Here is a 576,716-nt window from a genome sequence, read left to right on the forward strand (position 1 = left end):
GCATGAGAAATAAGGAAATATGTTCAGAAGAATTATACATATTTAATCTATATCAGATTGTTTGCTGTCTTGGGGAAAGGAGAAAATTTTGGAATGCAAGATTTTGTAAAGATTAATGTTGAAAACTATTTTTGCATATATTTGGAAAAATAAAATAACATTAAGAATTTTTTTAGGGGTAGGTAGGTGGCACAGTGGATAAAGCGCCAGCCCTGAAGTCAGAAGGAACTGAGTTCAAATGTGACCTCAGACACTTAACACTTCCTAGCTGAGTGATCCTGGGCAAGTCACTTAACCCCAATTACCTCAGCCAAAAAAAATTTTTTTAAGTTGGCTCAGGGGTTTTTTTTTGTTTGTTTGTTTTTTACAGCTTCTACTTTTCTCTCCTTCAGTAAAGGAATATTTAGGTTAGAAGATGCCAATAAAATAATTTTCCTACAAGAACAATTTTTCTTCATTTCTGTTAGGCCATAATAGGATTCTCTAAATAATTTTATTATTGTAGTTGAATTGTTTTAATCTTGCTTGGCTATTTGTGATCATATTTGGGCTTTTTTTTTGAGAAGAGATTAGAGTGGTTTGCTCTTTCCTTCTCCAGTTCATTTGACAAATAAAGAAACTGAGCCAAAAAGAAGTGACTTGGCCAGGGTTACACAGCTAAGTGTCAGAAGCCAGATCTGAACTCGGCAAGATGAGTCTTCCTGACTCCAAGACCAGAACTCTATCCACTGCAGTGCCACCTACTGCCTCTAAATGTCTTGGTAGGATATAATTGCCTAGATAAATTACAGCAAAATAACTTAAAAGGAATTAAGTCTATGCAACACAGCCAATTCTTAAGAAAATAAATTGGAAATATTTGACATTTCCTGAAGACAGGGAAATATCAGGTGACTGGAGTACTGAACCTGGAGTCAGGAAAGACCTCAGCTAAATATCTTCTCAGATCTCAGTTGTATAATCCTGAGCAAATCACTCCACTCTTCTAAGCATCAGTTTCCTCATCTGTCAAATGGGGATGTGACATGTCCCACCTAACTCCTAGACTTGTTATAAGGATCAAATGAAAGAATATATAAAATCTCTTTACTACTACAGGGCAACCTCAAAGTTTTGACCCTAAAAGCAAACTTTTGCAGTGAATCTAAGATACCCAAGAAAAGTATATCAATTTACAAAAATCATTGGAGTAAAAGGAAATTAGATCTGTAAACAATTTGAAATATGACTTGAAAACAAAGAGGTAGAAGACTAAAGCAATTAATAGTATTAAATAATGGAAAACTGAATCAGTAAAAATAGAAATGCAACTCTAGGATTTGCAGACATCAGTCTTGGTGAATCAGTTAAAAAAACATGAATTTAAAAGGAAATTAAATTTAGTTTACACTGACACAAGATTGATTTAAAGTTCGATTACAAGGCAATGAGAGTTTATAATGAAGTCAACCAAATTAAAAAAAAATTCTGGGAACACTCCTGCACCCCATCAGTGATATTAACTCATCTAGAACCAGATAATTGCCTTCCATTTTGGATTCTCCAACAAAAGGAGTAATTTGTCACTTAAATAAAACTTAATACAAGGCCCTAATTTTGGCCAGCTATCAGAATAGCTAGCAAGGATCAATTTTTAAAAATGGAAAAACAATCAGCCAGGGTTTTGCAAAGTAGCAATACAGATTTAAGAAAGTTTTAGATCTCTTTGAAATACAAAGATAACATGCCTGTAAAGCTGTGAAACTCCCCTTGGAGAAAGGCTCATTTCTTCCTTAAGAAGTTGGAGTTAGTTTTTGTTAATGATTCTCAAGCTTAATTTCAGATTCTGTTACTCTTGTGGATGTGGACAAATAAATGGAATTATGTAGTACACTCTAAAAGTGAACCATTTAAAAATTGGATTAATATTGAATCATAAATTAAATGGGTAGTCAGATGGAACAACGAATAGAGTGCCAGGCTTAGAGTGAAGAAGATTCTTCTTAAATTTGAATCTGTCATCCGATTCTTACTAGCTGTATGACCTTGAGCAAGTCACTTGACTCTGCATCTGTATTTTGCCATGATTCTTTTGCAGATTTGAGTATCAAATTCTATAAATATAAGGACCTGGAAGAAGGGGGAATCTCAGATCATGAGGAAGATCTGAGGTCTACTTCATTAGAAGGGACCATCGACCCTTTAATAGAGTGTCATTGATTTGGACAGAAAATGCCATCTGTATCCAGAAAAAGAACTAAGGAGACAGAATGGAAATCAACACATGCTATACTCACTTTTTTTTTCTGTTGTTTTTTTTAATCTGTCTCACAATTTTTCCCCTTTTGCTCTGATTTTTCTCTCCCAACATAATTCATAAAACAATGTGTATTAAAATAAATAAACTAAAAAAAATAAAGTATCATTGGTTCAGAGCTCTGCCTCTGTCTTTTTTATTGTAGATTGTATAATTTTAATCCTCACAAATAAACTGACAAAGGAAAATTTAAAAACATTATCTCACAAAGTCAGGACAAACTGGGAAAAGGAGATGAGAGGAATAGATAATGCATGAACCTCACTCTCATCTGGAAGGAAGAATATAGACAAAGTTAGATACAGAAATACATTTCATTCAAAGGAATGAAACATGAGGGAAAAGGGAGGGCAGGGAAGGGAAATTAGAGGAAGGTTGGATTAAGGGAAGGATTAATCCTAAGAAAAATAAACTATAACTAAGGCTATACAAAAATATTTATAGAACTTTTGGAGATGAAAAAGAACAGAAATCTGAAGGGCAGAGACAAATTGGAGAATAACTGTGCAATTATGGCATATAAAAATGATGAAATTCTATCATGCTGTAAGAAATAATGAAGGGGATAGTTTTCATGGAAACCTGGAAAGACCTGAATGAAGTGATAGAGTGAAATGAACAGGAACCAGAACAATTTATACAACAATATGGTAAAGACAAACAACTCTAAAAGAATTAGGAACTCTGATCAACACAATGAGCAATCACAATTCCAGAGGATTATTAATGAAACATAACACCTATCTCCTGACAAAGAGGTAAAAAGCTCAAAAAACAAAATGAGACAAATAATGTTTTAGATATGGCCAATGTGGAAACTTGTTTTGCTTGATTTTACAGTATTGTAACAAGGCCTTCTTTTATTTTTTAATTCTCAGTTGGGGAAGGGGGAAGTATTGTGGTGAAAAGGAAAAAAAGTTCTTTTTGCTGGTAGAAGAAATTTAACATAATTTGAACAGTAAATTAATTGGAGATAATTTTTATTCATTGTATAGTTAATCTGTGTTCTGAATGATAACTGCTGGTGTTACTTTTTTATAGCTGTGAAAGAAAAAGTGATAGCCAAGCCATGGTGATCTCTGAATTTAACTAGATGAGAATGCTAGAAATAGTGGATTGAATAGAATTAATTTTTTCTATAGATGATTCTGGTGATGTCTTCAACTAAATTAATGTTATTTGACTGGCAAAATGATTTATGTTTTATGAGATTTTTAAATTTAGTGATTTTGGAAATTACTATGTGTAAGGGTTGGGTTTTTTGTTTTAGAAGGTGACGTAGTGTGATTAGTGTCTCTTGAATGAGTAAGTAATTTTTTTTTATGAACTATTAGATAATTAAATAATTAATGAAGGAGATGAGATCATCCTTGATCAGAATGCTGATTGTTTTATGAATCAGGACAATAACATAGAAAGACTCTGTCTGAAAGGGCAGTATTCTTCCTCTCATTAATGAAGATTTTTAAATATTCAAATGTGAATACTGGGATTTGTCAAAATGTCCATTTGTATTTGATAAGCAGAGCAGCCCACACTAGGAAGCAGGATGTTCTTATAAATGGGGGATTTATGAATGTGTCTAAATATAAACCTAGACAACTGTCCATCAGACTTCTTGACAGAAGACAACATTCCAGTACTGGAAATGCTGCAAAGGTCTCTCCTTGAATGACTGTCACCTGTTTCTAGGAAACTGGGTTTAAACAGAACTAAAATAAATAAATGGAAAAATTCAGACCAAAAATAAACTTTGACATCTTTGTCCTTGTAGACTCAGGTTGAAATCAATCCCTCCCTAGCTAAAATTCTTACTTAAAAATGCCATTAAACTTCTTTCATGTGGCAAAGCACCTGGTGCTGATTCTATTCTAGCTGAGATTTATAAGTCTGGGGGGGGGGGCGGGGAAGGAGGTCCATTTTTCATATAAAAGCTGACTGAAATTTTCCAGCTTATATGGCAAGTGGAGGTTATGTATGTTCCAGGAGTTCAAGGACACCTCCATTTTCCATCTCTATAAAGGTAAAAGGAATAGACTGTCCTGTGACAAATGGAGAGTGTCTAGTCATTGCCGGCAAGATTCTTGATAGAATTCACTTTAATAGCCTTATCCTATACCTGGAAGCAGGTCATCTATCTGAGAGCCAGTGTGGCTTTAGAAGGGATCCAAGGATAATTATATGGTAAGAAGTGTAGGAGAAATGTCAGGAGCAGAACAGAAGTCTATATACAACATTTGCAGATCTGACCAAGAGCTTTGGTACTGTCAGTCATAATGGTCTATGGGAAATTACATCAAAATTTGGTTGCCCAGAAAAGTTTATTAGTATACAATACTGAGATATGATATTAATTCATTATTAATTAATTAATATACAACATTAATTTCATGATGGCATGCTTGCCTGGATTCTGGACAGACAATGCTCTCGCACTTTTCCAGTTATCAACAGAATGAAATAAATTGTGTGCTTGATCCTATGCTTTTTAGCATGATATTTTCAACCATGTTGTTAAATGTCTTCAATAAGGAAGAATATGGCATTAAGGTCAGCTACCACACTTATGGTAAAGTCTTTAACTTGAAAAGGCCACAGAGCAAATCTAAAGTGGAGGGGGCGATGGTGCTTGATTTTTTGTTTGCAGATGATTGTGAACTCAATGTAGCCTCTGAAACAGAGATGCAACAAAGGATGGATTGATTCTCTGCTCCTTGTACTAACTTTGGCTTAATAATTAACACCAAGAAAATGCAGATATTCCACCAGTCATCCATCCATATGTGGGACCGTTGGTTATAGTAAATGGAAAAATTTTGAATGCTGTGAATAAGTTCACTTGAGATTGATTCATCTATTGGCAGAGCTAGCTCATTGATTGGCAGGCTTGGAAGGAATGTGTTTGAAGGAAAAAGTATTAGACTGACTTCTAAATGGAAGGTCTATAGAGGTATTGTGCCGACTTCATTATTGTATGACTGAAACCTGAATAGTATACCAGTATCATGCCAGGAAATTGAATCACTTCCATTTAAATTATCTTGGGAAAATTCAGAAAATCACCTGGCAGAATAAGATCTGAGACAATGAAGTCCTTTCTCAAACTAAACTGCCAAGCATTTAAACTCTACTGAAGAGAGCACAATTTTGTCAGGCTGACCGCATTGTTTGAATACCAAATGTACACTGGACTAAAAGACTATTTTATGGAGAACTCACACTGGCTAAGCTCTCACAAGATGATCAGAAACAGTGATACTAGCACTCCCTCAAGTTCTCTCTTAAAAACTTTAGAATTGATTGCAAGACATGTGAGGCACTAGCACAGGACCGCCTTCATCAGAAAGGATGCTGTGCTCTATGAGCAAAATAGAATCAAAGTAGCTCAGAAGAAATGTAAGATGTGCAAAGTTAGAGAAATCACCCCCAAAATTCCAACCCATGGCAGAGATTCCGAGTTCATATTGGTCTGACCAACCACAGTTGGACACATTGTAACTTGACTCTAACATAATAGTGACATTTTGGTTATCTTTGAGAACAAAAGACAACGATCAGACTGTGCCTTTCCAGAGATTTTTCATAACAATCTTAGGTCATCCTGGATAGGAAGTTTCAGAAAAAAGATCTAGGCTAACTCTATAAACAAAATGGAGAGCATTTTTCACCCTTTAGGCAACATTATTTGGACTTTTATCTTTCTTCTCAGACTGAGACCCAAACTTTTGTACCTCAGATCATTCTTTAGTGTTTATATAAAGCTTTAGTGTTTAGCATAATTTGCTGTTTTTCAATCCTTTTAGTCTTGCTCTTCATGACCCTATTTGGGTTTATCATTCATTCCCTTCTCCAGCTCATTTGACAGATGAAGAAACTGAGGCAAATAGGGTGAAGTGACTTACTCAGTCACACATAACTATTTAGTGTCTAAGGCTGTATTTGAACTCAGGATTTCCAGCCTTCAGGCTTGGTATTCTATTCACTCTACCACATAATTACCCTCTAAAAGTTGGGGAAACACAATAAGTAAAGGCTTGAGCCAATGGCCGAATGACTGGATACTCCCAAACTCCTTAAGTGTCCTGGAGAAGCCTGTAGCAAGGACAGATTTAAGGACTAGGATAAGTGCTATTATACATATATAAAATCTAAATTTTATGCCCTATAGCTTTAGACCTATGGTATTTTGAAATCAACTCTAATGTTAGCAGGCAGGTTTCTGAGTAAGTTAGAGTCAATTTAATTTAATGGTAACTAGATGACATAGTACTTGGCTTGGAGTCAAGAAAACCTGAGTTCAAATCCTTTCACAGATACTTTCTAGCTGTATGATCATGGGCAAGTCATTTAATCTCTCTCAGCCTCAGTTTTTACATCAGCAATAGAATCCATCTTGCATTGCTATTAAGAGGATCAGGTACAGGATTAATAATAACCTATTAAAGTGATTCAACTTTTAAGCTATTGAAGATTAAGGCTAAACTAAGATTTTTGGGATACCCCATATATATAGAATGTTCTGCAAACTTTAAAGTGCTATATAAAAGAACGTTGGAAGTAGAGTTAAGACGGCAGAGTGAACCTAAGTTCCCCCTAAATCTCTTCCACAAAAATCTAGAAAACACATCAGAGCAAATTCTGATCAGGAAAGCCAAGAAAAAGTCACTGTCAGTTTTCTAGTCCAGGATTGCTTAGATAGAGAGATTTTGTACAAGGGGGACAGAGTCTAGCTAGAACTATGTTGTATAAAGTATTCCAGTCCCCAGAGACTTAAAGAGGACCAAGACAGGACACAAGGGCAGAAATCAATAGGTGACAAAGATTCTCATGGGGATTCCTGAACTAGTGCTAGATGTAGAAATGGGTGCTACCTGGAAGCTCTATTATCCGATATCCAGTTGTAGGTCACAGATCCATGGTGGAAAGGAGCAGTCACAAAGAAGTGAGTCCCAAGCATGCAAGGAATGATGATCAAATTTCAGATTCAGTTCTAACTTCCAATCCAGCATGGAAAACCAGGAGAGTGGTTCCAAGCCAGAAAAGATGCTCTGGACCTGTAGGACTTTCCCTCAGGTTGATAGTGGTTACAGTCATAAAAGATCTTCTGAGACTCCCAATCAGAAAGAAGCTGATAGAGACAAACCTGCATCAGGAGTTTGTTCTTATACCAGGAAGGCAGTGGACAGATTTCACTCAGGATCACAACACTTTGGGGGCACTTTAAAAACTTGCAGACCCCCAGATTGAGCTGTGAAAGCAGCAAGATATAAAAGAAGAGAAATCCAAGCCAGACATTCCTTCCCCTCCAGAAGTGCACACAGTTCAATACTAATGTAATGTCTAAAGTTGTGAAGTCAGATGGAAGAATGAGCAAGCAAAAACAAAACAAAACAAACAAACAAAAAAAAGAATCTGACCATAAAGAACCATTATAGTGAAAGAGAAATGCATGCTGTAGACACAGAAGAGAACGACAAAAAAAAACTTTCTATAAATAAAATGTCAAAGGAAAATGCAGTTTGGACACAAATCCAAAGATAATTTCTAGAAGAGTTTGAAGCAAGAATTTAAAAAAGAAAACTAAAGAAAGATTTTTTTAAAAACTAAGAATAGTAGAAGAGAAAACGGTGAAAAAAGCAAAAGCTAGGGAATAAAAGCTATGAAATGGGAATTAATAACCTAGAAAAAGAGGTATAAAACATTAGTGATAAAAAGATATCCCAAGAAATAGCAAAACAAAATTTAAAGACTAAAAAAAGAGAGAATATGAAATAAACACAATTGACCCAGAAAAGAAATTGGACAGATAGGCTGCTAAACCTAAAGTCAGAAAGATTCATGTTCCTGAGTTCAAATCTGGCTTCAGACACTTAATAACTGGGTAACTCTGGGCAAATCACTTAACCTTAGTTACTCATTTGTAAAATGAGCTAGAGAAGAAAATAACAAATCATTCCAATATCTTTGCCAAGAAAATCCCCAATGGGATCACAAAAAGTCAGACATAACAAATGACTAAACTGACCAAGAAAATGGATCTAGGAGAAAAAAAATGTAAGTCCTTGGAAGGAAGAAAGGAAGAAAGGGAGGGAGGGTAAAGGCACAGGAAGAAAGGAAGCACTGGGAGGAGAGAGGGGTGATCCAGAAGCAATATGGATAATGTTAAGGCAAATAACTAATTGACCTAGAGCTCTTTATATTTTTCTATCTAGGGACAAGACTGACCCCAGTTTTCTTCCATCCTCCTTCCTTTCCTTCCTTCCTTCCTTCCTTCCTTTCTATTTTCCTTCCCTTCTTTCTTTTTTCTTCTTTCTTTTATGCCTTCTTTCCTTTCTTTTATGCCTTCTTTCCCTCTTTCTTTCCTTCCTTCCTTTCTTTTTTCCCTTCTTTCTTTTTCTTCCTTTTTATTCTTCCTTTGCCTCCTTCCTTCCCTCCTATTTCCCTCCATCTTTTGTTTTATTCCTTCTTTCCTCTTTCCTTTCTTCCCTCCTTCTTCTTTCCTTCCTTCCCTCCTTCTTTCTTTCTCCCTTCTCCTTTTTCTTCTTTTTTCTTCCTTTCTTCCTTTTGTTCTTATTTTCCCTCTTTCCTTCCTTCACTCTGCCTTTCTTCTTTCCTTCCTTCCTTCCTTCCTTTACTAGATGGCAAAATGATTGCATCACTGGTCCTGATGTCAGGAAGATCAAAACTAAAATCCAGTTTCAGGTACTTACTCTCTGTGTAACCCTGGTCAAATCACTTAATTTCTGTTGGCCTCCATGTTTCCAACCATAAAATGGGTGTAATAATAACATCTGCTTTTTCCAGGATTGTTGTAAGAATCAAATAAGATCATATTTGCAAAGTTATAGCAGTGTCTGGCACAGAGCAGGTACTAAATAAATGTACTAAATAAATACTTGTTCACTTTCTTTCCCTTCCTACTATCTGTGTGACTTTACTCAATTCCTCTTTCTGAGGCCTTCATTTCCTTATCTGCAAAATGATTGGGTTTCATTAATTAGCCCCTAAAATCCCTTCCTTGAAATCAGTGAACTCAGGAGAAAAGTAGGTAAGAAATTGATATTCCATGAGTTAAGAGCCTGAGACTGAAAAGGTTAGAGGAATCAGTATAAGGGAGTCACTTAATCTAAAGAAGAAAGTGAAGGCAGATGGAAGAATCAGTGGAAGGGGATTATCAGGCCAGAATTGGAGAAAACAGAAAGTGGTAGAGATCAGAGAAATGAAGCACTTAGCTTTGGAACAAATCCTAAAGGTCATTCAGTCCATCCCTTTCATTTTACAGAGGAGGAAACGGAGACGCACAGAGAAAAATCTACCTGTTCCAGCTTCTGCAGCTAGTGATTCACAGATGCTACTAACAGATAATAGTAGTATTATCCCCATGTACAGATGAGAAAACTGAGGACCAGAGCAGATAATTAGCTGTCCAGGGTCACACAGATAGTAAGCATCTCAGGTCTTCCTGACTTGAAATCCAGCTACAGCACGCTGTGTCGGAAGTCAGATTGGGTCTGAGAGCAAAGGGCAGGGGAAACAGGATGTCCAGAGTCTGGAAGGACAAGATTCAGAAAGTCACGAAGTCCTGGGGCAGAGCCAGAGATATATAGAGAGGGATGGAAGATGGTCTAGAAATGAGAGCTGACTCACCAGGGGGAGAGTGCCAACAGGATACAAGTACCAAATCCTCAGGTTCAAACCAAGTCCCAGTTCTAGCATGTGAAGACATGCCGGAGTGAGGGTGCCAGTGGGGGACAACTGAAAGAGATTCAGCTGGGCAGAGGGCTGGAGTCAGAGGTTCAGCCCTGGGTACAGGGATCCCAGCAGCAGGAATTCCCCGGTCCTAGGGTAAATGCATTTGACCAGCTGTTGCCTGGCTGGGAGCCATATGACACCCATTTGTCATCCCCACCGCCACTTGTGGGGCTCCCTTTCCCTTGGGCTTCAGTTTTCACTTCTCCCTTGATAACTGAAAGAACCCTCCAACTCATGGTCCTACGACTATTGGAAGAATCGTGATCTCAGGTGCAGAGTTGGACACCCTGACATCCCTTTTGTTCCTATGCCTGGAAGCTTCTCAAAGATGTCCTTCCCCTCCCTCTGCCTGTAAATAGCCTACCCCTTCCTACAAACCTGGAAGAAGCCTCCTCTGATTCCTCCTGCCCTGATCCTCCAGGGAGTCATGGCATCTCCCCCAATTCAATGTCACCCCGGGGCTTTGTATGACAAAGCTCTTGTGCACAACTATGACAAAGCCAGCCATAGCTAAAGACCAACATTTCCCCAACTGGGTCTATAGTCAAAAGACCTGGGCTCTGGGGCCATATTTGCCACTGCCTGAGGAAAATTGGATCTCAGTTTCCCATTCTGTGAAGTGAAGGCATTGGATGAAATGACTTCTGAAGTCCCTGATAGCATTAAATCCTAGGAAATCCCACCTAAGCTGTTAGCTAGCTTAATATACCTTTTTAACCTTCCTAGCATAGGACTATGTAATATTAAGTGCTCTATGGAAGGGCTGTTACCTATCTTGTGAATACCAGTGGGTGTGTGGGAACCAGCTTGAATCATCCTGAGAGCTGATCATTAACTTTTCAGTTATGAAAGTATACACCTCAGAAATCAGCAACCATAAAAATCCAAGAATTGGTTTATTGGAGACATAAGAAAGTGAATTGATGTCAATAATGTAGATTATACTGAAAAGGGCATATGGTTATTTCTGAAGAGCTGCTGGTTAAATATTTTACCATCTTGATAGTAAGTCTCTTTTACTATAGCCTGAGATTTCATTTGTTTTGTAGCCTACCATATCACAGTAATGATTCATGGGGAATTCGTATGCCAGTTAAAGGAGAGGCTTTTAATCTTTTTCTGTGTCCTGAACCCCTTGGACAATCTGGTAAAGACTGTGGATCTCTTCTCAGAAGAATGAGTTGATTTTTTATTTTAATTTTTAAAAATTTTCAATAGTATGCATGTAAAAATAGTTTTCAACATTCATTTTTGTAAGATTTTGTGATCCAAATTTTTCTTCCTCTCTCTCCCTTACCTCCTCCCTCCCCAAGACAGCAAGTAATTTGATATAGGTTAAATATATGGAATTCTTTTAAACTTATTTCCATATTTGTCATTTTGTGCAAAAAAATCAAACCAAAAGGGAAAAAAAACACGAGAAAGAAAAAAAAAGTGAAAATGCTCTGCCAGAAAAATGTTTTTAAACACATAAAATACAATACATAGCATTGCAAAAGAAATAAATGACATGGAAGTACAATTATGAAAAAAAAATTTTAAGTTCATGGGCCTTCAGTTAAGAACACCTTCTTAATTCTTTCTCAGACTGTTATAATTATCTTTTCTTTGGGACATTGATTTTTTTATGAACTTCTAGCATAAGACTTTACATTTTTCTCTGTTCAATGTTATTAAATTCAGTTCAGTGCCTCAGCCTGCCTCTCAGTCATCATAGGCTAGAGTGAAAAGTAACTCTTTGCACTGTAATTCCAAAGTTATGGAAAATTCACCATCCTTGGGACTCCTCCAGACCAAGAGCCCCTTCCCTCGGGATCAGTCCAAATATATAGTATTGTTGTTCAGTCATTCCAGTTTTGTCTGACTCTTAGTACCTCATTTGGGGTTTTCTTGACAAAGATAGTAGAGTAGTTTGCCATTTCTTTCTCTAGTTCATTTTACAGGCAAGGAAACTGAGGAAGACGGGGTTAAGTGACTTACTCAAGGCCATACAGCTTATAAATGTCTGAGGCTGGCTTTGAACTAAAGTCCTTCTGATTTGAGGTCCAGCATTCTATCCGTAACGCCACTTCGTTAAACTAATATATATGTGGATCCCTACATTAGAATGTAAGGTTCTTGAGGGGAAAGTCTATCTTACTTTTGCATTTGTATCCCTAGCACAGTATATGCCATGAAGAAAAAGAGGGAAAGGAGGAAATTTCCTTGTTTATTTTGTTATAATTTTAAACTAAATATCATTAGCTTTAAAAAAAAATAGGAAGAACATAAATAGGTCATTCATTATTTATTGAAGGTTTTGAGGTAATAAGCTCCTTTTGGTTTTGAAGATGAGAACCATATTCTTATGGTTCAGTTTTCTTGGACTTTGAAGATATAGTTCTCTCCCTGCATCAGGAGGAAGGAGACTGATTTTAATCCCAGTTTTTACAACTTGTTCACTGAATCACAGTGTTCCCAACTGTAAAATGGAGTTATGTTACTGAGAGTGGAAAACTTCACAAAGCAAGGAGTGTTCTCCTTCCTCGTCTCTTCTGGCTTCAAGTCCCAACTCAAGTTCCACTTTTAAAGCTAGTACCTTCTTCTGAGACTATCTACAATTTATCCCCTTTGTAGTTGATTTGTACATGATTGTTTGCCTATTGTCTCCAGCGTTAAATTGTAAGCTTCTCAAGAGCAAGGACTATATTTTACCTTTCTTTGTACCCCCAGTACTTAGCACAGTGCCTGGAATACAGTGGATAATTAATAAATGCTTATTGACTGACATTTTGAACCTATTAATTGTGGCATAATGCTTGCACACAGTAAGTACTTAATAAATGTTTATTGACTGATTTTTTGAACCTATTAGTTTTAACATTGTCCAAATGCAGAAGGCACTTAACAAATGACTGACTTTTTGAACCTATTAGTTTTAACAGTGATTGACACACAGTAGGCACTTAATAAATGTTTATAATAAATAATGTTATTTTAACTTATTGGTTTTATTCGTTCTCATTAAGAAAAATGAGAATAACATCATCTTGTCTGCCTTACAGCTCTAAGACCTGTGAAAATGCGCTGTGTCATTTCCTAAACTGATACAAAAGCATGAGGTTTCTCTGGTTTAATTCACTTTGATCAACAAATATTGCTTAAGCAGCTACTGCAACCAGACAGCTAGGTGATACAGGGGTTAGAGCACTGAACATGAGGAAGTTTGGACATTGAATCCTGCCTCAGACTCTTATAAAGTTAACTTAACTCTTATATTCTTCAATTTCTTCATCTCTAAAATGGAGATAATCATAGGAGTATCTATTTCACAAGATTCTTGAAAGGATTCCATGAGTAACAAATGAAGAATACTTTGCAACCTTGAAAATGTTATATAACTGCTATTGTATTATTATTTTTATTGACTAGGCTCTAGGACTGTGTGTGTATATAACGTATGTACATATATATATACACATAATATATGTAGATTATACATACACATACATATATAGATGCATATGTGCATGTATAATAACATGTATATGTAATAAAATTAATGTATGCCTTATTATGTATACAATATGAACATTAATGTACATATACATGCATATATATAATTTATGCAGATATTATATATATAATATACACACATATGTAATAAATTTATCTCCGTCCACAAGTAGCTTATAATCTCTTATAGGAAAAGTATGGACACAAATATGTAAATAGAAAATAATTCAAATAATTGGGGGAAGCAGGAGCAGATCAAACCAAAAGCGCTTCTGTTGGTGGCATCTGACTGGGGTCTTAAAAGGGGTTAGGAATTCCAAAAGGCAAAGTTAAGGTGAGAGAGCTTTCCAGGAATGAAGTCCAGCCATTTGAAATAAGAAATGGAACATTCTGTAGAGGGGACTTCAGGTTTAGCTAAAACCAAATGATTGACAAAAAAAAAAAGGAAACCAATGTGAGAAGATAGGTTGAAGACAGATTGTGGAAGGCTCTAAATGCCAAAAGAAAGGGTATATATTTTATCTTTTAGGCGGTTTGGAACCACATTAGCTTCTTGAGGTGGAGAGTGATCAAACTGTGCGATATCTAGCTAGTGTCTTTGAACCCTATCAGGTTTATTCTTATTATTACCCAAGTATAGCTTTGTTGATCAAGCAGTGGTTACCCCAGGAACCTGTGGTTAATAATTCTGTGCTCCAGTGTTTTTCTATGGCTATATTTAGCCAGCAGCAAAGGAACCTTCCCTCTCCCCTTGGTGATATACTAGTAGCACCATTTTGCATGGGGCTAAGGGAAAGCCATTTCAAATCACAGGCTTTTTGAAGGATAACCAGCCAATGTTTCTAACCTATTGTCATTTCTCTAAAGCAAAAGGCATACCTATAGGATTTTTTCCCCTCACTCTCAGCAGAATGAAAGAAGGTAATGAAAGAGGAAAGGAGATGGAAACAAAGAAATTTAAGAAAGAAATTCCAATTAGGGCAAACACGTTGCAATAAGATGACCTCTGGAGCATAAATGAGGGGTTTGGAAGAAATTGCTTATCCTACTGCCGAGGTTTTTGAAATGGAGAATTTGCTGGGCTGGCACATTAATCCCGTTTATGCTGTGGAAAGCATTCCATGACATTAAAGGATTTGTTTGTTTGCTAATCTACTTCAGAAATCAGGGGCCTTATTACAAAATAAAGGCAGGAGGGGGTTGGGATGGGGATAGTAGGGGAAATAAACATATGGAAGGAAGGAAGAGGAAAACATGATTTTCATTCCTGTCTGCAATGAGCTCCATTGATCTATGTGGAATAGGCTTTTAGTGGGGAAAAGAAAAGGAAAAGAACTTGGGAGATCATCTGGTTGGATCATTACATTTTACAGATGTGACCCAGCAAAGGGAACCATCTAGGACAGTCTAAAACTGGCACTTTCCTACTTGATAAAACTGCATCAGCTCAGTTTGGCGATTAAACTTCTCAACCTGGTTCCTTCCCAGTTTTCAAGCCTTTTTTGCACTTTACTGCTCTCTCTATTGTTGTTCAGTTGTGTCCGACTCTTCATGACCCCATTTGAAGTTTTCTTGGCAGAGATAATGGAATGGTTTGTCATTTCTTTCTTCATTTACAGATGAAGAAATTGAGGTAAACAGGGTTAAGTGATTTGCTCAGCATCACCCAGCTAGTAAGTGTCTGAGCCTGGATCTGAACTCATGAAGATGAGTCTTCTTGATTTCAAGCCCAGTATTCTATGCACTAAGGTGCCACCTAACTGCCATCTCTCCATGTGCTCTATAGTTTAAGCAAGGCTATATTGCTGATTTTTCATCCCATCCTTTGCACTTTTGTTCCCCATCCCTGGAATCCTCTCCCTCCTCATTACTACTTCTTAAAATCTAGCATTCTTTTTTTTTTTTTTAATAGCCTTTTATTTACAGGTTATATGCATGGGTAACTTTACAGCATTAACAATTGCCAAACCTCTTGTTCCTCTTGTTCCAAATTTTCACCTCTTACCCCCCACCCCCTCCCCCAGATGGCAGGATGACCAGTAGATGTTAAATATATTAAAATATAAATTAGATACACAATAAGTATACATGACCAAACCGTTATTTTGCTGTACAAAAAGAATCAGACTCTGAAATGTTGTACAATTAGCTTGTGAAGGAAATCAAAAATAGCATTCTTTTTTTAAATTTATTTTAATTTTTTATTTTTTTAGTCTACATTCTTTAAGCTCAGTTTACATGCAGTCTTCTCCAGATCTTTGCTAGTTCTGCTCTGTATGCATCTTGCATGTTCTTATTTATTTACATATTTTCCCCTCATGGGCAGCTATTAATGAATATAAATGAAATACTGCTTTTCATAAATGCTACCTGCTTGCTTGATTAATTAGGAACTCAAGGTAAGTATCATAGGGCTTTTCATAGGGCAAGCAGCACAAAACATGTCCTTTTGCTGCCTAATCTACTTTGAAACACAGAGATTATGCCACCAGCTGTTTTTGTTGTTATTTATCCTTCCTTCACCAAAAGAACCACGACACCTGGGAGGTGACACCATGACATACAAGTGAATTGGATTTAAGTGAGGGAGAGCTGTGTGAGGTCACCTGTCTCACTTTCCTCTACACATCCATGAGGGTCCAGTGGCCAAATATACAACTGGAGATAGCCCTGGATGCAATGGGAGAGCTTGGTCTTTTTAAGCTAAGGTCTTCAACAGGTCTCAGTTTGACTGAGGCTGCACCCATTCAGTGATTTAGGCAGGTAGCAATTGAGATAAAAAAAAAATCTTCCCTTTCTCCTAGTCCCCAAAAATGCAAATAAATAAATAGTTTAGTGTGTATAAGAGGGGCAGAGAAGGAGAGAAGTCTGGAAAAATGGCACTGTGAAGACTGCTTCATGAGTGAGGAACCTTGGAGGAGCCTTCCCCCACTGGTCATTGGGGACTTTCCTGTTCTATTAAATTATCAATGGTAAAGAGGTTCTAAACTCCTTTGCTTCAATACTATCAAAAGACTGAGAATGTAGCCAATGGTCTCTGTATCTGGTGCTCTGGAACAATGCCTTGTTGTCCCAACTTAGTTATTACTCTTCTCAAGACTTCATAACTGAATCATAAGTAGAGTGGGGAGTAGTCTCCAGATGTCCTAACTCCTGGTCTTGAGATCCTTCCAACCCACTCAGCAAAAGCATTTAGAACACTCTCAAAGGTAATCTCTCAAGAAAGACAGTTTTGAAAGGTCCAGGCTGAATTAATTACATATTTAAGAAACAATCTATATATATTAGAAACCTGCAGTTTCCCCTAGTTATCCTTTCTATGTTGTGACTTTCCTCACACAGTTTCAATATATCGTTAGTGAGCATGAGAAATTAAATGGAAATTTTCTGAGAGTTTTGCAGAAGCTGGATATGATACTTGAAGGCCAACAGATGACAGAGAAAACGTTTAGAAACTCAGAAATGCATGAAATATATGTATAGCATTGTATAAATAAATAAAATGAACATATTTTATCTTTTAATACCATAACAATTCAGACTTCTTCTCTGGTACGAAGGGAGGGCCAAAAATTTTACTCGGATTTTCCAGATCACCAGATCACTGTCCCCCTAAATCCACATAATGTGAAAGAGATAACTGTACAGGCCTCTCATCCTACTCTATTACATTTATGAAAATGCCCGGTTTATTTAGGTTTGTTTAGTTTGTAATAAAAACAAACAAATCAACCAAACCACTCTGTGCATTCAGTATAAGCCACCTATCTTGAAGTATATACAAAGTAGAAAAAAAATTAATTTGAGCATCTTTTCTGAGTTCGGAATTCAGACCATATGTGCATCTGCCTTTTTAAAGCCAAAGTATTCTCTTGATACTTGCATCCTAAAGCACGCTGAACTGAGGAAAAGAAATGGAAAAATTCTTTTAGCTTTTGACACAAGTTCGGCCTCCGTGTCTTGGCCAGAAATGTCTTTTGTAGGCCTGATGAATTCAATGCAATCTCATTTCCTCTGGCCTTGCAGTCTATCCAGAGCTGACTGGGGGAAGGGGGGGCATCCCCCTCCCTCCTCTCCACTCCCAGCCCTTCCCCTCCCACCTCAAACCCTTCTTCTTTCCTCCTGCTTTCATCCACCTGGGCTTCCCTCCCACCATCCAACATCACCCCTCTTGCTCCCTAGAGCCTCAGCGATGCTTCCTCCCCCACTTCTTAAGCCAAAGCTCCCGCCTTCCTTGGGGATAAATCATTCCATTTGTTATGTTCCCCAGGACTTTGACAATGCCCAGGAAACATAATCCTTTCTTATAATAGAATCGCAGGTTTGCTGTTCTTGTTGCCTCCCCTCCTTGATCCCCCATTCCCTCCTACCCCCCACTCCAAGCATTTGTATTAAAAGACAGTTAAGCTTTTTTTTTTCCTTTTTTTTTTTTTTGGTAAGGCATTTCCTTCCTTACCTTCCTCTCCTCCCAGAAAGTTCTCCTTTATTTTTAGCAATATCCTGGCTCCTGGCATTGTATTTGTGCACATAATCCCTCCACAATACAGCTCCAGGCTCCTGTGGCACCTCCAAAGATCTCAGCAAGCTTTCATTAATGCTCTGCAGACACTGGGGAGGGGATGAACAAGCCCATTCCAATCCACGGTTGATGAGCCCCATCTCGTGATTGGGTGCCCGATCTTTCCAGGCCTCCCCATGAAACTCACCTTTAGTCCACTGGTCTTGCCAGTTAGGTCCCTGGGAAAGGAAGGAGTTTGTCCCAGAAGAGAAACTCCACCTCTGAGCTCGGGCTCTCGGATTCCTGGTGTGCCCTCCCACCTCAACCCAACCTCCTGAAATCCTTTCTCCCAAGCCCTTCAAGCTCCAAGTCCTTCCTTAAGTTGTTGAAAGTGTTCTATTAATTTTTTTTTTTTTTTTTGGTTTTGGGTTTGGGTTTGGGTTTTTTGGTGTTTTGGATTTTTTTTTTTAAATGTACTTGGTACAAATTTTGTATTTAATTCTTTGGGTTTATGTGGTTTCCTCCAGTAGAATGTGAGCTCTTCAGGGCAGGATCAGGTTTAATTGTTGGTCTATCTATCCTCAGCTCTTAGCACAATGCCTGGCACATTGTGGGCACTTAATAAATGCTTGTGAATGAATGAATAGTCATGGACAAAATGACTCACTAGCCAGGACAGAGGTATTTCTTACTTTAGGAAAATAAAGAATGCTGGATTTGGAGTCAGGAAGCCCTCAGGATCAAATTCTGTTTTAAATATTTACTACCTCATGAATTTGGGCAAATCACTCAAGCACCCTGGGCCTCAGTTTACTCATCAGTAAAATGAGGAGGTTGGACTCCATGTGCTCTCAGGTGCTTTCCAAGGATAAATCTATGATCATAGAAATAGTTAAGTAGTACAATGGATTGAGGACTGGGCCTGCAGTATGGAAAACCTGAGTTCAAATCCTGCCCCAGACACACATACTAGCTATGTGACTCTGGGAATGTCATTTAATCTGTTTGCCTCAGTTTCCTCATCTGTAAAATGAAGATAATAATAGGTCCTACCTTGGGGATGGTTGTGAGGATCAAAAGAAATAATATTTGTAAAGTGGTATATAAAAGGTACCAGTAGTGTTGTAGAGCTGTGTCTGACTCTTTATTATACGATTTGAAGTTTTTTTGCAAAGAAATTAGAGTGGTTTGCCATTTCCTTTTCAGTTTATTTTATAGATGAGGAAACTGAGGCAGACAGGGTTAAGTGACTTGTCCAGGGTCAGCCCGCTAGTAAGTGTCTGAGGTCAGATTTGAACTCAGGAAAATGAATCTTTTTTTTACTCTGGGGGCAAGCATTCTATTTACTGTACCACTTAGAAGCCATAATAGTAACAGTTGGATACTTAGTATGATGCCTGCTGTGTAGTAAGCACTTAACAAATGCTTATTTTCTTCCTCATTTCTCTGTCTTTCCTTCCTTTTTTCTTTCCTTCCTTCCTTCATTTCTCTCATGGGGTAGAACTTCATGGCAGAAAAGACCTAGATCTACTAATAACAATAATTAGCCTTTTTACATCATGTTCTCATTTACAAAGCTCTTTATATAAGTTATCTCATTTGATCTTTACAATAGCCCTTTGCTATTACACAGGGTGTAATTATTATCCCCATTTTACAGATGAAATTACTGAATCTGAGAGTGTCTTAAGCAGGATTTGAAGTCAGGCTTCCTTCCTGATTTACCAACTCTCTACACATTACCTCTACAGCTGCTTCCAACCAGGTTTGAATCTTGGATTTTCCACTTTTTAGCTATGAGATCCTGGGCAAGGTCATTTTTCTTTCTCAGGCCTTGGTTCTTTTATCTATAAGATGAAGGGGATTGATTGGGTAGCTTCCTAGATTCCTTTTATCTTCAAATCTCTGACCCTATGACCATTCCCACCTTCTATATTCTCTCTTCCCCAACTTTCACTAAGAATGAGAATGAGGACATTTTAAATATTAGTTTAAAACTTTCCCCCAATTTTTCAATTAACAATTATTTTAAAAATTAATCTGTGGGGTGTGGTGGTTTTCCTGGAGGCAGCCTTAGTCTCAGTTGAAATAAATAATTACTCCAAAATCTCAGCCAGCTGGTAAAAATGCAAACGTTTATTTCTCCTTCCAAATTAGCCCGGTTAGTTGAGGCCTATCTCTGCCTGGCTCCAAGAGATCTTGCAGCTTTGTCCTTGGCTTCTGCCTCTGCTTTCTTCAGCCTCCAGCCAGCACCAAGTTGGAAGATGCAATGAATCTCTCTGTACCTCCAGTCAGTTCTACCAGAAGAAGTAACTTCAAGCTTCAAAAGCTCCCTATATTTATGTGATCTCCCTAAGGTTAACTCCACCTTCTGGAGGGAGAGGGATTCTGGGTTATCTCCCAGAGTGCTCTCTGGTCCTAAGGAAGGTGTGAATTCAGATATCTCTTTCTAGACCCTGAATCTCCCAAACCGTGAACTCCATTGAATTCTTAGAGCTCTCTAAAGGTGTGAACACAAGCATTGTTTCCATCAGTTGTACCTAGTTCAAGTTCTGGCCCAAAATATCTTCTTCTAAGATCAAATCAACTCCAATGTCTTAACACTTTGTAAAGATTCCAACAGTGGGGCAGCTAGTTGGTACAGTGGATAGAGCCACAGCCCTAAAGTCAGAAGGACCTGAGTTCAAATCTGAATTCAGATACAACACTTCCTAGCTGTGTGATCCTGGGCAAGTCTCTTAACCCCAAATGCTTCAGCAACAACAATAAAAAAAAAAAATCAGTCTGTCCCTCTCAGTAACAGTCACTAGATTCAGCCAAAAAAAAAAAAGAGAAATAAACTTAAAAATAAATCATTTAACACACAGCTACAGGCTCTAAATCATTTCAACCTCAGTGAGGAAGGATATTCCCATAGTGTCACAAAATTCCTTAGAGTTCAGGGAAAAACCAGTTGCTTGTGTTCCAGTGGGACAGTTTCTTCAAAGAAAAATGGGTACTAAGATAGTTAGTCTTAAGTCATGACAAGCCTCCATCCAGCTTCCTGGAACCTTGAGCCACAGGCCACTAGATAGATGCCTATTTGGCTCTAACTCTGCTTCTAACTTACAACTCTGATTATAACATTTCACATCCATGTTTTTTCCTCTTTTGTATGGAAATACACACACACACACATACACACACACAAAAACAAAACAAAACAAAACAAAAACAAAACAGTGCTTTGTAACAGTGAACACTTATGGAGGACCAGAACTGTTTAAGAATTAGCTATAATAGTGTAGTCCTCCATCTCCAAGCAAGAAGAATGTATCATGCTGTCCCTTTGGATGCTAAGGCAGTTCTGCAAGTGGAGGCATCCATGTTCCACAGCCAGGCTGACACATTACACAAGACTGTAGAGTGCTTTCTAGAGCCCCACATTGGGCACCAGAATGTAGTGTGTTTTCTAAAGCCCCACATTGGGCGCCAAAATGTAGTGTGCTTTCTAGAGCTCCACATTGGGCGCCAAAATATACTGTGCTTTCTAGAGCCCCCATGCTAGAAAACCAAAATATACAGTCCAAACTAGTTCTCTGCAGGATCTCGAGACCAGTCCAAGTCCTTGGTCTTAAAGGAGGAGTGATGATGTAGGGACCCACAAGGATGGTCAAAGATGGAGTCTGTTTATTTCAAGTCCTCTCAGCCCCTAAATACCTTAGTACAATTACATCACTACAGCATACTGTGCAAGTACTAACTATAAGCACCTTGCTATTAATTTGTAAATGTCTCTCTTTACTGTAAGTATCCCTGTTTCAAGTAGAACACAGGTGGTTTATCCCCCACCCCCTTCTCAGAAAAGGTGAGATGCCCCAAGGGGAGAGGAGAGCCAAAACAGACATTGTCAGCAGGTTCCCTCTGGCCTGAAAGGTCTTATACTTCACTAAGAGTTCCCCCACTGTCTGTAGCCCTCTACACATGACAACTCCCTTCTAAGTAGAAAATTTATAGCTAAAATGGGTGGTTGGAGGTCATAAGAAGAAATGGTTAAAGAGCGAAGCAGGGTGGTTTCAACCAGAAATAAGTAAAATAATCCCTTGGATTGAACCTCTGAAGGCCTTGGGGGGGACAATAATGTAAACTCTTCTTTACATTATTGGCAAATTGGGTTCTTGATGGCTCTCACCAAGTTTTCCCAAGGACTGCTTTTTGAAAAAGCATGCAAAGGGATAAAAATCACAAAGTTTCATCAAGATTTTTTTTGAGAAAATAGGAAAATTAAAATCAAATAAGAGTGTGTGGCTCTGAACAAATTGCCTAGCCTTTCTAAGACAAGGGTTCTTAAACTGCGGTCCATGGATAGATTTCAGAGAGTCCATGAACTTGAATGAGAAAATAGTTATATTTTTATTTCAACATAGTTGGTTTCTTTTGTCATTTTATTTACTTTGTCTTATGGATTTAATATTCTAAGGAGAGGTTTATTGGCATCATCAGATTGCCAAATGGGTCCATGGGCATCATCAAGCTGCCAAAGCCGTCCATGGGACAAACAAAAGTTAAGAACCTTAAAACAATAGTCATGGACCCAATTCTTATCCTCAGCCCATATTGCAGGTGGCCAAGAGACTTTACATCAGTGACACTAAAAATTAGTGACTAAAATACAGTATATGTGATCTGTAGGTTTTTATTTTCTTTAATGAGATAAATCTTCTCTTTGGAAATGAATATTTTAAAAATATATATTTATTTCTTTAAAACTAAATACAAAATAAGAAAAAACAAAGTAAAAAAGAAAGAAAAGGAAAATAAAAACAAAACAAAATATTGTCATGTGCTCAGCAGAACATTAGGGAGGATTCAAAATATGTGACAATACATTTCCATTTCAAGAAAGCATATAAAATAATAGAAGACATTATATTCATGACTGTCCATATTTTCTTTACTTCCTTATAGGCTATTCTTTTGTTCTCTGCTGTGCATTTTTTAACTGTATCCTTTTTTTCCCCTTTTCATTCTCCTGACTTCCTCCAAACAATTTACAGTTAAGCAAGGGTATATATGATAGATATTATATATTCTATAACATATATAATATATAATAATTGTTACATAACATACTATATATTTCCACACATATATACACACATACTTATGCACACCTACATACACACATATATATATACAAATACATCTGCATATATGTAAACATGCATCTAAAACAATATTAATATGCCTGATAGTGACAATTTCTTTCTTGATTGAATCTTTAAGTTTGACTTTGTCTAAGATCAATGATTGCTAGCCCTACTTTTTTTTTCTAATAAATTCTACTCCTGATCCATAAATGAATCTTCTGGAAGCAAAGGTTCATATGAACAAATCTTGTGAATTGGGGATAAAATATAAGTCAATGAAGACTGCAAAAATAAATTTCCATTGGAGTTGATACTATTTTTGAAAAAAAATGAAAGCAAAAAGTATGAAATCATTAGAGAGAACTGGAATGGGAATCCAGAGACCTGAGTCTGAGCTCAACCCTCTGTCCTCAATAGTATGGCATTGGGGAAGCCATGATCTCTTAGCCTGATTTCTTCATTTATAAAATATAGAATAAGAGCTCCATGACCTTTAAGATCCCTTTAAAATACTTCATTTATTTTTATTTTTAAGAGATCTGGTGAGGAAATTCCCTCCATCCACACTGATAAAGAATTGCAATGGTACTAAGAGGCCCAGGGTCACACAGACTGTATGTATATGTCAGAGGCAGAACCTGAACCCAAGCCTTCCTCACTAAAAGTCCAGTTCTCTATAATCCACACTGCCTTTCAGATTTTCAAAAGTATGAGTCTAAAACAATTAGTCCTATACTCCACCTCCAAATGTTATAAAGCAGAGAGGAAACATCCATAGAGTTTGTGACTTCACCAAAATTGTACATGTAGTAACAGATAATAAAGAGACTGACTTGAATCTAAATCCCTAGAACTGAATTTCTCATCCCAAAGCTTCATTCTTTTATAATGGCTGCTTGTGTTGCCCATTCATACCCTGTGCTGATGAGTGACTGTGTTCCTGGTCTGCTCTGCTCCAGACTTAGAGAACATACCATCTTCCTGAATGATTCTCTGGATTCTCAAAGTCCTCATGGGAATTTCTTGGCTAGGAAGAATGATGTTGAGAAAGCATCTGTCAGTTCCAGGAGGCATATTATGGCCTAGATTCTATATTCTACACCTATAACCTAAATGGTTGTCAATACACTAGGTGTTGGAGGTATCCACTGGAAGTTGAAAATCTTGTTCAACTATAGTTAGCAATGGTGGGCAAGGACTCAAGGATATAATTGAGGATCACTCAGTGAACCTATAGATTCTATTCACTAAATCATAGGACTTAATACCTATGTGAAGGGGACAGGCTTTTTACCTCTCCTAATAATTTCTAGGAAAGACAAACAAAGGATAATTATTCATAGCTAAGTATGACCACATCCCCCTCAAAATTCTAATCCTAAATGTAAATTCAGCACAGCACGAGTATTTAATGCCAAATTTTCACAAAAGAATCTAAAAGGAGCTGTCTACTACAGATTATTACTACTGTTAGTATCATAAATCATTAGATGGGAAAGTTTGTTCTGAAGAATGAACTGAGCAGGGTAGGGGGTAAATTGTGTGATGTATCTGTGGTAGACATTGCCTATATTTCTAGATAGATGAATTATGCTTTTATCATTTTTCCATTATTCTCTCAGGTGGTAACAGAGATCCTTCAGGAAAAACCATTCTGATAACTGTCCAAAAAGAATCCAAAACTCAGTTCAAGCTTTTATTAATTGGTAATGAAGATACTGGAAAAAAAAACATATTTGTAAACACTCATTTATCTTTAATGTGACCTTTAGTCATACTAAGTTGGAACTTTTTGTGTAGATGGTGTGAGGTGTTATCTAAACTTAATTTCTGCTAGATTTCATTCTAAGTTTTGCTTTGGTTTTTGTCAAATAATGAAGCCTTAATTGAGTAGTAGTGTTTTTAAGTTTATCAACCCATATTCTAGTGTGGTCATTTCCTTTTGGATCTTGTGAGCCTAATCTATTCCACTGATCAATTTATCTGTTTTATAACTGATGCAAAATTGTGTGGATGATTATTGCTTTGTAGGAGAGTTTGAAATCTGGTACTTCAAGGATTCCTTTTTTACCACTTTTTTTCTCCTCATTATTCCCTTTGAGATTCTTGATCCTTTGTTCCTATAGATGAATTTTGTTAATATTGCTAAAAAAAATGAACTTGCTAATAGTTTGATTGGTTGGTACAGCACTAATTAATTTAGGTGATATTGTCACTTTTACCAACCATGAGAAATTAATATTTTCCCAATTGGTTAGGTCTGTTATTTCTGTATAAGTTTTATAAATGTATACATATAATTCCTGAGTGTGTCATTAATAAGTAGATTCTCTTTAGACACCCTTTTGTTATTCTGAATGGAATTTATTTTTTATATTTTCCTATCTGGTTTTATTAATAATAAGCAGAAAGACTGATGATTTGTTTTCTATACTGCAACTTTTCTGAAATTATTATTTCAATTAATTTTTTACTGGAATCTCTGGGATTCTCTAAGTAGATTATCATGTCACTTATAAAAGAGTACCACAAGGTGAAAGGGAGTGTCTAGACTTATGACATTAATTTATTTTTCTTTTTTTATTGCTATTGGTATGTTTCTAAGCATATGCAAAATAATTGTAATGACATTTTTACTCTATCCTTGATCCTAATGGAAAAACCTCTAGTGTTTTTCTAATACATTTAATGCTAGTTCACAATATCATATAATGCATACCATTCTGAGGAAAGACCCACTTATCTCTCTGCTTTTTCATATTTTTAGAGAAATATTTGTTTAATTCTTCAAATTTTATCTGCATTCTACCTCTACTTTTTGGAGTTTTCCTGGAGAATAAATTTTCTTCTGGAGAAGAAATTCTTCATTCTAACTTTATGTGAATCTTTGTGTTGTGGAAAAACCTCTAGTGTTTTTCTAATACATTTAATGCTAGTTCACAATATCATATAATGCATACCATTCTGAGGAAAGACCCACTTATCTCTCTGCTTTTTCATATTTTTAGAGAAATATTTGTTTAATTCTTCAAATTTTATCTGCATTCTACCTCTACTTTTTGGAGTTTTCCTGGAGAATAAATTTTCTTCTGGAGAAGAAATTCTTCATTCTAACTTTATGTGAATCTTTGTGTTGTAAGTGTGTTTCTTATAGAAGTTATTTTGTTGGATTCTGTTTTCTAATCCATTCTTCCATAGTCTTCCATTTTGTGAGTGAATTTATTCCGTTCATGTTCATTGCTATTATTATTAATATTATAATTATTGTTGCTAATTCTCTTCATAATATCTTTTTTTTTTTCTCTTTTGCTCTATCCTCATTCTCCTCTTTTCAAAGAAGAAAACAAAAGAGGAAAAATGTGATTAAGGTTGGTGATTTAGAATTGAAATGATTTTTTACTTACTAATGATTCTCTCTTCTCCTCATAAAGGCCCTGCTCATTGGTTTAACACTTTTCTTCTGTCTTTTATGACATCCTCTGAAGATGAAGTTAAAATTTATTTTGTCTGTATTCATTTTCTCCCTATTCCTATTTTTACTCTTAAAAACCTCTGACTCTCTCCTTGACACTGCGTCTTTTGTTTATTTCTACAGTATCCTTACTCTGTATATATGTTTATTCAATCCTCCTCTGTTCTATTCACATAAAAAGGAGGTGAATATAATATTCCCCCTCCCCTGTCCTCCATATTTGTTCTGTTTGCCCATCCTAATTATGTGAGATAGTCAATTCTATTTATTTAGCCTTTTTTCCTTCCCTTGTCTTTATTTTAAGACCATCAAAACAGACAAAAAAAGTAGGCTCCCCATTTTTCTTATTTAACTCTCTCCATGATCTTTGAAAACATTAATATTCTTAAGGAACATATCTCTTCCACTCCTATTAGAATATAAGTATTTAATTATTGTTTTTTTCCTTTTGCAATTGCTTGTTCTTGGTTTCTTTTTATTCCTGTGTTTGCATTTCAGAGTTTGGCCTTTTCATCATAATATTTGAAAGTTTTCCATTCTACTAAGCATCCATTTTTCTCCACATAGAATTAGACTCAGTCTTGCATGATGAGCAGTTCCTGGTTGTAAGTCTTTAGTTTTTGCCTTTTGTAACAGTATATTTTAAGATTTTATCTCCCTTATTACAGTTGTTATTGAGTCTTCTGTCATCCTGACTGAGGTTCTCTGGTATTTAAATTTTTCTGTCTTGATTGCTGGAAACATTTTTTTTCCTTTGACCTTGGAGTTCTGGGTTTTGGCTATTACATTCCTGGGTGTTTTCAGTTTCCAGTTCCTTGCAGAGTGTAATCAGTGGATTCTTATGCATCTTACCTTCTGGTTCTAATAGATCTGGTCCATTTTCTTTTATGCTAAGAAATGTGCTAACAAGGACTTTTTTGTCATTTTCAGGAAGTTCAATGATTCTTAAATGATTCTCCTTAACGTCATTCTTAAGTCAGCTATTTTTGAAAGTACAATTTCTTGAATCTTTTTATTCTTTTCAAATATTTCAGGTTGTTACATGTAGTCATTGACTTCTGTTTGCTTCGTTATAATACTGAGTGAGTGTTTTACTTGGGGGAGTTTCCTATTTTCTGCTCTATCTTTATACCATTCCAATCACCTCTCCAGTTATTTTTCCAGAGCTTTTATACCATTTATCATTTCATTTTTTTTTCTTGCTTCCTTTCTTCTAGGTACAGAAACTCCTCAGTGAGGCACATAAGCAGTGAAACTTATGCTGGGGACACCTCACCTTTAGAGAGCAGGCTTGGATGTCAGTGGTCCAGAAACGATAAAGCTTTATTTACTGTAATAAGGATAGGAATTACATAGTTTATCTGGCTTTAGTCAATTATCCCAGCTGACTGAGCCCAAAGTAGTTAGACCAGGTTGTTAACAGTTTTTTGGACTGCCAAAAATTAAAGAGATTTAGATGACCAGGAAAATTGATATAGCTATATAGAGTCAGGTCAGCAAGGTCTATAATGATTTGGAATCCAGAGTTCTCCCTATCTAGAATTCATAGACCACTATGCTATTCGCTCCAGGTTCTATTTCCTGCCTGACATTGCTGCTCCCACCCTAAAGCCAAGGGCTCCTGAGTGGTAAGCATTCAACACATCTAGGTTATCCTAGACCCACCACACTGCTCCCTGGATAGAATCATCATCACATACCACCAGGAGAGAATGCTCTCCTCCCTATGCCCTTTCCCCACTTCTTACTGAGGACAGCTAAATGGTACAAAGGATAGAGCATTGGACCTGGAATTAGGAAGACTCATCTTCTTAAGTTCAAATCTGTCCTCAGACACTTCCTAGCTAGCTGACCTTGGACAATTCACTAAACCCTATTGTCTCAGTTTCCTCATCTGTAAAATGAGCTGGAGAAGGAAGTAGTAAACCACTCCAAAATCTTTTCCAAGAAAACCCCAAACAGGGCCATGAAAAGCTGGACAAAACTGAACAACAACAACAATTAAATCAATAATTCCCCTCTTGGAAACAACATACCAATCAACTGCCCAATGATGCTACTCACTATCCCTATGATTTTTCTGATTAAAACCCTTTTACCTAGTCATTACTTCTCTATATGTTGTCTTTTCCTATGGGAATATAAGCTTTTTGAGATCAGGGACTCTTCCTTCTCCTCCCCATATCTATCCCTAATTCTAAGCCCCAGTGCTTGAAATACCATGAATGTTTAATAAATGATTTTTATTTTTTCACCTATTCATTTATATTGGGTTGTTGTTGTTATTTGTTTTTGTTGTTATTTTGTATTGGGTATATGGGAGGATCTGACTTTATGACGATGCATTTTCTCAAGCTTGAGTCTTTTATAGTGACTATTTGTGTTACTCATCTCTGTGCTAATGATACTGGGATGCTCCTGGGGTATTTTTCTACTCGGTTGTGTCAAGAAAGTTACAGGTTCAGGCACATGTAGTACACATACACACATAGCCACACCACATGTTCACACACAAAAATTAATGCAGTCTTGGGTTGCATTGAGAGGAATACCTTTTAGGAATAATGAGGCACACAAAGGGCTATAAAACTGTGCATACCCTTTGATCCAGCACTGCCACTACTGAGACTGTATCCCAAAGAAATCATAAAAGAGGGGAAAGGACCCACATGTGCAAAAATGTTTGTAGCAGCTCTTTTTGTGGTGGAAAAGAATTGGAAAATGAGTAGATGCCTATCAATTGGGGAATGCTGAATAAGTTATGGTATATGAATACTGTAGAATATTATTGTTCTATAAAAATGATAAACAGTGATTTTAGAAAGGTCTGATGAACTGATATTGAGTGAAACAAACAGAACTAGGAAAACATTGTACACAGCAACAGCAAGACTCTGTGATGATCAACTACAATAGACTTGGTTCTTCTAAGTGGTTATTGAACCAAGGCAATCCCAATAAACTTTGAATGGAAAAGTCCATCTGCATCCTGAGAGAGAACTATGGAAACTGAATGCAACAAAATGCATGGTATGTTCACTTTTTTTTTCTTCTGAGTTATTTTTTCTCTCACGGTTTTTTCTTTAGTTCTGATTTTTCTTTCTCAACATGATTCATATGGAAATATGTAAAAAATGAATGTATATATCACAAAATATGTTTTTACATGTAACTGGGGAAATTGTATATTTTTTTTAAAAAAAGGAATAATGAGACACATAGAATTACAGGACTTCAAACCCTGGTTTGAACATTTGGAGTAGTATGTTAAATTTTGGTTGTCACTATTTTTTTTTAAATAGTAAAACATGTTCTTTAAGATGACTTTAATACAACCAATTTAAACTAGCTTTTTCACAATAACAAAGTTTAACGGCTTCACAACCATAAGAGATTTCACTTAACATCTTTTGGGTTTTTTTTTTTTTCTTTCTTCTCCTTCTTCTCAAGAAGGCCAGTCATTAGAAATCATTTCTATGTAACAAGCTTATAGATTCTCAGTAAAATTATTCCTTGTTTGGGAACTATATAACCAAAACAAGCTCTTTTCCCAGGGCTAATGGACTACAAAACCTGTCAAACTTGCAAATTAAGGGGAATTTATAGAAAGGAAAAAGAAGGTGAGCTTACTGTTCCTGCCTGTCTTCACATACCTGGGGTAGACATCCCCCCTACCTCACTCATGGGATTGAGGCCTGTTGGTTACCCTCAACCTGATTTAACCTGTCAGCCTAGATGATTTTACCAGGATTTGGCTGCTGTACATGCTATATAGCTTTTTGGAGTCACAGGTTGAGTGTCAAGTTTCCCATGATTGGAAGTCTTTAATGAAAAACTGTATGAACATTTGTTGGATGTGTTGAAGAGCAATGCTGATGATCTCAAATAGAAATGGGGCCATTAAGCCATACATAAGAATCCCTGTAGGCCATACATTGACTTAGAAAATCACATATTAATTTCATATTTTATTTTCCCAGCAGCTCTTGGTTTTGACTGCATGAAGCGTCATGTTCCTTCCAGAATAAGTGGATCACCTGAAATCTCGTTGCCACATTAATTGATTCACTTTTTGATGGTCAGCACTTTCTCAGCTCCTTCAGTTGTCTCTCTCCTCTGACTCAAATGTGGAGCCATAAGCCTTTAAAGCTTTTCTCTATTATAAACATCTTAGAACTTTCTAAGTAACTCTCCATTTTCTACCAGCAGCTCTGCTTCTTTAAATCTGTGGAACATTGTGCCCTATGCCAAGTTCCCCTTGTTTTCATATGCACCCCAAACCTTTTTGGCTTCCTTTTGTGTACTGTCTTTCCTCTTTATTTTGTAAACTTCTTGAGGACAAGGACTATCTTTTTGTTTGTTTGTTTGCTTATGTATATCCCCAGTGCTCAACTTAGTACTTGGCACATAGTAGGCACTTAATAAATGTTTATTAAACTGAATTAAACTTTTATTTTTTTATATTTTATTGTTAAATATTTTATTTTTATTTTATTAACTATTTTCCAATTATATTTTAATCTGATTTCAGTCCATTTGGGAGTGTTGCTGGCCTGAACATCCATTTGATGCATTCTTATAGAGATTGTTCTTTTTCTGGACTGCAATGGACTAGATGGACGTTGAGGTCCCACCAAACTCGGGAATTCCATGACATGATGTCATATTTAGACTTATCCAAAAACAAAAAAGCACAATTACAAAATACTTTTTTGAAAATATTTGCTCAATAATTTTCCTGAGATATTCCAAGAGAATGGACATTGTGAAACATAAGCTTTCTAAACAGAACGAAACTAGTCTGGAGCAAAAAACAAAGGAGAGTTCCTTTAACTCTAGTAAGATGAAGAATTAGACAGATTTCTTGCTGACATGCCTGTCCATATGGCATATTTGCTATATGCTATGTGAAATCCAAGTTTGGCAAATAATTAAAAGTGTGACTTATGAAGTACAGAACATTAATGTTTGCAGGATCTGATCTCCCCAGGTACCTGTGGATGAACAATTCATCTGCCATCAACCTGATGACCAGCTTTTCTGAATTTAGCTGGGTTGATCCTCAGATAACAAACAGTCTCTGACATCACAGCTAGGATGCGTATTAAGGCATCTTCTATGAATTGAACATATCTATGGTGACCAATGCTTTATAATATAATTTTAGGTCTGTTGCAGCTAGGCGACCTTTGGGTTTTTTTTTTTTTTTTCACTAATTCTTTTGAAATTCTTGACCTTTTGTTCTTACAGATGAATTTTCTTCTTATTTTTTTCTCGCTGTAAAGAAATTTCTTGGAAATTTGATTGTCTTGGCACTGAATAAATAGATTAATTTAGGTAGAATTGTCCTTTTTATTGTATTAGCTAAGCCTATCCATGAGCAATTGATATTCTTCCGTGTTTAGATCTAACTTTATTTGTGTGAAAAGTATTTTGTAATTGTGCTTAACATATGTATGAGAAAAACTTTATCAGACAATAGATCTGTACAACAATATTTTGCTTTCCTGAATAAAAACATACAAAAAAATCTTTTTTTAACAAATAACTCCCCCAAAATATATTCTCATACTTTTTGGTCAATTGTTTGATTGTAAAGATATTTTCTGCTAGAAAGAGGCAAGTTAGTATACTAGATAGAACACTGAATCTGGAATCATGAATACCTGAGTTTGAATCTTGCCTGAGTAAGTCACTTTACTTTTTTCTATCTTGGTTTCCTTCTCTGTAAAATGGGGTTAATAATAATACATTATACAGAGTTGTTGTATTTAAAAAATGATTGTCAATTATATTTCTGGTGTTTCTTTTTATTTCTTTAGGGTCAGTTATATTTTCTCAGTGTCCAGAAATGAAAGTTCCAGTGTCACGGATGAAGAAAAGTTTCTCCAGATAATAGCATATGGACCCAAGCTTTGACTTTTATGCCACATCAGTCCTTGAGATGAATGCAAATCTCAGCTTTGGATATTAGGTTGGGGAGGGAATTAAATTCCTAACTCTATTATTGTTCAAACACTGGCATGGTAAAGAGTGGAATAGAGGAAGCAGGCAAGAAGGGGAAAAAATTGTTTTTCAGTCATGTCCGACTCTGTGACCCCATGTGGGGTTTTTTTGGCAAAGATTCTGGAGGGGTTTACCATTTCCTTCTCCAGCTCATTTTACATATGAGAAAACTGAGGCAAACAGGGTTAAATGACTTATCTAGGGTAACCCAGTTAGAAGTATCTGAGGGTAGATTTGGACTCCAGGCAGGATACTCTGTCCACTTCTCCACCTCGCTTCTTTATAATAATGATTGACATTTTTGAAATGATTTACATTTTTTCAAAGTACTTTAGATAGATCATCTCATTTTACCATAGGAATATAGATAACTAGAAGGGAAGATCCCAAGTTCTTGTATAAAGTCCCTCAATTTTGAGATAAGGAATTAAGACACAAGGAAGTTATGATTGCCCAGGGCCACAGAGGTAGTAAGTAGCAATGAAATCTGAGGCTACTTCCAGCTCCAAATTTATCATTACAGCAGGGTCTCTGACTTTCTTTTTTCTACTACTGCAATTACTTTGTTGATACCTTTTCCAAAGATAAGAGATAACATCTCATCCTGTGAAATTCTTGTCTGTGTCCTACCACAAATTCATTGTCAAGAGTACATTTAATATGTTGAAGGTCTTCCTAGCTTTCTTTTGAGATTGCAAGAGTATAATGAAGTGCATTGGTTACCCTAAAACTACATATCTACCCTAACCCATTTTTTAAATACTGGTCATACATTTATCTTGCTTCTATAAATCCCAAGTATATGTTTACTCAAGCACTGTTTTGATGTCAGAGAGCTCCAACCACATATCTTTCCTGTAATTTCCCAGTTTAATGCCTCTGGTCAACAAAGTCAAAGATACGCCCCTTTTAACATAGAAATCATCAAAGACCTGAAAAAGGCTTGCACTCTTTATGGGGCTACATCAGCTTATGTTAAGATGCTATTACAGAATTTGGCTTTTGAAATCTTGACTCCTAATGACTGGAAATCTATAGCAAGAGTATGCCTAGAACCTGGACAAAATTACATGTGGCTTTCTGAATATAGTGAGTTCTGTAGGATACAAGCCCAACAAAATAGTCAAAATGCTGTTCATGCTGAGATCACCTATGACCTACTACAAGGTATAGGTCCATATGCAGACATCACAGCACAGATTAATTATCCAATAGCAGCATATGAGCAAATTGCTGCTAATGCTATCAAAGCGTGGGCTTCGATCCACAATAAAAATGACAAAGGTGAGGCCTTCACAAAAATAACACAAGGGCTAGATGAACCCTTTGCTGACTTTGTGGGACCTTTGCAGACTGCTATCACAAGAACTAATGGGGAAAATTCATCAACAGATGCTTTAATAAGGCAACTTGCTAAGGAAAATGCTAATGAGGTGTGCAGAAGGATTATACTAGGACTGCGCAAGGATGCTCCTTTAGAGGAGTTCATAAGACACTGTGCCACAGTGGGCGCAAATGCCTTTTATAGCCAGACTATGATGCAGACTTCCCAAGATCCCAACATGGGTAGACAGGGGCCCTTCTGGCAAGGGACTTCTAGAGAGACACATCAATGCTTTCAGTGTGGTAAAGTAGGGCATCTGAAAGCTCAATGTTGGTATAGAGGCAGAGTGAGAAAGCAGGGTGTGAGAACAAGACCCAGTACCCCATGTCCAAAATGCAACAGAGGCTTCCATTGGGCCTCAGAATGTAGACAGGCTCAGGGAAACGGGATGAGGGGCCCAGCCCCAGGGCCCCAGGCAAAAAACACTTGGGGCATGATGGCAGCCAATGGTGCACCCAGAGAGTGCCTAGAAGTCCAATACCCAGACATGACCAATTAGCCAGGAAGCAACCTGATGGGAGAAAGGGATTACACAATCAATCAGCCAGGAAGCAACCTGATGGAAGAAAGGGATTACAATTAGGGAGAATAGAGTTGTATGCAGCTGAGACAACTGAGATACCCCCTGGAGAGGTGAAATCTGTTCCTCTCCAGCCTATGGATCCCTTGCCTCCAGGCACAGTAGGCTTGACCATTTTACCTCCTGAGAGTACGTACAAAACAGTGTCCATCCACATACTGATGTGGGAAACTGGGGAATGTGTAGATAATATCCCAGTCACCAATACAGGGAGACAATGTGTGACTTATCAGCCAGGAGAAATAGTAGCATCAGGTTTACTCATACAGAATCCTAATAAGCGATCTGGTGATAGTCACCCAGATTCCGATTTCAGATCACAAAATCCAGCAATATATTGGACAGCAGCTGTAACAACTGACTGACCTATTCTCACAATCTATATAAATGGCCTTCCACTGGAAGGATTGGTAGACACTGGTGTAGATCAGACAGTCATTAGAGGTGCCAATTGGCCCAGTCACTGGCCAAAGATTAAAGCAGACACCTACATGTCTGGCGTAGGAGGATCAATAGCAGCTGAAGTTAGTGCTGCCCCTATGAGATGGACTTTTGAAGGCAAAACAGGAGTTTTTACTCCTTTTATAGTTGAAAAAATCCCCATCAATCTGTGGGGAAGAGACGTTTTACAGCAATTAGGGTTAAAAATGAGTACTTCGGTTTTTTAAGCAGGGGTGTGCCACAAGCAATAAAAACAGACAATGGTCCTGCTTATACTTCGAAACATTTTGCACACTTTTGTGCACAGTATAAGATTTTACACACCACGGGCATACCTTTTAATCCTCAAGGACAGGCAATAGTGAAGAGGAGAAACAGAGATATTAAGACGCTCCTCCAAAAACAAAAGAAAGGGAGCCACAGGTAACTCTAGAGAACTTCTAAATCTAGCCCCTTATACTATTAACTTCTTGATTTTTGACAAAGATGCACTGGCTCCGGCAGACAGGTTTATAACCCACCGGAAGAGCAGTGTCCAGTGCGAACAGCTCCACTATCTTTAGATAATCGCCAGGTGATGTGGAGAAACCCAGAAAGTGGTGAATGGAAAGGACCAGATAGGCTAACTGCTTTGGGGAGAGGGTTTGCTTGTATCTCTACAGGTGGAGAAGGAATCAGATGGGTGCCAAGGAGCCATATTCGCATTGTCCATAGCAGAGAGACGGAGCAGACCCTTGAAACAAAGGAGAAGACCCAAGAAATATCGGGTGGTTCTGTTGCTGATTGTGCTCACCATTGAAAGAGCGTGGCAGTTATGGCGTTTGACTCATGGGACATCAAAGATTGTTGGACTTCAAAACCCTCAGGAATCATTGGATTCTCTGAAACATGATAAGATTGTTGTAGGACTTGAAAACCCTCAGGAATCAATGGATTCTCTGAGACATGATAAGATTGCTGTAGGACTTGAAAGTCCTCAGGAATCATTGGATTCTCTGAGACATAGGACTTCAAAACCCTCAGGAATCATTGGATTCTCTGAGACATAGGACTCGAAAACCCTCAGGAATCATTGGATTCTCTGAGACATAGGACTTGAAAACTCTCAGGAATCATTGGATTCTCTGAGAAATGATAAGATTGTTACAGGACTTCAAAAACTCAGGGGGATCATTGGATTCCCTGACATGTGAAGCAATGGACAATAGATTGGTCTTGCTATCTCTTGGCTGCTGAAGAAGGTGTATGTGTGATTGTTGTTTACATACCCTCCTTCTAGGACTTCTGATGATCTTTTCCAACACCATGTTGATTTATATTGTTTGCTATTCCGCTACTTGCATGTAAAATTCATGTTTGTTACACCACATCGAGCCTGCACTGACTGTGGGGAGAGTCATCCCTAATAGCCTCTGCATTATTGCTATGTGTTTGTGTAATACCTCCCATGCTGATGGGTTTGTGCATAATAAGACCCTTCAGCCCAGAAACCCACTAGCAACCCCCACTTCCCTTGGTGCTTTTCATCTCCCTTCCTGAGATGTCAGGGAGGGCGTGATCATCTCCTTTTTAGTGTTTTCACCGCCTTTCCTGAGAAGTCAGGGAGGCTGTGATCACCTCCCCTTGGGGGCTCTGACATCCCTGAGGAGTCAGGGATGGCATGACCATCTGTGTTCTAAAATAAAAGAAAGCGGGAGATGTAATGGGCTGAGGTTTGAGTTGATGCACTGAGGTCCCAAGCACATGAGGCTAAATAGTAATTGGGCTATACTCTATTAATATACATGATTGGATAAAGAATGGCCCCCACCCACTCTCTGTGCAAGTCCTGATGTGTTGTATAGGAAATGACGATTTTGGTGAGTGGAGGCAGAGAGAGACAGGAAGAGAAGCTGGGAGAGATTGGGCCTGGGTTCGATACTCCTAGCTGCTGGTCGTGTGGCTGCGGGTCTAGCTCAGCTACACACATTGCTATCGCCGATTCTCTTCCACCTCCGATCCTTCTTCACTGAGAATAAAGACTGACGATTTTCCCCTAACCTGAACTCCGGACTCCTGCTGATTTTAAAATACGCGATCTTCACAGAGAAGAGATAGAGGCAAAAGAGATACAGAGACAGAGAGACATGAGAGAGAAACACAGAGACAGAGAAAGAGACAGCGATTGAGATAGAGAGACAGAGACAGAGAGAAGAAGAGAGAGACATAGAGAGCAGAGACAGAGGGAGAGGAAGAGAGGGAAAAAGGGAGGGAGGGAGAGACAGAGAGAGACAAAGAGAAACAGAGAGGGGAGGAAGGGAAGGAAGGAGGGAGAAACAGAGAGAAACAGAGAGTCTATCTCTCAGATCTCACTCAAGGAGAAATTTACTCAAATGTCTCTACTATAATAAGATGGGATAGAGGTGTCCCCTGTACCCTCAATTAGCTTCTTTCCAGTGTTTTCTCTCATTCTTCAGGACATAAGGAAAATCTGGAAATCTTTTTTTTTTCTCTCTAGTCAGAAGACTAATATTTCTTCTTTCCAGCTCTCCCCAACTCTATCTTTCACATGGGTTCAGAGCATTGAATAATCAATCTCCATCAGTGAGGAGAGCCCCCATACAAATTATCCTTTAAGGTTGGTTGCATAAATATAAGAAAAAAAAGTAAGACCTTGCCTTCAAGGAGCTCCTCTTCTAATGGCAAAGATACATAAAAAGAAACTGAAAAGGAAAAGGGAGAGGACAAATTTCCAATTTGGAAATTTGATAGAGAAGTCTGGACTGCTCTGTTTGAGGTAGAGCAAGGAGTCCAGTATTGTTAAAAGCTTTGCCAGAGGCAAGGTTAGTATTATTCTAGCAATTTCTTCACCCCTCTTACAGACAAGACTATATAAAGTTTTTCCACTCTAAAAAACAAAGGACAATTCTGACTTCCTACTGAATAAAAATTAAAGTCTAAAGAAATATTTTGAAGGTTTAGATGAGTTGGCTCATGTACATATGGTCATTTTCTAGGGAGGAAAAGAAAAAGGTCTCTAAAACATGATTAAGAAGATTTCAGTAAAACAACTTATAGTTCTAAGCCTCAGATGGGAAGGGGAATCTCTTGAAGAGAACACTATGAGAAATAACTCCATTAGGCCTGGGAGGAGTGAAGTTAAAAGTCTTTAATTACACAACTACATAAGTAGATGACCATAAAATAGTCACATTGCAATCAATAGATGTATCTTTTTATACCCTGTCACCCAAAAAGCAAGCCCCTCCTCTGATTCCCTATTGACTAGTACCATAGAGGTCACAGCCTATCTGGAGCATCTAATCCCCCCACATGAGTGTGACCCTCCATCCTGATTACATCATTACATATTCCCCTAGTGTTTACTTTATTTGGATGTAGTCCAGTCTTCCCCTGATTCCCTATTGGCTAAGTACTAGAAAGCTTACAGCCTTTCTGGAGAATCTTTAAATCATTACTTCTCTCAATCACATCAGTATAAGTCTCCATTTCTCATTACATCATTACATGTTCCCCACACCTGAGTATAAATCTTTAATTACATCTTCCCTTCCACTTTTAAGTCCCTACCTCGGATTGTACTTTACAATTTTATTTCTAATTCTAAGTCCCCACCTCTGATTATATTTTACAATCATTTGCAAATCTGAGTCCCCATCCCTGAATTCATTTTCTCTTCATTAGTTTTTGATTTCTTGTTCCAAGTTATCCTCCATATTTTAGGTTTCAGTTACCTTAAGTTTCAATTTCATTTTTCTGATTTAAGTTTCATAACTCTGTGGAAACTAATCTCTCATCCTTTTACAAAGGAGGAAATTGAAGTTCAGAGAAGGGAAGTTCCTCACTTAAAGTCACACAGGTAGTGAGTAGTCAAGCTAGGAATCAAATCAAAATCTTTAAATTCTATTATTTGATGCCATTGCTAAAATAGCCCTCGGATCCTTTTTTGTACCAAAGATTAGAAATGAAACTTGGTCCTAGAAATGAATGCTTGATCCTAAGAGTACATTTCTACATGAATACAACCAAAAAAATGAATTAATTTTAAAGGTAGCATAGAAGTTAACTTACATGTTAGAAAAACACCTCAGAGAGAAATGACGCTACAATTACCCTGATATCCAGGTCAAGTAGACCAAAATAATATTCTAATAAACAGTGAAGTGGTTTTTCTTCATCCATCTGATGATTAAGAGCCAGGATTAGGCCAAAAGATTATAAAAAATTTAGAGCATGAAGGGGATGTAGTCTAATCTCCTAATTTTAAAAAGGAAGAAACTAAAACCTCAAAAATAAGGTGTCATGTCTAAGATCTTACAGGTAAGCACAAGAGGCAAGATTTGAACTCAGATTCTTTGACTCCAAAGTCAGTGATAGAAATTGAGCTTTTTTATCTCATTTAAGGGAAGGCTTTTACTTTCTTGAAATATTATTGTTTATTTATTTAAAACTGTTGATCTTGTTTTTTCATATTACTTTTTTCCCTAATATGCCTCTCTCCTCCTACTCAAATTTTCCATTATAGACATATTATAAAAAATAACTTTTTAGAACAGTTTAGAACAGTTCCTTCCTTCTTTTTTTAGAACAGAAACCCAACCTTCTTTTAGAAGAATTGTTTAGAACAGTTCCTCCTTTTTTAGAACAGAAATCCAACAAATAAAGTATGTTTGACAGTGTAAGAAATGTTCTTACAACATTTTTCTTTGGGGCCACAATTAGTGACTATAATTATACAGTAATTATACTGTATATATACATATATATATATTATACTGTATATATATATATGTATATACATATATAAATGGAAAGAATATATAGTTTTGTTGTGCTATTCTTTCCATTTCTATTGTTCTATTTATTGTGGATTTTATTTCTGTTTCTATTTACTTTATTGTTATCAGTTTTTATGAGATTTCTGAAGTCTCCGAGAATTTTTCATATTTATTATTTCACACAGTGTATTACATTCATGTATTACAATTTTCTCAGTCAATCCTTAAGGGATGGCACCAACTTTGCTCCCAGTTCATTAATACCACACAAAAAAAATGATGCTATAGATATTTTACATGTATAAGACTAGACTTTTTGTCTTTGACCTCCTTGGTTACATATTTTGTTGATGGGATCAAAGGGTATGCACAGTTTGATAACTTTTTGAGCATAGTTCCAAACTACTCTCCAAAATGGTTGGATTCGTTCACAACTCCACCAACAATGCATCAATGTCCCAGTTTTCCCGCATCCCCTCCAACAATCATCATTATTTTTTCCTGTCATCTTAGCCAATCTGACAGGTGTGTAGTGGTATCTTAGAGTTGTCTTAATTTGCATTTCTCTGATTAATAATGACTTGGAGCATCTTTTCATATGACTAGAAATAGTTTCAATTTCTTCATCTGAGAATTGTCTGTTCATATCCTTTGACCATTTTTCAATTGGAGAATGGCTTGATTTTTTATAAATTAGAGTTAATTCTCTATATATTTTGGAAATGAGGCCTTTATCAGAACCTTTGACTGTAAAAATATTTTCCCAGTTTATTGCTTCCCTTCTAATCTTGTCTGCATTAGTTTTGTTTGTACAAAAACTTTTCAGTTTGGTATAAATCGAAATTTTCTATTTTGTGATCAGTAATGATCTCTAGTTCTGCTTTGGTCATAAAGACCTTCCCCTTCCACAGGTCTGAGAGGTAAACTATCCTATGTTCCTCTAATTTATTAATAATTTCATTCTTTATGCCTAGGTCATGAATCCATTTTGACCTTATCTTGGTGTACGGCGTTAAGTATGGATCAATGCCTAGTTTCTGCCATATTAGTTTCCAATTTTCCCAGCAATTTTTATCAAACAGTAAGTTCTTATCCCAAAAGCTGGGATCTTTGGGTTTGTCAAAGACTAGGTTGCTATATTTGTTGACTGTTTTATCCCTTGAACCTAATCTATTCCACTGATCAACTAATCTATTCCTTAGCCAATACCAAATAGTTTTGGTAACTGCACTCAGCTATGAAATTAAGAGAAACTTGCTTCTTGGAACAAATGCTATGGCAAAGGGGACTGAGCCAAGAGGTGGTCATTCAATGGAACAGAGGATTTTCATGTATTCATGATGAAAAGACCAGAACTGAATGGAAATCTGATTTTCAAATACAGGATTTTGGAAAAGCAAGGAGGTAATCAGAAAAGTGATGTCATAAGGGACTTAATAAGATTTATCTGTTTACATTCCTACATGGGAGGATGATACTTGTGACTCATTAAAATGTTTTCATTATTATGACAGAAAGAGTATATATAGAGGGTACAGATATGAATTGAATATGAAGGGATAATTTCTTTTTTAAAAAATGATTAAATTAAGGGATGAGAGAGGAGTGTACTGGGAGAAAGGGAAAGAGAGAAGTAGAATGGTGCAAATTGTCTGCCATAAAAAAGAGACAAGAAAAAGCTTTTGCAGTGGAGGGGAGGAGAGGGAGAAGAGGACGAGTGAATATACCTTACTCTCATAAGAAATGGCTCAAATAGGAAATAACATATATACTCAATAGGGGTATAGAAATCTATCATACCCTGCAGGAAAATAGGAGTGGAATAGGATATGGGAAGGGAAGGAAGATGATAAAAAAAAAGAGGGCATGTTGGGAAAGGGAGTGTCCAGTAACAAAATACTTTTGAGGAGGGACAGGGTAAAAAGAAAGAATAAATAAGAGGAAATACAATTAGCTATAGTAATTATAAACACATTTTCAAAGCAAGTTTCTTTGATAAGGCCCCATTTCTTAAACATAGAGGGAACTGAGTCAAACTTATAAAAAAAAAAAAAAAGCCATACCCCAATTGATAAATGATCAAAAGATATGATCTTTGCCCAAGGGGCTCAAATTCATGCATAAACTTTAATCTAACAACATCACTATTGGGCATGAATAGCAAAGAAATTCAGAAAAAAATAGGAAAAAAAATGGAAAATGACCTATATATATACAAAAGATTTTCATAGCAGCTCTCTTCTCAGGACAAAAAAAATATTAGAAATTGAGATGACAATCAGTTGGGGAATAGCTCAATAAACTGGTATGTGTTTGTGATAGAGTATTATTGTTCTCTGGGAAATGATGAGCAGGATGCTTTCATGAAAAAGAAAACTACCTGGAAAGTCCTCCATGAAAAAAGTAAAATATACTGTTTGCAAACTAATAGCAATGTTCTGGTATGACAAATGACTTTGTTTTTCTCAGTAGTACAATTATTTACAACTACTCTGAAGGAGTTATGATGAAAATTCCTATCCATATCCAAAGAAGGAACTGATTGTGTCTGAAGACAGATTGAAGCTTGTTTTTTTCTCTTTCTACCTCTCTCTTTTTTTTTTAACTTAATTTTTCTTGAGGGTTTTTATTATCATTAGGATGAGAGATCTATGTTTTCTTTCATAACTTGACTTTTATGGAAATGTTTTGCATAACTTCACATGTAGCTTCTTAATTATGGGTGGGGATAAGGGAGAAAATTTAGAACTCAAAAATCTTAAAAATGATTGTAAAAAAAATTGTTTTGAATGTAACAGGAAAAATACTACATATATAATTGTTTTTCCCCTGAGGCAATTGGGATTAAGTGACTTGCTCAGGGTCACACAGCTAGGAAGTGTTAAGTGTCTGAGGCTACATTTGAACTCAGGTCCTCCTGACTTCAGGGCTAGTGCTATCCACTGTACCACCTAGCTGCCCCCTATAAATTAATTTTTTTAAATGCTATGATAAGCTGGATAACATACTAAAAAGTAGAGACATTTTATCACATGTTCTACTTAGGATCTCAGCAATGTGAGAAATTCTCCGAAGGGGAACTTCATTCACAAATGCAGGTCTTACAATTTATAAATCCATGGTTTAGTAGATCATAGAATTATAGAATCTAAGATGATAGGCACTTTAGAGATCACTTAATTCAAGTCTCTTGTTTTGCTGAGAAGGAAACTGAGGCCCAAAATCATTAAGTGACTTGTCCAAGATCATAAGGTAGTAAGTGGTGGAGCCTCTAATTAAATCCATTCTCTGATATATAATCTGGCACCCTTCCCTGTACTGAGTTGGTTGAGGTGAATGATTTCCCTAAGGTCACTAAAACTAAGTTTCAGAGGTGAGATTTAAGTTTAAAAAAAATCAGCAAAACTATCCTTTGCTCCCATTCATACCATCAAATGAAAAAGAAAGAAAAACAAAGCTTGTGTGCAGACATGTAGAATATAGCAAAACAATTTCCACATTGATCATATTAAAACAAAAAGTGTCTCCTCATTCTGCATTCTGATGTCCTAAATATTTTAGCATGCTTTATCATTAGTTCTCTGGAATTGTGTAGATCATTATGGTGATCAGAATTCCTAAAGTTTTCAGAGTTGTTTGTTTTTATAATGTAGCCATTGTATAAATTGTTCTCCTGGTTCTGTAAAATTTCATACAAGTCTTCACAGGTTAAAAATCATCCCCATAATTTCTTACTGCCCAAGTTTTACAACACATGTATGTAAATATTGTAATTTGGTAAGCCATTTCCCAATTATTTTTATTTTTAATACACATTGCTTTATGTTGGGAGAGAAAAATCAGAGCAAAAGGGAAAAAACACGGGAAAGAAAAAAAAAGAAAAAAGTGAACATAGTATATGTTGATTTACAGTCAGTCTTCTTTGATCTTTTTCTGGATGCAGAACCATTTCTCAATTGATGGGCATTCTCTCATCTCTCAGAGTTATGAATATTTTTGTACATGGTTATTTACAGATTATTTTGCTTAGGAACTTTCTCCCTCCTGTCTCTTCCTCTTATCTCCCTCAGAAAGTTCTCTTCAACTGCATTCCATTGAGCACCAGACACCTTCCATTTGAAAAGGAAAAAGACCATTCCATCATGGCTCCAGCCAGGTCACCTGCCTTGGGGGAATGGGAGTAACACTATTCTTTCAGCTTCCAACTAATCCCCTGGTCTGAACTGCCTAGTCTTCCTCCCAGAGGCCAAATCACAAAGGATAAAAAACCGACTTGAACCCTTTCCTCAAAGATTAACAAACTCCACCCCAGCCATACCCTCTCCATCCCAGTGATTCTGAACCCCTAATCATCATTCAAACTTGCTGTCTCCTACTTCCCTGTGCCTTATTCCCCTTAATCCTTCCCTTACCCCAGTGTCCCACACTAAAGCTACCCACCCCTTCCATTGTGTTCTCTGGAATGTTTGATCCAGGGGCAGCAAACTTACTTTCATCTTAAATCTTTTCCTTTCTCATTGCTTCCATCTTCTGATTCTTACAGACCTGACTCCCTCCTGAATACACAGCTTTTCTGGCCAGCACCAGCTTCATTTTCACTTATTTCCTCTGCTCACAGGAAAGTTGGACTACTCTTTTTTGCTTTCCACTGCCATTTCCACCATGACTAAGTAACTTCTTCTCTTTGGATGCTCACTCAATCCATATCTATTAAATCAAAGCCCTGGTGGCTGTTCTCTATCAACCACCAGGACACAAAACACTCCCTTTCTTCACTGACTCACAGACTTTATCTCATCTCTTGCCTTCATACTAGGGGACTTCAACATACATATTGATATTCCATCAAATGCTCTAATTTCATAATTCCTTAATTTATTCATTTCACTTGCTCTCATCCTCCTTCCCACTTCAGCTGCACATAAAGATGGTCATGTACTCAAACTTGCTGTCCCAGACCAGTGTTCTATGTTCATAAATTCTGGATTTTTTTTTTTTTTTTTTGGTTTTACCACAATCTATTTTTATTCTACCTCTCCTTCAACCTTGTAACCCAAAACTTGCTCTTTTTCCACACTAACCTCCAATACCTCAACCCCTTAGTTCTTTCCTAAGTTTTTACCAGTGTACTAGTCCCACTGTTCTCCTTTCCCCATCTTGCTCAAGTCAAGTCAGTTCAACTCTACACTATCCTATTAAGAACTTTGTCCCCCTTGTCTTATCGAGCCTCAGCCTTGGATCACTACCATCATCTGATGCTGATACCATCACTCAAGCTGGAAAAAATCATGAAATGAATCCTGATAGGGTCCATTATAAATTTGTTACACAATCTCACTGGGGCCCTTTCTGTATGTGCTGTTCTGCAGAAATGACTTACTATGATTTCTTTTCCCTTGGGATTTTCCAATTCCAATTAGGTCTGTCTGGCATATTTTTTAGTTCTCTTTGGAGTTTTTTTTGTTTGTTTGTTTTTGTGGAGGGGGAACTCAGTTTACTTTTTTCAGGACTATAACTCTTCTTTTGGCTGTACATTCTTTTTCAGTTTTTTATTTTTCTTTTTCGCTATTATGAACTTGACAAGCATCAACAGAAACAAACATTCCTTGTACAAAAACAACTAAAAAAAGAGACTGTATTATGAAACTTGATTATACACAGTTTATTTTATTTTTTTTAAGGAAAAGTACATATTAAATTTATCATGGTAGTTCCAACATGGCATTCCATGTCAGTGTCCATTTGTGAATTTCAGTCTAATCTTATTGATATAAGTTAAAAATTTTTTAACCGATGGTCTATTTTTTTCAGGATTTTTTAGGGGGTATCACAATCACTATTTTCTCATAATTCCTTCCATACCTCTACCTCCTGCCTCACAAAAAGCTATCCTTTACAACAAACAGTCAAACAAAACAAATCCATGCATTAGCCATGTCTGAAAATGTATGATTCACTCTGTACCTCCGGACATGAATCACTGTCAGCCTTTTGGAGTTGTGATTGAGCATTGTCCGGAATCACAGTTCTTTCACAATTATTTTGATTACAATGTGACAATTATATTTTTTATAATGTAGTCCTGGTTCTACTTAATTTTGTATCTGTTCATTCAAATCCTTCCAGGTTCCCTTGAACTTACCTTTTGTCACCAGCCACAGGGCAGCTAGGTTGCTCAACGGCTAGATCTCTGCAGCCAGGAGGACCTCAGTCACATCCATACTCATTTTTTCCTTCTACTTTTTCAATCTTTTGATTTTATTCCAATGCTTCTTGTTGTCTCTGCCTTAAGTCAGTCCCTTTGTCAGTTTAGGTTTGATATTGGAACAAAATAAAATATTTGTTGGTCATTTAACAGTTGAGAAAAAGAAGTTTACTTAGGAGAATTGGAACAAGGATGGGCACTGAAGATACCTCAAGCTGATTCAGCTGGGCTGACCTCCACTGCCTGAGTCACCCGTCATGAACCAGCAACCAAAGAACAGTGTGCCCTAGGTCTCTTTTGGCTCTGGTACTTGGACAATGAGAAAAGGACATCAAAGGGCCTGAGCCTTTAGTCCACTGAACCAACAGTCTCAAGGAAGATTTCAATCCTTTTAAGGAAAAAGTAATCTGTCAGGCACAAGAGTTATGTAGCCAGGACATTGCTCCTGCTACACCCATGGGACCATTGAGATATTGGTTTCATTCTATTTTTCAGGGAGTCCACTGTAAGATAAGTATTATCCAACATAATTTCTGAGCTAGGGCTCCTGCTTGCAAGAAACAAGCTTTCTTGCTACTTTCTCAGTTTTGCCTTGCTCCTGGGAGGAAAACAGGGGTCTGGATGGGCCACAAGAGTAAGAAGAGAATTAAGGGCCTAGGAGCAGCTAAGTAGTGTGATGTTTAGAGCATCAGCCCTGGAGTCAGGAGGACCTGAGTTCACATCTCACCTCAGACACTTAACACTTCCTAGCTGTGTGACCCTGGGCAAGTCACTTAACTCCAATTGTCTCAGGAAAAAAAAAGAGAGAGAGAGAGAGAGAATTAAGGGCATGCAGTGAATATGAGTGAACAAAAAAGTCTCTTTTCTATTTTTTTCCTCCAGAATTACAAGGCTATTTTTTTTTAATTCTTGTTTTGTGTTTGAATGTGTGTCAGTTTCTGGCTTTGTGTGCTATGGTTAAGCCACTTGTCACTGTGGAGTTATTTCTTCTTCACCTCCTCCTAAACCACTTCATGATCCCAGGAGGTGTTTGCTTCTGCTACTCTCATTTCCTGCCTCAGTTCCTAGCTTGGGGCTTTGTGAAAGAACCAGACCCCATCCACTTGGCCATTCTTGGATGAATGAGTTTGATCCTGCCTTTCTATGGAGTAGGAAACATACTGCCCCTTCTTCCTGAATCCCTGGTTCTGACTCTAATCTAAGGTCCTGGTGCTGGCTTTTGTTTTCCTTCACAAAAGCCTCAATTTCAAGTGGGTTCCATCTCCTGGTGTAGCCTGCTAAAGTTCCATTTTTTTGGAGCTATCGTTGGTCTCTGACACAGAGGGATCCGGTGTTGAGTTGATTATTTCTAGCTGTGGCTCCTAGTACTCAGAAATCCCCAGCCAGGCTATCTCCCTGCCTTATGCAGTTTGGTTCTGCCCCCTATTTCTGTCCTGACAGGGAAAAGCAAAAAAAAAAAAAGCCCCTTGATTTCAAGCCCAATTGCCCTGAGCTGGGCCTGTCACTGAATTCCACTGATGTGTCCATCTTAAACGTGCCCAAAGGCCATTTACTAGAATACATGCTGACTTTCCTGATATAGCCTTTGCCAAGAACCCACAGGCTTATGCAGTCCTGGAGCGTAGGGAAGAGCTTACTCATTGACTGTTGCTGACTCATGTTTACTATTTGGACATTTGCTGGGAGAACCGGGTCCTTCCATGATCTATCACACGGTCTTCTTATCTAGAAGTCCTATAGATAATAGAACTTCTATTGCCTAGAAGTTATGTAGGAGGACTATATAAGAAGTCCTTATAAAAAGGTCTTCCCTACCGGAGGAGTTTGGAACTGAGAATGGAATCACTGGAGTGAGCATCTGTCCCCTTGAGGAAGTCTTGCCAAAGACCCACAAGTCTTTGTTCATATCTATCATGCACATTGACTTGAAGGATTTCCCTAAGGCAACTTCCAACCAGGATAACTTCAATCCACGCACAGAGTCCGGCCTATTTTAGGAGACACTTAGGAAAGGAAATGCTATACTACCTGTGGTGATAACGATTAGATAGCCACAGATCAGTCTGAGTAACCTTTGTAGAGAGGCAGGCTACAGCTGGTGTGAGGAGAGAGGAACAGACTCACACTTTGTGTAAGGAAGGATCTCAGAATCATCTACTTTGTGTAAGGAAGGATCTCAGAATCATCTAGACCTGGGCTTCTTAAACTTTCTCTACTTGTGATCTCTTTTTGCCTGAGAAATTTTTATGTGACCCTGGGCATATAGGTATGGAAAATAGGAATGCAAACCAAACATTTACTGGCAATAAATCATAATTTTGTGACCCTCACATTCAGTTATGAGATACTAGATGGGGTCAAGAATCATCACAGTTTAAGAAGTTGGGATCTAGACAAATTGACTTATTTTATAAATGACAATAAAAATGCGGCCCAGGAAGGATAAGAGGCTTACTCAATTTATACAGCTAGTAAGGGGGCAAAGTTGGAATCCAAAACTAGATATTTCAGTCCTAAATCTATTTCTCTTTCATCAGTACCAGGCTGAGCCCAGTGGCCTTGGGTTCAAATCTTGGTTCTGCTATTCATTATTGGGGTGACTGGCTTCCACATGTATATAATAATGAGTTTGGACTACTTTTCCTCAACAGTCCCTTTCAGGTCTAAATCTGTTCTTTCTGCAGACTGGAAACAGGCCAAAATACTCCCGAAGTGTTGTTTTGTTGATCTCATTTAGAAATCAGTCTTTTGGACTAACCCCTTGAGAATTCAAAAATACTGGCTTAAAGATTACTAAATCCATTCACCTAAAAAGGTGTGTCTCCCCAGCCTCAAACTTCCCCGAATCAATTTCTCCTATATAAACTTCTTTTCTCTTCTCCCCACAATGTCCAACTCTAGCATTCCTCATGGCTTCTGATGCTTTGGGGATGAGCTTAGAGAAATCAAAGTACTCCTGGCTACATACATAGCTTGAGATACATAGATGACATGAATTTGGCAGTGTCCACTGAGATGGAGAACAAGGATTGTTGTGTCAGTCTGTGTAATGTCCCTAAAGTCAGTCTCCAAGTGCTACCCTTCCCATGATTCTCTTCATCAATTCTCCAAAAGGGAAGTTTAAAAAAAAAAAACAAAACCCTAATTTTAAAATGAGGAATATCTTGGAAGCTTCATGTATTCAAATGTGAATAAATCTTGAGCACTCCCCTGGTACACTAAGAATGGGCCCAGAAACATAATTTCAAAACTTTTTTGAGAGGCAGGCAAAGGTAGAAATATTTAAGAAATACACCCATATTATCTTTTTCCCCCCATATTATCTTAACTGCCAAAATAAAATTTAACAATTTCAGCCTGTAATTAGGTATTTCTGGGTCAATTTTTTTTTTCCCCTGGGAATTAATTTTTTTCCTCCTAACATACCCATCTTCTTCCCTTCCCAGAAATGATCATTCTGGGAATTTGTGAAGAGTTACTGAGATAGAGTCTGGGTTGCTGGCTTTGAATTTGGAAGGAAAAAAAGAGCTTTGTTTTCCATACCCATCTCCAATGTAATTAATGACCATGAACATGACAAGAAGACCTAGGTTAAGTGATGAGCAAAGGATTCATATTAATGAGCTCAGGCATGATAACATTTCAGAGCATAATCTTTAAACTAAAAAAAGTTTGCAAGCCCCATAAATACATAGCACTTATTGATAGTACTCAATTTATCCAATAAAACTGCCCAAGGAAGGGCCACAAGGGTAAATAAAATGCCCAATCACCCTACTTTTCAAACACTGAAACAGGCCCATATTTGCCAGTGAAACTGAACTTCATGTGTTTCTTTCTTTGTTTTAAGCACAGGTAAAGATGGTGAAGGTTGATTGGAAATGACAGCTGTAATATGGACAAATCCATCTTTGGCTGGAGGACCAACTGCAAACTTGGCAAGTCTATCTGGCATCTTCATTGGATTTTCACAGTTTCACAGATTTATGTAGCCACCTAGCTCCCATATGTATATATGTATTTATGCATATAAATGTATGCACATGTGTATAAAAAGGCATTTATAATTTCTATCTATTAATGCATTTATAATATCCATTGCACAGAACTAGGGATAGAAAAACAAAAAAAACAAGAGCTCTTGTCCTCAAGAGGCTGAGATGCTAAGAAATGAATATACAGTATACATGATGAAATATAAAGAAAGTTCAAGAATTAGAGAGGACTTAGAAATGGGGGACTTAAGAAAGTATAGACAGGGATGCTTGCACTTGAGCTCTACTTTCCAGAAAGTGAAGGACTCTCCAAGGAAGAGATGAGGGTCAGAACTGTAGAAGCAGAAGCATCCTCACAGGCCATTTGTCCAAACTTTTTACAGATGGTAACTGAGGCTCAGAAGATTAACTCCCTCAGGGTCATATAGCAAATAACTAACAGAAGTGAGATTTGATCATAGTTCTTCTCTTATATTAGAAGGGAATGAGAAAGATTTCTAGTGCAAAGGATGGGGAAAGAAGAAGTTGAGGTTTACAAACAGTCAAGTTGCCAATGCATCTGTGAAAATATTGGCAAATACTTCTGGATTAAAATCTGATTTAAACCAGAAGACTTGAACATAATACAGATCACAACAACTCATTGTAAAACCAGCCCCCAGTTCTTTCCATTGAACTCACATGACCCAAACCATCTCTCTCATTCTTTATTGGAACATCAGCAGTCTCTCAATTCCACCCAAGTTGATTTCAGACATTCCATTTACAAGAAGGAACATTTTGGCTACTTCAAGTCAAGCTGTACATAAGAAATTCACTTTTCTTTCAAAAAAGTGTCTGAATTGACTACATTAGGGCCCATGATGTTCTCAGCACGTGTGTAATCCATTCTTATGATAATCTGCATAAAAATGTCTCATGGATTCGGGAATTCTTGGGGTCACGATGTTCAAGGCCTCTGCGAAATGCCTTTTCATGATATATTTGGCTTGTATATTTTCTTCTAGAGCAAGGAGGCCTGCTTCTGAACAGACTGCTGTGATCTGTAAATGAACAGAGGAGAGAAAAGAAAATCACACATTTGCTACCTGGAGTCAGAAGACCTGAGTTCAGATCCATTTTTCAGATACCTGCTATCAGTGTTACTTTAATCTTCTCTTAACTGTAAAATGGGTTGAAATGAAAAATCCTTTCCATGGTTGCTGTGAGGCTAAAATGAGATCACATTTGTAAAATGCTTTGCAAACCATAAAGTACTGTACAAATGACAGTTTTAATGTCTGGGGGATAGACTGCATTTGGAGTCAAAGGGCCTATGTATCTATCCAAACTATGCCAGTCATTGTTTGTGAAATCCTTTCTTGACCTTTGTTTCTTCACCTATAAATAAAGTATACAAGTATACTTTATACAAGTGTAAAGACAAGTTTTGGGGATTATAATTCCTTACTTGGTAAAAATTATTGGGAAAACTGTAAAGCAGTGTGGCAGAAACTGGGCATAGATCAATATCTTTTACTATTTACAGAGTTAAGATCAAAATGGATAAATGACCTAAATATAGAGTAATAAGAAAATCTGAAGAACATAGAACCTATTACCTATCAATATGCATAGGCAAACAATTTATGAATGAACAAGAGTCACAGAGAAGTATGAGGTGTAAAGTGATCATTTCAATTAAGCTAAATTAAAATGTTTTTTGTATAAATAAAACAAATGAAGCCAAGATCAGAAGGAAAACAGAAAATTATGCATGTGGGAAATTTTATAGACAGATTCTCAGATAAAAATCTCACGTCCCAACTATATAAAGAATTTCGTTAAATATTTAAGAACATGAGTCATTCCCCAATTGATTAGTCAAAGGATGTGAAAAGGCAACTTTTCTGATGAAGAAATCAAAACAATTTATAGTCACATGAAAAAATGCTCTAAATCATAATTGATCTGAGAAATGCAAATTAAAACAACCTCAAGATATCATTTTACACCTAACAAGTTGGCTAAAATAACTGAAGGGGAAAGCAACAATTGGAGGAGCTGTGGAAAAACTGAGATCCTAATTCACTGCTGGTGGAATTGTGAATTGATCTAACCATTCTGGAAAATAAACTGGAATTATAATCAAAGTTATTAAACTGCTTATGCCCTCTGATCCCACAATACCACTGTCTGTTTTTCAAGACAATTAGGGAAAAAGGAAAGCACCCTATATGTTCTAAATTATTTATAGCAGCTCTCTGTGGTGGCAAAGAACTGAAAATTGTGGGGATGCCTATGGGTTGGGGAATGGCTATACTTAACCTTTAAGGTCATCCTGCACTTAAAAATATTTGATTCTTTGTCAGGAGAGTAAAAGGAAGTCCTGGCTTTGGGATAGACCTGAGTTGTGTGGGGTCTCAGAGATATTCAACGCCCTTGAATTCAAAGATCTATCCATTTTGTTATTTTGCTTCTCATTTCAAGTTCACTAGAGACATAAGTCAATCCCAAGGGACCTGAAATCCATCCCCCCACACCTTCTTGGGTTCCAAATTTCCCATCAGCTCCTGACCTCATCTATTACATCAAACTAAAAGGATTTCCCTTTTGAGCTAGTAGCATCAACCCAGTTTTGACTTTGAGAATCAGCTCACACAGACTAGTTTCTCCATCAAGCTCTTCAGAGGGAAGGCAAAGCTGGACAATCAATTCAGAGAGGAGAAAGTGGGTGGGGGCTGGGGGACAGAAGGAGCCCAGCGGCTGGAGACAACAGAAGGGGAACAAGGGGAAGGTTTTCCAATCCTGAAATGCATTTTTCAGCTCATCGGCCTTCAGAGGACGGAAGCCGGCTGGTGAAAGGGGCTAGTGGGATGAAAAGGGATTGTGATTTGGAGGGCAGCAGGCTAAGCAGGGCTGGGGAGCGATGGTGCCCAGTGTTTGTAAATGAAAGCCACTTGTCCAGCTATTCAGCAGATTTCCTCTGTTTGTTCACTTGCTGAAAGAACTGCCTGGCCCAGGCGGGGCCGGCGGCTGTCCAGGATGCGCCTCCGATTTCAGGGGCTTTAGCCATGCGTTCAGGGGGCTTTCACACAAAAACATGCAGGGATTTGGAAGGCTTTGTTAAGTCACCACAATACACCCGGGAGGCCCAGGTCCCTCTAACAAACAGAGAAGGTTATCGCCGCCCTGGAAACCCAGCCCTGCTCAGGAATGGTGATGAGCTGACTTTCCATGGAGTTCAAGGCCTCAAGCCAGCCAAAGCCCTGGGCCTCGTAATGACCATCCAAACAGCCCCCCACATCACAGTCAAGAAGGAGCAGGGGCCCTAGGGCTGACAGGGACTTCCATTCTGGTCCATAATCTCCTCCTTTATGAAATGGAACAAAGGGTTTCTTGGAACTCAATAGTCCGAAAGAACAGAGGAGCCTTCTAAACAAAAAAAGCCGCATCCACATACTCCTAGGATTGGGACAAGGCTTGGACTCAGAATCCTGGGTTCAAATCCAGTCCCTCCTGCTTACTAGGTGAGCAGTCGGGGGGACAGTCCTCAAACTCACTGGGCCAGTTTCCTTTTTGGAAAAATAAGGATAATATCATCCATGCCTTCTGCCTCAAAAGGCTGTTATGGGCCAAAGAGCGCCATGGAAATGGGAGCTAGTATGTAAATCATAAATCTAACAAGCATGATATAAGCCCATAAAACACTAGGCACTCTAAAATATACCTATTCTTAACTTACATCACAGATGGAGGAAAAATCTGGGAGAAATTATTGCCTTATCACCCATGGCTGAGTTCGGCCCATGTCTCTGTTGGGTGGATGGCCTTAGAGATTGCAGGGGATGGGAGGGGTGGGACGTGGATGTGGAGATGATGGCTTGAGCCCCAGTGAGGGGTCAGCTCTGCTCTACTTGATCCCCAAGAGCAGAGCTAGGAGGAGGAAGTTGGAGGGAGGAAGTTTAGGTTTGAGGCTGGAACGTTTTCCAAATAAGGACATATTCCTCTTCCTTGGAGGTCTCCAAGCAGGAGCTGCATGATCAATCAGCTACTGGGAATGTTATGGCAGGGAATCTTCTCCCTTTTCTCAAAGGTCTCTGTGATTCCAGGACAGCAAGTCCCAGAGAGGACTGCTGCTGTGACTGGGGCTGGCCATCCTTCACAGAGCGCAGCAGGATGTGAGCATTCTGTCCCACTATATGAAACAGTACATATAACTATGAGGGAAGGGAGAAAATGTGTGGGAAGGATGCAAAAATGGTAGTGAGAGCCAGGAGTACTATGGATAATGCTCTAGACTTAGAGTCAGGAACACCTGAGCTCAAATGCAGACTGAGAACTACCTACTATCTGTGTGACCATGCACAAGTCACTTTATCTCTGCCTGACTCATCTGCAAAATAGTGACAATAAAAGCCCCCAAATCCCAAGGCTCTTCTGAGAATCAAAGGAGACAGTATCTGTACCATGCTTAGTATAATACCCAGCACACAGTAGGTGCTTAATTAATGCTTGTTCCTTTCCTCTTCCATGGTAGGGCTATAGAACCATTGGTCTAGAGTTGACATAGAGTTGGCAAGGGAAAAGAACATGTACAAATATAAAAAAAATGTGTAGAAGATACAGAGAAATACAAGATAATTTGGGCTCCAGGAAGAATCAGGCAGGCTTATTAATAATAATAGCTAACATTTATGTAGCATTTTAAAGTTTGTCAAACACTTTGCAAATATCTTATCTGATCTTTACAGAAACTCCTGAGGGTCAGGTGCTATTATGACTCCCATTTTACAGATGAGGAAACTGAGGCACAGGGGGATTAAGTGACAAATGTTCAGGGCTATAAAACTAGTAAGTATATGAGGCCAAATTTAAATTTGATTCTCCTGACTTGAGGCCTGGTGCTCTATCTACTGAGCCATCTAGCTGCTTCATTGTATTTCTATATAGAATAGATAGGAGGTGACCCTTAAGATGAATTTTGAAATAATGTATTTTTTTGGGGGGGGCAATTGGGGTTAAGTGACTTGGCCAGGGTTAATCGGCTAGCATGAGTCTGAAGCTGGATTTGAATTCATGTAATTGAGAAAAAATAAAATGCTATTCTTCATCATCATTATCACTCACTCTAAGACAGCCCATGGTTATCTCAGAAAGATGGAAGATAGAATAGGATGATGCAATCCAAATCCATGTCTAAATGCGAGGGAAGGTTCTGGCTGCTCCTGAGATAGCTTCTAAGCTTTCCTTTTCTATGCAGAAAAAGCTCCTCCCCTGCTGTGTGTTAGGGCAGCTCCCTCTTTTTTGGTGGTCCCAGGACTTTTTGTGTTTTCTGCTTCTCTCTATGCTATCTACAGAGGTGCCTTGTGATCATGGTCCCATGGGGATCAGTTGAGGGAGACAAGAGTATAGGGGGTAAAATCCTTCCCAGTGGAGTTAAAACTGGTTAACAAGGAAAAAGTCAAAGGTTTTCCTTGAAGCCAGGTGTGCTGAGGCCTTGGGGACACACACGGATTCTTTTCTCTCTGAGGTTATTATTGAAATAATTAGAATATTGGAGATTCTTTCAGCTGTCAGTAGGGGTAAAGGCATAAATACTAACAGTATTTATAACAAAGAGCACAAATCTTCCCAGGGTCTTCTGCCATTTTAATTATCTGCAAAATGACAAAACTCTTGAGCCAGGGCTTAAAGGCCTCATACAGTTAGTTGCTTGTGTTGCTGTTCCCTCACAGACTTAGCATGTGAAATGTTTTCTAGATCTAAAAGGGAAGAGGAAAGAAACTTCTAATTTACAAAGACCCTAACAGGAAAAGAAAGGCTTTAGTTATTAATATAATTATGTGCAGTTTAAATAAAAGCAGCTACATGGCACAGTGGCTAACGAGTCCAGTCTGGAGTCAAGAAGGCCTGAGTTCAAATTCAGCCTGAAACACTTATTAGCTGTGTGATCCCAGTCAAGTCATTTACCCTGTCTGCCTCAATTTCCTCATCTGTCAAATGAACTGGAGAAGGAAATGGCAAACCACTCCAGCATCTCTGTCAAGAAAACTTCCAATGGGTCACTATTGAAAAGATTCTGACAGTGATATTTACCATGTACAAAAATGCTGAAAATAATTTTATCTATTATCAATTCTACTTGGTAACAAATTGTAAATATCCAATAAATTTGGTTTCTATTTAAATATATAAAAGCAAAATTCATTAATCTTAGGAAAATAAGTTTCTTTGGTTCATTAAATAATCGTTATTTATTAACAATTTATTAGCAAACAGAATTAACAATATCTATATAACTACTCATTATTTTGTTTATGATCAACATCACTGCTAGAATCACATCAAGCCCTCAAGAAAATAGTAGATACCTTATTACATGTCTGAAAACAGTCCAGAATATAGTTCAGATACTGATTAAAATCACTAAGGAATTTTTGTCATATTTCTTTTCAATATGATTACTTTTTTTCCCCCCTTTTCTTCAATAAGTGTCAGAAAGAGTCTTTCCAGAATGCACAGTCTTTACTAGTTCCTCAGAATCTCTTCATTTCTTTATCACTTTAGGATTGCTCTAATGGGGAAGAACTTTGTGCTCAGATTCCAGGTAAAACACAACTCCTTCTCTCTGTCTCATAGCTAGACTTATTTTTTTAACTGACCCCAAAATGACAGGACAAGCTCCTTTTATCAATATTGTCTTTGCTCTTAAAGAGCCAATAAGAGTTTCTGGAACCTCCATAGGGAAAGACTTTTTAAAACAAAGGTTAGATTTATATTCGACAGCAAGCAATATTGATTCACTGGCATTCCTCAGAGTGAGGAAGGATGGCACTTTCAGATATAAAATTCTAAACATATACGTGATAAGAAAAGGTCGGAGAGACTGCAAGCCAGAGACTCTGAAATGAATTGTGGCAGTCTGTCTAGCAACCTCTAAAATGGGTCTAAGACTGATTTTCATGTTTAAAAGTGCTTCCCTTGTAATAAATTTCAGAGCGACGGTAAGGGGAGGATTGGTTGTACTATTTTTTCCATTGGTAAAGAAACAGGCCTGGGGTTACACAACTAGCAAAGGTCAAGCCTGAATTTGAACCCAGCTCTTTGGCATCCCTTTCTGAGGCTAGAGAATCTTTTTAAGGAGCATCATATATGTATTACTTTTGAAGGCTGTTTCCTTGCTCATCAGAGATATGAGATCATATAAGAATCTAGTTTTGAAGCTTTATGGGACCTTAGATACAGCCAGATCTTCTCCCTGCCTTATCCCCCCATTGTAAAGATGAGAAAACTAAGGCAGAGGGAAGCTAAAAGAACGCATCTCTTTTGTCATGTGACAAAAGAGTAAATCTTTTTTTCAGGAAAATTTGCTAATGGCAACCCCACTGTCAGCAGTGAAAACTTCACAATGAACACTGAGGCCTCCCCTTTCGCCTTCACTAGTTAGCGAATACCCTACTCAGCCATATGGTTTTGTAGCATATGGCCCAGGGACCAGACAATCTCATCATCTCCCTGCTACCATATTTAAAAGCAGATGGTATAAGAAGGAACCATGTTGACAATAAGAGAATTCAGCTAAATAATCCTGTGGTCAAATGAAGCTTGCAAGGAAGAAGCGTGGTTGGATGAATGGATGAATTTGAATTACAGATTGGGTCTGGAATTTAAAACTAACTAATTTAGAAAGAAGCTGTTGGGCCAAGGGAGCTCATTAATGTCTCTGACAGAAAGATATTTTGGAAGCTTTTCGCTAATCCTTCAACCATTTTGTCCTGTTCCCTCACAACGGATAAGCTGATTTTTAATGGGTTATTAGCTGATTACTAACCTATATCAGGAACCTTCATCATCAGGTTTTGAAAGCATCTTCCAGCTGGTTCAACAAGACAAGGAGCTTATGCACTATGCTTGGACAACTTCAACTTTGTTCGTGGATGCACGGTATGACATCCATTCAATCAACGAGCATTTTACTAAGCCATGAGCTACCCAGAACTGGGCTAAGAACAATGGAGAGTCCATGCCTTCAAGGAGCAGAGACTCTGTTGCTCTAATGATCTAAGATGTCAGGCAGGGGCTTTGGGGGACATATTCCATAGGTCAAGAGCCTGTTGGGAAATATGAATGCTTGCAGAAATATACACATGCCCAGAGGTAACCTGGCTAGTGAAGTGTCAACCAGCTGGTTGGCCATAGGACGACTCCATCTCAAATAATCAAACACTAAGTATTCATAAAGGGCCTACTATGTGTCCTATTGTGCTAAGGGCTGGGGATATACACCTGATGAGAGAATGAGTAAAACTATCCTCATTCACAAGGCAGGGACAACCTACATTCTAATGGGGGAGATAGGTATAAAAATAAGCACACAGGGAATAAGTACCTACATACAAATATAAATACCAAGTAAGTAAGTGTGCAGGCAGCTTAACAGCACAGTGGCTAGAGTGCTGGCCCTGGAGTCCGGAAGACATTCTCCCGAGTTCAAATCTGACCTCAGATTCTTTCTAGCTGTGTGACTTTGGGTAGGTCATTTATGTTTATTTACTTCAGTTTCCTCATCTGTAAAATAAACTGGAGAAGGAAATGGCAAAAATACTCTGAGTATCTTTGCCAAGATAACCCCAAATGGGGTCATGAAAAGTCGGACATGACTGAACAATAACATCATTGGGTGAGGGATGTTGAGGAGTTGAGACTTGCACTAATCAATCAATATGCATTTATTAAGTGCCTACTATTTGCCAAGCAGTATTACTGATCTAGGAGACTGAAAGAATGGTAGTATCTTCAAAAGGAATAACAAATTCTAGAAAGGAAATGGACTTGGGGGTTGAAGACAATGAGTTTATTTTGAACATGTATTTGACATGTCTACAATATCTGGTTTGAAATATTCCAGTGGACAGTTGGGGATGTGGGACTGAAGCTCAGGACAAAGTCAGGGGTGAGATTTACAGATCTGGGTATCACTGACATAGGAATAACAATTAAACCCATGGAAATTGATGAAAAGAGATGGGGAGAGGGGAGGGAGGGAGAGAGACAGAGATGGGGAGAGACAGAGAGAGAGAAGGAGGGAGGAAAGGAGGGGGGAAAGAGAGAGAGACAGAGAGACAGAAAGAGACAGAGAGAGAGGAAGAGAGAGAGACAGAGGGAGACAGATGGAGAGAGGGGAAGAGAGACAGAGGAGGAAGAGATAATGACAGAGACAAGAAGAAGAAGAGAAAAGGAGAGAGGGAGAGGAAAACTAGAGAAAAAGGGAAGGAGGGAGAAAGAGAAGAGGGGGCCTGTCCATTTGGAGTCATTTGTAAAATAGGAATAACAACTCTTCTCTTAATTGAACAAACAAAAGACATCAAGGTCTTTAAATAAAATATAGATTTCTTGAGAACAGGGATATTGTTCTTGTCTTTACATTTCCAGTGTCTTAGTATGGTGCCTGGCACACCGCAGACATTAATAAAAGTTTTCTATTGCTCAATATCCAAAAAAAAAAAAAAAAACCAAAAACAACAACAACAACAAAAAACCAGTAGATCAATGACAATGACCAAGTGGGCACAGTTGATGTCTAGGACTTTATAAGAATAAACTTCCCTGTAAGTATCAGCTGTTAGCCTCTGGATCATAATTGTTGCTTCATTTATTTAAAGGCTATAATAAGCCTTAGCCAGGTATATGTAAAATAGAAGCAATAACTTCCCTTCTCTGGAGCATAAAGGTTAACAAGAAATAAATAGGATTAGTCTTAAAAATGGACACAGACAGAGCTGAGACAGCTAGGTGGTAAAGTGAATATAGCTTTGGACTTGGAGTTAGGAACAGCCCTGAGTTCAACTTCTGTCTCACATACTGGCAGTGGGACTTGAGGCAAGTAGCTTAACCTTGCATGCCTCAGTCTCCCTATCCGTAAAATGGAGGTATCAACTGCCTCTATCTCAAAGGCTTTGTATATCCTAAAATATTATGTGAACATTAGTTAATATTTTCTAACTAATTCTTATTCTCTGAAGAAGCAGAAATCAAAAGGTATTATTTTTTAAAAATAAAATGCATTATGTTCTTTTCTCCTAATGAGTATAAGAAATGGAACTGGGATGGGGGAGACTTTGTTAAGTAGGAGGAGTTCCTCCACTTGTGGCCCTTTGAAAAAAGCAACTCCTCTGTGGCAGTGAAAGAAAGTGCCTGGGGAGTATGAACATAATTCCCATCTTGTCATAGAGCTTGATGCTTGGGATCTTTGAAAAATTAAAGATGGGAACAATGTCTGACTTTCTCATGGGAAGAAAAATCAATATTAAATTTTGAATATATGCCCCAGATAAACATGGCCCTGCTCCACTGGCCTACAGAGAAGAATTTAAACTATTGGGACCATTTAGTCGATAGGATTAAGGACTAGACTGATGATTTCTTACTTATAGGGCACTCCCAGATGAGCCAGGTTAGCACCTTCTCTGCAAAAAATTGGGTAGTTGGGGCCTGACAAAAGAGAAGCTGTGTCAATGGTGGTATTGATAATGGAGCTCAGGAGAGACTGGGATCAGGAAGACAACAGAGCTGGGGAGGGTGATTCATTTTTCAAGTAAGCTAAGAAAGAGATGATCTAATATCCCCAAGAATAAACAGGTAATAAATGTCAGCAGTGGGATCTCAGCTCAGGTCTCTTGGTCAGTAGTTGAATCCATGGGACCTCATACACCCCTGGGAGAGGGAGAAGTGAAAAAAGGGATTCTGGGACAGAACCTTGGGAGATGTCCATAGACACCTGGGACTCCCACATATCACTGGCCAACCTTTTTGTGCATTCTGAAATGAAGACTTCAGGCAGTTTAGACATAGCTCCAGGGACCCCATTTCCTGCAGGGAAATGTGGGAGACGCACAAACACAGTTATCCAATACATCTGTATTCCCAGAAGGGCATGACTCTGACAACACCACCAGCCTAGAAGTCTGGGTTCTTTTTAGTTTTTATGTGTGTCAGAGTAGGAGAAAAGCTGATGTCCTCATGAGAGATGGACATGGGCGGCAGCTGCTCCACAGATCATGAGCTCTGCTTTCCTGAGATAGCCCTTTCAGCATCCTGCTCAGCACCTTGAACCATTTAGCAAGTGTTCCATAAACTTTCATTGAATTGAATTGTAGATCTGTGGTAAGCCTTTAACCCCGGGGATTCTATCCAGAAACTTTAAACTACTGCCTTATAGTTCCTGAACTTTCCTCAGAATTTGGATTTAGGGGGGAAAAAATGGTCTTTGGAACTGCACCAAATGTAGAAATTTCTAGCTGAAGGGAAGAGAGTTTTGACAAAGCTGTGAGCCAACTGTGGGAACAGGGGGGGATTACTACACAATAGGAATGATTTTGCAATCTCAACCAAGGCATCCACTATTATGAATGACACTGTGTGTACCTAAAATCACCTAACAATGTCGGAGAGGGGAGAATGAGTGAAGGGCGAAGAATTTCCTCTTAGGGTTGGAATTCTTGATCAGCAGACTTAACAATGGGGACTGCAGGTAGGTCCCTGCCTGGCAACTGAAGCTTCTGAGATCACAAACTGACATCCAACTGGGAATCGACCTAGACCACCTTCAGGACAGTATGTGAGAGAATAGCTTTTCTCTCTTTTTCTACGAATGGTTTAAGAGCACAGGGGAGAAATCTGGACTTTGGTGGTAAAGATTTTCTGTCTCCTTCCCTCCTCCCAATCCCACTGCATAATTTAATATATATTTTAAATATTTACTTTCCACATATGCATATATTTACATGCATAAATATATTTTTACAAATATGTATTATATACATACACATTATAAAACACACATAATGTGCATATTCACTGTTTATACATGTGTGTATATATGTTCTTATGTGTATATATTATAAAACATGGCTTTTATAATATATACATATGAATATACATACATATGTATATATAGGTTAAATGTGCATGTGTGTGTTTATATAAACATACAATTTATGAGAAGAGGTCAGTATCTGTGTCTCAAAACATACTCTTTTCAGCTTAGAATCAAAAAGTAGGTAGAATCACAGAGTTTAGTCAATTTTGGGAAATATACTAAGTCAGTGTGCCCTTCACTCTGGCAAGAACCTGGCGTAGCTACCACATTAACAAAAGGATTCTGCAACAAAACGAGAATTTACATGCTGGAACAAAATATTTTAATATCTCTCTCTGCCAAATGCTGGTCTCAGTGATATTTTGTGGAACTTAAAAAAAAAAGGTATTCATGCACACAAAAAATGTTTCTGTGTAATCTTCAGTGGTCTGTCTGGCTAACATGGCAGTGGTAAAATTTTATGTAAATCTTTTAATAAGAAATTTTGGTTTTATTTTTTAAAAATATGTTCCCAACCTTAAACCCAAGGAGGGTAGATTACTTTTGATAATAGCTAGCTCTTCTTGTTCTCTTTTTATTGAGAATTCATCTCTAAGCAAGATGGATTAAGGTTAGGGTTAAGGTTTGGAAGGAGAAGAAGTATGGGGAGGGAGGAAGAAAGGAAGAGGGAAGGCAGGAAAAGGTTAGGGCCAGGATAAAGAAGGGTGTAGAAGGAGAAAAGGGAGGGATGGTAAGGAAGAAAATGAGAAGAAAGGGAGCAAAAGTGAGGCGAGAGACAATTAGGCAAATAATAAGGTCTATGGGAAGCTGGACCCTTCCAGCTCAGCCTTATGACCCAACACTGTGAGATGGTTTGCGCTGAGCTGAGGCTACAGGGAGCAGTTGGGCTGCTGTTCTCCATTATCCTTTCTTAGGGAGCTCCTCTCCATGGTTAACTCCCAGATGAAGCTTTAGGACCACAGCTCATCTCTACTTTGGTGGCAAGTCCATGGGCCCCATAGTATATGAAGATGGGAAGCTTCAGTGTAGATGCTGAGATCCCACACAGAATCACTAAGGCAGCCTCATTCTAGGCCTGAGACTGTGTGCCTACAGGAGGAAACTTCTGGGTAAAAATGCCACATCTGGAAATTTCTGGGCACTGGTCTAAGACCTACTAGAGTTGGGCCAAAAGACTCAGGTAATCCACCACTGGCTGGGTAGGAGACAGCCTTTGGAGGAAGGCACTGTCTTTTGTCTCTTTTTGTATCCCTAGTGCTTAACTCAAAACCTGATATACAGGAGGGCTTAATAAATACAAGTGATTGAAAGGGAGCCAGTAAATAGAGTGAGGGGCCTGGAGTTAAGAAGACTCATCTTCCTGAATTCAAATCTAGCTTCAGATATTTGCCACTGGATGACTGAGCAAATCACTGAATCCTGTTTGCCTCACTTCCCTCATCTCTAAAATGATCTGAAGAAGGAAATGGCAAACCATTCCAGTATCTCTGCTAAGAAAACCCAAAATGGAGTCAGGAAGATTTGAACTCAAGCTACAAAATAAATAAATAAAAATCTCAAGAGAGAATGATGAAAAAACCAACATCAACAGCAATACAAAAACAAGGGGAAAAGATCCCTGGCAGCAGACTGTATGGCCCTAGGCCCATTTGGTCCAATCTTTCTCATTTCACAGATGAAAAAAATTGAAAAGAGAAAAGAAGTATCTGAGATCCCAAGGACAGTAAGAAATAAAATAAGGGTTCAAAGTCAGGTCACATACGTCCCAATCTGGGGCTTTTTAATAAAGACAGCAAGAAGAATGATGATTAAAAAATATAATCAAATGTAAGGAAAGATACCAAAAGAGCTCAAAAAGACAATTTGAAATGATCCAGGAAAAGGTCACTGATATTCAGAACAGATTGAATAGGATGGGTAGGGCTAGATGAAGAAAAATAAACTGGGCGTAATACTTCAGGATCAATAAGTGAAAGAGTCCCAGGACCCAGAGACTATTTCACAGCTTAATATCTCTGGATCATGAATCCTTTCCTCAAACAGAGGGAGAAGGTACAGACCCGAGGGCAGTGAGAACCTCTCCCCAAATGATATCTAAAGGGGAAGAGACATTTCTCAAAGCAGTTGTTGGCACACAGTGTGAGAACTGATTGGTTGAAGTCAAGGTTAAGACCAAAGTTAGATCAGCTATATTAAAATTAAAAGACATGTACAAACTATATACAGAGTAGATGGAAGACAATCTAAGAGAAGAAAATAGTAGTTGGGGGACTTGGGGAAGAAGTCAAAGAAATCCAGAATGAATACAGCCAGGTGGCAAATGAGGAGCTGCCACAATTAAGTCCCTACTTGGGGGGGGGGGCTTTTAAAGAAAAAAAAATGTCCAGTTTGCATGGCCTAGATATTGCTCCAAAGATGAATCCAGGTCACGAGGCTCCATTAACAGAATGAAGGAACTGATTATTGTAATGTATGCAGCTCCGTGAATATCACATGGAGACTCACATAATCAGGTCTTGGTACCACATTTTAGGATGGTCTCCCACAAATTGAATTATGTCCCGAACAAGAGAAAAAGGAGGAGACTGGAAACCACTGTCAGAGCCAGTCTGCTAGGTCCTGAAAAGAGAAGGCTTGGAGACACAATGGCCCTCTTCAAATAGAGGAAGAAGGTTTTGTTTTGCCCCAGAGGGAAGAAGAAAAGGCCTGAATAAATGAAGAGAGGGCGATTGCAGCTTCGTACAAAAAAAAGCTTCCTAACAATTAGAGTTGTCCTGAAATAGGGTAGGTTGCCCCAGGGTAAGACTCTAACTCAGTCTCAGGAGGTCTTAGAGGGGTAATGAGAAACGACTTGTCAAAGGCATTTTGAGGAATTTCTATTCAAGTATAAGCTGGTCAAGATAAATATTAATGTCCTATTAATGTTTGTGAGTATTTCCTTTGTATTGCTGGGAAATCTAATTGGGAGCAATAACTCATTAGTCAAACCTGTGTATTCTCTCACTCTAGAAAGTCAGTCAGCATCCCTAACTTTTGCTATTTACTGTGCATGATTCTTCACCAATTAAGAGTGGGAACCCCATAGGGGATTGGATTTGATGACTCTAAATCACTGGTCCAGGATTATACTTTTGTAAAGAAGTTGGTCTTCAAAAGGCTAATACTTGATTGCAAAAAAGGTGAATTTAAAGATCTCTTTCTGAGGTTGGAACAAGTTCCTTAAGTGAATCAGAAAGGGAACAAGACCAATGATAGATTATGCCTTCTAAGTGGTCTTCAAAAAGTCAGTTCAAGCAGAAGTGAGACAAGAAAAGAAACTCAGCTAGTCATATGAGACAGGCAGAAGGGGAAGCAACAAGAAGCTGAGTGGAAATGGGAGACAGCCACCACTGGCATTGGGACCGGGATTCCAAGGAGGTTATTTGCGTGACAGACACCGACCATGTTGCATCTTCCTCCAGGATGTCCTAAAATGAATATCTCCCTTTTTTTCTCTTTGGATCCTTCCTTCCTTTCCTTTGGGCATGGAGAAAGCTTTTTTATGTTTGTTTAAAATATTTACTTTGCCTTTTTAAATAACAATTATAAATTATACCAACCACTGGCATTTGCTAGTCTGGGTACATGTACTGGAAATATAGCTTAGAGAGGGTAACTGTGGGAGAGAGAGACAGAATCACATTATTGAGGTATTTTGCCAGAAGTATTAACACTAGCTCAGAGCTTAAAACGATAGTGAGACATACAGATATATTTATACAACTTTCCAGAGAAGCAAAAAAGAACTATACTGGGAAATCCACATAAATAATTAGTTAATAGTAGTATGAGTGAAAGACAAGGAGTAATTAAAAAACTCTACTGACTATCCTACCACTGCTAAACTTTAATACAACAGCATAACTTTCTCTTCTACTTCCAAAGAAAATATTCAGAACTAGGTCAAAACAAGGATAGTCAATCTAACCTAATGAGATAATAGACTCATAAACTTCTGAGTCCTTTGTAGCACTTCAGTTTTGTCTCAAATTTTTACTGGACTATGTACAGAGTATCAGTATTTTCCATCTTTAAAAAATATTCTTCTATAAAAACAAAACACATCTTAATAAACTACAATATAATTTACTGGGACTAAGAAAAACCAGGAAAAGTGTAATTTGGTTTCAAGTCTTCTTCATTGTTGTTCACATTTTTATGGTCTGAATAGTCAATGGTTTTTCTTCTCCCTTAAAATATTTGAACACTAATAATTATCAATGAATCAGATATGTAGTAGTATTTCAAAATAAGAAACTATTTAGGAATCCTAGAATTGAAGGCAAATATCATTGTGTCAAGTTTATAAATGGTTATCATGTGTAAGAATCAAAAAGATTCTTGGTGTCTACCTTCAAGGAATTTGTAAGGGAGAGAAGATATGAAATCAAATAGCTATCATAAATAACTTTCTATGTTCATTTGCAGATTAATAATGACAATTAGCCTTTGCATATTGTTTTAAGATTTGTAAAGTGCTTTACAAATATTATTTAATCCTCATAATAAACTTAGGGAGTAGGCTGGTATTATTATTAACACTGGAATATCAGAGTTTGGATTCACAAAAGATCTTGAAATGCTAGATCTAGGTGTCAGTAAACAAAACTTAATTTATAAATATAAAACCCATTCTTAACTCATGAAACATGCAAAAGCAGGAAAGGGATAGATTTGGTCAATTCCTGATATACAGCATTGATCTGACTAATCAGATAAAATTCAATAAATATAAATGGGTTTATGCTTTGGTTACAAAAAACAACTTTTTGAGTACAAATATAGGGGATTTAGGACTAGATAGCAATTTAGCTAAAAAAGATATAGGGAGTCTAATGAGGTCAGTATCAGTCAACAATGTGAGGTAGCAGTCAAAAAATAAAAAAGGATGCATTAAGAAAGGCATATGCTGTCCTGAAGAAGAAATAAGAAAATGTAACTTCTTGTCTTTGGGTGTAGAACATGTCACATTCAGTTCATGTATTGGCTAACTTTTCTGAACTCCTTTTTTTTTTCTTTTTAAAACAAAAAATGGCTCATCGGATGAGAGAAGGAAGATATTTGGAAATAAAAATGATCTAACAAATTAAAAAAAAAAGATTTAGATCAGAGTTGGCAGTTTAGGGGTTTTCTAGTTATAAAGAGATGAAAGGCACGGGGGGAGAGGGGGGTAGGGAGGAAAGAACTATTAGAATGAAGGTGACAGTCCCTCTATCCTCAGCTCTGGACAGATCACATGGGAGACCCTATGTTCATTTCTAAGAGCCTTGTCAAGAGTCAAAAACCTGCTAATAACTAGAGCTGTCCCAAGCAGAATGAGTTATTTCAGGAAGTAGTAGGTTCTCTTTATTGGAAGGTTTCCAGGAAAAGGTAGCTGTCCGCTTATGTGATATTATGGAGAGGGGACTGGTGGTCAGCTACAGCAGTTGAGGGCCCTCCCGGGGCCTCTGTGACTCTGACAGAATGCCTTCAGATCTTAGCCAAGGGAGTAGGAAAGTCCCATCTGGATGGGAGTGTTAAGGAAAACCTGCATGCATGTAGATGGTAGAGTCTGAAAGGGTATCAAGAAACTGGTGTGGAGGGAGTGCATTTCAGGTGCAGGGAACAATGCAGGAAGGCACATTCAGGCAACAGCAAATCGTCATTACCATCACCACTGGTGATGAAAACATTGGCAAAGTGCTTTATTGATACATATTATGTCCTCTGATCCCCACAACAACCCTAGGATATGCTATGATTAGTCTATTACAGATAAGAAAACTAAGGCTAAGAATTAAACGATTTGCCCAGGATTCCAAATGAAGAAGTCTCTGAGGCTTAATGGTTTCACACTCAGATTTTCTGACTCCCAATTCAGCACTCCATCCATTAGGACACCTAATTGCTTTTATTTACCTGGAAAACATACACTTGAATCATGTGAACATGGAGGACTAAACATTGTCAAAAACCTTGAAAGTCAGGCTAAGAAGTCTAGTCCTCTATGCAATGGGGAATCACTGAAGGTTTCTGAGTAGAGTGAATATAAATAACAGCTATAATATACAACTCTAAAGTTTGTAAAGTACTTTATAAATATTCTCTCATTTGATCCTCATAACTCTTAGTGGTAGGTGCTATAATAAATATTCTCTCATTTGATCCTCCCAATTCTTAGTGGTAAGTGCTATATATTATTCTCATTTACAGATGAGGAACCTGAGGTAGAAAGAATCCCAAAGGACTCCCTTGGAGTCACACACCTAGAAAGTCATATAGAAAGCAATTCTGAGGCAGGATTGAGAATTGCATGAATAGCACAGATCCAGCATGAATATGAAATATCCGATAGACTCTCCAATTTTGTCTTTATTTTCTGGATATAATAGAGTATAATAAATCAATCAACAAGTATTTATTTATTAATCCTTTGCTATGGGCCAGGCACTGTACTAAACCCTGGGGTTACAAAAAAAGGCAAAATAAAGTTCCTGCCCTAAAAGAAGACATTCTAGTGCGAGAATGGATTTTTTTTTGTTATTTTAAATATGTCTTTAGTGGTAGAGGAAGTAGCTGTCCTGTATCTGATAGCTACTTTGTACATTTAATACTTTTTCTCCCATCAGTATCGTAGCTGACATGTTTGTATCCTCATTGAAGATGTTTTGACAACATGACTGAAAGTATCATTCTAAAAAGCATAGAAACAAGCACACAGTCTTGTTTTACTACACTGGTGACTAGGAAAGCTCAAAGGTCTACACTACAGAGTTGTTATAATAATCTCATTATTTAATGCCTGTGAAACCTGCATAGTATACCAGCACCATGCCAGGAAACTGAATCTCTTCCATTTGAATTGTTTTAGGAAGATTCTGAAGATCATCTGGCAGGTAAAATAAAAGACCCTGAGGTCCTTTCTCAAACTAAACTGCCAAGCATTTAAACTCTACTGCAGAGAGCACAACTCGGTTGGACTGGCCACATTGTTTGAATGCTTACCTAAAAGATTATCTTATAAAGAATTCACACAGGGCTAGCATTCACAAGATGGCCATAAAAAGTGATACAAGGATATGCTCGAGAACCTTAGAATTGATTGTATGACGTGGGAGACGTTAGCCCAGGACTGCCCAGGACTTCCCAGAACGGCGTGCCCTCATCAGAGAGATGCTGTGCTCTGTGAGCCAAGCAGAACTGAATTAGCTCAGGAGAAATGTGAGATCCACAAAGTTAAAGAATATACCCAAATGTTCATAGGAATTATTTGTGTCCGACCTGTGGCAGAGAGAGCCAGGATTGTATTAATCTGATCAGCCACAGTTGGATACACTAACTTGACTCTAAGATAGTGATGTCATTTTGATTCTCTTCAAGAATGAAGAAATTTTTCTAAAAGGGATCCTGGTCATTCTTTTTTTAGGGGAGACATTAGACATAAGATATACTTAAGATATGTTTAAGAGATTTTCCCCAGAACTCTGGAGTCAGGCAATGAGCCAAAGAGCACAAGAAAAAGTTTGAGTCCCTCTTTGGGACTAGGCTTCCCTGGGACTGAATCTGCTTTATTACAGGTCTAGTAATCCAGAAGGGGAACCTTTTTGTGGAAGGGCCCTTCATTAGGCTATGGGTCTGTCTGTCTATCTGTCTGCCTCTATCTTTTACATACACATTTTTTTGGGGGAAAACAGACTGGTGGAAGTTTGTGAGAAGAAAAGATCAGAAGTCAGAAGATTGGTTAGGAAATGAGGAAAATGACATCTATCTTGACATGAGGTTATGAAGACCTGATGTAGGTGGAAGCTGGGAAGATGGAAAGGAGAAAGTAGATTAAGATGCTGGAGACAATAAATAGACAGAATCTGAGGAGAAGGGATGAAGGATGAGTCAAAGATGGCTCCAAAATGCTGGTGGAAAAATGGAAGGAAATCCTGTTTGGTACTTTTCAAGGGTTATCGGATGTGTATGTCCCAGGGCCGTAACAGATACTGACATTGCTGTGCTAAGATCTGCTCCAGAATGAAACAAATATCTCCCCCACAGTGCTCCATCCCCTCTGAGCCAACATGAGGACATTCAATCAGTTCCCAGGCCTCTGAGAATTCCGGGAACTGACACTCCAGTGATCACATTTCCTCTTGGGGAGGAGGCCACCTTTCACCTCAAAAGGACAAATTGTTCACAGGTTGCTGCCAAGCCTCACTTGATCTCCATTCCAGAGTTAGTTTGCAATTTCCTGACTTTACCTAACTGGGGAGCTTTTCAATAAGTGCCAGAATTTGGGCCCCATGGTGACTGACCTGGAGAGATAGATGAATGGCAGAAACCTTCAGCCCAATGCTACCATCACCAAAATTCTCTGAAAAGGCAATACTGAAATGAAGTTCAAGGAACCCTTGCAATCCCCAAACAATGCTACTGCAACCCACTTTTCTGCTCTGGAAGAAGGAAGACAGGTGTCCCCAAAATGGCTCACAAAGAAGTCTACTGATTTTATGTTTACAAAAAATCAAATAAATAATTCCTAACAAACTTATGTGACCTTGAAAAGGTCAACCTCCCTGGATCTCAGCTTCTTCATTAGACTAGAGGATCTCTATCGTCCTATGAAAACTAATAATTGTGGTGTCATCACTGTGAGAAGTGGTTCCATCAATGAACCTCTAGTCTCAAAGTTATTCAGAGAGATGAATCAACTTGTGCATCGTTGGTCACACAACAAGTAAGCATCAGAAATAGCATTTGAACCTGGGCCTTTTAGATTTTTCATCTATTAAACCAAATTGTGCAACTTGGAGTTACTCCCTTATACTGAAATGGCCACACCTTTTTTATCCATTTGTTTACTGTTGGCCACATCTTCTTGGTTTTACCTCAGGTCACCCAAATCACACCAACACTCCCTCTTGATGATTACATTAGTCCTAAAAGAGTTCTTGAACAAATGAAAAATATGGATTTCCATTTCTCAAAGTCCTGCTTCCAATTTACTGAAGGAAATTAAATAATGTATAAATCAAATGTTGGGCTGGGGCCCAGACAGCTGAACATCGCTTTGTCCTTTCGAGTCAGAGAGGAAATGTCTGCCATGGGGGTGACATGCCAAGAGAAACAAAATGGAACCTCAGCCCCACGTGAAAGTGATTCTCAATAATGAAGGGAAACTTCAAGCAGGTTAGGAATAGAGCCACATATTAACAGGAAACTTTCTATGGACTTTCTGAATGGTTGGTGAGCCTTTAGCTTGAAAATTAAGCACATGGGGAAGAAACATGGACTCTGAGATTCCCAAGAGGCAGAAAAAAAAGGGATGGTAGAGAAAAGAGAGATGTGTGTGTGTGTATAACCATTTCAATATAATCCATTTTTTAATACTTCTTTGTATTTTATTTTTCCAGACACTAACACAGGACCATTCAGAATAACATGCCCTCATCAAAGAAGGTGCTGTACTCTGTGAGCAAGGCAGAATTGAAGTGGATCAAAAGAAATGTAAGATACACAGATTTATAGAATCAACTCCAAAAGTTCACAGGAACTATTTGTTCCCAACCTGTAGTGGAGCATTCTGGGCTTGTACTAGTCTGATGACCCACTGTCAGACACACTGCAATTTGAGTCTAACATAATGACGTAATTTTGAACCTCTCCAAGAATGAAGGACACAACCATTTTATGCATTTAAAAAGATGATTCTATAAGCCATTCTTCAATTGATTAATAGTCAAAAGATATGGTCAGACAATTTTCAGATGAAGAAATTAAAACCATTTCTAATCATATGAAAAAATGCTCTAAGTCACTATTGATTAGAGAAATGCAAATTAAGACAACTGTGAGGTACCATTACACACCTCTCATACTGGCTGAGATGACAAGAAAAGAAAATGATAAATGTTGGAGGAGATGTGGGAAAACTGGGACATTAACATATTGTTGGTGGAATTGTGAATTGATCCAACCAATTTGGAGAGCAATTTGGAACTATGTCCAAAAGGCTATGAAACTGTGCATATCCTTTGATCCAGCAGTATTTCTACTTGGCTTATATCCCAAAGAGATCATAAAAAAGGGAAAGGGACCCACATGTGCAAAAATGTTTGTGGCAGCCCTCTTTGTAGTGGCTAGAAACTGGAAACTGAGTGGATGCCCATTATTTGGAGAATGGCTGAATAAGTTATGGTATATGAAAGTTATGGAATATTATTGTTCTATAAGAAACTATCAGCAGGATGAATAGAGAGGCTTAGAGAGACTCACATAAACTGATGCTAAGTGAAGTGAGTAGACCCAAGAGAACATTGTAAATGGCAACAAAAAGATTATATGATGATCAATTCTGATGGATGTGGCTCTTTTACACAATGAGGTGATTCCAGCCAGTACCATTAGACTTGTGATGGAGAAAGCCATTTGCACCCAGAGAGGTGAATGTTGTGAATATAAATCACAACATAGTTCTTTCACCTTTTTATTGTTTGCTTGTTTTTTTTTTCTCATTTTTTCCCTTTTTGATCTGATTTTTCTTATGCGGCATGATAATTGTGATAATATATATAGAAGAATTATACAAGTTTAACATATTGGATTATTTGCTGTCTAGCAGAGGGAATAAGTGAAGGGGGGAGAAAAAATTTTAAACAAGGTTTTGCCAGGATGAATGTTGAAAACTATATTAACATGCATTTTGAAAATTAAAATCTATTATCAAAAAATTTAAAATAAATAAAAACATGATTCTGAGATGGTATCCATAGGCCTCACCAGTCTGCCAAAAGGAGTCTATGGCATAGAAAAGATTATGAACATCTGAACTAGACAATGGAACCTCCAACCAGTCAACAAATTAACAAATATTTACTAAATACCCTCTATGTGCCACGCACCATGTTAGGCTCAGGGGATACAATAATCTCCATTGCTAAAAAGCTTACACTGATGTTTAAATTTTTTATTTATTTCTATTATTTTTTTCAAGAACCTTACATTTTAATGTAATTAGTCTGATTTTAATTCTAAATCAAAGATTTTATGATCTCCTAAAAACTAGACTTGCTATAAATCTGGGATAAAAATCCATCTTTGTTGTTGTTTCCCACTAGTTGAACTAATTAGTGACAGAGATCACAAAAGAGGCAGCAAGGTATAGTGGATAAAGAATCAGACTCATAGTGAGGAAGATCTGGGGTCAAAGTAGGCTGACTCTTAATACCTGCTGGCAAAGTGGTCTAGATATAGTCATTTAATTCCTCATGATCTATGCAATTCCCTAAGAATATAAGTGGTGGAGTTAAGACTTATTTTCATTGGCCTAGGGAATCTTCCCATTGGAAATTTCCTGAAATTGAAAGACTACTCCAAATTTAAAAATAAAGAAAAATGGTAAAGTTAATTAACTGTGGCTCCTGAAATCCAAAACCTTTAGAAGTGGTAGGGAACTTAGGAGTCATTCAGTCTATCCTGTTTTACATATGGAGAAAGAGAGGTACATAGGGGGACAAACAGTCCCTAAGTGAGATAATTATCAAATCTACCCCTTCTGATTCCAAATCCAGTATTATCTCAATTTGAACAGACTGCTCTATTCACATTATCCTAGGGAGAAAAAAAAAAAAAAAAAAAAAGATGATATTCCCTCCATTATCCTGGAGAAGTATCCTGCCTGAGCCAGGATTTTCAAAGGCAAAACATTCACAGAAAACAGTCTTCAGGAATCAAGGATGCTCCCTAATGGTTTGGTCTTCTTTCCACTGATCTTTAATACAGTCTAATAAACCTCTTTTGCAATTTGTGCTAATCTGGGATTATGAAGATCTTTTCTCTGGGAAATGCAGAGATAACGATTAGGGAGGACATCTTGATGGGAATATACATATCTGGTGACAAAGGTTTTATGGAGCATCACTCCTTCCCCCTGCCTCCCCCCCCCCTTCCCCAATGCTGTCTTTCCCTGAAACAAGAAAGACATAAATAAATGTAATTCTTCCACACATGGTATGCAGGAACAGGATATTACTATTTCAAGCAAATTCATTTTTTAAACAGTAGGGTTTCTTATGAATACCAAAAACACTCTCCTTTCCTGTATCACTGGAGAAGGGCTGGAGATCATAAAACATTGCAGAGACTGGAATGGACCATAAGAGGCTAACTGCTAACTCAAGTATAAATCTGCACAATAGACTTCCAAAAGAGATCTGTGCATCTAGCTTCCGACTGGCTCACTAGCTGAAGAGGTGATGTGATCTAGGGTAGAAGGGATTTTTTTTTTTAATAGCATCAACAAAAAGCTGATCTTGAGGGATCACTCTGGATTGCTGCGGCTTCCCTGTTACAGTGGGAGCTCCTCGAGAAGGCTCCTTGGGCCAGTCTCTGTATCCACAGTACTTAATGCAGTCTGACACTCTTCCCAGGTTCTCCTCCTCCCCATCAAACCACTTCTCCTTCTCTTTTGTTGCAGGCTCCTCCAGATCATGTCTCTAATCATAAGCACCCTGAAGGATTCCCTTATGGAGCCATCTTCTCTTCTCCTTCTATACTACTAGGCTCAGTGATCTCATCACTTCCCATGGGTTTAATGATCATCTCTATGTCTATGATTCTCAAATCTACCTTTCCTCTCTACTTCCTCCTTCCCCCAACCCCCTTCCCTAGGTGGCAAGCAATCCAATATATGTTATTCATGTTAAAATATATGATAAAACCAATATATGTAAACATGTTTGTACAATTATCTTGCTGCACAAAAAAAAGAAAATGATTAAGAAAACAAAATGCAAGTAAAAAACAACAAAAAAGTGAAAATGCTGTTATGATCCACTCAGTTCCCACAGTCCTCTCTCTGGGTGCAGATGGCTCTCTTCATCATGAGATCATTAAAACTGGCCTCAATCATTTCATTGTTGGAAAGAGCTACATCCAACAGAATTGATCATCATGTAATATTGTTGAAGTGTATAATGTTCTCCGGCTTCTGCTCATTTCACTCAGCATCAGTTCATGTAAGTCTCTCGAGGCCTCTCTGAAATCATCCTCCTGATCTTTTCTTATAGAACAATAATATTCCATAAGATTCATGTAGCATAATTTATTTAGCCATTCTCCAACTAATGGACATCCATTCAGTTTCCAGTTTCTAGCCACTACAAAAAGGGCCACCACAAACATTTTCGCACATGAGAGTCCCTTTCCCTCCTTTAAGATCTCTTTGGGATATAAGTCCAGCAAAAACGTTGCTGGATCAAAGGGTATGCATAATATGATAACTTTTTGAGCACAGTTCCAAATTGCTCTCCAGAATGGTTGGATTACTTCACAACTTTACCAGCAATATATCAGTGTCCCAATTTTCCCACATTCCCTCCAACATTCATCGTTATCTTTTCCTGTCATCTTAGCCAATCTGAGAGGTATGTAATGGTATCTTAGAGTTGTCTTAATTTGCATTTCCCTGATCAGTAGTGATTTAGAACACCTTTTTATATAACTAGAAATGGTTTTAATTTCTTCATCTGAAAATTGTTCATATCCTTTGATCATTTATCAATTGGAGAATGGTTTAAATTCTTATAAATTTGAATCAATTCTCTCTATATATTTTGAAATGAGGCCTTTATAAGAATTTTTAAATGTAAAAAATGTTTTCCTAATTTATGGCTTCCCTTCTAATCTTGTCTGCATTAGTTTTGTTTGTTCAAAAACTTTTTAGCTTAATATAATCAAAATTATCTATTTGGTGTTCAATTATGAATTTCAGTTCTTCTTTGGTCACAAATTCCTTCCTTCTCCACAGATTGGAGAGGTAAGCTATCCTATGTTCTTCTAATTTGCTTATAATATCATTCTTTATCTGATTTAATTCTTTCCCCACTTCAGTCCATCCTCCATTGGCCACCAAAGTGATTTTCCTACAGCACAGATCCCATCAGGTCAACCTCTATGCCATAGACTCCAATGGTTCCCTATTGCCTTCAAAATAAAATGTAAAATACTGTTTGGCACTCAAAATCCTTTATAACCTATCTCCTCAATCCTTTTTAGTCTTCTTTTAACTTATTCACCTTATATTATTTATTTTAATTTTTATAATATAAATTATAAAAATTTATATATATATATTTTATATAACATGATAAATATATAAATATATAATTTTTACAATATTAATTCATATATATTTTATATAAATATATATATATATATATATAAATATTATAAAGGATATATTTTTATTCATTTATTCATCTTATATTATTATTATAGTATATCTTATACCTTATACAACTTATATTTTATTATGTACCCTAGGACTCAGTGACCTCAGCCTCCTGGTTGTTTCACAAACAAGACACCCCACCATATCTCTTAGCTCTGGGCATTTTTTCTGGCTGTCACCCAGGTCTGTAATATTCTCTCTCCTCTCTGCCCAATGTCTTCCTTGACTTCTTTTAATTCTATAAAATCCCATCTTCTCAATTTCTCTTAATTCCAGTGCTTTCTCTCTCCTGAATACGTCCTTTCTATAGTTTGTCTGTACCTATTTGTTAGCTCTCTCTCTCTCTCTCATAAAGATTTTGAGCTCCTGGAGGGAAGGAGCTGTTCTTTGCCTTTCTTTGTCTCCCTAGAGCTTAGCACAAGACCTGGTACATAGCAGGCAGTAGTTCCTTTCTCTGATCTTTGTATGTCATAGGTTATAATCCTTTTATTAGGTTGAATGCTAGGCTGAGCAGCAACCAGGATGATCTCCATGGATGAACTCCACTGTATCTATGTCCTTCCTAAAAGATGGTGACTAGAATAAAAAGAACATCTCAAACGTGGAATGACAAATCTTAAGAATGGAGTGAGATTGTCATCTTCCTTGTTTTAGACATTATGCTCCCTACAATTAGTCATTTTTAAACAACAACAAAATATTTATTGAGCTCATAAGCCACTTAACCCAACAATATTCCCACATGAACCATTTTCTGGCCATATTATTTAGCCATCTTTTATTTGTCAAGTATTTTTTTTTTTTACACAAATGTTGCAATTTTCTTAAATTGCTATTATTCCTATTGAACTTATAAGATTCAGCTTATTTTTACAGGTTATTGAGAGTCTGATTCTCTTGGTCAAGACGTGGGAATAGGACTGGAGAGCTGGATGTCATTTTTTCATGACAAGTAGATGATTGGTTTGGACTAATGCCTGAGAATTGAAAGTTAGCAAAAAGAAAATGTCTGATATAGCATACAGGTTAAGAAGGAGGAATACTAAGAAAAGAACATCCCATTTGGCAAAAAAGAGATTGATGGTAACTTTGGAAAAAGAAATCTGAGTCAAATGAGAAGTCTGGAAGCCAGATTGAAAAGGATTGAGGAATAAGTGAAAGGAGAGGAAGTGGAAGCAATGAGCACATATATATTTTCCCCCCCAAGGAGTTCAACTGAGAAAGAGAGAAGTATAGTATGCTATCTTGAGAAGATGGTAGGCTTAAGGGTTTGTTTGTTTTTGTTTTTTTAAGGATAGGGAAGACCTAACATGTTTGAAAATAGGTGGGAAGGAATTAATAGATAGGGAGAGGCTGAAGCTGAAAGAAGGGCAAGGGATAGTTGAAGATAAGTCTACTGAATCAGAGCAGGACAAGGACCCAGATGTTCATGAAACAAGAAGAAGGGCATCGGTCAGCAGTGGGAGAGCTCGTTAAATGGACTCGATTTTCTGTTGCCTCAATTTGCTCTCTCCAAAGTTGCCACTGGTTTCTTAAATACCAAATCTATTGGCTGCTTCTCAAGTCTAATTTTTTTTTTTTAACCTCTTGGTCACTTGACATTACTGATCATCTCTTGGGATATTCTCTCCTCCTGGGTTTTTAATAGCATTGCTTTCTTCTTCTGATTCTCATTCCACCTGTCTGATTATTCTTTCTCAATTTCCTTTGTTGAGTCATAATCATAAGGGTCATTGCTTAATTGTGAGGTGTATCCCAAGGCTCAGTTCTGGATTCTCTTCTTTTTTCTATCTACACCCAGTGTTCTGAACAGCTTAATTGGGTTCAATTATCTTCTGCATATAACTGACTTCTATATTTTTATGTATATATACATAAATGTAAATGTGTGTATTATATATGTATGTGTAATAACTAGCTATTCCATAAACATTTCAAACCCACCATGTCCAAAATTGAACTCATCATTCCTCATAAACTCATCCCCTCTTCCTGATTTCACCATTTCAGTCAAGAGGACCTCCTTCTTACTACCCAGATTTGTAACCTTAGAGTCATCCTTCAATCCCCCTCACTGTATGTGTCTACCATTCACCAAATCTTGACATTTTTACTTTCACAATATCTGTTCCATCCAATTGCTCTCCAGTCACAGAGCTGCTACCCATATCGGGGGCCCTCATCATTGGCTTTTGATTGACAAAGTATATGTGGTTCTCATTTTTTCTGCAGGACTTTTGCAATCCCTTTTATTATGCAGTCTCCCTGTTTCGTGCCTCTCCTTTTGCTAATCCATCCTCTCCACAGCTGATAAGGTAATATCAAAGTACTGGTCACACCATGTATGTCATTCTCCTGCTTAATAAGAAATTCCAGGAGACTCCTATTAAAACTAAGATCAAATATAAATTCCAACAGCTTTGTCGGACTTACTATACCCTATTCATGCACATTGCAGCTCAGCCAAACTGCCCTTCTTGTTATTCTTGTTGGAGACCCCTCCATCCTCTGTTTCTGTCCATTGTCACAGGCACAGGTTAAAGTATCTATCTGCCTCTTAAAAGTTCCAATCTCCTTTTTCAAAGCTCACCTCAACTGCTACCTTTTTCATGAGGAATAGATAGGCCTTTTTTGATCATTCCCACAAGTCAGGAGAATCTTCCACCTCACTTATTTATTTTTATCCTTTTTTTTTTTTAACTGATAAAAAGTTAAATTACTTGAGAGATGGGGCAGTTTCGTTTTTTATCTTTCCTCAGCACTTAGCATGTTTCCTTCCAATATTGTTTTTTGATTGATAGATTGAAAATGAGCTGTTATAAATGTCAGCACCAACTATAATCCTTATTTCTTTCCAAATATTCTACTATTAAACTCCTCTTTAAAGTGTAAGTCAAAGCCAAAAGATAAGTTCAATGGGTATGAACATCTAAATATGGATGGCTAGAATTTACATTTCTTACAGTTGTTTCTCTAGGTTCATCAGGAAGGAAGCAGACAGCTAGTGTTCCAGAGAGTTCCTTTAATTCCCCTATTTCACAGATAAGTATGACAGTGAAGATCTCTGAGGGCAAGTGACTTGTCTAAGATCAATAAATCAACTAAAAACTATCATTTATTAAGTATCTATTATCTTCTAAGCACTGTGCTAAGCATTAGAGATACAAATATAGGCAAAAATACAAACTACAAATAAAACCAAATCATTGGAGTTCCTATTCTCAAAGTCTAACAGTAGAGGTAACATGCATATACAACTATACTGGAAAAGGCTTTCTGCAGAAAGTGAATCTTTAGGCAGAGATGAAGATGGAGAGCACTTCAGGTATGGGAAACAGTCAAATACAAGAGCTGGGTGTACAAGTGTACAAGTGTATAAAGTGTAAAACTGAAAAGTTCAACATGAAACTCTTCTTTGCCCTGACCCTTATGGAATACTTCTTTACAATTCCAGATTATTCAATGGCATTCAAGGGCAAATGTGACCAAGTTTAGGTTTTCTTTGCCCAGTTTCTTAGGGGCCCTGAAAACTTCTTTGATGGCACATAGCACCATTTACTTGTAAATATGTAGATATAAGTTAACTTTTTTCTGCCTTCCTTCCTTCCTTCCTTCCTTCCTTCCTTCCTTCTTTTTGCTGAGGGAATTGGGGTTAAGTGACTTGCCCAGGGTCACACAGCTAGAAAGTGTTAAGTGTCTGAGGCCAGATTTGAACTCAGGTCCTCCTGACTTCAGGGCTGGTGCTCTTTCCATTGTGCCATTTAGCTGCCCCCAATTTCATTTCTCAAAAAAAAGTCCACAGCATGAATCTCAACCTATTAATAAAAATTTATTTCTGTAATATATTTGCCATGGAAAACTCACCAAACACCAATATTTGGCATCATGAGTTTAACTCAATTATTTCCTAGTGTGTAATTTTTTAAAAAAAGATTTAAAGTAGTTTTTATTTTTAGTTTTTATTTTCTACTAGCATATAATTCCTCAAAAACTTTTAATATTAATGTTGTCAACCTCCCAAATGAAATCTATGTAAGCCAAATTCAAAGACGCCCATCTCAGTGGGCACCCTGAATCTATCAGGGGGATGGAAAGCACCATTGTTCATCAAAGGTCTTCTGGCATCATGGTGGATAACTGCATTGATTGGCTTAGTGTACAACTCTTTGGCCAAAATGAAAGCAAGAAAATGGTGAGACCCAGTAATTGGACAATTACCAGAGAAGCAGCAGCACTGTTCTTTCTCTTTTGGCCATTTCTCTGGCTCCAAAGAATCTCAATTAATGAAAGAAATATTTAAAGTTAAGCCAGTATTTAAGAGAACAAACCAAACATGGAAATAAGAGGCCACCAGGACTTTGTACAAACACTGCTTGTGAACTCATCTGCACAACCTCCAGGGATTCACCTCCTCAGGCCTCCAAATGTCATTAACCAGAAACAGGGCCTGGTGATACTTGAGTGGAGAAAGGGGATATTTCCCAGAGAAAGGCTGTCTGTGGTGTTTATATTCAAATATAATCCAGGTTGGGTGGGGGTAGTGGGAGGAGGAAACCAGGAGGCACAAAAATTCATTAAGCGTCCCTTGCTCAGAAAAAGAGAACCAAGGATAGAAATATATGGTCCAACAACAAACTTTCTAGGAGCAGTCCAATATGAAGGTTTAACTTGAAACTGACTCCAGTCTATACAGGGAGAAACAATATGGCTTTTCCCCAATCCACCCACCAAATACAATGAGCAAACTCTGTGAAGTTTTCAATCACATAAAAGTTACTTTCAGTCAATAAGTACTCATTTAGCACCTACTGTGTGCCAGGCACTTGGGAAGGTTTCAAAAGGAGCTCACGCTCTAGTGGAGGAATCAACAAAAAAATAAACATGTCAACTTGACTCTGACCAATCTCTGGGTTTTAGGCATTTGGGGAAGGCAGATAGAGGTCACTTCCTTTCTAGATAGTTTCTTTCCCTAGATACAAAGAAGACTCCCACTATGATATGGTCTTTTAAAACACATGGGCCATTTATCACAAGCAGAAAGACTAAAGGCCTTGGTGTTGGGGAGCACTGGATTCAAATCCCGCCTTCTATAATTACTATGTGACCTTGGGCAAGTAATTTGTCTAGTCCTCTCATATGTAAAATGGAGCACTTATTTCTCAGGGTTGTTATAAAGATCAAGTGAGATGAGCTATGTAAAGATGATGATGATAAAAATAACAAAAAAAAATTTTATGTAACTAAACAATGTACAAGACACTGTACTAAGCACTTTATAAATAACATATCATTTGGTCCCCATAACAACCCTGCAAAGTGGGTGTTCTCATGACAGGGAGCAGTCCAGATTGGACAAAGGTACACAGGTGGAAGGTTGGAGACTATGGATAAGAAGCACAGTGAGTAAGAAAAAAGTCTTTAACCTTAGGATGGAGCCAGACAGTGATGAATTTAAAATGCCAAACAAGAGGCAACATTTTGTTTTAGAGGAAGCATGTGGCTTCCTGACCTAAGTGGTCAAATCTGTACTTGATGAAAATTATTCTAGAAAGTGTGGAGAATGGTTTAAAGAGGGGAGACATCATAGAGGAATCAACTGACCTAGTGTGGGTCGGAAGTGATGAGGGTCTGAACTAGGGCTGATGGCTGTAAATGGAAGAGATTATGGGAAGGGAAGGGAAGAGGGAAAAGGAGAAAGAAGGCAAGAGAAGAAAGAGGGAAGGGAAGAGGGAAAAGAATGGAAAGAAAAGAATATTTGTCAGGTGCCTACTATGTGCACTTTACAATTATTATTTAATTTGATTCCCTCAACAATCCTATAATTTATTATTATTACCTTTTAAATAATATTAAATAAATATCTAAGAAATATAATAAATATTAAATAAATAATATTTATTATTATAAATTGCTAATTATTATTAATGTTATTATCTCATTCTATAGTTGAGGAAAATAAGGGAGAAGGTGGTTAAATGATTTGCCTAATCCCACACCCTTATTAAGTATCTAAGGCCAAATTTGAACTCAGAGTTTCCTGATTCTAAACCCAATTATCTATCATATTGGCCAGCTGCCTCATGCCAACTACTGGCATTGAAATTATTTATTACAGATGGTAAGGGAAAGGGGGAAATAACTTCCAAGTGGCAAAGTCCTTGCTGGGAGTTCTTTACATGGCTGCAACCACAAGTTTGGATACCCTTCCTCAAAAAGGAAAAAAAGAAAGTATTAACTAAGCAGGGTACCAAGGGCACCAAGATGAAATAAGACCTATGGCCTTTGTTCTCAAGGAGCCTAAAGCTGGGGAGGAGAGGACTACACATCCACACATTAGCAGGACCCAAATGAGTGCACTGACCCGTGCCAGAAGGCCAGAAAGGATTCTGGGAGATAAAGGAAAATGGAAGATCATTCTCAGAACAAACTCAGGCAAATCATGTTACAAAGTGAAAAATCCTTCTATAACATGTCTAATCACCTCCAAATGTATCCCCCTTGCAAGCTGAGACGCTTGTATTTTGTCCTCTGGAAGCAAGCACACACTGTCCCCTCTGCATACCACGGAGGCCGTGGAATGCAAACAAAGGCAAGGCCTTGTAGGGATCTGGATTCGGCCAGACCACAGCAGAGCTCGCGGCCTGCCCCCCAACCCCGAAAAGGTCCAGCACGCGACTTAATGTGTGCAGGCCTGTCCTGCAGTGCCAGGGTTGGACTATAGAGGAGGAGGGGGTGGTGGTCAGCCCCAAGGTGGCGGCCATAGACGCCATAGAGGAATCCAAGAACTGGCAACTCATGGGCCGTAGGGTTGGCGGGGAGGGGGTTGTAAAAGTATAGGAGGACACTGAGGTTGTGGGTAAGAGTTAGAGAAGGATTTTACACAGACACAGACACACACACACACAGACAGAGAAAGACATGCCTAATGGTAGCTGTCTCTAGGGTGAGGTGGAAGGGAAAGGAAGAAAAAAAAAAAAAGAAACATGCATGATAATTTTATTATATATTTAAAAGGAATAGCAAGTTGTAAATAAATTTGTAGTGTCATGTGCAATCATTTTTTTATTACACTGTAATAAAAATACTTGTTTTATTCCATAAATTAAAAACTAAATAAAATAAAAATTTAAAAAAAAAATGTTACAGGCAGCTTGGTGGTTCCTTGGATAAAGCACCAGACGCATCAGGAAGACCTGAGTTTAAATCCAGTCAGACACATCCTAGCTGCATGATCCTGGGCAAATCTCTGTCTGCCTGTTTACTCAACCATAAAACAGGACTAAAAAGAGAACCTCCAAGTTTGTTATGATGATCAAATGAGATAATATTTGTAAAATACCTAGCACAATACCTGGGATACAGGAGGTGCTTAATAAATGCTTGGTTCCTTTTATTCTTATAGAAATAGATAACTGAAAAAAGGATGGTGACTTGGATGCCTTCAGGACATTCAGGAGGCATTTGTGGATGAGGGAGGGAAGATAGTGGGAGGGAGGGGGGAAAAGGAGACAGGGAGAAGGAAGGAGGAAGGAAGAGAGGAGAGAGAGACAGCGAGAGAGAGAGAGAGAGAGAGAGAGAGAGAGAGAGAGAGAGAGAGAGAGAGAGGGAGGAAAGAAGGGGGAGAAGAAGGAAGAGGAAAAGAAGAAAGAGAAAGGATAAGGCAGTTGGGGGTCCTCTTGTGGTTCTGATGATGATCCAGAAAAGGAAACAGAAGTAGTAACCAATCAGGTCAGAATATGAACATTATAAGAGGAGAGAATACTGGGGAAGAATGAGATCAACACTATTAGTACAGAAAGACCAAGAAGGATAAGGACCCAAAAAAAAGTGGGTTTGGTAAGGAAGACATCATTGATCACTTTGGAGGAGGAGGTCAGAAAAAAAAATGAGAAAGGGCTGAAAAATAGAGGTAGCTCTTAACTTGCACACAATTCTAACTAGTTGAGTTAACTGGTTTAGCTAAATTAACCTAGCCCAATTAGCCTAGAAATAGGAAACTAGAAAGACCAAAGAGACTATTATAGTAGTGGCAATTAACAGGAGGTAGAGTGACAGTATAGACAGCCTGGCTATAAGAAAAGAGGAAGGAAAATAATAAAAATGCAGAAACAAGAATTCAAAATAAAGAGTAGATTAGAGCCATTTGGAATGGTCAAACATTTCCTTAATGCTTCAAATGATGGTGAATATCATCAACATTACATTACAGCACTACAGCAATAATAATTTCAAAACAATATTTTTAGTAAATGAAGTCATACTAAATATAATATTTAAGGTATATGGAACAAAACAGGTTTAAAATATAGGTTCCTATCAAGGCAAGTACACTGTCTGGTGCTGGGGTTATACCAAGGATTCTTTCTAGGGGTATATGGAAGATAAGCTAACATTCTCATACTTTTATTTCATCATAAAAAACAGTTGTCTGCAGAACAATGAATATAAATAATAAATAAATAATAAAGAAGTAATAAATAAATATAAAATGATAATAACAGGTTAGTGATATGTTCTGGGATCATTTCTAATGGAACTCTATCAAAAAAAGATGAGAACAAGATAATGGTAGTCATAACAATACAGCTGAATATTTTAAAACATCCTGAATTCAAAATTGAACAGGAAGAACTCTTTTAAAGCAATTAACAACTTCATAATACAGGTCTTAATGTACACTTTGAGAAGCTATAAAATGAACCACCATGGTTTTGGAAAATTTATTAATAAAACTTCATACAATATTAAGGGAACAGGAACCATGGCCTAAAGCAGTTTATGAAAGATAAAACTTCCTTGGCAAAAAGGGAGAAAAGTATTGTTAGACATTTTAAAATCCTGGTTAAAAACCGATAGAAAATTTTACAAAACAAGTCATCACCAATTCAATGAGAAATAGTAAAGGCTGATAACAGGTGTACAAAGAGAGTTCCTAGAGACATCTGCAAAGGGTTGGAGGGCTGATTGTTAAATTTTCATTGTGAACATTTACACCCTACTAACAAAAATGCTACAAATCAGGGCTTGACTTGGTGTTTTGTTGATTGTCTTTGTTGATTTATGGAGAAAAGTCAGACAATACATATTAACCTTAAAAATGTACACTGTTTTCTAAGAGCTGGTGATTCAACATTTATCAGCATGCTTTTTGAATGCACTTGGATTTGCTGAATGTATTTGAGCATAGGTTATTTCATAAGAATGGAGCCTGTGAAAAGGCTAAGATCCAAGAGTAGAATCAAAAGGCCCTCCAAGGGCAATAGCTGCATGAGTCCAATCTATAATAATATGCTGGCATGTAGATTTGTTTGTGGAAAGAGGGGCGGGGGTGAGATGGGCCTAATGGCAATTCACAACCAGCTCATCACTGACATAATTACAAAAGATTCTGGATTTAGTGGCTATTGCAATGAAGTAGTAGAAACCATGTGCAAAAAATCACTGCCTGCTATAAAAATATAGTGCCTAATGAATACCTGTCAAGACATGACTTGATGGCAAAATTATATATCAGAAAGCTACTGTCTTTCATGGACTGAAAGATAATAAAATCTCATGTTGCATTACATACTTAAAAATATCCCAGAGAACACAACCAAAAACAATAATAATGATAATAGCTAGCATTTATATAGTGTTTACTGTGAACCAGTCACTGAGCTTATTAACATTTTATAAATATTATCTTACTTGATTCTCTGAACAACCCTTGGAGGTAAGTACTAGTATGCATGTATGCATATGTACATGGGTGTGGGTATGTATAGATGTAATTACTATATGGAAACGGGGTCATTATCACAGATATAACTCTTGTCCACAGTTACCTGGACATAAGTGATCTATAAAAACTAAAAAACAACACTTTTAATATTTGCCATGCTAAATAATCACATTTTTTCAAGCTTTCAAAATATAGAGAATTAGAAGAGAGCAAAATCATATGGTGTTCCTCATCTGTCTCCTCTATTACTATAGTTGGATCAACCAAGGATGGATGTATATCAGCTAAGCTCACATCCTCATGCTTTTATTCAACTGAAAAGAAGCTGTTATTTTATCTACCTGTCCAACAGTTTGTAGAACATTTAATTTAAAATAAAAATAACTGTAGAGACTTGTCCCAGAACTGTTTCTATCTTAAGATGAAAATGACTTTAAAATAAAAACAAAACAAATTTTGAAGAATAAGCCATTGACCATGTCATGAGAGGAAGGGGAGGGTAAGGACAAAGTATCAAGATGTTAACTAAGGTATCGATTGTGGAGTGAGGAATTTGGGCACGTGAGATTGTTAGAAGTACCAGTAATGGTCTGAAGGAATTCTTGAAATGCTGATCTATTGGCCCATGGCAATATCAGTGATTGAGCCTGGCCAGTGGAGCATAACCGCTTCTTAGAACAAAGACTCAGATAGGATGGAGTTTCAGTGGATCCTTCTCAAAACAATGCTGAGAATCAGCTTAGCCCAGAAGGAGTGTCCGTGGTACCATCAGAAAGTAATAAACATGAGCACAAATCAGAAAAATAAATTTTCCATATACCAGGAATACCTCTGTGCAAGTGACACTAACTACCGAGGAGGATAAAACATGGGAGAGCAAAGAAAGAAACCGAAGATGTGGGTATTTTAATAATATACACAATTAGAAACAACCTCACTAGTTAAAGGCAAAAGATCTGTCTTATTTTTTGCCAATAATCTCCACAAATCCCAGTTATACAACAACAGGTTCCTCCCTAAGTACAGAATAGATAAAATAAGCAAAAAATAAAAACCTGAGGCAAAAGAAGAACCTAACCTAAGATCAACAAATATCTTAACTTAATGGACGTTTGGGTAAGTTTGTCGATATGCTTAATGATATAAAGAGACATTTGACTGCCTGTCATATGAAAAAGTAAGGTCTTTGGTCCATGTTAGCAAGCACCTAAAGAAACGAAGCTACTCTTGGGCCCTGAGAGACTTCAGAAATCTGTGTAACATAGTGAGACAAACAGAAGTTAAGTGACATGATCAGAGTCACTAGTAAGTACCTGAGGCTGCATTTGAACTCAGGTTTTCTTGATTCCAGGCCCAGCACTCTGCCCACTATACTAACTAGTTGCTTTCCCTAACCCTTCCCAGCTCTCAATCCTATGATCCTATTCTTTTTTATTGTCAACACCAAAATCTTCAGTTTCCCTATATTTCTGTGGCTTGTTATAATTCAGTGGCCAGTCTAGAAGCAATACGTATGAAAGCACTGCCTCTGGGAAGGGAGAGGGCAGCATACGGACATTCTACATCCTTGATTCCTCACGGGTACCACTGAAAGAGGAAAAAGAGGTAAGGGGTTTGGGATTATGGTTGGAGGAAATCCCAAGGTTATTGGCATTGTTCAACTGGAAATCACATTTCATGGTTTTCAAGAGAAAAAACAAACCATTTGCAGTGAAATTCCCATCTGTACACCAGCTTTTCAGCTGGGAGGGAGAGCTAACATGCAAGCTGTCAGTCAGGGTCTAAAATGATCTCAAAGTCTCACAGCTTGAGAGCTAGACAAGAGAATGTATTGGTCACTGAGTCCTGAGGCACAGAGAAATTAAGGGACTTCCTGGGTGTCCTATAGTTAAGAAGTACTGAGTCAAGATTCAAACTTAGGTCTTTTTGGCTCCAATCAGGCAGTAAATAGGCATTAATTTTTTTTTTTTTTTTTTGCTGGGCAGCTAGGTGTCACAGTGGATGGAATTCCTGGTCTATAGGCAATAGGATTCCTCTTCCTGAGTTCAAATCTTGCCTCAGATAGTTACTAGCTGGGCGATTCTGAGCAAGTCACTAATCTAGCTTCCCTCAGTTTCCTCCTTTGTGAAGTGAGCTGAAGAATAAAATGGCAAACCAGTGTCTTTGCCAAGAAAACCCCAAATGGGCTCATGAAGAGCTGGAAGATTCAAACAACTCCACAAAAACTTTTGCTATGTGCTATGTGCCAGACAGTAAGTTAAATGCTGGGGATACAATAAAAGGGGACATAAATATAGTTCCTCCCTTCAAGGTGTCCACATTCTTACAGAGAAGATAATCTATAAAGAACTATGTATGTACATGATATTTTCAGAGTAGATGAAGGCAATCTTGGAAGGAAGCACTAACAGTGGGGTAAGACTGGAGTCTGGAAAAGTCTGGTAGAAGATTAGATTTGAGCTACTCCAAAGGAATCCATGGAAATGAGGAGGCAAGTGACTGAGGAGAGACAACATTCTAGACATCAGGGGAAAGGGGGACAATCAGTGAAAGGACTGGGAGACAGAGCAAGCAATAATAAAGAGACTTGTATCAATGGATCCGAATATTTGACAGGAAGTTACAGTGTAAGAAGATGGGAAAAGTAGGAAGGGACTAGATTGTGAAGGGCTTTGAATAAAATATTTTATATTTGATCCCAGAGGTAAAAGAAAGCTACTGGGGTTTACTGATCTGCTTGGATATATCATTTAGGAAAATCCCTTTGGTGGTTGAGTGAAGATGGACTCAAATGGTAAAGATAAGGCAGAAAGACCCCCCCAATTGGCTATTACAATAATCCAGGTATGAGATAATAAGGGCCTGCACCAGAGCAGGGACAGTGAAAGGTGAGGGAAGGAGTCACCTATGAGATGCTTTGAAGGTGTAACAAGTTAGAGATGGAGTGGAATGCTGGCTTTGCCAGTTACTACCTGTGACTTTGGCCAAGCCTATTAATCTCTTTGACCTGTTTCCTCATTTGTAAAAAGAGGGATTAGGACAAATATTCTCTCCCTTCCAGCTCTAATCTGTGATCTACGATCCTCCAAAGCCTCATATCTGCATGGAAATGACCTCAGGATCAAGTATATAAGAATGGGAAGAAGTCTCATAGGCCAGCCAGAGCCCTGGATTCAGCCACCCCTGAAGAATGCCCATACTTGATAAATGGGCACACGCGGCTTTTCCTCAATGTCCCTGAGTTCTTGAAGGCTTTGTCAATAAAACACAAGCTCTGGAGACTTCTACCACCTATCAGGCTCTGGGGACTAACTTGGTTAGCTTGGGAGAGGTAGTCACCAGACTGGCTACCAGATAATGGATCTTTGGCCATAGGAACTCTGTAAGACCAATTACAAAGACAGGGAAGAGCTGAGGTCTGTATTTCATAGTCTATGCTGTTTCACCTGTCTCTACTTCTTTAAAGTATGTTAGAAGTGATTCTAAGTCAAAGAGGAATTGTGATCTGTGTTTCTCACAATATGAAAAATGTGATGTTAAGAAGCAGTAGGCAAACCAATCAATATGTTCTATCACAATATAGACTGAGCTTCCAGAAATTCTGTTAGCTCCTCTCATCTATGTACTGTTCTAGCCTTACTAGACACTGATCCCTGCTGTGAACTCTGCTGTCTAGGCAAAGAAGCCATTTCTGTTCACACATGACTCTTCACCTCCCATTTCTATAACTTTGTACAGATCTCCTTCCATTTCTGGAATGACCTCCTTTCCCACCTCTGACTCAAGGAAGCTCTCTCTTCCTTCAGACTTGTTTCATGAAGCCTTTGCTGACCCTGACAACTAGAAGTCACCTCTTTCACAAATTACTTTATACTTGACTCTACACCCTTAATAAATTCTTACTGATTGATATAAAATTACAGAAAAAAACTCTCACTGCTCCTGCAGAACTTGCAGCCACAGCCACTTTCTATAACCCAAGAAAGAAAGGTCTTGTCTCCTAAGTCCTCAATTCTGTCAAATTATTCAACATCAGAAACTGATAGGATTTTGTCATGAAAGGAGGAACCATAAGGACCACAGGGCCTTTCCACTTGACTTAACCACCTTCCCTACGTACCGTCTCTCTCAATGGAATCCTCGTTCCCAGAGCGCCGAGACTATCTGACTTGTAAGAGTTTAATAAATGCTTTATTCATTCCTTTGTTCAAAGACAGATAGGGAGACAAGAGTTAGAGGGAAAGGTCTGCCTCAAGTCAGAAGCTGGAGGGAAAATCTGACATTGTGAATCATGGCCTATTACAATAAATCATTATGAATCACACTTTTTGTAGCCAAAGAGCTACAAAATGGTGCATACACTTTGATGCAATAATACTACTGGTAGGTCTACATCCCAAAGACATACAAAAAAGGGGGAAAGGGCCTATTGTTTAAAAATAAACTGTATAAAAAGTTATAGCACTTTTTTGTGATGGTTAAGAATAGGAAGTCAAAGGGATGCCCATCAAGTGGGTCCCAGCAAGTTGCGGCATATGATTGTAATGGAATATTTTTGTGCTATAAATAATGACAAGCAGGATAATTTCAGAAAAACCTGGAAAAACTTACACGAACTGATGCATAATGAAGTAAACAAAATGATGATGTTGTATATAGTAAAAACAATATTGTTCAATGAAGAATCGTGAGTGATCTAGTTATTTTCAGCAATACACTGAACTAAGACAATTCCAAAGGTGATAAATATGATAAATGATATCTTGATAAAATATCTTATCTGCCTCCAGGGAAAGAACTGTTATTGACTGAATGCAGACTAAAGTATGCTATTTTTCATTTTCTTTCTTTCTTTTTTCTTTTACTTGAGTCTTCTTGTACAAAATGACTAATATGAAAATATTTTACATAATTGCAACCTATAACCTATATATGGCTTCTTCCTGTTTCAGTGAAGAGGCAGAAATAGAGAGGAGGGAGGAATAGATTTTGGAATTCAAAGCTTTAAATAAAAATGTCATGAAATTGGAAAAAAATAAAACATAACAACAGAAACTCAAAAAAAAAAAAAATCCAAACAAAAACTGAATCACAATCTCCTGTTTCAGCACCAATATGGCAATAGGGATTATGTGGTTTTGGAATTAGTTGGATGCCAGATCCAAATTAGTCTTTAATGCTTTTACACTTTCATGGAAGGAGCTCTCTAGGGGAGTGCTGCAGGGTTTGGGACTGGCTCTGTGAAATTTAACATTTTAATCAACAATTTGGGTAAAGGCATAATGGCATAGTCACCAGATGGATAAATGACATAAGGTTGGAAGAAATAGATAATGTGTTTTATCTGTGATAGAAATACTATTACAGTGTTATTAATATTAATATTTAATATCACCTGTTTATCTACACAGGAAACTTAGAGATGGTCCCTAACAGCTCTAAATCTATGATTCTTCTTCTGACATTCATCAACCAGGTATTCAATAGCACGTCACTGAACCTGTTTGTTTTAAGCGCTCAGATACTTTGTTAAATGACAAAAGCAAAAAAAAAAAAAAAAAAAAAAAAAAAAAAAAAAAAAAAAAAAAAAAAAAAAAAAAAAAAAAAAAAAAAAAACCTGTCCAAAAGATATTCCTAAATCAAGGTATCAGCATCAAGAAGCAGTAAAATACAATGATTCCAGAAAGTATCCCAGGTAAGCCCTTTGAAACTCTTAAGTTGGTTCTGTAATTAGGAAGATCTGAGTTCAAATCAAGACTCAGATACTTAATAAGTGTTTCTGGACAAATCATATTAATCTTTCTGCCTCAAGTTTCCTTAATTATAAAAATGCAGATAATAAAATCACCTACTTCCCAAAGTTGTTGTGATGGTCAAATGAGGTAATATTTGTAAAGTGAGGCTGATTCCTTCCTCATTCTCTAAATTGTGGACAGATATGCACTGGTGGAAGTAGCTTCCATACTAGGAGTTCCATGCATGAATGAAATCAAAGATGAATACACAAAAAGAAAAAAAATAAGCAAAGGCCAAGCCAAGAGTTCATTCATTAGAACTAATCATGTATAAAGGTGCAGGTGGGTTTCCAGCCCTTCCCTCTTCAGAGGGGTCCTAGCATGAAAGCACAACTGGTTTCATGCAGAGCCTGTGTCAGGAGAAAAGGCATCTGGTCCTGCTGACCTCTGTCCCTCCATCTCTAAGGAGGTTTTGTTCGCCTCAGGAAACCACACTGTGCTCCATGGAAATGACGAAGACTGGCCTTTCACCGTGATGTGTATGTGTCTCCGTGGCGTGTGTGTGTGCTGTGAGCGTGGGGACAGGGTATGTACATTTGTGAGAGACGTTTGTGTATGTGGGGTGTATGTGTGCTGTTTGAGATGCACAAAAAAGAGATCACCTGGCACACAACAGCTGAAGGGCATCTTAGAGAGTCCAACCTGTTTTTTTCAGAATAAGGATTTAAGGCCTATGTAATAATATACTTTGGGATCCAGCTGAAGTCTATCTATATATTCAATTATTAAGTATTTATCCAGCTTCCACACTGGACTGTGGGTTCCATGAGAGCACAGACTGGCCACTGTCTAAACTCTTACCTTCTCTGATGTAAAATCCAGGGCTTGCCATTTGTTGCCTATGGCTCTGAAGATAAAAAGACACAAACGAAATATTCTCTTCTTTTCAGGGAATTACCTTCTACTAAGAGTGACGATATATGCATAATAAAATATCATACATACACAAAATAAAATTGTAAAGTTTTGTTGAAGAGGGGAGAGCATTAGCAGCTGGGAGCTGAAGTCAAGGCAACATGCATTTATTAAGCCTACTGTGTGCTAGGCATTGTGCTAAGTGCTGAGAATATAGAAAAAAATCCCCTTTTTCAGTAAGCCTAGCAGGAAAGGTAATACACAAAGAAGTTATATTCTAGATAAATTGGAAATAAACAACAGAAATTGGGCATTAGAAATAAGGAGGAGCTTCCCTGACAACAAGGAACAACAAACTGTGGTTTGTGGCCAAATCCTGCCCGTTGCTTATTTTTGTACGACCTGCAAACTAAGAATGGTTTCTACATTTAAAAATAAAAATAAATAAAGCCCATGGATTGTGTTTTGTAATACCTGTTAGATGAGGCAGGATTTTAGCTCGCACTTGAAGGAAGCCAGGGAGGCCAGGAAATGGAGCTGAAGAAGGAAAGTATTCCAAGTATGATGAAAAGCCAGTTAAAAGGCTTAATGAAGAGGGTATCATTTTAAAGAGTTTTTTTTTTTTTTTTTTTTGAAGGAAATAAGGGATAAAAGAGATGGGGGAGGGGTAGTTAGTGCAAATACTTAGAAGGAGAAGATATATGAACCTTAAAGCAAAGGCTGCACCAGAACAGTAATAGTTGGCATTTATTATTATTGTTTTGGGCGATGAAGACAACAAAACTTTATTTAGGGACTAATGTGGAAAAGAAATTGTTATCAGGAGGTAACAGAACAAAACAGGTTGGAAAAATTCTTCAAGAGAAAATCACCATGTTGGAATGTTCTCAATCTTTCAGTGAGTTGGGTATCAAACAAGACATGTATCAAGAGATGGGGAAGGCCACCCCATGGAAAAAAGCACAGTAGGATTTGGATATTTTTACCGTAGTAGTTTAGTTTAACTGAGATATTTATCAGTTTTTTGGTGGGAAGATTTCCCTCTGTCTAGTCAGAGGGGATTTCAAGTTCTACAGTACAACACATGTATAAAACTAGGACCATTCAATTTCAGAGCCAGATGTTGGTCTTAAAAATAATCTATTTAAACCATGCCTTTTTACAGAGTGGGAAACTGAGGCCTAGGGAGGAGAAATAGTCTATTAAGATCATACAGTTATAGCTAAGAGTAGAATCCAGGGTTCACTGCCCCATGGCCAAATATAATAGCTAGCCTTTACAAAGTGTTCTGAAGTTTGCAAATCATTTTACATATATTAATTTTATTTGGTCCTTAAAACAACCTTGCAAGTGCTATAATTATCTCCATTTCACATGTGAAAAAAGTGATTTGTCTAGGATAACATGGCAAGTAATAATCTGAAAGCAGCTAAGTAGTGCCATTGTACATAGAACGCCGGGCCTGGAATCAAATGAAGACTCATCCTCATGAGTTCAAATCCAGCCTCAGACACTTATTAACTGTGTGACCTTGACCAAGTCACTTTATCCTGTTGGCTTCTGTTCCTCATCTGTATAAATGAGCCAGAGAAGGAAATGGCAAACTGCTCCAGTATCTTTGCCAAGAAACCCCAAATGGGGTCACAAAGAGCCAGATGTGACCAAAATGATGAAACAATAGCAAAGTATATAAGGCAGTATTCAAATTCAGGTCTTTTTGACTCTAGGCCCAGTACTAGTCCACCTAGTTATAACGGAAAGTTTCCCTTTATGAAACTTGAAAACAAAGCCCAATCCCTTGTTTAGTGAGTTTCAGAGGAGAATTATTTTTCCAATGTGGGTTGGACCAAATCTGGGCCTTTAAGATATCTTCTACATTCAAGATTTGTTTCTTTAAAGCCATTTACAATCATACAAAAAAAATGCTCTAAATCACTGTTTATCAGAGAAATGCAAATTAAAACAATTCTGAGGTATCACTACACACCTCATAGATTGGCTAAGATGAAAGGAAAAGATAATGACGAATGGGAGGGGATGTGGGAAAACTGGGACACTGATGCATTGTTGGTGGAACTGTGAATGGATCCAGCCATTCTGGAGAACAGTTTGGAACTATGCCCAAAGGATTATCAAAATGTGCATACCCTTTGGGCCAGTAGTACCATTACTGGATCTGTATCCCAAAGAGATCATAAAAGAAGGGAAAGGACTCATATGTACAAAAATGTTTGTGGCAGCCCTTTTTGTTATGACAAGGAACTAAAAACTGAGGGGATGCCCATCAGTTGGAAAATAGCTGAATAAATTATGATACATGAATGCTATGGAATATTATTGTTCTTTAAGACATGATGAGCACTAGGATATCATTATACACAGTAGCAGCAAGATTATGCGATATGATAGATTTAGTTTTTCTTGATTCTTGGTGATCTAAGACAATTCCAATAGACTTGGGACAGGAAATGCCATCTGTATCAAGAGAGAACTATGGAGTTTGAATGCAGTTTGAAGCATAAAATTTTCATCTTTCTTTCTTTGCTTTTTCTTTCTCGTTTTTCCCCTTTTTTTCTTGCACAACATGAGAAGTATGGAAATATGTTTCAAAGGATTACACATGTTTAACTTGTATCAGACTGTTTGCTGTCTTGGGGAGAGGGGAGATGAGGGAGGGAGAAAAAATTGGAAACAAAATCTTATAAAAATAAATGTTGAAAACTATTTTTACATGTATATGGAAAAATAAAATACTATTGAAGAAAAAAAAGTCTTTGTTTCTATGAATGCTAGCAAACAGCAGTCAGCTCTTAACAATTACCACCACTACCAGATGGTTATTATTGGGCTGCTCCTACCTCCTACTTCTTGTAGGTCCTGCCTTGTCCCTCCTCTGACTTTGGAGAGGAAGAAAAATCAGATTCCACGTATACTTTTCATATGTGACCTCCAGATATAAAAGTAAATTCTCCCAGAAAGTATATTAGTAAGGTTCAGAAAAAGGAAAAGTTATCTACTCTGATCAAACAGAAACCATCCATGCACCAGATCAGAGAAACCTTAGGATCTGATAACGCTGGTGATTTTAGCTGAATATAAAGAAAGCACTGTTTGAGTTTGGAGTTAACTGTGTTTCTTCCTCCCCAGCCCCCACAGTGAACTGTGGATTCCATGAGGGCACAATTTGGCCACTGTCCAAACTCTTACCTCCCCCGGTGTCCAATCCAGGGCTTGCCATTTGGTGCCTAATAAATGTATGTTGAATGAAGGCATGTTTAATCTGGAAAAGTAAAGGTTTAGGAGAAAAATGCTTGCTGTTTTCAAGTAATTGCAGGGCAGTCAACATGGCAGAAGGAATAGACTTATAATAGTTGTCCCCAAGGACCAGAACTAGGAGGAAAAGTTAGATGTCCCAGAGAGAAATTTCTTAACAATTAAAACTGTCCTGAAGTAAAATGGGCTCCCTTGAGACAGGACTAGTTCCCCTTCTCTTTAGGTCTTTAAGCAAAGTCCATATCAAAAATATGTGAGTGAGACCTTTTTTTACCAAGCAGAAGTTATATCAGGGCTTTGGAATCCCTTTCAAACTTTGAGATTTCAGCACTGTGTGAACAGATAAATGAAGGAAGGAAGGAAGGAAAGATATACAATGAGGATTCCTCAATGGGCACTCTAGGTTTTCATTGATTCCTGGCTCTAATAGGAAGAACTACTGTGAACTGGTAATTTTCTGTCTAAAACAACTTTTAAGAGGGTTTTTTCCAATATGAATTCTAGCAAGAAGAAAGCAGAGGCTTACCTAATTGAACATAATTCTTGCTTTTAAATCCAAACCACTCCTCAAGCATTCTTTTTAGGTGAATAAAGATATGTCAAGGGGCTACTTTTGCCCCCATTTGCATCTGCCAAAAGAATGTCTTGTATGGGTGCCAAAAAGCTGCTTGAACATTTAAGGTTTCTTTTTTTTTTTTAATTGTATTTTACAGAGAAATTTGCAGCCCAGAAGCAAGGGAAGGACAATCTGGAAATATTCTGGCTTCTGAATGGGTGCTATGGGCTGGGAATTGGAACCATTTAGCTATGGAGCTAGAAGCCAAGGAAGAACCCACTGATTCATGGGTCAGGATACATGATGACTTTTATGAAATTATAAAAGAGAATAAAGGTTTCTCCTTCAAAACATCTTTATTAGTAGCAGTATTAATATAATTTGGTGGACTGTCCTGGACTTCTGATTTCGTTAATATGGAAGGCAGAGTGGTACCATCATCACTATCATCATCATCTTATCACTGCCATCATTACTATCACCTATTTATACAGTATCTACTATGTACCAGGCATTGTGTTAAGAGTTTTACAGATATCACTGTTTTAGATCTGGAATGAGAGGACTTAGGTTCAATCCTAATTGTCCTTGTGTGATCTTGACTTGGAGAAAGGAGAAAGGAGAGAGAGGAAAAAAAAGAAAGAAGAAGGGAGAAAGAGAAGGAAGGAGAGCACGAGGGAGAGAGAGAGAGAGAGAGTCATACAATTAACTAAATACCCACTGAGCTTACCAAAAAGGAAGACACAGAACTTTGATGGAGCATAGTCCCCACTCTCTTGTAGAGTAAAAGGATATAACAAAAGTAGAAAAACAATAACAGAAAGTGAAGAATGATGGATGCTTCAGTTCTCTGATCTATTTAAGATCTCAAAACATTTTCTTTTTTAAAGCACAACCCAGACATACCTGCCCAGCCTAGGGAAAGGTAATCCTTTCTGTCATCCTATCAATGAGTCAGTATCTAGTATATATTTATCAAGTGCTTATGATAGTCCAAATACAATAGCAACATGAGCCCTGTCCTCAAGAAGCTTATATTCAAATAGGTTATGTGTGTGTGTGTGTGTGTGTGTGTGTGTGTGTAGAATCCATATGTGTACATATATGCATATACAAAAGAAGTAACAGTCATTCTAGGGAGACGCTACCAATTCAGGGCAGGGAAATCAGGAAAGGTCTCAAAGGGATGGTGGTGTTGGATTTAAGTTTTGAAGGAAATGATGACTTTTAATAGAGGTGAGGAGGTGTGTTTCAGGAATGGTGGACAGCTTGGGCAAAGGCTGCTGAGATGGGAAAAGCTAAGGCTTTATCAGGAAAGGCCAGAAGACCAGTTTGGCTGTATTCTGAACAGGGCTGGAAAGGAGATTGGAGACACACCGGGAGGGATGTTCATGCTCATTGTTTCTTATAGATTCCATCACACTGAGGTACCACAGTTTGGTTAGTCATTCCCTAATTGATGGGCAACTACTCTATTCTAGTGCTTAACTACTATAGAAAACATTGATATAATCATGTGTCAGTGCTGTTGTTCAGTCATGTCCAATTTTCTGTAACCCTATTTGGGGTTTTCTTGGCAAAAATCCTGGAGTTTCCATTTCCTTCTCCAGCTCCTTTTACAAATGAGGCAAACAGGATTAAGTGCTTGCTCAAAGTTACAGAACTAGTAAGTATCTGAGGGCAGATTTGAACTCAAGATGAGTCTTCCTGACTTCAGGGCCAGAGCTCTATCTAGTTTATCACCTGTAATTGGCCCTTTCTTCCCAGTTTGGACATCTTTGGGAATAGATGCCTAGTAAGGGGATTTCTCAATTAAAGTGACATTTAGTCACATTTTCACACATTCCCAAACTGCTTTCCCAGGTTTCTCAGACCAATTCATGGCTCCACTAAAAGTATATTATTACTCCAGTGTTGAGGACTTGAGATCATAGCATTTTATTTGGATACTAGGTTTTGGGATTATCCCCTCTCAGAATTATATGTCCCAAAGGTAGCACAATAATTTTCTGAAAGAGTGATGGATTTAGCATTGGAGGACCTGGGTTCAGATTCCGACTTTACTGCTTACTAACCATGATTCACTGAGTAAAGTCCATTAATTTTTCTGAGCTTCAAGGGCCTCAGATGGAAAGTGAGAGTTTGGAATAGATGAACCTTCCAGTTCTAAATCAAAATCCTTCAGAAGCTCCTTAGTTTCCCTAGGATGCAATAGAAAATCCTTTCTTTGGCATTTAAGGTGACTATATTTTGTCCTTCCCAAAGTCCCAAAGACAAGTACCTGCTGTTTTCTGAATGTTCCCAACTCAGCATCTTTGCACGGGCTCTTCCCTGTGCTTTACAGGCACTTATGGAATTCCAAATTTAGAGCTGGAAGGGACTTTTAAAGTCACTGAGACCTATAGCCCATTTTGCAGATGGCAAAAAGATGTTAAGTGACTTGGCCAGAGTCATACAGATAATAAGGGCCTAAAGCGGGACTTGAAACAACATCTTCCTGACTCCTAGTGCAGAACAGTATTCACTCAGCCACTTAGCTAGCTCCCTTTTCCCTTTTCCTCTTAGGATTCTGAGCATCCTTCAAGGCTCTGCCCATGTGCCACCTTCTCCAAGGAGCACTTCCTGAGCCCCTTAGGGGAATTAGTACCCTCTCCCTACTCTCCCTACTCAAATGGTCTAGCGTTTATTGATTTAGACACAAGATGACTCCCCCAGTGAGATGGCAAGGGAGGGAAGGAACAGCTTTTCATTTTGTCTTTGCACCCATGGTGCCCTGTACAAAGTCTGAGTTTAACAAATCCTTGCTGGATCGACCAGGCTCCAGGATAATCGTATCACTGTTGGTCTGGTCAGGTAAAAATGATTTGCCAAAAGGTTCACAGCAATTGTTAGCAATTAATTAACATTTATTAAGCATCTACTATGTACCAGGCACTGTGCTGAGTATTAAATGACTTAGCTAAGGGTAAAGTTTTTCTGTGGCACATACTGAGGACCCAAAAATCAAAGGATTCATGGAAGATATGGTGAAAGCAATGGAGGGGAAGTCAATTGTTTAAAAGGGATAAAAGAAACTGGCATGTTAGGGTGGAGAGATGTCATCCACAGGCCCACATGTACAACAGAAGGAAATAGTAGCCCTAGAAGAAGACATATTTTGTGTCATGGACTGCTCAAGCAGTCTGACCCCTTCCCAGAACAAAGTCTTCAAATGCATAAAATAAAACACACAAGGATTACCCGGGAAAACAATGATAGAGATATAAAGGTATCAAAAATATTAAGAATTCCAAGTTCGTGGACCTCCCAGAATCTTTCTACAAATGCCAGCCTGTATCAAATTTAGAGTAGAAAAGGATGCAAAGGACCAAACTCTAACTTTCCATCTATGGCTCAGAGCGGTTTATGGACTTGTCCATACACACAGATAGTAAGCAATAAAGTCAGAATTTGAACTCAGGTTCTCTAAATTCAAACCACTCTTTCTATTGTCTCCCATTAGTCAGTGTCAGAGGACCTAAGTTTGAATCTTGGGTTGGCCATTTACTCCCTGTGAGACCTCAGGTGCCAGGTACCAGGTCTGGTTGGAGGCCCTGACCGGGCTCTGATACCATGGCCAGGGACCACCTGTGTGGGGGCTGGCTAAATGCTATTTGGACTAGCAGGGAAGTGGAGGACCAGCTCAGAGGGGCCCAATAAGCCTGGTCTGCCTCTCCGGAGCTCTGGGAGGAAGCTCCAACACTGGTGGCTGGAGTTTTCCTGCCCATCAGCCAGCATCCAGCATCCTTCTCTGTTCTGGTTAACGTTCCCCAGGAGCCAGCAGCTGGCACTGAGTCAGCCCCAACAGGAAGTTATAACAGAACAAGATGTTCCTGAGGATGCTTCTACTTGGTATAAACATCTCATTGACAAGCGATTTCAAGTAATCAGAATTACAATCTCCATGTTGCCAGCTTCAGCCCGGCAGCATCTGCTCACTCAGTGTTATCTATTGCATAAAAAGGAACAGGGAGTGTAGTGTGTGTGTGTGTGTGTTGACAGTGCCATGTGTTACACAGATGGAATAGATACAGCTTTAGGTTACTAACTGATGTCCCTGAAAACAACAAAGCCAGACCACCTTGATCTTAGAGACTAAGCAGGGTCAGGCGCCATTGGTACTTAAAGGGGAGATTGCCTAGGGCAGGAAGCATTTCCCAGACTTTCTTGAAATATTTTTTTTCACATGTAAAATGGGGTTCATATTCCTTTCCTTCATAATAAATGGGAAGATGGTAGATGAAGGGAGAGAATTTAGAATAAATATTAAAAAATATTTTGGCAGCATAAAGAATTTTTTTATTTAATTTGACTTTACTTTCAGTTCTGAATTTTTTTCTTCCCTCACTCACTGATGAGGCAAATAAAACAAAACCCATTACAAATATGTGTAGTTACACATAACAAATTTTCATGACCATATCCAAAAAAGAAAGAGAGAGAAACTATGAGTGCAAAAGAGAGAAGGAAGGAAGGAAGGAAGAGAGGAAGGGAAGGAGAGAAGAAGAAAGCTAGCTTCATATTGTACTCTGAGTCTATCACTTTTCTATGTGAAAGTGAATAGCATTTTTCATCATGAATCCCTTTGGAGGTCATTGTGTTGGAGAGCTACTAAGTCTTTCAAAGTTGATTAATTTTTATAATATTGTTCTTATTGAATAAAATGTTCTCTTATTTATGCTCAATTTACTTTGTATCAGTTTATATAAATCTTCCTAGGTTTTTATGAAAGCATCTTGCTCATCATTCTTATATTTTCTTTTTAGCAGTATTTAGCAGTATTGCTTGGTCAAAGGATATGCACAGTTTTATAGTCCTTTGGACATAGTTTCAAATTTTCTCCATATTGGTTGGACCAGTTCACAAATCTACCAATTCCATTCAGCAACTGTCGTTTTCTTTTTCTGTCATGTTAGCCACAGAGATAGATGTGAGGTGAAATCTCAGAGTTGTTTTAATTTACATTTCTCTAGTGATTTGGAGCAGAGCTTTTTAAACTTTTTCTACTCGCAACCCCTTTTCGAGACATTTTTATACACCATGGGTATATAGGAATCTAAAATAGGTATACAAATTAAACATTTACTGATAATAAATTATAATTTTGTGACACCCACATTGTTACATGACCCCATGGGAGGTCATGACCCAAAATTTAAGAACTTTGATTTAGAGCATTTTTCCCCCCATACCTATACTATAGCTTGCATTTCTTCCTCTGAAAACTGCCTGTTCATAGTCTTTGACCATTTATCAACTGAAGAATGGCTATTTTTATAAATTCTAATCAGCTCCTTACATATCTTAGAAATAAGATCTTCACCAGAGAAATCTGCTGTAAAAGTTTCTCCCCTTCCCTGTTTTCTCTTCTAATTTTAAGTATATTGATTTAAGTACATAAGAAAAAATTAAATCAGGTAGCCAGGTGATAGATAAGAGTGCTGGGTCCAGAGTCAGGAAGACCTAAATTCAAATTCAGCATCACAAAGTAGCTGTGCAATCCTGGGCAAGGCCTTTCATCTCTGTCTGCCTCAGTTTCTTCAACTGTAAAATGGGGACACCAATATCAATTCTCTCCCAAAATTGTTGTGAAGATCAAATGAGGAAATATTTGTGAAGCACTCAGCATAATGACTTCCATGTAGCAGGCACTAACAAATGTTATTCCATTCCCTTCCCCAAATCAAAACTCTTTATTTTACTTCCCACGAAACTCTCCACCTCTTATTGAGGTCTTCCCTTATCCATAGATTTGACAGATAATTCTTCCATGCTCCCCAAATTTACTTACGAAATCAGCATTTATGTCTAAATCACGTACTCATTTTGAGCTTCTCTTGGCATGCAGAGTGACATGTTAGTGTAAGCCTAGTTTCTCATTCTCCCAAAAGTTTGTGTCAAACAGTGAGCTCTTGCCCAAACCACTAGTTTCTTTGGACTTATCCTACACTAGGCTACTGGATTAATTTGCTATTTAATCTGTTCCATTACTCAGTCTCTCTATTTCTTATCAAGGAACAAAATGGTTCTCATATTTTGAAGGCTCCCTTAGTGTCTAGGTGATTTTTGCAAGGTGCCCCTAGGCTAAAAGAGGTGCTTAACAATCCTACTTATTAATTAAATTAGGTCAAAGATGCAAATGTCCTGCATCACACCCTGAGGGTCTGCATATTACTAGGTATCACATAGCTAGGAACAACAGGTACTTTAGGTTTAGGAAGGCAGCCTGGCTCTAGAATCAGGAAACTTGGGTTCAAATCCTACCTAATACGTATGTGATTTTGGTCAAATTATTTCATTTTCCTGGACCTCTGTCTCCTCATGTTTAAAATAAGGTAGTAGGACTAGATGGCCTCTATCATTAAGATATATAATTGATATCTGGCCTATGCATCTGTGTTTATTCTTCTCATTTGTCTATGCTGTCACTAAAAACAATGAACATAGACACAGCAGCTTTTAGCTGATGGCAACATAATAGTTTCAACAGGGAAGTCCAACTAATGTATTATATTTTCCATTTTTCCTACTCTTCTCCACATACAGTCCAATGGAATTGGTCCCAGCTGTGACTTTTATGCACATATGTATTTCTCATTGTTGTTTTCCTGACAGCTCCTGAGACAGATCAGGGCAACTCCATGAAAGAGGAACGAATCAATGAAGGAATAAATAATAAGTCATAGAACAAAATGACATTTGCTATGAATAATTCTAAAGGCGAAAAAAAAAAAAAAAAACGAAATGAAAGCAAACAAGGTTGCTCATCCATAGAAAGTTCTTGCTTTCTTCTAGAATAAATGAAGTTCTAACTACACATTAATGGCCATATGTTTTTCCTTGGGCAAGGAACCACAATCCAGGGGAAGACATGCCTAAGGGAAGCAGGGGAAGGTAGCAGAGAGTGTGGGATGATGTATTATTGTGTGTGCCTTTCAAGCCCCCTGTGTAGGTGGACCTCAGTGACAGTCTCTCTTCCCACATAGTGACATACTTCCTTCTATGATGTTTTTTCCTTCCGTGGAGGGTAAGGGAGAATTTTCTGTGATATTTTTTGGGGAAGGGGAGGAGTAGAGAAGGACACAAAGGCTACTGCAATCTCTAGTATCTAAGTTTAGGATTGGACTATGACACAAAGATATGAGGCAGAAATCGTATGAGAGACTGAAGATATATTTGTAAGGTTCAAACCTTACCCTCCTCCAGATTTTACAGAAAGGTATCCTTTCTATAAATCCCCAAGGATAGAAAATATTTTTGTAGATTATAGGCTCCATATCTCTATTTCTTTTTCCCCCCACATCACCATTCCTAAAAACAGACAGGTTGTCAACAGCATAGGTCCCACTGATCTTGCCAAATGCACATCCAAGTAGAAGACAAAAAAATTTTTTATTTAAACTAATTTGCCTATTATTCTAATGGATAAAGACTATAAGGGAAGTTTGCTGAATGATCATTACATTCTGATGGCAGAAAATGAATCTAAGGATAGAGTGATCTTAGAAATATTGCTTGAACTGCTAGAAGACACTGATTAACAAGATCTTGGAAGAAACATCATGCTTAGGAAATTAAATACTATTTCACTACCAAAGTCGTTAGAAACTTCTGGAACAAAGTTTGCATGAAATGGTCACAGGATGCTGACTTATCAGCTCACTATGGCATTTCCTCATCAACCAATTTGGGACTAAAATGAATACCAGGAAGGATTTACCATTGCTTTTCTTTCTCGAGGCATTAGGGGGTCAAATAATTTACTCAGAGTCACGCAGCTAGTAATGGCTGAGGTCATACTTGAACTCAGGTCCTACTGATCTGAGGGCCAGTGCTCAATCTGCTGAGCCACCCAGCTGCCCCCAACACATCATTTTGCAAAGGGCTCTTTGAGGAAACTCTGATTCTTAATTGGAGAAAATCATGGGATCATAGATTTGACGCTATAAGGGACTTCAGAAACCATGGAGTATGACCGTCTCATTTTCCAGATAAGGAAACCTACATTGAGGGAGATCAAGGCTTGCTTAAGAACACACAGTTGGGAAGCATCTGATGTTGAATTTGAATTTAGGTCCTCCAGCCTCCAAGTCCAGAACACTATCTACCTCACCACCTACATTTTGGACTAAATAAATTATGTACCAAAAAACAAATAAACACAAACAAAAAACCTAACAAGTTAGTGGAAGGACTCTTAACACCAAAATATATTTTTGCCCCTCGATAAGTCAATAAGTATTTATTAAGTGCCTAAGTGCCAGGCACTGGGTTATACCTTCAAATCAAGACTTATATTTGGTTGGGTTTTATATATGCTGATGATATGTTATAGGAAAAGGTTCACAGAGATCAGGCTGAATGCAATGTTTTCTCTCCATAGATGTGGAACAAAAAGAAGAAATAGCCCCACAGCCACAACCCTAGGGACAAAGCAATTGGCAGGTATTTATTAAATGGCTGCTTCCACCCTTAGACACTGAAGATACAAAGATTAAAAACAAGCAGTCCTTGTCCCCAAGAGGCTTTTAGTTTATGGACAAAGATAAGTAAATTCACATTATATAAAGAATTACTACAAACTTTTTTCTTTTTAGTTTATGGACAACGATAAGTAAATTCACATTATATAAAGAATTACTACCAACTTTTTTCTTTCTGGAGGATAGAGCAACAATAACTAGGAGTAAGAGGAAAGGTATCAATAGGCATGATCATTAATTGAGTTGAATGAACCTTGAAGAACTAGGGATTATAAGGTATGGAGCCAAGGACAGAAACCATTCCAAGCAAAAGTAACATTCGGATTTTAAAGCTGGTGGGTTTCAGGTGGTGATATTATCATACCACCATCATCATCATCACCATCATCATCACTTAATAAGGTTTAGAGTATTCCCTCCCCCTGAAAATTATTCTGAATTTATTTTATATAAATTCCTTGACTCTATCAGTGTATATGTTTCCTCCCAAGAGAATATAAACATTGACATTTCTAGTATTAAATATAGTGCTTGGCACATAGGAAAATGCTTTTCGAATAAATAAAGAGGTCAAACATTATTAAGAAAAATGTCAAAGTCAACACAATAAACAGTAGTGCCACAATTAAAACTTGTTCTTCGACTCATTTCAGTAGACAATATTGCTTTTCTGTTTACTGTGTATTTAAGAGAGACAATCCTTGAGTGACAGTAGATGTTAGCATTACAGATTTAAGATTTGGAAGGGATCTTAGAAATCGTCAGGTCCAAGCCTTTTCTTTTACAGAGGAGGAAACTGAGGACCTTAGAAATTAGAGGACTTGTCAAAGATCTTATAATAATATCATAATGTAATAATTAGCAAAGGTGAAGATTTGAATCAAGAGCCTCTGATTCCAAATTCAGTATTATGTCTGCCTCATCATCTCTCTGCTTTGAAGCTTTGTTGAAATTCTGTCAAGTATAGGGGAAGAATGGTTTCCTCTGACTTACATAAACTGATGCTAAGTTAAGTGATTTGAACCAGAACACTTTACATGGCAACAGCAAGAATACATGATGATCAATTCTGATGGACTTGGCTCTTTTCAACAATGAAGTGATTCAGGCCAGTTCCAATGGTCTTGTGATGGAGAGAGCCATCTGTATCTGGAGAGAGGACTATGAGGACTGAGTGTGAACCACAACATAGTAGCTTCACTCTTTTTGTTGTTGTTTGCTTGCATTTTGTTTTCTTTCTCTTTTTTTTTTTTGTATCTGATTTTCCTTGTGCAGCATGATAATTGTGGAAATATGTATATAAAAATTGCACATGTTTAACATATATTGGATTACTTGCTGTCTAGGGGAAGAGAGGGAGAAAAAAAGTGGAATACAAGGTTTGGCAAGGGTGAATGATGAAAATTATCTATGCACATGTTGTAAAAATTAAAAGCTTAAAAAAAAAGAAACAGTTTCCTCTGGATTCAGAATTACTCCTTCCTCTTCCACCTTTCTTTACTGTAGAAAGGTACATAATTTCTCTGGTGTTGCTTCTCCAGATACACTCAGAAAGACTGAAATATTTCTATGCTTTGAAGGACTAATTTTGAAAGTGACAATTCAGTTGTATCTCAGTTCTGAGATACAACAGACTATGGAACTGGACATCCACACTGAATCTGGCATCAGTTTGGCTCTGGAGAACCCTCAAAAGCAGGAAGATATGGGAGTGGGTATGGTAACAACCTCTCTAAAGTGTCTAAGGAAATCAGCCCAAGTCAGAAATAGAGAAGATGAAAGTTCTCATGACAACCAGCAATAGAACCAAGCCCCTAAGTGACTCTTGAACTTCTAGACTGGCCTAGATAAGAAAATCTAGTCCCTTTTTCTTTAAATAATAAAAAAAAAATAATTTTTAAAAAGATCAAAGTAAAAAGAAAGTTACTGCATCCAAAGCATTCTCGTCATGTGGACAGTCTATTGATGAGTCTTCAAATGCAGCTAGGTTGACCCTCCAATAAGACAGTCTGCCATCTTTAGCCAGGCCTGGCAGGAATAATGAAAGCAGCCTTCAAGAACTAGGATAACCTCCATATAACAAGGATACATCAGAGGAGACTGCAGGGGCAGGGATAGCTTCTCAGAAGAATAATTAAAAAAGCATTTCATAGGAATCTTTTATTTCTACACAAGAGGTACTTATTTCATAGCCTACTTAGTCCCAGATGTTTCATCACCTCTTTTCGGGGACCTTCATGGCTTTTTTCTATTACTTAATATTTGACTTTCATTTAGGGATGTTTTCTCTGGTTCATACTTAGTATATAGTGTTCCATTTAGGGATGTTTTCTCCTCTTCTACATTATACTCAGTGTATACTGTTCTTGTGGTTCTGCTTCTTTTGTTCTGCATCAGTTCATACAAATTTTCCCACATTTCTCTGAATTCCTCACATTCTTAATTGAATAGTAGTATTCTGTTGTATTGATTTAATCATTCTCCACTAGAGGGGCAACCACTTTGCTCCCAGATTGTGGTTATTTGGTTACCACAGACTGTTATTATGTATATTTAGGATCTCTGTAGGACAGATGGAACAATATGGAACATTATAATGGAAAAAGGCAGAGGACCCAGGTTCAAGTTACATTTCTGATAATCACTATATGTGTGACAGTGGCCACCATACTTAATCTCCCCAGATGCTAGGTTATTCATGTGTAAAATGAGGGAGTTAGAGGAAGTAGCTTCTATCCTTTCCCACTTTAGATCTCTGATCCTATTGTCTTAAGACTTCTTTGGGGTATCTGCCCTGAAGTAAGATCATTCATTCTTCTTGTATAATTTTAAATTGATAGAGTTGGATCATTTCACAGCTCCACCCATAGCACATTAGCATACCTGTCTTCCCACAGGCCCTCCAGCAATGACTGTTCCCATTTTTTTTAATCATCTTTGCCAATTTGCCTGGTATGAGGTGAAACCTCAGGCTCAGTAGAATAATTTCAAATATCTTGGCAGTCAACCAGAAAGCCCCCAGTTATTTCCCCATGTTCATTTCCCAGGGAAGAGAAGGCTCAGCTTACCTCAGCCCCTGAGTAGGTATCTGTCTGACAAACGAGTTCTTCCAGGTCCACATCCGGACCGACAGGCTTGGAGGAAAACTGCAACCTGAATATTTCCCTCCTCGTGGCTGCATCAGGTAAGGGGACATAGATGATCCGATCAAATCTCCCAGGCCGCATCAAAGCCTAGAGGGAACAGAAGACAGGCTGAGCTGGTTAAATGGGAAGAGGACATTCCGGAATCATGGGACTCTATGGGGGAAGTGAGATAAAAGAGCAGATTTGCTGTGAGATGTGACTCCGGCCAGGCCACTCAGCTTCTTCATCTGTAAAGGAAGATGACAATAATATCTACTTCTCAGGGCTGTTGTGAGGAGAATTAAGGTAAAGTGCTATAGACACGTCACCTTATCACCATCATCATCATCATCATCATTTTTATTATTAAAGACAGGCCGTAATGATGCCTTTTTTAAATAGTTGCTTGATTTTGTGCTTGTAAACAGACTACAATTTAGATTTAAAACAGTAACCTGAGTTTGAAAGGTTAAGTTGGATAATCATCCAACAAAAATCCCAATGTAGAAACTTCTCTTGCTGACATAAATCAGTAATCTTTCAGTAGTTTGAAGACTTAAGAGTTTTATCTACAACACTGAGAGGCTAAGTGACCTGCTTGAAGTCACACAGTTAGTACATGTTGAGATAAAACTTATATCTGGGTCTTCCTACCTCCTCTATCCTTCACAGCAGGTTTCTTTTCAGACTGGTATGTCATCTTGGGAAAATAATAAATCAAAGGGAAATAACACCATGCATCCAAGTTACATTTTTAATCCTTTAAAAAAAAAGTCAAACTTCAAATTAGGAGTTCACTAGGCTTGAATAATTATTAGCAATGTAGGTGAATATCTGTTCTTTCTCAGATGCAAACATTTGCACGGTTGGCATTCAGTTACACAGTGAAGGACTACAGGCCGTGGCAATGAAACTCTAGACATGGGGTTTGTGCTGTTCTCATATAATCTGCCTTGTGTAGGAAAGTATTTCTACAACCTGACTCTTTAATGGAACACTTAGCAGTGCTGAGCAGGCAGAAGGCAGCCAGCTGTATGAAGAGTCACTGGGTTTTTGTTGGAGGAAATGGCCTTCAGATGGGCTTAGATCCAGTGGAAATTCAACATTTTAAAGGTACAATGGTTGCATGTCTGCAAATGTTACATCTTTCTAGCTCATTGTGCTAGGAATGGCAAAATAAGGAAGATGTTTTTGGACTTTCAGCAACATGGCAATGGCCTTCTAACTGGTTTCATCTCCCTAAGTTTCTGTCTTTTCCTAATCACCCTCCATTCAGTGGGCAACAATATTTCTCAAAAGATAGGTAAAGCTATGTCACTTCCCTGTTCACTAAGATCTTGTGGTTCTCAATTACTTCCATGACAAGATACAAAAAGAAAGCCCTTTACAGCCTGTCCCTTTCCTACCATCAGAGTCTTCTCATCCATAATTACCCTCCATATATTCTATATAATTAGCTACTCCATCTCCTGTCCCTGAGGTTCTCGCTGCCTATTCCCATCCCTCTTGTAATGGAGAGCTCTCCTTCCTCACTTTCACCTTCAGAATTCTTTCATAGTGCAATTCAAAGTTCTTTTCTAGGAATTTTCTCCTGGTCCCTCAGCTGCTAGCACCCTCCCTCTGAGATTATCTTCCATCTCCTCTATATATACTCTGGACCTGGTTATATCCATGTAGTCTCCCCCATTAAACTGTGAGGTTCTTGAAGGGAGTGTTCTTTTTGTCTTTCTGTGTATCACTCCAATTTTCTTAATCTGTATCTGGTCACTGGACCCAGATGGTTCTGGAGGGAAAAGTGAGACAGGTAATCCTGTACAGCTCTTCCTCATTTAAATCCAATTCACTTGCATTGTCATAGCATCATCTCCCTAATGTCATAGTCTCTTCGAAAACAAAGGACAAACAAAAACAACCCCTTTGTATTACTTGTACTTAGCACAGTGCCTAACACATAGAAGGTGCTTTTAAAAAGGCTCTTTGATGTTACTGATTAGCATATAAAAAAATATGTGACTATTTTCTAATTTCAAATAATATTGTTGGAAAGATCTTTGAAGCAACAGAGTAGACAGAAATTAAATCTAATCTAACAGGAAGGGCAAAGTCAAAATGGTGGAATAAATGGACAATCTGCTAAATGTCTCCCCAAAATCTGTCCTACAAAACAATCATAGATAATGCCAAACCAAATTCTAAGTAGCATAATTAAGAAGGGCATAGTAAATCATTTTTCTAGCCCAGGAGATCTTAGGAAGATAAGAGAGAGGTCTGCAGACACTGGGGTGGGAGCTGTTTGGGAGCATGGGAAATGGCAGTGGTAAAAGCTCTAGGAATACCCAGTGCCCAAGCATGGTAAGGAGAACTGAATATCTGGTCAGAGATGCCAAGGGATCCCTGAGCTACCACTGAACACAGGATTCAGTGCCATTTGGTGGCTCTATAACCTATTATATAGTTCTGGGTTGCAGTTCCAGGGTAGAAAAGAATCACTGTGGTCTTGAGGATGTGAATTAAGGACTAGAGAGCAGACCAGGAAGGCAAAAACCAGACCTTTCCCTGGGTCATACCACTTGGAAGTACCCAAAATCTGTAATGAGCTTCCTCTGCCTCTTAGAATTTCCTGCTCCCAGGAATACCCATTCATGCAGAATCTTCTACAAGAAGACTTTCCTGAACCTACCTCCTCTCCAGGTGCTGTGTTCTCGCCCTTGCAAAAACAGACTCAAAAAAGGACCTCACTTTTATCTTGTATGTGCTCATTTGTATGTAGATTGTCTTCTCATAATGGAAGCTCTTGGAGGGCAGCAACTGCTTCATTTTTGTTTTTCTATACTCAGTGCAAACCCCAATTCCTGGATAATTACAGGCCCCTAATAAATACTTAACTTCTTGAGTTTATCAGAGAATCATAAATAATGTTACAGATCTGTACCTTTTTATAGAAAAACTGATTAAATTATGTCCCCCTTCCACTCACTCACCTCAAAAGTCAAGGCATTGGATAAAATTTTAAAATAGTGGCCTTCATGCTATCATGCTATACTCCTTTAGAATAGTTATCTAGGAAATAGAAAGTTTGTTGCTGGTATTGTTGTTTTACTGAAATCCTTTTCCTATATCCTATCATGGCAGAAGGGTTAGGGTAGGTTGGGAGATAGACCCTGAGTTTTAAAGTATTGTCTTTTTTTTTTCCCCAGTGAGGTTTTAAACCTCCTCTACTAAAGTGCTATTTCTCTTCTTACAGCTTTCTTGCATTACTCTCATTTCTTTTCCCATTTTAACTCTATCACTCTTATTTGATTTTTATAAATATTTTTCCCTTTTAAAATTTTTTTCTTCAGCTTTTTCTAGGAATTCTTGTTGAGCTTGATTCTAATTTTCATTTTTCTTTGAGGCTTTATAGAGATTTTCAAGTCATTATTTTCTTCTGAGTTTGTATCTTAAGTCTCCTGGTCACCATTAAAGTGTTGTTGCTTTTTATGATTAGGAAAAAAAAAATAACATCTCTATTGCCTAAAACCTACTTGAAAGGATATCACAATCTATTAATTTTTCCCACAATCCATTTAACTGTCTAGATCAGGGGTTTTTAACCTGGGATCTGTAAATTCATTAAAAAAAAAATTTAATGACCATATTTCAATATAATTGATTTCTCTTGTAATCCTATGAGTTTTATTTTATGCATTTTCAAATATTACTCTGAGGAGGGAACTATCATAGGCTTTTCCAGAATGCCAAAAAGGTCTATGATACAAAACAGGATAAGAATCCATGACCTTAGACTAAAACTCCTTTCCTTGGCCACTAGAGCCCTCCATATATTATATATCCTTGGAGTATGGGATCCACAAGATGAGAGGTCACTTTATTTTTACACCTCTATCCCCATGCCCCTTAAAAGCCTTAAGCAGGTGTTAAATCACCTAGCCTTTGAAGACATCCAGAGACTTCCCACCTTGTAAGAAAGAAAAGGCAGGGAGTCCCCGGGCAGTCTCAATAAACTGCCTTTACCTCTAAACTGGAGGGTATCTATCCCACTACTTCTTAGTTAACAGCTAAGCACCTCAACATTTGGCTTCAATTTATTACTCTGGTAAAAAGAGATTCTATCTCTGTCTTTGAATTTACAATTCAATGCTTACCCTCAGCCATTTTACCTATGTTCATTACTCTATGACTTTTCTCTACAAACCATAAAGACATCGGAACTCTTTATTTACTATTCGGCGCCTGAGCAGGCATAATTGGCACAGCCCTAAACCTCCTAATCCGAGCCGAACTAGGCCAACCAAGCACTCTGATCGGTGACGACCAGATCTATAATGTTATCGTAACAGCCCATGCCTTTGTAATAATTTTCTTTATAGTCAATACCCATTATAATTGGAGGCTTCGGTAACTGACTAGTACCCCTAATAATTGGGGCCCCTAATATAGCATTCCCTCGAATAAACAATATGAGTTTCTGACTGCTACCACCATCATTCCTTCTCCTTTTAGCATCTTCAACAGTTGAAGCCGGTGTTGGAACCGGATGAACAGTTTACCCCCCTCTAGCAGGCAACCTAGCCCATGCAGGAGCATCTGTAGATGTAGCTATTTTCTCACTCCACCTAGCAGGGATTTCATCCATCTTAGGTGCTATTAATTTTATCACAACAATCATCAACATAAAACCCCCTGCAATGTCTCAATATCAAACACCACTATTTGTTTGATCCGTGATAATCACAGCAGTACTACTCCTTCTATCACTACCAGTACTAGCGGCCGGCATCACAATACTATTAACAGACTGTAATCTCAATACAACATTTTTCGACTCTGCTGGCGGAGGCGACCCAATTCTATATCAACATTTATTCTGATTCTTTGGTCACCCTGAAGTATATATTCTAATGCATTTAGTGGACTGATTAGTGGAAACTTTAAGTTTTTACTTCAAAGAGGGCACAGAAAAGAAGAAGGGGAAAAGAAGGAGGGGAAGGGAAAACTTAAAAAGGGATAGGAAGGGAAAAGAGCTAGACTGTGAACTAATTCTTGGAAATCCATATTAGTGAGCTCTGTGATAGCCGGATCTCTCTCTCTCTCTTTTGTCTCTCTATGTATCCTCAGCATTTAGCAAAGTGTCTTGCATATACTCTTACTTAACAAATGATTATTAACTGACTGACTGAAAGGAGGTCTAATAACTGGAGGATCAATAATTGGGAATAAAAAGAATTGGGTTCAACACTAACTGTGTGATCTAGGACATGCCAGATAGGATTAAAGTTCCCATGACACTACATGTCATACCTGTCTCAGGGTTTTTAGGAAAACCAAATGAGATAGTGAAAGAGAGCATAGTTGTAATCAATAGAGCTGATTTCAGAATGACCCTGGACAAGTCATTGACCTCTCCTTGCCCCTGGGCAATTCCCTAATACTTTAAGATATCATTTGCTTCCTTCTCCAGAAATTCTCCAAACCAAGAGAAAACAACCAGGTGTGGCAACTATTCTTATCCCTTTTTAACACATCTGGAAAAGTCCAGAAATTATAGGCTATTTTTAAGCATCCATTGTCCGTAGTGTGACTGTGTCTGAGGGTGGAACATGGACACCACCTCCATTGTTTTGCTTCAGGGAATACTGCTCAGCATGACATCCAGTTTATTTTTAAAGTCACAGCTGACCATGGGCGATGCAAGGTGAATTCTAGTCTGCTACAAATATTGCCTGGTGAGCTGGGCTGATGGCCAATGAGGCTTTTTCCTGCCTGATCTTGTCAGTGAAAGTTCGGCTGAAAAAATATTAGGAAAGGCAGTTTCCTTCCTGAGGAATCCCAATGGTGCTAACACCCTTCCTAAAAGTTCTTTAAAAAGACTCTCCTGGTCTATCCAAGCAGAGAAAAGCAACCTGATTGAGGAGACATCCCCCACTGGTGGAGAAACCATCACATGCAAACTCACAGGGAAGATACACCCCAGCCCTCTCCAGCTCTGGCTAGGAGGAATCAGGTATGGGGGCTTTAGAGCTCCAATGGAAAGAGAATCTAGGCCAAGGAAATTCTCACCATAGTCCTTCATGAAATCTCAGCACCTTTTACAAACTCTGATAAGCTGGAAGGGCCTTGTAGGCTCACTTCCAAATTCCAAATTTTACTTATTAGGAAACTGAGGCACAGGCAGATTAAAGGAATCTATTTGTCTTGGTTTCACAGATCCTTTTTTTTTTTTTAACTGAGCTGCCTCTAAGGAGCTTCCACTGAAGGAAAACAACACTGACTCCAGAGAGAAGAGAATGTCTTCTTTGGAAACATGGTACAGATAGGGAATGCCTTCAGATGAAGCCATTCAGGAGCAAAAGCCATCTGCTTCACTTTATGGTCCAAGTTATCAATCAAAGCAGACAGATTACAAATCAGGCTGGTCAAATAATCTCCTTCCCTTAATGGAACCAACATTATTTACAATCAAAATTTGAATCTGTCAAAAGAGCCTGTTATTCACAGCCATTAGAATGAAAGAAGGGAACTGGGGGCTCCCAAATGAGTAGGTTTATGGGGTTCAAGGCCAATGGGTACAGCAGCATTTCCTGTAGTGGTGACATTCAAATGCCATGACTTAAAACAACTACCTGACTGACCTCTTTCTCACAGCTCATTATTCAACCACATCAAATGGCTAACACACCCAGAATGGCTTGGACTTCACAGGACGTTTTTCAGATCTAAAGCAGGGGAAAATGATGACTTTCTGGGCTTTTGCCATCCTGGAGGCCAGGATGATTTCCTTCTTCAGCAATGGAATTGTCTCCTTCTTTCTAATAGCTTATATCAGTCAGGGATGAGAGAAAATAGTGGCGAGTGGGGCTTTGGAGGGGTTCATCACTATCAACAGATGATTGCTGTTTACAGGGCATGATCAATATAACAAAATCTCATGGAAAATAAAGTTATATAAAGAATATGGATCATGACCAATGGCTAGCAGCAAATCTTTGGCTTTCTATGAAATCAAATTTTATAAATATCAAGGATAACAATAATATTATTACAATGCTTATAAGCCATAATATTTCCATTAAATGCTTCTATATGGTATGAAGTTGTGATCTTGAAGACCATGCCTGTGGAGTTCAAGTCCTAAAAGTCCTGAACAAACTGGAGAACTCTGAATATCCAATAATGAGCTATTTCGGTCATTTGAGGACCAGTTCTAAGTTTGAAGAGGCTCACTGCAAGGTTGATGAATTTAGTGAGGTAGAATTACACAACTCCCCCAAACTGTAAACTGATGGATACAGAACTGGGGATCTGTTTTGTTCATACAGATGTAATCACTTATTTCCAAAGTCTTTTACGTATACCATGGTAAAGGTATGACAACATGTAGGGAAAAAAGTTGGGAGATGAGATCCAAGAAAGATGCCAGTCTAAACACTTATACCCTCAGGCATCTCTCTGTAAATGTATAGATACACAAGCAGCTAGTTGTGCAGTGGTTAGAACACTCACTAGGCTTGGAGTCAGAAAGAACTGAGCTTAAATCCAGCTTCAGACACTAGCTGTGTAACTGTGGGCAAGATGCTTAACCTGTTTGTCTCAGTTTCCCCAACTATAAAATTGGGTATATAATATAGCACCTACTTCCTAGGTTTGCTGTGAGAATAAGATTTATAAAGTATTTTACAAACCTTACAGCCCTATATTAATATAATATAATATATATTTCACAAAATAATATTAATTAAGAGCATGGCCTTTCACTATTAGTGTTATTACTACTACTACTGCTGCTGCTGCTGCTATTATTACTATTACTTCTACTACTACTAAGTATGAGTAAAAACCAAGATGAACATATCGAGGCAATATATATATGGCCTCATAGGGATCATGGGGACTGAACAGAATGGAAACTGGCTTCAGGTAGCTAAGAAAGTAAATAGCACATTGAAGAGAACAATCAGAGGTAAAAATTAGGGACGGAGAGTAGCATGGTACATGAAGAAAACAGATGTTTATAAGGAAATACAGGATTCAGAAGGGGTAAGGATGGCACATGAAGGCTGAAGGAGAAGTGAAACTGTCCTCGGACTATACTCCACATTATTTGGACAGAGAGAAGCAAAAGATAAGGGTGCTGGGAAACAGATCACAAGCTTGGTCTAGGAGTGTGATATAATAGTGATGGGAGATTTCAATTATCAGGGCATCTGCCAAAGCAGAGCAACTAATGGTTCCTTGTCTTTCCTTCATCAACAACTTCTTTCTTTCAAAGGCAGCGGTGCCAAGAGGGTGAAGTCTTTTCTGGCCCTGATTCTCAGGCTGAGTAAGGCAAAGGGAGATGGAAAGATAAATATTATACTCAGATAAGGGGTTTTGGAGCCCTAGACTATCCAACCGGAGGGCTCATGTCCAAAGGAGGGACCACGAGTAGGAGCAGCCAGTGAATAGCTGAAATAGACGAACTATCCCAGGAGTGGAGGAAACTGATGGCAAGTGAGAGTATCTGATGGCACGCGTACTGGGGTCTCCAGAAGGGGGACAGGAGGAGAGGGTTTCATAAAGTCAGGCCCGGGCACATGCAAGACCATAGGCAAGTCCGTGAAAGAGACGTCTTAACAACTGTAGAATTCATTTGCTGGCCTAGAGATGGGGGTAACTTTTTTCTTTTCTTTCTTTCCAGCTAACCAGGGCTATCCATCACGTAACAGGGGAACTTCCTGTTTTCAAGCAGCCGAGGAGGCCTGACGTCCAGCTCAAACACTGAGCTTGGCAAGAGATCACTGCGCTGAGAGATGCCTTTAGAAGCATTCCCCCGTCCCACCTGAAAGCTCAATGTAAAAGGAGAGGGGGGGTTGGTTCCCGCCCCATCCCACCTTCAACTCCATCAAGGAAGCAAAATACCATGACCTCAACAGCTGGATGACAAAGGTTCCTAGAGCTTTGACAGATGTTGCTGAATAACCCCAGAATGACATGGGTAAGGGGAGGGGGCCGCTAAAATGAAAATAAAAACTGAACTCCACTCAAACAGTACATGTCTTCACCAAAAATACAGAAAGCTGTAGCAAAAATAGGTACCCCAGCCCTTTTTGTAACTAATTTGGGTCACTAGCCATTTGCTAGGCAGTGAGGTAGAGGGGAATAAACACTGGTCTAAGTGTTACAAGACTGTGCAATTCTAGGTAAGTCACTTCTTTGCCCTATGCCTCAGTTTCCTGATCTGTAAACAAGACATCACTTGCCTCACAGGGTTCCTGTGAGGGAAGTACACTGCAAATTTTATTTGTAACCTTTGAAGATTTTGTGAACCTTAAGTAAAAGGTTAGAAAAACAGAACCCTGTTAATAATTAAGTTAGCAGGGTAGAATAGAGTAGTTTACAAAATGGTCAACTTATTTTCAGTGATTTAAAACATGGACTTGATTTCAGCTTACTCCGTGGCACACTCTGGCTACAGGTCATTGTCTTTTAATTTTTTTGCATGTTCTTTTGATTTAGGACAGTTGTGCTTGGTAAATGGGATGACAAGAGACCTTCTGGGTTATCAAGATTTTCAGCATGAGACAAAGGGTAGGGATAATCGATTTTTATGCATGGCAACTGATGCTTGACAGTTCACAGAATCACTGAAGCATAAGATTTTTAGTATTGTGGAAAGAGCTACAGAATTAAAGTCAGGGTGTAACCAGGACTGGAGACTCACTTCTCAGTTAAGCACTTCGTATAAGTCAGACACCATAAAAAAGGGACAGAAATTGTTGTGGGAAAAAATGGGGAGGAAAAAAAAAGTCGATATCCATAGATGGCTCAACAAGTTGTGGCTCATACATGTAAGGAATATTACAATGTAATAAGAACAATAAATGATTGTTAATGGGAAGATTTACATGAACTAAAGCAAAGTGAAGTGAGCAGAACCAGGAGAACAATGTAGCTAGTGAGTACTAACTACGAAAGCACACCTCCCTTCCTTCTTTACAGAAATGGGGGGGCCTAAGTGTTGTCATATTGGGTGGGATTGTTGGTTAATATTCATAAGCCAATTTTTTTTCTCTTCTGGATTTTGTAACAAGGGATATCATAAGAAATGAAAGTGATATAAAACTACAATATGGCATATAAAATTATCTAGGCAGACATATCACAAGTATTTGGAGCTTCACTTTCCTTACTTCTAAAAAAGGGACAATCAAAATAGTTGTGAGGTTCTAATGAGATTATATTAAATAAATAATATTAAAGCACTCTGTTAGATAATAATAATAATAATGGTAATGATGACAATAATATCAAATAGACTTCCTTCAAGAATGAGACTGCACCTTCTGTAAGGAATCCTCCTTAGTGCCGTAGCCTTCCTCTGAGATTATCTCCAGTTTATTCTGAAAATATTTTGTTTGTACATATAATTACTTACATGTGGTCTCCTCTCATTAGAATGTGAGCTCCTTGAGAACAGGAATTTATTTTTGCCTTTCTTTATATCCTCAGTGCTCAAAACACTATAAGGGCTTAATTGTTGCTTCATGACTTGGAAAATAATATCTTTGTTTTTAAATTTTGTAATAAGGAACAACTCAGGAAACGTATAAAAAGACTTTGAAAATCTTTCAGGGCTATGTGTTGTTCAATCATGTTTCAGTTGAATCTAACTCTTAGCCCATTTTGGGGTTTTCTTGGCAAAGAAACTATACTGGTTTGCCATTTCCTTCTCCAGCTCATTTTACAGATGAGGAAACTGAGGCAAACAGGATTAAGTGACTTGCCCAGGACTTGCACACAACTAGCAGGTACCTGAAGCCAGATTTGATCTTAGGAAGTGAAGTCTTCCTGACCCCAGGTCTAGCACTATATCTAAAGTCAAGGATTATTCTTATTAGAAAGGTTCTCAAGTTTGAATGATTTTGGCAGAGAAGTCAAACTCTGCAGAAAACTAGATTAAAATGTAATTGGGAAATATTTAACAAAATAAATAAAAATATAACATGACATAGATAATGTTAATATGTGATTTTTAAGTTGATATTTAGTTGGGATACATTTCTATTTGAATTTGATACCACTGGTACCTTGAAGAGAACTTTTGATAAAATAAGGATAGCTTTTCATTAGGCCAATACCTACATCTCTCAGCCATACAAGTTCATCTAAAACATCCTTTCCATATTATGTGGGGCTACAATGACCCACACATTTGTCATATCAAGGCCATATTCACAGAAAAGGAATTTTAGTTTGTCCCAGATAGAGCAGTGCCAAAGCGGGAAAAGATCAGCTCAATAGCTTCTGAAGGGAATTTTAAAATACAGTTAATTCTAAAACTAATAGGCAGGTGTCTTATTTCTTTCAGAACTTATTGTGCATGTATTATGTCTATGTATATTATGTATACATTTATACACATTTATGGAGAAATGAGGAACTCTAGGTGATATCAGATAATATCAATTTGTTGGTTAGTTTTCAAAATTTGATTTTTTTTCTCTTCTGGATTTTGTAACAATGAATGTACACATAGAAACATATATGTAGATATAGATATGAATGTAGATGTAGATAGAAACATAGATATGAACATGAATATAGATATAGATATAGCCAGTCAGAGGCATATAGATATGAATATAGGTGTAGATATAGACATGAACATGAAAATAGATGCAGATATAAATATAGCCATAGACAGAGATATATGGATATGAATGTAGATGTAGATAAAGACAGACATAGATATAGAGAATAGTCTCATAGACGCACTTATAGACATAGCTATACAGACAAAGATATAGTCACAGACCTAGACAGAGATCTAGACAGATATTTGCCATCTAAATCTCAGAGAATCATCTCAAGATTTGAGTAAAGTCCTGATAGGTGGGCAGATTTTTTTGCACAAAGGGACTTCTCAATTCTCTTCATTACAATTAGATTTTTATTTACAAAAACAAATTTATCAAATGGACACTCAACACTAGAGCTCCTTTCTTATGAGAGGAGTAATACTAGATCTTTCACCTTTTCCTACATGTTAATGACTCCTCTAAAAGGCAACTATCTCTAATAAGTTCATTACGTTTGAGGTGTGAGTGTGGGAAGAAACAGGAAATGTATCTATTTTTGACCATGATGCAATACAAAGACTTCTGAATTATGTGACCAAGAAGATGGAAGACTAGACATTTACTCATATCCTTATGACCTCTCAAACATGCCCCCAAATGGAATTTTGTACAACAGATGGAGCAATTTCAGCTGTCTTCATAATCTTGGACATCAAGTACACAACAAGATAAAAACCCAATTATCTAACAACAGAGAAGAATAATTATTTCTAAGTCCTAATGCATTCACTCAACATCTCCATTGACCACCACATTCTGGCAGCAGGCCTATGCAAGTCAAAAAGAGCAAATCCTAGTAGCAGAGATCTGCTTAATTCGGAGTAGTTGTGCTCAGGGATTAATCAGAGAACTGAGGAACAGAAGGATCTAAAGCAGGATATGTGTGTGTGTAACTCTGTGAGAGTCCATCTAAGTCTGAGGGAAAGAATCCAGCATCCAGAATTCATACAGACCCCTGGTCTTTCCACAAAAGTAATTTGGGGTAGAAGCTGATGAATCATGAATTGGCCAGTATGGCAGGAGGCAGAAATGGCTTTGAGATTTAGCCCCCAGAGAAACTGCCACCAGAGGAGGCTGAGGTCTCCTCAGCAAGAGAAGAAAAAAAGAAAAAAAATAGAGAATATGTGATGTACCTATCCCAATCAAATCAAAGGGAAAAATGAAGAGAAAACAATTTACAAGGCCTTTCAAGAAGAAAAAATACCTACAGGAGAACGGTCCAAAAGGCAAAGGGAGAGACTGAAGAAAGAAAGAACTGGTGAAATCTCATCTACTGCATTTTCCTATGTGAGAAAAGAGAGATATTACAAAGAGAAATGGGATCTTAGAATGGATATGACTTGCAGGGATTCAGTGCTTAGAGAGACCATTCATCTTAACTCAGGAGAAGGGAAATCAAATGCTGGGAGTAATCTATGCCAAGAGGAATGGGAGGAGATGGACCCAAGGGATAGATTTCTTTCTTTTTTTTCTTTTTTTAGTTTTTAAATTTATTTTAAACTTAAGTACAAAAGAAAAAAGAAAAAAAATCTTCTATGTGTGCAGCAGAACTTAAGAAAGGATTCAACATGAAACAATAAATTTCCATTTTAAGAAAACCTACGTAAAAAAATTCTCCACATTATGTTCAGAGACATCCAGGTTTTCTTTGCTTTCTTTTAGGTTTTCTTTTGTTCTCTGCTATGTCCTTTTTTTTTTTTTTAATTTTTTTGCTGAGGCAATTGGGGTTAAGTGACTCTCCCAGGGTCACACAGCCAGGTAGTGTTAAGTGTCTGAGGCCAAATTTGAACTCAGGTCCTCCTGACTTCAGGACTGGTGCCCTATCCACTGCACCAACTAGCTGCCCCTGCTGTGTACTTTTTACCTTATTTTTTCCTCTTTCTCCTCACCCACCAAAGAAGGCTACAATTAGGTGCAGATATGTATGTGTATAGACACATATATGCAAATACACACATATATGTATACAAGCACACAAAGTTACATATCTACAAAACACGAATATCTATAAACATATATATATATATATATATATGTAAGACTATATTATGCTTATTTCTACTTATCATCTATTTCTCTAGAGGTGAATAGCATATTCTTTCATATATCCAAGTCTTTCCATGTTTTTCTATATCAATACACTCATTTCCAAGACCACAGCAGTATTCCAACCCAATCATATTGTATATGAGAGATTGTCTATGAAAATTTCCCCCCATTTTTCTGCATTCTTTCTATTCTTGGCTGCAGAGATTTTATTTATACGAGAAAAAAATTAATTTAAAATAATAAAAATGATCGTTTTGCATTTCGACAATGTACTCACCTTATAATATGAGTTAGGATATGATACTACTGAATCTCTTCCTTTATATCTTCCCCTCAACCTCTAGTTTCTTTGTTCTAACTAACATTTGTTACTTTTTCTAACTCAGTAAGATTTTTAGTAATTTAATTGGGATGCCATTACATAAATAGATTGGTTAGGTTAAGTTGTCATTTTTTACTCAGGAACAATAAATAATATTATTTCAATTATTTGGATCTACTTTATTTGTGTAAAAAAGTATTTTGTGGTTATATTCATATAGTTCCTATGTTTGTTATATATATGTTTATATGTTGTTTCTTCTTTCCAGGGATAGATTTCAAGGCAAAAGGCAAGCTAATAATAATTATTTATTTAATTATTATTATAGAGAATGAATTGTACAATTGGGGACATTGGAAATTCCTACCATGGGTCAAAAGCCTTTCCATCATATGCAGGAACTAAGAGTGATGCACAAGAGAAAGAAGGAAGTCCAAGGCAATGGCAATAACACAAAGTGTTCAGAAGGAACCTAAAATAAATGCTTTATTTAGCTAACTTTAATTAGAGAAATGTAAAGATTAAAGGACTAAATAAGCATAAGGGTCATAAGTTAAAGAACAGAAATCCAGAATAGACAGAAAAGAAAAAGTAATAAAGAGAACAAGAGAAAGAAATTCTTTTAGAAAGGGAGGCAGATCATCAATTGGGAAATGTTTAAATAAGCTATGGTATATGAATATAATAGAAAATTACTGTTCTATAAGAAATGATGAACAAGATAATTTCAGAAAGGCCTAGAAAGATTTACATGAACTGATGCTCAGTGAAGTGAGCAGAACTAAGAGAACATTATACACAGCAACAAGATTCTGTGACGATCAACTGTGATAAAGGTGGTTTGTTTTTTTTTTTTTAACAATGAGGCGATTCAAGGCAGTTCTAACAGGCTTGTGATAGAAAGTGCCATCTACATTCAGAGAGACAATTATGGAGACTGATTATGGACCAAAGCATATTTTCACCTTTTTGTTGTTACTGTTGTTTGCTTGCTTCTTTTTTCTCTTCTCGTTTTTTTTTTTCCCCCTTTGATCGGATTTTCCTTGCACAGAATGACAAATATAGAAGTATGTTTAGAAGAATTGCACATGTTTAATCTGTATCAGATTACTTGCTGTCTTGGGGGGGAGAGGAAGAAAAATTTGGAACAGAAGGTTTTACAAAGGTCAATGTTGAAAACTATTTTTGTGTGTATTTGGAAAAATAAAAAAATACTATTAAAAAAGGAAAGGGGACAGAAAATGAAATTTTAAAAAATAACAAGAGAAAAGAGGAAGGGGGATATTACTTAACTACTTAATCCAATGCAATAAAAATTATAGTCAATAAAGTATAGTTGAAGAAAAGACTAAAAATTGATTGGAAGCTAACTACCACAATCTTCAGGAACTAGTCAATCAACGAATACATTTTAAATTTAACCTCTGCTTGGATTGAGATCTCAAAAAAATGTAAAGGAAACAATGGGAGAAGAAAAAAAAATGTGATAGAAACCAAGCCTGGATGGGCCCTCTTTGGCTCTTGAAGTCCAGGGTTATCTAATAAACTCAGACCTTTTCATTGTGTGGCCACTATGAGGGAAAAGGACTTCTGAGATCCCTTTAAGATCCAGAATCTTATGTCATAGACACACACAAAATCTAGAGCCATACATAGGAAGACAATCCTAGAACTATAGGGCAAAAGAGCTGTTTCTATCCCTTATATATACTAGGTGTTTTATAAATGTTTGTTGAATTTATGTGAATTCAGGCCATCAAATATAAATCTTTCATTTTACAGATGAGAAAACGGAAACCCAGTGTGAGGGGAAGTGAACAACTGCTTCTAATATTGCTTCTAATACCCTGTAGGAAGCCACAGGTGAAAAATCTGGTACAACCTTGCCTGAGCCAGCCCTGCTCCCTGTCAGTTAGTTCTCCGGGACTGTTAAGCATGCAAAGAATTAAGAAGCAGGGGGGTAGCTGGGATAAGGGGTGGGGGGAAGGGGGACTTTCTGCATTTATGGAAGCAACATTCAGAAACAGCCAGCTGGAGTCCTGGAGGAAGTCCCCTGACAGAGTGAAAAGGCCATAGCACCAAAGATTGAAGCCATGTGTGGGAAGTGCACAGAGAATAACAGCAAACTCTCCTGTGGAATCCCCAGAGACTATAGGCCTCCACAGCAAGCCTGGTGGGAAAAAAAGCAATACAAAAATTTTTAAACTCCACGAATGGGGCCCAGGCACTTACTAACTAAACCCAGGAAGCTTAGAAAGATTTGGAAAAAACAAAGAACAGACACACCTCTATGTATTGGGTTCTTCTTCTCCCATAGGTGTGGTTAAAACAGCTCGATGTAAAGGCTACATGTCAATTTTGGGGGGACTCCAGGAGTGATCAAATAAGACCCTGAACTCAACTGTCATCTTTCCATTCCAAGACAAGCATATTTCCCAGAAGGAACTGGAAGTTAAGAGAAAGAATAAGAGTCAAAGGAAATTGCTTTTATAATTTGGGCCTCTCTCTGAATCAATGGAACTTCCATTGTAAAAAGGAGAAACTTAGATCTGGGGGAAATTAGGTTCATTAGATTATTGTGGCATTGTGGAAATTCTAATAGACATGGCCAGAATGCAGCATGAGGACTGTCCAGTTGAGCAGCTCTTGTTTTTGCTAAGTGATCAGCCAACCCTTTTCTCTAAATATATATTTTGTATTATCGTCTAATTAATAATAGATCATAACAGCAAACATTTATAACTTCTGTACAAATATAATCTCATTTGATCCTCACAACAATCCTGGAAATATTATTATTCACTTTTTACAGATGACAAAACTGAGGATCTGAGATCAGATTTAAACTCAGGTCTTCCTGACTTTAAATCTAGTGTTCTATCCACCTAATCAGTCTCATATTCACAGTCTCTATATTCACACTGTTGTTGGTTTAGGTTTTTTGTTGTTGTTGTTGTTGTCATCATTGCCATCATCACCCCTTGCCTTCTTTTCTTCCTTCCTCCCAATACTGTTCAACATGGAAAGGCAGCCTGGAATAACGGATGGAAAATCAGTATTTGCAGTCAGAAAGGGTTCAAGTCTCACTATTTCCTTCTTAACCCTTCTTTGTCCTCAGACAATTTCCAGTTGAAAACCATCTACACTGGAAGAGATTTTGTGGGAGAAACCCACAATTTTCAATGGTATGATTTTAAGAAAATACTCAGTTTATAAAAAGTATGGCACTGAGGAATCTAGGAGAGGGATGAATATATCTAAAAATGAGAGTAATATAAAAAGTGAAAGATGTGAAAAAATTATCTTAAAGCTATTCTATTTAAAAAAAAAACAAAGAGAGAAAGAAAGAAAGAAAGAAAGAAAGAAAGAAAGAAAGAAAGAAAGAAAGAAAGAAAGAAAGAGAAAAAGAGAGAAAGAAAGAAAGATACCGAAACCCTCTCTTCCTTCTGCTGCCTATCTCATTTCTTTCTCTGGAAAGTCATGTTTCACCAACTCCCCCAAGGACTTGTACACGGCAGAACTCCTGTCACTTCAGAGTTCATATTTTATATCATCGGCGGAAGTCTGATGCTATCAATTCTGAGTGGATCTCAAGGCCACAGGAAGCAGGGAGGGCCCCTCAGGACGCAGCTGCGAATAGTTACAGAGCTCTATCTCGGGGAGGAATTTGGAAATTGGGATGATTGCCTGTATTCACTCAATAGGGGCAAGGAAAAGGGGGAGGTAGAAATACAGCAGAGCCTCAAACTGTTCTCCAAAAGGCCATGACTAACATGCTAAAAATGACCCATGAGTGTGAATGGGTGAGCGCTTATAAAAGCAGGTCCTACAAGGCAGTTCTAGGAGGGTTCACCCCATGGTCGAGACCCACAGGTGGACCCAAGATGTGTCCCACATCATCACTTATTGGGTTCTCCCCCCATCTCCAACCCCTTCCTGTTCAAGGAAGGCTTCCTCCCCATTTTTAATTAAGGCCTGTGTTCTGTTTTCTTTTTTTAAACATTTTGATAACTATTTCAATAATTAAATCCCTTTGTAAACCTATATATTTTATGCATTTAAAAGCATTACTCTGAGAAGGCATTCATAAGGTTCACTAGACTACTAAAGAAAGACAAGTCTGAACCAGATTGTGGAGTTGCCTTCAATACCAAATTGAGGTCTTTGTATTTTATTGCAGAGGCAACAGGTACATCTCCAGTCACTTGGATCTATATCTTACTACTGGACCCAGATGGTTCAGGAGGGGAACGTAAGGCTGCTGATTTTACACAGACTGTCCTCACTAAAATCCAATTTACTTGCATGCCACGGCATTACCTCCCTAATGTCATGGTCCTCTGCGAGAACAATGGACAAACAACAGAAGCAACAGGTAACCACTGAAAATTTTTTAGTATTGGGGTGACACAATTCTTGTTTTTTAAAAAAAGCAATTTGGCAGTTCTCAAAATAGTGGTTTCTGTTGGTCTTTTAATTTCCATTCCTGTAAAACAGGGAAACTTTTTCCATTACAACCCATTTTGCCAGAGAAATTTTATATGACCCTATGTGTATAGGTATATAAAATAGGTATACAAAAATTTATTTTTTTTTACTGATAATTACATTTACTAATAATAAATTATAATTTCATGGCCCCCACATTCAGTTACAAGACCTTATATGCGGTGACAAATTACAGTTTAATAAGCTGGGATCTAGATATCCTAAAAGGTCCTTGCTTGGTTTTAGAATCTCTAATGTGTAATTTAACTTTAAAATTTTTGCCAAGTCACCAGTAAATGTGTAAATTGGAGGAAGATGAGAGTTGGTTTCAGGTGCAATAGGTAGAGAACACTGACACAGGAGTCAGTAGGACCCAAGTTCCAATCTGGCATATTTTTTAGTTGTGTGACTCTATTTGTCAGTTTCCTCACCTGTGAAATGGGGATGATATAGCATCTACCTCCCAGGATTCTTGTAAGAGTCAAATGAGATAAGAGTGTAAAGCATGCTTGCTTAACACAGTCCCAGGCACATAGAAAGCACTATATAAACTCTCATCCTCCTTATTTTTACGCTGGTTCTGTTTCTTTTGCTCTGTATCAGTTTATACAAATCTTCTCAAGCTTCTCCAGTTTCCTCCTAGGTATCATTTCTTACAGCACAATTCCTTACATTTGGAATTTTTTCCCCAGGAAGGGGCACCCCATTCTCTAGCTCTCAGAGTACTATGATGAACACTTTAGTCCATACTTGAACATTGTCTGTTTTCTTTTGCTTCCTTGGGGATTCACAGCCACTAATCAGACTGTAAGAAAGCTGAGCCATTTTCCTTCTAAACTGAAATACAAAATAGCTGGATCATCCCCCATCTCTAACATGGAACTCAGAGGGCCTGTCACCCCCCAGCCTGTTGAAATGCCCAAACAAATGTTTTATTTTTCTTTTCTTTTTGGGGGCAGGAACTGATTTGTGTGGGATGACGTAAAACCTCAGGGTTGTTTTCATTTCCATTATTTGGAGCGTGTTTTCATGTGATCATTTACAGTTTGCACACCATTAAAGAAAACTGTTTGTTCACATCCTTTGACTAATTATGTACCAGGAAATGGCTCATGGTCTTCCAAATGTGTTAATTTCCTTGTACAACGTGTGCATCTTTCTTTCACTGAACATATGTGATGCAATTCTGCCTCCCCACATTCTAATGTTTCTTTTACAATTCTGTCATTGATTTTGTTTATGAAAAAGCCTTTTAATTTTATGTCCTTGAAATTGTCATTCTCCCTCCTTCTCCTGTTCTCATTCCCTCTCCTTCCTTCTCTCCCTCTCCTTTTTTCTCCCTTCTCTCTCCCTCCCTCTTTCCCCTCCTTCCTCATCTTTCCTCTCTCACTTTTTCCCTTGCTTCCTCTTTCTCTCTTTCTCTCTCTCTGCTTTTTCTCGCTCCCTCCCCCCAGCATAAAGCTTATAGATAATCTAAAAATGAAATTTGTTGCCACTCTGAGTTAAGTAAGATGATTCACAGATATTCCTTGTAGTGAATGAAAGGAACTGGCAGAGATGATTTTGCCAAATGTATAATGGAAACAAGAACCATTATTTCACAGGATACCTGATCATCTCCTACTACAGTAACAATGACAATTATCTGCAGAAAGATCACTGTAAAAACAGTTGCTTAGGCATTGATATTGGTTACTTGGGATAAAGTAAAGGAGAAATTCTAAGCAAAACTCTAGGAAGGGCCAACAAATTAAGGCAACATACCCTCCAATATTCAGTGACTTTGATGCAAAGAAGATGATAGAGAGAAATGTATGAGAAAGCAGGGGAAAGGAGAAAGGAAGGAGAGAGGGAAAATATGTATAAACTATACAGAAATCTCATGCTTTTATACTATAAACACTTTCTTGAAAAATGGAATTCAGAGGCATCACAAAGGGTAAGCACCAAACAACATAACAAAAAAGCAAAACATTATTTATTTACTGACAGGCGCTACCTCAGAATCCACTCTCTATATCGAGTCAGACTACCAATGAATCACAGCAAAGACCAGAAGGAATAAAAAACAAGGAGGAAAAACAGTAATAAGAAACCCAATTAATTATGCAATTGAAATTGTGGAGTTGTTTGACCCTGGGCAAGTCACTGAACCCTATTTTCCTTAGTGTCCTCATCTGTAAAATGAGATAAAGAAAGAAATGATTCCAGTATCTTTGCCAAAAACAAAACAAAACAAAACAAAAAAATCTTCAAATGGGGACATGAAAACACAATGACTCAATAACACTACCACCCTGAAATATGTAAATCAGTAACGGAGATCAGAAATGACATTGACACCAATTACCATAATTTTAAGCAGACACTTCTGTTATATGGAAAAGCTAAACACTGATATCACATTTGTAAAGCATTCTCCTGTATGGCCAGCTCAAACAAATGTTTTTAATGTGAATCATGGTAATCTCATTACCAAATGTACAGTGATATCTTTTAACAATGAAGTTGATCTGAATTGGCTTTTGTACTTCCTGAATTTTGTTGCTTTTTTTTTTTCTTTTTTAACAGTGCCAGAGTAAATGGATACGTGGTATGTATATTTGTTATTTTTCAGTTTTCTTCAACTGCTTAATCTGTGAATTTCAGTTACCAAATGTAATATTAATAATGTTTATTGAAAGACAAGAAACTTGATGAAAGGCCCCTCAAAAACACACAAAGCTTCAACCTACACCTGTGGAACCCGAGTAATAATAATTTAGGTAAGAGTAAGTTCCATGCTGATTAATTTTAGTTGCTAATTGTGGACTGTGGACAAAGGATCCCATTTACATCAATGACTGAATGATATTTAAAATTCCTGCATGTTTTATTCTACAAAAAGAATTTGGTAAAAACATATTATGGAAGAGTAAACAGCACCCACTTCTAGACAAATGGCAGAAGAGTTAGACTCTGCTACTCTTGGGGGGAGAGCCATGAGGATTTGGGGTTGTTAGGAGGTCTTAATATCCCCAATTATTAGTATGCATCTTTCCTTCCTTACTTTCTGCCAAAGTCACTTTGTACATAAATTTTATGTAACTGTGCAATGGAATATTAAATCTTTGAGGGAGGAGACTATTTGATATTTGTCTTGCTAAAAACGAGGACCAAAATGGCATCATGATGCTAGGGACAATGTACAGTAGGCACTTTCAAAAATTTACTTGTTGAATGAATGAACAAAAGTTTAATATCTGGCAAACTGTGGTATAGGGGGAAGAGTCCTGAATCAGAGGAACTGAGTTCAAAACATGGCTCTGCTACCTGAACTCAGGGCTACCACCAGGAGCAAGCATCTTACAGATTCTAGGGGAATCTGGGGATTCTAAAGGCATGGAAATGCCATCATGGTCACTGTTAATATTTGCCAAGATGCTCGGCTCAAATCTATCAACAAAAGGCCACACTGTCCAAGGGGCAATGCCATAGGGATACCAAGGACAAGGCACCTACCACCGTTTGACAAGCAGAACCTGCAGGAAACAAATGGAAAAGGGAAATCCATCTGAAAGGTGAGCTGTCAAACAGCGGCAAGGTCTTAGCCATGCTTGATAAGGACGGCATGCTCCCTTTCAGGAAACCAGCCTGGCCTCTCTCTCATGTCGTTGCTGTCAGAACATGTTCCCTTGAAGCCTGGATCATGCTGCACAAAGAGCCCAGTGATGGTTATCTCTGGAGAGCATGACACAGCTCCTAGGTGCAGGGCCCTGGAGGCCGGCCAAACCCTACTGCGAAACACATCCAAGGGAGCTCTCAGGTTACTTTCCCATCCTTCCTCCCTAAAATGCAAAAGCTAAATAACAGCATGTTCACGTGGAATTGGTTCTTCTCTGTGTGGCTATACAGCTCTGATTTCTTGGTTTGTTTTTTGTGGCTTAAACTAATGAACTTCAGATAAAAGATAAAAAAAATTCTGTTTCACCAGACCCTCTATGCCAAAACTGGGGCCAGTCCATGGGAGATGTCAGCAGCCCTATATCTGTAATAGCATGTAGATAGCGCTTTAAGATTTGTGATTCAGTTTAGTAAACATTTATTAAGAGCCTACTTTGTGCCAGGCACTAGGCTAATTATTGGTGATTTATTGGTGATACAAACAAGGGAGGGAGGGAGAGAAAGAGGGAGGGAGGGAAGGAGAGAGAGAGAGAGAGAGAGAGAGAGAGAGAGAGAGAGCGCTTCCCTCTCCTCAGGAAGTTTACAATCTAATCAGAGAAGACAACAGACTAAAGAGAGTTGAAAGGGGGAAGAGGGTAGGAGGGGGTTCTTGTACAGGGACATGGTGTTTTGAGAGCTGTTGAGTCATTCAGAAGGTTCTGATCTGAGCCCTCCATAAAGGAAGGCTTTAGGGGGAGTTTATTTTCTGTTCCCCAGCCCTCCAACAGAAGGGAACGATAATGAGGAAGGAAAGAAAGGGTTGAATATCAAAAGCTGAGAGTCTTCATAATGATGAGGTTTCAGGGAATCATGACCTTGTCCTGACAGGAACAGGGAGAAATAAGAATGCTTCATGGAGTAAAAACCAAGCAGAGACATTTTTGATGGAAAAATAAGAATCTGGAAAGTGCTTTAGATTTATTATCTCATTGGATCCACACAGCAATCCTGGAAGGTAAATGCTGTTATTATCTCCATTTTACAGTAGAGGAAACTGAGGCAGGCAGAGGTAAAGGACTTACCCAGGGTCACACAGCTAGATGTGAACTCAAACAGTAATGACTGTAAGTCTACTGTTCTATCCACTATATTCCCATGAATGCTCTAACAAGTTCCATGAACACATCAGATGCACATCATATATAAAGATTCCCCCCAAATTTAAGTTTTCTTTTTCCTTCTACCACGAGCACACCCACTCCCAAACCTGCTGTGCTATGCTCCAGTATCAAAAATCTGACTCACTGTAGTAAGGACTGCACAGACTATTTAAGCTTTTGACTAAAATCTACTTGCTTTTGCAGAGGAATGGAAACAGACATTAACTGGAGGGCCCAGGCTATTAGGAACATACACAAAAGAAGCCAACTTTGGCAGTAGCCAGGTTAATGCCCAACATTTATGTATAAGACTTTAAACATTTATGTATAGGGCCTTCAGTTTTCAGGGTGCTCAGCCCCAAAACAACCTTTCAAAGTACAAGTATCATGGTCTCCATGTGACAGATGGAGCAGCCAGGTAGCACACTGGTAAAGTACTGGATCTGGAGTTATGAAGACTCATCTTCCCGAGTTCAAATCTAGCCTCTGACACTTAGTAACTGTGTGACCCTGGGCAAGTTACTTCTCAGCTTCTGCATCAATAAAATAAGCTGGAGAAGAAAATGGCAAATCACTCCAGTATATTTGCCAAGAAAATCCCAAATTCACAAAGAGTCCAATGTTTCTGAATAACAACAAATTTGACAAGTTAGGGAACTGAATTGAATTTTAGAGGGATTAAATTCCAAGTCCCATAGGTAATAGGTAAAAGAGCCAGGAAGAAACTAGAGATTTTACCTGGTCCTTAGACCACATTTTCCACAATTTGTTTTTCATCCATAGATCAGGAAAGTATAATGACAGATTAACTGGTGGATCAGTCCTATGTAGCGGATAAGGATGGAGGGAGTTAAGAAAACCTGAGTTCAAAGCTACCTCAGTTAAGTACGTACTCCATGATTCTGAACAAGTCACTGACTGCCATCTGCTTCAGTTTCCTCATCCATAAAATGAGGAAGACAAGAGTTAAAGATAAAGTCAGTGTTGCAGTACAAAAGCCATGACTTTGTTGGAGATAATAAAGTCTAAGGAGTTAATAACTACCTCAAAGTCACCCAGTATTGAAGCAGAATCAGGCCTCAATCCTATACTTTCTCAATCCTAGACCATTATTCTTACTGGAATACAATGAAAGCCAAATTCTTACTGAAGAGAATGTTTTTTTTTCCGCTCCAGAAATGAAGATTTACCAACTTTCCCAAGGCATGAATCTTTTTTTCCCCCATTTATTAACGATTCTATTTTTTTCCTGGTTATACATGTATATTAACTTTTAAAATACATATTTTTTTATAATCATGTTGGAACTACACATGAATCTTTATTTTCTAATTATTCATCATCAGTTTTCTTCTTTCCATGTTAGGAGTGTCTATGTTCTAGTTTAGGCCACAAAGATTTCTGGCTGAAAAGGATCCAGGGGATCGAGTGAACCTCAAATTCCATCTATGTTGGGAAAGTGGCATGGTACAATAGGAAGTAAAGGTGTTTTAGGCTTTTTTAATAGAAGCACATGATTTAGAATGAGGGAGTTGGGGCTTACTTAGATACTGGTTGAATTGTTTTGTTAAGTTTCTGTATCTGGAGTCATTTCCTAGGGCAAAAGAAGAAACATCTCTCTTTTAGGATGAATAGTTGTACTTTGTTGATATCATGCTAAATTGTGAGCTTCGGACTGATATATTTTCTACCAGAATATACTGTGTTACCTCATCTCAGGCTCAATAACCAACAGAATAATGAAAGGACTCAGAATGATTGAAGAAGTGAGTGCTTTACCACGTCTCCCAAAGACAAGGGAGTTAAGCAGAAATAGGAGCCTTCTCTGGGACTGGCTGCACGCTGGCTTTGCCCTGCCAGCCAATCTGTGATTTCTTCCTTCCTCCCCCATCTTTGTAGTTCCCTACAGCACCAACCATCAATTAGAGGGCTCAAGGCTCCTTCTAACATCCTGAACAGGATCCTGGGGCCTGCTCGTTGGGGCAGGTTCATTTCAAGCCACTACTCGGAAACAGGGTTTCCTGCCAGGCAAACACTTCAGGAAATGGAATATAACTGGAAGGCATAATTTTAGCCACTGAGTTCATGGAATGGAGCAGGAGGCCATATATTACAGCTAGAAAGAACCTCTAAGGTCATTCAGTTTGACTGCCTCATTTTATAGACGAAGAAACGGAAGCCCATAGGGGTGAAGTGACTTAGGAGCCCAGATCTAAAAGAAACCTCAAAGGCTATATGGTTTAATGTTCCAATTTTACAGATATGGAAACTGAGGCCCGTGCAAAACTCACACAACTTGGAGGCTGGTATTTAAGCCCAGGACCTCTGACTTCCAACCTAACATTTTTTACACTACATCTGGGGGACCAGCTTCCAACCAAGCTTCTTACAAGGGAATCCCAAATTAAATTGAATCACACAAGTCCTCACTACATACCAAGGACAGATTCAATGGCACTCTCCCTATGGCCCCCAAAAATGTAGGGGGGGGGAGTAAAAGGAATAAGCATTTATTAAGTGGCAATTATGTTCCAGGCACTGTGCTATGGGCAGCATTGCAATGATTACTTCATTTATTACAGGGGCAAAACCACACAGAAGAATGTGATCACTTAACTGAAGTGGGTGAAAGGCTCTGTGTCCACTAAATATTTGAAGAAGCTGAGTCTCAGTTTCTTCATCTACAAAATTAGGGGTTCTAAAAATGGGGCATGAGAGGAAGAACTAATACAGAGGAAGCAGGTAGGGATGGAGGGCTTCCTCTCATCTGGAACCTTCCTCTCATCTGGGTTGAACAGGAAACAATGTATACATCTAGAAGAGTACAGAAGTCTCAACTTGTAGAAAGATGAGAAAACTGTGGGATGGGGCAGGGGACTTTTAGAAGGATTGAGACTGGGAGGGGAGGGAAAGGAAGAGGGAACTGTTAGAAGAGTGGGTGAAGTGGTGGTGAATGGGAGGAGAAGCTAAGGTATAGGATAGGGTAAAAAAAAAGGCTGGGAAAGAAAACAGTGAATAAAAATTAGATGAAGGGAAATTCACAAACAGTAATTATAACTTTGAATGTGAATGGGATGTTCAGAGCACCTCTCTTTGAGGTGCAAAGAATTGGAAATTGCAAGAATCCCTATCAATTAGGAAATGATTGGAGAAGTTGACAAATGATGAGCTTGGTGGTCTTAGAAAGGCATGAAAAGACCTGCATGAAATAATGAAAAGTGAGGTGAGCAGGAAACATTGTATATAGTAACAGCAACATTGTTTTAAGAACAATTTTGAGCAACTAAGTCTTTTTTGATTTAAATATACAAAATAAAAATAAAGGATATATGAATATAGACACTACTACAACCAGAGAAAGAACTTATAAATGTAAGTATGTATAGAATAATTTTACATATATGTGCCTATTGTGTCTAATGGTAGCCATGGGAGGAGAGAAAAGAAAGAAGAAAAGGGAAAAAAAGAAATTTACAGGAAAACTTTGTTGTATATTTGAAAGGAATAGCAAGTTGTGCGTGATAGAATTGTAATTTCATGTATACAATCATATTTTTTTATTGTATTGTGTTATGGAAATGCTTACTTTGTTCAAGAATATAAATATTCTGGTTAGAATATAAAATAAATTTGTGATCCAAAATAAAATATAATAAGAATATATTATATATTATAAAATATATTAAGAATATAAAATAAATTTATAATCTAAAATAAAATAAAATGGTAGATTTGGTTTTGATGGTCCTCTGGTCCCTTTGAGCCTGGGTCTACAATCCTATGAAAATGTGGAACCAAAGGGGAAGAAAGGGACAAGCAAGTCCATCAAGAAGAGCCCCATTATAATTGGCCACAGATTAGGAGCTCTTCAGGAGTGTCTTCCCACCCTCTTATTTTTATAGAAAAATAGCCAACAATTATTCCATTATCACAGTGCTCAAGAAGAAAATAAAAGAAGCTTTTCTCTTATTTGTAATCTTGCCTGTCTCTGAGAGGAAGCCTACTGGTGTTGATGCTGATGGGACCTGGCACATCCAACACTCTGGAGCTGACTTGGGAAAGCTCAGTTAATGCCCTTGGATAATGAGTTCTTCCATCAGCATTTGTAAAGGAAGGATCTACTTTGTGCTGATGGATGCGAATACATTTGTAGATACTCTGTCCCTCTTTTCCTCCTCTTTCTTTTCCTTCTCTTCCTATAGTCGGCTAAAAGGGGGATTACTCTGGGGAGGTTTTCTCTTTCATTTACTGAAGCAATGATTCACAGGGTCACTGTCATGGAGAAGGTATGTGTAGGTAATACTGGAAGTAAGGGAAAGGGGGAGCAGTGGCAGCAGGAGCTGCCATTTTCAACAACATCCCAACACTTTAGGGGTGATAAACGGCCATGCTATATAGAGCTAGGGCTCTAGAGTATATTACTCATTAGAATGTTTGTTTTGTTTTATTTTGTTTTCTAGCTTTTCTTTGTATCTCTGAGGAAAGAGACTGAAATAATAGTAAGTGCTTAATAAATGCTGCCAGTCAGCTTGTAGGCTTATAGACTAGTAGGAATTTAGTGATTATAAAGCCAAGAGTCAGATAAGGCTAAATTAACACTACTGGTTCAATAAATAACCATAAAACAGGGATTCTTAACCAGGGGATTGTGATTTTAAAAAATATTTTGATAATGGCATTTCATTATAATTGGTTTCCTTTGTAATTCTACTCTGAAGAGGAAAAGGCCAAAAAGAACCTGAAGTCAATGAAAAATCTACACTGGGCAGAAACTCTAGGAGGTCTACATAATAACTCAATAGATCATGAAAAGAATGCTGACATGGCAAGTGATTTTCAAAAGGAAATGGACCACTACTAGGTCTGTATCCCAAAGAGATCAAAGAAAAGAGAAAAGGACACATTTGTACAAAAATATTTATAGAAGCCCTGTTTGTGGTAGCAAAGAATTAATTAGAAACTGAAGGTATGCCTATCAATTGGGGATTACTGAACAAGTTGTACTGTATGATTGTGATGGAACACTATTGTGCAATAAGAAACAATGAAATCAGTGGTTTCAGGAAAACATGCAAAAACTTAGATGAACTAATGAAAGTGAATTGAGCAGGACCAGAGTAACAGCAATATTATAAGGATGATTAACTGTGAAATGCTTAGCTATTTTGATCAAGATAATGATCCAACACAATTCCAAGACAATACAAAGGACCCACAATAGAAAATATTATCTATCTAGAGAGAACTGATGAACTCTTGAGTGCAGATTGAAACATACTTTTCAAAACTTTATTTTTCTTGTGTGTGTGTGTGTGTGTGTTTTCTTTTGCAACATGGCTAATATAGAAATGTTTATATGACTTCACATGTATAATTTAAATCATATTGCTTGCCTAAGTCTTAAGACATAAGGGAGGTGTAGGAGAGAGAAAATTTGGAACCCAAAATTGTGAAAAGCAAATATTAAAACATTTTTTACATGTAACTGGAAATTTTTAAATGAAACAATAACATTTTTTTTTAAAAAAAGCAGATAGATATGATCAGAACGGAATTATAAAAAGTTACATTTAAAGTTTTATGACAAATTAAATTATCAGCCCAAGAGGACTAACACTGGTTACTTAAAAAAAGATGGCATCTGCCATCACTGCCATGAATTCATATTGTTTCCCATCATAGTGGACAACATGCAAAAAACATTCTAAGATCTGATTACATCAACAGCATATATTATGGCTAATGCCACAGTAAGAATCATAAGATGAAAGGCCAAAATAAATATTTCAGAATACCAAGCAGTAGTCTGAGAAAACTATTAAAGATCTGGATGTAATTTGTGCACATCTTTCAATCAACATCTGGCTGGTACAAGTTCTTGTTTTGTTTTGCTTTTTAAAAGCACAAACACCAAAGAGTCTGAGTAAAGGCAGTAAAAAAGAAACATAATGGAATCAACAAGAGGAAGGGTAGGAGAGAGATGAAGATGAGAGTAGAAAATTTTTGTGACCTTAATCAAAAATTGCAAATGAAAACCAAAAGACTGTGGTCACACAATGAATCAAAGCAATACGTAGAACAGCATGCACAATTCAATATCAAAAGTTATATTATAGAAATTTGAGAAGCAAGAAGGAAAGAAAGAACAAAAAATCACCAAAGAAGGAAAATATGGGGAATTTCTACAAGGCATGTAACCATAGGAAGTCCAACAAAATGGAATCCAAGTTAGATCAAATATAAACAAGAATGTTTGTTTACCATGAATCCAATGAAAGTTAGAATGGTTACATCAAGGGAGGTGATTGATATTGGCTTCTCTACAAAACTGGAAAGTTGGTAGAGCCATAGAAGCTCTAAAATTATCAGCTCAATCACCTCACAGTGGCCCAGGAATTACGACAACTACTTTGTCAGCTTTCTCCCTACAAATCCCATCTTTCTCCACAAAAGGCATCACCTCTTTATTACCAAAAATAGAACACCAGGGACCCCTCAAAATATAGGGAATTGTGCATTTATGTACTTTGGATGAAGTATTCATGGCTTTGTCACTCAAGAAAAATCTATATGTATTTAGAAGAAAAAAATATTGGTTAAGGAGAACAAAAAGGGTGTTCCCCTAAGTCCTAAGGATGTAAAGAATAAATTATTATCAATTTAACAATTGCTGAACAAAATATTTGAAGAGACTGAAATATTTACATCACCTTTATTATCTGACTCAATTTGACTCAGTTTTTCAGTCATGGCTTGATCATATAAGGTAAATTTATTTATTTTTTTGAAAAAAGCACAGTAGGGGCAGCTAGGTGTCACAATGCACCAGCCCTGAAGTCAGGAGGACCTGAGTTTAAATCTGACCTCAGATACTTACTAGTTCTATGACCCTGGACAAGACACTTAACCCTATTTGCTGCAGTTCTTTCATTTGTAAAATGAGTTGAAAAAAGAAATGGTAAGCTACCCCAGTATCTTTGCTAAGAAAACTCCAAATGGGGTCACAAATATTTGGGCATGACTGAAAAACAACAAAAAATGTATGTGCCAAGCATTGCGTTAAGTGCTATATAACTGTTATCATTCAATCCTCACAACATCTCTGGGAGGTAGATGCTATGATCATTGCTATTTTACAGAAAAGGAAACTGAGGCAAACATAGGTTAAACAACTTTTCCAGGATCATACAGTTAGTCAGTTTCTGAGGCCACACTGATTTCAGGTCCATTGTTCTATCTATTGTACTACCAGCTGATGCTATATAAAAGCTTTCCAAGGTCCATATTATCCCTACTGTCCTGTCTGCCATTAGAGTCATCAGAAAGGTACATTTACATAGTATTTTAAATTCTGAAAAGTGCCTTATTTACATAATAAAACTGCAACTTGGAGAAATTAAATGACTTGGCTCTGGTCCCATAGCTTAGAATTATCAGAGTTAGGATTTCAAAATTCATTTTCCTGTTTCCATTTCTAGCACTCCATCATGTATGTCACACAGATAGATAGGGAGGTTATGGAATTTACATGTCGAGGTCATAGTGTAAGTATGGGATGTAGGATTTGAACTCAGGTTCTTTGGACCTTAGCCCTCTCTATCTGTCCCATTGTGCTTCCTCTGTAAAGCAGCAAATACTTACTCTGTAAAGTAAGCTAAGCTGCTACGACACTGGTAGAATCACAGTCTATAGAAAAGGGCCTTTAGGAAGCATTCTAACTCAATCTTGGGATCACCTCATCCCATAAATAATAACTGGGATCAGAGCAAAAGCATACAGCAGGTCTTCTGGACTCCAGATGAAACATTTTCTCCCTCAATTGTGTTTGCTAGACATTTGCATGCCATATTACCCAGAGCTTCAGCCCCCTATTCCTCTGCCTGCCAGGAACCCAAACTCCCATGATTGTGACTTGGGTCCAGCATCCCTCTTGGGCTTGCCTTCCTAATCTATCTATATGTACTCCTAATCAATAAAATCATCCACAGGGCATGAAGTATGTTGTGTACTTGGGTTTATACCTCCAGCACTGAGCACACAGTAAGGGAAAGGGGACAGGGACTAACAGTGATTTCACTCTTACAGGGACCTCCTGAATGAGGAAACTATCTACCAATGCAGCTGGCAACCCAAATGTGTCAGAGACAGAACTCGAACCCAGGTCTTAATAGTGTCGCTGAAGATAACATGAGTCATCGAGTCATCGTGTCTTTGATAACCAGATGTATTTCCATAAAGAGAAGAAGGAGGTTATTACATGGCCTGTCACAACACATGCTTAATAAACATGCTTTCTTTCATTCATTCATTCACTCATAGCGCACATTATTTGTTCCTAGGGCCCAAATGTCCATCCTTTTTTTTTTTTTTAATGGTTTGATTCTCATTTTGAATGAAACTCATCAGCTCAGAGTTACCAGGTAGGCCCAAGACCAACTACCTAAGCAGGAGGCAGGCCCATGAGGTGAAAGGAGCACTCTGTGTTGGAAATAAAGCTGGCCAAGGAGGTGAAATTAATGACTGGCATTTCCGGCTGGCAAAGGGAAGGGTCCTTTGGCTTCAAGAGGGATCAGACTGGCTGTCGCCACAGACAGTGCTCTCCTCCTCAATATGACAGAAGGCCACGGAGACAGGATCTACCGGGGAACCTGGTCTGAAGACCTTGGAGTTCAGCACTGAAAGAAACCTGTTACCCAGGCTTTACAAGGCTTTTATGCCTTTCAAAGAGGATTTAGATTCTTATCTTAATAAGCAATTTTGTTAAACTCCAATTGGATATCAAGTATGTGATCTTGCCTCAAAAACCTATCTAGCTATCTGCCCTACATAAATCGATAATCCCTCCTTGTACACATGTGGGATTGTGAAACATCCCCCACTGAGGCATTCCTCACTTCCTCTCCTTCTTGCCTGGGACAAGGGAAAGTTGTCTTCCCCAGGAGTATTTGGAAAAGGAGGCAAATATGACCAGAAAGCATCCATTGTATCAGTCGTGCTCAGGGACTTTCTACTAAGATCTATTTGGCAGGAGACAAAATCCATGTCACAAGGCTTTAAAAAAAAAAAAAAATTAAGCTGAATTAACTCAAGCCCACAGTATAATATTCACCAGAAATGTTGATGGGAAGCCCAGTCTGAAGAGCATTTCATATCACTCTAACTAGTCTATGGATGTAGAATCCTCAATAATGGGCTGAATGGTAAAATATTCGGGCAACAATCCTGTTTTGTAAGGTCATATAGAAAAATAGAAGTAGTTTGATGATTTGTCTCCTTTCCCTGGAGGTATTTGGACTATAGAGTCTCTGATCTTTCTCCTAACTTGATTGCTATCACAAATGTCAATGATGCAGACTTAATGGGGGGAAGGTTGTGATGTGAGGGCCGTTATCTTCACAGTATCACTGGCTTCAGAGGTGGGAGACCATCCTAGAGATGCTACTCCAGGTTGCCTCTAGGATACAATTTAAAAAAAAAAAAACTAACTCTGTTTTGCATTTAAAGCTCTTAGCAAGACAGCTCCAGCCCACCCTTCCATACTTATTACACTACTTTTATAAGGAGATGCAGTGCTGGTCAAAAAGACCTGTGCTCAAATGCAGCCTTAGATATTTATTGGCTGTGTGACCCTGGGCTATTTGCCTCAGTTTCTTTACCTATAAAATAGCACCTTCCTTTCAGGGTAGTTGGGAGGATCAAATGAGAGTGCATCTGTAAAGTGCTGGACAGTGTCTGGCACATAGCAGGTGTAATAAAGGTTTGTTTCCTTCTCTCTTCCTTTCCCCCTCTTCTGCCCTCCAGCAAAACTGGGCTGACTGCTACTCCTTAAATACAACATTCCAGCTTCCACCAGCAGGCCTTGGCCCCGACTGCCTCCCCAAGCTTTTCTCACCACTACTCATTTTCACCACCTCCTTTTGGTTGAAGCTGGTTTCCAAAGGTCAGCTCAAGGACAACCAATTACCAAAGCCTTTGTTGATCCCTCCAGCTTATAGTGCCCTTCCTCAAATTACTGTGTGTACGGACACACATGCATGTGTGTGTGTGTTTATCCCATACTCTATAAACTCCTTGGAGGCAGTAAGAAAGACATTTTTTTTTTAAACAATTGAAGAGTGATCTTTTAGCCCAGTTCTTCCATTTCATAGGTAAGGAAACTAAACCAAAGAGAATGAGGTCACACCTCTAAGACTTAATTTTATATTTCTCTCTTCAGTGTTTTCTCTGTTAGGGAAAATAAGACCTTTTGATACCACACAATCACAATTAATCACGATATTATCAGGGGTCCTTACACTACGGCCGCAGGCCAGATGCTGCAGCTGAGGACGTTTATCCCCCTCACCGAGGGCTATGAAGTTTCTTTATTTAAAGGCCCACAAAACAAAGTTTTTGTTTTTACTATAGTCCGGCTCTCCAACAGTCTGAGGGACAGTGAACTGGCCCCCTATTTAAAAAGTATGAGGACCCCTGATTCTGGACCATACGAGTCATACTGGATAAGAGAATAAGATGGGTTAAGTTAACACTGTTCATGAAAGCACTGAAGTCCGAGTCCTGAGACCCACTCTGAAATATCAGATAAAAGATCATTTATGAAGTCAAGGTTAGAGATTAAGAAGTAGAACTAGCCATTCCAGAAAAACCAAGCTATCAGAGAAGACAAATGACTTTAGTAGTAGAGGGAAGTGTTGAATCCAGTTTCTCTGACTCCAAACTTAGCATTCTGTAGTTTGGTGGTAATTCTATCTTTGCTAAAAAAGGATCAGCCTCTTACAGGATAGAAGAGCACTAATAAACAAGTAAATGAATGAATGAGTAAAATCTAGGCTCTCTCACCTAGTTGGGGAAGTTTTCTATTTTAAGCAGTATATCAAATTTCTGATCATTAACTAAGAATCCAGAAGACAACTTCATTATTGTCAAATCTATTGTGTTGACCTCACTGTTGTATGACTGAAATCTGGACAGTGTACCAGCCTCACTCCAGGAAACTGAATCGTTTCCATTTGAATTGTTTAGGAAGATTCTGATGATTACCTGGCAGATTAAGATACCAGACACTGAGATCCTTTCTCAAACTAAAGTGCTAAGTGTTCCAACTCTACTACAGAGAGCACAATTCTGTTGGTCTGGACACACTGTTCAAACGCCAAATGTACACTTGCCAAAAAGATTATTTTATGGAGAGCTCAAATGAGGCAAGCATTTGAAAGGTCAGAAAACGTGATACAAGGACACTCTCAAGGTCTCTCTTAAGAACTTTGGAATTGACTGTATGACATGGAAGGCAATAGCCCAGCAGGGCCCAGCATGGGGAGCCCTCCTCAGAGAAGGTGCTGTGCTCTAGGAGCAAAGCAGAATTGAATTAGCTCAGAACAAATGTCTAAATGTGCAAAGTTAGAGAAGTCACCCCAAATGTTCATAGGGACCTTTTGTGTTCAACCTATGGCACAACATTTTGTGCTCATATTTTGTAGCTCTGATCAGCCACAGTTGGACACTCTAACTTGACTAAGATGTCATTCTGGTCCTCTTGGAGAATGATGGATAATCACTATCATCACCAACTAAATCATAAATTGAGAGTATTACATTCTACTCCCCCCATGTCCATCTCTGACTTCCACTTCCCCAAAACAGGCTGGAACCTGCTGATCAGTAACATTTTTCTCACCTGAACTGCTCTTTTAAGATGACTAGCAAAGTCCTATCTCCTTTTACACTCAGACACTGAATCCCCTTCCATCACCAGGTCCTATTTCCTATACTCTTAACCCTAACCCACATAAACTCTAGCCCTGTTTTGTCCCACTCTGGATCTTGCCATCTCAGCCATCTTGTGCACTATGGAATTCCCATTCCATAATTTATAAACTGCCTTTCATTTTTGACCTCTTTCTCTTGTGTTTATACCATTTTCTCTTGCTCACGGAACCAGGAAGCATCTCCCATTTGATAATGGATCCAGGGCCATGCTTTTCTAGTACCAAGTGTACTTTTGTTCATAGCCTCCAACTCACTAACTTTTAAGGAGCTGGAATACAGTTTGTTCCCCACTTCTATTCTCAGGTTCTCCTTCTGTCATTATCACTGAACAACCTCCTTCTGTTTATCTTTCTTCACTCTAACCAAAGTCATCAGTCAATTCACACTTACTAACCTAAATCATATCTTCTCTCCTCAAGTCCTCCATCCAATTTCTCAGTTGAGGATCCTGCCATACTTTACTAAGAAAATAGAAGCCATATACCTTAAATCCCTCTTTTCCCTCTTTTTTCATCTCACATCCTTCTGACATTATGCCCCATTCTCTCCCTTTATTCTGTCTCTGATTAAGAAGTGGTCCTTCTCTTTACCAATACCTCTAATGTACCTGGATTCCATCCCAAATCATCTTCAGCGGACTGCCTCCACAATTATTCTAAACAATTTTTAATCTAATGTATCTGTATTTATGGTTCTTTCCATCTTTGCCCAAGTCTTCTCATTCTTTAGAAAAAAAAAATCAAAAACCTTCTTACCAGATTCTATTATCCCCCCAAGCTATCATCGTATAGCTCTTCTCTTTTTCAGGATCAAACTCCTTGAAAGAAAAAAAAAATGTCTATACCTGTTGCTTCCATCTTTGATTTCTCTCTACTCAGTTCTTAGAAATCTCGCTAACCTTTATAACTCAAATGAAACTTTTACTTTCAAAGATACTAGTAATCTCTTGATTTCCTGATATAATGGTTGTTTTAAATTTCATAATCTTTCCTGACCTATCATAAGTGACACTGCTGACTACAACACTCTCCTGTTTTCTGTTTTTCTTGACATTACTCTCTCTTGGTTCTCCTACCTGTTTGCTCATTCTCAGTTTCCTTTGCTGAATCATTATTATCACACCTATTATTATCATACCCTCTGTGCTTGGGGTTACCTTCTAAGTTTTTTCCTGAGTTTCTAGTTAGCTAGATCTTATTAGCTGTCATGGATTCAATTAGCATCCTATATAATTTCCAGATCCATATTTTCAGCTTTCATTTCTCTCATAAGCTCCTACTTTTCCATCTGCCTAACTTAGATATTTGTAAAGTGCTTAGTGCACAGTAGGCACTCAATAAATGCCTCTTTTCTTCCCCTAATTTGACATTTGAATAAAATATTTCACAGGCATCTCAAACTCAACACACCCCAAACAGAAATAGTTTCTGTTCACCAAAATCCACCCTTCTGAAACTCTTTATTTTTAAATTTATGTATTTTTAATCTATTAAATAAAGTAAGCATTTCTAGAACAGCATAATAAAAAAAAAAGATGATCACACATGAAATTGCAAATCTATTATGTACAATTTACTATTCCTTTATATATATATATATATATATATATAAAAGTTATCATAAATTTCTTTCTTTTTCCTTTTCTTTTTCCGCTTTGAACCTTTCTTTGAGGGAACACTGGGAACTGGCATCTTAGGACATTCAATTCTGCTGCCAATAAATGCCCCTTTTTCCTTTTCAGTCCTGCTCAGTTTAGGAAGGCATGTGTGTGCTGTGTGTGGTCTGTTTTTATCAAATGTTTGAGAGAAGGATTTTCTGATATCTGAGGAGTGATAACATTTCTATCATACAGATTCTATCATGTAGATATCATATATCACATAGGAAAGATAATTTAAAGACCTAAACTTGACTATATCTTTGGAGAGAAAAACATCTAATTTTATATCTTTTTTTTTCCTTTTGGGCAATTGAGGTTGCTTAAGAGGCAAAATCTGAATTTGAGGCTTTCACTTTGAGCCCAGGAAGCTAGTGGTGGGTTACTTTACACTGAAGAAACAGCCTCCTTATGAATCTCTGTCCTATTATATGTTTTGGGGAGTGGTTGGGAAGTATTAAGGGTTGAGTGACTGCCCAGGGATGCACAACTAGTAAGTATCTAAGGCTAGATTTGAACTCAAGTCCTCCTTTCTCCATAGTCAGTGTTCTATTTACTGTACCACCTAGCTCCCCCTTGGTATATGCTCTTACAAATTAAATCAATTCTTCTCTGGTTTGGAGGTATATATCAACTTGCTTTTTAACATCCTATGCGGGCCTAACATGTGCTACTGCTATGGAGGGAATGTAAAAAAATGTATTTAAAACTGGGATTATTTTCATGAAACTAAACTTCTACCCCTCCCCAAACACACATACACAATGACTAAGCATTTATTATTTATTAAACATTCATTTTGTGAAAAGTATTGTATTAAACTCCACACAAAGAACGACCAAGAATGGAGATTGGACTGAGGACATTAAGGAGAGACCACTTAGCTTAGTGGAGAAAAGACTGGCCTTAAAGTCAGGAAATACTGGATTCAGGCACTGCCCTCAAGCAAATTCTGATTGGGTGCCCATAGACAAATCATTTAAGAGATCCTGAGATAAATTCTATTTTTAAATCCCCAGAGGAATTGCTTATCTGCACTGTTAATGGAAGATTCCACAATGTGAATTCCTTCTATAGATTAAAAATTATTGGTCCAGCTCATAATAAAATGGAAACAGATTGTATATAATGAGGCTAGTTTCCCTGTATGGGAAACTTCATCTTAATTGGAACAGATGACAGAAGGATTCATAAAATGAAAATAAGTAAGTTCACGGGTAGCATTGTTGGGAAAAGAAGAGTTGGATTCAGAGGAAATGGATTTAAATTCTGCCTTCTAGCTTGTTCAAACACTGGCAAGTTACAGTATTTGGGGGCTTTTATTTCCTCATTTGTGTAAGGAGGGGATTGAATGAGATGGCCTCTAAGGCTCTTTGCATTTCTAAATGTATCATCTTATGAATAGGAGGGTTAATATTTCTGCTCCCCACCTTCCCAAACCATTGTAAAGACCACAGATTGCACCAGAACCACAGGATTTCAGAATTGGAAAGGATCACACCAAGATTGGAATGAGAAATGAGCCAGGATGATGTAGATCTCAGTTTCCCCTCTGTCTAAACAGTTAGAGCTGATGGCCTTTAAGGGTCCTCCCAGCTTTGAATTGATGAACCCACAAAAAGAGCCATACTACAACCTTACCAGCAAATGGTCATCTTGCCCTGAAAGACCACTGGGAATTTCCTTCCTACTTCCCTCCTTCTACATTTTAAAGCATCCCATTTTATAGATAAAGAGTTCTACTCATGAGGAAATTTTCCCTTATCCTGATCTGAAATTGGCTTCAAGTAACTTCACCTATGGGCTGCAATAAGGAAGTAGGACTAGAGAACTAGGGATGCTCTTAAAAACTGTCATTGTCTGCTCCTGTAGAGAGAATAAGGATACACGGCATCATGGTAGAATACTGGCTTGGATCAGAGGGACTAGGATTCAAATCCTACTCTATCTCACCTTATAGAAATCTTTTAACCTTATCAAATCTGTTTCATCAGAAAAATGTCCATAATATCTCTGGAAATGTCAATCATCATTGTTATTCCATCAAAGCCTGCTTTCCCTGAAGTTTAAATGCAAATATAGACATGCCTAAGGCAAAGAGGATTAGGCCAAATGGATGCAAACTGGATTCCATATGTAAGAATATAAAAATAAAAAGCATTTTATATCACTCAGATAGTCAATTTGGAAAAAAAAAAAGTTAATGTTTGTTTACAAAGAGAAAGACAAACATATTGGGCTAATTAGACTGAAATGTCTAATGAAATACTTTTAAAAAATGATGCCTGTTTTTCAAATTTTACATCAATCTTTTTTTGTGATTTAGCAGATCTAAGCTACCAATCTGAAGAATGGCTGGCCCTTAAAAATGGCCCAGATTTTACACATAAGCATTTATATTCTAAGTGGTGGCTAGGTGGCACAATGTATATAGTGGCAAGCTGAGAGTTAGGAAGATCTGAGTTCAAATGCTGACTCAGACACTTATCAGCTGTATGACAATGGGCAAGTCACATCACACTGTTAGCTTCAGTTCATCTGTCAAAAAACAAAAAAAAGTAAGCTGGAAGAGAAAATGGCAAACCATTCCAGTGTCTTTGCCAAGAATACCCCAAATGGGGTCACAAAAAGTCAGACATGACTTAAACGACTGAACAACAAAAGAGAATTTATGAATATAGGAAACATGAAGCAATTCATCTAATTCTTTCTGGGAGTGAAAGACTGGTTTAAGCATGTACCCAGTAGTCAAATTTCAACACTTAAATCTGTTCAGACATCTTTTTCGGCTTTGTATGTAAAAAAGAATTATAACTGTCAATAGTTTTGCCCTAGATTAAAAAATATTTTTTATTGATGCCTTTAGTCTAGCTCATAGACATTTCAACACTACTCCTCCTTCTGCCCACTGAACTCTTCCCTGTGATGAAGAAAAACAACAGAGCAAAGACAGATGCCTGACCACCACATCTGACAAGGCACTCCTGTAAAGTCCCTGATATCTTGGATGTTACAGTAATCCAGGAAAAAAAAAAAACCACACACATACAACCCAAACCCACAAAAAAACACTAATATTTGTAAATTTTCTTTTCCCATATCCAAGAGTTACAACATCTTTCTGAAAGATTTTAACTCTTTTCAAAATTCGCTGTTACAATCAGTAATGGATAAGTTTGAGTACTTTGCAGTTGGAGCACTGCCAAATGGATACTGCCAACAAGTCATGGAGTTGCCCCTATGCACCTACTGGAACGTCTCCTACCACTTTTACAGTAACACTGGGCAATATTCTTGAAAGCATTGGCAACCTGGCCCTGAAGTCAATACCTACACATCTACATGTATGAATAAAATGGGGAGATGGGGGAGGATAGGAACAGGACCTGTGCCTTCACTGACATGGGGAATTTTCAGGTGAGAACTCTTCCTTGGTCAGTGAATATCAATACCATTTCAGCAATTAATCTACTTAGCTGTCATGGGCAATGAGAGGCTAAGAAAGAAAGAGAGCAGGATTCCTTTACCTCATTTATATTATGGATCTCTTTGGCACTCTGGACTTTGGCTCAGAATCATATTTTTAAATGTATCAAATAAAATACAGATTGCAGAGGAAAACTATTATATTGAAACAATATCATTTTTTTTAAAGGTTAGGAACGTCCAAGTTAAAAAATCCTGATTTAGAAGCAGAGAAACAAACACCCATAATAATAACAATAAATAATATTACTGATGGGGAATAGGGACAGACTTGAGATTTCAGTGACATAATGAATCCCAGCAAGGAATTTACTCTAAAAAGATAGGATGGCTCTTCTGTACTTTGGGAGTCTTAGAGAGTTGTTTGGAATGTGAAGCTAACTTTACAGATCAAGTTGGTTGATATAGCTAGTATATGCCAGAGATGACATTTGAGCTATGTCTTCCTGATTCCACCGTTATATTCTCTTTCTACTACAGCCAAATAATAATGATTACAGTAATAAAAAGAATAACTCATAATTCTATAATGCTGAAAAATTTTAAAAAGCACATTTCACAGAGCAAACCTGATGGGGAGATAACACAGGTCAAGCTATCCTCATTTTACAGATGGGAATCAAAGGATCATCAATATATATGAAAGGATTTCTTCAAGGTCATAGGGGAAGTAAGCATTAAAGCTGAGTTGTAAATTCCATGTCTCTGACAACAATTCCAAGGTCCTACAAATAATTATGATACCTTCAACTTTACTGATTTAGAGAAACCATGAATGTCCCAAAATGAGGCACTAGATTAGTGAAATCTACTCCAAGACAGAAGTAAAGCAATCTCTATCATAAGGTGGTCAGAACCACCCAGAAAGTACCTTAGTCAGAAAGCATTTAATTTCAGTGTCAATCAATCAAAGTCAAGACTTGGAATGGCCCAATGCAGTGGGCGATTCAGATCCTGCTGCTGTGTGAACTTGGGCAAGGCAGCTGTCCAGAAGTAGAACTGAGTAGTATCGAACCTCAGCTGTTAATTTAGAAAGGTAGTCTTCCCCAGCTTCTGCCTGAATTGGCAGGTTGGCTCCTCAGAGAGTTACTACTCCTCTCAGAGTGGGTTCTTTTTTTTTTTTTTTTTTTTTTTAATTTAATAGCCTTTTATTTACAGGTTATATGCATGGGTAACTTTACAACATTAACAACTGCCAAACCTCTTGTTCCAATTTTTCACCTCTTACCCCCTCACCCCCTCCCCCAGATGGCAGGATGACCTGTAGATGTTAAATATATTAAAATATAAATTAGATACACAATAAGTATACATGACCAAAACGTTATTTTGCTGTACAAAAAGAATCAGACTCTGAAATATTGTACAATTAGCTTGTGAAGGAAATCAAAAATGCAGGTGGGCATAAATATAGGGATTGGGAATTCAATGTAATGGTTTTTAGTCATCACCCAGAGTTCTTTCTCTGGGCGTAGCTGGTTCAGTTCATTACTGCTCCATTGGAAATGATTTGGTTGATCTCGTTGCTGAGGATGGCTAGGTTCATCAGAATTGGTCATCATATAGTATTGTTGTTGAAGTATATAATGATCTCCTGGTCCTGCTCATTTCACTCAGCATCAGTTTGTGTAAGTCTCAGAGTGGGTTCTATAGGTAATACTCAGAGAGTGAGTTTCTCCTACTGCAGGTAGGTCCTGATTGCCCAATGCAATAGTCCCCACTGATAGTCATCCAATAGTCTAACTTAGTTAACTTAGTTTTTACCAAAGGTATTTACCAAAGGTAAAGGGAGTTAATAAAAAATGTTCTCTTAAAAACCTATTTCATTCCTTCTCACAAGCACACACAGTATCAAAGTAGCAAAGCATAGTTTTCTTATTTTCTCCTGGCTTTATTCAGCAGTATGTGTGTAGGAACAAAACAGTGGATGGCAGAAATGATTCAGGGTTACAGCCTGCCTGACCTAGATCCCTGATAAAAGGCAGCTCACATTTATAATAATAATAAAGTTTAAGAAACGCTTTATAAACACTATCTAATTTGATCCTTATAACAATCCTTATGAACTAGGTGTGTCATTATTTACATTTTACAGATGAAAAAACTAAGGATAAGAGAATTTAAGTGATTTATCCAATGTCTCACTATTAATAACTGGCTGAGACTGGATACTACTCAGTTCTACTTCTGGACAACTACCTTGCCCAAGTTCACACAGCAGCAGGATTTGAATTCAAGTCTAACTCAAGACCCTAAGCTCCATTCACTGCACCAGTGAGCTGTCCATACCTCTTCAAGCCTAGGTGTATTCTATAAAAAAGGCAAAAGAGCATTCAAGAAGTTGAGGTTGTGAGATGAACCTGGAGAGGACCAAGTACATACTGTGCAAGAGGTGACTCAATGCTGGGATTTGATGTCAGGAGAACCTGGGTTCTTCTAGGTGTGTTACATACTGTCTGAGTGACCTAAGACAAATGTCTTAACTTCTCAGTGTCCTAGATAACTCTATACACAAGCTTTTTAACCTGGAGTCTATAACCTTTTTAAAAAAAATATTTTGAAAACTGTACTTCAATTAAAATAAGTTTCTTTTATAATCCTATATATTTTATACATTTAAAAACATAATTCTGAGAAAGGTTCATAGCCTTGACCACACTACCCAAAAGGCTCATAACAGGAACCCTTGCTGTTAAACTTTAAGTTGCCAAGAAGATATCCACCTGTGTTGGTGAAGAGAATTTCCTCACCTGGGAGTCGCCTCTACCAATGAAACCAGTGGGTTGTGCCCTATTCCCATCTTATGTCTAGACCATAACAGAACAGGACAATCAATCCAAGGGGTTATTTCAGGGGTTGAAAGACTATAGCCTGTGAGCCAAATCCAGCTTACTACCTATTTTTGTACAGCTTGTGAGGCCACAGGCCTTATGGGCCACAGATTGCTGATCTCTGATTAATACATTACTCCAAACAAGGGGCCCAGATAGGATGCAATTCACTCATGTGCAGCAAAGACTTATGTGCTAGTAGAAGTGGTACATGGGAGGTGGCAAATATGAATGAGATAGCAGTCTAAACCTTCTACTCAAAAAAATACATAAAAGCTGTAAATATCTCTAGGAGGCCTCTGACTCTTCACTTGAAAGAATGATCCATGGCCATTTTCTTGGTCCTTGCCAGATAACTGGTATGTGTCCTGTTAAGTGTTAATTGTTCCTTGCCCTATCCTTTCACCCCTAAAATCAGCTGAGAAGGCCTCCTTCTTTCTATCCAATAATAAAAATAACCTTGGAGATAAAGGGTCCATCTGGACTGAGGGCCCCACTGCAGCTGGCATCCTAGATAAGAGCCTCCAGGTTCCACTTGTTAACCAGACTCGAACAAATCAGGAACATTCCACTCCTATAACCTCATCCCCCTCAACCAGTCTCCAACCCAAGTGTCAGTCTGGGAGTGGAGGCAGCAGACAACACTCTCCTTCGCTCCCAAGTCCCTGGAACTTCCAAAAAATAGGAAGCATCTCAAACATATGTCAGAGGCAGTACTTTTCCCAAACAAGAAAGGAAAGCTTTCAGAAAGCCCTCTTGGAATGGCCAAAGCACCATACAACTTTGGATACAGATTTTGAGGCCAGTAGCATCCCAGTACAGTCTCCAGCTATTGTAAAGACTACCCTTTAATAAACCCTCAATGGACACGTAAGTCTTATATGTAGAGTTCCAGATGCCTCCCTAACACAGATTCAGAACAACCATAATATTCCTCGATCATTTGTCACAAAATGAAGTAGTGAAAATGGTGGGAGAAACTGATCAAATGTATCCTTCAGTTTTTAAATTCCCAGAATTCAAAAAGCCCTTATTCCAATTTTGCAAAGCCCAGTCCTAACTCAGTGGATCCAAAGGAGAATCAGTACATGAGTCATATAGAATGGGAGGGTACAGATAATTTCCAATCAGATCCAATGAGATTACAGAAGTCAATGGAATCATGGGATCAAAGGGAAGGATCAGTTTTGAAACTGTCCTGGGAATATTACCAGATGGCCTTTCAAAAGATTTCATTCTCCAAAGATAATTTCTTATTTTTATTTTAAGGTTTAAAAACCTCTCCTTTCCACAACTGTATGTAATTATGGTTCCACCAACAAACCATAATTACATACAGTTATATGTAATAAGAAGTACTTCCATCAACAATGTATCTCCATGTACACATATATTGTATTTAACTTTTACTTTAACATATTTAACATGTATTGGTCAACCTGCCATCTAGGGGAAGGGGTGAGAGGAAGGAGGGGAAAAGTTGGAACAGCAGGTTTTGCAACAATGTATCTCTTGCTAATAATGACTCTTTTTTTCCTTTAAATTGTTCTGGGGCTAATCACAAAAACAAAACAGCTCCAGAACTCAAGGAGTTTACAACCTATTTGGAGGAAGAAGAAAAATCTATACATAGAAAAAAAGGTATTACAAACTATAAATAAGTTGGAGTGGGGAGAAGTTGCAACTGAGGGGGATCAGTAACCTCTTATAGGAGGTGGTACTTGGACCATATCCTGAAGAAAGCTAGGGATTCTCAAAGATAGTGAGTGGGGAGCATGCTAAGCATGAGGGACAGCCTTTGCAAAGGCATGGAGATGGAAAATGGAATGTTATATATAGGGGAAACAGATGCTCCTCATTTTGTATATGTGATATACATGTTTTCTTCACTAAAATGTAGGCTTTTTGAGGGCAGATTGTTTTGCCGTTAATTTCTCTCCGAAGCCTTGGCCCACTGGTTGACATATTCAGGCTTGGCCCATTTGTTGGCATTCTCAGGTTTGTTGATTGATTGACTGAAGTATTCTTGGCAACTTAATGAGTGCAAAGCACTATTGAAGGTTGTTTTAACAAACATTTGTTTATATATTAGAGAACCTGGGTAATTTTTCAGGTGATACTGGCAATGTTTCCTCCTTTGAAAAACACCCATTCATATTGACTTTTATCACTTGCATATTCAGAAAGTTCAGATTTTTATATTTACCACAAACATTTTTCCTACCCAATCTGTTTCCTTCTTTTTTCATTTCGGATACACTGCTTTTCCTTGGGTAAAATCCCTTTTGCGGTCATTTACTTTTCTGAATGATGGGATTTGCTGCCTGACTCGGTCTACAAAGCAATGATTACAAAAGAGGCACCTGGAAAAACAAGGCAAGTGGTTTCCTCTTTCGGAGCCTTGGTCCCGAAGTCCAAACCCCTCCCTCCCTGCCCTCTCTTCTTTCCTCAAAAGCAGCTCCTCTCAGCCACAGGAATGCCAAGCCATTCTTTCAGGTGGTTCAGACTCACCTTCTCACCTTTCACATGCCAGGAAGTGCCTTCACCAGAGCTCTGCAAGCACATGTCCCTACTCTGTTGGCTGCACTAAGAGTGTCCACCAATGGTCAAAGCAGAGCCCTTTGGATGAGCTGGGGACTTCCTCAGAAACAACCCGACTGGCTCTCAATGGAACCAAAGCTTTTTCTATTTGTCTCCTTAATCAAAAGAGGTGTGGTCCTTCTTCCAGCCCAGGCCAATTGTCCTACTGATGCCCTAGATCCCATCCCCTCAGGTCTCCTTCCAAAGAACGAATACTCACTCATTCCTCCTCTCTCTCTCAAATCTCCAATTTCTCCCTAGTTATGAGTGTCTTCCCACACTTCCCCAGGTTTGTGCTTTAGGAAGCTGAGTAAAGAATGAACTTTAGGCAGAAAGACCAATTAGAGTATTGCAATGAGGACTCTGGTCCAGGAGCAAAGAGATGAAGACTGTCACAGGGCTGACCAATCGACCTTCAACCCTCATACATTACACTCCATCCTTGTCTCTTGACATCAGCCCTCCTCTATGGTCATCAGAGGCAGAATTTGAACTCGGTTCTTGTGCCTTCAGATCAGTACTCCTTCTGCTATACAAGGCTTGCCAGCCTGCCTTCTCTCTTTATTTCCAACTTAGCTCAAACACCAGCTTCCATGTGAAACTTTTGCTGACCTCTCCAACTGCCAGTATCCTCCCTCCCAAACGAGCTTGTATTTAATAGATTTATATGCATGGATGTATGGGCAGCTAGGTGGTGCAGTGAATAGAGATTAGGGTCTGGAGTCAGGAAGGCCTGACTTCAAATCCACCTGAGACACTTCCTCGCTGTGTGACCCTAGACCCAAGTCACTTAACTTTGCCTCAGTTTCCTCATCTATAAAATGAGCTGGAGAAGAAAACAGCTAAAGACTCCAGTGTCTTTGCCAAGAAAACTCCAAATGGAGTCACAGTAGGATACTACTGAAAAACAAATAAACAACAACAAAAAAACTTTCAATTAATCCATAGCATTCCAGAATACTTCTTTTTTAAAAAGCAGAGTTGGAAGGGGGGAGGGATGAATGTCTGCCACTCTTGCTATTTTATCAAGACAACAATCAAGTAACTCAAGAAAGGGTAGTGATCTGAAGGCACAAGAATTGAGTTCAAATCCTGTCTCTGATGACCACAGACAATCAATTCATAAGCATTTATTAAGTGCTTACTAATTCCAGCCTCAGATATCAAGTGTGTGACCTTGGACAAGTCACTTAACTCATCTCAGCCTTAGTTTCCTCGTGTGTAAGACAGAGGTAAAAATGGCACCTATTTCCCAGGTTTGTTGTAGATAAAATGAGATTATAATTGTAAAGTGTTTTGCAAGCCTTAAAACGCTACATAAATGTTTATTTTTACTACCACTAGGCTTTGGAGATAGAGAAAAGCAAAAACAATCCTTGTTCTCAAGGTATCTAACAGTGCAATGAATATAATATTGGGTCTAGAATTTAAAAGACCTGAGCTCAAATATAGCCTCAGACACTTATTAGAAGTATGACCTGACTTGTTTGCCTCAGTTTTCTCCACCTTAACATGAAGGCAATCATAGCACTTAGCTCACATAGTTGTTATAAAGAGGAAATGAGATATTTGTAAAGTGCTTATCACAATGCCTGGCAAATAGTAGGCACTTTATAAATGCTTATTCCCCTTTCCCTTTCTCTTCCTTTCCTTTGGTCTAAGTTTCTTCAGCTGTAAAATGAGCAGGTTGGGCCTTGTGGTCTACAATAATAATATCTAATATTTTTATGGCATTTAAAACAACCCTGGGAGGTAGGTGCTATTATTTTCTCCATTTTACAGATGAGGAAACTGAGGCAGAGAGCAGTACAGTGACTTTCCAGGTTCACACAGCTGGTGAGTGTCTGAGGGTCACATCTGACTCTAAACCCAGTGTTCTAATCTACTGAAGCACCTATCTGACTCACTTAGAGGCATCTCTCTCAGCTCTGCAGAGATATGAAATCTCTCTTCCACAATTCCTCTCGATGGTATGGAAGAGCTTCTGGGCTTCCCAAGGCCACACCAGGTATTAAAGTATTATAAATGTTTATAAAAATGCTAGAGTTTCAAGTGGACATGGAAAGGCTAGAGTTCAGGTCAGGACACAGAGCTGGCAATGAATCCCTCCCTCAGACCCTTACAAGCTGTGTGACCCTGGGCAAATGCACTTCTCAGAGAGGGGAAGTGACTTGTTTTTTAGCTCCCACAGCCAATAAATAGCAGAGCCAAGAACCACGACGGCCCCATTAGATGGCAAACTCCTTAAGGGCTGGCATGGGTCTTGTTCTCCTGGGTATATCCCCCTAACACTCAGGAGTTCTGGGCTCCAGTTGGCTCAGCCAATCATAAGTTCACACTAAGTTCAGCATTCACACAGGCGACCAGTGGAAGTAGGAGGGTCACCAGGCCAATCTGCCCAGGTGGGAAACAGAGACGGAAGCTCCAAGCTGAGCTATCTCCCAGTCACTCAAAGTACCCGGGTTGGTCAGAATGGATATCTCCTGCACTTCTAGCTAGGGTCAGAGAAACGTAGTCTCAAAAAGAAATAAAAATAAAACAAAACATATATGAATACAGAAGGGATTGTCTTTTTGGCTGTAGAACAAAACTAGTGCGATAATTAAAGCCTGGGACTTCACAGAGAGTTAATCCTTAATTTGAACAGATGTATTATTGATGCTAAACATTCTCTCTTGAATTTCTGGGGAGAGGGGAAAGAGGTCCTGCAACAATGATTTCATTAGGATAGAGAATGCTACTCAAGGAAAGTCCCTCTACCAAGATCATCTTGATGATGCTTTTATACCCTAATAGTTTTAGTGAGTTGAGGGCTGAGAGTACTGGGAGGAAAAATATCTTCCCTGAGGTCACCTTGCTAGTATTTGTTAAAAGCAGAACTGAACTCTGCGTTTTAAGAATATGATCTCAAGGCTTTAGTGACAGCTCACACTCCCGGGTCTCCTCCTCCCTGTCAGACTGCTCCTTCTCAGTCTCCTTTGCTGAATCTTCCTCAATGTCATGCCCATAATTGTGGGTATCCTTTCCCCACTGCCTTCTTCTCATTAAGCTGTTGGATTGTTGAAAGAGTTTATGATCGATGGAAGTTCTTGGCTCTCTTCCTTTAGGTGACATAGAGGACCACCAGGTCTTACCATCTGCCCTGCCCAAGCTGAAGTTTGGTCTTATTGCTCCTGTTCAATTGTTTCAGTCATGTCTGACTCTTGTTGAACCCATTCTGGATTTTCTTAGCAGAGAAGCTAGAGTGGTTTGCCATTTTCTTTTCCAGCTCATTTGATAGATGAAGGAACCTCATGAGGCAAAAAGAATGAGGTGCTTTGCCCAGAGTCACACTACTATTAAGCAACTGAGGTCCAGTTTGAACTCAGAAAGATAAGTCTACCATAGTGGTTAGAATCTAGGGCTAGGGCTCTGGGCTTGGATCTGACTTCAAATCCTATCTCTGACAATTTCTAGATATGTGATGAGCCTGGGCAAGTTGCCTCTGTCTGTTTCCTATATGTTTCCTCACATATAAAATGAGGATAATAATAGCATCTAGCAAAGGAGATATGTAAAGAAAGTGGTTTTTGAACCTTAAAGTATTATAAAAATGCCAAATTTTATTATTAATAATACAAAATATTGAAACATTAAATGTATAAAGAAAGGCCTTAATCAAATGCCTAGAGGAAAAGCTTTAAAAGCCTAGCACATTAAGTAGATAAAGCAACAAAGATCTTGTAAGCAAGGAGAAAAATGAGGCTTAGAGGGCTCAAAGAAATGTGCTACAAACATAATATGAAGAAAAATGAACCAAGTGTTAGAAGCCCACCATCTCTGCTCCCAGTTACCCCATGTTTGCAGCCTCATGGAGTCATCTTTCACGTAAGTTTCATGTGGAAATTATTTTTTAAAAAATACGATTTTTTAAAAAATAAGTTTTTAATTGTTGTCTTTTATCTCCTCTACTTCTTCAAGGGGAATAAAGTTTACTTCAACCCTACATAAAATTTCTTTCCTGCATTAAGAAGAAAGTGGGGATAATATGATACCAGATACAATAATTCATTGTAGGCAATTGTTTTTTTACAATCATAAATAAAATTTTTCTTAATTTGTAAAAAAATAGATTTTTTTTTTCTGAAGCTAAGATGAATTTGGGGTTGTGTTTGTGTGAGTTTGAAGTCAAGTTCCCACATGAAATATGTGTGTTCTTGTCTGACACTGGCAGGCAGGTTGAATTTCAACAAGCAAAAACATGTTGGCGGTACAGCCGCTCATTCCTGCCAGGGGAATGATATAATTTTAGGAAAGGTTGTTGATGAAGGCAATCCTTCCTTTAGTCTATTCAAGATAGTGTGAACAAGATGAACACCAGGTCTCGTGGGACTTCAACCTGCTCTACCTTCCTCACTCTTGGTACTGCCATTCAAATAAATCCCTTCACATAGAGACTGTTTGGACTCAATGAGTTTTCATTATGGTCTCTTTAAGCAAGGAGGAAATGGCCAGGTTTGCTAAGACCATGCCAACTGATACCCTCCCACTGGGCAAAGTGATGCTCCATTGAGAGGTAGACTGCTCCCTCTTAGGAGAATGTTCTTGATTATCTCCATCCCTTGGAACTCTTAAGTTCCTTCAAGGTTCAGATTAAGGGATATGGGAACTTTTTCCTGATTTCTTCTGTTGTTAATACTCTCCAAGCTCTAAACACTTGACTTATTTTATATTTATATCTCTTCATCTCATCACCCCTTGACATTTTTGCTTACTCACAGGCCTGATAAATAGGTGGTCCTCCTTACCAAGACCATGCTTTCCACATGTGCACTTGACTCGGTCTCTCATCCTCTCTCATTTTTCAACCTGTTCCAAATTACTGGTTCTTTCCCTAATACTTCATATATGCTCAATTCTCCAATATCCTTAAAAACAAGCAAACAAACAAACAAAAAAAACTTTTCTTTAGATTTTAGGATCCCCTCAAGCTATGACCTCAGATCTTTCTTTTCCTTCCCAAACAAGTTAAAAAAAAGTTATTTCTCCTAGCCACCTCTGCCTCCCTTCACTGACTTCTCAGTGCCTTTGCAATCTCATTTCGAACCTCATCACTCAGTTAAATCTGCTCTCTCCAAAATTAACAGTAACCTCTTAATAGTCAAATCTGATAATGCTGTCTGTTTTGATCACCTTTATCCTTGATCTATGTGCTGCATCTGACTCTGATGACTACCCTCTGTTTTTGGATAGTCAGTCTTTCCTATGTTCGTTTTCTATCTCTCTGGCTGGTCTTCCTTAGTCTCCAGACAAAATTTCCCATTTTTTACCTAGTGTTAAATACTTTTGATGATTATTGTTTCATTTACTTATACATAATCTATTTATTTATTTATTTATCTACTCACTTGTTCATCCATTCATTCCTTTATTTATCCATTTGTTTTAAATCTAAAATATGGGGACTACAAGACTACTTCCTTTTCTTTTTTCCCCCATTAATTCCTTGGAGAGACTTTGACATTGTGTTCCTCCAAATGAACTTTGGTACTATTTTGTCTGATTCTTTAAGCCTTTCCCAGTGTGATATGATACTGTATCTGTAAATAAATTTCTGTAGCAATGACACTTTTGTTATTACTGGCATGGTCCAAACATGTGCTATGACTATACCTTTAATCATTTAAGACTGTTTTTCAGTAAAAAGTAGTTTGTAATTATATTCATAAGGCTCTTAGATATATGTATTTGTAGCTGGGTTTACATATTTTATACATTTTGCAATTATTTTGAATGGGATTTTAAAATATATTCCTGCTAAGTATTGATACTAATAAATAGCAAAGCTAAAGATGGCCAGGATTGGAAAGAAGTATTTTATATTCCAACATACTGAGGTATATTGTTTCAATTAATTTTTAAAGATTCAAAATACTCAAAGTAAACCATGACCTGCTAAAAAAAGAAAGCAATGTTTGTTTTCTCTTTAACACTGCTTATCTCATCAACTTCCTTTGCTATAGTGAGATTTTCAAGAATTATAGCAAATAATGGTGGTGACAATGAAAATCTGTGCTTTACTTTCAAACACATTTTAAAAAAAGATTTAGCATTCCTCCATTTCAGAAAATACAATATCTTTGTTTTAGATAATTTGCTTTGTTTAGGTAATATTTACCATATTAAGGGAAGGTGCAATTATTCCTATGGTTTATCATTTAAAAAAAAATGAATGTTACATATTGTCAAAAGCTGTTTTAGGATATATTAATACAATTCTGTCACTTCTATTATTTCTGTTATTGAAGTGGCCATCGTATTTGTAGTTTTCCTTATACTAAACCAAGCTTGTATTCCTAGTATATATTTACATGGTCACAGTTAAAGTTTTGCTGTAGTCTCGTAACTATTTTTTTTTCAGCATCAATATGTTTTAGATATTGTCTAAATCTAACTCATTTTACAGAGGAGCTAACTGAGGCAAACATTTAATTAGACCAAGATCACAAGCTAGTAAGTGTCTGAGGTTGGATTTGAACCATGAAAGCTGAATCTTTCTGACTCCAATCCTATTGCTCTATCCACTGTGCCATCTAATTGCTACTATTTAGATATTGAACTATTATTATTCATCTATATAGCTTTCTTCCTTTCTTGGCTTTTTTTCTCCTTGGTTTAAGTATTAGCATATTTGTTTCAGAAGGATTTTTATAGTAGATTCCTTCTTTAGTTATTTTTGCAAATAATTTAGGTAATACTGAAAATAATTGTTCTTTGATTTATGGGATTTGGGGGGATTAATAAATCATTATATTTAGAAGATCAAACCTCTGTTTCCTCAGTCATTTCATCTTTTATCTGTCACAGAATGATGGATGGAATTCACTTGTAAATTCTTCTGGTACTGGAAATTTTTTTTTTCTTTTTTTTTCCTTCAAAGTAGGGGAGAACGACTTCTTTGCTAGCTTGTCTAATTTCTTTTTCTAAGGTTGAGATATTAAAATTCTACATTTCTTTGTTTTGTTCTCATTTATTATCACTTCTGCTGGAATTTAATCATACAAAATAGTTTCTAATAATTTCTTTTATTCACCTCTTGTGACTTTTTCATTCTGAGAATATGTAAAAATTTTCTCTTTATCTAGAGGTTTTTGCAATACCAAAGCACTCACTTGTGTACATCTTTTTATATGAAAGAGGCTTCCTTACCTATAGCATTAGGATGAAAAGTTATAAAAGATACACTGCTGGGCAGTTCATTTGGTCTTTCTGAACAAGATTAATCAAAGAGAGACAGCCCTGGAATCTTGGATAGAATGCTGGTGTTGAAGTCAGGAAGACAGGAATTTAAATTCTCGCTCCCCTGATATTAATATAGTGCAAGGACGAACTTGGGAAGGCTTCTGGCCTCAAGCAACTCCTGAGTATCTATCAAGAAGAGTTATGATTTGCACTGGAGAAAAGGATCACTACCATGGGAGAAATCCCATTCTTCACCTATCATGTAAAGCTAATGACAACCTTTGGAATCCTCTGTATTTTATTTTATGCATTTAAAAACAATTCTGAGAAGGCCAAAGACTTTTACAGACGGTCAGAAAAGTTCAGGAAAGAGTCAAGAATCCTTTTCTTAGAAGTAATTGGGAATCAATGGAGCTACTTAGCAGAGAAATGAAACAGTCAAATCTGTGCTAAAGAATTGTGTGCAGTAGAAAAGGTTATCACAGTGAGCTTCCCCTGTGGCCTGTAGAACTGAATGACTTCATAAAGGCATTATGGTACAGAGGGTATGGGTTCAAATCTCAGCTCTATGTGACCTTAGGTCAGTCTCACTTCATCTCAGTGGTCTTCAGTTTCCTCATCTGTAAATGAGGTTCAATTAGTGGCCTCCTTTCTGGCTAGCTCAAAATCTAAACTAATCCACTTATGTAATGTAAGCTAAGACTGCAATCATTTTGATGAACTGTTAAGAAAAAAGTGGATGGGCTTCTAGCTGTTTATTCTTGCAGCCAGGCCCCAAAATATTAACCAGCCTTACTTTGCTCAACAATGCTAATCAAGTAATAATACCACAGCCTAAATCATAGGTCCTGAGAAATATGAAAAACTCTTAGCACACTGCTTTATCCAGCTATGTCTAGTCAGACATCTATCATTATCTATCCATTTATCATCTCTATCATCTATGTACCTAGCCATCCAGTCAACTATTATTATCTATTCATCTAACATCTCCATCATCTACCTATCCATCTATCAATCATTTCTCTCTTCTAGTCATCTATTATTTACCTATCTTCTCTCTATCCATCCATTATCTATCATCTACTATTCAGCCAGCCATCTATTATTATCTGTTCATCTATTATTTTTCTATAATCTCTACAATCTATCTATCCATCTATCTATATAGCCATCTATTAAACTCTCTCTCTTTCCCCCCATCAGTCTTCTATCTTCCTCTCTCTCTCTCTCTCTCTCTCTCTCTCTCTCTCTCTCTCTCTCTCTGTCCTGTCTCTCTGCTTCTCTCCATCTCTCTCTTCACCTCACAGATGAGGAATGGAGGCCCAGAGAGGTTGTGATTTGCCAAGATAGCATAACTCCTAAGTGCTGGAACAAGGATTTAAACTCAAAAGTCTTTCTGACTCCTAATCAGGCACTTTTATCTCCTACAGCCTAGGTCTCTTTCCCTTCCCCCTCCCTCATTCATGTATACTGCTTTATCCTCTAGAATAAAAAGAATAATTACTACCTTTTTTTTTTTTTTTAAACAGGAAACAGGAACCAAGATAAGCTACCTGCTTAAGGGCAAAGAGAGTCACAGCAGGAGCTAGGCCTGGAACTCACTGCAGAGCTTGTCATAACATTCCTAAGCTGGGAAAAGGGAATAAACATGCCTTGGGGCACCTGGGAGTAAAGAAACAGAAATATTCACTACTCTTTTTTTTTTTTTTTTTTTTAACTGGGGGTCCAATCACTAAGATAAAGAGCCATGGGACGCCATCCTAAGCTTTTCTCCTCCTCCTTTAGTTCCTTTTGTTTGAACTTTTCACTTCAGAAAACAAATGAACATCATAAAAAATTATGCCCTAACCTAAATATTAGGGGGGAAATCAATGGTATTTTTCTGAGAATCTGTATATGTATATATATATATATATATATATGATCCCCCAATCAGAATGTTAGCTACTTGAGAATAGGGGTTATTTTCTTTTTTGTCTTTGTATTCCCAGTGCACAACATGGTGCCTGTAACATAAAAGACGCATGCTAATTGCTCGGAGATTTCTTTGATTTGGCACATAGGAGATGCTAGTAATTGTTCACGCACAGACTGGGTTTTCTATTTGTATCCTGATGACCCAGCACCTGGTAGATAGAAATAAATGCTTGTGGACTGATTGTCTGACTAATGTGAGAGAGATGTCCAAGAAAACAAACCTGCGGTTCAGTAATTTACTTTTTAGAAGTGTTAAAACTTTCAAGCTTAGTAAAATTTAAAATTTTACCAAGGCATGCTCTTTAACTATTTGGTATTTCTAACTGATCTCCTTTAACACAGGAAGCTCTGACAAAATTTTATAACAGTCAAATGGACAGAAATTCATTAATGGAAATGAAAGGAAGGAAACAAACAAACACAAAAAAACAATTACCACATTTTCAGATGAAGGATTATATAGAACATACACTCTTTTTTGGAATATTCACATCCTTATTACTTATTCCTATTTAGATAAGCAGCATATTAAATTTATTTTTATCTTCCCCATCTTTTTTTTTTTTTTTTAAAAGAAGCAAGCTCCCCAATATCACTATAATTGCACAAAGAAAGAGGCAGACAGTGGAGGGGAAAGACACCCACTACTCACTACCTGTGTGGCCCTGAGAAGTCATTCTCTCCCAGCCTCAGTTTTCTCATCCATAAAATAAAAGGGTAGGACTAAATGATCTCTGAAGTCCCTTTCAGCTCTAAATCCTGTGATCCCATAAAAGATTCTTAAGACATTCCTCTGTCTGGGAGACTCCACCCTCTTTCTTTCTCTTCCTTGCATGAAACATCTACTTTTTCCTCTGTTTGCTGAGCCTGCTCTTCCTTTTGGCTCTTTCTTTCTCATTAACCCTCCTTCTGCCTTCCTCCATCTTTCTACCCATTCCATTCCTCCATTCATTCAGACATCCATCCATCCATCCTTTTATTTCCTCTCTCCTCCTTTCTCTATCTTCCTTTAACACCTTGTAGCTAACTAGAATAATGAATTAAAGGGCATTTTAAAGAGGTTCATATACTGGATAAAGTAGCATGCTCCCAAACCTTAATGTAGAAAGCAGACAAGCCAAATCTTTTCTGTATGAAAAAATAAAAGAAAACCAAAACCAAAATCTAATTTAAGTTGCTTTCTGTAAGTGGTTCTGTGTTATATTTATGAATTTACCCCTTTCCCTTAGCTGAGAGAAAATTGCCAAATCCCATCCTTACAAGCTAAAATGGCCTCTTACTCTTACAATCAAAAAGGGGAATCTCCTACTCAAGATTTATTTTAAAAGATTTTCCCTGTAATCCAAATAATCACCTCCCTTTTAACTAACACAAACCTGACTTTCTCTTTTCTTCTGCATTAGCCACGGAGAACTAATAAAATTTCTCATGGGACAGGACAGGAATGCAGCACAATTTGGGTACTGAGTCAGTGAGGCACAACACCAGATATATTTTCTTTTGGCTCTCTTCTTTTTCAACACCAACCTACAGATGAATTCCTTGGGGAAACAAGGTTTGGGGATGCTTGGGCTGACTTTTTCCTATTTCTGTCACAATCTTCCCTAAAAGATACTTTAAAAAAATAATAGTTTTTTATTTTTCAAAATATACGCAAAGATAGCTTACAACATTCACCTCTGCAAAACTCTGTGTTTCAAAATTTTCTCCCTCTTAATCTCTATCCCTCCCCTGGACAGCAAGTAATTTGATATAGGTTAAACATGTGCAGTTCTAAACATATTTCTACATTTATCATGCTGTGCAAGAAAAATCAGATTAAAAGGGAAAAAAAGGAGAAAGAAAAAAAAAAAACAAGCAAACAAACAACAAAAAAGGTGAAAATACATGCTGTAATCCACATTCAGTCTTCATAGTCCTCTCTCTGGATGTGGATGGCTCTTTCCATCACAAATCTATTGGAATTGTCTTGAATCACCTTATTGTTGAAAAGAGCCAAGTCCATCACAGTTGATCAAAAGATGCTTCTCTTAATACATCAAAGCACAGATCTGACCATGTCATATCCTGATCAAGAAGCTCTGTGTCTCCCAAAAACCTCTTGTCAGTAAGCCAATAAGCATATAGTAGGCACCTACTATGTGCCAGGCATTGGGTTAAATGCTGGAGGTAGAAAGGCAGGGGAATCATGGACTCCTGTGCTACTCCACAGAGGCCAGGGAACTATTTATCAGAATGCCGTTTTCATATGAATAAAACATTACACATGTGAGGATAAAAGAAGGCATTATACTGATGTTATCAAAATAATTAAAACAAAAGTTCATAGATCCCAGGTTAAGAACCCTTTTATTAGGATAAAATTAAAACCCCTCTGTTGGGAATTAAAAACTTTTCACAATTCATTTCTAGATTCCCTTTCCAGAATTCCTACAAATTACTTTCCTTTAGAAACTCTTCTTCCCTCCCTCCTTCTTTCCCTCCCTTCCTTTCTTCCTTCCTTCTTTCCTTTCTTCCCTCCCTCACCTGAGGCCTTTCATGATGGTCTAAATGCTTTTCTCCTTCCTTCCTTCCTTCAAGGTTCACCTCAAGAACCATCTCCTACAGGAGGTCCTTCTGGATTGTCTCAATTGTTAAGGATCTTCCTTCACAGCAATATTAATCTGTATTTACTTTGTCTATCTTTCCACATATTATCTCCCTCCAATAGAATATATAAAGCTTCTGAAAGCAGAAATTGCCTGTGGTTGCATTCTCAGCACCTGAAATTGGTTAGAATTTTGTAGGCACTCAATAAATGCTTTCTGAATGAATGAAAATGACTACATGGGCATTAGAGTGATATGTTATAGTGGTGATTCCTTTCTTCTATAGGTTGATTTAAATGGTCCCTCCTATCTCTCAAATTCAGTTGGGCATTAACGAAACCATGACCAAAAGGAAAAAAAAAAATCCTAATTCTCAAGTCACCTGTATCTTAAAGAGAAAATGGCAACAAGGATTTGAACTTGCCAAGTTCAAAAGCATATTAACACTTAGATAGGAAAAAGGAGGGAATTAAGTAGGGCTTGCAGCTTTGTTTAGGGTTATACATGCCAAGAAATATAACCAAGAAGTACCTGTAATCAGTTTTTGCATGTTATAATTAAGTACAAAGGACAACTCTCAATGCAGCAGACATTTACCAACATGACAGCTTTAGCAGCTCTCACTTCTGGACAAAATCTAATTCCCAGGCCACAGGTTAAAAATAGATCATAATTCTTCTTTATCAAAATAATAGAACCAGAACAAATCCTTTCTACAGTTGTGCTCTGGCTGAATAAATATGGATAAAATTTGGTACTACAAAAACGGTAATAATATAATGGGGATACTGATAGTACTAGATATGTGACTTCCTTGATATATGAAATTCCCTTTACCAATGCGCAGGTTGGCACCTTCTCAGAGCCTGGAGCATTAAGAGATTTAATGACTCGGGGGATGGAAGATTAACAATGATAATAGGGTATGATGGAAGGAAAAATACAGCTAACAATCCGAAACATAAATGGGAATGGGATAACACAGAAGAAAACAGCATAACGTATTAGAAAGCAGAACCTACCAAAGTGTGACTTAATAGTCATCTTGACTTCTTTCTTATAACTGGATTTTGATGACTCTGGAGGAAAGAATGAAGCTGACAACTTTATGCAACTCTGCCTTACTTAAAACCAATTTAAACACAATTTGAGACATCATTCCATGATGTTACCACTCCTTCTCGAAAACACAGGAAATACAACTGTAATGATGAAACACAGTTTAAATGAGGGGCAAGATCAGATTCTGTTATGTCTCAGACAAATCTAAAAAATGAAAGATTGTCAATCAAGAACTCAGACAATGCAAGAGTAAAGATAGATATAATTAACTGGGATAAACAGGAAAACTACATTATGCTTAAAGGCATCAAAATGAAATTACCTCAATATTATATATATATACCAAATGGCATGACACCAAACTACTTAAAGGAAAATTAGTCAAACTCTAGGGAGAATTAAGAGAGTAAAAAAAATCAGCTAGGAGTCTCAATGTGCCCTTTCTAGACCTAGAAAATTTTAACAAAAAGACAAACAAGAAAGAAGTTAAGAATTTGAACAAAATTTTACATAAATCAAACATTAGAGACCTCTGGGCATTACTGAATGAAAACTATAAGGAGAATATGCATATTTCTTGGTTTTGGACCGTACCTCTCTAAAAACTAGCCATGTGCTGTACAAATTGGTACAGATAAGTATAATAATAATAATAGTAGACTACATTTACAAAGCTCTTATTACATGCCAGGCACTGTGCTAAGTACTTTACAAATACTATCTCATCTGATCCTCGCAACCACACTAGGAACTAGATGCTTTTATTATCCCTACTTTACAGATGAAACAGAGACTGACTTACTTGTCCAGGGTCATACATCTAGGAAGTGTCCCAGGCTGGATTTGAACTCAGGTCATTCTAACTCCAGATCTAGTATTCTACCTAGTTTCCCCTTAAAAGTAGAAACATTTTTCACTGACAACAATTACACGTAAAAACCCATTTTTAACATTGATCTTTAAAATTTCTGAATTCTAAATTCTCTCCATTTCTTTCTTTCCTCCGCCCTCATAGGTTATACATGTACAGTCTTCCAAGACATATTTCCAGATTAATCATTTTGGAAATAAAAATACAGACCAAAAAAACTCCAAGAAAAAAAAAAAAGAAAAATTTTAAAGTACACTTTGATTTGTACTCAGAATTCATTAGTTCACTCTGTGGAAGTAGATAGCATTTTTCATCAGGGGTTCTTTTTGGACTTTTGAAATTTGGAATTATCTTGGATCACTGTCTTGAGGAAAGTAACTAAATGTTTAACAGTTTGATTACGGTTACAGTATTGCTGTTACTATGTACAAATGGTATCCTAGTTTTGCTGACTTTGCTTTGCATCAGTCCACATATATCTAAGTTTTTTTGAAATCATCTGCTCATCATTTCTTATAGCCCAATAGCATTCCATCATAATCATATACCATGACTTGTTCAGCCATTCCCCAAAGAACAGACAAAAATGAGGGACATTTCAAACTGAAATGGAGAGTAAATAATAGTCTTAAAGAATAGGTTAAAGCAGTAATCAAAGAAAGGATAATTTTATCAGTGAAAAATTCCAAGATGACTTACTATAAGTTTTAGAAATATACTGAAATAGTTCTTAAGAGAAAATTTACATTTCTAAGAGCTTATATTAGTTAAGAGACAGAAGAGATGAATTGTTCATCAAAAAAATTGAAAAGCAATAAAATAAGAGACCTTAAATATACTCTCTTACCTAGCTCTATATCTCAAAGATATTAAAGAAGAAAAAGATCCACATGTACAAATATAATTATAGCAACTCTTATTTATATGGCAAAGAACTGGAAACAACACTTGTGTCCATCATTTAGGGTATGGCTGAAAACTTATATATGGTTTATGGTTGTAATGGAATAATATTGGCTTTCTAAGAAGGGACAAAAGGGATGGTTTTAGAAAAACTTGTATGTAGGAATAAGGAATGAAATGATCAGAACCCAAAGAACCATTTTTACAATAACAGCAGAATTGGGAAAATGAGGGTAGAAAACAACTAAAGACTTAAGAACTCTGATCAATTCAAAGATCAATCCCAATTCCTGAGGATCTTTGATAAAACATGCAAACAGACTTGATGAATTCAAGGTACATAAGGAGACATGCATTTTCACACAATTTTGTTTTGTGCATTATTTGATTATGCATATTTGATACTAGCCTTTTGTTTCTTTCAACAGGATGAAGGGGGAGAAGGGATTACTGATAAGATCAAAAGAAAAATAAAGAAGTAATTTTTTTTAAATGAGGAGAACAAATGGAGGTCAGTAGGAAACATAGACAAGCAAGATGGCTTTGAAAATAACATGTGAAAATAAATATAGACTTAGAAAGAAAAATAAGTCATATGTAATACAGATTCACAGTTTTGTGTGTGTGTGTATATATATGGAATATTTGTCATATTTGCTGTTTTATTCTTAAGTTCAAAATACTCAAAAATAAACAAACAAATCAAAAAACCTTGATAAAGTCAAAATGGAAATTCTGAAAATAAGAGAATAAATAAATTTTAAAAAGCAACACTGAGTTGTTAAATAAAACTAGAACCTGGAATTCTGGGGGAAAGAGTAAATTAAATGTAAAAAATGCAAACAATCAAAATCAAATAGAAAAGGAATTTATAATGTATGAGAAAAACAAAGGAAAATCATAGATCATATTTTAAAGGCAAGAATTAAACAAAATATCTAGATTCCTAGTGTGAGAAATAATTTAAATGACATAATTTCAAGAAAAAAATTAAATTAAATTCCAATCATAAAAATTCTAAGCCAAGATGGATTTATAAAAGAATTCTACCAAATATTTAAGGAAAAATATAACTCTAATATTATATAACTTGTTTGCAAAAATAAAGTAAGTATCCTACCAGACTCCAATAAGATAAATGTGATCCTTCGAATCATAAACAGCTGAGATAATAAAAAGGAAAAAGACTACAGACTAATAATTTAATGAATATTGAAGCAAAAATATTGAAAAGATCACACAATAACACATTAACAAGATTGATCTTTTTTTAGGGGAAAGTGACTATCTTATCTTGGCTGGCCATTAATGGGCCACATCCCCAGAGACTGACCCAGAAGTTTTGACTTGCTCTATTTCCAACTTGGATCTGATTGCTCCCAGTCGATCACTATATGGAAACTGGACTTAGTTTGAACACTAACTAGTTTAGCCCACTGCAGTCCCAAAACTTCCTAGCCCAGGAGATCCACCAGCCTCAGTCTCCCAAATAGTAGAGATTACTGGCTTGCATCAATATGAATGGCTACAAAGATATCTTCTTATGATCAGGCTGGATTAAATACTACAAATTGAGAATTGGTTTAATACTTTGAAAATTATAAATATAAAAGAATATAATTGTTTAAAATGATACTGATATGGTTATGTCAGTAGAAGCACAAAAGTTTTCATTAAATATAACACATTAAAAACATCAAAACTCAACAAAAAAAGAGACCTTGCTTCAATATGCTCTATTCATTGCCTACCTAGTTACCCTAAATATAGCATTAGCTGTTCTATATAAATCTAACATCTAGATTTACTTGTAATGGACAATACTAGAAGACTTTACAGTGAGAACTGGAATAAACTCAAGATATCTCTTATTACCACTATTATTTGATCTACTGGTAGAAATGCTAGCTTTTGAAATTAAGTAGGATAAAAAAGTTGAAGCAATAAGAAAAAGCAAAGAAATAAAATGATTACCACTTACAGATTTTATGGATTTTACTTAGTGAACCTGTAATTCAAGTAAAATTACCTAAACAACTAATAACTTTTATCACAGAGTAGGCTTTAAATATACCCACAAAAATTATCTGCTTTTATCTACACCATTAATAAAACCCAGTAGGAAGAACTAGAGAAAGAAATTTCATTTACATTCACTATAAAATGACAAAATATCTGGAAGTCTAGCTAATAATACACACAGAAATGATATGAATAGAGTTCCAAAAAAAGAAAAAAGTCATTACAAAATAAAGGAAGATGCAAATAATATGACATATGTTGTCATACTGAGTTAAGCTATTCAGAGATTGCCTTAAAGGACTAAGAATAGATAATGGACCAATGAAACTTACTCTACTAATGAAGGCCAGCCCTTTCATTAAGAGATATAGTTCTGGAGACTTGCCTATAGTTATAAAACTAAATAAAGGAAAAAATACAATTATTTCTATTTTTCTTCTAATTATTTAGAAGAAGAAAAGTAAAGAATCTCAAGGGAAAATTTTTAAAAATCAGACTAAAAAGTCCCTAGCAATAGCAATTTTCAATTTATTCTCTAAAATGGTGACCATTAAAACTATTTGGTAATAGGGCATTTATGGAGGGCAAGGGGAGAAGTGAGAGAGAAATGAGTCAACTTTAGGGACACTTGTTTTTTTTTTTTAAGGATCAAAGAACCAAAAAATATACAGAAAAGAGGAAAAAAATTCCAAGGAAGAAGAAGGCAGGTGGTATTAATACTATTGTGCTAAACTAAATATATATATATTTTTTAAAAATATATAATAGTTTCAATATAACTCCATCTCCTCTTCTGTATATGCTGAAATGTATGCATATATATATATGCTTATTCATAAGCTAATGGAAAACTATCAATAATAATATATATAGAAAAAAGCCCCAAATCCCTATTAATTAGAGAAGTGCAAGCAATTTAGAACAATTGTGAGATTCTGTTTCACAAGTCATTCACTGGAGCAATTCTACAATTGTGAAAGGGCAGGCACACAAATACATTGTAGGTAAAGCTATGAATGCTGTAATCATTCTGGAAAGCAATTTGGAACTAGAGTAAAAAATAATAATGATAGCTAGCCATTTCTACAGGGCAGCTAGATGGCACTGCAGGAGATAGAAGGATGGTTCTCAAGTCAGGAAGAATTATCTTCATGAGTTCAAATCTGGTCTCAGATACTCATTAGCTGTATGACCCTAAGCAAGTCACTTAGCCTGTTTTGCCCCAGTTTCCTCAACTGTAAAATGAGTTGAAGAAAATGGCAAATAACTTCAATATCTTTGCCAAGAAAATCCCAAATGGAGTCACAAAGAGTTGGACACAATTGTAAAAAAAGAATAAATAACCACATTTATAGAGGGGCTTTCAGGTTTACAAAGTACTTCAAATTTAATCTCATCTGATCCTCACAATAACACTGAAGTAGCTGCTATTGTTATCTCTATTTTGTAGATGAGAAAACTGGGGCAGATAGAGATTAAGTGACTTGCTCAGGGACACACAACTAGTACGTGTATGAGGCTGCATTTAAACTCAGATATTCTTGGTTTCCTAATCTAGCATGCTTTCTGTTATATACCACCTCTAAACATTTAAATATTCACTTAAAAATAGAAGTGCATAATTTCCTATATATTTCTCCTTTTTTTTGTCCTTTGCATATTAAAATGTTCATAGGTATTAATGATTTTGCCTGACTACATATTTGTTTTAAAGGAGGCCTTCTATTCAGAAGCCTTATAGTGGAAGCTTGATGGTAGTAGAAAATAAGCAAATAAAAAGATCCATAAAGTTCATTATTAAATGCTCAGAAGAAAATAGATAGTAGTGGAGAAGACATGAAGAAATAGTTATATTTGAGATGTATTTTTTTTCCTCAAAAAAACAAGCTACATGAAAAGATTTATAACTTCTTACACAACTCAACACTTTCTTGTTCTTCAATACACTTAAAATGTCTGTGTTGATGGATAATTGGGTTCACTCTAACAAAAGAGAAGATGAAAATAAATTATAGGAAAGGGGAAACAGGTAAAGGGACATACAAAGGGATGAGATCATTAGAATCACAGGTTTATGATTAGAGACCATAGAGATAAAGAGAGAGAATTGACCAAAATCAAACAGTAAGTAGTGGGGAGGAGATTTGAACCCAGCACCTTTGACCCTAAGTCTAGAACCTCGTCAAATGCTGCTAGATTAATTAGACCTGTCAAATTCATCAAAGCTACAAAACTCCTGGGTGCTGCCAATCAAAGATTAAAATGTACAGTTAATCCCTTCCACTTCATGACTTTCCCCCATTATGGTTCGGATATATCACAGGTATATGAGAAATAAAATGGGACTCAAAGGGCTATAAAACTGTGTATACCGTTTGACCCAGCAGTGCCACAATTGAGTCTGTATCCCAAGGAAATCATAAAAGAGGGAAAAGAACCTACATATGCAAAAAATGTTTGTAGCAGCCCTTTTTGCCTTGCAAAAAATTGGAAAAGGAGTGGATGCCCATCAATTGGCGAATGGCTAAATAAGTTATGGTATATGAAGGTAATGGAATATTATTGTTCTATAAAAAATGATGAACAGATGATTATAGAAAGGCCTGGAAAGATTTATATGAACCGATGTTGAGCAAAACAAAAAGAACCAGGAATATATTGTGTACACTAACAGCAAGAATGTGTGGTGATCAACTACATAAGGCTTGGTTCTTCTCAGTTTTTGGTTAAATTACTTAGACTCTTCATTTAGGTTTTAATATATAGTTTTCAAATGGCCTTCGAGGGGCATTAGGACAAGAATTAATAGGAAGTAGAGTATAGAGGCTAATTGGCCAATAATGATGTATGGTTGCTCTACAGGTTGGCCGCCGATTCAGGTAAGTGTGATTAGGTTAGCAATAAGCATTCAGAATAAGGTTTGGAATCTGGACAGAATATCATGCTTCGTTGGTTCAAAGCAATCCCAGTAGACTTTGGACAGAAAATTTCATCTGCATCCAGAAAAAGAACTAAGAAGAATGAGTAAATCAACATGTGCTATGTTCACTTCTTTTTTCTTCTTCTTTTTTTTTAATCTCTCCCATGGTTTTTCCCTTTTGCTTTGATTTTTCTCTCCCAACATAATTTATAAAACAATGTGTATTAATAAATAAACTAAAAGATAAAAAAGAAAAGAAAGAAAATGGGACTTTTGGGGGAGTTTTATAGAAGCTACAGATGACAGGTAAAACCTAACAGATGATACAGGAAAAAATTAGAAAGTAAAAAATGCATCAAATATATGTATAGCCTTGTATGATATCAACATAGTTTATCTTTTAATAACGTAATAATTCAGACCTTCTCTGGTACAAAGGAAGGGCCAAAAAAATTTTAATCACCAAAATGTGGTGTTTTCTTCATTTTTATAATATATGATGGGTTTCTGTGGGAGCAGGTTTCTTGGGGAGGTTTTCTGGAGGCAGTCTTAGTTTCAGTTCAGAGTAATAATCACTCCAAATGCAGCCAGCTGATAAAGTAGTACTTTATTGTTTCTTCCAAAATAGCCCAGTTAGTTTTCTTTGGTTCCCAGAGCTCTTGTTGCCAGCTTCAGCCTCTCTCTGAATCTTGGTTCTGCCCAACTGTAGATTAGCTTCTCAATGTCCTGAACTGAACTCTCACTCTGTCAATCTTCCGAAGTGACTCCTGGCTCTAGCTCAACTCCAACTCATGGCTTCTTCTGAACTGACTGACTGGCTGACTGACTGAAGCTCTTTTTATGCTTGGTGTAAAAGGTTGACTCCTCCTCCAAGAGTGGGATTATGGGAGGTGTGAATTAAGTTAATTTTGTGTATCTCCCATACTTGTTAACTCCAATGTGTGAGCTCTAATGTGTGACCTCTAATGTGGGTTTGTGTGCCTTGCCCTTAATGCCAATGATAAGGAGGGGATAACTGCAACTGGAAATATGTAAAGAAATAAATAAAAACACAATGTAGCATAGATAATGTTAATCTGTGGTTTTCTAAATCAATATGCTCCTCCAGCTAAGTTTGAGAATACTGTCCTTGCTGACTTACCTGGGAAATTATGGCTAATAAATGTCGGAGGTGATTTTTGTAAAGTAAATAAAAAAGCAAAATTATTTGCATTTTCCTGCAGAATCTAAATGTTGACCCCACCCCATCTGGGTGGATGAATGCTGGAAGGGCATGTAAACTGATCTCCTCTGAAATTGGGGACCCAACCTTCCTTTTCCTCCCTTCTATTTCCAGAAGCAGGAGGTATGCTTGTGTCCTCTCACCTTTGACTTTTTTTTTTTTTTTGTTTAGATTCATATGGTTTTTGTAATAGAACCTCATTTCTTGACAATCTAGAATATACCTCTTTGCCCTCAGTCACTTTTCCTCTCTTTGGGGATTTTTCTAACAACAAAGCTTGTCACTGAAATAGGTCTCTTTGGTGAATGGTGCAATCAGCATATGTAAATGAAAGCCATTCTTTAAGTCTGTTGGCACATATTCTATGTGACAGAGGGGGCTAATTCAAGAAAAAAGGCTACCTGGACTGATAGGAGCAGGGAGGACGCCGGCCTTCTTCTTGTGGGCACATTCAGTGCTTCTGAGTCCTGCTGAGAAATCCTCCTATTCCCCAAGTCAGACCAGTCCAGACCAGACCAGACCTCCAATTCTTTTTTGGCAGGGGGGAAAAGCGGGGGAAATACCTTTAAAATTAAACAATGTCATTTTTCCGGGGAGTGGTGAGGAGTGGGCGGTTACTAACTGCTTTCTGGAAATATTTCAGGGAGAAAGGTGAAAGCTGTAAGAGGAAGACAGAGCAGAGGATAATGGGGCTGGTCTTTAGCCAGCCTGCAGCAACTGCCTCATTATGTTTTAATACATGTCATTAGCTGCATCCTTCGATGCTTTCAACTTCCTGCCAAGAGGAATGGGTCGAGTTTCTATGGTAACAAGAGTTGAGTCAGCTGGCCTGCTGCTACCCCACACACAGATTTTTTTCTAATCCACTATATAGTCTTAAAATGGGGAAGGAGTCTGGAGAGGCTTCCCTTGGTTACCGAAGAAAACAATTACCTACTTCAACAAGAGAGGATGATGGAACATGAGAGGGGCGATCTAATGTTCAAAATAGAATAAAAAGAAATGACCCAAACTTAGTGGCTGTATGTTGGTTCCCATGGAAATGGCACTTAAATAAACAAACTTATGGGATACACCATTTGGAAAGAAAGGATCGAAGAAAGGAAGGGAGAAAGAGTGTGAAGAGGTTCAGTGAGAGATGAGACTGCTGAAATGGCACACAAAACTCTATAGAAAAAAAAATTTAAACTTATTTAAAAATTCTCCAGATACAGAGAGGTAATGTTTCATTTTCTCTGAAGGGTCCTGAATTTCACGTGTCATAAACAAGCGATTCTTAGCTTTGAGAAGAAAAGCAGGTAGGAAGGATGAGAGACATGTTTAAGTAACTGAATGGCTACCATATTGGAAAGGGATTAGCTTTGTTCTGCCTGGTCCCAGTGGATAGGATGAAAAGCAATGGGTAGAAGACACAAAGAGACAGAATTAAACCTGTATGTGTGTAAGTTTGTGTGTATGGAAATCACTTCTTAACCTTTCAGGCAGGAAGGGATGCCTCAGAAGATAATGGATTAACCCTTACTGGAGGTATTGAGAAAAGCTAAACAACCACTTAGTAGGTAAGTGGTTGAAAGGATCCCTGGGCCAGTAGAGTCACCATCCTCATATGGCTTCTGACATCTCTTCTAGTACTGGGATGCTTTCAAATAAGTACAGGAAAGAGGGAAGCATGAAAGTTGAAATGCTTATGAAAATAGAATGCTGAAGGGGAACCTGGAAATTATTTGTTACAACTACAAAGATTTTTAAAAAATCTTTAAAATGGGAAAAGAGATGTATAGTATAAGAGTATTATTACTTTTCCTGTAACTTTTTGTGATCTACTCAAAGGTACTAAAGGCTTACTGAACAATTGTTGCTTCCCTCTAAACTCCTTCAGGGAGAGTACTGTTAGCACATAATCTGGCACACAGTTGGTACTTAATAAAGGCTAATTTGCTGATTGTTGTTTCCCTCATTGGACTGTAAGTTTTTTGAGGACAGGTACTTTTTTGCCTCTTTTTATTACCTTAGCACAGTGTCTGGCACACAATAGGAATATAATAAATATTTACCGACTATTTTGAGGACACAGTCCAAAATTTCATTCTGAAACCAAATATACTCAGTCATCAGAACTTAGACTTGAGTCTAATTGCACTCAGAAGCTCCCTTCTACCCATTTACTGACACTATGAAAAGAACATTCCCCAAATCAGAGGCAGGTGTGCGTGTTTACTGTCTACCCGGCAGAATGAAATGTTTCCTAAACACACACTTCTGTAGGCAGAGTTCAACCCACGTTGGGGACTGCTCATTTTACTGCCCCAACTGGTAACCCATTTGTTTTCCCTTTTAGATTATTCCATTAACCATCCATTTAACTGTATTAAAGGGCTTACCTAAATGTTACCTATAGAGACAGACTAGCTTTCCAGGCTCATCCAGGATCGTTTGCCCAGGCATTCCACTCGCCAGGCAAACTAGCCTACTTCCTGCTCCACCCACCCATCAAACAGTCCATCTCCCATCTTCAGGCCTGGGTACAGGCTGACTGTACTTCATGCCTGGAATGCTTACCTGCCTTCTCTTTCCAAAGTTTAGTTAGAGTCCCACTTACTTCAAGAGCCCTTCTGTTATTTCCTTGCTCCAATCCCAGTGAAATCACTCTATATTTATGCTGAATATGTTATGCATTTATCTGCCTGTAGATCACATCTTCCAGTAGAATATTTTATATTTCAATCCCCACTGTCTATATCTAGCACACATTAGGCCCTTAATAAATGCTAATTGTTGAAAATAAATGAATGAAATTGGGGGAAAATGTATTCAGTGCTTATTATGCGCCAAGAAGTATCCCCAAATGAAGCCAGTCTCTGCTCTCAAAGAGATCATTCTATAATTGGAGAAGACATCATAGATAGGAGGCTTCAGCTGAAGGATGGGTGTAAAATCACAAGGAAGGAAACAAGCATTTATTAAGCTCCTACTTTGTGTCAGGCCCTGGCCTAGGTGCTCTGCAAATATAATTTTACCCTCACTATTTTTATTCCCATTTTACAGCTGAGAGAGAGATGAAGAGACTCTTCCAGAATATACAGCCTATTCAGGGTCTGAGATTGAATTTCCATTCAGGTCTTCCTTATTCTTGGCCCAAGATTTTATCCACTGAGCAACCTAGCTATGTAAGGATATAGTCAGCATTAAAGTGGAAGATTAGGCTTAGGGTGCTGTGAGGTCTCTGAACATGGGGGGCAACGGCCCACCAGCCCCAGAAAATGAGATTGGGTCTGAGAATCAGGACAAACTGCAGATTCTGGCTTCTATCCAAGGAGGGAATCAGCATCCAGCCAGGAAAGAGAAAAGGAAATTGACAACTGATAGGAATGGGAACTCTGGGCATCTGGGGGCAGTGGAGGGGAAGGGCAACTTGTTTGTAGCCAACTATATTGAGAACCCTTCAATACTCTGGGCCAGTTCTGAAAAAGAGAGTCAAGAATCAAGAACAGCTGGGAGGGAGCTGATGATTGATTCTCTAATTTTAGAAATGTGTACAGGAAATAGTGGAGTACTGTTTACAAAGAAGGTACGTAAAAGCCATCCCAAACATGGGAATTTCACAGAAGGGCCATCTCCTCTGACCCATTCCTGAACAAGAATCCTGTTTACATCACACTAGGCTTCCAATGGCCGGGAATCTCGGACGGACGTCCCTTCTGAATCAGCTCATTGCATTTTTGGACAGATGTCATGGGCAGGAAGTTTTGCCTGACGTCAAGGCTAATAAGTCTCATTCTTTACATCTTTCACCTTTTGCTCATTATTCTACTTCCTGAAACCAAAAAGAACAAGAAACAGCCACCATAGGACCTTCTTCTCCTAGTTTCCACTTCCTTTGACAGGTTCATACAGTTTAGGACACGTGAATAGATAATTGCCTTTTTTGGAAAACAAACTCAGGGGGCAAAAGCCTTTTTTGTAAAGTGAGGTATTCTGTCTTTTTGTCAGTAACTACATCCAAGCAAGAGTAGCACCTTGCCAATCTGTTAATTCCTTTCTATTAATCAACCAATCAACAAGTATTTGAGTACCTACTATGAGCCAGGTACTATATTAAGCATTAAAGACAGATGCAATACATCAATCAACATTTATTAAATGCCTACTACATGTCAGTGCTAATCAAGTAAAAGACAGTCCCTGATTTCAAAAAACTTAATTCCTTTTCCTTTACAGCTTTTTTTTTCAATATCTAATCATGTGATTTCACATACATTCTTATTTTTAATGATTATTTAGCTTATTTCCCTGTTCATAGGGATTTATAATTTTTAACTGATATTTATCAATATATCAATATTTATTTTAATGACATAACATTGAAAAGCTTTTGCAAAAACAAAATAAATGAGAAAGAAGAGCCCAATAAGGAAAAAAAATTGCATTAAATATCTCAAATATCTAATGCTCAAGATATATATATATATATATATAGATATATATATATTCAGAGAGAGAGAGAGAGCACTAACAGAAATATATACAAGACCAAAATCCATCCTCTCATGAACATTGTTGGTCACAGGACATGAACAACCACTCCTATCAACTACCATAAAAAACTTCTCCAGATCACTGAATGAAAATCTAAATAACTTCATTCACACCCAACAAATTAACAAAGATAAGAAAAGTTGGAAATTATGCTGAAGAGAGGATGGAATACAGAGTCACTATATACTATTATATACTATATACTACTACACTACTATACACTATACACTACTGGTACAATTGGACACTGGTCTAATCATAATGCTTTAGAACTGATCAATGAGGCCAATTATAAAAGAAAAAGCCAAATATATGCTAAAATATTCAAAGCAGCACCTTTTATAGTAGCAATAAAGTAGAAATAATACAGATGATAATACAGATGCTCACTGATTGGGGGAATGACTAAACATGCTTTGTAAATGAATATATTTTTATAACTGTGATAAATAGATAACAATAAATAGAAAAACGTCAAATAACTATGAGAAGAGTTATGTGAATGATGCCAAGGAAAATAATATAAATGATTACAACTATGTGCTATGAAATGATAATGCCCAAACTTTGCCCCCAAAAGAGATATAAGAATGCACTCTCCTTCCTTTTGAAAGGTAAAAAAGGTACCTTTTTAAGGAAAAATAATTTTGAGCTCAGATTTAGCTAATGTGATTATGAGTTGTGTTGAAAAGTTTTTTTTTCTCCTTTTTCTATTATTTGCCTTCAAATAAAGGATGGCTGTCTATGAGGAGAGGGAATTTCCCATTTCTACTGGGAAATGCAGATGATATAAAAAATAAATGAGTAATTTTTCATTGAAAAAAATTAAAAACCTAAAAGATTCCATAAATATTAGTTGTTATTATTCCTTCTGCCATCACATTAGAGAACATTAATGTCCAAGAGAGCTGGAAGAGAAAAGTTGCTAAAGGGGTTTCTAAAAGGAAAAAGAAAATGCTTCACACAGGATGTATCATGTCCTCATCTTTTAGATAGTTTATAATATTGTCAGGCTGATGATCAAAGCTATTTTTACTCTTTTAAATGGCTAACCTTAAAAAATATTTAATATTCTGACAATTAATCATTTCTTCTTTTATTATCAGGAGATGTGGATTTGAATGCTAACTTTGATATTCACAAGCTATGTGACTAGGAACAAGCCAATAAACCTCTCTTTTCTTCAATATCATCATCTGTAAAATGGAGATAATTATTGTTATACTACCTACAGGTGTGCCTTAAAGAAAGCACTTCGTAAATTAGAAATCATAAGATAGTCTGGGTTATTCTTAGAATTGTAATTGGTTATCAAGCTATTAGCTAAAGGATAAAATGAATCCAAACCTAAATTCTCCATACTTTCAGTCCCAATAACACATCTAATATTACAAGTGTTCTGGGGAAAATTCTAAGTTTTAGGCAGATACTAGAGAATGTAAAGGTGTCCCAAAAGTCTTACTTCAGCTTTAAGCTATTAAAACCCTACTTCTTCCCCTGCAATTAAAATATCTGGCTTACAACTGCAGAGCCAAAGTAAAAAAAAGTTCTACATCCTCTACTGAATAAATAATAAACAATATAATAAATAAATGAAACTATGATGGCTTGTGGAGATGAACAACTGCCGGTTCTAGTCTACTTTACCTTTATAAGATCTCTTCTAAACATCCGTTTTTTTTTTTTTTTCCCCTCTACTCTCATAGCCCCCATCATCTCTCCCCTGAATATTGCTCAAGAATCTTCAATGACTCCCCATTGCATCTAACAGAAAATGTTTCCTTTTGATTCACATTTAAAATCCTTTGGTCCATTCAAAGTGGAATGGGCTACCTTGGGATTGAATGGAGAATTTTACCCAAAGGCCAGGTGATCACTTGATAGATAAGATATAAGATAGATAAGGTATGTGCATATATGTATGTATGTATCAGATGTTCCACACATGTACATATATTACTGTTTATACACACAGATCTCCCTCTCGCCTACTTTGGGCTCCTATTGATTGGTACCCATATAGAATATATCTATATTCCTTGTCTCTGTCTCTGTCTGATTCTATACATTCCTTCTTAGGTCCAAGTCTGACTTCTTGGGCACCCAGGACCCTTCCAACTCAGACAGTTTGCAAAGGACTCCCCTGAAATCCCCTTAGCAAGGATTTATGGGGTGACCTAGACAAGAGTGTCATGATTTAATAACATGGAACTTCCTGATGATTTCAATAAAGCTCCCTCCATTTTATTCTTTTCCTACCTGTCAGTGATTCAGAATAACACTTAGATGGTTGACACGCGAGCAGAGAAGGGATGCCCTTTGGTAATTACACGGCTGCTTTATGATTCTTTGGAGGTCATACCCATCCTTATCCTCAGAATGTGTCTGTGCTCTCTGCTTAAGGTCCATCCTCCAGGATGCAATCACCTCGTCCCCTGGCAGCTCTCGCACCTGGCTCTCAGTGTAGTAAGTGTGTCTACACCAGCGTGCTCCACTGGTGTGATGCAAGACTGAAAGCAGGGGCCTTATTTGCTGCCTTAATCACTCAGTGCTTCCAGCTCAGCCTTACCTCTGGAATGCTTTCTTTGCCTCTGGCTTAAAACAATTTTCCTTTATTGGGCGAGGGTGAAAGGGATTTGGTGGGAGCAAAATTCAAAAGAAAACTACCCAATATACAGTCTCAGCACCCACAGGAAGAGGGGCTCTTACCAAACGTTCTCTCCTGTTTCTCAGGCGCTGTAATTAAAGCCAAACGGATGCCAAGGCTTCTCAGAGCAACTGGTTGCCTACTTCAAACACGGCGGGCCACAGTGACGCTCCACCCCTTTTGCACTGATTCACCCAGTGCCTTCTGGCAAATTGCTTAACACCTTCTGTCCCTCAGTTTTTCCATCTGTAAAACTGGGATAATTGGCACTTACCAACTTCATAGGATGTCTTGACGATTAATTAGGCGATGAGGCTGACCTTGCTGGTGAGAAAGGAGTCAAATTGTGCCCCTTCTGGGGCCACATCAACCGGGATACAGGGAGGGAAATGACTTCCTCCCCAAAAGGCTGCTGTCTCCCCTCCTCCCTGGCAGGCCGGTGACCAGGAAAGGTGGCAAAGCAACAGACACTAATAATGAAGATGCGAAGCATCCCCTGTGGAAACCCAGCTCAACCCAAACATTTATCAAAACAAGAACAAAAAACAGAAGTGTACCAGATCTCAGCTGGGAGGAACAACACACCTACTGGCAAATGCAAGTGCACACATTAACTGCAAGTGCTCATAACTGACAGCTTTGGAAAGTCTCAGGTTGGAGGTGGCACCTGGGCTATGCCCTGAAGGGAGGTGTGGTGGATGCTGTTGTTGTTGTTAAGTCATTTCAATGCTCTCTGACTCCCCATTTGGTGTTTTCTTGGCAAAGAGACTGGAGTGGCTCGCCAATCCCTTCTTCATACCATTTTATAGATGAGGAAACTGAGGCAGAGAAACTGAGGGACTTGCCCAGAGTCACACAATTAATATGTATCTGAGGCCAGATTTGAACTCAGGTTCTCCTGACTACAGGCCCGGTGCTCTACTCACTGTGGCAGGGACACTACAATTTGGAGGTGAAGAAGAAGAATCCTTTAAGCAATGAAGGATCATGATGCTAGGAGGGAAAAGGCTGAAAGTATGGTGACCGGCTAGAAGCAGCCAAACTTTCCTTCTCCCTTACCGTGAACCCTATGACAGAGGGAGATAAATAAATACCCAATACTCTTGCCATTTCTACTTCAGTAACCCCTTCTTTTTTATAATCACAGTAACAATGAGAATAGGCATTTATATAATGCTTTAATTGCAAAGTGGTATACCCACATTATCTCTCTTAATTCTCTTAACAATCCTGGGAAGGAAGGCCACGGGTATGATCACCCACATTTTAGAGATGAGGAAATTCTGGCTGAGGGTCACACAGGGTCACACAGCTAGTGAGGCAGAATCTGAAGTCGAGTTATTCTGAATCCTAATTTAGTCCACCCATTATACCAAACTGTCTAAATAATAGTAGACTGTTGAATTACATTTTTTTTTAAAGTTTTCCCAGGGATAGGGATTGAACTCAAGATATCACTGATACAGGTAGCTGGCAAGTGAAAAATCTCCCTCTACCTGCACCTTTCTTCTCTATAACTAACAAAAGTTAGTACTCCTGAAAGAGATTAAACAAAAAAAGTCCACCACTTCTCCCAGAGAGCAGGGACTGAATTTCTGGCAATGCCACAAAATTAATACTTAATAAATGGGTAGTAACTTGTTGATTAAATTTGTCCTCTTATTTCTCAATCTATTTTGCTAGATTTCCTTCCAGCTCACGTCCACTAACCATAGGTATCCAATAGAGCTCTGTCCCAGACCCTTTTCTCTTTTTTCCTTGAAGTTATTTCATTTCATGATCTCAAAAACACCCATGAATTCCACTACACTGATGGATCCCAGATAAATAGATCTCTTGACCTCATATCTATCTCCAACTGCCCATTTGATATCCAGAACTAAATGTGGCTCAAAACATAATATATTTTCATATATATTTCTCATAATCATTCTGTCAGGGAGGCGCCATTATCCCCCTTTTACAGATAAGGAGATTAAGCCCTAGAGAAAGTGACTTACCCAGGATCACATAGCTAGTAACAAAGGGAGACAGGATTTGAACTCAGATTTTCTTGATGCTGTATTCAGTGCTCTATTCTCACATCACTTGGCTAGTCTTGAAGAGGAGGAAGAAGAAAGCAGTATAAATGAGAGACGAAGAATAGTATGAAAAGGTGCTTCCTTAGTCAAGACAATAGTAGGAAAAAATGGGTGGCTGAAAATTAACAATGACTGTGTTCACTCAGACAAGTCAGGGAAAGTGTTGATTCTCCTTTTTTTCAAACAGGTAACATGGAAATTATGTCTCTCTGGGCAAGATTTGGGTGATCCAAGTCACATATCCTAGTACTTACACTGTAATATACCCCATCCTCTTATTGTAATATTCACTTTTTCACTAATAGCTAACCAGAGTTGATTGCCACCTTTGGGAACACCTGCTCTTTCCAGGACAGTCTTTGGCCTAAGAGAGATAGCCAAATGATGATCCTTTTATTAAAATCCTGGCATTATTAATAAAATGATTAAACCATCCAGGAAAAAAAATTGACAATGATATTTGCAGACATAAAAGACTTCAGGAGGAGACCTCAAATCCTATAGGATACTCAAATCTGGGTTTCTATTATATTATTGTTGTTCATCCTTTATTTTTGAAGAAGACTAATGACATCATAGAATAATGACTTAACTCATCTGTGAATAGTATTTAAGTATGGTAGAATTATACAAAGTCATCTGTCTCATTCTTCCAGAGTCACTGAATCCCAGTGGCAAGACAAAAGTCAGGAAGACTGGTAATGGTTCAGGATGCACTGAATGATTTTATGGTCTTTGATGTCTGACCAAGCTCTAAGTATTCCACAGCACCTGCTTCAGCCACCTTCATGGTTACTGGAACAAACTGTTCTCTGCTGATTTCACTGGGGAAAGTCTTCACATGTATGGGGTAGACACCCCCCTAATTCACTGATGGATTTGAAGCCTGTCAATTACCCTCAGTCTGGTTTAGTCTGTCTACCAAGACAATTTTACTGGTGTGTAAGACTGCACATGCTACAGCTTCTTAGGGCCTAAAGTTAAAGTTGGAGGACACCAAAAGTGGATGAGTAGCCCTGAAAGGGGCCCTCTCACCAGAGGGGCTGGTCCTTCCTGAGCACTCCAGAGAGGAGAGATGGAGAGATCACGCTTAGGTTCTCATAATAAAGAAGCGTTCAATGGTTATCCATCTTCTATCTTCCAGAAATCTACATTCCCCTAAAAAGGGGAAGCAATCATTGAAGAAAGAGATCCAGATCTGGATTCCAAAGATTTGGAATGAGATCAAATTCTAATACCTGTGACCTTTGTAAACTTGCACAACACTGGCTTCATGGGACTTCCAGCCAAGATGATGGCGAGGAGGCACCAGCTGTGTAAGCTCCGCATTTTCTCTCAGAATTCATTTCATGACAAGCCTCTGAATTAATGCCTGACTGAAAAAAAAAACCCACAAACAGTTGCCATCCTTGAGATTCACCAGGAAAGGTGTTTTTGCTCAAGGGCGGGACGATTTTAGATCGGGCGCAGGCTGAGGGCAGCGGCAGCGAGAGCTCAGCAGGCAGCTCACAGCCGAGCAGACCGGAGGGGAGTGGGGTGTGATCTCAGCCGTCTCTGCGGGGAGAGCTTCACTACAGGATTGGATACTTTGCCCTGGCAGCAAGTCAGTAGCCCAGCAGAGAAGCTAAAAACACGTGTGTGTGTGTGTGTGTGTGTGTGTGTGTGTGAAGAATACAACCCCCAACAGCTGGAGTTCCTTGACACCGGCCACCCCTCCCCCACAGCGTCTCAGCATGCTCTCAGAGTCTCAGAGCACAGGCACAACACAGTCCTGCTAGTGCCTCGCTGCTGCCCCCACAGTCTGTAGAGGAAGCGTACGCCACCAGCCCTCCCAAAAAGCAGATCCATTTGGGGTTTTCTTCCTTTCTCTTTGCTAGTTTGTCTCTGATTCTTCTCTGACAAAATGAGCAAAAAGTTAAAAAGGACTTTAACGACTGACAGCTTTTATACAGACAGAGAACAGATCTAAACCCTGAGGAGACTAAAAACAGATTATCTTCAGGTGAATCCCCACAGGAGGAGATCATCTGTTCCTCAGCACAGATGAATCTCATAGAAGAAATTAAAAAGGCTCTGACAAGAGAGCTAGAAGAAAATGGGAAAAGGAGAGGGAGGCTTGGCAAGAGAGTCTAGAGAAGTCATCCCACCTATTAAAGACAGAGTGGATAAAGAAATCAAACCTTGAAAAATAGGATTAGTGAACTGGAAACAGAAAAATAGCTCTCTAAACAATAAAATTACGTAAATGGAAAAACATTCCATAGAACAAATTGGACAATTAGAAAAAGATATTTTAAAAAGTGAGTGAAGAAAACACTTCACTGAAAATCAGAATAGAACAAATGGAATTGAATGACTGGAGGAGACAAGAAGAATCAGTCAAGCAAAACCAAAAAAACCAAACAATGGAGAAAATGCGAAATACCTTCTGGGGAAAACAACAGACCTGGAAAACAGGTCTAGGAGAGACAATCTGAGAATCATTGACCCCAGAAAAATACGATGAAAAAGAGCCTGGACACTATTTTCCAGGAAATTATCAAAGAGAACTGCCCAAAGTCATAGAAACAGAGGGTAAAATAGACATTGAAAGGATTCATCGATCACCCACTGAAAGGGATCCTAAAATCAAAACACCAAGAAATATAGTGGCCAAATGCCAGAACCCTCAAACAAAGGAAAAATACTCCAAGCGGCTAGAAAAACCCAATTCAAATATAAAGGAGTCACAATAAGGATCACCCAAGATCTAGTAGCATCCACATTAAAAGATCGAAGGGCCTTGAATAAGATATTCCGAAAGGCTAAGGAACTCGGTATGCAACCAAAAATAACTTACCCAGCCAGAATGAGCATCTTTTTCCAGGGAAGAAGATGGTCATTCAACAAAATAAGTGAATTTTACCTATTTTTGGTGAAAAAATCAGAACTTAACAAGAATTTTGATCCGCAAATATAGAACTCAAGAAAAACCTAAAAAGGTAAAAAGAAATCTTGGGAACTATATTTCTGCTGTAAAGATGTATAAAAATACATGTATACCTTGTTCTAGAAATTAGAGGTGGAAAGGACATTGTATCAGAAAAAGGGTAAAGTGGGGGTACTATATCTCACAAAGAGGCAAAGGAAACCTATTATATCTGAGAGAAAGAATGGAGGGGGATGAATATAGTGGGTATTTTACTGCCATAAGAACTGACTTTAAGAGAAAAAATTTTAGACATATTCAATGTATGGTGAAACTTCTCCCATCTCATTGAAAAGTGAGAAGGGAAAAGTGAAAAGGGAAGGAATAAGCTAAACAGAAGGGAATACAGAAACTGTGAGGGAAAGGAGTAAGATAGGGGGAGGAACTCTAAGGTGGGGAGGAGGGATACTAAAAAGGGAGGGCTGTGAGAAGCAAGTTTAATACTGGGAAGGGGGGGAAGGGGGAAAGAAGGGAGAAAAGCATAAATAGGGGTTAACAAGATGGCAAGTAATACAGAATTGGTAATTTTAAAGATAAATGTGAACGGGGTAAACTCCCCCATAAAGAGGAAGCAGTTAGCAGAATGAATTAAAAGCCAGAATCCTACAATATGTTGTTTACAGGAAACACACCTGAAGCAGGGAGATACATGCAGAATAAAGGTAAAAGGATGGAGCAAAATCTACTATGCTTCAGGTGAAGTCAAAAAACAGGGGTAGCCATCCTGATCTCAGATCAAGCCAAAACAAAAATTGATCTAATTAAAAGAGATAAGGAAGGACACTATATCTTGCTAAAGGGTAGCATAAATAATGAAGCAATATCAATATTAAACATATATGCACCAAGTGGTGTAGCATCTAAATTCTTAAAGAGAAATTAAGAGAGCTGCAAGAAGAAATAGATAGCAAAACTATAATAGTGGGAGATCTCAACCTTGCACTCTCAGAATTAAATAAATCAAATCACAAAATAAATAAGAAAGAAGTCAAAGAGGTAAATAGAATACTAGAAAAGTTAGATATGATAGACCTCTGGAGAAAACGAAATGGAAACAGAAAGGAGTACACTTTCTTTTCAGCAGTTCATGGAACCTATACGAAAATAGACCATATATTAGGACATAAAAATCTTAAACTCAAATGCAGTAAGGCAGAAATAGTGAATGCATCCTTTGCAGACCACAATGCAATAAAAATTACACTCAACAAAAAGCCAGGGGAAAGTAGACCAAAAAATAATTGGAAACTAAATAATCTCATACTAAAGAATGATTGGGTGAAACAGCAAATCATAGACATAATTAATAACTCACCCAAGAAAATGACAATAATGAGACATCATATCAAAATGTGTAGGATGCAGCCAAAGCGGTAATAAGGGGAAATTTCATATCTCTAGAGGCTTACTTGCATAAAGTAGAGAAAGAGAAGGTCAACGAATTGGGCTTGCAACTAAAAATGCTAGAAAAGGAACAAATTAAAAACCCCAGTCAAACACTAAACTTGAAATTTAAAATAAAAGGAGAGATCAATAAAATTGAAAGTAAAAACTATTGAATTAATTAAAAAACTAAGAGTTGGTTCTATGAAAAAACCAACAAAATAGACAAACCCTTAGTAAATCTGATTAAAAAAAGGAAAGAGGAAAATCAAATTGTTAGTCTTAAAAATGAAAAGGGAGAACTCACCACTAATGAAGAGGAAATTAGAGCAATAATTAGGAATTACTTTGCTCCAACTTATGGCAATAAATCTGGATAATTTAAATGAAATGGAAGAATACCTTCAAAATATAGCTTGCCCAGATTAACAGCGAAGAAGTAAATATCCCAAACAGTCCCATCTTAGAAAAGAAATAGAACAAGCTATTAACCAACCCTAAAAAATCCCAGGACCAGATGGATTTACATGTGAATTCTACCAAACATTTAAAGAACAATTAACCCCAATGCTATATAAACTATTTGAAAAAATGGGGATTGAAGGAGTCCTACCAAACTCCTTTTACGACTCAAACATGGTACTGATACATAAACCAGGTAGCTGAAAACAGAGAAAAAAAATTATAGACCAATCTCTTTAATGAATATCAATGCTAAAATCTTAAATAAAATATTAGCAAAAAGATTACAGAAAATCATTCCTAGGATAATACACTATGACCAAGTAGGATTTATACAGGAATGCAGGGCTGGTTCAATATTAGGAAAACTATTAGCATAATTGACTATATCAATAAGCAAACTAACCAAAACCATATGATCATCTCAATAGATGCAGAAAAAGCATTTGATAAAATCCAACATCCATTCCTAATAAAAACACTTGAGAGTATAGGAATAAATGGACTTTTTCTTAAAATAGTCAGGAGCATATATTTAAAACCATCAGTTAGCATCATATGCAATGGGGAAAAACTGGAATCTTTCCCAGTAAGATCGGGAGTGAAGCAAGGTTGCCCACTGTCACCATTATTATTCAATATTGTATTAGAAACACTAGCCTCAGCAATTAGAGTGGAGAAAGAGATCAAAGGAATCAGAATAGGCAGTGAGGAAACCAAACTATCACTCTTTACAGATGATATGATGGTATACTTAGAGAACCCTAGAGATTCTATGAAAAAGCTATTAGAAATAATCCATAACTTTAGCAAAGTTGCAGGTTATAAAATAAATCCCATAAATCCTCAGCATTTTATACATCACCAACAAAATCCTAACAGCAAGAGATACAAAGAGAAATTCCATCTCAGAATAACTGTCGACAGCATAAAATATTTGGGAATCTATCTACCAAAAGGAAAGTCAGGAATTATATGAGCTAAATTACAAAAACTTTCCACAGAAATAAAGTCAGACTTAAACAACTGAAAAATATCAAGTGTCCTAGATAGGTCGAGAATATAATAAAGATGACAATACTCCCTAAACTAATCTATTTATTTAGTGCTATACCAATCAGACTTCCAAGAAAATATTTTAATAATCTAGAAAAAATAACAACAAAATTCATATGGAATAATAAAAGGTCAAGAATCTCAAAAGAATTAATGAAAAAAAAATCAAATGAAGGTGGCCTAGCTCTACCTGATCTAAAACTATATTATAAAGCAGCAGTCACCAAAACCATTTGGTATTGGCTAAGAAATAGATTAGTTGATCAGTGGAACAGGTTAGGTTCACAAGACAGAATAGTCAACTATAGCAATATAGTGTCTGACAAACCCAAAGATCCTAACTTTTGGGATAAGAATTCATTATTTGACAAAACTGCTGGATAACTGAAATTAGTATGGCAGAAATTAGGCATAGACCCACACTTAACACAGTATACCAAGATAAGATCAAAATGGGTCCATGATTTAGACATAAAGAACAAGATTATAAACAAATTGGAGGAACATAGAATAGTTTATCAGACTTGTGGAAGAGGAAGAAATCTGTGACTAAAGATGAACTAGAGACCATTATTGATCACAAAGTAGAAAATTTTGATTACATCAAATTAAAAAGCTTCTGTACAAACAAAACTAATGTAAACAAGATTAGAAGGGAAGCAATAAACTGGGAAAACATCTTCACAGTTAAAGGTTCTGATAAAGGCCTCATTTCCAAAATATATAGAGAACTGACTCTAATTTATAAGAAACCAAGCCATTCTCCAATTGATAAATGGTCAAAGGATATGAACAGACAATTTTCAGATGATGAAATTGAAATCATTACCACTCATATGAAAGAGTGTTCCAAATCATTATTAATCAGAGAAATGCAAATTAAGACAACTCTGAGATACCACTACACACCTGTCAGATTGGCTAAGATGACAGGAAAAAATAATGATGATTGTTGGAGGGGATGAGGGAAAACTGGGACACTGATACATTGTTGGTGGAGCTGTGAACAAATCCAACCATTCTGAGAGCAATCTGAATTATGCCCAAAAGTTATCAAACTGTGCATACCTTTGATCCCGAGTGTTTCTACTGGGCTTATACCCCAAGGAGATACTAAAGAAGGAAAGGGACCAGTATGTGCAAAATGTTGTGGCAGCCCTGTTTGTAGTGGCTAGAAGCTGAAACTGAGTGATGCAAATCAATTGGAGAATGGTTGGGTAAATTGTGGTATATGAATGTTATGGAATATTATTGTTCTGTAAGAAATGACCAGCAAGATGAATACAGAGAAGCTTGGAAAGAATTACATGAACTGATGCTAAGTGAAATGAGCAGAACCAAGAGATCATTATATACGTCAACAACGATACTGTATGAAGATGTAATCTGATGGAAGTGGATTTCTTTGACAAAGAGACCTAATTCAGTTTCAGTTGATCAATGATGGACAGAAGCAGCTACACCCAAAGAAAAAACACTGGGAAATGAATGTAAACTGTTGGCATTTTTGTTTTTCTTCCCGGGTTATTTCTACCTTCTGAATCCAATTCTCCCTGTGCAACAAGAAAACTGTTTGGTTCTGCACACATACATTGTATCTAGGATATACTAGGACATATTCAACATATATAGGACTGCTTGCCATCTAGGGAGGGGTGGAGGGTGGGAGGGAAAAATCAGAACAGAAGTGGGTGCAAGGGATACTGTTGTAAAAAAATTACCCTGGCATGGATTCTGTCAATAAAAAGTTACTATAATTAAAAAAACAAAACAAAACAAAACAAAACAAAACAAAACAAAACAAAAACCCTGGCTTCAACACTCAGCTATAAAATGAGGAGGAAGAGCTACAGATTTGGGGGAGAGGGTCACAGAATTATAGCCAAGGGCCATAAATACACGTTTATATCTGGATTTCTATTTAGTGCCAATAAAACATGCAGCATGTCTCAGAATAATGAATAAGTAAGCATCCTCTTTGCAAATGGGACAAATGAGGTGTTTAATATTTGTGGCTGGCTGAGTCATTTTAGACCTATATGATTCTCCATGAACCCCTTTTGGGGGCTTTCTTGGCAAAGACACTGGAGTAGTATATCATTTCCTTCTCCAGTTCATTTGACAAATGAGGTAGACTGAGTTAAATAATTTGCCTAGGGTCCCACAAACTAATAATTGTCTGGATTTGAATTCAGGTTTTCCTGATTCCAGGCCCTGTGCTCTATCCACTGTGCCAACCCGCTGCCCAGGTACTCACTATACAAATAGTTTCCTGATGTTCAAATGTAGAGACGCACCAGAGCTGGTTCCAGGAAGATCTTGATTCAAGTCTGGTTGTGTGACTCTAGGTAAGAAACTTAACTCCTCTGTGTGTGTGTGTGTGTGTGTGTTCTGGGAGGTGGTGAGACATCTCTCTTAAGAACACTGAGAATATGCTCATCTGCAGAGTTTCCCCACAGATTCAGTCCCTGCTCCTATCCAATATATGCAGACACTGTTGTGATTTGAATGTAAAAATTTACTGAAATGTTACTTAAATTATGGTCAATTTTTATTGCTGTGAATTTTCTCAATCACTGGACACTAAGACTAAACTCTTACATATGAATAGAGAATTAGAAGGAAGACTTACCCCATTAATTTGCTTTTGACCACAGGCAAATCATTCTCCTCTTTAAATATTTTCATCTGTAAAATGGAGATTATAATAACCTGTATTTCTTATGAGTGTCAAGTGATATAATGTATATAAAATAATCTATATCCCTTAGTAAAACCCTGGGTAATGACTAAGGCGGTCATGAAATATTTAATGTTAAAAAGGGGTCCTCAAACTTCCAAATGGGGACAAACAGTGGCAACAGCTGTTTGGAATGCACTGAAGGAGATCATTTCTCAAGTCGTGCACTTCCTATTCTCCTCTGTAGGATGTCCTAGAAGAGCATAACTACGGAATATTAGAATGAGAAGGAAAGTTAGGATCTGGTTCCATGCTGCATCAGGAGTTCATACCCTAACGCTTGGTCTCCATCAGCTCTCCCATGTCAGGTGGCTTCCCTGTGTAGCTAGTCACACTGATAGACAGCTCTATTCATCAACTCATTCTTGTTTCCACAAAGCCTTTGTCGCTTCTGTCTCTTGGTTCCAGTTCAGTTCCAAGCCAGTCTGGCTCCTCCTTAAAAATCTGAAGACAAATATTTGTCTACTTTCTTCCAGGCCTCCTTCTTCAGCTCCTCCTCCTCTTAGCATATGGTTTCCTGCTCCTCACTTAAGCTGCAGGTCTCATGTTATTAGGATCCTCTATCAATAATTTCACTTAAGGAAAGAGCAGCATAAAGTTGTAGAAAGAGCTGTAGGCAGAAGATCTGGATACAAATCCTGGCCTGGTCCTTAATAATGTTATAACCCTTGAGCCTCTGTTTCCTTCTGTTATAGGAGTTTATTGTGCGCTCTGGGTCTAATTCAACCTTCTGCACTTATAAGGACTGTATTCCTGTCCATTCTTGATTTATGCTAATTCTGGAATCCTCTCCATTTCCCATGAATGTGGCTCCCATCACGAGAAACTATACCTGATGTGTGAGTTCCCTTGGGTCCCCTCTATATCAACACAGTTCACAGGCCACTGAAGATTTAGCAGATGCCCTAAGTAAACTACCTCAAGTAGGTAACTAGTGAGGGGATTATGAAATTAAAAAGGGGTTCTTATATTTATGGGTGCAAATAATAAGAACCACTGTTTGGGATCCACTGAGATGGTTTCTAAGATCACTCCTTCTCAAGAGCCCTCTGTTTGGTCTCCTACAAGAGCACAATGATGGAATATTAGCATGAGAAGGAAGTTTAGATCTAGCTCCAGCTAGACTCCCAGGAAGTCGTCTAAATCTAAGACTTGTCCAGGGTCACAGAGGCTATCCTTTCTCCACCCCTCATGCCCTGCTACCTCTACACTCCCAATATATGTTCAGGAGAGTTTTAAAAACCAAAATTAAATATTTCAACTTGATCCCTGGGAAATTCAATCTTGATAAATTGAGCTGCAGCACTAATTAAATCTGTTGACATTATAGACAGTCAATATCCCTGGTTTAAAAAAGAAATCAAAGCAGCATTATAGATTTAAAGTTAGAGGAGACCTTAAAAATCATCCTGCCTGAGCTTTTCATTTTAACATATCAGGGAACTGAGACTAAGAGATGGAAGTAAGTGACTTCATGAGGAACATGGCCTTTCCCATTTCTCCCAGCTGATTAATGTTTCCCCATTTCAGCCTACCTTTCCTTAGTCTACTCTCGACATATGCTGTGAGTACCTAGAGGTTCACATGTTGGCTCCCACACTGCAATGGGAATTCTTTGAGGGGAGAGGTCCTATTTTTGCTTTACTCTGTAATCTCAGAATTTGGCACTGTGCCTAGCACATTTGCTTGTTGACTGTTACAGGAAAGATTCAATCCTAGGCCTCCCTAAGTCCATGTCTAGGGCTACATCTCCACTGTGGCTTCTTATGGCACAATCCATAATCAAACTTTCAGGAACTCAAAGGGTTAACTGAGAACAGCTTTACAGGGAAAGCAGTGTTTGCCTCAGGTTTTCCCCCTTCCAGTTTGGAGATTTATAATGCCTTAGGCACAGTGAGAAAATAGGAGAGTTCACTTTTATTTTTTCCATCCTCCCTCTGAGGAAGTTGTTATGACACAGAGCAGGTGTGGAACGCTGACTCGGTAAATATGCCCGATTTATCTGCTATCAATCATTTCCAAAACCCAGAGCCCAGCTCTCCACCAGACAGTTGGCTTGGAAGTTAGAGAAGCCGGACCCAAGAGCTGTCTTTCTGTATTCAATCAATATTATATTCCGAGTCCTTCTATTCTGCAGAACAGGAAAGTGCAGCTGTTTACGAAGTGTTTAAGAGGTGGCTGCTAAAAGGAGGATTTCCTCATTTAGTCATTCTCTTGTAGCAACAGGTTAGCCACCAAATAGTCCTGCACTCACCTGCATGCCGCACCTCCTGTAATAGGCTAGGTTTGTTTTGTATGATACACACTGGACCAAGGAGGGACACATGTCACTGAATTTATGACTTCTTTCTTTTTTTCCTTCCCTCTCTCCTTTCTTCTTTTCTCTTGGCTTCTTCCTCTCTCTCCCTTCTATCTTTTTTCTTTTTCTCACTCCTCTCTCCCTCTTTCCAACTCCTGAATCTCTCCCTTCTTTCCATCTTCTCTCTTATTCTCACTCCTCTATTTTCTCCCTCTTTTGAATCTTTCCCTTCTTTCTAGCTCTCTTCTCTCATTTCTCTCCTCCTCTTTCCTTTTTTCCTCTCCCTTCTTTCTTCCTCTTTCTCCTCTCCTTCCCTCTCTCCTTTCCTTTTTCCTCTCTCCCTCTAATCTCTAACACCTCTCCCTCTTTTTTCCCTCTCTCTCTCCCTTCTTTCTATCTTCTCTCTCGCACCTCTCTCCCTTTTTCTCACTCTTTCTACTTCTTGAATCTTTCCCTTCTTTCTAGCTTTCTTCTCTCTCCCTCATTTCTCTCCTCCTCTTTCCTTTTCTTCTCTCCCTTCTCTCTTCCTCTTTAATCCTTCTCTATCTCCTTCTTCTCTCCTTTCCTTTTTCCTCTCTCCTTCTTTATCTCTCTCACACCTCTCCCTCTTTCCCTTATTTCTCCCTCTTTCTTTCTCCCCACTGTTTTTATATCATAATCATTTCCCAATATTATCCCACCCCACCATTACCACCAGTGTACCTCACTCCGTAACAAGGAAAACCAGTAAAAATCTAACCACCGAAGCAAGCACGTACGACATTATATGGTACATTCCTTTCCTGCAGCTGGCCTCACATCATCCTCTAAGCAATGAGGGGGCTGGGCTCCATGGCCTGCTAAGGTTTCTTCCAGCTCTAATTCCATGATCACAGATCCTTAAATTCTATGATGTTCCCATGGTCCCCTGGGGGAAGAGCAGATCAGTGCCTGCCCCACGGCCAGAGATCTGCCCACAACATCACTGTGGACGAAGTCACCAAGACCATCAGTCAAGAGCTGTCCAACACACAGGCCACCAGAGCTCCCTGGAGGGCTACCACACCTTCTACCTGTTATTTTCCTTATCACAACTGAGCCTGTTCCTTACTCAGACAGCCACCATCCTAACTCGGATCCCCATCACCTCTTGCCTGGACAACTGCAATGGTCCCCTAATTAATCTGCCTGCCTAGAATCCCTACCCATTGCAATCTATCTTCAACACAGCTGCTTAACTGATTTTCCTTAACCACGAGTCTGAGCACGTTATTCTCTAACTCAATAAACCCCAGTGGCTCCTAATTGCCTTTAAGATAAAAACATAATACTTCTTAAGTTAACTTCTAAAAGCCTTTACCTGCTTACCCCAAACTACCTTTCTCTAATTCTCCCCCCTCTCCACTCTTCACTTCATTCAAACTAGACTCTTATTTCTAAAAGATGGTATTCCATTTCCTTGTTAGCCGTCTCCCATATCTGAAAGACCCACCATCCTTATTTTTGTTTCATAAGATATCTAACTTCCATTGAGATGCAGCCCAAGTTCCCTATTCTCCCAAATGCTAGTGGTCTCCCTAACTACCTTGTATTTCATCTATATAGGTACTCCTATGTGTACCTGTTGTCTTCCATAATATAATGTATGCTTCTCAAGAGCAGGTAATCTTCTTGTCCCCAGCAGAATACATGGCACTTAACAGGTGCTTAATAAATGCCTATTAATTCACCAGTGTCTTCCCATTTCAAATGACCTTCCTCTTGTATGTACCAAGCTTTTTACATGCTGTTTCCACCCCTTAAGATGTATGCTGTTTGAGAGCAGGGGCTATGTTTGCATGTTTCTTAGTATGAACAGTATTTAGCAGAGTATCTGACTTAAAGAGCATTATATGAATATACTTATTGATCCTATGACTCAGGGGGAAGGGGAAGACAGAGAGAGACAGACAGATAGACAGACATAGACAGAGAAACAGAGGGAGAGAAGAAACAGAAAACCATTTTTAATAGTTTCCCAAAAGGCCATGAACATGTTTCAAAACGGTGCCCAAACAGAGTCTTATCTGGTAGTGAAATGACTTAGGAACCAAACTAAGAGAAAAAGAGGATCCTGGTAAAACCATACTAAAATGATTGCATTGATTTCTGGACACCACAAAAGTAGGGAGCAAACTGGCAAACTGAGGTATATTCATAGGCCACTGACCAAGATGGTGATGAAACTCAACGCTTTTGTTCATAAGGATTGGTGGAAGAAACTTCGAATGTTTAACCTGAAAATAAGAAAGCTGGAGGAGGAAAGGTATGGTGGCTGTTTTAAATTATGTGAAGGGTTTTCATGAGAGAGAGGGATTTGACTTATTTTCCTTGGTTCCCGAGGGCAAAACCAGGAGGAAATTACAAAGAGGCAAATTTCAGCTTGGCCGAAGTTAAAACTTTCTAATAATGAGAACTGCCTAAAGTGTGGGCTGCCCCGGAAAGCAGAGCCTTCTCTGTTTTTGGAGGGCCATTGAGAAACTACATATCAAAAATACTGTAGGCAGATTTCCCAACTCTTTGAGGAAGATGCTATGAAGCACAATCTTTCTGTTTCTTCCACTATAAGATGTGTGCAGGTTGATTAGGTGAAAGTCCCTTCTATGCTTTAAATTCTATGACATTATTTTTCTCTAGGAATCTTTTACCTCTTTAGAGGTTATTATGTCCACCCAGAGGGGCAACTAAGTAGCCAGGCCTGGAGCCAGGAAAACTCATCTCTCTGAGTTCAAATCTGGCCTCAGATACTTATTAGGTGGGTAATCCAAGACAAATCACTTGATCCTGTTTGCCTCAGTTTCTTCATCTATAAAATACATTGGAAAAGAAAATGCAAAACACTCAAATAAGGCCACAAAGAGTGGTGTGTGACTGAAAAATGACTCAACAACAGTAGGATGCCAAAAACAGAACTTAGTTTACTTAGATTGCCAAGGAAGCTGGCATCAAGCTATTAATGACTTCTCCTTGATTCCAACCAATCAATTGTTTCCCTAATCCACTAACATTTGAGAAAGTCTAATGATATCCTTGCGGAGAATTTTGAGAAATATGACCTGGATGGGAATATTGTTAGGTGGGTTAGGGAAACATCCCAAAGAATGAAATGAAGTGACCTGGGTATCCCTAAGTCCACTGGCCCTTCATGAACTTTCTTTTCCCTTCAAATATTCACCAGCAATGCCTGTGATAACCTGGTAACAAAAAGAACTAGAAAGCTAGTCCAAGGAAAAATCAGTCCCAACAGCTATCAGAAAGAATCCTAAGTAATTTCAGAAGAAACCTAATTTTATAGATCACTGCCTGGCAGGAAGATCTGAACATTTCCCCCCATATTTCCACCTCAGGGACTGAAAACTAACTTAGGACAAATGGGAAAAAAATTGTCATAAGGTCTTTAATGTTTACCAGGGCCTTTTTCCATAATAACAACGAGAGGATAACAGACTCCTGTACAGAGAGGAGGGTAAGGGAAGACCACGGTCCAAAAGCTGACAAATATGACTGGAGCCTGACACTAGCCAGCTCTCTTATTCTACATCTATCTGTCCAATATATAAATCAATCTAATCATTAAAAACAATGATATAATGAGAAATGACACCAATATAGCTCTTTAAAGTTTAACAAGTTCTTTAGAGATATTCTTTTTTTAATAATAACTTTTTATTTTCAAAATATATACAAAAACAGTTTTCAGCATTCACCCTTGCAAAAACCCTGTGTTCCAAATCTTTCTCCCTCCCTTTCTTCTATTTCCCTCCCCCAGAGAGCAAGTAATCCAATATATGTCAATCATGTGCATTTCTTCTACACACATTTCCACAATTATCATGCTGCACAAGAAAAATTGATCAAAAAGGAGAAAAAAAAAAATCCAAGCAAACAACAACACAAAGAGTGAAAATGGTATGTTATGATCCACTCTTAGTCCCCGTGGTCTTTCTCTGGCTGTAGATGGCTCTCTTCATCACAAAATCATTGGAACTGGCCTGAGTTATCTCATTGTTGGAAAGAGCCACATCCATCAGAATTGATCATCATATTGTTTTGTTGTTGCTGTGTATAATGATCTCCTGGTTCTGCTCATTTCACTCAGCATCAGTTCATGAAAATCTCTCCAGGTCTCTCTGAAATCATTCTGCTGAACATTTCTTATAGAACAATAATATTCCATTACATTCATATACCATAACTTATTCAGCCATTTTCCAACTGATGGGCATCCATTGAGTTTCTAGTTACAATTTGCTACTACAAAAAGGGCAACAAACATTTTTGCACATGTGAGTCCTTTTCCCTCTTTTAAGATCTCTTTGGGATACAGACCCAGTAGAGACACTGCTGGGGCAAAGGGTAACTGAAATTTATATTAAACAAAACTATTTATAAGTTTTCTTTTTGATGAAATAATATAACATCTAATTCATTATAGCACACTTAATGAAACTCATAATTTAGTCTCTATCTCTGTCTGTCTGTCTGTCTCTCTCTTTTCTCCTTCCCTCCTTTCTCCCTCCATTTTTCTTTCTTCCTCCTTCTCTCCTTCCATTTCTCTCTCTGTCTGTCTCTCTCTTTCTCTCTCTCTTCCTCCCTCCCTCCCTCTCCCCCTCCCTCTCTCTTTCTCTGTCTCACTGTCTCTCTGTCTCCCTCTCTGTTTCTCTGTCTCCCTCTCTCTCTTTCTCTATCTCTCTGTCTTTGTCTGTCTGTCTCGCTCTCTGTTTCTCTCTTGGGGAACACAGTGACTCATAGGAGGGGAAAAAACAAGCACAAGGCGGAGGGAGCCTGTATCTGGGACACAAACAGATTTCCTTCTCCAGCCGCATTCCAGTGTGGAGCTGGCTCTGTGGTGCTGACAGGGGGACATGAAGCTACTTGTCAAGGATGGCAGTGAGCTCTGTACACAGACAGATCTTCAGCACCCCCTTATTGTGGATAAAAAACAGGAAGTACAGTAATAGCAGCAGGGGAGGTTAAATACTGTTTAGTATAAACTCTGCTCTTGTGTTCACCTCCCAGAGAAGGAGAGCAGCTGTGGGAAGGAGGGGGAACGGAAGGGACAGGTGGGTGCAAACACTGGCCATCCCACTAGGGAGAAGAACAATCCAGGACTTGACACATGAAATGAGAAAAAAGCCACATTCTCAGGTCAGCTTGCAAGGAGGGGATCACAGTGGGCGTGCATCAGAAGCTTAGCAGTTCAGAGACACAAAAAAGCATCACGGGGAACGTGAGGATGAAAGACCGAGTAGAGAATCCCCAGGGTTCTGTCATCACACTGGGATCGAGATGGGCCATTGTTACTCCCATAGCAGATGATGGTGAGAGCATCAGAGTGGAGAGACTCAGAGGCTGCATCCAAAGCACCCTGGCTGTGTGACTCTGGGCAAGCCTCTTAGCCTTTAAGTGGTCTAGGCCAGTGCTTTTTAAACTTTTTCCACTCATGACCTCTTTTTGTCCAAGAAATTTTTACATGCCTCAGGGTATATAGGTATATAAAAGAGGTATAGAAATTAAACATTTACGAAAAATAAATCATCATTCTGCAACCCCCACATTCAGCCACATACAGATTCCTGTATGAGATCAAACTACTGACGTCTAGGGTTGTAGAGAAGAAGCCCATCTACCCTGAAGCCAGAGGGAGCTCCCTAACCTGAGGAAATCACAGATCTAGCCCACTATCCAGTGCCTCTTAAAAAAGATCTACAAGGGAAAACATTAATGTAGTCTGCAAAATTAATAATGTGTAAATAATTAAAATTCACATGAATAATCAAACTATATTTAAGTAGAACTCATAATCCCCAAGTAGGATCCTATAATGATTAAATAATAATGACAATCATAATAGCTAACACTGATAAAAGGTTTGCAAAGGACTTTACAAATTTCTCTTTTGATCCTCACAATTAAAGCACAGGTCAAGTTACTTGCCCAAGGTCACACAGCTAGGCAGTGTCTGAATTTGATCCTCAATAAGAATCTGAACTCAGATCTTTCCAACTACAAATCCAGAGTCCTATACCCTTACTCCAGAGTCCTATACACTAGCTGTCATAGGAATGATTCCATGGTTTAAGAGCACAAAGAAGCCTCAGAAATCATACAGTCTGACCCCTTCATTTTGCAGATGAGGAAACCGAAACTGGAGGAACAAGTCAGTTGCCTCCAATCAAAAAGGCAGCAAGTAGAAGAGATAGAAACTCAGGTCTCTGACTCCAAGACCAGAGCTTTTTCCAGAGCTTCCCAAATGAGCAAGTCTAGAGAAGGACAAACCCAGAGAACGATAAAGTGAAAGGTAGAGGAGGTATCAGTGGTCCAGTAGGCAGAGTGCCAGATGTGGAATCAAGAAGATAAGTTATCTCTGTGAGTTCAAATCTGGCCTCAGACACTTACTAGTCATGTGACCCTGAGCCAGTCACTTAATCCCGTTTGCTTCAGTTTCCTCAACTGTAAAATGAGCTGGAGAAGGAAATGGCAACCACTCCAGTATCTTTGCCAAGAAAACTCCAAAATTGGGTCACAGAGTTGGATGCAACAGAAATGACTGAACAACAACAAAGAGTAGGTGTAATAGATAAAGGACAAGTTCTTGGGTCAGGGAAAGTGGGCTTAACCTTTGCCTGAACCATGTGATCATAATCACTGGACATATAATGCTTTTGGTTAAGATCAAAACTATTAATGATGACTCACTGATCTGTGCTGGTAGGTATTTGCACATAGGAAGATCTTGCACTGATGATCTCAAGACCAAACCTCAATCTCTCCCATCAAAAATAAAAATTGGGGAAAAGAATGTCCAGCATACTTCATATTCCAGAAAATGAACCACAATTTTAAAAATTAATAAATTAAATCAAAAGTTAACAAAAGAAATAAAAACTTAAGGCAGAGGAAGAACTTCCCAAACTCTTTTCCCTGACTTGATAAGCTCATCAGTTGACTATGGAATAGCCAACTGCTCCCTCCTATGTAAAGTTGGGAGGCTTCCTAAAAAGAAACAAGATGAAAGTGTGGCTAACTGCCCCTGAAACTCCAAAATATGTATAATGGTCAAAGCCAATCCACACTGGTTCTCCCAAACACTGCTGGCCACAGCCCATCTCTCACAGCCCTGTGAGATTTCTAAAGTTTTCATTCTGAAATGGACAATCCAGGTGAGCCTCCTCAATGGAAGCCTTTCCAGGGAGATCAGAAACTCAAACACTTCATCTCTATGCCCTGGTAAGTGGGCATTTACTGAGCTCTTTGAGGTCATGGAAGGCTAAGTATCCTACAATACTTGAAACACTGAATATATGACTGATGGCCTCAAGAAGCTTACAATCTTTTAATTAAGCAGATAAAAATGAACAATCCAAGGACAAGGAAGGGCAATTGGCCACAGTACAGTTAAAGTCAGAAAAATCCATGTTTGAATCCTGCCTCAAATAATTATAGCTTTGTGATTCTGGAAAAGTCACTTAATCTATTTTATATTCAATTTCATTATCTGGAAAATGGGTATAATAATAGCAATTTATTTCCAAGGGTTGTGGTAAGAGTTAAAAGCACTTGCAAATCTTGCCATATGAAAGCTGGCTGTTATTATCCCACAATAAAATATTAGCTATTTGAGGACAGGTACAGTTTTGTTATTGAGTTTGTATCTGTAACATCTAACACAATGACAAGAACATAGAAGTTTAGTTGTTTGTTTTTCAGAAATGAAAAATTAGGAATGGGAGGATCATGGGAAAAAAAAGCAGGCCAGAATTTCAAGGAGGAACTGGTCCAATATTACAGGCTGCAGGGAGGCCAAGGAAAGTCACAGAGGAGAAAGCAATGGATTTTGGGAGATGATTCTTGCTGACCTTCAAGGTTTTGGACTCAGGAGAGTGATAGAAGTCCAAATGAAGGGAATTAGGGAAATAGAAGGAGAAAGTATAAGCCCTTAAAACCCAAATAGAAATGGATCCTTGCTCTGCATCTTAACTTATAAAACCCAAAATTAACATTATATTGTATTGTGGTTTTGTTTATTTTGTTAAATATTTCTCAATTGGGAGATGGCACCAAGTTTGACACCTTTAGTATGGACCACTTCTTTAATTAATTCTGTCAAGAAATGGAATTAGAAAAATTGGAAAAAGTGGAAGGCACTTTACTCTATCTAGTATTCCGATTAGGGGAACTCAACATGGTGGCAAGGTAGGAACCCACAGAGTGGAAACTAGGGGAAAGACAAGGTACCAGTGAAAAGGTGAGGGCTGAGGACCAGAAAAAAGCCTATCTTTAAGAGAGGAAGAGGAAAACCCTTTCTCTAGAAAAAGAATTATAGGATAGATTTAGAAAGAGTGCTACATCTTGGTGAAGATGGAGGTACATTAGGGATTTCTTGCCAGATGGTCTCAATTTCCTTCTTAAATTGGTTTTGCTAACTATTCCAAAAAAGAATGATAGTTAGATTAATGTTTGTAAATGTACTTGGAAAACACTTGATATAACCTTCCTCAGCCTAGAATGTATCCATCTGCCTGGCCCCAAGAGATGGCTCCATCTGTCTTCAGGCTTCATGTTTTTTCCAAATCAGTCCTAAACAAATCTAAGTATAATTATAATCAAGGACCATTTCCCTTCTGTAATCAAAGATGATGGTCCTGAAGGTGTTGCTATCAGCATGTGTAAACAAGAGCGATAATAACCCTTGTAGGTCATGGGTACATGAAGACATCTGGAACAAACTACACCATCCATAACAAAACTGTCTGATAGCAACAATTCTCAATGTTTTTGGTTTCAGGATCCTCTTTATGCTCTTAAAAATTATTGAGGACCCCCCCAAAAAAAGCTTTTGTTTAGTAGATTCTATCTACTGATATTTACCCTATTAGAAATGAAAACAACCTAGTATTATTATGCAAACAGTTTTGACCTTGTGGGTACCTTTTCAGGATTTTGGGGAGCTTCAGGGTTCTGTGGATTTCACTTGGAGATTCAGTGCACTACAGTACTTATATAGTAAAAAGAAAACTGGGCTGGAACCCAGGAGCTACAGTTCTGAATCTCAGCTTTGACCATCAATAGTTGTGTGAGTGTCAATGGCCTTTCTTCTTGAAGCCTCAGTTTCCATATCTGGTAAATGAGAATACAGTTATTCCTTCTACATTGTGAGGGTGGGGCATAGTCCCCAGCAATCTGGAAAATCCATGTAAAAATTTTTGGCCCCCCCTTCCTATCAGAGAAGAAGTCTGAATCATTATAGTATTAAACGCTAAAATATGTTGATAATTATATAATATGCTATATTTTATGCACTTTTGAGTTTCTAAACTTTTTCTGTGTCATCTGCTAGCTTTCACATGTCATTTGCAGCATCCACAAAACTTGCCAAAGATGCCCATTTAAATTTCTCATGCTGACTTGCAATACATCAAAACCACAATTATCACGTGGAAGGGATAATTGTAATATTATTTTCAATGCCTATAAAGCACCTTATAGACCTTTTCTAATTTGATTTTTAAAATCACATGATGAAATAAATACTTTGGGGATCCCTTTCCTCATTTTTACTGTGTTCACATAGCTAGGGAGACGGGATCTAAATCTAGGTTTGTCCTGATTGCAAAAGTTATTTTCTTCTTTACTATGCTGTGACTCTTGTGTTATTATTAATCTATGGTCACACACACAAACACATTGAATTAATGAATAAGCATTATTATATAGCATCATATATAATATAAAATAGAATGTATTATTGTATAATGTGTCATATTATCTATTATTATTTAATAAAATCTAATATATAGCTTGTTATGTGCCAGCCACTGTGCTAAGCACTTTACAATAGTCATGGCCTACCAAGAGCAGAAGGGTTTTACAAAAACACCTATATAGTAAGTGATTATAAGTGACTATTACTGTACCATAAGAAAAGAAAAGGCAATTCAGAGACATTGGGAAGATTGATATGAACCAATGCAGAATGAAATAACTTGAACCAAAAGAACAATGTAACTGACTATAATAATATCAATTTTTTTAAATCACCAAAAAGAAGCCCTCAAAATCAGTTGTGATCCTAGAGAAGTTGAGGTCTCCTAGAGCAGACTGTTATATCCTGTCATATGAAGTCATAGAGTTAACATTTTTCTATTATTATTATTATTATTATTATTATTATTATTATCCTTACAAAGAAAGCGCATTCTGGATAGAAGTTGTAAGAGGATATGAATAGGGACAGTCTTTTTCCAGAAATAACAAGGGCAAATGGCATCAACAAAAGACTTTTTTTTAAAGTAATATACTAAAGAACATTTTGCATTTTAGACACAGCCCCCAGAGCTTTGGATCTGGACCAAAGACAGAACAGTGAGATGATCAACTAATTGGAAGAAAATGGGGAAAATTAGTTACATGGAACAGAGTTGTGTCTTCTGCTAGGAAGAGAGATCCTCCAGCTTCCCTCAAGAACTCATGAAAACATCTTATCTCTATCCTAATCCGGAATCTGGGAATTCTTCCTTCTGGATAGCCATGTTGACATTTCAGTGGGATGTGGACAGCTTTGTTTGTGTGTTTGTTTACAAGACAAAGAACAGCTTTAGTCTCCAATTTCAGAGTTGATGGAGACAGTAAAGGAAGGAAATGGTTTCCAAAAAAAACCCTAGGAACAATATAGTGACTTCATATTACAGGGAAACACAAGTTGATTATAGAAAGGCCTGGAAAGATTCATATGAACTGATGCTGAGCAAAACAAAGAGAATCAGGAATACATTGTACACAGTAACAACAAAAATGTGTAATGAACAACTATGAAAGATTTGGTTTTTCTTAATGTAAATCCAAAGCAATCCTAATAGACTTTGGACAGAAAATGCCATCTACATCCAGAAAAAGAACTATGGAGATTGAATGTAAATCACCACATGCAATGTTCACCTCTTTTTTCTGTTTTTCTGTTTTTTTTCTCTCCCATGTTTTTTCTTTTTTCTCTCTCAACATAAATTACTAAAGCAATGTGTATTAAAAAAATAAGATAAACTTTCAAAAAAAAAAGAATATTTCTGACCTCTATTTTCCCCAAATACTTGCAGTATCTTGCAATAAAACTAATCAGGGCAGTCAGTAATATTGAATATGTTCAAAACACACCTTGAAGAAAGTATGGAACCTGGAACTATGGGCTTAGGTGTAATGGGAAGTGCACTGGGCCTGAAGTCAGAAAGTCAATCTTCCTGAGTTCAAATATGGCCTCAAACACTTATTATTAACTGAGAAACGTTAGGTAGGTCACTTCCCCCTATCTGCCTCAGTTTCCTCATTTGTAAAATAAACTGGAGAAAGAAATGATAAAAACACTCCCGTATCTTTGCCAAGAAAACCCCAAATGGGGTCACAGAGTTGGACACCACTGAGACAACCAAACAACTAAACCTAAAAGCATTATATGACTACTGGCTATTGTTATCGTGTGCTCAGCTGATGTCAAGAACAGACTTTATTTAATGTTCGTGCCTCAGTTTCCTCATCTGTAAATGCTTGTTACTGTTCTCTGAAATATGAAGTATCTAGGATCTGCATAATGCATAAAGTGCAGCTAGGTATTCAGAGGAAAATTTTGAAGCCCAGGATTTCTGTGCTAAAATCATTATCAGGGAGCAGCTTGATGGCACAAATGGATAAAGCACCAGCCCTGAAATCAGAAGGACCTGAGTTCAAATCTGATCTCAGACACTTAACATTTTCTAACTCTGTGACCCTGGGCAAGTCACTTAACCCCAACTGCCTCAGCAAAAAATAAAATAAAATCATTATTGGGGTGTTGGCCTTTTAAAACTTCTGCTTATATACTGCCCATGACTACTGCTTAGAGCCTGGAAGTTCTGAGTTTTGGATCCTGCCTCCAACATGCACTAGCTGTATGATTCTATATAACTCATGTAACATCTTCTCAAGGAATCAGATCCCTTTTCTGTTTAAAGAAAAAATGGCGGGTTAGATTACTAGGGTCCATTCTACTAAAAAGATCTCTGATGCTCTATGCCTCTCGAACCTGAGTTTCTTACTCTGTAGAACAGGGACAGAGCGCCTGCTTCTCTGGATGGTTATAAAGCTCAATGGGGATGCTCTTCATGAGGTACTGTTTTCACAAGTGAGAGCTGCTGCTGTCATTCCTCGTCTTACTAACGTCTGAGGTGGAGGGAAAGCGTGGGCAGCTCTGTCACAGAATGAATCTTGGAGCTCCTTGGGCTGCCACAGCACACTGACAGGACACAGGGCACCTTGCACCTATTAAACACTGATCCCATGGCCTGGTGGCTTGCTCCTGGTTGTGACAGTGCCAGAATTCAGTGAAAAAGAGAATTTCAACTGAGAGACGGGATTCCCTGCAGGGATTTAGGGTCCCATGGGAGCTTTCTCCCTCTACACAACCCTCTACACAATGGTTATTTGTTTATATTAATCTACCAAAAATGCACTGAATTATAGCAGCTTTCTCTCCATAGTGCCATTTCTTTGGGATTCTCTCTCAGTCAATGTTTCAAGTGCATGGGGTTCCATGTGGAATGCCCTCTCTGCATGGAAGGGAGGAGAGAGGAGGGAGAAAGAGAGAGAAAAGGAAGAAAGAAGATAGGAGAAGAAGAGAGGGAGGAAGGGAAGAGGAAAGGGAGAGAAGGAAAGAAGGGAGTGCAAAAAGGGAGGGAGGGAGGGAAGAAAAAAGAATGAAGGAAGGAAAGAAAAAGGGATGGAATGGGAAAAGGGGGGAAAAGGAAGAGAGGGGGGAAAGGGAGAAGGGGGAAGGGAAGGGGAAATGAAAGGCATTTCCCTGGTACAATCTACTTCTGTCATTCACCCCTCTGCATCTCCTCTTGACTCCCATCACAGACACTCATTCAAAGCCTGCAAGTGTAATCTTGCCCTGCTTTCCAAAGTGAGAGATAGTTCCATCAACCACCTCCCAATCTATGAACAGAGGAGGAAAAAAAACCCTAAGCCCCATAATTTCCAGTGAGAGTTTAGGCAACTTCTACCCCAAGAAGAATTCATCAGAACTCTGCAAACAGCTCTTACATGTACATTGATGTATTTGTTATTTAGTGCTTTTGGAACTCTAAGTGCCATCCTATTTCAGGGAACATTAATAAATGGATATTGCTTACTGCAGACTGTTCTGTCTATGCATGCAAAAGCTGAGGTCTTGTCTCCATATTAAGATGCTGAGGTTTTGGCTCTCCTAGAATCTCTAGGCTAGTATTCAGATAAAAAAATCCCAAGGGAAAACTCTAACTCCATAAACCAAAGACCCTATTGTATTGTCAAAGGAATATATCTCAAGGCCAATCCCCTTGGCAGTAGTCAAGGTTATATAGAGATAACACAGTAGAGAGCTCTGTTCAGAGTTCATACATTCTAATTGTTTATTGTCCTGATAGATCTAGGCAACTTCACTACTTTGCCTTATGCCTCTAAACTGGTGAAATGATCTCTCTCTAATTTACCATAATGCTTGAATCTCAAAATTAAGCTCAAATAAGCAGAGTTTGTATGTAGCACCCTGGTTTCCACATGTAGCAGATTTCTGCAACCTGGGTGGAAGTAAGAAAGAAAGATGGGCCTGTTATATACCCTGGCTAATCCAGGACCTATAATGCCTGGGAACTATAAAATCTAAAACATGATGTCCTATGTTAGAGATTACAAAAGCAAACTCACAAACCCTCCTTAGTGATGGCTCCCCAGTTAAAGTGCTGTCATGTCCTCTCTGAGGCTCTAAGTCATCTAAGAAGAGCACCATTTGTAACCACATGGGTTCGGTACTTCCCAGATAGCTAATGGGGACCAAGCTCGAGGAGCTTCCCAACTTCCCTGAGTTTCTACTGGCTAAAATAATTCCTGAACAAATCTAGTTAGGCTGACTTCTATGTTTGTGTTTCTTGCCTCCCTGAGGATAGCACATAGTTGATCACAAAAATCACTTATTTAGAGGAATAATCAATTAATTCCCCCTTTTCAATGATCCAAATAGGCCCCTAAAATTATCCCAATTCCCTTGGGATCAGGAGAGATCAGACTTCCAATCCTAAACATACTTTCCAGATACATATCTTTGAGCAAGATACTTATATTGATTACTTTCCTTAAACTTTCAAAATCCTGTATTTCTTTCAATTATTTAAAAAAATATTATTCAGAGATGGAATTCTCCAGTCTCTAACAAAAGGGTGTATGACACAAATGTCAGTCAAAATTCTTCTACCAGAGTCCCTTTGTTTGATGACCTTACCACCTGTCACGGGTTCATTTGTTACCTCCATGCAGATGATTCCTCAATCTACAAATCCAGTGTCTCTCCCTCTCCTCTCTCTGTTTCTCTCTTTTTCTCTCCATTCCTCTTCTTTCTTTTTTTTTCTTTCTATCCCCTTTCCCCACCCTATCTTTCCTCCTCCCCTTTCACCAACTGCCTGTTAGTTCTTCGAATACTTACTTAAAGGACACATTTTATAGAAATCCAGATGTACAGTTGCTTTATACACTGCTCTGACTTCTAATGAGACTTTCTGCAAACTGTGGCCAGGAAACAGTCTTCAAAAGGAGGCGCACAGTGAATTGTGCTGAACTTGGCAGCCAGAAAGCCTTGAGTTCAGATCTGCCTCAGATAATTTACAATCTGTGTGAGCCTGAGCAAGCTATTTAATGTTTCTCAGGCTCTTCCCTCATCTGCAAAATAGAGGTGATAATGGCACTTGATTCATGTTATTATAATATATATATATATATATATAATATATGTATACATATATACATATAATATAGACATAAAAATCTATGCATGCACACCTATATCATATATATTAATATAAACATATACCCACTATATATATATAATATTTATATGCCCACATATAAAATAAATGTGTGCATGTGTAAAATATACATATATCATATAAGTATTTATACACTAGCTATTATGATTATTCTTACCAGGAGTAAATGTGTCAGAGTGCTGTTTGGACCCTTGTTTTTCTCATATCTCTGTCTTGTACGTGAAGTTCGAGCCAGCTGCTTAGGAAACACCATTTGGCTTTTCTCACTGTCTGAGTAAAAGATTCTTTAGGCCAGAAATGTAGATGTAAAATATCAACCCATGGAAACTTGGCTGTCGTCATTGCTCTCTCTCTCTCTCTTTAACAAACTCTGCAAATTACATAGGCTGTATAGTCGCCTAACCTCGAAACATAGTCACCGATGCATGGAGGATGGAAATGGGGCAGGACAGGGTCACAGAATGTAGATCAGAAACATCAGTGCCTTTGCGTGATAACAACTGGCTAGAATGAGGGCCAAAGAGGAAATCCTGATAAAAAATGTATCAGAAAAAAGACCTTGTGTCGGGGCATTTTACTTGCATTATGTAGGTGTTTAATAAATGCTTGTTTAATGAATAAATGAAAACAAAACAATCTAGAAAGCTAGATTGGGGGAGACTGAGGTGATACAAAAAAGTTAAAGATAGCAATAAAAATTTATTTGAAAAAATGTTAGTTGATTTTTTAGCAGTCAATTTTCAAACTAAGTATGGTATCTAAGATCTTGCCCACTTTAAAATGCTAAGATTTTCTGAATGAAAGGAAATTAATATTATGCTTGGTATTAGCAGAAGATCCGAGTTCAAATTTTGCTTTAAAAACTTACTAGTATGTTACCGAGAACAATTCACTTGGGAAAAAAAAATCGTCTCTGTGCCTTAGTTTTTCTATCTGTAACATAAGAGAGTTGGAATCAATAGCCTCTAAAGACCCTTTCAACTCTAGTTCTATTATTCTATAATCAACTATTAAAATAACTTCTTTGAAAAAACCTTCCTCCCACCAAACCTGGCTAATCCCCTTTAACATAGTGCCAGCACATAATAGGGGTTTAATAAATATGTATTGATTGTTTGGTTGCCTTATTTATGTGGAAACACATTTTGCATGACTTCTAATGTATGAGTATCATATTTTTTGTTTTCTCCATAAGTCAGGGAATGATTGGAGGGAGAAAAAAAATCTGGAACTAACAAATTTTAAAAAAAAGAAAAGAAAAAAAGGCTTCTTAATAATTATACCTATTATTAAATTCTTATTTAATGAATGCATGGAAATTAAATCATCTAAAAAGCCCAGTGGTCAAGCTAAGCTTCTAATTAACTATGGAATTTAAGGACCCATCAAGTTTGATGACTGTAAAATTCTATATGAAAATTATAACTAGCATTATCAAAATAGCTAGCATTTATACATTAGTTTAAGTTCTACAAAGTGCTTTAGGAAAATCTCATTTTATCTTCACAACGAAGCAGGTTGGGGTCTCTCCATATAATAACCTTGTGAAATAAGTGCTATAACTGCCCCCATTTTACAGATGAGGAAACAGTCTGAGAAGAATAAAGCCACTTTGCCCAGAGTTACATGGAGTTGGTAAAAGTAACCGAACATATTTGAATTTAGATCTTCTTCATTCTATGTCTAGCTTGCTACTTCCTGAGACCTCTAGATGACTGGGGTCATTAATATGTTGCTCATGATTAGCAGAGGATCACAGAATTACACATAAAACCTCAGAGCTGCAAGGGACCTCAGAGGCAATCTAGATGAATCACTATCTATCTGACCCAGACTCCTCTCTAAAACAATCACCAAGACGCAGCTGGTAGGTGAGTGGATAGAATCCTGGCCTGGAAGCCAGGAGGTCATGAATTAAAATCTGACCTCAAACACTTACTAGCTGTGTGATCCTGGGCAAGTCACTTAGAATTAACTCTGATCACCCACAAGTAAATAAAGTAGGAAAACAGATAAATAAAACTTCTCCAAGAAGTTGGAAATCTCCAGGGAAACAAAAGTCAACATTCCTTCACCCATTCATTCAAGTGTGGATTCTTGCTCAGATAAGTGTCTCTGGGTTTTCCTGTCATTTGTGATTCTGTGAATCCTGGTGCAGTGGGAAAACAGCTGGAATTGGATTTTTCTGTTACTACCAATGTGTCTCTGTCAATTTTCTTTACTTTACTTCCTTGTTTGTAAAATGACCACAGATTTAGAGCTACAAGGGATTGCTAAGGTCATCGAACCCATTTTACAGATGAGAAAACCAAGGCCAAAAGAGTCTCATATAACTAGCCCAAAGCCACAGAGATAATAAGGGTCTGGGATGGGATACGAACTGGGTTCTTCCTGCTTCCTACACTCTTATCTGTGATCTGTCTAGACCAGGCCATCTCTGTGGTCACTCTGAGCTCTGTACCCAGGAAACCACGAGGCAGGAAGTCAGGAATGGATGGTATACAGGTGGCCTCCGTCCGGCTCTGCTGTCATACAACTGATCCATTCGCTGGAGAGAGACGTGGCGTTTCTCACTGATTTAACCAGGTCTCTTCAATTTCTACCCAGTCTTTGATAGTGGAGGAATATTAAATGTAACCCACATTGCAGGTGCATGGCTGCCACCTCATGGTGAGATGGAACAATGGTGGCAACCTCCTTCTTTTTAATGGGAAGGATGGGGAAGGGAGCAGGGGAGACAACTGGACACCCTAGTGCCAGTTTGACTTTTCTTGTCAGGAATGCCCTGGGCTGAGAAGAAGGAACTGGCTGTACTGAAGCTATCTCTCTGTATAACTACAAGAGCAGAAGGCCATTTTCTCTGGGTAGCCGCAAGTGCCCAGGAAGGTGCCCAGCACAAGAGAGACAGAAGGCTCAACAGACTTGACATTTTGATTCATTTTCTCCTTTTGCTTTCTGAAAACCCCTCAATCCAGTTCCCCCAAAAGCAGCGACAACATCACTTAGGTGAGTGGAAAGTTTGTCCTTCAGTTTAGATCCCCAAAACACTAACAATGCAGAAGTGCAGAAGGGTCTCTGTGTTAGTCTCTCCCATCTCCCCACTCCATCATTCTGTCTCTGTCCATCTCTCTCAATAAATACATCTGTCTCTCCTTCCCTTTCTGTTCATCCTCCGCTCCCTCTGTCTGTCTATCTGTCTTTGTCTCTCTGTGTCTCTCTGTCTGTGTGACTCGGCCTCTGTGTCTGTTTCTCTCTGTCTCTGTCTCTCTCTGTGTGTCTGTTTTTCTTTGTCTCTGTCTCTGTCTCTTTGTGTCTGTTTCTCTCTGTCTCTATCTCTTTCTCTCTCTGAATCAGCCTTTTCTGGTTCTTTGTCTCTATCTGTCTCTCTATCTTTCTCTCTCTGTGTGTGTACCTCTCTGTCTCTTTGTGTCTGTTTCTCTCTGTGTCTCTTTGTGTCTGTTTCTCTCTGTGTCTCTTTGTATCTCTCTGTCTCTGTCTCTGTGTGTGTCTGTTTCTCTTTGTCTCTGTCTGTTTCTCTGTGTGTGTGTGTTTCTCTCTGTCTCTCTCTCTCTCTGTGTACCTCTCTGTGTCTCTTTGTGTCTGTTTCTCTCTGTGTCTCTTTGTGTTTGTTTCTCTCTGTCTCTGTCTGTGTGTGTCTGTTTCTCTTTGTCTCTGTCTGTTTCTCTGTGTGTGTGTGTTTCTCTCTGTCTCTCTCTCTCTCTGTGTACCTCTCTGTGTCTCTTTGCGTCTGTTTCTCTCTGTGTCTCTTTGCGTCTGTTTCTCTCTGTGTCTCTTTGTATCTGTTTCTCTCTGTCTCTGTCTCTTTCTCTCTCTGAATCAGCCTTCTCTGTTTCTTTGTCTCTGTCTATCTGGCTCTCTATCTTTCTCTCTCTCTCTGTGCCTCTCTGTCTGTTTGTCTCTTCATCTCTCTCTGTCTTCATTCATATTTCTCTCACTATGTCTTTTTTTTTTTCTGCCTGAGTCAAAATGATTTGTCTGAAAATGAGCAACAACTCACAAGATCTTGGGTGTTGAAGTGAAAAGAACCTCAGTGGCCATGTGGTCTATCCCTTCATTTTAAAGATGAGGCCTCTAGGGGCAGAACAGTGAAGGCGACCTCCCCAAGTTCACAGAAGCAGAACTAGTATCAGTGTTAGGACTGGAACCAAAGACCATACTCCCTGGGATCATATGAAATTATTGTTACATTCAGAACTGCTAGATCACAGTAAAGGTACTGTTGGACCTTCCCTTCTGATTCTACAGCCATTTAAAGTGATTTTTTCCCCAAGAGAGGTCGGCTCTCCATGACACTCACAAGTATCAGACTACTCCAGCCCTACCTTCCCCCTGGGCAATAAGGAAAAAATATAATTTGATGAGTTTCCTCCCGATTTTTTCCCTTACATCCAAAAGAAAGAAATTGAACATGAAAATAAGCAAGGAGCTGCTCTCCAGCTCTGTCCAGGAACTGCCTCCCATCTTGGGGCCAACTTGCAGCTTTTCCCCTTTTCTGACAGTTTGATCACTAGATACCAAAGTCAGAGGTACACCTGCCAAGGATGGGTAACTCCCTTGGTTTATTTTAAAGGAAGTACTTTTCACTAACTGAAGAGCCTGAGACCAAGAAGTCTCAGAAGGGGATGATTTTTCTGATGCTTTTCTCATTTAATTCAGCATCAACCCTCATCAGGCATGACTCTGGGGTCCCTCCTGACTAGAGTTGGGACTAGGTGGGAGTTCAGAGGTGACCTAAGTCTAAGCAAAGTGTGGTGACCTTGTATGCCATCTATCTTTGCCAAAGAAGCAGAGTCCAGAGACTATTCTTCAAAAAATATGTTCTCCATGAATACACTCAATTTAGTACCACATACACCCTCACACTCAACGAAACCCACTATCAGTAAACTCTTTCTACCAAGATGCACTCTTGAAATTCAAAAGGATAAGATCTCATGACAGAGGTCCCTCTGCCCTTCACAGATACGTACACTGCCTTGCACACCATATACTCCAGTCAAACTAGTCTATGGGCTTTTTCCTCATACACAAAATTTCATAGCAACCAATCAATAAACATTTATTAGGCACCTACTATGTGCTACACACATATAAAAAAGAAATATATACATATATGTTTTTTAAAAGATAACCTCTTTTAAGGAGCTTACAATCTAATAGAGGAAAGAATATGCAAACAAACATACACAGAGCAAGCTATCAATGGAAGAAATAGAAAATGATGAACAAGGAGAAGGCACTGGAATTACAAGGGGTGGGGGAAGGCTTCCAATAAAAGAAGCGGTTTGAATTGGACTTTAGGAGGTCAGGAGGCAAAACCTTCCAGGCACTGGGGACAATCAGAGAGAGAATGCCTACTTTCTCCTGCCCATCTCTTTTTCCCACTTCTTTGCCTTTGCACAGGCCTTAAATGTTTTTTCTCTTCTTATCTTTGCCTCTAACTCTCTTCAAGAATCTCCTCCTCCAAGAGGTCTTTCTCAATGTTCTGTGTGGTCACAGTTATCCCACCTGCAGAATTATCTTCTGTGTATTTTGTACATACTCCAGACTTGGGTAGCTAGTATTTCTGCCCAGTAGAAGTAAATTTCTTGTGGACAAAAGCTGTTGTTTCTTCTTTGGATAACTCTGTATAACTCTTCTTTGGATAATTTGTGCCCAGTACTTAATGGATATTTTAAAAACTAAAATTGAATTAAAATATTACCAAATGTGAGGAAGAGACTTTCCCTCATCACCAAAAATGTCTGTGGCCTCTGGAGCCCCAAGAGTCCCTCTGGACATCTCAGAAGCAACATATCTCGGATGCTCAGCCTCCTCTCTCCTCTGACTGGAGGACTAAAGGGTGGGATGCTAAACTGCTCAATGCTTTCCTTTATAGAAACAGGACTTGGCACATTTCACTCTGCCTCTACTGCTCTGACTGGAATAATTGCTCCCTGCTCTCTCCCTTTTTCTACCTCCTTTGATGTTTCCTCCTGTCCCCTCCAGATTGTGAGTTTCTTGATGTCTTTGGTATTTGTACCCCAAGGGCTTAGCCCAGCACCTAGCAGGTAGTAGGCACTGACTGCTTCCTGGATTGGATGTACATGGCTGAGATGCCCTTTTTTTTCCACTTAAGTATCAGTGTTTCATGGAGAGAAAGGAGATGTGGAAGGGTGGAGAACAAAGGATTGGCCAAAGAAAAACAGGGAACCAGAAAAGGTTTATTTAGTTCCTGCTAAATAAGGCCTCTGGATGGATGACACACTGTGGTCATTCAGTCATGTCCAACTCTCTGTGACCCTAGAAGTTTGTGGGGTGTTCTTGGCAGATACTAGGAATGGTTTGCCATTCCCTTCTCCAGCTCATTTTACAGATGGGAAACTGAGGCAGATAGAATTAAGTGACTTGCCCAGGATCACACAGCTACTAAGTGTCTGAGGCCATATTTGAACTCAGGGTATGCTGAATCCAGCACTGATGCTCTATCCCCTGTGCCACTTACCTACCCAAATAATGCCCTAGGAGCACCCAAATTTCCTCGAGGCCCCGGGAATCTGGTGCTACTGTATATGGTCATCATTGATGGCGATCCCCACCTCCAAGGGTCAGAAACAGGATGACATAGGAAGCCTTTGCAAGGTGGGGAGCTTCCAAACAAACATAGGTACAGGCACAGGCCCAGCTGATATAGGGAAGGTTGGCAAGGCCCTAGGGAAACAAGAAAGAGCTTCCATTCTAAGACATTTCTGGTGGACTTGGCACAGCAGCCCCAAGGCAATAAGAGAGGTTTGCCTAGGGAGGACAGTTTTAAACTGCAAGTCCTGCAGAGTGTGTAATACAATCTCACCTCTATATAAGATAAGCAAATGTGCTTTAAAATATTGGAGAAATTGTAATGGGAAGGGGACTGGTCTTAGGATTAGGGTACTAGCACTGGGGAAGTTCTTTCCTGCTGTGGAATAAAATAGAACTATTTATTTACAACTGGAAGCTGTCTAGCACAACTTCCACTATTTTACAGGTGAGGAAACAAAGGCCCAAGACAGCAAAGGCCATAGGTAGTAAGCAGAAGAGGCAGAATTTGAATACAGGTTCTTAGACTCCAAAATCAGTGCATTTTCCATGCAGGCTGCCCATCTCTCCAAGTAGTTAGGAGGGGAAAAGCTTTGAAAGTGGTAAAGCAAATGAAATGAGCAGGACCAGAAGATCATTATTTACTTAAACAACAATACTATATGATGATCAATTCTGATGGACGTGGCCCACTTCAACAATGAGATGAACCAAATCAGTTCCAATAGAGCAGTAATGAACTGAACCAAAGAACTCTGGGAGATGACTATGAACCACTAAATAAAATTCCCAATCCCTCCATTTTTGTCTGCCTGCATTTTTGATTTCCTTCACAGGCTAATTATACACTACTTCAAAGTCCGACTCTTTTTATACAGCAAAATAACTGTTTGGACATATATACATATATTGTATTTAACTTTATTTAACATGTATTGATCAACCTGCCATCTGGAGCAAGGGGTGGGGGGAAGGAGGGAAAAAGTTGGAACAAAAGGATTTGCAGCTGTCAATGCTGAAAAATTACCTATGCATATATTTGTAAATAAAAAGCTATTAAAAAAAGAAAGTAGTAAAGCAAAAATTGAATACTATATAATCATAATCTTTTCTCTAAACACAGTCACCACCCTGATCCAGGCCCTTATCACCTCACAAGGAGAATATTGTAATAGTTGCTGTAATAGTTGCCTGTAAAATCTCTGTCAACAGTGGGGCCGTGTCTTCATTAAATTTGCTCTCTATGTTAGAGAAATGCTTTCAAAAGCACTAGGAGTTTCATAGCATTTATACAATTTTTTAAAGGGGTCTCCCCATAAGTTCAGGGCTACACCTGGGTCAGATCCTAATGCCGATCAGGCTGAAAGCTATAACCTGCTTGGATTTTCCAGTGTGGATCAATCCCCCACCTTCTTAGGTAGCCTGATAACCTCCCACTCACAGAGCTCACCATATTGATGCTGAACTTGGTGAGGAACTCTCCTATTCTCTTATCTTTACCCATGGCTTTGGTGAAGAAAGTTTTTGAATGTGACCATCAGAGAGAGCTCTTTCTTTATTCTCATGCATCCTTTATGCACTGCTTTAAATTGCAAACTTATACTATTTTCTGGGTACAAACAGGACTCCAGTATCCATGGCACCAGATGTTAACTGGCTCTGGCAAGCAATTCATATTATCTGATTTCTCCCCAAAGGCCTAATTTTTCTTACAAAAAAAATTTTTTTTAATTTGTTGCAGAATGGCAAGGAGGGCAAAGACAGAAAGAAAAGTCTCATGATTCCCCAAATATTCAGTGGCACTTTTTGTGGGTGTAAAGATGATGAACAAAGTTGGCACCTATTGAAGGAGCACTGGTTCAACACACTGTGGTATATCAATATAATGAAATAATAATAGACATAAAATAAATGACAAACATAGGGAGTTCACAGAGATTCATAAAAACTTATACTAAATAATGTTGACTTAAGTAAGCAAGACTGGGAAAAAATATATATATATATGTATATATATATATATATATATATATATACACACAAAATATACATACATACAAAAATATGTAATGAAGAACATAAACAAATACTAAAACAAAAATTGATAATCGTAATCTTTCCTCTAACAACCTGATTCAGGATCTCATCCCTTCACAACTGGAATACTGTAGACTAAGAGTGTTACTTGCCTACTAAGAGTGTTGCTTGCCTCAAGTCTCTTCTCAATCCAATCCATCCTCCATTCAGCCACCAAAGTGATTTTCCTAAAGTGCAGTTCCCATCATATCATCTCCTAGTCACTAAATTCCCATAGCTCCCTATTAATTCCAGGATCAAATGCCAAATTCTTTGGCTTTCAAAGTTCTTCATCACCTAGTACCCTTCTACCTTTCCAGTCTTATCTCTCACATTGACACACACTGTTCAATTTAGTGACACTGGCCTCTTGGCTGTTTCACCTCCACCATGGCTCTGGGCATTTTCTCTGGAATACCATCCCTCCTCTGACTGTACAGACTCCCCTGGCTTCTTCTAAGTCCCAACAAAAATCCCACCTTGTACAGGAAGCTTTTCCCTAATCCCTCTTCAATCCACTGCCTTCCCTCTGTTCATAACTTTCTGTTTATCCTGTCTGTAGTTTGTACACATTTATTTGCATGTTGTCTCCCTAACCAGATTGTAAAGTCCCAGACAAAAAAGACAGAAAATGTCTTTTGTCTCTTTTTGTATTCCCACTGCTAAGTAAAATGTCTGTCACACGGTACATACTTAATAAATATTGATTGATAATGACCAATTTTTACTTTGGAAAAAAAAAGACGAGGATATCTATTTCTGCTCTTTCCTTGAAGATGGAGGGCCTATGGATGCAAAATATTGCATATGTTGACAGACACTGCTCTCTATCAGTTCATTTGCTAAACTGTTCTTCTTTGTTACAAGAAAAAGCTCTCTAAATAGTAGAAAGTGAAGTGGGGTGGGAGTGAAGGGGAAGCTAGTATGTAACTTTGATACATAAAATAGTCATCCATAAAACATTCTTTTTTCTAAAAATAAACAAATCATGGGCAGCTAGATGGTGCAGTGGATAGAGTACCAGCCCTGGAATCAGGAACACCTGAGTTAAAATCCAGCCTCAAACACTTAATATTTACTAGCTGTGTGATCTGGGACAAGTCACTTAACACCAATTGCCATACAAAAAAAAATGATAATAGCAAAATAAATTAGTTAATTTGAATAAAACAAATCTCCATGGCCTCAAATCTATCCAAAACATATCATAAACTGGAAAGGCAAAATTTAATTCCCTTTCAGATATATGTGTGTATATGTATACATATATATATATATATATATGTATGTATAATGGTTTCCTAACAAAAGTTAACATTCAAACAGTGCTTTATAGTTTCAAAAGTGCCACACAAATACTATCTTATTTGATCCTCACAATAACTCTATGAAAGAAATTCCCATTTTACATCAGAGGTATCTGAGGCTAAGAGTATTATATGATATGCTCAGTTACTTAACTGGTTAAGGGTCCAAGACAGGTTAGAGTCCTGACTCCAAGATCAGGGCTTTAACCATTGCTCCATTCTACTTCCTCATAAATGCCTAGAAATGGTTTTCAATAGACTACACAAAGGCAAAGCCTGAGTTTTCGGACTAAGGATAGGATAGTGTTAGCGTTTTACAGTTGAATGACTTTAAAGCAGTCAATTTGACAGTGTCTACATCAAAATTAAAACCACATCTCAAAGAAGAAAACCATGTGTGGGGATGTGTGGGGATGGTGGAGGGGAAGGTTTTATTCATAGGAAAAACACCTGGGCAGGGAGAGAGAAGGTCCTAGGCTTCCTTTTCTTGCAGGGCTAAAACAAACCTACCCCCCATCCACCGAGGTGCTCCATGTGGCCACGTCTCCATATACATGGCTACAATAGGCATCCACCCTTAACAAAGACCCAATAAACTCCAAACCCTGCTTTATGCCATTCTGAAGAAATCCAGCCTGTCATCAATCTTCAGACAATGGGTCGCTCTGACATCACATAATCGCATTAATCTTCATTTGTCTGATCACATCCTGTCATTCTTATGCAAATAGGACATTTGAGGATGCAACTTTTCTTCAAGACAGGATGTGAGGGGCAAAGGGGAAGGGGCCTACGAAGCCCCCCAGGACCACCTCCCCCCAGCCTCCCAAGCCATCACTCCCCTCTCCTTGGCTTGTGTTTCCCATCAGAGTCAATGTGTTTGACATTCAAAAATGAGACCAGCATGAGGTAAAACAATCTGATTCTTTAGCTCTCTGTATCAATTTCAGGGCTCGGAATAGTCACCCAGGACCATCGGCCCCTCTGGCTAAGCAAAATGGAAATGCAGCTGGCAGACAAGGCAGGGAAGCCCTTTCATTCCCAGGATGTTTGCTGGGCACATGCTTTCAGGCTCATGATCTCCCAGGTGTCAGAGTGTTGGCAGGGTGAGGGGGAAAGGGGAGAGCTAGGAATGAATGGAGAAACAAATTGAAAGCCCTCTTAGTTCACCTTCCCGACCAGACTAGAGCCCAAACTGGACTCTGTAAAAATAGATTCCTTCCAGGACATCAAAGTCAAGAAATCATGAGATTATATAAACCTAGAGCTGGAAATCGAACTACAACCCCTTCGTTTGAACAAAGAGGGAAACTGAGGCTTAAAAAACTGAAGGGATTTGCCCAAACAGTGAGAGAGGCAGGGGTCAGAGACAGGATCCAAAAGCCAGCAAGTATCCCTTTCCACTGTATCCTGCTGGTCTCCATTTTCATGTTTAATTCTTTGCTTCCCCTGCCCCCTCTGCAATTTCCTCAGTCAAACCAGGTGGCAAAAACTGGGCTGACTGGTTTCGAAACAGGAAGTTTAATTAATGGATTGTCTCTGAAGGAGTTTTGTTTCCACAAGCAGGTAGCCATTGGTCTACTTGCACTGATGCTCTGGTGTGACTGCTGTTAAGTAACAAATAGTCTCCACATTGTTTTGACACAGGAAGGGGAAAAGAGCAAACAACAAAATACCTCGTGTAAAGGAAAAAATTTTCTAAGACTCTTATGTATGATTGCTAACCAGAGCTAAGGACAAAAAAGGCATCGATTCTTGGCAAATCCAATTCTAACTAAAAGTAGAGGCAGATACTCTTCATTCAGATCTCATCCACCAGTCTGAGTGGGAAAGCAGGAGCAGCTCTAAGCAGACCCAAAGTCAGAGTGACTTGGGAATTATGTAGATTCAAAGAAATTCAGAAAATATTTATCTGATAAGCCTCTAATAGTGTCAAAGACACCATGTTGGTGACTGGTGATATGGAGAGGAAAAGAAAACTAGGATCATGCCCACATATGAAGATAAATAAATATGTAAAATAAAAACCTTGGGTGAATAGCATAAGTTTAAGTTCTCAAGGCAATTCTCTAAGACTAGCAGTTTCAGAAAAGTTGTCACTACATTTGGTGGAAGAGTTCTCATTCCCAATAAAGTCATAGTTCCAGTTGTTATCACTTTCCCTTTATAAACATCACCTTATAGTAACTTTACAAAACAGGTACATATACTGATTTTAAGGATGAGGACACTAATTTGAACTCAGTTCTCCCTGACTCCAGCTCAAGAATTCAACCACAAATCCATAAGACTAGCTCTAGGGAAGCTGATTTCAGAAAAGCCTGGAAAAACTTACATGAACTGATGCTAAATGAAGTGGCTAGAACTGAGAGGACAATGTGCACAGTAACAAGAAGATCATGTGATGATCAACTGTCATTGACGTGGCTCTTTTCAATTTAATGACGTGATTAGGGCAATTCCAATAGACTAATGGAAAGTGCCAAATGCATCCAGAGAGAGCTGTGGAGACTGAATGTGGATCAAAGCCTCATATTTTCACTTTTTTGTTGTTATTGTTATTTGTTTGCCTTTTCATTCTCATGGTATTTTTCCCTTTGATCTGATTATTCTTATTCAATATGACAAATATGTTTAGAAGGATTGCACATATTTAAACTATATTGGATTGCTTGCTGTCTTGGAGACGGGGGAGGAAGGAAAGAGGGAGAAAGATTTGGAATGTAAGGTTTTGCAAAGATGAATGTTGAAAACTATCTTTGCATGTATTTGGAAAAATAAAGTACGAATAAAGATCAATCCTTCCATTAAAAAAAAAAAAAAGACTAGCTCTGGAGAATCCAAGCAAGGTAGAATTAGTACAAATCCTGAAATAACAGAGAGTAATCTGGAGCAAGAAAAATGACCAGAGACCTCTTGATAAAGGAAGATGCCAATCTCCACAGGCCCAGAACCATTTTCAGAACATCTCAGAGTTGGGAAAGTCATCAGGGGCCCAGTGTCTACAAACAAGAATTGTCTATAACAAACTCAAATAGGGCTGTCTGATTTCCCCTTGAAGAATTTTGATGAAAAGAAATTAAACATCATCCCTGACAATATATTCTACTTTAGAGAAGTTCTAATTATTAAGAGCATTTGTTCTTAAAGCAAAACTATTTCTCTCTGACTCCTCTCTTTCCAAGAGCATCCCTGTGGGGCCAAGAAGAACAAGGCAGGGGAATTATGAGCTAGAGTCAACTGACCTAGGATAACAAATCCAGACCAAGAAGAGATCTTTGAGACTACTCAGTCCACTCTCCTCATTCTACAGATGAAAATGCTGAGGCACAGAAAGGACCCGTCCCAAATCCCATAGCTAGTGAGTATCTATGGCAGCATTCTCAGCCAGGATTCCTGACTCCCAAGTCCAGAACTCCCTCCAGTATGCCACATGGTTACAACTTAATTAGGGGCACAGGGATGAAAGTGACTTGACTGATAGTGAAGTTTGGATTGACTTGCCTCAGAAATCTTAATTTAAGGCAGCTACCAGGACTTTTGAAGTCTTTGCTTGTCCAGGGGAAACATCCCCAATTTGTCCAACATAAGACAAGCTTTCCAATGTTCCCATTCTTCCATGATATCCTCCTTGTTTCAGACCAAGCAGGAACAGGTTTTACACCTACATTCACCGAAGAGTCTTTACTGATGTCTAAACAGTCAGCCAACTGGGAAAAGTCAGTCAACAAGCATTTAATAAGGGCTTACTAGTCCAAAGCACTGTGCTAACTTCTGGACACCTCTAAAATGAAATATCATTCCTTTAAAAAAAAAAAAAAAAAAGAAGACAAAAATCATCAAGACCCAAAGCTCCAAAAAGTGAAATCCAATACAAGCTAGCAAATGCCTTAAGGCAAGCTACACTGTGAAGGAAGTAATCCCATGTGTCTCAGTCTAGGAAGGAAAACACGTGAAGGAATGAAGGAAAAGCAATAATGGTGAAACCCAACAGCCAGTCTTTGGACAGCAATCCTGGATGTTGAGCAATCCCTTTTTCCAGCACCCTGACAGAAGGGGCAGTCCTGGGGCAGAAAGCACTAGGGGATTAAGTTATGTGCCACCCAACCTCAGAATCTCCTTTATCAGGAGCAGTTAAGGTGCTGCAATAAATAGAGCACTACACTTGGAGACAGGAAGACCAGTGTCTGAATCCGGCTGTAGGTACTTGCTAACTGCATGACCCTGGGCAAACCACTTAACCCTCTCACATAGTGAGCACTTAATAAATGGTTGCTGATTGATTGATTCTTCATTTGGTATTTTTTTGGCTTTCATGCATGACTCTGAAGAGAGTTGGGGAAATGAGATTTTAAATCCCATTTCCTGCTTTGGCAGAGATTTTATACATTTCCCTCTGTAAAAGGGGGATAATCATAGAACATACCTTAAAGGGTTAATTCAAAGATCAAATGGGATAACAAATAAAGTGCATTGCAAATTTCAAGTGCCAGCTGTCATCACCATCACCATGCTCTTCATCCTCCTGCTCATTATTACTACTAATATCTTTGGAAGGCCAAAAGCTAATATTCTGTAGATATAAAAGAAGAGATACTCAACAAAGACTGCTTGGGAAAATGAGAGTATCTACCTGGAGAAGTTTCTGCTAACACAGTTTAAAATTGATCTATGATTTAGTAATAAATACCACGGAGCTACTTTAGGTATATAAAAAGGAAGTTAACTGCCTAGGGTCACATAACTGGCTAAAAAGTATAGTGATAATAATGATATTAATAATAATATTAGTGAGCACTGACATAGCGCTTTATGATTTGCAAAGTGCAACTATTATCTCATTTGATCTCTATAATTAACTGGACTGTTATTATTCCCATTTTACAGATGGAGAAACTGAGGCAGATAAAGATTATGTGATTTGTTCAGAGTCAGCCAGATGGTAAGAGTTTGAGGCCTACAATTGAATTCTGGTTTTCCTGACTCCAGGCCCAGAGTTCTATCCATTGGACCACCTAACTTATTGTCAAATGTAGCATTGGAATCCAGATCTTAAGGGTTATTACACAATTTTCCCTTTCTTTTAAAATAAATAAATCAGATGAAGCACAAAGCCTAGGGAACATATGGGTCAGTGCATTACAATAAGTTGCAGTGAAACAAAAGGAAAAAAAAAAAAAGAAAATGGCCGCAACAAATGAGAGTTCATTTGAAATAAAAAAGATGTAGAAGAGAAACTCAAAGGCATGTTATCAAGCTTTTTCAAAAATATTAAATAACACACAATGTCTGACCCTTTCTCTTCTTCAATCCTTAAATGAAAAAGTGATCAGTAAATCATTTGGATAAAAAAGACCAACCCTGATTGTGGGAGTCCTGGGCAGATGCACAGCATCACAGTGTATCCTACCTTGTCAATCTTATCTGGGCGATTGGTAGCTGCCAAAATAATCACATCTTTGAGCTGTTCAATCCCATCCATTTCTGTTAAAAGCTGAGCCAAAACACGGTCTGCTACATTTCCGGCACCTGAAGAGCTAAATTTAAAAAATTAAAATTTAGTGCATATGTAAATAACACATCTGCATTCAAAAATGAGGAAAAGATTTTCATCATTTCTGAAACAAGTAAGTAAAACATTCTTAGTTGCGTAAAATAATCTTGCTGGACATTTTTCCCCCCAGTCATAATCCATTACTGGCCAGGAAGGAAGAAAATGGAAATGTATAAAATCTCTGCCAAAGCAGGAAATGGGATTTAAAATCTCATTTCCCCAACTCTCTTGGGAGTCATGCGCGAGAGCCAAAAAAATACCAAATGAAGAATCAATCAATCAGCAACCATTTATTAAGTGCTCACTATGTGAAAGGAAATATACTAAGCACCAGAGATAAAAACACAAAAGTCAAATCTTCTCTACCCTCAGGAAGCTTACAATTTAATGGGGGAGACAACACATATACATATATTTATAATATATGATATATACATAGCATATACAGGGGAAGACCCTAGCAACTGGTGGGGAAGAGGGTCACAGAGAGCCTCCTTAGGAAAGGGACCTGAGTTAGGTATTGAAAGAAACCTAGGATTCCAAGTGGAGAGATAGAGAGGGGAAGCATCTTCTCAAGTTTGTTGTAAGAATCAAATGAAATTTCATATAAATAAATGTATGTATATGTTTACATATTTTGTTCACATATATTTGTTTATTCATACACATACACATACAACATTAAAGCATCATATAAATGATAGCTAAACATCATTATTATTGAAGGGGATATAGGAAAAACTAACTGATACTAATACAATTGTGGAGATGTGAGTTGATCTAGCAAGTCTAAAAAGCAATTTGGAATTGGATTGGAGTAGGAAGAGACCTGAGTCAAAGAGTTCAATTAAGAGGTTAATTAAATAGTTCAGACATGAAATAATGATAGGAAGACAGGTAGAGAATGAATGGAAAGAAAGAGGAGTTTGTGGGAAGGCAGAAAGAAAATATGGCAAGTAACTGGGTATAGGGAGTGAGCACGAAGAAAAGAACATGAAACTAAGGTTGCGAAGTTAGACACTGGAAGGCTACTAGGAAATAGGAAAGTCAAAAAAAAGTGAAAGGTTCGGGGTGAAAGACAATGAGTTGTCTTTTGGGAATGTTGAGTTTGAAATGCTTGTAAGACATTTAATTCAAGATGTCTTAATAGGCAATTGGCTGCCTATTGCAGGACTGGTGCTTAGGAGAGACTATGGTTGGATATGTAGCTCTCCAATTCTCTTCACAAAAATGATAAATGGAATCATAGGAGCTGCTAAGATCAGCAAGTGAGAAAACATAAAAGGAAAAGAGAAGATCTAGGATGGAGCCCTTGGAGAATACCCAGTAAGTGAGCATGACAATGGATGAAGATCCAGAAAAAAGAAAGAGAAATGATCCAGCAGTATCAATCTCAGAAAAACCTAGAAGAAAGTGTCACAGGAGAGTGTCAACACAGTCAAATATTGTAGAAGGTCAATAAGGGTGGGAACTGAGAAAGTCATCCGATTTAGTAATTGTAAGATCTTTGGTAACTCTGAAGAATTGAATGATGTCAAGAAACCCAATCATAGAGGATTCAAAACCAAGTAAGAGGGGCACCAAATTTAGATGGTATTTTCAAGGCTTTTGATTAAGAAATGGAGAAGAAATATAATTTGCGAGCTAGTGAAAATGGTAGAATCTGGAAAGAGGTTGTTAGGGATGCAATCTTGAGCACATATGTGGGCCATAGGGATAGGGAAGATTGAAGATGAGTAAGAGACAAATGATGATGGTGGAGACAGTCTGTTAGAGAAGATGAGAGAGGATGGAATCAAAGGTGCATTTAAAGGGATTTACTTTTGGGAAAATAGAAGGCCACCTCTTCATCAGGCACTGAGTAAAGAAGGGGAAGGTGGAGAAAAATATTAAGAAAAGAGAAATGGCCTCAATTTTCCTAATAAAATAAAAGGTAATATTCTCAGAAACTGTCTCAGAGGCTAAGTCTTGATGAAGAGGTCAAGAGGTCAAGTCCAAGGTCACACAATTAGCAAATGAGAGATAGAGGGATGATTTGAATCCAAGTCTCTTCTCCATTGTAACATATTTGCTTCCCAATATTTAGTTACTCTAGTCTTTAACAATCCATTGTTGACCCTTCCTCCTTTTCCATTAAATAAGGACACTTGCAATACTCTTCCACATAGAGCTGCTGGGATTAAAGTACTTTGTAATACAATCTTGAATCAGTACAGGAATGTAAATAATATTATTAGTCTAGACTTCTTGTTTCCCTCACTCTTTCCCCTCCTCTTCCATTCTACTTCTCTCTTCCTCTTTTCAATAAACCTTGGGGGCTCCTTATTGCCTCCAGGATTAAAAACAAAATCCTCTGTTGGATGTTCAAACTCCTTTATAACCTGGTTTCCTTCTTTCATACCATATTATCCACGATGGCTTTCTGACCTTCCTTCAAGTCCCAGCCCAAATCCTGCCTTCTATTAGAAAACTCTACTCATTCCCTTTTTTCTCCCTTAGACCCTTCCCTCTATTAATTATCTCCAACAGATCTATGTCTCATTTGTACTAAGTGGGCTAGAGGCTGTCTTCTTCATTAGACCACAAGCCCCTTGGGAACAGGGATTACTTTTTGCCTTTCTTTCTTACCCAGGATTTACCATAGTGCTTGACACACAGTAGGTGTCTAATAAATGTCTGCTGATCGGTATTATTTTGGATTGACTGCTTAGCCATCATATCTTCTACAAAACAAGGAGAATGATCCGGTGGGATACAAGGTACTTTCAAGTAACTAAAATGCTATGATTTTTGCTGCATTTTAACCTTATTAGTTTGTTCCAAAGTTGAAACATCTTTTAGTCTTTGGATAAGTTGCTGGTAGTGAAAAACACAAGAGCATGGAATGATTAAAAGTGATGGATTATTTCTACCCAGCACACCTTTCTTTTCTCCAGATCCAAAAGTCTGGCAAAACCACAGTGGATGGGGTCACTTCCTGGAGTTGCTTTATGTGTGCTGGGACCCTTATTAGGCAGATGGGAATTCTCGTTCCAGGGATATGCAAGGAAATGAGCAGAGAAGCTCTGTTTTATCATTTCCCCTTTGGCACTATGCCACGTGATGATAAAAGTCCCATCATTTCACATCACAGTCTTTTAACCTTTAGCTCAACCTTAAACCAAGGTCTTTTTGCTGTGTATGAGGAACACCATAATATTTGCAATATCTAATTATTTACAGCTTTTATTTATGGAATTTTTTTAAAAAATTGTTACTATAATAGGATGTTAAGATTAAAAGGGGAAAGGAAGGAACAAGTATTTATTAAGCACCTACTATGTGCTAAGCAAATGAAGACTTTATAAATATTATCCCATTAGATCCTAACAACAATCCTGGGAGCCAGATGCTGTCATTTTTCCTATCTGACAATTGAGAAAATGGACATAGAGGTTAAGTGGTTTTCTCAGAGTCACACCACTAGGAAGTATTTGAGGCTGGATTTGAACTCAGGCTTTCTGACTCTAAGCTCCACCATTTATCCAGTGGGCACAAGCTGCCTCTAAAGACCAAACAAGAATAAATCCACAATTCATCAGAAACAAAGTGTGTACCCATTGATCACGGAACATGGAAAAATGACATAGGAATGCTATTATAGAATACAGAATATATTAACTGGCACAGAGTAAGCAGGAGAACAAGATGCACAATTAATAAATGAATGAAAATAAGACTACATGGCCCCTGCAATTATTAATCTCCTAAACAACAAATGGTGAAGCATATATGTCTACTTTTTGCAGAGAAGTGAAGGACTATGGGTTCATCAAGTATTACATACACTATCTTTTGGGGGAAGTTTTGCTTAACTGTTTTTCTCTGTTACAAGGGCAGTTTCAGTGGGAAAGGGAGGACAGGTTAGGTAATGACAGACAAAAAGAATCAATAAAACCTTCCTTTTAAGTAAAGACTAAATCCATAAATGGGCAGCTAGTTGGTGCTGTGAATCAGAATCAGGCCTGGAATCAAGTAGGCTCATTTTCAGGAGTTCAAATCCAGTCTCAGAAATGGACTAGTCGTGTGACTTGAGCAAATGATTTGCCTATTAGCCTCAGTTTCCTCATCTATAAAATGATCTGGAAAAGGAATGACAAATCATTCCAGTATCTTTGTCCCCCCCAAAACAATGAGGGTCATGAAGAGTCAGACACAACTGAAAAATAACTAAATAACAAATTATAAGATAAATCATTCCAAATCTCAGTATTAAATCCCTCAAAATCATGACTGTTTATCTAAAATTTGAGGAATAGCACTAGATCTTATAAGTAATCTCTTACACACCCTAAATTTATAGTTACATTTGAAACAGCCAGAGCACCCAGAATCATACTTCAACTGTCCTGGTACCTCACTATCTATACATAAAGAAGAGGAGCCCAAGAAACTAGGCAATGACCCACACTTAACACCATACACCAAGATAAGATCAAAATGGGTTCATGACCTAGGCATAAAGAATGAGATTATAAATAAATTAGAAGAACATAGGTTAGTTCACCTCTCAGACCTGTGGAAGAGGAAGGAATTTATGACCAAAGCAGAACTAGAGATCATTATTGATCACAAAATTGAAAATTTTGATTATATCAAATTGAAAAGTTTTTATACAAACAAAACTAACACAAACAAGATTAGAAGGGAAGCAATAAATTGGGAAAACATTTTTACAGTCAAAGATTCTGATAAAGGCCTCATCTCCAAAATATATAGAGAATTGACTCTAATTTATAAGAAATCAAGCTATTCTCCAATTGACAAATGGTCAAAGGATATGAACAGACAATTCTCATATGAAGAAATTGAAACTATTTCTAGCCACATGAAAAGATGCTCCAAGTCATTATTAATGAGAGAAATGCAAATTAAGACAACTCTGAGATACCACTACACACCTGTGAGATTGGCTAGAATGACAGGGAAAGATAATGCGGAATGTTGGAGGGGATGTGGGAAAACTGGGACACTGATACATTGTTGGTGGAATTGTGAATACATCCAGCCATTCTGGAGAGCAATTTGGAACTATGCTTAAAAAGTTATCAAACACCGCATATCCTTTGATCCAGCAGTGTTACTACTGGGCTTATATCCCAAAGAGGTACTAAAAAAGGGAAAGGGACCTGTATGTGCCAAAATATTTGTGGCAACTCTTTTTGTAGTGGCTAAAAACTGGAAACTGAATGGATGCCCATCAATTGGAGAATGGCTGAATAAGTTGTGGTATATGAATATTATGGAATATTATTGTTCGGTAAGAAATGACCAGCAGGATGATTTCAGAAAGGCCTGGAGAGACTTACATGAACTGATGCTGAATGAAATGAACAGGACCAGAAGATCATTATATACTTCAACAACAATACTATATGATGATCAATTCTGATGGATGTGGCCCTCTTTAACAAGATGAACTAAAGCAATTCCAATGGAGCAGTAATGAACTGAACCAGCTACACCTATGGAAAGAACTCTGGGAGATGACTATGAGCCACTACATAGAATTTCCAATCCCTCTATTTTTGCCTGCCTACATTTTTTATTTCCTTCACAGGCTAATTGTACACTATTTCAAAGTCCAGTTCTTTTTGTACAGCAAAATAATTGTATGGAAATGTATACATATTTTATATTTAACTTATACTTTAACATATTAACAGATATATATGTATGTATATATATATATATATACATAGAGAGAGAGAGAGAGAGAGAATATGAGAATTTAGGGGATCCCTATGTCTTTTCTGATACACTTTCTGTACATCTGGTTCCCTTCTGATAAAAACCAATTCTGATCTATTTAGTCCTTCATTTATTCCAACCAACCATACTCTTAGGTGTGTTTAAAAAAAAAAAAAAAAAAAAAAAAGATTAGGTTTTAGAGTAGAAAGAGCCTTAGAGTCTATTCTTCCTTCCACTTTAGACCATGCTGGGCTTTAGAATGAAGAATCGGTTTTAGGGGCAGGACTTTTTCCACAGCTCTACAGCAGGGCCAAATGAGACTACAAAACAATGAAACTCGTTTCTCCAATGGAGCAATATTTACAATCAGAGATGGTTCACTGAATCCGAGGCTCATCCGTTTGGATGGTTCCAAACAAGAAGTCACCTTGGACTGGAGCACCTTGAAGCACAAAGCTTAGGACACCAGATAGGTAGGCAGTGTGAGGAAAGATGCTTAGAGATGAGGAGCTAAGTCAGGCAAGGGAATGAAAGATCCACAAAGCAGCATCTCTAGGACCCCACTCTGAAGTCTAGTCTTTCTAACCACCCTCCTCCTGATGTATACCAAACCAGAGAGAACAAAAGAAGGAAATTCCAGGATACTATCAGAGAGATTTATAAATTCTCTTCATATCCTTACCTTGGGCCCCACCTGGAGGTAACAAGTTAGCATGACAACAGCTTTTTTAACTTGTTCATTTTTGCCTCAATTCACAATAGTTTGTGACCATAGGTAAATAAATAATTCCTATTGAGAGATCCCTAGTTGACTTTTGGTTCCATCCTTTCCATGTCCAAAGACCATGAAAAAACACAGAAGCAAATGGTGGTTCTATCACCCATTACCACCATGTCATATATCCCAACAGCAGACTTGTTCCTTGCCTTTCTCCTTACACTTAACTCTCCTCCATGACCTTTTTAATTTAGAGACACAGGCTTCCTTGACTGTTCCATCTCCTGAATCCATGCATTTTCCATGCCTGACCTCCATGTCTAGAACTCTCTCCCTCCTCATCTTTTTCTCTTGGCTCCTTTTAAGTATCATGTATTTAGGTGTGCAAAAAAAAAAAAAGCTGATTCTCAAGTAGAAAGAACCTCAGAGTCTATTCTTCCCTCTACTTCCTCCATGGCTAGAACTCTCTTCCTCCTCATCTTCTCTTGGCTCCCTTCAAGTATCAGCTAACATCCCACATCCCATATTCTACAAGAAGTCTTTCCCTGGCGGCCTTGATCTTAGTCCCTTTGCCCTGAGATTATCTTAATTTATCTGTCTACAACTTGTTTATAAGAGGTTGTTTATATGATGTCTCCCCCCATTAGCTCCTAGAGGGCAAGGATTGTTTTTGCCTTTCTTTCTATCTTCAGGGTTTATTGGCGTTCTTGGCACAAAGTAAGTGATTAGTAACAAATGCTTTTTTGACTTGATTTGTTGACTTAACAGTACAACTCAATGGATCACTTGTTATAAACTGAGGATTATATTCAGCACCTAGAATATAGTCTTCAGTACTTGTTAAATAAATGTGAAAATAATCACTCTCTCTTTATTAAGGAGAATTGTGTAGGAAAGCCATGACCTTGAAGATAGATTCTGTTTATTGTAGAAGAAAAATGTTCATGTCTATAAATGAAAGGATCCCACTCTTTTTAGATCCATATTCTCTTGGTTTTCAGCAAGCTTTCCCGTACCTCCTATTTAATATGAAAGAAAATCTGTTATAGACTTTATCATACACAGGCAGGCGAAAAAAATAAAATAGGTCAATGTAAATAGAATTATATAGCTACTTAGTGTCCCTTACTCTCTAGATAAGCTTCTCATTCCTCATGGGGACATCCACACCCCATATTAAGAACCACTGCTATAAAGAAATAAAAAAGCCAAAGAATAACATAGAAGAATTTTTGAGGGAAAAAACAAATAAAAAGTAAAACTAAAATCAGGAGAAAACAAAGCAATTACATAAATTTTATTTAAATAAACTTAATAAATTTATTTAATAAAAATGGGATCTGGATAAAATAATATTTTATTTTTAAAAATAAACATAAAATTTTTATTTTGTGCTGAGTACTAAAATCTGCCCTGGAGAGTCAAAAATAACAGGCATAGCATGCTGTAAAGGACACTGGTTCAGGGTCAGGAGACTCTGGTTCAAGTCTTCTCTTAGCATTTGTGTCTCCTCCCACCTTCATCTGGACTCCTAAGGACTTCCTAATTGGTCTTCCTGCCTCACTTCTCTCCCTTCCTCCAACCCATTCTGCACTTGGCTGCCAGAGATTCCCTAAGGGCAGGGGTAATCATGTTCTTGGCCTGTTTATTAAACAACATACTGATTCCAAGGCTTCCAAGGCCTTCCCACTTTCTAAATCACGGGTTCTCTACCTTTTTTGTATCATGGGCTACCTGAAAAAATCTAAGTGCTTTTCTCAGAATAATGTTTAGATGTATAAAATAAAACACATAGAATTTCAAAGAAAACAAATTCTATGTAAATAGTTATCAGAATAAAGACATAGGGAAGATGACTGAGTGAAAAGTTGTAGACAAGACCCACTCTCCCATATATCCATCAAAAACAAACAACATCCATACAAATAAAGATCAAAATTGTACAAATACTTATGCATATATTGGATTTAACTTATATTTCTGCCATGTTTAACATATATTGAATTACTTGCCATCTAGAAGAAGGCGTGGGCAGAGGAGAAAATTGGAACACAAGGTTTTGCAAGGGCTAATGTTAAAGAATTGTCCATGCATATGTTTTGAAAAATAAAAAGCTTTATATAAAAAAAAAAGATCAAGAAATTCAAAGAAATTATCCATGTATATGTTTTGAAAATAAAGTTTTAATAAAAAAATAAAAATAAAAAAATCAAAGAGAAACTTTATACCAGGACAACACAAAAAAAATATCCAAAATCTAACAGTTTGGGGAAAGGATCCCACAAGGAAAACCAAGGTGGATATAAGTAAACACTGCTTAGAAACTGTCCAAAGGTCCCCGAAGTCTATATGCTTGCAAAGCACAGACAAGAATAAAGATTAGAGCCCTGAAATCATAAGTAGGGAAGCTTTGGGGCCTGATAAACTCAGTGATTTGACAATAACATGGCAGAAGGTTGAAAGATCATAGAGTTCAGACCAGAAATGTTCAAGAAGCAAGAATACTGAAATTATCTAATCAGACATGGGAAAAGGAAGATTGATGGGGAGAGTTGTGATGGGAGACAGCAAGATGAGAAATAAAAGTATTCAGACATTAAAAGAAGGCTATGAGTTAATAATCCTCTAGCCAAGGGATATTAGCAATCTGACTTGAGAGGTTTCAGGAAACCCCTATCTGAACCAGACAAAACAGGGGGACTAAAACTTGCCAACACTGTGAATTTAAGCACACCAGGAGAGGGACAAAATGGCAGCAAAAGCACATTAAAAAAAAGGGTCAAGACCAAACACAGCCTGGCCATTGGGAGAGGGGATGAAATCTGACACAAGGAGTGAGGTTACAAATATGAATTCACAGAAGAAGATACTGAGCATTCAGAAGAAATATTTTATGTCAAGAAAAGCCCAAGAGGTAAATGGAGAAGAGAACAACTTCACAACAGTAAAAAGAGCTTTACAGGGAGAAAAAAACACTTGGCTAAAAGGAATATAAGATTTCCTGGAGAAAATGAAGAAAGAGATTTTAATAAAAGAAATAAAAATGAAATAAGGGCTCCAGATTAAAGAATTGAAAAAGAGAAAATACAACAAAATAGAAGGTAGAAATCTTTAGCCAAAAAAGGAAAAACACTAGAATGGAAATTCTCCATAAAATTGCACAGGGCCCAGCATATAGTATGCACTTAATAAATGTTTATTTTTTGTTTTGTTGATTGAAATGAGAATGGAGCAAATAGAATCCAATGATTCCATGAGACAAAAAAGAAATGCTAGAACAAATTCAAAAGGTTGGGAAAAAATGAAGAAAATATGTTTATTATAAAACAAAACAAAATGACCCAGTAAACAGGTTGAGGAAAGGGAATTCAAGAGCAAGATTTCTTGAAATTTATGACCAAACAAAAAGCATGGAATCATAAATGAAAATTGCCCAGATCTATTAAATACAAAGGACAAAATGAAAACAGAATATGACTTCCTCAAAAAAAGACCCTAAAATGAAAACTCCCAATCCAAAGGTGAAAATCAAAGAAATAAAATTACAAGGAACCAAAAAGAGTTCAAGTACTAAGGAACCAGCTGGCATCATTCAAGACGGATTGGCTACTACTTAAAAGAAAAAAAAAAATCTTGGACCATAATTCCAACAGGCAAATGATAAAAGGTTTACAACCAAGAAAAAGACCTGCAAAACTGAAGACAATCCAACAAAGAGTATGGGGAACATATCTTTATTACAAAAGAGAGTTTTAAAACATTCTTCACGAAAATAAAAGAATTTAATATACATTTTGAAATCCAAACACAAGTGATGAGAAACATAAGGAAAAAAACACAAAATGTACCTTTTAGCACACTTTAATGTTTAAACAATTGGAAGGTGCTTACTTTCTACTGAGAGAGAAGAAAAAAGTGTCTCTTTAGAATATTAATTTTTTTAAGAGTCAGAGAAAATTAAATAGAATAGAGTGTCTGGAAGTAGTTTTGTTTTGTTTTGTTTTTTGGTTTGTTTTTATGCTTGAAGAAAAGAGAGAGGGGCAGCTAGATGGTGCAGGGGATAGTGCCAGTCCTGAAATCAGGTGGACTTCAGTTCAAATTTGACTTTAGACACTTGCCACTTAACTAACTGTGTGACCTTGAGCAAGTCACTTAACCCCAATTGTCTCTCAAACAAACAAACAAAAAACTACAAGAATTTTCATTTCTTCCTAATTGGTCTCCTGTTTTCTCTCCTGTTGCCCCTCTCCTCAACCACATTTGTCAAAATGCCTCCTGGTTGGTTTGGTTCAATAAGGACTTGGTCAGGGGTTACAGGGACATAAGAAGTGACCAATGTGGAGAGTTAAAAGAAATTGTTTCAATTAATCCTATGAGTCAGTTCTGCCAGTAGGACAGCCCTCTCAGGGGCTGTTGTAGGAAGCTGCCTATAACCAAGGTGGTCATTTAACAAATCATGAAGTCTTGTTTGGATGTTTCCTCCCTAATCCAAGAAAAATGGATCTGGGAAGTTGAGATTATGTCCTAATGTTAATTTGTTGCTTTGCTTTCACAAAATACCCTTCCAGACTGGTTATTAGTGGCTTTTTAAATTAAACTGTCCCACTTGGTAGTCATCAGCAATCTCAAACCACATCACAAGAGTTCCTTGATTTCAAGTACATCCTACTGTATTTTATAATCCTGCTCTGTTCTGTGGCAGTGAGAGAAATGTCCCTGGATCATGTTGAAATATGTTTCAAGTGTCCCATTGCCTTTCACCTCTTGTCCAATCACCTGGATACTCATCAATTTTAGCATAACTGTACTAACTGCTCCCCCCTCCTTTTTTGTTGCTGTTGTTCACCATAATAAAAGAGTGATGAGCAATTAAAAAAAGAAGAAAAGAGAGAAAAAGGAATATACTTAATTCTCACATTTATTTCAACCCTGTGAAGCAGTTTATAATTGGTTTTACTTTTACAGATGAAGAAATGGGGCAAGAAGAGTTAAATATCTTACCTAGGAACACATAGCTAGTAAAAGTTTAAAATAAGATCTATGTTCAGATCTTCCTAACTCCAAGTCTTATCATATAACTCTATCAGCTACATATAAGTTTAACAGCTTATATATCACAATAAGCTCAAAATGGATCCATCACTTTAATATAAAGGATACTATGATTTTTCAAAATAAGAAAACATAAGAGAATAAGAGGAAAACTGATAGTGAAACTTTTCACAATTATGACTAAGAGGAAAATTCTTGAATAAAAAAGCAAAAATATTGGAACATTTTTTAGTCCTGGGGCTGAGAAATGGAGCAGACTCCAGGGTAGAAAGTTATATGACATTGTCAAATGAAGTGACTATGTCAAATAATTTTGATTTTCTTTTTCACAAAGGAAAGTTCAATCAGAGTAGAGTTTTCCCCTTTTCCTTCAGAAAAATCTATGACACAAATACAAAACATATGAATAAAACCTATGCTTTTAAATGATGAGGGTAGTACCAAAGGTTAGGTAAGTGTGAGTAAAGAGCAAAATTCAAAAGCAATTTCTTACTCCATTTCCTTTGCCGTTATTGTTGTTGCTGTTATTATTGTTATTGTTATGGTTACTTTAAAACAGAGAGTTTGTCAGAGATCCCTGGCCAGACATCATTCTGAAGAGAACCTGATTGGGCTCCACTAAACTTATTTCTACTTACATCCATCAATGTCAAGCAATTCCAAAGTGTTTTCAGAGAATAGCTATATCAAGAGACTGCTGCTAAAATTACTAATTATCCTAGAACTTATTGAAGCTGCTTAACTTGGTTTATGTCAATTTATGAATGACAGAAATGTATTTATACATATTCTTTCTCTCAGTATACTTAACATCATTTCCTATTGCAGAGGATCAAAGTATTTCTGCAACCTCCTACTTTATAGAAACTGAGACTCAAAGATGTGAATTTACTTTGCCAAGATCATCCAAATAGAAAGGACTCTTCCATCTCTAGATTTTTAAGTGTTGCTATTGTTAAATCATTTTTCAGTTGTGTCCAACTCTTTGTGACCCCATTTGGAGTTTTCTTGGCAAAAATACCAGAATGGTTAACCATTCCTTCTCCAGCTCAGTTTACAGATGAGGAAACTGAGGTACAACAGGGTCAAATGACTTGCTCAGGACCAGGTCAGATTTGAACCCAGAAAGAATCTTCCTAGCTCTAGGCCCAGAGTTCTATGCACTATGCACCACTGAGGTGACCTTTAAAGTATTTTCTAGCTCTCAATTTTTGATCCTAGGAATGCTAATTTTAAAAAAGACAATCACTTACTCTATTTCCCAAAGTCTAATTTTACTTGTATAAAGAAATTCATAAAAACTTCCAGAAATTAAAAAATCCATGACTAGATTACACTCATTTTACAGATTATAACAGTCAATATTTTATCTTAGTGGCAGATTGAAATAGTAGATACATTAATGAATTTAAAACTTGGGGTTCAAATTCAGTCAGTTATTATCTTTATGTCCTTACAAAAATTCACCAAAGTTTCCTGTATCTCAGTTTCCTCACTTATAAAATGGAATAACAGCTACCTTACAAGGTTTTTTTCTGAAGCAAAAATGAGGTATCTTTAAAGCACAAGGAAAACTCATAAGCAACACAGAAATGAGAACTATGCTTATTACTATTTTCAGGATGATTTTATTACTTTCAAAATCCTCTCACAAAAAGTATTCAACTGGATTCTAATATGCATCTTGCTATAAGAACATTGGGGATAGTAGCACCAGGAAAATAAACCATGTCCCTTCTCCAAGGTGAACAGACTTCTGAAGCTAAACAGAGGCAGACAAGTTGTGATGCATTTATACAAAGTCCTGGTCAAACATCCCTTAGAGCTCCACCAAACAGGCTCTTTCCTCAGGCCTCATCTGCAAGTAGGACAAATGAAGTTTTGTGCAAGAACCAAAAACCTACAGTGCTTTGCAGAAGTCACCTTTGCAAAAGTCCTTCCCTTTATAAAAGGGGAACAGCATTAGTCCGAAAAAAATATCCCTCAGTGTTGAGACAGTGTCATTTCAGGACTGGTCATACGGGTGTAATCTGGTTGTGATCTTTTTTTTTCCTGGAAGTCTTCAAGAGGACGTGGCATTCTTTAAAAAAATGAAACCCATGGCTCATCAGGCAGCCTAATATTAGTCAGAAATTTCCTTTGTTTTCAGTTTTTGTTGCTTTGTATGTTTTCCCAATCCATCTGGGTTTCCATGATATTTAAAATTCATTTAGTGCCTGGGGAATTTAGAATTCCCTTGGTGCTCATCACTGTCTTATGAAATCCAGAAAATGTTATGACCATGAAAAACTCAGCACGAATATTTTTAAAAAACGTAATATAGCTCCCCTTTCCATCAGCACTTCACAAACTCACCTTCTTTGAAATCCAAATAATTCACATTTTTAAAAAGCTTTATTCAGGCATTTTCTTTTCAAATTACAAAACACTTCCAAATCATCCCTCCACTCCCCAAGAGGTCTCCTGAAACTTAGTAAAATAATTAAGCAAAACTAACAATACAGTGACTTCATCTGAAAGACTATACAACTTTCCACATCTGCAATACCCCTCCCAACCTCTCTATTTTTAAAATGTTGTTTTTTTAATTAACAGAAATCTATTTTCTCTCTCTTCTAACCCCCACCTCACTGGAGAGGAAAAAAGATAAAAGGAAAAGAAATTGCTTGTAACAAACATGGATAGTCAAGCAAAACAAATTCCTTCATTGGTTGCAGAGGGGGAAAAAAGTGTGTGTGTGTTAGTGTGTGTGTGTGTGTGTGTGTGTGTGTGTGTGTGTGTGTGTATGTGTGCAAATCTTATTCTACACTCTAAATCCATCACCACTCTGTCAGGAGGTGGGAAGCATGTTTCATCATCACTCCTCTGGAATCATGACTGGTCCTTTTGTTGACTAAAGTTTCTCAGAGCTTTCCAAGTTATTTATCTTCACTCTTACTGTATAAATTGTTTTCCTGGTTCTGCTCATTTCATTCTACATCAGTTTATAAGTCTTCAAAGTTGTTCACTTTTATAATGTTAATGTTACAGTATAAATTGTTCTCCTGTTTCTGCTCATTTCATTCTTTATCAGATCATCTAAGACTTTCCATGTCTCTCTGAAGTCATCTCCTCCTCATTTTTTGCAGCACAAGAGTTATTCTATCATATTCACTTACCACAACTAACAAATCATTCCTCAATTGATTGCTATCCCTTTAGTTTCCAGGGTTTTCTGGCCACCACAAAAAGAGCTGCTATAAATGTTTGTCCATATAGGACCTTTTCCCATTTCTTTGATCTCTTTTGGGTTGCAGCCTAGCAATGATGATCTGGATCAAAGGGCAAACACTGGTTAGCAATGTTTTGTGTACAATTCCAAACTGCTTTCCACAATGGTGATACCCATTTGCAGATCATCTAACAGAGCATTAATGTGTCTGTTTACCCATAGTCCCTTCAACACTTAACATTTTCCTATTTTCTCATCTTTGCCAGTTTGATGGGTGAGGAAACAGATTCTTGCAATCACTTAAATTTGCATTCTTCCAATTGTAATAATTTGGGGCATTTTTTCATGGGACTTTTAGAGCATTTCTTCTCTTGAGAACTACCTATCAAACTATAAATTTGTAGCTCAATTCAGATCCTAGTGACTATCGTTTTTACTAATTCCTATGATTTTCTCCTTCCTTGCTCGATCACCTGGCTTCTAGTCCTATTCTCCTTTCTAACTCCTGCCTTCATACTAAGGGAGAGAATTCAACATACATGTTGATACTCACTTCCTCAATCTGTTCAATTCCCATGACCTACTTCTCCATTCCAGCTCAGAACATAGACAGTCACACCCTTGATCGTGCCATCATTAATTTTTTATCATTTCATCTTCCCCTCTGGCGTACAATTCTAAATCATCTTCATCTATATCATGACTTCCAATCTTTCCATCCCTCAGGTCTTTTCCCTTGACCTCCAGACTGGCAACACTCTCCTCTCCTTGACCCTTAGTAAACTAGTCCAACTCTTTCCTATATATTTGAATTTCTTGCCCTTTTGTCTTACTGCCAATCATGTTTTGCCAAGCCCCAGCCTTGAATTTACTCTTATGGCTTCATTCACTCCTATTCTTAAGAGCTACATCAACATGAACAAGATCATAAAACTGTATTTACTAGATCCACTGCAAATTTGTTACACAATCTCACCCAAGTCCTCACTGCAGCAAGGCAGTTCTTTTACCCTACTCAACATTTCATCCCTCTACATACCTCTCATAGAAATCCTCTTCCCCTTCCCTCTCAGTTAAGGATCTTTCCTCACTTTTAGCTTAAAAAAAAAAAAAGAGGCCATTTGATGAGGGAGGACTCCATCTTCCTCAATTCAAGCATCTCCCCATACTTTACTCCTTACATAAAGAAGTGGCCCTTATTCCAAGGCAAGCCCCTCTACATAAACCCTTAAAACTCATTTCCTCCTGTCTTCTCCAACTGATTGCTCATAATCACAATCCCTAATCTCTCTCTTAGTCTTCAGTGTCTTCCTACCTAATGACTCCTTGGCTGCCTAAATAGGTGACCTTGTCTTTTCCCCTATCTTTGAAAACTCTCATTTGATCCAACCAGTCCCACTAAATATTGGCTCATAACTCTCTTCCCTTTCTCGGGTAACCCTTCATTAGAAAGCCGTCTACTTAATTCTACCACTTGCCTCCTACCTCCTAGTGCTTACTTCTATTCTCCAAATCAAAACCCTCTGAAATTTGACTTCATCATTCAACTTCTTTCTTCAAAATTATCAATGATCTCTAATTGTAAGTAAAAGGGCCTTTTCCCAATCCTTATGAGTGTTGACTTCTCTATAACTACTGACACTGCAAGCCAAGCTAACCTCTCCCCTGGATTCTCTCTCCTCTCTAAGTTCTCATATAACTTTTCTCTTTTCATTATTCTGGTGGATCAGTCCTTTCATTCAAGCATATCCACAAACTGTAGGAGTCCCCCAAGACTGCCTGGGGTATCCTTTTCTTCTCCTCCTAGACTATCTCACCAGAGAATCTCCTCAACTCTCAAGGGTTCAGTCAACATTTCTGTACAAATTATTCCAAGATCCTGAAATCCAATCCCAAGCTCTGTGGAGGCCATATAAAATCTAGTAAATCACAAAGAAAATCTGGACATGAATCCTTGTTCCAACCTTATTAGCCAGATCTGATAATGGGCAAGTGATTATACCTGTTTTTATTGTGTTTAGTCTTGGGTGCCATATTTGAAGAAGGAAATCAATAACCTACAAAGAGTAGAATAACTAGAATGGTAAGATTAAAGAGCATGCTGTAGAAGGTCCTCTGAAGGAATTAGGGATGATTATCCTGGAAAAAGGAAGATTTAGAGGAAAACCTGACAGTATTCTATCAAAGCAATGGAATTATTCTGCTTGGCCACAGGGAAAGGGAATTGGAAATACTGGTGAAAGTTACAGGGAAGTTAATTTAGACCTGATATAAGGAAAAATTTAACAATAAGAGTGATCCTAGGATAAACTTAGCTGCCCAGGAAGCCTCTCTTTGTTGGAGGTCTACCAAATGATGGATAATTCCTTATAGACAACATTGTAGAGGGATTTCTTGATCAGGCAGAGATTGCTATAAGTCACCTCTCTATGGTCTTGTCCAGCTCAAGATAATCTTTGCACATCAGATTTATTATAAGAGAAGCACTTTGCAAATCACAAAACTCTGTATGAAAATGTGAGCTTTTACTGTATTCACTGCTATCAGCATCATCCCTGATCCTTTGATAGGAATTGAAAGAAACTATCTGGAGACAAATGACTATTCTTTTACATTTGGGGTTCCATGGATCATTGTACTGAAAACAAAAGGTGATTTTCTTTTAGTTGAACAAAAACATTAGGCTGTTAAGCATATCCTCTGTACAATCAAAGAAAGTATCTCCAGGATGGATCTGATAGGAGCTAAGACAAGGATGACATGTACCTCATCTCTTTCCCACATGATTTTCATCCTCTTAACTAGAGAGTTCTGTATTTTGAAAACTTTTTATTCCGTGAGTAACAAAGGATAATGACTTCTAATAAAAGAACTTTTAAGTTTTTAAGAAAATTTAAATTAAATCAAATTTTTAAAAATTATGTCTAAGTGCAACAGTTACATCTGGAATTTTGGTCTGATTGTAGTTTGTGCTGTTGTTGTTCAAGCACTTTCAGTCAAGTCCAATTTTTTGTGACCTCATTTGGAGGTTTTCTCAGCAAAGACACTGGAGTGGTTTGCCATTTCCTTCTCTAGCTCATTTTATAGATGAGAAAATTGAGGCATATAGGGCTAAGTGCCATGTTTAAGGTCACACAACTAATAAGAATAGGAGTTAAATATAACTTTAAGTCTTCTGGATCTAGCAGACTATGAACTGCATTACCTCACTCCTTAGACGCACACACATACACCCCTGAAATTTCTACAAGTCCCTACATAAGACTCATAGTACATGAGATGAGACCAAATCATCAGCTTATATTTCTCCCTTTGCAGAGCTATCAGTTAATGAAAGGAAAAGCAACTCTAGAAATGTTGTCATTAAAAGAAAGAGACAAAGAGAAAATAAAATCATGGAAAGTCATCTGGAAAATTTTGCACTCACCTTGAATAAGTCACAAAGGGAAAAGGACAAATCACATAAACAGGTGTCCACTTGAATGCTTTAGCATGATTAGAATGAACACAGGAAATTGGTCTCGAAGGACTGCAGATGGTAAGCCTCTTGGATGCATTTGTCTATTGTGCAAACCAGGTCCTATTTCTAACAAGAGCCTTGTTGATTTTCCCATAATGTTTAAAGTTAGATGCTTCATATGACAGTTCTGCTGTATGCATTTTTCTCACATCTGGTTCATATTTGCTCTTTTTCAGGTTCCAAAAACAACTGTCTCCAATGGATCAGGAAGACAGGGGTCCATATTCACTTCTTGAACAAGCAAAGTCTGTTGGGTGATTTCTTTTTCCTGATCTGTGAGGTTAAGTTGAGCCATTTCCTTCCTTGAAATACCCTTTAGTAATTCAAAAAAATTTGGAGAAATCTAGCTGTGGGCAGCTAAGGTGACACAGTGGATAGAGCCCTGAGCCTAGAGTCAGAAAAATCTTAGTTCAAATATGATCTCCAAAACATATTAGTTATGTGTCTTGGGTAAGTCATTTAATCCTGCTTGCCTCAGTTTCCTCATCTGTAAAATGAGCAGGAGAAGGAAATGACCAACCCCTACAGTATCTTTGCCAAGAAAATCTCAAATGAAGTCATAAAGAAACTGAACAACAATAAGAGAATTTAAAGAATGAACTTTCTGCCTCTTTTTCCTAGGGAAAAGTACTTCTTAATCAAGTACTTATATGCAGAAAATTCTATCCAAGAATGCCTCCAGGAGTTTACCTTGTACTTGGGGGAAAATAAGCAGATAAACAAAAATAAACAAAATAATTTCTGAGGGAAGGGATACTATAGATAGATTAGGTTTCATTTAAGAAGGAGCACCTAAGACTGAGCCTTCAAAAAATCCAAGGATATCTTGAAGATGGAATGCCATTTTCTTAGAAGTACTAAAGATCATATCTATTTTAAAAATATTTCTGGAAAAAATAGGAGAAGAAAATAAGCATTTATGTAGTGTCTACTATGTGCCAGACACTATGCTAAGTATATGTATATGTATATATAAGTATATGTGTAAAGTGCACTAAGCATTTTATATATACCACCTCATTTGATCTCATTTGAGTGATACCTGCTCTACCAATCCTCCCATTTAGAATGTTGTTCTTCAAGATTTTCCCTCTTTATGACAGATATGGCATAATCTTATCCTGACTAGGGCTTCTAGTTTCTTGAATTCTTGCATATTTGCTTACAGTAATTTTTTTCCCCCTTTAACTTGAAAACTATAATTTTGGAAACAATATTCTTGGGTATTTTCAAATTGGGGTTTCTTTCATGAAGTGATTATTTTCATTTTGCTCTCTGTTTCAAATAGTTCAAAAGAGTTTTCTTTAAAGATTTCTTCAAATATTGCATCCATGTTATAGCATGGTTATTGATGGAACTGGGATAGTAATTTCTAGTTTTGAGACATAAGGCACAAAGCACATGTGAAGAATTCACAATGGTATTCTCTTTGCCAAAAGGTACCTTGATTTACAAGAAGAGGTGCACAGACAAAATGAAGAGGTAAAATAGACACCAGGAGTAAAAAAGTTTCAGGAGAGCAATAGAAAGAACATTATAGTGAGCAAGGGAAAGGATTTTAGCAATTAACAATAGAAAAGACAAGTTTTCTAGTGGAATTCACAATTAACCAGGAGAAAAGGAATATGCCATTGACTGGCAGGCTAAATCCATAGAACTTAGCCAACTAATCCCAAAAAGAGTTCACAAGGGAAGGGGATTACACCATTGACTGGTGGGCTAACCCTAAAAGGGATGTAGCACCCTAAGGAGAAAGACACCATAAGACATGGGGGGAAGGGGTGAGGAGAAAAACACCATGAAACAGAACTCTATGATGGGCTAACAGTGAAAGGGATTTAGCAAAGATGGCATAGGCTATGGGCAGATTTATAGGCAGAAATTTAACCTCAGGAGACTGACATCATAACTTGACTTTCTGATTAGATACAATAAAATGGGATTTCCAAAGACCTCCACACAATAGGACAGTAACAAAAACTCCACTTCAACAAAAGGCCTACTTAAGAAAAAAAGGCTCACTTAAGGCTGAGCTGAATTCATCAGCGCCCTTCCTGCTTGTCCCAGTCTTTCTCAGCTAAAGCTCATCTAGTTATCAGGATCTTATCAGTGATGGTGATGTAATATAGCTTCTAGGGGAGATAGCAATAATTTTAAGGTCCCCTGACCTTAGGGGACTTCTGTTCTAATAATAAGTCAGTGATTCTAAATCTTCCGGCTTTAGAATCTATGATCTTGAGGCCCTCTGATCTAAGAATGCTATTGTTCTGTCAATGATTATTAAAAGTCCTCTGGCCTAGGAATATAATAATATTTCTTTCCTTAGACTTTAGGGAAGATATATTAGTGAACCTGAAACTATTGTTCTAACAATCTTGTCTGTCAATTTCAAGTCTTCTGGCCTTGGAATAGCTCTACAAACATTATTGTCTGTTGGTCAGTGATAACCAAATTCTTGAGACCATTCTTTGGTTCTATCTCTAGGCCATAAAATTATCATGTCTATAACATGAAGAACTAAATAGAAGTGTTTCTTTGCTAAATTCTCTTGGAATTTAGATGGCTTCAACTAGCATCACAATTACAACAAACTCTGCCCCTTTGACTTGGAAACAGGTTCAAGACTGCAAATTCTTTGGAGATACCACCGCAGACACCAGTATATGATCCTAACCTTTTGGAATCCCTTCCCTACTTCAACAATGTTTTTGAAGGAGTGTAATAATTCTAAATTTTCTTCAACCTGTTTACCAATCAGTTTTTTTAATCTTGTTTTATTCTAATATTTCTTATTATCTCAGGGAGCTACTGCTAAGATGTTTGGTCCAGGCTATTTTTCAGGGTTCTCCTTCCACTTTTTCCTTTTCATAGCTCTTATTTCACTTATAATTTTATCTTTCATGTCTAACTGCTATGTCCCCAGTTTGAGCATTCCATGAGGACTCCTCCTGCATGGTTTCATTTAATGCACCACTATCTTGAAACACAGGCTACATAAAGAGAACCATGAGAAGACCCAACAGTAACATTTCTTACCTGCCCCTTTCTACTGCTAAGGCATCAAGCTCATCAAAGAAAAGAATTGATGGTGCCACAGCTCGAGCTTTCTTGAAGATCTAGAACAGATATTCCAGTGAGTTCAAATATTAAGCTAGACTCTGACATAATCACATTCCTCCAATCACCACCCTGAAACTCAAACCTGCCCCCTCCCCCACATACACACAGTGCTTACCATGCAGCAGGAGATTAATAAATGCTTGCTGGACCTAGCCTTTAACATGGAAGCTAGAGTCATAAGTAGTCTTTTGTTGTAGTCAGGAAGTGAATCACTATTAGTATTTAGACTGCTGTGGACAGAATTTCATAGCTCATCTAGCCCTCATTTTATAAAGAAGGAAACTCAGGTCAAGGAAAGAAAACGTGATTTGCCCCAAATTACTAAAATAGTGCCAGAGTTGGAATTTGAACTTCTTTTCTGATATTTTGATTCCTCTTTCTATTCTACAACCATATACTCCACAGTATGATTTTAATATTTAAAGCCAAGGAAAATCCTTGAGCTCAGAGATTCATTCCCAATTCAAATCTATAAATATACTAAATCTCAACTACGTACAAGGACTGGGAATATAAAAATAGAAAGAAAAACAGACCAAGACCTTCAAGTTTACATTCTAATGAATGTAATGAAGCTAATGAACTTTTTGAAATTAATGTAAACAGCAACCTGACTATGACCGACAATATCTTCCCTGAATTCTCCACCATGCTTTACCCCATATGCTTCAGGATTTACTCTAGGATTAAATATATTGTGTGGGCATCAAAGTGATCCACTTGTATCATGCCATTCTGACTGTCTAAGAGTTATTTTAGGCCCAAAAAACCACAAAATTTTTCCATTCAGAATACTTACAAAAATAGAGAGAGACTGGGATCTACCAAATTGAGGTATCTATATTTCCATGTATTACATATAAATAGGCACTATGCATACCCAACTATATGGTCAGATTATCAAAAATGCATATGATTTCCAATCATATATTTCCAATATAGCAGCAATGAAAAACACAGTCATGGTCAATGGCAAGTCAAGTCAAGGACTGAAAAGATAACCATATAAAAAAGAAACAGATTCAAAGTGAAGGGACAAAGGTCCAAAGGCAAAACCAGATCTGCTTAGGGGAAGTACACGACACCATTTGTGGGCACAGAGAGCAATGTCATTCAATGTCAATTCAGAAAGGATTGACAGAAACATAATCAGTGGCCAAAGCAAATAAATAGAGCCAACTAGGTGGCCCATTGGATAGCATACTAAACTTGGAGTTGGGAAGGCCCAAATTCAAGTCCAGTCTTAGGGTACATATTAGTGTTGTGACCCTGGACAAGAAACATAAGTTCTGTCTACATCAGTTTCCTCAACTGTAAAATAGAATAATAATAGCTCGTACTTCCCAACCTTCCCAAGGTAACAACCATGATTAAATGAGTTAACAAAATGCTTAGCACATATTAAGGACTTCACAAATCCATCTTTCTTTTCTTCCTTCCTTCCTTTCTTTGTTCCTTTTGTCTTTCTTTCCCTTATCCCTTCCTACCTTCTCTCCTCTTTTCCTTCCTTCCTTCTTTTTCACAGGAATAAAATCACAAGTCCAGATCAATCAGAAAAAATATAGAAACAAACAAATATTAGCACCATTTACCTCTCTGACTGCTCGTTCTGACTGACCAACATATTTATCCATTAATTCAGGACCCTGTAAGAAAAGAAAGCATTAAATGATTAGAATCTACAAGTTCAAACATTTCCTTCCTATGATATGAAGGGAAATTGTTGGTGTTTTGTTTCCACTAGATCTTGGGGATGCCTTAGAGTAATGACACTGTATATGTCATGGACTACTACATTTTTCAATATATTACAGTAAAGCTGGTGCCCATTAAATACACACAGTATGGTCACGAGATTAAAGACTGGAAACATCTCTTTGGCATCTGAACCTGAATGCAAGAAACTCTGAAAACCACAACTCGAAAAATATTGGTTCTTATGGCATCATTCTGTATGAGGTAAAAGCACACTTGATAAGCATTCCCTGGTCTTTTCTTCCCAACTTCAACGAAAAAAGAAATACTTCATTCATCTAAAGTTTACTTAATTGGAAACATCAACTTTCTGAAATACGTCAGGATCCAAGAAGGAAACCACAGAGGTCTCTCAGAAGCCAAAATAGATGTTACAACATGGGTGTACTGAAGCCCGTACCCTTTAGTACCAGGAAAGACCCTCGGGCCCTCATTCAAAAGGAAAGTTACACTCTGGACACAGAGTTCTCTTAAACTATGGTACCCTTTAAGGGACTGTTCTTTTCATACAGAGCAGTTTCATGTATGAAGGGGCAAGAAAAGCACCTTTGTGTAAAAAAAGAGTGAAATTAAATAGGAAAGGATGTGAGATATTGGCTCTGTCCAGTGAACATTTTTTGATGCCTGTAAGTAGGAAAAGAACTTTGCTTTAATAAAAACTGCTAACATTTATAAAGAAACAGCTTTCAGGAGGATTTGAGCAATTTAGGACAGAAAAGGATTGTGGAATAAAGACTTACAGGAATGGGAAGGAAACCAGCATTTATTAAGCACCCTAAGTGCCAGGCACTGTTCTAAGAGCTTTACAAATATTACCTCATTTGTTTAAAATGAGATTGTGAACTATCTAGTCTCATTTGTATAAAAGCAGTTTGATAGCTTAGGAGGCAGAAAAAAAACTTTTATTTACTAAAAACTGGAGATATGTGAGTATACAGAAATAGTTTCAAGGCCACAAAATGAGATGTTTTATTTTCAAGCACTTTTAGAGCCCAAGATCTCAAGGTCATTTAGTTCATTTACATATAACTGTTTTAAGAAATAAGAAAGTAAAACAAAAAAATGAGAAACACAATTATTTGGAAATTGGGGTTAGTTTTTAAGAGACCATTGATATAATAAGAAAAATGTGGTTATTGAAGTGAAAAAATTAATTGAGCTCTAAGAGGCTTTGATGTAAGCCACTAAAAAAATACTGGGGCAGAAAAGGGAAGGATAAGAAAAAAGGAGATCAAAATCAGCTTTATTGGGATGGAAAGATGTTAAAACAGTGAGCTAACAGAAAGCTTCAGCTACATGGGGAGCAACAACCACACAGGACTGGGCCTGATATTTCCAAAACAGCTTTTCAGCTGTCCGTGGGAGTACTTAGAAGGGACTGATAATTTCTGCTGTTCACTCTGGCTGGCTTGAGAATACCACAAAAAGACAGAGAACAAGTTGTGCAGCTACTGTCTAGGAAGAAATGCTGAGCTTTAATGGCACAATTCCCAACCATGGTGATTGAAGAGCTTGGAAGTCAACCTGAGCTATTGTGCATGAAGCTCTATTTATTGTAACTGAACTGGACATTACAGTATCCTGGTCATACCAGGATGTGCTAGCTTATATTATTCAGAGAAAGCCAGCTTGATGAGTTTTGTAGCAATTTGGCTGTTCTAAAAATTAAGACATAATACTTTCTCCATATCCCCTTAAAAGTGATTGCAATTTTAGTGATTTTATAAGTGAACATCAGTTCAGGAATAAAGCTGGAGATTTGTGAGGATAAACAATCAACAGAAAATTAGTTTTGGGTGTCAAAGCCTGTAGTCCAGAGTTGTAAGCCACCTTGGGTCTATGAATTTTTCTCCCTTGTGGGCTTTTTTGTCAGTTCCCTAAAAGGAAGTTCACTCTCCCCCAGGGATATTGAGTGCCCTACTGGAAAATATATCACAAGTTTATGCATGGGTCATAATGTACTTATCACTTCATTTGTTTTAATATATTATTTTTTATATTATATTATATTACATTATATTATATATAATTATATATTATAATTATATTAAATAATTATAGTATTTAATATATTAATATATAATGCAATTATGAGTTCCTTTCCTTTGTTATAAGTAAATAATTATGATTAAGATATGTGTTACTATGTTTAATTTGCATCAATGTTAATGAATCTAATGGAATTCAAGAGCTAAAGTCACAAGTAAGTAAGTACATTCCTCCAGTAGGATCCTGAGAGAATTTGAGTTTAACACATGGTAGTGGTCCTACCCTGAGAACTAGATCTTCCAATGTGAGAGCAGGCGGAAAAAGGGAATTAACCTGAAGAACAGGTAGGTGTTAACAAGCCCATATAAAATATATAAGGTCCTATAACATAATTTCCACATCCTCTTCTCCAGTTATTATACTAGGTCACGTTTTCTTTAACTAGAGTTAGTGTAGAATAGGAAGATGATGCTAGAAACAAGTTATGAACAACAGCAAGAAGTAATAAAAGATAATGGAAAGAAAGAAAGAAAAGACAGAAAAACTAGACTTTAATATTTCAATGGCCTTCTGGCTACTTCCTCCAGAACTACAGATCACCATTGATCTCATGCATTCTAATACTGCACTACTTTGGCTCCCTCCCCAATTCTTCATCAAGCCATCCAAGATGCTGGAAGATCTTCCTTTAGGTCCTAAGAAGCAGATCCAAATCCCAGCCTACATGAACCTTTCCTTCCTAAGCTCCCAAGATGGTTCCATTAATTTTTCCTCATTGTCACAATGTGATAATTCTAACCATAGAGGCAGGCCAAGAGAATCTCTCTTAGATAGTCTCCATTTGTTTTAGAAATAAATTTCAAATTCTCTCATCATCAGAACAACTTGGACTGACCTATGGTGAAGAGTGTAAAAAACTGGTTTTTAAAACCTATATTCGAGAGAAGGGAAGTTAAAAGAAGAGATGGGAACTCTGACTAGAGTGGATGGACCAATGATATTTAAGAGAGAGAAAACAAAAATCTTTATTTCTTATCTTTCTGCTATGAATGAATGACATTTGTAATAGAATTGTCAAAAATAAAAATAGCTAAAGAGGGTACTGATTGATACAAAAGATAAGGAAGGAGACAATAATAAAGCCACTCCGTATTCTTGGTCAACCTGGTCTAGATGAATCCTATCCTCAGATACTGACAGTTGAGACATTAATGTAATAATTAATGTAATGTAACCCACTGGTAATATCTAAAAGGTCATAGAAAATGGGAGAAATGCCATATATACCATGATAGAAAATTTTGTCCCAATTTTGTAGAAAGTAAAGACAACAGAATCTGCAAACTTTTGGCCAGTAAACTTTACCTGAATTCCTAGGGAAATTCCAAAATAGATTATTAAAGGAATGCCTGGTAAACAACTAGAAAGGGGAATGATGGCTACAAAAAGCCAGCATGGCGTCACCAAGAATAAGTCATGGCTAACCATCTCACTTCTTAATTTGGCAAGATTAATAAATTGTTAGATGAGAGCACATGCTGTGGACAGAGCTGACCTTGATTTTAGGAAATCTTTTTATAAAATATCTCATTCTCTTCTTTCACAGATGATGGAAGAATATTGAATAGAGGAAAGCTTCCTAAACTGTGTGCCACATAACTGAATGAGGGAGTCGCAAAATTATGATTTATTAACAAGAAAGGTTTGATTTGTATACCTATTTTATATACCCATATACCTGGGGTTGTATAAAAATTTCTTGGGCAAAATGGCGTCATGAGTGGAAAAATTCTAAGAAGTCCTCAATCAGAGCAATGGTCATTAAAGAGGAGTGGGAAGATATAACCATATACAATATTTCCAAGAAGTTTGATTGAGAAAGGGAGAAAAAGTATTACAGTATTGGATAGTGGAGATGGTTGAGAGTTTTTTCCCGCAAATTTTGAAAAAAACAAGAGTAGTCATACTAATATTATTTGCAAGAATAAAACTCTCTTGTTTGATAATAACATACTTTCTGGTCATTGTTCTTATGGAAAAATCCTTCCTTTTTCACAATTACTCATGATTCAAAAATATGAAATCTAATTAAAAAAACCTAGTGCACCTAATATTCCCATGCAAGACACCAAGATCTATGAAATAGAGAGGGGTCATTTTAAGATAAGAGATTTTTTTAATTTGAAAGGACTTTCAGAAGCCATTGCTTCTGACCCCTTCAATTAATAGAGGAGGAAGCTAAGGAAGAAAAGTAACTTGTCCAAGATGATGTAGGTAATGAGCTGTGGAGAGGTAATATTGATCTTGTGCCAAAACTGAATCCTGATTCCACTATAGCCCTAGGTTGAACACAAGCCTAATCAAATATTTTTGCAAAAACTACCTAGTGAACTAGTTTGGAGCTGGTTTGCTCCAATATGTTTGCTAAGACTACTCATGTGAAAACAATCTTGGATATAAAAATATTACCTGGACTGTTAATTCATTCAGTCATAGACCCAAATGAACACCTTCAATAAACAGAAAATTTTAGCCTACTTGAATAAAGAAAGATGTCCATTGTGATAGAGCCATTTGTACCCAGAAAGTGTAGATCACAACATAGTATTTTCACTTTTTGTTGTTGTTTGCTTGTTTTTCATTTTCTTTCTCATTTTTTTTCCTTTTTGATCTTACTTTTCTTGTGGAGCATGATAAGTGTGGAAACATGTATAGGAGAATTGCACATGTTTAACATATAGTGGATTGCCTGACATCTAAGAGAAGGGGTGGAGGGAAGGGAGAGAGAAAAATTTGGAACACAAGATTTTGCAAGGGTGAATAGTGACAACTATCTTTGCATATATTTTGAAAATAAAAGGCTTTAAAGAAGTTTTTAAAAGATGTCCATATTAATTTATCTTCAGGAATAATAATAGCTTATATTTATAAATCACTTAAAGATATAATGTGTAAAGTACATTGCATATATGATTTCATTTTAGGATCATAAGAAGCCTGCAAGATTGGAAGCACAACTATTATGATCTCCATTTTACAGAAAAGGAAGCTGAATCTGCCTTAAGTCTTTCTGACCACAAGTCTATTTATAATGCTATATTGCTTCAAATACCTGAAATCAAGAGTCCATTTCAAGTGGAGAAAATGAAAATGTGAAGGAATGTTATATTTGGAGTCAAATGATTCGGATCTCAGACCTGCTCACTACCTCTGTGACTTTGGACATAATGACTTTCACGCTCTGGGTTTCAATTGCCTCCTGTGTAAAATGTGGAAGGGACAATATCAGGTATTTACTTCAAGGAGTTCAAAGATAAAAAATACTGGATTCTTGGGAATAATAGTTCAATTTATATCAAAATATTCATAGGAACATTCTTTGAGGTATCAAAGAATTTGAAACCAATGGATGCCCCATCAACTAGAGAATGTAGTATATGATTTTAGTGGGATATTATTGTACAGAAAGAAATGATAAATAAAAGGAGTTCTGAAAAAAAAAATCTTCCTGAAGAGCTCACTAAAAGGAAGTTAAACTTTGAATCATTAAAAAAAATCGACAAAAGTGGGAAAAAAGATTTAAAAAAAAAATTTTTAGCTTCTATCTCTCAGGCAGAAGAGAAAGAGGCTGCTAAGGTGCCCAATAACAATAAGCAGTAGTAGTAGCAGTATATTATGCTTTAAAATCTGCAAATCACTTTACATAACATGTTTCATTTAATCTTCAAAAACTCTATAAAATAAGAATTATTATTATAACCATTTTACAGAGGAGGAAACTGAAACTAAGTGACTTATCCATAATCACATACTTACTAAATGTCTAAGTTAGAATCTGAATCTCAAGTCTTTTTGGTTCCAAGTCTAGAATTCTAACCACTAGCTGCCTTGGCTAGATTGTCATAGACAACATATGTTGTCAGGATGAACAGCTAGGTATCACAGTAAATAGGATATCAGACCAGGAGTTTGAAAAACTTCAGTTCAAATCTGACTTCAGACACTTCCTAATTTTGGGAACCTAAACAAGCCATTTACCCTGTCTGCTTCAATTTTCTCACCTATAAAACAGGGATAATAATAGGGATAATAAAATTGACTGTAATTTTCTAATTTTTTTGAATCAATATTATTCAAAATTTACTTTTCCATTTTGGCCAATAAACATTGATTACTTTACAACAAAAAATGAATATGACATTTTTTGGAAAAAGCTCTATAAATCTTGTGATATATTATGCTAGTGTTGACTATTGTCACTTAAATGTTTTTCTTTGTCACAACAGAGGGCACATTCTGGAGGGAAATGTTATAGGCATTGACAATGATATAAGAACAAAGGTCATAAATAAAACAAAATAAAACAATAAATAACAAAATGAAGGGATCAGATTCAATGACTTTTCTGATTTATCATGAGAAAAAAAAAAAGCTTGAAAAAGACAGAGCATATGACTTGAAATTATTGGTGAATAAAAGGTTATCTTCAGAGAAGTGCTAACTTTTTAGAATTGGACCATATCAAAAAAGTAAGAAAGCTTTTTGCATTTCAAACATATGCAGCTCAGTTTCTCTACAAAGCCAACATACAAAAGTGAACCAATCCTTTCTCAAGAAGCCAAGAATGTACTGAGCTCGTTTCATCCCAGTGCTTCCTAATCTGGCTAACAGGAGACCTGGTGAAAACCCTGGCCAGAGGCCAGTCCGGCCTTCCTCCAGAACTCTGTGAGAGTTCTTGCCATCTGAAATGCGCTAATCCCCTTTAGTGGCTCTAGCCAAAAGCAAGAGAGGAAAGAGAGAGGAAACGACCAGTGAAAAATATTCTGACGTAAGTGACCCAGATGACAAACGAAATTTCAGCAACTGTCAAGTGTAACAACCTGCAGCAAAACAGATCCACATGGGGGAAGAGGAGCAGAGCAATGTGTCCAAACAATCATTTACTATGACCAAGTTAGATTTACATCAGGGATATAAGATGACTCAGTGTTAGGAAAACAATTAACAGAGTTAATGATATTAAAACAAAACACTCCAAACCACATGATTATATCAATAGATTAAGAAAAGACCTTTGACAAAGTACAACACCCATTTATACTCACACAATAGGCCTCCCATGCAAATCATGAATACTAGAGGGAATCTTGAGTAGAGATGGTTTCATATCCAGAGAGTTCAGTTAATTTTAATGGTGAGAGATACTGAGGGAAAGACCTAAGAGCCTTTTTTTTTTTCTGAGCTAACTTTCAAGTTACACTCAAAGAGAATCCCACCTCACATCTTCCCTCTTAGAGCTCCCCAACACTCTGGTTTTATTTATTTGGTTGCTTACATATGTGTGTGTGTGTGTGTGTGTGTGTGTGTGTGTATATATATATATATTTGTTTCAGGCCAGATTTGAACTCAAGTCCTCCTGATTTAAGGGTTAGTGCGCTCAACATTCTGTTTTTAAAAAATTCTTAAGGTCCATGGCCCTCAATATTCTATTTTTGGAGCAGCAGAGGCCATGGAACAATGGATTTGTGATAAGGAGGACTTGGATCCCAATTCTGCTGCAGGTACTTCACTGTGTGACCACAGATAAAACACCTGAGCTAAGTTTTTGCTTCTTCATGTGAAAACCACAACACCTCCACCTCAGATGGAGGCTGTATCAAATATGGTCACATAGGCTGGATTCTTTAGTAAATTTGCAAAGCTAGGCAAAAATCACCTATTATTATATTTTTATAAAGTGATATGTGAGAGTTCCTTATTCCCCAACTAACTACAAAGTACCTTAACACAAGATCTGCACTTCCTCTAAACTACAGAACTCCAATCCATAGCCCAATACTCTGGACAGAGAAAGCACTTACAAAAATGGTAAATCACGCCTGATCATAGTAGCCATGAGGTACGTACAGTTATCTTTAAGATGTTCTGAACTAAAGACCCAAAGTATATGAGACATCAAGGGTTGGTTCTGATGATGGCATTGGAGACCCCTGACTTGGGATAGCAGGAAAGGACCCCCAAACCATTCAGTCCTACTCCTCATTTTAAAAATGCAAGTTCAGCTAAAGCAGCCAATTAACAAGCTTTATTAAGCTTTTACCATGCACCAAGAACCATGCTAAATGCTGAGAATACAAAGAAAGGCAAAAGATGGTCTCTGCTCCCGAGGAGCTCACATTTTAGTGGTGAAGACAACAATCACACAACTATGTACAAACAAGGCAGAGATGGGATAATTTGTGCACAACAGAAGAAAGGCCTACCATTAAATCACCCAATGACTTGTCCAAGATCACATAGGAAGTAAGCATCAGAGGAAGAAACTGAACATAAGTACTTTCCAAGAGGCAACTGTGACAAAGGGATAGAGATTTGGACCTAGGACTGTGAACCATAGACCTTGGATGACTTGAGTTCAAATCTTGCATTTGACATAAAATGTCTATGAGATCCTGGATAAGCTATTTAAACTCTCCATGTTCTGGGTATCCCTCTAAGATTATATGGTACTGCTTTGGTGAAGGGAGATTTTTCCACTGGGTGTTCACTTTACAAATGAAGTCACAGGACTAGTTCCTAGCCCTCTTCAAAAGCAATGACCTTTAAATGTACTAAAACATCAGTCTTTAAAAGCATTAGTAATGAAAAGTACTGGCAAACTCTAGAAAACAAGGTGTGCATTTAAAAACCAAAGAATTGCATACCATGAGACAAGAAACTCTTCTTGTCCCACAAAAAAAGTCTCTGGAACCAATATCAAAACAATATCTAGGGATAATTTTCAAAATTGATCTGGTTCTTCAATTTCATTGAGCACAAATTAGCTTTGGGGGAAAAAAAAAAGGTTCACATTTCTATGAAGTTATGAGAGGTTTGGGGAGGCCGGCCTCGTGTTCCTTGTGGAATGATGGGAATATGCTCTGTGGTTCAGAGGGAAGGAATCCAGACTCAAACTGCCTGAAACTGGCATCCAACCAAGGCCTTCTCATGCATTCGGAAATGAAGGAGACACCTTTCTGGAGGCGCCTCTGTCTCAGACTTATGCTTCAGAAAGGCTGAACCCAGGAGACTGAACAAAGATTTTTTGCCACTCTGAAGCTAAACTGCTCTCTCTCTCTCACTCTCTCTCTCTCTCTCTCTCTCTCTCTCTCTCTCTTTCTCAATCTCTCTCTCTCTCTCTCTCTCTCTGTCTTTCTGTCTCTCTTTGTCTCTCTCTCTCTCCTTCTGTCTGTCATTCTGTTTGCCTTTCTCTATTTCTCTCTCTCTCTTCTCTTTCTCTCTCTCCTTTTCCCTACTCATCGTTCCTCTTCTTCCCCTTTCTCTTCTCTCTCTCCCTCCCATTTTCTGATTTTTCTCTCCCTTTTTTCCTGTTCCTCTCCATTCTTTCCCCTTTTTTCCTTTCTCTTCCTTTCTTCCCTCTCTCCCTCCCCTTCTCCTCTACTCCCTCTCTCCTTTTCTCTCTTCCCTACCTCCCCTCTATATTCTTTCCATTAGGATAGACTAGAAGGGAAAAGTTAGCCATAAAAAAAGAAACTTACCTTCACAGCTAAGAAGTTAAGTCCACTTTCATTGGCCAGGGCCTTGGCTATCATTGTTTTTGAGCATCCAGGAGGCCCATAGAGAAGGATTCCTGTGGGCGGCTGAATCCCCATCCGGGCAAAGGCCTCTGGATACTTCAAAGGCCATTCCACAGCTTGTTTCAATTTGAGTTTGATGTCTTCCAGTCCTCCGATGTCCGACAAGGATACCTACAATGCAAACCATTTGCTCCATGTCAGCAATGCCAGGACAAATAGAGGATTGGATAAAGAAAAATATACCCACCAACTGTTTTCAAAATAAAAGAAGGGAGAAGGGAGACATAAGGCTTTGAAGAAATTTTTATATATCAAAATGGTTTTCTGCTTCGATAAGTGTCTCCTCTCTCATCCCCCCATTCACCTGAGCCCTATCCATATCCTCTTCCAGATTGGGCTAGCCTTCCCACTGTGCCTCCTGGGACTCCCACAGTAAAACTACCAAAGTTTCATTGTAAATTGCCTTGAATGTCCCACCTCTAACTGAAGACCTGACTCCTTAGAATGACATTATATCCCCGGCCATCCTTTCCAATACTGGCTGCATGTTCTCAAACGTCCCAACTCACCATCTGGGAAGCAGAGTCTGAAAACTCCTTGTTCCCTTTTGCTTCCCTCTACCCTACACCATCACCCAGCAGCCTCTCCACCTTTAAGATTCCCTTATCAACATTTATCAGACAATCCAGATTCTGGTGGCCATTAACTATCAACTTCCAGGATGTTTACCTCCTTTTTCAATGAATTCATGTTCTCATTACCTCAGGTTCATTTCCTTTCCAATTCTTGCTCTCAATAAAAGTAATCAGAGTGAGAGAGAAAGAAATTCAGAATAAAGGGGACTGTGTTCCTTAGGAAACAGGAATCCCAAATGGCACAGTGAAAGAGGTAGGGGATGGTGTAGGATGTGGTTTAGAAGGATAGAAATAAGAGAATGAGAGGTGAAGGTTGGAGATGAAGTTTTTTTCCCAAAATGGCCAGTGATAAATTGATACAGAGAAAGGAAAAGAAATGAGAGATACTGTTGGAATAACAGTGGGTGACAAATAGGATGCCCACAGTCACCAGCAAAAAACAAAAATAATAACAATAATAAAAGACTACAGTATCAGGGCTTTGGCCCTCCAACACAATGGAAAAGCTGTAGATACAATGATAACAATGAAGCTCAAGTCGCTAATGGCTGTTGTAGATGGTGAGGAGCAGAATCTGGGTACTACAGTTGCTCCTGCTCTGGAACAACTGGTGGAAGAATAGCCATTAAGTCAGAGAAAGAAGTAGGGCTATATGGTATCTTTCCTAGCCACCAGCAAGCACAATGGTCAACCAAGAGAGGTTGATATTCTATGAAAGTCTCATCCTCCTCTGGAATCACTATTCCATAACAAGCAAACTCCCTGTCATCTTGGATCTTGCTTTCTTAAACAATTTCCTTCTATTAATTCTTAATTCTGGGAAGACTTCACCCAGGGAAGTGGTTCAGAGTCTTATTCTCAGAGGGTTTTCCATAAGACGATGACTTTAAATCAAAGGAATACATTCAATTATCTATTAAGAGTTGGAGAAATTGTGCCAGTTCTGCCATGCTCCTCATCCCTTCACTACTCTCCCACCTTTATCTTGATGTACTGAAAGAAAGTACAGGAAAAAATTCTGAAAGCATTTCTTGGGCTGGTTGATACATGAGAACAGTTAATTAAAGACTTGCAGACTTACAGATTTAATATGGAATTAAGAATATACAAAAGAGAGACCATCCTGTGTCAGATATGAGAGAAAACAAGACTAAACAAAAACATTACAAAATAATACTTTGCTTTAAAAAAAAAAAAAACTTAAAAGAAGCCTATTTTAAGTAATATGATGCTCTAGTATATCTAACAAGAGCTTTCCCCATTCTGGACCTCAGTTTCCTCATTTGTAAAAAGAAAGGATTGGGCCCCCTCCCTCTAGATCTGAGATCCTTTCCAGGGCCCTATGATTTAAGTTTCCCCAAGTTTTACAAGCCTCTCAAGCCCATCTCCTGCAGAAGGGGGGAGTGGCTGATTGCACTTCCCTGCTCAGGCGCTGGCTATGTTGGCACGTAAGTAAGCTTGGCAAACAAAGGGTCCCCCAGACAGGCTGCTTGTCTGTGCTGTCTGAAAGCTGACAAAACCTTCCTGAGACATGATGAAACAGAGATCCTGGGTAGCTATTTCCTGTGTTCCGTGGGAACCCTTGCCAAGAACATTTCATATCCTGATCTTGTCTTAACCTAAGACCAAAGATGTATTTCAAAAGGATGTGGAGATGATGAAGTAGAGGGGGAACAGGGGGAAGAGAACAAATGGGTTGCCCAAAGCCACTGGCAAAAACCAAAAATAACAACAATAATAAAAGGTTGCAGAATCAGGATTGTTGGCCTGCCTTCTTGCAAATCTCCTTCACAATGGAGAAACTATAGATTCCCCCTCATGTTATTTGATTGAAACGTAATTCAGACATTCACCAGTTTCAATCATCGCGCTCTCTTTTTTTAATCATATTCAATTCAACAACCATTTATTATGTGCCTTACTGTAGGTAGTAAGTTCTGCAAGGTATTGGGGAAATGCTAATAATATTTCATATTTGAGAGGCAAGATGGCATTGTGGATAAGGAGCTGGCCCTTAGAAATAAGACCTGGATTCAAGTCCAGCCATGAGTATGGACGGGCTGTGTAATCTGAACAAGTCATATAGTCTATTTGCACTTCAGTTTCCTCATCTGTACAATGACGAGATTAGAACTAGTTGGTCTCCAAGGTCACTTTCAGTATTAGATCTAAGTTCCTCTAACCTAGTAAAGGTCTCACCATGAGCAGAGAGATTCCACAGTATAATAGCACAAGTGATTTATAAATAAGTAAATTCAAATATTGGGGGTACATACTCAATTTTATTTTGGCTGTCTGTTTTTACTTCTGGAGTGTGCAATCACATATGTCAAATGAAGCTCTTTTCCAAAGTTTTGACAAACAGCAAGATAGAATTAAGTATGTTTCTGGAGACCACAATAACTTCTTCTTCACAAAATCAGCCTTTTTGCCCAAGGACAGACGCTCACAGCCTCTACCTCTTGAGTTTGCAGAAACCAGAGAATAAAAATAAGCTCTTCGGAAAAACAGAAAGTTTGGCATGAGGGATCCTTGCTACTCATCCTGAGGGTGTCTTAAGGAGGGAATTTAATTACGGTCAATTAAATGCCAATTTTAATCCCCTCCCCCATCATTGCCCAAGAAATCTACCACTAATGAGCTCATCCCCTGTAACCAGGCTGACTTACCACATCCCAAGGCTCTAGGCTCATCTGAAAAGATGCCAGAAGAAAAAAAGTAAATAAGGAGGTAAGTGTTGAATATGTAATTAATGCAACAGACAGGCTTTTGATTATTCAGATCACAGGGAACCTTGCTGCTGACTTCTTAAAATGAGGGAGAATGAAGAAGATTTATTTAGCTGATGGTACTAGGTATACATTAACAAATCTGCAAGATGCCAGTCCTTAAATCTGAGGAACTGACAAGATCAGAGATCACAGGACTGAGACCTTGAAGAGACCCTGGCAGTCACTTAGCAAAGCCAGTAACAAAGGGTACTCAATGAATATCTAGCACAACTCACACTTGATTAAAAACATTTCCCTCCCCTATGACCTTTCCAAGTAGGCTTCCAGCGCTTTGGTTTCAATACGGTGGAACCAACAACTTTCTGGACAACCTATATCCCTAATAGACACCTCTAATAATTAGAACAGATTTTCCTACATCAATAATTCTAATTCTGTCTCTCTGCTTCCACCTACTGCTCCTAGTTCTGCCATTTCAGGCCAAACAGAATAAATCTAATGGTTCCCACATATATCTAATACTTGTATATTTATGGAAGTGAAGAGAAGGAAGGGGAAAAAAAAGAGAGGAAGGAAGGAAGAAATGAAGGAAGGGAAGAGAAAGGAAGGAAAGGAAGGAAGAGAAAAAGAGAGAAAGGGAACTTTTAGAAGGATTTTTTAGAGGCTTTTTCCCCCTCATATTTTTTCCTAAAGAAAGTACTTTTTTCACCAATGATAATCATTCCACAGCCCACAAGTAACAACAAAGCCCCCTGTGGTCCCTTTCCAGCTAATAATGCATCAAAAAGAAAAACAGCATGAAGCCATAGATTAAAAACATGGTATCAAAAGAAAGGAAATGAAATGTCATGTGTATGGAACTGCAAACAAGCCATTATAGATGGATTATAGTTTGTGAAGGGGAATGAAATATAAGAAGTCTAGAAAGGCAGAAAGAGGGTAGATCATGAAAGGCTTTAAATATCAGAGGGTTTTATATTTGAACCTAGAGGAAATAAGGAGCCAGTGCCGCTCATTGAGTGACAAAGTCAGATGTTTAGTTTTAGAAAAATCACTCTTGCAGCTAAGTGTAGAATGGTTAGTGGGGAGGGTTTTTTTTTAAATTATAATAACTTTTTATTGACAGAACCCATGCCAGGGTAATTTTTTTACAACATTATCCCTTGCACTCACTTCTGTTCCGATTTTACCCTCCCACCCTCCATCCCCTTCCCTAGATGGCAAGCAGTCCTATATATGTTGAATATATCATAGTATATCCTAGATACAATGTATGTGTGCAGAACCAAACAGTTTTCTTGTTGCACAGGGAGAATTGGATTCAGAAGGTAAAAATAACCCGGGAAGAAAAACAAAAATGCCAACAGTTTACATTCATTTCCCATGTTTTTTCTTTGTGTGTAGCTGCTTCTGTCCATCATTGATCAACCGAAACTGAATTAGGTCTCTTTGTCAAAGAAATCTACTTCCATCAGAATACATCCTCATACAGTATCGTTGTTGAGGTATATAATGATCTCCTGGTTCTGCTCATTTCACTTAGCATCAGTTCATGTAAGTCTCTCCAAGCTTCTCTGTATTCATCTTGCTGGTCATTTCTTACAGAACAATAATATTCCATAACATTCATATACCACAATTTACCCAACCATTCTCCAATTGATGGGCATCATTTTCCAGTTTCTAGCCACTACAAACAGGGCTGCCACAAACATTTTGGCACATTCAGGTCCCTTTCCCTTTTTAGTATCTCCTTGGGGTATAAGCCCAGTAGTAGCACTGCTGGGTCAAAGGGTATGCACAGTTTGATAACTTTGGGGGCATAATTCCAGATTGCTCTCCAGAATGGTTGGATTTGTTCATAGCTCCACCAACAATGTATCAGTGTCCCAGTTTTCCCGCATCCCCTCCAACAATCATCATTATTTTTTCCTGTCATCTTAGCCAATCTGAGGGATGTGTAGTGGTATCTCAGAGTTGTCTTAATTTGCATTTCTCTGATTAATAATGATTTGGAACACTCTTTCATATGAGTGGTAATAGTTTCAATTTCATCATCTGAAAATTGTCTCTTCATATCCTTTCACCATTTGTCAATTGGAGAATGGTTTGATTTCTTATAAATTGGAGTCAGTTCTCTATATATTTTGGAAATGAGGCCTTTATCAGAACCTTTAACTGTGAAGATGTTTTCCCAGTTTGTTGCTTCCCTTCTAATCTTGTTTGCATTAGTTTTGTTTGTACAGAAGCTTTTTAATTTAATGTAATCAAAATTTTCTATTTTGTGATCAATAATGGTCTCTAGTTCATCTTTGGTCACAAATTTCTTCCTCCTAGTAGGGAGGGTTTTGAGGCAAGGGAGACCAGACTAGCCAAAGTTCCTCACTGTCCAGACTCATGGAATCTTTGAATTGAAAGGGTCCTCAGATGCATTAAAGACAATATTTTCCTTACTAGTAGATCATTGTCCTGGTTTTCCTAGTCCTGGACAGTGACCATTCTACCTCTGCATATAGGGCATTCTACCTAGAAGGACTTCTCAAGATGCAGAGCTGAAATGCTAGCTGACTTCTAGATATAAAATGATCAAATGATGGACAGAAGCAGCTACACCCAGAGAAAGAACACTGGGAAATGAATGTAAACTGTTTGCATTTTTGTTTTTCTTCCCGGGTTATTTATACTTTCTGAATCCAATTCTTCCTGTGCAACAAGAGAACTGTTCGGTTCTGCACACATATATTGTATCTAGGATATACTGTGCAATATTTAACATGTATAGGATTGTTTGCCATCTGGGGGAGGGGGCGGAGGGAGGGAGGGAAAAAGTCGGAACAAAAGTGAGTGCAAGGGATAATGTTGTAAAGAAATTTAAAAAAAATATATTTAAAAAATAGATATAAAATGATCAGCTATTTTGTTTGTTTGAGAGACAGAGACAGACAGACAGATACACACATACACATACACAAACACCCACAGAGAGAAACACAGAGAGAGAGAGCAAGAGAGTGAGAGCAAGAGCAAGAGAGAGAGAGAGAGAGAGAGAGAGAAAGAGAGAGAGAGAAAGAGAAAGAGAGGAGGGGGGAGAAGAGAGGGAGGGATGAAGAGAAAGAGGAAAACTAATTTACCAAGTGAAAAAGTTAAAAAAAAAAAGTCATGACATAAATGAAAGAGAAGAACCAATTATATGCTCAAGAAACATGACTGAGACAAGACAGACATACTGACAAAAATGCAAAACATTTAGATTGAGAAAAGGATAAACAGAGAAGATATAAATGAACTCAATAAAAACCATGTGTTTATATCAATACAAAGTTCTTGGCAAAGTACATTGCTTGTTTCTAGTTAAAAACAAAAACAAAAACAGAACACTAAAAGCAAAGTAAGAAATGCTCATCTCCTTAATATGATCATTAGAATCTCTTTAAAACCAAGAACTACAAAAATATTTGCAGCAACTCTTTCTGTGATCACAAAGAATCAGAAATCATGGGAATGCTTAAAAATTGGGGAATGACTAAGCAATATGGGGATTTGTTTTGTTTAACTATATAGGCCTGTTCAAAGGGTTTTGTCCTTTTCTTGATGAGAGAAGGTGTGTAAAATAAATGCTTGCTAATTTAAAAAATAAAAATTATTAAAAGACTATAGTTTAAAGGTCACTTTGACAGATTATGTGGAATCTGATGATTCTGATGAACTCATGCTAAGTGGAGATAAATCTAACATTATTGTCAAATGAAACAATAATAAAAATATTAATAATTGGGATTTAAATAGAGCCTTAAGGTTTATGAAATACCTCACAATTATTATCTTATTTGAATCTCACAATAATTGTCAGAGGTAGATGCTACTATTATCCCCATTTTGCAAATAAGGAAACTGAGGCAGAGGGAGGTTAACTGATTTGTACACAGTTAAGTATTTGAAGAATTCAAGTCTTCCTGACTCTAAGCCCAACACTGTGCCATCTAGCTTCCCCAAACTAGCCCATTAAAAAAAGACTTAAAGAATTAAAAAAGGAACAAATAGTAATTTTTCAGAAAGCTGCATCTGGTAGAGATTCATGATTTATATGCCATTTTCTTTTTCTGTTCTTTATTAAATAAAATGTTTATATTTATTAGGTTTATAAGGAAAACAATTCCAGAAGGAAAAAAGAAAAGGAAATAAGTGCAATATCCAGATCCAACCATCTATTTTTAAATACACAAGGAAAGTGAAGCCCACAAGGCTACATTCCTTGTCAAAAATCACACAGGAAGTTTTCATGCCAGGATTAGGAGGCAATTCTGAGGCTCTTTGCCCTACATCCCAGGAGGAGTCCAACAGAGATCTCCCAAACCAGAATTATCATGGGAAACTTTATGGCTAGGTACAGACTCACAGCCCCACTAGGGCTAGTCTAAAAGAATCCTAAGATACTAAAAGAATCACAGAATAAAAATTTTAAGAAAAATACGAAAGTAAGCTTATTTTTATATTGAAACATTTCTGGATATGATCAATATTACTGGATACATAAAATAATAGTTAATATTTTAGTAGTCAAAGTACTGTTGGCATCAACATTTTCTCCCAGAAGCCAGATCTCCAACAGGTAGAAATTCAAGGGTTTTACAGCAATTTGAGAAATATGATTCTAGATCCAAGGAGTTGATCACCCGTGAGGAAAGATTAAGAGGACTCTGTGAACTTAGATGGGAAAAAATCTACATCCTTCTTGCGCTCTCCCTGAAACAGCATCATTTTCTTCAGTTATGAATAGAAACAACAAATTATTATTTTAAGAAGGAACCTAAGGGTTTCTCCGGACTGACCAAAAGGTCCATGAAATAAAAAAGGTATTGAATGCCTATTCTAAACAAAATTGTTTTTGTATTTACTTTGTATATACTTATTATGTACATTATATAAAAATATATATATATATATATATATATATTCATGAAACATAAAAGGCATTGAATGCCTATTCTAAACAAAGTATTTTTTTGGATTTACTTTGTATATATTTATTATGTAAATTTAGTATGTTTTATTTATATATATATATATATATATATATATATATATACATGTGTGTATGTTGTTTCCCTCATAAGTTTATTCCAGAATGGGAATATTTTATTTCTGTCTTTTCATCCCCAGTACACAATCGGCACTCTATAAATGCTCACTGAATAAAACTGAATCAATATTTGTGCACATTTATTTAGACAAATGTTCACTCAGATAAAAGTGAATAAAGCTGACTCTCGGACATTCTTATATATATGTCCACCACATGGGAAGTACAAGCATGACTAAGTTTCATCTTAATAAAATCCTTGTCTACTCAAAAACAAACAATAAAATAGGTCATTTCAATACAAAAGGTTCAGTTCTAATTGACAACATTGCTCACCCAGGGACATTCCATTCCTTGTAGACTAAACTAATGTTGGCACATGTTGGATCCCCCCCCACCTGAAACCATTCCTCAAAAGGAAGAGAAATACACACTGTCATCTCCTACTTGGTTGAAGTGGGTCTTAACAATGGTTTCACCTCTGAACACTCTTAGGCATAAATCACTCAGATGGCTTGACACACTACTCCTTCTTGTAGACACATTTGCCAAGACATTAGAAGGGAAGGAAAAGAGGAGTCTCCCTACAGCAACGGTGCTATCACAGGACTTTTTTCTCTCATAATTTTCTATGGAAAATTATCTTCTAATTTGTGTTCATCTTGTCTAAGCTCACAGGTGACACTGCAGGCACCATGGACAGCTGCCACCTCATGAAATCCCAAAAGAAAAATGGCATAATATCATGGTATTATAAATATAGGATCAGAAGAAAATTAAGAAAGTCTTTCATGAGCTCAATTAACAAGAGAGCTGTAGAACTCCTTAGGACATGTAAGATCAGTTTAGTAACCCCAAAAGACTGAAGGATCATAGATTTAGGTTTGGGAAGGGCCCTGGCGGCCATCTAGTTCAACTACTTAATAGTATTATTGAGAAAACTGAGAACAGAGAAGATTTTTAAATCTGCCAAAGGTCACACAGCTAGGTCAAAGGTAGGATTTGGACCTAAATCTGGAGGCTTGACAGCCAATGTCCTTTCCATTCTACCAAGTGATCAGAGCTCCAACACATTCTCAAAGCCTCAGGGACAAAGTCTTTCAAAATCCTCAGTACCCTCACCATCCTGGTGCCCTATCTTCCACAGAAATTCATGTCTTCCAATTCCCTTTCTAAAAATGAACAAGATGGGAATTCCAGATGTGATCTAAGCAGAGCAGACCACAGAACAGTCAGAGAAGGAACTTCAGAGATTATCTAGCTCATTCTGTACCCCATTCAGAATTCCTCCTCTTGGCTGTCCCCATCCAACCTTTGCTCAGAGGCCTCTAAGAAGGGAAATCCACCACTTATCAAGATGATCCCTTCATCCCTGGGCCACCTGGGAAACTTAGTCTGGGTTCCATTGCTTCAAGTCCCAAACTCCCATCTTTTAAAGGAAGCCTTTCCCATCCCCTCTTAATCCTAGTTCCTCCCTCTGTTAATCACTTCCTATTTATTCTGTATAAAACTTTGTTTCTATGCATTTGCTTGTCCCCGTTAGATTGTGTGTTCCTTAAGACCAGGCATTATCTTTTGCCTCTTCTCCTAACCCTAGCACATAGTAGGTACCTGACACATAATAGGTGTTTAATAAATGCTAACTGATCGACTGGCTGGCTAAACACTGAATTAGTCTTTTACTGCTGAGGTCAGTTTTCTGACCTTTTCTTGTAATTATCCAATTACATTTTCACTGATAATGCTGATTTCCATCCCTAGCTCTTAGGTAGCCCTTTTTTTTTTTTTTCACTCCATAGCATTTAGTGATTTGAATACAATTATGCTGAACCAAGACCAGCAATACTGAGCCCCAGGCAGGCTTGTGTGCCAAGAATGGGGGAATAGGTGAAATATCTGTTCCAACCCCATCATCCATCCTGATTAATATCCCCTTCATCCCAGCTCCAATGCCCCAGTTATCATCCTGTGGGTTCATTGTTCAACAGATTTCTTTTACATGATTCTACTCTAATTGTTTGGAATGAAGTAGACTGCTAATTGTTACCAAAAACCAATGCCGGCTTATAATAAGCAAACCTCCCCTCATAGGAAACTTCCATTTGTATTTGCAGTCCCAGAGTTGAGTACAGACCTTGGACTTATATAGGCACTCAAATGGTTGCTTCCTGATTCATTGGTTAGCAGTAATGGTTCTAATGGGGAAAAGGAGAGAGAAGCTCTCAGCAAAAAAGCTGTCTCTACCACAGCCTAAATCAGACAAGTTTCCCCAGAATTATATGGACTCTACCAACAAAGAGAAATCCCGGGGTTTCCCCCTCTGACCCCTAAGGCTAAATGTTTACAAAATAATTATGTTCAGATGTGAATTGTTGGTCAATACATTATCAAAGAGTTCTCCCTGGCCATAATGCATCTTGGGTCGTAGAACTCACAGAGAGGACATGAATCCAAATAGAGTCTATGCTTCCCTAACACTAATTAAACAGCCATGAATATGGGAACCATGGTCTACCAGAAAGACCAATGGACTTGAGAATTAGGAAACTCATGTTCAAATCCTGACAAACTCCAAAATTTACTAATCAGCCAACTATGATCTCATTTTCCTCATCTGGAATTGGAAATAATACTCACCCTACCCTTCATCTCTCAAAAGTTGTTATGAGAAGTACTCTATAAATTTTAACATTAATGGAATTGTAAAATATATATTATTATTTAATAATATCTAATATTTATGTAGCATTTTAAGGTTTTGGAAGCACCTCACTTATAATTCCATTTGATCAAAACTCTATGAAAAAGGTGCTAAACTTACTTCCATTTTAGAGATCAGGACATTAAGACTATGACAAATTAAGGGTCTTTTCCCCAGGATCACATAACTAAGAAAAGTCAGACTCTTCCTCTGTCCACTATTTCTTCCCTGGAAGATTCATTCATCTTTGTCACCCCAATTCATTCAAAGAATATCATTAAACACCCACTGTGTGTCATACATTGAGTCAGCCACAAGAAAAGCTGATTCTCCCAACGTCCTCACAGCCAGTTTTCTTTTTCTGCCAGAATTTTCAGGGCTGGTAACTTTCCTGGTCCTTTTCTCAAAAAGCCACAAAGGAAATATGAGCCAAGATTAATAAACAATCCACCCTAACAGTTCCATTCTGGTGACCAAAGAGACCCGCCTGTCATTCATCTAAAAAACAACACTGTGACACATAGATTACTAGGGAAAGGTGTAGGTCAGTGACGTGATGGCTCCCCAGCCCAGGACAGTGTGTGAGCCAGGGAGGACTTGCTGTTCCTGTAAGAACCCAATCCATAATCCTTCAAGGTGGAAAGAGTGGCTGGCTTTCTCTGGCTGAATTAACACACACAAATACACACATATACGCATAACACACACATGGGTCTATTCTGCATTTCTCAATGAAATTTCAAAATACTTCAATGGACTCTCTTAACTTGTGTCCGTTCTAAATACTGACTGAATGCTCAGAGTTTCATGAAATAGTCTCACTGATGTGGATCCAGAATCCCTGAAAATCAGCCACACACCAGCTTTATCTTCTCAACCAATACATGTGTTGTTGCTGGTCTTGCTGGAGTCCTTCCATGGGAGTCCATGGGTCCCATTGTGGTGTGTGTACATGTCCCCAACTGTTCTCCCTGTCTCACTGCCTTCTTTACCAGTCATATAAGTCCTTAAGGGTCCATTAATGGAAAATGGCTAATTTAGCATCTTTTCATTTTTTTTCTCTGCTTGGACTCTTGCGTTTCCCTGATGAGGCACTTTTTAGCAAACAAGCCAACATTGTACAAAACCCTTCTTTATCTCCAACATACTTAGCAAACAGGCACTAAGCTAAACACTTTATATCTCATTTGATCCTCATAACATCTCTGGGAGATGGTGGTAATAATAATAATAATAACCATAATAATAAATAACATTTATATAATATTTTCCTTGTGCCAAAGCACATAATTAAGTCGTTAAAATTATCTTATTTGAGCCTCACAACATTCTGGGGAGGTGGATGGTATTATTATCCCTATTTTATAGATTAGGATACTGAGGCAAACAGAGATCAAGTGACTGGCTCAGGATCATGCAGCTAGTAAGTGTCTGGGGCAGAATTTGAACTTGGTTCTTCCTAACTCCAAGCCCAGCACCCTGAGCTGGTCCTCTGCCTTTCCAATCAGTTATTGGGTAGTTTCCGTTGCAGGTACTCTGCATCCCAGTTGCATAAGACCCATGCCATATCCTAATGCCAGGTCTTCTCTCTGGCCATCTCCCACACCTGGAATGCTCTTCCCTCCTCATCTCCACCTCCTGGTTTCCTTCACATCGCTGCTGAAATCCCACATTCTACAGGAAGCCTTTCCCAAGCCCTCTCAGCGCTAAGACCTCCCTCTGTTAATTATCACCGGTACATCCCCTTTGTCTGTGGTTCTCAGATGTTGTCTCCCCCATGAGAGCACCGGCACACAATAAGAACTTAATAAATGCTTGCTGACTGATACAGTCCTTGTGTGTGGCTGTGTGACTTTGGATAAAGCATTTAACCTCAGAAAATAGCAGGAAACACTCTAAGGCTCCATGCAATTGCATAACCATTATTAAGTGCTCACTTGGGGCAGCCAGATGGTGCAGTGAATAGCTCACTAGTTTTGGAATCAGGAAGACTCTTCTTCACGTATTCAAATTCAGCTTCAGACATTTGCTAGCTATGTGACCCTGGGCAAGTCATTTAACCCAATTTGTTTCATCTGTAAATTGGGCTGGAAAAAAGAAATGGCAAACCACTCCAGTACCTTTGGCAAAAAAAGCCCTCATGGAAAAGCCCAATGATTGAAACAACTCAACAACAAAAACTGCATAGTATGTGTCAGGTACTATGCAAAGCACCGCAGATACAAAAAGAGGTAAAAAGACAGCTCCTGCCCTCAAGGAGGGCAGAGGGAATATCCTCTGCTATCTAATAGCAGAGGGAATATCCTCACCTGGGAGCTCCCCATATCAATGAAGTCAATGTTTGCTTTAAAAAAAATCGCAATCTAAAAGAAGGGATTCCTAACAATGGCATAGGGAGTCAGAGGACAAGAAGGGCCCCTACAAAGGGGGCATATAAGCTGAGCCCTGGAGGGAGTGAGAGGTTCCAAGAAGTAAGGAGGAACAGAATTCCAAGCATGAGGGTCAGCCTGGGCAAAGGTTGGGAGGTGGGAAATGGAATATGAGGACAATGCAACTGGAACAAAGATGATACATTATGTGGTGTGACTTACATTGGGGACGTCAATGGCCACTTCCCTCATGGCACTTGGCTGGACTTCATTCATGGCCTGGAGGAAGTCACCGAGAGTCACCTTCACCGATTCCCCGACCTCACCATTAGGAAGGTCAGGCAGCTGCTTCTGGACCCGCCGCCAGGCGTGCAGCCCTGCAGAGAGAAGACAGAAAAATCTCCCATTAAAACACCAGCTGAATGCCAGTGAACAAACCCATGGTATCTTCCATCCACCATACCTAAAAGGAGGAAGCCCCAAGAAATAGCCTAGGGCTGGCGGGAAGCAAGAGATTTGTGACGTGTGAGATGAAGGAATGGAGAGGAGGGACATCTAGAGAGAAGAGAGAGGAGAAAACTGAAGAAGGCAGACAGAGAGAGACAGAGAAAAAGAGAAAGAGATGGGAAAGGGGAAAAAGGGGGGAAGAGACGAAAAGAGGTAGGAGGGAGGGAGGGAAGAGGAGATGAGTAAAGTAAGGAGATGAGAGAGAACAAAGGATGAGAAAGAGGAGGAGAGAGGGAGGGAAAGACCAAAAAGCATGGAGAGAGAAAAAAGAGAGAAAGGAGAGGTGAAGACGACAGACAAACAAAGAAACAGAGACAGAAAGACAAAGAGAAAGAGATGGGAAAGGGAGAAAAGGGGGGAGAGACGAAAAGAGGAAGGAGGAAGGGAGAGAAGGGAAGATGAGTAAAGTAAGGAGATGAGGGAGAGCAAAAGATGAGAAAGAAGAAGAGAGGGGGAGAGACAAAAAGGCATGGATAAAGAAAAAAAGAGAGAGGGGTGAGGTGAAGGAGACAAATAGATAGACAGATAGAAAGTGACAGAGATAAAAAGGTGAGGAAAGGAGACAGGCAGGAGAGAGAGAGGACAAGAGCAAAAGGGGAAAAGGGAAGAGAGAAAGAGAAAGGAGAAAGAAAGGAAGAAGGAAAATGGAGAGATGGAGAAGAGAGAGAAAAAGAGAGAGAGAGAGACAAAGAGAGAGAGAGAAGACAGGAAGATGGGGGAGAAAAAGAGGAAAGGGGAAGAGAAAGAGGGGAAAAAAGGAGAAGAGGAAAGGGAGAAAGTGGAAGGTGGAGGTAGAGAAAAGGGGAGAGAGGTAGAGACAGAGCCAGCGATGAAGCAAGCACAAACATGGAATAAACCTGAATCAATGAGAGATGGCATAGACAATGAGAACTTATTGAGTGCCTATTTGCGCCAGGAAGTGCTAGAGTGACAGCCAACATAAAGGAAGCCCCGGGTTATGGCGGCTGTATGACTGAACCAGTCCCTTACTCCCTCAATGCCCTAGTCCAGGGAGCAGCAAGCCACAGCTCTCCATCTGGCTGCCAGTTTTTATTTGGTCAGTGAACCACGGAAGGCCTAATCTGCTCTGGACAACTCTTTCAGACCATCATCAACCGAGAAGTTGCCAGTGGACATGGGTCAAGGGAATTTCTGCATCCGGGAGTTCCTGATACCCATGAAGGTCCAGGCCCAGCACCTGCTTATCCCTTCTACCTGATGAAATGGGAAACCAAAAACCAAGGACAAACTACACACCTCTGGAAGCAGGCCCCTATGCTCTCCCTGGCTCCTACAGACGGAGCCAGTACTTGCCAAATGCTTGTTGTTGAAAGAGACAGAAAGACAACAATAACAATCACTGTCACCAATTGTAGGATTCAGGTTCACTGGCAAGGGGAAGCTGAGAGAACGAGCTGCCTGGAGAGATAGGGCTGGGTGACCACTTCACACAGATGGCTTGGAAGAGACTAACTAAAACCCAAGAGCTACCACCAATGTTCCTTCCAAATCTGAGTTCATTATTTTGATTTTGTCTATTATTGTTTTTTTTCAACATTTACAACATCCAGAAAAATGGCTCCGATGCTTCAGAATGAAGTGAGTGGGGTGAGGTGCAATTACCACACATGGCCACACAGTGGCACACAGGACATGCCATTATTCCAGAGAGAGGGTCTACTTGGGAAATCCTCCCTCCCCCCACACCTACTCTTCTCTCCCCACTTTGGTAGACAGGTCCCCACCAAAAAAGTCTCAGCTCCTAGGGAGTTTCCGGCCTGCCCCTCACCTTAAGCAGAAAAGTCACAATTCCTAACATGAGAGAGGCTGATTATTCCATCTGCCTCGACTCTAATGGAGATGTGGATTTAATCAATGACCTCAAAATACCCTCTCAATTTTTAAAAAACATTGGTATCTTTCTAACTAATGATTATTTTAAACATGTTTAAGCATGGGCACAATAATGATGCATTCTCGTTTGATTTAACAATAATTAAATTGCTTTATTTTTAACATTGAACAATGCTAATTTCTAAAATATTTTTAACTCTAACATTTTTTGGAAGCATCTTCAGAATAAGGAGTAGATCTAGATTTCAAGGGTACAGAAAACTCCCATCTACCAATACAACTCAGTGCTTTTTTTTTTTTTTTAACAAGCATTTATTTAGTACCTACTATGGACCAGGAATACTTTACCTTTACTATCTCATTTGATCTTTATAAAAACTATATAAAAGGGGCAGTTAGATGGTGTAGTGGATAGAACACTAGCTCTGAAGTCAGGAGGACCTGAGTTCAAATCTAGCCTAAGATACTTAACAATTCCTACCCATGTGACCCCAGGCAAGTCACTTAACCCCAATTGTCTCACACACACGCAAAAAAAGCCAGCTATACCTTCTGGGGCAGCCAGATGGCACAGTGAATGGCCTTGAGCTTGGCAAGCACTGGGTCTTGAAGTCAAGAACACTAGTTTAAATGTGACCTCAGACATTAAATACTTAATAACTGTGTGATCCTGGACAAGTCATTTAACCCCAATTGCCTTGCAAAAAAGAAAAAGAAAAGGGGGGAGGAATCCTGGGAGATAGGTACTGTTATTATCCCTCTTTTACAGTTGGAGAAACTGAGGTAGCCAAATGTTAGAGAACTTGTTCAAAGTCAAATAACTGCTACGTGACTGAGGTGGGATTTGAACTAAGGTTGACCCAGCAATCTATCCACTGGGCCACCTAGGTGAAGAGTGAAGTGACTCTACCACAATCAAACTCCCAGTGTGTGTCAGTGTTAACATTTAAACACAGGTGTCCCTGGCCCCGAGACCAGCTTACCATGTACAACAGCAATCCCACTACATCAGACAGCATAACAAACACTTCACAGAATACTTAAGAGACTGCCTTAAGTAATCAGCACTTTAATGCCAAAGAAAAGCAAGTTAATCATAACTGATATTTGTAAAATACCTTGAGGACTGCAAAATGCTTACAGATAGCATCATTATGTTATGGGAGCTCCACCACAGCCAGGGGAATTAATTATGCCCATTTTCCATACAGGTATATTGAAGCTCATAAATGTTAAGTGATTACCCACAGCCATATATTAAGTGTCAGATGTGAGACCTGGCTCCAGCTATATTAAGCATTCACCATGCCTTACTTAGAACTCTGGATAAATGACAGGCATTAGACAAAGCAGAGCCAAATATGATTTTCCATCTCAAAAAATGTTTAACATTTACAAAGTACAGTGTGTTTCTGACAAGCTTATGAATTCCTCACATTTTTGCTAGGGGTGTGATGGTGGGAAAGTCTCCTTCCTTCCCCGGGCCTCGGTTTTTTCATCTACAAAATGGGGGTAAGAGCAGAACGCCCGAGGTTTCTGCCCACTTCAGCTGGAGCAGCCCCAATGCTTATTTTACAAGCACGTAACTGCAGAAGCCCCTTTCCCAACTGCTTCCACCAGAGGGCGGCCGAGGAGAAGAAATAGACAGCCCACCCCACCAGAAGGGGACTTAACTGCCGGCAGTAACGGCCACGTCCCGGGTCTGGGCCGGTGCCATACGCACCCCCTCTGCCCGGTGTCCCCGCATTTCAGATCCTTTGCCATTCGCACGGCCGAGAAGATTAAATCTACAGACAGGACCCGGGGAAATGCCTGACCACGGGAGGAAAGAACCCGCGGCAGAAGGGAAAATCTAACCCCTGGGAAGCTGACTTTTGGTGTCCTCGCCCCGGGGGCGGCCTGGGGAAGCGTCTGGACCCGCTCTCAGAGTCAGATTTTTAAAAGGGTAAACTGCATAGGCAGACAGGGGAAATCACTTGTGAAATACAGCGCGTGCTCTCTCTCTCTCTGTATGTGTGTGTACTTTTTTAAAAAAACCAATTCATGATGAAGGATGTCCTGTCTCAGAAGGAACATTTCTAAAGACATCCAATAAAAATAACTTCTTTTACCCAAACACAGCATACAAATGAACAGGGCCAAATGTTGGTCTGCCTCCCTTTCCACAAGCAGACTGGCTGCAGGGGTGAGAAGGAAACAGATCTGGACAGAGCGGGGTTCACTCCTACCTCCAACACACACAAGTTCTAAAGCCAGAAGACCTGGATTCAAATCTCACTTTGGATTTTATTATCTGGGTGGTTTTGGATGAGTCACCTGGCTTCCCTCTACCTCATTGTCCCTACTTGTAAATAAAGGGTCTCCTTGCTTTAAATCCAGCACATGGATTACCACAGTTGGGAACATTCCATGAAAAACCGCTTTGGATGGGAAAGTGCCTTAGACCTATAAGTTGCCCCAGAGATGGACCAAGTCCCTGCTCACCTCATTTCTTTCTGCCTTACACAGTTGTGATCAGCCTGGCCTGAACCACAAGGTAACCAATTAAGATAGAAGGCCTCAAGTAAGAACCTTTCTAGAGTCCTAGGAATTAGAAAGAGCTGCCCTTGAACAAAAGCAAAACAAGAGAGTTCCCATAGCTACCAATCTAAGCACATGCAAAAATAGTCTCAATAAATTAATCAGTGAGAGATCTTGCGATGAAGAGGTAGCAAAGTTTGAATGAGTATCCATATACTTTGTAATAAAAACATTTGTTATTCCTATGGCACAATAAGACCTGAAGGATACTCTGTCACATCTGGAACCTCCAAGCATTCTCTGATCATCATCTTCAAGCAATCTGTCACTGTCAGAAGAAAATGGCCTGGAATATCTATGGCTCTGGAATGTTGGCCAGGAAGACCTGAGTTCAAACCCTACCTCCAATACTTAGAACTACATGACCCTGGATAAGTTACTTTATCAATTTTCCTGTACAAAGAGAGTGAATTGCCAAATTCGTGGCTAAACTCAAATATATATGGGTTTGCAAACCTTAAATTGCTCTATAAAACATCAGCTCTGTTAATAAGGATGGGAATGATGGTCTGAAGATTTGACCCAGTACAATGATTCCAATGCAGATGCTCTATGGGTCTCTGCTTTACAACTCACCTATGAGCTACAAAGATACAGAGTGGGAAAGGATAGTTCCACTAGACTCATTCTTCCTTGGAACAAAAGCCCAAATGTTTATCCAAATCAGAGAAGTATTTCAGAGGCCCCTTACCCAGGTATTTCTCCCAAATAGTCCCCTCAATTTGATTGTTTCTCATTTGATCACATATTTTTCTCACATTAGAATAATCAGAATAACAAGGGGATGAAAAATAAAAAATGGTCTAAATGAAGACAGATAGCAGAATATTTATGTGCTCATCAAAGGAATCTGTAGAACCTATCCCCTGGAGAAGTGGTGCAGACTAGATCTCAAGCACAGATTTAGAAGTGGAATGATCCAATCCTCCCATTTTACATATTGGGAAACTGAGGCCCAAAGGAGGTTAAGTGACTTTCCTAGGGATCATACAGTTCATAAGCATCAAAAGTAAGATTTAAAATCATGACCTCTGACTCCAGAGCCAATATTCTTTCCATTATGCCATAATGTTTCCCTAACAACAATAATAAGAATAATAAAACAACAATATCCGTTACCTACACATCATAGAAATGTTGTAAGGATATTATTTATATTTTTGATTGTACAAAATAACATACAAACAAATAACATACAAACAAAAATTGCATTTGATTGTATAAAATAACATACATTGGATCACAAAGGATAGCAATTATGCTGAAATATAATTATCCAAAAAAAAAAAAATGTTTTTTAGTTTCCCAGATCTAAGTTGAGATCCCTTGGTCTAAAACAGGGGTAGGGAAACTCCAGCCAGCAAACTAAAATCATTTGCATAATCAACCATAGGTGATGATGAGCCTAAGGCTGGGTAGAACAACAGCCTCCCAATGTTTGAGTTATGAAAGATGATAATTTTGTATGGCCCCAAATGATGTTATAAATAAAAATCCAAAAAGCTCTTGGCAGAAAAAAGGTTCCCCATCCTGACCTACAGGAAGGCCTCTAGGATGAGGAGATCTCTTTTACAAAGGATTTATTTTTTTTTTAATGAACAAAAGAAACATAGGATTAAGAAGCGACAGGCAGGTTGGGATCTGCATGGATAAAAGTGCTGGCTTGGAGGACATTGCAAATTCTTTGAAATAAAAACCAATGTTATTTCCACCTCACATAGATGACTTCCTAAACTAATAACATGGTGGAGGAAAGGGGTCACAGGACTTCCCACTTCAGATACTCCCTAGTTATGTGAGACTATGGGTAAGTCACAATCCTCCCTGTGATTCAGTTTCCTCATTTATAAAATGAGCGGGTTGGTCTGAGAGGTCTAATCTGGGATCCCATGATGATGCCATTCATCATAAAAGAATTCAGAAAGAAAACACAGCAACGATTAGAGGAGGGGACCTGGTGTAGGGAAGGCCAGAGTTTAATCACAACTGACTCCACAGAAGTAACATAATCCTGTTTCCTCAACTATAAAAGGAAGATCATGATACTTGTAACAGTTACAGCACAAGCTTGTTGTGAAGCGCAAATGAAACAAGAATCATAAAATACCCAGCCAACCTGACAAACTGTGTCCATTCTGCCTATGACTATGGTCTACCTGAGAACACAGGTCCTCTGACAGTCCCCTGGGTTACTATGGTCACTTTCCCTCTCCAGAGAGAAAGGCAGACAAGTCTCACCTGCTTCATTACACAAAGCCTTCAGGTCAGCCCCCACATAGCCGTGAGCACTGTTGGCAAGCTGAACCAACTCTGCCTCTTGAAGGCCATGAGGGACCCCTCGGAGCAGCTTCTGGAGGATGTCCAACCGGTCCTGAGCATTAGGGACCCCGATTTCAATCTCCTTGTCAAAGCGGCCTGGCCTTCGGAGGGCAGAATCCAAAGTATGAGGGCGGTTTGTAGCCCCAATAACCAAAACCCGTCCCTCACTTCCTTCCTAGAAAAAAAATGAGAAAAACATCAACTTTGTCTTCTTTTAAGAAGTAAATTTGTTCAGTCCCTCACCCTCCTCACATGTACTCTTTCCTGTCTTATTTCAAAGTTCTAGTATTAAGAGCTATTTCAATACTGCCTTCTGCCCTCTCTCCCCTCACCCCTCCCCCCATAGCTAACAGTAACCAAATCCTGTCATCTATGCCTACAAAATATTTGTTTCTCACATGTCCACTATTCCAGTTCATCCTAGCCCTCATCATCTTTAACCTAGATTATTTCAATAGTCCTCTAACTGCCCCCCAATCCTCTCCATCTTCCAATGCTTCCTTCAGACAACTGGAAAAATGATTTCCCTAAAGTATAAGTCTGACCATGTCACTTCCCTGCTCAAGAAATCCCAGTGGTTCCCTCTTGTCCCCATAATAGAGCACACACTCATTTATTTGACCTCGACAGTCCATAATCTGGTTCCAATTTACATTTCCTTCCTTCACCAACGCTACAATTCAGTTAAAGTGGCCTTCTTGCTTTTGCTCACCTATATTTCAACTCCAGACCTTTACAAAGATTATCTCCTAGGCATTAATTCCTGTCCTTTACTTCTTAGAATCCCCAGATTCCTTGGAAGCTCAGCACCAATTTTCCCCCTTAGATTAGGCCTTCATTGGTCTAGTCAGTTGCCATGCTTTCCCCCAGAAAATGGCCATATAGAATAGAAGCATGGATGGGACAGAGCTAGTCACAGAGCCAAGAGAACTCAAATTCAAAAGCTACTTCTGACTCTCGCTGTGTGATCTAGACAAGTCAATTAACTACTTGTTACCATAGGCATCTTTCCAAGACTCTATAAGCATCACAAATTTTCTCATTTGGCAGTTTCTCTACTTTCAAAATCACAGGTCCTATCCCAACCCCTCTAGAAAAATTATGTCTTTTTTTTTTTCTTCTGAAAGTCTCAGCTTCCTAGAGGCAAGGATGCTTTAATGTATTTTTCCAGGAACACAACCAGTGATCAGCATCTGACAGACTTACTAACTAGAAGCTTTTTAACTGGAGTAACTGTTTACAGATGTCTTGGACCAGACGGTCTCTGAGTTCCCTGTCTCCAAATAAGACTCATATGGAGACAGTGTCATACAGTGAGAAGAGCTCTGGCTTGAGGATCAAAAGATGTTGGTTCAAATACTGGTCCTGCTACTTAATGCCCAGGTGATCCTGAGCAGGTCACACAGCCCTCTCGGTCTCAATTTCCCCATCTGTGAAATGAAGCCATTAAATGCCCCTGAATAGCCCTTCTGAGTTCTAAATCTAGGATCCTGAGTAAAGACTTTCTTGAGGTTGGATAGGAAGTACTGGATGGAGACCTGGCCTTCGGGCCAGGAAGAGAGACCTTGGGGCAAGTGCCATCTCTGACATATTTCCCCATCTATAAAATGAGAGGTTAAGACTAGATGATCTCAACATTGCTATAGTTCTACAACAATGATCCTAAGACCACTTTAAAACCAAAAAGTTCCCTCTATGCCCTCCCACACATACATGCACACATGAACACATACGTGCACAAATGAGAGACAGACTCTCACAGACACATACACACAAACAATGAATCTGTTCCAAATCTGTTCTACTTACAGATCCAATACCGTCCATCAAAGTTAAGAGAGAAGCCACAACTCTCTTTTCAACCTCATTTTCAGATCCTTCTCTCTTTGGGCAAAGGGCATCCAGCTCATCAATAAAAATAATCGATGGCTGCCTAAAATGAAATAGGAAGCTTTGTTAGTCATCAACTCATAACATCCTTTCTTGGGGGGACAAGGAGAGGATAGGACAAAGAAAGTAACTACACATTAGGAAGAGGGAGGGATTGGTCAATATATCAAAGAACATCTCTAGCACAAAGATCTACAAAGATGGAGAAGGGTACCTCAAAGTGGCTTCAGCAAAGATCTGCCGTAGTCTTGCTTCCGAAGCACCATAAAATCTACAACAAAGAAAATCCATTCAAAGTCAAACTTTCCTTATTTTACAAACTGTCTTTTCTTCAAAATTCCAACAGGCATTTTATTTTTCCATCTACATATAAAGACAGTTTTCCTTTTTCTAAATATTTATTTAAAACTAAATACAAAATAAGAAAAAGCAAAATAGAAAAATATAGAAAAAGGAAATTTCTTTTTTAAATTGTCATGTGCCCAGCAGAACAACAAGCTAAGTTTTTTGGATAGAAAATCCTTGGGGGGAAAACATCTTTCTCAAAAATTTTCAAAATATTTCAGGTAACTTTTAAAAAAAATTTTTTCTGTGCTTATTTTTCCACATAAGGAAAGAAATAGGGATGGGACCAAGACCCATGACTTCATTCCTGAGTAGAGATATTCCCTCCACCAAGTTAGACTGGCATCTCCTCTGCAACTTACAGTCTTTGAGAGTCCAGAGCAATGAGATATTAAATGACTTGCCCATGGTGACACAGCTTTTATGATTCCACAGGGATGTGACCTCATTCCCTCCTGGCTCCAAGACCAGCTCTGTCTACTAGATCAAAATTCAACAGAACAATTGTCTGGAGGAAAACATTAGCAGATAGAAAGATAAGAAAAGGCCCTGGAGTAGGAAGACAGCATTTATGCTGAGTTTTCTAGGAAACTAGGGAGTCTTAAGAGATAAAGGTACATGACAGATGATGAGTACTAAGGATGGAATCAGGAGAAAAGAAGGTGTGAATGGAAAATAACTAGAAGATCAGTTTCTTTAAAGCAAATTCTAAATTGAGCATCAGTCAGTCAATAAGCATTTATAAAGCACATCCTATGTGTCAGTTATGTGCTTAGTGCTAGGAATACAAAGAAAGATCAAAGACAGGCCCTGCTTTCAAGAAGCTTATACACTAATGGAGGAGACAACAGGCAAACAAATATGTACAAATCAAACAGGAAAAATAGGAAATAATTAAGAGAGAAAAGACACCGGAATTAAGAGGGGTTAGGGAAGGCTTCCAGTAAGACATAGGATTGTAGAAGAAGCCAGGGAGATCAATAGTTGGAACAGAAGAAAGAGGATGTTCTAGGTATGGGGGATAGTTAGAGAGAATGCTTGGATCTGAGAAATAGATGGTCTTGGTGGAACAGCAAGAGACCATGGGGAGTAAGATGTACGAAGCCTGTGAAGGTGGGAGAGTCTAGGTTATGAAGGGTTCTGAATGTCAGAGCACAACATATTTGATACTAGAAACAAGAGAGAATCACTGGAGCCTGAGTTATTCTTCAAGTAAAAGGAAAAACAGGAGGTGGAGAGGGTTTGGGAGAAAGATAAGGACTTCAGTTTTGGACATACTGAGTTTAGGACATCTACTGAAATCCAGTTGGAGATACCTGAAAGGCAGCTGGAGATGAGGAACTGGAGGTCAGCAGAGAAACTGAGGCAAAAAGGTAGATGTGAGAATTATCAACATAGAAATGGTAATTAAATGCAGGAGAGATGAAATCACCAAATGAAGCTGTTGTTTGTCCTTTCTCCAAGAGGACCATGACATCAGAGGGGTGTTGCCATAATATGAAAGTAAATTGGATTTAAGTGAGGGAGAGCTGGGCAAGATCACCTGCCTCCCTTTTCCCTCCAGAGCCATCTGGGTGCAGTGGCCAAATTTAGATCAGGACAACTGGAGATATGAAGTGAAGTAGGACAGAGGGAAAAGAGAAGAAGGACCATAATAGAACCCTGAGGCACCTATGGTTAGAGACACAAGCTGGAAGAAGTTTCAGTGAGGGAGGAGAACCAGGAAAAGAGGGGGCTCAGTGCTGAGATTGCCTCAGTGACCCCTCACTGTAACTAAACGTGGGAAAAATAATAATTATTTAAGTTTTAAAATGACAAGTCAGTAAAAACATCAGCATTCTCAGAGTAATATTGTCATATCAAACACTTTTCTCAATAAAATCTCCTCTAAGAATCCAACAAAGGGATTCTTTTCCCCACAAATCTGGAGTTGTAAAGATTACTTTTCTTGGTGTGCTCTTTGATAATGAACTTACTTGCTTATGACTTCAGGGCCGTTGATGACGGAAAGGTAAGCTCCCACTTCATTAGCGATAGCCCTGGCAATCATAGTCTTCCCCGTCCCTGGAGGGCCATATAGTAGCACTCCTCTGGGAGGAGCAATACCTTTGGAAAGAGAGAATGAATTGGCCCAGTCCTTATCATGGAAACTTCACCAAAGGTTCCAATCTTTCAGAAAGACACAATTCCAAATCCCAGAGGTCAGAAAGGCCCAAGGGAGAGGCAGGCTATGGGGAGATAAGGACTGGCTACCCAGCAGTGAACGGTCATCACCCCCAGAATTTTCTCTCTTCTGACCCCAGGTAGCTACAGTATCACTTTGGCTAAAATGTGAGATACAAGCACAAGTCAGGGCTGAGGAACAAGAGGATATGGGAAAACCACCACCTTGCTCAAGTCCCTCAGAGCTCTCCAGTAGAGCCCCCTCTCCTCAGTAGGAGGCCCTAGCCAATCCTCCCCCTCAACTGTTAAGGCTTTCCCTTCTACAGTGACATGCCATCTGCCCCATCTGGATTTCATACATTTTATGTATATGTTATCTTCTCCACTGGAGAATAAAATCCTTGCTGGTCTTGCCTTTTATTGTATCCCCTATGTCCCACATACAGTCAGTGCTTAATAAATGCTTGCTGATTGATCACTCATCAGCTGACTATTTCACATTCTCTATTTAAGGCTGGATAATGAAAAAAAAAAAAAAAGAAAGGAGAAGTCAGCAGATTCCAAGCAAGGCCCAGAGTCCCACTTAGTCAAAGTAGACCTTTTTATACCTTTTACCCAGGACAATTTTCCTCACAGGGTCATCATCCAACAGTTTTGGATGATTTCAAGAGTTCAATTGAACGGTCCACCATTAAGACCCCTGGTGTGGCAGCCAGAAGTCTTGCCATTTGCTACTAGTGAGGGCCTAACTCTCTAGGATTCAGTGTACTTCTTTATAAAATGAGGGAGTAGAAGTAGATGTGTTGAGATATGGAACACGTGTTTCAGTTGTTGCCTCTGAAAAAATTCAGGACTCAGACCATCTCCAAATCAAGTAAAGGCATTTATCATTAGTTTATCATTAATCACACACCCAGAGTGGATTATGCTCCTTTAAAGTAGGTAGTAGCCAAGCAAAGCAAGACAAGGATATTTAGGGAATCTGATTCCATTATAAGATAATGTAGATTTTGAGGTTACAAGAGGTAACTTCTTGCTAAAACGAGGAAGTCCTAAAATCTTGATGGAATTGCACATGTAGTTACCCAGAATGCATACAGAAAAGCCCATAGAAAAGAGGGATTTGTGGGATTAATGTATAGCAATGATATTATAATTAGTCTGAGTTAAGCATAAATTCACCTAAAAGACAGCAAAGAAGGATAATGTATAAGCCCCATACCAGGGGAAACTTACTGAGGTTTGTGGTTGAATTTGATGCTACTTTCCTATTGGTTGATTTCTGTGGTATATCTAATATATCTCATGTGGTCACAGAGCATGCTAGGCTGTTTCCAGAGAGTGATTAAGGATTTCTGTGGGGTTTGGGTAGGAGACAAGTTTGGACTGGGAGCAACTGTCAGGCTGGGGCTAATGATCAGAATCCCATCAGATGATTTCCGTCTCTTTTTGAGCAACTAAATGATCTAATGGACAGACTCCCAGTTCAAACCCTGCCTTAAACATTAGCTGGGATGCTGGGCAAGTCAGTTTACTCATCTGTAAAATGGAAGTAATAACAGTACTTCCCTCCCTGCAATAAAAACCTTAAAGTGTTAAATAAATACTAAGTAAAACCTACAAACAGTTATTGTGACCTCTGTGGGTCTCAAGTTTCCTTATCTATAAAAGGAAAGGGTTAAACAAGAGGACCTTTGAGGCCCCCCCTACCTGTGGACCCTATGAGATTTGGATGGATTTTTTTTTTTTATTTACAGCAGATTTAACAGGATAAAGGGCCCCTCAGGTATTTCTAGCAGGCAGAACCCCAGCCCATGCTGAGGACTGACTAGCAGGGAGGAGCAGTCACTGATCCACAGCCCAGGAGATGTTCTCAACATCCCCAACCCCTCAGCAAAGAGGAGACAAGTAAACCATCAAATGAAATTTTTGTGGGGGTTTTAGTCTCTAATTGGTCTCCCTGCCCTGAGTCTTTCTTCTTCCCAAGTCATCCTTCACACAGCTGCCAAAGTGAATACTACTAAAATTCTACAGTTTTGATCATATCACTCTCCCTACTCAAGAAGCTACAGGGGCTCCTTGTTGCCTGTAGGAGAAAATAAAAACTGCCCTGTCCGGCATTTCTAGCCTTTTTCCTATCTTGTTCCAACCTCCCTTAGGAAAATGATGACCTATACCTCCCCTTTATGGACAATACACTTCAATCAGGCCTGCCTGCTTAATGCTCTCTCTCCAGCTCATGCAAAGGATGTCTCCCCTACCTGGAACACACTCTTTCATAGTCACCTTGCTCCTTAAAAGTTCAGTTGGGGGCAGTTAGGTGGTTCAGTGGATAGAGCATCAGCCCTGAAGTCAGGAGAATCTGAGTTCAAATCTGACCTCAGACACTTAACACTTCCTAGCTGTGTGACCCTGGGCAAGTCACTTAACCCCAATTGCCTCAGCCCCCCCCAAAAAAAAAGTACATAAAAGTTCAGTTGGGGTACCCCATTCTATGGACCTTTCTAGCTGCTAGTTCTCCCACCCCCCCAGGTATGACGTTCTCTGGATCTGTATTTCTCATCAGTTTAAATTTCATCAAGGACAAAGATTGGTTCATTATCCCTTAGCATAGAACCAGTTAATCAAAGGTGTATAATATCTGTTAAGTAACTAAAACCCTTGGAATAAAATGAAGAAGGGACTCCTACCGTATTTCTTAAACAACTCTGGCTGTTTCAAGGGTAGCTCAATCATTTCTCTGATGGCTTTCAGTTGGCTGGTCAAACCCCCAATGAGGTCATAAGTGACTTTCCGTGGGCTGTCATCCTCTTCTGTGGCTGTCTGGGGCTTTACAAAGTTGAATTTTGTAATGGAAGAGAGATAGTAGAATGTGTCAGCACTGCTATAGGCTCCTGCTTGGGCTGGGGGCTGCAGTCTCTCTTCTTGGAGGACAGTCCCTTCACCCGCAGGATTGGAGCCATCAGCCAGAGCAAGGCCTTCTCCTAAGCCATCACCTTCCCCAAGGTGCTGGTCAGCCTCCAGGGAGGTATCTCCTGGCTTTGGGGCAAAGCTGTTGTCTGCAGGTTTACACGGCGTACTGGTGGAGGCTCCATTGTGGGGGTATCCCAGGCTAAGCTGGCTTAGTTCCAAAGACAAGTCCCCAGTACTGGCTTCAAGGTTGGATGTTTCAGAGGCTGGTTCTTGCTTCTCACCGGCCAAACTCCTTGCAGCTCTTTCCAAGGTGAGGCCATCAGCTCCCCTTACAGATGTCACATTCAACCGGCATGGTCTTCCATAGAAAGTGAAATGCAGAACATTGCCAGGCAGCACGATTTTACCATCTAGAAAAAAAGTGTTTAGTATGCATTTGCTTTTGCATCCAGAATAAGTGACTTTCACCCCAACTCTCCTCTTCTCACCCTAACACCACTGAAGTAGAGCTGGAAGGGCCCTCAAGGATCACCTGACCCAACCCCTTCATTTTACAGATGGAGAAACTGAGGCCCAGGGAAGGGGAGGTAATTTATCTAAAGCTCGGTAGTTAATAAAGTCAAGATTGGCTCCCACACCATTCTTCAAATACTGTTCCCTAATGAGATTACTTATTTCTAAGGTCCACCTCCACTGTTCCCCCCCACCCCAAAAATCACTGAAGTCATCTTCCTAAGACTTGACCATGTTACTTCCTTGCTTCAAACTCGCCAGTGGCTTTTTAATGCCTCCGAGATAAACCAAAGCATCAAACATTTAGAGACATCTACTTTCTAGTTTCTAAAGACTGTTCACATTAACCCCTTTCATGCATTCTATGTCAATAATAGCTATGCTAACTAAGCAGCTGGGGGCTGTACACAGTACACAGTACTGCACACAGAGAGCTATGTAAAATCTGAAGTCAGCAAAAAATAGAGTTCAAATCCAGTCTCAGACAGTCCTAGCCTAGCTGAGTGATCCTTAGCAAATCCCTTAATTGCTGCTGCCTCAGTTTCTTCAAATGTAAAATGGGGAAAATACTATCTCCCATAATGGTTGTAAGGATCAAGTGAGGTAATACTTGGAAATTTTTGCAAACCTTAAAACACTACATAAATATTAATATTACTCTTGCTATCATCATTATTATTGTTGCCATTATAATTGTGATTGTTATTATTATTATCTACAATTCCATGATGATTTTCCTAAGCCCAGATTTTTTGAGAAGCTATAAAATTCAATTCAATTCAACAAATTTTGTTGTTGTTCAGTTGTTTCCAATTATATCTGACTCTTTGTGTCCCCATTTGGAGTTTTCTAGTATTTTGAAAGACACTAGAATGGTTTGTCATTTCTTTCTCAGCTCATTTTACAGATGAGAAAATTGAGGCAAATGGAGATAAGTGACTTGCCCAGGGTCACACAACTGGTAAGTATCTGAGACTGAATTTGAAATTGGGAAGATGAATCTTCCTAATTCCAAGTCCTGTGCTCTATGCACTATGGCATCACCAAGCTACAAGTCTATTATGTGAACAAAGCAAAACCACCAACCCCTGACCTCTGGAAGTTTATATTCTAATGCTTAATAAAAACATCTTCACATATATCTCCTTTACCAAATCAAGAAAACAATTTAAATAAAACATTTGCTCACCTAATTTTCTCAGAAGACAAGTAGCCAGTTCTTCCTCATTAATTTCTGCATCCCTGTCACTATAACAGAAGGTTTAAAAAAAAGTCATTACCTTTTCCCAGAAGCCGAGACATGTCTAACTTGGGAAACAGGGATATCCCTGAATCATAAGCAGGTCATTAAGACTGAGAGGGACAGAGATAGGGATAGAACCTACTATTTCACTAGTTTAGGAAACTCCTAAATGACAAATTCCTTCCACTATTGCAAGCAGTATCTTCTCTGAAATGTACTTAGAGAGTTGCCCCAAATATTAAGAGTTCAAATGACTTACCCAGGATCACACAGCCACTAATAAAAAGAACTAGTATTTATAGAGTACTTTAAGATTTACGAAGCACTTTCTAAATATTATCCCATTTGATCTCAATAGTCCTGGGAATGAGGTGCTGCTATTATCCCCCTTTACAGATGAGGAAACTGAAGCAGAGAGTGGGTAATTTGTCAAGTTTAAGGTTGAAAACTTTGTGTGTGTGTGTGTGTGTGTGTGTGTGTGTGTGTGTGAGAGAGAGAGAGAGAGAGAGAGAGAGAGAGATCCCTGCAGGGAATGATCCTTCTCATGGGCAGTCTTGCCAATTGTCAAAATATTTTAATGACCCCAACAATCAAAAACTCTATATTTCTTTGACAAAAATCTTGATTCCTTCCATCTCTCCCTATACTTCCCACCCTTGCCACACTTACATTTCAGCCTCACTCTGATCTCCAATCCCTGCATCATCTTGATTCTTTTTGAGGCTGTTACTGATACTCAGACTTCACTGACCTTCCTTTCCAATTATACTTCAAAAGTTAAACAATTTCATTCCCCATTATCTCTGGGGTCCCCCACTCACTTGTTCTTTCTCAATTTATCTCTTGCCAAAACTTAGCTCTGTATTTCTCTCTTTAGCCAACTCCTCTCCAAATCAAAGACTGATGAATGAAGCTACCAGCAACCATATGATCATGATGACCAAGTAATACAAATGGATGTAGTACCTCAATAAGAAACCTTGGGGAATCAAGACAATCCTTTTATCCTTTCCTAGTCCATCCCCTAACACTATCTTGTTTCCCAGGAGCTGTTGGAAATCTCTTTCCTTCTCATTCCAAACACTTTTCTCCCTTAACATTGTCCTCACTCTTCCAGCTGAGGACCCCAATTCTTATTTTACTAGGCCATGCACTGCAAGCTCCCTCTTCCCTCATTTTTCTTCATCCCAAAGCCCAGTGACATCGTCTTCCACTCTCGCCTCTTTTCCAAGTCTCTGATGATAAGGTGGCCCTTCCCTTTGCCAAAATCAAGAATGTACCTTTCCCTTCCATCTTCTTAGAAGATGTTATACCCCCTCTCTATAATCTTCAACTTCTCCCTATTTATTTGCTCCTTTCCTGCTGCCTTCGAACCCCCCCAAGACTCCCCATCCTCAAAAGGATTTTCACTAGACCCTTTCATCCCCACAAGCTACCATCTTTATCTCCTCTTTCTTCACAAAACTTCTTGAAGAAGTTGTCTTCCTATCATTTTTATTTCTCTTATTCAATCCTCTTGTTCAGTTATTTCAGGAATGTCCAACTTTACTTGACCCCATTTGGAGTTTTCTTGGCAAAGATACTGGAGTGGTTTGCCATTTTATTCTCTAGCTCCTTTGACAAATGAGGAAACTGAGGCAAATAGCATTAAGTAACTTGCCCAAGGTTACACAGCTAGGAAGTTCATTCCTCAACCCTTTACAATCTAGTATTTTACAATACCAAACTGAAGCTTCTCTTTCTAAAATTAGCAACGACCACTCACTTCACAGTCAAGTCAGACCTTTGTCACTTTTCATCCTACCTGATTTCTCTGCTACATTTGTCATCAATAATCACCTTCTCCAGAATTACTCTTTCTAGTTTTCACTACATCCTCTCTCACCTCTTTCTCCTACCTATCTGAACACTCCTTCTCAGTCTTTTCCCAGCTTATTATCCATTTCACATTCCCTAAGTGTGTGTTATCCCCAAATCTCTGTTCTGGGATCCTTTCTCAGCTCCTCTCTATTCTTGTTCTCTCTCTCTCTCCCTCTCTCTCTCTCTCTCTCTTTCTCTCTCTCTCTCTCTTCCTCTCTCCCTCTTGTCTCTGTCTCTCCCTCTCCCTCTCTGTCTCTTTGTCTCTGTGTATGTGTCTCTCTCTCCACCTACATCATCTCTCATGGATTTAACTGGTTCCCATCTCTCTGCAGATGTTCCATATATCTATACATCCAATCCCAGTCTCTACCTAAAACTTTGATCTCCAAAAAATTACCAGGTTTCTATTGGATTATAAAATCAGGATCAATTTGCCTAAAGTCACACACCTAGTGTCTTGAGGGCAGATTTAAACTGTGGTCATCCTGACTGCTCCACCTAGATGCCCCCAGATATCACACAAATATCTTAAATTTAAAATGAACTCATTATTTTCTCCCCCACCAAAACCTTTCCTGTTTCCCAGTCTTCTAAATCCATAATTCTGGAGATATCTTGACCTTGTCATCCTCCCTCACCCCACACATCCAATGAGCTGCCTAACTTTGGTATTTCTACCCCAATATCTCATCTTTCCACTTCAAATGCCATCCCCATGCCCAGATCCTCAGTACCTATCACCTAAACCAGAAAAAGTCACCTCCTCTTTCTGCCTCAGTTTCCTCAACTGAAAAATGGGGATAGCAAAGATATCTATCTACTCCAGGATTGTAACAAAAGATCAAATGAGATTTTTGTAAAGCACTTATCCTATAATAGGTGCTAAATGAATGCTTGTTTCCCCTTCCCCTTCCACATGAGAGAACTCTTATTTCCTTCAAAGCTTAGCTCAAGCATCACCTTCTGCATGATTCCTTTCCTAATTATCCAACTGTCATCTCCCACTTACCCAAACCACTGTTTCTTTATCTACCGCATTATTTTGTTTTAAGAATAAATTTTGACATGTACATATCTAGAACTTAAATTTGATGAGAATAAGGAGTTTGGGATTTTGTCTTTGTACCAACAATGTTTAACATAGGTGTGCCTGATACTCAGAAGGGACTTAATTAATGCTGGGCGAGATAGTGATTGAGTCACAGATTAAATGGATCATATATTGGTATTGGAAGGATGGTATGTTGACTGCTTATTTAATTTCTTTTTCTAAAATGGGACTACTTAATTTATTTCTTCCTCTGTTAATCTGGGCAATCTATATTTTTGTAAGTATTCATCCATTTCACTTAGATTATCAGATTTATTAGCAAACACTTGGGCAAAATAGCTCCTAATTAATGATGTTGATTGATATAATGGAGAGAGGCAGAGGTTCTTCCCTTCACTGGAGCAGACCCAACTTCACTAGGCGTTGCCTGATGAGATGGGATTTGCCAGGTCGTCTAGTGATGATGCTTCTCTCTCACTACAGTTGTCTTGGAGGTCAAACTTAAGAGTTTACCTCCTATTTTACAGAAGTCTTTCTAGCTTGGAAAGAACCTGCCAGGGCTGGACCATGTGAGGGGCGAGGAGTGCACTCTGGGCCATGTCATGACAAAGGGAAGGGGGAAAGGAAGGGGAAACACCTAGGAGAAGTGAGTGTACTAATGCTATAGGTGAACACAAAGCAATAATCTGATCATGTCACTCCCCTGCTCAAGAAACTGAGATGACTCCCTATTACTTCCCAGAGCAAATACAAAATGCTCAGTTTGGATTTTAAAGATCTTTATCAAGTAGCTACAATTAGCTTTCCAGCTCTATTACTAACAATTCCTGGTTTTGTCTCTTATGGTCCTGTCAAAATTGCTTGCTAATCCTCCCAGATGATACTGCATTTCCAGTCTTCATGCTTTTGCCCATGCTGTGTCCCACTCCCTTTGCCTGGAGGGCAATCCCACCACACCTCTATTTCTCGGGATACTTTATGTCTTTATAAATACAGCTCAGATAAATCACCTATTACATAAAGTCTTTCCTGATCTTCTCAACTGCTAGGACCCTCTCCATAGTCTGGTAGATAGAGATTACCTTGGAACCAAGATATGAGTTCAAGGCTTGCCTGACACTCACTGGCCATGTAATCCCGGGTAAGTGACTTCAACTCTTAGCACCATAGACTAACTCTCCATGAGAAGATAATTGCAGAGAAAGGGCTAATCTTCATCTGGAGAGGGATTTTCTCTTCTTAAGAGTTCCCTAAACTAATAAAAGGCAGGTATAACCCATATCCTCCTTTTCCCATTATTAGCTCCAATGGACATATTGCCTCTTCCAAAATAATTTCAGGTCTCTGAGTGTAAACTTTAGAATTAAGGAGGACCTCCATTCAAATCTAATTTCTGACATTAGCTGTATAATCACGTCATTTAATCTCTTGGATGCTCCAAGTATCTAAGACTAAGTGAATAGAAAGGTTGTTAAAAGCATTCTACTGGATGGAGTTTCCACCTAGGGATTTTCCCATACAAATTTCATCTTTTCTCTGGGTGAATAGAATTGTTTTTCCCAGATAACAATCCCATTCAAATGTACCTTTCAAAAGTACTATAAGACAAACTACTAGTAGGAGGAGGAGTAGAAGGAAATCTAGCTAGTATTTAACATAGAACTTTGGGACTACAAAATACTTTATAAATATTGTCTCATTTGATCCTTACAACAGTCCTGGGAGGTAAGTAATATGATTATCCCCATTTTAATGAGTAATGAAATTGAGACAGATAAAGTTAAGTGCCCTAAGAATCTGAGGCTGGATTTGAATTTAGGCTTTTCTCTAAGGCCCACAGATCTATCTGTGGTACAATAGACACCTTCTCCTTCCCTCCCCACCCTTTTTGCCTCATTTATAAATGTTCAGGAGAATCCCACATTCGGAAAATACTAGATTCACACAAGATTGAAAGATGGAAAGGACATTAAAGATCACTTAGTCCAAGCTCTCATTTGACAAATGAAGATACCGAGACCTGAAAAGAAATGATTTCCTTAAGATTTTTGTCATTCGGTTACGTCCAATTCTTTATGACCCCATTTAGGGTTTTCTTGACAAAGACACTGGAGTAGTTTACCATTTCCTTCTCCAGACCATTTTATAGATGAAGAAATTGAGGCAAACCAGGTCACACCACTAGTAAGTGTCTGAGGCTGAGTTTGAACTAAAGACTTTCTGAGTCTGGCCCCATGATCTATTCACTGAATCACTTAGCTGCCCCTTGCCTAAGATATGACAAAGCTAGTAAGAATCAAGACTAGGATAGACCCAATCACTTCTGTATAGGGACCTCAGCTGGACTAAGAGAGGGGTTTATAACCCTGGGCCCATGGGATTTCATGAGGTATATGAACTTGGATGGAGGAAGAAGGGGAAGGAATCACATCTTTATTGCTATTAACTTCTAACTGAAATTTAGCAAGTCCTTCCACTATTTAAAAATATTATCTGAGATCAGTCCATAGACTTCATCGATCTGTCACAGGGGTCTTGACAAGCAAAAAAATGGTTAAGAACGCCTGACCCTGATGATTTCTAAAGTTTTTCTAGCTCTGACATCTCATAATGCTATTTTCTGCTCCCTAAAATTAACCCACAGGCTGTCTGCAAACAAGCCATTAAAACACATCAATCATGTTCATTTGTAATAAGTAAGGAATTTTTTTTTTATTTTGTTGAGAGTAAGATACTAAAATATAGTGATACCCCCCCCCCAAATAAAAGTCATTGAAGAATTTTTCTTAATGCACAGAACAGAAAGTTTAGAAAGAAAGACAATCAAAGACATTTGAAATAAATGTACTGAATTTATTGTAAACATTTTTAAAAAGCAAGAGAACTGGGATCCTATATTATGAGCTTCCTTTTCTGTTCATCTTTGTATAGAAAAATGCTCCTGTCTCTTCAGAATAATAATAATAGTAAAATTTATTAGCATTGACCACACTGTAAAAGTGAAATGGAGCCAGGTCATGCTAATGAACCCACACACGTCATTCATAGATTACCCAGTCCCTCCCCAGCATCCCTCAGAAAACCAATCCAAACCTCAATACTAGGTCCACTCTCTCAGCTGGTACAAGTGTCCCCGTAAGAGGCTCCACCAGGACTCCATCTCCAGATTTCACTCCCAAGTTTTTTTGAACCCCTTCACTCAGGCCAACCTTTCTTCCAGGAAATCCTGCCACAGGCCATGCTGTGCAGACCTGTACCCAGCGAAGAAAACATAAGCTATTAATATCCTCATATACCTTTCCTCCAGAAGGTCAGAAATAAACTGGCAAAATTCAAGAACTCTCACCTCTTGTTGTCCGGCCCCACTCGTAAGCAGTGCTGGCCGGCCAATACAGAGGTTGGCAGATTTCATCGTGTTAAGGCCAAGTTGTGAAAAGAAATTTTGGAATGTTTTGGGGACAGGGTCATCTGCTACAAAAAAAAGGAAAAAAAAAACACATTATTTTTTCTCTAGTACTTTCACAAAAGTGACTACTTACATGGTTGGGAGTAAATTACAAAAATCATCTATTTGTATAATACATAAGAGCTTCCCCACATTGTTCATATTAATGCACATTGAAATCAGGTGGGGAGAAAGGAAAAAAGCATTTATTAAATGCTAAGTAAAAAGCAAAGTGCTAAATGCTTTGCAATTATTAACTCATTAGAGATTCACAAAACCTCTGGGAGGTAAGGGCTATTCTTACCCCCTTTACAATTTAAGAAATTGTAAGTGACTTACTTAGGGTTCCACAACAAGTAAATAGCTAAAGGCTGGATCTGAATTCATGAAGATGAGTTTTTCAGTGCTTTAAACCACATTCATTCAGTGGTTAACCGCTGTTAGATACCAGGTACCTAATAAAAACTTACTTCCTGACCGACTGACCTTCAGCAATGAAACTGAAGGCAATAGAACTAGCTTTGAATCCTGACTCTACCACCTGCTAGGGGTGTGGATTTGGATAAAGCATGACCTCAGTTTCCCCAACTATAAAGCAAGAAGGTTGCATGAGAGAAGACCTCAAAGGTACCTTCCGATTCCAAATAAATGGGAAAGCGTTGTAATTCTTGGACACCACTCTAAGTCGTAACACCACCGCCTAGCTTAACAAACACTCCGGGATCCCAAGCCATGGATGGGTACTTCTGAGTATCAGCACTCCGGCCTCGCCAGAGAAGGAAAGGCTGGGTCTCCCACCTCAGAGTCTTCAGAACAAGGAAACCATCGTGTGCTATCTATTTTATGGAGTCATTGGGAGGAAAAACAAATACAAACCCATAATGACTCAATAATCAGACTGTTGATAGAATTAATAACTGAGACCTTTCTTATTCTTAATCCTACAGAACTGCCCTCAAAGCCCGGGAGACCGAGTTCAAGTCCCCTCTGGGACCTCCCAAAAATCTACGCAAGGCCCCTGGACCATAAGCAGGAAAGAAGGTGCTGATCCCTCATCGAGGATTCCCTCTATCAATGACATCACAGGGATAGTCTATCCCTCACGTGACACATAGTTAATTCTTTGCCCCCCTTCATTCATTCCCACCAGGAAGAGCCGCACCACACGGGTCAGACAGGGCCCTTCTAGCCCCATCCGCGTTTGACAGAGAAGGAAACTGAGGCTCAGAGAGAGAAGGGACTAGAAAACGGCAGAGCCGGGGCAGATGCCAGGGGCTGAATCCAGGGGGTCGCGCGCCCCCCACGACCGGTTCCCTTTTCCCAAGCCTGGGAAGGGTTTCCCGGAAGCACACACGTGGTCGCGGCCCCCGCCCCGCCCCGCCCCTTTCGGCCAGTCCCGCCCTTTCTCCCGTAGAGTTTTACCTTTTTCCACCAAATCCACTACAATCAGGCAGCCGGGGCCGGGGCCGGGGGTACCCGCGGGCGAGGGGCCGGGGGAGGCGGCGGGGGAGGCGCTGCCGGCGCCCTGGCTCCGCCGCGATTTGCTTTTCTTGGAGGACATGCCGGGAGAGAAGACTCGGCCCCCGATGCAGGAGGAGCCCCGGGCCGCCGCCACAACGTGAGCGCAGAGAAAAACTTCCCGGGCAGAGGTTGCCGAGACTCCGCCCCCGCCCCGCCCCGCCGAAAGCCTCTGAGGCGAGAGCCTCCGCAAGCCTGGCCAGCACGGCCGTGCTGGCTCCTTCCCCCATCTTATCCCATCTCCTACATCTTCCTATAGGAGCTGAATCAGTCCTTCTGGAACTGTACCGACGTCCCGGGAGCAGGGGATAAAGAGAAGGAAGACTATCTCGGGGGACAAAAATCTTGTTACACCGGAGGAAACTGAGGCCAGAGGCTCCCCTTCACGCTCCTTTCCACAGGAGATGCACAGGGACCCTCTGAGCTCTTGCGGGCGGGAGGAGCAGGTCCTGCGGCTCCAGCAGCCCGGGTAGGCCTGAGCCTGCAGCGGCGCTGATACTCGGAGGCCTACGGTCGCCCCGCCTCCTCAGCAGCGACCCGAGGCTTCCGCCGGCAGTCGACGGGATGCGGCCGGCACTGCTGTTGGGGTGGCCGCGGCGGCCGCTGCTACGGCTGCAGCTTCTGCCGGGGCTACTGCGGCGGCCGCTGCTACAGGTGCGGGGCGGCCCGGGTCCCGGCCCCGGCGGCCTTCGAGGAGAGCTGGACCGCTTCGGGGGCGTGACGGTGCGCTTGGGTCAGCTCGGGCCTGCGGACGGCGTGGACCCAGCCACCTTCCGAACGTGGCTCCAGGGCAAGTGCGCCGCCCCTCCCCACCTGCCGGGCGCGTGCAGACGCCGGCCCGGAGCCAGCCTGGGCTCGCACCGGCGGCCTCCCTCTCCCGATCTGGGCAACGGGCGCGCAAGGAGCTTCGTCTCTACTACACTAGAGTTGGGCGAGCCACTTGGGGCCTTTTGGGGGGCTCAAATGAGGTGTCCGGTGCGTCATGCGCTTTGCAGTCCTGAAAGTGCTGAGGAGATCATTAGCAAGCGTTGTTAGAAAGTTTGCCCTCACCCTAGTCTCCTGCGGAAGTTTCTAAACCGGTTTGACTCCTGCTCTTGAAGCCCCCGGGATGGTCCGAGTCACTGCTGTTCTGGGTGGTGTGCCTCAGGTGTAACTAAAAAGGGCCTGTTATTAAACCCTCCCAATTCAGCTTTAAGCACTCGTGAATCTGGGGTTGTTGAAGTGGTACCTAAGTTGTGTAGAACCCTGAACTTGGAGTCAGGAAGACCAAATTCTACCTTAACCATTAGCTAGGGTTCCAACAAGCAAGTCAAAAAACACCAAAAACAACCTCCCCAAAAACTCTGTGCCTCAGTTTCCTCATTTGTAATATGCTGTTAATAATCTGAAATACTTCATTCTGGTGGCGTTGGGAAGACTATGGAATAACATGAGTAAACTGTTTTTTATAAACACGGGGACCCTTGGCAACCCCGAGCCAGACAGGCAATTGGGGGGGATAAAAGCACTTCGCAGGACCCCTTTGTACCTTCTTTCCAGAGGATTCTGATATTGCTTCAAACTTTTATCTAAAACATTTTATTTCTACTGGATACTTTCCCAATAGCAATCGAGACTGGATTCCCTGATTTCCCAGTGAGTAATTTCTTTTATCTGTGCAGCTCAGAACCTTCTCTTCAGCTTAAAATCTTAGTTCATTAGATGACTGAGTTTAACAGTGACTGGCCCAAGACCACACAGTTACTTTGTGTTGGAGGTAGGCCTCAAACCCAGTTCCTCCTGTCTCCAAGGCTCCAATTCCTCCTTTCCTCTCCCCAGTCCTTCTCCCTTTCACTTCTTTCTCTCCCTTTCTCCCTCTTTCCCACCCCACGTTACTGAATCCCATTGCAAATTCTAAATTTCATACCCCCCAGGGGCCTCAGCATCAGAGGGAAACAACTCCTCTCATCCATTCCCCTTTTTGAACTGAGGAAGAGTGAGACTCAGAAGGAAGGGGTTTGTCCAAGATCTCAGGGATAGTAACAGAAGCAGAATTCAAATCCAGATCTTTTATCTCAAAATGTTTATACTAGACATCATACAACTTGCTGTAGTCACAAATATACACTACCTCTTCCACCTTTTTATATTTACATTTCTGGAATAGCACTCACTAAGTGAGTGCTCACTAAGATCTCACTAAGAGATCTTAGGTGGGGCAATTCTTTCCTTAACAAGTGTGCCAGACCAACTAAAACCATAGTCTAATAACATGGAATACTAATTAATAATACTTATAAAAAATCATTTTATTATGACATGTAATATTAACGTGATGTTTACAAAACCAATAATGTAGTATGCTATGGGTAGCAAAATGGATAGAGTGCCACATTTGGAATCAGTAAGATTCATCTTCCTGAATTCAAATCTGACTTCAGACACTTAACTAGCTATATCATCCTGGGCAAGTCACTTAACCCCATTTTCCTCAGGTTCTTCATTTTAAAGATGAAGAAGGAAAAGGCAAACCCTCTTCTGTCCTTACCAAGAAAACCCCAAATGGGATCACAAAGAGTCAGACACAACTCAACTACAATTTAGTCTTTTGTCAGTCTCATAGTTTTTACATACAATGAATAATGTTACTTTATAATTACATTATTACTATATAATCTGTCATTTATATCAATAATTTTATCGTTTAATTCTTGGCTTCTGCCTCTGCTTTCTTCAGCCTCCAGTCAGCTCTGACTCGTGGCTTCTCAATCTCCAGTCTGTCCCAAGCTCTAAAACTCCCTCTATTTATGTGATCTCCTAAAGGTTAACTCCACCTTCTGGAGGGAGAGGGATTCTGGGTTATCTCCCAGAGTGCTCTCTGGTCCTGAGAGAGGTGTGAATTCAGACTAAGCCAGCCCTGAATTCTCTTGTGAACTCCATTGAGTACTTAGATACTTATGAGCTCTCTAAAGGTGTGAACACAAGCATTGTTCAGTCAGTTCCACTTAGTACCTAGTTCAAGTTCTGGCCCAAAATATCTCTAAGATTAAATTAACTCCAATGTCTTAACACTTTCTAAAGATTCCAACATGTAATAATAGAATTAGGGATAATTATATAACTATAATAAATGGCAATATATAATAAAAACATAAGATAAATTTCATGAAATTAAGCCATTCTAATGTATTATATTAATAATATATTACACACATATATAAGTATATTATTTTATATATATATAGTATACATATATATAATTTTAATCTTGGAGACCGATACATCTAAACTGGAACAACCCACCATGTTTTCCAACATGACTCCAACAAAAGATTTCTAATAATATTAGGGGCCTGAAGAAAGAATGTCACTTGTAACAATGCATTTCTGGGCTGACATTCCAGAAATGGAGCAGCCTAGTCATAGCCCATTCTTCCCAGAATGGGAAAATGTCTGTTCTCCCACACTTATAACTCAAATCTGAATTAAATAGGAAGGTGTCTGCAGTAGAGTTAAGTAAAAAAGATTTTATTTTCCCCTAAGGATGGGCCAAGAGATTATCTTTTAATCTAATTTGACTTGATAAAACAGGCTATTCTTTGCCTAATTCTTACCTAGCCTTTATCACTGAAATGGGCATTGCCTAAATCAAAGTGAGACTTGCTAAAGACTTTATTTTATAAAGGCCAAGGTCTCCCAGTATATCCAGGGCCATCTCGAGTCATCCTGATCTGTATCTTGCCACTGAACCTAAATGGCTCAGGAGGAGAAAGTGAGAATGGTCATAGAATCATCTTTATGATGTCATGGTGTCCTCTTCAAGAATGAAGGATAAACAACAGCATGTAGATATGGGAAACAATGAATAGAAAATACAGCATATAATGTCAGTTTTTCTGTTACGCCAACTCTACTGAAATGTTTTTCACCCTTTTTTTCTTTGTTACAAGAGATGACTCTCTGGGGAGGCAGGAATAGAGAGATAGATGGGGAAATGTAGATGAGTGATTAAAATGAAAAATCTAAAAAAAGTTTTTTTTTTTTTTTTTTTAAGTAAATGGAAACATCACATTGGAGCTGAATAATGTGAGATTAAGTGGCCAAGCTTGGCCCCAAGGGAAAAAATATAAGCAAGTTCCTCCCTCTTTTCTTTCCAAAGGTGGAAGTCTATGGTATAAAACACTACCTATAATATCAGAAATTTTTGATATGTTGATTATATTCAGCTAGTTTATTTCTTTTTTATTCTTTGGTATAAGACATGCCCTCTGGGAGGAGAAGGAAGGAAGGAGGTATTGAGAAATACAGGTGCCGTGAAAACAAAAAATAATAAAAATGAATTTTTACAACTATTTTTGTTTCATCCTTCTGAATTTCAGCCTCAATCCAGCAATGGCGAGCAGAGGGCAGAATAGCCGTCTGGCTGCATATTCCTATCTTCCAAAGCCAGTTTATAAGTCCAGCGGCTTCCCTGGGCCTTCGCTTTCACCACGCAGAATCTGATGCATCCCTGATGACCCTCTGGCTTGGGGAAGGACCCAGCCGCTTGCCAGGCTAAACCACCCATCAAGTAGGAGTTGCAGGTCAGTGTCTAAGCCAGCAATTTCCTCAAACTCACCTTTGGCAGAATTTGGTGAACTGTAAATCCATCAGATTTCTAGCTTTTGGGAGCTAAGATTACCGAAGGAGCAACTTTCATTCAAGGAACAGCCCACAGATTCTCAGAGTGCCAAAGGCTTTACAGGATTTTTTCTACATTAGCAAAGTAGCCTGTGATGTGCAGAGACCAAAGTATTTGAGGTCAGAAAGCCTAAGTTCAAATCCTGGTAGGACAGTGAAAAGGAGGTTAGATTTAGAATCAAAGGACTAGTCTTCATATCCTGATTTTGCTATTTGAGTCAATCAAAAAACATTTATTTAGTATCTACTGTGCTAATACAAAAAGACAAATACAAAGAGACAAAAGATGGTCCCTTCTCTTAAGAAGAACACAATCTAATGGGGAACAAGAAGCAAACATATATAAATATTACATTAACTTATCACATATTACTATAACATTATAATAACATAGTGGGCAGCTAGGTGATGCCGTGGATAGTCAAGCTTTAAGTCAATAAGACTCATCTTCATGAATTCAAATCTAGCCTCACCCACTAACTTGATGTGTGACCAGGGCAAATTACTTAACTCCATTTGCTTTAGTTTCCTCATCTGTAAAATAAGCTGGAGAAGGAAAAGACAAACTATTCCAGTGTCTTTGCCAAAAAAACCCAGATGGTCACGAAGCATCGCATACAGTTGAACAACAACAATCATATATGTTATAATAGGATATTTAATAAAATATATATGTATATACCATTGTAATATATTATATATGGTTGTATATTATATATAATTAACATTATATATTATGTTGTAATTATATACTTAGCTTATTATCTTCCCTATTAGATTGTGAGCAGTGTGAAGACACTGAGAGGAAAAAAATCCAAATGCTATAACCAAATGTAAATTTGGCTTGATCACATGTGTTCCCATCATGTATGCTGCTTAGTGTACAGCTAGGTCATGATTAATGTGAATGATGAATCCTTTGAAGTAGTCTCATCATTCAAATCCACTCTGCAGATTTCCATTGGTCTGGAGCCTAGTTACCATATTTTACATAATTATAACTTTGAAAAGTATAAATTTAAATATATGATCACTTACAGGTTTTGTTATTTGATCAAGTCCTAGTTGTAATCTAAGATGTTGTCCACTCTTTTAATGATTTGTGTTTTGGTGAGCCAATATATTTCAGATTTGCGGGGGAGAAGAGCGGGAAAAGAAAATGTTTTGTAGCTACTGTTCTAATTATACAATTTTAGTAAATGCTTTAACTTTGAGCCAATTGTGTCTCTGGCTTCCTTTTAAAGAGAAGCTCACCAGTGTGGGCTCATGAGTTATAATTTTAGTAGTGTGAAACACTCTAGAGTGTCTAGTGCAGTATGTGAGAATAGACATTCTTCTGAGGACTCAACTTACAAACCTATTGCTGTGGACTTGAAGAAGTAGTCCAAAAAGGATGCTATGTGTATATTGTTTGTCAAGGTAGTAGAAGGGTTCTATTTATGTTTTCCTCCCTTCAGTATATTTTACAAGTGTTTTATTGTTGCTTTTTTAAAATGTCTTATCATAAACTCACTTCCCAGCTATCCCCAAATTCTGAGTTGAAGACTTCCCTTTTAACAAATTATACGTTTTAAAGGATACCTAGTAATTCATTGGACAGTGAGGTGGCAAAGAGCCATTGTGTCTGGAATCAAGAAGACCTGATTCAAATCCAGCCTCAGACACTTCGTAGTTATATGATTCTGAACAAGTCACTTCATCCCATTTGCCTCATTTATCTGGAAAATGAGTTGGAGGTGCAAATGGCAAACCATTTCAGTATCTTTGCCAAGAAAACCCTATTGGTGTTAAGAAGAATCATAGAGGACTGAAAAAACAAACAAGTAAACAACAATAAATGATTTTTGTGGGTGGAGATTCTAGAGGATAATCCCAGTCTAAACTTTTATCTACCCTGATTGGATCTATCCTTTTCAGTCCTTTAATTAATAAGTATTCATGTAGACTAAAGATACTCTAAAAAAGGATATATTATCAGAGAACTGGGTGTGAATTCTGATTCACACCCTTTATGAATTTGTTTTTGTTTTTTTTTTTTTTTTTTTTTTTTTTTTTTTTTTTATTTAATAGCCTTTAATTTACAGGATATATATACATGGGTAACTTTACAGCATTAACAATTGCCAAACCTCTTGTTCCAATTTTTCACCTCTTACCCCCCCACCCCCTCCCCTAGATGGCAGGATGACCAGTAGATGTTAAATATATTAAAATATAAATTAGATACACAATAAGTATACATGACCAAAACGTTATTTTGCTGTACAAAAAGAATCAGACTCTGAAATATTGTACAATTAGCTTGTGAAGGAAATCAAAAATGCAGGTGTGCATAAATATAGGGATTGGGAATTCAATGTAATGGTTTTTAGTCATCTCCCAGAGTTCTTTTTCTGGGCATAGCTAGTTCAGTTCATTACTGCTCCATTAGAAATGATTTGGTTGATCTCGTTGCTGAGGATGGCCTGGTCCATCAGAACTGGTCATCATATAGTATTGTTGTTGAAGTATATAATGATCTCCTGGTCCTGCTCATTTCACTCAGCATCAGTTCGTGTAAGTCTCTCCAGGCCTTTCTGAAATCATCCTGTTGGTCATTTCTTACAGAACAGTAATATTCCATAATTTTCATATACCACAATTTATTCAGCCATTCTCCAACTGATGGACATCCATTCAGTTTCCAGTTTCTAGCCACTACAAAAAGGGCTGCCACAAACATTCGTGCACATACAGGTCCCTTTCCCTTCTTTATAATCTCTTTGGGATATAATCCCAGTAGTAACACTGCTGGATCAAAGGGTATGCACAGTTTGATAACTTTTTGAGCATAGTTCCAAACTACTCTCCAAAATGGTTGGATTCGTTCACAACTCCACCAACAATGAATCAATGTCCCAGTTTTCCCACATCCCCTCCAACAATCATCATTATTTTTTCCTGTCATCTTAGCCAATCTGACAGGTGTGTAGTGGTATCTTAGAGTTGTCTTAATTTGCATTTCTCTGATTAATAATGACTTGGAGCATCTTTTCATATGACTAGAAATAGTTTCAATTTCTTCATCTGAGAATTGTCTGTTCATATCCTTTGACCATTTTTCAATTGGAGAATGGCTTGATTTTTTATAAATTAGAGTTAATTCTCTATATATTTTGGAAATGAGGCCTTTATCAGAACCTTTGACTGTAAAAATATTTTCCCAGTTTATTGCTTCCCTTCTAATCTTGTCTGCATTAGTTTTGTTTGTACAAAAACTTTTCAGTTTGGTATAATCGAAATTTTCTATTTTGTGATCAGTAATGATCTCTAGTTCTGCTTTGGTCATAAAGACCTTCCCCTTCCACAGGTCTGAGAGGTAAACTATCCTATGTTCCTCTAATTTATTAATAATTTCATTCTTTATGCCGAGGTCATGAACCCATTTTGACCTTATCTTGGTGTACGGCGTTAAGTATGGATCAATGCCTAGTTTCTGCCATATTAGTTTCCAATTTTCCCAGCAATTTTTATCAAACAGTAAGTTCTTATCCCAAAAGCTGGGATCTTTGGGTTTGTCAAAGACTAGGTTGCTATATTTGTTGACTGTTTTATCCCTTGAACCTAATCTATTCCACTGATCAACTAATCTATTCCTTAGCCAATACCAAATAGTTTTGGTAACTGCTGCTCTATAATATAATTTTAGATCTGGTACAGCTAAGCCACCATCATTTGATTTTTTTTTCATTAATTCCCTTGAAATTCTTGACCTTTTGTTTTTCCATATGAACTTTGTTGTTATTTTTTCTAGGTCATTAAAATAGTTTTTTGGGAGTCTGATTGGTATAGCGCTAAATAAATAGATTAGTTTAGGTAATATTGTCATCTTTATTATATTTGCTCGCCCTATCCAAGAGCATTTAATATTTTTCCAATTGGTTAGATCAGACTTAATTTGTGTGAAAAGTGGTCTGTAATTTTGCTCATAAAGTTTCTGATTTTCCCTTGGCAGATAGATTCCTAAATATTTTATATTATCAGTAGTTACTTTAAATGGAATTTCTCTTTGTAACTCTGACTGTTGGATTTTGTTAGTGATATATAAGAATGCTGATGACTTATGTGGGTTTATTTTATAACCAGCAACTTTGCTAAAGTTGTGGATTATTTCTAATAACTTTTTAGCAGAATCTCTGGGGTTCTCTAAGTATACCATCATGTCATCGGCAAAGAGTGATAATTTGGCTTCCTCATTGCCTATTCTTATTCCTTTAATCTCTTTCTCAGCTCTTATTGCTATAGCTAGCGTTTCTAATACAATATTAAATAGTAACGGTGATAGTGGGCAACCTTGTTTCACTCCAGATCTTATTGGGAATGGTTGCAGTTTGTCTCCATTACATATGATGCTTACTGATGGTTTTAAATAGATGCTGCTGATTATTTTAAGGAAAAGTCCATTTATTCCTATACTCTCAAGTGTTTTTAATAGGAATGGATGTTGGATTTTATCAAATGCTTTTTCTGCATCTATTGAGATGATCATATGGTTTTTGTTAATTTGGTTATTAACATGGCCAATTATATTGATAGTTTTCCTAATATTGAACCAGCCCTGCATTCCTGGTATAAATCCTACTTGATCATAGTGTATTATCTTGGAGATGATTTTCTGTAGTCTTTTTGCTAATATCTTATTTAAGATTTTAGCATCAATATTCATTAGGGAGATTGGTCTATAATTTTCTTTCTCTGTTTTCAGCCTACCTGGTTTAGGTATCAGTACCATGTCTGTGTCATAGAAGGAATTTGGTAGGACTCCTTCATTCCCTATTTTATCAAATAATTTATATAGCATTGGGGCCAATTGTTCTTTAAATGTTTGGTAAAATTCACATGTAAATCCATCTGGTCCTGGGGATTTTTTCTTAGGGAGTTGTTTAATTGCCTGTTCTATTTCTTTTTCTGAAATGGGACTATTCAAGCAATTTACTTCTTCCTCTGTTAGTCTGGGAAGTCTGTATTTTTGGAGGTAGTCATCCATTTCACTTAGGTTATCAAATTTATTGGCATAAAGTTGAGCAAAATAACTCCTTATTATTTCTCTAATTTCCTCTTCATTGGTGGAAAGTTCTCCCTTTTCATTTTTAAGACTACTAATTTCATTTTCCTCCCTCCTTTTTCTAATCAGATTTACCAAAGGCTTATCTATTTTATTGGCTTTTTCATAGAACCAACTCTTAGTTTTATTAATTAGTTCAATAGTTTTTTTACTTTCAATATTTTTAATTTCTCCTTTTAATTTTAGAATTTCCAATTTAGTATTTGATTGGGGGTTTTTAATTTGGTCTTTTTTTAGTTTTTTTAGTTGCAAGCCCAATTCATTAATCTTTTCTTTCTCTGTTTTATTCAAGTAAGCCTCTAAGGATATAAAATTCCCTCTTATTACCGCTTTGGCTGCATCCCACAAATTTTGGTATGATGTCTCATCATTGTCATTATCTTGAGTGAAATTATTAATTGTATCTATAATTTGCTGCTTCACCCAATCATTCTTTAAGATGAGATTGTTTAGTTTCCAATTACTTTTTGGTCTATTTCCCCCTAACTTTTTGTTGAATGTAGTTTTTATTGCATCATGATCTGAAAAGAAAGCATTTACTATTTCTGCTTTCTTGCATTTAATTTTGAGGTCTTTATGTCCTAATATATGGTCAATTTTTGAATAGGTTCCATGAACTGCTGAGAAGAAAGTATATTCCCTTCTATCTCCATTCAATTTTCTCCAAAGATCCAACATACCTAATTTTTCTAATATTCTATTTACTTCTTTAATTTCTTTCTTATTTGTTTTGTGGTTTGATTTGTCTAATTCTGAGAGTGCAAGGTTGAGATCTCCTACTATTACAGTTTTGTTGTCTATTTCTTCTTGCAACTCTCTTAACTTCTCCTTTAGGAAGTTGAGTGCCATACCACTTGGTGCATATATGTTTAATATTGATATTGCTTCGTTGTTTATGCTACCCTTTAGCAGGATGTAGTTTCCTTCCTTATCTCTTTTAATTAGATCAATTTTTACTTTTGCTTGATCTGAGATAAGGATGGCTACCCCTGCTTTTTTGACTTCACCTGAAGCATAATAGATTTTGCTCCAGCCTTTTACCTTTACTCTATATGTATCCCCCTGCTTTAAATGTGTTTCTTGTAAACAACATATTGTAGGGTTCTGACTTTTGATCCAGTCTGCTATCTGCCTCCTCTTTATGGGGGAGTTCATCCCATTCACATTTACGGTTAGAATTACTAAATCTGTATTTCCTGCCATCCTAATAACCCCAGATTGTGCTTTACTTATTCTTGCCTCCCCCAACCCTCTTTCCCCCTTTTAAACTTATGTACCCCTCTTGTATCACGATACTTATCCTCTTTATAATCCCTCCCTCCCCCCCTTTGAGTCTTTCCCCCTTCCTTCCCTTATTACTCTTTTTCTTTTCCCTTTTCCTCTCCCCCGTTTTTAATGAGGCGAGAGAGAATTTTCTCTAAAACAAATGTCAATTATTTTTTCTTTGAGCCAACTCTGATGAGAGTAAGATTCACACAATGTTCCTCCCCCTCTCTAAATTCCCTCAGATATGATAAGTTTCCTTAGCCTCTTTGTGGGATGTGGTTTCCCTCTTTTTATCCCTCCTTCCCACCTTATTCTGCCATCATCCCTTTTCCATATCTACTTCCCTTTTTTATGTTATATCAGTACAATCAAATTATACATGTATTCTTTTTGTATATCCACAACAGAAATACAATTCTCAAGAGTTATTTTTACCTTTTCTGCATCTCTTGAGTTCTATGCTTGGAGATCAAATTTTTTGTTTAGTTCTGGTTTTTTCTTCAGAAACAAATGGAATTCATTTGTTTCATTAAATGTCCATCTTCTTCCCTGGAAGAAAATGCTCAGCTTAGCTGGGTAGTTTATTCTTGGCTGCATCCCAAGTTCTTGTGCCTTTCGGAATATCATATTCCAGGCCCTTCTTTCCTTTAATGTAGAGGCAGCCAGATCTTGGGTGATCCTTATTGTGGCACCTCGGTATTTAAATGGTTTTTTTTTGGCTGCTTGTAAAATTTTTTCCTTAATCTGATAGTTCTGAAATTTTGCCACAATATTCCTTGGGGTTTTTATTTTAGGGTTTCTTTCAGAAGGTGTTCGATGAATTCTTTCAATGCCTATTTTACCTTCTGATTCTATTACATCTGGGCAGTTCTCTTTGATGATTTCTTGTAAAATAGTATCTAGGCTCTTTTTTTCATCATAGTTTTCAGAAAGTCCAATAATCCTCAGATTATCTCTCCTAGATCTATTTTCCAAGTCTGTCGTTTTTGCAAGTAGATAATTCATGGTTTTTTCCAGTTTGTCATTTTTTTGTTTTTGCTTGACTGATTCTTGCTGTCTCAATGAATCATTAGTTTCTATTTGTTCAGTTCTAATTTTTAAAGAATTATTTTCTTCATTAGCTTTTTTTACTTCTTTCTGTATATGTCCAATTGAGTTTTTGAATGTATTGTTTTGGTCTGTGGAATTTTTTTCCATTTCACTAATTTTTTTTTTTAGTGAATTATTTTCTTTTTCCAATTCACAGATCCTACTTTCTTGCAAGTTCTTTGTCTTTTCCAATTCACAAATCCTACTTTCTAGTGAATTCTTTATTTTTTCCAATTCACAATTCTTACTTTCCTGAGATTTTTTTATTTTTTCCAATTCACCAATTTTGTTTCCCTGCACTTCCTGGGAATTTTTTAACTTTTCCAATTCGTATTTCAGGAAGTTGTTGCTCTCTTGTAAGGCTTCTCTTTCCTTTCCCCATTTATCTTCTAACTCTCTTTTGAGACTTTTAATGGTCTCTTCTATGAGAGCATTATGTAAAGGAGGACAGTCTGATGCATTTTTGCTGTTTGAGGTCTCTTCAGGTTTGCTGACCTGCTCTTTTTCTGCATAGAAGCTGTCGATTGTTCTTTTCATCTTTTTATTCATGTTTTAAAGCCTTTAGGGTAGGTCTCCTAGGCAAGGGGGTTACCAGCTTCCTCTGCAGAGCAGGGAGAGATGTAAACCGATTTCCGGCTCCAAGGTATGGGAGTGCTCCGAGTGAGAGTTTTCCCTTCCCCCAACAGGAAGTGGATTCAGCACTGGCCGAGCTATCAAACTGCTTAGTAGGGCTGAGTGGATTATCGATTGCCCTAGGCTAGAGACTAAGTGGTGAAAGTGTCACTGCCCCAGGCCGGAGCCTCTTGTGGGACTGTGAGTATTAGCAGCTGAGCGCAGACTGCAGACCGCCCGGAACTCTGCCCCAGTGTCTCTGCCCAATGCAAATCGGCCCTGGAAAAGCTCTTATGGCCCCAAGCCGAGCTCCCCACTGTGCAGATTGGAGGCTAACCCGGGCTGCGTCCTCCTGCGGTGCAGGGTCACAACTGCCCCAAGGAAAAGCCCTTACTGCGGGTTGGGGCTGCGCGCTTGTGCTGAGATCTGTGCTTTCTCCCTCGGTTTGAGACTCTCCTCGGAACCTAATTTCTCTCCCTGTCTGCGCCGATCTCCCCCCTGGCCCCGGAACCAACCTTTTTTGGCGAGACTGCAGATTTTCTTCGGCCGGTGAGTTGTTCTATTTCTTATCTTTACGAATTGTAGCAGTCAAGACTATTTTTGAGGCTCGATATAATATTGATAAAGAGGGTAAGAGAAGAGCTTAGAAAGTCGCGTGTGTCTTCTCCGCCATCTTGGCTCCGCGCCCACCCTTTATGAATTTGAACAAGATAAGCCATTCTCTGTACCTCAGTTTCCTTATCTGTCAAAAGGGCTAGGATTAGATCATCTTTAAGATTCCTTCCATATCTGAATCTATGATCTTTAGACCCTGTAATTATGGATAGCCTGGATGGATTAAATGTAACTAATTCCTTAAATACTTCTCTATTATATATGTGAGGATTTGAGGTGAGTGAGCATACTCACTGCAGAATTAGGGTACCAGTTATCACATGGACATCAACCAGTTTCTCCCATCTCCACCTAGATGGGAATAGACACAACTTGAGTAATTACTGGATCAGTACAAATAAATGGATTGATGCTGTCTTTTATAATGTTAAGTACCACTGGAAAGGACCTTATTTCATGGAGTTGAGATCCATGCTCTCACAGAATTGTTCCTTTTTGTCAGGTTGACCATCATTTTTTCCTAGGTTTAAAGCATCAGAGTCATTTGTGATTTGTTCATTTCCCTCACTTCTTGAATATAATCTCTTAGTAACTTTTTCATCCTACTAATTTTTTCTTCATTTCTCAAATCCGTCCCTTCTTTTCCATTTGACATCATTTAAATTTAAGTCCCTGCTACTCTTTCACCTGGAAGATTGCAATAACTCCTTAACTCATTTCCTAGTTTGTGGTCCCTCTTTCCTTCACCCTCATTTATATATTACTATCAGATTTAGTATAATTTCTGTTGCTTTTCCTTTTACTATATCACTCTGCTGCTCAAAACAATTTAATGATTCCCTATCATCTACAAGAAAAAGTCACAGTTTCTTAGTATGGCAGTTGAGTGTCTTCATAATCCAACAACAAATTAACACAATGGATAGTGGTCCTAGTGTCAGGAAGTTGTGAGTTCAACACCTACCTCAGATATTTCTTTACTATGCAGGCTTGGGCAAATCACCTTTTGCCTCAGTTTCCTCATGTATAAAATGACCTGGAGAAGGAAATAGCAAACCATTCCAGTATCTTTGCTAAGGAAACTTCCAAATGGATTCTTGAAGAGGAAGGACACAACTGAATCTATTGAATAACAATGTCCAGGTTATTCCATGAAGACTTTTTGACTGACCAAAACTAATCAAAAGTTAAATCTCTCTCTTTAATCCTTTTAGCACTTAACAGCACAGGCAAGAAGACTTCCATAAGTCACAGAATAAAATATATCTCTTTACACCTCATATTGTTAATGTTGGACCCTTAAAGTAGACCAGCCAATTCTCAGATTAATGAAGACACTAATTGTTCAAGTGAGCCCCAGTTGAGTAGTTTACTCTATTTTTATGCACCAAATCATAGAGTTAACATAATTATTCTGCCTCTACTACCTTTGTTGACATCAACAATCACACTCAGAAATCTCAGCTCAATTACTTCATTTCTGAAAGTGTAATTTCATAATTATAATAATGACACTATAACAACTTCCACATGGCATGTACCCAAATATCTTCCCTCCTCACCACATTAATTGCAAGGCATTTAACAAGGTCTGGATCCCAACATATTTGCCTTCCCCACAGAAAGGTCAGCATGGCCTCATACAGATTAAACTTGTCAGTAGGGTTCATCATTGTATTTCATCCACATTCTTTGAAACCTCACTTTGTACTTTGGCTGTAGTGCTGCAGAAAGATAAATAGAGATCTGAGATTTCACTGATGGCAGCCCCCCCAGGAGAAACACCATTCCCTCTACCCATGTAGGTCAGCTTCTGATAGCCTGAGGTTATTGTCTGGTCAGGCAGCTCCAAGGACAGTGTTCTATTCATTTTATAACACTGCCCTTGTCCAAATCCCAGTCTTTCTACTAATTATATTAACTTGAGAAAGACCTTTCTTCTCTTCTAATCTCAGTTTCCTCATCTGCAAAATGAAAACGATTGATTAGATAAGAGATTCTTCATCTTTTTGGTGTCATGGCTCCCTCTAGCAGTAGGGTAAAGCCTGTGGACTCTTTATCAGGATCATATTTTCAAATATATAAAAATATACATAGGATTATAATGGGAAACAATTGTGGTAAAATCAAGATTTCCTTTTTTTCCCCCATTCAGATATATAGACTTTCTGAAGTGTTTCCATGGACACTTGATCAATATGCCTCTGCACCAGATGAACTCTATAGACTAAACTCTAATAGACCCTCTATTTAATCCTAACCCTACCTTTGTCAATTTATGAGCTCCTTCTCTAGGCCAAACCATGAGCTGGCTCCAGTTCAAACTGACTAGTGAAAGCTGATAGTCAATTTTCATTATGAACATTTGTACCCCAGAAATCAGCAAACACTGCAAGGCAGGGCTTGATGTCATTTTCTTGATTGTTTAATCTTAAGAAAATGATGGAAAAAATGTTGATAATGAAATTAAACTTTAAAATATGTAACATGTACTTTTCCTCCCAGAAAGCTGATTATTAAATATTTATCAACATACCCTTGGGGCTAAATCTTTTTGATTTTATTAGCTTGTACCACTCACTTGATTGTTGCATATTTTACATTATGCCATTAATTATCTCTCTCTGTGAATGTGTTTGTGTGTGATCTCATTAAGCCTTTGCCTTTCCCCCATAATGCCCAGCATATCCCTTATATATACAATGGATTCTCAGTAAAAACTTATTAGTAAATTGATGCTACCTCTATCTAGCAAGCTTATTGGATGGTTATGGACCCCAAAGAATCCAAGCTTCTAATTTTTCTGCTCCATATTTCTGTGGATATGAACCACAAAATCTGCTCCAAGACCATCCAGCTCATGAAAGAATCTGTTACCAGGGAGTGTATCAAATCAATGAACAGCAATCAGTGATTAGTGATTGCTGATCAGCAATCAGAAAATGGCATTGGCTTTTTCCATTTGATGTTTAAGCCTAGCCTGAATCAATGCTTTTGAATTGTGGCACTGGAGAAGATTTTTGAGAGTCCCTTGGACAGCAATATCAAATTAGTCAATACTTAAAAGATATTAAGCTATTCACTGGAAGGATTGGAACTGAAACTTAAATACTTTGGCCATATAAAGAGAAGATACGATTCATTGGAAGATCCCAATATTAGGAAAGATTGAAGGAAAAAGGAACAGAGGATGAGATGGATAAATAGTGTCATGGAAACAATGAATGTGAACCTAGACATATTTTGAGAGATAATGGAATATAGAAAGGTCTGGTGTGCTGTGGTCCATGGAATTACCAAGAGTGGGACACACCAGAAAAACAACAAAGAACAGCAGCAATCTATTACTGTGTGAGCAAGAACCTGACTTTTCTGGCTAAATACAGAGTATAGTAAGCGAGCCCTAATCCTTATTCCAAGCTCTTTAACTTTCCTATGGAACAATTAAGACTTCTACCTCAGAAAATATAATACTCAGTTTTTAATTTTTTTTTTCTTTATAAATTTTAAGAGATTAAGTGCTTAAAACTGCTCTGAAGACTTTTGGGACATTTGGGATTATATAATGGTAAATTAAAAGTTTAAAAGGGAATCAGAGATTATGTGGCCCAAGAATTCCTTATCTGTCTTTTCTTTTGGAATCTTTTGGCAATCTGACAAAACAAACATCCCTTTTCACAATAATGTTTTAAAATAACTGAAGTACTAAATTTCAATTATAAGTTAGTGAAAATAAAGCTGTAATTTTTTCCCCCATGGACCCAAAATTATTGACTTTGTCTAGAAGATGGTGATATGTCACCATCTGGTTCCTTGAAAACATCTTAACATCATGGTTGAGATTGGAATATCATTCTAATTATGACTACTATACAGTATTAGACCTTTAGCTTTCAAATTAGGACCACCAGGGGGAGCTCACATTTTGATTTCATGGTACCTGATTTTTCCCTAGGTCTTAAAACCTTCAAAAATGAACTAAAAATTTGACCATCTGATAAATATGCTAGATTACTGAATTTTAAAGGTGTGTCTTCATTTTAGTATTTTGCTTATACTGTTTCCTCCAGGGAAAAACATCATTGCAAAGTCAAATAGAATAGAAAGCATGTTTTCTGATAGAGAGCTTACAATCTCACTATTGATTCCTTGATGGTTTTTAAAAACTACTTTAATGATACAAACCAGGTTGTTTTTCTTTAAGAAAAAACTGTTTTACCTAGTACAGCACTGGGTTTGTAATCAGGAGACAAATCCTAATTCCAGCAACAAGCTTTATCATTGTAATTACTATTCAGTTGTTTGCTGTTCTTTCCATTTATAATAACCAGAGTCCTGTTTTCCTGGTTCTGCTGATTTCACTTTGTATCAATCCTTATGAACCTTCTTAGCCTTCTCTGAATTCTTCAGTCATTGTTTCTGAAAATTCAGTAATATTCCACTTCTGCCACAACTTGTTTCACCATTCCTCAAATTGATGGGCATGTATTTTCATTCTAGTTCTTTGCTATTACAAAAAAGTGCTCCTATTAATATTTTGGTGTAAATAAGTCCTTTCTTTTTGTCATTAATTTCCTCAGAATATATGCCCAGCAATGAGATGTCTGTCGAAGAGTTTGGTCATTTTAGTCATTTTCTTAATATAATTTCAAAGAGGGGGGGTCCATTTTTAAACATTCCCAACACTGTAAAAAGTATGAAAATGTGTTATTCTTATTGTTAAGCATGATTGACCTGTCTATGACTCTTTAAAATTTATAAATCATCTGTTTTATTTCATTTGAGTCTCACAACAGACTTTTGAAGTATATACTTCAGGAAGTCTTTCCCCCATTTTATAAATGAAGAAACAGAGGTTCAGAGAAATTAACTGACTTATCCACAGTTCTACAGATAGTAAGTGTCAGAATAAGGATTTGAAGTCTAGTCTTTCTGATTTCAAGACTTTCTTGATCCCCCATCCAAAAGTAACTTCCTGTCATAAACATTTCTAGAGCCTTATTCATGCCTCTTCTAGGTACTTGCCCCAATTCTGTTTCATATTATTTGTAGGATCATGTCCTTTAGAGGCTGGAAATTGTCCAGTACTTTACCCTCATTTCTCTGGGACTTTCAGGCCCAGAGAGCTTAGCAGAATTGCCCAACCCCACACAGTCACTAAGAGATACTTGAACCCAGTTTTTCGCCTCCATATCAAGTGTTCTTTCTACTAGAATTCACCACTAATTCAACCCAACAAGATTAAGGGTTTACTACCTTCACTGTGCCAATTGCCCCTTATGAACGTTACCTAGTAGGGTCAGAACTCACTAAATGGAGAAGGGGTTCTGGAGGCAGTTATGTTCTTCCTCCATCCTTCAAACAGAAGAAAAATCACGTGTCAGGTATACAACAATGATGATTCTTTTCAAGATCTGGTTGGACAAGATGGCGACAGATCCTTTTTGCTCCATCTCCCATCTTGGTGCCTTTGCACTGGCTGTCCACAGAGCTTGGAATGCTTTCTTGGCTCACCCCCTCCTCTTAGAATCCCTGGTTTCCACCAAGTTTCAGCTCAGATCTCACTGTGTACAGAAGGCCCTTCCCAGTCTCTCTTGTGCCAGTACCTTCCGTCTAATTTATGAGTTATCTTGCAAGTAGCTACATATTTACATGATATTTCCCTCTACCCATATAAACTCATATGTGGTAATCACCTTATGAAATATAAAAAATATACCTTTGAAAATCACTATGAATGATCCTATCTAGTTCTTGAACTGCTTCTGGAGGCAAAGGGCAAATTGATTATATGATATATTATATAATTATATTGTCAACCTCTGATTATCAGAGTTTAGAGTCCCAGCTCCCAGAATCTGAATGTGCAATTAGTGATACTTTAGGAAGGGGAAGGGTCTTAAGGTGATTTACATGGTGATAGGGACCCTGGAATGATTTGGGGGACCCTGGCATTAAGGAACAGGAGGAGAATCTCTTTTATAGAGGCAAGAAGAATTATAGCAATAGTGATGATAGTAATAACTAGCATTTACATAATGCCTCAAGGTCTAAAAATCTCATTTGTTCATCACAATACCCCATGAGGTAGATACTATTATTATCCCCATTTTACAGATGAAACACTGAGATTGTGAGTTAAGTGATTTGTTCAGGGTAATGTAGCTAGTAAAAGACAGGATTTGAAGTTGGATTATTCTGACTCCAAATTCAGCATTCTGTTGCCTGAGGTTGCCCTCAGGATTTGATTGGTTCAAAGGATTGGAAGCGCAAAAAAAAAAAAAAAAAAAAAGGCATTTCATGAGAAATATGTGTTCCTAAAGTATAGTGGAATTCTCATTGCCCTGCGAAATGTCCTTCTGGACCCAACATTTTCATCTTGGCAAATGCAAAAAAACAGCGTCTGTTTTAGTAAATTGCATTTTAATCTTATTGTATGTATGTTTGTTTTTATTGAATTTTATGGTCCATGAGTGTTGTGGGCCAGGCCTGACTAGAGCCAATTCCAGAATACAATGATTCAGCCAAACAGTTAACAAGTATTTGTTAAGTACCTACCATGTGCCAGAAACTCTTCTAAGGAGTGGGAATACAAAGAATGACAAATGACAATCTCTACCCTCAAGGAGCTTATAATCTAACAGGAGAGACAAGTTAAACAACTATGTCTTGTTATTGTTGCATCTTTGTTCAGTTTTCTTGGCAAAGATATTGGATTGGTTTATCATTTCCTACTCTAGCTCATTTTCAGATGAGGAAACTGAGTTAACCAGGTTTAAGTAATTTGTCCAGGGTCACACAGCTAGTATGTGTCTGAAGTCAGATTTGAATTTAGGAAGATGAGTTTTCCTGACCAGGTCTGGAACTCTAATCTACTGCACCGCCTTGCTTCCCAAATAACTGTGAACAAGCAAGATATATATAGAGGATGAATTAGACATAATTAACCAAAGGCAAGTACCCTCATTAAGGGTTCTTCTGGAAGGTAGGGGTTTAGGTGACACTTGAGGAAGGCAGGAGATAGAGATGAAGAAAGAGAGGTCTAGGGTATAACAATGAAAATATGATTCAGGAAGGATTCAGCATGGATTTAGGTGGGCATGAAGAGGTCCTTGGTCCTTGGTAGCTAGATAGATATTGACAAGAGAGAACTTGAATTACTGCTATCCATGTTACTCCTTGAGGCAAGCAGGAAGGAATATAACAACCCCTCCAGCACTCTAAAAGATATGCTAGGAGAAATATAATGATGGATGAGATGTTTTCTCTGCTCTTTGGAAACTTTTAATCTGCTTTGGGGAAAGCTAGCTTGGAGGTTACTGTGATATAAGGAATGCTAGGTACTGACAGAGAAATGTAAGCCTAATATTGGAGAAGCTTAGAGAATGGAGGTGGGGAAAAACAAAGAGACAAGTGGAAGAAAGGAAAAGAAGGAAAAAAAGAAGGGAAGAAAGAGAAGGGAGGAAGGAGAGAAAGAGAGAGAGGAAAAAGGAAAGAAAAGGGAAAGAAGGAAGAAAGATTAAAGTGGTCATATGAGGTTGCTTGGAGAAAGTAAGCTTTGAGCTAGATCATGAAGAGTAATTAGGAATTTAGTATGGCAGAGAACTGAAGGAGTTTTCTTAATCTATATTTTCCTCCTAACAGGTGCTGTATTTGATGAAGATACTAGAAAAGTACTAGTTGTACAAGATCGAAATAAAGTAAGTGATTTCTTATTAATTCTGAATGTTCAGATTATTCTAGAGGAACAAAGACAATGTCTTCTATATTTATATTGCCTAATTTATCATTGTCCACAAATTACAGGACACTAATAAAGAGACATTTTGAAAAATCAATCAATAACTAATTAAATGCTTATCATGTGCAAAGCCTTGTTCTAAGTTCTAAGGAAAGGTTAGGCGAGGGGTGAAGACAAGTTTTTCCTTCAAGGAATTTACTTTCTAATGAGGGAAACAACATGTAAATAAATAAGGTCTATATATATAGTCCACACATGGCACTGATCTCCAACTTCCCCAGGTTCTATCCCCAAACTGGGACTTCCTGTTTCATCCCACCTGCATCTACATTGGCATGTCATGGTGGTGTTCCCAAAGTGATAGCTGCTTGGCTACTATTCAACTCTATCAAGGTCTTGAGAGTAGCTAAAGTACCACTGTACAGTACTCCTTTAGATCCTGAGTCCTAACAGCTACACTTCCCATATAAATAAAATCAGTCATGTTTATACCATTGACTCTTAAATAGGAAACATTTATGAAATGATAAGACAAAAGCAGGCATAACATTTACTCATTAGAACAAAAGAAGAGGAATAATCACAGAATAATAATCCATTATCCAATAAGAAGCCTGGGTCATATTCTTCCAAGAATCCATAGTGATCTGGGAAAGAAATGGGCACATACTTACAGAAATCTAGCAGGAAATTACATGAATAGGAAAAATGGTTCCCAGGAAGGACAATTTATCACTCTGGGTGGCAAAACTTTATGTCCTAGGTCTCTCTAGAAAATAATCTCTCCCAAACTTCATTGATTAGGCCAAACTACTTTCTGCTCCCCTTAGAATCCTCACATGTCTCCTGCTGGGAATAGCTTTTTCTCTGCTACTCTCAGGCTGCCGAAGCAGTGATAAGTTCTTTTAACACATTGCCACTACTGACAGGGTGCTGAGAAAGTGTGTTGGGCTCTTTCAGGATTTAAAGTTCCCTTTAATTGGAGAACTGTCAAACCACTCAATTTTTTTCAAGGACTCTGAAGAGATTTTCCTTCTTAATTTATAGTGGCCACATAACCTTTCCTCAGCAAGCTAGCTCTTCAAATAGCAAAGGATTCTCTTTTGTCCAATCAGCTCTCTGCAATGTCATAACTTTTCTCATAGCAAAAGATGTAATATCTCTCTTTCCTCCTGTTTCTCTCACTCACCAGAAAAGGCAGTATAAGATAGTAAGAATTCTTGAAAGATTTCCCCTTTCAGGCTATTGCTAGAAATGTTAAGTCTATATAGCTCTCTAAATAGCAGCATGATTCATCTCTCTTCCAATGAGCCCGTAAGCTTTCAGTAAAGCAATGCCACTAAACTGCATGAAAAATAATTGTGTAGGCTTGAAAATGAATAATTTAAGTAATGGATTGTTTGTTGCTACAATTCAGCTGTCAATTGTTGTAATGACCTGATCATATATGTCACATTTACTGATACTGATTTTCAGGCAAGACATCCATTTTTTCCTTCCCAAGAATCTGGATAGGAAGCAAACAGCATACTTATGTTTGTTTTTCTAAATGTAGCAAGTTCTGGGATGGCATCCCCCATGTAGCCTACATGGGTCTGACTGGACCTGTGCATGATCTTTAACAGTTGACTTTAGGACTGAACAAGTCCTTACATAATGAAAAAGATATCCTTAAGAGAATTAGAAAGTGGCTTTGATTGTTATCATCAGAGTGGTGACAACTCCACCAACTCTTATCCCATTCTTCCTGCTACTAGCTCATTTTTTCATGCTTATCCTGAGTACTAATATAATTCAGGGAGTATGTTTTGATAACTCCTCATGGCACATAGAAATGCAGGATCTTTTCTATTAATTAGTTCTTATTCTCTTTCCAGTTTATAAATAAGCCAAAGAAACCTCTTTTCCCTTGTTTTCCCTCTTCTCTCTCAAACCATTTGTTATCTCAAGCTGATATCATCAGTATTATTTGAATATACAATTTATTAACAGTGGGATAAAAATATATTTAAATATTTCAACATTGAGTTATGAGAAAGATAACAGCCCAACTAATTTCTAACATAAATTATAAACGAATCCCAACTTCTAGACAAACATTTGAACCATGAACTTCTTGCTCAACTCTCTGAGGATAGTAGTCAAAGTTAATCAGGTATTCTCTTCAGGCTATTTTCTCTACAATATAAGAGAGTTAAACTTAGTCCTCTTCAGAAAGAGGGCTGTATGACCCCCATCACTGTCTATAGATTGAGAAGGAAAAATTCAGTGCTTTCAAGATGATCTGAGGAGCTTGGCAGTTCTCCAATTTAAAAAGGAATTTTAGGGTTAGATTATCACTGAAAGAGCATAACATTTTCTCAGTACACTGGCAAGAGTAGCTACGTGCTGAAAGAATTCAGCATTCTATGAATTGCAGAGAAATAGTTATTCTCAGCAGATGATATGTGAGAAGTACAAGTTATCTCGGAGATAACTTAGATATTTAAACTCTAAGCAAAATTCTCTGAGTCTTTTCTTTATCTCCCAATTATGACATAATTCACTCCATCTGATCTATAATCTGTTTCTTTCCAAGATTTCCTTATAAAAGATACAGTAACAATATCCATTGTCTCTATAGGAGAGACTCTTAAAACTGGTATGATATAAAAATACAATTAATGGCCAAATACAGGTTTTAAGAAAAGAACTTTTTGAAAGCTTTATAGACTTTTACTGAATAACTTAACATTTATCTCATTGGATTGCCTATTTACAGGGAAAGATTTTAGGGTTTATTTTGGTTTTATTTCTACTGAAGTTCTAGGGTGCTCCATGGCGTGCATGTGACTTTGGGTTCTTGGTACTGCCAATAGAACAGAAGTTGTAGCACTTCTCACAAAGTTGGGAAGGCTGCAGGGACAAGCCTAGTGACAGATGATGTGTCTTTATTGAGGATCAGCCAAGCTAGTACAAAAAAGCTCAGCACTAAAAGGTTGGCCACAAGAGGATGGATTTTTTGGGCGCGGCCACCATCTATTGAACTCTGCTTTGGTTGAAGGAGTGCTCAGATGGAAAAAAACACTTTTTTTTGAATCACCAAAATACTGTCAATGGGCTTGTAAATTTTTTCATTCATGGGACATTTCTCAACATCGTCACTTGTTGTTCTAAGCCTTCTTGACTTCCTCATAATAAATACATCGTTACCATCATCTATTATGGTGGAAAGGCAGGATTATTTTCAAGTCATAGATGAGAGATTTAAGAGATATTCCTATATAGTTAGTAAAACTCTGGGGTCATAAGTCTGCTTATCTGGGATCTTGACAGTTCCACTGACAAAAAAAAGGATGCTGAAAGGGAGAAGATGAGTTTGGTTTGGTGTGCTGTTTGGGAGGACAGTAAGACATCCATATAGAAAAATCTAAATATATGTCTTCATTTATACAGAAGGCATTGTATGGCCTTGGAGACATTTCATCTGTAGCAAGGTTTTCATATTTGTAATATTAAGAATAACTACTAGGCTATGATTGACATAGGGAACTCCCAGAAAAGAAAACTCTATCACTTATAATCTTGGAGATCTATCTAAGGCACTAAGCCCTCCCTAATCTTAGTGCTTTCCCTTTAGGACTATCCCTAGTTTATCCAATGTATATCTTGTTCTCTACAAGTCCCAATTAAAATCTCATCTTCTACAGTAGCCTTTCCCAGACCTTAATCTGAGTGCTTCCTTTCTCAATTATTTCCATTCTGGATTCTGGATATAGTTTATTTGTATATATTTGTTTGTTTATTGTCTCCCCCATTGCCTCAGACACTAGCTGTGTGACTTTAGGTAAGTCACTTAACTGTTTGCCTCAGTTTACGCATCTCGAAAATGAACTGGAGAAGGATATGATGGACTCTTTGCCAAGAAAACTCCATGGTATGCTATAATCCACAGGGTCACAAAGAGTCAGACACAATTAAATGGCTGAATAGGTCTAAACAAACTGAGAAAATTCAGGCCCAGAGATGGGAATAAGTTCACAGTAATACATACTAACCAATGTGTCTCTCAGATGAATCTAGAATTTCTTAGAACTAAAAAAGATGTTTGGAACTGAGGACTCTTCTGACATCATCTTAGGAAATAAAGGAAAATCAAATACCTGGAGAGTTTTATTGTCTGAAATAATTCGGGAGGAGTGTGTGTGTGTGTGTGTGTGTGTGTGTGTGTGTTATTGGGAAAATATTAACTCATTCAGTTGTGAACATTTGAAATCTTAATATTTATTGTAAGAAATTCCACTGTACCCATTGACTGGGGTTAACTTTTTAAAGACCTTTTAGAAGGACCAAACACATCAAGTAACATTAAAATATTTTTATGATTTTATGATAATTTACTTTAATTTCTCCTATCTGTATAAATGTACTTTAAATACAAGTAATTATAAACAAGTTATTTTACTTTGAAATAAAAAGATTTCATCCTATCTTCTCATTTTTTTTGCCATATGTTTTATTTGGGGTTTTTTTCCCCTTCACTATATCATTATTGTAGCTCAGTCCTTTGAGATAGCTTCAGTTCTGGTTGTAGGGTTAACAAGTATTCTTAAGCCTTTTTGTAACATGGAATCCTTCCGTATACTGGTGAACATAATAGAGCCTTTTTTCAGGATAATGCTTTTAAACATAAAAAGTAAAAACATGAATAGTTTGTATATATACAAAGAAAACCAATTGTATTTAAGTACTTAGACATATACATATGTCTATACATATACACTTAGACATAAACAAATATTTGTGTGAATGTATACATACTTACATAGATACATATGTATATGTGTGCATATATGCTGTATTCATATTCATAGCCATATATACTTTTAGATAATCAGTGCCAAAAAGTCACAGCACAAATTAAACTATTAAATTTTTAGATAAAACTATACATACATATTAAAGTTTACATTAATAAACCCTACAGACTTATGCATTAAAATATATACATATCTATATATAAGCATATGTATTTTGTGTACACAAGTCCATGTGTTATGTACATGTTATGCTCACATGCAAATCCACATATATGTATTTTAAATATTTTTCAGTCATGTCTTTGTGACCCCATTTGGGCATTTCTTGGCAAAGATACTAGAGTGATTTCCTGTTTATTTCTTCAACTGATTTTATAAGTGAGGAAACTGAGACAAACATGATTAAATGTCTTGTCCAGAGTCACCTGGATGGTCTGTGAGACCACATTTGAACTCAGATCTTCATGATTCCAGTACTGCCCTCCATTAGGTATTTTAAGTATCTATTTATTTATAAATAATTTGTAAATAGTAAATACATGCACATTTATGTATATTTACATGTTGTATAAACTTGAGGGTTGGAAGTTAAGAACTCCAGTTTAATAACTAAGGATGTGTATATTTTTCTTTCCAGTATATAACTTATTTCTTAATAGACCCATCCATTTATTTAATTTGCCAAAGTATTCCAAAATAGTAACTGCCTCATTGTATGGTTAAAAGTATCCAATTATAACTTTATTATAGATAACAATTTGTGTTTTGTGTCTGAATATGTGGTGGACAAAATACAAGTTGCTGCCAAATGCACTGGCCTTGCCAGGACTGACATGGATTGTCAAGGTCCTAAAGAGACATTCATTTTAGACATTAGATACCAGGATTTGATTCCCAGATCCCTCCAAATGCTAATCGAATCGGCCTTAACCAAGGACTTCAGAGATGCAGTGGAATGAACTCCAGACTTATTTCCCTGAATACAAGATATATTAGGGGCAATCTCAGCCTTTCTGGGACAACCTATTCCAAGCCTCTCCAGGGAAAGTCTACAGAGTAATCACTTTTGCTTTCACTATAGCACAAGCAAGCAGAGCCAAGGTTTTGATCTTAAGTTCCAGTTATTCATCTGAAACTATTTATGTGGAATGTGGGCAAGATGGATTGGTCAAAAGGGAAAGGGTTAAGACTTGAAATATTATGGGTATCTAGAAACCCATAATATTTTATATATATACATACACATATTTATATTTTCACACAATATCTCAAAATTCATAGCATAGATTAAACTATTCATAAGTTTATTCAAAGTTCATAAAATATCATTTATGTGCACATATTTAAGTTAGCAATTACATTGTGGTTTAAGATTTATAAAATATTTTACAAATATAGAAATTTTTGGTTTTATATTCAGTCTTTTTTCTGTTTTTCTTTGGTTCATATTTATTGAGATTTATCAGTTTCATAATAAAAAAAGAAATTTATAAGAGTAGTCTCATGGAGTACTTTTACAAAATGACAAATTGAGTTGTTTTATCACGTGCATTTGCATATCTGTCTCATGATATAAAATATCTATACCAAATTCCTTGTTAAGATGGGGTGTAGTCTGCTTAGCTATGGGTATTTTGTTCTGTTTTAAAGAAAAATATAGACCTTTGAGGTTTAAAAATAGCCACTCTGCCTGGGAAATGACTTTGTCAAATGTCATTTCATTGGGGAGTTTAGCAGAGACAGCCCGCCCAGAGACAGACCACCTCACTGCCACAACTGGTTCCATTCTACCCAGACTCCAAGGGCAGATCAGCCCGCCAAGAATTTATGTCATTACACCTTTAGCAAAACATGGACATTCACATAAAATAAATCTGTGTCTAAATCATGTCATGAAAAAGTGACTCAAATTCTAAGGAAATTCCCCAGTGGCCAGAACAGTCCTGGCTCACTCTAGACCAAGATGGCTCAGTGTTGAGCTGGGTTTTTAGGCTCATAAAAGGGTTGTGTATATATTCAAATTTAGAGGTGGAAAGAAGCCCAGACGTCATATAACCCAGTTCCCTCATGTTGCAGATGAGGAAATTGAGGACCAGAGAAGTGAGTGACTGCCAAAGTCTCACAGAGATTGTGGCAAAACTAGGATTTGGACCCAAGTGGCCTCTCTTTAAATCTAGCAGGGTCTTCTTATCTTAGAAGATATATTAAAGTAACTGAGGCCATTGAGCCTAAGACACAGATGTAGACATGACAAATCCCCAGGGCTAAGGTACACTTGAATCCTTGAAAGGAACTTGCAAAACTGATGAAACATTACTTTTTGAATGGTCAAAGTATCGAAAGGGTTCTGTTCAACACATTTTCTGAACTTGTTCCCAATTCATTAAACTCTCTAGTCTTCTGTTTGGAAGGCCTTGATTGAATTGGATAGAAAGCTATATTCAAAGTCTGGAAAATCTGAGCTCTGAGTCTGGAAAGTCTGAGTTCAAATCCAGCCTCTGAGACTATATAATTTCAATTATTTTCTCATTTTCAATTCCATAACCTCTTGGGTACAAGTCTTCAGCTGCCAGTGCCAAATCTGGCTTTAGCTTCTAGGGGAAAAAAATTATCTGGTGGAGTTAAGGGAGAGGAGATACAGTGCAGAGCATAAACTATCCCCTGACCCTTTCCAAGAATCCCTAACATAACTAAAGTTAATTTGCTTTAAGAACTTCAGGGAATATTCCCAAAGAGTTGCAGGACCTCGGTTCAAATCCTGAAGGTCTCTGACACTACCTGTGTGCCTTTGGTGATATCACAGATCAACACTGTCAATGCTCCATTATATTTTATTTATTTTATCAAATGCTACCCAATTATATTTTAAATTGATTCTGACAATACTGTTTGACATTTTGGCTTTAACCCATTCACCTTATTTGATGCTAGAGGGAATTGCTTTTAAGATTGTTCCACTTTTGCTTCTGAATTGTTTTCAGAAATTATATTTTTAAGGAGAGATTCATCTGTTTAACTGAGGCAAGTTATAAGTGACCAGTTCATTGACTAACTGACCCATGTTCAAACCTACAATCTTTTGACACCAAAATAATTCAGTCAGGCAAGTACACTTACAAAGAACCTATTGTGTGCCAAGTGCTAGTCAAATCTGGTTATAAGACCAAGGTTAAGTTGAGCATTAATTAATAATGATTAGTGAAATAAACATCTTGAAAGAGATGACAGTGAACATCATGACTGTTTTCCAAACCAAAGCATTTCTTCCTATTTGATTCTGCACTGGGAAGAAGGCCTATGCAATTACTCAAATTATTTTACTTGAATCAAATTCAATCTTTTTTTGATTCCACTATAACATTTTCTTCTTTTACCCAAAAAAAGTGTAAGTCTCCAAATGCAAAGTATCTTAAGATAGACTGACAGAAAATTGCAATCAGCCTGCAATCAAATTGCATGAAATTTAAAAAAAATTGTTTTAAGGAATTGATTTTCCTGTCTCATTATAAAATTTCTCTTTTGGAAAATGGTTTGTGGTGAGACTTTCAGAAAAGGGAATTCTGTGGAAACTAGGCTCCTGGAACTCCCTTTTTCAGTGAAACCAGAAACCCAGTACTTTCTTAGTTTTACAGAGTCCATGTACTTTTGATATTGATATTAAGAAAACCCAATTTTAGAATTTTCTCTGGTGGCAGCAAAAGTGGCAGGCTGTGAGTCTTGGGAATTATAATGTCAGAGAGACAGCACTGGGAGAGAAGACATCTTGAGTTCAAGGCTAGTTATGGACTTCCTTCTGTGGCACCAAAAGTATTTTAACTAGATTGTGACTGTGTGGGGAGAGGGTGTGGGTGTGTGGGTGTGAGAGAGACAGAGAGACAGAGACAGACAGAAAAAGAGAGAGAGAGAGAGAGAGAGAGAGAGAGAGAGAGAGAGAGAGAGAAAGAGAGAGAGAGAGAGAGAAAGAGAAATGCTCTTTATGGCAGCTGAGATTGGAGCATCAGGCAGCATTAGGGAACTGTGATAGCCACAGTACAATTGAGAACAGAAAGAGAAAAATCCCTGAAAGCATTTTACAATGTTCTATCATAAAGTCAAAGTTGAATATTGTAGACTGAGGAGCCTCAAGGAGTCAGATCTCAGTTCTCTACAACAAAAACCTCCAGGTTGTCCAGATGAAATACTATGCAACTTAAATGAGTTCATTCTTTGAGATCTACAAGAGCATAGTAAAAGTTTTACTCCCTTCCTTTCCCTGATAGCTCTTGAAAAAAGGCATTTTATATATGATTAACTATTTCCTTAAGCAGTTTCTATTTCCTGGTTTTTGTCGCCTATAAACAGTGACCCAAATAAACAAACCGTGATCATAAGTGACTATGACTCACATCTCTTAATTAATTGCAGGCAAAGGGGAGTGCAAGGGAACATGCCAATAACAAGCTTCGTATGCACAGAAATATATAGGTCAGAGATTTAAATTTCTTCCAGAATGTTAGGATGTTTTGTCTCTAGCTGCGTCTAGACCAGTTAAGGTGACATTCGATGGTTTTTGATTTTATTACTAATTCTTACAGACTTCTAAATGGCAAATATAGATAAATACATGACTTAATACTATCCATTTGTAGACTACTGTAGTTAATGATAAGTCAGATTGAAGCGGCAAGGTCTGGTAAGCATGTCAGAGAAGTTTCTTATCTGTAATAAGAATCAGAATAAAGGCATTGACCAAGGGAAGATTATTACACTTCTGGGATTGCACATTAGGAAGAAAAAGATATGATCTGGAAAGAATCAGCCTTACCCACATTTCTCTCTGTGTGTGGGAGAGCAGGGGAAGAGTAAGGGAGAGAAAAGTTGAAGAGTGGAGGAGAGCAAGTGAGCAAGGGATTCTTCTCTTCCTACAAAGCTTTCCATTTTTCATCCTAAAACTTCCAAACCTTACCACATAGTGACACCTGCTGGTGGCACAAATAATTATATGTCTACATTTGAAAATTAGTCCCTAGTCTCAGCCCAAAAAGATTAGAAAGGCTGGTTTCTGCTCAATAAATTATAGAGAAGGGAAACAAGTGAACAAGCATTTATTTTTTGTTGTTTATTTTCCTCAATAGTATTTTGTTTTCTCAAATTCATATAGTTTTCAACATTTCATTTTTGTAAGATTTTTGTGTTCCCAATTTTTTTCTCCCTCCCTTCTTCTCTCTCCCCTCCCCAACTCAGGAAACAAGAAACAATCTAATATAGGTAATATATGTAAAATCCTTTTGAACATATTTCCATATTTGTCATGTTGTACAAAAAAAATTAGACCAGAAGAGAAAAAAAAAAAAAAAAAACATGAGAAAGGAGAAAAAAAAACAAAGAAAGAAGCAAAAAGGTGAAAATACTTTGTTTTGATCTACATTCAATCTTCATTATTTTCTCTCTGGATGCAGATGTATTTTCCATCCAAAGTATATCAAAATTGTGTTAGATCACTGAATTGCTAGGAAGAGCTAACTCTATCATAATTTATCATCAGATATCCTTGCTTGCTGTTACTGTGTATAATATTCTGCTCACACTGTTACTGTGTACAATGTTCTCCTGGTTATTGTGAGTGTACTTCACTCAGCATAAGTTTATCAAGCTTTTCTGAAATCAGCCTGTTCATCATTTCATAGAGAACATAATATCTCATTATATTCACATGCCTTAACTTATTCAGCCATTTCCCAATTGATGGACATCAACTCAATTTCCAATTCCTTGCCACTACAAAAAGAGCTGCTCTCGCATTTTTTTATATGTGAGTTCTTTTCCTTTTTTAATGATTTCTTTGGGATACAGACTCAGTAATAATATTGCTAGGTCAAAAGGTATGCCCAGTTTTATAGCTCTTTGGGAATAGTTTCAAATTGTTCTTCAGAATGGTTGTATCATTTCAGAACTCCAACAACAATGTATTAGTGTACCAGTTTTCCCACATCCTCTCCAGTATTTATTGTTATCTTTTCTGTCATCTTAGCTAATCAGATAGATGTGAAATAGTCCCTCAGATCAACAAGAATTTATTAAGCACCTATTATGTATTAAGCACTGTGTTAACCACTGGGGATACAAAGAAAGAAAAAAAAAACAAGTCTATTATTCTCAGGGATCTCAGTCCATTTATAAAATATAAATAACTAGGTATAAATAAGTTATAAAAAAGTAAATTGTGGACAATCTCATAGGGAAGACACTAGTATTAAGAAGGCTCCAGAAAAGTTTCTTAACTAAGACTTAAAGAAATCCAGGGAAGCCAGGAGATAGACATAAAGAAGAAGTTCCAGGGCACAGGGGACAGCTAATGAAAATACAAGCAGTTAAGAGATAAATTGTCTTTTCTGAAGACTACTGATGAAGTGAATGCCATTGGATAACAGAATACATAAAAGGGAAAAGGACAGAAGAAGTCTCAAAAAGTAGGAAGGGGACAATTTATAAAGGACTTTAAAAGACAAACAGGGGGAATTTTCATATGTGATCCTAGAGTTAATAAAGAATCACTGAAAGTTATTGAAAGGGGAAAATGAAGGGAAATGAAGATGATCAGACTTGTGATTTAGAAAGATCAGTTCAATGACTGAAATCTAATTTGTTGCCAAGACCTGTTGATTTTATTTCATAGCATCTCTCCTGAACTTTTCTGTCTCCTCTCTGACACTGCCAACACACTGGCAAGTCCTCATGCCATTGCAATAACTGTTGGGTAGTTTCCCTGCCCTGTCATTTCTCACTCGAGTTCATCCTCCACTTTGTTGTCAAAGTGGTCTTCCTGAAGTTCGAACTGTCTTTACTTTTCTTTAAAAAAAAAACCATACTTTCACAGTGCCTGTAATATCAATCAATCAATAAATATTTATTGAGTGCCTACTATGTGTCAGGACCATGTTCAGCCTGGAGATATAAAAAGAGGCAAAAAGATAATCCCTGTCCTCAAGAAGCTTACCATGTAATGGGGATATAGCATATAAATACATAATTATGAAGCAGCCTATGTACAAGAAAAATAGAAAAGAATAATAGAAAATTCAGAGGTAAGGCTTGAAACTAAGGGAGGATTGGAAAAGATTTCTTGCATTAGGTAGGATTTTAGTTGGGATTTAAAGAAGCAAGGGAGGTCAGTAGTCAGAGCAAAGGAGGGAGAGCATTCTGGGTTTGTAGTACAGAGAGAATACCTGCAGCCAAGATGGAGTGTCTTGTTGATGAAACAGCCAAGAGGCTGTGATAATATAAGGTGCAAGACAGGGAGGGTAGGAAGAGGTGGGTTATGAAGGGACTAGGATGATAAATAGTATTTTATATTTGCTCTTGGAGGCCTCAGAAAGCCATTGGGGTTTATTAAATAGAAAGCTGATATGGTCAGATTAGACTGTAAGAAAATCACTTTAGTGGCTACATAGAGGATGGATTAGAGTGAGGAGAGACTTGAAACAAGCAGGCTCACCAGTAGGTTACTTCCCTTGTCCAAGAGTGAGGTTATGAGGACCTATTCTATGGCAGTGTTAAAGGAGGAGTGGTATGAAGGTAGAATAGCAGCTGATTAGATATTGGGTGAGAAAGGAAGCAGAGAATAAGGTAAGGTTGAAACCTAGATTGTGAGCCTGGGTGATTGGGAAGGTGGAGCTATCCTCCACAGTAATAGGGAATTAAGCAGGAAGGAGAGTTTAGGAAGAAATAGAATAAGTTTAATTTTACACATGCTTATTTTAATTGTTTAAAGTTTTATTGATGTTTTCTTTTTATATTATAAACATTTATAGATTACTTCCACTTCATGAGAGATCTCAAAACAAATTAAAGCAGTTAAGTAAAATTAATAATAGAATAATCTTATCTGAAAAAGCATTTTTATATCTGTAACTTTCCCCTGCCTCCCAAGTGCCTCCACCTATTTATTTTAATTAAGAGAAACTCCATCCAAAAAGAGAATGGATTGTAATACATATGCCTAGTCAAGCAAAATACATTCCCTCAATGGTTATATATAAAAATATACGTCTCATTCTGCCCTCTGAATCTATCACCCACCGTCACAAATGGCATATTTCATTATTGGTCCTCTGAAATCATTGTATTACTTATAGTTCTTATAGCTTTCAGAATTGTGTGTTTTAGAGTATTATTGTTATTATATAAATTGTGCTCCTGGTTCTGTTTAGAATTGATTCATCAGTTTATCAAATCCTCAGAATTGCTCTCTGTTATAATCCTGATGTTATAGCATGAATTGTTCTGAATCTGCTCACTTCATTGTATCACTTCATACAAGTCTTCCTATGCCTCTTTGAAATCATTTCTTTATTTCTTAAAGCACAGTGGTATATACCATCATATACCACATTATTAGGTCTTTCCTCAGTTGATGGGAATCCTTTAGTTTCCAGATTTGGGGGTTTTGTTATCATAAAAGAATGCTACAGATATTTTTGTGCACAAAAGATCCCTTCCTCTTTCTTTGATCTCTTTTCTTTGTGGGGCTGGTGTTGGCTTCGCTGGGTCCAAGGACATGCTCTTTGTGTATAATTCCAAATTACTTTTCCAATTCAGAATGTCTAGATAGAGGTGTGAGACTGAAGATCAGGAGAGCCTGTAGTGTTAGATAAAGAGGCTGAGAATTATCTCCATAGAAATGATAATTGTATCCACAAGAGCTGAAGAGACCAAACAAAATAGGAAAGAGGGAGAAGAGGGTCCGGGTGAGAGCCTTGGGAGACACCCACAATTACCAGGTGGGACCAAAAATGAAAAGATCGCAAAAGTGAGCAAAAAGGAGTGGTCAGAGAGATAGGAGGAGACCCAGATAGTGTAGTGCCCAAGGAACTAAAGAGAAAAGATTATTCAGGAGAGAAGGATGATCAACAGTGTCAGAATGCAGGAAGGCTGAGGATTGAGAGAAGATTTGTTAGAAATGGCAATTAAGATGTCATTTGTAACTTTGGAAAGTGCAGTTTAAGTGGAATGATGAAATTGGAAGCCAGGCTGCCAAGAGAAGAATGAGGTAGAAAGGAAGTGGATGCACCAATTGTGATGGCCAGCTTCTCAAGATGGTTAGCCACAAAAGGCAGGAGAGATATGCAGTGATAGCTATGGGGGAGATGGATCAAGGAAGGATTTTTGAGGAAGGACAAGACATAGGAAGAAACTGAAGACAAGTGGGAGAATGGGGATAATAGAGGGAGCAATCTGAGAAAATTAGTTGGAACTGGATCATTTGTGCATATAAAGGGGTTTGCCTTGATAAGGAGAAGATTTACTTCTTCAAGTGAGGAGAAAAGGTGGAGGAAATAGTAGTAAAAGACATATGAGTGACGTGAGATAAAGAAATGGAGATGAGGGATCTCCCAGTAAATTTTTTTGAGTGAAATATGAGGCAATCCGAGAAGGTAGAGGGAAGGGGATTGGGAGGTTTGAGAAGGAATGACAACATTTGAAAACCAACTTTAATGAGTTGGATAGGAAATCCAAAAGGATTCTTTGCTGCATTGAGGGCCTAACTGAGATTATGAAGCATAATTGTGTAATAGACCCATTCAACATGGTTTCATGATTTCCCCAGCTTCCTTCAAACCTCACATGTGTAGGAGTGATGTCATGACCTCACCAACCCAACATAGTTGGAAAAAATTGCACATTCTTTCAGAACTCTTCAAATGAATAAGTTAGCTATAGAACACATTAGTTAAAAGTCCATAAGTTTGGCTTATTAATGAGGATTATACAAGTGTACTGGTCCACAACAGTCATTAAGAGAATATACTCTGTTATCCTTTACTTTCCTCCAATAGTGATTCATGGAAGCATGAAAGGATGGAAGGAAAAAAAAAATTGGTTCCAGATCTCCTTCTCATCATCCCTTCCCCAAAGCCTCAAACAAAAATAGTAGGATCCTATGATATGCAATTCCCTCATTATATAGATTAGGCACAGTTATAAAGTGCCCTGTTTTAAGATATATAGTTAGTAAGTGGCAGATTTGGAATTCAGAGCCAGGTCTTCAGATAGAATGCCTCAGGTCAATGAGCCAAGCTTTCTGGTTCAGAACATATAAAAAAAGAAACCACAGAGATACAGATTAGTACAGAAAAAAAAAAGGTTTTACTTGACCTCAAAGGATACACAAGCACTAGTGAAACCAAGGACCAAGTTAGGGTTAGAAACCCAGATCATGTGAAACTTTTAGGTATCGCCTAATTTAGGAGCAATGACGGGCCAGTTTGTATGAACCCATTACCATTCCACACAGACTCTAGACTTGCTTCTCTGGTCACTCATTGCTTCTGCTGTAGAGCTAACCCCTCTTCCCAAGATAGTTCTTCAAAGGCTTGAAGCCAGCCATCTCCCTCTCCCTCAAGACTTTTCTTCTCCATTGCTAGTTCTGTTACTAGATCCGCTTATGTTAAAGATGCAAGACCCTTCATATTACCTGGCTGCCGTCTCTGGGTACTGTCCAGCTCATCCATGTCCTTTTTTTAACTGTTATTTTTTACTGTCATAGATTTTTGCCATGTTTTTTATCAATTAAATGTAAAAAAAAAAGTTAACATTCATTTTTTTTTTTTAATTTTGAGTTCCTCTATACCCTAGGGGTTATCCCCTTTGTGCATACTCTTTGATTCAGCAGTCTCACTACTGGGTCTGTATCCCAAAGAGATAATAAAAAAGTGAAAAGGACCCACATGTGTAAAAATGTTTGTAGAAGCTTTTTTTTTATAGTGGCAAGGAATGGGAAATTGAGTGGATGCCCATCAATTGGGGAATGACTGAATAAATTATGGTATATGACGTTAATATAATATTATTGTGTTATAAGAAATGATGAGCAGGCTAATTTCATAAAAACCTGGAAAGACTTACATGAATTGGTGTAGAAACAGGAGAACATTGTACCCAGTAACAAGACTGTGTGATTTTTCAACTGTGATGAACTTGGCTATTCTCAACAATTAGGTGATTCAAGGCAATTCCAGTAGATTTGGGATGGAAAATACCATCCATATCCAGAGAGAACCATGAAGACTGAATGTAAATCATAGCACAGCATTTTCATCTTGTAGTTGTTGTTTGTTTGTTTGCTTGTATTTTTCCCCCTTTTAAGCAAATTTTTCTTGCACAACATGACAAATATGGAAACATGTTTTAAAGGATTGCATATATTGAACCTATATCAGATTGCTTGTCATCTTGAGGAGGGGGAGGTAAGGAATGGAATTTGGAACACTAAAGTTTTTATAAAACATTAATTTTTATAAAATTAATGTTAGAAGCTATCTTTATATGTGGAAAAATAAAATACTACTAAAAATTTTGAGTTCATAATTCTCTCCTTCCCTCCATCTCTTCACCACCTCCCTGAAAAGGCAAGCAATTTGATGTAGATTATATATATGAAGTTGTGTAAAACATATTTCCATATTAGCAATGACCCCAAAAAAAGTTTTTAAAATTACACTTCAATTTGCATTCAAACTCCATCAGTTCTTTCTCTGTAAGGGGATAGTGGTTTGTTTGTTTTTTTTATCATAAGTCCTTCAGAACCATATCCCTCTTAAAATTCGGTACCCAGGACTAAACATAAAACCCCAAGTAGGGCCTGACAGGCCAGAATACAGAGTTCCTCATTTCTGTTTATTTCTTCTAGTAAGTGCCACATACCCTGGTCATTATTCTTTACTCTCTTCCGATATGATCTTCGTCACTCTGCCTCCCTTCACTTTGTCCCTTTCCCCACTCCCATTTACTCCCCCTCCCCCCCAAAAAAGCAAGGAAGAAATGACAGACAATATGACAAACATAAAATAATAAATGTTTTATTTGTGCCACCCACAAGAAGCAAATATGCTTGTACATAAAGTTACTTAAGGTATAGGACAGTAATCATCATATTATCATATTTTTAGTGAATATATGATAAGAGTATTTAAGGGGGCATTTAAAAGTCGCATACATTGATGATTATTACATCTAACATTATATAAACTACTTAGTTATAGCAGCCTCAAGATTTCCTTGTTTCTTTAACTAGTCAACTAGCAGCAATCTTAATATATATACATAATTATCACTGCAAACATTCAGTAGATGTTTCTTTCCATGATTTCAGTCATACCAGAATTTTTATCACATTAACAAAAATAGCCTAGGATCCCTGCTATTGGGGTGAATGAAGCTGGTGGATTGCTTAAACTTAGAAATTCTGAGCTACAGAAGGGGGAAAGCAGATTGGATCCTATACTAAGTCCAGGGTCTCTGGGCTGTCTGAGGAAGGGCAAACCAGACCAAGCAAAGGTGGTACAGTAGAATTGACTGCTGCAATTTAGGCTAATTAAGATACAAAGACCCCCATCTCAAAAATATCTATTTCTATTTAATGAAGAACCAAAAAAAAGTCAAAAAGTTGAAAATTTCAAAGGACCAAGCACCCCCAGGTATCTTAACCAATGGATCATGGATTTGAATTTTATGTATTTTTTGGTCCATTACTTTCATGAAGAGTATAGTATATTAATTTTTCTGTTTTGTTTTCTGGTTTAAAAATTCAGATGAAAAATGCATGGAAGTTTCCAGGAGGTTTGTCAGAACCTGGAGAAGATATTGGTATGTGTCTTGTTCTGTTTTTAATGGCCTAGAATGAGGTAAGGAAGTCCAAGCAGAAACCATCCGGTTTGCTTAGCTAGTAAAAATGATTTGGAAATTTCACTTTGTTGCAAACTGGGTAAGATGATGGAGAAGTTAGCTCTGGATTAGAGGTAAAAGGAAAAGCAAATTCTGTGGAATCCAGTAACCACTATTAAGATCCTACAATGTGCCAAGTTCTGTGCCCAATTCTCTGGGTATATAACAGCAAAAACCAAAAATAGTCCCTGTCCTTAGAGTTAAGGCCGTAGTTTTGTGAATTAGACCTTAGACTTGTAGTAAGAAGAAGCTGGATTCAAATTTCAGATACTAACTAGCTATTATGACTCAGGGCAAATCATTTAACTTTTCCAAGTACCTCAATTTCCTCATCTGCAAAATGAGAGACTTAGATTCAATGATCCCTAATATTCCTTATTGCTCTGTTTTTAAGATCCTAGAATATTACACTTAAATCATTTTGCCTAATCCACAGTCCATTTGGAATATATTTATTTATTAATATTTTTTCACTTATTATGGTTCAGATCTCCCCACCCAAAAGCAGACTCTAAAAGAATCCTAAAGAGCTTGAGAGGTAGTCAGGAAATAGAGATAAAGCCATTAGAAAGATTTGACATGTAGACTATCTGTGATAAAACACAACTCTCCCCTCAGAAATCAAAGATGGGCAAATTAGTCCAACTGATCCAGTAATTGCCCAGCTCCCATTGTGTGCCAGGCTTCATGCAAAGCATCCCTCATTCCAATAACATGCAGAGCAGTGGACATGGAATCCTTATGAAAGATAGCTGCATAGAAATGTCCAGTCTCCAAGACCAGGGCCACTTTCTAGGTCAGACCTGGAGCTAAGATCCTAATTAGAATACATTGGTTAAAAATTGTAGGGATCCATTGGTTATTATTTCTCTCAAGTCTAAAAATTCCAGCCTCAATTTTAAAAGTTCCTAAAATTGATTTCATTTGAAAACTGCTTCCTTCTTCATTACTGCTCCAAAAACAACATGTCACCCAGATTGACTCATCCAGCTCATAAGCAGGAGGGTTTACAAGGCAATTTTGGTTTTCAGGTTCTTAAAACTCTTTATTAATATAACAGGGATACCAGCCCTGCAACAGGCTTAGAGAGGATGATTTTTGCCACCAACATATTTAGTTGGCCTTAAGTCAGCCCTAAGAAACATATGAACAAGACCCATTAAAAGGTCACCTCTGCTTGAGACCCCTTTGGGTTATTCAGGGTGAATCTGGTGTATAATTTTAGGTAGAAGGCCTCCAATGCACCCTCTACTTTCTGCCTGTCTGTGGCAGGTCACCTGTGTGACTGCGGGAAAGTCCCTTTATCCCTCAGTTTCTTTATCTGCAAATGAGATCAAAAAGTTTCTTTCATTTTTGTGATTCTTTGAATCGAAATGAAGTATGAATAGCTTTCAAGCTTCCCCTATCGATATAGAACAGCCTTATTTATTATTTCATCTGGAATACTGTGAATGCCTAGAATATGATTCACTATTATCCAAAGAGAAGTACAAAAGCAAGAGTGATTTATGCAGTTTCATCACTTCTGAGTCCTCCTATTAGCCCAGATAATTAAGAACTGGCCATAGATAGATTATTATGCCAGAGAACAGCCCTCCAGAAATTAGGCATCTGAGTTTAAAGTTTTAGAATAGGAGCTTATAAGCTTATTTGTGCCATGGACCAGTTAGATGGTCTGGTGAAGCCTTTGGTTTCTTTCTCTGAATACTGCATACAATAAAATACATAGGATTCGAATTATCAGACTCTTGAAATATATTTACAGATCCTCCAGGGGGTCCATAAACCTTGGGTTAAGAACTCCTAGTCTAGAGTAAAGGGGAAAAAACCTGTCTCAGAAATAAAAAATTCTCATAAGGCCAACGCACTTGACTTTCTAAATGAGAGTCCATCCTTGGGTCGTAAAGTCAGGCAACACAGCCCTACTTAACTCCTAAGACCAGCACTGATGGGAAAGAAGATGACTCTGAGCCATTCAAAATAGGAAGACAAGGTAACAAACTTAGAATTCTTTTAGGAAAACAGACATCAGAAAAATATGTTTTAGAAACATTTCAGTTTTTTAAAAAAAAGTTTCTGCATTTAAAATAAGAAACTGGGGGACCTGGAAATTTTATTGCAAGAAGACACCTCATTCCATTAGGCTGCCAGATGAAAAGTCAGAACATTAAAAAAAGGAAACATGATTTTGCAGATTGAAATCACTGAAACTAATGTCGTAAAACCATGGACAAGTCACTTCCTTCCCAAGACTCCAGGCAACAATAGTTTAAGATAAAATTAGAAAAACCTTCATTGACTGGTAGAGGGAGTTCTCTGTGTCCATAAAATTACAAGTCAAACCCCTATATCTATATATTGTTCTGAAATATAGTAATAATCTGGAAATCAAATGGAATTCTAGTGAGCTAAGGATAAGAAGTGCCAAAAAAAAGTAACCTTAAGGCTTTTGTTGTCTCGGAGGCCTCTGGAATTATGAGGCAACATCCAGGACAGATGGGACAAGAATGTCAGTACACATAAAACAAAGGGACTCCTTCCCTGCCCTCACCCCAGACAAACAAATATTCTACCAATCCCTTTTCCCATCATTGTTAAATATAATCACAAAACACAAACAGCAGTCATCATCATTTTAGCATTGTCCTGTAGAGGGCATTACATAGTTAGATAATCTCACCTTACATACACAAAAGAACAATCATATAATAATAATGGTAGAAGACAGGTTTCCATTTGCTCTTCAGACTCACAACATGTTCTTTCTGATTAACTTACAGTACATTAAAGTGATACAAACAATAGCAGAACAGGAAAATCAAAGAATGTACTTTGAAGCAAAACTGAAATTTGTAGTGACATTAATTATGGGAGAAGTTTCTTCCCAATGGAGGTCATTCCGTTCTTTCGTTATCCCAGATGAGTTCCACACTTTAGTCACTACCTTGCACACATAGACACCCAAACACTTGATTTTCCTCATTTTCCCAGTGGATTTTATAGACTAAATACTATCATTTTGGTTAAAGAACTGACTTTTGATCATCTGGAATGTTGATTGTTTAGACAGTCAAGGGCCTGGAGTTCTCACCTTCCAGGTTATATAATACCAAGGCTATACACTCAATGCCAATCTCTCTGTGAAGGAGTAGTAAAGACCAATTAAGACACTGGATTCTATACCTTTAAAATACTTTTAAGAGAGTTTTGCTTAAAAAAATCTCGTGTAGTTTAAGTAATAAAAACTCCACAGCAAGCCAGATCAAACTGAATGTCACAGCCTTGAATGATGAGGAAAGAAAATTCAGCCATTTTGCTCATTAAAAAATGAACTAAGTTTTCCAAATTACATTCTGGGTTTTTTCCTTAGTTTTATGAATGTAATATCTAATTATGTCTGGCCTATGGTTAACTCTCAATTATAGCAGTTAATGAAGAGGAACCTACAGGTACATTTAATAAATGGGAACTAAATTCCACATCCTCTTAACTCCCTTAAATTTTCCCCCTGCCAGCATTGCTGAAACAAGAGACCAATAATAAGGAAGCCAGGGAGCTGGAAAGACAGTTTCCAGGAAGAGCCCACGGGGAGATGTTGGGAAGTGAGACATTTTCTTCCACTCCCTTCCATGCCTGCCTTCCAATAACCTTATTGCTTGACAGCCAGCAACAGTGGAAGCAGTTGAAAAAGTATTTTAAAGGAAACCAGATGCCTTTAGCCAGTGAGAATCAAGTAAAGGGGGTGGTGATGAGGGGTTCTGCCACAAAGTAGATGTTGCATTCATTTCCCTTCTCTGATCCCCTTTTTCCTCATAAGTAAAATGAGGCCCAAGAGAAGCAAAACTCCAAAGCCCTTCCTAACACTAGCTCTTAGGTTCCTATAACAGGATTGATTAATGTTGGGAAGCGGTTTCCAAGATCCTTGAGTAGTCACAGTCAAGAGAAGTGGGCAAACCTAGCCCAGCAATATTTGCATATAAAAGATAACTACTAGGTTGGATGTTCAGGGCAAAGAGAAATTTAAACTCAGGAGTGAAATAATCACCTTCTGGTTCTGACGGTGTATACCTGTGTGACTCTGGGCAAATTACTGGCTTCACGGAGCTTCAATTTTTCTTCATCTCTGATTATCCAGTATTGGACTAGACCAGCTGTGGGATTCTTTCTAGCTCTAAATCTATTATTCTAAAATGAAGTCCACCATATTTACTTTCAGTTACTCCTCCAGAAAGCATGTTAGGAAAAAAATGTTGTACTTGAAAAGTGCTCATTACTTACACTGTTATCTAAAAAGAAATTTGAACAACAAGTTAAATAGTAATGGGGACTTTTGAGTCTTAGTCAAGTCCATTTGGGTTCCTTGGGATCTTGCGCCTGGGGCAAGAGGTGGGCATGAGACACAAGGAAACAGGAGCTGCCATTAATCAAAGACAGAAAAAACATTGGCTTCCCTGTCCAACAAGTATGGAGACATCCACCATGTGTTAGAACAGACTGTCGGGGAGAATAGTTCTTCAATAGTCTAACAGCAGCATTTTGTGGTAGGGAGAAACAGCACTGAGCTAGAAGCCAGAAGACTTTACTTCTCGCCCTGGCTCACATACATAACCTTGGAAAAGTTCCTTCCTCCCTGTGGTTCTCAGTTTCCTTATCTGTCAAATAGTGAAGTGAGAACATGCTTCTTAATTCCTCTCCAGCTTTAAAATCCCATGAGGATATGAATGTGTTCAAAAAACCTGGAAAAATTGGTTCTTTGTTTTCTTCAGTATGTAAGATAGATCCAAGCTTGGGTGGGTGTTTGATACATTTAATCCTCATGTATTAAAATAAGTAGCCAGGACCCCACTCAGTTGTTCCAGACATGCAGAGGTTGACTCCTCCGGTGATTCACTGGATCAGCCACTTCGGAAAAGAATCCCAGTTATACAATCCATCTTTTCTTATGAAATCCTTTCCCGTGAAAGTCATTTGTAGATCCAAGACATCTGAAGGACTTGTCACGAAAAATTCTGTCCATCCCCAGAGAAAGAACTGATGGAATCTTAATATAGATTGAAGCATATTTTTTTTACTTTACTTTTCTTGGATTTTTATTTTGGTCTATGTTTTCTTTTACAACATGACTAATATGGAAATACATTTTGTATGATAATACATGTATAATCTATATCAAATTGCTCACCTTCTTAATGAGAAAATTTGGAACTCAATTTTAAAAATGAATGTTGAAAATTGTTTTTACATGGAATTGGGGAAAAATGAAATATTAAAGTTTTAAAAAGAAAAAAGTTATTTGTAGGTCTTGCCCCAAGGGCTTCCTTTTTTGCCAAGGATGTGTGAAGACTTCCCTTGTTGGCAATGAGAATATGGTCTTTGGGTGGCAGTTACAGATCATGGTCCCTCAGTCAGAAATGTTCCTTAAGGATGTGTCCCCACCATGTGAGCTGTTGTACATTTTCTTCCTCTCCCCAGGAGACACAGCTGTTCGGGAAGTTTGGGAAGAGACTGGCATCAAGTCAGAATTCAAAGCCCTCCTGAGTATCCGGCAGCAACATGGGGCCCCAAATGCATTTGGGAAGTCTGATATGTACATCATCTGCCGTCTGAAGCCACTTTCCTTCCACATTAACTTCTGTCCACACGAGTGTCTGAAGTGTGAGTGGATGAATCTCACAGACCTTGCAGAAGCAGACGACACAACTCCAATCACCCGCAGGGTGGCTAATTTGCTCCTCTATGGACACAGAGAAGGGTTTGAGAAGATCGACCTTTCTATGAGAGAGCTCCCTTCTGTCCACAGAGGGCTGTTCTATAAACTCTATCACAAGGAGTTGCCAGAGCTCTATGAAAATATAGCTAGAATGGATTAAAATTCACATTTACATTCTTTAATAATTTAAAAAAAGGTTATGGGGTCAGATGAATGAATAATAGATTTTGGGTGTGATTGCTAGACCTGTCTTTCTACATTAATTCTTTCAGGATAAATGTGTTTTAAAATGTGCACATCTTTAAAAGTTTCTTTTACAGAGGCAGCCAGAATAAAGAAAAGAGGGGTACTTCCTTCCCAGTAAGGCTCACCACGTGTCACAGTGGACACATCAGTCATTTAGGTGACACAATAATTTAATTGACCCCAGGATAAAGTAAAGATTACAATTTAGCCAGTCATCCCAAATGGGCCAGCATGCCCATATTTCTATCTTCTTTTTTTCCATCTTCTGCCTCCTTTTGGATGGAAGAAGAAACAGAAACTCCCATGGCAATCAGCTCTTAGCAGACATGGGAAGGAAAAGGATGGCTTTCTGCCCTGGTCCAGTCTTGGATCCAAGCTTATACTGGCCTGTGCGTTTCAATGCCACATACCAATTGGAGTATTTCCTTGAGCGATAAGTGTTGTAATTGTTGGACTCTAGACGTTCAAAGAAGAAACACTCTTCAGTCACACATTTCTGGGGGGAAAAAGATAATGATTATTATTGTTGTTAATAATAATTCACATTTCTGGATATTGTGGAAGTTTACATTCCACAATTTTACATTTTACATTTTACATTACATATTATGGGAGATATGGGAGGAAAGCATTCTTATCTCTATTTCCTAGATGAAAAAACTGATGTCTACAAAGATAAGATCTATATATAGTCACACAACTAATAAATACTGGAGTCATAGTCAAGCCCAGATGCCTGCTGAATGCAAAGCCAGCCTTTTTTATCCAGCTGCAGCCATCCCATCTCTTAATCTTCTTGTGTTGAGTTTTCACAGCATTGACAGAATTAGATCCCTAATTCTAAATGCCTACAGGGGGTCAACATTGTTTGTTTCTAACTAAGACCCTGACCAACAAGCCTGGTATTCTTTAAAGGAGACAGCAGATGTTTCTCCTGAGGAGAAAATCCATCTTGTGACTTCATAGTATATTGTGTGCTCCTAATAAAAGAATTTCCCATCATTCAGCCATAGACAATGGGGAACATGGGAGGCAGAAATGAACTGCTTTCTGGTTCACTCAGGAGATGAAGCCACTGAGCTATAGAAAAATAAGATTCTTTTCGGTCCTGCCAAATGTGGTCTTTGGAGGGACAAAGAAGATTCAGAACTGAGATTTCATAGGGATGGGAATTCCCAGTGTGAATGCTTCCCTCCTTCCACCCATGCAAAATAGCAACAATTAAGTAATTTCTAGGAAGCTAAATGGCTTAGTAGTTAAGATAATGGGTTAAATTGTGGAAGATCTGAGTTCAAATGTGACTGTGGACACTTCTTAGTTGTGTGACCCTGGGAAAGTATTTTCTTTTGTGTAAAATGGATTTTAATAAAATAGCACCTACCTCAAAGGGCTGTTGGGAAGATGAAATCAAATGAGATAACACATATGCCTTTTGCAAAACTTAAAATATTGTAAAAACTCTAGCTATTATTATTGTGATTTATTATTATTCACCATAAAGCAAATTTTATATTAAAATGATAAATCTAAATCTGTATGGATTGTACTGCTAATGGGAAACGTATTGGGTCCCTCCTTCCTCCTACAGCTAAGTATGTAGAATCAGAAGGGACTTTGAAGATTTCTAGTTCAACCACATCATTCCACATATGGGGAAACTGAGACAAAAAGAGTGACTTGCCTAGGGTCATCCAAGCTGGTCAGCAATGGAGTCAGCATGAGAACCCAGATTATCTGACTTCCTGTTCCACTGGCTCAGGCCCCAAAGGAACTTCCTTTCTACACAGACCCTGTTCTACAGTTCTAGACCAAAGGATCCCACCTCTCCAAGGCAGGCGATTGTACTCAGTAAGGAGCCCCTTGCAGACAGCAGGGGCCACACGCTTATATGATAAGCTCTGTAGTACGGCAGAATTCTTGAGGGTTTAAAGACCAGGCTGAGGATATTATGTTTTCTCCTAGAGGTAAAACCTAGAGCACATGAGGATTAGCAAGACAGTAATGTGTATAGAGTGGAAAGGACAGATGCAAGAGAAGTGGTGGTATCAGAAAAGTAACTTGATTTAAAATGAAAAGAAAATACTAACAACTTCCTCATATCAAGAATAGAAAAACCAATCTTTGGGTGAACATACTTGAGAAAGCCTAAATCATAGCATTTATGCCCATGGCCTGGAGCTAACTCCACAATGGAGGAAGAGAAGGCGTGCATCCAAGAATCCCCCAACTTGAGATGCCAGATAAAGATCTTAAAAGCTAAATATCATCATGGCTTTAACATTTCTGCAAATTTTCTGTGAAAAGGTTGAGGGAGTCCCTGAAGAAATGTTTTCAAGCCATGAAGAGTCAGTCCCTTTGTCTTAAAGTTTTCTACTCCTGGTTCACAATGATATAAAGATACCAGGGAAAGTCAAGGCTAGCTTTAAAATCTTCACATGTACATATATATATATATATATATATATATATATACACACACACACACACACACACACACACGCCATCTACTTGGTATATTAAAAAAAAAAACAAGCATTATTCTGATAAAAAAGGGATCATGAAATCATAGTTGTAGGTCTGGGAGGAACTTTAATGGCCACCAAGGGAGATCAGTGATGGAGGATCCAGGTCCTGTGACTCCTTAATCAGTACTCTCCACTGTACCACACTGCTTAATGTGCCTAATGCATCCTTCCTTCTGAAAAGCAAGCTTTATCAGGGAGCCCATCTATACAATACCAAATTTACTAATCACAAGCACCTGAAGGGAGATGCAGAGGGAGAAGGGACAAGTGAGAAGAATCAAATCTCTAGCAGGATGCCATCATCTCAAAGCTGGTTGGGTTTTCCAGGGTTTTTTTGTGAGAGTCCTAGTCTACCAACAAGAACTTTTGAGTTCTTCCTTAAAGCTGCTGCTGGTGCTGCTACTGCTGCTGTGGGCAACCCCAGGCCCATAACTACATGTATGCCTTACTCAAAAGTGTTTCTCACCCACAACCACCCCTACCACTTCCCTTGGTTTTCTGGGGAATGAGGGTTTTTTCATCTGAAGATTAAACAGCTCAACACAGATGAGTTTGAGAGAAGCCAGATTGCTGCCTGCTGTGGTGTGGAAGCCAGCCAGGGACTACAGTATTGTAAGAGTGTGGGATAAACTTGGCAAGGGAGTTAAGATGACCCCTGAAAGAGAGAAGCTGGAGGGGGCAGAATGGACTCTAGCAACATTTGGGAGCTTCCTTCTTCAAAGGAGGTAAGCCTATTAAAATTTCCAATTTACACACACACACACACACACACACACACACACACACACATACAGAGCAGGGATGTGACCATCATACAGATAAATTGTGCTTCCCCAAAATTGAGCTTGTAGTTATATAGCTGTCATTCAGTCAACCAGCATATATTAGGCACAATGTACAATGTACCAAGCACTGTGCTGAGTTCTGAGAATACAAAGAAAGGCAAAAACACGTTCCTACTCCCTGGAACTTATAAGCAAGGAGAAAATATGTAAACAATTGTGTACAAACATAGTATTTGTTGTTGTCCAGTCATGTTTGACTCTTCCATGAGCCCAGTGGAATCTAGAATGGTTTACCATCTTCTTCTCCAGATCATTTTACAGATGAGAAAACTGAGGGAAACAGGGTAAAGTGATTTGCCCAGGATCATACAGCTAATGCGTGTCTGAAGCCAGATTTGAACTCAGGAAGATGAGGCTTCCTGATTCCAAGCTAAGAATGAGAGAGAAAGAAAGGCGGGAGGGGGAGAAGGAGAGATGGAGAAAAGGAGGGGGGAGAAAGAGAGAGAGAGAGAGAGAGAGAGAGAGAGAGAGAGAGAGAGAGAAGGAAAGGAAGGAGAGAAAGAGAAACAGAAAGAAGGAGAGAGAGGAGGAGGAAGAGGAGCAGGGAGGGAGGGAACAAGGGAGACAGGGAAAGAGAGAAACAGAGACAGAGAGAGACACAAAGAGAGAAAGAAAGACAGAGAAAGGGAAAGAGAGCAGGAAAGAAGAAGAAGAAGGAGAAGAAGAAGGAGAAGAAGAAGAAGAAGAAGGAGAAGAAGAAGAAGAAGGAGAAGAAGAAGAAGAAGAAGAAGAAGAAGAAGAAGAAGAAGAAGAAGAAAGAGGAGGAGGAGGAGGAGGGAAGAAAAGAGGGAGGGAGAAAACAAGGGAGATAGGGAAAGAGAGAAATAGAGAGTGACAGAGAAAGAGACATGGAAAGAAAGAGCAAGAGAGAGAGAATATCAATATCAATAGAAGAAAGGGTGTAGAATTAAGTTTGGGAAAGGTTCCCTATAGAAAGTGGAATTTATTTGGGAGTTTAAGGAAGCCAGGGAAGGCATCAGGGAAGGAGAGAGCATTCCAGCATGGGGGAATTGCTCAGTGACTTTCCACATGTCTGCTGTTGCATCAGAAATAGGCAAACAAGAGGGGGAATGGGCAAAAAGACATTTAAAATTTATCAGTTCCCTATTTTGAAATCCAGTGATGACACCTGAGCAGGATGTTTGGCTGACTGGTGCATCAATGTTAAGGACTATGTGTTCAGTGTGGAAATTCCCTCTACCAACACAGATAGCAACCCATTTTTTCCCTGAGGCAATTGGGGTTAAAAGTGACTTGCCTGGGTCACACAACTAGGAAATGTTAAGTGTCTGAGGCCAGATTTGAACTCGGGTCCTCTTGACTTCAGGGCTAGTACAGCAACCTATTTGTAATGGCACAGAAATGTAGACTTAGGGCTGGAAAGAAACAGAGATTATCCCTATAACCCAGAGAAGTTGAGTCTTCCTCAGAATCACACAGTTAGGAAGTATCTGAGGCTGGATTTGAACTCAGGGAAATGAGTCCTCTTGACTCTGAAACCAGCACTCTATTTACTGGGCTACCTAGCTGCCTGTATTACCACCTATAATTCTTCCTAATTGCTTCTTGGTCTCAAAAGTATACTATCCGGGAGAGCAGCAGCCACCATATCCCTGTCTTTCACTACCACAAAGTTATAGAGATTTGGGTTCATTATTATGCTTTTCTATTTATATCTCCAGCACTTGGCACATAGTAATAGTTTAATGTCCATTCATTCATTCATTTCCTATCCTACACCCTAAAGGTGACCAGTCCCATCCATGACTAACCCCCACTCGAGACAGTGAGACTTCAGTCCCTGTTGTCATGATCAATGGAAACTCACCAGGTGACAGTTCAGTGACAGGACACAGAATGACTTGAGCCCAAAAGAATCAGAACCATTAAGTGAAATCCAGACTCAGAAAAGACAGTTGTTTTCAAAGCATAATGAATAATGCATGGCATGGCTAAGTCATTCTGGGGGAGAAGATTATGTGGTGGTGTCTCCTTCCGTCTCCCCACTACTATACAGCGGCCAAAAGAGGGCTGGGATGCACACCATCATGATTCACCCTCCATGTTTTGTCACATCCTGAGTTTCCAAGCCTTTCTCTCTTCCTGGTCATGCCGAAAGCATTAACAGTTTAAAGATGATTCACTTCCTTGGAAAGGGGGGGAAATCCATTCAAAAGGCCACACACCTTGGGCACTTTTATCATTATACACTTCACTGGTTGTTTTCCAATAACCTTTTAGAGAATCTTTGAGGTCACAGTGGGTAAAGATGCATAGTGGAGATCAGGGTCAAGAACAGACAGATGAAGGGGGAACTAAAGGGAATTTTTCCCTCTGAAGGGAAATGAAGAGTGAGCATGTTCTGGAGGCAAGTAAGGAACACTGACCAAAGAAAATGTAGCTAGGCTAAAAAGAAGAGAAGAGCCGTGAAAAGGAAAAATTATCTTGAAATGTCATCAGATGCCAAAAGAAATGGACGCCACTGAGCTATAGATTGCACATTTATAATTATAAGCTACCTGACATTGATATGACTAGTGCTTCTCATTTGAAAAGCACTTTAACTCATTTAGCAAGCTTTTATTAAGTATTTACTATGTGGCAGGCACTGATTATGCAAAGAGGAAAAAAAAACAGGACTTTACAAAATACGGGGGTAAATACAAAATAACTTGAAAAGAATAGTAAGTCCAACAGTAGTAATACTATTTAATACTACTTGCAGTATCCAGAAAGATTGAAAAGGACTTTTCTGAGATGCAAAATAGTGTTTGTAATGGTTTTCCAATACTTGAATCTTGTAACAAAAGTCTTGTAACAAACTGATTAGCATGGGTCAGTAATCCCAGAATTTAGACCTAGATGAAACCATCTAATTCAATTTCCATATTTTACAGATGAGGAAACCAAAGACTAAATTGTCCTAAATGTCACCAGTGGTAAAGGATGGAGCAATAGGAACAGTCAGGTCTTAAAGCTATGAATTCAGTGCTCTTTTCTAGTCTAGGCAACACACAGAAAATGTACTTAAGGCAGTACTTGGAACATAGTAGGTGCTTAATAAATGTTTATTCGATTGAAATGATTGTTGGGCTGGAAAATATTCAAGTCTATGTTCTTTCATTGTAATTAAATATGATGAAGTTTTTTTATGTTGTGGTTCTTCAGTCATTTTTCAGGCATATCCTACGCTTTGTGACCCCATTTAGGACTTTCTTGACTAATATCCTAGAATGGTTTGCACATTTCATTTTACAGAGGAAGAAATGAGGCAAATAAGGTTAAGTGCCTTGCCCAGAGTCACACAGCTAGCAAATTTCTGAAGCTGAATTTGGGAAGATGAGTCTGCCTGATTCCAGGACCAGCAACATTCTATCCATTGTGTTGCCACCTCACTGCCCTTCCTTTTTCTCTATTTCCCTTAAATTATCTTGTAGCTAATTATCTGCTTATACACTGTATCCTATTGTAGGATATACGTCGCTTGAGGACAGGAAACTTTCATTTTTATTTTTGATTCTTCTGGTATCATAGAAACCCAACATTTACATTAAGAAAAGAGTTTAGAGGCCTTTAAATTCAACCTATTTTCCAAATGATGAAACTAAAGCACAAAGATTAAATGATTTGTTCAGGGTTCCCTAGATTTTAAGTGTCTGAGGTTACAGGTCAAGTAACTCTAAGTCCAGTGCCCTGTCCACTATGCCAACCTGCTGTTCTGTTTTATAAAGAAAATTTCTATTCAAATACAAATTGATCTAAATAGCCTCTGAAGACATCCTGAACCCTTAGATTCTGTCACTGTTTCATTCTGATGCTTTCTCTGGTTTAGCCCTTAATCCATGGGTTTAATTTTTAAACAAAACAGAGTTGATTGCTAGTCCAGGATGCAAGGTAAAAAAAAATTTGAAATTCAACAAAATGGTGGAGTTTTCAAAAACAGACTGGAATGAAAATGGAGGTATACTATAGTAACTACAATTCTAGAATACTAGAATCATAAAACTTAAGCAGATCTTCAATGGCCTTCTGGTCTACCATGCATTGAAAGATATCTCTACTAAAATCTCCTTGTCATATCAAGTAACCATTTAGTCCTTGCTTGAAGGTAGCTCATTCCACTTTAGGGAAACTGAAAATTAGGATGATTTTCCTGATATGAAGCCCAAATGAGTCTTTTGACAATTTTAATGTGCTGCTCCCATCTCTGGAGCTAAATAGATTCCAGCCCCTCTTTCACCTGACAGTTCTTTAGATATTTGAAGCCAGTTTTCATGCCCCTGGGTCTTTTCTTCTGTAGAATGTACATCCTTAGTTCTTGCAACAGGTTCTCATATGTCATGAGCTCATGTACTCAAATGTCATTAAGTCTGGTTGTCCTCCTCTGTACACTTTAACATCCTTAAACCACTGACCCCAATACTCTAGGTAAGATTGGATTAGGACAGAGTTTATCCCCCATTCCTGGAATCTTTGCACTTCTTAATATAATCCAAGAGCTCATTAGCAGTTTTGGCAACCCCATTACACTGCTGACTCATGTTGAGCTCGGAATCCATTTAAACCCCCCCCAAAAAAATCTATTTTCAGAACTATTGTTCTAGTTGTCTAACCATGCATTTAACACTTGTGAAATTGATTTTTGGACGCATGTGCCCAGGTTTCTTTTTATCCCTAATGAAGTGCACATTATTAGATTCAGATCCTGATTATTATATGTTGTGAGCTATCCTTCCCAACTTTATGTCATTTTCAAGTTAGATGAATATTCCACTTATGTATTTAACCAATTAATTGGTTAAAATTGTAAGCACAGGATGAAGCATGGATCCTTGGAGTACTCTGTTGGAGGTCTGCCATGTTAACATTAACCATGAACATGGTTCTAGCCTACCCAGGCAGAATGCATATCATTGTCCCATGAGTCTGGGCATCTATTTCTCAATCTATCTGGTTGTATTCTTGTCTAATCTACACCTCTCCTTTCTCATGTCGAAAAAGGGAAATAAGGTTAATCTGGCATGAACTATTCTTGATAAAGTGAGAATATAAACCTGAATATAAATTAAAATTGAACTCTAAAAAATAAATGAAGGTGATATTAAAAAAATCAATAAAAATAAGATAAAAAAATTGGAGACAGACAAAAATAAAATGAGAGAACTGAATGAGATAATTTCTAAGGACATCCCAATTCTATAATCAGAGAGACGGAAGAAGAGAGGGAGAATGAAAGAGATAGATGGAAGAAGGAGAAAGAGAAAGAGAGAGAGAGAGAGAGAGAGAGAGAGAGAGAGAGAGAGAGAGAGAGAGAGAGAAGCAGAAAGGGGGAAGGAGAGAGAGAAGCAGAAAGGGGGAAGGAGGGAGAGAAGGAAAGAGGGGGGGGGGGAAAGGGATGGAGAAACTATAAGAGCTGTGATCCATGATACAAAGGCATCCAAAGCATCTCTCCAGGAGTGAAATAGAGAGCACCACTGATGGAAAGTCGAGGTTATAAAAGGTAGAGGTGAGGAAGAACATTCTAGAACAATTAAGGCAAGTTGAGTGGAAAGTTCCCTAGAAACCAGCAGTAATGGTGACAATGGCTACCCACTAGTTTTAAGGATAAAATTGGGAAACCAAAACTATTATGTGTAAAACACTATATAGATGTTAGCAATTATTATTGCTTAACATATCATTATTGTTGTTGTTATCACTACAAATTTACAAAAACAAGAGCCATAAATCATTTATGAAGCCCACCAATTTCCCATGTAAGCTATTTCCTCACATTGGGTGCAGTAAATTAAATACTAAAGAAAGCAGCTAATACAATGCCAAAGTCTTTTTCTGATACTGCCTCTGTGGCTCTGTCTGGTTTCAACTCCAAGGAACAAGATAACCTGTAGTTTCCCTCCTACCTCTCTATTTGCCTGCCTCCTATCCTCCTAAGGAATCTGTGGATAGATTTGACAAGTTCAGTGAACTTGGGGAAAAATAAAATCTTTTTTTCTTCATCGGTTTTTGTTATAATTCTCTGTATTTTATTTTATGCATTTAAAAACATGATATTGAGAAGGATCCCATCAGCTTCACCAAACTGCCAGAGGAGAACCCCTGGTATGCAGGGAAGCCATTTAAAAGTCCAATATGAAAAGTCTGAATGAAAACCACAGAAAAGATGGGACTAAAACAAGAGCTTTTCTGGTACTTTGTCTGGACACATCTCTATCATGATGCATAAGCATTCTGCACAGCCCTCCTAGCTTCTCAGGATCCAGGCTCTAATTGTGGTTTCATTTCTCTTACTCCTCCTATGGATTTGTGCCCACAAACATTTCATTGTGAAGGATGCAGTTTATTCTAATTTGTCTCACTGTGGTCTATTTAGCTTTGAACGATGGTTTCACTTCTGGTTTGGGGAATAAGCATCATTAATGGGAGGCTGCCACCTCCCCACCACTCTGAACACAAGAGAAAATGGGCTCCCCCTCCTTCAGACAGATATCAGCCAGGCAGAGCTTCCCGTGGATGGGAAAATATTTGTCATTGTGGTGACAGAAACAGGGACACAGAATTTTCCCTTCTTAACAGTGAGTAATCCCAGTTTCTACTTTGGTGTTAAGTAGGCACTCACATTTAGCTCCACCCTTTGCCTTCCTTTAACTCCCCCTACCCCATTTTTTATGAGGTGACAATATAGAATAGTGAATAGAGCACTAGACAAGAAGCTGCAAGACATGGATTCAAATCCCAATTCTGATATTAAGAGTTATCCCTGGAACAAATCACTTAACCACTCTGTGCCTCAGTTGCCTTCTTTGAAAAAATAAGCATCTGAAAGGGAGTGTGGACTTAATGGTTTCTAAATCCCTTCTAATTCTTAAGGTATGATCCTAAACTCTATAATCTCACTATAACCAAAAGACAGATCTTCCCTCCCCTTAAACACAACATAATGTTCCCAAAGCAATACTGATTCTGAGACTGTAAATTCAGATGGCAATATGTTTTCTGTACACTCCCAAGTACCGTTGGAAAGAGACAACTAGGTGGCACAGTGGATAGAGCATTGGTCCTGAAATCAGTAACACTTGTCTTCATGAGTTCAATTCTGGTCTCAAACACTTACTAACCATGTGATCCTGGGCAAACCACTCTAATATCTTTGCCAAGAAAACCCAAAATGGGTTCATGAAGATTCAAACACAACTGGAAAACTACTCAGCAACTTAACCTATGGAAATCACTAATCCAGCTCCTTTTGATATCCGGAGAAAATAAGGCCCCAGACATGGGAAATGAAGTAATAAATGACAGAGTCAGCATTCAAATCTGGGTCCCCAGAACCATGTGCTTTCCAAAGCACCTTGCTGGCTCCAATTTCCCAACTGTATGCTTTGTTCCTCTCATATATATTAAAAATATTTGTACTTAAAAACATAACAAAGAGTAATCTGTCTTTTTTGCTATTTGTATTTTTAACTCATAAAAATGAAAATCATTTATTCACTCTGAAGTATATAGTTTACTAAACTTCAAAGATAAAACCTTCATGCTAATTAGAAAGAATAGTTAGCTTTGTCCCCTTTGAAAGGCAGCATGGTATAATGGACAGAATTTTTAAATAAGAAAGATTTGGATACATATTCTGTCTTTGACATATACTACTTGAGTAACCTTAGTCAAGTCATTTAAACTCTTGTTGTCTCAGGCAATTCTGTAAGATCTCATACCAACCAATTGCAAATCTGCATTAGTGGAGGAAAATTCCACACTGGAAATTATGTATGGTTCATTGATTCATTGTGTGGTGGTTTCATTGGTACAGTTCAATATGCCAATGAAATCACAGTCTGGAACACCTTCTTCTATCTCTCCCCTCCCACCTAATCTGAGACCTCGCAGGTAATCACACCTGCTTGGTGATATAATCACACCTGCTTAACCTGTGCATAGCTAGCTATATTCCAAGCTATACTTTCCCAGGCATTCTTGCCTGCTTATACTGCACTCAATCTATAGTAATTCATGTCATTCTGACCTGGCATTAAACCCCCATTTCAGTTTGCTTATTGACCAGTGGAGGCTAGGAAGCTTTGGGAGTAGATATGCTTGAAGTGGATGACAATGGACCTGCAGGAGCAATAAAACCTGCCTATCCAGGAGAACAGACAGTTTATCTGAGGATGCTAAAATTGAACCCAACTTTCACAAAGTCCCTTCATACACAGACTGAATTATCTACTTTTTGTTTTCTTTTTGTGTTTCCTTAGCAACATTGTGGTAAGAAAGCATTTAAAGGAAGAGTTAATGATAATAAAGAGCTTCTTCACTTTACTATTCTTCACTTGGAAAATTTCAGTGTCTATTTGTCTTTATTTCACTTTTCATGATCTCTGTGAGAGTCAGAGCAGCTGGTCTGATTTCTGGCATTTCCACGGATTGTGCATTCAACACAATTCACAGAAATAAATTGTAATATAATTATTCAGTATAAGAAAACTTTCAAAATTTGGAAGCAAAATTTTTCTTGTGTCATGACAGCTGCTATTCTGAACATAGAAAGTAAAACATTTGTTAAAAAATATAAGAATTATTACCTACCAGAGCCAGTAATCTGCCATCCTCTTTCATGGCAAGATAGCGGTTGGCACAAACTCCTTTAATAGACACTACTCCTCTCTCTTCTGCCTGAAGCTGAAGTTTAACTGTGAAAAGAGAAAAACAACAGGGGGCAATGACTTCAGAGCCAGTGGTACCATAAACCCATATGCCATCCTAGGCTTCCGAGAGGGAAGGGACCCAACTCCCGTATTTTACAGAGGAGAAAACAGGAGCCCAGAGACAAGAAGGGACTTACCAAATATAACACAGATTTGAAAAGCAAAGCCAAAACTAAAACTCAGTTGTTCTAATGCCACTGCACCACCTAGCTGTACCAACATTTTCTCCCCTAATTTTGTGGAAATTTTTTTAATTAGAGGGTGATAAGATACAATATTTTCTGAGATTCAAGACTCAGTGTCCTTGTACTCAGTTAGCTATTTCTGTTTGGATGAAATACAACCACAGGGAAATTAGTAAGTGTTTTTAATAATTGGCTATGTCCCCTCAGGAAAAAAAAACTCAGCACATTCTTAATCTTAACCTGAATTATTAATTATATTTTCTCTATCAAGTTCTTAAGTCTAAACAATCAACAAAATAAATTAAATTATAACCATTGCAGATTTCTGAGATATAAATGCTCACCGGGAAAATCCAATGATTATCAGCATACTCCTGAGTTCAACTAATTAGTAACATGATTTATTTATAGGACGTAATACAGAAAAAGACCAAAATGACATCTAGTTTAACCCCGTCATTTTTACACAGGAGGAAACTAAAGCCCAGAGGAAATTATTTGACCAAAGTCACACAGGCAGCAGAACCCAGATGCAAATATAGGAGTTCAGATTTCAAATTCTCCTGTGTTCTCTCAAGTACCCTACACTGTTTCTCCTTAAAACAGAGATTCTTAATCTTTGGGCTCAGACTCTTTTGGCTGATGAAATCTGTGGATTCCTTCTTAGAATAATATTTTTAAATGTATAAAATAAAATGTAGATTATTACAAAGGAAAACAAATAATATTTTTAGAAAGACAAACTCAAGGATTTCCAGGCTAAGAATCCTATACTTAGATAGTGATTTGGCTTTCCATTCACCTCCTTTCTTCCTTTTTTTCTGATTTTAGCTTCAAAACTGTAAAAGATAATTTTATGGAATGAATGACATTTTGTGCCTAATTCCTTTCCTTATATATTGATTGTCCTATTTGGCCTAGCAGCCAAAGCACCTTCTGGAGGAGGCCACTGGAGAGCTGAGATTACAGGCATATAGTAAGTCTATCTAGGAATGTGTCAGTACCTGAAAAAACAGAGGTTCCCTGCTTTTATCTAGAGAGAGAAACCAAAATCTCACAAGAGGTGGGACATGAACAACAGACTTAGGAGAAGATAGAGTTTGGAAACAAGAGGAACTCCCAAGGATCATTAGGACCATTGCTGCTGCTGTAGCTATACCCATTATAAATAGATCGACAAATAGGTCAATTGATCAACAGATAAATATATGCATAGATAGAATAGAAAAAATATATAGATAGAGAGGAAGGAAACAAACTAACAAACAAAGAAAAAGATAAAAAAAACAAAGACAAAGAGACAAAGAAACAAAGATGAAGGAAGGAAGGAAGGAAGGAAGGAAGGAAGGAAGGAAGGAAGGAAGGGAAAGGTATTTTTAAAAAAGAAAGATAATAGACTGATGGATAGACAGACAGAAAGACAGATAGATGAAATACAAAGACAGATGGACAAATGGATGGATAGATAGATGATAGATAAATGGAACAGACATTCAGAGAGAAAGATATAGAGATAGATATGTCCAATGCAGCTGATGAAAACATGACTAGAACTTCCCTCTCTCCTCTCCTTCCTGGGGAGAGTATCTATACAAGGTTCATCTGGTAATTCATAGTTTCTATTTCTCTCTCTTTCTCTCTGTGTATCTTTCTCAATCTCTGTCTATCTGTCTCTGTTTGTCTCTGTCTTTGTCTGTCTGTCTCTTTCTCTCTGTGTCTTTTTTCTCTCCCCAGCCAATCATTGACTGACAGACCCATTTTTATGCAGTTTTTAAACAAGAATAATTGTTACATTTTAAAATAAAGTTTTAAGGGAACACAGAAACTATAGATATAATTGGTTCCCTTAGCAAGCTTATTTATGTTGTCTTATGCATTTAAAAGCATTATTTTAAGAAAGAAACCATAAACTTCACCAAACTTCCAAAAGCATCTATTACATATACATGATGATTAAGTCTAAAGCTAGTCCACTTTCTCACTTATAATATTAATTATACAAAAACATTACACCACTATGTACACATTCTTTTTTTTAATTAATACATTTTTCTTAACAACATAATGATTTCAACATGTCACTAATAAAATGCTGATTAAATAAAACAAAGATTAAAAACTTCAATTAAGTCCTTCAACTCCAAAGTATTCATATTTTGAAAGCCAACATTTGAATGTTAATACAAATATTAGCAATATCAACTTATCAACATTTGCTCTGAGTCCCTTCTGATCTGTCTGCTGTTTGTGCACTTGTGTGTTTATTTATAGACAATGTTCACAAAGCCAACTCTGACATCATTTCAAAACACAGAAGGGCCCTTCTCTCCTTAAGACCATAGTCTTAAGGCTACACTAGCAACATGTAAAAGGCAGAAAGTTCTATAGGGGAAGGTAGGGCTCTCAAAATGATCCCTGCCACAGATTGTCTACTTCTATGACCAGACTAATTCTATATGGGCTTATTGCTAATGAGATATTTGGCCATAGCAATGAGAGAAAAGGAGAAGGGAAGAAGAAAGAAGAGAAAGGAGTGAGGAATAGGGAAGAGGTATCAGAGGGGGAGAGAAACAAGGAAGGGAAGAGAGAAGAAAAGAATACAGAAGAGCCCTCAGTTCTGTGCTGCCCCTTCCATTTCTAAAGTGAAGGTTAGAAAGTATTACAAAAAAAAAAAGAGAGGGTTAAGAATCACATTATTTTTGGCTCCCCTATCAACATTAATTTAAGCTGAATCATACATTCTTATCATTCCTAATATATAATGAAACCCAAAGAGAGAGACAAAAGTTGTAGTTAAATTGAAAGATTTTTCTTAGAGAAGCAGAAATGGTCTTAACAAGCATCCAGACAGAGTGTAAGTCAATGACCATTTATTAAGCGCCTATTATGTACCATACACTATACTAAGCAATGGAAATACAGAAAAAGGCAAAAAAAAATTTGAACCTAGCTTTGAGGAATTCATAATTTATTGAGAGAATTATTGTGTAAATTACTGTGTACATGTACTATGTACATATGAATGGCAGATAATTTCAAAGGAAAGGCACTTACAGTGGAGCAGAGAGGGAGAAGGAAAGGCCTCCTGAGATGTGAGTTGAATCTTGAAAGATGATGCCAGGGAAACCAGAAGGAGGAAATGAGAAGAGAGAGAGGGTCAATCAGATAGGAGCAGAATCAGGAAAGAGCAATGTCACTAAAGCCTAGAAAAGAGAAATTTTCCAGGAGAAGAGGATGATCCAAAGTGTCAAAAGCTGCAAAGAAGTCAAGAAGGATAAGAATTAATATACAAAGACAAAAATAACTTCATTGGACATTTTATCATTTTATCTTGCAGTGCTTGAGCATTTTTTTTAAACAGCCAATATTTCCATGAAAGTAAATGTAGCCCATGTGTCAACTTTTGTTATAGAGACCAGAGAGGTCAAGAAATTTCTCTTTAATCTTTTTATTTCATTTTATTGATTATTTAGTATTTTATTTTCCCCAGTTACCTGTAAAAACAATTTTAACATTTGTTTTTAAACTTTAAGTTCTAAATTCTCTTCCCATTCCTGACACTTATTGAGAAGGCACATGTGAAGTCAATCATGTGATGAAAGAAAACAGAGGAAACAACCTTTCCCCCCCAAAAAAAAAAACCTCAAGAAAAATAAAGTTTAAAAAAGTATGCTTCAGTCTGTATTGAGACACAATCAGTTTTTTCTCTGGATGTAGGTATCATTTTTCATCACAAGTTCTTCAGAGTTGCCTTGGATCATTGTATTGCTGAGAATAGTCAAGTTATTCACAGCTGATCATCTTACAAAATAATATTATTTTGTATACAATACAGTTCACTTTGCATGAGTTCATGAAAGTCTTTCCAGATTTTTCTGAGAGTATTCTGCTCATTATTTCTTATAGCACAATAGAATTTCATCATAATACCACATATCACAATTTATTCAGCCATTCTCCAATTTATAGGTATTCCCTCAATTTCCAATTCTTTGGCTCGAGAAAAGAGCTGCTATAAATATTTTTGTATATATAAACATTTTTGTTTATCCTTTTCCTTTTTAAAATATCTTTTGGGATGAGGTAGAGAAATTTATGTAAAAATTTGGTCAAGGATATCAACATACATTCAATAATTGATGACTTCATTGCAAAGTGAAGAAGGGAATAGCAAAAAATATGATTGGGGATTATGAAAAGACTTATAGAATGGAGGGAAGACTCATCTCCCTATTTTTTGAATATTTTCCTACAGCAAGGATTTTCCTACAGCAAGTACCCCTGTACTGTATATGGCCCTATTTATTAGCAAAATGATTGGTTACCAATGTAAGAGTTATTTCTGTCACAGAACTCTGGTTCTGTATCTCATAAGCAATCATGACCCCAAGATTTGAGACAATCAATTCAAGAGCTGTTCCCACAAGTCTCTAGAATACCTGTATGTCCTTTACTTCTGGGTTTGTTGTGGAAATACTTGAGCCATGGAAATAATTGTATTGTAATCCTCTTCCCATTTGTGATTTATATATAATCTTTACCTTTACTTAAGCAGAGGGAACTCTCCTTTTCAGGAAAAATTCAAAGGTTTGCAAATTGAATTCTTCACTATGAAATTAATTAAGTTTTATCACTACTTGATTGCCAATACTCCTGAATCTTACCTCCTCTGTTTTGTTTCTGGTCATTCTCAGGTTAGAGATCACTCAAATAAAATTCTGTTAATACCTGCTATTTCACTACTCCCATATTTAAAATAAACTAAATTTGGTCCCAACCACAAAGAGATCAGGGGTAATTAGAAATAGACAGAAGTGTAAATAGAGGCAGAGAGTCCAGTATCTTCCTAAATATTAGACATTTTCCTAACTGGGGGCTCATATAACCATCTGCTCCAAGGAAGATCTGAAAGAGGGCAGTTCTGCTTTAGCTGACACTTAGCATGTATCTAAGAATGGACTGACTATTTCAAACATGATGTTGGACTATGGAAAGTTGCTAAGAAAGAGAATGGGATGGACAACTTTTTAGCTCCTCCTTAATCAGGTCATTATTGTACTGAAAATGAATTCTAGTGCTAAATACAAATGACTGGGAATAATGTCAAATTTTACTTTATCCATGGCTTTGCTTCCTTTTATAAGCATGAATAAAAAAAATCTACTCCTCTCCTTGCCTTTCTGCCTCTCTCTATTTCTAATTCTCTTTCTCCATACCTCCCTCCCTCCCTTTACTCTTTCTTTCTTTTCCTCTCCTTCCTTTTCTCCATTTTCCCTATCCTACTTTTTTCATGTTTCTCTCCTTTTCCCTCTTTTTCTCTCTGTCCCACCCTCCTTCTCTTCCTCCATGCCTCTCATCCTTGTTCTCTATCCTTCTTTTTGACTTTCTCTTTCCTCCCTCAGTCTTTCTTTTCCTCTCCCTCCTTCTCTTTCTATTTCTCTTCTCTTTCATTCTCCTCTTTCTCCCTCCCTCCCTCCTTCCATCTTTTCTTTTTCCTTTCTTCTCTCTCTTCTTCTCCCTTTCTCTTTCTATCTCTTTTAGTTTCTATCTCCCTCCCTCTTTCTTTGTCTCTCTATTTCATGTCTCTCTCATTTTTCTCTCTCTCCTCTCTTCTCTCTTCTTCTCACACACACATAAAAAGGAATTTAATAGCCACTCTTCCTTCATAAGATGAGGAGATAGGATCAGATGACCTTTCCAATCCCTTCCAGCTCTAAAATTATGATTTAACTTGGTCTTTCAATAGTTAAACTCCCTGTCACTTAACATGGAAGGAAGTGTATAAAAGAATGGAAGCTAGATGGTATATTGTGTAGAGGGCCATACCTGCAGTCAGGAAAAATCAAGTTCAAATTCTGCTTCAGACGCTTACAAGTTATGTGACTTAGGACAAATCACTTGATACCTTTTAGCCTATTTTTTCATCTATAAAATGGAGATGATAATAATATCACCTATCTTAGAGCATTGTTGAGAGATTCAACTGAGATGAGAAAAACATCTTGCAAATCTTAAAGGGCTATTAAATTTTAACTATTTTTATTAATACAATTTATATAGATGGGGGCATCATAAAAGACTAGAGGTCAAAAGGATCTTTTTAATGTCTAATCTAATCCTACCCCTAGAAACAGAGGAATGATGTAAAGCATTCTCTACATTTTTCAGGAAATGAAGCAATTTATTGAACTGGCCAGCTGATGAAGACAGCTGTGGGACAAACTAACCTTTTCCTTTGAAGCACAAAAGAGTTTAGCTCCTTTTGTGCCTAACCTGGTGAAGCCCAGTCTTGGCCTGCTGTCTGAAAATAATAAAACATCCCTCAGTATGCACTATCATAATTATGTGGGTTAATGGGAAATCCAGCATGATTTCCCCCATCCATGGAAAATTCTGTCTTAATTATGTAAACTACCTCTTCAGGCATTCACAGAAAGGAAAAATTTCTGCCATCAAGTCCCAAAAATGTAGTGCATCTAAGGATTGCCTCATTCTCACTAAGTGAGAATTATATTTATAGTATGCGAACAGCAATTAACACTCCAAAGAAAATTAATGAAAGATGCATAATCATCCAATAAATTCATGTCTTCAAATAAGCCTATTGTAGTAGGTGTTGGGAGAGGATTAGAGTTTAATATGCCTTTATGAGGGTCTGGAGTCAGGAAAATATTATTTCAAATCCAACCTCAGGCACTTATTTTTGGAAAGACCTTGGTCAAGTTATTCAATCTCTCAGCTTGTTTTCCCAATTGTAAAATGGAAATAATAATAATACCTACTTCTCAGGATTGTTGTGAGAATCAAGTGAGATAATAATTGTAAAGTGCTTAACCCAGTGCCTGACACATAGTAAATATTTAAATGTTTATTATCTGAGATGATTCAGGAAGACTTGCCATACATTGGGCATTCTAAAACCTGGACAAAAGTAGCACAAGACAAGCAGGCAAGACTGAGTTTCACTTTGCATTTCTCCAGGGAAAAATCACAGCCACAAGCATGAGATTGTACATTTCAGAGTGTTAGAGTGATTACATTAGAAAGATATGAAATAAAATGGGAAGGCAGAGGGCGAAGGTCACGGGGGAAAATCAAGGAGGAATCCAAAAAGGAGGAACTGAGTTCCTTCCAACTATAATCTTCAAGCAAGCAAACAGACAAGCAAACAACAATCATAACAAAAACAGGGCCATATCTTACACAAATATACACTGGGTCCAAGTATCCAATGGCTTTCATCCCTTCCAGATTGATTAATTAGGTTGTTCCCACTTGGTCTTTGATTAATCAGAAAACACAAGAGATTATTCAGCTCCTGGCTACTAGAAGTCCCTTTGTCCCTTTGGAATTCTCATTGAGTTCCCTAAGGCATAATACAGTGTTCTGTTGGGATTCTTGTAGAGTCTTCAAGTTCCCTTTCCTCAGAGAATCTAGTTTTTCCTTGACTTTCGAACCAGACAATGCTATTATGGGAGCATGTTAGGATACCAATGGGAAAGCTAGAATCTGATTTTTTTTTAAGTTGACAAGGTTATCCTCTGGTGGAGATGGAGAGGGGAGACAGAAGCTCTTCTACATCCTAAGTGATTCTCAATCAGAGCCTTAAAAGGGCTATTCTATCTAGACTGGAACTTATATTTGAATGCCTAGGTGTCTCTTGTTTTTGTTTTCTTGTTTCGGTCATGTCTGACTCTTTGTGATCTTCTTGGAAAAGATACTAGAGTGATTAGAGCTCTTTCTCCAACTCACTTTACAGGTGAAGGAACTGAAGCAAACAAAGTTACATAACTTGTCCAGAATCACACAGCTAGGAAATGTCTGAGGCCAGATTTGAACTCAGAAAAATAAGTGTTCAAGATGCCAAGCCCAGCACTCTGTCCACTATATCACCTAGCTACTCAGGTTCTACTGCTCACTATTTCTTTCAAGGCACACAGGCCATGAATGAATGTATTCAACCAGTCCCAATATACTTGTATTGGGTATTCAATGGCTTTCATTTCTTCAAAAATCATGCGTTAGATTGTTGGCACTCCGATTAATTACTGTCTCTATTGACTAATTCAATAGGTTCTCACCTAATATTTTAGAGTATATATGGCATCTTGTTAGTTAATTTAAGTTGGGAGAGAAAAGTGATTGAATGGACTTTTACTCTCCTACTAAGAGAACTCTCATTCAGTTTATGCATTATTAAGAAGATTAAAAAAAACAAAGGGCAAGTTTGTCTCTCTTGCCATATTTCCTTATGATTAAAAAAATCCATCACCCAATACTGATTTGATAAACAAACTCTCTTAACTTCCCCAGTCTGGCTCATAAACACATAAAAAAGGCATATAGATGACCACTGAATTTGTAATCAAAGTTTTTCCAGCATAATAGAACCTGCCAAGGATCTTTCACTGAAATTGCTTTCAAGAACACAGGATCATTTCTACTCTAAAATAGATACAACTGGGTGGCATAGTGAATAGGGTGAATTTGAGAAAGATCTGTGTTCAATTAAAGTATGAGGTATACCTCAGCTGAGAAGGAAGAGGAAAGAAGAACTAAGAAAATTTTGAAGAGAGAAGAAAAGGTTTGAATAGCTATCATGAAGAGTGTGGAGAGGCTCAAGTCTCTCTAAGGAGGAGTAAAATCATTGTCTTGATACAGAATATAAATCAGATAACATAAATTTGTAGTTGACGCAGTCATGATTTTTTGTGTGTATGATTTCTTCTAGTTTCATTCAGTATTACATGAAAAGGTGATGAAGATCTCTTTATATATGATGTGATTTTCAAATTGTATGTAGGGATGCTCCCCTTTTTATTACAAGACCATCATATTCCCAGTCACATCCTCCATCAATCAATGAAAATGATTTCCTTACTTTTATGTAGATGAAATTAATTTATCAAAATGTTATAAAAATCTTAGATACAATTAAAGAAACAGTACAACATATGCAGTAGCCAAATAGTGTACATTTCATCCTTGATTCCAATATTTAACTGACTCTAAAAGTTTTTAAGCAATTGTGTCATCATCATCATTATCCTTACTATCATCCCATCACTGGAATTTTCTGGGACATAAAATAAAAGTTGAACTGCACCTAATATAAATTTGTTACCTTGAATGCTTATACAGAATCTCAGGACACTTTTATAGCAATGTCTATGTTTATCAAAATATAGAGAGAAACATGGATACATTAATTAAAAGATATTTAAGAGTAAACTCTGGGTAGGAACAATAAGAAACTTTAAGAGATATTGATATTTTAGGAGTGCCCCTAAATCAAACTCTCTAAGGCTAAAGATTGGGGATTCCTAGAAAAGAAATTATATATATAGTTTCTGTTTATTTATATTATGTTGCTTTCTCTCACCACATTTCCTATACTATTTGGTATTTAACAAATGCACATAGAATGTTTGTTGAATGCCTGTTGAATTGACTTGAATATTGGAGAGGGGAGAGTCTGAAGGCAGAAAAGTTACAGTAGTCCAAGTAAGAAATGATAATTAGGATGGCAATGGAGTAGAAAGATAACATAAAGATAGACACAAGAAGATTAGGAGCCATTTGCATTGGTTTATTAACCAATCCAATCTTTAATTCTCTGCCTCAGTTTTCATATTTGTAAAATAGAAATGTCATTCTTACTCTCAGAATGGAGACTTTGTTTGCATTTTATAAGACTGGCTAAAATAAATACATAACATTGTTACCACAGTTCCTACGATGTGCCAAAGCTCCTTCTTTCCTCCAAGCCAAACCATCTCAAAGTGAACAATTTTAAATAATTCTTTTTAATGAATGACTGCTGTCTTCTGCCAACATAGGGCAGCCACAGGCAGTTTTAGTTCATAAAAATAACCAGTTACCACACTTCCTGTTCCTCTAAAGCCTGTCCCCCACTAGATTTATGACTTCACAAACTTAAAAGTATTTTCTCTGGCTGACCGACAGGTATGAGCATACCCCGTGGCACATTCAGCCATTTTAACAGCCCCATTTAACAGATAGGCTGTTGTAATGCTAAATCTATCCTACTCAAGAATGATGGGAAAGACAGACGGATAGCACATGGAAAAGTAGGGACTCTCTTTGCCCATCTGGCACTTTGTGACATTTCAGCTCAAGGGTGTAATACAGGAAGCTAAGTCTTCTCCATGTCTCTGCTGCTACGCAGCAGGCACAGTAGCTGCTAGGGACAGAAGAGCACTAGGGAGGAGAAAAAGGGCGAGAGCAGGATTCCAAGAATTCTCCCACTGACGGCTCCAGCAGGTTGGGTGGAGACAAGAAGACTTTCCCTCAGCAAAGGTTCTCCATCTCTCAGTGACTGCATGATGGTTCTGACTCACCTGGTCTCTAGGGAATTTCCCTGGCTTGCAACCCAGAGGTAGTCTAAGTGAAACCATGACAGCTTGCCAACCTTGGGTAATGGTGATCTGTGGTTATGCATGTCTGCTGTTTTAGCTGTTTGGGTCTCCCCAAAATCCCTTGGTGCCTATTTGGTACAGCAGCTCTAAACAAGGGCAAAGCTCATCCAAGATTTATCAGTTGTCATCAGATTTAGATAATTTCCAAATAGACTCCTCTTCACAAAATCAGCAAATATTGGAAAAGAAAAAGGGGTATTTCAACTAAAAAGAATAGGCCAGCTACTTATTACTTGTATGATACAGGGCAAACTCTTTGGTTTCTGTAGGTCTCCATTTCTGAATCCATAAAATGAGAAGGATGAACAATTGCTAAGTTTCTTCCCAGGCTACTCCTATGACTTCTCAGGGAATCAGTTTCTCTAGCTTTAAAATGAGGGATTTGACCTAGAATCTATTCCCTGGATGACCATGAAGCTCCCTTCCAGTTCTAGAATTCTATACACTTAGCTACTTGGATGGCACCATTAGTATTCAAGGAAAGTTCATCTGACTTCTTAATTAGAAATTTAGTATTAATTATCAGTTAGGCAAGAAGAGCATCTAGGTAGTTCACTGAAAAGAAACAGGCCTGAAGTCAGGAAAACTCATGTTCCCAAATTTTGCCTCAGACACTGATTAATTGTGTGACCCTACACTAGTCACTTAACCTTGTTTCCCTTAGTTTCCACATCTATAAAATGAACTGGAGAAGGAAATGGCAAACCACTCTAGCACCTTTGCCCCCCCCCAAAAAAAAAACCCTAATGGGGTTACAAAGAATTGGGCACAACTGAAAAATGACTGAATAACAATAACAGTCAGGGAACCAACATTTAGTTATTAAACTCCTACTATGCACAAGGAATTGTGTCAAGTCCTGAGAATACAAATAAAAGTAGACAGGTAGTCCCCATCCTCAAGGGACCTTCATTCTAATGGGGGAAGATAATACACCAAGGGGAACAGGTTTGGGGAACCCACAAAGATACTCAGTGAAGGGTTATGGTAGAGAAAATCCTATGTATAGACTGGAGAAGAATGAGACATGGCTGATTTGGGCACCCTTCTTTAAAGGAGATTTTGGAAGGAGTCTTCAAATAATGAAACTACATCCAAGGGGATAGAGGATACTTCCAATGATTTGTATGTTCTCTTATTCATTCTTAAGATTCTCTCTGCCTACTTAAGAAATTTCTTCATAGGGAGTAGTGAATGAAATGTGAATAGAGTTCTGGCTTCAGGGGTTCAAGATTTTTCTCTGATTCACAGTAGTTCTCAGCAAATCATGTTATGTCTCAGAAATCCAATCAACTTTCTAATGTTACAGACAGAGAAAATATGGCTATCTACACTAGTAAAGAGACTTTACTCATAAGGAGTTTCTCATAACACAGGTGTGATCTAACAGATTCAATTCATTCTCATCGATTAAATCACCTTTCATTTACCTAGCACTTTAAGATTCAGAAAGCACTTTCTCCCAACAGCCATGGAAAGGTAACCATATAACTATTGTTACCCCCATTTTGCAGATGGTTCATAGAGGAGAACTTAGGGTCCCACAACCAAGAAGAATCTGATCATGACCTAGAACATTCCTGACTTCAAATAAAGAATACCCTATTAGCTCCTGTTGCTTTGCTCCTAGAATGGGTACAGTTTTAATTATTCCATTTTGAGTGTAATGAAAGCCATTGCATGGAGCTTGCTCAGAGTTGATTTTCCAGATTCCACTCCACCATATGTGTTGGCTCAGTACTTGGATAAATTGAAGATGAGCCAGTCATGTGTGTGAATCCATGCTGAAAGACATGAGCACTTTGGAATGACAAATTGGTCTCTTCATTAGCTACTAAGATGGAAGATCCTATGACTCAGCAGACTGTTAAAAAGGAAAAATAGCTTCTTGCTTTTTCTCCTACTACAACTCTTCCAAATAACAAATCGTTATAAACTTCCCAATGAGGGATCAAGGGATGTTGGGTGGTGAACCTTCACCATACCATGTGGCTGCTGCCATGGCAAGAATGGATTTAGGTATTTGAGCTTACCTCTGAGTCTTTCACTGCCTTTTCAGCTTTGTGTTTCCTTCCCCATGTTGGTGACTAAACTTTTTTCTTAAGGTGGCTATTCTAAGACTAAAAGTGACCTTGTGAATGTAAGACAACTAGGATTCCTAGATCCAATAAGTAGATCTGAATAGTGACAAGGACAGCATCTTCCTCAGAGATGACCACCATCGAGAGGAAGAAGCCAAATCTGTAGCTTGACTTTCCAAAAGACATTTGAGAGAGACAGTGCAGAAACAAAGTGAAAAGGAAAATGGCTAATCTAATCATCAGCCCTGGAAATTGCATCAGTATAGATGAAAATCCCAACAGATTATAATAGTAGTCATAAATTAGATTAATAAATCCTTTTTTAACTCATTTTACTAATGCAGGTATATCTTTTATCTTTTAACATTTCTTTTGTTTGTAGGAAATAAATGACTGTGTCCCTACTGAGCCTAAATCCTAAAGAAATCATAAAAAAGGGAAAAGGACTTATGTGTGCAAAAATGTTTTTAGCAGCTCTTTTTGTAGTGGCAAGAAATTGTAAAATCAAGTGTATGTTCATCAATAGGAGAATGGTTGAATAAGTCATGATATATGAATGTTATGGAATCAGTAGAACCAGGAGATCATTGTACACACCAAGAGCAAAATTATATGACAATCAGTTCTGAAGGATGTGACTCTTTTCAATAGTGAGGTGATTCAGAGATGTTCCAATGGTCTTGTGATGAAAAGAGCCATCTGCTCCCAGAGAGAGGACTATGGGGACTGAATGTGGATCACAACATAGTATTTTCAGTTTTTATTTTTGTTGTTTGCTCGCATTTTGCTTTCTTTCTCATTTTTTTTCCTTTTTGATCTGAATTTTATTGTGCAGTATGATAATTTCCACAATTATGTATATATTCCACAAATATGTATAGAAGAATTGCACATGTTTAATATATTAGATTACTTGCCATCTAGGGGAGGGGTTGGGGGTAAAGGAGGGAAAAATTTGGGGAACAAGGTTTTGCAAGAGTGAGTGTTGAAAATTATCCATGCATATGTTTTAAAAATAAAAAGCTTTAATTTTAAAAAAAGGAAATAAATGCCTGCCTCATACCTGATTCATATGGTCCATTGATTACTTTTCTCCTCTTTCCCCTAGCCTTTTGAGGATAACCAAACATGAGCCAAAACCTGTTTTTAAATACTTGGTCTCCAGAGTACCAGGATGGGAGAGCCAAATAATGCAAGGAAAAGGAGACTCATTCCCTTCTTATCAGAGGCTAGAGCTTAGTCAGGGATCCTCAAACTTTTTAAATAAATTCACTGTCTCTCAGACTGTTGAGGGCCGGACTATAGTAAAAACAAAAACTTTGTTTTGTGGGCCTTTAAATAAAGAAATTTCATAGCCCTGGGTGAGGGGGATAATCATCCTCAGATGCCGCATCTGGCCCATGGGCCATAGTTTGAGGACCCCTAGCTAGACTTCCCCCCCACCTGAATATATATAGTCTAGATAGCATGGGTCTAGAGCAGAGGAATGTATAAGGAGAGGATGTGAATTCAGTACTCCAGGAGCCTGTACCTAACAATTTTATAATATCACCCAATATCTCAGTATAATGACTGAGAGTTGATGGATAACTCTGAAACTATTCCGCAAAGAACCACTATGCTACAAGTCTTTCCTAATCTTCTCTGGCCGACATTCTCAATTATTCAGAGGTGAATTAGTCAGCCTGCAGATTATCTAGAATTCTGGCTTTTAGATGTCTTTTGGAAAGTCAGGCTACAGATTTAGCTTCTTCCTCTTGATAGTGGTCATCTCTGATGAAGATGCTTCCCTTGTCACTAATCAGATCTACTCACTGGATCTAAGAATCCTAGTTGTCTTGCATTCACAAGGTCACTTTTAGTCTTAGAATAGCCACCTTAAGAAAAAAAAATTTTGGTTAAGAATTCAAAAAGATCAGCTGACACAAACATTTCCTAAAGTAAAGAAGATTGTAAGTGAACTTATGGACTTCAATTATGCAGTTTGGAATTTTTTTAAATTGTGTATTAAGTTTTACTCAATAGTAATAAAATTGCCCTTTTTATGTTAACTTCTGAATTTCCTTCTGCTTAGTTTTGGTTCATGTAATTTTTAAAAGTAATTCATTGACACTACTTTTTCCTATTCTTCCATGTTTTTTATATTACTATTACAAAAAAAAATTACTATCACTATACCCATTTCTTCCTTGATTTACTCCCATTAAATAAATAAGGATAATGACACAAAACTAATTTATACATTAACTGAGTCTGAAAATGCATGTCTTATTCTATATCCACAGTCCACCACCTCTCTTCCAAGAGAGATGTTCTTTCTTATATAAATCTCCCAACCCCAACTTGATATTTCTTCCCAGCTTTGAGATATATACTATACTTCTCCAATAGCTAATGGTATTAGGGGAGAAAGTAAAATTAAAAAAAAACAATTTTTCTTTTTTATGGTCAAAGTAAATGCTTGCTAGCAGAAAAAGTATTTTTAAAAGTTATAATTGTGCCTTACATTTTTATTTCATAATTAGTTCTGGATCTATTCCCCTGCCTTTCATTCCACCACCCCTAAGCATGAGCCTTTCCTTGTCGCAAAGAAAAAGTAAGATGAAAACAAACATTAGTGCCTGTCTAACAATGTATTTTATATTACAACACCCCACACATATTTTTTTCTAATTACATAATCTTCAGCATCATTTCAGGTACTCTTTACTTACATTATTATATTCCTTGTATGAATTGCTTTTTTGGTCTAATGGTAAAGAAGGTTGAAAGTAATAGCTAAAATAAAGTTTAGGCCATTTCCTTTCTTTGGAAAATTACAGTGAAAAGAACACAATCTAGAGGTCAGGATTTGAATCACAACTTGTTTTTTTTCCTCTCTATTTGACTCTGGACAAGTAACTTGAACACTCAGTTTCTTCCCTTGTGAGATATTACTCAAGGCTATGCTCACATTGGTCAAAAGATCTGATTGTTAAATTTTTAGTGTGAACTTTTACATCTTAGAAATCAGCATCCACTACAAATCAGGGCTTTTTGTTGGTTGTCTAGACCTAAGAAAGTGATGGAGAAAATGTTAATAAGTCAAATTAAACTTTTGGCATATCATGAGCACATTTCCCCCAGAGATTTGGTTGTTAAGCATTTGTGTGCACATCCCCCTGGAAATGAGGCTTGTACTAGGTGATCTCTGATGTCCCTTTGCAATCTAAATATAATGATCCTAAAAAGTTGTCCTTATTTTTTACTTTTAAGGGTGAGTAGTTTTTGCTAGATCTATATTTTAACTTTAAAATGACAAAAGGTAATATGGAGTAGTGAACAAAGAACTGGACTCAAAATTAGGAGGACCCAGATTTAAATCCTGCCTCTGCAAATGTTTCCCTAACAGCTCTAAAACTATAGTCTCCCTGTTGATAGGAGTCTCCTTACCAGGAGTTCTCTTCTACTTACAAAATCACATGACTAGACATTCCCTACCTTCAAAAATGATCAATTAACTTGATCAACTTCTCTAATCAGAACTGGAAAGGACCTCAGGGACCATCTAGTCTAACTCTCATTTTACATGGAAAGCAACTGAGGTCCGGGATGGTAACTTGACCAAGATTACATGGTATCAGAAGCATGTTTAAAGAACATTAGATTAATTTGTATAAATGATTTCAAAATATCTTCAAAGAGTTGCTAAATAGCATCTTCATTAAAACCAGAGAATCTAGGAGGGCAGGACGACTTTATAGTTCAAGAGCCAAAAGCAAAAACTGTGGCCAAGAAGTGTTTTAAGAAAATCTGTGCAGCATCCCCAGAAAATTGGGCACCTCTAGGCTACAGCCTACTCTTGGCTCTTTGTTTCCACTTTTGGAAACATTTCTTGGAAGAGCTATGGGAATCTGAAGCTTCCCCCAACGCTAAAGTGCCCCATGAAAAAAAGGAAGCTAGTTGGGCTAACCCTATGAGACCCCACCTCTCCAAGGGGGCAGCAGGCCAAGAGGCGGGAGGGGGTAGGGCCTCCCATTCCCAGAACTTCTATTCTGCTTTGAAGAATTCACATTCATCTACAAAAATCACACAGTCTGGGCTGCTCCAGCACAGAAAACAGAGCAGCTTGTTTATGAGAGCCTGGCAGAGGAGGGGCTTCAGGGAAGGCCAGCGGAGGCAGCCCTAGCGTTCCAGCACACCGCCTTCTTCCTTCTCTCACTTTATTTGAATGGGGATAATCATTAGAAAAACACTTTTCAGAGGAGACCCAGGACAAAAGCGAGTTTTATGTGTCTCTTCTGAAAAAGGTCCAAGCAGCACGTCCCTCCATCAATGACGAGAGTTACTGCTGTCTCTACTTTGGAAAACCAAGGCAGCAGCCAAGAGCACGAGGCCCCTCTCCAAGACTTCTGCAGAGGCCTCATGGAGGAAAGCTCGCCTGCATCCCCCTGCATGACCTATGCTGGATGGACTGAGCAAGAAGGGGAGACAGATGGGGATAACAGCAGAAGAGGGGACCCTGTGCAGCAGCTGTGGAAAGAAGGATAAACAAGCAACTTGGGAGCATGCTGCTACTGCCACTGCCTAAAGTCACAAGCTAATAAAAATTAAAGCAAGGTCAGAGATAATTTAAAAAAGAACCCAGCCACATGAAGATTATTACTTATAATCAGAATATAATGGAACTCTGCAGATTTTGTTTCCTGACGCTAAATTTTTTTGCTTGAGGTTTTTTTTTTTTTGGTATTAACCTGTCATTTCAGTGTTACAGGCAATGACTGGGGTGGAAATTCTCACCACCCAGTGGGCATTTCCATTCCTCTATAATTTAGTCTTAGAAACTTGTCTGGAAGACTGAGAGACTAAATAATCAGATGTCTGATATATAATCCTAGCTTTAATATTAGAAGGGGCCATTAGAAGTCCATTGAGTCTAACTAACATCAACCCCATTTTATGGAAGAAGTTAAATGGACTAGCTTGTAAGTATTTGACACAGGATGACATAGCTAGTAAGCATTTAAGACAGGATTTGAACTCAGGTCCTATTGACTCTGAGGCTGCTTTTCTAAACATTACACCCTGTGCCCTCCCTATCGAATGGAAATATATAGCTATCATGTCAAGTCAGTGAATACTTGAAAATGTACTTAAAACAAGCCAAGTATTTACAAGTATTAAGTAATTAACTGCTTAACAGAAAACTTACTGTTGCAGCCAAAAGCATCACATATAAATGAGAAGAGCTATATATGCATAATGGCCAGCCAGTACAATGTCCTTGGCTGATACAGATCTTGCATGGAAGAAATAAGAACTTTACTTTAGGAAGGACATAGTGACATGTAATGGAGGACCCTCCTCTGTGATTTGGAGCACAGATATCCCATAACTACTTATGGTGTGCTAGAACTAGGGGCCATTCAAAAATCACTGATCATCCAAAGCAAGGCTGGTCCCCATTGCTATCTGGCTTTGTTCAAGTAAAGAGGGAAAGACTAAGTTAGCCCTTAGTGGGGAGAGAATACATCAGAAAGGGAACCTTGAGTTTATAACATTAGAGATAGATACCCGAACTCATCAGGAAATCCTAGAATCCAGAGGGGAGATTTAGCGGTTTTCCTTTGGGAAAATGAACCAGAACATCACTATACTTCTTGTTGTTGTTCCAGTCATTCAATTATGTTAGATTCTTGATGAGCTCATTTAGGGTTTTCTTGGCAGATATTTGCGAGAAGTTGACTTGGAAAAAAATGGGAAGTTAGAAATAGGGCTGTTGTTTAAAAAACCAAATAAATAAAAAGAAACAAAAAATTCTTAAAGCACTTTTCTTGAATGTACAGAAAAGAATTCAAAAAGATCAGAAGGAAGTACAGATGATCAGGACAGTTTTGAAAACTACATGTTGAATTTATTATATATTTTTAAAAAGAAAGGAGCCTATATACATATACATCTATATATAAAAAAGGTTTATAGTTTCATAAGTACTTTTCTGTTTTCCTGGATCTTGCCATTGGACATTAATGATTCTGGGGGAGAGAGCGAGACTGATGACTTATCACAGCTTTGCCTCACTTAAAACCAATTCATCTATAAGTCAAGACATCACCCCATGATGTTGTTGATCATTTTTAAGAAATGAAGGACAAACAACAAACTGTGTATGTGGAAGGTTGGTTCTGTAAATGCTGTGATTCGTACAATGCCTGTTTACATTAGCATTTGCCTATTTCAGAGTAAAAAAAAATTTAAAGCAATTTGCAAACCTTAAGACATTACATAAATGGGAGCTATTATTATTTCTAAATTTATTTCCTTAAGTGCTGTTAATACCTTACAGAGCTTCTTGGACTACCAAATTAGAATCCCAATGTAGTCTTTCCAGTTTCACATATGATGGAAATAGGTCATGATAAAAACACTGGCAGATGTTTTCAGTTTTCATTTATTTGTTGTTTTCCTCCCAGGTTCATTTCCAAATGCTCTAGGGAAGATATGATTTAATTGGTTTTCATGTAAAACTTTCTCCAGATTCATGTTCATCTTTCTTTGCTGTCTTACAAGACAATAACACTTGAATCTTTTGTGTTGTGATTTTTAAAAAATAAGTTTATATTTTAAAGTGGCCTTGTCCTTAGTCAAAGTCTTTTTGTTTAACAAAATAGTCATATGTTTGCTAGATAGGGTGGTTTAAATGAATTAAAGTATAAATAAATAAATCAAAAGTTTTCATAAAGTGCTTACAGTATGCCAAACACTGTGTTAAATATCAGAAATGTAAATATAGAAAACAGTCTTTGCCTACAAGGAACTTACATTCTAAAAAGAGAAGATACACATGGGGGTTCTGTGGTCAGAGAGGAATGATGTGGGAGGTCACAGGACTAATGAATAGAATCATAGGGTAATTGGCTGATCCATTCTCTTCAGGAATAAAAGCTTTGATTTGATTACTTTCTGAGAGCTAAAGGAGACAGGCAAAGTAGGGAATGTTGTTTGTAGAAACACGCATAAATAAAGAAGGCCAGAGAACTTTTTCCTTGGTTAGTCACCAATGAGGAGAACTGGGTCCCATTGCAGGACTTGGTTCAGATTGAAGAAAGAGGCATAAGATGATGTGTAATGGCCCAGAACTCTGAAACAAGGATTCTTACAAGGTGTTAAGTCAGTGGAATTGATAAGACAAGGGTTATCTAGTTTAGCATGGTGATTAATCGTTCTCTGGTTCCATATGATTGAATTAATCTTATGGCAAATAATGGTTCCCTAGTGATATAACGATTGGCTTATACTCAGTATGATGAATAGATTTAATTGTAATAGAGTATTTAAGAAGGTCAGAGTCAGACCTAGAGGGGGATCGAAAGGGCTTAGAGACAGACTCGGAGAAGACAGAGGACTGAAGGCTGGAGCACAAGCTCTCAGACTGAGACAGACTTCAAGACAGAGACCATGGTGGTGATCCTCCTGCTTCTTCCATAGAAATCAAGACACATTCTGGAGGACCTCCAGAAAACTAGCTGAGCCCCACGCAAGGAGACAAGACTGTGAAGGAGATAATAAAGAATTTGGATTTCATCTCTGGCTATTTTCATGGTGATTACTCTGCTGAAATGAAAGCTGGTTCAGAGACCTCCAGAAAACCAACTAGAACACTACAATGATGGATTGATGGATGGATGGATGGATGGATAGACAGATGGACAAATGGATGAAAGGAATGTAAAAGCATTGATTAAGTACTGTTATGTGTAAAATGTTAGGCTAATTTGGCTAATACAAAAAGAAAAGAAAATATATTTTCTGCTTTCAATGATCTTTTATTCTAATAGGGAGAGATAGCACATATAGGAGAATAGTGTCAAGAGCACATATATTCGGTGGCAAGGTGATTAATGGGAAGATGACAGGAGTAAAACAAAGCATGGCTAGAAGAGAATTATAGGAAAGGACTACACATGGAGCATTCACCAATCGAACTGAAGGTTCCTAGAGTGGGAGTTCTGGAGCTGAAAGGAATCAAAACTTCTAGGATGTGGTCACTGGCCCCCAAAGTTCAGAAAGCAACACACTGGTATTCTCTAAGGTCATCTAGTTTATCGTTCTCATTGTCTTTCCTAGCTAAACAAACTCAAGATGTCAATGGTTAAGTAACTGGTACCCAAGGTTCCAAAATCAGTGAGTAACAAATCCAAGATTTGACTCCAGGTTGCCCTGATGTTAAAACTCTCTGGAACAAACTGTTAAGGGTAAGATACAAGATTTCTTCCAGAGAGTTTTTCATGTTAAAAGAGGAGTATGGAAAGAGTAATATTTAGTACCAAGTTAATAAATGACTAACTGGAATTTCACCATCAATTAAGAGATTCTTTTTGAGTGGAGTGTTTCCAAAATTAATTCAAATTGGCCAACATATCAGATATTGTGACTTTTTCCTGTATCACAAAGTCAAGTACCCTTACTTTTAGGCTGCTGGTAGATTGTCTCTAGTAAATAAAACTGGATGTTCCTATTATGTCATATTCACTAAAGATGATTTACTTTGAGAATTAGTGAGTCACATGAATTTACAAGAGATTTCTCAAGGTAATAATCAAATTTGAGCACAGAAAACTCCCTGTGTAGTCACAGGATTGAAGATACCATCCAATACTGAAAAAATCTTCTAATTTTTCTCAAAAAGTAGCAACAAATGTTTTCATATAAATTATTCCCCCACACTCATTTCTCTCATTCCATCCATCCTCAGGACCAGTGTCCTCTTTAGCTATCCTTTTTACTTCCTCTCTAAACTACAGCATCACTGTAAAAACAGAAGCCCATCAGAACAATGGAAAATCATTCATTCCTAAATGTTCACTTACTTGAAAAGCATTCTTTGGCCTGGATCTACCAAGAAACTGGGTAGCAGGCATCCAAAATAACCATGCTCAGTTAAAACAAAATGCTTAAAAAATAAAGAAATTCACTTAGCAGGGTATATTTTCTAAGTTAAGAAATAGATGGGGACAAATATTGATGTGCTCATCACATAGAACGTGGGGACTCAAATCTAAGTCATTTCCATCTCTATATTCTATGCCAAAATAAGAAAATATCATCATAGTTCTAACCCTCCTTACAGGGCAGACCTGCAAACTCTAAATAATTTCATTTGGAAATATAACATAGGAAGGATCTGATGATTCATGGGTCCCATCAAGGATTTTAAAAGCAGATTTTAAAGGATTTTTCATTTGATTCTCGAAATATTGTGCTGGTGCTGGTGAGGCAGTGGACCTGGAGTTATAGAAACCCGAGTTCAAATCCAATCTTAGACATTTCCTAGCTGTGTGACCTTGAGCAAGTCACTTAATCTGTTTACCTCAATTTCCTCAACTATAAAGTGCAGAAAATAGTCCCTCCTGTAATTTTAAGTTTTGCTTTGTTTCTTTAGTGTAGGGGAAGATAGCTGAGGCAGTAAAGATGCTGCCCACAAGTTTAGTCCATTCTTCTTCTCTGAACTGAGTCTTCCTCAGTTTTAGAGAAGATTATTGTGTTGGTTTTTTTTTTTTTAACAATAGAATACCTTTCTCAGTAACTCTCTTGGCTGAATGAGAAATAGCTCAACTACTTACATTCCATATAATGGGCTGAATCAAGTGGGTGGCCAGAAGTCAGGAAGAACAGAATTTAAATCCTACCTCAGATAGTTACTAAACCTCTATCTACCTCAGTTTCTTTATATGTAACACCAAGATTATAATAGCACCTTGCTGAGCTCTTATGAGGATACAATGTGATAATATCTGTAACTGCACTTGGCATAGTGCCTAGCACATAATAATAGCTTATTCCCTACTTAGCACTGTGCTTAGATGATGCAAAGGAAATATGTCCTATATTCTCAAAAACCTTATGACATTATCAAAAAAGACATTATTCCACATCAATATAACGAAAGAACAGAAGTCAAAGCATCCTTAAGTAACAAAATGTGTGATTCAGACAAAGCCATCCTATAAAGGGCTGAGATGAAAATCCACTGGGGCCAAAGTAACCAGAAAAACTTTATAAAAAAAACTATAATTGTCCTAAAAGGAATATACAGTCCTATTCTGTTACCATAAAATCCATACAATATAATGAAAATATCTAAGATACACGTATGCTAAAGCAATGCACCATTTGACAACCTGATTTAGAGAAATGCTAGTAATAATATTAATAATAATAGTGAAATAGAATAATAATAGTAACAATAATGATGATGAATAAAGCAATCCAATGCTAATTATAATAACATATAACATTCATAAAAAACATTACATATGATATATTATCTAATATGAATTAGATATAATTTAAAAAGTAACCCCTTCTTTTACATCACTATAATCTAAATTATTATAATTATCATAATTCAAAATATTTGTAAGTTCCAATTCTTTTTTTCTTTTTTTTGAATTATTCATTTTTCTATGTCTCTGTTAAAATTTGCTGATGATATAGACTCACCTCCTGTTTGTTTCTTTAGCCTAGGGGAAACTATAGCTGAGGTTGTCCCTATGTTCAACCCTCTCCTCTTATCTAAACTGAGGTTAATTTCTTCTAAATGTCTTCTTTATTCAAAGCAATACTTTTCTCAGCAAAAGTATTGCTTTTTGGCTGGAATGGCAAGCAACATAAGCAAGCTCATCTTAAAACTGCTCACATTCGACAAATGAGTTTCCATTTGAGTAATCTTCTAAAAGTTCTTTTGCCTCCAGTGGATAGTGACACAATCGACAGAACACTGAGCTTAGAATCAGGAATACCCAAGTTCAAATCTGATCTCAGATCTTACAGTTGTGTAACTATGGACAAGTCACTTTCGATGTCAACTATGTAACAGGCATGATAACAGCACCTACCTCAGAGGGCTGTTGTAAGGATCAAATGAGATAAAATTGTAAAGCATTTAGCACAATGTCTCTGGAACATAGTTATGAATGTTACTATTATTTGTTATTGTTCAATCATTTCAGTCTTTTCCAACTCTTTCTGATTCATCACTTGAGGGTCACAAAGATGATTTGCCATTTCCTTCTCCAGCTCATTTTACAGATAAAGAAACTGAGGCAAACAGGGTTAAATGACTTGCCCAGGGTCATTCAGCTGGAAAGTATCTGAAGCCAGATTTGAATTCAGGAAATTGAGACTTCCTAACTTTAGACCCAGCACTCTATCCAGTGTACAACCTAGCTGTTCTATTATTATTGTTGTTGTTATTTAAATTATATAAAATTATAATTACATATAAATTATATATTTATAACATTACTATATGATTTATATTTACTATATAATATATAATTATATATTCAGGAATAATAATTATAATTTTATATTAATACAATTGGATTTCATTATGCTACAATTATATCAATGCCATATTATTTATATATCACATATAAGTATATAATTATCATGTCCATTTTACAAATAATGATGTGCATGTATTTTATATATATACATATATATTATATATATGTAATAGTACCTGTCAGGGTTATATATGTAATAGTACCTGTGAGGATCAAAAGAGATATTTTAAAAATACTTTGCACATGTCAAAGTGCTATATAAAATCTTTAAAAGAGCAAAGAAAATAAGTGAAAACAAAATTGGGTTTCATGGCATCACTTATTTCTTGACACTTGTTGTTAGGGCACTTGCTTCCTCTTAATGAAGTGATAATTCTCCCCTAGAGTGCACTTAACATATTTATGACCATGATGCTCTCATGTGTAAGAGAACACATTCCTGCTTTGCTGATTGTATCTTGAAAGTGGTTTCTTACATAATTGTTGTGGTTTCACTGATGCCGAGCTTAGGTTTACTGCATCGGAGGTCCAGGATGATCTCTATTCCAGTTCTCACTTTGTTTCTCCTCTCAAATGCCTACATTACTTGTAGGATCCATCCAGGCTCCAGTTTCTTTTAGATAGATTTTTTTTTCACTTGTACTATATCCATGGTCACTTTTGCAACAAACTGTTGTGACCTTAATTCTCTTGGCCTTTCATCTACATAAGTAAAAATTTGTCCATTATTTCATATTTTCAGGGTTTCCTTATAAACATCTGCCTTTAAGCCTGTATTATCAGACTTAAGTCTCTTGTTTTAGTTTAAACCCAGAAAGATTCTATAGATTTAGTATCTACTTATTGGAATTTTTCATTTCAAAGATACCCCAAAACTTAGTTTATCGCCTTAGTGATACTTTCCCATTCTACTCCAGATTTCTAACTCCAATCTCACAAAGAGAAAAGTATTTCTTTTTTCTATTAGCTTTAGAGCTAATAGGCAAACTATCCCTTTTCACCCCCAATGTTTTTTCAGTCTCTTGGCTGCCAGGCCTTCTTTTTTTTATTAAGTTCACCATATGATTCATTAATTTTACTTCCTGATTATACAAATCAATTCCCATGAACTGCATCTTACTTTTAAGATATCTGGTAATTTTATATGATCTCATAGATTGGGAAATTCACAGGGTACCCCCTAAGTGGATTCCATAGAATTAAAGTTACTATGCATGACATTGCAATTTCTGTTATTGTTTTTAATTTGTTAAGTTTTATTATTATATTTATTAATTTAATATTTTAAAATAATATTCTCATTTTTTCTTTCTGGGACTACCTATAACTTGGATTTTTAAATTTCTATATACTTCTAAAATATAATTTTATACATAAAAATTTCTATATATTTCTAATATATGAATGTATTAAAATTTCTATATATTTAAAACATATAATTATGTATGCAAATATATAAAAATTTCTATATGTTTCCAATATGTAACTTCCACAATTATAAATTTCTAATCCAAAAAAAAATCACAATATATGTTTAACCTTTCGCTATCTACTTTAAGGTGATGATGATTTGCAATTTAAATTTAGCAAACCAATAATGTCAAATTAATTAATACAAGTTAATTACCATCAGGACTATCAAATGTTTTGAATTTAGATTATATGAGAAAATATCTGTGGACAATAGATGGAAAAATGGAAAATTCTGGACATTGACATATATTATTAAATTTAAAAAGTTATTTTTAAAAATCATCTAGATTTTTTTAAAAGATATATTAGTAACATAATAATAAGGATAAGACCCACTTTATCAGTACAGTGAAGGAAGAACTTTGATCAATGCAAGTCTGCACTTTTTCTGAAATCCATGGTCTTAGAGAATTGTCTGAATCATTTAGAAGTTCAATGATTTGCTAAGGTCAAATAGCCAGTGCATTCATGATAGAGACAGGATTCAAACCCAAGTTTTCCTGACTTTGAAGCCAGTTGGAATTAACATTTTTAATTTGTGATGCTGGAGAAAACCTTTGAGAATTTCTTGGACAGCAAGTTAATACTTAAAAAAAAAAAAAAAAAAACAATTAGCTCTGACTATTCATTGCAAGATTAAATTCTGAGGATGAAGCTTAAATACTTTGGCCACATAATGGGAAGATGGGGATAATTGGAAAAGACCCTGACACTGGGAAAGACTAAAGTCAAAAGGAGAAAGGAATGGCAGAGGATGAGACAGATAAACAGTATCATGGAAGCAACTTATATGACCTTGGACTTCAGCAAATGGTAGATGGTCGAGGGGACTAGAACGTTAAGATCCGGGGTCACAAAGAGTCAACCATATTTGGCTCTTTTCAACAATGAGGCCCTTCCTCCCAATAACAATAAACTTGTGATGGAGAGAGCCATCTGCATCTAGAAAGAGGACTATGGGGACTGAATGGGAAGCACAATATAGTATTTGCACCTTTTCTGTTGTTGTTGCATGTCTGTTTATATTTTCTCGTTTTTTCCCCTTTTGATCTGATTTTTCTTGTGCAACGTGATAAATGTGGAAATATGTGTAGAAGAATTGCACGTTTAACCTATTTTGGATTACTTGCTGTCTAGGAGAGGGAAGAGGGGAATGGGGGGAAGGGAGGGAGAAAAATTTGAAACACGAGGTTTTGCAAGAGTGAATGTTAAAAAATTGTCTTTGCGTGTATTTTGGAAATAAAAATCTATTATTTTTTAAAGAGGCAGTTATAACTGAAAAAACAGCAATCTATCTATCACATCAGCAGTTTTCAAAGTATGGTATAGAGACCTCAGGGGATTCTTTAGGCCTTTTCAGAGGGTCTACAAGTATCATCATCATAACATTTCAATTTCTAACATAGCAAATTTCAGTAAACATAACCCACATAACAAGAACTCTTTAGATTCCTCAATAATTTATAAAAAAAAAAAAAACTATGAGTATCCTGGGACCAAAAAGTGGTAGACCTGCTGCATTAGCCCCTGCTGCCTGTCTGCTTACTGATAAACAGCTTAATGTAAAATCCTTGAGAGCAGGGATGCTTTCCTTTTGTCTTTATATACACAGCTTCTAGTACAATGGCACACAGCAGGTGTTCAATAAATGTTTATTGAACTGTTGCTGAGATGAGGCAATGAAAAAAAACTTAAAATACATCGAGGGCATTTTAAGACTGATTTTTTTCCTTTAAACTTTCTTCTTTCAAGGCTCATCTGCTTCAGGATTTCTGATTCCTATTAAAGAATCTCCTCCCTCAAATTTCACTGTATTAATTTATCTGCATGCATGTAATATTCTCCCCCTAGTAAGACATAAGTTTTTTGAAGATGGGTTTTTTTCTTGTTTTTCTATTCTAATTGCCTAGAATACTCCCCCTTTCTATCTCTTTTGCCAGGGAGATATATACTGAGAATGAAGCTTGTGAGTTGAGTCAGAAATCTTCCATTTGTTAAAATCTAATGACTAAAAGAGGAACTGAGTCTTAAAGCTACAGTATATCTTCTTACCCTGGAAGAGAATTCTTGCAAGAGGCAAAATTTATGAAGATGGGTGTGAGAATGATCAGAGAGCACTGGTATAAGAATTGGGAGAAAATTCTTAAGAGATATCAGTGAGACAGGCCAGAGATTGGGTAAAACACAGAGGGGAAGCTGGCATGACTGGTGTCGGAGAAACCTCTACAGATCTGCCACATCTCTCTATACCTGTCATGGCCTGGGAATAGGGAGGAGAGAGAAAGTTGGAGTACACAAAGAGAGAGAAGACACAGAAAAGAGAATCTCTGTGGAAAGTTTCAGTACTATTCTGACTGGGGGCTCTAGAGCTCAAAAAAAGAGAGCCATTGATTTTATACTCCATAACTTTCCAAATGGGGTAAAAGCAATGGGGTGCTAGAATCAGTTTCTATCAGATCTAAGAACAATAAATTTTCAGTGTGAGTATTCTTACCTCAGAAATAGATAAATTCTCTAAGTATTAGATTTACTGTTTTGTTGATTTTCTAGACTTAACGTGATAGAGAAAATGTTAATAATAAAGATTAAACTTAAAGAGTGCCTTTTTTTCCCCTAGAGAACTGATTGTTTCAAAAAACAATACCTGCACAACCCTGTATAAAAGCCACACTATTCTGGACCTCATGGATTCCTTTTCATACAACTAAGCTAACTAGTGGCATTGGGAGAAAGAAAGTAGGAAGAAGTTTCCCTCAAAGAAGGTATCCTCAGCCTCCTATCATTCCCTTCCAAAGGGATCAAAAGACACTCTCAGTTCTAGAGTGCCCTGCAAAAGAGAAGCTAATGAAGGAATGTCTGGAGCAGGCAGGTGACACAGTAGACAGAGCACTGGGCTTGGAAGAAGACCCGAAGTCATATCCAACTTCAGACATTTACTAACATGACTGGGCAAGTCACTTAACTCTGATTGCCTCTATTTCTTCATCTATAAAATCAGTTGAAGAAGAAAATGGCAAATCACTTCAATATTTTTGCCAAGAAAAGGGGATATGAAGAATCAGATCTGACTGAAATGATTGAACAACAAAAATTGGAACATTGATATGACTTCTGAATGTTGACCATATCTCCAAGAAAAGTCCAACGAACATTGTTACAAGGGTGTAGGAAATCTATACATGCAAGCAAGATTGTGAGGAATATTTCTGAAAACAAGAAGGCAGAATGTCTTAAACAGCCTAACCGTGCCACATGGCAAGAGCTGAAGTAAAATTTTAGCAAAATCTAGTTCTATAATTTTTTTGTAACTTTTTATTGACAGAATCCATGCCAGGGTAATTTTTTTTACAACATTATCCCTTGCACTCACTTCTGTTCCAATTTTTCCCTCCCACCCTCTACCCCCCTCCCCTAGATCCCAAGCAGTCCTATATATGTTGAATATGTCCTAGTATATCCTAGATACAATGTATGTGTGCAGATCCAAACAGTTTTCTTGTTGCAGAGGGGGTTGGATTCAGAAGGTAAAAATAACCGGGAAGAAAAACAAAAATGCAAACAGTTTACATTCATTTCAGTGTTTTTCTTTGGTTAACTCTTCTTCCATCAATGATCAATTGAAACTGAATTAGGTCTCTTTGTCAAATAAATCCACTTCCATCAGATTACATCTTCATACAGTATCGTTGTTGACGTATATATGATCTCTTGGTTCTGCTCATTTCACTTATCATCAGTTCATGTAATTCTCTCCAAGCCTCTTTGTATTCATCCTGCTGGCCATTTCTTACAGAACAATAATATTCCATAACATTCATATACCACAATTTACCCAACCATTTCCAATTAATGGGCATCCACTCAGTTTCCAGCTTCTAGCCACTACAAACAGGGCTGCCACAAACATTTTAGCACATATTGGTCCCTTTCCCTTCTTTAGTATCTTCTTGGGGTATAAGCCCAGTAGAAACACTGCTGGATCAAAGGGTATGCACAGTTTGATAACTCTTTGGGCATAATTCCAGATTGCTCTCCAGAATGGTTGGATGCGTTCACAACTCCACCAACAATGTATCAGTGTCCCAGTTTTCCCACCCCTCCAACAATCATCATTATTTTTTCCTGTTATCTTAGCCAATCGACAGGGTGTGTGGTATCTCAGAGTTGTCTTAATTGCATTTCTCTGATTAATAATGATTTGGAACACTCTTCATATGAGTGGTAATAATTTCAATTTCATCATCTGAAAATTGTCTGTTCCTATCCACGACCATTTATCAATTTGGAGAATGGCTTGGTTTCTTATAAATTAGAGTCAGTTCTGTATATATTTTGGAAATGGGTTATCAGAACCTTTAACTGTGAAGATGTTTTCCAGTTTGTTGCTTCCCTTCTAATCTTGTTTACATTAGTTCTGTTTGTACAGAAGCTTTTTAATTTGATGTAATCAAAATTTTCTATTTTGTGATCAATAATGGTCTCTAGTTCGTTTTTAGTCACAAATTTCTCCTCCTCCACAAGTCTGAGAGATAAACTATCCTATGTTCCTCCAATTTGTTTATAATCTCATTCTTTATCTCTAAATCATGGACCCATTTTGATCTCATCTTGGTATACGGTGTTAAGTGTGGGTCCATGCCTAATTTCTGCCATACTAATTTCCAGTTATCCCAGCAGTTTTTGTCAAATAATGAATTCTTATCACAAAAGTTAGAATTTTGGGGTTTGTCAAACACTAAATTGCTATAGTTGACTATTCTGTCTTGTGAACCTAACCTGTTCCACTGATCAACTAATCTATTTCTTAGCCAATACCAAATGATTTTGGTGACTACTGCTTTATAATATAGTTTTAGATCAGGTACAGCTAAGCCACCTTCATTTGATTTTTTTTCATTAATTCTTTTGAGATTCTTATTTTTTCTAGATCATTAAAATATTTTCTTGGAAGTCTGATTGGTATAGCACTAAATAAATAGATTAGTTTAGGGAGTATTGTCATCTTTATTATATTTGCTCGACCTATCCAGGAGCATTTAATATTTTTCCAATTGTTTAAGTCTGACTTTGTGTTTTTTGTAATTTTGCTCATATAATTCCTGACTTTCCTTTGGTAGATAGATTCCAAATATTTTATGCTATCGACAGTTATTCTGAATGGAATTTCTCTTTGTACCTCTTGCTGTTGGATTTTGTTGGTGATGTATAAAAATGCTGAGGATTTATGGGGATTTATTTATACTTCAACTTTGCTAAGATGGATTATTTCTAATAGCTTTTTAAGAGAATCTCTAGGGTTCTCTAAGTATACCATCATATCATCTGCAAAGTGATAGTTTGGTTTCCTCACTGCCTATTCTGATTCCTTTAATCTCTTTCTCGACTCTAATTGCCGAGGCTAGTGTTTCTAATACAATATTGAATAATAATGGTGACAGTGGGCAACCTTGCTTCACTCCAGATCTTACTGGGAAAGATTCCAATTTTTCCCATATGCATATGGGATTGCATATGATGCTTACTGATGGTTTTAAATATATGCTCCTGACTATTTTAAGAAAAAGTCCATTTATTCCTATACTCTCAAGTGTTTTTATTAGGAATGGATGTTGGATTTTATCAAATGCTTTTCTGCATCTATTGAGGATGATCATATGGTTTGGTTAGTTTGCTTATTGATATAGTCAATTATTTATGTTTTCCTAATATTAACCAGCCCTGCATTCTGGTATAAATCCTACTTGGTCATAGTGTATTATCCTAGAATGATTTTCTGTAATCTTTTTGCTAATATTTTATTTAAGATTTTAGTATCGATATTCATTAAAGAGATTGGTCTATAATTTTTTTTCTCTGTCTTCAGCCTACCTGGTTTAGGTATCAGTACCATGTTTGAGTCGTGAAAGGAGTTTGGTAGGACTCCTTCAATCCCTATTTTTTCAAATAGTTTATATAGCATTGGGGTTAATTGTTCTTTAAATGTTTGGTAGAATTCACATGTAAATCCATCTGGTCCTGAGGATTTTTCTTAGGGAGTTGGTTAATAAGCTTGTTCTATTTCTTTTTCTAAGATGGACTGTTTAGGATATTTACTTCTTCCTCCTGTTAATCTGGGCAAGCTATATTTTTGAGTATTCTTCCTTTCATTTAAATTGTTAGAATTTTGCCATAAAGTTGGCAAAGTAATTCCTAATTATTGCTCTAATTTCCTCTTCATTAGTGGTGGTTCTCCTTTTTCATTTTAAGACTAACAATTTTGATTTTCCCTCTTTCTTTTTTAATCAGATTTACTAAGGGTTTGTCTATTTTGTTGGTTTTCATAGAACCAACTCTTAGTTTTATTAATTAATTCAATAGTTTTTTTTACTTTAAATTTTATTGATCTCTCCTTTTATTTTTAGAATTTCAAGTTTAGTGTTTGACTGGGGATTTTTAATTTGTTCCTTCTCTAGCATTTTTAGTTGCAAGCTGAATTCATTGACCTTCTCTTTCTCTATTTTATGCAAGTAAGCCTCTAGAGATATGAAATTTCCCCTTATTACCACTTTGGCTGCATCCCACATTTTGGTATGATGTCTCATTATTGTCATTTTCTTGGGTGAAGTTATTAATTATGTCTATGATTTGCTGTTTCACCAATCATTCTTTAGTATGAGATTATTTAGTTTCCAATTATTTTTAGTCTACTTTCCCTAGCTTTTTGTTGAGTGTAATTTTTATTGCATCGTGGTCTAAAAGGATGCATTCACTATTTCTGCCTTCTGCATTTGAGGTTTGAGGTTTTTATGTCCTAATATATGGTCTATTTTTATGGATTCCATAACTGCTGAAAAGAAAGTGTACTCCTTTCTGTCTCCATTTCATTTCTCCAGGATCTATCATATCTAACTTTTCTAGTACTCTTTTACCTCCTGACTTCTTTCTTATTTTTTGTGGTTTGATTTATCTAATTCTGAGGTCAGGTTGGGATCTCCCACTATTATAGTTTTGGAATCTATTTCTTCTTGCAGCTCTCTTAATTTCTCTTTAAAATTTAGATGCTCACCACTTGGTGATATATGTTTAATATTGATTTGCTTCATTATTTATGCCCTTTAGCAAGGATATGTGCCCTTCCTTATCTCTTTTAATTAGGTCAATTTTGTTTTCGATCTGGATCAGGATGGCACCCTGTTTTTTGACTTCACCTGAAGCATAGTAGATTTTGCTCCATCCTTTTACCTTTATTCTGCATGTATCTCCCTGCTTCAGTGTATTTCCTGTAAACAACATTTGTAGGTTCTGTTTAATCCATTCTGCTAAGCTCCTCTTTGTGGGGTTTCCCATACATTTATGGTTAAAATTACCAATTCTGTATTACTTGCCATCTTGTTAACCCTTATTTTTCTTTTCTTCTTCTCCCTTCCCCCCCAGTATTAAACTTGAGCCACTTGCTTCTCCGGCCCTCCTTTTAGTTCCTCCTCCCCACTTTAGGTTCCTCCCCTATCTTACTCCTTTCCCTCACAGTTTCTGTATTCCTTCTGTTTAGCTTATTCCTTCCCTTTTCCTTTTCCCTTCTCCCTTTTCAATGGATGGGGAAGTTTCCCTCCGTGAATATGTCTAAATTTTTTCTCTTAAAGTCAATTCTTATGTCAGTAAAATCCACTATATTCATCCCCTCATTCTTTCTCTCAGATATAATGGTTTCCCTTCCTCTTTGTGAGATATAGTACCCCAACTTTCCCTTTTCTGATACAATTGTCCTTTCCCCTCTAATTTCTAGAACAAGGTATACATGTATTTTTATACATCTTTGGAAATATAGTTCCCAAGATTTCTTTTTACCTTTTTAGGTTTTCTTGAGTTCTATTTTGCAGATCAAACTTCTTGTTAAGTTCTGGTTTTCACCAAAAATAGTTGAAATTCACTTATTTCGTTGAATGACCATTTCTTCCCTGGAAAAAAGATGCTCATTCTGGCTGGAAATAAGTTTTGGTTGCATAAGTTCCTTAGCCTTCAGATATCATATTCCAAGCCCTTTTGATCTTTTAATGTGGATGCTGCTAGATCTTGGGTGATCTTATTGTGACTCCTCTATATTTGAATTGGGTTTTCTAGCCGCTTGGAGTATTTTTCCTTTGTTTGGGGTTCTGGCATTTTGGCACTTATTTCTTGGTGTTTTGATTTGGGATCCTTTCAGGTGGGTGATGGTGAATCCTTTCAATGTCTTTTACCCTCTGTTTCTATGACTTCTGGGCGCAGTTCTCTTTGATAATTTCCTGGAAAATAGTGTCCAGGCTCTTTTTTCATCGTATTTTTCTGGGAGTCCAATAATTCTCAGATTGTCTCTCCTAGACCTATTTTCCAGATCTGTTGTTTTCTCCATTGTTTGGTTTGGTTTTTTTGGTTTTGCTTGACTGATTCTTCTCTACTCGAGTCATTCAATTCCATTTGTTCTATTCTGATTTTCAGTGAAGTGTTTTCTTCACTCACTTTTTTATATCTTTTATTAATTGTCCAATTTGTTCTATGGAATGTTTTTCCATTTCGCCAATTTTATTCTTTAGAGAGCTATTTTCTGTTTCCAGTTCACTAATCCTATTTTCAAAGGTTTGATTTCTTTATCCACTCTGTCTTTAAATGGTGGGATACTTCTCAGACTCTCTTGCCAAGCCTCCTCTCCTTTTCCAATCTCTTCTAGCTCTCTTGTGAGAGCCTTTTAATTCTTCTATGAGATTCATCTGTGCTGAGGAACAGATGATCTCCTCTTGAAAGTTCACCTGGGGACAGTCTGTTTTAGTCTCCTCGGGTTTGAATCTGTTCTCTTATAAAGCTGTCAATCATTAAAGGTCCTTTCAACTTTTGCTCATTTTGTCAGAGAAGAATCAGAGACAAACTAGCAAAGAAAAAAAGGAAAAAAAAACAAATGGAATCTGCTTTTGGGAGGCTGGGTGGCGTTCCGACTTCCTCCTACAGACTGAGGGGCAGCAGCGAGGGCACTGTGGACTGTGCTACGCCTGGGCTCTGAGACTCTGAGAGCGTGCTGAGATGCTGTGGGGGAGGGGTGGCCCGGTGTCAAGGAACTCCAGCTGTTCGGGGTTGTATTCTTCACACACACACACACACACACACACACACCCCCCCTCCGCCCCGTGTTTTTAGCTTCTCTGCTGGGCTACTGACTTGCTGCCAGGGCAAAGTATCCAAGCCTGTAGCAAAGCTCTCCCCGCAGAGACGGCTGAGATCACACCCCACCCCCCTCCGGTCTGCTCGGCTGTGAGCTGCCTGCCAAGCTCTCGCTGCCGCTGCCTGCCCTCAGCCTGTACCTGATCTAAATCTGTCCCACCCTCCAGCAAAAACAGACCTTTCCTGGCGAATCTCAAGGATGTCTTCTCTTGGTAACTATTTGTGGGTTTTTTTCAGTCAGGCATTAATTCAGAGGCTTGTAATGAGATGGATTCTGAGAGAAAATGAGGAGTTTACGCAGCTGTGTGCCTCCTCACTGCCATCTTGGCCGGAAGTCAATATTTTTATAAAATATATAAAAGTTACTGAAAAGTAATCCATTTTTACTATTTAATCTTTTCTCATTGAAAGAAAGTAGTTGTTCAATTATCACGGAATTGCTCAACAAGATAGCATATGAATGTAACTGAATAATATTTGCTAAAGGAATCATGAATATAAAGAATTCCATGAATCATGGGAAGGTTTGTAGGAAGTAAACTAGAGTGAAGTGAAGGAAAAGAAGAAAATTCAGAAATAATATATATCAGAAATAAATGTATATATAAGTGAAACATGAGAAGGCTTGTAGGAAGTAAACTAGAGTGAAGTGAAGGAAAAGAAGAAAATTCAGAAATAATATATCAAAGAAAAACAACAAAATTCTGGTCAAATACAATGGTCCATAGTAGTACTACACTGACAAAGGAAAAGAATAAATCACACTCTATTCTTTTAATGAAATATAGTTTGTAAATACATTTACAAAAGGTAAATGTTTGGCTTTGGTGGGAAGTTATGTCAAAATAAAAAGTCATCAATACTACTACACACCTGTCAGATTGGCTAAGATGACAGGAAAAGATAACGACAAATGTTGGAAAGGATGGGAAAACTGGGACACTGATGCATCGTTGGTGGAGTTGTGAACGGATCCAATCATTTTGGAGAGCAATTTGGAACTATACTCAAAAAGTTGCACAGACTGTGCATACCCTTTGATCCTGCAGTGTTACTACTGGGCTTATATCCCAAAGAGATACTAAAGGAGGGAAAGGGACCCAGATGTGCAAAAATGTTTGTGGCAGCCCTCTTTGTAGTGACTAGAAACTGGAAATTGAATGGATGCCCATCAATTGGAGAATGGCTGAATAAATTGTGGTATATGAATGTTATGGAATATTATTGTTCTATAAGAAATGACCAGCAGAAAGAATACAGAGAGACTTGGAGAGACTTACATGAACTGATGCTAAGTGAAATGAGCTGAACCAGGAAATCATTATACACAGCAACAATACCATATGATGATCAGTTCTGATGGATGGGGCTCTCTTCAGCAATGAGAGGATCCAAATCAGTTCCAATTGATCTGTAATGAACAGAACCAGCTACACCCAGAGAAAGAACACTGGGAAATGAGTATGGACCACAACATAGCATTTATACTCTTTCTTCTATTGTTTGCTTGCATTTTTGTTTTTTCTTCTCAGGTTATTTTTACCTTCTTTCTAAATCCTATCTTTCTTGTACAGCAAGATAACTGTATAAATATTTGTACATATATTATATTTAACATATACTTTAACATATTTAACATGTATGGGACTCCCTGCCATTTAGGGGAGAAGGTGGAGGGAAGGAGGGGAAAAATTGGAACAGAAGTTTTTGCAAGAGTCAATGTTGAAAAATTACCCATGCATTTGTTTTGTAAATAAAAAGTTATAATTTAAAAAAATGTAAAAAAAAGAAATAAAAAGTCATCAAGGATGAGGTCTTCAGGGTTGGGTATGATTAGCAGAGAAACTAATAAAAAATTAATCCCTGAGGCAGGCAGGGAGAAGGCACTGGTGGAGATCAGTTTAGTTACATAGTTTCAACCTCTAGGAACGTTGTCCAGTCAGAAATTCAAGTTATGTCCAACCCCTGAGGTCTACCCTCTGTAGGGCTCTCAAGAAGTCTCACCCTGCCATGTCCTGTCAAAAATCCTGACAGCCCTGAGGTTAAATTTTCCCTATAAAATCTATTTATGGGCCATTTCTTGGCTGCTGCTTTCCTTTAGATCAGTCCAACAGGCACTCTGCCTTGTAGTGTCTTTCTCCTTACCCCTACCCATGCCATGTGGTATCTCTCCTAACTGCACTATGCTTCTCAACCCTACTTCTCCTACTTACAATTAACTCTTTTGGGGTGCTAAGTCCCTTTCAGGATTTAGCCTGCCAGCTATAGGCATTTCCCAACCTCATGGGATACTCCCTTTTTACTTGGGTTAAGTATGAATTCCACAGAGGAACTTGCCTTTCTATGGTCTCCCAACTCTATTTGACATTTACTATTCTTGGTGTCTATTGTATACCTTAATTTTGTCTGTAACCTCTTCCTCAAATAAATCTATCTTTTCCCAAAGAGAATGACTATTGTGAATTCTTCACATGACCAAACCCCAACTAATAGTGCCCACCATCATCTAGTGTCTACATCATCCACATCAATCAATATTTTTGAAAATCATCCATGGTTTCCTATTTTCTTTCCATTTCCTCCCACTAAAACAGTGTTTTCATTTAGTTCATCTTACAGATGCTACACACCTGGAAAAGTGGCTGTAAACCATTAACTTCTCTTTAATACTTTAATCAAATATAGATGTAAACATATAAGCAGTGTAGTGTGCAGAGTTGATGCCTAAGTTAGAAAGACCTGGAGCTTACTGGCTATGTGACTCTAGGCAAATTATTTAATATTTATTTTGCATACATAAATACAGATTAAATGAATTCTTTAACCAGCTATTCTCTTCCTTGACCAGGAAATATATATCTTATTACCATAATGTGCCCAAACTGCTTTATTAGCATCTTTAAATAATCTCTTGAGATTTTGAGTATCATATCTTTAAATAGGACTGGGACTGTTCATCCAAGTGGATTACACCTGGATCCTCCTTGATCCCTTCCTCTGAGCTAGCAAACTCTTCTTTGGTCCCACTCCTTACTGCAAAAATCCTGCCTCTGCTCCTCTAAGACTTTAAAAGTTATATACTGCAAAATGTAAACTGCTGATTTATTTATGATTCTGCCTTGTAACTGCTTGATCCTATGAATTTATTTACATAGATAAATAGCACCCCCTTCCTTGCTAACTCCTTTTCAAGACTAAGCCTGCTTTGAGGTGGATACCTCAAAACTCATCCTTCTAATGCCTTCTTCCTCCATTCCATTAGGAAACTCATCTTTCCCTCTTGCTAATTCACAACCCTTTGTAATTTGTGATGGAAGTCTTGTCATGGTTGCTCCATGTTGTGAACTGAATCTCTGTTGTACTAATTTTATATAATATTTATTTTACAATTTATTGCTCCCCCAAATCTATTTCTATTTACTATTCTTGATGCCTTTTTTTCCTCATCATTTATGTATAAGGATAGATGTGTGTATGTATAAGCTATGAACAAACTGTTGGTAGAACTGTGCATTTATTCAACTTTTAGGAAAGTTCAATTTTGAACTATAAAAAGAGTCAGCAAACTGTGCAAACTCTTCCACCCAGCAATGCCATTGACTAAGCTTATATAATCCAAAGATTAAAGAAGGAGGGAAAGCACCTACATATACAAAAATATTTGTAGCAGCATTTTTTGTTACAGCAAAGAGACAATGAAGTAGGTGCTATTGAAAAGAGAATTTAGATAGCTAAGAGTAGTCTGAGAGTTGTTGTGATGAACTCCATTTTGTTAGGTTGTTACAACCAGGATCAATTTGCATCAAGCTGTGCTCTCCAGAAATTCCCTTTGGCCTCTAATTGTTTTATGAACACAAAAGAAAACAGACGACTCTGGAGGATACAGTGGAGCTGGTGATTTTGCACAGTTTTCCCTCACTTAAATCCAATTTACTTGCATGTCATCTCATCACTTCCCTGATGTGATAGTTCTCTTTGAGGAAGGACAAACCACAACAAAAACTAAACACCAAATCTATACTTAGTTTATAGTATAAATATCATCAACCAAATTTCAAGACAAGTTAATCAACTTGTTAATCACTTTAAATAAACTGCTATTTTACATCTCTTTACATGATATTTTTGTTATATCTGTCTACTGGGAACTAGATGAACAAACTATGATATATAAATGTGATGGAATGCTATCATCCTGTAAAAAAAAAACGATGAAAGGGATGATTGCCAAGAAATCTAGGAAGATCTGTATAAATGGATGCAGACTGAAGTGAGCAGAACAGGACAACAAACAAAAAACAATATCATCAAGAAAAACACACCTTTGAAAAACCTGAGAACTTTCCCCCATTTCCATTATTGATTTTCTATCTTCAAAGTTACGTGATTTTGTCAACGCAGTTCTCTTCTGCCCCAAATCTCACTGTCATATAAAATAAGATTTCTTCTTCCCTTTATTGCATTCAGAGATAAATGGTTTCAAATTTAGAGCAATAAGTACTTCTAATGATCTCATTGACAAGAGAATTCTGGTTAATGCAATGATCAATCACAATTCCAGAAGACTGATTGGATACAAAGTAAGCACCCAATAAATGTTTGCTGATTGAATGATTGATTTGGAAATAGAAAAACAATAGTTGTGGGAGTGAATGAGAGCTCCAGAAACAATGATATAAAGGCATAAAAGTAAACATATCAGGATTGAATGATTGGGGGAACACATTGGTTATGTGGAGTAGGAGGTGAATTTGAGGAGGGACAGAACAAGGAAGAGAGTTAGCAAAGAAAAAAGAAGAGCAATCAGAGAAGTATGTAGTAAACTATGATTAGCATATTGTAGGTTTTCTCCATGATTTCTGCCATTTCTATCCATATCTATTACCACAAAGTACTGGACTTCATGGGGAGATATATTTCATCATTCATAAAATGAGAGGATTTTAGAGTTGTGTTTTAGCTATAAGCTGATTTTTTAAAGCTTTAAATTGGTGTCGTTGTGTGTATGTGGTAGTGACAGGATAAGTATATATGTGTGGATACACATCTACAAATCTACAAACACACATATATGCATTCATGGATATACTCAAATGTATATACATGTATCTGCTCATGTATAGAATATATATGCAAATACATGACATACATATACATGTGTGTACTATTTATTTGGGGTACATATTTCCTTCGGAACTGCTAGTTTTTATTTGCGGTTTCAATATTTTGGGAATTGTAATTTCAAAAATCTGTCATTAATTCTAAATAGAGCAATGCAGTCACTGTCAGGAAGACAAGAGTATGTTTGCAGCCTCAGGACATTTACTAGATATGATAAGTAAGTTAAACTCTCTGTTTCCTCATGTTTAAATAGCTTTTATCTCACAGGGCTACTCTGAGGATCAAAAGAGTTAATATTTTAAGTGCTTTTAAGGTACTATAGAAATGCATCTGATTATTGTAATTATCGTGACTGTCACCTTCATTATTGTTAATTTAAGTACATTAGGATTTTAGGGAAATTATTATAACTTGAAAAATCTAGTTCTATAATATTTTTATAAAATATATAAATTTATAAATTATATAATATACTTCTTCCACGTTGAAAGGGCAAGCTGACCTGAGATTGTAAGTTGCAATCAACCCTACATGTAAATTTTTGCAAACAACTGTTTAAAAGTCTATGTATGTCTCTTTGTGTCATCCACAAAGATTAATCAAGCAGTGTCATGCAGAATATGACCGAGGGGGCAATGTTAAAAGGAGGGTGCTAAAGTAGAAAGGTTCCATTATTATGAGGAAAGAAAAACTTAAAGACATATGTAAGTGTATATGTATTTATATATTTAGATACATATATGTATGTATTTCCTAATTTACTAGGAAAAAAGCTTAAAGATAAATATGTATATACATGCATGTTAGATATACATATATACATGTATATTTCCTATTATTATTAGGAAAGAAAATCTTAAAGATACATGTGTGTACATATATATATAAACATAGAAACATATGTGTATATATATACATACACATATTTATGCATGTATACACACACATATATATGTCTATGTATTTCCTAATATTACTCGAGAAAAAAGCATAGTGGTGAGAATACAAATGGCCCTGGAGTGTGATTGAAGGGAAGAGAAGGAACATAAAGGGAGACTGGTATGACTGTATATTAATGTTGAGGAAGAATGAGAAACAAGGTTGATAAGTTGAGCCATGAGGGCTAGGCAAAGGACCTTGGGCTTGATGGGAGAAAGGTGTTTGGGGTATGATACAAATGGCAGTTTTCTTATTTTGAGAGCACTCAAGAATCGAGGTAACTCACCTGTCATCTTCTTTTACTGAATCAACCAGCTTAGAGGTAAAGGTTAGTTAAGGGTACCATGGGTCCTCCATGCCCATGCAGAAATAAAATGATGAACTTTCATCCATGCTAAAAATAAATCTAGAAAATACCAAAAGACCCTCCCTGAAGCAGCTGGGCTAAAAGACAGGTTAAACTGGGAAGCCTGCGCTTCCAGGCCTGCTTGGCTCCAGATCTATTCTAACTAAAACTGTCCTCAGAGAAGCTGAAGGAAGCTGGCTCTTGATGCCCCAGGCCAGACCTCCATGGGTGAGGTTTGCTGAGAGCCAGCTGGATTTCTGTGACCCTTCTCCTGGGTTAGGGGGGCTCAGTTGGCAGCAGTGGTGACTGGATGAGGAAAATAAGGCAGAGGTGACACAGAGCTTAAGCACTGCCAAGAGGGGGCATTGAGAAACGGGAAGGGGAGGAGAGTGGCTGACCTCTGCCCAGCCAACAAAGGGCCACCACCCTGACGTCAGCTTCTCAGAATATAAATAAAGCTCTTGTAGGGGAAACTTTATTTTTTCCCCGTAAGTTTATATAAACATCTCCGAGTGGTTACTTGGTGAAGGAAACTATGCTAAGAGCCTGGAGGCTCCCTGTAGGGTCCCATTCCTGTCCCAGGAAATGAATGGCTTTAATTATGATGGCCAACTCAAAGGCTCCTCTCCTGGGAACCGCAGGCAAGACCCCATTTGTGAGATCAGACTGTGGAGGTGGGAAATGCCAGCCCTGGCCCGTGGGGGCAGACTACATGGTACAGAGAAAAGACCACTGACTTGGGAACCAGAGGACCTGGGTTCAAACCCCAGCTCGTATGTTATGACTTGTATGACCTTGAGTAAGCCTCTGGGTCTCAGTAAAAATTAGTGGGAAGGCCTATGGGATTCTTTTCAGCTCTTGATCCTTGATCTAGGTTTGTTTCTCAGAGAGGTATGTATTTCTCCAAATAAAAGTCCCAGGAGAACATGGATGGAAGAATGTAGAAAGGAGTTTGAAAAACATTGAGCAATAAATTGGTAGGTTAGGTAGATGATGAAATAGAACAAGTTGCTAGGCCTTGCATCAGAAAGATTCATCTTCCCGAGTTCAAATCCAACCTCTGACACACTGGCTGTGAGCCCGAGCACATCACTTAACTTAATTCTCCATAGTTTCCTCCTCTATAAAATGAGCTATAGAAGAAATCACAAACCATTCTAATATCTTTGCCAAGAAAACCTTAAATGGGATCACAGAGAGTAGGACATGATTCAAACAACTGAACAACAAACAAAGAAGAAGCAGTATCTTAGTCTATTTGTGGGACTAGACAAAATGTATTTGGTGCTCTCCTGGTCTGCCTCTAACCTCCTCTTCAGCCCTATTCTACATCTCCTCCCTTCTCATGTATTTCTAACTGATTCTCTTCATCTTCCATCTGGCTGGGCTACTTTGGATGTCCCTATCATGCCCCTCTACTGAGTAATTTTTGTCTCTTTATCTCCAACACTTCACTTCAATCACTTCATCTCTCTCAGACACACTTCTCTCATCTGTAAAATGAAGGGAGTTGATTAGATGCCCTCTTAAGTCTCCCCCAGCTCTGACTACATATGATTGATAAATATTTGTCAAATTGCTTCCCATTTTGTATATAAAAGATAACACAGAGAAGAAGAGTTAATTCTCTTCAATTATCTAGTGAACCATTACTGGGAAGTCGAGTAAGAAGTCAAAGACAGCATAACAATGAATAGACTAGCCTTTATTAGGAAGACTTGAGTTCAGATTCTGCCACTATCCCATACTATCTGTGAAACTATGGCACTTAACCTCTCAAGGTCCCAGGACTTTCCATTTCCTTAAGTAAGAAATTTATAGCTGAATTGGATAACGGTCATCAAATGAGCAGCTGGATGGCGCAGTGGATAGAACACTGGGCTTGGAACCAGAAAGATGCATCTTTCTGAGTTCGAATGGGACCTCAGACACTTCTTAGCTATGTAATCTTGGGCAAATCACTTGATCCTGTTTGCCTCAGTTTCCTCATCTGTAAAGGGAGCTGGAGAAGGAATGGCAAACGACTGCAGTATCTTTGTCAAGAAAACTCCATATGGAATCATTAAGGGTCAGTCATGACTCAACAACAAGAAATCTGCATCAATGGAGAGAATCCTTTCACTGGGAATTAGCTCCCCACACTATTGAAATCAAAAGTCTGGATTAAAAAAAATGATGATTGTGACCAAGAATTAAAATGGAGACAAATTAAATGAGAATGATTCAGGTCTTATGATAGTAATAAGCTATAGCATATGGATCTGAACCCTAATTTCAAAATAAGAAACATTCATTTTAAAATGGCAGTAGACAATACAGTAAAGCCATTCTATTTCACCATTGTTTGAGTATAATTATACAGGGAGGTTTTATAAGCAAAACAAAAGCACTTCAGGGTGTGTCTGGCGTAAATGTGCCAAGTGACTTCAGCTAAGAAATGGCATCAAACTTCCCTTCTAACACACATAAGGTGTGGCAATATCTGACGCATTTGTGGTGGTTTGGTTGCCATGCTGATCCCAAAGAAGTGAGATCCTAGGTTTTCCCCAATTTTCTAATGTGTTCACCTCTTGCATACATATAATAAGCATATATACATATACATACATATATATATATATATGCATGTTTATGTCTATTTAAGGCAGCTAAGTGGCACAGTGTATAGACTGCCAAGCCCAGAGACAAGATGGATCTAAATCCTGGCGTCAAACACTTCCTAGCTATATTATCCTGGGCAAGTCACTTAACACTGCTGATTAGTTCCTCATCTGTACAATGAACTGGAAAAGTGAATGGCAAACCACTTCATCATCTCTGCCAAGAAAACTCCAAATGGCATTATGGAAGAGGACATGGCTGAAATAATTCAACAATAGCAACAATAAAATTATGTGTATTTAGACATAAATTCATATGTATACATATATGTGTATGTATATGAGATTAAACACATGCGTATATATATAAACACATATATGCATGCTTATATTTGTATGTAAATACATTTGTGTGTAGACATCTTTTCTATGGGATGGAGATATAGAACTGGGATTTAAGTTCTGTAAATCTGCGTTTAGAAATCCAAAGACATACATATGGGAATATATATATATATATATATAGAAATATACATATATATTTTTAAAATTCTTAAGATTTACAGTTATTACATTAGACTAGAGGTGAAGAATTGTCTTTTTGACAGATGCAAAGGTCTAGTATGTCATCAACAGAAATATCAGACAGAAGAAAAGATATGTATGTCTCAAGAATGGCATGAATTAACCAATCCTGTACATTTTTCAGTATTTGACATCCCTGCAGACTACTGTCAGTAGTCTTTTATGCTTCTCAAGCCCCCAGAATGGGTTTTCTGAGAGGGGATACTCAGAAGCCTTTTTCTCTGTCTCTGTGAGAGGGAAGCCAGGAAAAAAGCAGTTCCATGTTGTTAATGGTTGATTTGTTGTCCTTAGTACTAGAAGAGGATTAAAATGACAACACTATATTAAAGTGGAGTTCCAGTGTATCCAATGTGACTGATCAGAATAATACAATCTTGGAATGCTCTGTCATAGATCAGACACAAATAGTCAATATGAACATTTGGGGGCTTCTCTAACTTTGTGCATCTCGTGTTTCCTTTAGAATGTTGCTAATAGAGAAGGAAAGGAGATCAGAATTAGACAGAGAATAGCCAGGTGAGAAGCAGGAGCAGGTTTCAAAGAGGGAAAGAACTTCTTCAGCCCTTCAATAGCTTTTCACTCTCATTACTTTTTAGGAAGGGAAGCTAGGTGTACAATGGATAGAGGGCTCAACCTGGAGTCAGGGAGACTCATCTTTGTGAGTTCAAATTTGGCCTCAGCACTTACTGGTTGCATGACTCTGGACAAGTCACTTAACCCTATTTGCCTTAGTTTCCTGATTTATAAAAGAGATGGAGAAGAAACTGGCAAACCACTGTAGTTTCTTTTCCAAGAAAACTCTAAATGGTTCACAAAGAGCTAGATATAATTGAAAAATCATCTAGAACTGCTTTAGATATCCACCTAGTAGGAGTAATAGTAGAAGTAGTAGCAGTAATAATGGTAGTCACAGTAGTAGTAGTAGTAGCTGCTGCTGTAGTAATAACAATAATATTTATATAGCACTTTAAGGTTTGCAAAGCACTTTATGCATATTATCTTATTTGAGTCCTTCAATTCAGGCAGGTAGGTGCTATTATTATCTCAGTTCTACAGATTTAAAAATTGAGGCAGATAGAGAGTAAATGACTTGCTCTGAGTCATACAGCCAACAAGTGAAGATTTGATTAATAGGTTTTAATTCCAGATCCAGTTCTCTATCCACTGAGCTATTTACTATTTTCAGATTCTTAATTTATAGCAAGATGGAAATGACCAATTGCATCACCATTTAGGGAGATTTGAGTAATTATAAGCATCTAGGAGCAGGATTTCCCTTGGCGGATGAGAGAGAGAAAATGTAAGGTAGAGTTTACTCATCCAAGATGGTGGCTGTTGTTTAGTAACAGCAGATTAGGAAGTAATCTTCAAACAGAAGTTGCTGGATAAACTCATTGAAAGCATTGGAAAGGAAACTGAGAAATAGGTGAATTGAAAGGACACAGCATGGGAAAGATTTGACTCAGAGAATCTAGGTTTGGGACTGTTTGCTATAAGGTGTGATCTTGGGGGTAAATCAATCCATTCAGTTTCCGAATATGTAAATGAAGGGCTTGATTAGATGCTCTCTAAACTGAGCTACAAGGAGAAGGCTGTAAGTCAGGAGTCATAGAACCCTTTGATGAATCCTATAGACTTCTTCTCAAAATCACATTCTCAAATGTATAAAATGAAAAGCAAAAAGATTACAAAGGAAACATATTATGTTATGTTATATGACATTATATCATATTAATCATAATCCAATGCAACCTGGCAAAGAATAGGGACTCTCACCTCACTGATGCAAATCAATACTCCGTGCCTGTGTGAGGGATAAGACAGTTGGTGAGAGCTAGAGAAAGAAAAGCTTTTCTCTTCTTTATCCTTTTTTTCTATTTTCAAGGGACTCTGATCCCCAGCTTCAAAACAGAATATCTGTGATGTCAATCTCTCCTCAGGTAGTTACAAGGAGGGAAAAACTCCAGGAAGAAACTGATATGACAAGAGCCAGAAGTCTCCATTCCTAGCTTGCTATACTAGGGACTTCAAGGAATGTCTTTTTGGGTTGAGATTTGAGACTCTCCCTCAGTTGAACTGTATTATCTTGCCTTCAATGGAAAAGCTCACTTATCTGTATATTGTCTGGTATATATTCTCATATGTGTATTCTCTCTGATTTCCATTTCGTTTTTGACTTAGATAATTGAATTTCTTTGCCATATATTATGTGTATTCATTGTGAAACTGGTATTTGATGGGAAAGAGTCCTTCCTCTCTTATTAAAGGGATGGTGATCAGAGTGATTTAGTTAGTGTGAACTTTGAAATTATGTGCACTAAACTATTAATATTTAAGAGAGAAGATATATATATAATTGTAGCCTAGTATCCTTTCTTTCTGAAGAGAGCAGAGGGGTTAGCCTCGGGCCCCAAACTGCTGCCTCCCTTCCCTGATAGGAATCAAAGTCTCCCTTGGAGAAGACTCGGGGGGGAGGGGGGAGTGCAGAGGAGATGCTAGAGATGTCTATTCTTGCCCCCTTTTGAGTCACATTGAGACAATTATAGATGTGTGTATATGTATACACACCTAACAAGTGTGTACATATGTGTGCACATGGATCAGAAAAGTCCTGAGTTTAAATTCTGTTTGAGACATTTACTAGCTTTGTGACCTGGGCCTCTTTCAGCCTTGGTTTCCACATCTATAAAATGGGGTTAATAACAGTACTTTCCTTCAAGAGTTGTTGTGAGGATCAAATGATTTAACTGTGAAAATCCTGGGGGCATCTGAGTGATGAAGTAAACAGAGTAATGGACTTAGAATCAGGAAGACTCCTCTTCATAAATTAAATCTGACCTCATACACTTACTAGATGTATGACTCTGGGCAAGTCACTTAGCCTTATTTGTCTCAGTTTCCTCATCTATAAAATGAGCTGGAGAAGGAAATAGCAAATCACTCTTTTTCTCTTCTTACTTAGCAGTAAACACAAATGTAGTCATGAAGAATTTGACAAGACTGAAAAACAACTCAACAGTAACAACAGCAATGAGCTAAAAGGCAAAAGCACTAAGTCAGGAGTCATGGATACCTTTGATGGTTGTTTTCATGCAACTACAATGTCAACAATAATCAATCAAATATCAAGAAACACAGAGGGAACATGAATGAAATTCCACCCATTAATTTTGCTATTCTTTGTTCTGTCTTCTCTTGCTGGGGATGAAGAACTTTAACTTAAAAATGTATTCAGAGATCTTGAAACTTAAGTTCTTCACAGGGGATTAAATAGGATGTGGAGGACTCCAGCAGAGTTGATTCATTTCTCATGTTTCTGTTAAGTGCAAAATACTCAGAAGGAAGTAATTAAAGAATCCACTAGGAATTATTAAGTGCAAGGGGCTGCTTGCAGTTGGGACACTGACAGAACCAAAGGTCTCATAGCAAAGATGGTAAATGGCCTCTATGGGGAGTGCTAGGGGAACCCCTTGGGAAGGGCTTCTGAACTAGAAGTCAGAGGTTCACTTCTGAACAGAAGGTATGATCTACAAGCATAAATGAGCACCCAAGCCAGACCAGACTGGATTTCAGAGGTCACGAGAGGGTGGACAAAATAACTCAAAAGATGCTACCCTGTAGGAGTCCCAAACCAGACTGGATTTTTCAAGGCACAAGCACATCTTGAAAATACCCAGGAACTTGGGAATTCTATCAACCTTAAAAGCCAGCTGATTGCTGAGATCTGGACCTCATTGTAGCTCTAGATCCTACAAGATAAGGACCTTGTAGATACGGGCCCTTTTCAGAGGCCCAGGGAATATGCCAGGAAGCCCGGACATGCAGTAAAGCCCTAGTACAGACATGAGTTCCATTCATGAGGCTCCCTAGGTACCTCCCCAGGAGAGGTGCAAAGACTAATTCAAGCATTTCTTACTGACTCTATTTGTTCCTGAACAAGGACATCTGGAACACATTTAATACTCAACTTCCCCCATATGCACACGTGCACACACACACAAAGCACACATTTCATTTACTACCCTTGTCACTACATGTTTTACGTGCTGCTGAGAAGAAAATGTTCTCTGATTTGAATGGCTCTATGTGAATTGAAATTTTAGGACACAGAAGGAGGGCTATATTTTACATTAATAAAACTGATATTTCCCCCTTTTGGAAGAGACCTGCCAGGACAGGAAAGGCCACAACTTCCATGCTTCTGGAAGGAAGACTTTCTGCAATCTTCCCACAGGGTCTAACCCTTAAACCATTTCTACCCCACCCCACCAGGAAAGGACTCCAGTCTTAGCTCACATTCTCTAGCTCCCTCCATCTCCCACCTTAGATCACTTAGCCTTTTGCCTTCTCAAACTGGGATATCAGTCTACCATCCAATTTTCTGCTCAGGTATTTCTCACTCCTCCCTTGCCCTTTCTACCTTCCCTTTCTCCCACTAGAAAGCAAGTTCCTCAGGGACTAGCTTGCTTCTTGTTTCCCCAGTGTTTAGTACAGTGCCTAATATATAGTGACCACTTAATAAATGTTCTCGTTCTCTCTCTCTCTCTCTCTCTCTCTCTCTCTCTCTCTCTGTGTGTGTGTGTGTGTGGTGTGGTGTGTGTGTGTCTATGTCTCTAACTCTATCTCCCCCTTTTTCTTCCTTCCTCTCTCCAATCTGTCTTTCTGACTTTCTCTCCATATCTCTCCTAATCTCTCCATTTCTCTCCTTTTCTTTCTCTCATTCTCTTTTTCTTTCTCCCTCTCTCTTTATCTTTTTTCCTCTTCTCTGTATGTTCAGAAAGATAGTTTTCTTGACAATATTGTGCTTTTGGCATTCTTGGAATCCTCATGGTTTAGCACAGCTCCTGACACATAGCAAAGTGCTTGTTCAATGTTTAATGACTGACTACTTGAAGTTCAGTTTTCTCATCTGTGCAAAAAAGGATGTAAATAACTTCAGCATAAGCTACTTCCCCTGGCTGTGATGCAGACCACATAGGAAAGGCCAAAATAAAAGTAGACTGTTATACTCAGGGAAATAACCTGGATTTGGCAACCTCTCTTAATAACCTCATTGAGGCCTTCACAAGTCAACCTGCCAGGTTTTCTTGAGGCCTCAGAGGAAAGTGCTGGGATCTGATCCCAGAGAGGAAAGAGCTCATTGGACTAGCCATAGCCAAGCTGAGTTGGCCCTGGGCAAAATTCTGAAAATGAAGTTCAAGGTGTTTGTGTTTATTAGGACTCCCCTATGTTACCCATCTTTGACTCCCTCCACCCTTGGGTCCCTATGCCCTTCTTATCCTTCCTTCTCTATGGACTCTCTGGCTCGTGTTTCTACATTTGAAAAATGAAAATGTTCAATTACATGGTCTCTGAAGGGTCATCCCCTCTCCCCACTGTAAATCCATAATCTTGTGAAGATAAGGATCACCACTAGCATTACTTATGTCATCTGATTACTATGAGAATCCCAGAATTACCAAGAATCATAGAATTTCAGAGCTAGTCAAGACCTTGGTGGCCATCCAATCCAACCCCAGCTGAGAAGGAAGTCTTCCTACAACATTCCAATCCTGGGATGGCTCTCATTGTTGGGAAGTTGATTTTCCTCTAGATGTCAAACTTTTATTTGCCTCTTGGCAATTTCTACTTACTGTTCTACCCTCTAGGGCCAAGCAAAATTTCTTCCATGTGACTGTATGTGCATCAGGAGGAACACTGGGTTGAGAGGCAGAGGAGCTAGTCTCAAATTTCAGCTCTACCACTTGCCAATGATTTAAGGAAAGTCACTTTGTCTTTCTCCATCCTCAATTTGTTCATCTGTGAAACGAGGAAACTGGCTACATGAGCACCCGGGTCCCTTCTCTCTGCTCAAGACTGATGGTCCCATGATCAAAAATAAGCAAACAATATGCCTAGGTGGATCTGTGATCTTGACCCCAGGGAGGGAAATTCAACTCATCCATGGAGGCTTGCCCATCATATGCAGCCATAGCCTCTCATAAGGGACTACTCAAGATGCTGAGGGAACTGTATACTTTCCCTTGAGTTTTCAAGGAAATAAATGGAGTTTCTGGACTATCTGTTGATCATTCATCATTCCTGTCAATAAAAATATTATATCTATCAAGACTTCAGGGCCTAGCCAGCACCAGTTTCTTGTCCTCAGTTCTGCTACTACTCCCTTCTCACTGGTAACATACAGCTGATCACCTCCTGACTTAGCCTTATCCCACCCCGACTCTTGAGCATCATTCCATTCAGATTTAGGATTCTCCCAGGGACTTAGCTGCCAAAAACTGGAGAGTGAATGAGTCAAATCCCATCTTGGCCCTTAATATCTAGCCAACCCCTATTATGCCTCATCTTATCTAGGCATGTACCATAGTATTGCCAGAATAGTTATATTGTCCCTCTGTCCACCTATACATGTCTATTCTTCTTGATCTTACTTTGTACTTCTAGCTCAAGGAACACTAATCAAATCAATATTACTATTACTGCTATAAAGGATTAATAACCTACTGTCCCATTTCAGCAGTCATTCCTATGCCTGTCTAGACTAACGCTTCCTTCCCTGGTCACCACTTCCTGATAAATGCTATATCCCTTAGCCAGATATCATTCATCACCTTGAGCAAAGGGTTGTCTCACTTTATATTTGTACCCCCAATCTAGTGCAATGCCAGGCCACTGTTAGGAACCCAATAAATGCTTGTGGAATGATTGATATAGTGCTAGGAAGCAAATATATATTTTAATGTTAACTATGTCATCAATGAGAATCAAAGGGGTCAAACTGATCAGAGATATTCAACAAGGTCTTTTTTATAGGCTAGGAAAGGAAGAAGTGAGCTGATTGGCTCAGTTTTATTCTCTCTAGTCCAATATCTGGGAAAATTATGATTCTTGCAAATCTCAAGGAAAAAAGTTCTTTCCCTTTGCAGAGACATCAGTGTCAGTGCATCACAAATCACAAGTCAAAGAAAAGGTTTTAGTTCTTGCTAGTAGTGGTGATGAATTGGCCCTAAACCTTACATATTCTCACTTGATTACTGCTTCTGGTAAATGTCATGCTTATGTTAAACAGTTGGCCAGTGTGTCATGTGTAGAACAAAACTAAGCTAAATGTCATGCTAGGATGGGACCTGCAACCCCTAGCATCATGCTCTTTTAGCATCAAACACTTGACCAAGACGGACTGATAACAATAAGGAATTAGCAAACTCCCAAGCTTATATTATATGCACCATTTCTGTTCATAGAGGTGGTTTAAAAAAAAAACAGATTGTGGGAACTGAGAGTGGACCACAACATAACATTCTCCATCTTTCTGTTGTTGTTTCCTTGCATTTTATTTTCTTTCTCAGTTTTTTCTTCCTTCTTGATCCAATTTTTCATGTGTAGCAAGATAACTGTATAAATATGTATTTTATTTATTAATTAATAATATTAATCTATTATCTAATTAATAATAAATATTAGATTTAACATATATTTTAATATACTTAACATGTATTGGACTACCTGCCATCTAGGGGAGGGAGTAAGGAGGAAGGAGGGGAAAATTTGGAACAGAAGACTTTACAAGGGTTAATGTTGAAAAATTACCTATGCATATGTTTTGTAAATAAAAAGCTTTAGTTAAAAAAAAGATAAGATATTAGAAGTTCTGAGAGATCAGACAGACTTTCCTGAACTAAAATGCAAAGTGGTCTATAAAACATTTGTTTTAAAATATCTTTGTTGCTATAAGTTTGGAAACAATAAAGATCTCACTGAGAAGAATCCTTTTCTTTAAATACATCACAGCTCAGGATTCCTAGCAGAATCATACTATCATGGAACAGGGCTGTATGAAATCTATTCCAACTCCTCATTTTTGACATTTTAAAGCCAAGGGCATTGAGTGACTTGGATAAAGGCATTCATTGAGTTCCACAGGTAAAATTTTAATCCAAGCCAGCTCTCTTATAGAAGCTGGTAGCATCCATTCAAGACTACAAAGTATTTCTTGACCTTTGAAGGTCTCTTCAGATACCAATATGGCAGCAAATTTCTCACACTGCTAGAATTACCTTCTAGAAACAGAGCCCAAATAGAAATCTTTGTGGGTGGGGGGAACAAATGCTAAGGAAAGTTTATGTGACTTAAAAGACAATGCCATGTAATGGATAGAGAGCCAAGTTGTCAAGAAGACCTAAATTCAAGTCTTTGACCAAAGTGGAAAAATACTGAATTTATAGTGATGTGAAGATCGCGTATTTCAAAATCAGCAGGAGTCAGGAGTTCAGCTTAGGGGAAAATCGTCAGTCTTTATTCTCAGTGAAGAAGGATCAGAGGCGGAAGAGAATCGGCGATAGCAATATGTGCAGCTGAGTCAAGAACCTAGCTAGATCACCAGCCACACGACCAGCAGCCAGGAGAATGAACCCAGGCCCAATCTCTCCCAGCTTCTCTTCCTGTTCCTCTCTCTGCCTCCACCCACCAAAATCGTCATTTCCTGTACAACACATCAGGACTTGCACAGAGAGTGGGCAGGGACCATTCTTTATCCAATCATGTATATTAATAGAGTATAGTCCAATTACTATTTAGCCTCATGTACTTGGGACCTAAGTGCATCAACTCAAACTTCAGCCCATTACAGAGTGAGGGCTAGGTCATGCTAATGATCAATTGCAATCTTAAGGTCTATCCTCTCCCTTTTCTCAATTTACTGATCTTACCAAAAGAAGGGGATGGGGACCAGATGTCCTCTGAACATTCTTCCACTTTGAAAATGAAGGGGTTCAGACATTAGTGGGGGAGAGGGAAAGGAGCTAGAGTTACTTGATCTTTCACTACCCCCAGACAGCTCTTTAAAATATAAATTACAATTGACTTTCATTGGTGGTAATGGAGAAGTCATATAGATAAAATAAGAAAACAGCCAAAAGAAAGAAAAATTTATTTCTATTATTTAATAATATGATAATGTAGGGAACATGTTTGGTTTGTCTACCTCTCCCTCCCCCCCAAAAAACCCTCACCCAAAACATGAGATATTCCACAGGGAATAGCAGGATCTCTAGCTAACAGGTTAATATATATAATACCTTCCATGTATAGTTCTCTACCCAAATCACTCCCCACCCCAACCCCAGTAGCAATACCAGAAAGTAGCTAGATGGGTCAGCACATAGTGCATTGGACTCAAAGTCAGGAAGATCTGCGGTCAAATCCTCAGTCTCAGACACTAGCTTTATGATCCTGTGCAAGTCATTCAACCTGTTTGCCCTAACCCACTGAAGAAGGAAATGGCAAATTATTCCAGTATCTTTGCCAAGAAAACTCCATACAGGGTCAGGACTGAACAACATCAATACCAAAAATAGTGTGACATGTTTTCTTCTTTTTCTCCTTAGACTAATGTTATTTCTTGGAATTTTATGAAAGTTGGTTGTTCTGTTAAAAAAAAAAATCCAAAAACACTTTATGTTCTGCACATCCATCACAGTCCATCTCCCCCATCCCTTTCTTTTTTCTTTCAACAATTCAAAAAAGACAGGGCTAGGAATCAACATCAACTTACTCTGTCTTTGAAACAGAAAATCACTTGTACAGGGACCAAAGCAAGGCTGCCAATTCCTTAAGGCTTCAACCTTCAGAGTGTGAATTTAAAAGACAATAACTATGAAATAACTATGAAAGTATTTTTCCAATGAAGAAAAAATTAACATCTTCCTTTCTCTGAAAGCTTATGAACTTAGGTTTGGGAAATCGACCACCCAAGAAAATGATCGTAAAAAGTAACAGCATGCTTCCCCCTTTCTTTGAGAGATATAATCAACTGGGAATATTCCTGAAGGCAACAGGTAATCTCCTTAGAAGTGGTCTCCAAGAAGCTGAGGTTAGTTGAGTTAGCCCTGGGCTCCAGAGACTTGGGAAACTGGTTTACCAAGGGAAACTGGTACACACCACAAAGCAGAAGGTGATACACACCATCAGCCACCAAGGGGGAAGGAGGTGGTGAACCTGAGAACCCGAAGGTCTGGGAGGAAAGAAACCACATATCGTTCAGGAGGAAAGTGAAATGGAGATGAGTTGGGCGAGTAAATAACGGAGGAGAGAAAACTGACCAGGAGAGAGAATAAACAGGAGAGCGATTAAGTAAACAGAAAAAGTAGGGGAGAAAGGATGGAGAAGGAGAAAGCACTGAATTTTAAGTCTGACTGCCATGATTCCAAAGAAGGTCGTACTCCCTTACTAGATGCGATCTTAAGTTCTTTTCTTTCTCTAGCCTCAATTTACTCCTCTTAAGAGAAGACTGAGATGGGGACTAGATGTTCCTAAATTCTTAAAAGCTCGAAATCCCTGGGTGTTCAGAGGGTGGTGGAGAGTGAGAAAGGAGCCAAAGGGATCGGGACGCGCACGGGATAGGGACATAGGGCAGCACTCACTGTGCGGATCGCTCTTCTCGCGGATGCCGTCCACGTGACCGTCGGGATGGATGCGCAAGAAGAAGCCTCCGTTCTTGCAGTACAGCCGCTTGGGGTCCTTGAAGTGGCCCGGGGGAAAGGCGCCCCCGCTGGCTCCATCCCCGGCCAGGGCCGGCAACGTGGTGATGCTGCCCGCGGCCATGCCGCTGCTGCGGGACGGGCCTGGCGCCGCGGCCCCGGTCCCCCGAGCTGCCAGCCGCAGAGGGGCGCGGCCCCTCCCGCGGCCCCCCAGCCTAGCGGCCAGCTGGCTCCCGCCCTGCCCGCGGCCCCCCAGCCTCCCTCCCCAGGCCCACTACGCTTGTACTAAAGCTCTGGGGGGTCCCGCTCCGGCTTCTCTGCTTAAAGATCGCCGGTTCCTCCGCCCCCTGCACGCAGGCCCCGAGGCCTCGGACTCGGTACACGCACACACACGAACTTACTCACTTAAACCAACTCATTCCCACCGACACCCACACACTCAAACTAACATACTGGCACACAGTACTCCCTCCGAATTTCCCCCTACACACACCTCAACACACTCTCTCCCACTAAGCTCTGCAAACTCAGACTATCGCAACACACGGACCCACCGAGCGACACACTCACATCACCACACACTAACACTACCCACCTGAGAAGGCTAGCACATTCAGAATAACACACCGACACACACTAGCAAACACAGTAACAGTTGAGCTAACACCCACCCCAACCTTCACCCTGACACACTCGGGTTAACACACTGCATACACACTTCCCCTAACACAGAAACCAACTCTAATATACACGAACACATTAAAATTAGCACACACCCTCACAGCGACACTCCCCCTAAAACTCGGGTTAGCCCACTCACCGAAACATAGTCACGCCCTCCAGCTAAGAACATACACCCCCAAGATACACTCAGACACACGCAATCCCCTCTCGGCAGACCCCAGAAGTCCGCCGTTGCGTCTTCCTTTCTTCTCTGCTTCACTCCTTCCCCGCTGAGTGAGCAGTCAACTGAGTCTATTGAGATATGGGGGTTCGGAGCGGCCTCGGGTCCTGCGCACTCTGGGCCAAGTGTGCGCCCCGGCTTGGCGCGCTTACGACTCCAGCCCCACACACCCACCGCAAGCTGCAAAGCGATTCCAGCCAAGGAGGAAGGGAGGCTCAGGGCTGTCCCAGGGCTGTGTTCATGCCCGAGCCTGCCGTGCGGCGTCACTTCTTCTCCCTCCCCGCCCCCAGGACCCGTCAGTCCGCCCCCTGCCCCTGGCTCCCCTTGCCTGCTACCCCTGGCCAGTCTCCGCTATCCTGCGCTGCCCCCGGGACATCTGCCGGCTGAGCTCCGGGAGCACGGACACTGCAGGAAAATAACAAAAGAAAAAGACGACCCCTTTTTTCTGGCCCCCTTTTCCCTTTCCTCTCGCTTGGAGTACACTTATATGTCCACTGGTTAAAACTTTCCTTGGGCCTTGAAAGTCTGAACACAATCTCGCTCCAGAGCGTCTTTCTCCCCTCTATATCAATTCAGAGAAGCTCCTTGGATGCCGAGCTTCTCCACGGATAGCCAGGAGCCCGAGTTTGACCAACTATGCCTTAGATTACAGAACTGAAATCAATGATTTAGCCTAAAATCTCCCTTCATTTTACACTTTAGAGGTGAAATTATTTCCTCGGTGTCCATACACGCATTAGTTATTATACAAGGGCCCTCAGCGATCCATTCCAGGAACTTCTATTGGTGTTTGCTTCTATCCATGGCTAAGTTTATTTCCCCATCTGGAAAACAGAACGTTCTTAATGTGAATGTCTTCTCTCAATCTGATAAAATCTACTTACCTTTTCTCAAAATAGTGTTTTAAAATACAAATCATAAAATACAGAGGGTACAAAGGAATTCAATTATATTGGAATAAAAATGTAACCCCGGACCCCCGCCCAAATCACAGACCTCTTTGGAAATTCGTAGACCCTCGGTTAAAATCTTTGGGTTAGAAGGACCTTCTTGATTGGAGTGTTTTTCCTTCGAAGTCTGTCCTGAAATCCTCTACTTCAAAACAATCGGCTGATACTGAGATATATTGGTGAACAAAATACTTTGGCTTCTGGAACAATGGGATTTCTCTGGAATCATCTAGTAATTAAGTGCTATTATTACCCTCATTTTTCAGATAGTACACTGAGGCATAGGGATGTAAATTTATGTGCGCAAACTCACACAAGTAAGTAAAGTAAAATAAGTAAAAATCAAGTCCTCTAACTCCAAATAAAGATTTCTTTCCGTAGACCACAGAGAGCCAAGAGAAAAACTCTAAAGATCAACTGAAGTTTCAGTATTTTTACCATGGAAAGGAAAAAAAGAAAATGTAATGAAGTGGGATTTAAGACTGCATATTTTAAATATAGTACAGTTGGGCTGATTATCCTTCTTGCTGCTATTTCTTTATTCAGTATTACATACTGGATTCTAAGGCAATCCAGGGACATACTCTGATATTTCTTTATTAATTATTAAAATTATAACATCTCACATTAGTAAATTAGCTTGGAGCCCTCACTCATTTTGGTAAATTTTTATTAAACTGGGAAAAACTCTTTTCCCATAATTTTTCTAACATACCTTCCTATTTCAAATTCCCTATTTTACTAATAACCTTAAATAAACATCAAAGTAATGGTCAAACTATGTTTTAAAAGCAGAATGACCTACAACAAAAAAAAAGACAATTATTTACGCTATATAAACTGTGAGAAAGATCACAACAAAAATCACTTTTAATCATCACTGCAATCACTGACTTTTTAATTCTAAAATCCCAGTCTCATCATTCCATTCTGTCAGAATGACTGTTAAGGTCTTTGTTAAAAATTTTCTTCATGTTTCTTTAAAAGATAAGAGTTAGATTCAACTGTATAAAGAAACAAGCTCTTTTTACTTATATAAGTATTTTTCTGAGCCATTATTTTAACATTTCCTCTAGAATGACACTATCTTCCTCTGACAGCCTTCTATAAAATGATAAACTGTTACTGTCAAGATTCCATTGTATCTTAATGGTTCAGTGAAGCAATATTTAGTGTATCTTTGGGAGAAACTATTGAAGCTGGTGTTACAGTTTCAGTTCCAGAAAACCATTTAGGGGTGCATCAAACTCATATTAATATTAAATATAACACAACATAAACCATCACAAATAAAACATAAAGTAATTTCTGTGTGCTAAGTAATTTCTTCGTTGTGCTAAGTAATAGGTATGAGACTAAAAACAAACCAAAAACGGCATTTTCTGGCCTCAGGGAGCTTACATTGTAGTGATGAAAGACAAAGAGAAATATGGGAGGAGAGAGATGGTAGAGGAAGTTACCCATAACAGCATGGGGCAAAGTAAGGAGAGGTGGTCTGGGAAGTCATAGGCTAAATCATTATTTTGAAGAAACTATATTATTAATGCTGGTGGATGATAATAATAGGTAATATGAATATAATATATTAATAACACTTCATATAGGTTTAAGGACCAACTCTCTGTCATTTATAGGTGCACAGGGTTGTTTAGAACACTCTGTATTTGAACCTAGATCTTCCTGATTCTGAGAGGATATCTCTCTATCCCCCATGTTTATGTCACAATCTGCAAAGTAATATTATATATAAAAAGTAAGAAAAAGAAATAACATCTATCTTCATGAGAGATCACTTCTGTTTCTTCTTACAACATCATTAGCCTACAGCCATTGAATAAATGGTTATAGGTGTGTATGTGTATATGTGCATATCTGATACCTTTCTGCACATGTTGTTATTTGATTACCAAGTCTCTCCAATAATCTTTGAATACCAAAATACTTCAGAAAAACCTTCATTTTGCTTCAGTTTTTGATAATATATTCAAGCTTTATTCCATCATTTATTTTCCAATATAAGTTCATGGGGTATCAGCTTCCTCTGAGCCATATGATAATACTCCCCTTGAATGCATGAAATAACTATTATATTACTAATACTGATAATTGGAGTTTTGGTGTGCTTTAAAGTTTGCACCTTAATGGTCTTTGCTTTGATGATCTGTTTAAATGCTCTTCATTTTGATTTGATTTTCCCTAATTATGTATAAAACAATTTTAAAAATTTCTTTTTAAAAAAAGTTTTAGAGTTAACAATAGTATGCTTTGATCTGTATTCAGAAAACATCAGTTCTTTCCTTGGAGGTGGATAGCATTTTTCATTATAGTTCTTTGGAATTGTTTTGGATTCTTATATTGCTAAGAATAGCTAAACCATTCATAGTTTATTTAAAAAATATTGCTATTACTATGTACAATGTTCTTCTGGTTCTGCTCACTTAACTTTGTTTCAATTTTTATAAGTTTGTCCAAGTTTTTCTGAAATCATCCTTTTTGTCATTTCTCATAGCACAATAATATTCCATCATAATCATATACTACAATTTGTTCAGTTCAGTTGATGGGCATCGCTTCAATTTTCAATTCTTAGTTACCATGAAAGAACTATTATATTTTTCCTTTTTGTTTTTTATTTCTTTGGGATATAGACCTAAGAGTACTATTATTGTTAGATCAAAAGGTATACACAGTTTTATAGCATTTTGAGCATAATTCCAAAATGCTTTCCAGAATAGTTGGAACAGTTCATAACTCCACCAATAGTGCAATAGTGTCCCAGTTTTCCCACATCCTTTCCAACATTTATCATTTTCCTTTTTGTTATATTAGCCAACGTGTATCAAAAGCCCTGTAAAATATGTGCTCTAATTATCCCCACTTTACAGATAAGGGAACTGAAGCAGACAGAGATTAAGTGACTTGTCCAGAGCTGACTCTAAGTCAACCATGTTATGCATTGTCCCACCTTAGCCATGGACATTAGTTCATATTGATGATAGAAAACAGTTGTTTTTCTTTGTATCTTGACAATAATATTTTTTAAATCAAATTATTGTTAACAAATTGTTTGTGGAGTCATCCTGATCATTTTGTGGGAGAGGGATAATTCTACTCCTAACACTCACTTCACTTTCCAATACTGATTCTTTGGAATTCAACTTCTCTTTCTCTAGTCCTGCATCTTTTTGAGGGGAATATTCATCAGTCCTGTGTCCATCCATGCCATACCTGCAACAGAAAAGAATTATGTTTTTTTTATGTGCTGTGCTCTAGGTGATTTTGCACCAGACTATTGAGATCTTTGTTCTTTTGGTCTTGGTTTCATAGTCAGTCAGTCATTCAACAAGCATTTGTTGGCAGTGAGATGGCACAGCGAGCCTGGAGTCAGAAAAACCTGAGTTCAAATTCAACCTCAGACATTTACTGTGTGATTCTGGACAAGTCACTTAACCCTGTTTACCTCAGTTCCTCTTCTGTAAAATGAACTGGAGAAGGAAATGGCAAACCACTCTAGTATCTGTACCAAGAAACCCCCAAATGGGGTCATGAAGAGTCAGACATGTCCAGAATGACTGAACAACCACAACAGCTTTACTAATTTCCAGAGATACAAAAAAGGGTTCCTGCCCTCAAGGAATTTATAATCTAATGAATGACTTTATGTTTCCATCTTGAAATAGATTCTCTGTAAATTTGTCTTTAAATTTGTCTTGATAATGTGACTTTCTGTCCTCCTTTAGCCCATACATATGCACTAGAACAGGAGTTCTCAACCTGGAGTCCATGAACCCCAGTGGTTCAACTGAGAGATTTCAGGGGGTCCATCAACTTGAATGGGAAAAATTATATCATTATTTTCACTAACTTCTAGCTCAGGAAACTGAGAATTTCCTTCCATTAATTAGAAAAATGATTTTGATAAGAGAACATAAGCTCCTTTAGACTATCCAAGTGGTCCATGGCATACCAAAAAATTTGGAATTTTCTCTCTAAGACTAGACTTGATTCTTTCTAGTGCAGTAGATTTAACTTTTTAAAATGTTATCAATGTAAAGGAGAAAAAAGAAACCTAGAAAAAATCTTTTGAAAACTTAGGATATAGAATTACTTTGTTTCCTACCTTCAGATACTAGAATCATTTATTAAATATTTAGTTTACAATAGCACATATGACCTATCAAAAAACTGCTTCTCTTAAATCTGTGCTGCTCACCCCACATGGCCCAGTGATTCTTATTTAGACAAAATGGCGTTTAAGAGCAGGGGCAAAGAAGGGAGAAATCAGGGGAAAAGGAAAATTACTTTCTAAAGTTCCAATCTCTAATGTGGGAAAAATGAACAGATGGAGACTAGTGAAAACATTTATTCCCATGTTTTCACTCGATCTCACAGACAAAATCCTATCTAAAGATTTTAATAGGTGTTGTAATAAAATGAGAAGTGGTTCAAAAATCTGATTGCAGGGCTTCCAACCCCAGATCTATTACTGACCTCAAGAAAGTCATTTATTCTTTGTGGACCTCAGTTTCCTCAATGGTGGTAATTTAAGGAATTGATTATTTCAATGCTAAACACTATTCTGAGATTCTCTTGAAAGAATATCAAATAACCAGGGGTTACATCCTTCATTTTTTCATGTAAAAGACCAACACATTGCTTTAAAAGACACATAGTTCATATTCATCAGGGAGTAGTAATATGGATTCTTGAAGAGGTCCAAGATGTCAATGTAGAGAAGGGGAAAGTGAGGGAACAAGCATTTATTAAGCACATTACAAATATCTCATTTAATCTTCACAACAACCCTGTGAAGTAGGCATTGTTATTATCCCCATTTTATAATTGAAACTTAGGTAGGCAGATGAAGTTAAAGTGTCTTGACCAGGGTAAAACAACTGATTTGAACTCAGGTCTTTTCTGACTCCAAGTCAATACTCTCTAATGTGCCTCTTTGTTTCCTCTCCACTGGTGAAGCTCATGACTGATCCACAAGTCACGCCATGTGATTTTGGCCAATATCCTCTGCAGAGATTATATGATAAGTCCAACATATTGGAGTCTTTGAACATTCTGTGGAATCCATGTATTTATTCTTCTTGCTTCTCTTGAGGCAGCTAGGTCTGGGTTGGCGTCAGAAAGGCCTGTATTCAAGTCTTGCCCCATACACTTCTATCTGTGTGAGTCAAGCAAGTCTCCTTGCCTCTTTCAATTTCCTGCCTCAATTTCTTCATTTGTAAAATTGGGGGGTTGGACTCAAAAGCTTCCAAGGAAACTTCTAGTTCTAAATCTGTGTTTCTATGATCATAGTTAGAAGTTTCTGGCATGATATTTTTTATTCTATATAGCATCAATAGCATTTATTAATATTAAAATATGGAGTAGATCTGTACATCAATTTTTGAATTCTCTCCAGGGATGAGGATTATGAATCACTCTTTCCATGCTTTTTGTGTGAGAGAGGCAGCATAGTACAGAGCATCAAAGTGTCCTGGTCCCAAAATAACAGTCTTCTCAAACACAACATGTACACATCAGAATTCACTGAATCCCTAAACTCACCCTTCTTCAAAATTTCTCTACTTCTGTTGATGTCATCGTAGCAGCTAGATAGCATAGTGAATAGAGTGTTGAACTTGGAATCAGAAAGATTTGAGTTCAAATTTTGTCCCAGACAGTTACTTTACTGAAAATAAGAATTAAACAGCATTTCCATTTCATGACACATTTCTCTGTTGCTTTGACTCAATAAATGGAAAAAGGCATTACCTTAGTTCAAACTCTCATTAGCATTGACCTAATTGGTTTCCTTCTTCCTTAGAAGATCTTAAGAATGGGGATTGCTTATTTTTTATCTTTGAATCTCCAGTGCCTAGAAGGGTTCCACAATATGGCCCAATATGTATTGATTGTTGATATCCTTTGATTACTTCCTTTTGAGAATCTGAAAGCTATTTCTTCTTCAGATCCATTTTTCAGAATCCCTCCCTTTCAATGCCTATCTCAGGTGCCACCTGCTCCATGAAATAACCTGATCCAGCCAAAAGATCCTTGACCTTTGTTCTCTTTGGTTATTTTGGATCTTTGAGGATCTCCTTTTCAACTTCATCAAATTTATTTGTATTTATTTTTTTAACCAACAACTCCCCCTCCCATTCTCCAGTAGAATGTAAGTTCCTTGAAAATGGCTATTATTTTTTTCTTTCCTTAGTACTTTATGCATCATAGATGACTAAAGTCAATATTTGTGAAACTGAAATTCTTCCCAGTTCTATGATTCTCTGATCCTCTCCTAATTCTTATTAAAAGATGGGTGTTTTCCCAGAGAATTTTCCTGAGCAGACATCAGGCAGCACCCACAACAGTATGAACTAAACTTAGAAGTTACATAAATCTGATTGCAAAGGTCAGAAGACTTCAGCTAAGACTTGTTTGTTTGCAAAGGAGTGAGATGAGTCCTTTTTCATTCGTCACTGAAGAAGCATTAGCTGCTACTGATGGGCCAAAGTGTACGGTGCACTCAGCCAGACCATGACTTTGTTTCCGCCCTCCCTCTAGTCATTGACCTTGAGCCTGACCTTCAGCAATCAGCCCACCAGGGTGTAAAGAGCTATTTCATCTGTGTGGTCAGGAGGGCCTTCCCAGGAATATCTGAGCTATGGAAACATTCTCTTCATGGCAATTATTGTCAAAGTTAGAATTTCACACACACACACACACACACACACACATACAACCCCCACCCCACAAATTAAGAAATGAAGATTTATTTTTTTTAAAGTAGAACCAAGTTTGACTAGACTTTAAAATCCTCATTATTTTTAGAAGAGATAAATCATCCTTTGTGTGGGGACTAGAGCTGTAATTTCATTGATATAGGGCATCTCCAGTCTATCAATACTTCCTCTTTTGGATTTGCCTAAAACACAGGGAAGTTAAGTGACTTATGTAAGGTCACACTTTCAGTGTATGTCAGATATAGTATTCAAACCCTGGCTCCAAAGCCAGGCCTTTATTCACTATATTATATTACCTTTCTTCCTGTGAGGAAGGAAGATGTGTTCCATTTATTAAAATCTCCAAAACAATATACTTAATTCAGAGCATGGCCTCATTGACAAATTATAAAAATCACAAGATCATAAATTAAAGCAGAAAGGGATCTTGGAAACCATGCAGTCCAATCCCTTGATTTTACAGATGAGCAACTAAGGTCCAGAAAGGTCCAGAGGCCCCCAAGGTCACACAGCCTGCCACAATTTCAGATTTAGGTCTTCCTGATTTGAAGTCCAACATGTTATCTACTATGCTGTCTGGCTACCTCAATTCAGAAGAAATCAGAAACAAGTTCAGAAGTTAACACAGACAAATAAAGCAGTATTATTGATACAACATTGGAATGCACATATATATATATACATACAGATATAAATACAGATAGATATACAAATATAAATACTGATACATAGATACACAGATATAGATACTAATACATAGATATATAAATATAAATATATATAGATATGCACACACAGAAACAAACTATATGGTAGACTCACAGTTTCATATGAAATCCTTTTTATCTCTTGAATTTGAAAATGTTCATTATTGATAACTGTCAAGTTCATAATGAAATATACATTATATATTAAGAATGTAATGTATACCTACATGTACAAAATATGAAATCAAAGGCATGGAATGGATAATGAATATAAATATGTGACATGATCCATTTTTAGTGATGTGAAGGTTTGGAATAAACTGATGTTGGCAGGGCTGAAGCTAAGGGTGACAAAAAAGTATTACAATAAACTTTATCAAGGAAAATATATGAATCAAGGATAGGTTTGGTCTTCTGTCTGTGATTGATAAGATGATGATAATGGAAATAAAAAGAAGACAAAATTATCAACTTTCATTGTGCTTCTACTTTTTCCACTGGAAATCATAACCTTTGGACTAGAAAGAACAGAGATAAATCACAGAATCATGGATTTAGAGCCGAAAGGTATCTTAATGATCATTTAGTCAATCCTCTTAATTTTACAGTTGAGGAAATTAAGACCTTAAAAAATGAAATCATTTGCCCTAATTCACAAAAACAATAATTGGCAGAAACAGGATTTGAATCTGGTTCTAAGACTCCAAATCTAATACACTTTCCACAGTACTGTCTTGCCTTTCAACAGAGGTGATTAATAAGCAATTAAAAACCAAAATAAATAGTAAGAAAGAACTTAATTGACCTACATTCAATTAGATAAATTCAATAAAAATTTAATAAGTGGTTACTAAGTAACAGGCACTATGTCAAGTGCTAAGGAGATAGAAAAATAAATGTGAGTCACCAGAATCAGATGAACTATATTGAAAAGAATTATAGGATGTGATTACTAATATATAGGTTGGTGATATTTGAAAGACTGTGAAAAATACACTAAAGGTACTACAGAATTGGAGAAATATTGGTTTTACTTTAAAAAAAAGAATTTAGAATCTATTAGCTGTGGGTTAATATGATTAATTTTATTCCAGGAAATATCCTTAAATATGAAGGATTTTTACAATGATGAAAGGCTTTGTAATGCAACTTCCTGCAAGAGATCCCAAAATAAAAACTCCTAGGAATATTATATTCAAATTCAAGAACTCCCAAGTCAAAGAAAATATTACAAGTCCAAAAAAAAATATCATGAAATCATAGTCAGGATCACACAAGATTTAGCAGCTTCCACATTAAAGGCATGGAGGGCTTGGACTATGATATTCTGAAAGCCAAAGGAGTTAAGATCACAATCAAGAATAATCTACCTAACAAAACTGAATATAATCCTTTAGGGAGTGGGGAGGGGATAATATTTAATGAATAGAGGTCTTTCAAGCACTTCTGAAGAAAAGATCAGAACTGAATAGAAAATTTGACATTCAAACACAAGACTCAAGAAAAGCACAAAAAGGTAAACATGAAAAAGTAATCATAAGGGATTCAAAAAATTTAATTTTTTATATTCTTTTATAAGATGATAATATAACCTCTAAGAACTTTATCATTATTAAAGCAGTTAGACAGAGGGCAGAGGGCATGAGAGTGAGTAACTTATGTTGGCATGATCTGAAAAAATAATGAAGAGGTGAAAAAGTGGGATGTACTGGGAGGAAGAAAAATGGGGGAAATTATCTCACACATGAGCATGCACATACACACACACACACACACACATACATACAAAAGTGAGGAAGAAAAAAATTTTACAGTATAGGGAAAAATGTATGGAGTGGTTGGCAATGCTTGAACCTCACTTTCATTGGAATTGGTTCAAAGGGAGAAAAATATCCTACATACTCAGCAGCAAAGTAGGAGGGAAAAGGAATAAAGAATAAAAGTGACAAAAGGATGAAAAGGGGGTGATAAAAGAGAATGGATTAAAGAAGGCAATGGTCAAAAGTAAAACAGATTTTTAAGGAGGAATCGGATAAAAAAAAGGTAAGAGAAATGAACAGAAGAAAATAGGATAGAGGGAAGTATATAGCAATCATAGCTGTGAATGTAAATAGAATGAATATACTCATAAAATGGAAGTGAGAAAGGACTAGAAAATCCAATAATCTGTTCTTTACAAAAGACACACCTGAAACAGAAAGACACATAGCATTAAAATAAGGGGTTCAACTGAAGTTAAAAAGGCAGAGGCAGATTAAGCAAAAGCAAAAATAGATTTAATTAAAAAAGGTAATTATGGAAAGTGAATTTTTGTAAAAGTTTCCATAGGTAATAAAGTAATATAAAAACAATTTAAAGCAACTTTTTCTGATAAAAGCCTCATTTCTCAAATATGTACTAATGATAGAATTGAATCAAACTTATGAAAGCAAGAACCATTTCCCAATTGATAAGTGGTTAATATATATGAAGAAGCAGTTTTGTGAAGAAATTGAAGCCATCTTAAAGTCATGAAAAAATGCTCCAAATTACTATTGAGAAAATGCAATTTATTTTTTTTCACAGTGATTTTATTTTATTTTATTTTTTTAAATAACTTTTTATTGACAGAACCCATGCCAGGGTAATTTTTTACAACATTATCCCTTGCACTCACTTCTGTTCCGATTTTTCCCCTCCCTCCCTCCACCCTCTCCCCCAGATGGCAAGCACATGTTAAATAGGTTACAGTAGATCTTGGATACAATATATGTGTGCAGAACCGAACAGTTTTCTTGTTGCTCAGGGAGAATTGGAAATAAAAGGTATAAATAACCTGGGAAGAAGAACAAAAATGCAAGCAGTTTACATTCATTTCTTAGTGTTCTTTCTTTGGGTGTAGCTGTTTCTGTCCATTCTTGATCAATTGAAACTAAGTTAGGTCTTCTCTTTGTTGAAGAAATCCACTTCCATTCAAATACATCCTCATACAGTATCATTATTGAGGTATATAATGATCTCCTGGTTCTGCTCATTTCGCTCAGCATCAGTTCATGTAGGTCTTGCCAATCCTCTCTGTATTCGTCCTGCTGGTCATTTCTTACAGAACAATAATATTCCATAACATTCATATACCATAATTTACTCAACCATTCTCCAATTGATGAGGATCCATTCATTTTCCAGCTTCTGGACACTACAAACAGGGCTGCCACAAACATTTTGGCACATACCGGTCCCTTTCCCTTTTTTAGTATCTCTTTGGGGTATAAGCCCAGTAGAAACACTGCTGGATCAAAGGGTATGCACAGTTTGATAACTTTTTGGACATAGTTCCAAATTGCTCTCCAGAATGGCTGGATGTGTTCACAATTCTACCAACAATGTACCAGTGTCCCTGTTTTCCCACATCCCCTCCAACATTCCGCATTATCTTTCCCTGTCATTCTGGCCAATCTGACAGGTGTATAGTGGTATCTCAGAGTTGTCTTAATTTGCATGAGAAAATGCAATTTAAAACAATTCTGAAGTACTACCTCACACATATCAAAAACAACAAATGCTGGAGGGAATGAGGGAAAAATAGGTACACTAATGAACTGGGAGCTGTGAATGGAGGTTTGAATTGGTCCAACTATTCTTTATCTATCTATCTATCTATCTATCTATCTAGATATCTAGCTATCTACCTATTCATTTTTGCTGAGGCAATTGTGGTTAAGTGACTTGCCCAGGGTCACACAGCTAAGAAGTGTTAAGTGTCTTAGGTCACATTTGAACTCAGTCACCCTATCTTTAGGGCTGGTGCTCTATCCACTGGGCCACCTAGCTGCCTCCCAACTATTTTTGAGAGCAACTCTGCACAGTCTTTGACCTAGCAATATCCTTATTAGGTCTGTATTCTAAATAGGTCAAAGAAAAAGAAAGGACCTACTTCTATAAAAATATTTGTGGCACTTGTTTTTGTGGTGGCAAAGAATTGGAAATTGATGGAATATCCATCAATTGGAGAACGCCTGAACAAGTTGTGGTATACAATGGCAATGGAATACTATTGTGCTAAAAGAAATGATGATAGATTTGATTTCAGAAAAACTTGGGAAGACCTATATGAACTTATGCAAGTTGAAGTGCACAGAACCAGAAGATCATTTTACAAGTAACAACAATATTGTAATGATGATCAACTATGAAAGATTTAAATGCTCTAATTGATACAATGATCCAAAACTATTCTGAAGGATTCATGATAAAAAATGCTACCCACCTTCAGAGAAAGAACTGAGGAACACAGTGCAAACTGAAGAATAATTTTTCTCACTTTATGTTTCTTTTCTTTTTAAAAATAACATGACTAATATGGAAATACGTTTTACATGATTTCATATATCTAAAGGATTGGTTTGAAAATACCAACAATAATGGATGTTAGTAGCATGTATGATTTAAAATTATAGTCACATTCCCTTAAAATATTCCTTAATCCAAAATGACATGTTAGTTAACATTAATTAAATTTCAGGAGGTTTTACCCAAATTCTCCTGAAATAGGAAGGTTTCTGACATTTGTAAAATTCATGATCCAATTCTACTTCTACTTCTACTTATTGATATTTATATTGATATTGATAATTCTGATAAAAACAAAATCATTGACCTAAATACATTTTAGAAATAGATGTGTAATCCCAAACCCTCAATGAATAATTTTTTGATTATTCTTTCTTGCTCTGACAATGAACATGTCTAGTCTTTGGTTGAGAACTATAGATTAAAAAGAGTTAGAAATGGAAGTGATTGATATAATAATAACAAATAACAAGAATAGCTAGGATTGAGTCAGCTAGACAGTGCAGTGGATAGAGTACTGGGGCTGGAGTCAGGAAGACCCAAGTTTAAATCTAGTCATAGACATTTCTTAGTTGTGTAATGCTGGACATGTCACTTAACCACTCTCTGCCTCAGTTTCCTCAATAGTAAAATGAAGAGAATATATAGCACCAACCTCCCAGATTTATTGTAAGAATCTCAATGTGATACTATTTGTAAAGTTTTTAGGATAGTGGCAAGCACCACATAAAGGCAGGTTAGATGGCTCAGTGGAATGAGTGCTGGACTTAGAATCAAGAAGACTTGAGTTCAAATACAGCTTCAGGTAATTATTAACTGAGTAACCCTGGGCATGTTGCTTAGCTTTTGTTTGTCTTTAATCCCTAGAGAAGGAAATAGCAAACCAGTCTAATATTTTTGCCAATAAAACTCAAAGGAATCAGACATGACTGGATAACAATAAGCATTATATAAATGCTAGCTGTATTATTATTAATTATTTACAACACTTTAAGATTTGTAAAGCATTTGATATATGATCTTATTTGATCCATTATATTCTTAAACAATTATGTTAAGGAATGAATTTGAACTTCACCTTTTTCCTTTTACGTAGCCCATTCAAAAGGAAGTTCTTTCCTTCCTTTCTTTCTAGCTCCACTTTCTGGCTCCACTCTTCTTGGAACCAGCGTCAATATGAACTCACATTCACCTCACTGATATTAGATTCTGCATATGACATCAGTGTGTAGGCAGCATAAAATCTACAAAGAAGCATTAGTCATACCATTTGTGAGGTCCTGTCTACACTTAGAAATAAAGAAACCATCACATTTGTGATAGTAATCTATCTTTTCTCCATGCTGAAGGAATGTTAATTCCCTGATGGGGAAAGGGAGAGATGAGAAACAAGATGGAGAAGGGTGGAAAATTTACAATGACACCCATAAATCAAGTAAGGTCATGACTTCAGATGTGTGTAGGAGTCAGTGACTGGAATCAGCTTGATCCCAATGCTTTCATATTACACATTTTTAGTTAAATAACCAAAAACATAAGGATTTGTTCTGCAGTCAATTAGTATTGTTCATGCATAAAGAATGAAACAGGAAGCAATTAATTCCTTGAATTAAAAAAAAATTTATTGCTAAATTTTATTTGAAGATGCCATACACATTTCAGTCATACTTTCCACCGAATCCACCAAAATCCACCAAAATTTAAAAGAGCCAGGTAAAATAACAAAGAAGAATAATGGGGATGGTTGTACATGGAAGCTTATGATTTAGTTAGTAAGTCCTTTTTCTGAAAGGATGAATGTATCATTTTTATCTGTGTTTTATTGTCATTTAGAATAGTTATCCTTTTAGATGTTTGTAGTCATTGTGTATCTTGTTCTTTTGATTCTGATCAGATTATTTTACCTTACTTCATACAAAATTAAAGAACCCTTTGGGCTATGAAAGTGAACTCTTCTTAGTAGGACAGAACAATAAAAGTGTTCCACTAGAGCTAGCTATGTTTTTTACTAAGAATATAAAAATCCATTTATGAAATTTTAAGTTTTAACCTAATTCTTAAGAAAAATATTCTTGTTCATGAATGACTTTGGAACTATAATAAGTAGAATGTGTTAAGTAGAACATCACTCTGGTAATAGGTGTGACTATAATATTGATTCAAATACAGATGGCACTTTATATTCTCACGCAGCTTGGAAAAAAGCCAAGTGAACAACAAAGAAAATGAAAAGAATAATGATCATAAAAATAAACATATCATCTTTATTTGAATTGAAAAAATAAATAGAAAAGGTTCATAGCAAATATATATTTATTTAAATGGTAATTTGTGTACCTATTTTTCACTATATGCTATTGTTAGTCTAGGAGACCAAGGTTGATCTTTTTTTTAGTCTCTCTAGAAGGAAAAAGTATACAGAAGGACATCACAGCCAGTTCAGGTCACTTCCTGCTATTTTGTTTGGTCAATTTCCAATGGGTCCCCAATTTTGAATTCAAGCTCTTGTCTAACTCCATAATAAATGTGTCTACCATGTGCAAAGAGTGTTAAATCAGCAGGAAAGTGAGGATTTTTTTTAACCTCTTTGGCCTGTATACTCTAATGATTATATGGATAAATCACCAAGTTGTACAAAATAAGAAGGTGTATATATATATATATATATATATATATACTATGTACACATACATATATTTACATATATATTCATTTATATATATAAACAATGTATATATAGACATATACACATATTTGTGTGCATTTAGGAGGAGTAAAACATAGAAGCTATTGTGGACAGGGGATGTATGCAGACACAAGAATATCTGTTGCATATATATAGTTTAGTTGACACTATAACATAGATTGTGGAAAGAAGAAGAAGAAATATATGCCATCTATCATTCAGCATTGCACTAACCACTTTCAGACTAAATATGGGTGCTATTAAGTCTCTTCTTGGCTCAAATATATGACAAATCTTAACTTTCTTAAGGCAAACTTTATAAACTTTAAAATTATACTATATAGACTATAATACCTATGTACATATATTTTATATATTGTAATATTGAACTGTCATTAATGACTCCATTTTGCTTTTATCCACTATTTTGTGAAGCTAATGCATCAAAGTCAACTGAGTTTGGAGAAATCATAAGATTATTTGCCCTTTCCCCACCCCTAATTGTCATTTAATTTAAAGAAACCACCCTTTTTCCTTCTCTCCTCAATGTCTCCTGATTCTCTTTCAATTCCCTTCAGTCAATCCTCTCCCTCACCTCATTGTCTAAAGATCTCTTACAATAAAAATGGAGGTATCTTAACCCTTTAAACTTGTTTTTATTTAATTAAAGCTTTTTATTTTCAAAACACATGTAGAGATAATTTTCAACATTCACCTTTGCAAAACCTTGTGTTCCAAATTTTTTCCCTTCTTTCCCCTATCCCCTCCCCTAGACAGCAGCAACTTGTTTTTTTTATTCCCTCCAAACAGTATATTAGCCGAGTTAAAAACAAAGTTCTGGGTCCTTAGTTCCCAAGAGCTGTTTGTTTTGAAACAAACACTGCTAAATAAATCATTTGTCTGCATGGTACTTGGTTTTTGTTATTTGACTATAACAGATTACATATACATTTCATTTCAGAGAAATGTTCAGAGAAGTTTGAATTATATGTGAGAGCATCCTATATTTTTATCAATATGATATATTGATATATTTTTATTGTGGTTTAGTCATTTTCAGTTCTGTCCTCTTCCTCTACTTCCTCCTCTTGCTCTTTTTCTTTCTCCTCCTTCTCTTCTCCCTTTCCTCCTCCTCCTCCTCCTTCTCCATTTTACTGAACAACCCTTCCACAGATGTATTGAATGAACTAAGCCAAACATTGTTAGAGATTTGAGATGTCACTCATTTTATAGATGAGAAAACTGAGACCTAGGGAATGACTTATTTAGTGATCAGGAGAGTATCAAGTGGTAGAAATAATTTGAAACCAGATCTTCTGACTAAAAGTCCAGTGCTCTTTCCACTATAATATGCTTTTACATCCAACATTCTTTGAGCACAATAACATTCAAATCCTGCCTTTGATGCTTACTACAATTAGAGTGCTATATCTGGAATCATGGACACCCAAATTCAAATGTGGCCTTAGATAATTACTAGCCATATGACCAGGAAAGTCCCTTAAACTCTATGTGCCTCAATGTCCCTATCTGTAAAATGAGGAGAATAATAGAACTTACCTTCCAGTATTGTTGTGAGGATCACATGAGATGGTATTTACAAAGTGCCTTGTAAACTTCAACATGCTGTATAAATGATGGCTATGATAATTATTATCAAGAAGTTTATAGTTTAGTAATCCCTTGTAAATTTGAATTATTTGGACTACAGGGAACACTTTTCTCTCCCCTGGGCCATCATCCCAGGTCAGCAGTAAAATATAGTAGGAAAAAAATTAATGTAAATTTCAGGATGGATCAGAAAAATTAGACAAGGAAAACATTAGACAAACTATGTGGAGACTTTTAGTTTTAGAATTTATAAGATTTGATCCTTGATGGCTCCCTGACTTTTTCACAGCTATCTAAGCTGAAATCATAACTTCATTTCCCATATGAGATAGCAGTATTCTTTTATAAGATATAAATACTTGCATTGTGGTTGACAAATGAAAGACTAGAGATAGACCAGTAGCCCGGAAAAGCACCTCCTAGAAACAAGGAGGTTGGCAGATATACTTCCTAGAGCACCCAAATAACCCATAACCATAAAAAGTCTTGATCTAGATAATTAGATCAATCTGGATTCCTAATTTCTAATTACCTGGTGGAGATATTCTCAAAGAGGTAATATGTTTGAGAACCCTAAGTATTGGATTTAAGCTCCAGTTTCTTTGGAAGCAGGTTCAAATTGTACCCCTACTATCATGTGAATTTTAAAGAAAGCTAGGTAGTATAATAGATACAGTGCTGAGCCCCAAATTCTTTTCCAATTCTGCCACAAAATTCTCAGCCAAACCAAGATTACAATCAGACTAGATTAGGCACTTGATGAAAATCGTAGACTTTCCCTCTTGGCAAATACTGAATTATTTAATAAGAATAGGAGTGTTCTTTTGAAATGCCCTAGAATATACTCGAGTTCCTCACTTACCACAAGTTTCTCCTACATCAGAGATACATAACCTTTTTTTGTGCCGTGCACTCCTTTTGGAAGTCTGGGAATGTATTCACTTCAGAATAATATTTTAAATGCATTAAATGAAATGCATAGGATTATAAAAAAAACCAAATAAATCCATTGATTCAGATCAAGACTTTTTATGGTTGTGTGTTATTTGGGTGTTCTAGGAAGTATGTCTGCTAATGTTAGTTAGGTATGCTTATTTCTAGGAAGTGTTTTTCCAGGCTACTGGTTTACCTCTAGTTTTTCATTGGTCAACCATGATGAAATGCAGATATCAAAATATTAAGTATCAAAATCATGGATCTCCTGAATCTAACCATGGACTACTGGGAGTAAGAGATGTCTAAGGAACCTATCTTAAGTAATTCTTGTCTATAATTGTTGGAGAGCAAAAATCCAGTTTGAAAGAAGATAAAGGATTTCCCCATTGCATTCCCATTTCTTTTCCATTCCTCTTTTTCTATTTATTTTTACATATGGAGGTGGCTAAATACAATATTCACTTTTATATGTGGAGCACCAGACATCACCCATCATATAGATATTCCATGAAACTCCTTCCATTCCCATGCTTCCCATCTATGTTACATGTGGCTTACATTTGCATAGGGAAATGTTAAGGTTTGATCATTTTTAAAGGTTCATAGCAGTTTTAAAAATCCCCCTTCCCCTTCTTCACCCCACATGATCACAGTTTACAAAAATGAGATGAAGCAAAATGTAAAGAACAAGGTGACAGCTTCAGTATTGCTGGCTTGCTTAGACCACAATAGGAATATTAAGTTCTTTTCTGGACACCACATTTTAGGGAGGAGAATGATTAGCAGAGGTATGATGTTGAAGAGTCTGGAATCTATGCCATATGACACTCAACTAAAAGAACTGGAAATGTTTAGCCTGGGGAGAAAAATAAAATATTCTTGGGAGGACAGCTAGCTGTCTTCAAGTTTTTTTGAAGGGTGGTCATCAGTCAATCAGTGATCAAGAATTTTTTAAGCACTTACTGTATGTCTGGCACTGTATTAAGAACTAGGAATATTGTTGTTGTTCATTCTCTGGAAGAGGACCAATGACATCAGGAGGATGATGTCTTTACTTGCATATGAATTGGATTTAAGTGAGACAGAGCTGTGCAAAGTCATCAATCTGACTCTCTTCCAGAATCATAGGAGTTCAGTGGCAAAAGACAAGTCAAGATGACTGACAAAGGTCCCCAAAGGAATATAAAGGCAGAAACACAGTCCTTGTCCTAATATTTTAATGGGAAGCCAACATGCAAACAGCTACATACATAAAAGATAATTACAGAGTAAATGGAAGGAAACCTCAGAAGGAAGACATTAATGGCCAGGAAGAGAGGAGGTTCAGGGAGAGAACTAAAAAGAAGGATAAGATTGTTTGTTGGCTGATGGTACTGTCATCTATGTAATGGGAGTTGAAAAGAGAATGATTTTTCTTTTTAAAAATTTTCAGGAGGTTCCAGAGCTTTTGACCTCCTATATGTGTCTCTGCATACACTTCCACTGGATTGCGCAGCAAGTGGCAAATACATCAGTTTAACTGATGGAGCTGTGGCTAAGGTAATCCAGTCCTTTCTTTTTCTCATTCCCACCCCCACCTCAAGTTCTGCTTAATGATTTAGTCATCTTACATTCCAATATATTTTTCATTTTCATTCTTATTTCTGCTCCTTGGAATTTTTAGCTCCTTGGAATTAACTAGGTAGATTAGTATTTATGTGAACCTTGACTCAAAGGGAAAGTCAACATAAAGAAGAAAAAAGGTGACAGCTCCAGTATTTCTGGCTTGCTCAGACCACTATAGGAATATTAAGTTCTTTTCTAGACACCACATGTTAAGAAGGAGAATGATTAGCAGAGGTATGACGTTGTGTACATAGTTCCCAATTTATAGATTTTCAAATCACAATTAAAACATAATTAAAAAGGGAGACCAATGGAATCATCAAGCATAAGGTCCTATGAGGGATGTCAGATTTCTTGCTACTTTGTAGCTCAAGTTAGATCCTTGCTACTCGGACACTCTAAAACATACTTTCACACACAGATACACACACACAGACACACAATTCTTTCAACCACAGATACACAATTATTTCAACCATCACAGGAGAGGTGACACTGAAGAACTTTTTTTCCTTATTGAGTTGTTTTCCAGTTATGTCTAATTCTTCATGTTTCCATTTAAGGTATTCTTGGCAAGGATACTTAAATGGTTTACCATTTGCTTCTCCAGCTCATTTTTCAGATGAGGAAACTGAGGCATACAGGATTAATTTGCCTAGGTTACTCAATTAGTAAGCATCTGAGGTCATATTTGAACTCAGGTCTTCCTAATTCCAGGACCAGAACGCTATCCATTGTGCCATCTAGCTGCCCCATAGAACTTAAGGATACCCATGTTTTAATTAAAAAAATATAATATGGTTCCACTATGTTTTTTTTAATGACTTCATTAAAAAATATGATAAGACATTCTCAACCCATACTTTGCAGAGGTGTGAGGTGAACAGGTGTCAGACATTGCACATGTAGTTAGACTTTTTCAATATACCAATAATCTTGTGCTGATTTTTTTTTCCTCCTTAAAAATACCATTTGTTATATGGGATGGTGCTCTGGGACAGGGAGGGAAAGAACTACTTGGAACAATTAGAATGATGTAAGAAATAGAAGACATCAATAAAAATTCATTTTTAAATGACTTCATTACATGACAGGGTGAAAAATAATAATCCCCTTGAATCATGGGTTTTTAATCAGAGGTCCATGAATTTAAAAATATATTTTAATAATTGTATTCCAATATAATTGGTTTCTTTTGTAAACCTATGTTTTTTATCTTATATATTTAGTAATAAATTTTGAGAACTAGTTCAAAGCCTTCACCAAACTATCAAAGGATTCATGATTCAAAAAAGGTACTCAAAAACCCCCAAACCCTTTTATGTAATTCAAATACTCTTTTTCTTTGAAGAGTAGTAGATTTGAAGTTAGGAGAACTGAATTAAAATCCTTACTACAAAATTTAGATCTTGAAAAAAAATCATGCAATGTTTCTGAATCTTATTTTACTCATCTGTCAAATGGGAATAATAATAATAAAAATAATGATGATACAACTAGGGAGTACAGTGGATAGTGTATTGAACTTTCAGCCAGTCATTCAACATTTATTCAATGTCTGTTGTCCTCCAGGCACTATACTAAGTGCTAGAGATACAAAGAAAAGCAAAAAGACAGTCTCTGAACTTAAGGAGATTTTAATCTAATAGTGGAATAAACAGGCAAACAACCATGTATACACAAGCTTTATACAGAAGAAAGACATCAGTATTAAGGGGGATTGGGAAAAGTTTCTCTTATAAAGTGATGTTTTATTTGTGATTTGAGAAAATTCTAGGCAAGAAGGACAGCCATTGAAAGTGCCTGGATTAAGGAGATGGAATCAGTAAAATCTAAATTAAATCCTCAGCTTCTGGGTGACCTATAGAGAAATTCTGTTAGCCTCACTTTCTTCACCTGTAAAATAGGAGCAATAATAACACCTGCCTCCAAACAACTTTCGGTCAAAATGAAATATTTGTAATGTGCTTTGTAAACCTTAAGTGCTATAAAAATATTATTTATTATACTGCCTACTTTACAAGGTTTTTGAGATATAATGCATTAAAGCATTACTATTACTATAAAGATTACTATTATAAACTTAGATTATATGGCCCTTGTTACAGATACTTGGGTTACTATTATTGTAACTTCAAAAGAAAGGGAATAAAACCTTGGTGGGGGGAATAGTAGGTAGCTGCCACGACCGAAAGAATCTAGTTTATGTGAGGCACTGAGATCCCTAAAAGAATTTTTTCCCCCTAAGGAAATGTGGATAGTTAACTATTATTGAGAATTTGAAGAGAGATTTTGAGAGGACTGAGTTTCTTTCTAGTTCTTGGAAAGAATTCCAAAGAAACTTTACCCTGAAAAAACAGAATCGTTCATTTATGATTCTGATGTTTTGAGAGATGTAAGCAGATACTGCTGATGGTGAAAGGTAACTGGCTGTGATTCTTCTCACAGCCAATATTTTGAATTATTCTGTCTTTGAGTCAGTGTTAACTAGTCTGCATAGTCAATTCCAAGGCTTAAAAAATATTTTGAAGGATTTGAAGTATCTATATTTTTGGTTATTGCTGTCAAATGCTCTATCCCACAGCTGTGCCCCCTGACTTGTTGTTGGATATTTTAAATAAATAACATGCCTAATAATATTGATATTTTCCTAAGACTACAGATTTAGGTTGGAGACCAAGAAAAAAGGGAAATCTTACTGGAAAAGGAATTTTATTAATTAGATTTTTTGCATTCTAGTCAGCTTCTGAGCATAAAGGCAATAGAATAAAAAGAGCATTATTAAATGTTTAATATGTACAATATGTACTGTGCTAAGTTTTGGAAATACCAACAAAAAATTGGGATGGCCCAAGTTTTCAAGGGGATCATATTCTAATGGGCAGGGACAACATAACTTTTCAGATATGAATAATTTTGATAAAGGAAAGGGGCAGAATAAACAGTAATTGTGAGAAAAACACAGAAACATCCCTCAAAAACAAAATTCTTATATAGTCTTGTTTTTCAGCATCTAATTTGCATACAATTGACATGTCAATTTCAAATCAATATCCAGGAAACTAATTCTTAGAATTATTTGATAACTATGGGACAAGTGTATATCGCCTAGTTATGTCATAGATGTCAGAGGATTCTGGTTTAACATCAAGAGATACAAGTGGGTGACCCATCCTTGGACTGATTGTGTCAATTCAGCTCAATTCTAAAAGCTGATCTCAGAATAGACCTTCAACCAAATCAGAGAAGAGACCTCAGAGTCTACATTGCCACCTGCTGCATGGAAGAATTGACTGCAGGAAGAAAGGGCTTTTGATTTTGCTCTTCCCTGCATTGCCCTCTGCTGCTAGAAAGGTAGATGTGCTCAGGAGAGGAGGTGGCTAGATCAGCAAGTCAATCCTTGGAAAGAGGGGGAAAAAATTATCATTACATCATAATCCTAACCCTAAATTAACATTACATCATGCCATACAACCTGAGTAACTGTGGGTATGGTGGTACCCTCAACAGAAAAGGAAAAAGGAAAATCTGGGAAAGAGAAAAGTTTAGTGGGAAGGATAATGAGTAGAGATGTGACTATGTTGCACTTAATACATGTACAGGACATCCAGTTCAAAATATCTCTTAGGCAGTTGGAGATGTGGCTGGAAGTCAACAGAGAGCTTAGGCTTGGATAAATAATTTTTCATCAGCATAGAGATGATCATTGAATCCATGGAAGTTGAGGGGATCAATTTAGAAGAAGAAAAAGTATTCCAAATCAGAGCTCCAAAGAATACCTAGAGTTATTAGTAGGGAATGATCTTGAAAGAAGATCCACCAAGGGAAACCAAGAAGGGGCACTCAGATGGAGGACTAGAAGAAGAGAGAAGAGGGTATGAAGTCAGAGAGGATCAATGACACTTCATCCATGTACTTCATCCATGTAGTCATTTCTTTTTTCATTATTGTTATTATTATTATGGCTTCTTATTTTTCAAAATACATGCAAAAATGTTTTCAACATTCACCCTTGTTGTAAAACCTTGTGTTCCAAATTTTTCTCCTTCCCTTCCTCCTTTCCCTAGACAGCAAGTAATCTAATTCAGGTTAAATATGTGCAATTCTTCCAAACACATTTCCACATTTATCCTATTGCACAAGAAAAATCAGGTCAAAAAGGGAAAAAGTGGAAGAAAACAAAAACCAAATGAGCAAATAACAACAACAACAAAATGAAAAGATAATGTTATGATCCACATTCAGTCCCCATAGTCCTTTCTCTGAATGCAGATGGCTCTTTCCACAAATCTATTGGAATTGAACTGAATCATTGCATTGTTGAAAAGAGCCAAGTCCATCACAGTTGATCACCACATAATCTCGTTACTGTGTACAATGTTCTCTTGGTTCTAATGTAGTCATTGAGCATCTTTCAACAGGGCTTTTTCATCAAGCAAATTGGCAATTAGATTAGGCTTTTGGCTTACATCACTTTGTCATTTCTTTTTCAATTGATTGCATTGACATGATTGTCAATTTTTGTTAAGATTCTCTGAATAGCAAAGATTTTCCTCAAAATTTTGCCTTAAAATTTGGAAAACAAACACAGATTTCATACCACAGCTTATTTTTTTTGACAATGATCCATTGAATATCAGTATCTTTCTATAGTAATTCTTTTGAATGCCCATAACATATTCTGGATGTTATGCAGTTACCAAAAAATCAGTTTTGGGGGCAGCTGGGTGGCGCAGGGGATAGTGCACCAGCCCTGAAGTCAGGAAGACCCGAGTTCAAATCTGGTTTCTTAATAGTTCCCTGTGTGACCATGGGCAAGTAACTTAACCCCAATTGCCTCAGAAAAAAAATCAGTTTTCTTTTTCTGATGGCATCTTGACTAGGACATTCCTATGACAATTCATTTTGACCAGAGTGTTCCTATGTAATTGAGGATAAAATCATTTTTATTGTCTTCTCTGAGTGAAACTAAAGTAGTTCTAGATAGAGAATCTCTCTAGTAGTCCCTGACAATGAAAGGGGACCAAAATAAAATCCAGACAGATCCCTATTAGGTAGCATAGGTATGTCTCCTCATATCCCCATTTTCTTTTTACTCTATACTTATACTAGCAGATTGGAAGTTTCCCAAAGTGGTTAGCCACATTGCTTAAACTTATACTTTATGATTGCTAGGGATAACCATCCCTATTTACTACAGCCCCTGAGATCCCATAATTGTTTTTCCCACTTAACAAATGACATTTACTAAATAGACATCAAAGCAGGAATAGTAGAAAATTTCACCTATAAATTAGGGATATATTTCCACTGATGCACACAATTCTTGAAAGTAGAAAGTGAGCAAAAATTTGCAGAATTCTACCAAAGGGGCATATGATTAGGGCAAAACAACTCACAACTCTGGTCTTATGTTAATAGTCTTGATAATGATCTCTGTCATCCTTAAGAACAATCCATACAAGAATCAGCTGATAGGTAGTGCTGCTTCTCTGACAGATGATAACTGGATTATTCCTTTTTGGAGTCCCTCTGCTCTCTTGCTGGGTGGAGCCACTTCTGTATTGGTTGTTCTGTGTAGGCTGCTCTTCTTCAGGTAGTATCTCACTTTTTCCCCAAAGCAGAAATCCTTGAGCCTGGGATATGTGATCTGCTCCCTTGGCTGAGCTCACAGGGGTTTCTACCTTTCATATAGGTAGCTATTAAAGGAAAAGTGTTTATCATTATTAGTAGTAATAATAATGATAACAATACTTTTAAGGTTTGTAAGGAATTTTACACATGTTTTCTCATTTCTTGGGAGATCTTGGGAGAAAGATGCTACTGTTATTTTACAGATGAGAAAACTGAATTGCCCCTTGTTCTGCCTCTTTCAAAACAAGCAATCTATCCTTTCACACACATTCACTCAAAAACCAGGAAGTAAATATTAAAACTTCTAAACAAATGGTATGATGTCATTCAGAAACTTTTTATTCTTATTTTATCCACAATTTGACAAACTTGGCTCCCTTGTTTCCAAGGTCTCAGAATATAGAGGAAAGAGACTTGAATTTTATTTAGAAGACCTGGATCCCAAAGCATAGTTCTGTAACTCACTACCTTTGAACCCCTACTACTTGAAATCTCTCTGAATCTCTTTATTTTATGATTGCTAGGGATTTCCTCTTCTATAAAATGTAACTGCAGCAATATACTACAAGTACTGGGCTTGGAGTTAGGAAAACTTGAGTTCAAATCCTTCCTCAGACATTTACTAGATATGTGATACTAAGCAAATCATTTAATCTTTTATGGCCTCAGTTTTCTCATCAGTAAAATGGGAGTAAATAATAGTCCCTACCTCTCAGGATTTTTGTGAAGATTAAATGAGGTCATGTGCATAAAGCACTTTGCAAACCTTGAAAGTTTCCTATTATTAATAGGGTTAAAGTATAAGGTCTTATATAAAGGATAAGCACTAAAACCTAAACTTAAAAGATTTGGGGGACATTTTCATCTTGGTTTTCAAAAACTCAATTACACAAGTAAAGGATGGAGGAGGTAGGCAACAGCTGATATGAAAAAAATATGGGGGGGTTTTAATAGTCAGAAAACTCAATATTAAACAAGCTATATTAAGAAAGAGTGTTTTTAGAAGGGGAAAGTGTAGAAGTCCTGCCCTGGAAGTATCATGTTAAATTCTGTGCCCCCTGAGTCTGCCTGTGATATTTAAGGAAGGACATTGACCACCCAAAGTGTGTACAGAGGAGAGAAACAAGGACTGGAGACCATACCATATTAGGATTTGTTTAGCCTGGAGAAGAAAAATCTTTGGAGGAGAATGGAACAGATATGGGATCTCTTTCAAAGATGAAATATATATATATGGACAAAATTAGAAATGATTTTGAGTGTTTCAGAGAAAAAGAAAATTGGAACACTACATACACACACATAACACACACACACACACACACACACACACACACACACACACTGGTGGGTTTTCAGAAGAGGCTGGATCATCATTTTTGGCAATACTATAGAAAAGATAAATGGTCAATTATGGTTTGGAGTATGGGTCCAATTCTCTTTCTACTGTACTTCATGGCCTCCAAGAACCAGGAACTTTCTTCCATGAAAGCTGAGAAAACATCTTTGATATTTCTACCTACCCTCCTCCCTCATCATCATCATCCCAATGAAGTCAAGTTGATCTAATTCATATTTGGACATTTGCAATATTGATTGCCTACTGAGGCCTTAATTAGTTGTAAAGAATATGCTTTAGCAAAATATATAAACTTGGATATATATAATGTCCTTTTCTTTTTTTAGTATGGATTTTGATTTTTCATAAAATCATTCATTTGAAGAGGCATTTGTCACCAGCACCAATGGCAGATAGAAAAAATTGTTTAATTTTTCATTTTCAGAGGAAAAAAATCCTACAAAGTCAGAAAAATAACATTAATTAAAGACCCCTCATTTACTGATTTGGAAATCCTTGCTCAAGTCAAAATAAACACTGCATGTGTGTGGCCAGCAAAGGGCATCAATTTGGCGTATCACCAGAATCACTCTTAATGGGAAGAAAAGGGAAAACTGATGGTTTTCTGAAGACATTTATTAAAGGAAACTGCTATCTGAGCTCCAAATCATTTATTACAAGCTTTGGCTAGTATCTCTCTCTGCACACTCATGTTCTTTAAGTGGGGTGGTTACTAAGTCACCACCCTTATTTGTAGATTTTAAACCATATTTGCGGAACTGTTTTGTAGATTCACTTGAACTGCTAAGAGAAATCAGAAGATATATACCATTTTCCTCTTGCAAACTCTCTAGGACTCTGAAAAACTTCCAAGGTCTCTTCATATTTTTCACCCTTGATACACTGGTCTCATGATCATAATACAGTTAATGGGCTGATCCACCATTTTCATGAAAAAGATCAACATCAAAATTGTGGGTATGCATTGCCTTCTATTGTTTCTCTCCTGATGACTGATTTCGTTTAGAACCAATTCTTTCAGTTCTGGGAAGCTAGGAATACATTTCTGGATTTTCAAAATGGCCATGTTTTCCTTTCTCTTCTTGAGTCACCATGGTCATTGTTTCTTCTTATTTCAAGAGTGTGGAAGGAATGACTAGATGACTTGAGAAAGAATAGATAGATAGTTGGTTAAGTGAGGATGACTAGGCGATTTTATGTACAGGGGCTTGACAGTGATGGGCTGTAACCATAAGGAAAAGAAAAGAAAATGAAAGTCTCACTAGAAGACTGATTGGGCCAGCCAAGAAGACAACTGGGAGATCAATGGTAGGGTGGAGCACATCCGTGAAGAATTTTAAAACAAAGCACATAATTCCATAGTTAAAACCACAAAGACATGCTTGCTGTTTCTCACACATGACACATAATTTCCTGCCTCCATGATTTTGCACTGGTTGTCCCCTCTCCCTGGAGTGCCCTTCCTTAAATGAGGCAGGTATGTGCAAAGGTAATAGACTCATTCTTTCCTCCAGAGTCATCTGGGTCCATGGCAAGCTATAGATCAGGATGATTAAAGATGATTAAAGAGGGAGGGAGGGAAGGGAGAAGGAAGGAGGGAAGGAGGGAAAGAGGAAAGAAGGAAGTAAGGAAAGAGAAAGGGAGGGAGGGAGGAAGTGAGGAAGGGAGGAAGAGAGGAAGGATGAATTGCCCAATTGGAACTGGCCAATTGGGATCCCACTGGGCAGCTACTACTACTCACAGATTATTGTTTGTGCTTTGTTCTAGAAGAGGACCAATAACATCAGAAAGGTGAACTTATTTATATACAGAGAATCAAAGATTTGCGGATGAAAAGTACATTAGAGTTCACCAAGTTCCACCCACTCCTTTTACAAATAAAAATGATTAAGTGATTTGTGAAGAATCCTGTATGTGTCTGAGTCAGAATTTGAACTCTGGTCTTCCTGATTCCTAATCCAACATGCCAAATGTATGCCATGATATGTTTTTCCTCCCCATTAAAACATCAGTTTTATGAGGTCAGCAACTTATTTTTTTTTTTGCTATAGCTCTTAGTATAGTGGTATTAATACATATGATACACTTAACAAAGACTAGTTGACTAGCATTTATATAGTACTTTAAAGCTTGCAAAATGCTTTACCAAACATTTGATCCATACAAAAACTGTAGTGCTTATTATGACTTCCATTGTACAGATAAGAAGAGTGAGATATAGAGAGGTTGTTTGGGCTTGCCCAGGGTCACGAGGGTAGTGAATATTTCAGGAAGTATTTGAACCCAGATATTCTTTTTTTTTTTAATTTCATTTATTTATTTACTTATTTTTATTATTACAGCTTTTTATTTACAAGACATATGCATGGGTAATTTTTCAGCATTGACAATTGCAAAACCTTTTGTTCCAACTTTTGCCCTCCTTCCCTCCACCCCTTCCCCCCAACCCAGACACTCTTAATGCCAAATCCAGCTCTCTACCCATTGTGCCACCTGGCTGCCTTAATGAAGAGAATGATTAAAGTGAGTTGAGAATATGAGGTCCCATTTCTAGATGTAAAGTAGCAGATATCACTTTCTTGTTGCTGTCACTTTTCTAAAAATATAAACCATAACTCTAAGAAAGCCATAGAAGAAAAAATATTGCAGGAACCAATGCAAAATTCAATATGAATAAAATATCTATTAGCCCAGCCAAGGAAGGCTGAATTGTTGGCTGAGTTCTAGTTATGTTCACAGAGCCTAGAGAAAAGAAACTGTCAAAAGAACACTAAGTGAAGCCAGTGATTACATCAGGCTTTTTAACTTTGAGAAAGATAGGCTGGGAAAAATACCAAGGAGCTGAGTGAGGATATTCAATGCAAACTGAAGGGAAAAAGTGAAACTCTAATACCAAAATGCAAGTATATTCATAAAAGCTAGAGGATAAGTTGAATTTTTCTAGCTAGTTCATCCGTCAGTCAATAAACATGCATTTATTTAGCACTTACTATATTCCCACAACTGTATGAAGTGCTTTATATACAAAAACAAAATAAAAACAATCCTTATCCTCAAGGATCTTACATTTTAATGAGGGAGACATAAAAATGTGTGCACGTATCTGTATATACATGTATATATCTATGCATTTGTGCATGTGTGTGTGTGTGTGTTTCCAGTGTCTCTGCCACAAAAATCCCCAAGTGGAGTCACAAAGATTCAGACATGAATGAAAAGGACTGAACAACCACCAAAAAAAACCATATGTATATATACATACACACACACACACACACACACACACACACACATATATATATATATATATATATGAAATTGACTTGGCCACTCAAATTACCTGAGTCCATTTAGAGGGACAAAATATCTGATATCTTTACTAGGTGAGAAAACAGTTTCGTTTGCTCACAAAGTATAAACGAGTCCTAAATGTGACAGGAATTTTGTTTGTTTTGGATGAATGATCTGATCACATCCTTTCACCACCTGATCTGGAAGAGAGGATCCAAGCATTTGCAGCCTCCTGGTAGAAAGCTCTAACTCAGGCCCAGGTGAGAAGGGGAGATTGATTTGGCTTCCACCTCAGCCTTAGTCTTCCTACCTATGGTCAGAGAAGAGTCCCATAAACTTTGGATAATCAGAGGAGTTGGACTTTCCTTCCCTTGGTGCCTCAGTAGCTCCTTCGGGATGGCAACAGTCACAGTGACAGCAATAGCTACATTGGGAGTTGGGGACAGACAGACTGGCTGTGAGAGGCAAAGGCATTATCTGAGTCTCTAATAAGAAGTCTAGCAGAAAAGCAACATCATTCCTAAGGGAAAGACCATCAGGACTCCAACAAAATGGTTTCAAAGAGTTGTTATCCCTTTGATAAATGTGCTCCCTAAACTTAACCCCATTTTCCCCTAAACTCTGGATGGGGGAAGGGTATGTCAAAGACTTTTAGACACTCCCCACTCCCTTTAAGCGTATAGTTTTTATCCTACACCTCTATAACTTTGGACAAATTCCTGTGTCTCTCTGAGCCTTAGTTTATTCTATGTTATTTAAGTTAATGGAGTAGAATTCTAATATTAAGTGCATTAGAGAGAAATAAAACAGTTTATAACAAGATTCCAAGGAAGGGTAGGTAGTTCAAGTCAAGTTTCTAAAAGGGATGGGGTTTGGCCTGGGTTGTAAAGAAAAAATAAAAAAGGGAGAAGGATAGCATTCTAGAAGATACAGCATCAGTTAGGATCAGAGGCAGAAGAGGACAATGGAGGAGGGTAACTGGGAAGTCATCCAATTTGGCTAGAGTATGTGCCTTTTAAACATTTTCATAAGAATACAAAATGATTTCTACTTTAGCTAGATGTTTTAATAACATTTAGGATAAATTAATGGGAAAATAATTCTTAGTACACGGACAGTTTCATTATCCGGCTCTTGTTTATAGGTTTTATTTTTCTACTCAGACTTGGAAGTTTGGCAGGATCCCAACAAGGGCTTTGCACCCATAGTACTGAAGATTTCTGGGCTCATCAACTTTCTCCCATCTGTTTAGTGTTATTGGACCTATGTTTGAAAAAGAGAGAGATTAAGATGGGATTTGGCTCCCTAACCTACACTATTCTTTGTCCAGTCTCCCTTTCCTTAAGAGACCTTGTTTTCCAGTGAAAGCTTCTCTACCTTGACACTGAAGTCTAGAAAATTATTTTTCATCAAGTAAATTGTAGAGCTGGATAGGGTCTTGGGATTCATCCAGTCTAACCTTCTCTTCTTTACAGATGTGGAAATTGAGCTCAGAGACGCTTGCCCAAAATTGCATAGCTAATAAACAGAACAGGGACTGTACAATCAAGGTTGCTCAGTCTCTTGCTCAGTGCTTTTAATAGTACTCAACACATGATTTTATTTATCTTTCTAAATAGAGTGATACAGTTGATTAATAATTATGGATGCAAAGTGCCTTCTTCACCATGACCCTATGAGGTAACATTATTCTTGAGGAAATCAAGGCTCAGATAAAGGAGATTATTTGCCCTAAATTAAGGTGGAGCTAGAGTTTAAGCCCCATCTCCAGGTTAAGGTAACTAATATAAGTGGGAAAACTGGGGCCTAAAGAATTAAAGTTAATTTTCCAGAGTCATACAGATAGAAACAGTATTATATTGGTTAAGGAAATTGAGTAAAGCATTGTTGTTGTTCAGTCATTTTTGATTTTGTGACTTATTGTGACCCCATTTGGAGTATTCCTGGCAAAAATACTGGAGTGGTTTGCCATTTCATTCTCCAGTATATTTTACAGAGGAGGAAACAGAGGCAAATAGGGTTAAGTGACTTGACCAGCATCATACAGCTAGTGTCTGAGGCCACGTTTGAACTCAGGTAGATGAATCTTCTAAACCAAATGCTCTATGCACTGCACCACATAGCAGCCCCTTTAAAAGATAGAGAAAGGCATTTTAAACCAAAAAAGACAAGGGGAGCTTGTTTTGTTTGCTAGAGAAATAATTGTTAACTAATGTATTATTGTAAGAGACATTTGTGCTTTCAGGAACTAATTTTAGTAGTTGGAACCACTGGTGAGCTTCTGGGAAAAGTCATCATGGCCTAATACTAAGGAGTATAGAAAGAGATGATAAAGATAATGAAAGCCAAGGGAAAACTGACCTATCCAGAAAAAAACAAAAGAACTTAATTCTCAATGTTTGGGTGCAAGTGAAATTTTTTTTAATTTAAGAATAAAAATCTTGTGTTAATAAGTTGTAAACACCAAAGAGGAGGAAAAATAGAAAGTAATACAATGAAATGAAAGAAAATAATAATCCCTTTTGTAACAGGTTGTCTTTCAGGGTTCACTTTATAAGGTCAACAGGATAGACACCCACTCCCTCTTGGGTGGCTCCCAGCTTTGGAATGTGGACATCACCAGTCTTTTCCAGTGAATCCCTTTTCTCCCCACCAGTCTAGAGACCTACTTTCTAACACCTCCCCTAGCTCCACCCAAAAGAAGCATCTTTTTGATCCTAAGTGGAAAGGAACAATGAAGGGATAGTCCAGCCCCACTAGAGAGCTATTTTTAAGTCCAGTTTTAGTATAAGGAAGAAAGAGAACCAGATCTATATGACCATCTGATCTTTCCTTATTTTGAGGGAAATCACCAAAGTGTAGAAATTAATAAAATTATTTTTCATATAAATCAGGAACCCCCAGTTGAGATAGAATCCCAAAGAATTAGAGTCTCTGCTTTTGGTCCCATTTCACTTCCTTATGTATACATGGGTGACAATACACAGAAAGGTTTCCCCTTTCATATCAGTGAAGTGCACAGAAAGAAACAGGATGACATATTAGTGTCTAGACAGCATTAATCTGGATTAAACTGAAAGGGGGAATGAACTTTAAAGAATAGGAAAACTTTGGAATTGGTATCTTCCTTCTTGGATAGGGATAGGGGGAGGAGAGACATGTGGTGCCTTAGATCAAAGGCTCAGCAAACTGTGGCCTGAAGCCCAAATTTCTCAGTAAGCTAAAATGATTTCTACATTTTTAAATAAATGTATTTTTAAATGTAAAAAACATTCTTATCTCTCCTTACAAAAACATGTGGAGGCTAGATTGGAGTCATTGTATTTTGCTGACCCCTTAAATTATCCCATCGGGCCTCCAAAGGCAGAGGCAGCTGAAGCCCACAGAATACGTCAACATCACAACAAAACAAAAATAAGTTTTTTTAAAAAATCCCATTCAGTCTCTATAGTCCCCCACTTGACTCATCCCAAACTGTGGTCTTGTCATGGACTTAACCAATTTAAATGTCATCCTGCTTGCTCACTTCTTGCTCATTCTAATGAGATTTTCCTTCTACTTTTTCTCCAGGATGAGGGAAGAGCAAACTGTTATTTCCCAAGGAAATGGCAAGGAAACTAATTCAAAATATATACAAAGTAATTTCCAGGATGAGGGAAAGAAAAGGGGAAGGAGGGTAATAGCAACTTAGATTAGAATAAGCTTCCTGTAGGAAGCAGCATCAATATCTTTTAACCATTTTTTTTTTACTGTAGAAAGATAACTCTCCCCTAAACTATCTCAACCTCTAGGGAGAGTAGGTTCAAACCTAACATAATTTCTAAGTTGTTTTTGGCTCACAAAGTTTACTTCTAAAGTATTTCATGAAAGTAGGGATTCTGAAAGATGGAGGTGAAAGGGAATGCATTCCAAACATGAGGGACAGCCTCTTCAAAGGTACACAGATGGGACTGGGAAGGTTGAATATGAAGGACAGCAAATAGGTAAATTTTACTGGAATGTAGAATGCATGAAGTAAAGTAATAATAGTATCACAGAAGTAGACAGAGAAGAAACATTAAACATTTGCTATGGGCCAGACATTGTGCTAAATACATAAAAGACATAAAATAGAGCTGAAAAAGGAGAATGGGAAGAGAAAGAGTCTTCACTGGAGAAGGGCAGGGTGAGGTTTGGAGTCAGAAATATGGCCAGTCTCTGCCTGTCTCCAAAATGGTGGCTCTGGAAGGAATCCATCAATGGGAGAAGGGAAGAAGGGATGATAGAGGGATATTCCAGAATGAGAAGACCTCAGGCACTGAGGAGAATTCTAGCATAAGAAGACAAGTTTAGTGATAATGGAGAAATCCAAAGAGTTAGAATAGCCAGGAAGGAAGTATGGCTTGCCTGGATCCATCCCTAAAATGGTCTGTAGAGCTAAAAGAACTTCTTCAAATCCTATCGCCAACACACCCCACCTTTACAGATGAAGAAATGAGACCCAATAAGGTCAGCTTGCCCCAGGTCATATAGATAGCATCAGAGATGGTGTTTGAACTTAGATCCTCCCAGTCCAAAGCAGGAGCTCTTTTACTGTATGAGGATAACTCAGTAGGCTACTGGAAGTAGACAGGAGACAGATCACAAAAAACTTAAAAAGCCAAACGGAAGAATCTGTATTTAATTTCCTAGACAAGGGGAGTTCCTAAAGCTTTCTGAAGAGTGGAGAACAGTGTGATCAAACTTGTGTAACTGAAAAGTTGGGTGCAGGATAGAGTGGAGACTAGTAGGGCACAGACCAATTAATAGATATTATAATTGTCTAAGCAAGATAGATCCATCAATCCATCAATCATCAAGCATTTATTAAGTATGACAAGCACTAAGAATACAAAGAAAAAGGAAAACTGTCCCTGCTTTCAAGAAATTCAGATTCAATTGAATCATTTCATTTGTATACATGGGGAAGCTTTTAACTGGAGTGGTTGCCATGTAAGTAAAGAGGAGACAGAAGTGACATGTGTGAAAATTGAATCAACAAGACCGGAGCCTTAATTGGATGGGAGCGGTGACTAAAAGGGAAGAGAATAGGATCACTTCAGGGTGATGAACCTGAGTGACTGGAAGGACAATGGGGCCTTAGACACAAATAGATAATTTAGGAATAGGGCAAGAGAAATAAGTTTAGTTGTGGGCATGTTAGGTTAGCAGTTGGTGATGAGCAACTGAGGCAGTAAAGAGGAAAAACCACTGAATAGATTTAAACAACCTTGGTTCATATACTGTCTCTGATACTTAGAACCTGTGTGTCCCTATTAAACAACTTGGATAACCACCCCGAAACTCAATTTCCTTCTCTATAAATGAAAATTGGAATTTTAGAGCTATAATCCTTTGAAGCTTTGATCTAGGAGTGAAATGGAGACTGAAGATAACTATTTGGTAGACTCCCAGCTCAATTTCCCAGAATGAGAGAGGCTATGTTTCCTTCTGAGCATCCTAGAGGTATCCTTGAGGGTTTGGGAGTGTCTGCCTTCATTCTTGAGGGCCACCTTCCCCACCCAACACAATAGTTTAGCTAGGAGTGATTAGCGCATCAATACCTTTTAACCAATTAACATTATTATTATTATTTTTTTAAGTGTAGAAGGATAACAAAAACAGAAATGTATTTCCCCTTCCCCCAATACTTGGGGCACACTTTCCCCTAAACTATCTCAAACTCTAAGGAGAATAGGTTCAAACTTAACACAATTTCTAAGTTGTTTTTGGCTCATAAAGTTCACTTCTAAATATGGCATGGCCAATGGATATATGAGTATCCTTCCCTTCTTCTGCTGGCCTGGGTTGGGTTTGCTCCTCATTATTTGGCTCAAAGGAAATCTCACCATGAATTCTGCTACCAGACTTCTGGTGACTCATTCTCCTGACCTTTCAAAGTTCTCAATGTTTGCAGCCATCTTCATCATCCTTCAATCCAAAATAGGACAAAACAAATGGAAAGAGGAAAATTACAGATGCTTGTATATATAGGCTATATGCCAGTCTCAGATAAGGAGGATGGAAGACCTCTTCTCTGCTACAGCATTGTTTTCACTCAAATACTGAAGGGGTAAGGGGTTTGGCTTCTTGGAATAGGGGAGATCTGCAAATGTTTGTAAGCAATAGAGAATGATTTTGTGCATAAATAAAGATGAAAAACTGGGGAAAGAGAGATGATGAAAAGGACAAAGTTCTAGAAGAGACAAGAGAAGATGGAATAATGGGCACAAGTGGAGATCTTGGGGATTGGAAGAGAATGGCCATCACTTTTTGAAACTAGAGTGAAGGAAAATAGAATTGGTGATAATTTGCAGTAGAGTTGGGGAGAACTCCCAAAAGCCTCAATTATTTTTTCAGGGAAATATTTGATGAAATATTCTCCAGAGAGGGAGAAAGTGATATGAGAAATTTAAGGAGAGAAAGATAGATTTGGGACAGAAATTGAAGGCAACAGGTAGTTTTCTAGAATTGGTTTGTAGCATTAAGGGTCCAATGGACATCCCTTTGCAGGGGGTAGAATTAGCACAGTCATGTGACTTCCTCCACTGCTATTCAGGGATCTAGGAATAGAAAATGTTAATGATGCCTCAGGTTTGAGGTTTGGAAAAGAATGAATGGCAATAGGGCATCCCTAGTGCTTAGTTCAGTGCCTGGCACATAATGAGTACTTGATAAATGTTTATTCTTAATTTTCTCTTCCTTTTTGCTTATTTTAGATTTTTTACTTCTTGTGTGTACAAACACACATTGCCAAAATATAAAAATAAGAGATTAAGGAAATAAATATTAATCTCTTATTTTTATATTTTGTCAATGTGTGTTTGTAGGGATATGATTGTTTTTCTGAGGACTACATTGACTACATCTCAGAACTTTGGCTGCTGTTTCATCATAATTTTCTTTCATATAATTGTGTATATGTATATAATACATATTTCATTTCTGCTTTTTGTCTTATTTCTGCTTTGTAGTATATAAAGTATATGCTACTATTTTTGTCTTCTATTATCTTTTCCTCTAAGCACTTAGATGTCATGGTTGTTGAATATGTAGTATTTCATCATCCCTGGGATGTTTAAACATGATACAATTTATCTCTTTTAGCACCTATTTTTGTGATGCCAGAGAAACTAAGGCAAGATAGAGATAACAGAGTTTTTAATATTTTATTTGAGAGGGAGAGATTGTTCTAGGGGCATGCTGCCCCAGGTCTGATGTCTCAAAGCATCCAGCAGCGAATGTGAGTTCTCAATGACATATATATGACTCTAAGCTCAGATAGCTAAACAAAAGGGGAAAGGGTCCAAACTCCGGTGAGCAGGAATCTCCAGGCAGGGACCATCAATCTGGTTCTGACAGGTTGGGGATAGGACCATAAATCTTACAAATTGGGAGGACTAAGGTGTCCAACTAGAACCAAGAAGTCTAGGCCTTAGAGATACCAATTAGGGATCTGAAATAGGACATCTGGAGTCTTATCTTCTGGAATGTCAGGTCTCCACAGCACTAATTATCTCAGTTCTAATGAGCAGAAAAGAAGGGTTGCAACCAGGGGGATTGAGGCAGAACAATTCAAGGAAATGAGGAAGCAGTTTAGGAAAACTGCAATTTTTGCAGTGAACAATTTAGTGAAACTGAGGCAGGACAATAAAAGGGAATTGTGGCACAACATTTTTACTGTTGACTTAACCTAAGGTCATGATTAGCACTCTTGCATTTTTAAATTGGATGAGGCAAAATAAATTCTACTTCAATCCTTCCTTTTAATTGTGAATCTTTATGCATTGTATGCTTCTTGTACATAAAAAGACTTGGAAGTTCTGGACTTTGTAATATTTTGGGACACTTTCAATTCAGAGTTTCTTTCTTTTAGGATATCACAAGTGGATTCCCTATATTCTTTGTTCTAATAGATTTGGACAATTTTTCCTCCTATCATTTCTTGAAATATAGTATATAGGTTTTTTTCCCTGATATTTTCCAAGGAGTCCAATTTTTCTTTTACTTCATTTTCAAGTCAGCTTTTAAAAGTTATATCTTACCTGTTCTAATTTTTCAACCTTTGTTCTAATATTTCTTGTCTCATTGAGTTCTATTCACTTTATCCTACTTTTTTCAGAAAATACACTCATTTTTTCCCTCCTTTTTATGCCATTTATTCTCCTTTCATTTTCCCCTCAAGAACTTTAAAAAAAATCTTCCAATCACTCTTGGAATCAGTGTGTCTGTCTCTGTCTCTGTCTTTCTAAGTCTGTCTGTCTGTGTGTCTCTTTCTCTCTGTGTGTCAAGTTCTACTTGTTCTTATGTAGTTACTCTTCTCTGGGTCTTAGGCTTCTCTTAAACCACAATATTTATCCACTTATGTTTATTCAAAGTTCTAAATCCAGTCCTTAGACCGTATATTTGTGCAAGGACCAGCCTGCCTCCCCCCACACTCAGGTATCATTAGGGAGACACTTCTTGTTCCATCCTCTCTGAAATGTGGATGCCACTGTTGGGGCTCTGACATAGTTCTAAATGGGATGACTAGAAACCAGGATCTATCCTCTGTCCTGATTCATGACTTCTTCTGTCTCCCAGTAGCCTAACATGGATGCTGAGCTTCATGCATTCACCCACTGAAAGCCGGCCTTTTTTTCCCTGAAGTTTCAGGCATCTTGACCTACTTTGTGGTGACCTACTTAGATATCGATAACCTGCTGGAAGGACAGCAGAAGATACTTTTATCTTCTGCTGTCCTTCCAGGAGGTTAGAGATAAACTTCTGCTGAACTTCAAGCTTTGCTTGCCCCAAATCAGGCTTGGCTTCCTGCCCCCTTGATATTTTCTTGTGTAATCCTAAACTAGATGGAGGAGCATATTGATTATTGGTCATTGTTTCATTTGTCAAGTGAGCTGTCCTCATCCAGGACCTTCCACATTCTCATCTTAACCAGAAATGTGAAACCAGATTCTTGAATTCTTGAGGATATACAAGGGAAGAAGTAGAAGAATCAGCAAATTTTCAATCATTATACAGAATTCTTTGAAGAGAGTACCTATAGCTATAAGAAGCAATTTATTTTTATGAGGAAAGAAAATATCAAATAAAGCAAAGACTTAAGAATTACCCAGGGAAAGGTAGATTTGAAAATAATGAGAAAGAAATACAATGTTATGTTTTTTGAAAAGACTTAGCCATTCTCAAGACTGGGGAAGGGGTGGGGATTCTGGTGAAGAGGTGTTAGAATGTTTGGTGGATTGGTGATGACTCTTCAACAAAGAGAACAAAAATACACATAAATAGTAAAGGTTAATGAAAATTCTTATTGACTTTAAAAAAAAATTTTATTGATGCAAATTGGCATTAAGTAGACTAGGAGAACAATGTACACAATGTACAGCAATATTGTAAGATTGTCAATTGCGAATGACTTAGCTATTAAGCTAAAACAATTTTATGAGGGAAAATGTTACCTATGTCCAAAGAAAGAATTAATGAATTCTGAGTACAGATGAAAGAAAATTTTTACTTGATTTTTCTTGGATTATAATTTTGGTCCATTTATTTTTACAACTTGACTAATATGGAAATGCATTTTGCATGACTACACATATCAAATAGAGGTGGGTGGGGAGAGAAAGAATTTGGAACTCAATTTTAAAAGATAGTTGATAAAAATTGTTTTTACATGTAATTGGGGGGAAGAAAATATTAAATGAAATTTGAAAAATCAGTTATATTTCATACATGAGCCAGTCATATCAATTAGAATGGATGTTTCTTTTCTACAAGATAATTTTTAGGAATATTCATATTCTCCAGTCATGAACCTGAGAAATTAATGATAGAATAGAAATTGATTAATGTAGCAGTGAATAAAAATCAAAAGCCCGAGTATTGAAAAATCCTAACATTTTCACTATATTCTGGAAGGTAATCTTAGTTTTAAAAAATTCTCTCCCTTGAAGATTGGATATGCAGAATTGTAGCCATGTTAAATTAAGTAAAGGACATTTGCAGAAATCTGGAATAGTCCTGACTAAAGAAATGCTGAAAGGAAAAAGCAAAATATGAGTGCTGAAAAGTAGATTGAAAGGAATAGCCCAGGGAACTGAACTCAAGGAAAGAAAGCCAATTAAGTTTTCCTTTCTTTTTTTTTCATTCTTGGAAATCAATTTTAATGAGAAACTGATGGAATGGTATCTTCTATGCACATTTGTTGATCAGAGACCAAAGTCAGTTAACCAACATCTCAAAGTTTTGTGGTGATAAGAGGTCAGGATGATAGTAGCAAGAAATCTGGTGTTTTCATCATATGTAAATATTCTAGAAATTGAATAATTTAATGAATGACTAGTCCCTACTCATCAACTTTGTTCCAGGTGGTTATGCACCTCTCTTAGAGACATAAGAGGCACTGAGTTTAAAAGTAGTACTGACTACAGATTTCTTCCTTCACAATGTTGATTTTTGGATCATCAACATTTATCTTTTAGCTATTTATATGGGGAAAGAGAATATTATTTTCTGCTGCATTTTTGTCATGGGTTATTAGAAAAATTTGGTAAATAAGAAACTCAGTACTGGTAACTGAGCTTGATGATTAAAGAATGACCAAATGATAGAGAGGACTACAAGACCAAAGGTAAGGAAAATAATGCAAGCTCTAACCAGCTGGGCATGAGGGTCTCAATAGAATTTAATAAAGCTAAACTGAGAAGCAGAATTCTGAGCTTTTATCAATTTAATAGCAGGAAACAAACTTGGGTCAAATGGCTATCTGTTAGGCCAATGACCCATAGGAGAAGGCACAGTTCTTTGCAATTAGCTATAGGGCTAGCAGCTTCATGGGGGTGAAGACAATACGATTGGCTAGAAATTAGGAATGGGGGGGCTAGCCACAATCCCCATTCTCCTGTGACTTAGAAATAGTAGTCGTCTAGGTCTACCTGCAAATTCAGAAATAAAGGATCAGACTTTTTATATAGCAAACCAGTCATCTTGAAGGATAGCTTAGTGGTGTAAAGATCCTAGACCAGACTCCTTGGTGTCCACCTGAATAACTCAAGGATAACAGACTTCTTTGAGGCAAAAATAAACATGATTAGCAGGAGAACTAAACTTTTAAACTTAGTTCACAGTAAAAAAAAAATAATAATAAAGCAATCACACAGGTCAGAAATACAGAATAGGATCGATTGGAGTAGAATCAATTATAAAATCATATGGAATCAATTTAATTTCTTCACTGGAAAGCATAGGTGGTTGTGATTGTATACAGTCTTTAAGCTAATAAAGATATCAGCCCCATGTCCATTGATTGCCCAGGAATGAAAGGGTGAACAAACATGATATGAACTTGATGAAACACCAACCCCTCCCCCCCCCAAAAAAAATAAAATGCAATACATTGCTGCATCTCAGGTTCCAATGTTGTATCTTCCATATAATCTGAATGTCAGGATTAAGGTTATTAAAGGTTTCCACTCAAAATATCAAAACTTTGGATTTACACATTCGTTTACAGAGGGACAAAAGCTTAGAAATTAGTGATAAGAACAAGATCTATAAATGGGGGATAACTGGAACTAAATCTATGTTTTACTGAAAAGGCAATTTTCTTTGGTGTGGAGGGAGCTTTGTTATCTTGTTTGAAAGGTTTATTCTGGGGTAATTCTTAGAACTGGAATGACCAAGAACATCTGGAATATATCTTACAAAGCTGTTTTTCTCTGCCCTGGGACTGATAGGAAGTATGAACTGATTGGCGTATGGAACTTACTGAACAAGCTGTACTCTATGTGCTTGCATAGCCTAATCTTGTCCTATATAAGAGTTTTGTCTTCACTGTATAGCCAAAAAGGAGAGACACTTGGAGATCATCTTCCTTGTCTTGACAACAATTAGTATTATTTAGATACTAAAAAGACCAAATTTATTGTGGCTGTATACATTTAAAAAGCAAATTTATCTCGTGGCTGTATACATTTAAAAAGCAAATTTATCTCAATAACTTCAAGATTTAGAAAATATCTGAGTAACATACAGATAACTTAGCATATAAACCCAATATACAAAAATACGAATTTACAAAATCTAAAATTTGGGAGATTTTTTTCATACCAAATGGACTTTTTACATAGTGATTTCTCTTATTACATGTAATGATCCAATTTTTAAAATTCAACTTATAAACACATAAGTATAGTATGTACAACAAAGTAAAATGTACTTTAATACTAGAGATAATAAAATCTCAAGGATATTTTAACCAAAAAACAAAGTCTGAGTGTATACAAAAAGGCAAAACCTATGACTTTAACCAGTTAAAGTGCAGACCTTCTCTCCAAAACCACTTTAATCCATAATATTCTGCCTCTACAGCTTTAAACAAACAAAAGAAAAACAAAAATAGAAATAAAGCTCAACTAATGAATTGTGTAATTTTTTTCAGATGACATAGGTTTAAACCCATCACTAAATAAGACAAATTCTTTCACTTGTCACACTGAACCTTATACATTCTTTTTTTTCTCCAAATAAAATGAAAAAGTTGACAATCCAATTACTTTTTTTTTTCCAGCATATAAATGTTGGCCTCTCATCTGGAAAAAAAAAAATTTATTGGTCTTACTCTTGGTATAGGAGGTAGGTTGCTTTTATAATATGAAAAGTTCTTTAATAAAACATGTAGGCAAGATCCAGGTCCAGAACTTATTTAGCTAAATTCTGATAATGTTCTTTTGAAGATTAAGCAGCAAAAGTATCTCAAGTTTCTCATTTACTGTTAGGAAGAGAAGGGCATTAAATTTTTTTTTTCTTCTTGGTACTTATTACATCTATATTCAACATAAATGGTATAGTGGCTACTATTTTACTTGTGGAGAAAATCCTGGATTTTCTTTAAAGGTGTTTATTATCATGGTACAGAACTACAATAACAACAATTCTTCAGTCTCCTGTGAGTTTAACTGTGTATACTCAGCCCCAGTAATAATTTCAGCATCTGTCTGAAGCACTAACAATACCAAATCTAATGCTCTGCGCCATGCCTCCATCTTTGGTGTAACAACATCATAGACCCTTAAAATTTCCTTTAGTTTACTGGGAAGACCTGAATTTAAAATACCACTAATCACTTTATTATATTCTTTCTGAAGGTATAATATGGGACAACCCGAGCCTGTAGTTTTTTGGAGAAAGTTTTGAATGAATGTGCTGGCTTCACTCTCTGAAGAGCAAGTGCCTGTGTTATACACAACTGATGAAAGGTATCTGTGCCATCCCCCCGCCAAGGCTTTAAGTACAGCCGGTCTATAAAGTTCCTGGGAAGAAGCCACCCATGAAGTTGTAAGAAGTTGTCCTGAACAATCCAGGTCTACTTTTTTATGCGACTGTTCTATCAGCCCCTGAAGATGGGAAAGGCATAAGACTTCCACAGCGCCCCCTCCAAGAAAGACCTTCTCATCCACTAGAGCATGGTACAAGCGATAAGCACAAGTCCAGAAGTGATCTTCCTTGGCTTGCATCTGTGCTATGATGGGGCTAGTGAGCACAGCTGTAACCAAAAGCACTCCTTCAGCTTTTATTAAAATAGCGACTCTTTTGCTTACATCTTTGGGGTTCAGTTGGCCTGCTCTCCACAAGCTCACATTGACATCACTTCCCACACAGTCTTCATTCAGCTGTGTAGCATAGGTGACCTGCACTGCTCCAGTGACCTCTGCAAAATCCTGCAACACATGATGACTCACTGGCCCAATTATCAGCAGGTTACTATGCATACATCGTTCCATTAAATTTTCAGACACATTTCCTCGCACCATCACTAGTTTTACATTTAACTGAGTTAATATCTCTAAAATATAGTCCACCCACTGTCTCTCTTGATCCGGCACACTTTCCAATTCAGTTTTAACTTTTCCCAGCCCATTAAATCCTAAGTGATGGTAATTCTCTTTGAAGTCACCATCAATAAGAACTACCCGCAAAGGCTGATTCTGGAGTTCTCTGATTATAGTTGTATAGTTTATTGATATTAGAGTAATATATCCAGAGTAGACACAAGAAAAGCTTTCTGGTATGCCTGGTAAACAGCAAGTGGAAATTTTTGAAATATCAAATCTAAATGGCACCGTACAATTCTTCTTCCTTACACGTACATTCTGATATTGACATTTGACTGCTGCTTCCACTAATGCCATACTGCTATGATCTCCATGACTCAGACCCACTGCCAACTGCACCAAATCATTGCATTTATGAGAGTTGTGATATTCTTCACTGCTTGTCTGATAAGACATATTTTCTGACTTATTAAAATGCCTGCTATGGCTTAGTCTTGATTTGCTGGTATAACTATTTGTAAACAGATTGGTTTGGGGAGCTTGCAACATAATTTGAGGTACAGATTGAGAATAAGAAGACCTAGAAGAAAATTCAGAAGAAGGCCTGGAAGAAAATGAAGGAGTGGATGCTTGAGAAGACACATCTTTTCTGAGCTTCTCTCTTTGTATCCAATCTGATGGAATCTGCACGAGAGGGCTGGGAATGATACTCAGGGTTCCAAGAAAAGGATATCTCCTTGTGTCTCCAGTGTTGTCCACTATATCTGTTGTCAATGAAATCTGAAGAGGAACAACTTCTTTCCTGCAAGACTTCAGGCCTTCTGACATCACTGACACTATGACTGAAATAGGGATGTCTTGCTGAAGACATTCTAGGGCAGCAGTGCTCCATGCTCCAGCAAGAAACAAGAGGGTATTGGTCCCAGTCCCATATGCATTCTTCTGTGACTGCACTGTTTCATGAAGAAGTTGTCCAACAGAACTATTTAAATCCAGATTTTCAAGAAGCCTCAAGATAGAACAGGTTAACACACTTTCATGAGATCTTTCACCTATAATAAACTTAGATGACTTTACTGGGCCTAGGAAACTTCGTCCTGTTTCTGTTAATGATGAAAGCTGCTGAAGTCCGATATGCTTCCTTCTGTTTATATTTCTGCAAGCCATGACCATGATTCAATAAGTCCCAATGAAATAAAAGCAACACCTTACACTCAACCAATGTTAATGCTAGTTATAAAACAGGCTGTTTCACACTGTCTGGAGCAGCTAAGATCCTGCTGACGGAGGCGTCATCCTTCAGTGTGAATGCACATGTGGTAGGAGCTATTATCTTATCCCTAAGATATGCTCTACCAATTTGCTGATATGCTGCTCCTTCTACAGGGAAGTCTTTTCCACTGATAGGACGCAATAAGCAGACTTGATTACATTTTGGTGAAATATTCTTTTCTGTAAAAGAAAAGTAAAGACCATATTTATTCAAATGAATCAAGGGACTAAGAGTAAATGAGCATGAAAAACCTCTATTTATATTGGCTCGCACATGTGTCAGAGCTATCATGGAACAGTGAATTAAGTGTTGGACTTAAAGTCAGAAAGAAGGGTGCTAATCCCACATGAGCTGGGTGACCTTGTATAATAAGTCACTTAACCTCTCTTTATTTGCCTCAGCCAGGCCAAAGGTCATAATTAGGTTAAAGTCTATTAGTGGAGGGAGTTTCCATACTAGGAGTGCCCTATGCTTATGAAGTCATAGATCATTTAGGCATTTATGCATATGTAAAATACGCTGACACACAAAACTATACAGATGACTCCAGAACTATATGCACAGGTGTATGTATACTTACACATGCATATGTGAGACATACATATATATACATAAATATGCATATATAAGATTATCTAGACGAACCCCTTACTTACTCTGAACTAACGTTCAGAGATATTTAGTGACTTGTCCTAATCCATCAATCAACATTCACTGAACACTATATACCAGGCACTCTCCGCTTAGGCCCTGGAAAACAGCAGGGAGGGAAGAGATTGAAACCCAGGTCTCCCTTCTGCGCTCCAGCTCGGATCCTGCATGTGCTCCGGTACAAAGGCCTTCCTCTCCCTGTGCCTCAGCTTACTTCTTTGTCAAACAGAGAGGAGATGGCGGTGGATAGGGCAGGTAGCTAGAGTAAATATAAGGAGCCAGAAGGACGGATGCACATACATAAAAGGCGCGCACACAGGCGCGCACGCACGCACGCACACTTTGTACAGGGCTGGTTCTTCACACATCCTTTCCCAGCGCCGCTCCCCGCAGGATGGCGGCCTCCCTCCCAAGCGGATTCCCCCCCCCCCCCCCCCGCGGGTTCCCCTCCCCCCCCCCGCGGGTTCCCCCGGGCCTGTAATGCCCGGGGCACACGCACACACACTCGCGTGGGCACAGCCGGGGCCTAACGGCCTCCCCAAGGCCTCTCCTGGCAGAGACCCGCGGTCACGCAGCACTTCTCCCTCTCCGTCCCGGGGTGACCTTACCTACGCTAGCTCCAGCCCGGCCTCTCCTCCCGCCAGGCCCACCGCTCTAGCAGCCAACCCCCTAGGTTCTAACTACGCATGTGTCCCGGGGAAAAGCGCCGTCGCTAGGCAACCGGGAGGCGCCCCTACGCTACGGAGTCGGTTAACTCTCGGGATGGGGGTGGGAGGGCGGAGGAACGGTCTTTCGATTAGTCTAGATCTCGCGGAGGGGGCGGGACCGAGGGAGAAGCCGTCCTGCCATTGGACCGCCCGTGACTGCCGCGCGAGCTCGGGGGCGGGGCCGAGGAAGGAGCTAGCCTTGACAACGGTTGTGGCGCTTCTGCAGACTAGGCGGCGGCGGCGGCGGCGGCGGCGGCGGCGGCGGGGGCGGGGGCGGCGGGAGCCGCTTCGCAGCGGGGCCCGGCTCAATCTCCTACATCATGGTGAGCAGGGGTGAGGGCCCGGTTGCTGAGCAACAGGGCAGGACGGGAAAACCGAGGCGGCGAGGGAGAAGAAGGGGAAACTGAGGCAGGAGTCAGGATTCCCCCGCCTGGTCTCCCTCCGCAATGTGGCGTCTCGGGATTACAGAGCTGGGAAAGACCTGAAGGGTAAACTGAGGCCCCGGGGGGCGGGGCCGGGCTCGGGGAAGGGCCCTCCTTTTGGGGACGCGGGGGGGGGGGGGGCGCGTTAGGCCGTTTCACGCACGACTCCCCATTTGGCAAAGACGCCACAATGGTTCGCCGTTCCTTTCTCTAGCTCACCTTACAGGTGAGGAAACACAAACAGGGGCGCGGCTTGCTAGTCAATGTCTGGGGCGGGATTTGAACCCGGGAAGAACGTCCCTGACTCAGTCCGAGCAGCGGCCCCACGGCCGCCTCTTATGGCCGGGAGCCGGACCGCGGTCCGCAGCTTCCCCCCCCCCGAAGCCAGCCTTTAGCGTTGGGCCGCATTGGAGCGTCGGTGCCCCAGGGTGCAGCGCGCGGGGGTGCCGGCGTCCAAGAGACCCCAGTTCAAATCCTACCCCGGTCACTGGCTCTGGAAGTCACGAGATGATTCCGTGACCACCATCTCGTGTGGGGAGGGAGGACATCCACTGGTCATTGAGTGAATGGTGAGAGACAGGGGCGCAGTCATTGGCGAGACAGCAGGAGCACAAACCATGGGGCCTGAAGGACCTTCCCAGGTGGGAGAAGAACAATCAGGGAAGGCGCTCTCCTCCAATCTGCCCGCAATATCAGAGGGTGTCGTTGGATCTAAGACGGCCAGAAGGGAGACTGAACAGAGCAGTGTCAGCTAGGCCCCAATCCTCGCCCAATGTTTCATGCCCAGGTAAACAGAAGGCCCTTCTGGGGCTTAGTTTCCTCCCGTGTAAAATAAAGTAGCAAGACTAGGTAGTCTTTGAGGCCCCTTCCGGCCCTAGATTGATGAATTCAATCTTAAGAATCACCATTACATTGTACCTTCCCCTCTTCTCTGAGCCAGTGCACGCAGCGGGTGGGGGGAAAGCTTGACTGCTTGCCTAAAACGGAGGTCAGGCTCTGTTTCTTCTGTCTTTCTCCCGGTTCCCTCCCCAGGTTTACTTCAAGATTAGGTTCTGCTCTAACTCTAGGGTCTCCTACCTGTAAAATGCAAATCAGGAATGGGTCAAGGATTAGAATGCTAATTTCAAAAGGTTCTCACATACCCATCACAGAAACGTAAATAAAGAGCACAACTGATAAATGGTATTCTATCTGGAGGTAGAGAGTTAAAATCATCGGAACACAACATTTTCCAGGACTACTGAACTCAGAGACCTTGGAATCTCTGACTCTTATCTCCTTCCAGTTGGTAGCAGTCTTCTCCAAGAGCATGGCAATAAATGAAGCTGGCACAGACCGAAAACCAAGAATTTCCAGTTCTAGTAAACTTGTAGATTGGCCAAGATTTCAAAGTGAGAAAGGAATCCTCTGAAGCCCTCCCTCCACCAATTCCCCTCCAAAAAACTAGAAAACCACCTTAGGATTAATCTAGAACTAGAGAAGCAGTTTTACCAGCATGGCAGAAAAGGTCTGTCTCACTAGGGTAGAGTGGGATTAAGGTCCAAGAATAATAACAGCAGCCAAGCCTCACAGCAAGAGGCTTGCACTACAACAAGGCTCTGAACTTGGCCATCTACCAGCAAGGCCCCATCTTCCTGCAAACGAGCAGCCTTCTAGGCAAGTGAGCTGTCTGTGTAGCACAGCAAGGCCCCAGCTCCAGTACAAGCCACTAGCTATTCCACGCCCCCATTGCTGATCAGGAATAAAGACATGCTATAGGACTGGTCAACAGGGAGGCCCTACCTCTGAGTTCTGCCAGCAGAGCGGATCTTATTTCCATGGTAACCAAGGAGCAGGGGCTCCACCCTGAGACAGACCAGCAACAAAGATTACTCCTCTAGGGTCTGATAGGAGAGAGGCCCTGTTTCTATAGTAACCAAGCAATAGGACTTGGGACAAACCAGAAAAAAGATCCCTTCTCCAGTGACAGCTATCAGAAACAACTGTTACCATAGCAACCCAGTAGCAAAGTCCCTGGAGCAGGTCAGTAGCTTACCCTTGCCCTCCACCAAGGGGAAACTGAAATGGAGGTTCCATTCCATCCCTGTACAAGGCAGAAGGAAAACCTACCTCCAATAAAAGTGATCAAGTAGCTAAGCCCCAAAGTCTAGTGAAAGGCAGCACTAACACCCTGAGCTTTAGGACAGAAATCTTGGGACAGTGCAGAATCAGAGTCCAGCACTAAACACCAAGTCACCAAAAAAGCAGAAAAAAATTGAGCAAAAAGCAAAGAAACCTGACTATAGAAAGCTACTATAGAGGAGCAGGCATAAATTTAGAAGAGGATAATATCAAAATGGCTGCATGCAGAGCTTCAGGCATAAATTTAGAAGAGGATAATATCAAAATGGCTGCATGCAGAGCTTAAAGGAAAAGGTAATTTAGTTTCAGACCCAAAAAGAATTCCTGGAAGAGCTTAAAAAGGATTTTTAAAAGTAAATTAGAGAAGTAAAATAAAAATGAGAGTAATGTAAAAGAATCATGAAAAAAAGTCAATAGCATGGGAAAAGAGTCAGGCAATAAAACAAATAGAAGAATCATCCTAGAGCCAAAGCTCAAGCTGGTCTCCTGAGGCTGCCCTGTTCCATCTACCTCAGAATAGAGGTCATCAGGGGTCCTACTGCCAGGAGGAAGCCCAACTCATCCTGAAGGCCTTCAGTCCCAGGCAAGGATAGAGTCACTCTTCTTTAAATTTATTCACTGAGTCACTAGTTCTTCTTGGGGCTATTGCTCCTTCCTCCTCCCAGCACCAAATCCTTCCTTGTTGAGCCACACAGGGCCTGGCTGAAGCAACCTGGCAGTTCTTCAGTCTCAAAGTGTCTTTTAAGTGCTAAGTGAACAACAGCATGTTAGCCAGAAATAAACATGGAAGCTCTACCATGTGGTAGCAGGTATCTAAGCAAGAGACTGAGAACGTTAGATCCAAGTGAGAAGTGTTAGAAAAGGTTTGAGAATCCTAGAATCTTGTTTCTCCATTTTCTTTTCTTTCTCTTCACTATCTTAGTCTGCTTTGGTTGAAACGTATCACTTGTGAGAAGAATCAATGTGATGGTGGTTGGACTTCCTCATTAGTTTCTCCTAAATGATCTTCTGAATATTCCAAAGGCATAGATATGTGGAGGTAGTGTCATTGTCAGTATTCTAACACTTAAATTCATTTAAATTAGAATCCTGTCCCAACAGAGATTCTTTTTTGATAGAAGCAGGGATCATTGAACATTGTTTGATTTATAAAAAACCTTTTTTTTAAAACTATTTAACTTTTGCATGCATCTCTAATGAAAGGAATTGGATTTAAATTTAACTCCTATGTATTTTTTTAATAGGCATCTAACTATAGACCAAGTACTGGTCAGCGGAAGAAGCCTAATATAAAAGTCGAATTGACTGAGGAACAGAAACAAGAAATTAAGGAGGCCTTTGACTTATTTGATATTGATGGATCTGGAAGCATTGACGTGAAAGAATTGAAGGTTTTGAAATTTTTTCCTATCCTGAAATTCTGAAAAGTTTTTCATTAGTGCAGTGTTTCCCAAATCTACCTTTATTGTTTAAATATTACAAATGTGTATGTTGGAATCCTAATGGCTAATGGCACCTTTTTCTTTAACATATACAGCCTTCCTGGAAACTGTTTGACATTATTTTTCTGTTTCACAGGTGAGAATAATCTAGTCTTAGCTCAATGATTTCTCCCCAAATCCTGCTGAGTAAAAACAGGGGCAGACTAGGACTAGTATCCAAGTTGACTGATGCCATTTTTTAATCTTGAACTAGATCCAATTGATAATGATTACTCAATGGCTGTGGCCAGGCCAGTCCTCAGTCAGATAAATAATCCAGCCCCAGACTTCATCACTCAATCTTTTCCCATTTAGTAGAACACACCAGAACTTTGCTGTGATGCTTTGAGGACTCAGTGTCACCACCACCTCTTTGGAGTAGTACATTAGAGTAGGCATTGTTGCCAAGTAAAATCTATCTAGCATGATATATATTTGGCTACAACCACTCCTGAGCTCTGGGGCGGGGGGGGGGGGGGGGAGAAGGGGGAAAGAGGAAATCATCATCTCCTTGGGTGAAGGCAGTACCCATACTAATAAAACAACTGAAAAGTATGTTAGATCCATAAGACACAAGTGTACTTCTGTCTGCAAAGGTTTTTGTTTTTTTAAAAGAGAAAAATAATTTCAAATCAGTAGGTAATTTCCTTTTTCTCCTATTAATAATATTTTTATTTTTCTAAAACATGTAAAGATAGTTTTCAATATTCATTTTTGTAAGACTTTGTGTTTCAGATTTTTTCTTCCTTCTTTATCTCCCTCTCCCCAAGACAGCAAGCAATCTGATATAGGTTAGACATGTAATTCTTTTAAACATATTTTCATGTTTGCTATGTTGTGCAAGAAAAATCAGACCAAATAAAAGGGAAGAAACCAAGAAAAAGAAAACACAAAATCTGAAAATGCCACGCTTCAATCCACATTCAGTTTCTATAGTTCTCTCTCTGGATGCGTATGGCAATTTCCATCCCAAGTCTTTTGAAATTGCTTTGAATCACTCCCACATTGTTGAGAAGAACCCAAGTCTATCACAGTTGATCATCACATAAGGATGTTGTTACTAGGTACAATGTTCTCTTGATTCTGCTCACTTCACTCAGCATCAGTTCACATAAGTCTTTTCAGACTTTTTCTGAAATCAGCTTGCTCATCATTTCTTAAAGAACAATAATGTTCCATTGCATTCACATACCATAACTTATTCAGCCAATCCCCAACTGATAGGCATCTACTCAACTTCTAACTCATTGCCACTACAAAAAGGGCTACTATAAAGAGTTTTGCACGTGGCTCCTTTTCCCTTTTTTTAAATCTTTTTAGGAAATAGAAACAGTTCACTGGATCAAAGCTTTATAGCCTTTTTGGGCATTGCTGTCCAGAATAGTTGGATCTCTTCACAATTCCAACAATGGACTAAAGTCCCAGTTTTTCCACATCTGTTCCAACATTATCTTTTCCTGTCATCTTAGCCAATCTAAGGGGTGTGAAATAGTAACTCAGAGTTGCCTTGATTTACACTTTTTTAATCACTAATGATTTAGAGAATTTTTTTTCCTATGACTATACATGGCTTTAATTTCTTCATCTGAAAATTGTCTGTTCATATCCTTTGACCATTTATCATTTGGAGAATGGCTTTTATTCTTATAAATTTGAGTCAATTCTCTATATATTTTAGAAATAAGACCTTTATCAGAAACACTCTAAAATATTTTCCCCCAGCTTTCTGCTTCCCTTCCAATTTTGGCTGCATTCCTTTTGTTTGTGTAAAACCTTTTTAATTTAATATATAATCAAAATTATCCATTTTGCATTTCATAATGTTCTCTGTTTCTTCTTTGGCCATAAATTCCCCTTCTCTAAAGATCTGACAAATAGACTCTTTCCTACTCTCCTAATTTGCTAATTTGAACAGGCAAGAGGTATCAATATTACCCCTTCTATCTTTATCATGAACTTATTTTGACCTTATTTTGGTGTAGGGTGTTAGATATTGGTCAATGCCTAGCTTCTAGAAGTTGGAATCTTTGGGTTTATCAGACATTAGATTACTATTGTCACTAACTATTGTGTCTTGTGTATCTAATCTATTCCACTAATCTACTAGTCTTATTTCTTAGCCAAAATCAAATGGTTTTGATGACTGCCACTCTATAATATAATTTTAGTTCTGGTACAGCTACACCACCTTTTTTCTTCGCACTTTTTGCATTAATTTCCTTAAAATATTTTTGATCCTTTCTTCTTCCAAATGAATTTTGTTATATTTTTCTAGCTTTATAAAGTAATTTTTTGGCAGTTTGATGGGTATGGCAATTAAGTAGCTAATTTCAGAAAGATATGATTCATTACAGCCATTTGTTTCTCATTTCAGATTGCAATGCGGGCATTAGGCTTTGAGCCAAAGAAAGAAGAAATCAAAAAAATGATTGCAGAGATTGACCGAGAAGGATTTGGCACCATTAACTTTGAAGACTTTTTTGCCATGATGAGTGTGAAAATGGTAAGACTAACACTATTTTCAGATGAATAAAAACAATTCAAAAAATACTCTCCTTAAATTTTATAAATGTTGTAATAAGTAAATCTATGCCTGTTCCAGAAGTAACTACATTTGGGGAGGACAGGATCCTAAAGATTATATCTTTAGGTGAGTTTTTGAGAGATGCCTGACATAGTATCCGTGATTATCACAAGGTCTCAATCTTCTACTCCAGTATGGCTTTTAGAAGAGAGGAATCAAGTACTTATTGCCATTAGGAAGAGAGAGTTGACTCTGAGCTGGCCTCCTTATTGCAGTCAAGGCTGCATCAGAATAAATGCTTCCTAGACTCCCTCTTTTCTGTACTGCTTTATCCATACCCATCACCTTCCCTCTCCTTTCTGAGATGACTCTCTTGGCTGGCCAGGACAAATGCTGCTGGCTTGGCCCAGAAGCCCAGATCTTGTCTTTCCCTCTGGAGCCTCTGTATCCCTTCCCTGTTCATCTCTCCTCCCCAGTGACACTTTCCCCTCCATCTTGTGTCTTCCCTATTTGCCTCTATATTTAACCAAACCCCCTTTCCTTTTCCCCAGTCTCCTCCCTTCAAACTCTCCCTTTCTCTTCTCCTGTTTCTAGAAGTTTCTAATAAGATTCTTCCATTTCCTTACAGCCTCCTAGCTTTTCAGGCCCTTATACCTGTGCCCCTGCACCCACCAATAACTTCCAGATTAGCAAATCTAAGGAACTTTTTCAACCATCACCTCCAGCCTATTTTATTGTTTAATGTGCAACAGGGGTAGCCCAATTTGGGCCTTTTGACTCTATAATAATGTCTCCTCTTCTCACATCTGGGATCCTGCCCAATCTTTGTAACTCTGCTCTGTCTCCTTTGCCTTCTATTCTCTTTTGTTTTTCGAATTAACGAGCATTTTCTATTCCTCCCACCTCTTACCATTGAGAAAGAAAAAAAAAAAAACCAACTCTTGATGTTGCTGTCCCCCACAAATGTTCCACTTCCATGTTTTCAAACTGAGATTTTCTTATCTGATCATAATCAGCTGTCATCCCACCTCTCCCTCTTTCTGGCAACCCCTGACTCTTGTCCTCACTGAGCCCTCCCCAGCCCTCAGTTCTTTCCCGGGTTGTCATCTTGCACTGGGAGCTCTCCTCCCTTCCTCATCTTGACTCCCCAGTGACTCGGTCCCTCTGTGGGCTGTCTTCTGCTCTTAGCTCCCTCATCCCTCTTCTCCTATCTCCGATCTTGGCCGCCAACCCTCAGTCCTGGATCATTCCTGCCCTCTGCTGTCTGTGCTCCTATTCACGTGCCCCATAACAAAGATGGAGAAAATAAAAAAATCACACTTTCTGTTCTTTATACCTTTGAGTTCTAATCTGAGTGCCATGTACTTGTTTTCCATGTCTTACCATCCTTATTAGATGTCAATCTCCTTGAGGGTAGATCTAGATTAAAGGACGCATATGGTCTATCACCCTTTAAGTGTGGCCCAAACTGACAAAAATGCAGTTGAGAAATATCTAATAAAGTAAATAAAAATATCATTAGACAATATTCCATTTTTGAACAAAGTCAGTATGCAGCCACAATGATTTTCTTGTACACATTTGTGGTCTCTGTTTCTTTCTGACTTTAACTCCACTGGACTTTGTTTATCTTTGTCTCTATCCTGTGATCTAGCACGGCAAGTCAAATAGTTAATCAACAAGCTTGCTATGTGCCAGGCATTCTGCTAAAAAGCAAAAAAGGATTCATGCCCTCAAAGCTCTTAGATTTAAATGGAGGAGACCAGATAGAAACACAAGACATACCCAAGAGGTGGACTAGATTGTGGGATGGGGGGGATGATGGCTCAAGAGGTATCTGGTATTCCAGGAACCTACCAGTCCTGTCCCTCTCCAAGTAAAGTCTCAGGCTCCTAAGTGCCAGCCCTAGAGTAGAAACCTCCTGATGACACCCATAAATCCACCCCTCCACCTTGCCCTGAGAAGGAAAGGAGTGGGAAGGGGGAGTAAGTACGAGGCTAAAATGGTCAGGGCTCAGGCTGCTGCATGGGACTCCAGGGGAAAGCAAGATAGGCCAGAATTGGTTCTTTCTCCTCTCTGTACTTTGCACTTGTGGGAGCCCAGCATATTACTGAACTAAAGCAAGGACAAGTGGCATAGTTCCGGTGATTTGGGCCTCTATTTGACTACCTTTTCTTTTTTAAAGAGTGAAAAGGATGAAAAAGAAGAAATTTTAAAGGCCTTCAAATTATTTGATGATGACTGTACAGGAAGTATCACCCTCAAAAATATTAAGAGGGTTGCTAAGGAACTGGGAGAAAATTTATCAGATGATGAACTTCAGGTAAGTGTTTTCCTTCGCTAGTACATATCCTTATTCTTTAGAGATCCATTTGTCTGAAATCAAAGCTAGAATTAGAGTTTATTTGGAGACTAAAGCCTTCCTAAGACAGAATTAAATCTAATTAATTGAATTAAATTCCTAAGGAATTTAAACCTCAAGGTAGGAATGTCACAGATCTTGATTCCTTCTTTCTTCCCAAATTTAAATAATTTTTTGACCCTTGGTAAACCTAAAAAAGAGCCAGAGCATGTGTGTGTGTGCCCATATGCATGCGTCTAGCCATGTGTGTTATATGTCCACAGGTATGTGTCTGTCTCTTATGAGAGGATGCTCTTTCCTAGAAAAAAAGGAGAAAAGGCCCATGTATTTGTCTAGTTGGATGGTGTTGGCTGGGAAAGGTCCAGAGACAAGGTGGTAGTGGCAATGATGAAGAGCCACGAGGGGGAGCCCAAGAGCCAAGTCCTGAGCCTATGGGACTCCAGGGCTGACCCAGCTGCATTTCAGATTTTGAAATTAAGCCTTTGTTTTTAACAGGAAATGCTGGATGAAGCTGATCGGGATGGAGATGGAGAAATTAATGAGCAAGAGTTTTTGAGGATGATGAAAAAAACCACTCTTTATTAATGCTAATTCTTTTGTAACTGTGTCCAAAAGGGTATTACATCTTTATTGTTCTATAATCCCTAAATGTTGACCACCTCAGTTTTTAGATTGTCCCAACAGCATTTTACTTTTGTGGCTAGCCCTGGAGGCATAAGAAAAATGACTAGACCAGAAATTAATTGCAAAGCCTAACTTTCAAATCCAGGTAGAGATACAAACTTTCTTTCCTTTTTCTCATCTCACTGATTCAGGGCTATAAGTACTAACTGGCCAGAAAAGACTTCCAAACGAAATTTCCTAAGTAATAAATGAACTTCTACTTCTTTTCCTTTGCACAAATTTAAAAGTAAACAATGACCTTTTTGTTCTCATTAAAAATAGTAGTTCATTTGTATAGTGTGTGAAATAAAACTATTATTGCAAGTATAATTTTTTTAAAATGTATCCAACATTGACCCTTGCATAACCTTTTCTTCCAAATTTTCCCCTCCTTCCCCCTCCCCCCTCCCCTAGCTGGCAAGTACTCCAATACATGTTAAATATGTTGAAATATATGTTAAATCCAACATATGTATACATATTTATACAGTTATCTTATTGCACAAGAAAGATTAAGGAGAAAGGAAAAGAAAAAATTGAGAAAACAATGCAAGCAAATGACGAGTGAGAATTCTATGTTGTATTCCACATTCAGTTCCCACAGTCCTCTTCCTCTCTCTGGGTATAGACGACTTTCTTCATCACTGAACAATTGGAACTGGTTTGAATCATCTCATTGTTGAAGAGAGCCACATCCATTAGATTGATCATTGTATAATCTTGTTATTGCCATGTACAATGATCTCCTGGTTCTGCTCAATTCACTCAGCATCAGTTCATACAAGTCTCTCCAGGCCTCTCTGAAATCATCTTGCTGGTCGTTTCTTACCGAACATAAGCATTCATATACCAACACTAATACAGCCATTCTCCAATTGATGGGGCATCCACTCAGTTTCCAGTTTCTGCAAGGATATTCATTCTTAACAAGCGCTGATGCTTAGTCATATTTTTTTCTCCATAGGAATAAAACATGCCAATAAATATTAGACTACAAAGAACCTTTTGATATTATCTTTTCTAGTCACACCTGAAATGTCACAGATGAGGAATTTGAGTCTCAGAGTGGATAATTGACTCTCCTACGGTCATATGCCTAAGCAGTCAATGTCAGGCACTCTGTTAATTGTGGGGGATCTCAAGATGAAGGCAGTAGAGGACTACACAGTCTTTACTACATCCAAGTTCACAAAGCTTGATTTTTCCAAATGATTTTTAGTTTTGTAAATTGCTTTGAGATATAAGGCTCTTTTTCCACCCTTGTTTAGCTCTCTATTTTTTCCTCAGTGATCTATAGTTGCTGTTTCCAGGTGATACCATTCTTTGTTCGTGCAGAGTAGTAATCAGGCTGGCCAGCAGTGCTGGAGATCTGAGTTCAAATGACACACACAGCTGTACTTTGGACATGTCACCTGCCTTCGTCTTCATACTGGCAAAATGAGGGGGTTTGTCTGCATGACTTAGATCAGAGAAATTGAACTCTGAAATCCAAGCAACAAGCTTTAGAGCTGTGCTGAAAACAATAGATTGAGTTATGTTGGGGCCACATTGAAGGCAAGTGTGTATAGACCTGGATTGGAATCTCCTCTTGGAGAAATACCTCCTAGTGTGTGAATGGGGGGTTCCTCATCTATAAAACACCCTTGTCACATGCTTAAGGAAAATACTCTTATCAATCTGAAAGGGATTATCATAGCAGCATGACTGATGGAGACCTGGCTTCTGAGCAGCAAAATCGGGGTTCCAGAAGTCCTCTGCCACATCCTGGCTGTGTGACTCAAGGTAAGTCATATTCTTCTAGAGATCTTGACAACTCTTAGAGTAGTCATAGAAAAAGTGCTGCCCCACATAAGTTATGGGAATTTTCTATTCTGGGAGTTCCAGTCCAACTGGACCTGTGCCTTCATTGGTATAGGCAACTTGTAGATATAGGTATATAGCTGGGGCCCAATTAGTGTGAATATGATGGTCAGACTTGGTAGAATTCATAGTACAAACCATTCCAAGTTTGTATCCCATAGCTGTTTACTATGGGATCTTACTTGGTCCCAAATGACTGTCTAGATTTCAGAAGTTATATTTTCAGGATGACTGCCCGTTTGGTCCAAGGCCTATCACTTGGAACACACACATAAAAAACATACATACTGGTCTGGATCTGTGGATTTGATCTGTATAGGGGATTCCTAGTATGGAAACATCCTTCCTTGGTACAATCTGGAAGCTCATCTGTACTATCATAATTGCCTGGGGAGCTGGGACACTTGAGCGGCAGGATTTGAATGTGGGTCTTCCTGACTCCAGTGCTCTTACCCACTTGTCTATTCTCACTGACATCAGGTGACAAATGTTGCATCCCCTTAACAGGTTAATTCATGCAAATGTAACTGAAAATGTAGGAATCTAAGAATTTGTTCAGCTGGGGTTCTGTTGAAACTTCAGAAGGCAGCCCTGGAAATTAATGCCCAGAGGACTGAGAAACTTTGTCATGAATGGTTTGCTGTTTTCCGGTCCTCCAGGGCAATGAGCAGGGATGCAATCTCATAATGACACACATCCTTCTTTACTTTCTAATGGACTTGACTATTGCAGTTTACAAAAAAAAATGAGGGTTCTATGGAGCAGCACTAGGGGAGATGAGGTGCTTTATTTTGGAAGTCCTCTGAATCAAAGTCCAGACTGGGATGATTTAGTCTTGAGATATGATTCCAATTAAAACAATACAGATGATTAGTATTGAGCACAGAGTACCATACTGAGAAATGAGCCTCCTGTGGAATATTTAATCCCTCCAACAACAATGCACTTCACAGAAGCCTCAGAGAGTGGATCAGAATGATTAGAATTAGATTGGAAAGGGACCTCAAGAATTGCCTAGTCTAGTGTAGTCTAGTTTTTATAATAAACATGCCTGACAAGTGGCCATGTATCTCTGTGTGAAGACCTTTCAAGGAAAAGAAGCCATTTCCTAAGGAAAATCATTCTTTCAGAGAGTTCTAATTGTTAGCAAGTTTTTCCTAATGAAGCAAAATTTGATTTTTTTTTCCTACCTCTACCTGTTTGCTCTTGCCATCAACTGCCTGGGGCCAGAACATGTCTAATGTCCTATTCCATGTTACAATCCATAAAATACTTGAGCACAATTCACGTGTTCCCCAAGTCTTCTCTGAACAGCCCTTCAAATAGAGACTTAACGGCTGGCAGCCTCCCCTGGATGCGTTTTGGCTTATCGATGTCCTCCTGATGCTGTGATACACAGAGCTGAACACGGTACTTCAGATGTGGTCAGAGTACAGAAGAACCATTACTTCCTTATTCCTGGAAGCCAGGCCTCTCTTCAAGAAGCCCCAAACTGTACATGTTTTTTTTTAGTAGACACATCGCACTGCTTATTCACAGTTGGGCTCTCGCAATCCATCAAAATACTCAGGTCTTTTTCAACAAATGGCCGTCTAACCACATCTCCCCCATCTGTACTCGTGAATCTGATTTCATCTTGATTTTATTCAAGATCTTGGAGACTGATTCTGACAGGGATCCCTTTCAGCTTTCATTCGAGTCCGTGCTAAAAATGCTAAACAAGACGGACCAAACTCAGACTCCTGGGCCATGTCCCTGGAAAACACTTCTGAAATGCCAGTGAACTGACACTTTGTGTCCAGATGTTTGGACAGTGACCCATCCACACACTAGTAGCACGTTCTCTAGTTCTCATTTCTCCATTTTCCCCACACAATAGTATGAGATGTTGTTAGATACTTTATTAGGCAAACTGAATAAATGTCAATTCATCTATTTAGTAACTGTCAGAAAAATGAAAATATTATTTTAACATGATATACATCTGATAAAGCCATGATGGTTTCTTAAATGGCAATATGACTTTGATTTCTACCTCCATTGATAGGTACCAACAATACTGAGCAATACTTTCTAGGTTCCTTTGGAGAGTATCCCTTGTATCTCTTAGGTTCTCCAAGACATATCCAACACAAAAGCAGACCTCTCTCTTATAAATCCCAAGCCCACAAATGGCTGGCTTGGTAGCTCTCAACAGTGAGTCACCAAACTGTTATTACTTCCTCCTCTAGCCCTCCCTGGACAGCATCTATGGCTCCATCCCATCGTTCCTTAGCCAGCTTCCCCTTAATAAGAAAAAAATATTAAATCTATTACCCAACTCCAATTGTTCAGTGGTTCTTTACTTTGTTACCCTTTTCCAGCTTTTTTTCACCAACTATAGTAGCATCTCTGTACTTGAAGGAATAGTTCATCAAATTAGAGGGAGATTTAGACAGCAAAACTATAATATCTGGAGACTCAATAATACCCCTCTCAAACCTAAGCAAATTTAACAAAAAATAAATAAGAAATATGTTAAAGTCCTGAAAAGAATTTTAGAAGAACTAGACATGATAGATCTACAAAATATAAATACAAAGGATTCAGGATCATCTGTGCACATTCTAAAGCATAAAAATCTCATAAACAAATACAGAAAAGCAGAACTCCTAAACTCATACTATTTCTAAACATAAACAAATATTATAATCAATAAAGGACCTTTGAAGAAAGGATTTAATTTAAATTTAAACTAATTTAATATGAAAGAATTAGTAATAGGTCAAAGAATAAATCATAGATAATTTCATGAAAGAAAATGACAATAATGAGACAATATATCAAAACTTTTGAGATGAAGACAAACCAGTAATTCATAGCTCTAAACATTTTCATCAACCAAAAATAATGAATATGGAATGCAAGTAAAATAAATTATAAAAAAAATTTAAAAATTGAACCAGAAATAAAAATAGGAATTCTGAAAATTAAAGAAGAGATTAACAGAAGTGAAAACAACAATAGTAACAATAACAAAGATACCATTGAATTGATAGGAGCTTTAAAAAAAAGAAAAGAAAAACAACTAGTAAAAATAGATAAGCAATGAGTTAATCTGAAAAGAGATCAAATTGCCAATATGAAAAAGGAAAAACTCATGAGGAATGAAGAAACAAAGGAAACTATTAGAAACTATTATATATATATATATATATATAATATATTATATATTAAAGCTGAATGCATAAATAAAAGGGGTGGATGTTTACAAAAATGTCAAATACCAAAATTAATAGAATGTGAAATAGAAACTTTAAATAATTTCTTCTCTGGGGTGGGGGAGGGAAATGAAAAGCCATAAAATAATTCCAAAAGAAAAATTTCCTAATACAAGATGAATTTATAAGAGAATCCAAAAAACAATTAATTATAACATTACAGCAATTGTTTATAAAAATAAAGAAATAACAGATTCTACTAAATTCCTTTCATGAAAAAATATGATAGCTAAACCAAGGAGAAATGTCAGGAAAAAATACTATAGATCAATATTGCTAACAAAGATTGATATAAAATATTGATAGAATATTACTTTAGAATCCGTATCAATGAATATCAAGATTGTACAACTATGTATGTGTACATATACATTATATGTGTACATACACACATGTATATACATAATACATGACATTCTTTAAAGAAATATAGTCAGGATTAAATACCTGGAGAGGCAATATTTGCTCATGTTTAAGCAATGATAGTATAATAAGTATCAAAATACTTACTTCCTAAATTAATTTAGAAATTCAATGTCATATTAATCAAATTGCCAGCGTTTTTCTTTATAGAATTAGAATGAATAATAAAATTGTCTGATAGAAGAGATAGTCAAGAATCTCGAGGGAAATAATGAAAAGAAATGGGAAGGAAAGGAGCCAAATATTATTAGATCTCAAATGATACACAAAGGAGTAATTATCAAAATAATCTGGCACTAGATGAAAAATGGAAGTTGATCAGTAGAACTGATCAGGCATACAAGACCCAGAAACAAATGACCATAATACCACAATGCTCAATAAACTCAAAGTCAGTTGTTACTGAAGTAAAGATTCTGCAATTAATGCCCCCCAAAATACTACTAGGAAATTGAAAAGCAATTTTAGTAATAGTAAATCAGTTTCTAGAACAGAATCTAATTCTATATGAAAAGATCCAAATGGATACATGATCTAGAGATAAAAATTATTGTCATGCACAAATATGGATAGAGGAAGAATTCTTTTTTTTTCTTTTTTTGAAGCAATTGGGTTAAGTGACTTAAGTCACACAGCTAGCAAGTGTTAAGTGTCTGAAGTCAGATCTGAACTCAGGTCTTCTTAACTTTAGGACTAGCATCATATCCACTGCTCTATCTAGCTACCCTAGAGGAAGAATTCTTAAACAAACAAGGTATATAGAGAATCACAGAAGATAAAGTGTATCAAACTGAGATTTCTGCACAAACAAAATCAATGAAGTTAAAATTAGAAAGGAAAATATTAACTGGGGGAAATGTTTGCAGTAAGTTTTCCAGGTAACATTGCGATATGCAAGAACTGATTTAAATACAAACAAATGGTCAAAGAATATAAAAGGCAACTTCCAAAAGAATAAAGGCAAAAAAAATCAACAGATATATTTTTAAAATTCAAATGACTAATAATAAGAGAAATTCAAGTTAAAACAATGCAGGTTCCATTTCACACTCATTTTATTTGTTAAGATGGTGAGGGGGGGAAAAGCCCCAAATAACAATTTTTGGAAGAGTTATGGAAGAACAATCACACTAAGGCATTACAACAACTATAGAAAACTGCTAATGAGTTCTGCTCCTTCTTTTCAGAAAGGTGATAGATTTTAAGTACATAATGAGAGAGATTATCAGACATAGCAATGTTAAGCATTTGTTTGGATAGACTATATTTATTTGTTACCAAAAAAAAAAAAAAAAACCCTTTTATTTTGGGAGGAGAAAGGGAAATATGGAGTTGTATTGAGGTAGCAATAGTGATTCTCCCTTTCCCCCAAAACAAGAAGAAAAGAGTAGCATTATGTTGTTGTTTTGAGAATAGAAAGAAGTTCAGACAGGGAAATAGACAAGCAAGGAAATCTGAAGTTAATATGTTCAATCTGAAATGTACTTCAAAAAATCCCAAACTGTAGGTAGTCGAGATAAACAATTTCATGAGCAGCCTTTTTTTTTCTGTTCTAGGAAAATACTCATCTTGTTGACACTCGACAAGTTTATAGTTTTAAGAAAGGCAGATTTTCATAACATGATTTGTATTTTTTAAAAAATTATTATACATTTAACCTTAAAAGACAATTAAAGACATGGTTACATCTACTTATATTTAGAAATTGACTTCAAGATATTATGTGTTTTTGTCTAAGCATTATTCCTAGTTCCCCTCTTTGTTTTTTGCTTTTTTTTTCCTTTCTCTGTAACTCTGGGGCCTTCCATTCATGGAAAGTACTTGGATCTGGGCCCCATCTTTTCAATTATAGAGCTATTATACATGAATTGCATTGCATGTATACATATGCCTGTATATGCATAAATGTATATATATGCATACATAGAAACTTTCAAATATATATAGATCAATATAAGATGGAAAGCCCTGTGTCATATATATATATATAATACATTTATGCACATATATAATGTAAGATACCTAAATATGCAGAGAAATCATGATTATCATTTTCATATTTATCAATATAATGTGTATAATACTGATAATTTAGATTTCTCAGAACTGCCTTTTCTGGCTTGGGAGTCAATCTTAGAATGTAACTTGAAATGATCAGTCAATTCTTGACAAAGCTCTCACTGGCCCTGCTTCCAGCCCACATCCCCCTGTTCATTCATTTATTCACTCAGTCACCATGGATATAGTGCTGGAAGGGACCTTAGGGTCCATCAAACCCAACTTCCTCATTTTACATGTGGGGAAACTGAAGCTCAGAAATAGTGACTTACTCAGACTTACACAGATCCCAAGTATCTGAGGCAGTATTGGAACCTTGATCTACTGGATTCCTTCTGAGTTTCTAAATCTTTTTTTTTTTCTGTCATCTGCTGGCCTTTTTGTTTCATTTGCAGTTTCCAGAAGACTTTCCCCAAATTCCCATTTAATTTTTTACACCAGCCTATGATAAGAAATAACTGTAGTTCAAGTCTGCAATCAGTGTCACTTATGACTCAATGATGTCAAAGATCAAAAAGCAATCTGTATAACATAGAAAAAAGTAAGATCTTGCAGTTAGGAGAGCTGAAGAGGCACTGGCTAGATTCATGACATTGGCCAATTCACATGCCCTCTCTGAGCCTTAGCTTCCTCATTTGTAAAGTAAGAATAATCATATTTACACTACTTTGGAAAGTTGTAAGAATAGTGGCTTGTAAACTGTGTTCACATAAAAATGTGAACAGCTGTGTGAATGTTGGGGCAAGGCAAAGTAGTATTGGAACAGGAGAAATTGGGATCAGGACAAATCCTCTAAGTTCCCCTTTTTCTATCCACAGAATGTCTTTAATATATTTGAGAGAAGAGGGAAAGGAAATTCACACAAGTGCCTATTATATACCAGGAGCTGTGGGCTAAGACCTTTATAAATGTTATTTCATTATTTGAAGAGTTTTGATTCCCATCTATTTTTTTTTCCACTTGGAGAAGATGTGGTATTCTTCCTAGTGTTAGGTAAAAGATAGTTGTTTTGTTTTGTTTTATTTTAAATTTATCTGTCCCATTAGAAGGTGTGAAAACATGAATAATGGTTATAATCAGGCCTTGAGGATCTGCCAAAAACTCAGGTTCAATCCCTTTAGGTTTAAGACAATGAATAAAAAATTGGTTGAAATATGTTTGTTCTGAGCACCGCATTCTCTCTTCACTAAAAGGATTTCCTTGTTTGGACAAACATAAAAAAGTACCCATTTTTCTTTGTTATAAAATCTTCCTTTTCTTTCATCCTCGTCATTTCAGTAGAAGCAGAGACAGATGACTATGTGGAGTTGTGTCAAGTTTCTGGTAATCATACACCTACACAAGGGAACTGCAGGAAGTACACGGTCCTTACTCTGGGCCTGCGAAACGACCAGCTCCCAACTTGATGAGTCACACAAGAACCTCAGGCCGTTGTGTTACTCAACAGAATTTAACAAGACCACGATTTGTGGATCCTGTCTTGGGGAGTGCAGCTCCCAAGGTCTTTTAAAAAGAGATGGAGAACTATGGATTAAGTGTGGATCAACACATGCTATGTCCATTGTTTTTTTTTTTTTTTTTTCTCTCACAGTTTTTCCTTTATATTCAGATTTTTCTCTCCCAACATGATTCATAAGGAAATGTGTAAAAAAAATCTGCATGTATAATCAGAAAAAAAGGAAAAGATGGAGATAGTAGAGATCCTATCTCTCATATCTTGGGATTCAGCTCCAGTCAGTATCCTGTCCTTTCATCAATTCCCTTCTATGATTTCATGAATCATTTCCAGTGGTTTGCTGGGCTGATAAATGTTTAACAACTAGCTCTGTAGGGAAAAAAAAAGATACATATGAATCTGCAGTACTAATTACTAATCTAAATATTAACATTATTAATGTAATTTTCTCCATCACTTGGCAATCCACAAAACAATAAATTAAGCCTGGATGGATAGTTTTTGCTGACAACGAGATATAAATGCTCCCACAGAAAAATAACCACCAGTTCTGCAAAGCTTAAGAGCTAGCTCCCACACACTCCTGAATCAGTGAAAATGGCTTCAGCATTTAGATTTCCGTCCCCAAACTTATTCCCAGGGCTTCAGTTTCCATATTCCTGCTGGGATGCCTTGCCAGCACCCATTGTCTCACCTGATTAAAAGCTGCCTCTCTCTTTAGCTTCCCTATTTCTGTCTATGTCCTGCCCTCCAATTCTCCTCAGGCTCCTACGCTCATAATTTACTTGGCAGCATGCTTGGTTCCCCTCCCCCTTCTACAAGCAGTTAACTGCCAAATTTTGTCATTTCTACCGTTATGGTGTCTCTTGAATGTAGTCTCCTCACCTCCTATTCTTTTCCCATAACCCTCCACTCTGCTTCAGACCCTGCCTGGAACTCTTGTAACATCCACCTCCCAGACCTTCCTGCTGGTGGTCGCTTTTCAATTCATCCTCCACAAAGCAGCCCTCCAAACCCAGCTCTTTCCTTCAGTGACTCCCAATTTCCCATTTCTCACCATGTCATTCCAGCCCACCTCATGCCTCCTCATCCCTGATGAAGCTTTGTCTTCTACTTTTTATTCCATGTTCCAATCAAACTGGCCCACCTTTTGGCCCTCTGGTCCTCTTCATGTCCTTTAAGGAAACATGTCAGATGCCAAATCCTGCAGGAAGCCATCCCTGAATATCCCTCCAGATATCTCCTAGCATCTTTCCTACATGCTCTCTTCTCCTGGCTGTCCATGTCTGGCCTTCCCCTCTTTCATTATGAACCCATTGAGAGGATGGTCAATAGCTTATCTATTTTTCAGATGCTGACTCGGTGTCTTACAGAGAATAGAAGCTAAAGAACTGCGGGTTAATTGAACAGAATGGAATGGTGACACAAGGCAACACTTTACCACCTGAGCAATCTAAGTGAGTTACTTTTCTTCTTGGCCATCAAAATTCTTCTCTGTGAAATGGCAGAGTTAGACTCTATGTCCTTTGAGTTTCCAGCTCCAGATTTATGATCCTATGAAGAATGCATTAATCCCTTGACTTTGAACTTCTAATCTTTGATGGGATTTTTAATTAAAACCTGGATTCAAATCCTTCTTCAGGTACTTACTGCTTATGTGACTTTGGGTAAGCCTTAGTCTCCCTAAGTTTCCATTTACTGCTCTTTTCCATGACTGGATCTAAAGGAAAAAGTCCAGTATGGTTCTCTTCAGAGAGGATGGACAGCTTCAAAATGAAGTATTCCCCTCCGAAGAGGGAGTCCTATACATGGCTTCTAGTTTCAAGAAAGTCTAGAGAGAAGCTTTGGGTTACAACCAGCTCAACATATGAAGGCACAATGAATGTCTTCATGGAGGATGATCTAGCTTGAATCTTTGGTTACTCTACCTGCTGAATAAACTTGATGATAGCTGGAGTAGGAGAAAAAATGCCACCATTTTGAGTAGAATTTCCCCTTATGTAAGGGGATTGCACTTCAACTATTAATGAATGATCCATTAAGAGGACTTTTTCTTCAGTTTTTTTCACTACTTTGAAATATTTGCATGTGCACTGAACACATTGTCAAATGACTGTAGGCACCTTTTCTAGAACCCTATGGGAACTGTCCGGTACAAGTGCTGACAAGGTGCCCTCCTACATACATTCTTATATTCCATTAATGTAACCACAGACTCATAGATGAACAACTTGCTGAGTCTACATGAATGGTGTGACCCGGGTCTTTCTGAAATGTGCTTAGGTGTGTAGGATACCAGGGAGTGTTGGCAGGGTTGCAAAAGCTTGCTTGTAGAGGCAATGAACCAGGCAGGGCATATTGGAGAGAATGTCTTCACATCCAAAGTGATTTGCCAACCATAGTGTAGTAGGAAAAGCACCTGATTTGTAACCTTGAAGAAATCCTTTCCTGAGCCTCAGTTTTCCCATTTCTAATATAAGGAAGTGAGTTAAATGATCCCTTCTGGTTCTGAATCCATGAACCTGTCCTTTGACAAAAATCATAACCTAGTGTTGAAACTGGAGCCAAAAAAAAACCAGAACTCAAATCCTCAGACATTTATTGGCTGTGTGACTCTGGGAAAGTGACTTAATTTCTCTGAATCTCAGTTTCTCAATTTAAGGGTGGTGATGTTGATTAAATCTTATCACATCCATATTTTAGGAAGTATATAAACCAGTTGGAATGTCTATAGAGACTAAAATCAAGCAATCAATCATCAACTAATTAATAAACATTTATTTAGATGCTATCCTAAATGAAACTCCCCCTGACCTCAAGAAGCTTATCTTCTATTAAGGGAGATGATATGTACATAGATACAAAGTACAGTGCCTACTAAGTTCAAGACAATTTTGTGGGAGTATCAAGAGTCTGTTAGAGACAGACTCTTATTAAATATTAATTTTCAGGGTGAGGATCTATGCCTTGGAAATTTGAAAATGTTACAGATTTGGGCTTGATTTGTCATTTTGTTGATTGTCTAGACCTAAGAAAGTGATGGAGAAAAACTTGAGTATATTATGAATATACATATCTTTTCCAGAGAGCCAATTGTAAAACATTTACCAGCATACTGCTGAGGAAAGGGTATTAACTAGTAGCTGGAGAGATGAGCAAACATTTGTACTTCCTGCAGAAGATGGGGTAGAATTGAAATTTTAAAGGAAACAAGAGATTCTGGGGCAGTGAAGAACTTCAGTGTCCTTCAAAAATAGGAAGATTGGCTGAAAAGACTAGAATTTTTTTTATTTTTTTTTATCATTAAAGCTTTTTTTATTTTCAAAGCATATGCAAAGATAAATTTCAACATTCATCCTTGCAAAATCTGGTGTTCCAAATTTTTTTCCCTTTCTTTGCCTAACTCTCTCCCCTAGATGGCAAGTAATTCAATACAGGTTAAACCATGTCCAATTCTTCTTTCCACAATTATCTTGCTGCACAAGAAAAATAAGAACAAAAAGGGAAAAAATAAGAAAGAAAACAAAATGCAAGCAAACAGCAACAACAAAAAAAAACTATGTATGCCCTTAATCCAGAAATGCTACTACTAGGCCTGTACCCAAAAGAATAAAAATAAAAATAAATAAATAAATAGAATAAAAATAAAAAAACAAATAGACAAATACTAGTACTAGGCCTGTACACAAAAGAAATAAAAAACAAGAGACTATTTACACAGCAATGTTGTAATAACTTTTTTCTGGTGGTAAAGAATTGGGAATTGAGGAGATGCCCATTGATTCAGGATTGGCTGAACAAGTTGCGGTGCATTACTATGATAGAATATTATTGTACTGAAAGAAACAATGAGCAAGATGCTCTCAGAAAAACCTAGAAGACTCACCTGAACTGATACAAAGTCAATGAGCAGAACCAGAAGAACATTGAACACAATAAAAGCAATACCGTAAGATGATCAACTATAAATGACTTAACTATTCTTAGCAGTACAATGATACAAGACAACTCTGAAGGACATAATAAAAAATGCTACCTCCAGAGAAAGAACTGATGAAGTCCAAAACCAAATTGAAGCATACTTTATTTTTACTTTATTTTTTCTTGGGCTTATTTTTTTTAAGGTTATGTTTTATTTTACAACATGACTAATATGGAAATATTCACATGTATAATTGTTTGCCTTCTCATTTAGGAGGTTGGGAAGAAAGGGAGAAAATTTGGAACTCCAAATTTAAAAATTAATATTAAAATTTGTTTTTACATGTAATTGGGGAAAAATAAAATACTAAATAAATACATATTTTTAAAAAAAAATGTTCCATGTGTCTGCTTCTCATTTATAAGAAAATATGGACTTTTATTATTATAACTAGCCAGGAGACTAGACCATTGAGCCCAGTTCTTATAACCATATGTAAGATAGCATTATTACAATTCCTTAAGTGGAAGATATTAGTTTGTTGACTCTAAGAAGGGTTATAATGGGAGTAGTTTAAAAAAGCTTTGGAGCAAGCCATTTACCTGAATTCCTGCATTATAAATTATTAGGGTGCTATTCTATGGTATGTGTCCTAGAGTCCCTCTTCAATGAGGGGGAACCAATGACTTTCTGAGGCATCCCATTTCACTTATATATTGAGAAGACCTATCTAGCTGGCACTTAGTGGCTGTGTGCCCAAACCAGTCACTTCCTTTCCAAGAGCTTTAGTTTCTTTCTCTGTAACCAAATGGCCCATGAAGTCCCTTCCAGCTCTTGATCTGTGGTCCTATAATTTCACTCCCAGAAGTCAGTGGCAATCTCCATACAAAAAGACAGAGAGACAGAGACTACAGGAGTGGACAGACAGCTGAGAATCTCCCTGAAGCCCCAATCTGGAGCATCCACAGACCCAGGCTGCATCCCACCTTACAGCTCTCCAATGCTCTACCTGGCTCTCACAGTTCTGAGTCCAGTTCTGGAGGTCTTCTTGTTTTATTTAGCAGCAGTGTCTACTATTATCTGCACACACATATTCCTCATCCCTACCCTACTCTAGTGAAAAGAACACTGGCTTAGAAATTGAGAGGATATCCCTCAGTTGTGGAGTGGCTGACTAAGCTTTGGTGTATTAATGTAATGGAATAGTATTATTATATAAGAAATGATAAGCAAGCTGATTTCAGAAAAGAGAAAGACTACATGAATCGATGCTCAGTGAAATGAACAGAACATGGAAAACATTAAACACAGTAACAGCAAGATTGTGTGATGATCAACTATAATAGATTTAGTTCTTCTCAGAAATACTGTGATCCAAGATAATTCCTTTTTTTTTATTATAGCTTTTTATTAACAAGATATATGCATGGGTAATTTTTCAGCACTGACCCTTGCAAAACCCAATATAATTCCAATAGATTTTGGATGGAAAATGCCATCCACATCCAGAAAAAGGATTATGGAGACTGAATGAGGATTGAAGCATACTATTTTCACCTTTTTTCTATTTGATTTTTTTCTCATCGTTCTTCCCTTTTGTCCTGATTTTTCTTTCACAACCTGACAAATATGGAAATGTGTTTAATATGATTGTATGTGTATAACCTACATCAGATTGCTTGCTGTCTTGGGGAGGGGGAGCTAAGGGAGGAAAGAAGAAAAAATCTGAAACTCAAAATTACAAAAAATGAATGTTGAAAACATTCTTTACATGTAATTGTGAAAAGAAAATACTATTAAGGGGAAAAAAAGACACTGGCTTTGGAGACAGAGGACCTGAGTTCAAATCAAGATATTTCATTTCTCTGCCTGCTTCCTCAACAAGGAATCGAATGAAAATGGTGGAAGGAGAAAGAGAACCTTCCAGCTCTAGAACTAAGATCTTATGATTGTATAATCTTTTTTCATGGGCTTAGCAGGTCCTGATGCCTTCTCAATCTCCCTGGGTCTATTGATTTATGGGGGAAAGCTCCTCAGTTCCCAATCTTCTGATCCCTTCAGCTGGCAAGAGAGAGACTGACCCGTTTCCAAATGAAGCAAGATCATCTCCATTCACTGCAGTTGATTTTATAATGTCTTCTTGTAATTATGGTTGGGGTTTTATGAATGTTTAATGTTCTGGGAAATTGATTCAATTGAACATTTTTTGCCAATAGGATCGTAAATATAAAGCATCGAGATGATACAGTAGATAGAGCATCAGAACTGGAGTTAGTAAGACAAATTACTCAAATTTAGCCTCAGACACTTACTTGCCATGTGATCTTGGGCAGGTTAATTACTACTCTGCTTCATATTCCTTGTGGGAATAATAAATAATAATAAAAGGCAATAATAATAACTGTCTCTCAGGGTGTTGCAGGCTCATTACAGGTAATATTGATAAACTACTTTGCAAATTAGAAAAAGACTAGCTATTTATAATAGTACTATCTTAATATTAATTATTATAATAATTAAAATAAATGGTGATGATGATGATTATAGCACGGGGGAGGATCAGCAGCCATCTAGTTCACTTTTTTGGGCTTGTTTTTTCAGAAGTGACAGAAGCAGGATCTGAATCCACATACATGATTCCCAAGTCCACATCTTTTCCACTCTATGGGCTAAGCATGAGGCATACAAAGGTAAAAAGTAATTTCTATTCTTTTTTCAGAGTCAGTGATGCAGTGGTAAATGTTTAACAACCAGCTGCCCATCCCACCTGTCATCCCCAATGTGGCATGAAACACTTTAAAGTTTAATCTGCATTTAAAATTTTTTTTCTCCCTAATTTTCTTAAGTTCAGGCAATCCACAAAGCAATTAACCAGGTTTTGATTTGTGAATTCCAACATGTAAATGGTCATACTGAAAATTTAACAACTGGCTCTCTTGAGCCACTTGATTCTAGCTCTAACATTTGAAGGCTATAAATTTTTATAAGTATATGTGCCCCCATTGCCAGTGCAGACCTCAGTCCCTCAATGCAATTAAGTTGTAGGATCATAGTTCCACAGATCTAAAGCTGGAAAAGATCTCAGAGATCAACTAATGTAATCCTCTCATTTTACAGGTGAGGAAACTGATCCAATGAAGTGACATGACTAGCCCAAAGTCACACAGATGGTAAGTGGGAGCTCTCAGACTCCTTCAAATACCAGTTAAAATCCCTCCTTCTATAGGAAGCCTTTCCCAATGTCCCTTGATTATTTCCTATTTATCCTGTTTTTAATTGTTTACATATTTCTACCCCCCATTAGATTATAAGGTGCCTGAGAGGAAGAACTATTGCTTTTTTGCCTCTTTTTGTATCCCTAGGGCATAGCATTGTTCCTGGCACATGATAGGCACTTTATAAATGCTTGTTGACTGACTGACTGTCAGTAAGCATTCTTTTCAGTTTTATGTTGGCAACTTTTTCATCCTTTAGCTCGGCTCAAAGATGTCCTTTGACATTGGACAGAAAATGCCATCTGCATCCAGAAAAAAGAACTATGGAGACTGAATGTAGATCAACACATGCTTATGTTCACTTCTTTTTTCTGTTTTTTTTTTCCTCTCCCCTTTTCCCTTTTGCTTTGCCAACATGATTCATAAAGCAATGTGTATTAAAAATAAATACATTTTAAATAAAATTTTTAAGTGTCCTTTAATAATGGATGCCCACTCTTTGATCCAGCAATATCACTAGTGGTCTGTATCCCAAAGAGACCATACAAAAAGGGAAAGAACTCACATTTACAAAAATATTTGTAGCAACCCTTTTTGTGATGGCTAGGAATTGGAAATTGAGGGGATGCCCATCAACTGGGGAATGGCTGAACAAGTTATAGTATATGAATATAATGGAATACTATTGTCCTATAAGAAATGATGAACAAAATCCAACCATTTGGAGAGTAGTTTGGAACTATGCTCAAAAAGTTATCAAACTGTGCATACCCTTTGATCCAGCAGTGTTACTACTGGGATTATATACCAAAGAGATTATAAAGAAGGGAAATGGACCTGTATGTGCACGAATGTTTGTGGCAGCCCTTTTTGTAGTGGCTAGAAACTGGAAACTGAATGGATGTCCATCAATTGGAGAATGGCTGAATAAATTATGGTATATGAATATTATGGAATATTATTGTTCTGTAAGAAATGACCAACAGAATGATTTCAGAAAGGCCTGGAGAGACTTACACGAACTGATGCTGAGTGAAATGAGCAGGACCAGGAGATCATTATATACTTCAACAACAATACTAGATGATGACCAGTTCTGATGGATCAGGCCATCCTCAGCAACGAGATCAACCAAATCATTTCTAATGGAGGCAGTAATGAACTGAACCAGCTATGCCCAGAAAAAGAACTCTGGGAGATGACTAAAAACCATTACATTGAATTCCCAATCCCTATATTTTTGGCCACCTGCATTTTTGATTTCCTTCACAAGCTAATTGTACAATGTTTCAGAGTCTGATTCTTTTTGTACAGCAAAATAACGTTTTGGTCACGTATACTTATTGTGTATCTAATTTATATTTTAATATATTTAACATCTACTGGTCATCCTGCCATCTAGGGGAGGGGGTGGGGAGGTAAGAGGTGAAAAATTGGAACAAGAGGTTTGGCAATTGTTAATGCTGTAAAGTTACCCATGCATATATCCTGTAAATAAAAGGCTATTAAAAAAGAAAGAAAGAAAGAAAGAAAGAAATGATGAACAAGAATACTTAAAAAAAAAAAAAACCTGGAAAGGTTTACATGAACTGATGCTGAGTAAAGTGAGCAGAACCAAGAGAACATTATACACAATTATCACAACATTGTGTGATGATCAATTATAATAGCTAGCTCTTCTCAGCAATGCAGTGATCCAAGAGAACGCCAATAGATTTGTGATGGAAAATGTTATCTACATCCAGAGAGAGAAATATGGAGACAATGGAGATTTAAGCAACACTATTTTCACTTTTTTGTTGTTTTTTCTTTCTCATGTTTTTATTTTTGTTCTGATTTTTCTTTTACAACATGACTCATATGAATATGTGTTCAGCATAATTGTATATGTAAAGCCTATATCAGATTGCTTGATGTCTTAAGGAGGGAAGAAAGGGAGGAAGAAAAAAAATCTGGAACTCAAAATCTTATAGAAAAGAATGATGAGAACTATGCTTACACGTAATTAGAAAAAAAAAAATACTATTAAGTGAAAAAAAAAAAAAAAACAGTAGATGCCCCCATCGAAAGGTTTTGCAGAAGCATATAACACTAAGGCTTCAGCTGTGTTATAAAATATTAAGAATGAAGTGGTAACAGTGTCTTTTGTCTTGTGTTTCTCACCTTCCTTGACACCTTTGAATCAGGGTGCTTATCAAGAGAGGCTGTTACTTCATTCAGATTAAGATCAGAACAGGTGAAGACAATAGAGGAAATGCTCTTCAGTTATCCCAAGAAAGTGTCCCTTAATTTATCAGGGATCAAATCAAGACAGATCACATTTTGTTTATCATGAACCTAATCCAAAGAGGGAATCCTTTAACTTTTCAGGAAACAAAGTATAGCTTCAGCATTGATAGTAATCAATATGACTAGTTTGAGAAATTAATAAAAACATCTAACTTCACCTCTCCTACTCAATAAACTGGTAGCTCCCTATCGTCTCCAGGATCAAAAACAAAATGCTATTTGGCATCCAAAGCTCTTCATTGCCTAGCTCCCTCCTACTTTTTCAGTCTTCTTATATCTTTTTTTTAATAGCCTTTTATTTACAAGATATACGCATGGGTAACTTTACAGCATTAACAATTGCCAAACCTCTTGTTCCAATTTTTCACCTCTTACCCCCCCACCCCCTCCCCCAGATGGCAGGATGACCAGTAGATGTTAAGTACATTAAGATATAAATTAGGTACACAATAAGTATACATGACCAAAACGTTATTTTGCTGTACAAAAAGAATCAGACTCGGAAATATTGTACAATTAGCTTGTGAAATCTTCTTATATCTTACTCCCTAACATGTATTCTTTGATCCAGTGATACCAGCCTCCTGGCTATGACACCAAAAAGACCTTCCATCTCTCATCTCTGGATGTTTTTTTCTCCCATGCTCGGAATGTTCTCCTTCCTCTGCTCGGGCTACTAACTTTCTGGCTTCCTTTTAGTCCCAATTAAAATTCCACCTTTTACAGGAAGCCTTCTCTAACCCTTCTTAATTCAAGAGCTTTCCTTCTTTTAATTAGGTCCTACTTATCTTGTAATATAGATGGCTTTTTATATATTTGTTTGCATATTTTCTCTTCTATTAGTTTGTAACTTCTGTAGAGCTTGGACTGTTTTACCTCTTTTTTGTATCCCTAGCATTTAGCACAGTACTTGACACACAGCAAACATTTAATACTTTCTTTAATTATTGTCATAAATATGGACTGTTGCTTTAATTTGCTGTAGAATTTTGTCTTTTGTTTTGAAATTACTATAACATATAAGTGGAAATCATTTAGGTCAAAGAGAATTCAAATGAGCGGGGGAAGTTCTTCCCCATTTGGATCTCTCTCCAATCAGGAATATTTGTATATTTAAACCTGTCTTTGACTAAAACATAGAGTACAGTTTTCTTCCATAGTCTAAGCCTACCCAGCATGCTTGGACTTGAAAGAACTTAGGAGCCATTGAAAGAATCATCAGAAATAGTGTCACTACCATATTTTGTTTTTTTTTTAAAGGGCAATAGTAGAATTTATTATGTAAAAAAAAGTGAAGGGGTAATAATCATGATTTCAAACAAAATTAAAGCTAAAATAGATTTAATCAAAAGAGAAAAATAGAGAAACTATACTAGATGTCAGCAATATCATTCAATATTATTTTAGACTATCTAAAATAACTAGACAATACAAAATACTTGAGAGCATGCCTGCCAAAACAGACACAGGAACTATATGAACATAAATATGAAACAATTTTATGCAAATAAAATCAGATCTAAATTTGGAATGATATTAACTGACAAAAGTAACTGACAAAAAGGATTAAGAGAATTTAGGATGAAAAAGGTAAGACTGATGTGAAACATCACTAGTCTAATCTTTCTTCCACATGAGACTCTTTCATATATCATGTATATGAAATTGTTTGATGAGGAATTAAAGTCAAGTGAAGACATTGAATGGTAACCTCTCACAAAGAGAGGTAATGTCCCATAACAGAAAGAGCATTAATTAAGAGTTATCATACCTGAGTATGAATACAGACTGCTTTAATTACTATATATGTAGTTATTGTTAATAATGAGAGAAATAAAAATAAAAGCATTTACCTCATATTTATTATATTGAGAAAAGTGAACAAAAAAGAAAAAAATGGCACTTGTTGGAGGGACCATGGGAAAACAGACACATTAATCCACTATTGATAGAGCTGTGAAATAATCTAACCATTCTAGAAAGAAATTCAGAATTATACCCAAAGGCCAAGCTCATTTTATAGATGAGGAAGCTGAGGCAAACAGGAGTAAGTGACTTGCCCAGGGCCACTCAGCTAGTTAAATGTCTGAGGCCAGATTTGAACTCAGGAAGATGAGTCTTCCTGACTTCAGGTCCAGAATATGTAATAAATTCAAAATAAAACTTTCAAAGCTGTTCTTTTTCTGTCCTTCCCTCTGAATTTGCTTTCATTTTCTTCTTCTTTTTAGATGCATCATTATTGATGAACTCCTTCAATCTCTTTGTAATTACCCCTACACCCACATTTGCCTCATTAGTTACAAAAAGAAAAAAATAAACTTTTAACAAATAGGCATAATCAAGAGAAACAAACCCACTATGAAAATGTGCATCTTCCTCTGTATGATGAATTGATCAGTTCTTTGGTGGGAGATGTTATTATTGTCTTCTAGAGATGTGGTTGGGGATTTCTGTGGACAAAATTCTTAAAGTCTTTCAAAGCTGCCTTTCTTTACCCTTGTCATTATTTCCTATTCTTGTTTCCATTTTCTTTATGTTCCTTTTTAAGTGCTAAATTGATCAGTGAGTTATCTGTATACCTGCATTAATCAGACAAATCCCATTTTTTCTCCTCCTTACAATTATTTCTCTTTGTGACTTCAGACTTTTATTCCTGAAGATACCCCATACCTCCTGAACTGATGTGCCCTATTTAATTTAAATACATGATGTCATGGATTGAAATCTGCTTTCTAAAAATTTACAATGCATGTCACAATATGTCCATTTGCCCTCTCCTTTATCATCAACTCTATATGGGAGTTAATTTTTATTCAGGGTTCTTATTGTTTCCATCTAAATAGTTTCTCCTAATTAGTGAGAATTAGATCTAGAATAGTTGCCAAGTCAAGTTGACTAGCATTTATTAAGTATCTTTTATGCTGTAAATACAAAGAAAGGAAAACAAATAAACCAAAAACAGTCCCTGTTCTAAAGGAACTTCTATGGTTTAATGAGGGGAGAAAATATGCAAAAAAAAAACTATGTACAAATCAAATATATATATATATGATAAATTATTAGAAATAATCTAAGAAGGAAGGCATCAAGATTAAAGAGAATTGGGGTACCAAACTGCATGCCCTTTGATCCAGCAGGCCTGTATCCCAAAGAGATCATAAAAGAAGAGAAAGGACCCACATGTGTAAAATGTTTATAGCAGCCCTTTTTGTATTGGCAAGGAATTGGCAATGAATGGATGCCCATCCATTGGAGGCCCCAAGAGATGGTCTAGTACAGGCAGTAGGATTAGTCCAAACCAATGTGGCCTCAAGCCACATAAAGAAAATTGGAGAATGGCTGAATAAGTTGTGGCATATGAATGTTATGGAATATTATTGTTCTGTAAGAAATGACCAGCAGGATGATTCCAGAGAGGCCTGGAGAGACTTACATGAACTGATACTAAATGAACAAGAGAACATTGTACATAACAACAAGAAGATTATGTGATGATCAATTCTGATGGACATGGATGTTTTCAACAGCAAGATGATTCAGGCCACCTCCAAAAGTCTTGTGTTGGAGAAAGCCATCTGCACCCAGAGAGAGGAGTATGGGGACTGAATGTGAATCACAGTGTAGTATTTACACTTTTTGTTATTGTTTGCTTGCATTTTGTTTTCTTTTTAAATTTTTTTCCTTTTTGATCTGATTTTTCTTGTATAGCATGATAACTGTGGAAATATGTATAGAAGAATTGCACATGTTTAACATATATTGGATTACTTGCCATCTAGGAGAGGAGATGGGGAAAAGGGAGAGGGAAAATTTGGAACACAAGTTTTTGCAAAAGTTTATGTTGAAAATTATCTATGCATATGTTTTGAAAATAAAAAACTTTTTAAAAAAGCAAAATTGGTCAATTGAACAAACAAAATTTAAAAAAGAAAATATGGTCAAAAATGTACAGGAAAAAAAATCCCATGAAAATAGAATTGGTCAAATGGAAAAGTAATCTCACAATAAAATAATTTCTTAAAAATATTAGCAAGTCAAACCTAATGACTCCATGAAACATCAAAAAACAATAAAACAAAATCAAAAGAATAAAAAGTTTAAAAAAATAAAATAAAAGACACACTGAATTCTAGAAGTAAAGGTTTATTACCCACAACTCAAGAGAGTAAAATTGCCAAGGCGTCCTGTATGCAACTCATTCCATTTGGGGAGAAATAGTGGTGAAGGTGAGGGTGTTAGACTTGTCTGGCACATGCTGCCTCCAAGCATCCCCTCAGGATACCCTGCTCCTTCAGGAATCCTAGAATCTTGGAAATAATTGTGCTTCCAAATCTAGTGTCACTATCATTCTAAGAAGCAGCCCCTGTAGAAATGCAGCCTGGTCACTGCTCAGGCAGGAGCTAAAGCCATAGAGACTGAAGACACACACATGATGCTCAAATACATTTGTTCCCCCCAATCTCTCTCCTGCCTTGGATCCAATCTATGATCCCAAATTTCTTTTTGGATTTCTCAAACTTAATATTTTAGACATCTTAAATTTAACATGTCCAAAACTGGGCTCAGTATTTTTCTCCAAAACCCTCTCCTCTGCCCAATTTCCCTGTTACTGTTTTTCTTTTCTTTCCCCCCCTCTGGTAGGGGGGTACTACCATCTTTCAAGTTTATAACTTAGGTGTCATCTTAGATTACTCATTCTCTCACACCCCCCCTTCCCATCCAATCATTTGCCAAGTTCTGCCATTTCTACTTTTATAACACTTCTTATATATACCTTTTTTTCCCCTTCTTACATTACTCCCTGGACTTTTATAATGGTCTTCTAAATGTTCTCCCAGCCATAAGTTTTTGCTTCTCCCTCCCTTTCCTTCATGCTGCCTGTGTATTAGTTGGTAGTTGATAGAGATGGATCAACCCTTCCCTTTCCAAATCAATTTTCCTTTTTTATATTCCTTGTCTTTGATGGACAAGATGGAAGAAAGCACAACCCTTTCCTGCTTTGGTCTTCAATTTCTTGTCCAAGTCTTTGTAATCTGACACTTGTCAAGTTACAATACCATTCTACCTATGTGTATCACCTGAAGTAGAAAGGAGCCATTTGTTTAAATAAGATTTGAGAGGTTCCCTCTTATGTCTTGGATACCTGATATAGGAAGTCAACAAAAAACTCTGTTATTGTTATCAGATCAAAATTCAACTTTCTCAGGATCAGCAACTATTCTTTTCTTCTGCCTCTGTCTCTGATCTCTCACTTCAGAGCTTCTATACTTCTGTAAGTCTTTGGAAGATGAGCTCTTTAGGAAAAGCCTCAAATTTTCATTAAGCTCAAGCTTTATTTCCTTTCCTTTCTTCTCCCTATAACACCATTCTTTTTCCTTTTGGAAAATGGTCATTTTCTTCCTCTTTGATCTTTTTCTTTACGAAGATCAGCCTATATCTGTAACACAAATAATATAGCCACTCAGCTGTAATATAAATGCCACATACTTGGTACAAATTATTGTATAATTTCCCCTACTTTTCATATTGATTGAGATGTTCAGTCTTGTATTTTTGAACTTTTTAGGAAGTAACACCTCAGTTTTTAGCACTTGGTCAAAAATTTTTAGTTAATTAGTAGATTATCATCTACTAGCCCACTCAATTTCCTTTCCATTAGTTTTAGCAACTCCCAAGCCATCTTCTGCTATATTAACCCTTTGCAGTAAATCTATCTACTTCATCTATCCCACTTGTCCACTTTATCCATTTCCTTTACCTTCCAATTATTCCATTTATTTTTCATACTTTCCTTTGCCTTGCCAATTACCTTCTATTTTTCTTTCTTGAATCTTCCTCCTCAGGTCCTACTTCTCCAAGACTCTTCTTAATTCTCCTTAATGTTTGTCCTGTGAAATTCTTTCAGAGAAGCTATAAGTAGGATCTGGAGCAATATCTGTACCTGGAGATTATTCTTCTTTAAATTTGCTTTAACTTCTCCCCACCCCCCAACTCAATCTCTGACCACAATTACATGTTTAATCATCTCTTTTTTCTTTGCCTGATCCTTTCTCCAATCTGGAATCAGAAAACAAAAATCTGGAAGGACAGAAGCAGATTATAGAAGATCTTGAAAGAGAGGCAATAGGAATCTACTGAATATTTTTGAGCAAAGAGACGACAAGGTCAGACCCATGATGCTTCAATTGCTACATCTCAGAAAAGATATGATTCCCCTTTGGCTTATAGACAATGATGCTGCATACCGACTCAAGGAGTAAACACATCAAAGGAAAGAGATCAGGAGATGCTTAGTGTGAATTTTTGAATACTGAACTAGAAAATTCCTAAAGCTGCATGAGGCATGTGGAAAAACAAGCTCCCCACATGTCCTGTAATTTTTACTCTCTACAACCATAGCGGTTGCTAAGAGGAGACTCCTAATGAAAGCATTTTCTTGATTGAGCTAAAATCTTATCTTATTCCCATATGAAGAGCTCATTTACTATTATATCTACCATTTCTGTTTACTGCTTATATTGATAATAGGTAAACTAGCTATTTATGATTGTCATTTTAATAACCCATATTTGGTAGAAAGGAACTAGGTTGATGAGAATAAGTTAACTGTGGATCAAACTGTATGTTTCAGGAAGTAAGATGTAAGGAGACTGGAAAAGTAGGAAGGGAATGGTTATGAAAGGCTTTGAATGCCAAACAAAGCAGTTTGTATTTGCTTCTGGAGGCCATAGGGAGCGAATGAATTTATAGAGTAAGGGGAATAACATGATCAGATCTACTGTAGGAAAATTACTCTGGCAGCTGATTGGAGAATGAACAGCAGAGGAAAGATTTAAGGCAAGCTGATTTAAGTCATGCAACTATTGCAATGGTTCAGGTGTAAGGTGATGAGGACTTGCACCAGAGTGGTAGCAGTCATAGAGGAGAGAAGGAGTAATGGATGAAAAATGTTCCAAAAGTGAATTCAATGAACTTTGACAACAGATTAGCTATGGGAGAGAGATAACAGAATATATATCAAATTTGGTGACCAATTTTTTTTTAAGATAACTAATACTGGAACAATTTTCCACTCAATAAAAACATGGTAAACTATGAGTATGAAATGACAGTAATGGTTGCTCCTTCCTTCCTTCCTTCTTTCCTCCTTTCTCCCTTCCTCCCTTTCTTCATTTCTTCCTTTTCTTTTTCTCCTTACTTTTTTTCTCCATCTATCTATATGTCTATCCATCTGTTTCTCTGTCCATGAACAGTTTCCCTCTTCAGACTTCAGTTTCCCCTTCTATAAAATGAGTAGGACTAGATCTCTAAAGTCACTTCGAATTCTAAATCCCATGACTTCATAATGTTAAAAGTTTCCTGGACTTCTTTAGTATTATCAAACTATATGGTTAAGTGTAGGATATTAAAGAACTCTTTAACTAATCTGTAAAATATGGCAAGTCAGTCTCCTTAAAGAGTAGTTTTCACGATTTTTTTGAAGTGAAGGGAAAATTGGTTGTTATTTGCAATTCTCTGTGTGTGTGTGTGTCTCTCTCTCTCTCTCTTTCTTTTCTCTCCCTGTCTCTCTCTTTCTTCTCTCTGTCCCTGTCTCTGTCTCTCTTTTTCTTCTCTCTCTCTCCCCTCTCTCTCTTTCCCAGAAGGGGGACTTACCAGGGTTTTTATTAGTAAAATTTGCTCAGTTCAAAATTTGTCTCAAAGACAGACCGTGAAGAAGCTGTAGTGCAAAGGTGAGTCTGTACTACTTCTACTTCTAAATTGAAGTAGAATGGGACACAACAGGATGGTCCTAGTGCTTAAATGGCACAGCCTTATCCAGCTCCAAAGAGAAATATCTTGGCAAAGATGAAAAAAAGACAACTCAAACATTCAATAAAGGATTTAGCATATACTTTAACATATTTAATATATATTGGACTCACACAAATTAAGTCTGATCTAACCAATTGGAAAAATATTAAATGCTCTTGGATAGGGCGAGCAAATATAATAAAGATGACAATATTACCTAAACTAATCTATTTATTTAGCGCTATACCAATCAGACTCCCAAAAAACTATTTTAATGGCCTAGAAAAAATAACAACAAAGTTCATGTGGAAAAACAAAAGGTCAAGAATTTCAAGGGAATTAATGAAAAAAAAATCAAATGAAGGTGGCTTAGCTGTACCAGATCTAAAATTATATTATAGAGCAGCAGTTACCAAAACTATTTGGTATTGGCTAAGGAATAGATTAGTTGATCAGTGGAATAGATTAGGTTCAAGGGATAAAACAGTCAACAAATATAGCAACCTAGTCTTTGACAAACCCAAAGATCCCAGCTTTTGGGATAAGAACTTACTGTTTGATAAAAATTGCTGGGAAAATTGGAAACTAATATGGCAGAAACTAGGCATTGATCCATACTTAACGCCGTACACCAAGATAAGGTCAAAATGGGTTCATGACCTAGGCATAAAGAATGAAATTATTAATAAATTAGAGGAACATAGGATAATTTACCTCTCAGACCTGTGGAAGGGGAAGGTCTTTATGACCAAAGCAGAACTAGAGATCATTACTGATCACAAAATAGAAAATTTCGATTATACCAAACTGAAAAGTTTTTGTACAAACAAAACTAATGCAGACAAGATTAGAAGGGAAGCAATAAACTGGGAAAATATTTTTACAGTCAAAGGTTCTGATAAAGGCCTCATTTCCAAAATATATAGAGAATTAACTCTAATTTATAAAAAATCAAGCCATTCTCCAATTGAAAAATGGTCAAAGGATATGAACAGACAATTCTCAGATGAAGAAATTGAAACTATTTCTAGTCATATGAAAAGATGCTCCAAGTCATTATTAATCAGAGAAATGCAAATTAAGACAACTCTAAGATACCACTACACACCTGTCAGATTGGCTAAGATGACAGGAAAAAATAATGATGATTGTTGGAGGGGATGCGGGAAAACTGGGACATTGATGCATTGTTGGTGGAGTTGTGAACGAATCCAACCATTTTGGAGAGTAGTTTGGAACTATGCTCAAAAAGTTATCAAACTGTGCATACCCTTTGATCCAGCAGTGTTACTACTGGGATTATATCCCAAAGAGATTATAAAGAAGGGAAAGGGACCTGTATGTGCACGAATGTTTGTGGCAGCCCTTTTTGTAGTGGCTAGAAACTGGAAACTGAATGGATGTCCATCAGTTGGAGAATGGCTGAATAAATTGTGGTATATGAAAATTATGGAATATTACTGTTCTGTAAGAAATGACCAACAGGATGATTTCAGAAAGGCCTGGAGAGACTTACACGAACTGATGCTGAGTGAAATGAGCAGGACCAGGAGATCATTATATACTTCAACAACAATACTAGATGATGACCAGTTCTGATGGATCAGGCCATCCTCAGCACCGAGATCAACCAAATCATTTCTAATGGAGCAGTAATGAACTGAACCAGCTATGCCCAGAAAAAGAACTCTGGGAGATGACTAAAAACCATTACATTGAATTCCCAATCCCTATATTTATGCACACCTGCATTTTTGATTTCCTTCACAAGCTAATTGTACAATATTTCAGAGTCTGATTCTTTTTCTACAGCAAAATAACGTTTTGGTCAGGTATACTTATTGTGTATCTAATTTATATTTTAATATATTTAACATCTACTAGTCATCCTGCCATCTAGGGGAGGGGGGGGCGGTAAGAGGTGAAAAAGTGGAACAAGAGGTTTGGCAATTGTTAATGCTGTAAAGTTACCCATGTATATATCCTGTAAATAAAAGGCTATTAAATAAAAAAAAAAGAATATTCTACAAATATGTGCATTTTAGCTTAGTTAAGGCCCAATCTTACCTGAAAGGTAAGGGAGAGAGAAAGGATAGTGCATTCATAGAACAAACATTGGAGCTGAAGTAAAAAGAGATATAAACTCAGATCCAACTTGTGTTACCTATTATCTAGGCAAAGTATTACCTGTGAACCTCAATTTCTTATCTATAAAATCAGGAGAATAATATTTGTACTACTTTTTCTTAGAGATTGTTGTGAGGATGAAATGAAATAAAATAGATTAAGCATTTTTCAAACCCTTTTAGCATCACATAGGGTAACTAGCATTTATGCAGTGCTTACTGTGTATTAAGTGCTGTGCTAAGCACTTCACAAGTTTTATCTCATTGTAGAGCCATTGCACACAGCAACAACAAGATTATGTGATAATCATCTCTAATGGACTCAGTTCTTTTAGACAATGTGGCCAATTCTAATAAGATTTGTTGTGTTGGAGAGAGCCATCTGCATCCAGAGAAAGAGAGAGAGAGAGAGAAGACTATGGGGACTGAATGTGAATCACAACATGGTATTTTCACTTTTATTGTTATTTGTTTGCTTTTTTTTCTCATTTTTCCCTTCTTGATCTGATTTTTCTTGTGCATCATGACAAATGTGAAAATATGTCTAGAAGAATTACACATGTTTAACCTATGTTGGATTATTTGTTGCCTAGGAGAGGGAGATGGGAGAAGGGAGGAAGGAAAATTTAGAATGTAAGGTTTTGCAAAGATGAATGTTGAAAACTATTTTTGCATGTATTTTGAAAATAAAAAGCTATTATTAAAAAATAAAATAAATAAATAAATAAATAATATATATTGGACTACCTGCCATCTAGGGGAGAGGGTTGGGGGAAGGAGGGGAAAAGTTGGAACAGAAGGTTTTGCAAGGGTCAATTGTTGAAAAATTACTCGTGCATATGTTTTGTAAATAAAAAGCTATAATAAAAAAAATTCAATAAAACCAAAAAGAAACACCCACAAGTTTCTCCATACAGTCCAGGGCTATAACAGAAAACTGCTAGAAGCCTGTGGACATTCTGACTAGAGTAAAACATAGCCAGCAAAAATTTCAGCTCAGTCAGTTGGGGCTACACCAAGGGAACAAGTCAAAATATTGTACCTTTTGGAAGGGGTCAGTGAAAAGAGATGGTGACGAGGTAAGACCAAGGTGTTAGAGACAGGGGCTGATGTCAATGAAATCTCTGGTAAATGGGTCATGAAACCACCATTACCTCAAGCTAGCCCTTGTTGGGGGCTTAAGAAGATGGAAGGGTTAAAGATAGTGAGAGCTTTGGAGTCCTTCAGAAGACGGGTTATCCTGGCCATGGTTCAACAATTGGAACAATGAATGTGTTTAATTTATATATATTTATTTGCATCTTGTCTCCCCCGTTAGATTGCAAGTTCCTTGAGGTTAACAATTGTCTTTTGCCTCTTTTTGTATCTAACCCTTGAACATAGTGCCTAGTACATACTAATTACTTAATAAATGTTTAATTGATTGATGATATATAAATCCACACAAGGACAAGGGAGTGCTAAGAGTCAACTGAAATAGGTTGGGGAGAAGAGTTGTTAAATTGAGGTGATAAAAGCCCATACCAGGATGGGGATTGTGTCAGAATGAAGTGGAAAAGCAACCCAAATGGGACCATGAGAAACATAATCTTGAATCTTTGTAGTTAGAAGTTTATTACTAATTCTTCATTCCCAAATGCAGATGGTATTTCTACACCCCTAGATGTGCTGTTCTAACAAACCCGAGACCTTGACAACCTGATAAGCTTAAATAAATACTGCTTATTGCCATCTGGGAATGACCCCCTTAGAGTGATAACTTTTTGCCTCCTGTTTAGAATAGAAATCCTTTATTATGACAAATGTATTAAGAAATATTTTGATGTCTCTCTCTTCTTTCTATAAACGTGTGGCCCTGAGACCACTCAGTCGCTCACTCCCCTGTTCTGGTGGGGTTCAGTCACTAGCTAGCACTCTTAAAACATCATTATTTTGGCTGTCCTGTTTTTCTCTCACATGGACACTTCAAGAAGAATAAAGGGAGTGTATTTGAGATATGTTGCAAAAATGAAATTGGCAGGCCCTGGAACGATACTGGATATGGGATAGAGAGAGGGTGAGAGATAATAAGGATTCCAAGGTGACGCTGAGGTTGCAAGCCTGAGAGGCTGAGAAAGAAGAATGCAAATTAAACCAGTTTTGAAATATCACCCTTTACCCATCAAAATGAATGAATGAATGAATGGAAAAGCATTTAAGTACTTACTATGTGTCAAACATTGGGCTAAGTTAGAGATGCAAATAAAAAAGGAAAGATAATAACTGCCCTTAAGAAGCATACATTCTAATAGAGTTCCACAAGACATATAAAGCAGTGCTAGTCAAAGAGAGTGACTTTGGCCCAGAAAATTACCAAGATGGTTAAGTGGGGCCAGAAAGAAATAGATTGACACAGTCCTTAATATGATTGTGGTTCTGAAACTTGCAGGTGGGAAGGAGGGAAGAAAGGAAGGAAAAAATTGAGAGGGCAAAAATAAAATAACAAAACTACATTTTGGGGTGATTGTGGAGAAATAATCACTCTTGTGTTAGAATTGTAAGATAATGGAATTATTTTGAAGCCTATGTGGTGCTACGTTGAGAAACTTAACAAAAATGATATACTCACTGACCTAGTAATCCTATCATTAAAATATATTCTAAGTATTATTTTCATGTCATATATTCAAAGAATTAGTTGCCACATTTTATGTATAACAAAAAACAAAAACAAAACTGCAAACAACCAAAATGCTTAACACTTAGGGAGTAGCTGAATAAATTGTATATGTGTGTATGTGTGTCTATGTGTTGCTATAATGTGATTTTAGATGAATAAGTATAAGGAATATAAAGAAATTTAGAAAGATTTATAGGAAAACATGAAGAAGTAGGGACAAGAGTACCCACAGACCATGATCATATTAAAAGGAAAAACACATAAATATGAATAGGTTAATAGGCAAATATTTAATTCATTTTGTTATTCTTTAAAATTATATTTATATTTGAAGAAATAGAGAGTATGGCCTAGACCTGTGATTTAATTTCTACAGGGAACTCCTGCTAAGAAAATATCTTCTATATATGCAGATGTCAAATTTCTCTTTTAATCTTAACAGCACTGCTTTGAATCTTGAGAGATTAAACAACCTGGTCATTCTTGACTTCAAAGCCAAAACATGCCACTTATCTGAGTGGACAATAAATTACTAAAAAACCAACCAAAAAAACCTTCATCTCTTTGGCACAATAATTTAAAATGGGTTTGATTTAAACCAATTCATCCTAAAATTGTCTTCACAGATAACATAAGGGAATGTTTCCATTTGATGTGCAGCTCTGCCTTCCTTAAATCCAATTCACTCAAAAGTAAAGACGTCACCCTCATGTTGCCATTGGTCTTCCTTGAGAACGAAGGACAAACAATAGCCTAAGATTGAACAGACTTACCCTTGTCTTTATGCTTAAACAACTTAAACTTCATCTATGAAGCCCCTAGGATTTCAATTTATGGTCTCTAAGTCTAAGAGAAGAATACCTCCTCTACCCAATAGCCTGGCCCCTTGTTGTTAGTAGTCCTTCCTTCCCTTTAGATTATTTTACATCTTTTTTTTTTTTTTTTTTTTTTTTTTTTTTTTTTTTTTTTGCTACACCGAGTTTGTATTTACTTATCTGTGTGTCTGCTATTGACCATTCCTCTAGAACATTAAATTCCTTGACATTAGGACCTTTTACTTTTGTCTTTATATTTTCAGCACTCAGGCCAGTTCCTGGCACAGAGTAAGAATTTAATAAATGCTTATTGGACAGGTACAGTGGACAGAGCAATGACTCTAGATCAAGAGCTCTGAACCTTTTCTGTGTTCTAAATCCCCTAATGAAACCTATGGATCCTTTCTCAGAATAATGTTTTTGATTTATAAAATAAAATTAGGATTACAAAGGAACCCAGTTATTTTGAAATAGAATTCAATATATTAATATTGAAAATTATTCAATTTATAATTAATTATATAATTTAAAAGTACAATTAAAGTATGACAATTATTTTATTATTTCATAATTATATAATTTATAATATAATTAAGTTATTACAATATTAAATACGATTTATGGCTCTGACTGTGTTCTTGAAGTTTTGAGTAAAAGTTCTGTCCTAATGAGGCAGATTTCAGAAGGCTTTAAGCACAAGGACAGCAACCAAAATAGAAAAACAAATAAACCACATGTGAGAGAAGTTTGTCACATACAAAGAAGGGGAAGGGGCCAAGTACGATGTAAATTAAGGCAGGTCATTTTTACTTTAAGGGATGTGTGTTTCTGGTTTAACCTTTCTGTCTCGCATACCCCTGCCATTGGTATTCATTCTTAGCCCTCCCTTCTTCTTTCTCTCTTCTGGCCAGTGATGAAAAACCTCCAGAATCATGTGGGATCAGCCTGCCTGCCTCCGCTTCAAACAAGAGGCAACAATCAAGCTTTTCAAGCAAAGAACAGGAAGCCTGGGGAAGCAGGAGAAAAGAGGTCACGTTAGAGCAGAATGCAACACAAGCAATTCGTGCCCACTTGTTAAGGACTGCTACATATCAATAGGCTAGTTTGGCAGAGTCAGTAGGGCACTAGGCTTGAAGATAGAAAAACTTGGCCTCAAATCCTGTTATAAAATCGCACGACTCTGGCTAAGCCACTTAATGTTCTCCCTCAGTTTCTTCATCTGTCAATTTATGAGGTTAGACTCCATGGCCTTTAAGGTCTTTTTACAGTTCTAAATCTATGATCCTATTAGCTACCCAAGATGGTCAGAGGATCTGCAAGGGCCAGATTTATGGCTCTGGGCCAGCTCTGGGAGAAAAGAATGGAAAATGACTTTTGGCAGACAATAGAAGTTGGTGCCTTCTTTCAAACATACTTTGGAGGTATCCTTATTTTATCTAGCAAAAGGTGGGATGTGAGCTGTGTAAAGCATTACAGCTAAACCTACTATTGGTCTATCTTTTGATCTGGGGAGAGGGGTGGAGGAAAGACAGAGGAAGAGTCAAGTTGTTATGAATTAATTCTAGTTAATCACCATTAGAGCTCTCTTCCTCCTCAAGTTCTCCTGGGCACTTTGCCTGGTTATATCCTTTACCCTCATCTTGCATGTGTAACCACCATATTCCCTCCAGTGGATTGTGTCACTTTCATTCTTGTATTTAGGGCAGTGGCTTCTTTTTACAGTATCACAGATTCTAGAAAGGATCTGAGTATTCCATTGAGTCCAAGTCTTCTGTTTTGCAGAGAAAACTGAGTCATGGAGAGATTAAGGGACTTGCCCAGGATCACATAAGTAGTAAGTATCTATAACAGGATATACAGGTTTTCCTGACTAAAAGTCCAAAGCCCTATCCATTAAACTTCACTGAATTTAGAGATATTGGTTGAATTGAATAAAATTGTAGCCATCTTTTTTTTCCCTGTTCATTAAAACGGGATATTATTTGAAATAAATTCCCAAGGTAAAAGAGTCTGTTTTCCTCATTTTTTTTCTTAGTACAGATGTACTTGATCTAAAAATATTATTTCATCTCTATCTGTCTTTCTAGATACAGATCTCTCTCTCCATATATATTTATATATATATATATATGTGTGTGTGTGTGTGTGTGTATATTAAATTAGATAATAGTAAACAGATATCTAGAAAACAGAAAGTTTAATCTATATTTTGTTGGGGAAAAATCATCAAAAGAAAAGAATTCTCTACACTTTGGTACTTAAAAATTTTTTATACAACCTAAAAATATAATATTAATCTTGTGGCATCTCTTCTTCCAAAGTATACACATTTTTGTAAGATTACCTGGTAGAAACAATTACAAAAATTTAGAGAACACCAGTAAATAGCACAAAGTTATACATGGCTTAGAAACATAATCTCTTGACACTCTGATGAAGTATTATCATACCCATTTTGTACAAATAAGACAACTGAGTCTTAGAAAACATTAAGGGTTTTGTTTAGAGTCACACAACCAAAAAACATGAAGATTTGAACTTAGGTCCTCTCCTGACTTTAATGCAGCACACTTTTCAGTATATCATTCTGATTCCTTATACTAAAAAGATGGATAGGGACAGCTACATGGCCAAGTGGAGAGTCAGAAAGGTCTGAGTTTAAATACAGCTACAGATGCTTACTAACTGTGTGACTCTGGACAAGCCATTTAACACTGTTTACCTCCATTTTCTCATCTGTAAAATAAAATGGAGAAAGAAATGGCAAACTAGTATCTTTGTCAAGTATACTCCAAATGAGGTTGTGAAGAGTCAGACAGAAGTGAAACAATGAACAATTGAATTGCTTAATTAAAAACATTCATTAATTATTTGCTATGTGCAAAGCACTGGAGATTCTTATCGACACAATACATAAAGAGATTTCAGCTGCAAGTCAGATAGAAAGGGCCAGTGGTACGTAGGGTGTGGCTGCAAGGCAGATAATCCATTTTGTGTACTGTCATTTCCGTTAATTAAATCATTATCAGTCTCTGATGCTAAACAGTATGATGAGGCCAAGGACTTTGGTGTCAAGAACTTTTTTTTTTTCTGAGTTTCTAACACTGATTAAATCAAAACTGACTAAAGGTAAAATTGAAGACTTCATTTTTTTTTCTTATAGTATTTTTTAAGATAGCACCAAAGAGATGGACAGCCTAGCGTTTCTGATTATCTTAGTAGTGCTCAATTGAAGAACTGATGAGTAGAAGGGCCTGTCAGCAAAATCCAGTCCAACCTCATTATCTAAAGGAGAAAACTGACCACCTGGGAGTGATTTGTCCAAGGCCAGAAGACTAGTAAGGCAAGATCAAAATCTGGGTACTTGGAGTTTGTCTGGTGCTCCTGTGGCTTCAAACTAGGTTGTAAAACACCAGGAAAGTTGTAGAATTAACTTTTCTCAGAAACTAACCAGAATAGGAGAGATTAACCACTTGGCCTAAATAGTTTAAATGTGGAATTGCATGAATTCAGCTAGTCAAGTATGGATTAAATGTTTATTTTGTGCAAGGCATGTTCTTGGACTCTGGAGATAGGATGAAAAGCAATTAGCCAACTTCCAGAAATGGCTGACATTTGTACTTAGGTCTTAGAGTTCACAAAGCTCTTTCCTTTAGAACAATGGGGCTGAAGTGTTACTACTGGGCTTTTAACTCAAAGAGAAATTAAAGAAGGGAAAGGGACCCACATGTGCAAAAATGTTTGTGGCAGCCCTTTTTGTAGTGGCCAGAAACCGGAAACTGAGTGAATGCCCATCAATTGGAGAATGGCTGAATAAATTATGGTATATGAATATTATGGAATATTATTGTTCAGTAAGAAATGACCAGCAGGATGATTTGAGAGAGGCTTGGAGAGACTTAAATGAACTGATGCTGAGTGAAATGAGCACGACCAGGAGATCATTATATATTTCAACAACAATACTACATGATGATTAATTCTGATGGACGTGACTTCTTCAACAATGAGATGAACCAAATCAGTTCCAATTGTTAAATAATGAAGAGAACCAGCTACACCCAGCAAAAGAACTTGGGGAAATGAGTGTGGATCACAACATAGTATTTCCAATTTTTCTGTTTTTGTCTGCTTGCATTTTTGTTTTCTTTCTCAGGTTATTTTTATCTTATTTCTAAATCCGGTTTTTCTTGTGCAGTAAGACAACTATATAAATATGTATACATATATAGCATTTAATAGATACTTTAATATATTTAACATGTATTGGTCTACCTGCCATCTGGGGAGAGGGCATAGGGGAAGGAGGGGAAAAGTTGGAACAAAAGGTTTTCCAATTGCCAATACTGAAAAATTACCCATGCATATATCTTGTAAATAAAAAGCTATAATAAAAAAAGAATATTAAAGCTGGGTAATTTTTTAATTATTATTCCCCCCCATTTTAGAGATTTGAAAACTGATGTCCAGAGGAGGAGGTGCCTTATTCAGGATCACATAGGTAGTAAGGAGCAGTCAGAGTTTGAAACTACAGCTTTCCTTTCCTCCCCTCCCTCTCGTCTCCTCTCCTCACTTCTCTTTCCCTCTGTTCTCTCCTCTCTCCTCTGTTCTCCCCTTCTCAAATTTATAAGAATACAAGTGATTCCCCAATTGATAAATGGTCAAAGAATTTTCAGGCAAAGAAATTAAAGCCATTTCTAGTCATATGAAAAAATGTTCTAAATCACTAGTGATTAGAGAAATACAAATTAAGATAATTCTGAGGTACTGCTTCATACCTCTCAGATTGGCTAAAATGACAGGAAAAGATAATGATTAATGTTGGAGGGGATATGAGAAAATTGGACATTGATACATTGTTGGCGGAGTTGTGAACTGATCCAACCATTCTGGATTGCGAATTGGAACTATGCCTAAAGGGCTATCAAATTGGGCATACCCTTTGATCCAGTTTCTACTGGGCTTGTATCCCAACGGGATCATAAAAAAGGGGAAAGGACCTACATGTGTATAAAATTTCATAGAAGCCCTTTTTGTAGTGGCAAGGAACTGGAAAATGAGTGGATGCCCATCAATTAGGGAATGGCTGAATAAGTTATTATTGTTTTATAAGAAATGATCATCAGGATGATTTCAGAAAGGCCTGGAGAGACTTAAATGAACTAATGCTAATTGAAGTGAGTAGAACCAAGATAACCTTGTACACAGCAACAACAAGATTATGTGATGATCTATTCTCATGGACGTGGCTCTTTTTTAACAATGAGGTGATTCAGGTCAATTCCAATAGATTTATGATGGAGAGAGCCAGCTGCATCCAGAGAGAGGACTATGAAGACTGCATGTGGATCACAACATAGTATTTTTACCTTTTTGTTGTTGTTTGCTTGCTTGTTTTTTTTTTCTTTCTCAGTTTTCTTCTTTTTGTTCTGATTTTTCTTGTGCAACATAAATGTGGAAATAAGTTTGGAAGTATTACACATGCTTAACCTATATTCAATTACTTGCTGTCTGGAAGCAGGGAGGAAGGAAGGGAAAAAAATTTGGAACACAGTGTTTTGCAGGGGTGAATGTTGAAAACTATCTTTGGATGTATTTTGAAAGATAAAAAGCTATTACATAAAAAAAGATCTTTTTGCTTTAGGTAATAATGGCTTTTATTAATATAGAGCTTTCAGATTTTCAAAGCACTTTACAAATATTATCTCACTTTATCCTCATAACAAATGCTGGGAAATAGGTGTTATTATTATCCCCATTTTATCGATAAGGAAATTGAGGCATGCAGAAGAACTTAACTGACTTGCCCAGAGTCCCATTGAGAATGTCTAAAGTAGGATTTGAATTCAGGTCTTTCTAACTATAGGCCAACACTTTATCACTGTGCCATCTAGCTGCTAGATGATTAAAGAATCATAAGATTGTTGCTTGCTTGTTTTTTTCTTTCTCATTTTTTTCCCTTTTGATCTGTCAGAGACCCATCTGATCCAACCCCCTCATCTTACCCATGAGGAAACTGCTGTCCATCAAAGCTAGGTAACTTGTCCAGTGTCACATACATAAGCATCGGGGTGTTTTCCATGTTTTCTGATTCCAAATACATGATTAAAGTCATCTAAGAATTTGTTGTACCTATTGTTACTTATTCAAATAGAAAATTTTTTGTAAACAAAAAGAGAACTAATCATTACAGGGCTACACCCACCAGGGACTTGGGTTCTAATGAGTAATAAGGACTGACAACCTGTGTCATCCAATGTGACTGATGAAGGAGTGAGTGAAGGCTAGTTAATTAAGCAGGGGGCAGGATATGAGCATGAGACAAGCAGACAGGCTCAGGCCACTGCTGTGGTCTTCTAGCTATCAGGCTGGATTCGAAAGTTAGCTGTATCACGTCCTCCCTGCACCAGTGCTAAACACTTTCTCTTTGGGGTACACATCAGTGAAATTAGATCCAATGAAATTTTGTCAATTGTGTCCATTTGGAACTAGCATCTTTTGAAAGACGAGACCTCGGTTCTAGAATTTCCTCTAGAACTACATTGTGTGCGTGAATTAGCAGTGGGTGAATGATGTAACTGATTTCACACTTCCATCATGGCTGTGAGATGGAAACCAAGCGCCTCCCAGGGGGAAATGGAAACCCTGATGATGCTGTACCCTTTTATCCTTCAATCTGAAGCACTCTAATACCTGAGCTGGGAGTCAGTTTTATTCATGAAGAGCAAGAAAGATGGAGAGAGACAAAATGGGAGATTTCTAAGGGAGCATTAAGGACCATCACACAAAGGGAATGCTTCAGAAAACCTATCCCTCCTTTTCCTTTTCATAAGATGGTAACAATGAGCAATAGGTTTCTTTGCTCATTTAAAAAATTTCCTATTTGCTATTCATTCTGAAACTTGGTGAGATCAACCAAAAGTGATTTAAGCATGTATCCCTATAGCAGGGGGATATTTTAAGAGCTACCATGTCATCATTAGTTTTTTCATTTGTTTGTTGCTGGAGTAACAGCACAGAATATTTTCCTTGCAGATGGAGAAATCTAAGGGATTTTTTTCATTCACTCATTCTTTTTTTTTTTTGCTGAGGCATTTGGGGTTAAGTGATGACTTGCCTAGGGTCACACAGCTAGGAAATGTTAATTGTCTGAGGTCAGAACTGAATTCAGGTCCTCCTGACTTCAGGGCTGATGCTCTATTCACTATGCCACTTAGCTGCCCTTCGTTTATTCTTAAAAATAAACATTTTTAAGGGCCAGCTATGGGCTAAGAGAAGATGGATTATATAAAGATGGTTACAACAAATACCAGCCCTCAATGAACTTAAAATGATTATAATAATAACTCATAATTACATTGCATTTTATAGCTTATAAAGCATTTTAAAGCTAGTAGCAGAAGCTCAAAGCCTGAGTCAAAATGACCTATGTAACAACTTAATCCAAATTGGCACCTGACAAATAGACATTTAAGTTTTTTTTCAAAGATTTCAAGTCCTGAAGCAGTTCGTTTTAATTCTCAGGCTTTGTTTTTCAGTCATGTCTAAGTATTTATGACCCCATTTGGAGTTTTCTTTGCTAAGATACTTGAGTGGTTTGCCATTTACTTTTCTAGCTCATTTTACAGTTGAGGAAACTAAGGCAAACAGTGATTTGTCAAAAATCATATAACTAGTAAGTATGAAGATGAATTTGGACTCAGGGAGAGGAGTTTTCCTGATGTCAGACCCAGCACTCTATTCTGACCAAGCTCTAAGCACTCCACAAGCCACTGGAACAAATTGTTCTTATCCAAACATTCTACTAGGAGAAATCTTCACATGCTTTGAGTAGACATTTCCCTCACTGATGAATATAAAGTCTGTCAGTTACTCTCAGCCTGGCTACTCTATCTGCCCATAATGTTTTAGCAGGTGGTTATTTTTGCACTTGCTACAGCTTCTTGGAGCCACAGGGGAGAGTTGGTGAAGGGTGAAAACCAAAGGTGTTGCTAAAGTTCGTGAAACAAAACAAGAAAGAGGATGAGAGTACCACAAGCCATGAATTTAATACACCACACTACCTGACAAGGAACTAGAAACTGAGGGGATGCTCATCAATTGAGGAACAACTGAACAAGCTGTGGTCTATGATTGTGATGGAATTATTGTGATATAAGAAATGATGAGCAGAATGCTCTCAGGAAAACCTGCATGACTTATATGAACTGATGTAAAGGGAAGTAAGCAGAATCAAGAGAACATTGTATACAGTAACATCAATATTGTAACAGTAATCAGTTATAACAGATTTAGCTACTCTGATCAAGACAATGATTCAAAACAATTCCAAAGGATGCATGATGAAAAATACTATCTATCTTCATAGAAAAAACAGAGGCACTCAATGCAGATTGAAGCACATTTTTAAACTTCATTTTTCTTGGGGCTTTTTTCTGTGTTTTCTTTTACAATATGACTAATATGGAAATCTTTTGTATGATTTTATATGTATAATTGATATCAGATTTGTTGCCTTCGCAAAGAGGAGGGAAGAGTAGGAAAGAGGGAAACAATTTGGAATTCAAATTTTTTATAAATGAATTTTTAAAAATTTGTGCATAGTTAGGAAACAGATAATATATGTAAAGTGCTTTGCAAACCTAAAAGTATTATGTAATGCTAGCTATTATTTTTGTCACAATGACTGATAAGATCTGGAGCCAGGAACAGATTCCTTGAGCCCTCCATTATAATCTCTTTTAACAGAAATATGAAACCTTTAAATAGCTCCTTAGGTTCTTCAACCAGTTTTAATCTTCCTAACTATTAGTATCAAGCACATACCTCGTCAGCCCATGCACAAAGATTGCATGAGAGATTTTGCCAAAGGCTTTATTGATATTGGTAAATTCCATCTACAGTACTGCTGACCCACCGGTTTGGTATATAAGGAATAGTGACTAGGTCTGTGGAATTGGTTTAAGGACTCCTAAGAAGAAAATCTCTCCAGCAAGGCAGGTTGTACCTTCTCTGCAATATAGTTTTCAAGAGTTGTCTATAGAATTGAGAATTGAAATGATTTGCCCAAAGTCACACATTAGCAAAGATGAGATTTGAGTCCAATTCTTCCTGGCTTTGAGGACAGCTTTCTTTTCAATGTTTCTCACCAGTATGGTAATCCTCTCACAAAAAGGAAATGAGGTTAGTCTAACATAACCTGGTCTTGATGAAGCCATGTATTAGCAGTGGACCCAAGTCAAGCCTGTGTCTGGTTAATCTAAATGATGGAACAAAATGAGTCAGTCATAGGTCATTAATAGTTAATAGAAGGAGGTTTATTTAATCATAGCTTAGAAAAGATACTCAACAAGGATGTTCCAGCACTTACCTTGGGTAGATACTGGTATCCACCACTACTTGATGTCCATATGGAGATAGATCTCATCATCAGAGCAGGAGATGGTAATTTGGAAGGATTTAGGGAATCTCTCAAATCTGAAGGGCTCTGCTGTTAGGACATGTATGCTTATATTGTATTTAATTTATACTTTAACATACTTAACATGTATTGGTCAACCTGCCATCAGGGGGAGGGAATGGGGGGGAAGGAGGGGAAAAATTGGAACAAAAGGTTTGGCAATTGTCAATACTATAAAATTACCTATGCATATAACTTGTAAATAAAAAGCTATAACAAAAATAAAATAATTTTTTTTTTAAATCTGAAGGGCTCTGACTCCACACACCTGGAGTATATGTATTTGGATGATCAGAAAAGACCAATCAAGTTCTGGAGAACAATTTGCCTACTTTTAGAGGGAAAAAAAACCCACCTTAATCCATGCTGTAGGATGGAAAGTGGAAAATATTCTGCATAAAGATGAAAATTGGAGAAATTTAATTTTGATTCAATTTTTTAAAGTATATCAAGTTCTGATAATATGAGGAATTCTGACTGTGCTAGACACCAAGGAAGAAATAAAGTTCAGATAAAACATAGTTCTTATTGAATTCACAGAGCATAAGGATAGTAATTTCAGTTTTTTTTTCCACAATGATATTTTTTAAATCTAAGTTAACTACTTTTTAAAACGACTAATGGGGAAATGTTATTTCCCTATTTATATTTATTTTTTAATTTTATTTTTGTTTTCAGTTCCAAATCTTTCTGTCTCAATCCCCTCTCCCAACCATTGAGAAGGCAAGAAAGACGATATCCATAATGCATATGAAGTTATATAAAACATATTTCTCCCCCTCCCAAAAATAAGTAAGAAAAATAAAGAGGGAAAAAACCTATTCTTCTGACTGCACTCTGAGTTCATCAGGTTTCTATCTGGAGGTGACTGGTGTATTGCATCATCAGTTCTTTGAACTGCACAATGGAAATTAAGACTGACTTTAGGATAGGGGAAGCAGGTCTGAGTCCAAGAAGAGACCGTTATTATAGCATTATTGAAGAGGCTCTAAAAGATTTCCCTGAACCCACTTCTCTTTCAACTAATCTAACACAGTGTCTGTGACCCAATACTCAACCCTTTAAAGGTTAACAAAATCAGTCACTGGTAAGACTTTTTTTTAATCTTTAACTTAAAAAGTGAACCTTTGAGGGATGGGAACAGGTAACTTTTGATGGAGGGTGAAGGATGAGGAAAAGTCTGGGATTTAAGTTGTTGTCCTTCAGGTCTCTATTGGCATCAATGTCTTATGGTGATGGGTGTGGAGTCAATTCAAAAAATATTGCCACCAAATCATTCCACATCCTCAAGAGTCTCTACACAGCCAACAGCACTACCACCACCCTCATTGTCTTTGTTGGTATCAAGGTCATATTCATCTGTAGGAGTAGGGAGCATGGCAGTGACAAGCAGGAGGAGGCAGTTGGACAGGAAGGCTGCACAATCTGAGATTATACAGGTGTGGCTAAGTTTAAGATGTGGTTACATTGTTATACGGCTGGTCTTAAGGTGAGATGGGTATCTTCAAACACAGGATGGCAAGCAACCATGAGTTCATGTCCCTCTCACCAGCAACTTGAGGGTTATTTCTCACTTGTCTGAATTTCCTCCCCCAAACCCCTGCCAACCTTATCATATAGTCAAGTGCCCTCACATAGCATGTATTTGGTGAGAGGCACTTTTAGGAAGCTCCTAGTGATCTTTGAGAGAGCGGTTCAAGTAAGCTGAGGGGAGTAGACCCAGATTGTTAGTAATTATGTATAAACAAGCTATATATAGGATAAATAGGAAGTAAATAAGAGAGAGGGGGGCATTAGGATGGAGGGATTGGGAAAAGCTTCTCATAAAAGTTGGGATTTTAATTTGGACTTGCTGGAAGCCAGAGAAGTTAGGAGATGGTGAGGCAGAGACAAAGACAGAAAGCCAGGAAAAGTAGAGAGGGGTAAGAGAAATTGAGGGAAAGGAAGAAGGGAAGAGAGAGGAAGAGACAGAGAAAGATGGAGGGAGATAAAAGATGGAGAAGAAAGAGGAGGAGGAAAAGGAAGAGGGGAAAGAGAAGAAGAATGGGGTAGACAAAGAATGGGAAAGAAGAAGAAATTGAGAGCAAATATATTACAGATTCAACTCCCTAAGTAAAATAGGAGGCAATATTATCTTCTAAGAGTGAGAAAGCAGGAATATGAAGGTAGTAGAAACATTTTGGAGCAAACATGGACATTTTAACTAAAGATAATAATAAGTCAGGATTTATATGGCACTTTAAGGCTTGCAAAACATTTTACATACATTATATTTCATTTGTTCTTCATAATTAAGTGAGATCTGTACTGTTATTATTCCCATTTTACAGATAAGGAAACTGATGTTGAGAAAGATTAAGTGACTTGTTCTAGGTCACGGAACCAGTCATTGTCTAAGGTAACATTTAAACACCATTTTTCTCAATATTCTATTCATTGAGTCATGTAGCTGATTTAATAAATCACTAAAAAAAAGTTGTAATATTCTTCTCTAAAATGTAATGTTCTCTGGGAGCAGGTTTCTTGGTTGCTTCTGGAAGCAGCCTTAGTTTCAGTTCAGTGTAATCACCCCAAACGCAGCCAGGAGTTAAAGTCCAAATCCTTTATTGTCTCCTTCAAAGTCTTGTCTCTTTTCCTGGGGCCTGGTTAGCTTTAATAGAGGCCTATCTCTCTCCCTGGTTCCAAGAGCTCCTGCCGCTAGTCCTTTGCCTCTGCCAGCTTCTGCCTCTAACTCCCTCCAAATGTCTCCGAATCCACAGGTTTGTGCTTGAGCCTCCAGCCACAACAAAGGTAGATGATGGAATGAATCTGTATCCTCCTCTGAGAGCTTCTAGTGGGCTTGTCCCTTCTGGCCCTGACAGGTCCTTCTTATATGCCCCACACTGAGTATACACCAATCACTAGGAAACCATTATTTGTTGTAGGATTAAATCAATGCTAAATTAGATTTAACCACTGTCTCCTCAATTCCACTTAGCACCATATTTCAAGTTCTGGCCCATAATAAAAAGTGATAGAAATCTGACTACAGAAAACAATGCTCTTTCTAAATTTGATATAGAAGAAAAGCAGGGAATTGGATTGGGAGTGTGCAGACTTGCTTCTTCCACCCAACTCTGCCCTTCATTAGGGTGACTTTAAGAAAATAATTTTTGAGCCTCAGTTTCTTTATTTGTAAAATTAAGGGAGTGGATATTTTAGATATTTTAGGGGAAGCCTTTCAGCTCTAAAATCATAGAAGCATAGATTCAGAGCTGGAAGGGAGACTCGTAAAGTCAACTAATCTCACCTCCTCATTTTTCAGATAAAGAAACTGAAGATAGTTTTAAGTGTTTTGCCTTCCATCACACAGCTAGTAAATAGCAGAACCAGGGTTTGAATTTGGATTTTCTAATTCAAACTCCAGAGTTCTTTCCATTCTTCTCTGTTGCCTGTCAGGGCAAAAAGAGTTATGAATAGTGAGTAGTATTGGGAGTCCTTGTTATTGTTCAATTGTTTTTCAGTCATATCTGACTCTTCGTAATACCATTTGGGGTTTTCTTGGAAAAGGTACTGGAGTAGTTTGCCATTTCCTTTTCTAGCCCATTTTACAGATATGGAAATTGAGGCAAACAGAGTTAAATGACTTGTCCAAGATCACACAATTAAAAAAAAGAGTCTGAGGTCAGATTTGAACACATGATAACGAGTCTTCTTGATTCCACGCCCAGTGCTCTAACTAATTTCCCACCTAACTACTCTGACTTTTCTCCTATTATACAATGGAAAAAAGGAAAAAAGAAAAGATCACTTTTACCTGAGACAATCACAGAAAGTCTGCGAAGATGAGAAAATCTCATCCTACTCCTCTTTACAAGCGAACCCTTCTCCAGAACTGCGCTCAACTCTGTCCCTACACCTTTTCCGTCTTTCCTTGTCCTCTGGCTTCTTCCTCTTAGCTCACAAACATCAAAAAATGGGCAATCAGACATAATTATAGTAACTGACATCTAAGTAGTGCTTTAAATTTAGCAAAGCATATGACAATGCTAACTATTTAAATTTCACAACACCACCATGAATGGTGATATAGGCATTATTGTCCCCATATTACAGATGAGGAAACTGGCTCAAAAAGTTGAAGAAATTTTCCTGTTATTATAGGATAATTAGATTACAGATAGAGACATAGAAGAAATCTCAAAAATGAGGTTAGGAAACAATCCATAGCTAATAGGAGTAAGAAATAGAATTTGAATCCATGACTTCCTAATAAGAGATCTATGTTATCCACTAATTTACACTTTCTTTCCATGAATTCAAATATTATTTCATACAGACACATCCTCATAAACTAAAATGACTAGCTGCCTTCTAAACATAGGCATTTTTTTAGTCATTGTTTAAAATATATTTAATATAAATATATATAAAACATACTTAAATATATACAAATATACATACATATACATGTATATGTATATACATGTATATTACTATTTTATTTTTCCTAATTACATGTAAAAGCAATTTTTTAACATTTTTTAAAATTTTGAGTTCCAAATTCTCTCCCTCCTTCCCTGCATCCCTCTCTGAGACAACAAGCAATTTGATCATGTGCAGTCATACAAACATATTTCCATATTAGTCATGTGAAAGAAAACATAGACCAAAACCAAATCAGAACTAGAACAAAGAAGAAAGTTTTTTTTTTTTAATCATGCCTCGATCTGCATTTAAGATTCTATCAATTATTTCTCTGGAGATGGATAATATTTGTCATTATAAATCCTTCAGAATTATCTAAGATCATGGTATTGCTGAGAATTACTAATTCATTTACAATCAATTATCATAGAATATTGTTATTATCAGGTGTTTTCCTGACTCTGCTTATTTCACTTTGCATCAGTTTGTGTAAATCTTTCTACGTTTTTTTTTTTTTGAGAGCACCAGCTTGTAATTTCTTACAACGCATTAGTATTCTATCACAATCATATATCACAATTAGTTCAGCAATTCCCCAGTTGGTCATACCCTCAATTTCCAATTCCTTGCTATTACTAAAAGAGCTGGTATAAATATTTTTGTACATATAGGCCTTTTTCTTTTTGTTTCTTATTTCTTTGAAATACAGATCTAGTAGCGGTATTGTTGGATCAAAAGGTATGCGTGATTTTATTGCCCATAGGGCATAATTCCAAATTGCTCTAAAGAATGGTTGAATAGTTCACAACTCTACCAAGTGTATCAAGTGTCTCAATTTTCCCACATTCCTTTCAACATTTATTATTTTCCTTATATTAACCAAACTGATAAGTATGGGGCGATCTCAGAGTTGTTTTATTTACATTTCTCTAATCAATAGTGATTTAGATCATTTTATATGACTATAGATAGCACTGATTATCTTTTCTGATAACTGCCTGTTCATACCCTTTGATGTTTTATCAAATTTTGGAAATTGCTCTTTTTTTTTGCAAATTTGATTCAGTTCTCTATCTATTTGAGAAATAAAGTTTTTATCAGAGAAATTTCTGTAATTTTTTTCCACAATTAAGATTACTAACTAGGTATTTCCCTCCATCCTATTCCTCTTCCCCTCATTTATCTTTCTCTCTCTACCCTTTCACCCTTTCATACTCAAACATGTTTCACTTTTGATGACTACCTCCTCAATCTTCCCTCTCTCCTGCCAACTGCCACACCATATCATCTTTTCTTCCTACTTGTCTGTAGGAAAAGATAAATTTATATACCCACCTGAATATGTTTGTTATTCCCTCCTTGATCTATTTCTGAGGAGAGTATGTTTCAAGTGCTCCCCCCAAGTCTCCCATCTTCTTCTTCATGGAAAAAGCTCTTTTTGTACCTCTTTTATGTGAGATATTTTACCTCATCTATCTCTCCTCCATCTGAGTTTGTATTTTGATCTTCCCTATCATTATAGTACATTCGTCTTTCTAACTCTTAATTTTATTTTTTAAGATACCCTCCTATTCACACCTATTCATAGGTATGAATATTCAATTCACACCTATGCCCTGAAATATATATATATTCTATATATTTTCCTTCTAATTTCCCTAATAATGAAAAGGGTCTTAGGAGTTACAAGAATCATCTTCCAATGAAGCAATGTAAACAATTTAACCTTATTGAATTTCTTTTGATTTCTCTCTCCTGTTTACCATTTTGTTTCTCTTGCATTTGAAGGTCAATTTTTCTATTCAGCTCTGGTCTTTTCATCAATAATGCTTGAAAATCTTCTGTTTTATTAATATCTATTTTCCTCCTGAAGGATCATAACTCGGTTTTGCTGGTAATTTTTGTTTGTAATCCTAGCTCTTTTGCCCTCTGTAATGTCATATTCCAAGTTGTTTGATCCTTTAATGTAGATAATGTCTTATTTAAATAATTTCTTTCTCTATGATTACAATATTTTCTCGTTGACCTGGAAGCTCTAGAATTTGACTATAATATTCTTGGGAGTTTTCATTTGGGTTCAGGAGGTAATAAATAGAATGTTTCAATTTGTATTTTACTTTCAGGTTCTAGGATGTAAGAATAGTTTTTTTTTTGATAATTTCTTGCAAGATGATATCTGGCCTATTTTTTTAAATCATAGCTTTCAGGTAATACAACAATTTTGATTAATTTTTTAGGTCAGTTGTTTTTTCAAAGAGATATTTCACATTTTCTTCTACTTTTTCATTCTTTTGATTTTGTTTTATTGTTTCTTCATTTTTCATAAAGTCATTAGCTTTCACTTGTCCAAGCCTAATTTATAAATAAATATTTACATCAGTGAGTTTTTGTACTTTTTTTTCCATTTGACCAATTGTATTTTTTAAGGAGTTCTTTTCATCAGCAAATTTTTTAACATATTTTTTCAGGTAGTCAATTTGCTTTTTAAGGGCTTTTCTCAAGTGAATTTTTGCATATCTTTTTCCAATTGGCCAACTCTGTTTTTTAAGGAATTCTCTTCACTGAGTTTTTTTTTTTATTTCTTTTAATTTGATCTTTTCTGTTTGCTAAGTTATTTTCTTTAATATTTTTTGTGCCTCCTTTACTAAGTTATTGTTTCTTTTTCGTGATTTTTTATGTCTCTCATATTTCTTTTCCCAATTTTTCCTCTACCTCTCTAATTTGATTTTTGAAATCCTTTTTGAGCTCTTCCGGGAATTTTTTTATGCATCTGATATTAATTTATGTTTTTCTTTGAGGCTTTGTATGTAGCATTTTGACTTAGTTGTCTTCTTGTGAGTTTTGATCTTCCTTCTCACCATAGTAACTTAGTAGGATAGGTTTCTTTGTTTTTGTTTTTGGTTTTTTGCTCATTTTTCTAGCCTATTTCTTGATTTTTAACTTAATATTAAATTTGGGATCTGTTCCTGGGGTGGAGGTAGCACTGCCCTAAGATTAAAGGTTCCTTTTCATGAAGTTGTTTTCAGAACTAGTTCTGGGAGTCTGTAAGTTTTCAATTCTTCCAAGATGGTATGGCCTAAGGAGAGTTGTTTTTACTACTCTTCTAGTCTTCACTCTAGTCTGTGAGTGATCACAAACATTCTTTTTCACCCTGAAAATGCACAAGGGTCCTTGCTTCCTTGTGACCTCCAGCTTAGGTGTGGTAGTGTTCCTCCTTGCTCTTGGACTGCAACCCAGGATCCACGTATGAACAATGCAACAGAGTCCTGCACCCAGTGCCAGAAAAGGAACCCCATAATCTCCCTCTAAGCAGTTGTCATACTCCCTTGCCATCTGAAGGCAGAGAGCTCCAGAAGCCATTGCTGTTGATTCAGTCATCCTCAAAGTCTATTTCTGGCTTGTAGAGATATGTCCTACCTTGAAACCCTGTGTGCTGGACTGCACTCTTCTCTCATCCCAGTCCAACAGACCTTCCTGCCAACCTTCTATGTTGTCTTGGTGAAGTGAGGGGATTGTTTCAACCCATCCTTTTATATGTTCTACCACTGCAGAATTTGTTTCAAGGCATTATTAAGTTGTTTGGAGGAGAATTTGGGAGAGGTTAGGTGAGTCCTTTTCTCCACCATCTTGGCTACACCCTACAAAGGTCATATTTTAACCAAATCAGGAAGGAAGGGGATATTTTACACCAGCATCTGTCATTGACAACATCTAATGTGGCGCAGATATTATGCCATAAAGTACCTTGGCACCACTGAAAATGGAATATCACTTAAATAAGGTAATTATCTATTATGAATATCTAGTAACCCTCCATATATGTGAAAACTCTGCAAAAGAATTTTCTCAAGTTCCAGTTAAGGTCTCTTCATTTCTTTAGGAAGAGGTTGATCTACTGCCTCTAAAAGTGTCTTAACTAGAGACTAAGGTCAAATGTTGTCCAATAGAAACTTCACTGTATTGTTCATTGAACTATAAGATGAATTCTGTATTTTTTAAGTCAAGAAAACAAGTATTAAGTACTTACCACATGCTGAAAGATAAAAACTGTCCCTGCTTTCAAAGAGTTCATAGTGTAATGGTGGAAATAACATGCAAATACATAAGTGTACATATATGTGTGCATGTGTGTGTATTGTATTTATATACATATATATGTATACACACATATATTCTAGGTGGGTGGATGGATGGATAGATGGATAAATCCATGGTAAATGGGAAGTTATCTCAAAGGAAAGAGACTACAGTGGTACAGACAGGAAATTTCTCTTGTGAAAGGTGGAATTTTAGTTGAGACTTGAAAGAAGTTAGAGAATCCAGGAGGGAAAGAAGAGGAGGGAGAGTATTCTAAACATGAAGAATATCCAGTTTAGAGACAAGAGATGGAGTGTCATGGAATTCAAACAAAGATCATTGGATCATAGGATACTTGAAATAGGATAAAGACTGAAGAAGTAAGAAGGGACTTGGTTGTGAAAGGCTTTAAAAGTTAAACAGAGCATTTTGGTTTTTGATCGTGGAAGCAACAGGGAGCCACTGGAGGTTATTAAGTAGAAGGTGACAGTTGATTGAACCTGTACTTTAGGAAGATCATTTTAGTGGTTGAATGGAATATGTATTGGAATGGGGAAAAACTTGAGCAGAAAGACCCACTAGAAAATTATTGTAATAATCCAAATATGAGGTAATAAGTGCCTGTGCCACTGAGGGGGAAATGTCAGAGGACAGAAGAGGTCATATTTGAGAGAAAATGAAAAGGTAAAATAGACAAGCTTGGCAACAACTTGTGCATGGTGGGCAAGAGATAGTGTGGAGTCCAGGATGACGCCTAGACTTTGAATCTAAGGGACTAGGAAGGTAGTGGATTCTTTATGGTGAGTATTTTAAATACTAAAAAAGGTAATCATATGAAAACTAACAATTTGTTTTTTAAAAAACACACACAGAGACATTTTTCCAGGATGAACCAAGAGGCCAGCTTGGCCTTTTTCTAGTAAAATGGTCTCATGTTGCCGGAACAGTAACCACAAAACTTGCACATTTTGATTCAGAGAGAATGCCTAGTTCTAAACCTGACCTCAACTTTCTATGCTGAATCATTCCTTTTACTCTTCTTTAACTAAGGCAACAACCACTGGTAAAATATGCTTAATGTATACTCTTCAATATTTTACTTAACTCAAACTGAACTAATACTTATTAAGTCACTACTGTGAGCATTCCACTGGTTTAGATCCTGGGGATATAAAAACAAAAAATCAAAATGAAAAAGCAATTCCTGTCCTCCACACATTCATATTTATTCATTTTGATCATGTTACTTATTAGCTTTTTTATTAACTTGATTAAAATAATAAAATAAATTAATTTTTTATTAATTATGTGCTTATTAATATGTCATATATTTTTCATGTTCTAAACTAGACAGATACAAAAATATACAAATATTTCCACATTTAAAGAATGGAACAAAAGAATTATGTATGGAACCATGATTTTCTATTATATGTACTTGTGTTTCATTTTGTTTTGTTTTAAACAAACTATACAGGGTGTCCCAAATGTCAACACAGTACTAAGACATTCGGGATACTGATAATTAAATATGTTAATTTCAAAGCTCACCTACTTGTCTCTGTCTCCTTCTGAACCTCCTTCTATTCTCCTTTGAACATTTTAAAAATATTTCACCGATTTCTTTCTTCCTTCCTTCCCCTTCCTCCTTTCATTCCTTCCTCCTCATCTTTGTTTTTTCAATGTAGCCCAGTGGGAAATAATATTGGATTTGGAACTGGAAGACCTATGTTCAAATCCCAGCTCTGCTAAAAACAAAACAAACAAACAAAAAAACTTGTTTTGTCACCCTGAGTAAGATTTAGCCTGCTGGAGTCTCAATCATCTCATCTGTAAAAAAAAGAAAGGTTGGTCCAAAATGCCTCTAAAGTCCATTCAAGCTATTAATCTCTGATCTCAGATTATTCCATATGTATATATGTATGTATCTATATGTATATAGACACAGATATAGATGATATGCATAGAGGGGTGAGCTGTTAAATATTTTACAACCAGCTTTTCAAAAAACATAGCAGACATTTTAAAGTATAATCTGTATTATCAACATTTTTAATCAATTTTTAAAAACTCTAGACAAACAAACAATAAATCAAGTTCTAATCTGAAACATTTTCTGATTTCTGATTTGTAAATGACATTAAAATTTAACAATTGGCTTTCAGGAGTCTAAGCATACTGGCTCCAAACACTCCTATACACACATATATTTCATGTGCATACATATGTGTATATTTGCACACATTCACTATTATATACATATTTCCTACACATATATAACATGTTACATAATACATATTCACACTAATGTATTTGCATATATATGTATATAACTTTATTCTGTACTTCACAAATACATATGTATGTGTGTATATATTTATATATAATATAATATATAATAATAATAAAATCCCATCTTCTACAAAGTCACCAGATACTTGGTTTCAAATACATACCTGTTGACTTTGGCAAATCCTTGTACATATATACCTGTGTGAGAAAAACAATTAGAAAGCACAAGGACATGGGATAAATTGGAAATAATCAATAGATAAAAGGTACTACAATTAAGAAGGACTTAGAAAGGCTTCTTGTAGAAGATGGGATTTTATTTTTTAATTCAATTTTATTTTCCAAATTCTTTTCCTCTCCTACCCACTGAGAAGGCAGGAAAGACAAAACCTTTTACAAGAATGTATAACAGCAAACAAATTCTCTCATTGTTCATATTCCATTCCACTCCACCCCACCAAAAAAAAAAAAAAAAAAAAAGGAAGGAACATAGGAACAAAGGAACGAAGGAATGAAGGAAGGAAAAAGAAATAAAATATATTTCAATCTATCAGTTCTCTATCTGGTGATGAATAGCATGTTTCATTATGAGTTCTTTAAAATTGTAGTTGGATATTGAGTTGGTCAGAGTTCCTAAGTCTTTCAAAATTGTCTATACAATATTATGCCATGGATAGAAATAGAAACTTTGAGAAGTAAGGAAGCTTTGGAGAAAGATAATTGCACACTCCTAATCATCTAAATGCACATTTATGACCAACATAATCACAGCAACAGAGTTCAAAACTTTAGAAATGGTCGAGTCCACTCTACCCCAACAAATGAGGAGGAAGCTGGAAACCAGGAAGGTAACTGACTGGCCCAAGATCACTAGAGACTGGATTCAACCCACATTTTCTGGCTTCAAATCAAAAGATTTCCTTTGCCTTTTTTTTTTCTTTTTTTGCTGAGGCAATTGGGGTTAAATGACTTGCCCAGGCTTACACAACTAAGAAGCATTAGGTGTCTGAGGCCATATTTGAACTGAGGTCCTCCTGGCTTCAGGGCTGGTGCTCTATCCACTGTGCCATCTAGCTGCCCCTGGCAAATTACTTTTTAAAGCATTCCTTTTAGCAATGTTTTAGAATCCAATTATTCAATTACTAGAGAAATGAAGAAAGCTTAGAGGCAAAGATCTTTTGTCATTCTAGGACTTCTCTTCTTCCTTAGCCACTGGTTTTGAATTAGAACTTGCCTAACATTTTAGATTTGCATAAGCCACAAGGATGAATGAGATGTCAAAGGTAAGGAAGGTCTACAGGTGTGCCTTGTGAGAAAAAAATCAAGCCTTTCATTGCTGATCCTGTTCAATAAACTGCCATTTGATACATGTAAGGAAGGCACCTTGTAGTTTGCCAATCAGCACAGGGCTGAGGTCTGTGCTTGCAGCCAGTAAGACCCATGTTCCAATCCTTTCTGTTGCACTCACCAGCTATACAACTATGTGCTAGTCACAAAAATCTCTTTGAGTCTCAGTTTTCTCATTTGTCAAATAGAGATAATTAAATCTGTAGTAACTATATCACAGTGTTATTGTGAAGCTTAGTGATAATATATGTAAAGCAAGTATTAGTTGTTAATATCTCAGATCTGCATAATTCACTGTCTCATATAAAGGTATTTAAATATCAACACCTCCTTGCTGCTTTATAATGTGACACTTCTCATAATCTTCATCACTGTCTTTTAAATGAATTTTCAAATTTAAAAAATAATATCCCAAGTCTTTTTTGAAGTGGGAAAAAAATTCATATTCAAATAGTTTCAAATTCCTCACATGGTTCTATAAGTTCATGGTTTGTATTGTTATGCCTCAGTTCTCTTTAACTGTTCTGACTTGGTTTCCCTGAACTAGTTTCTTTTGTCTCAGTTTCCTTAACTGTTCTGTCAAATCCCCTTAGTCGTAAAAACCCACTCTAGTCCATTAAGACTGGGAACCGTTTACTCTAAGGTTATATATTGCTAGCAAGATAAACAAGAGAGTAGAACTCCTGTCCTCAAGAATTTACAATAACCCTCTAAAATATTCCAAGATACCTCACTGACATCTTTATCTCTAGGTATTCAGACATCCTGTCTCTGGGCTTTTAGGATTTATGGTCTCCCCTATTCTGACAGGAACTTTTGCGCCTTTTTTACCTCCTTTTTCTCTAAAGAATATTTAAGGTCCTAAGATACACCCATTCTTTGCTGCATTCTTTGAGATGACAGCCCTGGGACCAACATGGATTCCTTGGTCCCAGTATATCTTTATCTCTATCTGACTGGATAATTTGAGACGAGAGTCCTGTCCAGTCAATTATACTCTCCAATTAATAAACTATTGAAAACTCTCTAATCTCTCTCCTGCCTCAGTTTCTCTGGCATTACAGTATTCTTCCATCAGTAGGGTGGGCCACAATCCATTTATATCCCTCCTTCCCCTGTCTGAGATTCCCCTTGCCACATCATCTCAAAAGTTCATCCCAAATGATGCAAATCAATATGCTGGATGCCTTCCTCATTTTCTCCTGACAATCAGTCAGGTTTGTTGGTGATCCATGTGGTCTTACACGTTCAATTTCATGACTGGCCATCTTTTTTTTAACCATGTATTTTTCTAATGGCATCTTTTTCTCCTGTTCTTCCAAGTTCCTCATTGGGTTGAAGTTGCAGCTTGTGCAGACCTACTAATGGGTCATTCTATGTTCTTTTTTGATATAAGAAAGCCTATAAAAGTCAAATAGTTCAACACTCTCATTTTCCAGATGAGGAAATTAGCCACTAATTGGGCACTTCCCTTCATTAAATCACACAGTTAGTGGTCAAATCTGGATTTGAATCTAGATCTTCTGATTCCATATCTCATCTTCTTTCCAGCACACCACTGAGCCTATTGACTTATTTTCATTTCTTTGTAGACTTTTGTTCCTGGTGAGTTCACTTACATACTTCAAGAATCTATGATTCTGTCATCACTCTCCTATTCTTCAGCACCCTTCAATTCTGCCTTCCTCCACCCCAATCTCATGTAATAAGTGCAGATATTATTATACGTGTTTCACAAACAACATTAAAATTTTTTTAAGTTTTTAGACATAATAGCTTGTTTCTAGTAAGAGGTATGAGAGACCAGCTCTGACCACTATGATTCATCTGATGAGTCTCCTAATTTGCTGCTGAGCCAAATACCATAAGATCCAAGATGCCACAACTCATAGAAAAAGATGTGGCTTCCAGTTATCAATCAGTCAACAAACATTTATTAAGTACTTATTATATGCAAGATATTGTGTTAAGTTCTAGGGGTAGAAAGAGAAAAAAGATAATCCTTAGGTAGAAAATGTTTGCATGTGATTTTGGGGGGCAGTGGAAGGGCCCCATTACACTTATTATACTCATTTGATAGAAGAAGAAACTGAGGCTTCAAAAAATCATGGGACTCATGTAATGTCATGCAGCTAACAAGTGATTCCATCTCAAGCTTCTGTGATCCCCTCCCCAAAAAAACTGCAGACACTTTCCCCACTGAATCGCATAAGAAAGAATTTTTAAAATCTTTTAAATATAATGGCAATTTGTTTCACCAACACAGCTCAATGAAAAGAGTCCTGCCCCCCAGAATCGAAGGATCCGATTCAAACCTGGTCCTTACAATTTAAAGTCAGCTCATTGTGTTAGACCTCAGTTGTCTCACCTATAAAATAAGATGGCTGGACTTGCCAGTCTGTAAGATCCTTTCTATTTCTAAGTCCCATGGATCCTCTGACATCACTGGACCTATTTCCACTTCTGTAAAATGTTAAGGTTGTAAGTTGTTAAATCTCAAGCCTTGATGCAACAATCCCACTCACAATTTTGGGTCTTCTTCTAACAATAACCCCTCAAAAATATAAATTCTGTAAGAATAATCCTGTTTAATTAGTTTACTCAACTATTTAGTTATTTAAATAACTACTCAAATAATTAACTATTCAAATAGCTTTTATCAATTTTAGTTTATTATCTACTATATATAATGACATGCAATAGAATATTATATATATTTATATTTAATATATAATATATTATTTCATATATATATTATATATTGACATTTGCTTCTCCAGTTTTATGTAAGCAGAGGTGAAATGAAGTGCCCAGAATCACACAGCTAGTAAGTGTCTGAAATCAAATTTATATATTTTTTGATGTTTTTTTATATATTTTTTATCTTTTTATATTTGATTGAAATCAAATATATATAATTATGTATAATATAATATATAATATTATATATTATATATAGATATAAATATACAGTGGGGTGTCTAGATGGCCACAGTGGATAGAGTAGTTGGGTCTGGAGTCAGAAGGACCAGAGTTTAAATTTTATTTCAGACACTTACCTATCTGTATGATTCTGGGAAAGTCACTTCACCTCTGCTTACATAAAACTGGAGAAGAAAATGTCAAACCACTCGAGTATCATTGCCAAGAAAATCCCTGTCCTCCTCCTCTTCCTCATCCTTTTCCTCTTCACATAAGAGAAACACAAACAAAGCCAACCACACAGTGCCCAGATCTGGTAGGATATTTTGTATTCTATATTCCTAAGTCCCATTTTTTTGGTGAGAGAAAGGACTTCTGTTTCCTTATCACAATTCATCAGTTTCTTTGTTAGTATAATTGTCATTTGCTTCATCTTAGTCATTGTATTCTCCTAAACTTGCTTTCTGTAGTGTGTATCGCTTCATACAAATCTCCCTACATTTATGCTATAGTTTTCATATTCATGATTTCTTATGGTGCAATGCCGTTCCATTCCATTCATATCCAACGCTTTCATTTTTGCAAAAGGAAAACTCAGATTCAGAGAAAGTGGTAGCCATTTGATCAAGATCACACAGATAACAGTATCTGATTGGTAAGTGCAGTCCTCTGCCTGTAAGAAATAATTTCTGTAGTGATGCTACTGAACATTACTCTATCTCTTTATTTCTATGACTGTCTCGTCCAACTTTCTCTTTTCCTCTCCCTCTCTTCCTTCCTTCTCTCTCACTCTCTCCTCTTCTTTTTCCTTCTCTCTCTTCTCTCTCTCTGTCTCTCTTTTTCTCTGTGTGTGTGGTGGGGGGGGGAGTGTCTCTGTCTCTGTTTCGGTTTGTCTCTCTATTTCTCTGTCTTTCTGTGTCTGTATTTCTCTGTGTGTGTGTCTTTCTCTGTCGCTGTCTCTGTCTGTCTGTTGTCTGTCTCCCCTTCTTTCTCCCTCCTCCCTAGTTTTCTCTGTCTCACTCTGTCTCCCTCTCTTCTCTTATTGTTTCTCTCTGTCTCTATCTTTCTCTCTTTCTCTGTGAGTCTCTTTCTCTGTGTCTCTTTCTGTCTCTTTTTCACACACACACACACGCACACACACACACACACACACACATATATACACACCCACACAAATTGTTTCTAGATAAACCAGAAACACTTATATATACGTTAAAACAAATCATTAAGTTATTAAACTGTAGCTTCATCTTACTGCCATTTCATTAATTTTTAGTTCAATAGTTAATAATATAATAATATATTAATATAATTGTATTATAATAAGATAAAAATAATAACTAATAGTTACTCAAGAGTTAAGAGGTAACATAATATCCTCTTGGTATTCAGCAACTTCCAGTGTTTTCACCTACACTCTGAAATGTTTCCAATAGACAGAATCAGATGATACAAAAATTTCTAAAAGCTTTATAAATGCAAAGTGATTTAGCAGATCCTTAACATAGCTGTGTCCTTTCTCTGGAGCAGGATAAATAGTACTTAATAATAGTTCTGATTCAGAAAAAAAATGGGGACTCAATGTTTCCTTCCTACTTTAACAAAAAACATGTAAAGGAAATGTTCTAGAAAACTATATATTATTTCCCAGATAACTACTCCCACCCCACTCCCCTTCTCTCAGAGGATTGGGGGAGTTTGACTCTAAGGGACCTCTCTGGGTTATTTGCATCCTGACTTCCTGAATCAGAAATGGGAACAATAAAAACTTTGCACAGTCACAGATTTCAAATGGAAAGGACCTTAAAGATCATTGTGCCCATACACACTCATCTTCTACATTTAAAAAAAACTGAACGTAAGAGGGGGCAACATTGGTATTAAATCACAGAGCTGGAATTTGAAGAGGGAAGTAAAAAACCCAACAACTTCAGTCCCGCATTTCCTGACCATAGATCTTTTTCTTTGATGTTCAGGACCCTATGCATGTCCATCAGTTTTTTCTACTTTCTATCTGAGTGGAATTCCATTTGTATATTCAAAGTGAAACAAGAGATGATTATGGGTCTGAACACTTTAGAAGATTTCCTCACTGATAAATTATCTGCTAACCCATTACATCATTCATAGCAATTAATACCCTGGACTTGGCCACACAGGAAATTCAACAAAAAGGAAATAGAAAATGTACATTGTAGCATATATATATATATATATATATATATATATATATATGTATGGCTCTATGTATCTATAGTTATCAATATTTATATATCTTTATATTTTGTTCCTTTTAAACTCAAAAAGGGGTCCAACAATATTTGTCTGGTCTATATAAATATTTACATTCCACATACTTTTTATTAGCCATTTTGGTTTTAAAGGTTTTCCTCAATCATTCTTCTTCCTGTTAGTATTTCTTGTGTTTTTTTCTTTTTAATGGCCCATTTGTCATAGGGGAAATTAGGCTAATTAAATTAAGCCTTCCATTTTGGGGACAATCAAGTTAATAAATTCAGTGACAAAATTGTATTACAAGGAGTTAGTGAACAAATGACAGCATACACATTTTCATGGTGCTATTCCCATGCTGAGAAAATAATAATCGTCCTCAACCTTTGGTAAAGAGGTCCAGAATGTTATATACATTTTGGACATAATCATAGATCATAAGTGATGAGTGATGAGAACATAATTCTTGAAATGACAAGAATGAATGTTGTTATACTTCGAAAGCTATTAATGCTATGTAAAGTTTTCATTCCAAAAACCAATCAAACCAACAAAAGCTTGACAATGTGAAGAAAATTTATGGAACACAGAGGGGTAGAGATTTTTAATGTGAATTTTTAAAATTTACTCCATAAGGATTTTTCTCTTGAATTTTTTTTCATGCTCAACAGATAAGTCTAAGATGAGTCTGGGACTTTAAAATTAATTTTAGTAACACTAATGGAATGAAGTTGAGATTTTAAAGCACGATTTCAAAATATTTTTTCAGCCACTATTGTGCTTGAGAATTTGAGAGTAGATCCCTACATCATGGCATAGGAAAAAGGGCTCAATTTCTTTTTTTTTAAAGGGCTCAATTTCTAAGTGAATTTCTAAGGGCACTGTCTAAACTCAGGAAGACCTGAATTTAAGTCCATCTTCAGACCATTACTAGCTATGTGACCCTGGGCAAGTCACTTACCCTTGTTTCCCTCCATTTCCTCATCTATAAATTAAGCAGGATAACCACTTTCCCAGGGTTATTGTGAAAATAGATGAGATATTATTTGTAAAGTACTTAGCACAGTACTGGGCACACAGCGCTATTTAAATGTCAGCTAAGATTGTAGAAGTAGGCGCAGCTAAGTGGCACAAAAGATAGAGCACTGACCCTGAAGTCAGGAGGACCTGAGTTCAAATTCAGCTTCTTAACACTTACTAGCTGTGTGGCCCTGGGCAGGTCAGTGAACCCCAGTTGCCTTATCAAAAATGGAAGAGACTTTAGAGGTCATTCAGCCTAGTAGAATCAGTCATAGCTGATGTCTTTGTGTTCAAAGTGATCGTAGCTATCTTCAAGAGTGTGGAGTGTGCTGTTCATTCTCCCTGGACTCATTTGGTCAAGATTCTTTCACTCAAGGTACATCACTGATCCAATACCTTCAGTGATCAGAAAAAAAATAAATAAATAAAAGAACCAGAGAGGTTAATTAAGGGGCTTGACCAGATTCAGAGTCAGTTAAAAGCAAAGCTGGAATTTAAACCCAGGTCTTCTTAACTCTGAAACTAGAGTGGGTCAATAGAGTAACTGTATTTTATGAGGGAGGGAGAGCAATGAGCAAGAACAGTGAGCAATCTCCCTCCCTTCAGACTCCAACAAATATAGCAGGGTCTTTAGGTCATGTGACACCAGGGTTACCCATAGAAACTTTGGGAGACCTGGGCTTAAGCTATAGGATCATAATTTTCTTTCACTCTTTTAATATTTATGAAAGCCATATAATTCTCCATGTTCACATCCAGTAGCCCCATGTTCAGTCAATGAGCATTTATTGATTGACTATGAGGAGCCAAGTTAAGTCCTGGGAAATAGAAAAAGCAAACCTAATCTCTCATGCAGGAAGTTTGCATCTTAAACAAGGTGAACGTGGATAGCTAAATCAGTTCATAAAAGACTAATAATAACAATAAATTGTATCTGGATAGCACAGAATCAAAGTAGCCTTACAGGGGAGACACCAAGAGCCAGGGGCCTTGGAAAAGTCCTCCTGTAGCAGATGGCATCTAGATTGAGTCTTGAAGTAAGCCAAGGAAGCCAGGAGGTTGAGGGGAGGAGGGAGAATACTCCAGACATCTTGTGAATTTTTATCCAGCATGAAATGGATGCTAGACAAAGAATTCATTACAAGTTAAATGTTGTTCAATCATTTTCAGTTGTGTCCAATTCTTCATAACCCCACTTGGGATTTTCTTAGTAAAGATACTGAAGTGGTTTGCCATTTCCTTCTCCAGTTCATTTACAGATGAAAAAAAACTGAGGTAAACAAGGTTCAATCATTTATCTAAAGTCCTACAGCTAGTAATTATCTAAAGTTGGATTTGAACTTAAGAAGATGTCATCCTGACTCCAAACCCAGAACTCTATCCATTGCACCAACTAATTGCTCCCAAAAGAAATGAGACCTATGGAAAATGAGAATATACCTAATTAGAGAAAAGAGGCAATCCAGGGGTTTTCATGCTTGAACTATTATGTATAACTGCTTTCTAATTAATCTCCTGATTTGAATTTCTCCCCTTCAATGTGTACCCTTTGACCTATATAGAATCATTTTTCTGAAACGACACCTTCCATCCCATGTCACATGCCCAAGAATCTTTAGTGGCTCCTGAATGCCTCCAGGATAAAATATCAATCCTCTGTCTGACAAGTCCTATATGACTTGGCTGAGGCATTTAAAGTTCCTAACTCTGGCTCCAGCTCTCAGGCTATTTTCACATTACTCTCCTTCACACACCCCTTGTTCCAGTTTTCTCCACAGCCAGCATGCCCTCTCTCACCTCCTTGCCTTTGTACAGTGTCTCACCATCTTTTCCTCACACTCCCTCTTCCCCTCCATCTCTCACAGAGTTTAGCTGATCTCCCTATAGGAACTGTTAGGGTTCACTCCCTCTTCAAAGTATCATGAATTAACTTGAATTAAATACTCATCGAGTAGAACTTAAGCTCCTTCAGGATGGACTCTTCCATTTTTATTTTTGTATCTCTAGCACCTAATCTGCTCAAATGAAATAACAGAAAGTCTTATGGAAAATCTTCTTTGCAGAGATGGAAGACTATAGGAATGGAATATTGCCTGTAACATTAGGTTTTTAAACATAGTTTTACTGAACTTCTAAATTTCTTCATGTTTTTTTAATTATAAGGGATGGTCTCAGAGAGGGGAGAGGGAAGCACACAATGGGAAATTTGGTGATGTAAAAACAAAAGAGATTTTATATATATATATATATATATATATATATATATATATATATATATTTAAAACTCATCTAGACTAAAGTAAAGTGAGTTGTTTATTGTGCTTACTTACGCAGCCATAACTGGATTGGTTCAGACACAGTCCAATGGAAAAAAGAGCTGTGAAAACTGTTTGCTCACAGTCTTCTTAGATGGCCATGTTCTGCCCCAAACCAACACTCATGGCAAATCTCTTATGTGTCCTCTTCCCATGGTAGTGCCTGGTGCTGCTCATAAGTACATTAACTATAAATGTAATATCCTCTCTATATGGAGTGTGGTGGAACCCCAAACAAACAGACTGCTTTTTTTGTGTTCGTCACTAAGAAAATCTTGCCTCGCCCACATGAAATAAGTGTATCGACACCATATACTGAAAAGATCTTGGGACTTTCTGAATTTGTTCTGACTCATATTTGATAAATGGTTATCCATTATTCATGAGAACTAACACAAAAATCTGAAATAATTTTAGAAAGAAATTTATTAGTTTGTTTCATAGTGGGCAGCGAGCTAAAAAGGAATGGCTCCCTTCAGTCTAGGTTTTGGAAAGTTTTTGAATTTGACAAAGGTTTCTGCAAACAAGCCTACACATGAATCATATGAAGGGAACCCAGAACAAATCTTGGATATGAGGACCCCAAATAAGATGTTTTACGTGGATTCAGAACTTGAGAGAAACCAAAATATCTTGTAGCTATCTCCAGAATTCCTAGAGAGTAACTGTGGTTATTCTAGGTACACACAACTTCTAATCACATCAATTTGGATTTAAATAGTATAATAAATTTTCTAAATATAATAAATCATTCATTACACACAGGATTTCAGAATAAAAATACATAAAATACAGTAAAGAAATGGCTCATACAATTTTGTTTCTGTCTGATACCTCCCATGTTCTCAGCCTTTTTAATCTGAAATATTTTTTTCTTTTCCTTAAAAGAATAAGAAGTAAGATAATCAGCATGTGTAGGGGGGAGAGGATTTTATATAACATCCAAAATTCTGAAGAGTGGAGTCAAGATGATGGGGGAAAAAAACTACCTTGCCTGAGCTCTCCCCAAACCCTTCCAAACTCCTTTAAATAATGCCATAAAACAATTTTTGGCACAGGAAAATCCATGAAAGGATGAGGAAAAATAATTTTCCAGTCAAAGATAACTTTAGAAGCATTTTGTAAAGCAATTTGAAACTATGCCCAAAGGGCTATAAAATCATGTGTATTCTTTGATCTGGTTATAGCACTACTAAGTCTGTATCCCAAAAGAAATTTTAATAAAAGAAAGAAAAAGACCTTTAATTACAGAAATATGCATAGCAGCTCTTTTCTGGAAACAAAGAATTGGAAATTGAGGGAATGCTCATCAATATGGAAATAGTTAAATTGTGGTATATGAAACAATAATAAATGAAAAATTAATAATTGTGGTATATGAAATATTTATAAATGCTTTATAAAATTGTCCTCCCAGAAATAGGCAAATGATTTCAACTCTATATTGTTTCAAGGAATATGAGATAAGTTTTCAGGTTAGAAAATAAAGTTAAAAAAAGAAACAAAAGTAAAGGAATTAGAATAGGCAATGAGGAAATAAAACATCATTCTTTGCAGATGATATTATGGTATATTAAGAAAGTCCTAGAGAATCATCCAAAAACCTACTTGAAACAATTAACAGCTTTAGCAAAATAAACCCACACAAATCATCAGCATTTCTATATATTACTAAGAAAGTCCAGCAGTAAGAGATAGAAAGAGAAATTCCATTTAAAATAACTATACATAAAATATTTGGCCAAGACTAACCCAGAAACCATATGAACATAATTACAAAACACTTTTTACACAAATAAAGTCAAATCTAAAAGAAAGGAAAAATATCAATTGTGCATAGATAGGCCAAGCTAAAAATATCACTTGCCCAGGAATAGGCCAAGCTAATATAATATAAATGACAATTCTACCTAAATTGGTCAACCTGTTCAGTACCATACTAAACTGCTGAAAATGAGGAGGTTATGAGGAGGTTGAGAATATGAGAGGTACCAAAGTTTTGTGGGCCTTTATATATTTTATTCTCACATTCTAAATAAACATTTACCCAACATGAGTCTCATCCTGGAATGGTGAATCAATTTTCACAATATGATTAGTCTATTCAAGAATCAACTGGGGCTCCCTCTTCTTTTTTTCAAATAGCATTTTAGTTTTCTAAACACGTGCAAAGATAGTTTTCAATATACACCCTTGCAAAACCTTGTTTGCCAAATTTTTTTCCCTTCTCCCCTTCCCTTCTCCCCAAGACAACAATCTATTATAAGCCAAACAAATTTCCACGTTCATCATGCTGCTCAAGAAAAATCAAACCAAAAAGGAAAAAATAACGAGAAAGAAAAAAACAAGCAAACAAAAACAGTAATTACAACAAAAGATGAAAATAGTATGCTTTGATCCACATTCAGTCTCCATAGTTCTCTCCCTGGATGTGGATGTCATTTTCTATCACAAGTCTATTGGAATGGTGGGGCTTCTTTTCTTGTTTTTGATAAAAACATAGGGTCTATATCTCTCTTGGTTGCTTGGATTCTGTTCAACATTTTCTTTGTTGACAGAGAGGATTCCATAAGAAAGATTTACAGGGAAATGACCATGATGTAAAAAAGAATTTTTTAAGTTACTCATAAAACAAAACAAAAATCATAAATAGTGGTTTCCTGCTGTCTGCTGGATCAAATCTAAACTACTCAGTCAAATATTAGATTTGAGTCATCATTTCTCTCCCCTCCTCTCTACTTATATCTAAGTTGGTTTTTTTCAGTGTTCCCCAAGAATGACCTTAGGTGAGTTACTTTAATTCATAATGGTATAATTTCCCTATCTATCCACTTGAAGCTTAGACTAGGTGAAATGTGACATTCTTCCAGTTCTAGAGATTTTTTCAGGATCTCTTTCCAATAGATCATATCTCTTCACTATTCCATGTCATCTTTATCTCAACCCACCCCAACATCCCAATGTGTCTTGCTCCGTTCCATCTCATGCCTTACTTGAGCTGCGTCTTTCTGCCAATATGTCATAGAACTCTTCCTTGATCAGTTCACTATCATGATGATTGCTCCCTTACATTTCTATTGGCCCACCATGTTGTAGAATTAGGCAACTCCCTCTCTCTAGGTCCAAAATGAATGGTACCCCCTGAGGGAAAGTTTGCTGGTATACTTGGAGAAGGCACATATTTTCAACCTACTGTCAAAGCAATCTGAATAATGACTCCCTGAGAAAGTTTTCAGTTCATAAATAGCTATTTTAGAAGAAACTGGGGTACATTTAGTCTCTTGAAAAATAAGCAGTGCTCTTTAGATGGGGACCTCTCCTACCCAGTGCCCAAAGAACAACAGATATCAAAATTTATAGTGTTTCACTAATATATTGTCAGTGGAGTTGTAAATTAGCACAATCATTCTGAAAAGCAGTTAGAAACTGCAAATTAAGTGGTCAAAATATCTACTAAGTCCCTCAATCCAGAGATTCTCTTCTTAATTATATACCTTGGGGGAGTTTGGAGGGAAAGGGTTATTTATGAAAAGAAAAATGACTAAATATGCCAAAATATTTATAATAGCCCTTTTTGTGATGGAAAAGAATTAGACATAAAATACACATCAGTTGGGGTACAGCTAAACAAATCATGGTACATGCATGTTTACCATGCTATAAGAAATGATAAATACAACGAATGGAAACATAAGAAAATTTAATATAAACTGATGCAGAGTAAAGAAAACAGAGCCAATTACACAATGATTTTAGCAATGAGAATAGATAGAACAACTATGAAATAATGGAAAATTAATATTGCAAAACGATAAGCTTGGCCCCAAAGAAAAGGTAATAGAAAATAATTCCCTCTTTTGGATACATGGGATTGGCACACATTATACTGCATAGAATTCCAGATTTTTTTTTCAAGTATCAATTTGTTTTGCTGAATTTTTCTCTTTTTCTTTTTCTCTCCTTAAAAATGTCTTTTTATAAGGTCTTTGTTTTATGGCTCTCTGGACAAAGAAGAGAAAATTTAAATAATATACAAACGTAGTAAAAAAAAATTTACTTTAACAAGAATTTATAATGCCCATAGCTAAGCCTGGAGTTGTGAGAGAGAAACTCACTTGAAGTAGAAGGAGGCCAAAATGTAAGCCTCTAAGTTTTTGTGAGGTGCCAGGTAGACAAGAATAATGGCAAGTTTTCAGGGAGAGAAGGCTCTCACCATTATTATTGTATCATTGGATAGAGACTTGATTTGTGATTTTATTGGAGTGGTAGAGGGTTCCTTCCAAATGAGGAAATTTATTAATGCAGGTTGGCTCTTCTAGATTTGGAGAGTTGACTAGTTGTTTAACACACTAAGAAGTAGCCTGCCTAAGCCAGACAGTCCATATAGATAAGAGGGAGGACTTGAAATTGGTCTTCCTGATTCCAAAGACAGACATTTCAAATTGAATGTCCTACAGACATCTTTAAATTCAACATATCCAAAAGTGAATTCATTATCTTTCCCTCCCCCCACAACAAAAAATAAAACCATCACCATTCCCTATGAACTTCCCTATTATTGTAGAGCACACCACCATCCTCCTATTCACTTATTCAGACTCATAATCTAAGTGTCATCCTTGATTCCTCATTTTCTCTCACTTCCCCATATCCAATCTATTACAAAGACTATTTATAGAGTCTATATTTGTATGCACAATAATGCAGTGACCTTGGTCTCATTGCTGTTCCACAAACAAGGCCTTCTATCTTCCAAATCCAAGCAGTTTTACTGGCTATCACCCATGTCTGGAATATTTTTCCTTCTCATCTCTATATTCTGGATTTCCTGGCTTCCTTTTCAAGTCCCAGCCCAAATAACACCCTCTAGAAAAAAACCATTCTCAATATCTCTTAATGGGTTTGCTACCAGAAAATGGCATCAGGCACTGCAATTTTTGGTTCTGTCCAGAACATGGTCTTTTGTTGTTCTGTTTCTCATGGTTACCCTACCTCTCAATGCTAATATCTTCCCTCATTGACTACTTCCATTTTATCCTGATTACAACTAGTTTTTGTAAGTTGTCTCCCCTTTTAGAATGTGATTTCCTTACAGACAAGGACTGGATTTTTGCCTTTCTTTGTTTCCCCAGTTCTTAGCACAAACCATGTTATATAGTAGTTGTTTAACAAATGTCTCTTGACTTGATTTGACTTTCTACACATGTTACCTTTCAGCATCACTAGAACTGGGTCAAAAGTACTCTAGAGTGCTTCCTATCTTCAGCAAGAGAAGACTACCCCCAATTACCTACCATGGGAAAAGGAAATCTACCTACACCTAAGAGTGATTCCTGACATGACTTAGTAGGAACCTAAGTAATGGGACAGAAGCTAAAAGAGAGAAAGAGAACAACAAGAGAACACCTTCTGGACACAGCCCAGAAATGCAGGAAGAGCCAAGGAGAATGTCTGGTGCCATTTTTTGGTAGTTTTAGTAGAGAAACAAACAGGAAAAAAAAAAAAAACAAATATACTCCCAGTAACAGCTGCAGGGAGAGGATTATGCTTGTTATGTAAGAATCATATAACAGGGAATTGAGAATCTGTTGTGGTACCATAAGAAGAACTTTGGTTCTGGCTCAGAAAACATTTATCCAACAACTTGAAAACAGCCAACTTTTCCTTCCTGGATCTTCTCTTCTCCAGGAGAAGCATTCTCAGCTCCTTTAATGTGATACTCATATGGCATAGTTATCAGGGCTTCTCACCACCATGCAGACAGACTTTTTTCTCTACAAGTCAAAAATCCTGTCTCTGACACTTGTGTGACTTTTGGCAAATTTCTAACATTTTCTGTACCCTGTCTGTAAATTGAGAGGATCAGACTCATGCTTTAATGGTCCCTAAATCTATGATTCTTTGATTCTATAAAATAACAGAGAAGATGGTGTCACATACAGTAAGGATCTTCACTGCTTGGGGGTGATCTCAGTCAAACTGAGACCTATTGAAGTTCTATTAAAGCTTAAAAAAGACCAAAATCTCCCATTTTATCCAGGGCCATTTCTAGTCATTTTGATCTATAACTTGCCACTGGACCCAGATATCTCTGGAAGGGAAAGTGAGGTTGGTGACCTTGACAGCCCTCCCTCACTTAAATCCAATTCACTTACCTGTCATAGCATCACCTCTCTGATGTCTTGGTCCTCTTTGAGAATGAAGGACAAACAACAACAATCCAAGTGGTGATTTTCCTAAATTTTCTAGATGGAGTCCCAAGAATTAGAGAAATTAGAGAGAATCTGGGTTCTTCCTCTGGGTCACTAACACAAGAGTTATATTAAATTATCAGCATTTGTTTTGTTTCCTCTGTGTGATGGCTTACATTAATCTATAAGGATACCTACAGGGAGAGATAGACAAATTTATCATTAAGAGAATCCTATTCAGAGTTTACTTGTGAGGAACAATTATTATTAATTTAAATAAAAACATTATGCCTTTCTGGGTCTCTCAACTGTTTAAAAAAAATACTCTTTAAAAAATCTTTCAACTGGGCTCCTAGCAGGAAATGCAATTCAGATATAATTCATACAGGGAAATCCCTACTGGGGTACTAGGATGAAAATGTCTTGACAAGGGTAGAATCATAGAAACTTAAGATCTGGAAGAAACCATAGACGTCATCCACCCCATGTAGGAGTTCTTGCTACAGTGTCTCTACTAACTCAATTTTTAACTCTTTTGGTTTGGGCTTTTCTCGTAACAGAGAACTTGCCAGCTCTCAAGTCAGCCCATTCACTTTGGGGACAACTATAATTGGGAGAAGACTCTCCCTTAGATGGATCTGAGATCTGCTTCCCTGTAACTAATAAAGGATCACAGGTCTAGAGTTAGAGGAACCCTCAGAGGTCAGCAAGTCTAACCCCTTTAAGGACCAGCTCATGGTTATTCAGGCACATAAGTAGCCAGACAATCATTGAACACGGGTCCTTTGATTCAAAATCTAGATTTCTTTCCATTCAAAACCCATAATGAATTATTTCCATTTGATGCATGTGCTCACAAAACTATGAGGAGACATAGTTAAAATGGTGTAGTAGATAGGATATTGGATTTGGGTTCAAATCCTGTTTCAAACACTTATTAGTTATGTGACCTGAACAAGACATTTAAGTGCCTCAGCTTCCTCATCTACGATATGAGGGGGTTTGGTCCAATAGCCTCTATGTTTCTTTTAGTCCTAATTCTGTGATTCTATATGTATCTGATTGAACTAATTTTGGTTTAAAAAAAAAGTAACATGATGCAAATGTCGTGGTTCCCTTGGGGTGGGAGTGGGGACTAAAACAACTTGCTATACTTAAGCGGTAGTCACAGTCTTTCAGAGGAAATCTTTACTTTTACTGAGTAATTTTAGAATAATCTGGCAACCTCTTTTCCACTTCGTCATTTATCCAACTGTTTGAAAACAGGCATCCTTGCTTTCTTGGATCTTGTCCAGGAGAAGCATTCCCAGCTCCTTCAATTTGATCCTCATATGGCATGGTATAAGGATTTTTGCCACCATGCAGACAGACTTCTTTCTTCACAATTCCCCTGCTGTGAATACCATTCTCTATCCTCATCCACTCCCCTTTCAGCTTCCTTTTATGTGTTATCTTCTGCCATTGGAATATAAGCTCATTGAGGACAGGGATTATTATTCTTCATATTCATATTTATATTCCTGGCCCTTAGTATGCTCTGGCATATTTGTTGCTATTGTTTAGTCATTAGTCATGTCCAAATCTTCATGACCCCCAAATGGGGGTTTCTTTATGCAAAGATACTGAAGAGTATTTGCTATTTCCTTCTCCAGTTCATTTTATAGATGAGGAAACTGAGGCAGAGTTAATTGATTTCACCAAGGTCACATAGCTAGTAAGTGTCTGAGACCATATTTGAACTCAGTTCCTCTAGATTATAGGGCGAGAGTTCTACTGGGCCAGCTACTGGCCTCTGGTATATAGGTCAGATGTCTAGTATATAGGAAGTATTTAATTTGTTAATTACAAATAGAATATGATATGACATGACAAGATATAACAAATAATGTGACATATAATATGTAAGAGAATATGAAGAGATATGACAATATAATGTAATATAATATAACATAACATGATATGATATTACAATTGTTTAAGGTTCCTACCACAAAGAAAGTGCTTATTAAAGTGGAATCTTCTCTTTTAAATTCCACAGCTCCCAAATGGAGACAAATGTATTTAAGTACAAATAAATAAAAAGTAGTTAAATACAAAGAAGGTTGAAAATTTACTAACCCCTCCAAGTTATTTGCACTTGAAGTTTTGTTAAACCTTGATCTAGCCCTACCACCACAAGACTGAGTACCTGAAAGAATTGTGGTATCTAGAAAAGATACAAGTGAGTCAAGAAGAGAAGATAGTTTAGAGGCAGAACATGAAAATGCAAAATTTTAACTTGCTTCAGCAATAAATCTTAAGGCCTCCGAATGTAGATAGAATGTTTAAGCTGAATGTCCAACTGATGTCAAAGACGAGATACTAGAACAAGGAGAAACATTAGAACTTAGTCCCAATTGGAAACGCAACTATATAAAGTCATTCATTCATTCACCAATTATTTATGAAATATGTGTGGAAAAGGCAAATGAAAATAAAATCCCTCCCATCGTGGAATGAAGGAAAGGGACTAAGTAAATGGGGAAGGATGATAACATGGAAATGTGTGAAATTATAATACATGTCAAAAAATAGTTAAGTCCTCACCTCAATTCAAGATATTAGAAAAAGATCTTAACATGGCAGGATGGGGACTATAGTCTTGCATTAATCCAGGTTTTCTGACCTGAAAACTGTGCTGGACAAATGGTCTCCATCATGTTGGCCAGCCATGACAAGTAGAGTTGTAAAAATTAACTCAGCTAACCTTTGTTTGATTCTGAAGCAGATGCTCTTCTAACAAAGAAACCCCCCATGTTAATAATAATTAAAGTATTATATAAAGATTCACTCTGACATATGTGTTCACTAGTAAGTAACCACTTCCTCTCACTCCTACTTGCCATTTTATTTTCTGAAATTCTAGAACCCTAAGTTGGGCTAAAGTCTTCACTCTGAGATTCTGGGCTATCTATGGATCTCATAAATAAAGTTCTCAAAGTGTGGCCTGAGGTTCTGTATACAGTCTCAAGACCATTGCAGGAGATCCTCCAGGTCAAAATTATTTTCATATTCAAATTGATATTTTAATTTATAGTCCAGTAAATATCCATCAATATAATCCCTGTAAGCAAAATTTCTTCAGGAAAAAACTCATTAATAATTTTTAAGAGTTTGTTGATACTTGTTTTTCAATTCTATCTGATTCTTCTTGCCCCTTTCTGGGGTTTTCTTTGTAAAAATACGGGAGAGGTTTGCCATTTCCTTCTCCAGCTCATTTTCCAGATGAGAAAACTGAGGCAAACAGGTTTGAGTGACTTTCCCAGAATCACACAGCTAGGAAAAATCTGAGGCCAGACCTGAACTCAGGAAGATGAGTCTTCCAAGCACCTTTTAAGAGTTTTATGGAGTCTTAAAACAAAAACAAAAAAATTGAAAACTCCTACTTTAAGTAATACTGAACAAAAATACCATAAGAGCTCAGAAAAATGGATCATTGTGGCTTTTAAGAAAGGTATCATCATAGATATAGAAAGAATCTGGAATTTATTTAGCAAGTTAGAATAGGACTTAACTTCAAAGTAACTTTCAGCGTTTAAAAGAAAAAAGGAAATAGTGTAGCATAATAAATAGAGGGATGGCTGTAAGATCAGGGAGGACCTGGGTTGAAGTCTTGTCACTAACACATGTTGACTATGATCCTGGGCAAGACACTTTAAATGCCACCAAATAATCGCTTATGACTATAAGTTTAAGGAGAGTTGTTGATCTGAACTGTTAGAGGAAGTTTCTGTACAATGAGCTCCTCATATTAAGAAATCATATATTTTAACCAGAAAGGAAGGAGAAAAGGAAGAAGAAAAGAAGGAGTGGAGGGAGGAGGAAAGGAAGAAAGTAAGGAAGGAAGAAAGGAAGGAAGGAAGGAAGGAAGGAAGGAAGGAAGGAAGGAAGGAAGGAAGGAAGGAAGGAAGGAAGGGAGGGAGGAGAGAAAGGAAGGAAAGAAGAGAAGAGAGAAAGGAAGGAAGGAAGGGAGGGAGGAGAGAAAGGAAGGAAAGAAGAGAAGAGAGAAAGGAAGGAAAGAAGGGAGGAGAGGAGGATGGGAAGGAGGAAGAAAGGAAAAAATTTAAAGAGAATAAGGTCCTGAATCTTGGGTCAAAGGACCCGAGTTCAAATCTCAGTTCTGCCACTTTCTTGGGACTTGGGTGAGTCATTTTCATTCTCTGTGCCACCCACTATAGGGGTTGGACTGAATGGCTCTGATCCCTCCCAGCCATGGTCCCTCCATTAGTGTCTCATTTCTCACCCCAACAGGTAGATGAGGACACAATGAGGGCAACAGGTTACCCAGAAAAAAAAAATGTGATTGTTTCCTATTTAAACAAGCCAAGTGCTTGACTGTGGTTTCTTCACATTTGGCCACCCTTGCAATGGGGACAGAGTGATAACCTTCACAGCACATGATGTGATTTGGGGGAAGCTGGAGGGCTCAAAAGTAACCTTCTCCCTCAAAAACATCATGGTGTAGCTGACAGCATCTTTGAGATTTTCTGGTCCATTTTGTGGAGAAGGGAAGCCACTTTCCCGAGGTCACATTTAACTCTTACTGAAACTGAGGTTGAGCTGAGGTAGAGAAACTTTCTGGTTTCAGTGCCCTACTTTGGGTGTAGCCAAAAATCATGCTGTTGATCTAGTTGCTAAACTCGGCTTTATAGAGCTGGAAACACTATGGGGTCACACCCCTGAAAGTCACTTCTCATCTCACACCTCAGCCTCTAGCCTACTAAACTTTCCCTTGTAGGATCAATTCTACCTATTCTCTCTATTCCACTTTTGGGCAGGAGATATGCACAATTAATGTGCAAAAGTAAAACACATAGTATGGAGTCCAGGAGAGGCTGTACAGTAAAGAAGGATATGGAATCCTGGGTTACCCTTCATTCTACACCCAAAGTAGGGCACTGAAACCAGAGTTGATTCCAGCCAAAGATCAGTAGAGTATGAAGGGATGAGAGAGACAGAGAGAGACAGAGAGACAGACAGACACGGAGAGAGAGATGGGGAGGGGGGAGAGAGGGGAAGAGAGAGAGGGAGAGATAGACAGCTAGCAGAGAAAGAGAAAGGGAAAAAGACAGAGACACAGACAGAGAGACAGAGGGACAGAGAAGAGGGGGGCAGAGAAGGAGAGAGATCATCTAGTCTTTCTGTTTCTTCTTACAGATAAGGAAAATGATCCCAGTATCACTGTTACACTGCACACCATAGTCTGCAAATCTAAACTGAAAAGGGAGCAACAGATTGGGTTTGTATCAAGACTGGTTGGATTTCTAGAGGGCTTTGGGGCAAATGGGCTTGTGAAAATTCATTGTTCCAATAGCCCTGGACTTACACCTTAATTACACTTAAAAATCCTTTAGGACCAACCTTTTGGGGGAAAACCAAGAAGTGACCTAGACATTTAAGCATGCTCGGTTTCTCACAATTATCTTGAAATCAGACACCATAGAAGTAGTTGCCTAGATTACTAAATGTGACATAAACCTAATTGTCACAGTAGACAGCGTCCTAGGACTGGAGTCAGGAAGAACTGAATTCAAAACTGGCCTTAAACTCTGACTAGTATACTAGGCAAGTCACTTAACTTCTTTTGGCCTCAGTTCCTTCATCTGTAAAGTGAGATGATAGTAGCACTCACCTCCCAGGGCTGTTCTAAGGGACAAATGAGATAACATTTGTGAAGTACTTAGCACAGTGCCTGTTATACAATTAGAACTTAATTAATTTTGATCATTGTTACTTTAGGTAGGACCATGCTCAAATATGGCTCCCCATGGCTTGCTGAACAAAATTCATACATATCTATCTGCCATCCAAGGCTTTCCACATCTGTTAGAGCATGGTCCAGGGACAAGAACACTGAATTTGAAGTCAGAGAATCTGAGTTAAAATTCTGACTCTTGCTACCTATTACCTGAATGACTATAGATAAGTCATTTCACAGAGTTCCCTAAGCTGTAAATTGAGGGAAGTCCTACTCTCAATAAATAGGCTTATCTTGGGGTTTTTTCTCCCATTACTTTCATGTTTATTATATTTATTATGTTTCTGTCCTAGAATGTACCCCATCCTCTAGCCCATTGCCCTAGCTATAACACATACATGAAATACTTTTCTTCCCCTTCTTTGCCCATTGGGTTCCTACTTATCCTTTAAAATACAACAAAATGTTACATTTTCCAAAGTTTCCTGATAACCTCTAATTAGTAACAACCTTCTCCACCTCCCACTCAGATCTCACATAATCCTGTGCTTGCATCTCTCAGGCACACTCATCCTATAATATTGAATATGGCAGTTATCTAAGACTGGATCTTATTGCCTGAGTATAATATGAGTCAGGAACAAACCATTAAGCATTATTTAAATAGCTTCTGGTATCAGGCACTGCACTATATGCTGGGGATAAGAAGAAAAGCAAAAGATAACCCCTACTCTCAAGGAGATAATAGAAGGCAACGTGCAAATAACTACATGCAAACAAGATTTAGACAAGTAACCTACTGGCATCAAGGGGGATGTAAGCTCTATGAGTATAATGAGCTGATTTATCTAACCTTTGTGTCTTCCCTAGCACATATCATAATACAACGGATTATCATTAACATTATTTGTATTTTCCCCCTTACAAGTTTCAAATGGTTTTCTTTTACTGTCAAACTAAATGCTATTCCATCATCCTGCTAGACAGCCCAGAAATCCAGAAAAACAAACTTTGAAGCAAATGAATCAACAAACATGTATTAAGCATCTATTGTGTGCCAGGTAGTGGGAATAAAAACACAAAGAATAAATTGTTAGCAATTTAGAGACTTTTTTTTCTTTCCCTTCCCAATAGCTGGACCCTGTGGTCATAGACTTTGATCAGTGGGATTGACTTCATCACTAATTGGCAAAACCATAAGCTCTGGTCTCCAGGACTGTCCAGTGACAGAGATAATCAGGGAGGAATAGGAACAGGAACAGGAAAGAAATATTGGATGTAAATGCACTATCTGTATGGAGGCCAAGTAAAAGGGCCCCAGTTGGGGAAAGGAAAGCACTGGGTTTGTGGTGTTCCTGCCTCCCCAATCTGGGCCTTTCTTTTCCCATAGGAGATCAGAACAGGTTGAATGTATATTCTGAAACTTCTTTTTTTTCCACTTTATAAGAAAGAAATTTGTAAATCGGAGGCGATGCTGGTCCACCACAATTTTTGCATCACAAAAAATGCAGGTGTCAAACCCTACAGGCTCGGAGTTCGCCCACACAGAAAGCAGATAGGGGAGGCCAATGCAGAGGGGACTCAAGTTATTTACCTCAAGGCCCGTAAGGGAAGGAGCCTGCATATTTCTACTTTTTTTCAAAGAGGAGTGGATGGGTAGGTTGGGGACAGGGGAAGCTGCAGCAAACCCCTTTTAGAAACTCAGTACAGGGATCTAGAATCATGAAGGGCCAACTCTGGAGAGGTCATGTGCCCTAGAATCCATTCCAGTTCAAGAGCTACACATTCAGATTACATTTATTCAGATACCCTAATTTAGTAGGTCAGAACACTCTTTAAAACTTTTAAGAGAAAAAAAAACTTTTAAAAGAACATCTGTTAAATTTTCAAAGCACACTGAAAAATCAGCAAATGCTACAAATCAGCGTTCAACTTACTGTTTTGTCAATTGTCTAGACTTGAGAAAGTGATGGCGAAAATGTTAATAATGGAAATAATACATAAAGTATGCCCTGCATCTTCAGAAAGCTGGTTATTAAACTTTACTGCCATTCTCTGTGTGTCTCCCATACCTATTTTAATACTTCACCAGACTTCTAGACAGATGCTCAAACAGCAGAGAGAGCTTTTCTAGATAATCATGAGCAAAATAAGTGGTATATCAGATGAAGTACTGAATTTCCATTAGGAACAACAGAATTCAAATTCTAATATAGCTATGTATAACTGGCAAATTTACTTAACCTGCTAAGGCAATATAGTATGTCAGCACAAGGTAGAGCTCTGGATGTACAAAGAAACCCAGAATCAAATCCTGCTTCAAACAGCCCACTAGCTAGGTGACGGTGGGCAAGTCACAACTTTTATAAACTTCAATTTCAATAAATTTTTTAAAAAATAAACTTCAGTTTCCTCATCTATAAACAGAGGAGGCCGGACAGGATGACCTGCAATGTCCATATCAGTGCTAAGTCTATAGTTGTCTGATCCTTTGATAATCTGAAAACTAGCATTCATATAGTGCCTACTCTGTGCCAGACATTTTGCTATTTTTTGGTTTGTTCAGTTATTTTCAGTCATATATGACCCTTTGTGACTCCATTTGGGATCTTGTTAACAAAGATAGTGGAATGGTTTGCCATTTTGGAAATTTAGATGAATAAGATGAAGTGACTTCCCGGGGTCACACAACTATTAAGTGTCTGAGTCTGGATTTGAACTCACAAAGATGAATTCTCCCTGACTCTAGGTCCAACATTTTATCCACTGTACCACTTAGTTGTGATTTTATTTTTTTGGTTTTTATTTTCAAAATATATCATAGTTTTCAACATCGACCATTGCAAAATCTTGTGTTTCAAATTTTTTCTCCCTCCCTTCCGCACCTTAGACAAGTAATTGAATATATGTTAAACATATACAATTCTATACATATTTCTACAATTATCATGCTGCACAAGAAAAATTAGATAAAAAAGGAGAAAAATGAGAAAGACAAAAATCAAGCAAATAAAAACAAAAAAGTTAAATATTATGTTGTGATCCACACTCAGTCCCCACAGTCTTCTCTGGTCACAGAAGGCTCTCTCCATTACAAATTCATTGGAATTGGCCTGAATCATCCCATTGCCGAAAAGGGGCACATGCATCAGAATTTATCATCACATAATCTTCTTGTTGCTGTGTACAATGTTCTCTTGGTTCTAATCACTTCACTAGTTTCTCATCTGCTCCTCACAACAATCCTTTGAGAACGGTGGCATTATTATTTCCATTTTACAGTTGAGAAACTAAGGCAGGAAGTGGTTAAATAAATGACTTACCAGTAAGGTGCCTGAGATCAAATTTGAACTCAGGTCTTTTGAGTCTCAGTATGTGACTCTCCACTGTACCACTAAATTCCAAGGAATAAAGCAGACAATAGGGCAATTTATAGCACCTGTCTGGACCTCAATTTTATTAGGAGTAGAATGGAGGATGTCCAGAGTCCAAAGAGAAGAGGAATTCCCTATACATGGGGATGTACTCCAGACATACCTTTTAGTGACTGGCATTGTTCTGCCTGAATCAAAGCTGCAACACCACTGATTCTCAGATGTGCCCAAGGACTCAGTTTAGCTATCCACACAGAAAGAGCCTTTGCAGTTCAGGGACAGCCTGGAGAGCTTGCCCAGTAATACTAGTGTCCTGACGATACGTGGCAGAGGAATGAATCAGGCTGTAAGGATCTTGGCGGCTTCCTCAGTACTTTCAGCAACTCCCAAGCTTCTTGAAACAAAGTCCATTCTTCATAGTATTATTTTTCTTTGCTTGACCATTTTAATTTGGCCACAGATTGTGGAATGCCCAGTGTGTCAGAGGAATTAAATGGGCAAGTCACCCAGAAAGTGATAGATATGTAAGATGGGCCAAAACAAACTGGCCAACCAGTGACAATGAACCATGGGCAAAGAGTGACATAGAAGATGTCATCAAAGACCTATGTGACCATAAAAGGAAGTGGGTATTTTGATACCATGAAAAATTCACTAGTCCAGAGCCAGATTAAAATCTTACCTTTGGCATTTAATCTTACTGTTTTATCCAGTCTTAACAACCCTGGGCTGGATTAGTTTCCTCAACTTTAAAATGAGGGGGGTTGGCCTAGAAGGTTCATTGTTGTTATTCAGTTGTGTCTTACTCTTTCTGACCCCATTTGGGTTTTTGTTTTTGTTTTTTTGGCAGAGATAGTGGAAGTGTCTCATTTCTTTCTCTAGCTCATTTTACAGATGAGGAAACTGGGACAAACAGGGTTAAGTGAGTTGCCCAGGATCACACATCTAAGTACAGATACTTAGGCCAGATTTGACTCATGAAGATAAGACTTCTGGATTACAAACCCAATGCTCTAGCTATGTCATCACCTAATGGCCCCTAGGCAGCCTAGATCTTTCTTAGTCCTATGGTAGGATGAAAGATACACAGCCCTCTGCTCCACTGGGATCCATATGATGGCAGGTCTCCAGGTCCTCAACCTGGTGGGGAAGGAAGAAAGAGGGAAACTCTTACAAATACCCTGTCCACAAGAATTCTATAGACATGGTTGAGCTGTCACTTGCATCTTTGGGAAAAGGACCTATATGCTTGAGGTCACAGGTCCACAGGGTTTGAGGGAGTTGTTGCAGTTGGTTTTTAATAGTAACCACTTTTATTTTGGCCACTAAAATTGGGATGATCTTTGCAAGAATTATAATGAGTTAAAATCGGGGGGGAAAGTAGGCAAATTAGAGTAACATTTTCCTATAATTTGACTGGTATGAGTTGATATAAAATTTATTTAATTCAATAATAGTTAATGAAACAAAATACTCATTTACTATGTTTGATCAAATTGCTGGGATGGCTAACTACCAGATATAGTCATAGTACACAACTAAGGAGTTCAAGTCCTCATTGCCTCTCACCTGAACTTTTTTTATACATAGATATAGCTATATAGTATTTTATTTTTCCAAATACATGCAAAAGATAGTTTTCAATATTCACCTTTGTGAAACCTTGTGTTTCACATTTTTCTCCCTCTCCTTTCCTTTCTCCCTTCCCCAAGACAGCAAGCAATCAATATAGGTTAAACATGTGCAAATCTTTTAAACATATTCCTATATTTATTATACTGCTCAAGAAAAATCAGATCAAAAGAGATAAAACACAAAGGGAAAAAAGCAAGCAAATAAACAACACTACCACCAAAAAAAAAAAAAAAGATTCTATGCTTTAATCCACATCCAGCCTCCATAATTTTCTCTCTGGGTGTGGATGGCATTTCCACCATAAATCCATTGGAAGTACCTTGACTCAAGAATTTCAAGGGAATTAATGAAAAAAAAATCAAATGAAGGTGGCTTAGGTGCACCAGATCTAAAATTATATTATAGAGCAGCAGTTACCAAAACCATTTGGCATTGGCTAAGGAATAGATTAGTTGATCAGTGGAATAGGTTAGGTTCAAAGGATAAAACAGTCAACAACTATAGCAACCTAGTGTTTGACAAACCCAAAGACCCCAGCTTTTGGGATAAGAACTTACTGTATGACAAAAATTGCTGGGAAAATTGGAAACTAATATGGCAGAAACTAGGCATTGATCCACACTTAACACCGTACAACAAGATAAGGTCAAAATGGGTTCATGACCTAGGCATAAAGAATGAGATTATAAATAAATTGGAAGAATATAGGATAGTTTACCTCTCAGACCTGTGGAAGAGGAAGGAATTTGTGACCAAAGAAGAACTAGAGATCATTACTGATCACAAAATAGAAAATTTTGATTATACAAAACTGAAAAGTTTTTGTACAAACAAAACTAATGCAGACAAGATTAGAAGGGAAGCAATAAACTGGGAAAATATTTTTAGAGTCAAAGGTTCTGATAAAGGCCTCATTTACAAAATATATAGAGAATTGACTCTAATTTAGAAGAAAGAAAGCCATTCTCCAATTGAAAAATGGTCAAAGGATATGAACGGACAATTCTCAGATGAAGAAATTGAAACTATTTCTAGCCATATGAAAAAATGCTCCAAGTCATAATTAATCAAAGAAATGCATATTAAGACAACTCTGAGATATCACTATATACCTGTCAGACTGGCTAGAATGACAGGGAAAGATAACGCAGAATGTTGGAGGGGATGTGGGAAAACAGGGACACTGATGCATTGTTGGTGGAATTATGAATACATCCAGCCATTCTGAAGAGCAATTTGGAACTATACTCAAAAAGTTATCAAACTGTGCATACCCTTTGATCCAGCAGTGTTACTACTGGGCTTATACCCCAAAGAGATACTAAAGAAGGAAAAGGGACCTGGATGTGCACAAATGTTTATGGAAGCCCTCTTTGTAGTGGCCAGAAACTGGAAATTGAGTGGATGCCCATCAGTTGGAGAATGGCTGAATAAATTGTGGTATATGAATGTTATGGAAGATTATTGTTCAGTAAGAAATGACCAACAGGATGATTTCAGAAAGGCCTGGAGAGACTTGCATGAACTGATGCTGAGTGAAATGAGCAGGGCCAGGAGATCATTATATACTTCAATAACAATACTATATGATGATCTATTCTGATGGATCTGGCCATCCTCAGCAATGAGATGAACCAAATCAGTTCCAAGGGAGCAGTAATGAACTGAACCAGCTACACCCAGCGAAAGAACTCTGGGAGATGACTAAAAACCATTACATTGAATTCCCAATCCCTATATTTTTGCCCACCTGCATTTTGGATTTCCTTCAGAGGCTAATTGTACAATATTTCAGAGTCTGATTCTTTTTGTATAGCAAAATAATGGTTTGGTCATGTATACTTATTGTGTACCTAATTTATATTTTAATATATTTAACATCTATTGGTCATCCTGCCATCTGGGGTAGGGGGTGAGAGGAAGGAGGGGAAAAATTGGAACAAGAGGTTTGGCAAATGTCAATGCTGCAAAGTTACCCGTATATATAACCTGTAAATAAAAGGCTGTTAAAATAAATTTTAAAAAAAGGAAGTATCTTGACTCACCTCATTGTTGAAAAGAACCAAGTCCATCACAGTTAATCATCACATTATCTTGTTGTTGTGTTCATTGTTCTCTTTGTTCTGCTCACTTCACTTAGCATCAGTTCATGTAAGTCTTTCTAAACTTTTTCTAAAATCAACCTGTTCATCATTTCTTATAGAACAATAATATTCCATTACATTCATATGCCATAAGTTATTCAGTCATTCCTCAATTTTTGGTCAATTTTCAGTTCCTTGCCAGTACAAAAAGGATTGCTGCAAACATTTTTGCACACATGGGTCCCTTTCCTTCCTTTATGATCTCTTTGAGATACAAGTCCAGTAAAGACACTGCTGGATCAAAGGGTATGCACAGTTTGATAGCATTTTGGACATAATTCCAAACTGTTATTCCATCATGTCTCCTTCAGTCTGGTGTCTCCCCCAACTCCCCATTTTCAGCTTCCTTTTGAGTGTTGTCTTCCCCCTTAGATAGTGAGCTTCTTGAAAACATGCATTATCTTTCTTTTTGCATTTGTTTCTACAGAGTTTAGCATCATACCTAACACATAATAGATGATGAATACATGTTTATTGACTGACAATACATTCAAAATTCTGCCTTCCTGATTGTGGGAATAATATAGCAATGGAGTTTACTGAGCACATTTTAATAAAGACATAACAATCTGAATGCTGTCCAGAAGACCACAATTATAATGGTGACTGAACTGGAGAATATATTACATTCAAGGATCAGATGAAGGGAATGGGGATGATTGACTTGGAGGTCAGTGATGATTTTGACAAGTGAATAAAATGAAACTTAAAAGACACAAGGAAATATATTTAGGGAAACCCCAGTTTCATACATAGAGCTTGAAAAGCAAGAATTGTGTAGACTTCAAAGGGCCAGAAAAAAGTCTGGGAATTGTAGTGGATTCCACAGTGAAGATGATGATAATATATCTCACTTATTTTGGGAAGACAATATACTCAGTGATGTATAGGGTGTCCCAAAAATCTTAATGCAGTTGTAAACTATTAAAGCATGAAGCTTAAAACCTGTGTTTCACCAGAAGTCACTTGAGCTTTTGAGGCATCTGATTCCTATTTGTATCTTGTTTATACATAATTTGTTTGCATAACATCTCCTCCATTAGACTGTGAGCTCCTCAAAATCAAGGGCTGACTTTTATCTTTCTCTGTCTCCCCAGTACTTCATCCAGTTCCTGGCACACAGCAGTAACTGTTCTCAAGCATCACCTTCCTGACTAGCTGTTTACATCCCAAATCTTCTCTGTCTTTTGAAGGACTTGTCTTTGATTGATTATATTGATGAAAACACTGGCTATGGCCCTAAAGTCTTTTGCTTGCTGTCCAAGATTCCATGTTGTTGTCGTTCAGTCATTTCAGTCATGTCCAACTCTTTGTGACCTCATTTGGGGTTTTCCTGGCAAAGATAATGGAATAGTTTACCATTTCCTTCTCCAGTTCATTTTACAGATGATAAACTGAGGCAGAAAGGATTAAGTGACTTTCCCAGGGTCACATAGCTAGCAAGTATCTAAGTTTAGATTGGAACTCAGGTCTTCCTGACTCTAGATTTGATGCTCTAACTATTGCAACTTGTAGCTGCACCCCCCTCAAGATTTCATAATCCTTAGTAGTTCTTTGTAGATTTCTTCTGGCCCATTTGAAGAGAACTGTGTTGAACATCCTTCTTTTTTGTTTCTTCCATCTTTTTGGCTCTTACTGAGACCTGGATCCAGAAGTGTGTTAAAGAATATTAATGACTCCAGCCTTTCACAAATATAAAACACTTTTAAGTTTAACTATATTATTCATATTTTTTCTTTCACTTTCTTATTTTTTTAAGCAAGCAACAAAAGAATAAATAGAACTCTGATTTGTGTTTGCCATTCCTAAGGCATAATTGTTCATACTGAAAATTTCACAGTCAGCTCTCAGGGCCATAAGAGTTGGCTCAGGGAAATTGACTCTGATTGGCTCTCCCCTGATGACAACCTCCCTGACCCCATTTTCCAGCACTGATTTCACTCCCTCTCAGACTTCCACTGATCCTGGTTAAGAGTCAGGATACTCCTTGCTTCCTACTGCTACTCTCAGACTCTCACTTTACTGGAATTTCTCAGTATTTGCACCTTGAAATTTCATCAGTATCTACATTTATCACCCCATTTTGATTCTGGTAGTCAAGTTTCTACCAACCTCAATGACATGCTTTCTCCTTACTAAGTTCAGGGCTTGTCTATCAAGCATCCTTTCCAGCCTGTTTAGGACAAAAAGACCTATCCAAATTGACTACTACTACAGAGATCACTCATAGAAAGTAGAATTATTTATTAGCATCTCGAGAAGTGGACCCCATCCTGGTCTGTGAGCCAAATCTCACAGCAGCAAGGCCAGAGCCTTGAAAATACTTACAGCTTTTATACATTTCAGACAAAGAACCTTCAAAATCCCACCTTCTATAGGTTGTGATTGGTCATATAAGTCTACTGTTCCCCTAATTGGTCAGTGGAATGTAGTAGATAAGATGATGTATCCCTTCTTTGGACAATGGAATGTAATACAGGCCTTATCTAAAATCACATGACTCTGGAGAAGCCAAAACTGAGTCTATAGGCTTGATCTGCTTTAGCTAACAGTCTCTGATCAATATGTGCTTAATCTGTAAATTCTTCACCTTATCTCTCTATTTCACACAAGCCCAACTCCTGCCCTCATGATAGTAGTAACTTTAACTTATGTATTTATACCCCAATTTCCCCATTCTTCAACCTACTAAATTCTAAAGAACTATTTCTACATTCCACCTCAGATATGCACAGGAATAACCCTATCCTTTGTTATGCCACAGTTCTCTTTTATTGTCCTGACTCAGTTTCCCTAATTATCCTGACTCAGTTTCCCTAATTGTTTTGCTTCGATTTATAATTGTTCTGCTCAATCCTGCAAAACCACCCCTCTCTATTAATCAGAATAGTTTATAAGGATAAAAGATCTTATGTTTTAAAATATCAGAATGCCTCTCCCCATCCCAAGCTATCAGAATGTCAGATACCATCTTCTCAAGATGCCTCTCCCCATCTCAAGGGTGCCTCCCCCCATCATGTCATCCCATCTCCAGTGGCTCGCCCCACCCTGTCAGAGTTCTGTTCCTGTTCTCAGCACCCTGACTCCGCCCCTGCCTCACTCTACCCCCTGAGTCTGAGCCATGTGTATATATGTCATTGAGAAATCACATTGTTTTCTGGATTCTTGGAGATGATAGTCTCATTCAGCCTGGGACCAAACCATGGATCCATTTGGTCCCAGTAAATCTCTCCCTTTTAAATAAATTATTAAATACTCTCTAATCTCTATCTTGCCTCAGTTTCTCCAGCATTATATCCTTGATCTTTCCATCAATCTTCCAAAGTATTCCACTTCTATGTCCAAAAATTCTAGAATGTCTTTTTCTAACTTTAATCTCTTATCATTCCATCCTATGCCTTATGATCCAGTTCTAGTCTTTTGTCCTTACAGTGAATCCCTCCATATATTTACAGGCTATCATACCTACCATATGTATGAGCATATCATGCTTTATGATGCTCCTTTTCCGATTTCAGCTTTTTAAAGAACCAGCTTTTTAAAGCTGTTTTCTACTCCTAAACCTTTCACTTCCTTGTGCTACCAATCATACCTTGGTAAGCCCCAACCCTAGATTACTTCCCTCATTTATCTCCAGTGAGACTCACAAGTTAATGAATAAAGGTAGAATAACTCAAAAAACTCATGCTAGCTGAATTCACAATGAATAAATGAATTGAATAAATAAAAAGTATTAAGTTTTCACCAAGTGCTAAGGACTGTGCTAAGAAGAATATAATGTGATCTGATTTATGTTACTTGATCTAAACCCAGCCTTCACTAGGCAAGCTACTCTTCCCAAATCAATTTTCCATTCTACTCACTGGGGAAGGGGGAGGGTGTATTCCAAAAATTTGTTCCCTTTAATCTGTAAAAGACTCACTCTGAAACTGTGTCCCCTTTGATCTGTAAAAAAAGGGAGATTCAAGGTCTCAGACTCCAGAGAGTCTGGGAAGGAGTCTGGAAAGGGCCTTTTCTAAGGCAAATTATCCCCCATGGATCTTTTGGGTAGCTGGATCCCCATTCAGGAAATTCCAAATTCTGGAAAAAGCCTTCAAAGTGATTTTCATTCAATTGAGAGATCTTGGTTTGATATTCAGCTCAAACTGCCCCCTGCTCCCAAGATTTGTTCATAAAATAGGTTTCTGTTAACACATTCTTTGCAAATCTCCTCATTAAGAGATTTGTCCACTAAGAGAGAGTTTCTTAGGGAAAAATAAAACTTTCTTTTTTCCACTTTTTTTTTGCCTGGTTCATGAATTCTTTCATGTTGGACCTGCGCCTCTGACCAAAGAGGGGATTCTCACATCAATTCTCTACCACTAGAACTGCATCACCACCACAGTTGTGGTTCTAAATCTTTTCTTCTCTCTTCAAGCCTCCCACACTTCACCTTATGTTCACTTTTTCAGCTAAGGACTTTTCTTCATTTTTAGCCAAGACAATTAACACAGTTCCCCAGCAGCTTTTCCCCCCAGGTACCTTTTGGATAACTTAGTGAATAGAGCACTGAACTGAGAATCTAGGACCCTGGGCTTAAATCAAGACTCTGACACGTTACTGGATATATGATCCTGGGGCAATCATTTAATTTCCATCTGTCTCCATGTTTAAAAACTGAAAAATGGGGACAACAATAGCATCTATCTCTCAGGGTTCAAAAGATATACTTGTTAAATGCTTAGCACAATACCTGGAACAGAGAAGGCACTTAGTAGACACTTCTTTCCTTTCTTTTTGTGGTAGTAAAGAATCTGAAACTAAGAGGGCACCCATCAGTTAGGTAATTACTTAACAAATTATGAAACAGGATACTGGAATAGAATAACTATTGTGCCATACAAATTATGAACAGGCTGATTTCAGAGAATTCTTGGAAGATTTGTGTGAATTGAAGAGTAAAATAAAACAGAACAACAACTTATACAATAACCGCATCATTGTAAGATTGAAGAACCCTGACTGATTCAAGAACCAACTATGGTTGCAATGAACCCTTGATAAAACATGCAACACACCTCCTGTCAGACAGATGATGGTCTCAGAGTGTAAAATGGGAACATATTTTTTGGATGTATCCAATGCAGGAATTTGTTTCTCTTTTTGAACATAAGTCACAAGGGTCTGTGTGTGTGTGTGTGTGTGTGTGTCTGTCTCTGTCCCTTTATCTCTCTGTCTCTTTCTGTCTTTGTCTCTCTTTGTCTCTGTCTCTCTCTGTCTCTGTCTTTGTGTATGTGTCTCTGACTCTGTTTTTGTCTTTCTATCTCTGTTTCTGTCTCTGTGTCTCTGTCTCTATTTTATATCTTTGTATGTCTCTGTTTTTCTATGTCTCTGTTTCTCTCTCTGTCTCTGTCTTTGTCTCTCTATGTATGTCTCTGTCTCTTTCTCTGTCTCTGTGTGTTTCTGTGTCTCTATTTTTCTGTCTCTGTCTCTGCCCCTCTGTTTCTCTCTGTGTGGTTTGTCTCTCTCTGTCTCTGTCTCTTTCTCTTTGTGTTTGTGTCTCTCTCTGTCACTATCTTTCTCTGTCTCTGTATCTCTGTCTCTATCTCTCTATATGTATCTCTGTCTCTCTCTATCTCTGTCTGTCTCTGTGTGTGTTTCTGTTTCTGCCATTATATCTCTGTGTGTGTCTCTGTCTGTCTCTGTGTGTATTTGTTTTGTCTCTCTGTCTCTGTTTTTCTCTGTCTTTGTCTCTCTGTCTCTGTATCTCTATCTCTGTCTCTCTCTCTTTGTGTCTCTATCCTTCTGTCTCTGTCTCTCTGTATCTCTATCTCACTCTGTCTCTGTCTCTCTGTATATATCTCTATCTTGCTCTGTCTTTGTCTCTGTGTGTCTCTCTATTTCTTTCTCTCTCTCTCTCTCTTTCTCTCTCTCTCTCTCTCTCTCTCTCTCTCTCTCTCTCTCTCTCTCTCTCTCTTTCTCTTTCTCTCTTTCTCTTCCCTTTATCTTCCCTCCCTTCAAAAAGAAGAACTCTGTGTAGGTACCACTTTTTCCATAAACTTTTTAAAAAAATCTCCCTGACCTCCTCCTCAACTCTTATACTCTCTCACCAAAATTTACCCTGTGCCTATTTTATATATAATTTAAAAAATGATTATAATCTGTGCATGCAACTAAAAAGAAAGAACAAATTTAAAAACCCCAATACCAAATGAGAAATTCTGAAAATCAAAGGAGAAATTCAAGTTGAAAGTAAGAAAACTATTGAATTAATAAATAAAACCAAGAATTTTGGTTTTATGAAAAAACCAGCAAAACATATTAAATCATTGGTTAATTTGATTAGAAAAAGGAAAAAAGGAAACCAAATTACTAATATCAAAAATGAAAAGGGTGAATTTACCATCAATGAAAAGGAAAGTAAAACAATAACTAGGAACTATTCTGTCCAATTGTGTGCCAATAAATCTAATAATCTAAGTAAAATGGATGAATAATTTTTAAAATATAGATTACCCAGATTAACAGATGAAATTTTTTTTAAATTGAACAAGTCATTAATGAACTCCCTAAGAAAAAATCTCCAGTAGCAGATGGATTTACAAGTTAATTCTACCAAACATTTAAAGAACAATTAATTCCAATAGAGAAGAAAAATAAATTGAAGGGATTAGAGTAGGTAATGAGAAATAAAACGATCACTTTTTGCATATGATATGATGGCATACTTCAAGAATCCTAGAGAATCAAGTAAAAAAACTATTAGAAACAATTAGCAACTTAGTGGATAGAGCACCAGCCCTGAAGTTAGGAGGACCTGAGTTCAAATTTGTTCTCAGACACTTAACACTTCTAGCTGTGGGACCTTGGGCAAGTCACTTAACTCCAATTGCCTTAGCAAAAAAAAAAAAAAAAAAAAAAATGCAGATATAAGCCTACATAAATCATCAGCAATTCTTTATATTACCAACAAAATCCAGCAATAAGAGATAGAAAGAGAAATCACATTTAAAATAACTGTAGACAATATCAGGAACTATATGAATAAAATCACAAAATGCTTTTCATGCAAATAAAGTTAGATCAAAACAATTGGAAGAAAATCAAGGTGGCAATTCTACCTAAATTAATCTACTTATTCAGTGTCATACTAATCAAACTGCCAAGAAATTATAAAACTAAAAAAAATAACAAAATTCATCTGGAAGAACAAAAAGTCAATAACCTCAAGGAAATTAATGAAAAAATGCAAAGGAAGGTGTGTACCATACATAAAAATATTATATAGCAGCAGTCATCAAAACCATTTGATACTGGTTGAGATACTGGCTGAGTAGATCAGTGGAATAGATTAGGTTCACAAGACACAATAGTCATTGACTATAGTAATCTAGTATTTGATAAACCCAAAGATCCCAGCTTCCTGGATAAGAACTTTTTGACAAAAATTGCTAGGAAAATTCGAAAATTATATGGCAGAAACTAGGCACTAACCAACACCTAACACCCTATGCCAAGATAAGGTCAAATCATGATCAAGACATAAAAGGTGATACTATAAGCAAATTAGAAGAGCAAGGAATAGTATACCTCTCGGATCTGGGAGGGATTTATGGCCAAAAAAGAACTAGACAACATTATGAAATGCAAAATGGATAATTTTTATTTTTATTATATTAAATTTAAAAGTTTTTGTACAAACAAAACCAATGCAGCCAAGATTAGAAGGGAAGCAGAAAGGGGGGGGGGGGGGGGGGAATTTTGCATCCATTATTTCTGATAAAGATCTTATTTCTAAAATATATACAGAATTGACTCAAATTTATAAAAATATAAGCCATTCCCCAATTGACAAATGGTCAAAGGATATGAACAGACAATTTTTAGACAAATTAAAACCATTTCTAAGTCATATGAAAAAATGCTCTGAATCACCATTGGTTAAAAGAAATGCAAATTAAAACAACTCTGAAGTACCACTTAACATCTGTCAAATTGGCTAAGATGACAGAAAAAGATAGTAAATGTTAGAGGAGATGTAGGAAAACTGGGATACACTAATACATTGTTGGTGGAGTTGTGAACTGATCCAACCAATCTGAAGAGCAGTTTGGAACGATGCTCAAAGGGCTATAAAATTGTGATTACCCTTTGATCCAGGAATGTCACTCCTGAGTCTGTATCCCAAAGAGATCATCAAAGAGGGAAAAGAATCCACATGTACAAAAAAAGTTTGTAGTACTCCTTTTTGTAGTTGTAAAGAATTGGAAATTAAATGGATATCCCTTATTATATGAATGTAATGGAATGTTATTTTTCTATAAGAAATGATGAGCAGACTGATTTCAGAAAAACCTAGAAATAATTACATGAATTGATGCTAAGTAAAGTGAGCAGAACTAAGAGATCATTGTATACAGTAACATAAGAAGATTATGTGATGATCAACTGTAATGGACTTGGATCCTTTGAATAGAGAGATGATCCAAGACAATTTTAATAGACTTGTGATGGAAAGAACCATCTACATCCAGAGAGAGAACTATGGAGACTGAATATGGATGAAAGCATAGTATTTTCACCCTTTTGTTGTTTGCTTAGTCTTTTTCTTCTCATGTTTTACTTCTCCCTTTTGATCCAATTTTTCTTGTTCAGTGTGACTAATATGGAAATATGTTTAGAACTGTACATGTTTAATCTATATATTGGATTGCTTGCTATCGGGGGGGGGGGGACAAAAGGAGGGAGAAAAATTTGGAATACAAGGTTTTTTAAAGGTGAATGTTGAAAACTATCTTTGTCCCTTTTTGTAGGGGAAAGGAACTGGAACCTGAGTGTATGCCCATCAGTAGGAGAATGGCTAAATAAGTTATGGTATATGAATTTATGGAATATTATTATTCCATATGGAATATTATTATAAGAAATGATCATCAGGATGATTTCAGAAAGGTCTGGAGAGACTTAATATAAATGGATGCTAAGTGAAGTAAGTAGAACTAAGAGAACATCCACATAGCAACAGTAAGATTATAAAATTATCAATTCTGACAGACATGGTTCTTTTTTAACAATGATCTGATTCAGGACAGTTCCAAGGTCTTGTTATGGAGAGAAAAATCTGCACTTAGAGAGGGGACTGTGGGGACTGAGTGTGAATCACAACATAATATTTTCACTCTTTTTGTTGTTTGCTTGCTTTTTGTTTCCTTTCTCATTTTTTTCCTTTTTGATTTCATTTTGTACAGCATGATAATTATAGAAATAGATATAGAAGAATTATATATGTTTAATGTATATTGGATTACCTACTGTCTAGAGGAGCAGGGGAAGGGAAGGGAGGGAAAAATTTTGGAACACAGGGTTTTGCAAGGGTGAATGCTGAAAATTATCTGTGTGTATGTTTTGAAAATAAAAAGCTTTACTAAAAATAATAACAAAAATAAAATTATTTTGCATATATTAGGAAAAATATAAAGCTATTATTAAAATGTATAGAATCATAGCAACAACATTTAATTTTTTCAGTTAAATAACTTGGGACATAGTAGTCACTTAATAAAATGCTTGTTGATTGCTACATGGATGATTAAATGGATGGATTAGCTTTCTGTGTTCAGTATGGTTGGTCCTCAGATAACAGACTCATGAACTATGTCTATGTCTGTGAGCCAAGCCCTCCTCGCTTAGTAGAACCTTTCAGAGTTTATCTTTTGCTGTCTTGGACTTTGAAATGGAGATTCACCCTCACATATCTCATAGTGACTTATTAGATTCAGGTCTTTTAAAGATTGTCAATATACAGAATGTTTTGTGGAAAACATGAAAATGTTTACAAATGTATTTCAGCTGCATTCTAGTATGATGAAATCACATAAGATAATAAAAGACTTTGGAAAGTGTAGAATATTCTGTGTATACTAGCAATTATTATTATTACTACTACAAGCATGAGCACAGAAAAGATTTTGAAAAATGCTCATTCCATAACTAAAACTCCAAAAAATTTACCAGAAGCGAATTCAATGTAATGATCTCTCTCCTGATTTGATAAAGCCATACTTCTCTGGTGTGATTATGCCTTCTGTTAATCTAGGTCACAACACTTTCCCCATTTTCATCCTATAAATCTTTAAAAAAGGAATTATGGAAAAACTATAAACACCAATGCATCTCCCCTAAACATTAGAATTACACTTCAGTGTAGCCAGACCTAGTCCAATTTTTCTTTCCTAGTTCAGTGAAAACATGAGATTGAATCCAAAGTCTCAGATTTAACAGATGGGATATAAGTCCTGAAATTCCAGTCTCTAAAGAAGGGAAACTGAGCTTCAATCAAGAGCCATGTGGGTGGCCAGGCTATAGTAAGTTGATTATAAAGAAAGGGAATCAGTTGCTCTATGATCCTCACTTGCATTATTTGGAAAATGCAAATAACAGTTTTTATAGCAAGTACAGAATGGTATCAGAGAGTTGCAAGAAAACATAGATCATCAATATAGGATGGTTAGAATGGGAAAATCTGAGTTCAAATCTGGCCTCTGACACTATCTGACTATATAATCCTGGGCTGTCTGCTTCAGTTTCTTCATCTGCAAAATTGAGATAATAATAGCACCTACCTCCTAGAGTTGTCATGGAGATAAAATGAGTTAATGTTATAAAGCACTTTGCAAGCTATAAAGTGTTATATAAATATTATTGTAACAATACTAACTATAATTGATGGGTAATTCATATACTCCATTACTACATATTCAGAATTTTTTAAAAGAGTAACATATCGGATAGCTAAGATCTGTAGAAAACCAGGGAAGCTATGAGATGAAGATTCAGAGGGAGAGAGTTCCAGGCAAAGAAAAATGCCTGGAATCAGGAGATGGATTCTCATGTTTGAGGAACAGCTCAGGAGACCAGTTATCCCCATTAAAGGGGGCGCACAGATGAACATAGGGAAAAATATTTCATAGAATGGGCAAGTCAGGATGGAGTGGAACCTGCACTATTGGAGGGAACATAAACACAGATGAGATACTAGATCCATCAAAATACTCAAGGATAAACAAGTTCATTTCACAAGAAAAATATTAGTTCTGGAGTAGCCAATCATATATCTAAGCCCAATTGATCCTCTCATCATTGAATTTGACTTCATTAACATTCATTAAGCAGCTCCTATGCACTGGTCCTTGTGCCAGATGATAGGGAGACAAAGCCATAAACAGTCCCTGCTCTCAAGGGGTGCTCTCAATCCTCTCTGCAGGGTTGGAAGAAAGGTCAACATAAACACAACTAAGGAGAGAAATCAGGAGGGAGGAGGAGGAGGAAGAGAGAGAGAGATAAAAAGAGAGACAGAGACAGAGAGACAGACAGACAGAGAAAGAGAAGAAGAGAGGAGAAGACTAGGGAGAGGGAAAGGAGAAGAATAGGGAGAGGGAGAAGGAGAGGAAGGGAGGGGAAAAGGGAAGGAAGGAGGGAGGGAAGAAGAAGAGAGAAAGGAGAGAAAAAAGAAGAGAAAGAAGAAAGGAGAGGAGAAAGAGAAAAGAAAGGAGAGATAGACAAAGAGGAGAGAGAGAGAGAAATAAAAAAGAAGACAAGAGAAGAGAGGAGAAAGCAAGAAGAGAAAGAGAAAGAAGAGAGAGAAAAAGAAAAGAGTAGAGAAAGGAGAGAAAGAGAAAGAATATAAACAGAAATACAAAGTATTTGTGAGTAGAATGGAATTACTGACAACTATAGGGATCAGGAAAGGTTTTCTTGAATGGAACCTTGGGTAGATCTAAGGATGCTAAAAGAAAGAGGAGAAAAAAGAGAATATTTCAAACGTGATAACCTGTTCAAAGATTTGGAGTGAAAAGATGGAATCCCATACCTGGGAAACAAAGAATCTGGGACAATTTACCTGAAACAGAGAACGTGGGAGGGGGATAGTGGGAAATAAATCTGAAAAGCTGAAAATTTTCCAATAGGGAACTGGTAACGGACAGAGAGGTGAAGGTTTATGAGATTCATTTCACAAGAGAAATGCATCAAAAATGGTAAAGCTGAAGTGCAAAACCATTATCAATACTAGGGGAAAAAAATTCTAATTGCACATCATGTTGAAATGGGACACTTGTCATCTTTACAGGCACACCATGGTCTAGTTTAAATTTTAAGCCATGCATGTAGCTTTAATGGATAGAATGTTGGTCTTAGAGCCAAGAAGATTTGGGTTCAAGTCTCACCTGTGCTCACATTATGTGAGTCTAGGCAAGTCTTTTAACCTCTTAGTGTTCTAGGCAACTTTCTAAGACTAGGGTTCTTTTTTTTTTTTTTTTTTAAAGCAATTGGGGCTAAATGACTTGCTCAGAGTCACACAGTTGGACATATCTGAGGCTAGATTTGAACTCAGTGCCCACTAACTCCAGGACTAGTGCTCTATCTTCTGTGTCACCTCATCTGCCCCTAGACTAGATTTTTTCTATATCCAAGACACTTTTGTCAGTCCAGTAAAGTCTATAGTTCCCTTGTCAAAAAAAATGTTTTTAAGTGTATGAAATACAATATATAAGATCACAAAGGAAATCAATTATGTTGAAATATAGTAATCAAACTTCTAAAAAACAAAAACAAAGTTCTTAACCCCTGGGGTAAGAGCCCCTGCAGTAAGAATATGAATTGAAGAGATGTTGCTTACCTATATCGACAGAGGGAGTTTTCTCACCTGGGAGTTCCCCATACTCATAAAATCACACTATCTCCTTCTTGTCTGTACATTGAGGTAGAAGCTTTTTGACAAAGAGAGCTTTTCTATCCTTTATAACCCCCAAATATCTAGAATGATATCAATACTTCCTCAATATATGTATGAAAAGGGAGGACAGCAAAGGATGATGGGAGCAGAACTGGATTTAGAGGCAGAGAAAGTGGGTTGTAATCCCATCTCTGCTCCTTACTGTATCTGACTTGGCCAACTCATTCTAGATGGCCTAGACGAACCATTCTAGATTAAGGATGCTATGATCCCTGGACCTCAGTTTCCTCATCTGTAAAATTAGGGAGGTGGACTAAATGACCCCTGAGGTTTCTTTAGGATCCTATCTTTTTTTGATAATACAATGCTTTCTATTTGTTGTTTTCATTAGAAAGTCGTTTTGTCATCTTATTCTGGGTAAACCCCAAATCAATACTTTTGGTATCCTTTTCTGAAGGTAAGGGAAAAACAAGAAAAATAAATTCCTTGAAAGCAGGTCACACAAACTTCCCTTTCAATTGGCAGAACTCTATGTACTCAATCAGTGACTAAGCTATAGGAAAAGCTTTTATTTCAGTACTATGTAAAGGAAAATGTGGGTGGGGGGAACTAGGTCTACTTTGTATATGCCTTGGACTGTCAAAGGAAAAGGAAAAAGGAAGTCAGCCTTCGTCAGGTAGGGAATCTAAAGTTGTCCAGAATTCCATCTTTGGGGAAGTCCACTGCCAAGGTGATGTCAACTGTAGAGTAACCAGGTTGACTCACCATGTTCCTAAGCCGCAGACTACCTAAGTGACTGAGTCTGCAAAGCACATAGTCAGCCATTGGCTAGAGCTAGGTGACAGCAAAAGAGTGTGATTTCCCCACCACATACAGACACAAAGTGGAAGTATAGGAGGTCTCCCAAATAGTTCGTGTTCTTGGTCACCTCTAGTTCACTCTCCTCCTATCACTAAGACTTTCCAAGTTGACCATGTTACCTCCTTACCCCTATTTAATAAACTTCAGTGGCTGTGGCTCCCTATTACTCCAGAATCAAATATCAAATCTTCTGTTTGACTTTTAAATCTTTTATAACTTGGCCCTTTCCAATAGTTCCATTTTTCTTTCACCTTATTCCCTCCTGTGTCCTCTGATTCAATGATAACTGGTCTCCTGAGCTGTTCCTCAAACATGAGAATCCATCTCCTGATTCCAGGCATTTTTCTTTGCCTGGAACTCTCTCCCTCTGAATCTTCATCTCATAGTTTCCCTGGTTTTCTACAGATCTTAGCTAATACCCTACCTTACTAAATAAAGGCAAGAAGTCTTTACTAATCCCCTTTAATCTTAGTGCCTTTTCCTCTATTTCTAACTTACCTTACCCTGTTTATATTTTATTTGAACATAGTTGTCTGAGTTTGTCTCTCCCAATAAACCACGAATCCCTTGAGGGCAGAAAGTATTTTTGTCTTTCTTTGTATTTCCAGCACTTAGCATAGAGGTTGGCGTCTGGTTGTGTCTGACTCTTCATGACCTCGTTTGGGGTTTTATTGGCAGAGATACTGGCATGGTTTACCATTTCCTTCTTCAGTTCATTCTCCACCTCCACAGGAGATGGAGATGAGAAGGAAAAGGCTTATTATACTATATTAAATGAGCAGTCTCCCAACTTTTCCTCACTGACACCTATAAAGTTAATAGGAACCCACTGTGCTTTAAAGAAGCATTTATCATTAGGCTTTTTTTAAAATGTAAACTCCAAATCTTCCTCTTTTCATCTGGCACAATAAATTGAATTCCTGTGTATTTTCTATTGAATGAATTTGTACTTCTCTACTTTGTTGTACTTTCTCCCAACAATTGAGTTTATCAATGATTTTTTTTTTTTTTATGAGGCACATGGCTAATAAGTGTTAAATGTCTGAGACTGGATTTAAACTCAGTCCTGACTCCAGGTTCAGTGCTCTATTCAATGTGCTGTCTAGCTGCCCATCAATGATTTTTAATAGCTTATATTTATAGCTCAAATTTCTAGAGAAGTTTAAGGTTTACAAAGATCTTTCCCATGGGAACTCTAATCCAGAAGGAATAGTGACGTGTCCTCTTGTCTAGAGATTTTCTAATAAAGTATGAGGAGTGCCAAAAACTATCTTTGCATGTTTTTTGAAAATAAAAAGCTATTATTAAAAAATAGAAAAAGAAAATAATGATCACAATAGAAAATCAAGAGTATATCTGTGATTTCATTGATATAATTAACTCTTAGCTAAAGAAAACTCCCTCTTCTGATACAAGTTAGCATCTTCTCTACAAACCATAGTCTTACAGAGTTAGTTGCCTATGGCACTAAGAGGTCTTATAAGGTCTTATCCAGGGTCATCCAACCATTACATGTCAGCAGTAGGATTTGAACTCAGGTCTTCCCTTCTCCCAGGCCAGCTCTTTATTCATTGCACCATGCACTGCCTCTCAGCAATTACTGCAATGAAATATTTTTATGTTTTCTCATCATCCTGGACCCCAGGGTGCCAACTTATATTTTAAAATTTTCTGTTTGCTTCTCTCTACTTCTTTGACTTTTCTAATTCCTTCACTCCCTTATGTTCTCCTCCTACCTCCCAGACCTCTCCATCTCAACTGACTTGCAAGTTCTTCTCTCTCTACTTCTCCTAAGTGTGTGGTCCTTTCTATGTTCAGTTCCTATCAGTTTCCTTTTTACATCCCCTTTTGGCCATCTCATCCTGGCTTCCACATCATATTTATATATACAAATCTTTATCTCAAACCCCAGCATCATCCTTGAGCTTCATTTTCCAACTCCCTGTACAATACCTCAATGAAGGTTGTTCCAATATCTCAAACGTATTATGTTCCAAACCAAACTCATGATATTTCCTACAAAACCTATGCCTTCCTTCTAACATCCTTACTCCTGAAAATGGCACAATGGCATCACTATCTTTCAAGTCAATTGTTATTATTATTGTTCAGTTATTTCAATTGTGTCTCATTCTTTGTGACTCCATTTAGAATTTTCTTGGCAAAAATATTGGGGTCATTTGCAATTTCCTTCTCCAGATCACAGCGAGTAAGTGTGTGAGGCTAGATTTGAACTCATTCCTGACGTCTTTCCCAGGCTCTATCCATTATTCCACCTAATTGATCATACTTCAAATAACTCAGGCCCCTAATCCTCAGAGCTTCACTCTTTCTTCCTCACCTCCATATCAACGTGTTACTAAATTTTGTTGTTTCTTAACTAAAAGAATCTCAGGGATGGAAGGGATTTCAGAAATCAGAGAGTTCAATTTCTAACTGGACTGGAATCCCCTCTATTTTCACATCATGAAGAGGTTTGTAGCAATGTTTAAATCCCTCCAATATCCCTATGGTTTTTCCCTACCTCAAACCTAGATTTGTGTCTTTGCTATGGCTATATACTTTTTTCTAGTTCTAACCTCGAGTCAAGTAGCACAAAACTGCTATGGGCTACGAAACTGATACAGGTGGGGAGTTTCGTGTTATCCCTCTTTGCCTCTTCTACACACACACACACACACACACACACACACACCCCACACCACACCATCTGTCAGGGCTGATGTGAGCAAGGAAGCAATGGTACAGACGTGGGGCCCTGGAGATTCACTTTACAAAGTATATTGATGTAGGACTCAGCTATGGGGCCTTTGGAGTAAGAAGAAGAAGAAGATAAAAATAACTTTTAGAACTATGTGGGGAGTTCCTGAGACCCCAGGGAACTTCCTGGATGACTTATTATAAAAACCATTTCTGAAATTATTTTTTCAACTGACAAGGTAATTGCTTTTACTTGGGGATATTTGAATATGTTGTTGTCAGATGAGTTATTCTTTGAATCCTCAAGCTCTGAGCAATCCATTGTACCAGATGAGGAATGAAATATGGGAACAAACTTTAATTCACATGTCAGCCGATCAGATGTTAGGATCGTAAGATTGACATTTAGAGCTAAAGATAATCTAGTCCAGTTTCCTCATTTGATAAATGAGGAAACTGAGACCCAAAGAGCCTCTCATACTTAGCTAAATGACTCAGTATAGAGTGTTGGACATGTTGTCAAACGGACTTAGGCACCAAATTCCATGTTAGACAGTTCTAGGATGTGTAATCATCAGGAATTTACTTAACTGCTCTCAGTCTCAGTCTATTCATGTGTAGTGGGATAAAAACAGCAATTACATCACAGGATTAGCAGACTCAAATGTAATAACATATATTAAAGCACTTTGCAAACCTTAAAATGCTATATAAACATCAGTTACTATTACTACTACAGTTACTATTACTACTACAAATACTTCACCACTACTATTTGTTGGAATACATGGGAGCCACCTGACAGTGGCTGCTGGAGATCCAACTCAGAATGGATCTCCTCTCATGAGAGGATGATTCAAGGAGACTGAGCGACAGTTGCTGTTCTCTGACCTTTCTCCTCTTCCCTCTCTCTGCCTCCAGTTTATCTCATCCCCAGTCAGCAACACCTGTGTCAGCAAAGGCTGCCCAGCAATTCCTTCAGATGTTATGATCCACAGCTGTGGAGGCTCTCAGGGAATTGACCTGCCCCTTAACAACTATTACTACTACTATCATCACTTGCTTAAATCTTCCAGGTAGTAAATAGAAAGAAGTTCTTAAATCAGAATTCTCTTACTCTAAATTCATCAGTCTTTTCCCTTGTAACACACATAAGGAGAGCTATCCTGCCCTCTAATTTTTTTCTTCTTCAATTTAAACATCCCCAAGTCTTTTCTTCTCTTTACATAGCATGTTGTTGAAGTTGATGACCTTCTTTCAGTCCATGAATACATTCACTAAAATAGAGCAACTTGATCTGAGCCTGATATTCCAAAAGAGCTATAACCAGAACAGAGGACAGTGAGATTTCCCCTAACATTTCAATTACCTTCTCTGGCTAATATATTACATGGCTGACTCATAATGAATTACCAACCTATTCAAGCCCCCCAGATCCTTTTTACAGGTAAACTCCACCTAATTCATACTTCCTTTGCCTTTATAAAGTTTATCCTTTGAACCCAAGTAATATTCTTCACACTTTGGTAGGGAGGGAGTAGAGTTATGGTTGCAATGGCACAGAGATTAGATGAAGAACTCCCTCTCCCAAAGCAAATCAATAGTTTCTGTCATTAATAATCTTAGAGAGTTGTCTGGGACACTAAGAGGTTAAGTGACTTGCTTAGAATCACATAGCCAGTTAGAAACAAGGCTTGAATCCAGGTTCTTGAGGCTCTTTAACCCCCAACCCCTCCCACACACACAGGAATATTTCACATTGAACATTTTTCTCCACTAAATTTAAATTTTTAAAATTTATTAAATTTAGTCTGATGTTCTAATTTATTGATTAAAAGAATATTACACATATATTGGATTACTTGACATCTAGGGGAAGGGAGAGGGGAGGGAAAAATTAGGTCACAAGCTTTTGCAAGGGTCAGTGTTGGAAAATTATCTATGTTTTGAAAATAAAAAGCTGTAATAAAAAAATAATAAAATTTTTAAAAAGAAAGTTACATATCACAGAGCCACTGACAGATCCCTGAATCATTCAAGAATTTTCCTTTGAAGCTGACATTAAATCATGAAGGTCCCAGCCAAGCTTCATATCACCTCCTCGACCATTTACTCTGCCTGCAGCTATACCCTGCATATCAATGGACTCTGCTATCTGCCATGTTGCCAGATACATATTTTCCCCAACTTTTTCCAGCAGGAGCCATAATCAAATCAATATTACCACTGCTCCAGGAAAATGTTCATCAATCTTCCCTCCACCAAGGCTTCACTCTCTATCCCTGTGACTGCCCAAATCAAAATAACCCTCCCTGGCATATGAATGCTTTGGAATATTATTGTTCTGTAAAAAATGACCAGCAGGATGATTTCAAAGAGGCCTGGAGAGACTTATGTGAACTGTTGCTAAGTGAAATGAGCAGGACCAGGAGATCATTAAACATGGCAACAAGACTATACGATGATCAATTCTCCTGGATGTGTCTTTCTTCAACAATGAGATGATTCAAACCAATTTCACTTGCTTGGTGATGAAGAGAGCAATCTACACCCAGAGAATGGATTGTGGGAACTGAGTGTGGACCACAACATAGCATTCTCATTCTCTGTTGTTGTTTGCTTGCATTTTGTTTTCTTTCGCAGTTTTTTTTTCTTCCTTCTTGATCTGATTTTTCTTGTGCAGCAAGATAACTGTATAAATATATATATAAATATAATATATATAAAATATAAATATATATATACACACATATATTGGATTTAACATATATTTTAACATATTTAATATATTGGACTACCTGCCATGTAGGGAAGGGGGTGGAGGGAAGGAAAGGAAAATTTGGGACAGAAGGCTTTGCAAGGGTCAATATTGAAAAATTACCCATGCATATGTTTTGTAAATAAAAATCTTTAATTAAAAAAAGGAAAACATAATCCTCCATAGACTCCACTACTCTCTGTATATTGTCTCTTCCTATTAGCATGGAACCTTTTTGAGAAAAGGAATGTGAGAATTGGCCAATTATTAGGCTAGTTAGACATTAGCTGACAGGAGTGATTCACATGTTTGACTAATTGAGTCACCTATATAACAACAAATTCCTATATATTCAGCATAAGTTGAATCAGCTACATTTAAGCAAGGAATGCAAGACTTTATAATCAGTTTAACAAAATTCATCTAATCCATGGATACAAGGTCACCCTTATGGTCCATAGCAGGAATAGGAAGAGTATCACAGTCCAGAAGACCCACTGAATGTTGTCCCAAAGGTTCCCCATTCAGTCCCTGTGAATCTGCTCAGCAACAATAATATATACACATTCCACTGTATGCCCAAGTCAGCATTCACTGAAATTTGCATGGGGCTGTAAGACTGAAGAGGAGAAAAATTACGTGTAGGTGAGGAAAGAACTACTTCACTCATAATCCTCAGACCACTTAAATCTCTCCTTGGTTTCTTCTCACCCACAAAATGTCCACACAACAGAATGTCTTACTTTTGTATCCCCACAGTTTGGTATCGTACTCATTGTCACATTGAACTTTTTAAATTCATGCTTTTTCATTCATACAGTTACACCCACAGAATTGCAGTAGCTCAAAAGAAACATGAAATGTACAAATTTAGAGACATCTCTACCCCAAATGTGAGCATTATGGACAATTTGAGCCTGACCTGTGGTAAAGCCTTCAGAGCTCATATTGGTTTAATTAGCCATAGTTAGATTCCAACATAATAGTGTCCTTTTTGAGCATGAAGGACAATAGCCAACCAAAGAAAAAAAGATTAACCTGCATTACCTACTTTTTTTTTTTCTTAAAAGGGGAAGAGAGGTTAATGCCTTTCATTTTTATAACAAATATATTTGTTATCCCTTTCTACTCTCAGAATTGAATCATTTTGTGTAACTCAGAAAAAATATTTAGACAAAAACAGTCAATATAATGACATTGTATGTGACATTTTGCCTCTGAATTCTCCCTACCTTTTTCCTTTAATGGGAGGCATGTTTCATTATTTGTTTTGTAGGACTGAGAGTGGCTATTACAACTGCTCAAGGTCCGGGTTTTTTTCCATTATTTTGGTTTTTTCCTTAAATTACATTATCATAGTCATATATATTATTTTTTGGGGTGCTGATATATTCTTGATAAAAACTTTGTGTTTCTTTGTAATCAGTGCTTTCTTTTCTACTTGCTCACTAGCCAGCCCTTCAATAATTCATTCTAAATTTTTTTCCCAGAAATCATATTAAACCTCACAGTTTTCTAGTTTGCAAACTTTATTCCCTTCCCATTTTTGAGACTTGAGGCAATATTTTCCCTTCTTTTGTCCTCTGATCCCTTTACAATTTTCTTTGACATTTCAAAGATCCCTGATCCTGGGTCAGTCACCATTTTCCCCACATATTTCAGTGACCTGGGATGCAGCTTATTTGAGACAAGTGACTTTAATTCATTTTGAGCTCCCTCTTACTCTCAATTTGAATTTCACCTTATTGTCAGTCATTGTTTTATCCTTCTCGTGTCAAATATTAGTTTTGCCTGAGAATACAAAAATAAAATGAGAGTTGACTATGTCCGCTTTATCTCCAACATCTGTTATCACCATTCCATCCCCCTCAAGTCTCTTTGATCCTACTCTTTCCCCCCAACAAAGCTAAAAACTCTTTTTTAAAATTGTATATAGGTTTTCTTTCCAGCTATATCTCCCCATGAGATGTGGTATTCCTGATGGGTTTTTTAAATATTCTTTCTGTGGTGCTTGTCTTTGTTTTCTTCTTCTGTATATCTTTAAAATTTAAGTTGGTCAATGAGTTTCATCTACATCCATCTTTTACCAACTCTCTTTTCTCTTCTTCATTGACATTGTTTCTCTTTTTGTCTTCAAAATTGCATTCTTGTCATATTTGTCTTTTCATTTTTGTCATTGTCTTGCTATTTTTGTCCTCAAAATTCCCGTCTTTCCTGAGTTAGCTTCCCTTATTTAGATTATATAATCTTATTTATCCTTCTCCTAGATATTATAGAGGTTATTCTATAATTTATAAGCTAGAGTTTCTGTAAAGTATAGGCTAGCTCTCTAGAGGGCCTCAAGATCAGTCAGAGTCAGGATAAATCAGTCTTTAGGGGGAGAAGTGAAGGAGGCAGGCAAGCTGCCACGTGGCTTGACAAAAATGTATCGTGGATTCTGGAGTCCAGAGTCTCAAGCCTCTCTCCTCCTTGTCCTGCCGCCAAGTGACTCTGACTTCTCTACCCCAACCCTCCAGTCCTTGCCTACAAATACCTTGCCACTAAACATTCAGCAAGCATCAATAGTGAGGAGAGCCATTATTTCACATCGAATAGATAATTAGCCTTGTGTTCTGCTGTCTGATTCAAGCATACCTTTTCAGAGTTTCAGCCATCTACAAGTTTCTTTACTTCTAAAATCATCATCATCATTATCATTATCCCCATTACCATCATCATCACCATCATTATCACCATCATCATCCTAGCAACTGAAAAGGGGCATAATATTTTATGCTTTACAAAGGATTTTTACACAGCTTCTGAAATCTCATTTGAATCCTTGAACCAACTCTTAGAACAATAGGTGTCTTGAAGATTCATCCCTAATTTACAGGCTTGAGGCTCAAAAATTTGTCAATATAGCATAACCAGCAAGAGTTAGAACCTGAATTCATCACTGACTTACAGATGAAGAAAGTGAACCAAAGAGCTCAAGTGACTTGTTCAAGTTCATATAGGGAGTAAATAGATTTGAACCTGGGTCTCCTGACTCCTAGTCCTTCCTTGTTCTTTTCTTTCCATCACATAGTCTCTATTTCTGACTGCTATGAGGAAGCTTAAATCCTGGAAATCAGCTCCACATAGCCAAAGACACTTCCCAAAAGCCCATGATGCTGAAAGGGATGCTGTAGGAAACTGAGGCTAAGAAGGAACTGACTTCCCAAAGATCACAGACTAGGAAGCTTTGGAACCAACATTCAAATTTGGGTCCTCAGACTTCAAATCCAGGGCTTTTCCCACTGCTGCCTTTCAAGTCATGAATGTTTTTATTGTTGTTGCTTAGAACTACTAAATACAGATTCTTCTGACTTGACATGCCATAATCAGGTCACCAAATTACAGGCAAAACATATATATATGCCACTTGGCCATGTTCTTTGAAACTAGGGGTCCCTAGATATTCCCAGATTTAAGTTCACAAATCCATCCCATAAATGTGTATTAAGTGACTATTATTTGCAGAAGTCTATGCTGTATCCAAAGAGGAAATACAAAACATAGTCCCTGCCCTCAGGGAGTTTACAACCTAATAGCCTGAAATGTTATCTATACAGACAACCAAATTGTACAAGATAAATGTCTTAGAGAGGCAGCTAAATTGGCCAATAAACATTTATTCAAATACCTACTATTTGCCAAGCACTGTGCTAAATGCTTTAGATAGGTACAAAGGAAGTTAAAAGATAGTCTATTCCCTTTGTGATCTTAAAGGCAGGGAAAACTGAATATATATACATATACTCCCTCTCCCCAGGGAGCCATTTTTATGTTGAAGATTTTTAAGAAAAAAAAGAATGAGAAAAAATTCAGCAAAAACAATCAATACATTTAAAAAAGCTGACATTATTTTCAATGATTCACATCCATGGATCCCAACTTTCCAAAGGATTAGAGTGAGGTATTTTCTCTTATCTCTTCTTTATTGTTCTTTGTAACTTATCAATATTAGTTTTTAATTGTTTTGTGATTGTTTTAAGCACTAATATTAATGCTATTATTATTAGAGGAATAAAATATTAAATGAATTCCTGGTAGAGAGACATTCATTCTTTTGTTAAAAATTTTAATCATATTTTATTTTTCCAAATACATGTCAAAAACAGTTTTCAACATTCATTTTTGCAAAACCCTGGGCTCCAAAATTTTCTTCCTCTCCTCCCCCCTGCCCCATCTCTTCCCCAAGACAGCAAGGAATCCAATATAGGTTAAACATGTGCAATTCTTCTAAATATATTTCCATATTCATCATACTGATCGAAAAAAAATCATTATCAAAAGAGGGAAAAAAACACAAGAAGGGAAAAAACAGGCAAACAAACACACAACAAAGTGAAAATACTATGCTTTGATCCACATTCAGTCTCCATAGTTATCTCTCTGGGTACAGATGGCACTTTCCATCACAAGTCTATTGGAATGAGGCAGTCTTTCTAGGAAGATCTGGGAAGGCTTCTTAAAAAAAGAAGCCTTTGATTTGGAATTTAAAGAAAAAATAAGACTTGTATGCTGTAGCATAAATGTAGCATCAAGTCTAGAGTCAGGAAGATATCTTCCTGAGTTCAAATCTGATCTCACTCTTATTAACTGTAAGATGCTAAGCAAATCACTTAACCTTGTTTGCCTCAGTATCCTCATTTGTAAAATGAGATAGAGAGAAGTATTTCAGGGTCGTAGCCAAGAAAACCCAAATGGAATCACAAATAATCAGACATGACGAAAAACAACTGAACAATCACTACTAGAATTGAACAAGGGCAAGAAAGTGGAAGGATATTTCAGAAGTAAAGAAGAACATGATTTAAAAAATTATGGAGGCTAGAAAGTATAAAGGGTTAGAGAGTGGCAGTAACTACTACATACATTCATACTGCTTTTAAAGGCTTACATGATTTCTTCATGCAAGCCCAAAAGATTGATTGTATGCGAACTATTATTTCTCCTAACTCTGTGCTCAGATCTATCACCTCTATGTCAAACTGTCTCTAGTAGTGTGGTCTTGAACAGAGATGACCAGAAGGGCAAAGGGATTCAGATTCATGTCATCCAAGGATTGGTCAAAGGAAGGAATTGAGTGTGTTTAGCCTGAAGAAAAGAAAACAAAGGGAGGGGATGAGTGAGGGCATTGCAAGGAGTTTGCCATAAGACAGGTTATACTATGAACTGTTAGGGAACATGGAATCTCTCTTCAATACTCAAAAATCTATCATTTGACTTATTTGGCTCGGTGAAGAAGGAAGAACTAGATGAGAGGATTATCAGTTTAAAGCCTGAGGAACTTTAAAGAAAAACTCCCTCATTTAACAGAAAAAGAAACTGAGACACAGAAATATTAAGGGACAGATTAGTTATCTGAAAATATAACTAATAAAGCAAACTAGCATGTGATAAAAGTCTAATTTCAGTTTTCTATTCTGCCTATAACTTTTCATAGGTTTCATTTATAAATTAATAGATTTGGCAACTCATCCTTAGAACAAACAAGTTTCATGTAGGATCTAGAACTAGAAGAGACCTTATTGATCAATTAAACTCAATCCTTCATTTACAGAAGAAACTGATCTAGATTAGAAGAAAGGATTTGATGAAGATCACATTCACAAAAAAGGATAGACCCAGGATTCAAACCCAATTCCATTAATTTCAAAACTAGCATTTTTTTCATTGTAGATTAGATAGTACAGGCTATCAATAGCCCCATTTTACAGATGGGAAAACTGAGACCCACATATTGTCAAACTGTAAGATCTAAAACCAGGATTTAAATGCATATTTACTTCCTCAAAGTTCAGTACCTTATGATTTTTTTTCTCTCCTGTCAAGGTTTATTCATGTAGATGTTCCCTCAAACACCCTAAGGTTCCAGTTCTTCTGTCTCCTCAAATCCCATAGCCTGCTTCTTCATTCCAAGTCATTCACTCAAAAGAGATCATCACCCTGCATCTCATCATTATTCACAAGTGTTCCATTTCCTTGATGTTAAAATTTGAATTTCCTCTGTTTAGCCATAACCATTCTCCTTCACTCTCATCACCACCTCGAATCTCCTATTGCATTCCTCAGTAGTTTCCCAGACCATCAGCTCTCTTCTGGCTCTACTTTCTTCTCTTCTCGATTTTAACTCTACAATTAACCATTATTAACAATAATGCACACTGAACTCTATACTGGAATATCTTGTACTCTTGCCCTATCATTGCTCATCTCTTGCCAGACTCAAACCCTTCTTTACTTCCATCTACCTCCTTTGTTCCTACTTATGTACTGCTTAATTGAGCTGGAGGAAATCACAATTGGCGCTCACCAGATTTGTTATAGACTTAAATTCTCCATCTTCAAGTGAGACCTTTTATTCCTCTCTGATTTCCTATCTTTTTCCTCACAAAAGCTATAATACTCTCTTCTTTTTTCAAGCTTCCTATGCTTCTCCCCCTTATATACTCGCATTGGAGGACCTTACAATTTACTGAGAGAAAAAAAAAAAAAAAACAAGGCTGGTGGATTCCCACTGCTTCCATCTTTTCATCTACAAATCTCAACAACATTTCCCAATCTCTCCTTCTTTGTTCCAGTCTCTGGATAAGGAAGACTGATCCTTCTTTACAAAATCTCCACATGGCCTTGATTCCATTCCTTCCAATCTTCTCTAGTAGTTGCCTCTATTATTATGCTCCTTCTCTAACCTTCATTTTCTCCCTATTTCCAAGTCTCCCCTAATCCGAAAAAGTCTCCCCTTACAGCCTATCCCTCCTCAAGCTATCATTCTATATTTCTCCACTCTTTTCTCAGCTAAATTCAAAAAAGGCCCTACCCTTCATTTCCTCTCCTTATACATATTCTTCAACTCTCTGTAATATGACCTCCCATCTCCAGATTCAACTAAATCATCTCTGTCCAAAGTGACCAAGTATCTCAGAATTACCTAATCTGACAGTCTTCTCAGTTTTCATTCTCCTTGACTTCTTGACTGCTGCATTTGACTCTGTTGATCACTCTTTTCTCCTGGATACATTTTTCTTTCTGTTCTCTCCTGATTCTCCTTCTACCAGTCAGTGCACTCTGATTTTCTCTGTTGCTTCCTCATCCATGTCATACCTAATTGTGGATGTCCTCCAAGGTTCTCTCCTGAGTTCTTTTCTATTTTCTCTCTATTCCCTACTATCTATACTCTTTTCTTTCCATTTCTTTCTGTCTCTGTTCACATCAGCCATTTAGATGAATAAGACTTTCATGGAACGTGTAATATTTAACAAAAGATTTACTTAGCCATATCATGTAAGGAATACCCAACAAAGATGCAGCCTTGGGTCAGGGAGGTGTACCACCTTGGAAATTAGCAAATCAAGATTTTCAAATGCAATGTCCGAAATCGCCACAATATTAATACCATTTATACAGAGCTTCATCAAATATGGAGCATTTTAAGGCATTTTATCATATATGAGCATCATGCCACCACAATTTGTGAGGTGAGTACTAGAAATAATATTTTCCTCATTTTACATATGAAGAAATTGATTATCAGAGATAAGTAATTTGCCCAAATTCACATCGTTGGTAGATGTCAATACTGATAAAAGCAAACCACGATATGCTCTTGCAAATGTGCTATCTGCACACAGTAGGAACTTACAAACTAGTAGATTAAGTTCCATGAGTTAGCCAGAACCTACAATTTTTCTTTGGGAAATGCCCCCTCTATTCAAAACTTCCTAAAGGCTTCCTCTCCTCCTACATAGCTGTTGGCATAACAGCTAATTCCAAAAAGAATGACAAAGTCACTGGGATAAGACCTATAGGTTGCTCTATAGAGCAACAAATGAGGCCAGTTGACTCATCACTGGAGTGTCACTATGAGTGTGTCCCCAGCGTGTCAGATGGTACAGGTAAGATGCTGTGGGTGGCCTGAAAAAAGGAGATCAAGGTGTTTTTGTTTATTGCTTTGAACTTTTGTAATACCTACTATTTACTCCTGGGCCCCTTTTGATTCATGGTGAAAACTGGAATCCACCCATTCTCTCCTTTTCCTGTCTAATATGCAGATGGGGCACATTTTGTTGTCTCCATCAATCCCTCCCCCCACACCCTCATATATGCACACGTATACCTAGCCAGTGGAAAAGAAAAAAGTTACTCACATTCGTCCATCTCACAAAGATTTCCAGGCTGAAATGGGAGGGCTTAAGCTCTCCTGTAAGGATGAATAAATAGGTGAGTGGAGGGCAGCCTGTCCATTGTATCCCTGTAGTAGACCCTTAGCAAAGCTAGGGTTTGACTCCTGGCAACTGGAAGCCTAAAACCTGGCCCCATGGAGAGGACATTTATCTACTGCCTGGTCATCATCTTCTTTGGGACAGTGGCCCCTAAACAGAATCCCCTAAATCGCCGCCAAACAAGACTGATGCAACTTGTACAAATTGCTAAACAACTGAAAACGTGTGTGAATGACACGGTGAGTAAGAATAGAGCCATCACCAAAGGGCCAACGACCTAAGGCTTTGATGCTGCTTGTTCTCAATCTAAAAGGAGCTCTTTTCCACCTAAAAATTACATGAATATACCATTTTCTTTTGCTCTAGGATCCTGCACTTCTGTCTACTCCCGAAAATGTTGAGGTAAGACCAGTTCTATGTTCCTGTAATGGTTTATTTTTAAATATTGTAAAAGGCTGATGAGAAGGAAATGCCCCATCTCGATCGGGCAAATGGGAGTGTAGAGTAATGTCAAAATTAAATCATTCATCCTGAAACGGTCTATTGATTTGGAATTAAATCTTGTATACAATATTATAAACTGTTGATCTATCTTTATAAGCTTTCTTCTTTTGAATTTGATCTTCTTCCACTTCCAAGTCATAGAAAGATAGCCTTAATTGCTCATGGATTTAGAAGTGGAAGGAGCCTTAAAGGCCACAAAGTCTAAGATAGATTTAGAAGTGGAAGGAGCCTTAAAGGTCACGAAGTCTAAGTTCCTTGTTTTCCAGATGAGGAAACTGAGGCTCAGAGATATCAAGTGTCTTGTCTAAGGTCACACAATTAATCAATAATCTGGGTAGAATTTGAATTCAGGTCTGATAAATTCAGTGACTGCATTTTCCAGCTAAGATTCTGCAACTCTCCATAAAGAAGACACACAATCTATCCCTTAAGAAAGGACCTAAAAAGTAGGCAAGCCATCTAATTTTCAGGGGATAGGAAGAAGCATGTAAAATATATATGCATATCAGAGAATCTTGTTCATTAAGATTAAGAAAAATAATTAATAGAATGGCTAAGAGTAGGGGAATGGAGATTATTATATAATCTGCTGATCAGTTAGGTATTGCTTGCATGATGAATTATGCGTTCTTAAACTCCTTAAAAAGAAGTCATCAGAATCCCAGGAAGTACTAGTTAGATAGTGTTAATTTCAGGCTGATTCCTGCATGCACAGGACAGAGAAAGTGGTGGTGGAATATTTTCATTGCCATGTACTTGTGTTCTCAAAAACAAAAATAACCTAGGCAGATATAAAGGAAGATGGGGATGACACAGGGAGGGATCTGGATGTTAAACCAAAGAGTAACAAGAAAAGAGTTACTGTAAAAGTGTAAATAGCTGAGAAAGTGAGTCACAGTAACTTATAAACATTTTGTAAAAACATTCAAACTAGAGGCAACTAGGGTTGCCTCTAACTCATTAGGAAGAGATTGTTCTTACCTGAGGCAAGGGAGGATGATTCTTAATAGATTCTGTCTATTCATCATGCTTTGAATATGTAAACAATGAGACAAAATGAAAGGGTATTGTCTTAGTGATGAGATATATACTTGTCAAATGGTGTCTTTGACAATATTAGATCATACAGGACACCTAGTCCAACCTTCTAATTTTATAGATGATGAAACAGCATTAGAAAGGTGAGATAACTGGCCTATGGTCACGTGGAAAGTAAACGGTAGAATTAGGATTTGAACCTAGTTCTTCTGACTTAACCCATTGCCTGGTATGGAGTAGACTTTCAGAGGTAATACTGTCAAATATCAGACACCATTGTCACTATACCAAATGGTATAGCTGGAGGATTTAAGGCATCTTCAGTTCAGAACTGGAGAAAGTTCTTCAGCTCAAGAACACTTCACTTTGGTCTTCCTTTTAACTAACCTTCATTCAAGCAGAGACCATTTGACTGGCTTCCAGAAGGATACAAAAGTGGAGGGAAATGTAGATATTCAGACAATAAATGTTAAAGGTTGGTACCGTCTGACATATAGAATACCCCCAACATTTATTAAGTTCTTATATAATCAATATGGGCAGCGCACTTCACTAGGGTTGAGTTGAGAGCAACACAGAGTGTAGATGACACTCCATCCCATGGCACAATGCCTGTGAAGTCTACAGCAGTAGATAAATCTACAATCTTTAAATGGTTCTTAATGGAGTATTAGATAGAATTTTCAACGGGGCAGTTAAAAACTGGTTCTGAATCCCATCTCTTACAACTTTAGTCACTTAAATTCTCAAAGCCTCAATCTCCTCACTGGTAAAATGGAAATTATAATATCCATGGTCCTGGTCTCACAGGACTGTTTTGAGGGCAATTGAAATTGCAAATATCAAATGCCTTACAAAGTTCTCAAGGGACTCTTATTCGGTAATTGTGGTGCCATGGAAAGAAGGAGAATGGAACTAAGCATTTAGTCTACTCCATACCAGGCACTGGGTTAAGTCAGAAGAACTAGGTTCAAATCCTAATTCTACCGTTTACTTTCCACGTGACCATAGGCCAGTTATCTCACCTTTCTAATGCTGTTTCCTCATCTATAAAATTAGAAGGTTGAACTAGGTGTCCTGTATGATCTAATTCAGCTGGAAGTCAATGATCTTTCTATAATGTCAGGTATAATTATCTGTTTATCCATACAACTCCCTATCTTTTCAATGGCTCAAACCCTAGTTTCCACAAAGAACAAAAGGAATGTGTCCAAGGGAGCAAAGAAGCTATTGTGTCTGTTCTGAAAAATGTAAGTGTGGTATCAGAGAGATATAGGATTCAGAGCTGGAATGAACCCCCTCAGCAGTCATCCAGTCCAACCTTTTCATTTTACAGTTGGAGTCCTCATAGGCTGTAAAATTCTATTTTAATGAAGGCAATGTCCCATGTGAAATCTGAAACAGTTTATCTGGCTGCACTCTCAGTCCTGTTCTCAGTTCCCTACTAGAGAAAGAGGAAGAAGTTTATGTTGATGGTTTGTCACTGTGGCTTTTGATTTTGGGGGGATTTCCACAATTTATGACCCTCAAACAACAGAGAGAATTCCATAGATTTCCACTGAATTATTCATAATGGCAAAAGCTCAAGAAAAAAATCCCCAAAACTAGCATTCCCAGTAGTGGCTAGGATCTGCCTCCTGGGAGCCAGGACACTGGCCCAGAGGCAGGAATCCAGTGGCCGTACCAACACAGTGTTTCAGAGAGAAAGTGAGTGGGCAAAGATCTGTCAGTCAGTGTGGAGTGAGGGGTTGGGGAGAGGGTGGAAGACCCCACACCTTCATTTAAACATTGTCCATGGTTCAACAAGCTCATTTCAAATTTTCAAAGGGACTCTTGCATAACCAATCTGAGAAAAGTTAGTATTATAATCCCCATTTTACAAATAAGGAAACTGAGGCAAAAAAGGACTTGTCCAAGGTCATACAGTTAGAGTTAGAGTATAAATGTACTTCTCTTAATTTGTTCAGTCTTCCTTCCGCCACACCAAATAACTTTTGAGAGCCAATTTAAGGAGACTCAGATCACATAATTTTTAGCAAGATACTGTGACACTGTGGATTGGAATCAGGAAAAATCTGGGGGGAAATCTCATGTTCCCTAGAACTTTCTAGTTGGGTGATAACTTCCCTATGTCTCAGTTCCCTTATCTATAAAATGAGAGTGTTGGGCTCAATAGCCTCTAGAGCTATTAGGAGCTTGGTGTTATAATGGACAGAGAACTGGCCGTGACTTCAAGTCTAGCCTTGAACACATTTATGTTATCTCTATCTGCCTCAGTTTTCTCAACCATAAAATAGGGATAATAATAGGACCTATCTCAAAGAGCTGAGGGATCCTTGTCAGAGGCTGAGCACAGTACCTGACACGTACAGTAGGCACTGTATAAATGTTTATTTCTTTTCTCTAAGGTCACCTCTCAGTCAATCTATGATTCTATAAATTGGGTCAGGAGGGACCTAGCTTTGAATTTTGGTCCTGTTACTTGCCAGCTGTGTGACTTCAGGCAAGTCACAAGTAGCTTTCCGAAGGGTTGTTTTTTTGTTTTGTTTTTTTTTGTTTTTTTTTCTTGAAGCTGGGTGATATCTGCACAGCTACCTCCCTCGGGGCTGCATTCTAGAGAAAAGCATCTAGTCATCTCCAAAGCCCTCCACCCAAATGAGCTGCAATTCAAAGCGCACGCGGATTTCCATTCAATCTGCTTTAAAAGCATCAGCCCTGTAATCAGTACCCTGGACCCAGCAGATCAGCGGTGTAATGATTCAAGGTCTGCAGAACTCCATTCTTCTAGGGAGTCTAATTTTCTGTCAACACAAACCCCTGGAAGTGTTAACTCAGCAATCCTGGGCCTTGGTGAGAAACGCTGGTTGTTCAGATCATCACGGATGAAACAGTTAAGGTTTTTCAGTTTCAGCTGGAAAATTTGCCTCTTTAATTATGAATATTATTTTTTTCCAGTAAGTTAGACCGGTAGTGGTTAAAAAGAAAAGAAAACGAGAGAAACTGAAACAAATGCGACTATGTGGTTTTCAAGGAAAAATGCAGCGCCCGAGTTCACATTTAGAAATCGTTTCTCTTAAATAAGCATTTTGACAGAGCCCTGCGCCAGGCTAGAAGGAAGGGGGGTGCGCGGCCCTGCGCCAGGGTAGGAGGAAGGGGGACTGCGCGGCCCTGATGTAAAGTTGCGCCAGGCTAAAGGGAGGCTGGAAGGAAAAGAAAGTAGAGAAGAGAGGCAGGCGCTTAGGTTGGGAGCCGCGATCACCTCGGTGCGGGTTCCCCCTCCCAGCACATACGGGAGACACTAAGGTCGGGTGGAGAGCCGCGGGCTCTGAGAAGGTTACAAAGCAGGGGCTACCACTGTGGGGTCCAGCCCCAGCCATCTAGCTTCTATTTAAAAGAAACTTCCAAGTTCGAAC

General features: G+C 37.6%; 6 protein-coding genes across 8 annotated transcripts in view; 3 read left to right on the forward strand and 3 right to left on the reverse strand.

Moving 5' to 3' along the window:
• Positions 1-50,725: 50,725 nt before the first annotated feature.
• Positions 50,726-295,418, reverse strand: SPATA5 (spermatogenesis associated 5). 2 transcript variants are annotated; one of them, XM_031941363.1, is made up of 16 exons: positions 295,192-295,418; positions 293,671-293,792; positions 293,418-293,575; positions 287,360-287,418; positions 285,435-286,067; positions 282,558-282,687; positions 280,451-280,507; positions 280,156-280,279; positions 278,266-278,521; positions 271,309-271,463; positions 257,531-257,740; positions 247,840-247,893; positions 246,164-246,243; positions 224,753-224,879; positions 107,921-108,085; positions 50,726-51,074 (listed from the first exon to the last, which is right to left on the reverse strand). In XM_031941363.1, exons 1-16 carry the CDS (start codon positions 295,328-295,330, stop codon positions 50,901-50,903), a joined length of 2,643 nt encoding a protein of 880 aa, XP_031797223.1. In that variant the 5' UTR covers positions 295,331-295,418; the 3' UTR covers positions 50,726-50,900. The 2 variants fall into 2 exon arrangements, with proteins under 2 accessions (XP_031797223.1, XP_031797222.1); XM_031941362.1 differs by having other exon boundaries at positions 293,671-293,795.
• Positions 295,419-295,455: 37 nt separating this feature from the next.
• On the forward strand, positions 295,456-339,875 carry NUDT6 (nudix hydrolase 6). The gene is given in 5 exon segments (XM_031941364.1): positions 295,456-296,077; positions 299,646-299,849; positions 316,277-316,332; positions 333,742-333,796; positions 339,347-339,875. Coding segments are annotated over 5 exon segments (939 nt in total). The 5' UTR covers positions 295,456-295,851; the 3' UTR covers positions 339,745-339,875.
• Positions 339,876-339,979: 104 nt separating this feature from the next.
• Positions 339,980-407,503, reverse strand: FGF2 (fibroblast growth factor 2). The gene is made up of 4 exons (XM_031943538.1): positions 407,471-407,503; positions 406,594-406,924; positions 351,790-351,893; positions 339,980-340,326 (listed from the first exon to the last, which is right to left on the reverse strand). Exons 1-4 carry the CDS (start codon positions 407,501-407,503, stop codon positions 340,141-340,143), a joined length of 654 nt encoding a protein of 217 aa, XP_031799398.1. The 3' UTR covers positions 339,980-340,140.
• A 41,781-nt stretch (positions 407,504-449,284) lies between these two features.
• Positions 449,285-453,961, reverse strand: BBS12 (Bardet-Biedl syndrome 12). Its single transcript, XM_031941335.1, has 2 exons — positions 453,780-453,961; positions 449,285-452,699 (listed from the first exon to the last, which is right to left on the reverse strand). The coding sequence occupies exon 2, from the start codon at positions 452,418-452,420 to the stop codon at positions 450,333-450,335; it is 2,088 nt and encodes a 695-aa protein (XP_031797195.1). The 5' UTR covers positions 452,421-452,699; positions 453,780-453,961; the 3' UTR covers positions 449,285-450,332.
• A 17-nt stretch (positions 453,962-453,978) lies between these two features.
• Positions 453,979-463,781, forward strand: LOC100934806 (centrin-4). Of its 2 annotated transcripts, none has more exons than XM_031941336.1 (5): positions 453,979-454,201; positions 457,666-457,812; positions 460,277-460,405; positions 462,612-462,749; positions 463,284-463,781. In XM_031941336.1, the coding sequence occupies exons 1-5, from the start codon at positions 454,199-454,201 to the stop codon at positions 463,371-463,373; spliced, it is 507 nt and encodes a 168-aa protein (XP_031797196.1). In that variant the 5' UTR covers positions 453,979-454,198; the 3' UTR covers positions 463,374-463,781. The 2 variants fall into 2 exon arrangements, with proteins under 2 accessions (XP_031797196.1, XP_023361398.1); XM_023505630.2 differs by lacking the exon at positions 453,979-454,201 and adding an exon at positions 454,777-455,087.
• Positions 463,782-571,676: 107,895 nt separating this feature from the next.
• The window catches only part of IL21 (interleukin 21), an 11,754-nt gene continuing 6,714 nt past the window's right edge, over positions 571,677-576,716 (forward strand). Inside the window, exons 1-2 of the mRNA XM_012552988.3 lie at positions 571,677-572,000; positions 572,128-572,163. Of these exons, the coding sequence (XP_012408442.1) occupies positions 571,857-572,000; positions 572,128-572,163 (180 nt within the window). The 5' untranslated portion in view covers positions 571,677-571,856. The remainder of the gene's footprint in view (positions 572,001-572,127; positions 572,164-576,716) is intronic.

Source organism: Sarcophilus harrisii, chromosome 6 (genome assembly GCF_902635505.1).
Source record: "Sarcophilus harrisii chromosome 6, mSarHar1.11, whole genome shotgun sequence".
NCBI lineage: Eukaryota > Metazoa > Chordata > Mammalia > Dasyuromorphia > Dasyuridae > Sarcophilus > Sarcophilus harrisii.

Coding starts and splice junctions, on each gene's coding strand:
- SPATA5 (XM_031941362.1), bottom strand. CDS start 295,330: ATGTCCTCCAAGAAAAGCAAATCGCGGCGGAGCCAGGGCGCCGGCAGC. Junction 280,508..282,557: donor GGCCCTGAAGTCATAAGCAA/GTAAGTTCATTA, acceptor TCTTTGTTGTAG/ATTTTATGGTGCTTCGGAAG. Junction 51,075..107,920: donor ATACCTACTCAGGGGCTGAG/GTAAGCTGAGCC, acceptor GTTCATTTACAG/ATCACAGCAGTCTGTTCAGA.
- FGF2 (XM_031943538.1), bottom strand. CDS start 407,503: ATGTTCTTAGCTGGAGGGCGTGACTATGTTTCG. Junction 351,894..406,593: donor CGAGAAGAGCGATCCGCACA/GTGAGTGCTGCC, acceptor CTCTTTTCACAG/TTAAACTTCAGCTTCAGGCA. Junction 340,327..351,789: donor ATGGCAGATTACTGGCTCTG/GTAGGTAATAAT, acceptor TTTTCCCCCCAG/AAATGTGTGACTGAAGAGTG.
- BBS12 (XM_031941335.1), bottom strand. CDS start 452,420: ATGGTCATGGCTTGCAGAAATATAAACAGAAGGAAGCATATCGGACTT.
- LOC100934806 (XM_023505630.2), top strand. Junction 457,813..460,276: donor TTGACGTGAAAGAATTGAAG/GTTTTGAAATTT, acceptor TTCTCATTTCAG/ATTGCAATGCGGGCATTAGG. Junction 462,750..463,283: donor TATCAGATGATGAACTTCAG/GTAAGTGTTTTC, acceptor TGTTTTTAACAG/GAAATGCTGGATGAAGCTGA.